Genomic DNA, 576,716 nt, shown 5'->3' on the forward strand with positions numbered 1-576,716 from the left:
CCTACGTCACCATTCTGACAATTTCGGGCGCTAACGTACCGCCATCGGAGGCAGCCCGATATTGCTGAGGACCGTCGGATGGGAGGGCCCAGATCCGACAGTTGACGGGGAGCAAAGGTGATCGGACCATACGGCGGGGAGCGGGTAATAAATAATTATTTTTTCTGGGGATGCGCGCTAGGGCAGGACTTTAGCCTTCAGCGGGTTTTTTGGGTTTTTTCAGTGTTTTGTGGGCAAAAATGGGTTTTTGTCATTTATTTGCAAAATGGGGGTTAGGGCTGTTAAACCAAGCGGATCTTGGTTTAATCCAGAGACACAATGTTAGCGCTATTTTGCCTTTAGCGCTTTAACTTCTTTGCGCTCTAACCTTTTGGGACTTAAGGCTATATTGCCTAGGGGAAGGGGTATATACATAATTTTTGGGGTTTTTTATATACAATAGTGTTATAATGATAGGGAAAAGGGGAACATAGGGAGTTAAGTAATAATGGAGTTAGTAGTTAGTATTGGATGGGAGATGTAGAAGAGAGGGATCAAACACTAAGCTTTTCAGGGAAGAAACTTAGTTATGAGAGTAGATCAAAATGAAAAGATTTTTACACAGGAAATGTGGCTCTTTATGTAACAAGAATCAACAAAAGAGTTTGACTCCTCTTATGAACAAAGGTGACAGTGGGATGTTAGAAAGAAGTTTGACAGGGAATGATTGGGAAGTTAGACATGCTTCACTTTATTGCTACAAAATTGCTGAATAGGAAGATCTGCACTTGCCACCATGTGTTTCCTTTGCTTAGGCCAGTGATATGAAAGAAATCATGCTTCTGCAACCCCATCTACCTACCCATTCTATAGCCTAGCATTTTTTGTTACTTCAAGGAGGGTGCACTTAGACTGGCAAACCCTCAATTGCTCTTTTTCTTTTCTTTTTCCATTTTCTTTTGATTTTCTATCTAAGGCTAGCCTTATTACTTCCAAGGCCCCAGATTAAGCAGTTGGGAACCTTCATTCTCTACCTAACTACTTATCTGCCAAGATTGAACAGTTTGGACAGATTTCTTTCTCTAATCTACAACAAAAATTGAAATATGGCATGACCCAGTTTAGACTGTTGGATCACCCATTCAGAAGTAGGACAGCATCAAACAACTGTAGATATGTGTTTTCCACAAAATATGAGATCTTTGCATCTCCAAAGCAGAGCATATTTGGCACTTCCCCTGCCAATCATGAAAAATAAAACCTATTGGTATAGGTAGCTAACATGTCCAAAGCATTTCTTTGAACCTTCCTTCAAATGGATTCAATGATCCATCATGATCCTCTGCCTCGCTCTCCTCTCCTATGTGTTTCACCGAAATCTTGCCTGCACACATCTATTAACAGAATTCTGGTTTACTCATCACACATCATTCAATATTCGAAACACACTTACACAGTTCTAGAATAAACCTCTGTATATATATACATAAACAATTGATTACACATCGAGACTCTCTGTCTCTCAGGCCTAATCTTCAATATCAGTGGCCTCTATTTCACACTCTGCCTATAGGCTTACAGTCACACTCTCAATGGTTGACTGGCTGGCTAGCTGGCTCCTAGCTAACTAACCCATCCAACCTCTCTCTTTTTTCCTTTTCAATACATTGTTAGCAGTTTCTTTACAATTGACGAACTGTTCCTCAATTACTTTTCATTTGCTCAACAGTTTCCTCAAACATGTTCCTAACTAATCCTAACTTGATCTATTTGCGTAATTTAAAAGCTAATAATGGCTGAGTCAGCCTTAATGTTAAATGAACCACTAAATAGATTCCCTATCTACACTTGCTAAGAAATAAATATTGTTTTACATGAAATTTTACAATGGCCCCTTCTTAGCTAACGTCTAGATCCTTAGGTCCAACTAGATACTTCGAGCTTGATCTTTGAGAGCCAATACTCCTGCATCAAACTCCAAAAGTTCAAAACATTCATGATCTCAGAATAATGTGACTTCATGTTTTGATAGGAAACCTCCTAGGTCCCAAACTTTGGTTTGTAGTTGTCTGAATTCTTTACACCTTTGTTGTTGTTGTATGTCACCTGTCTTCTATTTCATCTTCCTCTCCTTGTCAATCAGTTTCAAGTTTTGAATGATCATCCTTCCTGTTGTTTTCAACCTCCTCCATATGGACTGCTTCAACATTAACTGCCATAACTCTTCAATCTCCATCTCAAGCATATCTTTGGGCTAGTCCATATTCTACCATTCATTGTTACCTCTTTCCGTCTGCTTTAGGTTGTTGTTGTTCTCCACTAACTCTTAAAATTGTTGTTGGTTACTTCCACCATGTAGTTGTTGGTTCCTTATTTTTTCCTCGCTTGTTCTTGATGCCCCCTTTCATCCTTACCCTCTTTCACAATTATCTCTGTCTGCACTGAATTCTGACTTTCCAGCATTCTCTCCAACTATTGAACATCTTCCTTCCATGGATTAAATTATTCCATAGAATCTTCTTCTTTCATTTTTATTTGGCTTCTCATCTATGCCAAACTTCCTCTAGCATTCATAACTATACCTGCACTCACAAAATAATTATTAAAATAGAAAACATAAGCCCTTAGTGCCTCTTCTTCCTTTGGCAACACATCAGTATGCTTCTCTGTTTTCTCCTCCTCTATCATCATATCAGTCTGCTGATTTGAATTCTCAAAAGAATTCATGAGACTTTTAGTTAGTCTCTCCTACACATCATCCGTTCCAAGGATGTCTCCTCACTCGGGTTCACAATAGTGAACTTCTTCTTTTGCAATTTCCTTGTAATCTTCATCGGGTTCTTTCTTCCCTACTAGTGCTTTCAGCCATTTCTCTAGTAGTTCCAATTCTGTCTCCCATTCACTGATCCTTTGACGAGATTTTAGTCCTTCTTCTTTAATATATTTTGCCTCTTCAAGACCTCCACTTGGTTGCTTGATATCCTTCTCCACTTCTTCTTTCTTTTGGCCATCATCATAAGCCAAACTTTGTTTACTCTTACCCTTTACAATATGCTGAAAAGAAACACTTCTCCCCAACTGTGTATGGACATTTATATGAGACCTAGCTATCCCAACTTCTTTCAGAACAGAGTTTAGATTCTGCATGTCTTCTTCCTCCTTGATGACAATGTCAGCAAATTGTCCTTCCTCACATGTTCCACCTGCAAACATACGCAAGTTATCAAATTTAACACCATAAGACCTCTTGGCCTCACTTGAAGTTTCAGTCTTCAAGTCTTCCTCCTGATACTCACTTATTCTAAGTAATTCTTCCTTCAGTTGAGCATTCATCATTTTCCCTTTCCTCCTCTGTAACTCTTCTTCTAGAGTTATCCTTGTCTCATCATCTGCAGTAATAATCTCCTACATTTGTTCTTCATCAATAACATTAATAAAATTCATTTGATTACCTTTCTGAGAAAATATTCCTTCATTCTTCAAAAGATCTTAATCCCCCATCTCTATGACAGCTTCCATAGACTCATCCATGGACACTTTCTTCTATATCCAATCAAATTCCTTCATCTATTTTGAAGATATCTTCAAAAGGTTTCTTTTCTCCTACAATACCTGCCATCATACACAAACTATCAATTTTAACAACATAAGACCTTGTGGTCTCACTTGATGCTTCAATCATCATGTCTCCTTGTTGTTCTGAATCCTTCATGTGATTCATAAGATCTTCTACAGATCTCCAGTCTTCAACTTCACCAAGAATTTCACCCTGTTCTGGTTTACAAATGGATTCTTCCATTTCCAACTCAGCCTCTCTAAGTTCTTCCACCAGGCTCTTCACTTGCCTCTGTTGTAGTCTTTTATGTAGCTTAGACCACTTCACTGCCTTTTTCCTCAAGGCCCAACCTTGTCTTTGGCTTTCCTCTAGCAGCATTGTTAAGACATTGAGTTGTTCTTTCATCTCTGCAATTTCCTTGTCAATTTCCTCTAGCCTCATCCTCTTGCCATTTGCCTTTGCATTCTCTTTCTTCATATTTCTTCTGTTGTGGTCTTCTTCAAAACCTCTGTTACCCCTATTATGACTATTAGTAGTCATCTTCTTCTCCATCTTCATGAGTTTCTCATTCATTCACTATGAGCTGCATTAAAGCCTCTACAACAACAAGTCCTCCTTGTTGCAACTTAACTCACCAAGCTTTCCTCTAAATTTGGCCTTTTGGCAAGCATTGGTTCTCTATCTCTGGAACCTCTTTGAGCACTTTTCTCTGCTCCTTCTAGGCTTCAACTCATCTTCCTCTTCTACGAAAACAATTGTCCTCTTGTACTTCAATCACAATTGAAATACTAGGTTCTGACCACCTCTTTTTTCACTCAAAAACTCTTACCAACTTTCTTCATCCTTTAGCAATTCTACCCACATCCTTTGTGGAATTTCCTTTGTGAGCTGCAACACTACCTCTGCAGTAACAAGTCTCCTTCTTGCTACATATGCCTCACTAAGTTTCTTTCCTCTGAGCTTAGTCTGTTAGCATTTCTTTAGTTCTTTCCTCTTAAACCAATTGGGCACTCCTCGCTCTAGATTGTTGCAACCTTCTCACCTTCTTATGTTGTCACCTGTGTGTCAATATAAAAACCACACATTCTCCAATCTTCAATCAGATCAAAACAAAACATATCATCTCACTTTTTCAAGATCTTTGCATGATCTTGTTCCACCATTCTCCTACACTTTGAATGGATTGTCCTCTTGTCTTCTTGCATCTGCAAGTTCTGTTGCACATCACCTCTGTGTGCTTACTGTTTGTCAGATTAAAATCTGATCTCCTCTTGCCTACATAAACATCTTTACACATAACTTTGTTCTAAGTTTTCTACAAAGAACTTTAACTGCTCTGATACCAATTGATGCAGGGGATACCCCGCGTATACCCACAGTATGCATATAGAATGCATAAACTAATTTCCCCAAGAATTTCAGACTCTCTATCGAGTCAAAAACTTCAATATATTAATGATTAAGGCCCTCTTTATTAAACTCTCATGCTGAATGATTTCATTACAATAGCCCAGTCTTTCACAGTTATTCAATCCTTCTATCGAGACTTTATAACTCACTCTCCATCTGACTTTAATCAATCCTTGATTAATTCTTTATTAAACCTTAATCCGCATATATATACAAACCCCCACTCTTTACTTTGGTAAAATATATGGATTTACCCATAAAACCATCTATCGCCCTTTATTCTATTATAAACCCTTTATAATAGAAATCCTTCGTAAACATACCTTTTCCGCTTTATACGTCTTTGCGCTTTTCCCGATGCATCCCTTTATCGCTAATCACAATCGGGGTTCTTCACGGTTCACATTAACATGCATTCCTCCTCCGCATCCGATATGCGACTAACGTAACCTTCCGGACTTCAAATATAACACAACTGCGCATATAACATTATCGAGTCTGCTCCATCGCTCGTCACATTCCCTTTTCAGCCAATACAACTCCACTGAATATTTTCGATGTGATCACTTCATTAATCGCATCGGAGCAATCGCATATCGCAATCGCTTATGGCCGAGGTGAGTTCATTCATCAGTAAAACATTCTGATGCAACATTAATCTCCACCATTGATCTTCTTCTTGATCCAACAGTCCACGCTTGATATCACTTGATCGCAATCGGGCTTGCTTAAGGCCGGGATTCATTCACTTAATAAGTTGCGATGCGCTTTCAACTATTCGATCTCTGCGATCTAATTTCAACTGTTGATCTGTTGGATCCAACGGTCCCTGTGCATTGATTCTTCAACCCTTCACTACTCGCATACTTGGGTTTTTCGTTGTTCTTCAATGTCTCCTTTGCGTTTCAGGTTTCTTCAATGTTCTGGGTCTTCCACTGTTCCACTACACATTCCTCCTGAGCTTAACTTTTGTGTGATTCTTCCATCACTGTACGTCCAAAGCATTTCTTTGAACCTTCTGTAGAAATTTTGAATAATATAACACTTATTCACAGAGATTATCCTGATTATACACTATTTGTGGAATGCATGCATAATACATAACCTCCTCTACCATTGATCATCAATTTGCGGAATTAAGAAACAATTGCATGCTCACATTGAAACATTGATCACACATATCAACACAGTATGTACTGGGGAAAGCATACAGCTGAAAACCCCCAACTATCTGTATACTATAATGATAGAGAACATGTAACAATACATAGTACAATACTCCTCACAAGTACTCAGTACTATCTCCACCTGCTACACACAAACTAGCTCAGATCTGAACAAGTCACGGGTTCAAATCTCCTCCACTATTTGCCTGCCTCTACTGCATAATCCAAGTTGAGAATGGATCAGATCCAAGTTCGAATTCCCTTGGCTTGTACTGCGCAATCCTCAATGGCAATCTCAATCAATGATTGTGCAAATCTCATGCACAGCTATAGTCACAACTGATAGTAGTCTCACCCTTTCACCCACCTCTAACACTTGTCTCCACTAAACTGTCCATGCACTGAGTTAACTGATGTATTCTTTAGTTGATTTATGAGTTAATAATTAGTGAATTAATTAATAATTAATTCACATCACTCATCACTAGTGTATTTGGCAGTTAGACTAAATACAACTAGTTCAACTAAGTCAAACTGAACACAACTCCATCAACTCCTCAATCAACTCCACCAAACTCAATCACTTGAGTTCTAACTGAAGTCCATCATGCAATAGCTCAACTAACCCATAGGAAAAGCGTATTTCCTTCTGGCAGTTGCATGTGCCACATCCGTAGCTCGAACTAAAGTGCTGCAAGAGGATAAGATAATGTTTATAGTCCAAATATTATTAAGAGCTAATAATATTCGAATGTTCTATTTTTTGACTGGCAGTCTAAAAATAGACTCTGCCCATATGTCTAAAAATAGAGGTCCATCTATTTTTACTTGTTGAAAATGCAACAATATGATGGAGCTTAGTGGAAAGGAGTTGCCTTCACTAAGTGGGCCCGCAGGCTATTTTTGGCGCAAAGTCTATTTTTAGACATATGGATCATGGTCTATGAGTTGCAGGATGCTATTTGTGGATGATTGGTCATGTTGGTAAAAATAGATGGACTTCTATTTTTAGACATATGGGCGGAGTCTATTTTTAGACTGCCAGGCTAAAAATAGAACAGTCGAAAATTATTAGCTCTTAATAATATTTGGACTATAAACATTATCTTATCCTCTTGGAGCACTTCAGTTCGAGCTACAGATGTGGCACATGCAACTGTCAGAAGGAAATAAGCTTTTCTTATGGGTCAGTTGAGCTATTGCATGATGGACTTCAGTTAGAACTCAAGTGATTGAGTTTGGTGGAGTTGATTGAGGAGTTGATGGAGTTGTGTTCAGTTTGACTTAGTTGAACTAGTTGTATTTAGTCTAACTGCAGAATACACTAGTGATGAGTGATGTGAATTAATTATTAATTAGTTCACTAATTATTAACTCATAAAGCAACTAAAGAATACATCAGTTAACTCAGTGCATGGACAGTTCAGTGGAGACAAGTGTTAGAGGTGAGTGAAAGGGCAAGACAGTTGTCAGTTGTGACTATAGTTGTGCATGAGATTTGCACAATCAATGGATTGAGTATTGCCAATGAGGATTGTGTGCTTCAGCCAAGGGAAATACGAGTTTGGATCAGCCATACTCATCTATTCTCATGCAGGATTGCGCAGTGGAGGCAAGCAAGCAGCGGAGGAGATTTGAACCTGTGATTGATTCAAATCTGAGCTAGTTTGTGTGTAGCAGGTGGAGATAGTACTGAGTACTTGTGAGGAGTATTGTACTATGTATTGTCACATGTTCTCAATCATTATAACATACAGATAGTTGGGGGTTTTCAGCTATATGCTTTCCCCGGTTACATATTGTGTTAATGTGCGCATGCGATTGATGTTTCATTGTTTTTAATTCCGCAAAATTGATGATCAACGTAGAGGAGGTTATGTATTATGCATGCATTCTGTAATAGTGTATATTCAGGATAATATTTGTGAATAAGTGTCATATTATTCAAAATTTATACATGGTATCAGAGCAGAGTTGATCATCAGATCTATTATTCAGAAAGTGATTACAGTTTATTTCTTTAGGCGGAATTTGTAATCGGGCCAGGTAGCCTCTGGATTCATCCTTCTTTTGGAAGGTGAGATATCCAGTAAAAGCCCATACATTCAATCTTTGTACGAGAAATACTTTGTTCTCACGAATTTTAGATCAGAAGCGGTTGAGTTTTGAGCTGGTGGAATTCGAATTTGCAGCAGTGTTTTCTTGGTGTCAAACTTGAAATTTCTTTCAACGGATTGCGATTGGAGTATGCTCTTGAAGGCAGCTCGAACTATATTGCATGGAAAGACAGGATGGAGGCGGTGTTAGATGACAATGGGCTGAAGGAGTTCATAGAGGCTGAGGTCCCAAAACCTACTGATGCTGCTCACGTTGAGGCTTGGCAAAAGAAGACAGCAAAGTGTCGAAGGATTCTGTTGGAGGGCGTGAAGGATCACATTGTATCCAGCCTGCATGGAAAGGCTTCTCCATACTTGATGTGGAAAGCGTTGACAGATTTATTCCAAAGCAAGAGCAACCAGAGGAAGTTGGTGCTCAAGGATAAACTCAAAAACATTAAGTGTGAGAATGGAGACAGTATGCCCAGGTATCTCACGAAGTTCACCGAATGCCGGGATGAGCTGGGAAGTGTGGGGGTGACTGTCGATGATGAGGACTTGGTGAGCTTGGCTCTCCTTGGTCTTCCGAAGAGTTGGCATTCCTATCAAGACTCTATCAATGGTCGAGAGAAATTGTCAAGATGGGAGAGACATTGGTCGAATCTTGTGCAAGAGGAGATTAGGCGGAATACCAGGGACGGATCTTCATCAAAGGTATCTGATAAAGAAAATTGCGCTTTGGCTGCCAAAGCAAAGAAGTGGAAGGAGAAGGGTTCTCTCTCCGAATCCAGTTCTTCCAATGATGGGAAGAAGGTTGACAAATCAAAAGTGCGATGCTTTTGTTGTCATGAGGTGGGCCATTATGCTTCAAATTGTCCACGGAGGAAATCCAAGAAGGGATCTGGGGAAGGATCTGAAGGTGAGGCACTTGCTTCACAGTTTGAGTTGGATTTCACACTCTTCGCATGCATGGTTTCATCCATGGTGGGAAGTGGTTGGTTTCTTGACAGTGGAGCTTCTTTCCACATGACCGGTGACAAGAGTTTGTTCAGTGCTTTGGAGAAGAAAGATCTCCAGATACTCATAGCGATGGGTAATGATGAGAAGTATAGTGTCTCAGGTGTAGGCACAGTTATTTTTTAGAGGGAGCATGGAGCTCACCTTACCTTGACCGATGTCAAGTATATACCAGGACTGAAGAGAAACTTGGTGTCGATCGCGATGCTGGAGGATAGAGGTTGTGATGTAGTCTTCAGTAAGGGAAAGGTTTTCCTTAGACACATCATCACTAGACAGGTGAAGCAGATTGGTTCACGGGTCAAGAACATGTATGCTCTTGAGGTTCAAGATGCATGCAAAGCCTTGAGCGGCGAGGCAACTAATGGAGACTTGGTGGTTGAGAGGGAGCGTATATCACCTCTCAACATGCAGAGCCAGAAGAAGTCTCAGACGATTGTGGAGGAGCCACGATTGGTGTAGCAACTTCAAGAGGTTGTGGAGCATCCACAACAGGGGAAGCTAAGAGGAGATCGAGTAGAGACATCTACTCATGTAGAGTCACCTTCACTAAGTGGGCCCGCAAGCTATTTTTGGCACAAAGTCTATTTTTAGACATATGGATCATGGTCTATGAGTTGCAGGATGCTATTTGTGGATGATTGGTCATGTTGGTAAAAATAGATGGACTTCTATTTTTAGACATATGGGCGGAGTCTATTTTTAGACTGCCAAGCTAAAAATAGAATAGTCAAATATTATTAGCTCTTAATAATATTTGGACTATAAACATTATCTTATCCTCTTAGAGCACTTCAGTTCGAGCTACAGATGTGGCACATGCAACTGTCAGAAGAAAATAAGCTTTTCTTATGGGTCAGTTGAGCTATTGCATGATGGACTTCAGTTAGAACTCAAGTGATTGAGTTTGGTGGAGTTGATTGAGGAGTTGCTGGAGTTGTGTTCAGTTTGACTTAGTTGAACTAGTTGTATTTAGTCTAACTGCAGAATACACTAGTGATGAGCGATGTGAATTAATTATTAATTAATTCACTAATTATTAACTCATAAAGCAACCAAAGAATACATCGGTTAACTCAGTGCATGGACAGTTCAGTGGAGACAAGTGTTAGAGGTGAGTGAAAGGGCAAGACAGCTATCAGTTATGACTATAGTTGTGCATGAGATTTGCACAATCAATGGATTGAGTATTGCCAATGAGGATTGCGTGCTTCAGCCAAGGGAAATACGAGTTTGGATCAGCCATACTCATCTATTCTCATGCAGGATTACGCAATGGAGGCAGGCAAGCAGCGGACGAGATTTGAACCTGTGATTGATTCAGATATGAACTAGTTTGTGTGTAGCAGGTGGAGATAGTACTGAGTACTTGTGAGGAGTATTGTATTATGTATTGTTACATGTTCTCAATCATTATAATATATAGATAGTTGGGGGTTTTCAGTTGTACGCTTTCCCCAGTTACATATTGTGTTAATGTGCGCATGCGATTAATGTTTCATTGTTTTTAATTCTGCAAAGTTGATGATCAATGTAGAGGAGGTTATGTATTATGCATGCATTCCGCAATAGTGTATAATCAGGATAATCTCTGTGACTAAGTGTCATATTATTTAAAATTTCTACATTACCAACATGACCAATCATCCATAAATAGCATCCTGCAACTCATAGACCATGTTCCATATGTCTAAAAATAGACTTTGCGCCAAAAATAGCCTGCGGGCCCACTTAGTGAAGGCGACTTCTTTTCACTAAGCTCCATCATCTTGTTGCATTTTCAACACCTTCCTTCGAATGGATTCAATGATCCATCATGATCCTCTGTCTTTCTCTCCTCTCCTCTGTGTTTCACTGAAATCCTACCTGCACACATCTATTAACAGAATTCAGATTTACTCATCACACATCGTTCAATATTCGAAACACACTTACATAGTTCTAGAATAAACCTATGTATATATATACATAAACAACTGATTATACATCGAGATTCTCTGTATCTTAGGCCTGATCTTCAATATCAGTGGCCTTTGTTTCACACTCTGCCCGTAGGCTTACAGTCACACTCTCACTAGCTGACTAGCTGGCTAGCTAGCTCCTGGCTACTAACCCATCCAACCTCTCTATTTTTTCCTTTTCAATACATTGTTAGCAGTTTCTTTATAGTTGAGGAACTGTTCCTCAGTTACTTTTCAGTTGCTCAACAGTTTCTTCAAACAAGTTCCTAACTAATCCTAACTTGATCTGTTTGCCTAATTTAAAAACTAATAATGGCTGAGTCAGCCTTAATGTTAAATGAACCACTAAATAGATTCCCTATCTACTATTTCTAAGAAATAAATATTGTTTTACATGAAATTTTACAATGGCCCCTTCTTGGCTAACTTCTAGACCCTTAGGTATGACTAGATACTTCGAGCTTGATCTTTGAGAGCAAATGCTCCTGCATCAAATAAAGAAGATCTTGAAGACAGTGATAAGAATATCTTGATAATATAGTGATATTAAGACAATGTCTTGATGCAAAGAAGGTCGAAGTGAAGGAAGAATATTAAAGAAGAAAAGGCAGTCAAGAGAAGAAGTGTCTTGGTCTTGGAGTGGCTATTAGGTCAGGGGTCTTGGTCTTGGTATTCTTCAATTCCAATCTCATTAAGAAGAATTTGTGTGGGTTTTCCTCTCAAAGGGTGAGAGGTTTTGGCCCTAGAAGAAAGCCAATATCTTGTGTTCTTGTCTCTTTTGTTTGGTAACTATTTGATGAACTAAGAAGACACACTCTAATATTAACAAGAAAAGATTGTGCTAATAAGAAAAATTAAAAGTACCTCACAAATAGTTATCATGGAGAGAAGAATCTTATTAATCCAATTTCCCTTGATTCTTCAACATGGTATCAGAGCTAAGGTGTTGAAGCCAAAGGTAGGGCATAAAAGAGACATTCAAGTATCAAGTTTCGATAAGGGCATCAAAGCAAGTTGAAGGGATTTGTATTTAAAAACCTACATCAAAGATTGAAGGATCAGTTTACAATAGAAAGACAATTTAGTCCTATAGTAACACTGATTTGGATCCTTATATGATGATAATTTCATGGTATCATACTACCTATAGTCACGGCGCTATGTTATTGACATCTCAGTGCCACAATATGATTAAGTAATCTTAATCAAATGAAGAGAAGGCAATTTTTTCAGTACCTCTCATAGCCTTGGTGCTAATTCAATCTGTCTATTTAGTCTTGAAATAACCACGGTGTTAGCCACAAATTTGGTGTCATTGCAATCTCTGTCATGCCACAGTGATCTCAATAAATTATAGTCTATAGCAGTTTCGGTGGTTGGTGCTAGACAGTGCAAGAAGGTCTCAAAGGAGATATTTAAAAAGGGATTTCAGTTGCTCATGCTTGGCTACTCAAGAAAGGATCTACAAGTCAAAGTATCTTGGATTCTACACCAGCAATGAGCATTATAACCAGACCACAAGGATCTACAATAAAATCACATCAACTCGAAGATGACGCGGAGGAAGCATCAGTGCATCTTCAATGTTATCAAGGTGAAGATTATATATTCTCTGGCCAAGTAAGTGTCTCTCTTTCTATAATCAAGTTTGGTTAAATGACTTTGCGTTTGCAAGGAAATTTGTAAACTAGTTGGGTCATCGAAATTCCTTGCATGAGAGAGGAGGATAGGTATAGTCCCCAAAAGAGAAGTCATTGATGTCTATGGAAAAGTATTTGAAGGTCAAGCACTGTTTGAATGCATGAAAAAGGATCAAGGGACTCATAGGATTCTTATGACACCAGTCAAAGATCCTCTCATCCCTACGTATTAGGAGAGGAGACATCAAGAGATATATTAAATTCTAGAAGATATGTTCTCTGAAAATGCATTAAAGAAGGTCATATCTCTTAGACCTGATCTACACAAAATTGAAGGTATCAAAGAATGAAGGGATATATTCATAAGATCTCAATTGGGAGATTTGAGAAAGATTATAAGAAGGTAATCATCTTTGTTCTTAAATGCACTAACTGATGAGCAAGGTGACAAGTGTCCTTGGGACAAGAAATTTACCTCATTTAACAACTTGTGGTATCTATGCAAGATGGAAAAAGGACAAGTTGTGGGCAGAAGTGTTAAAGGCTAAAGGACTCAAACATTTACAGAAAGGAAAGGGAAGTTTTTTCCTCAATCAAGACAAGCTCATATAACCGGAAATATGGAGGAAGTGTTAGAAAATTATATATTAGAGAGCAATGAAACACATAAAGTATATTGCAGAAACATAAACACAGAAAACAGATAAAACAAGAGAGACACAGATATACGTGGTTCACCCAATTTGGGCTACGTCCATGGAGAAGTAGCTAGTCTTTCCTTTTATATCATCCATCAAACTAAAGAGATACAACCTACAACAGATCCGCTATAATTCCCTCTTCGCTCTCACACAATCTCCTCTCTCTTCCTCACTCAGACTACAGATCTCCATAGAAGCAATACAATTCCCTCATATATAGCGAGGGGTTTGCCTTCTAGGGAAAAAGACCCTAAATTAAACATAACTTCTACCATTAGATCTCTACCTAATGAATGGCCCAGATTGACTACGAAATTACAACATTTTACAAGGCAATTTTATATCTATTTTTAGATTTGGGGGTGCTGCCCCCGATCCCCCGCCAGGGGGGGGGGCCTCCAATTAATCATCGTCGCCCCCCCCCATGGACCCCCCTAGCGGCGAGCATTTTACGGGCAGCATTGCGCCACATTACGAACTGGGGTCCAATGCGATGATACCTCTGAATAAAGAAGATAATCAGGCTCCACACCCAACATGAAGTTGGAGAAAAATACCAAGGGAAGGAGTAACATATCTCCACTATGTCTGAGCTGGTCTCCTTCACAAAAGGGTCTTATCATAAGCTCCCAAAACTTTTATTATGGATATGACCATGATAAATAATAAGATGCATTACAACATCATGGAAGCATTGGAAGCAAGAGCTCGTAATCAAAAGGAAAAAAGGAACAAGATTCATGGTAGTCAAACATGAAGGATATAACTCTTGGTAACCTCATTGGACATTGAAGGAAAGGAAGAAGTCATCCAAAACAAGGCTCATCATACATCAAGTCAAAAAGGAAACATCTACCAGATGAGGATACGTAAGATCCTCAAGATTCTCTGATGGAATCCTCAATGGAGGGTTCACTAATCTATAGAGGAAGCAAGTGTTTCATCATAAAATCCAACTTTTGGAATTCATGGATGATGTTATGGTGACATAAGAGAAGAAGAAGATCAAGGGGTTGAAGACACTTCAATCAAGGAATCCGTTGAAATAATCCTAGATGACCTAGAGGTAAAACGAGGTATGTATGCTTGTATCTAATATTATAAAGTCATGTTGTATGGTTGTAGGTAACATGGATCACTACTTCTATCTTGAGAAGCATGATCAAGAAAAAAATGATCTCCTCCTCTGAAAGGATGTAGGAAGGCATAAGACACACTAGATGAATCAACATAATATGTGCTCATATGAAGTATGAGGTGGTTAACTACAATAAAGAAACTCTGATTGAAAGCTCCTGGGAATGGAATGTGTGAGGAAGGAAGAGATCATGAGATATGAAACCCTAAAAAATACGATCAACATCCAAAAGACCAAGAAGATTTGACTAGGCAAAACTCTCAGAAAAATATGAAGGATCCTATGGGAGTCTGAAAAAGATGGAGACCCTTGACAATGGATATATTTGGGAGATGTGTCAACATATATGCAAGATGTTGATACCTACATGAAGATGTCATGATGAAGATCCATCTCGTAAGGTACAATTTGATGTTATGTTTTGATTTCTTGAATAATATCTAGATGATTTCATGCAAGGCTACTGGAACAAGAGTTTTAAGTGCAAGTACAACTAGCATTCATGTGGTGGATGGAAATTCCTTAAAGAAGCATGATGAGAAAGAAGAAGTCGGATGAAGAAGGTTCCAGATATATACCAATAATATCACTTTCCATGAAGAAAGGAATGACATGATGAAACAAGAAGGAAAGTGATGGGTGGCTAATGCCCTACAAGGAAGAAGCTCGACTGAATTTCATGACATGAAGGAAAGAAATTGATCAAGAAATTGAAGGACCCGAAAAGAAGAAGTTGTTGATGAAAAGGAGAGTCCATGGGTAAGAGGGAGCTCTAAAAAGTCCCTAATTGAGAGGGATCTTGGGAAATTTCCTGATTAGAGGGAACTTGGGTACATTCCTTTGCAGGAGTGGGCATATCTTCCCTAGTTAAGAGGGAAAGATAGACACAACATTATTGTCTTCACTTGGGAAGAAAGAATGGAGGATTGGGTAATCATTTGGAATTCGATGCTCTTTGAGGACGTGTAGGGCATCCAAGATAAGAGTAGGCTAGAGGATCGATATTCTTTGAGGGCTGGGAACCCAAGATAAGAATAGTCCTAGAAGGTCATACTCAAAGAACACCAGGGTGGGTATGTACCTTGAGAGACAATGACTAAGGTGTCTATAAGTCATAGGTCTCGCCAACATTGTGCTCTGATCTATTGAGAGATAGAGTTGTCAATCAAGGCCTTGCTATGGAAACAATGTTGGTTACTATGATGCTATACAGATCGATAACAATATGATTCTTCTTATGAGAAATTCTTCAAATTGAGAATGACCAAATACCATTATGAATACCTCCCTAGTTAAGAGGGAGCGTTGCAAAAATGTAACTAGGTTTGGTCTTCATAATTACATGATCTTTGTAAATAATGAAATAAAAGGAATAAAATTATTTTTGTATGCCTTGTTGCATGGGTTTCATGAGAAATAATTTTATTTGTTATTGGCTCCCACTGAGAGCCTTAGGATTTATTATTGAGTCAAAGAGTCAATGTCATATGAAGAAGCTCTTCTTGAGCATATGAAAAATATATATGAGTCTATGTCTAAGTCAAAATAGCCCTCCAAAAGACAAGCACAAATCTCCTTGAAATCAACCTGCAAGATGAATTAAATAAGAACTCATGTTGGATCACAGTAAAAAGACACATCTCTTCATAGATCATGTCGGCTTATTATGGAGACAAAACTACTATATATGCTCTGTTGGTCTTTGCATAAGAATAGGACAGAACTCGGATATCTAAATAATTTTTCGGGTGGTAATTACAATAGGTAATTACAGTGAACATGACTTTGCATGTCTGAGATTTTCGCATAAGAAATTACAGTGAAAAGTTCAGGAGATTTTTGGTTGGTTAGTAGTGGAACAAAATTCTAATTTCCTCTGAAATTTCGGTGATCAAATACATAATCGTTTGATGTATCTCTCTTTTTCAATGGACAGAAGGAAGTTCATATGGGTATCTCTATGATATCGAAAGAGTAGTGGCAGCAAGTAGTTTGAATTACTTTCAATATCTACATAATTGTTCTAATGCCCTAAGAACAATCACAAGTCTAAATAGGTGAGTTTTGTTCATCTATGTAATTCAGATTACAGAGACAATGACAAGTAAAGGAGAAGTGAAGTAGATGAGAAAATGCATAGTATACCTTACAGTACTATGGTGGTCATGGAAACAAGAAAGAAGATCTTGAAGACAATGATAAGAATATCTTGATAAGACAACAATATGAAGGCAATGTCTTAATGCAAAGAAGCTCGAAGTGAAGGAAGAATCTTGAAGAAGTAAAGGTAGTCAAGAGAAGAAGTGTCTTGGTCTTGGAGTGGCTATTAGGCTAGGGGTCTTGGTCTTGGTGTTGGTATTCGTCAATTGGAATATTGATCAGAAGAATTTGTGCAGGTTTTCCTCTCAAAGAGTGAGAGTTTTTAGTTGTGGCAGAAAGCCAATATCTTATGTTCTTGTCTCCTTTGTTTTGGTAACTATTTGATGAACTAAGAAGACACACTCTAATATTAACAAGCAAAGATTGTGCTAATAAGAAAAATTAAAGTACCTCACAAATAGTTATCATGTCGAGAAGATTCTTATTAATTTAATTGCCCTAGATTCGTCATTACCATGAACTCTTGTAGTATGCCTCTAGTAGCGGAGAGGTAGATCATCTATAGCAGCATCTGGAATGTCCAAAGTCAACCTCGCAAGATTGTGCTCTATCTTTTTTAGTGTCTCTGTCGCATCCAGGTTCTCTATTATGGGGGAAACTCGTTACTCATCACGTCGATCATATCTACGTAATCCAGTTGGTGTCACTCGGGCCACATCTGCATGATCATTTCAGATAATTATTTGGATGCCAAAAATAACACACAAAAAATGAAATCCTAAAATCAACCAAAATGTGAAGTTTTACCTATAGCACCCCACTGCATCCCAAGAGGCAGTGGCATGTCTGGATCTCTTGTGTAGTTCATCACTGCATATGGAAAGTCCAGGATCATGATGATCTGGTTTTCCAGTCATTCGAAGAAGTCAATAGTAAACCTCACTATTGGTCCTTCGCCACCTCCATGGGATGCCATAAGTGTACCCCATTTTAGCATGCGAGGGTCACAAGGCCCTCCTCTCTCTACAAATACCTGTGGAGCCAGAAGAGGGATCCGCTCAAGAGCAAACAAAATAACGAAGTCACCATACCCAAAGTTTTTGAGTCTGCTCGTTCTGACCCTGGTTAGTTTCCCTTTAAAATTGGCAACTACAACCTCACACCAGTTAAATATGGTACCATTAAAGCAATCCACAGAAGTTTGCATCTAAGCCTTAGTGAGAAAATGTAAAGCTACACTACCACATAACCGTGCAACAGTAAACCTGATGACTTTCAAAGGAATCTGAGATATGGTCTTGATATCAATTCAACCATCTTTGAGAGCAGCCCCATCAGTACAATATTGTATCAAATAGGTAGCATTTGTCTCGCCACCGTGCCTATGGCCATACAAGATGATTTCCTCGCCACAGCGTGGAAGTCCACTCAGGAAGTAAATGTCATCAGCATCAATGACAAGTTTGTGGTCTCCAACTATGAAACATTCTTCCTAAACATTCCACTTGCCTACCATCCATTCAAGCAAGTCTAATTGGGCCCTCATGCCCGGAATGGTGAAAAACTTGTATAATCCACAATTTGTCAAGGTTTGTATGGTTGTTGGGTCATTGAGAGAAACTATATCTTTTTCTTCGTGCTCACACTCTCTCCATTCCATATTTATGGTTCAAAAGACCTGCAATTAAACATTAAAGATCACTAGAAACAAATATGGAGAGATTTAGCAACAAATTGGGGTGTTTTCATTTGCTTTTTCTTGTCCTCGGTGCTATGCGCAGTTATTAAATGGATAGTGCACATGTGCGTAGTTTCTTTCCTTGAAACTGCGCCAATTGGGTTAAAAATTATTTTGGTGTACGCAGACCCGATGAAGGGTACCTGTGCACATCGAGGGCGGAAAACATTTTACAAAACCCTCCCCAAAAAACCAAAATCCACGGTGAAAAGCTAAAAAATGACATGAAAATGAAGAGCTCAGATATACCATTTACCTTGTGAAAGCAGCTCGCAATTTCGTCTAACGGTTTGCCCATAATCAACTTCAGAATTTTCTGGTAAAAAACGACTTCTATCTCTCTCAAAAGGGTAAATATGCAAATGGTAATAACTTTTTACTTTTTTGGACTTTTTATAAGTTTTTAGGGTTAATTAAATATTATTTTGTACCTATTATCCTTTTATAGTCTGATTTTATAAATGTTTTCATTTTACCGTTGAGCAAAGATAATTATTTCGAGTTTAAGTGTGCAGGTTACAGGATAATTACGGAAATAGATCGTTTTGGTACTAAGTACGTTTTATCACTTTTTCAAACTCATAAAACTTGTGAAAAATCGAAACCATGGAGTTCTCTTGATGCCCTTTTCAGACTCCTTAAAAACAAAAAGATGGTTGAGTACTTGATTGTTCGAAATCATAAAAGTAAATGAATAACTGTCCTTTCAGTATAAGTTTACCCCTTTTACAGACTGAATCAGACTATTTACGAAAAAGGTATATGTTGTTCAATCAAGTCAATAGAGTTCTCTCTTGCTTTATTTTATCCATTTTCGAGCTTGAGGGACTAAATTTAAGAAAAAGAACATTGTGGAGTTTGCTTACGTTTTTCTTTTGACTCCCTAAAACTGAAAAACATCGAGCTTTACTTTCTTCGGGCTCGTTAAAATTTTGCGGTAAAATAACTAAATGAGTTTCCTTTTCGTGTCTTTTCAAACTTTTTAAATATGAAAATGACATCGAGTTACCCCTTTACTGGACTCGTAAAAATTAAACAGTATAGGACTCGCTAAGCATGACGAGACCGAACCACTCCTTAGGGTTTTGTTGTAGGTAAAACCCAACACCTCCCATTTTTTACTTATTTACTTCAAATAATGGAGACCCTTTCCATAAATTTTTGGCTAAATCACCTTTTTTATAATTTCTTTTGGTCAAGTGTCCTACAATTTTATCATTTTTTCAATTTTGTGAGATTGCTATTTTGATTGGTTTATTGAGTTCGACTTTTTGCTAGCTTTATATCGGTACTTGTTTCATCTCATTTGATTACACGGTTTGCAAATAGTGATAATTCGAAGTTCGATAATTTTTATCACTTGACTTTAAAAATGTGCAATTTAATTTTTTGTAAATAAATTAGTAATTGATTGTAAATATTAATTCCTAGTCAATTTTCATTAATTTCTTCATTTTCACTAATGGTCCTACAAAATCGTCCAGTCAAATTGTAGAACAGTTAAAATAATGTGCTTTTAGGATCTCAATAATTTATTCCAATTCCTAATCTTAAAAGAAATTATGAAACCCAAATTATCAAAATTGCAAAGTGGTTGTAGTTCATTTCCACTCCAAGTGGACCCTACTTCACCTCACTTCCTCCCTTCCTTTTCAAAAGTCCCGATATAAAAAGGCCCGATAAAACTCTCTTGATATAAATATCTCTGATAAAAAAATACCTGATATTTGAAAAGGTCCCAATATTTAAAAAAGAATCCAAATATATTTTTTTTGGATATTCTGATATCAGAATATCGGATATTGGGTTTTTTATTTGTGTATGTTTTAAACTTATGATATTAATATTTCTTCCGATATCCAATATGGATTATATCGTGACTATTTTTTGAGCACAAGATTCTTCACCTTATGACTCACGCTCCTCGTCCATATGTCATCCTCCACTCCTTCACTCCCTCCTCCATTATTATTCCATCCACCATGGCCACGTGAGGTTTCTAATTGAGGATTTGTTTTTATTATAATTTTAATTATATTATATTATAGTATATTATATTTTGATTATAATATTAATATAATTTAATTATAACATAATATAATTTTAATTTTAATTAATTTTCAATCTATTTTAATTTTTAATTTATTTTAATGGTATATAATCAATTTATAATTAATATAATATTTTTTATTCATTAAGTAATATCTATTAACCTAATTTAGGATTAGATTTTTAATTAAAAAATTTATATTTTTGGTTTTGGGAGAAAATTTTCCAGAAATATGGCAATTTTGACACTTCAACTTTGGAAGCTCATAAGTTGAGTTTTACTTGACCAAATGAGACCCATGACGGCTCGTTGGATAGATAAAATTATGGAGAATATTTTTTAAGTGGTTGCATAACCATATTTGATCATTTAATGAGTCTAAAATTTAGCAGAAGATCAAGCTCCAAATTTTTAAACAAAATTAATTTTCTGAGTTTAATTTTCTACATTTTCATTTGCTCATAACCTCTATTGAGTATATATCTATTCGACTATGTTCTCCTTGACCAATTAGATATTTACAGGGATCAATGAAAAACTCATATTTCCTTTTATTTATTTATTTAATTAATTTTTTATTGGAGATATTTTGTGTTCCAGATTTAGTATTTTGATTTTAATTTGTATTTTAATTGAATTTTAATTAGTTTTGGCAAGAAAACAATTGAAGAGATGAGGAAAAAAATATTTCAATCAATGGAATTGCTCCAGTAATAGAAGAAAAGTAATTTGGACCAATGAAAATTGTTGGAGCAAAATTACTCTTCAACAGCTCTCCTATTTGGAATTCATTTTTGTAAATTATAAATAGTGGTTTGTAGAATGTGCAAAGGGCTTCTCTCTTTTGCAATTTTGTCATCCTTAAAACACTATTGTAATAGGGATTTCAGGTTGTAGGTAGAGAGGATCAATCTCATATGTGAGGAATATTGAAATTTATCTTTTTGCAAATTTGAACTATGTATGAGAGGTGGAGCTTGCACTATTGCAACTCTTGCTTTTAGTAGCAGAGTTTATGCTTTGGAGAAGATTGTAGCAGATCAGATTCAAAGAATAGAGCAGGAGAACAGGTTCAGATTTATTTGTGTTAGAAATACTATTATTTTTAATATGAAATTCATTTTTGAGGACATAATTATGTTAATTGGATTTATATTATGCATTATTGTAGATGTGAATTCATGTTTTACAGATTAGTTATATATTTTTTTTGTTTCATAGATCTGTTGTTAATTTCCTTTTATGCTCTTATGCTTAAATCAGACTTCTTAGTAACTATTTACTCAAAAATATGTCATCTAATTCTGATTTAATTTCCATTAGCATTATAAGAACTACTTCCTAATGTTAATGGTTCATCATTCATTGTTAATAGATCTCTAAACAACATGTTTGGTAAATTATAATATTAGTTAATTGAACTACTTCATTAGTCACTCATCACAAACAAGGCGCGTTGAAATCTCAATCATTTAATTACTTTGCTCCCAGTTGGGTTAGATCTATATCTTCCTAATCAAGATAGGCTTAGGATTTCTTTCCTTTTGCTTGCATTTAGATTTAATTATACATTTCTAGAATTCCTCTTATCAAAGAGGAAAACTTCAGTTGTGGCTTGGTTGAGCCTTGGATCAGCTTAAGCATCACTTTCTTGCCTAATCAACAAGAAGAGTCGAACTAATGTCTTTTCTCTATTGGTAGGTGAAAATTCATACTTTAAGCCAATAGAGATAGAGAAAAGGCAACTGGACCTAGTTTAACTAGTTGGAACCACCATTCCAAACAGAAAAGGAGTTGTTTTAAGTTCCCAACCTGGTGGTATCCCTTATAATGTTGAGGCAGATATTTTCGAGCCTTCAACAGGTTCGTTAAAAATACTTTGGAGGACGAAGGATGAGCTTATAGGACAAGCATATGTTATCCTCCTCAAGCTTGTTAAAAATAAAGAGGTACTTTCCAGTAATGGTGGGGGGGGCGATGAAAAAGAATCTTTGTTTTGTATTTGTAAAAGGCAATATGTCACTCTTGAACATGAAACTCTGTCACTTTTATGTCCGTATTAGGAGATCCATTTGTTATTCAGTTGACCATACTTCATTGAATGTCTTCATTTGATTTGGGTTTTATTTTTTGAGTCAAATGTTGTCAAGTCATCATGTTGTGTCTCTGATATGTTCAAGAGAAGTTCAACCTCAGTCAAAATTACTTTGTCTGTCTTTGCCTTCAGTTGCATCAATCACCCATGAGTCAATATTGAATTACTCTAAACTGTTGTTCTTCAAAACGTGACATGTGTAGAATTTTGTAGAATTTTTCCTACAAATCAGCTAGCTTTGATACCATGTAGAACTTTTCCTACAAATCAGCTAGCTCTCATACCATGTAGAAATTTCCCACCTGTAGATCACCTGGTAATGCAATGTACTAAAGCAAAACACTTGATTTACTTCTACAAACAATTTAGCGGAATCTTAATCGAACATGAGCAACATCAATAAGAACACATATAACTAATATGGAGAAATCAAACACACATAACACAGAAGATATAACTAGGGGAAAGCGCCAGCCTAAAACCCCATCTATGTATTATCATACAATTGGAAATATAGTCCGGATTACACAAAGCCTTAGCTCGAAAGCTATCCAGCTCTCAGTACAATCCCTCTGCTGCTCACAGACAGTCAAAGGCTTCTCACAAACCTTCTCCTCTGCCCTCCAAGCCTCCTATTTCCTTGTGCAATTTCCTTGGGGTCCAGTGCTGCCACCTGTGTGAATTAGCCTCTTCACACACTCACTAACCTCTAATCTAACTGCACAAACTTAAAGAAGATAAATCCTCATCATGGATGAGCTTCCTTTATTGGAAAAATATTCATCCAATTGATAGTACACTGTCCCTTCTCTGATCTCAACTGGGTCTCTATCTGAACTGCCATGCATCAGCTATCCATGAGAGAATACTCAATTATCTGAAAATAACAGTTGTCACATGCATGCAAGCATTAACAAATTGTATATCATTAATTTAACAACTTGTTAAATTAATCCAACTAAATTTGACTAAGTTAAACTAAGTCAACTAATCCTCTCAATATATAACTCATCCTTAATTCCTCAATAAGTGGAGCAAATCAAGGACACATTCCCCAATCAGTGGAGAAATTATTGCATGTTCTCACAAAGACTTCAAGTTTGATTTTCCTTAACTAATTAACTCATGGAGAATTAATTAATTAATATTCAAAATGTTGGTAAGACCAAATTCGAATTATACTTCCTATTTTAGACTACGTACTGTCTAAAAATAGGAATCCAACTTGAACTGCTAAAAATAGACCTTCTATTTTTAGCACTTCCATTTTTCATTCCCTGTTGCCCAATCCAGCACTGATGCCCAAACTGCTATTTTTAGCATTTCTATTTTTAACACTTTCTGAGAAAGAATCTTTGTTTTGTATTTGTAAAAGGCAGTATGTCACTCTTGAACAGGAAACTCTGTCACTTTCATATCCGTGTTGGGAGATCCATTTGTTATTCAGTTGACCACACTTCATTGAATGTCTTCAGTTGATTTAGGTTTTATTTTTTGAGTCAAATGTTGTCAAGTCATCATGTTGTGTCTTTGATATGTTCAAGAGAAGTTCAACCTCAGTCAAAATTACTTTGTCGGTCTTCGCCTTCAGTTGCATCAATCATCCATGAGTCAATATTGAATTACTCTAAATTGTTGTTCTTCAAAATGTGACATGAATTTTGTGTCGTAGGTCCTCCTGTGACAGATCGCTTTCCATCGACTTCAACTCATTATCTGGGAATTTGATCTAGAAACATTTAGTACCTTGAGGCTTGCATGCTTTAATGGTAGGTTTCTCACCTTCGACAATAGGTTCTCATGATTTTCCTTCGATTGAATGATTTTAAGAGTGTTCGACATCAAATCATTTATTCACACTTCATAGATTGTAATGGAAGTACCTTGAGAGCCATTGTCATTATTGGTGGCTTCTATCGTGCTTGTTAACAGTTAACATCATTGATCGGTAATCAAGTGGTCTCTACCACATTTGACTTCGAGACATTCACTCGCATGGTTAGATTTGTACTACAGATCGAGAGATGGAGATCAAGACCCTGGATCTAGTTTCATCCATCCAGGCTGCGTGGAGTTATTAAATATTCATGATTGTAAAAATAGATCCATTGATGGTTGTGTCCATATTATGTCATCTTTTGACATGGATCTTCATATGTATTTATGTATTGTGCTTCGAGACATTTATGGTTTGAGTATGGGAAATCATACCTCTGTGATGATATTATATTTCGCATTGTAACATTTGTCTAACTGTTTCAGGTCTCCAACTGTAGTCTCTAACCCAAACCTTCGCACGTTAAAACACTTTAGTCATCAAAATATTTCTTTTGACTTTGCGCTTTAGGGGGAAATCTGTTACACCTCATTTTGTCACATTAGGCAAATGATTATCAGTTTGGATCTCTAGTTATCCACACATGTGTTCTGGAGCATTACCTTGCAGAGTTTGAAATTAAATCATCCCAAAGAAAGTGGAATTTCTAGATCCTATGGTACAAAACCCTAATTTTTGCTATCTTCACAGTTACCTAGTTGATTCTTGCACATACGTGGTGAAGACCATTGTTATTTTCGCAGATGTATGCATTGCCTTCCACTATGACCTGCGAACATGAATTGAAGTACGTAAAAATAAAAAGTAAAGTCTAGAAGCATTGTTGGTAGCATCTATCCCAACCAACAAGCTTCGAATGAGCGCCTATTGAGTGATGATCCCTCCCATCATGGAGTAACTCCCCTTCCTTTGTGGAACCTCTGTCCCACTAATAGTGGATCGCATCCCTTGGAGAATGGATCCATAACTTCTCATCCTTGGCCTATAAATCCATTCCGGGTCTGAGGATTGAGGCAGGACTATTGGAAGTAGGTTTATGTTGTTGAGATTAGGTTGGAAGGCTTGTCTTGCAAGGGAGAGGGTTGGAGATTGCAGAAAGGGCTTGCTACATCAAGGCTACATGGTTATAAGGATTTTCTCCACTTTATGAATATAAAAAATATTCATTCTCAGTATCTCTATTTATTTGATATGTAGGATTCTTTGATCACCTACATGAGTTTTGTTTGCATAGTTGATCAATTTGCATGTATAACTGGCTAATTAGTTCATTGTCTCTTTGATTATATGTTGTATGATTTGATCTCTTGTTTGTCTTTGTCTTTGTAGATCTCTTTCAAAAAAAATTGGAGAAACTATTGGGAGTGACAAGAGGGCATTTGAAGCATCGAGTGAATGATCGAAAGCTTTGAGGGACTTCATCAATCTGTTCGCTAAATCGGTAAGAGGCCTCTTTCATTCTATTGCTTTCAAATGATCAGAACTTATAGAAAGGTAACAGCTAATGTGTGTTTGTTACTAGGGTTCTTAGAATTCTAGGGAGATCACTCTTGTCCGCAAGAGGGATTTGTCCTCATAACACAATCTATCCCTAGAACATTGAGATTAAATGGAAATTTGAAAGAGTATTTGGTTGTTTAAATATTGTAATAATGGGAAAGATAAAAAAGTGGAAGGTTCATGGTTAACAATGCATGCAAAGGAAACTTGATATGGGAAGGGCATCAAAAGCTACGTAGCTTAATAAGACTCAATGACAACCCATCTGTGCATGATCCCTCATTATGGTGGAAATATGATATTGTGTAATGTTAAGGGGGCTACTAAAACCTGAATCAATGAAAATTATGTGAAGCCAGAGAGCTATAATCATGATAGATATAGTTTCATGCTTCTTTGTGCAAAAAGATGATAAAGTGAGTCTAAGTAGGGTGTGTGATAATGAAAGATCCAAATGGGAATGTAAGTGTAATATATTTATAAGTATCATGTTGGTAGGTATTTCTATTAGCTCGTGATTAAAAGGAGGTGATGTGGGGGAATATTATAAGTCCATCCCATGGAAAATAAAAAGGCCCAAATAATGGTACAAAATTGGAATTCTTTGTACTCTCAAAGAAACAGAGAATAAGGGCAAGAGTAACTGCACCTCTATTCATTCTGGAGAAACATTGACAACTATTGTTGATCATATTCTATCTGAAGCAATGGTGGGAAGGAGAAACGGAGGTCAATACTGATGGATAGATGATGACAGAAAGGAAGCATTAGCCCAAGTGGAAATTACTATTATGAGTAGGAGAATGGACACACTCTCAAGTCAATTGGACTCCCTAATGGCATTCTAATTACATAGAGGAACAAAATTAATGAATTGGAAATGGAAATAAGAGGATTAAAGAAACAACTAGAAGGAATGAAAGTGGTGCAACGGGGAGGAGCTAGAACCTCTAAAGCAATGACATATTTAAAAAATTCAATTCATGTTTCCTCAACTACAATACCTAACCTAAAATGGGTAGATCCTTAAGAAAATATTGTAATCTCGTATTACTAATTTAGTTGTTATTCTCTCAAGTTTTATAAATTGCAACCGAAAGCTATAATGTCTTAGGTATCTTTTATAGACTATTTTTTTTTATGAATGTATGTAACTAATATGAATCATAAAATATCAATAACTCTTAGATATGCTTTAAAAAATGTTCATACAATCTATTACATGGGCAAGAAATGTAATTATGTTTTGCATTTATACATGTGCTAGGTAGAATTGACGGTTCAATCACTTGTGAAGAGTTTAATGAACAATTGATGGTGAAAAGGTATTTGTTATGAGTGACCAACTTTACGCTAGCCCAAAAGTAAACAAATTAAATTAAGTGTTTGTTGAAAAATGCAACAAGAAATTCTCAATTTGATTTTGCCTTGATTAAATTGAGAAAATTTGAATTTCCACATCAGCAGACAACTTGGATGCAGTTAACTTGTGCGACATGGCTTGTGTCACCTAGTTTACTTAGTAAATTTGTGTTAGAGGAGTTAGAGTTCAGTTAAGCACGTGTGATTGCTAATTTGTAGCAATTAAGGTCAGTTATCTCAAGTTGTTTTTAGTTAAACTAGTTCCAACTGTTGGAGGAACTAGTGCAAGGTCAATTGTGCAGTGGGACTTCAGTCAAACTCAGTGATCATCTAGTTAAATAAATAAGGCAATATTTATTAAGGATAAAATTGTATACGATCATTTATTGAGGTCGTATTTATTAAATAAGGCCCATGTAGTAGATATAAGTGTTAAATCAATAAGTAGATAGGTAAGTTGTTATTTATTGAGGTCATCCCTAATAAATAAGGCCCATGAAGTAGATATGAGTATGAAATCAATAATTGTGAGAAGGCTCGCTAAAAGGTTTCGTCTACTAGAAGGCTTCCAGGATGATTTGGATAGGATCATTATATTACTTTTCATCCATCCTAATGATTTTAGAGTGGGAAAATTGGAGTCAACTTGCAAGGCCATTTTTACCAGAGATAGCAATTTGGAAAATTGGGAGAAAAAAATTTAGGAGCCCGTGACAGCTCTTTTTGCTACCCCTCTTGTACATGACACTATGAATTGCAATTCATGTAAAGATTGTGAAAATGTAAATAATGACTCAGCTAGAGGAGTGGACACGAATTCAAAGGTTTGAGGAGGAGGAGTTGCTGGTGTTGAGTGTAAACCCATGCCACTACATGTATTTAACCACCTATTTCCTTGATGAATTAATGGCATTTTTGGTACAAGCATTGAAGTGAAGTATGGGCTGCCTAAGTAAATGATGATCCCATACATTCCATGTCTCACATAATGTGTTGGGAAAGTTAATATGCAAGGAGAAGAGACGAAAAAAAATGTAAGAGGTATGTGGAGAGCATACGCAGGATACAAACACGAGGATACATACTCTTAGATAAACATAGTGTGTGGCATTAGAGTAGAAGCTTGCAAAAGATAATAGAAGAGTGCAGCGTATGTGCAGGAGTGAAAGCACATATAGGAGTGTGGTGTGAAGTGAATACAAGAGAAGAGAAGGTGGAAATACTATGTGTACTAGATATCTACAGGGTTTAGCGGGTGGAAACACAGTCTGCTCTGGATCCCTATTTAGTAGAGTGGAGAAATTGTGTGTTCTAAATAATTGTAGGGATTAGCAGGTGGAAACATTTTGTGCTTTGGATCCTTGTTTACTCGAGTGGGGACTTTGCATGTTTTGGATACTTGCAGGGTTTAGCAGGTGGAACCACTATGTGCTTTGGACTCATGTTGAGCAGGTGGAGACAATGTGAGCTATGATTTTATGTGGTATTCAGTTGGTGGAGACAATGTGTGCTCTAGACTCTTGTAAGTAGATGGAGACACTATGAGCTCTAGATTGCTATTTGATATGATTGATTAGCATTGGTGTGAATTCCCTTGAGCACTTAACTCCCCAAACTTTGAATCCAACTCGAGGGTGGTCAGCTACAAGAAAGATCGCAGTGTAGCTGGCCAATGGTTGGGTGGAGAGTTGAAGTCCCTCCTTAGTTGCAAGTCATTTAAGTTAATCATATAAGTATACTTCCTTGTACATGTGTTACACTATGAATGGTGAATGATATTGTTATATGTTATAACAATGTATGTATCAGCTCTAATTGTAAAGGAATGTGTTATTCTTGGTTATCTATAATGAGATGGTTATGTGAATGATTCTCATGGTTATGAGGGACTTGCAAATCTCTGTGGTTGTTGATACTTTCCTAAGATGCAAAGCAATTTACATCGTCTTGTATCAATTCTTGGTGTGCTCAGTTAACTATTAGAGTGTGTGAATTCCATTGTTTGGCATGGTCATGGATCTTTGACTATTTAAGGCTATTGATTGCATTTCCTAGTAAAGGGTTAAGAATCATAAAATGTATGCTATATCAGTGGATCTGATAGTTATTGTGGGATCCATTATGTGGTATAACATGTTGTTTTTGTCATTTATATGACATAGTAGTGTTGGCTAGTGCTTATCGGGTTTCAATGCCTAGTAGTAGGCATGTTTATAACTTCATTGGATTATACTATGTTCATGAATGATGTCTAAAATGTTAGTATTGGAATGAGGGATTCATTCCTATAGGAGTTAGTGTTCTGAGTCACACTAAGCTTTAAGGAAATCTTGGGAAAAGTCCCTTGGAATCTTGGAGTTATAAGTATGAGTAATGGGGAGAATTAGACATGTATACAGGGTCAGATAAGTCTTTGAAAATAATTTTATCTAGGTTGGATGTGTTTTAGGCCAGGCAAATGTATCAAAGAGTTTGGACATTTGTCTAGCTTTCACTTGCCCATTTTTGTGACAAAACAAGATTTTAAACAACCTAGATATCTCGTGGGGTAAGCGAGAAGAAGGTAAATCCAATGTGGGGTCTCTTAGGCAAACTCGGATGTTATTCTGTGTGGTAAGTAAATTCAGGATCTGGGCGATTTGAGAGGTTGAATGTAATGAAAAGTAATTATGGGCCAAATATTAGTTGAGCTAGATATCCATCTTCATGGATATATCCGAAGTGGGGCCCATCCTGGAGAAATGTTTTCATGAGACAGATTAGATTGGAGCGGGATAATGTATAGCATAAAATTATATATCTAGAGTGGGGCCTGGTGTGGTTAAATTATGTGCGCGAGGCTAGATTTATTAACTCATGGAATATCCAGACATCTAGGAGTAAAGGCAAGGTGCTAACTTGGGAGAACCTAGATGGTGGGCCCGAGAACAGATGTGCTTGTGGAATCACATAAATCTAGGGGTCTGGGGAGTTTTCCACAACAAAAACTTTGTGCACAACCAGATATCACTTATAACAGGATACAAAGGAATTTGATGATTTACGCAAAGGGGCTTGGGCATAGCGGAACTCGCGAGTTAGGCTTAAGGTGGAAAATGCCACGAAGAAGATGTTGAGGTCGTGTGGTATCCACATAGATGTCACAAATGACTTGGTAGGGTCACATGGGCTACACATCGATGGCATGTGGTAGCATCTTGTTGATGTGGTAAGAGGTAATTGGTTAATTTTGAAAAGGCCAGAACTTCCAATTAGGGAGTTGGATTGAGGTAAAATTTATATCATCGAAAATCTCTCAACGAGTTGGATGCAATGGTGTCGTCCAAAGTTAATTCACAATTTTTTGTGAAGAAGGAATTTTTGTAACCCCATTTCCCTAGAGAGAGCATAGATGTCAGGTTAATTAAAAGTAACACCTGCCAAAAGCCTGGAAACCCTAAGGGGGTGAGAGGGAGCGTTATAAAGTGATATCAGAGAACCCAAGTTTAGCACTCAGACTAAATGGGCATAGGAGGATGAAATTGGCACTTTATTACAAAGTGTGGTAATTTATAGTGATTGTTTATTGTGTGAAAGTGTGTTGATTCTAGAATTTGACTGATGATTGTGTGTTGTATGTATGTTTTGATATCAGAATCATGAAGTGATAAAAATGGAAGATTTAGATATGTTAGTTGTTTTTTAACTAGCATACTAACTTGAGACTTGGTTTTCTATATAGCCTCACATCAACATCCTTATTGTAAATAAGCCAAGGTGATAAGTAGATATGTTTATTTGTATTTTTGGTTTACTAATAGTTATGTGTGTGTAACAGCGCATAAGAGGACACCAAGGAACAATAAGAGAGTAAATGGATAAGTAGGATAATGGTGCAACACAACACTAATAAATCCCAGCATGGTTAGGAAGAGGACTGAGTTGGAAAGAGGAAAAAGGAAGGTGTCCATGATTGGATGGATACTCTTATAAGTTTAAGACTGAGCTGAGAAGTTGTAAGGCTGACAATGAGAATATTATCAGAGCTCGAGAAAATCAAGCAGAATTAATGTGGTTATACTACAAAGCCTATCAGATTTGCAAAGGCAAAAGCAACATGAGTTGAGTTCCAACTAACTAGGAAAGTATAAATACAAGCAAGGTTCATCAGGACTTTGGAAGCATGAATTGAGGATTGATGGTGCAGAAGGCGGTAGGTCTAATAAAATGCATATGAAGACAAGTGAAGATAGTATCAGATGTGGAACTCCACTAAGTACTCCAAAGAGGAGAACAGGCATTCATGAGAAATTGTATATTCTTGCACCTAAGATACATCATCAATAAAAAATGAAAGAGAAATATTTGATGCTAGAAGAATTTAAGAAGGCAAAACCACCTACATTTGATGGAGAGGTGAAGAAGGTCATGGAAACATAATCATGGTTATTAGGGATGAAGAAGTACTTCAAGGTGCATGACTACTTTGAGAATATGAAGGAAAGAGTAGCATTTTTCAACTTGAACGGAAAAGCTAATATTTGGTGGGAAGACTTACTGAATTTCAAGAAAATTCGAGAAAAGGAGTTGTCCTAGAAGAGATTTAAGAGATATTTCTAAGAGAAATACCTATTTGAAAGGTACTATGACAACAAGGTCAAGGAATTTCATGAGGATAAATTGGGGCAATTAACAATTGATGAATATACAACCGGATTCTTAGAAATGTTGAGGTATGTGTGACACAAAAGGGATTCTTTTTTACCTTTAGAACAAGAGTCTTGAAATACAGGTGAAAGTAGGCTCAATTCAAAGTACTCGTTAATACAAAGCTAATGGTGCAAACCGCGCTTAAATCTGATATCGGATGAAGAAATTAGAGCCAATTAAAGATTTAGGTCAAAAAGTCAATGCCTACGTCAACAAGACACGTGGCAACCCAGGAATGAGTCATAGGTTCTGGATGATGTCAACAGAGAAGGAATGGCGTATGTGTGATTCGTTCACACCACAATCATTGGATCATTCGATCAAAGGAGATCAACACATATCACGTCGAGACAAGTAAGCATGTTATCTTTGAAAATGGATGTGATGAGGTTAGGCAAAAGAATTTAAACTTCTTTGAGTTTTGGTAGGGAAGTAGTAAACAATTTCTCGCATGCCTCAAAGGCTGGAAATGGTTTTTCAGAAATCTACGCGATTCCACTCAGTGGTCGACACATAGTAGCCCGAAACATCTTTTCTCGCGTGCTTTCGGAGAATTAACCGACGTGCTAGTTGGAACGCGAGATTGCGCCACAGCCATCGAAAGAAACAGGACAGATCGATGGTGCAGATCGTCCGGATTAGTTGACAAGCGAGACGCGATAGCCGTTGGATCGTATGGTATCGGGATCTGCGCCAGGAAAAGGTCGGACGGTCAGGGTCAACTCCACGCCTGCCGGTCCTTTGGTTTATCCTCTGTTTTTAGTGTAATCATATTATTTCACGATTATCGTAGTTTGTAACTATATGTGGTATATTAATACCATAACACAGAAAGAGTTGACAGAGTGTAGTTTTGAGCCATTCCAAGGGGCCTTGAGGTCATAGTGGCCAAGTACGATCAAGTGTATACTCTTTTTGACTCAAAAACTCGAGCTGAACACAGTGTTGAGATCCATTTTCGTGTTTGAGACTCTGTTTTTGAGCTCACACCTATAATAGAAAATTGAAGACATAATAGAGAGGTTAGCACTTGAAGCGAAAGGACCAGGAGACGTAGCCAGGAAGTCTTGTGAACTCCTTTATTAAATTTGGTTATGTTGATGTGTTTTGAATGTGTTTTCTAATTGTTTAAGTGTTTATGTTATTCGCAATCTTTTCGATTCGTTTCAGTAAGTAACATAGGCAACCTCACACATAGTCTATAATACCTTTTTCATTAACGGGTCAATGTGCCTTATAACAAGGATGAGAAGATAAATGTCCAGAGGCACCTTAGTGGTTTCCCATAGGCTTACAAGGAAAAAATAGGGTTTGATGATCCAAAAACTTTGGAGGACACCATTCATAAGATGAAGTATTGTGATGAACAATCCAAGCATAAGACTGAGTACCAAACTAATTGGAAAGTAAGCAGTAAACCCAAACTTAAAGGAAAAGGGAAAAAAAATTCAAGACATCAACCAAGAGGAAGGAATGTGAAGTTTACTACTCTTGTTGAGGGTGAGTTTTAGTAGAAATCCATTAGTTCCTATAGAGAATGGTTCTCTAAGCTTACAGAAGAGGAAGTCGAGAGGTTCAAAAGCGAAACTATGTAGTGCTGGACTTGTGGAGAAAACCACAAGAAGAAATATTGTCCTCAATGACAGAAGAATGGACCAAGGTTGTACAATGTGCAAGAAGCGAAGACAGTAAACGGTGTGGCTTATAGTGTGCCACGAATCTATGCCACATTGGCTAACAAGTAGGCATATCACCAAGCATCAGTGATCAAGATGAAAAGTAAGGTCGATAACCAACCTATTTCAATTTTGATTGACCCAGGTTCTAATTTCAGTTATGTTAGCCCAAAAGTTGCAGAGAAGTGTGCATTGTAGAAGATAGCCCATGAAAAGTCATGGTTTGTTCAACTAGCAATAAGAACCATGGGGCGAGTTGAAGATGTGGTGAAATTATGCTCAATACTAATAGATGGCATGCCCATGTGCACAAACATGAACCTATTGTTTTTGGTTTCATATGACGTGCTACTCGGCATGGACTGGCTAGCGGACCACAAGACTAAATTATATTGTTACAACAATTCGATAGAATTTCTCAGTGACCATAAGGAATAAGAAAACATGTGATTATTAGGCAAATATCAGCACTATAGATGAAGAGGTGTAGCCTAAAAGGATGTGAATTGTATGTTGTCCAAGTAACCAATGAATCAGAGGTTGAAAAATATGGAATGGAAGAATATCTAATCTTAAAACAGTTCAATGATGTGTTTTCTAAGGAAATCTCGAGATTTATGCCAAGAGGGGAAATCAATTTCTCAATTGAGCTAATACTAGGATCGACACCAGTGTCAAGAGAAGTGTATCACATGAGCACACCTGAGCTGGTGGAACTAAAATTCCAGTTAATTGAAATGTTGGACAAGGGATAAATCAAACCCAACATATCACCTTGGGGAATTCCAGTACTATTTGTAAATAAAAAGGATGACACATTAAGATTGTGCATTGATTACAAGAAACTAAATAAAGTCACAATAAAGAACAAGTATCATTTGCTAAGGATCAATGAATTGTTTGATCATCTCAGAGGAGTTGTTGTATTTTCGAAGATAGACTTGAGGTCTAATACCATCAAGTATGAATTAAGGATGAAGTCATCCACTAGATAGCCTTCAAAACTAGGTATGGACATTATGAATTTGTGGCGGTATCATTTGGACTCAACAATTATACAACAACGTTTATGTGTTTGATGAATAATGTCCTCAGTCCATATTTGTGCAAGTTCGTGTTGGTCTTTGTAGATGACATTTTGGTTTATTCTAAACCAAGGAGGAACTTTAAGAACATTTGGCAGTAGTTTTGAAATTGCTAAGAGAGCACAAGCTTTATGTAAAATTCAGCAAATGTGATTTCTTTCAATCACATGTTCAGTACTTGGGATACATTGTTTCCAAGGAAGGAGTGGCAATGGATCCTGAGAAGATCAAAATCATCATGGAGTGGCCTACTCCTCCAGATGAGGAAAAATTTTAATCCTTTAGGGGATTGGCCAGTCATTACCGAAGGTTCATTTAGAATTTTCAAATATCGGGCTTCCAATCACAACATTGCAGAGGAAAGGAGTTAAATTCCAATGGACACTAGAGTCTACAACCAATTTTGAGAAATTGAAGCATATTCTCACACATTCACCAATATTGACAATAACAGATCCAAAAAATTATTTTGTGGTTTGCACAAAATCCAACAAGGAAGGGCTCAATGGAGTCATAATGCAAGAAGGACAGGTGGTCTGTTACAAATCAAGGAAATTGAAGGAGCATGATTGAAATTATGTCACTCATGACTTAGAACTCAAAACAATAGTGCATGCATTGAAAATGTGGAGGAAATATTTGCTGGGAAGAAAGTTTGTTTTAATGTCAGATAATGGAGGGTTGAGGTATCTATTTGATCAACCCAAGTTGAATGCAAGATGGGTAAGGTGGCTAGCCTTGATCAGTGAATTTGATTTTAAAATAAAGTATATCAAAGGCAAGAAAAACGAAGTAGCAGATGCACTTAGCAGAAGTCTACAAGTGGTTCATGTGGTCACCATCAGCACTTGTGAAGTTTATGTTAAGGAATGTATCAAAGAGGCAATGCATCAAGATGAGGATTACTAACAAGTGAAGGAACTATTGCAACAAGAGCCAAAAGGGGCATTAAGTAATAATAACTCACTCACAAATGATGGAATGTTGGAATCCAAAGGTAGATGGTATATACCCTGCATGGGAAAATTGAAGAAGCTTGTCTCTAATGAGTTTAATAAAATACCTTATTCAAGTCATCCTAGTTATCAAAAAATGATAATAGCTATGAAAAAGATGTATTGTTTTCCTAGCATGAAAAAGGATGTTGTCGAGTATATTGCTAGATGCTTAGAATGATATCAAGTGAAAGTGGAGTGTAGACATCCAACGAGATTGTTAAAACCAATCCCCATTCCCTGAGTGGAAGTGAGAAGTCATTTTTATGGACTTTATCACAAGACTACCAAGGACATATAGACAACATGATGCCATGATGGTGGAAGGTAAAAGTTGAGTAAGGAATCTCATTTTATAGTTGTCAAGTGTATCCACAAGGCAATTGATATTGCTCAAAATTTAACGAAAGAAATATTTAGATTACATGATATACCCAAGAAGATAATCTCGGATAGGGATGCCAAGTTCATCTCAAAGTTTTGGAAAGCCTTGTTTGTTATTTTTGGAGCAAAGTAAGCATTCAATAAAACATACCATCCTCAAATAGGTGGACACACTAAAAATGTAAATAAGGTGCTAGAAGACATGCTAAGAATGTATGTCATGCATTAGCCTAAGAGGTGGGAAGTGTTTATACCTTTGGTAGAATTTTCTTACAACAATGGGTACCATGAATCATTGAAGATGATTCCTTTTGAGGATTTATATGGAAGAAAGTGTAATACAATCATCATATGGAATGATCCAGTGAACAGGGTGATTCTTAGACCTAATATGTTGAATGAAATGGATTAGGAAGTAGTTGTTATCACGCAAAAACTGTAAAAATCTCAAGGCAGACAAAAGAACTATGCAAATCAACAGAGAATTCACAAGGAATTTCAAGTGGGGGAACATTTTTACCTTCGCATAAGACCAAGGAAGAGCTCACTGAGAATTGGGTCTTGTGCTAAGTTAACATCAAGGTTTTGTGGACCATTTTAGATCTTAAAATAAGTGGGGCTAGTGGCTTCTAGACTAGCCTTGCCATCCACAGTGAAAGCACATGATGTTTTCCATATTTTTTTGCTTAAAAGTATGTGAATGATGCTAGTCATGTTGCTAATTTTTGTATGATACAGGTGGAATCTAGAGGAGAATTCTAACCACAACCATAGTGCATTTTGGATTATGGGCATATTGTGCTTCGGAATCAAGTAATTGAGTATGTCAAGGTGCAGCGGAAGCACTATGAATAAGATGAGGCCACTTGGGAAATGGTTGATCAAATGAGAGTATCATACCGAATTTTGTTTATTATGTAAGTGTTGTACTGGCTACAACCACCCTCCAAAATTTTTCCTTAACTTCGTTTTGGAGCCTCCTTACCAACCTTTCACAGCAGCATGTCTTGCTTCGTCAAGTACACAAACTTCAGTGATTTTATTGCAGAATGACAGCCTGTCCATCAAAGCTTGTTGTGTTCCCCTCACAAGTTTTTCTTCCAGACTTGGTCCAGCTGCAGGCTAAGAAGCTCCCTCAAGAAATTGTGCAATTCTGGAGGGAAACTAGCCTTCCCTCCAGAAATTGCGCAATTTTGTCTGGCAACCTGTTGGGCTCGAGAATTCCGCAAATCTGCTAGTCAATCTTCACTGAGAAAATTGTGAAATTCTTCCCAGTAGGGCTGCTCAGCCTAGGAATTTGCAATCCCAGGCAACATTCAATTGCTCTACCCAGAAATTGAGCAAATCTCCTTGGCAGCCAGCCCATCTCCCTCCCAGAAATGTGCATTTTCTCCGAGCAGTTGAGTAGGCTCTTACATGTGCAGTTGAGTTGACCGATTACCTACGGGACCGAGAAAAATTGATTTGCATGCATGGGCTACTCCTCCCAAGGCAACATGAAAAGGCATCCATTGATTCAGGGATCTATTTTTAGCAGTTGGAGGTTACATGCAAGAATCATCTCAAAAACCTCCCGCCAAGTATCGCTTTTTCTATATTTGTGGCATGCGCTTCACAACCTCGATCTTATCAAAACACATCAACTGGATGCTGCAGAGCTCATTCCTCACACCGACCTTGCAGCTCTAGCATCCCACATTGCATCTAGGAGTCGTCAGCACATTCAGCTCGGTTTTCTTAGGGTAAGCTCGCTGCTCATGACTTGCGTTGTGTTTCTGTTGCTTTTTATGTTTCACTTTGTGTGAGTGTTGTCTGCTCAATTTCAGTGAGTGCTTATTTTCGTTTACATGCATACTAGCTTGTACTAGCACCGTTTCAGTTTTCGTTTGCATCTCATTACTATCACATGCATGACACTGTTTTGCACGGACGATCGTCGTTGCGTAACTTGCTTCACACACATGCATGCTTTCCCATTTTCTGAATCCTACACTTGTCATTTGCATGAATGATCATTCACTCTCGTTTTCACTCATATCACCATGCATTCAGACTTCTCATGTTTTCAGTCACCCGTCGGCCAGACTGGGCTGCCTTGGCCCGAACCGTGCCTTGCCTGGCTAGCACTACGCATTTCTAGAAGTGAAGGCTCTGCATTCCCTCTAGAAATTGCACAAATTTAGCCAGGTACTGACCTCTAGGATTGCATTGAGAAATTCTTGGAGGCAGTGTCCAGTTGGCCCCAGAAATTGCGCAATGCAGCTTGCTGGTTGCATGTCACTACTAACTGAAATTGCGCATTGCGTAGTTTCAACCCTTAGCAGGCCAGGATGGACTGTGCATTGTGCAGTTCCAGTGGCCAATCAGCCTCCTGACAACCCGGACTGTGCCTTGCAAAGTTTTGGCAGTCAGTCTCTCAACCTCTTGGTGGAAATTGTGCAACCTTCATGATCAGTCACACAGGTATGTTGCAAGTAAGTTCTCAAGTTTATTTTGGTTTTAAACTAACATATTGCTAGCCATGAGTGTTTTCATGTCTCCAGGTATCGTAGGTGTCCATTTACCTCTCAGAAGCATAGGTACAATAGTTTCCAGGAGAGAAGAGTCGAAGACACCGTTCAAAGAATGCTTGGGGATGGATTCAATCAAGTATCTATGAACTTGCCTACTCACGAGCACATCAAGTTTTTTCTAGACAAGGACATTAAGATATGAGGGTAGCAGCATCACAACAAGCAGCACCATCAACAACAGCTGAAGGCAGCATACTGGATGCAATGAATGCAAGAGCAAGGTTGTTGACAACACAGAGGCGGAACAAAGTTGCAAGCTCAAGCAGATCCACTTGTGATGAAAGCAACTTTGGAGACTCAGGTTATGAGGTGATGGCATGACATGAAGATCACGTGAAGGCAGAGAACGGATAGAGAATGATTTGCATGTGCTCAAGCAGCAACTCAAGGAAGAACAAGAGTTGCATAAACAAGAGAATGAGTTGCAGCAGGAACAGGTACAGCAGGGGGCACAACATGCACTCACGAAAGAAACTATGCCCGTACAAGTTATAGATCCATCCCAGTAACTGAAACGGAATGTTGAAAATGGCAACAAGAAATGCTAAAAATAGCACTACTAAAAATAGCAGTTTGGGTACCAGTGCTGGATTGGGCAACAGGGAATGAAAAATGGAAGTGCTAAAAATATAATTGCTACTTTTAGCAGTTTAGGATGGATTCCTATGTTAGTCAGTCCCTAGACTAAAAATAGGAAGTAAAATTTGAATTTGATATTAACAACAGTTTGTAAATCAATTAATTAATTCATCTTGAGTTAATTAGTTAACGAAAATCAAACTTGAATTCTATGTGGGGACATGCAACAGTTTCTCTATTAATTGAGAAATTTATCCATCAGTTAAAGAGATAAGGATGAGTTCTAATTTGAGTAGTAATTAGTTGGCTCAGTTAACTGAGTCAAGTCTAGTTATATTTGATTTAAACAGTTTGTTTAAATTAAGTAAGTTCAGTAAGTTAATGCATGCTAGCATATAACTGCTATACTTCAGTTAACTGAAGATTCTCTCGTGAATAATTCATGCATGTCAGTTTAGATAGAGACCCAGTTGAGATCAGAGAAGGGACAGTGTACTATCAGTTGGATGAATATTTTTCCTATAAAGGAAGCTCATATATGATGAGGATTTATCTCCTTTAGGACTGCGTAGTTGGATCAGAGGTTAGTGAGTGTGTGAAGAGGCCAATTCACACAAGTGGCTACACTGGACCCCAATCAGAATTGTGAAAAGAAATAGGAGGCTTGGAGGGTAGACCAGAGGTTAGATAGAGGCCTTTGACTGTCTATGAGTAGCAGAGGTATTGCAGAGAGAGCAGGATAGCTTTTGAGCTTATTATTTTTGTAATACTGGCTATACTTCCACTTGTATGATAATACAGAGTTGGGGTTTTAAGCTGAGGCTTTCCCCAGGTTATATCTTCTGTGTTATGTGTGATTGATTCCTTCTTATCAGTTATATGTGTTCTTATTGATGTTGCTCATGTTCGATTAAGCTTCCACTAAATTAGTTGTAGGAGTAGATCAAGTATTTTGCTTTAGTCTATTGCATTATTAGGTGATCTATAGGTGGAAATTTCTACATGGTATCGGAGCAAAGGTGATCAAAGGAGAGAATAGTATACTGAGAGGAGATTTCAAAGTTTTGAGTTTTGGGCCGAGATTTTGCAAAGCAGATATGAAAATTTTTGTACAAAATTTTCAGAAACAAATAGTATATTTGGATTCCTTATGGAAAAAGGCCCAAATTCAAAAAAAAAAATTGGCTGAATTGAAGTTCGGATGAGGGAGATATCGCTGATTTAAAATCAGCTCTTTTTCCAGAAAATTTCGTGACGGCAGGAAATATGAAACAGATTGGTGTGCTAGCCAAGAACCTGTATGCACTTAAGGTTCAAGATGCATGCAAATCCTTGAGGAGCAAAGCAAAGATTAGATACTTGGTGGTTGAGAGGGAGAGTAAATTACCTCTCAACACGCAGCGCCAGAAGAAGTCTCAGACGATTATGCAGGAGCCACGATTGGTGAAGCAGCTTCAGGAGGTTGTGGAGCAGCCACAACTAGAGAAGCTGAGAGGAGATCGAGTAGAGACATCTACTCATGCAGAGACCTCCAGTAGGGGGGAAATTCGAGCCAGGTGGGCAGAGGGATCACATGTAGCCATACCTCCAAGTAGGAGGTGGGGCGATGTGGAGTGATCGTCCAACGGAGGCTGATATGGGGGCAGGATCCTTGAGGTACCCAACCTCTTTGATTCGACTTTGCTACGAGAGCCCCAACGAGGAGTAGCAGAACTGAAAGATTGGGTAGAGACAGATGTGGATGGAGTGGCAGACAGAGCTACAGTGCAGGAGTCCCGGGACTGTGTAGAGCTAGTAGGTTGCACCGATGCGAGAGGCACAGGAGTGTTGCACTAGTGCGGGATGGCATAGAGAGGTGTGCAATGGTGCAAGATGCATGGAGTGTTGCAGCAGCTCAGAGGTCAAAGAGGGAGCACTTGTCAGCAGCAGGTATAGCTTCAGCATCAGAGTATGTTTCTAGCCCAACAGAGAGGTCAGTGGGGAGTTTTTTTTGTTCTGAGAGTTGTTGGAGCAACCACACTTGGTAGAAGTGTTGAATGCAGAGCATTTCGAAGGTACAGGATCGGGTTCGAGAGGAAGCCTTTCTTGTTGAGAGGGAGTGTTGAAAATGGCAACAAGAAATGCTAAAAATAGCAATTTGGGTACCAGTGCTAGATTGGGCAACAGGGAATGAAAAATGGAAGTGCTAAAAATAGAATTGCTATTTTTAGTAGTTCAGGATGGATTCCTATTTTAGTCAGTCCCTAGGCTAAAAATAGGAAGTAAAATTCGAATTTTATATTAATAGCAGTTTGTAAATTAATTAATTAATTCATCTTGAGTTAATTAGTTAAGGAAAATCAAACTTGAAGTCTATGTGGGGACATGCAATGGTTTCTCTATTAATTGAGGAATTTATCCATCAGTTAAAGAGATAAGGATGAGTTCTAATTTGAGTAGTAATTAGTTGGCTCAGTTAACTGAGTCAAGTCTAGTTATATTTGATTTAAACATTTTGTTTAAATTAAGTAAGTTCAGTTAGTTAATGCATGCTAGCATATAACTGCTACACTTCATATAACTGAAGATTCTCTCATGAATAACTCATGCATGTCAGTTCAAACAGAGACCTAGTTGAGATCAGAGAAGGGACATTGTACTATCAGTTGGATGAATATTTTTCCTATAAAGGAAGCTCATCCATGATGAGGATTTGTCTCCTTCAGGACTGCGTAGTTGGATCAGACGTTAACGAGTGTGTGAAGAGGCCAATTCACACAAGTGGCTGCACTGGACCCCAATCAGAATTGCACATAGAAATAGGAGGCTTGGAGGGCAGACCAGAGGTTAGATAGAGGCCTTTGACTATCTATGAGCAGTAGAGGTATTGCAGAGAAAGAAGGATAGCTTTTGAGCTGATTCTTTCGATAATACTGGTTGTATTTCCACTTGTATGATAATACAGAGTTGGGGTTTTAGGCTGAGGCTTTCCCCGGGTTATATCCTCTATGCTATGTGTGATTTACTCCTTCTTATTAGTTATATGTGTTCTTATTGATGTTGCTCATGTTTGATTAAGCTTCCGCTAAATTGGTTGTAGAAGTAGATCAAGTATTTTGCTTTAGTCTATTGCATTATCAGGTGATCTACAGGTGGGAATTTCTACACGGAGCAGACATGGTGAGCAGTGTTGTTGATCGCATGCAAGGGAATTCAGCAACATGCATGTCATTATGCACACGCATGCGATCACACCCATTCAGCACACTCACCGAGGCAAAGACAAGAGGCAAGTCCGACTCGAGCTGAACATGCAGTTAACAGTTGATGTGCATGACCACCAACACACATTGGAAGATCAGCACGGACACTATGCATTAGTGTGTTGCCGATTCGGCCGCACCCAAGAATACCATGTGCATGCTAGAAGATGAGTTGGATGGGGAAGCCATATCAATGCACCCGGATGCAACAGAGGCAAGGGTTTGCTTCAGCAAGATGTCACCATGGAATGCATGCACACTATCATGGATAACCAAGCTTGGCATCATCTCACCACCTTCACCATCACAAGCATGTCAAAGAGTTGGTCTCACCACAATGGACCAAGTGTCAATGATGTATTGCATGGCTTGCTCAATCCATTTTGTCTCACATGAGCACATGTGCATTGTAATGTAGCGTCTTGTCAAGTGGAAGTTCAAGTGTTGATAGTTGGATGTAATAGTCATAGAGTAGATGAAGAGTCATGAGGGTAGATGAACTGTCACAAAGGGGAATGTCAAGGTACACCCCACCCTTTGCTATAAATAGAACCTCATAACTCATTGTAAAGGCTTTTCGTCAGCCAAGCTTCTGATAAGACTATCTTGGAGAGAGCTTGGACAGTATTGTAACGAGCCTTGGCTTATCCACTGCACGGAGCTAGTACATCTCTTTGGAGGAGCAAGTGGTTATGGTTGTAAAATTCCACTATCGGAACTAGTGGTTGGACATGGATATATTGTATGACTAGAAATTACACTTCTTAATATAACAAGAGCCAACATGTTTCATGCATATGTTGTATTGTATTCTATGCTATCTGGTTTACTCTAAATGATATATGTATATGTTCTCTTACGCATGCATGTATAGCTTTCTATGTATGTATGTATGAATCTTTCTTAAATATGTTGTTGATTTAACCATCAGTTTGGATTGCTAGCTAACTTGCCTTCCATGTTGTGATGCATCTTTTCTCGTGTGTTCTCTTCTTAACTCCGTGCTATCACAGGTTTCCAAGGGGCGCACTCATCTCAACCCTCATGTGTTAGAACCTCTCATGCACCTTCCTTGGCTTGCTGCATATGTCACACCCTTGCTACCAACAGAGTTATCTTACTTGCCTCTGTGTGAAATCACGGTCAAGGCATTACCATACAACCCACTGTTGGGACTCCTACACCAAACAGTCTAAGGTCTAATCAGGACTTCTTACCTGGGAGATCCCCTGACATGTTAGCGGGTCCAACACCGTCAACTGTAAGTAAATGTAAAAAGAGTTATGTGTATATATATATATATATATATATATATATATATAGAGCTCATTGTTGAATTTTGTGTTCGGGTATAGAGCATTGTTGAGTTTTGTGTTCGGGTATAAAGCACTATTGAATTTTGTGTTCGAGTGTAGAGCACTGTTGAATTTTGTGTTCAAGTGTAGAAAAACATTGAATTTTGTGTTCGGGTATGGAACACCGAGGATGGTGTTCCTCTAAGGGGAGGGGTTTATGACAACCCTTTTTGTTATCCCTCATGTAAATGACACTATAAATTGTACTTCATGTAAATATTGTGGAAATGTAAACAATGGTTGGCATGGGGGAGTGGATACAGATTCAAAGTTATGAGGAGGAGGAGTTGTTGGTGTTGATTGTAAACCTAAGCCACTACATTTATTTCACTATATATCACCCTGATGAATCAATGGAATTTCTAGTACAAGCATTGAAGTGAATTTTGGGTTGCTTGAGTAAAGGATGAGCCCATATACTACTTATATCACAAAACATGTTTGGAAATTCAACACATAACGGTTAGACGAGAAAAAATGTAAGAAGTATGCAAAGAGAATAAACAACATACATACATGAGCAGACAGACTCTCAGATAAGCAGAGAGTGTGGCATCAAATAATGATCTCATATAAGAGAATATAAGAGCACGGTAGAGTGGAGACTTTGTGTGTTTTGATAACCTGCAGGGTTTAGCAGGTGGAAGCACTTTGTGCTTTGGATCCCTATTCAGTAGAGTGGAGACTCTGTGTGTTTTGGATACTTGTAGGGTTTACCAAGTGGAACCATTGTATGCTCTGGAATCCTCTTGTGTAGGTGGAGACATTGTTGGCTATGATTTCCTGTGGTATTCATCAGGTGAATATACTATGTGCTCTACTCTTATATGCAGGTGGAGACACTGTGAGCTCTGGATTCCTGTATGATCTGGTTGATTTGCATTTGTGTGAATTCCCTTGAGTACTTAACTCTGCAAGTTCTAAATCTGGATCAGGGGCGGTCAACTGTAAGAAAGAATGCAGTGCAACTAGCTTATAGTTGGGTGGAGAATTGAAGTCCCTTCCTTAGTTTCCAATCATTTAAGTTAACTTAAATAAGTATACTTTCTTGTACATATGTTGCACTATGAAAGGTGAATGGTATTGTTTTTTGTTATAATAATGTATCTATCAACATTGATTGTGAAAGAAAGTGTTATTTGTGTTTTTCTATAACGATATTACGATGTGAATGATTCTCATGGTTATGAGGGACTTGTAGATCCTTGTAGTTGTTGATACCTTCCTGAGATGCAAAGTTATATACATGGTCTTGTATAAAGGCTTGATGTGCTCAGTTAACTATTATTGTTTTTGAATTCCATTGTTTGGCATGGTCATGGATCTTTAACTATTTAAGATTGTTTATTGTCTTTCTTGGTAAAGGGTTGAGAATGATAAAATGTATGATATATCAATGGATCTGATAGTATTATGTGGGATCCATTCTATGGTATAACATGTTGCTACTATGATTGAGACTACAAAGTAACGTTAGATAGTGCTTAGCTAGTTTCAGTGCTTGGTAGTGGGCATGTTTATAGCTTCATTAGATTTTATTGCGTTCATGAATGATATTTGAAATGTTAGCATTGGAATGAGGACTTTGTTCCTATAGGAGTTAGTGTTATTAGTAACTCTAGGCTTTAACGAAATCTTGAGAAAAGTCCCTTAGAATCCCTAGAGTTCCAAGTCTGAGTAATGCAAAGAATTACACTTGTATTCAGGGTCGGATAAGTCTTTGACAGGATTTGTATCTGAGTTGGATGTCTTTCAGGCTAGGTTGATGTATCTGCGAGTCTATACATCTAGTTGGGTTGCACTTGTGCATTTTTGTGAAGGCGTCATATTTTAAACAACTTGGATATCTTGTACGGGAAGCGAGAAGGAGTTGAAATATGATGTGGGGCCCACTTAAGTGGAGCCAGATGTTATTCTGTGAGGAAAGTAAATATGAGATCCAAGCGATCTGGGAGGTCATGCATAATGAAAAGTAATCGTGGGTTGGATATGAGTTGAGCTAGATATCCATCTTTGTGGATATATCTCGGATGGGGCCCAACCTGGAGAAATGTTTGCCAGAGCTGGATTACATTGGAGTAGGATAACATAGAGCATAAATTTATATATATGGGGTGGGGCCCGGTGTGGTGATAAATGTGTGCAAAGCTTGATTTATTAACTTGTGGAATCTTCAGGCTTCCTGAGGTAAAATAAAGGTGTTAACTTGGGAAAACCCAGATGGTGGGCCCAGGGACAAATGTGCTTGTGGAATCATAGAAATCTAGGGGTTCAGGGGTCCCTAGAGTTTTCCATAGTGCAAAAATTATGCATAATTGGATATGACATAGAACATGATACAAAGGAATTTGATGATCTGCATAAAGGTGCTTAGGCCCAGTGGGACGTGTGGGCTAATTTGAGGCGGAAAATGCCACAATGACGTTGTTGAGGGTATGCAGGATCCATGTGGTTGTTGCGATTGACTTGGCAGGGTCACATGGGCTACACATGGGTGCCATGTGGCAACATATTAGTGATGTGGAAAGAGTTAATTGGTTAATCTTGAAAAGGGCATAACTTTAAATTAGGGAGTCAAATTGAGGAAAATTTGTATTGCCAAAAATTTCTCGACAAGATGGAGGTAATGGTCTTGACCAAAGTTAATTCTGCAAACTTTGGTAAACAAGGGATTTTGTTAACCTCGTTTCCATAAGGAGACCATGGAGGTCAGGTTAATTAAAAGTAACACCTCCCATCAACTTGGAAAGTCCAAGAGGGTGGGAGGAAGTGTTACAGGGCTATTTTGAGGCCTTAAATGACCACTTTTGTGGTCACAACCTTATTATTGGCCCAAATTCTGTAATCTACACACCCTTAGCTTCCCAAGTGGATAATAATCGCTTTAATCAGAGCTTATCTGAGAAAGTAATGCCTCTTGGAAGTTGATTTATCATGATTGAACACCATAATTCCAGAGGATGCCACATCAACCTCATGACTTATGTAAAAGGGCTAGCCATATGTGAGTGTGAAGAAGACTCCATAAGGGTCAAGTTGTAACTCATGTTGAGGGTTGAATGGGTCAAATATAACCCCTAGTTGGTTATTGGGTTGTGTTATAACCAAGCCACTAAGCGTAAAATGGGTTCAATTATATTCAACAGCATTATGTTCCATAATAGAGCACAATAGCTCGAAGTGGATATAGAGATAGCATAACAAAGGGGGTTCGAATTATGTAGTATCCTACAAGCCACAAGTCTCAAGTAACTTCATAGGAGAGTGCCTACTTCTTTGTAATTTCCTCATTTCCATTGAGAAAAAAAAAGAGAGTGAAGCAACCTCACCTTCTAGCTATTTTTTCTCCTAAAAGGGTTTCCTAGATCATATGTTGGTGTTCATGGTGTTTGGTGTGTGTTTGTATTTCCCTATTCTCTATTTTCTACATTTAATCTATTGCATGCATAAGCATAAAATAGTAATTAATAAATCTAGAAATATAAGGGAAAACTAACCCTCATATTTTATATTTCATATTTTTGTCTATTTTTATCAAATCTACTATGACAAACTATATAGTGGAATATCCATAATAGTATATGGACCAGCCTAGATCCATCTTAACTTCGAGTCTACTAAGCACCGAGAGGGATCAAATCTCTTTTCACTCCAAAAGAGATTTGTACCTCAAGAGATATGATCCCTCTCGATGCTTAGTAGATGTTGAGTTAAGATGGATCTAAGCTAGTAGTATTATTATTATAGTTTATTAAACTATTAATATAATATTTTATTAAATGTTATTAATATAAGACAACATTTAATATATTAAGTGTTAGATTGTGTAAGAAAATATTCAGTGCATTCTAACAAATATTAATACTATATACTAATATATTATATGCTACTGAAGAACATTAAATATAATACTAATACTAATTCAAATATAATACTAATACTAATTCAGGGTATTCATATAAATTTAGGGTTATAAATTTGTGTTGTATTATCAAATTCAAGGGATCCAAGATTGTCATATATCTAGCCATGAAAAATTGTGTAAATTTTGGGAATTTTACATGAAGCTGAGAGAAGTAACTAATTATATTTGCATAACTCGAAATTTGTGGAAATGGGTGAATTCGATCGGATTATTTTTTTCCCCGTATGGATGTAATTAGTTTTCAAAACTCTCTGTCACACTACATTGTTATTGTGAATGTAATTAGTTTCCAAAAATTTCTCCACCACCATACATTATCATGACAATTTTTCCATTTTTAATTGAAATTCTAAATTAATTCTTTATATGTCATAATTACCTAAGTGCAAAATTTAAAAGTATCATGGTAAATGGGTATATATTATGATTGTCTTACTCAAAAAATATGGCGATTTTATTTCTAGACTTTGCACTTGATATTTGCTTTCGGTTGAGAATAAAGTTTCAGACCCGCATAGTGATTAAAGGAATTGGTGGTTCATTCAAGGATAATGAACCATACCCATTATCCAAGTGGATATTGGTGGCCACCCACCTACTCCACTTGGTACCCCCACCATTGTACCATTGTTTCTTTTAGTTTCTGTAATTGTAGCACAATTTACTATTTTTCGCAGTTTTTTGGGTCCTGAACTTCCACAGTAGTTTTGAGGCCCTAAACAACATTTTTTTGGAAAATTGGAAAACATGTTAGCCGCCACAACCCTTCTAAGAGATAAGCTACCATTGCTCGAGCTAGTTTATTTTCTTTTTGTATGTAAGCATATTTCAGTTCTTTGATATTAATGAAATGAAGTTTTATTTGTATTCTCTGCGTTTATCTTTATATTTGTATTCTGTTGTGTTCCTGCATAAGTCCATATCAGTGGTATCATAGCAGTCTACTCTTTCTCTGTTTTTCTTTGCATGTCCCCACTGAGGTCAGGGTATAAGGAGTTAAGGCTCGAACTGGTTGAACCTTTGCAAGACCAGCCTTGCAAACCGCAACAACCTCCCATGGTGAAAGAAAAGAAATACGAGGGAGTAGGAGATCCCTTCAAAATATTTCTCGAAGAAGACCTCGAGCACAGAGGAACGCGATGATGGACAACTTTTCCCTGATCCTTTGGCAGATGCCCACATGCAACGCATCTTCATTCAGAAGCCACTCTGGAGGCACCACTCCCTTCAAGGTACAAGTCAACTTTGAAATTCCCATATTTGAAGGCCATATGGATGTAGACGTCACAAATAGATGTTTAAATCTGTTGAAACAACATTCTTCGATTCACATTTTTCCAATAGGGAAAATATTACTTTTTCACTCCTCAAATTCGTCGCCCTTGTCAAGGACTGGTGAGAAACCTACTATGAGTAGAAGAACGAGAGGGAACCCTCACTGTTTTCAGCTGCACCCACTTGGAACTATTTTCGAGACGCCTTCAAGGAGCAATATTACCTTATCGGGAGCTATGAAGATAAGTACATAATGTGGATCACACTACGGCAGGAAAGAGACCAAGACATGTCAGAGTTCACAAATATTTTTCACACCCTTCATGCAAAGTTGGGTATCAATGATTTTGAGAAAAATTTGGTACGCAAGTACCACAATTTTCTACACAAATACATCTAGGACGAGATGGAGTTCCTAGACATCTCCTCACTTGGTGCTGCCTACCAATATGTTAGATATCATTTTTGGAATTCAACTGCATTAAGTCATTCACGTATGACCATTTCCATGAGAGATATCATTTTTGGAATTCAACTACGTTAATTAAGTCATTCACGTATGACCATTTCCATGAGAGGTAGTCGTAACTAACTAATTTCTCATGATTTTTGAATAGTTCACTTAGCACTCATTGCATCGGGTGATGCTCACAGGGGTGAAGAAGTGGGATTGAAACTAGTGAAATGAATCACATAGTGTCAATCATTACTTCTGGGGCTTGCACCAGGTAACCAGGACTTCCTGGGAGGTCACCCATCCCAAGTCACCTCTGGCTCAAGCGTGCTTAGCTGTGGAGCTTTCCCCACAATCAAGCCCACTTAGCTTGCTACCCCATTTGCAAAACCTTAGCAAGTATTGTGCCTCATGAATCATTCACGAAGAGATCCCTTTAATCTTTTTGAATTTAAGTATTAGGGGGTTTATGCAGTGCATTATATTAGATATCATTTTTGGGATTCAACTGCGTTAAGTAAGTCATTCACGTATGACCATTTCCATGAGAGGTAGTCGTAACTAACTAATTTCTCATGATTTTTAATAGTTCACTTAGCACTCATTGCATCAGGTGATGCTCACAAGGGTGAAGAAGTGGGATTGAAACTAGTGAAATGAATCACATAGTGTCAATCATCACTTCCGAGGCTTGCACCCGGTAACCAGGACTTCCCGGGAGGTCACCCATCCCAGATCGCCTCTGGCTCAAGTGCGCGTAACTTTGGAGTTTTCCCCACAATCAAGCCCACTTAGCTTGATACCCCATTTGCAAAACCTTAGCAAGTATTGCGCCTCATGAACCATTCAAGAAGAGATCCCTTCACTCTTTTTGAATTTAAGTATTAGGGGGTTTACGCAGTGCATTATATTAGATATCATTTTTGGGATTCAATTGCGTTAAGTAAGTCATTCACGTATGACCATTTCCATGAGAGGTAGTTGTAACTGACTAATTTCTCATGATTTTTGAATAGTTCACTTAGCACTCATTGCATCGGGTGATGCTCACAGGGGTGAAGAAGTGGGATTGAAACTAGTGAAATGAATCACATAGTGTCAATCATCACTTCTGAGGCTTGCACCCGGTAACCAGGAATTCCTGGGAGGTCACCCATCCCAAATCGCCTCTGGCTCAAGCACGCTTAATTGTGGAGTTTTCCCCACAATAAATCCCACTTAGCTTCCTACCCCATTTGCAAAACCTTAGCAAGTATTGTGCCTCATGAACCATTCAAGAAGAGATCCCTTCACTCTTTTTGAATTTAAGTATTAGGGGGTTTACGCAGTGCATTATATTAGATATCATTTTTGGGATTCAACTACGTTAAGTACGTCATTCACGTATGACCATTTCCATGAGAGGTAGTCATAACTGACTAATTTCTCATGCTTTTTGAATAGTTCACTTAGCACTCATTGCATCAGGTGATGCTCATAGGGGTGAAGAAGTGGGATTGAAACTAGTGAAATGAATCACATAGTGTCAATCATCACTTCCAAGGCTTGCACCCGGTAACCAGGACTTCCCAGGAGGTCACCCATCCTAGATCGCCTCTGGCTCAAGCACACTTAACTGTGGAGTTTCCCCACAATAAAGCTCACTTAGCTTGCTAGCCCAGTTGCAAAACCTTAGCAAGTATTGTGCCTCATGAACCATTCAAGAAGAGATCCCTTCACTCTTTTTGAATTTAAGTATTATGGGATTTACGTAGTGCATTATATTAGATATCATTTTTGGGATTCAACTGCGCTAAGTAAGTCATTCATGTATGACCATTTCCATGAGAGGTAGTCGTAACTGACTAATTTCTCATGATTTTTGAATAGTTCACTTAGCACTCAATGCATCGGGTGATGCTCACAGGAGTGAAGAAGTGGGATTGAAACTAGTGAAATGAATCACATAGTGTCAATCATCACTTCCAGGACTTGCACCCAATAACCAGGAATTCCCAGGAGGTCACCCATCCTAGATTGCCTCTGGCTCAAGCGCGCTTAACTGTGGAGTTTTCCCCACAATCAAGCCCACTTAGCTTGCTACCCCATTTGCAAAACCTTAGCAAGTATTGTGCCTCATGAACCATTCAAGAAGAGATCCCTTCACTCTCTAAGTATTAGGGGGTTTACGCAGTGAATTATATTATATATCATTTTTGGGATTCAATTGTGTCAAGTAAGTCATTCACGTATGACAATTTCCATGAGAGGTAGTCGTAACTAACTAATTTCTCATTATCTTTGAATAGTTCACTTAGCACTCATTGCATCAGGTGATGCTCACAGGGGTGAAGAAGTGGGATTGAAACTAGTTTAAATAAAAGAAGCGAGACTTTGGATCTACGAATCCAAAGCAAGGTAAAGGCACCCCCAAACAACAGAAAAAAGGACAAAGCCTAGGCGAGGTGACCCAAGACAACCCGTCAAAGCTGCAAGAAAAGAGAAACACCATGGAGAAAAAGAAGGACATGGGAAAGTGGTGTGAGTTCCATAAGAGCCCCAATCACAACATAAGTGAGTGTCGAGCCATGCAGCCACTAGTAGCCAAGCTTAAGGCTTCAGAGTTAGATGCATGTTCTGACTTTGAATCAGAACCTGACAAGAGGAATGACAAAGTGAAGCAGATTATTGATGTGGAGCCCAGCACCATTGTTGCCAACACCAAGATCCAGAATATTGAGCCCAAAGATCTAGAGGAGGGAGATCATCTCTTCCACTCACAAATTTGGGTGAAGGCTTTGCCACTGCAATTCATTGTCGACAGTGGGAGACAAAAAAGTCGCATTTCAATAGAGGACATGAAATAGTTGGGCCTACTGACCACACTACACCCGCAAGCATACACTATCAGGTGGTTTCACCAAGGACCATATCTCTGCGTCATCCAACAGTGTTGCCTTTACTACAACATCAAGCCCTTCACGGATGAGGTATTGTGTTATGTTGCTCCTCTTGAGGTTTGTGATGTATTATTAGGCCAGCCATACTTGTAGAAGCGTAATGTTGTGTATGAGTCGAAGCCTCACATTGTTATTATTTCTTTTGGAAATAAGTTATACAATATACTAGAGGTAGCCACGCCTACCACCATCTCTTTGATCTCTGCTAAGTAATGCAATAAGATCATCTCCCAAACTGGGAAATTTGTTTTCTTTCTTATTTGCTCTCAAAGTAAGGGGAAGATCGTGGCCACATCCATGGCCCCCGAGAAGGGTTCCTCTGCACAACAGAAGTAGGTGTATATTGGTGCCCACTCGCCTATTCCACTTGGAGCCCACAATTGTTTCTTTCAGTTTTTCAGTTTCCTTAATTGTAGCATATTTTACTATTTTTGGTAGTTTTTCGGGTCATGAACTTCCAGAGCCGTTTTGAGGCCCTAAACGACACTTTTTTGGTAAAATAACTGGCTGATATTTTGATTTTCCAATTTTATATTTAGTATCAGCAATTGTAGTGCTCAAATAGATCTTTCTAACGAGGTATCATGTGTGTCAAATAGATATTGTATGCCAAAGTTACAACCCGGGGAAGTTGATGTACCAATTTATCCCAACGGGACCCATAGTTTGGCGTTCCATCTCCTAGGGTTAGGTTTTGGATGTTTTGGGGTTTTTATTGTTTCTCAATAATAAATAGTCCTTCAAGCCTCATTGTAACACAATTCAAAGGCATGTAGCTGCCACGTATCTTCTTAGAGATACGCTACCATCACCCGAGCTAGTTTATTTCCATTATGTATGTAAGCATATTTCAGTTCTTTGATATTAATGAAATGAAGTTTTATTTCTATTGCATCTCTATGTTTATGGTTATATCTGTAATTTGTTGTGTTCCTGTTTAAATTCGGATCAGTTGTATCAAAGCGTTTTGCTCTTTCTCGATCCGTCTTTGCATGTCCCCAACGAGGTCGAGGTATAAGGAGTTAGAACTCGATCTAGTTGAACCTTTGCAAGATCAACCTCGCAAACCCCGATGACTGCCCATGGGGGAAGAAAAGAAAGATGAGAGAGAAAGATATCCTATCAAAATATTGCTTGAGGAGGCCCTCAAGAAACAAAGGAACGCGTTGATGGATAAATTTTCCCAGGTCCTTCAACGGTTTCCCACCGGCGGCGCATCCACATCCAGCAGCCACTCTAGAGGCACCACTCCTTTTAAGGTACAAGTAAACTTTTACATTCACATATTTGAGGGCCAAATAGATGCAAATGTCGTAGATGAATGGTTAAATATGCTAGAAGGATACTTTTATGTTCATGATTTTTCCAGCCGAGAAAATATTACTTTTTCTCTTCTCAAAGTCACCACCCGCTTCAAGGACTGGTGGGAAACCTACTATGAGCAGAAGGATGAAAGTACGCTCTCACTGTTTTCAGACACACTCACCTGGAATTCATTCTAGGATGCCATCAAGGAGGTGTACTACCCTGTCAAGAGGTATGAGGATAAATACATAAAGTGGACCACGCTGTGGCAAGGAAGGGACCAAGACGTGCCAGAGTTTACCAATGTTTTTCATACCCTTTGCACGAAGTTGGGTATCAAGGATTCTGAGAAACATTTGGTACTCAAGTACCGCGGCTACCTACACAGGTACATCTAGGATGAGATGGAGTTCCTGGACATCTCCTCGCTTGGCACAACGTACCGATACGCTGTCAAGATCGAGCAGAAGCTTAAACAGAAAAAGCGAGACTTTGGATTTGCGAATCCGAAGCAAGGGAAAGGTGCCCCCAAACCGCATAACAAAGGACAAAGCCAAGGCGGGGCAACCCAGGACAACCTGCCAAAGCCGCAAGAAAATAACAACACCGCGAAGTCGAAGAAGGACACGGGAAAGTGGTGTGAGTTCCATAAGAACTCCACTCACAACACAAGTGAGTGTCGGGCCAAGCAGTCACTGGTGGCTAAGCTGAAGGCTTCTGAATCAGATGCATGTTTCGACTCTGAGTCAAAACCCAACAAGGGGAATGACAAAGGGAAGCAGATTATCAATGCAGAGCCCAATGCCATCGTTGCTAGCACAAAGATCCAGAAGGAGGAACCCGAAGATCCAAAGGAGAAGGAGCGCCTATTCCACTCCCAAATGTGGGTAAAGGGTTCCCCACTACAGTTCATTGTAGACATCGAGAGACAAAATAACCTCATTTTAGTAGAGATCATGAAGCAGTTGGGCTTATCTACCACATCACACCCACAATCATACACCATCGGCTGGCTTCACCAAGGACGGGATCTTCACATTAGCTAGTATTTTCTCCTTCCATACAACATCAAGCCCTTCACAAATGAGGTATTATGTGACGTTGCTCCTCTTGAAGTTTCTGATGTATTATTAGGCCAACCATACTTGTGGAAGCGATAGTTTTGTATGAGTCAAGGCCTCGTGTTGTTATTGTTACCTTGGGCAATAAGTTGAACAGGATACCGGAGGTAGCACCACCTACCGCCATCTCTTTGGTTACTACAGAACAATGCAATAAGCTCATTTCCAGAACCGGTAAATTTGTTTTCTTGATGATACGCCCTTAGGGAAAGAAGAAGACGGTGGCCACAACCGCCAGACAGGGCCCCTTCGCATGACAACAACAGATGGACAAGGTCGTGGGGGAGTACGAGGACATCTTCACCTCCCCCACAGAGGTGCCTCTGCACTGTCAGGTTAAGCACTCCATTGATCTGACCCCAGGTGCGTCATTTCCCAATGGACTAATCTATTGGTGCTCTGTTCTAGAGAACGACGAAATGAAGAGGCAGATTTAGGAGCTGCTGCAGAAAGGTCACATCCAGCTAATTTCATCACCCTATGGGATCTCGATCATGTTGGTACATAAAAAGGATGGGACTTGGAGACTCTGTATTGACTGTCAGGTGTTGAACAAGATCATTGTTTGGAATAGGTACCTGATCCCACCGATTGATGACCTTCTGGAACAACTCAAGGGCGGGGGGGGGGGGAATATTTTAGCAAGATCAAATTGAAGTTCGGATATCACCAGGTACCAATTGAACCCTCCGATGTGTGGAAGATTGCCTTTAAAGCTAAGGAGGGCCTTTTCAAATGGTTTTTTATGTGTTTCGGGTTGACGAATGCTCCTGTAACATTCATGAGGTTGATGGATGACATCTTGTGGCCATTCACCAACTTATTTGTAGTGGTTTACTTGGATGACAGCATGATCTTCAAATAGATTTGGGAATAGCACCTCCACCACATCCAACAGGCTCTCCAAACACTGCGGCAACACAAGTTGTGTGCCAATTTGGAGAAATGCACTTTTCGCATGACCCAGGTTGAGTATCTAGGATACATTATTGATGAACGGGGGGTGCATGTGGATGCAGCCAAGATCCAAGTCATTCAGGATTGGCTAGCCCCAACCACTCTAATAGAGCTTCACAACTTTCTGGGTCTTGCCAATTTCTACCGCAGGTTTATGTTGGGGTTCTCTCATATCACTTAGCCCTTGAGTCAAGTCACCAAGGGAGGAGAGAAAGCAAAATTATTTTGATATGAATCTCAACAGAAGGCGTTTGCAAAGTCGAAACATCACCCCTGCTCTACACCAATGCTCACATTACCAAACTTGCAACAACCATTTGAGATTGAGATAGATGCATTTGCATATGCTATTGGGGCAGTCCTTACTCAACATGGGCATTAAGTGGCATATCACAGTGAGACACTTTCAGGCACAGTCTGTAAGTATCCCACTTATGACAAAGAGATGCATTACATTGTGTAGGCCTGCCGAAAATGGAAGCATTACATTTTGGGGAAGGAAACGGTCATCCACACAGACCACCGACCCTTGCAGTTCATACAGACGCAAGGAAGACGGAAGGGAAGTTGTAGAATGATCACCATCAGAAGTGGTCCACATACCTACAAAAGTTACATCTAAATATCGAGTACAAGAAGGGCAGCACCCATAATGTTGCACACTGCCTTAGCCGACCACCGATCATGGCATTATCCACCGTGCTCAACTCTTATGGGCACGAGACTTCTGATTGGCCACTTATCTACAAAAGTGACCCAGAATTCAGCCACACATACCAGACGCTCTTGAAGGGTCAACACGTTCCAGATTTTCACCTCTAGGATGCACTATTATGCCACCTGGGACACCTTTGTGTTCCTTCAAGCGAGTGTGCCAAGATGATTTCAGAATCGCACTACAGTCAGGTCGTTGGGCATTTCGGGGTCGAGAAAATAGTGGTAGTAATGCAGAAGTATTTCTATTGGCTGAATCTTCGACAGGATGTCAGGAAGTACATTAAACCCTACACTACTTGCGTCATTGCCAAACCGACCATCAAGAAGCAAGGCCTCTATACTCCGCTGTCTAACCCTAGTTGACCTTGGGAATCCATCTCCATGGATTACATCTTGGGCCTTCCTTCTACTAAGCATGGCAACAACTATGTTTTTTTGGTTGTCGACAGATTCTTAAAGATGGTCATTATGGTGGCCTGCAACAAGAATATCGCAGCAGAAGCCACTGCTAAACTCTTCTTTGAACGAGTGTGGGTACACTTTGGGATCCCACAGTCTATCATCTCATATCGAGATAGCAGGTTCCTTAGTACATTTTGGTCCAATCTCTAGTCGATGCTAGACACCAAGCTCACTAAGTCCATACCTTTACATCCCCAAACTAATGGCCAAACAGAGGTTTTCAACAAGATGATTGTCCACATTATGCGCATGTACAACTCAGAGCATCCCCACACATGGGATGAGAGCCTCCCCTATGTCCAACACAGCTATAACCGAGCTCTCCACAACTCGACTAGCCACAGCCCTTTTCAGGTGAGCTTGCGATTCCAGCCACTATGTCCCATTGATGTGGCCATATCATTTGCAACTACTCAGGTAGATTTGGCTCATGTCCAATCCAAAGTCGATAAGACAGACATCTTCAATGAGCAAATTCAACACATCCTCCAACTGGTCCATGACATATTGAACAGAGCCAATGCTAAGTACAAGTAGCACCATGATCAACATCGGGTTCCAAACAAGTCCCAGGTGGGCGACAAAGTTTGGCTACATTTGTAGAGGGAGCGCCTCACTGGGCCCCACCACAAGCTTCACCCACTCCAATATGGCCAATACACCATCACCAAGGCAGTAGGGGACAATTCCTTTGAGCTCAATATTCCACCATTCCTTGGTCTACACCCAGTGTTCAATGTGGACTGCCTTTGGCCCTACTTTCCACCATTCTTGGACACATCCGACATTGCAGAACAACTCACACCAACAGAGTTAAACCAAAACTACATGGAACAAGCCACAACTGATCAGATCATGGACACACGGATCAAGAACACCCAATAGCAAAGGATCCAACAATATCGAGTTGTCAAAGTAGACCAACTCCTTCACCAGAGCAAGTGGCTACCCAGGGACCAAGTTCAGCAGAAGTCTCCTCATCTCATGGAGGAACTCAACGTAATGGGGACCATTACTTCCTAAGGGCGAGGGGGAATGATCCAGGTGGATATTGGTGACCACCCGCCTAATCCACTTGGACCCCCACCATTTTTCTTTCATTTTTTCAATTTCCTTAATTGTAGCACAGTTTACTATTTTTGGAAGTTTTTCGAGTCCTAAACTTCCGGAGTTGTTTTGAGGCCTTAAACAACATTTTTTTGTTGGAAAATCACCAACAGCTATTTTTAATTTTATAGTCAACATTTTTTGTTAGTAGTTGTAGTCCTTAAATAGATATTTCTAGTGAGGTATCGTGTGTGTCAAACCGAGACCGTGTGCCAAAGTTATGACCTCGGGAAGTTGATGTATCAATTTACCCCAACGAGGCCCATAGTTTGGTGTTTCATCTCCTATGGTTAGGTTTTTGGATGTTTTGGGGTTTTCCATTGTTTCACAATAAGAAATAAGCCTTTAAGCCTCATTGTAACATAGTTCAGAGGCATGTAGCCGCCACATCTCTTCTCGGAGATAAGCTACCATTGGTCGAGCTAGTTTATTTCCATTCTGTATGTAAGCATATTCCAGTTCTTTGATATTAATGAAATGAAGTTTTATTTTTGCTGCATCTCTAAGTTTATGGTTATATCTGTAATTTTTTGCGTCCCTGTTTAAATTCAAATCAATAAGGTCATGGAATAATATAGGGACATCTTCTCCTCACCTACAAGAGTACCCTTGTACTGTCAGGTTAAGCATTCGATCGATCTGACTCCCAAAGCACCTCGACCCAACAGGACAATGTATCGTTGTGCCATTCTGGAAAATGAAGAGATCAAGCGGCAAATCCAGGAGTTGCTACAAAAAGGCCACATCCAACCAATTTCCACGCCTTATGGGATCCCGATTGTACTTGTACAGAAGAAGGATGGGATATGGAGGCTTTGCATTAATGATCAGGAACTAAACAAAATCATTGTCAGTAACAAGTATCTAATCCCACAGATTGATGACCTTTTGTACCAACTCAAGGGTGCCAAGTATTTTAGCAAGATCGATCTGAAGTCTGGTTATCACCAGGTTCCAATAGATCCCACAGATGTATGGAAGAATGCCTTAAAATCCAAGGAAGGCATTTTTAAATGGTTGGTTATGGCCTTCGAGTTGACAAATGCCCCTGCTACTTTTATGAGGCTAATGGATGACATCTTGCAACCCTTCACTAACTCCACGAAGTAGAAGTAGGTGGATAAGGTCATGGAAGAATACAAGGACATCTTCTCCTTTCCCACTGGTGTACCCTTGCACTATCAGGTCAAACATTTGATCAATTTGACTCTCAAAGGACCTCAAACCCAACGAGACGATGTATCGTTGCTTTATTATCGAAAATGAAGAGATGAAGCGGAAAATCCAGGAGTTCCTACAAAAAGGCCACATTGAACCAAGTTCCTCAACTTGTGGGAGCCTGATTGTACATGTACAAAAGAAGGATGGGACATGGAGGCTTTGCATTAATTATTGGGCACTAAAGAAAATCATTGTTAGGAACAAGTATCCAATCCCACAAATTGATGACCTTCTAAACTAACTCAAGGGGGCTAAATATTTTAGCAAGATCGATCGAAATTTTGGTTATCACCAAGTTCTAATAGAGCCCACATATGTATTCAATACCGCCTTAAAAATCTAAGAAGTGACTTTTTGAATGGTTGGTTATGCCATTCGGGTTGGCAAATTCCCCTGCTACTTTTTTTAGGCTAATGAATGACATCTTGCGGCCCTTCACCAAATCATTCGTGGTTGTGTATCTAGACAACATCCTCATCTTCAATAAGAGTTGGGAAGAACACTTGCAACACATTTAGCAAGTCCTTCAAACCCTACAGCAACACAAATTGTGTGTCAACTTGGAGAAATGCACCTTTGGCATGAGTCAGGTCCAATATCTATCTTGCATCATAAATGAGCGAGGCGTGCATGTTGAACTGACTAAGATCCAAGTCATTCATGATTGGCTAGCCTCGACCACTCTAATAGAGCTTCATAGCTTTTTAGGCCTTGCAAATTTTTATCAAAGGTTCATTTTGGGATTCTCCCATATCACTTGGCCTTTGAGTCAGAATACTAAGGGCAGAGCAAAAGCAATTTTTTCCTAGTCTAGGTCCCAATAAAATGTGTTCTTTGAGTTGAAGCATTGCCTCTGCTCTGCTTCGATACTCACATTGCCATACCTGCAACAACCATTTGAAATTGAGACAGACTCCTCTGACTATGCTATTGGTGCAATCCTCACCCAGCACGGGCATCTAGTGGTCGATCATAGTGAGACACTTCTCGATACAATTTGGAAGTACACCACCTATGATAAAGAGATGTATTCCATCGTGTAGGCTTGCCAACAATGGAATCATTACATTATGGGGAAGGAGACGACCATCCACACCAATCACCGACCTCTTCAGTTTATATAGGCACAAGGGAAGTTGCAGACCGATCACCATAAAATGTGGTCTACATATCTGCAACAATTCCACTTGAACATTAAATACAAACAGGGAAGCTCCAATCAAGTTGCAGACTACCTCAACCAGCCCCCAATTGCAGCACTGGCTATTGTTCGCAACTCTTGTGGCCACAAGACCTCTAGATCACTGCTATTGTAAAAAAGTGATCCAGAGTTCACGTCCACATACTAGATGCTAGTGGACGGAAAGCAAGGTCCTAATTTCACCTCCAAGATGCATTAATATGCTACTTGGGCCACCTTTTTGTTCCTTCAAGTGAGCGTGCCAAGCTGATTTGGGAGGCGCACTACAGTCGAGTCACACGACACTTTGGTGTGGAGAAAACTGTGGTCGTACTACAAAAGTACTTTTATTGGCCAAAACTCAGACGAGATGTTGGGAAATATATCAGATCTTGTACTTCTTGAACCATCTCCAAGCAAACTAGCAAGAAGTAAGGCTTGTTTACTCTTATGCCTACTCCAAACCAACCTTGGGAATCCATCTCCATGGACTATCTATCTAGCCTCCCTTCTACTGAGCATGGTAATGACTGTGTATTTGAGGTCATCGAAAAAATTTCTAAGATGACTATATTGGTAGCCTGTAAGAAGAGTATCACAGTAGAGGACACTACCAAACTCTTCTTTGAACGAGTGTGGGTACATTTTGGGATCCCGTAGACCATTATATCAGATTGGGATAGCAGGTTCTTGAGTACATTCTGGTCAGTCCTATGGACATTATTGGACACCAAGCTCACCAAGTTGAGTGCATTCCATCCCCAGACTGGTGGTCATACATAGGTCGTCAACAGCATGATAGTGCACATACTCTGCATGTACAACTCCAAGCATCCACGAATCTGGGATGAGAGCCTTCCCTATGTGCAACATAGTTATAACAAAGATCTCCATAGCTTGATTGGTCATAGTCCCTTTCAAGTGGGTCTAGGATTTCAACCATTGTGTATGATTGATGTTTCCAAACCTCATGCGACTACACAGACATAATCCACGCATGTATTGTCTGAAGTTGATAAAGCAACCATATTTATTGAACGCATACAACACATCTGCAAGCAAATTCACGACATCTTAGAGAATCCTAATGCCAAGTATAAGCATTTACATGATCAACATCGAGTGCCACACAAGTTTCAGATGGGCAAGAAATTTTGGTTGCATTTGCAGAAATAATGCCTTACTGGAGCCCATCGGAAGCTTAGACCACTCTGATATGGGCCTTACACCATAACCAAGGATGTGGGAGACAGTTATTTTGAGCTCAGCATTCCTCCATTCCTTTCCTTGCACCCAGTGTTCAATGTGGATTGCCTTCGGCTATACTTTCCACCATTTCTAGACACATTAGACATTATAGAACAACTCACACGAACAAAACTAAACCTAGACTGCATGGAAGAAGCCACAACTGATCAAGTCATGGACAATCAAATCGTGAACACTCATCAGCAGAAGATCTAACTATCTCGCATTATCAAACTTGACCAACTCGTGCACCAAGGCAAGTGGTTCACTAAGGACCAAGTTCAGCAGAAGTTTCCCCATCTCATGTAGGCACTCAACGCAATGACGTCCATTGCTTCCTAAGGGGGGAGGAAAGATCTAGGTGGATATTGGTGGCCACCCTCATATTCCACTTAGACCCCCATCATTGTACCATTATTTCTTTTAGTTTTCGTAATTGTGGCACAATTTACTATTTTTGGAAAATTTTCAAGCTTGAACTTTCATAGCTATTTTGAGGCCCTAAACGACGTTTTTTTGGAAGATAGGAAAACATGAGACTTAGAATGACATGTACAGTTGAAATTTATAGTCATCAGATAGATTGTTCTAATGAGGTATCATTCACATCAAACAGAGATTGTAAGCCAAAGTTACAACCCTGGGAAGTTGATGTACCGATTTTCCCCAATAGGGCCCATAGCTTTGGCGCTTCATCTCCTAGGGTTCGGTTTTTTCATGTTTAAGGTTTTCCATTATTTCTCGATAATAAATAGGGCTTCAGGACTCATTGTAACATAGTTCAAAGGCACATATCCACCACATCTCCTTTAGAGATAAGCTACCATCACCCAAGCTAGTTTATTTGCATTTTGTATGTAAGCATATTTCATTTCTTTGATATTAATGAAATGAAGTTTTATTTCTCTTGCATATTTTTGTTTATGTTTATATCTGTATTTTGTTGCATTCCTCCATAAGTTGGATCAGTGGTATCAGAGTGGTCTGCTCTTTCTCTATTTTTCTTTACGTGTCCCCAACGAGGTCAAGGTATAAGGAGTTAGGGCTTCAACTAGTTGAGCTTTTGCTAGACCAGCCTCGCAAACCCCAAAAACCTCCCATGGTGGAAGAAAATAAAGATGAGGGAGAAGGAGATCCCTTCAAAATATTGCTCGAAGAAGACCTCGAGCGACAAAAGAACGGGATGATGGATAACTTTGCCCAGATCCTTCGGCGGATGCCCACAGGCAACGAATCTTCATCTGGTAGCCACTCTAGAGGAAACATTCCCTTCAAGGTACAAGTCAACTTTGACATTCCCATATTTGAAGGCCAGATAAATGCAGACATCGCAAATAGATGGTTAAATCTATTGGAAGGGTATTTTTCAGTTCACGATTTTTCCAAAAAAGAAAAGATTATTTTTTCACTCCTCAAAGTTGCCCCCCGTGTCAAGGACTGGTAGGAAACCTACTATGAGCAGAAGGATGAGAGGGAACCCTCACTATTTTTAACCACACCCACTTGGAACTCTTTTCGAGATTCCATCAAGGAGCAGTATTACGCTGTCGGGAGCTATGTAGATAAGTACATAAAGTGGACCACACTGTGGGAGGGAAGAGACCAAGACGTGTCAGAGTTCACAAATATTATTCACAACCTTCACATGAAGTTGGGTATCAAGGATTCTGAGCGTCATCTGATACTCAAGTACCATGGTTATCTGCACAAATACATCCAGGATGAGATGGATTTCTTGTACATCTCCTTGCTTGGCATCACCTACCAATACATTATCAAGATATAGTGGAAGTTTAAACAGAAGAAGCAAGACTTTGGATCTGGGAATCTGAAGCAAGGGAAAAGCACCCCCAAACCACAGAACAAAGGAGAAAGCCAAGGCAGGGTTACTTAGGACAACCCATCAAAGCCGCAAGCAAAGAACAACACCGTGAAGACAAAGAAGGACACAATAAAGTGGTGTGAGTTCCATAAGAACCCCACTCACAACACAATTGAGTGTTGAGCTAAGGATTCACTGGTGGTCGAGATGAAGACTTCAAATTTAGAGGCATGTTCCAACTTTGTATCCAAACTAGACAAGGGGAATGACTAAGGGAAGAAGATTATTGATGAGGATCCTAGTGCTACTGTTGCCACCACCAATATCCAGAAGCTTGAGCCCAAAGATCCAAAGGAGGAGGAGCGTCTCTTCCACTCATACATGTGGGTGAAGGGTTCACCACTATAATTCATTGTTGAAAGCGGAAGCAAAAATAACCTCATTTCAGCAGAGGTCATGAAGTGATTGGGCCTACTGAACACACCACACCCGTAGCCATACACAATCAAGTGGCTTCACCAAGGACGAGATATTTTCGTCATCCAGCAATGTCGCCTTCCCTACAACATCAAGCCCTTCGCGGATGAGGTATTATGTGATGTTGCTCCTATTGAAGTTTGTGATGTATTATTAGGCTAACCATACTTGTGGAAGCGCCATGTTGTGTATGAGTTGATAACTCGCACTGTTATTATTTATTTGGGTAATAAGTTATACAAAATACCGGAGGTAAACTCGCCTACTGTTATCTCTTTGATCTTTGCTAAGGAATGCAATAAGTTCATCTCCCTTACCAGGAAAGTTGTTTTCTTTCTGATTCTCTCTCAAAGTAGGGAAGATCATGGCCACATCTATGACCCCCGGGAAGGGTTCCTCCATGCAACAGAAGCAGGTGGATAAGGTCATGGAAGAATACAGGGACATCTTCTCTTCACCCACAGGGGGCTTGCACTGTCAGGTCAAGCATTCAATCAATCTAACTCCCGGAGCACCTCTACCCAACGGACAGATGTACCGCCCCTTCATTCTAGAAAATGAAGAGATCAAGCAGAAAATCTAGGAGTTGATGCAAAAACACCACATTCGACCAAGTTCCTCACCTTGTGGGAGCCTGATTGTACTTGTAAAAAAGAAGGATGGGACATGGAGGCCCTGTATTGATTATCAGGCACTAAAACAAATCATTGTCAAGAACAAGTATCCAGTCCCATGGATTTATGACCTTATGGACCAACTCAAGGGGGCCAAGTATTTAAACAAGATTGATCTGAAATCTGGACATCATAAGGTTCCAATAGATCCCATAGATGTATGAAGACCTCCTTCAAATCCAAGGAAGGCCTTTTTAAATGGTTGGTTATTCCCTTCAGGTTGACAAATTCCCCTCCTACTTTTATGAGGCTAATGGATGACATCTTGCTGTTGTCGGGAAAAGTGTCTATTTAGAGCTGCTCTATCCCACTAAGGTGTGACAGCTGCCTTAGAAACAAACAGAGAAAATTACTTTTGTATTTCCTTTATGAACTATAAATAAAGAGGAATAGGAAGAACCAACCTGTGTCTTGCGCTACTCCTTTGATCCAATCTCTTTCTTCTTTGACAGCTTCCAGCTACCTGCTCCCTTACTTACCCAGCTTCACCAAGTACCTGTAAGATCACAGAAGAAGAAAACTATACAAAGACATGGATTTATATTCATAAATAGCTTAGGATCAGATTTAAGCTAACCATACAAATGTAACAAGCATCAATGATACACAAGAATGGAGGAAAAACTCAAATAGTTTTTATTGATATAACAAGAAGATCCAGGAGGAGTTACAACCGATGATTCCTGACCCAACACCAACCTACCAACAAAGAAGCCCCTCTTCACCTCCAACAAAGCATAAATCACCCAATACTCTGATCTCTGTCTCAAAACCAACAGCAATTCCTTACAATGTGTAAAATTCTAGCCTCTGGATTTCTGGGATGAGGGATCCATATATAGATGTATGCAAGGAGGATGAGTCAGCTTATGATTTGATTAGTGGCTTCTCTCTATCAGTTCTTGCTTCCACTTGGAGACTGAAGGCCTCTTACTCATCCTTGGTCGAATTCAGTGAGGCAAGTGTCATAGGAGAAGATTCTGGAAGCTTCCATTGTCTCTCCACCTCGCGGAATGGCACTGCCATTTGTCATTTCCCGCTCAACGCACCCTGATAGTGCATTTAGGTGCATTGCAACGCACCTAGCCAGTGTGTTTAGGTGCTATGCAACGCAGCTAGCCAGTGGAGCAGCTGAAATGATCCTGTTTTAACTTATTCTGAGCAGTTTCTGGTGGAGAACTTCTGGGAGAAGCTGTAATTTGTTGACCTTGTTCCTTTAGGGGTTAGAACAACACTTTTAGGGACTTAGGAGCCCTTGGTTTATGGACATTTCATGCTTGGAGCTGCAAGGCACAAAAATGTCTATAACAGCTGCCCCCTAAAGTATGAGGTCGTTTATCGGGTGAAATACTTTATTATGAGGATCCGAAGTTCTTTCAATGCTGGGAGGAGACCTGTAATAAGATACAATACAATACATTATCTTCATACTGTTTTCATGATCTAGCTGAGGCGGGCATTCCCATGCTCAGCTTTATAAATTCATTTTCATGTACATAGGACAGACAATCATCTGATGGTAGACTGATGATTCTGATAGAGCCATCATCCTTTTGGTAGGATGATTATCTGTGCTGCAATGTTGTACATTTTAATGTCTTTATTTTCCTGAATATATATCGCAGCCCGGATGGATGAAACTAGATCCGGGGTCTTCAATCTCGTCCGATCTTCACTCGAAGTACAAGTCGATCCATGTGAGAAATGTTTTAAAGTCGAACATGGAAAGACATCGCTTGATTACCAGTCAATGATGTAAACTGTTAACAAGCGCGAGAGGAATCACCGATAATGATAATGATCCTCGAGGTACTACAGTACAATTTACGTGGTGTGAATAAAGGACTTGGCGTCGAACACCACGCAAAATCTTTCGGTCGAAGGTCATTGATGTAAACCTGTCGCCGGAAGTGAGAAACTTGCCATTGAGGCATGCAAGCTTCAAAGTACTGAATGGGGTGTTCCTAGATCAACTTCTTGGATAATGAGCTGATGTCGACAAGAAGTGATCCGTCATAGGAGGGCCTTAATGAATCCCACATCAATGACACGGAATGGAGCAAATGATTTTGATGGAAGTGAAAACGATCTGATGATATATGGTTCAGGGTGGCGGTCATGAAAGTATGGAGTATAATGTATGGTAGTGGGTGGGACACAGGTGACTTCTCTGGATGACTTCTCTTGAACATGTCGGCGACACTTATGTGATGGATTGGTAGTATTAACCCCAAATGTGGATGGTATGGCGTGACCATGGCGATGTTACCGGTGAATGAAACAACCCAACCCGACTCGGACACGGAGCGGAAGTGTCATGTTCAAGAGCGACTTGCTACCAATAAAGATTCTTTGAGTTTTCCTCCCAATTTTTCCCCAGTCATTGCTGACCAGTACCTCTTTATTTTTGTCAAGCTTGAGGAGGATAACATATGCTTGTTCTATAATTTTCCCTTCGGGCAAACCCATCGCTATGTTTTAACGAGCCTAGCGATAGTGAAACTCGTTCTCGTCTAAAGACAAGTTTGTCGCTATTAACCTTTTTAATGAGTTTAACGACAAAGATAACTCGGTCCTTTTCATTTTTAGAGAGTCTGAAAATGTACGTAAGGTAACTCCAAAATTCCTTTTTCATCATCTAATCCCTTAAGTCCAAAAAAGTATAAAACAATACAGAAGGCATGAATTTTCGATAGTTTTAACGAGCCGAACAAAACAAGCGCTCGATCTTTTTGTGCAATAATCCCTCAGGTCCAAAAAGATTAAAATCTAGAGGAGGGATAGCACTTCCTATCCCTTTAACGAGCTGGAAGGCCAAGGACTCGTCAATCTTTTCATATTTTACGAGTCAGTTGAAAAGAGCTTAAAGAAGACTCGTCTTTTGAGGAACGAGTGATAAAATGGGTAGCAGCTGATTCCAGGTAAGGTTTGGAATTTTCCAATCACGGCAGTGTCACAAGGATGGCTAGTGAAATCACTCTTCGCAGCTGTTCCTCAAAATGGGTAAACAATCAAATGGAGGTGAATGATCGGCCAATGTAAAAGTGGAGGTGACGGTGCAAACACGACCAAGGCTTTAATGGCTGAAGTACTACATTCATGGCGGTTATTTACCGGGGAATAGTTCATTTTTTAACGAGCTTAAACGCGGGTGGAAACATTTGCTCGGTGCGGGTTTATTTTTTAACGAGCTTGAACCTCGCGGTAACACTGCTCGATCCGGGTTTATTTTTTAACGAGCTTGAACCTCGCGGTAACACTGCTCGATTAATCTAGTCATATGATAAGAATGTCTCATATAAAACGGCAATTTTTAGAGTTTTGCCCCACATCCTTTCTTTATGCAAGTTAGGTAACGACTAATCTAAAAAACAGATAAATAATCGCTCTTTGCTTGCACTCCAAAAGGTTTGCATGCCCCCAGGTATAAAACAGAGTTTCAAGGTTACCTCTACTTCTATCCGCCAAAACATTTGTTTTACCGAGAGAGGCCTACCTCTTACAGGTCACCCAAAGATTCTTCTATTCGCGGCGCAAACAAAACACTTCTTCGGCGATGTCTACCGAGATAAACAAAGGTGAGCGGCGATGCCTGCCAACTCACATAACTTTGACAAGAGAATCTTGTTCTAGAATAACCCCTCTTCTAATCACGGATGGGGTACAGACTAGTCATATTCTCCCGCGGAAACCTACCCTATACCTGAAGTTTTCCTGCCGAAGCAGACCAGGATGCATGCCCCCTGGGTTTCAGTCATATCCCTCCGAATTACTCGCGCTCATCGGGAGGACGGACTGGAGATTGAGACATTTCTTGCGTGAAAAGACCATTTAGGGACGGTATATGACTATTTGCTCTGTATGATCCGGGAAATGAAAGCTGGTCCACGAGCTTGACCACTCTTCCTTCGTGCGGAAAACACATTACTCTAAAGAGTGAGGAGACAATTGCTCCCATGCAATAAATATAGTCTCGTACAAGGAGTAGGTTATAATCCAAGGGTCCTTGAACTACCATTACGTTCATGCGAACTGTCTTCCTTCTCAATGTTATGGGCACATCGGGAAGGATCCCCAGAGGTCGACTGGTTCCTTTATCAAAGCCTGTCAAATTTTTCATTTCAGGCAAAAGCGATGGTGAACCAAGCGCTTTCCAAGCAGTTGAGGAAAGGATACTCACAGAAGCCCCCTCATCTATGATAGTACCAGCCATAACCATTCTATATATTTGAACGATAATTCGAAATGGTATGCTTGCTGGTAAACGAGGTCTGCCTAGTTGATTCCAGTCGAAGGAGACAACTAGGTTGCTTGGAGGTGGGACCGAATAGACGGCCGGGTATGGCTCTGACGAACTTCCTTCCTGCGGTAAAGGAATGGGTAAATTGCCCCCATGTTCGTCGGAGTCTGTGTTTATGAAGAGAATTTGGACGGTGTCATCCTTATTCTCTTCAGTGACTGTATCATCTGAAGATGAAACCTCTGAAGGCAAGACCGGGTCAACTGTCGCCTCGACCTTTTGAATTTCGTCTGGTATGGATCCAGATGGTTTATCTTCAATGATAGGTGCTTCAGCCGACCACCTGAGCGGGCCAGCTGGATTTTCAACTAGTGACGGACTCGGCAAGAGTTTTTTATATCCAGGAGGAAGTCGTAACGGTGAAACCGGACGATCATCCAAAACTCTTTTAGCTTCGTCTAAGAAGGGACAACGGTGGACGGCATGATCGCCTTCGCACAGTTTACAAGGAAATCTACATTTTCCTTTTTGTCCTAGGGCTTCACTTTCACTAGTTGACGGTGTGCTTTCAACATGATCACCAGAGGTTGACGACACCGGATTGTGCAAACGAGGAGACTAGTCCCTTAATATTCGAGGGATGCAAGGACAATATCTGTGAAAGTGGTCTCCTTTGCAAATGACACATGGCGATTTAGGCCTGGTCGGTGCAGTGTGTGGATTTTCGTTAGACGACACTCGTTTTCCCCCATTCGCCTTTGGCTCCTTCTTCTTTTTCTCTTTCTTCTTCTTTTCCTTCTTCTCCTTAGGAACTTGACTTTTGGCTTTACCAGCCCCATCAAGTGAAGAGGAAGGAGGAGAAGAAGAGGAAGTAAGAGGCTGGTGGGCAACTCTGGACTCGTCTAATTGCTGATTCGATTGTTCAGGAATAGTGGTGTTCTGAACGACAGAGGTTGAGAAGAGCCATACTAGCAAGCCAATTGTCAGCCCTGGAAGCGACAATGTGGCCATATGGGGTGCACCAACATCTCCCCAAGAGGAGAAGGGACTAGGATTTCCACCAAGGGGAATTCCTTGGTTGGTAGACTCCATTTTCTCAACCCAAGATCAACGTAGGAAAGGGGTAATGAATATTCCGTTTAAAATAAATTTTAACACGCTTTGACACAACTTGTTTTTTCAGTTTTTAAGAGTCGAGAAAAAACAAAAGATGACTCTAGTCTCCTTCGATTTTTAATGAGCCTGAAGTGACAAGTGCTCAGATGGACCTTTTCCGTTAAAGAGTCTGAAAAGGAACGAAAGGGACTGCTCTGGAGGTCTAGGTAGAGGGAGTACCAAACCAATCACAAAACTGCATAATACTTTTTACAGTACGGCAGTCAATCTTCCCGAATGCTGTGTTTAGTGCATTGCGATCAGTAGGGCGGCCGACATGGCTTCCTATGGATAAAGGATTTAAGCCTATAGGGGTCTCCCAATATATACTCGACGGTACGTGGGAGCACAAGTCCGTACTGGCACTTATCGTCTCAAAGTGGAGGAATCACCCAACCATCAGTGAGGACAACAGTTACCAGGCTTTACGACACCGGAATACGTCTCTAGCCTAGACCTCTAAATGTTGTGCGTTAAGTTCCAAAGCGTTGTTAGATTCATTGAATTTATTTTAAGTTGATCTTTCTTATGAAGTTTGCCTTTTGGGTTCACCACGAGATGTAGATGTAATTCCTAAAATGCAATCTAAAGATGATAAACAAACTTTTATCTCTTTTCTGCAATGAAAATCCTAGCTACTAGGGGAAAAGAAAGACACAATCTTTTCACAAAGAGAAAAGAGCACACTGTAAATGCACTTTCCTAAATCAAGCCAAACAAACTGTCTATATTCAAATGCACATGCATGTATTTGTTTTTCACTTTCTTAGTATTGATGCTAAAATGAAAGTTGGTGTACAAATCTGAATTTTCTTTCAAGCGACAAACACAAACAAGCTTCTTTTCGAAATCAAAAGGTAGAGATGATTACGACACTTTATGATTTTGAAATAAATACTCGTTTTGACACTAGAAAGTCACAAATTCAAACCAAAGGCAATAGTAAAAGCATAACCGACTATCAACAGCAAATAAACTTTCTCCTATGATCGAAATCGACACTTGCGACAGATCTAAATCAAAGGACGACAGTACGATTATTATACTTTTGCAATGGAAAACTGTAAATGACTCAACAAACACACAAAAACATCTACAGGTCTTTTGTACAAATGAGGCGGAATATCAGTAAGGAAAAGGGGTTTGAAATAGTCATATACTGATCACAGGCTGCAAGATTCAGAGACAAAACTGGAAAGAACGAAGCACAAGAACCTCAGCTGCACAGGGCTAGGCTGATCAGCGCACCTGTAACACAGAGAAACTGGATTGCAGCGCAGGTTGCCCTTTCGGGAAGTGCGCTGAAATGCAGGAACTCTTAACAGTACCTGTGTTGGGGCAGAAACGAGAATTCTATCCGGGTTCTGGGTCACAGTTTGCAGTTTAGTCTTTGGTTTTTGGCCGAGTAAAAGCAATCAGTAATGCACAATCAGGGATAGATCTAAGGAGGGTCTAAGAGCTATCCCAAAGGGCAATCAGATCATTTGTGAATCAACTGTTCAAATCATAAACAAATCCAGTGATTGGATTGAAGCAGCAGATGTCTACTTTGCATTTGTTATGGCAAATGCAGTTCGAATGCTACTTATAAGTTTATGAAACAAACAACAAGAGATACACAAACAAACTAATTAGACAATCGTCCCCAGCGGAGTCGCCATTTTGTTACCGGGAAAAGTGTCTATTTAGAGCTGCTCTATCCCACTAAGGTGTGACAGCTGCCTTAGAAACAAACAAAGAAAACTACTTTTGTATTTCCTTTATGAACTATAAATAAAGAGGAATAGGAAGAACCAACCTGTGTCTTGCGCTACTCCTTTGATCCAATCTCTTTCTTCTTTGACAGCTTCCAGCTACCTGCTCCCTTACTTACCCAGCTTCACCAAGTACCTGTAAGATCACAGAAGAAGAAAACTATACAAAGACATGGATTTATATTCATAAATAGCTTAGGATCAGATTTAAGCTAACCATACAAATGTAACAAGCATCAATGATACACAAGAATGGAGGAAAAACTCAAATAGTTTTTATTGATATAACAAGAAGATCCAGGAGGAGTTACAACCGATGATTCCTGATCCAGCACCAACCTCCCAACAAAGAAGCCCCTCTTCACCTCCAACAAAGCATAAATCACCCAATACTCTGATCTCTGTCTCAAAACCAACAGCAATTCCTTACAATGTGTAAAATTCCAGCCTCTGGATCTCTGGGATGAGGGATGCATATATAGATGTATGCAAGGAGGATGAGTCAGCTTATGATTTGATTAGTGGCTTCTCTCTGTCAGTTCTTGCTTCCACTTGGAGACTGAAGGCCTCTTACTCATCCTTGGTCGAATTCAATGAGGCAAGTGCCATAGGAGAAGATTCTGGAAGCTTCCATTGTCTCTCCACCTCGCGGAATGGCACTGCCATTTGTCATTTCCCGCTCAACGCACCCTGATATTGCATTTAGGTGCGTTGCAACGCACCTAGCCAGTGTGTTTAGGTGCTATGCAACGTAGCTAGCCAGTGGAGCCGCTGAAATGATCCTGTTTTGACTTATTCTGAGCAGTTTCTGGTGGAGAACTTCTGGGAGAAGCTGTAATTTGTTGACCTTGTTCCTTTAGGGGTTAGAACAACACTTTTAGGGACTTAGGAGCCCTTGGTTTATGGACATTTCATGCTTGGAGCTGCAAGGCACAAAAATGTCTATAACACTTGCGCCCCTTCACCAACTCATTTGTGGTTGTTTATCTAGATGACATCCTCATTTTCAACAAGAGATGGGAAGAACACTTGCAACACATTCGGTAGGTTCTTTAAACCCTACGGTAGCACAAACTATGTGTCAACTTGGATAAATGCACCTTTGGCATGAGCCAAGTCTAATATTTTGGTTACATCATAGATGAGAGAGGCATGCATGTGGATCTGACTAAGATCCAAGTGATTTAGGGTTAGCTAACCTAAACCACTCTAACAGAGCTTCGGAGCTTTTTAGGCCTTGCAAATTTTTATCGAAGGTTCGTTTTGGGATTCTCCCATATCACTTGGCCTTTGAGTCAGATTACCAAGGGTGCAGCAAAAACAAATTTTTCCTGGTATGAGTACTAACAAAAGGCATTCATTGAGTCAAAGTGCCACCTCTACTCTACGCTGTTACTCACATTGTTAGACCTGCAACAACCTTTTGAAATTGAGACTGATGCCTCTGCCTATGTTATTGGTGCAGTCCTCACCAACACAGGCACCCAATGGCCTATCATAGTGAGACACTTTCTTATACAATTCAGAAGTACCCCACCTATGATAAAGAGATGTATTCCATCATGTAAGCTTAATTGAAATGGAAGCATTACATTCTGGGGAAGGAAATTATCATCTACATCGAACACCAACCTCTTCAGTTTATACAAAAACAAGGGAAGTTGCAGAACAATCACCATCAGAAGTGGTCTACATATCTGCAAAAATTCCACTTGAACAGTAAATACAAAAAGGGTGGCACCAATGATGTTTCAGACTACCTCAGTCGGCCCCCAGTTGCAACACTGACTACTATTCTCAACTCTTGTGGCCACGAGACCTCTGGATAGTCGCAACTGTACAAAAATGTTCCAGAGTTCACCTTCACATACCAGATGCTAGTGGATCACAAGCAATTTCATAATTTCCACCTCCAAGACACATTATTATGCTACATGTGCAACCTTTTTGTTCCTTCAAGCAAGCATGCCAAGCTGATTTTGGAGGCACATGACACTTTGGTGTGGAGAAAATTATGGTCGTACTAAAGAAAGTACTTTTATTGGCCAAAACTCTGACAAGATGTTGGGAAATATATCAAATCCTGCACTTCCTGCGTCATCACCAAGCCAAACATCAAGAATCAAGGCATGTAGACTCCTCTACCTACTCCCAACAAACCTTGGGAATTCATCTCCATGGACTATCTTTTTGGCCTCCATTCTACCAAGCATGGTAATGACTAGTCGTGGATAGATTTTCTAAGATGGCTATATTGGCGACATATAAGAAGAGTATCACAACAGAGGACACCGCTAAACTCTCCCTTGAAGGAGTGTGGGTACATTTTGGGATCCCGCAGACCATTATATCATATCGGGATAGCAGGTTCCTAATCACATTCTGGTCAAGCCTCTGGACACTATTGGACACCAAGCTCACCAATTCGATTGCATTCCATCCCCAAACTGATGGCCAGACAGAGGTTGTCAACAGGATGATAGTGCACATACTCCGCATGTACAACTCCAAGCATCCACGAACCTGGGATGAGATCCTTCCATATGTACAACACAATTATAACATAACACTACATAGCTCGATTAGTTGCAATCCCTTTCAAGTGGGTCTAGTATTTCAACCATTGTGTCTTATTGATGTTGCCATACCTCATGTGATTACACAGACATAATCCACACATATATTGTCTAAGGCTGATAAAGCAACTAGATTTATTGAACACATCCACTAGCAGGTTCATGACACCTTGGAGAATTTTGATGCTAAGTACAAGCAAAGGCATGATCAACATCGAGTGCTACACAAGTTTTAGGTGGGCGATAAAGTTTGGTTGCATTTGTAGAAAAAATGGCTTACATGAGCCCATTGGAAGCTCAAAACACTCCAATATGGGCCTTACACCATTATAAAGGTTGTGGGAGATAATTCTATTGAGCTCAGCATTCTCCCATTCCTTGTCCTGCACCCAATGTTCAATGTGGACCGCCTTCGGCCATAATTTCCACCATTACAGGAAACATCAGACATTGCAGAATAACTCACACCGTTAGAGCTAAACCCAGACTGCATGGAACATGCCACAACTTATCGGGTCGTGGACACGTAAATCAAGAATACTCACTAGTAGAAGATCCAACTGTATCGGGTTGTCAAAGCTGGCCAACTCTTGCACCAAGGCAAGTGGTTCACCAAGGACCAAGTTCTTCAAAGGTTTCCCCATCTCATGGAGGCACTCAACGCAACATAGTCCATTGATTCCTAAGGAGGGAGGAATGATCTAGGTGGATATTGGTTTCCATCCACCTATTCCACTTGGACCCACACAATTTTACCATTATTTCTTTTAGATTCCGTAATTGTAGGAGAGTTTACTATATTTGGCAATTTTTTGGGTCCTGGACTTTGAGAGCCGTTTTGAGGCCCTAAACGACGTTTTTTTTTTTTAAATGGGAAAGATGAAAGCTTTGTTGATGTTTGCAGTCAAGGTCTTTCTAATGGGGTATCGTGCGTGTCAAACAAAGATTGTATGCCAAAGTTATGACCCCGAGAAGTTGATGTACCAATTTACCCCATCGAGACCCATAGTTTTCGCACTTCATCTCCTAGGGGTAGGTTTTTGGATGCTCAAGGTTTTCCATTATTTAACAATAAAAAATTGGCCTTCGAGCCTCATTATAACACAGTTCAGAGGCATGTAACCACCAGATCTCTTCTCAGAGACAATATACCATCGCCCGAGCTAATTTATTTCCATTTTGTATGTAAGCATATTTCAGTTCTTTGATATTAACAAAATGAAGTTTTATTTCCATTGCATCTTTGTGTTTATGTTTATATTTGTATTCTATTTCATTCCTAAATAAGTCTTGATCAGTGGTATCAGAGCGGTCTGCTCTGTCTCTATTTTTCTTTGCATGTCCCCAGTGAGGTCAAGATATAAGGAGTTAGGGCTCAAATTGGTTGATCCTTTGCAACATCAGCCTTGCAAACCTCGACGACCTCCCATTACAGAAGAAAATAAAGATGAGGGAGCATGAGATCCCTTTAAAATATTTCTTAAAGAAGCCCTCGAGTGACAGAGGAATGCGATGATGGACAACTTTTCCCAGATCCTTTGACAAATGCTCACAAGGGATATATCTTTATCCGGAAGCCACTCTGGAGGCACCACTCCCTTCAAGGTACAAGTCAACTTTGACATTCCCATATTTGAAGGCCAAATAGATGCAAATGTCATAGATAAATGGTTAAAACTGTTGGAAGGGTATTTTTCGGTTCACGATTTTTCCAGTAGGGAAAATATTACTTTTGCACTCCTCAAAGTCACCCCCCATGTCAAGGACTGGTGGGAAACCTACTATGAGCAGAAGGATGAGAGGGAACCCTCATTGTTTTCAGTTCAACCCACTTGGAACTCTTTCTGAGACATCATCAAGGAGCAGTATTACCTTCTTGGGAGCTATGAAGATAAGTACATAAAGTGGACCACACTGCGGCAAGGAAGAGACCAAGACGTGTCGGAGTTCACTAATATGTTTCACACCCTTTCACACGAAGTTGGGTATCAAGTATTATGAACGACATCTAGCACTAAAGTACCATGGTTGTTTGCACAGATACATCAAGGACGAGATGGAGTTCCTGGACATCTCCTCGCTTGGCGCCGCCTACCAATACGTTATGAAGATCAACCAAAAGTTTAAACAGAAGAAGCGAGACTTTGGATCTGAGAATTCAAAGTAAGGGAAAGGCGCCCCCAAACCATAGAACAAAGGACAAAGCCAAGATAGGGTGACCTAGGACAACTGGTAAAACCTACAAGAAAAGAACAACACCACAAAGACAAAGAAGGACACAAGAAAGTGGTGTGAGTTCCATAAGATCCCCACTCAAAACAAAATTGAGTGTCGAGCCAAGCAGTCACTAGTGGTGGAGCTGAAGGCTTCAGAGTCAGATTCATCTTTTAACTATGAATCAGAACCCAACAAGGGGAATGACAAAGGGAAGCAGATTATTAATGTGAAGCCAAATGCCACTGTTGCCACCACCAAGATCTAGAAGATTGAGCCTGAAGATCCAGAGGAGGGGGAGTGTCTCTTCCACTCATAGATGTGGGTGAAGGGTTCACCGTTGCAATCCATTGTTGACAACAGGAACCAAAAGAACCTCATTTCAATAGAGGTCATGAAGGGATTGGGCTTACCAACTACACCACGTCCGCAGTCGCACACCATTGGGTGGCTTCTCCAAGGATGAGATCTTTGCGTCAGCCAACAATGTCACCTTTCCTACAACATCAAGCCTTTCACGGATGAGGTATCATTTGATGTTTTTCCTCTTGAAGTTTGCGATGTATTATTAGGCCAACCATACTTGTGGAAGCGTCATATTGTGTATGAGTTGAGGCCTCGCATTGTTATTATTTACTTGGGTAATAAGTTATATAGGGTACCAGAGGTAGCCTCGCCTACCACCATCTCTTTGATCTCTGCTAAGCAATGCAGTAAGATCATCTCCTAGATCGGCAAATTTGTTTTCTTTCTTATTTGGTCTCAAAGTAAGGGGAAGATCGTGGCTACATCCATGGCCCCCAGAGAGGGTTCCTCCACGAAGCAGAAGCAGGTGGATAAGGTCATGGAATAATACAAGGACATATTCTCCTATCCCACAGGGGTACCCTTGCACTATCAGGTCAAGCATTTGATGGATCTGACTCTTGGAGGACCTCAAAGCCAACAGGTTGATGTATCGTTGCTCCATTATGGAAAATGAAGAGATCAAGTGGCATATCCAGGATTTGCTACAAAAAGGCCACATCTGATCAAGTTCCTCAACTTGTGGGAGCTCGATTGTACTTGTACAAAAGAAGGATGGGACATGGAGGCTCTGCATTGATTATCCGGCACTAAATAAATTGTCAGGAATAGGTATCCAATCCCACGGATTAATGACCTTCTCGATTAACTCAAGGGGGCCAAGTATTTCAACAATATCGATCGAAATTCTGGCTATCACGAGGTTTTAATAGATCCCACATATGTATGGAAGATCGCCTTAAAATCTAAGGAATGCATTTTTGAATAGTTGGTTATGTCCTTCGGGTTGGAAAATGCCCCTGCTACTTTTATGAGGCTATTGGATGACATCTTACGACCCTTCACCAACTCATTCATGGTTGTTTATCTAGAGGAAATCCTCATCTTCAATAAGAGTTGGGAAGAACACTTGCAACACATTCGGTAGGTCCTTCAAACCCTATGACACCACAAATTGTGTGTCAACTAGGAGAAATGCACCTTTGGCATGATCCACGTCCAATATCTGGGTTACATCATAGATGAGCGAGGCATGTATGTTGATCCAACTAAGATCCAAGTCATTTGAGAATGGCCAACCCTGACCACTCTAACAGATCTTCGCAACTTTTTGGGCCTTGCAAATTTTTATTGGAGGTTCATGTTGGGATTCTCCCATATCACTTGGCCTTTGAGTCAAATTACCAAGCGAGGAGCGAAAGCAAATTTTTCTTGGTCTGAGTCCCAACAAAATGTGTTCATTGAGTTGAAGTGTTTCCTCTACTCTGCATCAGTACTCACATTGCCAGACCTATAACAACCATTTGAAATTGAGACAGACGCCCCTGACTATGTTATTAGCGCAGTCCTCACCCATCACGAGCATCCAGTGGCCTATCATATTGAGACACTTTCCGATACAATTTGGAAGTACCCCACCTATGGTAAAGAGATGTATTCCATTGTGCAGGCTTGTTAGCAATGTAAGCATTACATTTTGGGGAAGGAGACAGTCATCCACACCGATCACCAACCTCTTCAGTTTATACAGACACAAGGGAAATTGTAGAACGATCGCCATCAGAAGTGGTCTACATATCTGCAACAATTCCACTTGAACATTAAATACAAAAAGGGTAGCACCAATCATGTTGCAGATTGCCTCAGTCGATCCCCAGTTGCAGCACTGACTACTGTTCTCAACTCTTGTGGCATGAGACCTCTGGATGGTCACAACTGTACAAAATTGATCCAGAGTTTGCCTCCACATACCAGACGCTAGTGGATGGAAAGCAAGTTCCTAATTTCCACCTCTACAACGCATTATTTTGCTACCTGGGCCACCTTTGTGTTCCTTCAAGAGTGTGTGTCACGTTGATTTGGGAGACACACAGAACACTTTGGTGTGGAGAAAATTATGGTCATACTACAAAAGTACTTCTATTGACCAAAACTTCAATAGGATGTTGGGAAATATATCAGATCCTACACTGCTTGCGCCATCGCCATGCCGACCATCAAGAAGCAAGACCTATACACTCCTTTGTCTACTCCTAGCTAGCCTTGGGAATCTATCTCCATGGAGTATCTGTCTGGCCTCCCTTCTACCAAACGTGGTAATGACTGTTTATTTGTGGTCATGGAATTTTTTTCTAAAATGGCTATATTGGCGGTGTGTAAGAAGAGTATCAAAACATAAGACACTACCAACCCCTTATTTGAACGAGTGTGGGTACATTTTGGGATCCCGCAGACCATTATATCAGATTGGGATAGTAGGTTCCTAAGCACATTCTAGTCAAGCCTCTAGACACTATTGGACACCAAGTTCACCAAGTCAACTGTATTCCATCCCCAGACTGATGGCCAGATTGAGGTCGTAAATAGGATGATAGTGCACATACTCCGCATATAAAACTCCAAGCATCCATCAACTTGGGATGAGAGCCTTCACTATGTGCAACATAGTTATAACAGATATTTCCATAGGTCAACAGGTTGTAGTCCCTTTCAAGTGGGTCTATGATTTCAACCATTGTATCTTATTGAAGTTGACATACCTCATGCGACTCCTCAGACATAATCCACACATGTACTATCTAAGGTTGATAAAGCAACCATATTTATTGAACGCGTCCAACATATCCACCAGCAAGTTCATGACATCTTGGAGAAGTCCAATGCCAAGTACAAGCAACGACCTGATCAACATTTGGTGCCACACAAGTTTCAAGTGGGCGACAAAGTTTGGTTGCATTTTAAGAAAGAACGCCTTACTTGAGCTCATCAGAAGCTCAGAACACTCCGATATGGGCCTTAAACCATTGCCAAGGTTGTGGGAGACAATGCTTTTAATCTCAACATTCCCCCATTCCTTGGCTTGCACCCAGTGCTCAATGTGGACCGCCTTTGACCATACTTTCCACCATTATTGGCACATTAAACATTGTAGAACAACTCAAGCTAACAGAGATAAACCCAGACTGCATTGAACATGCCACAACTGATCGGGTCATGGACACACAAATCAAGAGCACTCATTGTTGGACATTTGATGGTATGTACATGGTTGGTTGTGTAAGTGTTGGCATTAATGTCAAACAAGGCTTAGCTTGATGATGGGGCTTCATGCCTTGGTAGTTGTGATTCCAGCTAAGTAAAGAATTTAGATCCATCTTTTGAGGCATAATATGGACTTAGTGGCTAATCAGACTCCTTTCATTGGAAATTTCTTTAGAATATCTTTCCAACGGTATGCAGAAGTCCAGAAATGGACTTGTGGTTTGAGAGATATGGCCTGTTGAAGTTCAGAATGATTCAGGCCTTGTGCAGTGAGGAATATTGAAGATCAGAGGTCCTAGCAAATCGCAATCAGAGGTCCTGATGAATCACAATTTGAGGTCCTGGAAAATCACAATCAGAGGTCCTGGCGAATCGTAGTCGGAGGTCCTAATGAATCACATATCAAAGGCCCCGAGGAATTTTATATCGGTGATCCCGCATGTTGGAGGTCTTGCAATTTCAGGGGATAATCTGGAACTACCTTGTTAAATCAGCGGGGAGGCCAAAAGGGAAAATACAAAGGAATTTGGTGAAAAAATAGAGTAGGTGAGGCCCCTTTCTCTCTCCTCCAAGCAAGAGACGTGGAGGCATCTGGTTGGCTCCGATAAGGTCAGAAGGCAGCATCAGAGAAGCTTCAATGAGGACAAGTGGTAGGATTTGATTGGTTTTGATAAGGGACACGTGGCAAGTTCTTTCAGTGTCTATGGATGGTCTAATGGGCCATATCTGAGTGACACGTGTCACTAGTGAGAAGATGCCACGTGGCATAAGATGACCTCACTTCTGCAATTGGTGATCAGAGGTTTTCAATGGGTGGCTCATGTGCCACAATGAAATTTCATCGAGATGCGGGATAGTAGGTGGTTGCGAAGGCTTAACGAAACCAAGGGTTAGGGCTGAACAGAGTTTCCAATCAACAATTTGTGATGGATAGCGCATTGTCACAAAGTGGAAATCACTGATAAGGGGCTCCGATGTGGTAAGCACATGGTCTAGAGGAAAGATAATAAACCAAGGGCTCGACACTTTATAAGGGAACCAAAGGCCCCTGACAGAGCGCTGAAAGACTTAGCGCCTTAAGGCCAAGTCCTTGGTCACCGCCCTCGGTCCTATGGTGAGAAGTGTGTGGTAAGGGTTGAGCGGAAGGAGCTTAAAAATCGGAGATCGACGATCGTAGGTTTGTGGTTGCTGGCACATTGGCCACAAATGAAAAACGCCGATATAGGGGGCTCCGATATGGTTGGCGCTTGGTCACCGAACCAAGTCCTATGGTGGAGATATAGCAAGGGTCTAATGCAAAAGGGGCTAGACTTGATTGGAGGTCGGCAATCGACTATTTCATAGTGTTACACCACTACACAACATTGTGATGAAAATCTTTGATATGATGGTATAGGGTGCCATTAAGATGTATGAATCGACAGTTGTGATTTTGAATGCAGAACTGTAAGGTTGATAACCGAAGACCTCCCATGCACACATTATAAATAAATGAAAAACAGAGACTCCATGATGATGTATAGGTAGATCTTTGTGAACCATAAAGAAGTATGGGGAGCCTTTGTGAAATATGTAAGGAGGATTGAGAGTTAATACACAACATGGAGAGTCAGTTGTATGACAGAGAAGTGATCGTCACCCATCCTTATGAGTTTAATGCAACAACTAAACTGGAGTTTGCGTAAATCAGCAGAAGAATGGGGTGCCATGCATGGGGTACATGTGTGGGCAGAATCGATGATGACAGTCAATACATCGAGCCAAAAGCAACATAGGAACAAAATTGTGAACCTCCATTGAGCTAATGGTGTGTAGGAGCATACTTGTGAGAGAGAAAAGCAGTGAGCTTTGAATTGGAGCAGAGTGTTGCAAGGGTAGTTCTATGGTGAAACAATGGAGAGCCATGAGCAGAGAAAGCAGAGCATAAATTAAGTGTTACTATGGGAAGCAAAAGGAAGACTACCACAAGTGTTCAGAAAGCAGAGTGCAGAATTTGAATTTGTAGACAACCATTAATTTGGTATTTTACTTGTAATTTGCATGCCTTTGTTTTCAGTATGAAAATTGTATGAAATAGTAAAACAGTGGCAGTGACAGTTTGGTGCCTCTAGGAAAGTTGGTGCTTTCTAAACAAAAGAGGTTTGTGCCTCTAGGCAAGTTGGTGCCTGCTAAACAAAAGAGATTGGTGTCTCTTGGCAAGTTGGTGCTTACTTAACAAAATAGGTTGGTGCCTCTTGGCAAGTTGGTGCTTGTTAAACAAAAGGGGGTTGATGCCTCTAGTGAGTGGGTGATCACAAACAAGCATATGCAATTAAGTTGATGCTTAAATTACATCATAAAATAAACAACAAATTGGTGGTTTTTTCCCTCTATGTTTCCATGTGAAGACATTGTGTCAAATGTATGTTGGTCATGAGATTGTTGTTTGAGTATGTTTTCTGAAAGTTTATAAGATTCATTGCTTTATGAATGAATGATTTCACATATTAAAGAACATAAGAAGGAATGATCCATGTGGCTCCAGAAACATGCAGAAGTCCAGGAGGACTCAAAAAAGGGTAAAAAATCAAAGCGACCAGAATGATGTTGAACCAAGATCAAAGCGTAGATCTCGTCGTCCTGATCGCAACGGTGTGAACGATTCGTCAAACCAAGCTCGTATGAGAAAGTTAGAGGCAGTCAAAGTTCAAGGTTGACTTTACCAAGTGGCAGGGTTAATGGACCTACAAATTTCACTGGCAACGGTCACCAGAATCCAGCCACCAGGCGGGCGAAATTGTGGCCTGCTTAGTTTGGCCAATAACCCTTATTTTCTGGTGAATTTAAAATGTCCATTATTTTTAAAATAACAAAAATTAAAAATTAAAAAAAAAAGGTGGCGTGCCAGCACCCCCACCACCCCACTTCACCATACATTAAAAATATATGGAACGACCACATGTTATTTGGGCCAATGGGAATCGAACCCGCCCGGCCACGTGGTCGGCCCACTCCACGGGCGGCCCAACCAACCAACCCATTTAATACAAACCGCACACCATTTTTAAACCAATACACCATGCATAGTTATAACAACAAACTGTCCACATAAAAATCTGTGTGTAATTTTATAATAAAACAAAGACTGTGCGTGTATTTTTGGCGGAGGTGGGATTTGATCCCCTAACCTTCCTACCTTGATGTCTCTGCCTTAACCAACAAGCCACAACGGCCTCTTGGGTAAATATGCCCACAAAATGATATATAAACCCTAATTTGCTCAGTGCGCGGAGGCCAAGGGCGTGGCACAGAAATCGAGACACATTTTTATTTTTTTAATTGCAGGTGGAACCATGAATCTAGGAAAAGAGCAGGTGGAACCATGATTGAGCCAAATTCTCAAGAGGGCGAAATTTTTCTAGTGTCCAAATTGGACAAATTTTATGTCGATCTTACACCTCTCAGTGACACGAATCTGATGGCGCAGTCAAAATTTTGATCTAAGCAGCAGATCTTCATATGACCTGGAGGAGGGAATCTTTGAGGAATCTAGGGGGAATTTAAAAGATTCTTGTAGCCCCAGATTACCACTTTCTCAGAATTCACAAATTTGACAGTCGATTTTACACTATTCAATGCCACAGATATTATGGTGCAATCAGATTTTCCATTTGATCATTTAATTTTTAGGCCACTTTTCAAAGTGGAGTGCAGGTGTCAACATTCAATGTGCGAGCAATCATTTCCATGAGATCTGACGCCGTGAGATTGATGGTACGACCAGCGTCAGCAGTTTGACATCCTTATCTTCAGATGGCCCCAGGATGTGAGGTATATGCAGTGCGTTCATGTACTTCTTTTTCCTATGAGATGCATTGTGCTGCATAGATCCCTGCTTGATGTTTGATGTAGGATCTTGTTTTCTTACTTGTTTCATGATTCCTGCTTGATGTGACGCGGAATCATCTGTGGGATGTACTTGTTCTCATGATTTTTCATGTTTTTTTTTATTGAGATCCCTTTTTCGTCATGTTGACGGGATCCTCATGTGTCGTCATGAATGTATGAGTTGAAATCCCCTTGATGCCATGTTGGCAGGATGCTCATTATTAACATACATGAAATTATGTCATACTGATAGGAGTCCTTTTTGAATGAGAGTTCCTGCAGCGGAACATGTCTTGGAGCCACTCCTGCATGAGGGCATATTCCTTATATGATAAAGAAAACACATGCATGTACATCACCACTATTGACAGCACTTAATGCAGCGGCCTACACCATCTTGACACCGGGGCCCGGAGACGTAGTCCCTCCTAGACAAACTCCCTTATCAACGTCTTGAGTTTTATGTTGTTGATGATTGTCATGTCCCTTCTTCTTTATAACATGCATTTATGTTCCTTTATGCTATTCTAATTGCAATTCTAATCACATCACGAAGGTAAAAGATCTTGGTTAAATCTGGGAGTTGAGTCAACTCGGATCAAGGAACAATAAGAACAGTAAGAAAAGAAAATAAAGAGTTTGTTAAATTACTGATTCACGCTCCCTCTCAGAAATTCCTTAATTCCAACAATTGGTATAGGAGCCAAGTTCCTTAAGTAACAGTTTAATCACTGGAAGGGAAATCCTTAAGGAATTATGAATAGGCAAGAGAGTCAAGAATTTTACTCGAGTAGGGTATCGGTCTTTGATGGAGCCAATTATGCCTTTTGGAAAGTAAGAATGGAGGCATATCTTATGTCCCTGGGGGTAGATGTTTGGACCTCAGTACTAGTAAATTACAATGTCCCAGATATTCCCCCCACAGATGCAGATGGCAAGAAATTGTATCTAAGAAATGGTAAAGCCAAGCATGCCATTCTTGTTAGTCTCATTCAGTCAGAACTTGTGAAGGTTATGCACTGTAAGTCTTCTTATGAGATGTGGGAGAATATTAACTAGTGTCATGAAGGAGATGACAAAGTGAAGCAAGCAAAACTTCAAACTTTCATAATGAGGTTTGAAAGCTTGAAGATGATTGAGAATGAAAGCATAGCTGAGTACTTCCTTAGAGTTGATGAAGTAGTTAATATGATTAGAGGACTTGGTGAGGAAGTCAAGGAAGAGTTGATCGTTCAAAAGGTATTAAGATCTCTACCCATGAGATTTAATGCCAAAATCTCAACTATAGAGGAAATGGTCAACCTAAAGGATCTCAAGATGGATCAGCTACATGGTACTCTCACAACCTATGAGATGAGAGTAGGAATGGAGAAATTTGAACCAAAGGAAGCTACATTCAGAGTATCCAATAAGGGAAAGGAACATAAAGTTCATCAAGACTGCTCTAGCAGTGAATCTGATCAGGATCTGGCTCAACTAGCCAAAACCTAAAGCGAGGCTCTGGTAAATATAAAGGGAAGTTTCCCTTTAAGTGTTTCGACTATGGAAGAGTTGGACATTTCTCTTCCAAATTCCCTTACAAAGAGGGGATTGAAAGAGAAGAAGGTATGAAATTTAGAAATAAGTCTTAGACATTTTAGAAGAAGAAACCCTACAAGAAGAAGGGGTTCTATTCCAAAAAGGATAATTCAGACCTGTAATCATACTGTGAAGACTCATTGGAAAATGAGTCAAATGGGTATCTTCTTATGGCCCTCAAAATAGACTCCAAGAAATAGGGTCTTATGGACTCTGAAGAGGAAGAAGAGGAAGGAGTGGTAGATCTTGAGGGAGAACTCATTAGTTCCCTTGATGAGTTGAAGAAATCAAGGAAGAAAAACAAGCAGTTGAAGGAACAGTTGCAACATGCAAAAGAAGGAATGTATAACTTAGATAATGAGGAGTTTGCATATCAGAAAGAAAAACTTGAAGAGGCTATCAAGAGAAAGGATAGTCTAGCTCTTTTTCTGAAAGGAGAACAAGGAAATCGTGAGAAGCTAGAAGAGGAGAACAAGCAATTGAAACAAGAGCTGCTCAAGTTGAAAAGGGAAACAACCTCAAAAATATGCAAAGATGATTTTCTATCTTTAAAGGTTGAGCTGGAGGAAGCTAGACAAAAAGAAGAGGTACTTCAAGATATGATTCAAGAATGGGAAGAAAACTGCCAGTATCTTGAAGCAGAGGTGGTCTCTCTAAGAACTGACCTTGAGAAAGCAAAGACTGAGAAGGGTCTAAGTGAGATATTTGTTGAAGGGACTAGAAGACTAAATCATATTCTAAGCTATCAAAGGCCCTCAAGAATTAGAACTGGACTAGGGTACTCAAAGGAACAAGAATCTTCTATCGGGAAGAAGAAGATAAACTTCAGGTCCACAGGAGTTGAAGAACCACAGAGTCATAGGAGGAATCATCATGAAAGAGTTCATGAAGACAAAAGAGTAGTTGGAAAAAGAGGAGACCGTCAATGGAGGACGAGTCAAACAAACAGTCAACCAAGGTATTTCTCTGCTAAACCTCATAATGTTTTTGACAATAGGTGTGCCTACTTATTTTATGGTCACTACTACAAGTGTCATATATTTGGACACAAAGCTATTGATTGTAGAGGTGTCACAGATGAAAGAGATGAAAATCGTAGGTTTAATTCACACTGGACTGCTAAGTCACAAGATTCCTCTTTTATGAATCAAAATGCCTTCACTCCCCTACAAAATGAAGTTGAATGTTTTAAATGTAATAATTTTAGGCATAAGACCAATGAGTGTAGAAAAGACTCACATACAAACGGATAAAAGAATTTGGAAACAAAAGACCAAAAAGAGCATGCCATGTGGGCTCGCCTTATTAGTGCATGATAAAGAAAAAAAATGGTATGTAGACAATGGTTGTTCCAAACACATGACTGGAGACAAGAACAAGTTTCTGTCACTAAAAGAAAAATATAGAGGAGGCAATGTCACCTTTGGAAACAACACTCCAGCAAGAATCAAAGGAAAAGGAGTGGTCAGTCTTGATTAGAAGACAAAAGCACAAAATGTGTTGTATGTGTAAGGCCTCAAACATAATCTGCTAAGTGTTAGCGATGTGACCTTCCGGTCTAGAGATTGTGAGATCTGGAATATAAAAAATGGAAAACTAGTGGGGAAGGCAGTCGTGACTCACAATAACGTTTATGTGTTCGATGACTCAAGGGTCAGTTGTTACTTGAGAAAAACCAGTGAAGCATGACTGTGGCATAAGAGGCTTGAACACATGAATTTTGATAGCTTGATAAGGATAAGAAAGATAGGCGCAGTAAAAGGATTACCTAGATTGTCAAGGCCTGATAACACCATCTGCAAGTCATGTCAATTTGGCAAGCAGACTAGGACTCATTTCAAAACGAAAGAGTTCTCCTCATCCAAACCTCTGGAGCTTATTCACACAGATATCTGTGGCCCCACAAGAACAAAAACATCAAAAGGAGAAAGGTACTTCCTATTGTTCATTGATGATTACACGAGGGCTACTTGGATTCTCCTCCTAAAAGAAAAGTCAAAAGCATTTGAGCACTTCAAGAAGTTTAAGGCTCAGGTAGAGAATGAGAAAGATTTGAAGATAAAATTCTTGAGATCAGATAGAGGGGGAGAGTTCACCTCAAAAGAGTTTGAAGAATTCTATGAAGAGCAAGGTATTAGAAGGTAGTTCTCAGTGGCCAGAACTCCTCAGCAAAATGGAGTTGTGGAGAGGAAGAACCAAACAATCCAGGAAATGGCCAAAGTGATGTTAGATGAAGTCGAAGTGGCTCATCACTTATGGGGAGAAGTAGTTCAAGCAACAATATACATGTCAAACAGAACTCATCTCAGGCATGACGGTGACAAAATTCCATATAAGTTATGGAAGGGTAGACTTGCATCATTTAAACACCTCAAGATGTTTGGGAGAAAGTGCTTCATTAAAAGAAATGAAAAGAACCTTGGGAAGCTTGACTCACGCGCTGATGAAGGAATATTGCTTGGATATTGTATTCAAAGCAAAGGGTACAGATGCTACAACAAGAGGACAAGGAAGATAGAAAACTGCATTAACATAGTGGTTGATGAAGTAGGCTCACAACCTGAACCCTTAGAAATTAACTTGGATTTAGATGATGAATAGAGATCAAAGTTGAGAGACGCAAATCTGAATGAAACAAATTCAGACAATGAAGGTGAGGAAGCAAGCACATCTTCAAGGCCAAGAACACCTTCTAGGTATGTGAAAAAGGAACATCCAGAGATTCAGATTCTTGGAGATCAAAGAAAGGGCGTTCGACTAGAAGGAGAATTGTGGGAAATACAAAACATGCAAATTTGGCTCTACTATCACAAATAAAACCCAAAAACTTCTATCAATAAAGTGAAGATAAGTTCTAGGTGAAATCCATGAATGAAGAAGTAGACAAAATTGAAAAGAATGACAGATGGGAGCTTGTCCCAAGACCAAAAGAGAAAAATGTTATTGGAACCAAGTGGGTTTTCAAGAATAAGCTAAACGAAAATGATCAAGTAATTAGGAATACAGCTCGGTTGGTTTGCAAAGGGTATGCCCAAATATAAGGGGTAGACTTTGAAGAAACCTTTGCACCAGTAGCCCGACTAGAAGCCATAAGAATCTTCCTCGCTCTTTCCGTTCATGAGAACATCAAAGTTTATTAGATGGATGTAAATTATGCCTTTCTTAATGGAGACTTAGAAGAGGAGGTTTATATTGAGTATCCCGGAGGGTTTCTTCTCTCCTTTGATGAAGGGCTTGTATGCAAATTAAAGAAGGCTCTGTATGGTTTGAAACATGCTCCTAGAGCCTGGTATGAAAGGCTGGATAAGTATCTCCAACAACAAGGTTTTAAGAAAGGCTTAGTTGACAACAATCTCTATGTAAAATCTGAAGATGATCATCTACTGATAGTGGTTGTGTATGTGGATGACATCATATTTGGCAGTGATGTGGAGCAGCTGGGGCATTGGTTTGCAAACTGTATGCAAACAGAGTTTGAAATGTCCATGATTGGTGAGTTTTCCTTCTTCTTGGGTCTGCAAATTACTTAGTCCCCACGAGGAGTTTTTATATCTCAATCCAAATACCTCAAGGAAACTTTGAAGAAATTTGGAATGGAGGATTGCAAACCTGTCAACACACCCATGACTACAGGTTGTAAACTGTGCAAGGAAGATGCAATGCCATAGGTAAATCAGACTGAATACAGATTGATGATAGGAAGCTTACTGTATTTGACAACTTCAAGGCTAGATATCATGCAAGCAGTGGGAATTGTGGCAAGATTTCAGGCTTGTCCACGAGAAAGTCATGTGGTCATTGTTAAGAGGATTTTCAAATATCTTCAAGGTACAACAGAGTATGGGCTGTGGTATCCCAGGAGTAAAGACTTCAATATGAAGGCCTACACAAATGCATATTGGGGTGGAAGTTTAGATGACAGGAAGAGTACTTCTGGTACAACTTTCTTTTTGGGCGACTGCTTGGTATCGTGGGTTAGCAAGAAGCAGGGCTCCATCTCTCTATGGACTACTGAAGCAGAATATATTGTTGTTGCTGCGACTTGTTATACATTCTATGGATGAAGCAAACCTTAAAGGATATACAGGTAGATTTTCCTAATCCCATTCCAATAATGCATGACAACACTAGTGCAATCATCATCCCAAAAAATACATTCATGCATTCAAAACCAAACACATTCCTATCAAGTATCATTTCTTGAGGGAACAAGTTGCAGCCAATATTGTTAAACTTGTATATGGGCTCACTAGAGAGCAACTAGCATATATCTTTACCAAGCCACTTGCAAGAGAACCATTTGAGAATCTCAGGCAGCAGATAGGACTTGTGACTCCTCCCTCCAAATGACTTCATTTTGGTAGGAGGTGGTAGCTACTCATCAGGAGGAACTCATGGTAGAGTAGGCTGCACTGGTTCAGGGGGACTGCAAGTGAAGTTTTCTTTGCCACTCATGTCAAAGGGGGATAAATTTTGCATCATAGCAAACCATTCCAAGTTGAGGGGGAGTCTGTAGTGTTGTTATCAATGCTAAAGGGGGATATTTTTGGACATTTGATGGTATGAAGGTGCTTGGTTGTGTAAGTGTTAGCATTGATGTCAAACAAGGCTCAACCTAATGATGGGGCTTCATGCTTTAGTGGTTGTCATTCCAGCTAGGTAAGGACTTTGGAGCCATCTTTTGAGGTAGAATATGGGCTTAGTGGCTAATTAGACTCCTTTAATTGGAAATTTCTCTAGAAGAGATTTCCAATAGTATGCGGAAGTCCATAAATGGACTTTTGGTTTGAGAGATATGGCATGTTGAAGTTCAAGATGATTCAGGCCTTATGCAGTGAGGAATATCATAGATCAAAGATCCCGACAAATTACAAATGGAGGTCCCGATGAATCGCAATCTAAGGTCTCAGAAAATCATAATCAGAGGTCCCAACGAATTTCAATTGGAGGCCCCGACAAATCACATATCGGAGGCCCCAGCTAATTTCATATCAGCAATCCTGCATGTCGGAAGTCTCGCAATTTCGGGGGATAAGTCGAGACTGTGCATTCCTTGTTAAATCATTGGGGAGGCCAAAAAGGAAAATACAAAGGAATTTGGTGAAAAACCAAAGTAGGTAAGGCCCCTTTCTCTCTCCTCCAGGCAGGACATGTGGAGGCATCTGGTTGGCTCCGATAAGGACAGAAGGTAGCATCAGAGGAGCTCCGGTGAGGACAATTTGCAGGATCTGATTGGTTCTGATAAAGGACACGTGGCCACTTGTGTCAGCATGACATCACACTACAGAGGGACACGTGGTAGGTTGTTTCAGTGTTTATGGATGGCCTAATGGGCCATATCTGAGTGACATGTGTCACTAGTCAGAAGATGCCACGTGGCATGAGATGACGTCACTTCGGAAATCGAAAATCGAAGGTTTGCAATGGGTGGATCATGTGCCACAATGAAATTTCGTCGAGATGCGTGATAACAAGTGGTCGCAAAGGTTTAAGGGAACCAAGGACTAGGGCTGAATAGAGGTGCCAATCGGCGATTGACGATTTGTGATGGGCAACACATTGTCACAAAGTAGAAATCATCGATAAGGGGCTCCAATGTGGTAAGCACATGGTCTAGAGGAAATATAAGAAAGAAAGGGTGGCTCGACGCTCTATAAGGGAACCAAAGGCCCCCAACAGAGCGCTGAAACAATTAGTGCCTTAAGGTCAATCCCCCGGTCACTGCCCTCGGTCCTATGGTGAGAAGTGTGCGGTAAGGACTAAGCGAAAGGAGCTTAAAAATTAGAGATCGGTGATCGCAAGTTTGTAGTTGCTAGCACATTGACCACAAATGAAAAACATCGATATAGGGGGCTTCGATATGGTTGGCACTTAGTCACCAAACCAATTCCTATGGTGGAGATATAGTAGGGCTCTAATGCAAAAGGTTCTAGACTTGATCAGAGGTCAGCAATCAACTATTTCATAGTGTTACACCAATACACAACACTGCGATGAAAAGATCTGATTTTTTGGTACAGGGTTCCATTAAGATGTATAAATCAGAAGTTGTGATTTTGAATGTAGAACTGTAAGGTTGAAGGTCGAAGACCTCCCGTGCACGCATTGTAAATAAATGCAAAAAGGAGACTCCATGACGATGTACAAGTAGATCTCTGCAAACCACAAAGAAGTATGCGGAGCTTCTATGAAATATGTAAGGAGGTTTGAGAGTTAATACACAACAAGGAGAGTCAGTTGTATGAAAGAGAAGTGCTCGTCGCCCATCCTTTTGAGTTTAATGCAATGAATGAACCGAATTTTGCGTAAATCAACAAAAGAATGGGGTACCATGCCTGGGGTACATGCATGGGAAGAATTGATGATGACAATGACTACATCGAGCCAAGAGCAGCACAGGAACAAAACTGTGAACCTCCATTGAGCTAATGGGGTGTGGGAGCATACTTGCGAGAGAGAAGAGCAATGAGTTGTGAATTGGAGCAGAGTGTTGCAAGGGTAGTGTTGTGGTGAAACAGTGGAGAGCCCTGAGCAAAGAAAGCAAAGCATAGAGCAAGTGTTGCAGTGGGTAGCAAGAGGAAGACTGCCACAAGTGTTTAGAAAGCAGAGTGCAGAAGTTGAATCTGCAGACAACCATTAAGTTGGTATTTTACTTGTAATTTGTATGCCTCTATTTTCAGTATGAAAATTGTATGAAATAGTAAAACAGTGGCAGTGACAGGTTGGTGCCTGCACACTTAAGAGGTTGGTGCCTCTAGGAAAGTTGGTGCTTGCTAAACAAAATAGGTTGGTGCCTCTAGGAAAGTTGGTGCTTGCTAAACAAAAGAGGTTGGTGCCTCTTGGAAAGTTGGTGCCTACTAAACAAAAGGGGTTGGTGCTTCTTGGAAAGTTGGTGCTTGCTAAAAAAATGGGGTTGGTGCCTCTAGTGAGTGGGTGCTTACAAACAAAAATATGTAATTAAGTTGGTGCTTAAATTACATCATAAAACAAACAACAAATTGGTGGTTTTTTCCCTCTGGGTTTCCACGTGAAAACACTGTGTCAAATGTATGTTGGTCATGAGATTGTTGTTTGAGTATGTGTTCTGAAAGTTTATAAGATTTACTGCTTTATGAATGAATGCTTTCACATATGAAAGGATATAAGAAGGAATTATAAGCACAATAAGAAAAGAAAATAAAGAGTTTCTTAAATCACTGATTCACCCCCCCAAGAAATTCCCTAATTCAAACACTCACCAGCAGAAGATCGAATTATATTAGGTTGTCAAAGCTGGCCAACTCCTGCACCAAGGCAAGTGGTTCACCAGGGACCAAGTTCAACAGAAGTTTCCCCATCTCATGGAGGCACTCAACGCAATGGGGTCCATTACTTCCTAAGGGGGGATGAATGATCCAGGTGGATATTGGTGGTCACTCGCCTATTCCACTTGGACCCCCACCATTGTACTATTATTTATTTCAGTGTTCCTAATTGTAGCACAATTTACTATTTTTAGCAATTTTTCAGGTCTTGAACTTCTAGAGCTGTTTTGAGGCCCTAAACGACATTTTTTTGGAAAATGGGAAAACATGTGCATTAGATTGATGTTTGCAATCGAAAGTTATAATACTTGGATATATCTTTCCAACACGGTATCGTGCACGTCAAATGAAGATCGTATGCTAAAGTTACAGCCCTGGGAACTTGATGTACCAATTTACCCCAACAAGGCCCATAGTTTTCGTGTTTCATCTTCTAGGGTTAGGTTTTTGGATGTTTAGGGTTTTCCATTTTTTCTCAATAATAAATAGGCCATTGAGCCTCATTGTAACATATTTCAAAGGCATGTAGCCGCCACATCTCTTCTCAAAGATAACCTGCCATTGCCCGAGCTAGTTTATTTCCATTCTGTATGTAAGCATATTTAGTTCTTTGATATTAATGAAATGAAGTTTTATTTCTTTTGCATCTCCGTGTTTATGTTTATATTTGTATTATGTTGTGTCCCTACATAAGTCTGAATCAACCCAACTCTAGTGTCACCCTCAACGTCTTGTCCCCTCCCTCTTAGGTCTTAGGGGTAACTACAAAAACATTTCACCATACATAAAAATAGAGAAGTGTAACAAACCCTAATAAAGTAGACCACATAACATGTACTAAAGACAGAGAAACCACGTTAAAATTTGATCAAAATAAACAATATCAGTGATCACGATTGACATCACCATCATCATCAAAGAAGTGACGTTGGAAACTAGATGGTTTTTTTTTTAGATTTACATTTCCATTGATTTATCATTGTGGTGTGTCCTGTTTGGGTTACTATCAAATGTATTCAAAACAAAATAGGGAGAAATTTAAAATCACTAGGAATATAAAAAAATGCAAAACCTAAAAGAAAAGGCAAAGTTGATTTATAACTATTGTATCAACCCGGTTTTGATTCTTATCAAATGGCTTTAAGAGAAATCATTTGGAAATTTAAAATTTGTGTGTAGAAGAGAAAGCAAAAGGCTATAAGAATAAGTAAAATTTAATTGTAATTTAAAATTTGTTTTTCCACGTAGTATAAAACATCAAATGTCTTTAAAAAACATCCAAAAATTTAAAATCCTTCTCTGTCAGCGTGGCAATTTCACTAATAAATATACTTAATTTAAAGAATTGCAATTCTTAAGTTCATATGAATTTAGGGTTTTAAACTATGCATTGTATTATCAAATTCAAAAGATCCTAATAGATACATGGATTATGATGTATATGTTGATGAAATATGATGCAAGTATAGACACAATTTCCGAATAATATATACCTTCACTCGATTTAGCAACATTTGCGATGAAGTCTATTATGTAAATCCTTTTATTTCTAGATATAAGCCTTTTGTGCTAGATCATGTACAATAACTAAGACAGGTACAACAACATGAATTAACATGAATTTTATTCTTCTAATCCACAAACAAATTCAATGATTACACATATGGGAGATACACATGTGAATCATTATATATAGAAAAAAAGAAATAATAAAATAGAGCTACGCTTATTAAATGTTCACATGCTTAGATTAGCCTACAAATATCTAAAAAAATGTTTACGTGTAACATCTAACATCTAAAGCCTACACATCTCCCCTATACTGAGTTGTAAAGCGCCTCTTATCACAATCATATTGGTATGAGAGCATGTTTCTTTGGGTATTTTGTGAGAAGTATGGGATCATATCAGTTTAAGTAGAAAGTCATAAAACCCTAACCGTGGTCAACGAATCAATTTATGATAACCCTCAAGATCCAATAGAGGAAAGGTTTGTGCGACTATAAGCACAATTCATAGATATAAATTGTAATGTAATCCCCCTCATTAAACCATAACCAATAAGCTCAAGCTGCTTGGAGAAGATGAAGATTTCAACACAACGATTAGGTCGAAATAGGGTCTATACCATCCTTGTAGCCACTCATCTTTGGGAAAACATTTCCATAAACTTTGTGGGAGGTTTACCAACAACCAAGAAGGGACATGACTACCTGTTTATGGCAGTTGATAGGTTCAACAATATGTGTGTTCTCATGGCTTCTAAAAGGCCATCAACAAGCAAGAAGTATCAAACTTGTTCTTTGGATAAGTATGGGTGCCCTTTGGCATACCAGGGAACATTTTTTTAGATAGGGACACTATATTTCTAAGTTTTTTTTGGACTACAATATGAGAGGAAATGGACATGTAGTTGAACAGGTCTACAACATTCCCTCCAAATGAATTTCCCAAATCATATCTTGGTGTTCATGGTGTTTGGTGTGTCTTTGTATTTCATTGTTCTCTATTTTATGCATTTAATCTATTACATGCATAAGCAAAAAAATAATACTTGTCAAATCTATAAATATAAGTAAAAATTAACCCTCTTAGTTTAGATTTGATATTTTAGTCTATTTTTTATTATATTTGTTGTGATGAATTGTCCAATGAAATATCCAAAATAGCTTGCAGATCATAGGAGGTTAAACAGACACAATTTGAAGAAGTAGACACAACGTAATGAGATTTCTTGTGAAACATATTATAATTGGAGGTTTGGTTAGTTGAAGGTTGTCCCCTCAAATATATGAGTGAACATTGATTTCATCAATAAAGGCATTTCTACTTGTGGTGTTATGGCTCTTCTAGATCTAACTATTTATGTTATAATCTATCATTTTGTCTTTATATCTTGTTATATTATGCTATTAATGATTTTAATCTTTTACTTTGTTAAAAAGGAACAACATATTGACGCAAGGAAGGGTAAGGTTAAGTTGTGAACGAGGGAGACTTTCACTAACTAAAGGTTGTAGATTAAATATAGGCATGGTTATCACATTATTAGACTATATATAAATATAAAATACTAGAGTAGGAACTTATGGAATAAAGGTATCATTGATATGAGGTGTTGAAGAAGTATTATAAGGAGAAACTATACTAGTAAAGACTAGCTAGGTTGACAAGCGTCACTAGTCCAAGGAATGGTTATTGAGGAGTGGGTGTAGTAGTAGATGCCTACAATGTGAAAAGAGGGTTTAGATTCCATTCCAAGTTGGGATAAGAGAGCATCTCAAAGATTTCAATAAAATTGTCTTATTCATCTTTATGTTAAAATTCTACGAGCATTTCAATGATTTTTTGAACTTGAAACTAGTTGAAGAGGGAATGATGCAATATAGAAAGACTAATTTTTTGTGTGTTGAGACCCATTAGCCTATGAGAATTCTCATGGTCAATGGATTTTGAGAAGGATACAAATAGATGAGGGAAAACGACCCTAATGAGGAAAAAATGATATACTAAGAAATTCCATGGTAGGAATGGGAAAAGATAACAATGTTATTATGACTGCCAAAAATATTGCAAGGGATAGATATGGACAATTGAAAGATCACAATAAAGGTTGGTTTAATATTGTCAATTAAGGGTTTTTCATTAGATCACTATAAAGGCACTAACTTGGGGACAATACAAATGAGTATTAATATCAATAGGGCTTTTAACATAAATGTTTCCATGTCAGACGTAGATTAATGATAAACTATAAATTATTTCATAGATTCCATATTTATGAAGACAATAGATACCATGAAAAAAATCCATAACTTATCCAAAGCAAATCAACTACCATATGTAGAAGGAGAGAGTTCTTATTTGGTATTAAAATGTTCTAATCTTGGATGCAATTTTTATATAGGCTTGAATCATGGATTTAGAGGGGCACTTAATGGGTAGCAATTGAGATCATAAATGTAATGGATGAACCAATATACATGAAACTAACTATGATCAATATTGAGGAAATCCCTTAACCCACGATCACATGTGCAATGGATGAATGATGAGAATCCAACTCTCCCTCTAGATGAATCTCATGGATAGTGGTATCTTGTGTTTGTAATGAATTTGACATGTTAAGAATGATCCAATCTTAATGTATCTAGAGGTTCCATTTGAAATGAAAAGTGTGCATGAATCAACTTTGGAGTTCCTCAAAGGAAATATTTTCATAGTAATGACATGTATTTGATGTTTAAGAATCACAAATTTCCACATATATTTTATTGTGCACAACAAAAATGGATAGACATGGCAAAAGAAATGAACCCGGGGAACTAGGATAGAATTATAGAAAAAATAATGAAAGGGTCAAATCAATATTGTAATAACCACAAAATAATGTTATGTACTTAGGGAGGATAATATGGGGTACCCAGGGAGGTATATGAGGGGAATAATTTATGTAACATGGCCATAAATCATGAAATAAGGGTCACTTAGTATATGATGGGTAATAAATAGGCCCGTTAGGTTATTAAAGTATATGAATGTAACAATGAGGGACAATTGACATAACCCCTTAGGATACCAATGAGAAAGTATATATACATGATATAATTGTATTTAGTATGTTGGGTGTTGACTATTATATTGTAACAAGCATGACATGTAGAGTGATTCCTTCTATAAGGAGTCTTTGATGGTGTTACCCTACCTTAAGTGCTCACTCTATATTCTTGAGCTCATTCTTATGTGATTACATTTTATTATTCTCAAGTTAACGGTTCTATTTTATTTTTTATCTATTAAGATTCGCTACAACTAGTGTTAAATATTTTTCCTAGGCAAGAAAGTGGAAGGAATCACTCTACAAGCCATACTTGCTACAATGCAATTTTCATCAAATATAGGCAAGAAAGTGGAAGGAATCACTCTACAAGCCATACTTGCTACAATGCAATTTTCATCAAATATATCTTAATTTAATGATACTCATGCATATTTATACTTTCTTACGAGTATTTCCAAGGATCTATGCCAACTATCGCTCACTATTTTATTCATTTCGTTTAACTGCCTAGTGAGGCTATTTATTACCCGCCAACAACCAATGAGCCTTATTCCATGATTTATGGCGACATTATATAGATTATTCCCCTTTGATACCTCCCTAGGTACCCCATATATCCTTCGTAGGTACATTACATTCATCCCCGTTTACATGTTTCATCCTTGAAACATGAGCGAAAGAATTATTTATGATTTGTTGAGTAGTGTAGTCAACTAGTACCAAGCACAAACATTCATCCATCCTAATGAAATGTGGACATGGGGTTCAACCACTTCCTTGCCACCATGATCTTGATTTTGATTGCTCCTTTAGTTCCATGTTGTTGTTATGCTACTTTGTTATCTCCATGCATTACTTTCAGTTCTCCATGTGTCTCCATATTGGGTACCTTTCTAGTTCCATGAAGGTCCATAATAAACACATTAACACTCTCAACCTTGTCTTGATGATTGTTGTTTCCTCAAGTGGTGTTAGTGGCAATATGAAACAACTTTATATAATGTTTTTATTTTTTATTTTTTTACTCTCCAACCTATGGTTCCTTTAAGAAATGCAACTTTGCAGATTGTTATTCCTTGTTATGTTCTTCATAGGGCTCTCCTTTAGGTGCTCATATAGACTCTTCTTCAAATTTAACCTCTAACTGTACACAAGATGTCTCTATCAATGCTACAATTAGCTTTACTACAAGGAATTCTTCATGTGCCCTATTAGGACCTCTTTGTTTAGTGAGAGAAATACCTTGAAGTTTGATTTTATGTTTCCCATACCAAAGCTTCAAAAACTTATTTTTTACATTAATATTAATTATACCCACTTATTCCCTCTAAGGAACCAAGGATAATATCCATATCATCCATATCTATAGCATAATGCAAAACATATTTATCCATTTTAATATTTGAATGTTTAAAAACTTGAACATTCTCACCCTCGACTTTTGTTCTTTCAAGGAAATGTAATCATATAGCTAAGTCAACATTAATGAGATTACACGTGTTGCTAAGGTTTATATACGTAATGGCCTTCTATTGATAAAGACATCCATGAACATGCAATAGGAATTTGTCACATGAGCATAAACCATTGCAACTCTCTTTATCCTTCTTCTTTGTATGAGACCACATGTTTAAAAATGTTAATTCATATGCTTCGTTCAAAAATTCCATGATCGTATCAAATTTTATTGAGTCCCACTATATAGCAACACGATTTTATAAATAACAATATAAACAGTTTCTCAATGTGATTGGATAAATTTTCTTATAATCCTTTATAGATTCTTCAATAGGACATTAATTTTCCTGTGAAAGACATCTATTTTTGGGACAAAAATCTTGTAGCTAAAATTAGGGTTTTGAAGAAGTACTTACTTCCTAATGGAGCTCCTTTCTGTGGCTAGGGTTTTGAAGAAGTACTTACTTCCCAATGGAGCTCCTTTCTGTGGCTAGGGTTTTGAGGCAACAAATTAACACCTCCTTTTTTCGATCTAGTAAGAGTGGTTCCTTCCATTAATCATGAAAATTACATAATGTACAAAAGAACGGGGTTATGAACAGCAGCACAACCCCATACCAACCTCAATAAAATCTACCCAAGGAATAATTCACTTAACTAGCCCGCAAAGCAACTCTTTAAAACCAACCTTCTTAACCCGAAAGATAAGAAAAAAAGGGGTTTTAAAGTTTTTTCCGGGACCGCTAAAAAACAAAAGTTTCGGGTTACGGTGCACCCGACAGCTTTTAAAGTTGAGGGCCCACCAAACCCAAAGCCCAAAGTACCACAATAAACAACTTAAGACAAGCCTTAAACTTGGGATTACAAAGCACCCTGGAAACCGAGTTAACCGAGAAGTGCAGATCTAACGGTTCATAACGGATTTCAGGTGATCAACTAGCCTGCGCCTTAAATGAATAAACAGACCCGATGAAAACTCTAAACCACAAGTCTAAACAATTTCGGGTCCGGAAAAGGGTTAACCGTCAGTCAACTTGATGGCCCGAAACCCGTTCGATCCATCCATCGTAGATCCGACGGTCCTTAGCCCATATTGGGCCGGTAACATGCCCTCTCGATACCAAACCATTCGGACCCGATGAGAGGCATTAACTGTCACTTTGAGAAATTTCGAGTCCGTTTGGAGCGTTATCTTCCGAGCATTTAACTGCTGAAATCCGTTGGATGCTAGAGATTGCTGCAATCGAGGGTCGACTGCAAATCAAACTGCCCACTATTTACCCCCTGCTTCTTTACTGCGATTGGTTCCATTTCCTCTATTTCCATAGGCCTGATTACTGCTTTTCCTTCATAGATTGATACTGCTCCCTGTCTTTGCTCGCTTGTCTGTTACAGTCCTCCCTCAAATTTCCTGAGGGTGTCAACTCCCAAGCATATCTTCTGTTGCTTCCAGTGCAGAGCACGCCTTCATTTGCCAAACGATCCACTAACCTGTTGGCTGTTCTGCGCACATGAACAAAACTGAGTGTTCTCAGGGTCCCCAGGTGGGATTGTATTCGTTGGTAAACCTACAGTAACTGCCAGTGTTTTGAAACTTTTTCTGGTGCTGTGCCATTGCCTATCTTCTTGACTGAATTGATTACCAATTCAGAGTCTGCTTCTATGATGGCATTGTGTAGATTAGAGTCAATCAAGATTTCTAGGCTTTGCTCTAAGGCCATGAGTTCCGCCATATTGTTGGTGGCCTTCCCCAAATGACTATGAAAGATGATTTTTATGTAACCCTGCTCATCTCTTATAACTCCTCCATAGCCAGTTACCCCAGGGTTTCCTTTAGAGGCCCCATCTATGTTAAATTTCAAAAAGCCTTGAGGAGGTGGTTGCCAGATGTCCTTTCTAGTAGTTATGTGTCTTACTATCCTGCTTATGCCCTGAGGGGCAGGTAACTGGAGACCCAACTGAAAGAGAATCTGAGCCTCCTGCCTCAGAGGAGGGTTCTCAGGTGGTTTTTTTAGAAGGGTACTTACAGTTTCTTTGAGCTGTCTTAAAATCTGAGCTATGATGCTCTGGGTTGAGCCACTTCTGTTCTTGAAAATCCTGTTGTTGTGCTCTTTCCAGACATCCCAGATTAAAAAACCTGGAATCAGAGTCCAAGCTTTGTTGATTATTTCATTTTTTGAGAAGTCTTTTCTCCATTTCTTCAAAGTGTTGGTGATACTATAATCATCCCTGTCGGTTTGGTTGAATATTGAGGCTACCCAATTCCACAAGGTAGAGGTGAATGGGCAGAGGTTAAGTAGGTGATCCATCGTTTCTTCTTGCAGACCACATAACTGACATCTAGATGGACCAGCTAAACCTCTTTTCCTAAGGTTTTCCCAAGTCAGAATTTTTTTGTGTTGTACTAGCCATATGAACAGTTTGATTTTCATCTAGTGCGGGTTTTGCCATATGTCCTTCCATGTCTTGTCAGGGTTTGGAAAGTCAAACCCCATGGCAATTCTTTTGGCTTCTTTGAGGTTGAAATTGCCTTCATTGTTTCTCCCCCACCTAAGTTGGTCAGACGAAGTTGAGGTCAAAATCTTTCTCTGTTCCAAGATCATTGCAAGAGCTACAGCCTGGGCCTTCAAAGGGGTTTCTTCCCTGTATATTAGGTCCTTCCATGTTCTCCATTTGCCGTTGTTCCTTGTCTGATCCCAGAAGTCACTTACCCTGAAAAGACCTTTATTGTCAGTGTCATTCTTGAGAAATGCTAGTTCTTCTCTACACAGGTTAGGTTCCTGCTGCCAGTTGTCCTCCCAGAACCAAGTTGTGTTTCCATCTCTGATCTCCCAGAAACTGTGCTTCTGTACTATGGCTCTATTCTCCCAAGCATTGTTCCAAATGTGGGAGCCCTTGATGAGCCCCATCATCCAAATAAGATCTCTATCTTGCCAGTTATTTGCATACTTCTGTTTCCAGAGCTTAGCCCAAGGGGTTCTCATTTCCTTTAGCCATCTCCACCAAAGTTTAGCCCCCAGGACTTTGCTTAGGGTTTCCGGGTCATGAAGACCCAAACCTCCATGGGTCTTGGGTTTGCAAATCTTGTCCCAAGCTACCAAAGCCCATTTCTTTTTCTCTTCCCCTTTGCCCCAAAGAAAATCTCTCTGGATGTTCCTGATATGTTGTATAACACCTTTAGGAGCAGGAAGAGCTGAAAACATAAAGATGGGAATGGTTTGCAGGACAACCTTTGTAAGCACTAGCCTTCCTGCTAAATTCAAAGATCTGCTTGTCCATTTCCTGATCTTGTCCTGCAGTTTATTAGTCACTAGCTCCCACACATCCTTGCTCAGGGGTTTGTCAGTGAGAGGTATTCCCAGATATTTGGAGGGAAGTTGATCTCTTTGAAAGCCGAGGATTCTAGAGAGGTTTCTCTGAATAGAAATATCAGTATTAAAAAAGAAAATTTTTGATTTGGTAAGACTCACCTCTGTACCAGCGGCCATAGCAAACTCATTCAGGATGTGTTTGAAAGCTTTTGCTTCCTTGACCGTGGGAGTGCCCTGCAACATGGTGTCATCCACAAATTGCTGATGAGTCAAGGTATCCCCATTCAGGTTTAGTTTGAGACCCTGGATTCTTCCTTCTGCTTTAGCTGATTTGATCGCTTTGCCTAATCCTTCCATCATGAGAATAAAGAGGAAGGGGGAGAGCGGATCTCCTTGTCTGAGACCTCTCGAGGGCCTAAAGACTCTGGTTGGGGAGCCATTAAGTAGGATAGAAAAACTAGCTGTAGTAACAAGGGCCATTACCCATCTTATCCAATTATGGTCGAAGCCATACGCTTTTAGTACTTCCCTAATGTACGACCAGCTTAGCTTGTCATAAGCTTTGGCTAGGTCAAGCTGTATGATCATCCCCGCTTGCTTATTGCTTTTAAGAGAATGAACCACCTCATGAGCTTGAATGATGTTATTTAGAATTTGTCTTCCTTCCACATATCCAGTTTGCTCCTCCGATACAAGAGTAGGAAGAAGGGGCTTGAGTCTATTTGCAATTACTTTGGAGATAATTTTGTACACCACATTGCATAAAGCTATGGGTCTGAATCTGTTTGGTGTCATAGCTTTTTCCTGCTTTGGGATCAAAGCTATGAAAGAAGCATTGAGCACCCTCAAAACTGTTTTGGAACCTCTCGAGTCCTCCACAACATCAAGGATGTCTTGTTTGACAATTTCCCAGCATGCTTTGAAGAAGTCTACATTGAACCCATCCAACGAGCCTTCCCATTTTGCATCTCTTTGATAACTTCATTGACCTCCTCTTCAGTCACTGGCTTGTTAAGATTGTAATTGTCTTCCCTGGTTACAAGCTTTGGAATATACTTAGTGAAATTATTGATATACCGTGATCTGTCTAAGAGAGGCTCCTCAGCTATGTTTTGGAAATGTTGAACCAGAGCTGATTCCATTTCTTTGTGGGTGTTGAGCTCTTTCCCTTGAGTGTCTTTAAGTTTTGAAATTCTGTTGTTTGCCCTGTGGGCAACTGTAGACTTGTGGAAAAACTTTGTATTTCGTTCCCCTTCTTTTATCCATTGCACTCTAGATTTCTGTCTCCAAAATGTCTCCTCTTGCTGACATCTGTTTTCCCATTCCTGTTGAAGAGAGTCAGCCTGCATTTTCCTTTCCTCGGTAAAGCCATCTGTGATAAGGATTTGATTAATTCCCTGGAGTTTCTGTTCAATTTCCTTTTTGGCTTTGAAAATATTGCCAAATTCATTCTTGTTCCATTCTTTAAGCCTATGTTTGATGTGTTTCAATCTCTGTTGTAGTAGGAACATTTTTGTGCCTAGAATGGGCATGTCTTCCACCCACCATTTTCTCATGTTCTTGATGAAGTCAGGGTGAGTGAGCCAGACATTTTCAAACCTGAAGGGTCTGTTCCTTGGAGTGCCTATAAAAGAAGCTTCAAGTTGGATTGGCCAGTGATCTGAGCCTCCAAAAGGAAGGATTGAAGTAGTTAGGTCAAGGCCCGTGAGAATGAGGTCCTCCGAGATTATGAATCTGTCTAGTTTAGAGGCAACCTGAGAAGCCCCTCCCCTCTTATTGTTCCAGGTGAAAGTGCCATTTATTGTCTCCGTATCTACTAGTCTCATGTCATTTAGGAAGTTCTGGAAGGCAATGGAGTCCCTACCTAGTATCCTGGTCCCTCCTTTTTTTTCTGAGAGAGATCTTATCATGTTAAAGTCTCCTCCTAGAATCCAGGGCATACCAGGATGTCTTTCTCTCAGCTCCTCCAGTGAGGTGAGAAGCTTGATTTTGTCCTCAAGTTTCTGGGGACCATAGACATTTGTGATCATATATAGTTCCTTATCACCCAAAGGTTGGATCACCATCGAAAGGTAGTTCCTGGATGCCTCAGCATCCAGGATTCCAAGTTTTTGAGGATTCCAAAGAGTAAGAATCCCTCCTGCAGTGTTGTTTGCTTTAACTTCTAGATACTCATACTTAATGAGCCATTTGCTATGTATCTCTCTGATTTTTTCTATTGAACATTTAGTTTCCTGTATAAATACCATATTTGGTTTTTCTTCTTTTATTCTATTACTGAGATTTCGTTGTTTTCTTTTACTTCCTAGACCCCTAATGTTCTAGGTTGTGAGCTTCATTATGAAAGGTTTGTGAATGAGTAACTGGTGAGATCTTTCATCTTACCTAAGTTAATCATGAGTTTCCCGCATTTTGTCAATAGTTCATTCTATCTCTTCCTTCCTCTTTTCTTGCCTGGGATCTTGGAGGAGTGACCTGATGTAACTTCCATCGATTTTATCCCTCTGTTTTCCTAGCTGTCATGGTTCCTTTTGACCCCAGAACCCTTTGCTTGAGATCTCTAGAGGAAGAGTTGTTGCACTCTGTCAAACTCCTCTTGTGGTAGAGAGTCAACTCCTTTGGTAGTTCCTTGCTCCAGGAAATTTTCTAGATCAAGATTCTCCCTCTCAAGGATTTCCTGTAGTTCGTGGTCCTCCGTTCCAACTTCACTTGGGGTCATCTCATGGTCCCTACCAAGTTCCATAGTGCTTGGAAAAACCTCCCTTGGTATGTTGTTTTCAGGTATATCTTCCATGCTAGTATCTTTTTCCTTCTCTGCAGGATTATCCTCCGAGGCCTGGTTCGTTCCATTGTTCACTCCTTCTTCTTCTAAAATCTTGAAACTGTTATGACTTGGTTGCTTTTCCTCATTAGTTTTCTTTTGGTGCTTTTTTCCTCCTTTCCCTTTGCCTCCTACCTTGGTGAATCCTGTAGGGTCTTTGCCTGTGTTGGTTTTGGTATTATCCGTTAGTTTGTTTAGTGGGAAGTCTCTGAAGAGGTGTCCATGTTCATGACACTTACGACATCTGAATGGGACATGTTCATAGTCGACCGCCTGCACCCATTCTTCATCATAGACTTCAAGAATGATTTCATCCGGCAGTGCTCCCGATAGGTCCATTTCTACGCATATGCGGGCAAAGGATGTGTATTTTCCTCGCAGAGTCGCATCTGATATTTTTTAAAAATGACCTAATTTATTTCCTATGGCTTTCAGTGATTCTGGCAACCAGTAATCTAAAGGTAGGGAGTAGAGTCTTATCCATACCGGTACAGACGTGAATGTCTCTCGTTCCGGACAAAATTCATCACCCATGGTCGCATGTAGAGGCCTGCAGCCACAAAGAAATATGGTCCACCATCAAAAACTCTGTCCTTATCCTCGAGGTTTGTGAACACCACTGTGAAGAAACCCTTGGACCCAAGGTGAAGGGTTATGTCCCCCTTTGGTTTCCAGTGGTTTTTAATCCAAGCGTACAAAGCTTTCTCCGTTGGCCATATTCCCATAAATTTGCAAATAACTGCATATGTTGCCATGTGATCCCTATGTGCCTGTAGCGCTAGATCATTTAGAATAACCCTGGGTTTAATGGTTGCCCTGGGTTTGCAGGGTCCTGTCCCTGCCTTGTGCTCTGCTTTCTGACTGCTGTCTCCTGTTCCTTGCTCCCTTCTGACTCCTTCTTGATTCTCTTTCTGTATTTTTGTGCTTATTTCCTCCATTCCTGCCTCCATTGGTTTTTTTAATCTATACGAACTCCCTTCCTTGTCTCTGTTCGCGACTACCTGACTGTAGGAGGGAGTAGAACTCCCCCCTCCTTGCCCCTCCATTGTTACCAACCCTAAAGCCCTGTTCCAAACCCTCGCTCAGCTTGCTTCCGTCGCCCCCACTTTCTTTGAAGCTTGAATACTAAGTTACTAAGGTTAACAAATTAACACCTTCAATATTGATTGAAATCTCTATTACGATCACAATTATGAATTGCCATGGCTAATTTGCATCTACTAGCACTAGTTTGGTAGAAACTTGTGTACTATGTACTATGCCAAAGATATATGCTTTGCAAAATGCACAATCGTCATCGGAATACCCCAAAATAATTGATCTTAAATCAATGATATCTTCACTTTATGGACTCCCTTTTGAACGATTTTTTTTTGAACTTGGGTATTTTTTAAGAGGAACACATATCTATAATTGGTTTCTTCAAATTTTGCACAAAAGCTACAAGAATGACTTTGAGTGCCATGGTTTTTTTCCCATTGAAAAATCCGCAAAAAGAAAAGAAAAGAAATCGTCTACTCTCTTTCCCTAGGAAGAGCTCTAAAACTATTTGTAGTAAACCTTGATAGAAAAAGGATAAAATAGAGTTCTTAACTTTATAATAATAAAAGGCAATCACAGAGGAATGAAAAAAATAATATACAAAGAACCCTTGAGATAGGGTAACACCATCAAAGACTTCTTATGGAAGAAATCACTCCGCAAACCATGCTTACTGCAATAGAATATTCAACATCTAACATATCTCAATACAATAATACTCATGTGTATTTATTCTTTTCCACCAATATTCTTAGGTGTCTATGGCAACTATCCCTTATTATTATATTAATTTCCTTTAACTACCTAGTGGGCCTATTTATTACCCACCAAATACCAAGTGAGCCTTATTCTATGACTTATAGCCACATTACATAAATTATTACCCTTGCATACCTTTGTAGATACCCTATATTATCCTTCCTATGTACATTACAACAACATCATCTATAATGGGTTCAAGGAATAACATTGATGTCACTCATTGATAATTTGAATCACTTCATCTTGAAGCAATATGAAACTAAAGGTGGTGGTAAGGCAACAAGGAAACTTTATCTTTCTTGTTCCATTTGACCATCAATGCACAACTCAACAATTGTTTAAAAAGCTAAGCTAGATAAGTGAAATGAGATATGGTTCTTTAGACAAACCCAAGAAATTGACAAGGGGCAGATCAAATCATCATACCTTCTATAGACATTGTTATAAGCTAAGTAAGCCAATGAACTAGAATGTTGTGCTCGCAACATGGTATACTTTATAGAGGATCTAAACTACTTTACTAGTTGTTTTCCTTGCATAAATTTAGTTTGGATCTAAGTGAAAGAAGAAAATTAAGTTGACAACCCCAAATTATTGTGTGTGTGGGTACATTACAAAATGGTATCAAAGCAGTTGAGAAAGTGGAAAATTGAATACCCCATTGAGCTAAACATCATGTAGGACATGATTTTATATCTCTAGAACATTTAGCTTTCTCTAGACATTAAAAAACCCTCTTTTTATACCCTTTAAACAACTTAGGATTGACTTCTTAACAATAACCCTTGCTGAGTGTCGAGTAGGAAACATCTTGTTTTTCTTCCACTTCATTGCAACATCTAGATTTCTTTCCAATATCTCCTATGTAAATACCTGCCCTTTTACCTTCCAATTGCCCTTTTTTAATTTGAAATAGTTTCATCAACATTTTACTTTTCAATAATAGTTTTTAGAGTAATGATATGTTGCCATTCAATTAGTTATATTGTAGACTTGCGTATTATGTACCTATCACTTCCTATACATATTATTTTTAATAAATACTTTTGCTTTTATTTTGCATCATTATTATAACGATAATCCATCTTAATAATTAAAACACAACCTTATTGCTTTATCCTACATAAAAACTAGATATCTCACTTAAATTAAATACCTTTTATTTCCCTTTAATTAATATATATATATATATATATATATATATATATATTTCCATAATTAAAATTATGTTACTAATTATCATAATTATTAGTAAATATCAAGATGATAAAATATCAAAATGATCTGTATAAATTAAATCTACATATTGGAAGACCTTAGATATACTTAAAAGAGTGCGTAGAACTACAACATATTATGTGAGCTCATTGTCGAGTGGTCACACCTAATTAAAAAAAAAACGATAAATTCTCCTTGCATCATTCCATTCAAATAACTCTCTAACCCAACAAAGTGGTTATCATCAATGAAGTGACCTAACCATAATTAACAAACAACCCCTATAAAGCAGTTGACATTGCTACTTCTATTTACTTAGCAACCATGGTTTACAACAAGCTATACACCTCGACATTGACAATACGGAGAGTTTGATCACGCCTGCAACTATTGCTGGGAAAAATTATTAAGCTTCAATTTGCAAAATGTGTCAATGTCATAGTTTTTAAGACCGTGGAGACTCAAAGGCTAAAATATTGGAAATGGGCTACAGTGTTCTGTCTAACAAGGCTACAATTGGAATGAGCGGGCAGCAGTAGCAGATGGTGATGAGGAGCGTAGTCTCCAGCCGTCTTAAAGCCGTTGGATTACACACCTTAGCGCAGGTGATTACCATACACAGTGTCGCGGGCAACTGGACGGCAGAACGGGTAAACTTTAAAAATTTGTTTCTTCATATAAATTATAAATTTTCCGGGTTTTAGGCTCTGCTGAAATTCCGAGTGGTCACCATAGCCCGTGATCTCCATATAATTTGAGTGTTCATAGGTCTCTCCGTGAGATGTTTCGAAGCAAGCGTGATGCAATGAATTTCCTCTGAAAATATTGAATGAGTTCTGAACTTTATCCCAGCTAAAATTAGATTCTTATTATATGCGTGCTGCTGGATAATTTTGCATTAGTAAGTCTTCTATGTTGTTGATGATTATGGTTCTTAGAGGCACCATGGATTTTGTTCAACCAATTAAAACTCTGTTGAGCTTCCATGGATCAAGCGCCTTGGCCCTGTGTCTTGCCTATTTATATTCAACAAGAATAGTAATAGGTTTCATTGTTCAGCTTCCTTGTCATTATTGCAGAAATTATACCTTATCATTCGTACAAAATGGCTCCTTACCGATGTCGATAAATTTGCCAGTGGGGTGGCGTTGGTTTTCCAGGGAGGTTGATAGAGTAATAATCCATCCACCAAGTTACTATTCCTGCCGTTCTATAGCCCATCTGAATGGCACGAGTTTATAGGGATGAGGGTGGGTGCAAGCCCCCGGCAATTTTTGTGGAATAGCTACCCCTCAGACCTGGCATCTAAGTAAAAGGATGTCTGCTCTATGCACTGGAGCCCCTCAAGGCATGTTTCTTGAATCACTTTCAAAACGTTGATAAATTAGATTACTTTGCTGCCTTTTTGAAAGCATTTGGCTGCAGACTCCCAATTCTGCATTTGATAGGTTTTTGTATTTCTAGGAGACTGACTTAACATTAGATTCTAATTTTTGGAGTTAGGGTCACCTCAGAGAGCTATTACATGAGGGGAGCGGTCCCCTTGTAAGATTTCCTTCGGTACATCTCGGACATGTACCTTCACACTCTTCCTTGAATTCAGGCATCCCTGTCACCATCTGTCTCATATCGGGTAGGGCCCCACAGTGAAGATGGGCAAACCTCCGGTGCCATAGAAGAGATGTGTCACATGACATGGTCACCATTGGACTTCCTGCAACTTGATACAAATTGCCGACCCTGAACCCATGAATAAAAGCATCTTGAAAATTTCTTTTCCAAACACGTATCTTTCCATCTTTGAATGCCACCTTGAAACCTTTGACTTCTATTGCTGAAATGGACACCAGGTTCTTCTTGAGATCAGGTACATAGAGAACTTCTTGTAACTGAATCGTGCTACCCTCATTCAATTGAAGGGTGGCATTCCATACATCCTTTCCGGGATAGTTGACATCGTCTCCAAGAATAATCTCCACGATTGTCTCCTTCTTTATCAAATTAGAGAGTGCTTCCTAGTATTCAATGAAGTGCCTTGAAGCACTACTATCAATAAGTTAGCTTCCCAAAGAGTCCGGAGGAGAAGTAGTGGAGAGGGTCAATATAATATAATACTCCTTTTGCTTATCAGAAACAACATTTGATTCTTCATAAATGGAGTTCCTTGCTTTTTTGAAGAGTCGGCCATTTCCTTGATGACCTGCATTCCTTTTTCCTTTGCCATTTTACTTGTCATTCCTGGAATGATTGTTATCATCATCAAGTGATGTGCCCCTTCTATTCGGACACTCCTTCGCATAGTGGCCAGACTCATTGCAAGCAAGGCATCTGCCTTTCCTTCCACCCTTAGATCTGGACTTCCCATTGAAGTGACCTTTAGGTAGGCCACTAGATGCATCCGCTGCGCCACTCTGATAGCCTTCTTTGCTTCGACTTCATCCTTGGTGAATTTGAAGAGGGAAGAGGAACCCATTGAGCCTTTTGTCCTTTCCAACTGTCTTCGGTGATTGCTCTTTCACTCTTGTTGGGCTTTGTCTTCACCTCACCTCTGATACCATGTTAATTTTAGGTATGTTTTATGCTTAACGCAATTTACTTCAATTTTTCCATATGAGTCCAATGACAATATTTAGATTAGCAATCACATCAACATGGTAGTAAAGTGCAGATAGAACATAAACATAAATCGCTGAAAACAAGCCAACACAAGAGGACACAAGATGTGGCGCCAGCCAGTGACAAACCCCAATGTGAGGAAACCCTTGATCAATTCTTCTTATATTCTTCAATAGTTCAGCAGAGAGAGAGATAGTACATATACATCAGAAGTCAACACTTTGACTTGACAAGATAGAAGATCAGACATCAGAGATCTTCACCATGAAGATGACATAATGAGGTTGCAGATCTGATGACATGGACTGCAATTCTGAACTCAGGTGAAGGCATACTTCTTCAACTGATTCTCCAAGGTGATTCCATCACCATGCTGCATCCAATGCAATGCTGCATCCATCGCTATGACAATAGCTCTGTCAACCTCATATTGCAGCAACATCATACAACCCTCTAATAGTTTGAGATCTCAACAGTATTATACACTACAACTCCATACATAATGCTAACGATTTGAGCCCTCAAATATCCATACGAAATTGACTGTGATGTTATGGCCTGTGGCCTAACACATAGTCTTCAGGCAGCATATTCATTGTGCTTGTCCCTACACATAGTGACCCAGTCAGCCTACAAACAGCAGTCACAAGCACCTCCTTACTGCAGATTCTTCTTCTCTTTAAATCGACCTCAGGAACAATACTAACATGCCCAAACAGTTATGCTGCCACCTACAACAATGTGACAATATCACAGATCCTCTGTTGTAATGTAATTACCCTTGCTACGGTTTAGTTGTAGCATCTAAGGGTCCTTTCATACATAGATAAGGGCTCCTTCAATTAAGGCTTTCCTCCTTTATTTGCTGTAGCCAAGATGTCCTCCTTTAGGACTGGGACAAGGGCAGCACTAGCCCTACTTTGACAGCGGAAGAGGGCACACCTGAATGCAACTTAAACTCCTTGATTGGTAAAGGATGGAACCTCCTTATTGGACTGCGGCTAGGGAAGATAGGAGCCTCATCAAATTGCGGATTAGGGCTCCTAGATTAGGCTACGTATGAGTGCCTCTTGACTGCGTTTAGACTGCGGATTAGATCCCTTCCTTGGACAACATATAAATCTCTTCCTTGACTGCGTCTAGGGCACGCTAGAACACCAGCTCATGACAGCGTATAAACCCTCATTGACTGCAGCTTTGAGTAGCATATAGAAGGCCAGATCTTGCTGCGAAGATACTCTCCTTGACTGCGTCCTAGATGTCTTCTATGACTCCTCCAGGACAGCGTTTAGGTCACATAAGGATCTCTGCATTTAGGGCAAATTGACAACATTAGAACTTCTCCTTGCTGCACTTATAGAAGCCTCCTTCATGACTGCGTTGAGGTCTTTCTTTCATGACTGCTAGGGCAGCATTAGGGCTTCTTCATTAGGGCACATTAGGGCTTCTTCATTAGGGCAACGTTAGGGCTTCATTAGGGCAGCGCTAGAGCTTCTCCATTAGGGCAACGTAGAGCCTAGAGCACTCCCTCTAGATCTCTCCTTCATCAAAACCCAAAACAAAAATGAAAAGAGATCACAAGAGTGTGTGTGAAAATGACTTGAAGGTCACCTCTATTTATAGTAAAACGTTGAGGACAAGTGGGGGCAATTTGGTCGCTAGCCGACCTTGACAAATTGTCACATAACACAAATAAATTCATGTCTCCATGAATACATGTCAGAATCGGATGATCTTTAGATCAATCCTACACCTCTCGACGAGAGGAATCCATGAAAAATATCAGCTGCCATTAATAAGAAGACCCACATGGATTTTGGCCCTAGTTGCCAATTTTAACATAGTGCAACCGATTTTTGCTTCCTGCTCATCCAAGATATTGAAGCAGACCCCAAAGAGAAGCAACACCTAGACGTGCTCTTACGATCCACCACACTGCCAGCCCAGTCAGCGTTTGAATATCCATGTAGCCTAAAGTTCCCGACAGTGTATCTCAGTCCATATTGGATTGTGCCCCAGAGATATCTCAAGAGAATCTTAGCAGCAATCCAATGAATGTGATGAGGCTCGACCATAAACTGACTCAACGTGTTCACAGCGAAGCATATGTTAGGACAAGAGTTGACCAAAAACATTAGGCCTCCCCACAAGTTGACGATACTCAGAAAGGTTTGCTAATTCGGGCCCAACAACACTTCCACATAACTTCTTAAAGTTGAGTTCCATCGGAGCAGTCAAGGACTTGCAATCCACCATCCCACATCTCTCAAGTAGCTTCACAATGCATTTTCCTTGAGAAAGGAAAATCTTACTTGGCTTTTGCCAGACTTCCAGCCCTAGGAAATAATGCATCAGTTCTAGGTCCTTCATCTCGAACTCGGAAGCTAACTCCCTCTTGCATTGATGAATGTGAGGGTCATCACTTGTCAGAAAGAGATCATCTACATAAAGGACCAGAATGAGAGGTCTGTCCTTTTCAACCTTGAAGTATAGGTTCGGGTCAGCGTCACTCCTTGTAAATCCCAACTTCATAAGATAGCTATCGATCCTCTCATACCAAGCCCTAGGGGCTTGCTTCAACCCATAGAAGGCTTTCTTCAACCTGCATACATGTGTCTTACGATCTTGAACCTCGAACCCCTCGGGTTGTTCCACATAGACTTCCTCCTTAAGCGAACCATGCAAGAAAGCAATTTTGACATCCATCTGGTGTAGGCTCCATCCTTGCGAGGCAACAAGGGCTATAATTGAATAGTTGGTGGTATATCAGGAAACTGGTGCAAGTATCTCATCATAGTCTACTCCTTCCTTTTGAGAGAAGCCTCAAGCAACAAATTTGGGCTTGAACTTTTCAACACTCCCATCAGCTCCATGTTTGATCTTGTAGAGCCATTTAGAAGTGACCACTGACTTGTCCTTGGGTCTAGGAACCACATCCCAGACATCATTCTTCATGATCGACTCATACTCCTTGTTCATCGCATCCTTCCAAACTTGTTGCTTCACAGCTTCTTCGAATGTACAAGGCTTAGATTGTACAATGGTACTCATGGAAGCTAAGTACCCTTGGTACCTATTCAGCTTCTTGCTTTCACGAAATGTCCCCCTCGGTGCAATATGTTTCTCAGCATCTTCAAGAGTATCTTTGAGCCACAAAGGTCTTTTTCTTGAAGTAGAGGGCTCACTAGGAGGTGGATCAATGGGATCCATCGAACCTTCCACATTGGGCATCGGTTCATCAGACGAAGGTTCATCTTGCTTTTTTGGATCAACATCATCATTGTCCTTCCTAGGGATAGGAAGATCTCAGATCTTTCTAAGAGCAAAATCTTGATTTTAAAGTGACATCATGACTTAATTCCACTTGCCTTTGACTAGGCACATATATTCTATATGCCTTTGAAGTTTCATTGTAGCCCACAAACGTTCCTTTCTTCCTAGATGCATCTATTTTGTTTCTTTTCTCTTTCTGCACATGAAAATATACGGGACAACCAAAAATTCGAAAATGAGAAACATTAGGTTTTGTTACCGGTGAAAACTTCTTTGGGTATCTTGAAGTCTAAAGCTTGATGTGGGCATCTGTTTTGGGCATACACAACAGTGTTGGCAGCTTCTCCCCATAAGAACTTCGGAAGACCTTGATCATGTAGCATAACATGGGTGGCTTCTATTATAGTACGATTCTTCCTTTCGACAACACCATTTTGTTTAGGAGTATATGCAGTAGTGGTCTCCCTCTTAATGCCAACTTCTCTACAATAGTCTTTGAATTCATTTGAATCATATTCAGTCCCATTATCGGTCCTCAATATTTTGATCTTCTTCCTTGTTTGATTCTCGACCAAGGCTTTGAAAGAGCAGAACCATTTGAATACTTCATCCTTCTTCTTTAAGAAATAGATCCATGTTTTGCGAGAGAAGTCATCCACAAAAATAACATAGTACAAATATCCACCCAAAGATGTCACGGGAAACATACCTGATAGATTAGAATGGACCAATTGAAGAATATCGGTGGTTTGAGTTTCACTCGAGGGGAATGGTCCCCCTTGTATGTTTTCCAACTTCACATCCCTGAAAAACACCTTCATGATTTAAGTTGAATTTAGGCATACCTGTGACCATCTTCTTTACATCAGGTAAGGCTTTGAAATGAAGGTTAGCAAATCTTCGGTGCCATAATTTAGATTGAAGAGAAGTATCACAAGTCATTTCTCCTAATGGACTTCTTCCAACTTGATAGAGACCTTCAACCTTGAATCCAAGAGTGAATGCAACTCTTGGGTTCCTTTGCCAAACGACTTTCCCATCAATGAATGTCACCTTGAAACCTTTGTCTTGCATCGCAGAAATAGAGACCAAGCTCTTTTTCAGACCAGGTACATTTAGTACTTCTTGTAAGTGGAGGGTTTGACCTTGATTTAAGTGAAGAGCAACAATCCCAATTCCTTTCATGGGATAAGTGGCATTATCCCCACGTATAATCTCCATATTTGTCTTCTTTTCAACCAAGTTTGAGAGGGCCTCCTTGTACCCAGTGAAGTGCCTTGAGGCACCACTATCAATCAACCAATGATCCAATGTATTCGGAGGAGAGGCGGTGGTGAGGGCAGAAATAAGATAAAATTATTTTTGCTTTACAACATTAACTTCTTCATACCTAGAGTTTCTCGACTTCTTGGGACGATGACCATTTCCATTTTGAGTAGCGGGAACAATTCTCTTTCCTTTTCTTGTTGAACTTGTTGTTCCTTTGATTGCCATTGCTCTTGAATTTGTTGTTATTGTTGTCATCATCTCTTGGAGTATCCTTCTTGTGAGGACACTCTATAGCAAAGTGGCCAAACCTGTTACAATTGAAGCATATTCCTTTTCTTCCTTCTTTGAATCCGGGCTAGAACCCTTGTCCTTGATTCCTTGGACCAAAATTGTTCCTCCTCTTAGAATGAGCGGAGAAGGCGGTAGGATTGTTTCCATTTGAGGGCTTGTCTCTTTCCATCATCCTCATTTCTTCTTGAGTGCATCTAGTCAATAATTCACAAATCCCGGAATCCTGTCATTGTTGAGGATGGTAGCATTGAACAAATCCCATTCTTTTGTAAGGCCTCCAAGAGAAATCAGAGTGAGCTCCTGGTCACCAATGACTTCTCCAATAGATAGGAGATCATTCTTGATCTCGGTAATCCTCATGAAGTAGGATTAGATGGATTCTCCTCTATCCATCTTGATGTCTTTCAACTTGTTCTTAAGAAAGAGAACTTGATTTGCATTATTTACTTTGAACATCCCAACTAGCTTGTTATACATCTCCTTAGATGTTTCCAAATCAGAAATATAGGGAACCAAAGGTTTGTGAATAGAATCAATAATAATTTTCTTAGCTTTAACCTCACCTTTCTTGTACTTTGTTTGTGTAGCTGCGGATGCATTTGAAGGAGGCTCCACTACTCTTCCTTTGACATAGTCCATAGCATCATTTTCTTCCAATGTCAAATCTAGAGTCATCTTCCATGCATGATAATCATATTTGTCCTTAAGCTTGTCCTCGGATTTGAAGAAAGATGTAGTCGTCATTGGGACTAGTTCCAAGTCCTTGTCCAACAACTTCTCTTAGTGATTGCGTTGCTTCACTCTTGTTTGGGGTTTGTCTTCCCCTGAGCTCTGATACCATGTTAATTTTAGATAACAATGGTATGTTCTATGCTTTAGCACAATTTACTTAAATGTTCCTTATCAGCCCAATGACAATTTCCAATTATACTTAGTAGCAATCACATTATCTTAAACACATTGATAGTAAATGCAGATAGAACATAAAAACATGTGCTGAAGACAAGCCAAGACAAGAGGACACAAGATATGGCAGATGCTAGGGACAAACCCCAATGTGGAGAAACCCTTTGATCAAATCTTCTTATTATTCTTCAATAGTTCAGTAGAAAGAGAGAGTACAAATATCAGAATTACATGCCCAAAATAGTCCTGTCAAATCATCAGTCAACAACAGTCAACTGCAGTCCTAACCAGAAATTCAACGGTGGTCAAAGCAACTCCAAAATGTCCTCCAAGCAGCTCGGTCAACAACAGAAGAATTCGACCTTCCAAGAGGATCAAAGTCGGCCCAAAAACTATTTAGTCAACCCAGTCAAATGCTGCTGTAATTTCTACCGTCAAAGGCTGAAGTCAACTGAAGTCAAACTAATCAAACTGTCCCAATCACCTTGAAAACTGTGCCAATCAATGCGGCCTTCAAAAATTGGAATTCTGCCCTCAAGATCAAAGTCAACACATGGTCAAACAGTCTTGGTCAACGGTGACCTGTTTCCTGAAATTTTCGGCCAGCAGACTAACCCAGAAAATCGTCCGTCTCTCACACGTGCGAAGTAGGAAGAAGCTGCCTCCAAGCTGTACGAACCAATCAAGAGAGGAGAGAGAGAGAGACATTTGATGAGATGAGTGATGTCCAAATGAGAGAGAGGTCATTCCTATTTATACTCTTTATTGAGGGTGAGGAGACACATCCATTGGGCTTCATGATCCTACATTTGACTGAGGCCGACCTTGACAATATGTGCATGAGAAAGAATAAATTCAAAATTCCATTCTGCTTGTTAGAATGAGATGATCTTTATATCAAAATTGGACCTCTCAAAAAGAGGAATCCAATGCAATAATCATCTCCATCATATGAGCTATCCTAAGGTGGAATTTGGCCCTAGTATCCAATTTTAACAAATTGCCACAATTCTGATTCATATGGAAAATTTAATATAAGAAATGAAACAAAATGCTATTTAGTTAGTGCCCATGAAAGAGCAAAACAGGTCAAAGGGACTAGACATTAAACAAGAGAAATAAATTTGAACCCAAGACCTCTGTCATACAACTTGAGGATTTAACCAGTAGACCACCATACCTATTATTCTTTTAAATCATATTATTTTAATTGGAATTTTAAGATAGTGAGGTATTTAAGAATTAAATGTGTTGTCAATTGTTAATTTAAATTGCCACAAACCTGAAATTTAATTGCATATGTTTAATTCTTTTTGCCAAACTCAAGGGCAAATTCTATCATATTTTTTGCGCTTGCATGATTTTTGTTCCCTCGATTTCATTGTTGTTGATTGAACTTGAATACAAACCATGCAACTTAGGATAATTGTTGATTTTTGTGTAGCATCGGGAGGTTTTCCTACATGCCAAAAGGGCTCCTAGTCGGCCTAGGAAAATTATGAAAATAAAAATAAAAACTCTATTTTTTGGGGGGCTTCATGTAGGCTCTAAATTGTCAAGTCAGCCTCGCCATGAAAGTGTGTGGCCCTTGGTAAAATTTATCCATTTTGACAAGTATATATACACATGAGACATCTCCACTTTGACAAATTTGGATTCATCAATCAACAACATCTTATCCCTTCTAGAAAACTCACACGTGTGGAGAAAGGAGGAGGAATTGCTTGATTTTGACTAAGCTGAAGTTTATCTTCTTTTTGATTAGGTTTGACTAGGGTTTATGTTAGGATATTCTGACACATAGGAAATAATTAAGTATAACTTGGTCTAGTGTATAGTTAGGTAAAATGTGTTTATTTAGTATGTACTTTTTGCAACTTACAATTTGACAGTCACGATATGTTCTAGACGTGAAGTGATCCGACGGTTAATTCTATCCTCGGTATTACCGACACTTGATCCGTGGCTTAACACCCAATTGGTCCATGATCTCTATTTGAAGAGTATGGAGGGCCATTTGTTAGGTGACCGTTCATGAGAGAAGTTTATGTAAATTTTCTTTCTTTTACATTAATAAATTGCTTGAAGTGGCTGCGTTGGCTCAGGCGTGGACTATTTCCTTTTTTGAGGGTTTTAGCCACGTCAAGAATATTGGTGTACTGATCTATGATCTGTTTGTGAGCGGTATCCTTTGGTGTTCTATCTAAGGAACTTACCTTGTAAATTCCTACATGGTATCAGAGCTATTGGAGGGCCGCATTCGTTGGTGATCCAAATCCGAAGTCAGTACAACTGCATTCGACTGTCGTTTCCTAGATCTACTGTTTTTGACCGCTTTAGGGCCGAGAAGATTGCTCTATTGTGTTAGGAGCATCTGTTCTAGTGAGGAACCCCTTTCGTTTCACGCGAAAAGGTTTCTGGTAGCCCTAGCTACGTCATTTTTAAGATCTGGAGGTATACAATGTTTATTTGCAGTTATAGTTATTTATCTCTCCATTTATTTTGGTTTATAGTCTTATATAATTTTTTTTATTATCGGATCTATATTTTTCATTTCTGTGTATGCTCTTTCCCTCACGACTCTGTGTGATCTGGGCAAACCAGAAACAAAAAGAAAGGATTTTTCTCATGCGTATGCTCTTTTCCACTGCACCTTAGTGTGATCTCGGAAAATCAGAAACATTAAGGAAAATATATAGTTTTCGGCCAAATCTAACTTTAAGCCGTAAGGCTTGGATACTTTTGTTTGTTTGTTTGGTTTGTGTGGTTTTTTTTTTGTTTTGTAGGCAAAAAGAGGTTTTTCAAGTAAGCACGCACCCCAAAGCTTCAGTGAGCAAAAAAAAAAAAAACCCTTCCTCCTCTCCACAAACTACTAATCTTTTAAACTAGCTCACTTGGTCTAAAGTTACTTTATGAGAATAGAGGTCTTGGGTTAAAGTCTTTCTTTTTGTTGAGTTACTTTTTCAAAAAGCACATGTAACTTATGTTTGAAAGTTACTTTATGTAAAAGTGTTCTCATCCATTATAAAAAAGTGAGTCACTTATAATTCTAAAGTCACTTTATCTTTTATTTAAGTTACAATTTAGTGGATAGTTCATAAAGTACCATTGTAAAAGTGACTTTCACTTATTTATACAAGTGGTCACATAAAGTAATCTCTTTTTTAAAAGTGAGCTAATTAGATTAAGTTTGGAAAATGGGGGATTTTTTTTTTTTATAAATATAACATTATCATCAACTTTCAAACATTCACGTGGTTCGTTGGCATCTTCAACAACTTTTCTTCAAAAAACCAAAACTTTTTCATTTGGAAGCTGTTTTCAGAGCTGTTTGTTTAATTGGCCTAATTTTTGAGATCTTTCCATTTGAACACTTAGTTTCAACATATACAACTTCAGTTTTTTTTGAAATGGAAAGTCCATGCCTAGTTATTTGATCCGAATTTAAACAGGAACGCAACAAATTACATAGATAACCATAAATACAGAGATGAGATAACCATAAATACAAAGATGCAGCGGAAATAATATTTCATTTCATTATTGTAAAATACTGAAATATGCTTACAACCAGAAATGGAAATAAACCAGCTAGGGCGATGGTAGCTTATCTCTGAGAAGAGATGTGCGGCTACATGCCTCTGAACTGTTCTGAACTGTGTTACAATGAGGCTCGAAGGCCTATTTATTGTTGAGAAACAATGGAAAACCCTTCACATCCCAAAACCTAACTCTAGAAGATGAAACGCCAAATTGTGGGCCCCGTTTGGGTAAATTGGTATATCAATTTCCCGGGGTTGTAACTTTGGCATACGATCTCCGTTTGACGCGTACGATAGCTCGTTAGAAAGATCTATCCGAGTACTACCACTTTGGGAGGCAACATGGGTATTTCCCAAAAAACGTCGTTTAGGGCCTCAAAACGGCTCTGGAAGTTCAGGACCCGAAAAACTGCTAAAAATAGTAAGTTGTGCTACAATTTAGGAAACTGAAAAAGCTGAAAGAGACAGTTGTGGGGGTCCAAATGGGATAGGTGGGTGGCCACCAACATCCACCTGGATCATTCCTCCCCCCTTAGGAAGTAATGGTCCCCATTGCGTTGAGTTCCTCCATCTGCTGAACTTGGTCCCTGGTGAGCTGTTTTACAATCTCTGATGTGTTCAGAAATGGTGGGAAGCATGGTCGACGACGGTCCACATTGATCACTTGGTGCAAGCGAAGGAATGGAGGAATGCTATGCTTCAAAGCATTGTTACCTGTAGCCTTGGTACTGGTGTAAGGACCATGTCGGAGTGGTCTGAGTTTCTGATGGGTTCTGGTAAGGCGTTCTCTCTGCAGATGCAACCAAACTTTGTCGCCCACCTGAAACTTGTGTGGTACCCTTGTGGGTGAGGAGAAGTTGTTCCTGTGTCTTGTCATGACTGTATCCCTTTGCTGCTGCTGCTGCTGCATGGAGGAACCCTTCGCGGGGGTCATGGATGTGATGACAATCTTCCCCTTACTTTGGGAGTGAACCAGACAAATGAATTTCCTGGTCTGGGAGATGAGCTTGCTGCCTTTCTTAGCGGTGATCAAAGATGTGGTGGTAGGTGGGGCTATCTCTGGTATCCTGTATAATGAATTATTCAAAGAAATAATGACAGCACGAGGCCTGGACTCATACACAGCATGTCGCCTCCACAAGTATGGCTGGCCTAATAATACATCACAAACATCCAGAGGTGTAACATCACACAATACGTCGTCTGTGAAGGGTTTGATGCTGTAGGGAAGGCAGCACTACTGGCGAACTTTTAGATCTCGTCCTTCGTGAAGCCACCCGATACTGTACGGTTGCGGGTGCGGTGTAGTCGGTAGGCCCAACCGCTTCACGGCCTCTGCTGAAATGAGGTTCTTTTGGCTGCCACTGTCGACAATGAATTGCAGCGGCGAACCCTTCATCCACATCTGTGAGTGGAAAAGATGCTCCCCCTCTTCTGGATCTGCAGGTTCATTCTTCTGGATCTTGGCAGTGGCAACAGTGGCGCTGGGATCCGCATCAATGATCTGCTTCCCTTTGCCATTCCCTTTGTCAGGTTCTGGCTCCGGGTCAGAACATGCATTTGATTCGGAAGCCTTCAACTCGACCACCAGCGACTACTTGGTCCGACACTCACTTGTGTTGTGAGTGGGACTCTTGTGGAACTCACACCACTTTCCTGTGTCCTTCTTCGGCGTCGTGGTGTTGTTCTTTTCTTGCGGCTTCGACGGGTTGTCTTAGGTCACCCCGCCTTGGCTTTGTCCTTTGGGCTTCGGATTTGCAGATCCAAAGTCTCGCTTCTTCTGTTTGAACTTTTGCTCGATTTTGACAGCGTATCGGTATGTTGTGCCGAGTGAGAAGATGTTCAAGAACCCCATCTCTTCCTGGGTGTATCTGTGTAGGCAGCCGCGGTATTTGAGTACCAGATGCAGCTCAGAATCTTTGATACCCAACTGCGTGCGAAGGGTATGAAAAATGTTTGTGAACTCCGGCACATCTTGGTCTCGTCCCTGCCGCAGTGTGGTCCATTTGATGTATTTGTCCTCATAGCTTCTGACAGGGTAATACTGCTCCTTGATGGCATCCCGGAAGTCATTCCAAGTAGGTGCGGCTGAAAATAGTGAGCCTGTACTTTCATCCTTCTGCTCGCAATAGGTTTCCCACCAGTGCTTGACGTGGGGGGCTGCTTTGAGAAGAGCGAAAACAATCTTTTCCCGATTTGAAAATTCATGAACAGAAAAATACCCATCTAGTAGATTTAACCATTTATCTATGGCATTTGCGTCTATTTGACCCTCGAAGATGGGGATTTCAAAATTAACTTGTACCTTAAACGGTGTGGTGTTTCCAGAGTAGCTGTTGGAAGCCGATGCGTCGCCTTTGGTTAGCCGCTGAAGGATCTGCGCAAAGCTATCCATCATCGCGTTCCTTTGCCGCTCGAGCGCTTCTTCGAGCAAGATTTTGATAGGATCTCCTGCCCCCTCGTCTTTCTTCTCATCCGCCATGGGAGGCCATCAGGATTTACGAGACTGGTCTTGCAAAGGTTCGACCAGTTCAAGCCCCAACTCCTTATATCCCGACCTCGTTGGGGACATGCAAAGAAAAATAGAGAAAAATAGACCGCTCTGATACCACTGATCCGAATTTAAACAAGAACGCAACAAATTACAGAGAACCATAAATACAGAGATGAGATAACCATAAATACAAAGATGCAGTGGAAATAATACTTCATTTCATTACTGTAAAATACTGAAATATGCTTACAACCAGAAATGGAAATAAACCAGCTAGGGCGATGGTAGCTTATCTCTGAGAAGAGATGTGCGGCTATATGCCTCTGAACTGTTCTGAACTGTGTTACAATGAGGCTCGAAGGCCTATTTATTGTTGAGAAACAATGGAAAACACTTCACATCCCAAAACCTAACCCTAGAAGATGAAACGCCAAATTGTGGGCCCCGTTTGGGTAAATTGGTACATCAATTTCCCGGGGTCGTAACTTTGGCATACGATCTCTGTTTGACGCGTACGATAGCTCGTTAGAAAGATCTATCCGAGTACTACCACTTTGGGAGGCAACATGGGTCCATGGACCCATGTTGTCCTAGATTTCCCAAAAAACGTCGTTTAGGGCCTCAAAACGGCTCCGGAAGTTCAGGACCCGAAAAACTGCTAAAAATAGTAAGTTGTAATACAATTTAGGAAACTGAAAAAGCTGAAAGAGACAGTTGTGGGGGTCCAAATGGGATAGGTGGGTGGCCACCAACATCCACCTGGATCATTATTCTTGACAACACCAACTACTTTCAATGACTATCTTACATGGTGGATTTAATTAGAAGTAAAGGTCTTTATAGAATAGCTTCAGGCCAAGAGTCTAAACCTCAAGATGAAAAAAAGCAAGCCAAAAGGGAAAATAAACAAGATCAAGCACATGGGTTAATAGGGATGTCTATTTCTCCAAACCTTAGATTCTATATCGCAGAAATTGATATCCTCGATGAAACAAAGAAAAAACTCAATAAAGTTTTTGGAATTAAAAATGAAATTAGAGCCCATTAACTTGAAAATGAGTTGCTTAATTTGGACCCCAATCATTTTTCTTCCATTGAAGATTTTTTGTCTAAGTTCAAGACCCTTAGACTTCTCTTGGAAGGTGTTAAGGAAGGTGGTAGCCTTATCTATTCCATTCTTACAAAGTTAGGACCAACCTACTCTGTGTTTGTTTCCACCTTCCATTCTACTAGAGAAGCCTTTATTTCTCAAGGAAAAGACTACAAGTCTCCCTCTTTTGATGCCTTTTGTGATTCTTTAATAAGAGAACAAGAAAAATTCTTATATCTTGGTCTTCTTAATACTGGAAACTCTTCTAAGAAAGCCTTAGCGGCCCAACAACAACCAAGTTCAAAGAATCCTAAAAAGTAGCATCCTAAAAAGAATGGTCTTAAACCAAACAAGGGTCCTAAGCAATTTCAGTCTCACAATGAAAAATCAACTCAACAAAATGATAAGGCAACTAAAAACAAAGGGAAGAAGACTGATAGACATTGCAACTTTTGTAATCATGATGGTCACTTAGAATCCAAATGCTTTAAGAAGACGGAAGCCTTGGAATCAGCAATGAAGAAGCATAACATCCATTTGGATCACTCTTCAACTTCAACTTCATCTTCAGGAATAACACTTTCTGCATGTGTTTGTGAAGCATCTCGGTTTGGTTATGCACTAAATGTATCTTCTTCTTCTCATTCTCATAAGTGGCTTATTGATTTTGGAGCTTCTTATCACATGGCCAAATACAAAGCCATGTTTTCTTTATTAAATAATTGTAACACCAAAAATATATATGTTGGTGATGATAGATCTCTTAGTGTTGTAGGGACTGGAACTATTCATCTAGACAATGGTCAATTTAATGATGTATTATGTGTTCCTACCTTATCCTGCAATCTTCTATCTGTATATCAGATAACTCATTCAGGTGAAGGTAAAACCGTTGAATTTTCACCTCGTGATATTGTAATTAAGGACCTAAGAGATCCTAGACAGATTTTAGCTACTGGTATTGCTGATGATTCTACAAGGTTGTATAAGTTTAACAACTTTGGGTCATCAACTCTTCCCTTGGTATTTGTTGCTCATAATGATGAAGTGAACAAACTTTGGCATGAGTGATTTGGTCACTTAAACTATTGCTCCCTTCAAAATCTATGTAAAGAAAATATGGTGATAGGTCTTCCTATGGTATCTTGCAGAGATGGTGTTTGTTCTAGATGTGTACTTGGAAAACATCATTGGGATAGTTTTGAAAAACGTGGCTCTTGGCACGCCTCAGCCCCTTTACAGTTTGTGCATAGTGATTTATGTGGTCCACTTCTAGTTGTTTCATTCTCTGGCTACACATATTTCTTAACTTTCATTGATGATTTCTCCAGACGCACTTGGGTATACTTCTTAAAACTCAAGAGTGAAGTCTTTAACATGTTCTTGGCCTTTAAGGCCTCTGTTGAGAAACAATCTGGACATCAAATTCTTAAGCTAAGATCGAGATAATGGCAGAGAATATGTTAACAACAAATTCATCAACTTTTGCACTAAGCATGGAATTCAATTGCGACATACTGTTCCATATACTCCACAACAAAATGGTGTAGTTGAAAGGAAGAATCGCACCTTAAAGGAAATGGCTAATTATATGCTTCAATCTAAAGGACTTTGTCTTAACTTTTGGGCAGAAGCAATTAAGTGTGCAAATTACATAGTAAATCACACTCCTACTAAGGTTTTAAAGAATATCACTCCAGAAGAAGCATGGAGCTCAATTAAACCAGATGTAAGTCACTTTCATGTTTTTGGAAGTGAAGCATGGACCCATATTCCAGATGAAAAACATAAAGCCTTAGAACCTAAGAGTGAAAATTGTATTTTTGTTGGATATTCTGAAGATGTTAAAGGATATAGACTTCTTCAACCTAAATCCAAAAATGTTATCATTAGAAGAGATGTAAAGTTTGCTGAAAATATATCGGCCTACGAGCCTAGTTCGGCAGATGTGCCACCTCTCTCTATCCCTTCTACTTTTGAAAATATTCCTTCTTCAGATGATGACAACGAGGATGACAATCCTCCCCCACCTTCTCGGGATCCTCCTTCAGCTCCTCAGCTTCCAAAATGGGTCCGCGCTACTCGGGATGCAACAGGTGCTCTTGCAGGTGATCCTACAGATTAATGTCATACACGTTCTCAGTTTGATAGAGCCTCTTCTTTACTGGCTCAAGCTTCAGCAAATTATGATCTTGACACCTTTGCAGAAGCTTCAGGCCATCCAGATTGGGACGCAGCTATGAATGAAGAATATCGTTCATTATTGGCAAATGATACATGGGACCTTGTTCCTCTTCCAAAAGGACGAAAACTTGTTAGATGCAAATGGGTTTACAGAACCAAGTTTGGACCAGATGGAAAAGTTGATAAACATAAAGCTCGTCTTGTTGCTAAGGGTTTTTCACAAGTTGAAGGCATTGACTATACTGAAACCTTCTTCCCTGTTGCCAAAATGAACTCTATCCGCTTTGTTCTTTCCCTTGTTGCCTCTTTCAAATGGGAAGTCCATTAGATGGATGTTAAATCCGCCTTTTTGCATGGGGACTTGCATGAAGAAATCTATATGGATTCTGGAACAACCTGCTGGCTTTATACAAACAGACTCCAGCCTTGTATGTCGGCTTAAAAAATCCCTTTATGGTCTCAAGCAAGCCCCTCGGGCTTGGTATGCCAAAATGGATAACTTTATTTTAGATACTGGCTTTTCTAGGTGTCATTCTAACAATACTGTCTACACCAAGAAAGTGGGTAAGTCTTTATCATTCTTGTTCTTTATGTTGATGATATTATCCTTACTGGTAGTGACCCCAACCTTATAAACCATGTGAAGTCCAACCTTAAAAAGCAGTTTAAAATGACAGACTTAGGACAGCTGCATTATTTTCTTGGTCTTCAAGTCTTGCAATCCAAAGAAGGCATTTCCCTTTACCAGTCCAAGTATGCCCGTGATCTTCTATACCACTTTCACATGGAAGACTATAAGCCAACCCCTTCTCCCTTTCAGTCTGGAGCCAAACTTTCAGTCACTTGTACTTCCCCTGAAGTTGATGCTACCTTACACTGTCAGCTTGTTGGAAAACTTTTGTATCTGACCCATACCCGACCTGATCTTTCCTTTGCTATTGGCCTTGTTGCTCGGTTTTTGCAAAACCCACATGAAAGTCACTGGAAAGCAACTAAAATAATACTTCGTTATGTTCGAGGTGCAATTCAGTTTGGGATTCATTACAGTGCAGAAGCATCTCCTCTATTGGTTGGTTTCAATGATTCTAATTGGGCTGGTGACCCTGATGATTGGAAGTCTACTGCAGGTTATGTCTTCACTCTTGGTTTTGGACCTATTACATGGGCTTGCAAGAAACAAAGTGCCATTTCTCTTTCTTCAGCAGAAGCAGAGTATCGTGGCGCCGTTGAAGCTAGTAAGGAAGCCCCGTGGTTTCGTCAGATCCTATTAGAGTTTGGTTTTCAATAGCAACATCCGACTACACTTTGGTGTGATAATCAAAGTGCCATTCAACTATACAAAGATCTAGTCCAACATCAGCGCAACAAACACATTGAAATACACACACACTTCATCAGAAAGCTCATTCATGACCATGTTTTTGAAGTGCAATATTGTTCAACCGATGATCAAGTTGCAGACATCTTTACAATGGCTCTCATAGAGGCGAAGTTTACTAAACTTCGATTTATGGTTAGAGCTCAGGAAATTGTCACTAAGTGGGGATAAGCTCTAATGCCTCCTTCCTTCTCCTATTGTGTCATCTTTGTACATCCTTCAATCCTATCCCAAGTTGTTCTTAAGGGGGGATGTTAGGATATTCCAACACACAGGAAATAATTAAGTATAACTTGGTCTAGTGTATAGTTAGGTAAAGTGTGTTTCTTTAGTATGTACTTTTTGTAACTTACAATCCGACGGTCACGATATGTTCTAGACATGAAGTGATATGATGGTTCATTCTCTCCTCGGTATTACCGACACTTGATCCGTGGCTCAACACATGATTGGTCCATGATCTCTATTTAAAGAGCATGGAGAGTCATTTGTTAGGTGACCATTCATGAGAGAAGCTTATGTAATTTTCTTTCTTTTACATTAATAAATTGTCTGAAGTGGCTGCGTTGGCTCATGCTCTGGACTGTTTCCCTCTTTGAAGGTTTTAACCACGTCAAGAATACTGGTGTACTGATCTGTGATCTGTTTGTGAGCGGTATCCTTTGGTGTTCTATCTAAGGAACTTACCCTATAAATTCCTACAATTTAGACTTTGATTTTGGCATAGATTTCTAGACAATTTGGAATTGTAAACCTTGCTGAAGAAAATTTATCCTAGAAGAAGAGTTGCTGGGTTTTCTCCAAAGTTTGGGTTTCCCAAGGAAAATTTGTTGTCTCTATTGTGCTTGGCTGTCTCTTTATGATCTTTACTGTTTCTGCTGCATTTACTATTGAAATCTTCTATTTCTAATTGGTCAATAATATTAGTGGCATAAGATAAACCATACGAAGACTATTAGGTAGTGTTGACCACTACGTGTCAACTTCCCATAGCAGTACACCCCCTTTTCTTCGTAAAAGGGATAGCGCTTGATTGACGTGTCCGTGCCATTCGACAATCATCGTCGACTTGAACAATTTATGTTGTAAACCCAGTCTGCATGTGTGAATTGTAAATAATCTTAGCAGAGTTGAGTCATGTATGTAAATTGCCTAGGTGGACCTAATTTTCTAGTGATAATATACGTTCCGGAAGGTTTTTCGTCTCACCGATCCATGATCGGCAGAGTTTTCCTTCAGCGTAACCCCAAAGCCGGAATGGATTTTGTCATTAGAATCTTAGGAGAATCCTAGTATGTTGATCTGCTAGATTATAGTTGTGTCACAGAACTAGGTGGTTTATGAGGGTCTATGTCAAATGGGTTCTCCCCCTTGAGATGTAAAGTTGTAAAAGTCATGATGTAAAGTGTCTTGAGGGTTAGAAAATGTTTTGATCCCCTCATAAGCCCTAAGTCCTAGGTCCTAGGTGATTTTTCCAAAGGTTAAGTTCGAGGATCCATTTAAAAATAAATTAAAAAATAAAAAATTAAAAAATTGAAAAATTAAATAATAATAATAATAATAATAATAAATAAAAATAAAAAAATAAAGTAAAGACCTAAAAATAATAAAATAATAATATTTTTGAGTAAATAAATGCAGAATTTCAATTTTTTTAATGCATTAAAAATTCGACGGATGAGATTAAGAGATATCTTGATCCTCATCGACGGTCGAGATCATTTTGACATGGATCACTCAAACTAGCTGTTGGGAATTTTTCCTTTAAATAAGGTGCTAGGGGTCATTTGAGATCAAATTGGATCTGAGAGTCTGGTGCTAAGGAAAGCTCTCTTGTAGTCATATTTTGTGCAATAAAGGAAGACTTTGGGGTTAAAAATCTTGCTGGTGTTACTCTTCTGGAAATGCTGTAAGATTGTTTTATTTTTCTGCATAATTTTATTTTCAGCCATTGAGGATAGCTTAATGAAGATTGATCTAGGCACAGGCATCTTGTTTGATCTTTGGGGTTTGAATGATAGTTTAGATTCTGAAATATAGTGGCAGGTATCTCCATTTGATCTGGGTTTCACTATCGGTTTTTCCCTCTTTGTTAATGGTTGATTGTAAGCTGTGCAGGAAATCTTAGTTTTGAGTTTACCGGGCGTTAGGGGAAGTTCTCGGCTGAACTAGCCAACTCCCGGGTTGTGTTTTCTGAAAGAGCCCAGCCAGTTCTTGATCCTGGGCTTATCATTCGAAATATTTTTTATGAATGCATGCAGGGTTTTCTGAAGCGTCTTACATTAAAATTAAATTATGATAATATTACTGTGATTATTGACACATTTGGCTATTTAAGAGTCGTTAATCTGTAAATATTGTAATTATTTAGCTGATCTAGGGTTTTAGTTTTGTTTTTATGCACATATTATTTTTTGGGTGATTTTCCATTACAGGTTGCATGGTTTTCTGAAGATTTCCGAGGGTCTGTCTAAGCTATTTTGCTGTCCAAGGGTTTCAAATATCAGTGGTTTTCAGATCTGGGGTTTCATTATTTGCAGGAATTTTATTTTTATGTGCTCCCCATCAAATTCTAACTCTGCCTGCACGCTGCCCATTCAGCTGATCAAATTGCTACTCATTTATACAAATCCGCATTTCAAAGAAAAATTGCAGCCGTATTCTTTTTTGAGGCCCTTCTCAACCTGCGTCTATTTTCACACTTCCTCCAACAACTCTCGTTCAATCTTACTAATCCGCAGCTCCCTTTGCTCGAAGCGTCATCCCTCTCTCTGCGTCCATTGCTTTCTCACGCAGTCTTTCAGTCATCCTCACACATTCATTTTTTTTTCTCGAGCTACCAATCCTGCAAGCATTCCCTTCTCCGCCGTCACGAGCTTGCAAAGACAAGACCACGTTTTAATTTTTATGGGCCAGGGTTCTGAGTTGAGTTTCATTATACATTGGATTTCTTATGCGTTCATTTTTCCTGCGTTCATCATTGCTGCTCAACTTGCAACCTTCTTCGCGTCCTCATACAGCCTCATCTCGCTGCACCCTTGCCAAACGCATCATTGCTGATCTCTGCCGCCGCCCCGTTTTCTCCTGCTGTTCGATTTCAAGGGTTAACACAGTTTATTTGATCGACGGGCCACCTGCAAATCTGCGTGGGCCTCTTCTCTTTCATGCTGCTGCTACTCCTCGCTGCCGCCGTCAAACTCTATAGCCCGCACGCAAGCCTGCAACCACATAACCAATTCGATTTTTTTTGGTCTTGATATGAGTCGTAAGTTTTAGGTTTATAAGTTAAGCCTTAGTTCTTTTATTGCTTTAGTTTAGTTCACGTTTTTCTTATTTAGATTTAAATTTAAATTCTTTACGTTGTAATAAAAATAAAAAAAAGAAAAAGGAAAGAAAAGTCGATTTTATATTTTTTTTAAGGTTTTGTTTTATTTAATTTGGAATTTCATTAAAGCTTTGAGTTAATATTATTTTAAATAGATTTAAGCTTTTATTAATTTAGATTTAATTTTTTATAGTTTAGTCTTAGATTAGATTAAATTTTATTTTTTCATTTTTTTTTTAGTTTTGAGTTTAAAGTTTTAAAAATCATAAAAATTATAAAAAATATAAAATAAAAAAAGTCCCTTTAGTTAGGGTTTTGGTTCTACTTTTGTTTAATATTTTTTTTTTAGAAATAAGCTTTAGTTTAGTTTATATTTAAATTTTAAGCTTTTCTTTTAAATATAACAATAAAAAATTCATAAAAATTATAAAACTTTAAAAAAGCATAAAGAAATTGTTTTCATTTAATTTAGTTTAGATTTAATATCATTTAGATTTTTTTGATTTAAAAAGTTTCATTTAGTTTCAAAATTTTGTTTTATCTGAAAAATATAAAAATATTTTGGGAAATTTTTTTCAGTGTTGGCTCAGGAATATCTTAGGTTTTATCTTTTCTGTTGAGGCTAAAATTTTGATGTAGGAATGAATGTTTAACATGCTTTAACGTTCATCTGAATGATTAACTACATGAATGTGATCTCTGGTTAATATTTTACGTGATTGTTTAAAGCACTTTATCTTTCGAAATTTTAATTGCTGGAGTATCATTAAGCCATTGAGCCTTTATTGATTATCTCGTATCTGGTAAAAGTTAAGCTTCGATGATAAACGATTGATGATAAGTCCATGTTTTTTGCAGCATTTGATAAATAATCGTTTAGTCATTTATTTTATAAGGCACTGGTCTGTAAATTAATAAAATCAATTTAGTGCTGGTTTCCCTTCGTGTCTCCCAACCCAACTGATTCACAGTTGGTCATCCATTTTCCCATAGGGTCTACCCCCCTTAGCCGCGGGAGACAGGCTTAAATGGAGAGATCGGGGATCAGGGTGACAGCCCCCGGTCTGAGCGTTGTCGTGACAATCCGTGCGACAATATTTTTTGGCGCCGTTGCCAGGGATACTTTATTCTCGGTGTTTCAACGACTTTTCATCATTCATCGTTCATCTTTCTATCATTCGTTTGATCCGGCAATGCCAACATTTTTGGCGTCGTTGCTGGGGAGAGAGTTTTTCTGTCCCTGGCGTTTCAACGACATTCATGTTCTCATTGCTCATCATTCTTTCATCTCGCATTTGAGCTGGCAGATTCAACATTTTTTGGCATCATTTGGATCTCTTTCTTTCGTCATATGAACAACTTCTCTTTAGTTCGTTTCTTGTTTGGGTGGCGACTCCATTTCTTTTCATTTATTTTCCCAGACAAGAAGCCTCTCTCATATCAGCTTGTTGGTTACTTTTTGGATCCTAGAATTTGACTCATTGTTCAAGTGGCGACTCCACTTCTTTCATTTATTAATTTTCTTGAGCAGAGATCTCTTTCTATCATCCATTTGATCCCTTATTATTCATCATGGATTATTCGTTTAAACCATGTCATTTTACTGGTGTTCGCCATGATATTCCGGAGGTGGCAATTTCTAAATTACCTGTGTTCTCGGGTGGTGATTCAGTCGCTGTTAAAAAGAATCTAGGCTTGTTTACTCGTATAATGATCATGTATTGTAGATCTCCTTAGTATAATCATGAAGATGTCAAAATGCGTCTATTTGTCCTTTCCTTAGAAGATGATGCTTTGAATTGGTTTAATAGTTGTCCTGAAGATTCCTTCACTTCTTTACAAGACATTGTCGATGCTTTTAAAGATAGATATGGTGATCTAGATAGCTCGCTTTGTGCCCCTAAAATTGTGCAACCGAATGAAAGTAATCTTATAAAAGGTTCAGCCGTCGATGAAAGATTTCAAGACAATGCTTCATATCAGAATTTGCCATCCACTTGTACCATTGCAGATCATAGTGGAAAAGTATAAACAAATTGTAAAAACAGTGTTGACAATGAAAAGGAAGATCATAAGCAAATTATACAAGAACTAATGCTGCTGGTAAAAAATATGGAGATCAATCAAACTAATTACGACAATGATGTGAGAATTTTATGCACCCACTTGGAAAAGCGTAATAGGGAGATGGAAGTCATGCAAAATCAGCATACTAAGGAAATTGAGGCTATGAAGACTAATCATGACACAGAAATTAGTTTTATGCAAAGCAAGTTATCAGGCTTAGAGGAAAAAATGACGACCATGCAAGCAAATCATAAGGAAGAGATAAACTCTATGCAGCATTGCTTTATGACCATAAAGGAAAAAGACGATAAAGTAATAAAAGATATGGAAGCTAATAAGATATGTCTTCAGAAAAAGTTATTGACCATGGAAGAAGATCATGCCAGGGAAATCAATGCTATGAAAGTTGAACATTCTAGCCAGATAAATGCCATTACAATACAGGTACATAAATTTCAACAGCGGATTAAGGATGAGAGAAACCAGGAAACATCAATAGATCAGGAGCCTTCTCATTTGCTGCAACAAGCTCCATCTTATTATGAGGAGGTCATTGGTTCGATTGAAAGGTGGTTAATTGAAGGTGATCCAGATAAACTTAAAAACGATAAAGATCAGATGCAAGATGAAGAAAGACATGTCACACATATCTTACATACTTCATCTAAGAGCTTTGAAACAGAAAGTTCCACGTCATCAATAATACAGCCTACCAGGAAGAAAAAGCGCAAGAGGAAGAAAATGAGAAGAAGATTTGATGCATCAGACAGTCGCGAGCAGCTTGATTTTCGGATAGGAAAAAGTCCTACCATATGTAGGATTGGACATGGCACATCCGACAAGCAACCGACAGATTTGCCTGAAAGCAGGCAAATGCTCAGTATACACTATATTGAACACATCTGATGCCATGGGGCATCCCCTGTATTTCTAACCTTACTCCTTGTTTTTTTTAGCATTTTCATTTTTGTTTTAGGATTAGATTTACTTTTCATGTTACTAGATAGTTAATAAATGAAGAGCTTATATCTTTCCTGTGCTTAATGTTATATGATGATTTTTGGATGGATGCTACTTATGTTTTGTTGTGTGTTGCGTGGATGCAGATTCTGGATTCTCACGTTCCTACAGTGCAACAACGTGTCCCCAAGTGGAGCCAGATGTTGACCACTACGTGTCAACTTCCCATAGCAGTACACCCCCTTTTCTTCGCAAAAGGGATAGCGCTTGATTGACGTGTCCGTGCCATTCGACAATCATCGTCGACTTGATCAATTTATGTTGTAAACCCAATCTGCATGTGTGAATTGTAAATAATCTTAGCAGAGTTGAGTCATGTATGTAAATTGCCTAGGTGGACCTAATTTTCTAGTGATAATCTACGTTCTGGAAGGTTTTTTGTCTCACCGATCCATGATCGGCAGAGTTTTCCTTCAGCCTAACCCCAAAGCCGGAATGGATTTTGTCATTAGAATCTTAGGAGAATCCTAGTATGTTGATCTGCTAGATTATAGTTGTGTCGCAGAACTGGGTGGTTTATGAGGGTCTATGTCAAATGGGTTCTCCCCCTTGAGATGTAAAGTTGTAAAAGTCATGATGTAAAGTGTTTTGAGGGTTAGAAAATGTTTTGATCCCCTCATAAGTCCTAAGTCCTAGGTCCTAGGTGATTTTTCCAAAGGCTAAGTTCGAGGATCCATTTAAAAATAAATTAAAAAATAAAAAATTAAAAAATTGAAAAAAAAAAAAAAATAATAATAATAATAAAAATAAAAAAATAAAAAAATAAAGTAAAGACCTAAAAATAATAAAATAATAATATTTTTGAGTAAATAAATGCAGAATTTCAATTTTTTTAATGCATTAAAAATTCGACGGATGAGATTAAGAGATATCTTGATCCTCATCGACGGTCGAGATCATTTTGACATGGATCACTCGAACTAGCTGTTGGGAATTTTTCCTTTAAATAGGGTGCTAGGGGTCATTTGAGATCAGATTGGATCTGAGAGTCTTGTGCTAAAGAAAGCTCTCTTGTAGTCATATTTTGTGCAACAAAGGAAGACTTTGGGGTTAAAAATCTTGCTGGTGTTACTCTTCTGGAAATGCTGTAAGATTGTTTTATTTTTCTGCATAATTTTATTTTCAGCCATTGAGGATAGCTTAATGAAGATTGATCTAGGCAGAGGTATCTTGTCTGATCTTTGGGGTTTGAATGATAGTTTAGATTTTGAAATATAGTGGTAGGTATCTCCATTTGATCTGGGTTTCACTATCGTTTTTCCCCTCTTTGTTAATGGTTGATTGTAAGCTGTGTAGGAAATCTTAGTTTTGAGTTTACCGGGCGTTAGGGGAAGTTCTCGGCTGAACTAGCCAACTCCCGGGTTGTGTTTTCTGAAAGAGCCCAGCCAGTTCTTGATCCCGGGCTTATCATTCGAAATATTTTTTATGAATGCATGCAGGGTTTTCTGAAGCATCTTACATTAAAATTAAATTCTGATAATATTACTGTGATTATTGACACATTTGGCTGTTTAAGAGTCATTAATCTGTAAATATTGTAATTATTTAGTTGATCTAGGGTTTTAGTTTTGTTTTTATGCACATATTATTTTTTGGGTGTTTTTCCATTACAGGTTGCAGGGTTTTCTGAAGATTTCCGAGGGTCTGTCTAAGCTATTTTGCTGTCCAAGGGTTTCAAATATCAGTTGTTTTCAGATCTGGGGTTTCATTATTTGCAGGAAGTTTATTTTTATGTGCTCCCCATCAAATTCTAACTCTGCCTGCACGTTGCCCATTCAGCTGATCAAATCGCTACTCATTTATACAAATCCGCATTTCAAAGAAAAATTGCAGCCGTATTCGTTTTTGAGGCCCTTCTCAACCTGCGTCTATTTTCACACTTCCTCCAGCAGCTCTCGTTCAATCTTACTAATCCGCAGCTCCCTTTGCTCGAAGCGTCATCCCTCTCTCTGCGTCCATTGCTTTCTCACGCAGTCTTTCAGTCATCCTCACGCATTCATTTTTTTTCTCGAGCTACCAATCCTGTAAGCGTTCCCTTCTCCGCCGTCACGAGCCTGCAAAGACAAGACCACGTTTTAATTTTTACGGGCCAGGGTTCTGAGTTGAGTTTCATTATACACTGGATTTCTTATGCGTTCATTTTTCCTGCGTTCATCATTGCTGCTCAACTTGCAGCCTTCTTCGCGTCCTCATACAGCCTCATCTCGCTGCACCCTTGCCAAACGCATCATTGCTGATCTCTGCCGCCGCCCCGTTTTCTCCTGCTGTTCGATTTCAAGCGTTAACGCAGTTTATTTGATCGACGGGCCACTTGCAAACCTGCGTGGGCCTCTTCTCTTTCATGCTGCTGCTACTCCTCGCTGCCGCCGTCAAACTCTATAGCCCGCACGCAAGCCTGCAACCACATAACCAATTCGATTTTTTTTGGTCTTGATATGAGTCGTAAGTTTTAGGTTTAGAAGTTAAGCGTTAGTTCTTTTATTGCTTTAGTTTAGTTCACGTTTTTCTTATTTAGATTTAAATTTAAATTCTTTACGTTGTAATAAAAAAAAAAAAAAGAAAAAGAAAAGAAAAGTTGATTTTATATTTTTTTAGGGTTTTGTTTTATTTAATTTGGAATTTCATTAAAGCTTTGAGTTAATATTATTTTAAATAGATTTAAGATTTTATTAATTTAGATTTAATTTTTTATAGTTTAATCTTAGATTAGATTAATTTTTTTTTTTTTTTCATTTTTTTAGTTTTGAGTTTAAAGTTTTAAAAATCATAAAAATTATAAAAAATATAAAATAGAAAAAGTCCCTTTAGTTAGGGTTTTGGTTCTACTTTGTTTAATATTTCTTTTTTAGAAATAAGCTTTAGTTTTAGTTTAGATTTAAATTTTAAGTTTTTCTTTTAAATATAACAATAAAAAATTCATAAAAATTATAAAACTTTAAAAAAGCATAAAGAAATTGTTTTCATTTAATTTAGTTTAGATTTAATATCATTTAGATTTTTTTGATTTAAAAAGTTTCATTTAGTTTCAAAATTTTGTTTTATCTGAAAAATATAAAAATATTTTGGGAAATTTTTTTCAGTCTTGGCTTAGGAATATCTTAGGTTTTATCTTTTCTGCTGAGGCTAAAATTTTGATGTAGGAATGAATGTTTAACATGCTTTAACGTTCATTTGAATGATTAACTACATGAATGTGATCTCTTTAAAGCACTTTATCTTTCGAAATTTTAATTGCTGGAGTATCATTAAGCCATTGAGCCTTTATTGATTATCTCGTATCTGGTAAAAGTTAAGCTTTGATGATAAACGATTGATGATAAGTCCATGTTTTTTGCAGCATTTGATAAATAATCGTTTAGTCATTTATTTTATAAGGCACTGGTCTGTAAATTAATAAAATCAATTTAGTGCTGGTTTCCCTTCGTGTCTCCCAACCCAACTGATTCACAGTTGGTTATCCATTTCCCATAGGGCCTACCCCCTTAGTCGCGGGAGACAGGCTTAAACGGAGAGATCGGGGATCAGGGTGACAGCCCTCGGTCTCAGTGTTGTCGTGACAATCCGTGCGACAACAGGTAGTAATTATTAGATCAGAAGATTGGTTTCCACTTTGCATTTTCTAGAGAATTCAACATGGTATCAGAGCTTTGTTGAAAGAGCAGCCATTGAATTCAGCCTAAAAGACAATGTGGATGGACTCACTTGTGCAAAGAAGAGCAACCTAGAAGAGAGCCACAACCTTAGAGAAAAGGAGAACCACAACTAGCATGAGGAGGCTGAATTAGGAGTTCTGTTCTAATGAAGAAGATTGAATGGACAACCCTAGAGAAGGCTGAGTTCTTCTATGGTTTGTTCAAAGGTTGGTTTAAGTTTAAGGTAATTGTTGTAAAAGGTTTGAGCCCTTTAAGAGGGTTGGAGTGTGCCCTAGTCTGGGCCGCAACAAGGAGGAGACCTGCATAAGTCTGCTGACAGTCCAAGAAGAAAGGCTGAGTTTGGAGAGTCTGTTTATCCTAGAGAGGTTGAGGGTTCTGTGGGCAGAAGAGGACTGGCTGCAGCCCTAGAAGAGGGCTGAGGACCTCAAGAATTGTGCCTAGAAAGGCCAAGAAGCATCTAAGGAGGGTCAAGGTGGCTAGGAACAGGGATGTAGTGTGATCAAGCTAGGTTGAGGGCTTCAGGAAGATAGGCAAGTTGATTGAGGGTCATTTGTAGTAGACCAAGCACTCTAAAAGTTTGTAGTAAGGTTGGCAGAGTTGGAAAAAGAGTCTTGTAGATGAAGACAAGGTGTTGTAGTAGAAGAGGGTTGATCAAGGGATAAAGGGGAAGTCTATGAGGCAAGAAAAGGAGCTAACAACAAGGTGAAAAGGAACTTGTAATATCAAAGGAATGATAGCTACAACAAGCAGTTTGATAGAGGTTAAAAGGAGTTGATCTCTATAGAAGTCTGAAAGAGCAGACCATGTGTTAGAAGAAGTTTGTAGCAACAAAGGATTGGGCTACAACAAGATACATCAAGGACAAAGAGGAGAAAGGGCTACTTGCAAAGGACAACAAGGCCATGGAAACAATTTTTGCTCAGAATGGCCTTGATCGAAATGTTCTTAGACCATCAAGTCTTATGATGGCCAGTAGATTCCTTTTTACTTAACTGAATTCACAATCTTCAAAACTAGGGAATGAAAGCAGGGTGTTAGTGGATAAGGGGAATGTTGATGTGCTTAAGTCAAAAGATAAAGAAGCACATGGAAATTTGGCACCAATCGAGATAGGGAGCTAAGGAGTCTTTATTAATGTATTCATCTTGGAGTCTTTATCTTTGTTGAAAGTTATAACACTTGTTGGATGAAACCCTAGAGAAAGACTTGGAATGCTGGATGCAATTTGATGAATCCATACGATGAAGAAACCCTAGCTCTTACAATTCATGCAAGCAAAGGGAAAGGAAAACATCATACATTAGCAGCTGATGTTGAGGACGAGGATGGGCATCAACTTCAGAAGAAAATAGTGGAATCTAAGGTTGATGAGATTGCATATGGACTTCATTAAGGAAGAAAGGATCAAGAGGGAGTTGAAAATTCCCTACAACACTCAACAATTTTTTCCTTAATCAAGAGATAAGTACTTCATATCTTTCTCCCTTAATTATTGCTATTTTTCCTTGGGGAGCTTCTTTATATTTTTTGCTCCGTTATAATTGCTTCTTTCGTGGCCTCCTGAATGAGGCTTGCGGGTACATCGTGAAGGTTGCCAAGGCAATGGTTTTGGTAGCAGATGGCAACATTGGGAAGAACAAAGCAAAGTTTGTGGCAAGAGGATTCTCCCAGTAAGAGGGAGTGGACTACAATGATATTTTATTCTAGTCTCTGATAGATAGGCCTAATGGCTCGAGCATAGACTCAACAGACTGATTGGTGTTCGAAAGAAAGAAATTGTACATATTGTTAAGAAATCCAAGATTGTGCCCGATGATAGGAAGAGATTTTAATTCTAAGGGAGCAGATTGTTAGGCAAAGTGGAAGGGGAAACTTTCCTAGAGGATGTCATGGGTTGGGATTGTCAAGATGCTTAGAGACAAAAGGTCTCTAGGAGCAATGTGCCTTCTTTGAGGAGAGCATGTCAAATAGCAGAAGGACTTGCTTACATGATAGAGAGAGTAGCAACAACAAAAGGGCTTGCTTACATGACAGTGTTGAAATGTGTAACTAGGTTCGGTCATCATAATGTCTAATGTAGTCATGATTTTTTGTATTTGATATTAAAGAGAAAAGAAATTTATTCTTGATGCATGGGTTTCATGCTCAAAGTTATTTTATTTATAGGTCAAGCACCCATTGAGTGCTTTTAGGGCTTTGTCATGAAGTCAAAAAGTCTAAGATGTCATTATAATATGTAAAGACCCTCTTGGGTATCATGTAACATGTCAAGAATTTTTTTTTTGTGTCATAAAGACCCTCCAAGACAAGTCAACCTGCCTTTATCAAGTCGGTCTACTAACAGTGACAAGTCAACCTCATGTAGGGCAATTCGATCATGAAGAAGTCTATATATAAGGGAGACATTGACCTCATTTGAATGATATCAATTAAGTACACAAGAAGTTCGATCAAGGAGAAAAGAAAGACTTAGAGGAGAAAAAGAAGAGGAGAATCCAAGGAGAAGAAAAACGAAGTTTTGAAGGATTGTTTTGGGCTATATACCTCACCCATGCGAGATATCTAGGGGAACTTTTTGTTGTAGCTAGACCAAATTGCAGTGACCTCAAGAAGAGACAAGATAGGTGTCAAAAAGAGCAAGTTTTGAAGGCTGAAATACTAAGGAGAGAAGTCCAAGCCAAACGAAGGGGAGGAGTCCCATAATTCTGTCCTATACCACTCACATGTGTGAAACCATAGAGATTGCAGGCAGGCCAAAAGTTGCAGACCTGTAATAGAGGTCGAGATTTAGAAGAGAAGCCGAAATTTGAAGAAGTGAAGCAAGTTTGACTGACATTGACTTTGAGAAGAAAAAACTCATTAGAAGGAGGTTTGACTTGGTCTTGGAGGAGTCTTGGTCTTGGGTCATAGGTCTTGAAATTCGTCATTTGAAGTTCTATAAGAAGAGGAGTTCTTGTGGGTTTTCCTCTCAAGAGGAGAGGTTTTGGCCCTCGCTTACAACGTACATTTTGTGTCCTCTTGTCTCATTGATCTTCATAGTTTGGCAGCTGTTTGATGATAAGAACACTAATAATAATCAAGTGAAAGAAGAAGCTAATCAAGTTAAGTAAAAATACATCACAAGCAGTTATCAAATAAGAGAAATCACCTAATCTAGTTGCCCTAGATCTCTCAATGGACAGAGGGAGTAGCAGTGGTAGGAGGATTTACTTTCGTGACAGAGGGAGTAGCCAAGACTGCCACAGGAAGAATTGCTTCAGTATTAGAGGGAGTTGGCGTCATAGATTGAAATGAAGGATTCTGGCCAGATACACTATTTCTTAAGATTGGAGATTCAAATTTGGTGGATCTCACAATCTACAGGCAGTTTATTGGAACATTGACATACCGAGTTAACACTAGGTCTGATATTTGCTTTGCAGTGAACACACTGAGCGAGTATATGGTCGAGCTGAGGTAGATACATTGGGTTGCAGCAAAGCATGGTTGAGAGACCTGCATGGTACTGTAGATATGGTTTGAGATATGTCATAGGTGGTGAAGTGAAGTTGCAAGGATATACAGATTTAGGTTCAGTCAAGATTGCAAAGAACAGAAAGAGCACATCAGGGTGCAACTTCAGATTAGCTATGATATCTTGGTTTAGCAGGAAGCAGACAATTATACAAAGTATATCACGACATGTGTCGCAAGTTGTGAAGTAGTATGACTTAGAAAGCTTCTTGTAGGACTCTTTGATTAGGTCACTTCATCTGAGACATGGTGCAGAAAGGAGCAGTGGAGCTCCAATACATATCCACAAATGAGCAGATTGCAGACATTCTCACTAAGCCTTTATCTAGAGTGAAGTTTGTATACTTCAAAGACAAGCTTGGTGTGATGCAAAATGTCTCCCTCATTGAGAGGGAGGGTTGATGTCTTTGCAAGATCAGGGAAGACCATCTCCTGAAGCCATAAAGGACTTTGGCTGGGTCATAAAGGATTTTGACAAGGGGAGATGGATACATTCACCTGAGAGGCCAGAAGGACTTGGCTGGGTCGTAAAGGACTTTGACCAAAGGTGAATGGCTTAGGGAAATTACAGGATTGGACGGATCTTCTCCTAAGAAAGTAGAAGGACTTGGCTGGGTCATAAAGGACTTTGATTAGAAAAGATAGATGTAATTCACCTCAGAAGCCATAAAGGACCTTAGCTGAGGGTGAATGGTCCAAGGGCATATTCTTTCCTGAGAAGCCATAAGAGCTTAGCTGGGTCATAAAGGACTTTGACCAGAGGAGATTGATACATTTACCTAAGGAGCCATAAAGGAATTTGGCCAGAAGTAAAGGCCATGGATACTCACATTGCCTACTGCAGGATGGAATTATCTATAGACATGCATCGACATAGCAAGCTCATGAACTTTTCTTCTGAAGGAGAAATTTCAGCTAAGGGGAAATATGTTGCAACCAAGGAGAATACCTCCCTCGCGAAGAGGAAGTGTTAATTTTTGTGTAGCATCGGGAGGCATTCCCGCATGCCAAAAGGCCTCCTAAGTTGGCCTAGGGAAATTATAAAAATAAAAATAAAAATTCTATTTTTTGGGGGGCTTCATGTAGGTTGTAAATTGTCAAGTTGACCCCACCATGAAAGGGTGTGATCCTTGGTCAAAATTACCCATTTTGACAAGTATATATACACATGAGATATCTCCACTATTCATCAATCAACATCATCTTATCTCTTCTAGAGAACTCGAGCATGTGGAGAAGGAAGAATTGACCGATTTTGACCGAGTTGAAGTTTATCTTCTTTTTGACTAGGTTTGACTGGTGTTTAGACTTGGATTTTGGCACAAATTTCTAGACAATGTGGAATTGTAAACCTTGCTTAAGAAAATTTCTCCTAGAAGAAGAGTTGTTGGGTTTTCTTCCAAGTTTGGGTTTCCCAGGGAAAATTTGTTCTCTATTGTGCTTGGCTGTCTATTTATGATCTTTATTGTTTTCATCGCATTTACTATTGAAATATTTTGTGTATAATTGCTCAATAATATCAGTGGCATAAGATAAACTATATGAAGATTATTAGGTAGTAATTATCAGAGTAGAAGATTGGTTTCTACTCTACATATTGTAGAAAATTCAACAATAATAACCATCATCACATGGATCACTTGCATTAATCATTAATTCATGACTCACTTGTAATCATCGAATGGATCCCATTTATTAATATTCAAGCCAAAGGTGACTGATTGGACATTTGAGTTGCATGGCATGGGGGAATGGAAACACGTTGGAAACACGAGACCCCAAAAATCAAGAAACAAGGAAACACGACATATATATTTCAGAAAATTATTCTGAGACTTTGAAAGAAGCATTTAAGTTCTAGGTTTTAACATTATAATTTAAAATACAGACACAAATTCATGAATAAATGAGCAAGTTCTAAGGCCCAAGGTCCAAGAAAATCATGCTACAAGAAATAACTACATATCATCGAAATCATTGCCTATATTGGGATACTCATCATCAATATCACCCTCTAAGCATTAAAATAAGATAGAAAAAGCTTAACATGTCAAATCCAAATTTTGTTTGAGTGATGGGTACACTTTTACTAGGGTCATGATAGAGGAGTTCAACAATCAATGCCACTAACATTAAGGTACATAGAGGGCTTGGTGTTCTTGATTAAATGCTAGTTCATACCCTCGTACACGACATAATTCAATGGAAACGTTGCAATCCCCTCAATCTTGAAATTCTAAGAACTATTAAGTTTGCTAGATTTGGAGTGGGATCTAAAATTCTACTTTCTTCATATGAAATCCAATGACGTTGGAACCACTCTCAAACATACCAAGTCAATTAATGGTAATGTTAAAAATTTAAGTAAAAGTCTTTTTTACTTTAAGAATTTAACATTATCATTAATTATATAGCATATTCTTAACAATACCATTAATTACATAGCATTAGTAAGGCCTATTACCCACCACCAGTGGGTGACGTCTATAGGAGGATTTTTCTCCTAGATTTGTCTTCAGTCGACAGCCAAAAGTTCCTTGCAGCCACCAAATAGCTTGATGTGCCACCATTCTCTGCCACCTGAGCCAACCATTATGTGCCTTCGCCCATCTGTTATGATCATATGTTTGAAGGTGGGCCTTCCAACCTCAAAGGTATGGCTTTTCATTATGTAATTAGGTATTTTGGCTTGCTTATCATGGACACTTTGGACATGGATTAGTGGGGGGATTCGACGGAAAGAATGGCCTTGGTCCGTACCCTTGTTTCTGAGTCTCAATTTGGTGGTTAATTTTGTATCCTAGTCCTGTGAGATCTCCTTTATTGGCAACTAGCTTTAGGAGTGGCACTACATTGCAAGCCTCGATTTTGGTTGTGTGGTCCCGCTTCCCCACACCATACATATCACTCCCCTCCACTCACTATAACCTCTTTTCACATATTTCCCATTCGGGTGCACATTTGTCCATTGGGTCCACAAGGAGTTAGCCTCCCCTTTCGCTTGTCCACACCTTGGGTCGGGCTTAGAATGATGCCTTAGAGGTTGATGCAGCTAAAAAGAAAGTTAAAAGCATAATTTGGCCACTTACAATAGGAAATGTACCATAAAATGCAAAAGATGGTTGGGACATAAAAATTTAGCGCGTGGGAAAAGCCAAACATGAGCTCTACCCCTTATCATTATGGCCATCACCCTGGTTCCTAGGGCCCCTATGTGAGCCCCTTGCATCATTAAGGAACCCATGATTGTCCCAATCCTTGGTGGGCGATGAACTGCCCAACCTTAAGGGGGTATTCACTGCTATATCATACACATCATGCTCTCATTCCTTGGAGCCCTAAGCAGTTAAAAGAAAAATCAATAGAAGGCAAAATGCATATGAAGAAGGGTGCAAAAACAAAAGTCGGGGTAACTCGTACCACGATTGCTCCCTCCTACATATATACACCCATGTGTGGGCTTCCCTCATTATAGCTACCCTTGTACCATGGCATGTGGCTTGGAGCCTTCCCTATTGCCCCACTCTGTTCCATCATTATTTCACATAACACTTGCCATTTGATGAATGTACCATGGACCTGTCACTCGCTTAGGGGTTGAAACCACCTAATAGGGTCCTTCATTAACCTCCTTCTTGAGCTTCTTTCAAAGGCAATGGTAATCAAAGGAACAACAAGTTCAACAACAAAGGGAAGAGGAATGCTCTCGCTGCTCGAAATGGAAATGGTCGACCTCCCAAAAGGATAAGAAATGCCAGGTATGATGAAAGTAATGTTGTAGAAAAACAAGATAAGTTTTATCTTATTTCCGTTCTCTCTACTGCCTCTCCTACGGATACTTTGGATCATTGGTTGATTGAGAGTGGAGCCTCAAGGCACTTCACTGGATACAAGGAGGTGCTCTCAGATTTGGTTGAAAAGAAAACTAATTTAGAGATCATACTCGGAGATAATGCCACCTACTCCGTGAAAGGGATAGGTATTGTCACTCTTCACATGAACCAAGGTCAAACCATCCATCTACAAGAAGTGTTGTATGTGCCTGATTTGAAGAAGAGCTTGGTGTCTATTTCTGCAATGGAAGATAAAGATTTCAAGGTAGCATTCATTAATGGAAAGGTAAGTATTTGGCAAAGAAACCCTAAAGATGCATTTCCTCTTGGATTTAGGGTTGATGGTCTCTATCAAGTTGGAGGAAGTCCTTTGGGAGCTTTGGCGAGTGATACTTCTCTTCAATGTGAGCTATGGCACCGTAGATTTATCCACTTACATTACAAAACCTTACCTGGGGTAAGGAAGATGGTCTCAGGGATGCCTGACTTTAATATGAACCATGAAGGAGTTTGTTAGGGATGTGTAGTTGGGAAACATACAAAGGGACCATTCCCTTCTAGTGAAATCCAGACAACTGATATTCTTCAATTGGTCCATTCCGACCTATTTGGTGCCCTGCTCATCAGCTCATTGGGAGGATTCACATATTATGCAATCTTTGTGGATGACTTCTCACACAAAACATGGATCTATTTCTTGAAGAGGAAGGATGAAGTGTTCAAATGGTTCCGTTCTTTCAAAGCATTGGTGAAGAATCAATCAGGGAAGAAGATCAAGATATTGAGGACCGACAATGGAATTGAATATGAATCAAATGAATTCAATGAATTTTGCAGAGAGGCTGGCATTAAGAGGGAGACAACTGTTCCATACACTCCTGAACAAAATGGAGTTGTTGAAAGGAAGAATCAAACAATCATGGAAGCCACCCATACCATGCTCCATGGTCAAGGTCTACAGAAATTCTTGTGGGGAGAAGCTGCCAACACTACCGTATATGTTCAAAATAGGAGCCCTCATCAAGCATTGGGTTTCAGGCAGTGTGGAAAAAGTCTACAAAAAGTCGGGATTAAATCCTAAAATTGCGATTTTTTCAACAAAACGATTTAATCCTCCGATTTTTTGCAGACTTTTTCAGAAACGAAAAAATCGTGATTTATTCGTTATATGCCCGATTTTATCGAGTCGGCCAAAAAAGTCAACCATCTCTGCTGAATGTGGGATATGACAGTGGTGTTTAAGGGCTATCATATAGTGATTTGATAAGCAAAATTACTATGAGTTGCCACTACTGTTAGAGCTGTTATACAATGAATTTGACGAGGCAAATTTGCTGTGAGGAGGCTAAACAATAAGGGTTTTGGACAACTAGTATTCAGTGTCTTGGAAGGGCCAAACCATTGTGAGTTGATGATATACTTTGATGCTGATTGTACAGTGATTTGGTGGTCAAATCCACTTGAGAAGTAGATCTGGTTAGGGCTGAGTATATTGTGTATTTTGGAGCAGCAAATACTCAGTGAGCAATTGATGGCAAATGAGGCAAAGGACCTGCCAGGTGTCAAGGACAAAAAATGCAGAAAGGGTTGATCTAGATGGGCTACTTCAACAAGTAAGCTATATGTTTGTTCTTTTCTATTTCTCATTGGTTAGGTTGCAGATCTGATGTTGCAGACTACAAGCCCTAATGGATTGTGGATACTCTAAGAGATTAAAAGAAATAAAAACAAATGAATATTTTTGTGTTTTTTTTTTTTTTTAATTTTGCTGACTTTTTAAAAAAACTCCCGACTTTAACAAGTTTTTCAACTTTTGGACCCTTGCCGATTTAATCCCGACTTCGACTTTTTCCACATTGGTTTCAAGACACCTGAAGAAGTCTTCACTGGTAAGAAACCTGATGTTTCTCACTTTAGAATCTTTGGTTGTCTAGTATATTTTTTTGTGCCTAAAGAGAAAAGAAATAAGTTGGAAGCTTCTGAGAAAAAAGGTATATTCGTTGACTACAACGAAAATTCAAAGTCATATATAATCTATGTGCCTGGTCAAAGAGATGTGGAAGTAAGCCGTGATGTAACCTTTGATGACGAAACTGCCCTTGGGAAACCCAAAGATCTCCCTATCCCAAGGAAGGATGATGATGCTGCTGAAAAACAGGATGAACCTCCGATAGATGAGCCTATGCCTGATGTTGAAGGCCAATGCATCCTATTGATCCACCTCCTGGTGACCCCTCTACCTTAAGGAAACATCCACTATGGCTCAAAGATACTCTCGAAGATGCTGAAAGACATATTGCTCCAAGAGGGGAATTTCGCGAAAGTAAGAAGTTGAACAAGTATCAAGGGTACTTGGCTGCCATGAGTACTATTGTTCAAGCTGACGAAGAAGCCGTAAAGCACAAAGTCTGGAAGGATGCATTGAATGAGGAATATGAATCAATCATGAAGAATGATGTCTTGGACGTGGTGCCTAGACCTAAGGACAAGTCCAAGGTCACCTCTAAATGGCTTTGCAAAATTAAACATGGAGATGATGGAAGTGCTTAAAAATACAAGGCCAGGTTCATTGCTCGTGGCTTCTCTCAAAAGGAAGGAGTGGACTATGACGAGATATTTGCACTGGTTGCCCGATATACTGCTATCCAATCTGTTATTGCTCTCGCTGCCAATCAAGGATGGAACCTACATCAAATGGACGTCAAAATTGCTTTCTTGCATAGCTCGCTTAAGGAGGAAGTCTACTTGGAACAACCTCAGGGGTTTGAGGTACAAGATCGAAGGACACATGTATGTAGGTTGAAGAAAGCCCTCTATGGGTTGAAGTAAGCCCCTAGGGCTTGGTATGAAAGGATTGATAGTTATCTTATGAAGCTGAGATTTACAAGGAGCTATGCTGATCCTAACCTATACTTCAAGATTGAAAATGACATGCCTCTTATTTTGGTCCTTTATGTTGATGATCTCTTTCTAATAGGTGCAGACCCTCTTATTTATCAATGCAAGAGGGAGTTGACTTCTGAGTTCGAGATGAAGGACCTAGGACTAATGCATTACTTCCTAGGCCTAGAGGTCTGGCAAAAACCAAGAGAGATTTTCCTTTCTCAAGGAAAATACATTGTGAAGCTGGGATGGTGGATTGCAAGTCTGTGTCTACTCCGATGGAACTCAATTTCAAGAAGCTATGTGGAAGTGTTGCCGGGCCCGAATTGGCAAACCCTTCAGAGTATAGACAACTTGTGGGGGCCTTGATGTTCTTGATAAACTCCTGACCAAATATATGCTTCACTATGAATACTTTGAGTCAGTTTATGGTTGAGCCTCATCACATACATTGGATTGCTGCTAAGAATCTCTTGAGATATTTCCTTGACACAATCAACTATGGGCTGAAATACACTGCTAGGAATTTTAGGCTTCATGGATATTTTGATGCTGATTGGGCTGGCAATGTGGTAGATAGAAAGAGCATGTTAGGATGCTGCTTCTCATAGGGGTTTGCTTCAATTTCATGGATGAGAAGGAAGCAGAAATCGGTTGCTTTAAGCACCGCCGAGGCTAAATATGCTGCTGCCAGTATGACTTGTTGTGAAGTTGTTTGGTTGAGGAAGCTCTTCAGTGAGCTATTTGAGCACGTGTTGGATACCATCGTGATCTATTGCGATAACCGGAGTGGGTTTTGCCTTTCAGAGAATCGCGTGTTTCATGACCGCTCCAAGCATATTGATATCAGGTACCACTTTATTCGAGATATGGTACAATAAGGGGCAATAAGGCCCCAACACATCAGGATTGATGAATAGATTGCTGACATCTTCACGAAGCCCCTAGGGAAGGTCAAATTCTTAGCCATCTGAGAGAGACATGAGTCGTGGAAAGACCCTCACATGAGGGTCCCGCTTGAGTTGGACATTGAGCTCTAGGAGCTCCTGGGGGCTTGGGGTACTTAGAGCTATGAGCGACCATAGGGTGAGTGGTTCACCTTCCTCTATAGGTATGCTGTGTATAGGGTGAGTGGTTCACCTTCCCTTGTGATACCCCATGATGATATATGAGAGCATAGGGTGAGTGGTTCACCTTCCCTTGTGATACCCCATGATGATATATGAGAGCATAGGGTGAGTGGTTCACCTTCCCTTATAGCTGATGATATATGCATAGGATGAGTGGTTCACCTTCTCCTATGGCATATGAGCAGGATGAGTGGTTCACCTTCTCCTGTGGATGCCCTAGCATACATCCTACCAATGTAGTCTGGGACTCATGGGAAATACCTCTCATCTGGCTAATGAGTTGGGAAAAGTGGATAGGGACCATAGCACTACAGATAGACACATTGTGTACTATCGTACTCCCTATGTCTAGGATGCATGGTGTTCAACAACTTGATCTAGGATCAAGTCCGATTGGGGTTCTACCCCTGGTTATGTGGACTGACTTTTGTCAGTGGAGAGTGGCAAGGTCTTGCGATTCACTCTCGATTGATTCTTCTTCCTTATCTATATCAATGTTCAACAGAGTTGAGACGAGATGTAGAGATGGTACATGATGACAGGATGACATGATGATCGATGGTCATATATTGGCAGGTGGAATTCTCCCTAGTTGAGAGGGAGTGTTAAAATTGGCAACTAGGGCCAAATTCCACTTTGGACAACTCATTTAATGGAGATGATTATTGCATTCAATTCCTCTTTTCGAGAGGACCAAAATTGACCTAAAGATCATCAAATTTGGATAAGGAAAAATATGTTTTTGAAGTCAAGCCCACACATGTGCAAATTGTCAAGGTCGATCACATCATCATGTAGGTTCATGAAGCCCAATAGTCATGTCTTTTGACCCTCAATGACTTGTATAAATAAGAGACCTCAAATCTCATTTGGCATCATCACAACTCATCATTTCTCTCTCCTCATCTGATTGGGTCGTACAAATTGCAGGAGCAACTCTTATTCTCTCACACGTGTGGCTGAAAGAGGATGAATTTCAGGAGGCCGATTTTCAAGATTTGTTGTAGCGTTTGACCAACGTTGACTAGGGCTATTTTGACCTCCTTTGACTGCATTTTTTGTGCCAATTTTTTTCTTTTTGTTTTGGAGGGCCGCATTAATTGGCACAGAAACTGAGGTTTGCTGGGCTTGTTGACTGGGCTGACCGCAGGACAGAAGTGCATACTTTGACCAAGTTTGACTGCTGTTTTATTGATTGTTTTGGGCTGACTTTGATCAGCAAAGAAGGCCGAGTTTGACTGGGTTTGACCGAGCTACAGTGTGGACTGTTTGCTATTGCGCTGACCAACATTTTCTTTCTGGTTAGGTTTGATTTGACTGCTGTTGACTGGGACAGAATTGTAGACTTTGACAGGGCTGTTTTCATCATCTATTGGCAAGTCAATTTTGACTTTATTGTGCTCTCTCTCTCTGTTGAACATTTGATATAATAATAAAAAGAATTGATCAAAGGTTTTTCCCCATCTTGGGGTTTTTCCCTATTCTGGTGTTCTCTTGTCTTGGCTTGTCTTCTGCTTTTATTGTTCATGTTCAATCTACAGTTTCTGTCAATGTGATGATTGATGTGATTGCTATTGGAAATTGTCATTGGGCTAACTAAAGAACATTGAAGAAATTGTTGCAAGCATAGAACATACCATTGCTAACTAAAATTCTCAAAGATTGGGAAGAACAAACTCACATTTTTTGCAGCTGAGGGGTGGTAGAAACATAATGACATTTTATCAAAGAATGTGCAGCATATGGAGGTATTTGTTGTCAGTTTGAGAACAGCCTAAAGGTGAACAGTCTCAGTGAGCTTTTTGAGGATGCAACACTTCACAAAACAGTGAATTCCTTACTCAAGATCCATAACAGCAGAATCAGCATGGAAAAGACTCTGAATATGGATTAAGTTGATAGTGGGTGGTCCCTTAGATCGCGAGGTCTCGTGGACGTCATTAAAATTCATTCATTTATTCACTAATAAACCCCTCAGGCTGGCAGGATGCACAACTCTGATAACATTGTAATGTCCCTTTCTAGAATTAAGAAAACAAACTTGCAATAGTTTTAAAATATTCTTTGGAACATTTTGTCAAACAGTTTGCATGATAGCCTTTCTACAAACACTTAGCATGCAAGGTAAATAACAATTTATAGAAAGGATATTCCTTCAAACATTTAGCTGCTAGCAAGCAACTTGAGCACAAACCCTTATACAACAAGGAACTCAAATAATTCCATGGGACAGAAATTGAACCTGGCCAATTTTATTAATGAAATTTTGAAGTTTACATGCCAATATTTAATTTATGGAACCTGTAAACACTCTGAGAATTGACATGAGTTGGCTGGAAGTGGATTGCTGAAGCAATATGCCCCTCCAACGAGCTGTTGTTGCATAAGATACTCCAAGAAGGTTGCACTCAGTTGCTCCACCATTACATGGCCTTGCTTTAATAGATTTTGCCTGCACTAGGAAGGAGACTCGGCCTTCACTCCAGTGAAATCAGTCACTAAACTTGTTCTCGAGAGTCTCAATAAGTCGACCTCTAGGATAGGGAAATCGCCATCTCAGGAAAAGAGTAAACTCAGCCTGCCTAATAGCAATCTTGGCCTAACTATAATAAGAGTGACGCGGCATGCCAATGGAAGGTAACTCACCCAGCAATTGTTAATCAGGCTCGGCCTGCTCAAGCAGTGTTATCTCCTTAACAAACTTGGCCTTCCACTATGGGTGTGCACTCCCCAATAAACCTTAATACTTTCGGCCACCTTCTAAGGCAAATTTGACCTGCAAATTGTAAGCTTGGAAAACAGTCTTCCATCAATATGTCTTGGCCTTTTGATGACTCGAGGCTTGACCTCTTCAAGGAAATACTGCCTGTCAAAAAGGGGTGTGCAGATCCTCAACTAAACAACCAAATCAGCCTTCAAAGACATGACGCTGTCTGTCCCATGAACCCTTCTCTTACAGCAAATTCTGCTTCCTTCTTGAGATATTACTTAGCCTTCAATCAAGGACCGATCTGGGACTGTAAAAAGGACAAGATCTCAGCCCTAAACAATGAGTACAAAACTCGGCCTCTGCTACAATAGTATACTTGGCCTCACAATAGGATCTTAGCCTGTTTTCGTAGAAGGAACTCAGACTGCTGAAATTATCAAGCTTGGCCTGCAAGTATGTTATAATCTCAGCATGCTGGAGATAGAACTTTGCTCCAACAAACAATAATTTATTTTGCCTATACTCAGTCCTCCATGCACAACACTCTGCCCCCAAACAAATATACGATTTATGACTCGATCCACAAGTATTGGGCCTGCAAAATAACCTTCAGGGCACTAATGAGAGATCTGATTGATCTCCCCTCTTGATCTCCATGTTGATCACTAGTGAAGAAATCCAAGTGATTCCCTCTCTTCCTCCAAACTGAAGCTCTAATGGGAGGATTTGTATGATCACTCCCTTTCCTTTGATATGAAGCACAATTGAGATATCTGAAGCGATCCCTCCTTGTTCACTGGCTAGGGTGTATAGTTGCAATACCGAAACCAATATGGCCGGATCAGTGAAGGTGGATCTTGCACCATTGAAACAACCCTCCTCACACAGGTTCTCACCCTTACCTTCAAGCTCTGAGACCTCTTAGATCAATTATCAAGACCATCTCTAATTCATCATCTCAAAGAGCGAGCTCTAGTCTTTTTATTGGCATGGCTACCAAAATACCATGGGTCATCTGAATACCATGGGTCGCCTTTTTCCCCTTTTTATGAAGTAACTTTATAAGGTTTTATTTCTTAATTAATCAAAAAATCACTTAATTATCTCCTTTTAATATAATTACTTAATATCAGCTTAGAAGTGACATTGAATAATCAAATTAATTGACTCCCTGTCTCCTGACTATGGCCTGCGGGAACCCGTTAGGCTAATGAGTCATCCCCTGTGATGATAACTTGGAAAGGGACATGATGGCCTTTGAGTTAGTTACCCTTGGGGGGTAACAACAAGGATGCTTGGAAAATAAAGAGAGGGTAGAAATACTTGATATGAGTTCCTAGAGTGAGTTTGGTACAGAAAATAGTGGTACAATATTTCCTGCCACAAAGGTTTTTCATCTATTTCATACATTTACATTTTCTTATTAATTTTTTTCCCTTTGAACTGTTTTTGCTGAAATTTTGAGCTTTTTGTTTATCTGTATATCTAACCTAGCAAATGTTTTTCTTTTATGATTTTGGCATTCTGTAGAAAGTTGCATGGAATGGTTCATGGATGATCTCTGTTTGATGTTTAAATAAACTTTCATTGTAGACTGTTTCAACCATAATAGCTTGTAAAGCATGACAACAATAATATCTTGGATGTTATGATCAATAGGATTTGAGTTTTACATATTCTGAAGAATGTCTACTTAGTTCATTTTAACTTTATTTGCATAGACCATAGGATGCATTCATTTTTTACTTTTACGTTAGTTGAAGTGATTTATGACTAGTTACTTTTATGCTTACTTTAAGAAGATGTTTTGCAGGTTTCTCATGGCAATGTTACAACAAAGATATTTATTGGAAATAAGTCTAGAAATAAAGAAGCAGAAGCCGCCAGAAAGAGATTTGGGTTGGGAGATGAAGAAAACAAGTTACTTAATATAGTGAGTACAAGATATATGGTTGATATTTTATTGTGTTTTGTTTGTCCTGAGATATACTGTATTTAATTTTCTTATTGTAAATGATGCAGGAAAATAAGTTCTGTTTTACAGATGATGTGATTGTTGGAATTTCTAAGTCTATCCGTTAGAAATTCTGCTTGTACTATCTGATTTATTTCTTCCTACTTGTTCAGTTACTTAACAAGTTATTTACCATGTAAATACTGAAATTAAATACAAGTACAGTATCAACACATACAGATCATCAACTGAAAAAAAACAAGCACAAGTGACACCGTTGTTTTTGGACTAATATCCCCGGAAAAACCCAATGCGGGAGAACCGGCGTAGCTATCAGAGGGTTTTATTATCAAGCAGTTTCAGAATACAATTTGGGTGCCAGAAATGGCTCACCCAACAGAGAATGCCCTCTGCAGTAGTACCTCTCAGTTGGAGATAGATATACTGGCTAAATAACTGGAGCAATGATCCCACATCTACACTGTAGCACTTCTACTGCTCTCTGTCACCCTGATAGGGACTACGTCACCCTATCAAGCTCTCGAGCTCCAATCTGCCCCACAAAATCTCCCAGCTCAGCCTCTCTGGCCCAGCGTCAGCCTATTTGGCCCAGCGTCAGCTTCTCGGGGCTCTGCGTTAGCCTCTGGAGCCTCTGCGTCTCCCACGCTGGCCCTCCTCAGGCTCTGGGCAGCTCTTGGCTGCCTCTGCGTGGCCTCTAGTTGGCTTTGCTCAACCCTCTCCCGACTTCTGCGTTGATGCTCCTGGTACTATCTCTGCCTCTCTGCTACTGTATTCACTGCCCTTCAACTGCAACTCTGATCACTCCATCGATTTCTTCATCATGCCCTGCCCTAGAAAATCGAATTCTTGATCAACTCGATGTGTTCTCCAACTGACCCTCAAGCCTCCTCTTATACTTTTTTCGTTGGTCCATCAATACCGAGATTAAATCTCTAATCAACGGCTAAAATTAGATTTGGCTTGATCCATGACTTTTGGACCATTCTAACTTAGTGTTATATTAATTCACAATAATATTTTATTTTTCCTAAGTTTAGACTTAGGAACTCCATTAAAAATATTAATTATTTTAATATTTCCCAAACTGGTTAGATTTTGCCCAGACCATTTCTGGGTCTTGGAGATCTCATGTGCTTTAGCCTCTCCACCAATTTTCGTGGCTAGAGCACATCCAGTGCTACCCCAAATCAACACTCCCTCTTAGCGAGGACTATGCTCTAGTGATACTCCTCACTGAGTATTACCCTGATCATCCGGCATCGGTCCTTGTGCTGATGCTAGGCCTACTGCCCAACATCCTCTACACTATTGCATTATGTACTGCTACCCATGGCCCTGCCACTATCACTGCTGCAGCCGTATGGCAGATCCCTCTGCATCCGTGCTGCTACCCATGGCCCTACCACTGCCACTGCTACATCTACACTACATCCCCTCTCATCAAGCTGCATTGTGCTGCCCATAGCACTGCCACTGCTCACTGCTGCACTACAACTCAGTAACTGAGAAGCAAGTAACAGATCCTCCCAACTCTGACATCTCTGTTAGGCTAGAAACACTCTCGACGCTGAAGCTCCCTCTGTCGCTGACAAGTGCTCCCTCTACAGACCTATGCGCTACTGCAACAACTCCATGCTTCTCGCGCTGTTGCCTCACACTGTCCTGGGACTCCTGCACTGTAGCCCTCTCTATCGCTCCATCCGCATCCGTCTCTATCGATATCCGCCAATCCTACTACTCCTCTTCACGGCTCCTGTAGCTAGGTATAATCCAAGAGGTTGGGTACCTCGAGGATCCTGCCCCATTCCATGTAGTCCGTCTGACTACAACTCGATGTCTCCCCACCCTTTCTCTCGAGGTGCATGAGCACTCATGGCACAGTCGTCATCAGTCTCCACTTCCTTCTTCGCCTTAGCCGACGTAGCCTTGGTCTCAGAAGCCTCTCCCTTGCTCTTCTTCCTAGGACACTGGTTCGCATAGTGACCCAGTTCCCCACAATGGAAGCACTTGACCTTGGAGAGGTCCTTCTTTCTTTTCTCCTGCTTTCCCACAGATGCAAGAGCCACATCTTATTCTTCCTCCTTCTTGATTTTGACTCCTTTTCCACTACTCTGTGCTTTGGACACCCGTCTGATCTCTTCTTGACGAAGAGCCGCCCATAGTTCCTCCCAATCTGGAAGGCTCATCCTGTCCAGTATGTTCTGGACAAATACCTCTCTATCCTCTGAAACTGCGTTCAATGCGGTCCTCACCATCAGTTCCTGATCCGGTGTGGCCCCTATGGAAGTTAGTTGATCACGGATCTCCTTCAATCCATCGAGGAAGGCATCTATCTGCTCTCCCTTCTGCATCTGATATGACTGTCGTTGATTTTCAAGTAACATCCTCCTCTACATAGAAGTATGCTGGTACAATTTCTTCAGGGCCTCCCACATCTCATTTGCCGTCTCCTTCTCGGCAATGTGTGGCACCACATGATCCTTGACACCATCAAGGATGATGCACTTTGTCCTAGCCATTGCCTCCTCGTACTTGTCATTTTCAGCTGGGTCAACCGGGATCACGATCGTTTTCAAGGCGAAGTGTTTGATGTGATACCTGTCTAGAATGGACACGACCTTGGCCTTCCAGACTACGAAGTTTGAAGCTCCGTCCAGTCTATCCTAATCTCTTAGCCCATTCACTGTCATTTCGCTGCTCCTCTTTCGACTCTTTCAAGTCTCTCTACTTCCCATCTGGAAGTTCTCGGTTTGACTCCCTCTGAGCTTTGATTTCCCTTCTGGAAATCCTTATGTCAATCCTCGACAGCAACTCCCTCCTCCTTGGTCTTGCCCTGTTAGGTACTGTTTTGACCACAGTACCCCACCAACTTCGCTTCGCAACTTACCCACAACCTCCTATGCCCCAACAGTTTGAAGGTTAGAGCCTCTAGGCTCTGCGCAATCCCGACACTGGCACAATCTGCACCCCCTGGCCATAGTGTCAATCCTTCCTGGCTGAGAAAGATAACCGAGCACTATGTAGGTCAGGTCTGCTCTTCTTTGCCTAAGCGCTGATCCTCCTCCTGGCTCGAATTGATGACGCAGGCTCTCTGCGTCACCCCTTCCTTGCTGCTTTCTGCTAGGAACAACTTCTGTCACTCGGGACAATTGTTTCTGCTGCTGCTGCTCCGCTCAGCTAATGCCTTCAGTTATCCTGTGATCTACAACCACGCTCTGATACCATGTTGGAATTTCTAAGTTTATCCATTAGAAATTCTTCCTGTACTATCTGATTTATTTCTTCCTACTTGTTCAGTTACTTAACAAGTTATTTACCATGTAAATACTGAAAATAAATACAAGTACAATATCAGCATATATAGATCATCAACTGAAAGAAAACAAGCATAAGTGACACCGTTGTTTTTGGACTAATGTCCCTGGAAAAACCCAATGCGGGAAAACGGTGCAACTATCAGAGGGTTTTATTATTAAGCAATTTCAGAATACAATCCGAGTGCCAAAAATGTCTCACCCAACAGAGAATGCCCTCGGCAGTAGTACCTCTCAGTCGGAGACAGATATATCGGCTAAATCACCAGAGGAATGATCCCATAGCAACACTGCAACACTTCTGCTGCTCTCTGTCACCCTATCTAGCTCTCCAGCTCCAATCTGCCCCACGAAATCTCTTAGCGTTAGCCTCCAGGGTCTGTGTCAGCGTCTTTGGCCCAGCATCAGCCTCTCGAGGTTTTGCGTCAGCCTCTAGAGCCTCTGCGTCTCCCATGCTGGCCCTCCTCAGGCTCTGCGTGGCCTCTGGCTGCCTCTGCGTGGCCTCTAGCTGGCTCTGCGTCAACCCTCTCCCGGCTTCTGCGCTGATGCTCCCGGTACTATCTCTGCCTCTCTGCTATTGTATTCACTGCCCCTCAGCTGCAACTCTGATCACTCCTTCGATTTCCTCAACAAGCCCTGCCCCAGAAAATCGAATTTTTGATCAATTCGGTGTGTTCTCCAACTGACCCTCAAGCCTCCTCTTATACTTTTCTCGTTGGTCCATCAACGTCGAGATTAAATCTCTAATCAATGGCTAAGACTAGATTTGGCTTGATCCATGACTTTTGTACCATTCTAATTTAGTTTTATATTAATTCACATTAATATTTTACTTTTCCTAAGTTTAGACTTGGGAACTCCATTAAAAATATTAATTATTTTAATATTTCCCAAACTGGTTAGATTCTACCCAAACCATTCTGGGTCTTGGAGATCTCATGTGCTTTAGCCTCTCCACCAATTTTCGTGGCTAGAGCATATCCGATTCTACCCCAAATCAACAATGATTAGCTTAGTTCCTAATAGATTAAGAAGAAACAATGAGTAGAAGACATTTATTACCATTCAACATATATGCCCAAACCCACAAACATTCTGTCAGAGATGAAAAATATCATGATAAACCTATACTTATGCTATCAAAGGACCCATTATGATGATGGTTCAAAATTCTTTGTAGGCTTTGAGAAGAAAAGAAAATTCAGAATGGAAGGATAAGAGAAGCTAAAAATAAAGAAAACGGGAAAGATAGATGTTTGTAATTTGTTGGAGAAAAATATGGTGTTTGGCTTCAAGTGTGGATACATACATGGAATTTGTTAATACCTGAAAGTTACCAAAGAATCATATTTGCAAAAATATTTGCTCAGATGGAGGGGTCACTACATCTTTTCATTCATATCTCATCTTTAGGTTGCCTTTCTACATATTTGGAGGCAGATTCATATATTGATGTTGGAATTTCTAAGTCTAACCCATTAGAAATTCTTCCTGTACTATCTGGTTTATTTCACCTACTTGTTCAATTACTTAACAAGTTATTTACCATGTAAATAATGAAAATAAACACAAAGTACAATATCAACATCTATTGATCAACAACTGAAAGAAAACAAGCACACAAGTGACATTGTTATTTTTGGACCAATGTCACCGGAAAAATCCAATGCGAGAAAACTGGTGCAGCTATTCAGAGGGTTATATTATTATGCAGTTTATTTGAGTACAACTGGGTGCTTAAACTGGTTCACCCGATAGAGAAAAATATACGGCAGCAATACCTCTATATCCAGAAACAGGTATTCAGAAAACCTGTCCCATGAAACCCTTTCTGGCACAATTGAAGCTCAGTGCTGGCCTTTCTGGCCACTGCGTCAGCCCCAGGACCCTCTACGTCAGCGTTCTGAGGCACTGCGCAGCTTTTGCGTCACTCCCTCTGCCCTTTGCGTGGATGACGCAGTCCCTCAGATGACGCAGTCCCTCTGGGCTCTGTGCTGTCTCTGCGGGGCTCTACGTAGCCTGGACTAACTGCTGCTCTCGCTCTCTCCGCTTCTATGCTAGTCTCCCAGTATTGTCCCTGCCTCTCTGGCTCATACTCACTGCCCTTCGTTGCTGATCATTGATTCAACTTTGCTTAACAACCCTGCTCTAGCAAAATGAATCACTGATCACTTTGGTGTATTCTCCAACTGACCCTCAAGCCTCTTCTTATACTTTTCTTGTTGGTCCATCAACGACCGAGCTTAAATCTCTAATCAATGACTAATATTAGATTTGGCTTGATCCATGACTTTTGGAACCTTCTAACCCAGTTTTATATTAATACCTAGTAAATTTTGATGTTCACACCTATTGAAGCAGTGCTTTGATCAAAGGAGATGCCACCTGGCATTGTGGATCCTCTTCACACTTTGCAAAGAGGAGAAAACTTTATTTAAATTTTAAAGGAGCATACATCTAGAACAACTCCTTTCTTTCTCCCCTGTCAAGAACTAATCAATGTATAGGTTGAGTGCTTTGACTAGAAGCTTGAGGCTTGGCATTGTGAACCATTTTACATATCTCAAGTTAAATAAATATTCTAGATAATGGAGCATACCTTACAAGAAAAATCTCTACAGGTTTCTTTTCTGTACTTCTTGGAGTTTGTGGTTGCCTACAGGGTAGTGCTTGGAATGGATTGAATATATGTGGCACATATGACCCATTCAAAACTTTTATGAAGAGTGCTTCACCCAAGGGGAGATTTCCATATTTTTCTTTAATATCTATTATGGGAGTAGCTGAGGAGTGTTGCTTCAAAATCTAGCAAGGCACCCAACAAGGCTATCACTAGACCAAGTGACAACAATGAGGTAGTAGCCCACTGTCACTATAGCTACTACCCCTTGCTTGTTCTGGACTTTCACCAATGGGAGGAGTCTCGGTATAAGGGCACCTATAAGGGGTATTCTAAGTATAAAGGTATAAGATGACTAATTGGCTTCTTAGGGAAAGACACAACTTAAGCACAAGGCTCCAATCAATGGATAAAGGCAATTTGTTTTCCTTAGAGAGGCCAAATTTGTAGAGCACAAGACCTAGGGCTTGATTAATAGGTTGAGAGTTGGGATGGCCAAAGGTCAAGGTGTAGAGAAAGGGTTTCCCACAATGTATATCAGCAAGGTTAAGGCACATAAAACCCTCAATAAGCCCCCAAGTTGAAGCTAAACCAAACCTAGGGTTTTACCCTAGGGCCTAAGGCAAACAACTAGGGCAAGGAAACTTTTGGATGAAATTGGAATGAATGCCTACAAAAGGGGGATGATTTTGTGGCAACCACTCCCTTGCTATTTAGACTTTCCAAGAACAAAAATATCCCTTCCTAACCAATTCGCACTAAGCCCTAGGTGGCCGCTTGGCCTTAAGAGAGATGAGTGATAGGTAAAGAGAGAGAAAAGGTAAAATTTATGGATGAAAGTTGACTTGATCACCAACAAAGGATGGCCAGTGCCTAGTCCTACGGTTGATGGAGTCTATGGATTCTTTAGGCTTGCTAAAACTTGCAAAGGAGTAAGGATATTTTATGTGCTAACATCAAAACCCTAACTATTACCTTTGTGCGGGATTGAAATTCACTTGGGAGAGCTAATGTAAGATCACCAAGGGGATTGCCATTCACATATCATACTATGAGTAATGCATGCAATAATATGACCTAACTTCCATAAAATTGATATTTAACAAAATTAGGGCACACAATTTAACCTAGTGTTGACCACTGGAGTGGCATCTAATGATTATATGAAGACTTCATGCCCAAGGATAATCCAGAATACACTTGTACCATCAGATATCGTCAGTGAACAGAGTTTTTTTAACTCTACTTCTATCTTCTCATCATCTTTCTTGTACCCAGATTCCACACCCTACGGGGAATTGTAATAAGTGATACTAGTAATGATGAGTTTTGAGTCTGTAACAGGCCTAGGATGTTGGGACTCAATCAGCAAACGAGTACACCTTGGAGTGTCTTTTTTATCTGGTTAATTATCCCTTCTTTTTCAGAGGTAGATAATTTTCTAGATTCTTCACTCACGTTTTACTCAAAGCCGGGGTGACGGTTTGAAGGTTGAGCCCCTGACACATCTTAGTGTCTAAAGTCGATGTATATTACCATACTAGATCACACAAAAATTTTCGTGGAATTTGGTTAGGTCTAGGTAGTCATTTTTTAATTTTTTAGATTTCCCGCAAGTCAAAAATTGCAAATAAAATTGTATTTAAATTGTAATAAGTGTAGTATAGAGAAGTTGTATGGGGTATGAGTAATCAAAATTACACCTCTTACTCTCAACTTTCTACTATGACACACTTTGAGGGGTTAATAATGTGTTTTGGACCCTCAAAACCTACTTTTCCTAAGTTTAGTGGGAAATTTGGCAATTAATTAAGCCAGAAATTAAATAAACAGGGAAAAATAAATATCCACACATGCTAAATGTTGTGGAAATAAGGTGGAAAATTATGGGGGAGTTAAAGTGAAGTCCCAAGGTGATGTGGACTCTTAAAATCAAGGAAAGGACATGTGCTCAAATAAAATCGAATTTCTGGCATTAAATGAAAAAGCTGCTTGGAAATTCGAATTTGTGGAGTTAATGTACATTTGGGAGGATTTAGGAGAATATTTGGTGGAGATTTTTGTGGGAAATTGTCCCCACATGGGTTACCACCCATATACACTTGTCATTCCACCATAAAATTCGAATTTGGCACATAAAGGAAGAAGAAAATGATGTCCACTTGCCAGAATTCGATTTTTACACTTGGCATTGGAGCTCCATTCAACAAATTCGAATTTCTCTTTGGGATTGTCACCCAATGCCATTTGTCATTGTCATTCTTCATTGGGATTTTCTCCCAACTCTCTTTATAATAGAGCCATGGGCTCTCACATTATATAATATTGTTACTAGCTATTGTGCTTGCGGAAGCGCTGCTGTCTTGTACACTTTCAGAAGTATCAATAAAGACTTTGGGGTTTCATTCATGAGGTGTTCCTCCTTTTCGAGTGTGATGAATTGTTGAGCATTGGTATAATTCCTTTTACTCATGCTTTGATCTAATTTTCTTCCATATGCTCTTATAGATTTGTTAATGTAGAGCTATTTTGCATTGACATTTGATTTCGAAGTATGCTCTAGGTACAAAATGCTCTAGTTGGTTTTAAATAAATCTCTAGGGTTTTTTATCATTGTTTATTGCTAAATCTATATGGAACTAATTCTTGATTGAAGTTTTGTAGAGGGAACATCTTGTTGTGATTATAGAATCAAGCGTGAAGGGAAGTCTTTGGAGAGACCAACCCACTCTTGATACATTCTTAAAGGAGCTCTCATTTGTTCTTTGAACTTTCATAGTCTTATCTTACACTATAATATCCCGTTTCCGGGATATCCCTTAAACCCAAGCAAACTCCAACCCAAACACGTCCAAATGATATAGTGACCGGGAAAAGAAAATAACAGTGATGCAACATATAATAATATAAACACGGAATACAAGTAGACACTCAAGAAATGCAGAGAGAAATGCTAAGCCATTTTATTATACTGAGATGGAAAGAGTACAAGAGGTGATCATACAGGTAGCACCTCGACTTGCACAAGGCAAGTGAATAAATACACTCAGAATAGCAAAGGAATGGCCTCTCTCTGAACTGCGTCCAAGCTGCTGGAGAATTGCCGTGCTGCTGCCACTGCTGGAAATCAAATGAGGATTTGGGGCTGTTCCCCTCCTCAGAAAATGCTGAAACTCTGGAATCAGACTCTACTCAAGAAACCCAGAAAATCCCAGGAAGCTTTTCTAAAATAGCTGACCCCCGAAAATCACCCCCTTGGGGATCTACGCTGTCCCTCAAAGCTCTGCGCTGCCACTGAATAGAATCCTCTAAAACTCCACCTGAAACTTCGCCAAAATCCTCCAATATGCAAGGGCTGATCCCCTGCTCAATCTCCCAGCTCAAATCCTTCGCAAAACCCTCAATTCGGAACTCCCACCAAAAGAACTACGCCTCTCTCTCAAGACTGCACAGTTATCCAAAATGCTCAGTTCCTCCTCCCTCCAAAGATCAATCCTCTTGCAAAAGACTGCTGAAAACTACCTTGCCCGAGTAGGCACTTGAAGTTCCTCGGGGCTAAGGGTGAGATCTCCGAACGGAGACACTCGATGCACTAAACAGTGCTGCAGACCAGCTAAACAGCCAACATGCTCTAAGTTGAAGTGACTAGCTCAAATGCACATAATCGAATGACAAAATGAGGAAGCTCCCCTCTCTTTTATAGCGTTGGCCTCTCTCATTCCCAAGGCCCACCTCCTTCAACGCAGTCCCTTTCTTGCCACGTGTTCCTTTCCATCTGCGCAGTCCCTCCAAGTGTCTGCGTGGGTCCCATCTTTGCGTGGTCATTTGGCCCCCTTGGCTCCCCTTTAAGTCACAATGTTGTGCTGCTAGGAAGTGACTTTTTTCTAAAGGTGAGTTATGCCCCCCTTTTTCTCACTTTTTTATTGATAAATAACTATAGAAGGCAAAATTGAGCAAAATCGAATATTCCAATTAGCCATGGCTAATTAGGAATATTACATACAAAGTGGTTTTGCAGGGATTTCGGCACATAGCTTGTACACAAGCCGAGAACTTTTAAATTTAAATCTCTTTTTAAAAAAACATTGTACTTCATTTCTTTCATTTGCTATCTAAGAGTTTGAAGATGACTAAGAAAAGACGAGAGTTTACTTTCACTCTTTAGCTTAGCCTTTTGTAAATTAGAATTGTACATATACATTTTATCTTGTTGATTTTTCCATTAATACTTAACTTATTTTGCAGCCATTGTTTGGATTGTTTGTTAACTCTTGTGTGGCAGCTTTTGAAGAGCAACTTCCCGCAAAATCTAACAAGTGTTTGCAAGGCCTTTGGCAAGTGTTGGGGGTTTGATTTCCAAGGATGTCGTGAGCCCTTTTGAGGCTTATTTTGGCCAAGTCAAGTTCACTAGAGGGCTGCTCATTTTCCTCTTTAAGCCTAGGTATTTGGAGGAAACTCACACCTTGTTTCCCTTGCATAAGTTTTGTGAGATTTTGTCACTACTTTCTCAAGAAAGGAGGTCTAGTGTCCAAGTTTCAAGCAATTATTGTGAGGACTCTCCTTGAAGTATAGTTGAGAACTTTGAAGGGCCCTCTTCTCATTGTAATATTAATAAAAGATCTAATTTGCTTGTGGGAGCTTGGGATTTCTCCCATGGTATCCTATCTCCCCATTTAGGGGAAGGCTTCTCTTGGGTGGATTGACATTTGCATGGTTTAAGCTTTCATACTTCATTTACTTATATGCATGCTTTAATTGGGAATTAACACAACCTCACTACCACATTTCATTAAGTTAAAGTTTGTTACAATTTCATTTGAGCTTTGCATCTTCTTTCTTATTGTTGCTTGGAGCTACAAGCTTACACTTTACTTTGGGCAATTCATCCTTTACATGCAAGCATTTTATATTCTTAACAAACTTTGATTCATTTCCATTTAACTTGGTAAATTGTTTCATGAGCACTTGAATACATGCTTCAATTTTATGCTACAATGTTATCTTAAATATTGGAGCAATTTATTGTCATTGTCTATTTGAAACAAATTTTACTTTCAAGCAAATTACTTGTATCATTTTAATTCATTGATGAAACGCATGCAACACTTGTAAGCTAATTTTATTCCTCCAATTGAAATTCTAATTGCAACTTATGTTGAACACAATTTCATTTTCAAGCATTGCAAATCAATCTCTTTGAAGCATTTGCATGTATCATTATTTTAATTTGGGGAATTAACGCAATTTGCATCTCATTTAGGCATTTTAGTGTAGGAAGGCCCCAAGTCTCATTAAAATTTTACCTCCAACATAAGTTGGTTGAAGTAGACATCTTAGGGATTCTCTACTCCTCTATTGACTCCTCACTGTGAGATCTATATCATTGGGCGAGGGTGAGGTCTGAGAATTGAAGAGTTAAATTGTAATCTTGTTGTAAACATTATTAATAAAATTAACCAAGAACACTTTCCATTACATTTACTTTACTTGTCTCTTGATGGTTTGAGTTTTCATATGCAAAGTCTATTCCAAAAGAAAGTATTGTAATCATTTCAAACAAGTGTTTTCTTTTCATGTTTCAAGTCCAATTGCATATTGATGTCTTGGTTTAGCACTTCCTTTCTTTTACATTTCCAAGTTAATTACTAATTTTTTGGTTTTGCCAAGATATGTTTCACATGTTTTGATTTGTAAAGTTGATTATCTCAAAAGCATTTTGTATCTTACATATCTTGTGCTAATAATTCTTATTTACATTTCTGGGTTACTTTGTTTTCTCTTTTGAGAGCATTGCATTTTACTTTGAGCAAATATATCTTTAAATTGTTGAGCAAATTCCTTATAAGGCATTGGTTTTATGGTTTTTTTTAATCATATTAATGATTGGCATTGTTATTTCAAGTTGCTCACTTCATATTTGCTCATAAATCCTTAAAAGTAATCCATTTTCACGATAACACTCTCCTAGAAACTCACATCTTTTAACTTAACTTTTCATTAGGGACCACCCCCTTTAGCTAACCTAGGAGATAGCTCAAACGGAGAGAGTCGGGATTAGTGTGACAACACCTTCTCTGAGTTCCCTGCCACCAACCACACCTTGTGGGGTTGAAGGCTTTTCTCACTAACTTGTAGGTAGGTGTAGGCGGCAGGGTCAACGCCTAGATTACCAATTTATTCCCATACATTAGACATGAAATCATAAATTTTCAATAAAAGAGAACTTACAAGATAATATGCATGAACAATCCAATCATCAATCCAAGATAACTTCTCCAAAGACAAGACAGTAGCTCGAGTACAAGATTTGCTCCATAGATCACATTTGGCCAATAGGAAAAGAGGTCGAAATTCTCAAGAAGAGAAGCCGAGTCTACAAGTGATGATGATTCAAATGAAAAGTCCTCTCCTCTATTTATATGAGGAGGAATAGTTCTAATATTAGCCTAAAAACCTAGGAAAACAAGTAAAATCATAATAATGCACTGGGTTACAAGCCGACCCACTAGCTTAGACAAAAATCAAATGATTAGCCGGAGCCCACATGTGTGAGCCATAAGGACTAAAAAGGTTGACATCATCCATGCGTAGAGCTCCATGTGGCACGCATTGAGGCTCTAAGGTGGCATGAGTGATGTAGGAGCCTCCTAAAATCATGATGTGAGGGTTGGCCCTCAAATCTATGTCAAAATACCACTGTTATGGACCCAAAAATCTTGTTTGGGGCACCAAAGCTGGTCTCCTGGGTCTCTAATTGCTCAAAATGCCCATCTCTTCTCCAAAAAGGGCTTTCCAGGTGCTACTAGCCATCCCATGTCTTAGAAGGTGAGACCATCCTCATTTGGGCTCTAGATTTGCTGCTATCTCTTAGAGAGTGCTACGACTAGCTTGGGAGCATGTTGGTCTAGGTGCATCATGCTGAAGAATCACCAAATGTAGTGTAAAGTGGCAAAACGTCCTAGGTGCAGAAGGTGTCCAGGGTTAGGTGTGATGTGTTGCTATTGCTTGTTGAAATTAATGAGAAAAGTGATTCCTTGATTTGTGCTTTAATTCAAGGAGGCAAAGTCAAGTTCCTTTTTGTGCATGGGTGAGTTCCTAAACTTTAGGAGTTTCCCTAAAAATTAGGAGTGCACGAGGCAATTAATTGATGTTTTGAAGTGGAAGGTCAAGTTTTGATCTTCTAGCGTGAGTTAAATTGCGAATTAGAAGCTTAAGTGCAGTTAGCCTCCTACATTTTAGGAGGACCCAGTGAACTAGTTCTGTTGACTTTTGTTAACTAGAAAAGCTTCAGTTCAATTCCTTAAATAGTTTTAACCATTTGAATCTCCTTTAAAAGAAGGAATGAAGGCACAAGTTTAATCATTGTTTTAGTGAGACCAAATAATAGGAAGCACAAGGTTGTGCGTGGAGCTTGTGAGAGAAGGTGAACAAGCCTAGGAAAGGCTTGTTGGAATTGGAGAAGGACCAATTCCTTGGGTAAGGAAGCAGCGATTAGAATTCTTGCATAGGTTTCAAGCTTAGATTAAGCAAGGAAGACAAGTATGTCTTTTAGATTGAAACAATTGTATTGTAAGAGATCTAATGCTCAATTTTCTTCAATAAACTATCAATGATCAAGCAAAAGGTTTTCCCAGTTGGGTTCCCTATAAAAATTGTGCCATTCAATTCTGTGATTGTACTTTTATTTCTGTTCCTAATTCCGCTACAAATCGAGTAGAGAAATTCTGTGTTTGTAAGAAAATAAAGTGTTTTTCAGATTGTTCTTATCAGCAAATCAAAATTTCATGGATTTTCTACATGGTATCAGATCCTGGAGCAGAATAAAATAGCACATCCAAGTGCAACAATTCATAGAAATCACCAATTGAAGTAGGCCACAGATCAAAAGGATATTTATCCGAAGATAAGGACTGTATTGGTTTGGGGCCGAGTTTGATTGGGAGTGCAGGTCGTGAGCTGGAGAAGCAAGTTTGGGCTGGTTTTGTGCATAAGTTTTGATCCTATTCTCTGTGATCAAGGCGTCCAAGGTTCTGTGTCTTTACGGGAGGGACTGATCCCTAGTTTAGGGTTGGTCTGTGCTTAGAAAAGTGTTATAACAATAATGCATGTAGGGCTAGTAATTGCGTAGTATGGGAGGAGTCTTGGAAAGGAGACGACAAGGCATTCTGAGCAGGTTGAAGCCTAATTGGAGGGTTGTAGCAGTTGCTACAGGCAACCCTAACTAGGGCTGAGAGCCACAAAAAATACTGCACAGGCCGAGAAGGACCAGAGCAGCTAGAGGTATGTTGAATGATGTGTTCAAGTTGATTTTGTTGCTAAGTGGATACTACTCAGGTTGGATAGTTTGTTTGGCATCTTAAGAGAAGTGAGGAGGGCTACTAGTAGGTGTCAAAAGGAGGCCTAAGTGCAGATCAGAGAAGGACGTTTGGTCTGCTAGGAGAGGCAGTTTTAGAGGCCCTAAGTACAGTTCTTGTGAAGGACTACAAGACTGTTAGTGGGCAAGTTTTTAGAGAGCTCTCAAGGGAAGTGGTATGGCTTACTTGTTGAAGAATCTAGGGCACTGGTGTTTGTTAGGATTCTTCACTTCTTGATAACAATTTGTGAAGCACTTTTACAATTATCTTAGCTTGATCTTCTTCTTATTATTAGTGTGTGTGTTTCATCAAACTACTACCAAAAACATAAAGACAAGAACACAAATGTTGGCTCTCTGCCAGGGCCAAAACCTCTCTCTCTTAGAGAGGAAAACCCTTTGGTAAGTTTCTCTTATTGAAGCTTCTTATTGATCATTGCCAAACCCTAGACCCTTGACTAGGATGTCCTCTAAGCACAAGTCAAGTCCTCTCCTCTTATCTGCACTCTGTTCCCTGGCACATAGACTTTCTCCTTTCGACGCTTTGCTCCCCAACGCTTCGGCCTCCTTCTTTGTTTCTTGTCTAGAGATAGACCTTCCTTGAGTGAGCCTTCTAGATGAGATGTTCTTCTTCTATCCTTTGCTCAAGTAGACTTCTTCAAACGAGATCCTTCTTGAGATATGAGTGTATGACTGTACTGTTGTTTTTTTGCCCTAGTTTTCCCACGCGTGGGGAGTACCCTTAGTGAATTAGGGTCCTTTCACCTTCGCTATAGAGAGAGACTTCTTCGCTTGTCTTAGGAGGCCTCGTAGGCCTAATATCTATAGCCTAAACACCAACGAATCTTGCATTGAAATGTTACTGTTGTTATATCCATAGTTTTCTCTCCTTCTCTTCGCTCGTGTGACTGTTTCTAGCCCTAGAAACAGTCACCTACCTTCGCTGAATTTCCTCCTTCCTTTGCTGCACTTTTGGAGAGCCTTTAGACTTGCTTCGCCTTTTTTTTCTTGGCTTATCTCTTTGCTGATTTCAGAGCTTGTGTTTTTATGCTTTATGAGGGAGTGGACAACCTCTATATATAGAGGATTGTCCCTCCTCTAGGCCGACATTAGGCCGACATTCTGTCTTTAGGCCGACTTGATCATATCTTCATTATTTTCTTCGTTTAGCTTCTTGTGGAGGACGTTACTGCATGGAGAGGACTTGTACTTGTCTTGGAGGTATTCCTTTGACCTTATACATAGTCATGCCCTCAAAGGATCTTACATAAATACATTGACTCTTGACTTGCTAGAAGCACTTTAAACATGTGCTTGACCTAATTCAATGAGCAAGAAACTCATTGACAAATATCATAAAAATAATTTCTCTTTTCTTGAATAAATACAAAAGTCAAATTTACATTTATGAAGACCAAACCTAGTTACACTTCCTTAAACACTCCTTAACTAGGGAGGTATTCATACAACATTACAAGGTGTTTGGCTATGTTTCAATCTTGAAGAATTCACGTAAGAGAAATTGGATTTGCAATCCATCTGTCATAGCATCATAAGAACCAACATTGTTTCCACAGAAAGGCCTTGACTGACAACTCTATCTCTCAATAGATCAGAGCACAATGTTGGCGAGACCAATGACTTATAGACACCTTAGTCATTGTCTCTCAAGGTACATACCCACCCTAGTGTTCTTTGAGTATGACCTTCTAGGACTATTCTTATCTTGGGTTCCCAACCCTCAAAGAATATCAGTGCTCTTGCCTACTCTTGTTTTGGATGCCCTACACATCCTCAAAGAGTATCAAATGCCAGATGATTACGTAATCCTCCCATTCTTTCTTCCAAGTGAAGACAAGAATGTTGTGTCTATCACGTTTCTACATTTCCATTCATGGCCTTCATCTAGACTTACGGCTGTTAGTCCTGGTCTAGTGCACGACCCATGAGATGGAAAAACACAAATATCACTCCTTTGTAATCAGGGGTGAGCCAAAACTCCCTCTTGATTAGGGACTTGTCAGAGCTCCCTCTTAACTAGGGACTCTTTCATTTATCAACAACTTCTTCTTTGTGGGTCCTTCAGCTTCTTGATCACCTTTCTTGCTTGATGTCAAGAAGTCTTTGTTCGAACTTCTTCTAGGTAGGGCATCATCCATTGATCACTTTCCTTCCTAGTTTGTCATGTCATTGCTTCCTTCGTGGAAAGTGTCTTTCTTGCCATACATCAGGTTTTCTTGTCATATGGCTACCCCTTTGTCATCTATCCATGCTTCAGAATACTCTTCTCATGGATGCTTCGTTGTACTTGCTTGTTTACATGCTTCGACCTAGTAGCCCATCATGACTTCATTCTGATATTGTTTCAACATTGCTTTTTCTTTTACTGTATGGCTTCTTCATCACGACATCTTTGTGGAGTAGAATCAATTATCTACATCTTTCATATCTCCAAGGCCTTCATAGGTGTCAAGGGTCCTTCCTTCCTTTGTCAGAGTCGTCCTGCCTTCTTTCGGGAGATATCTTTAGAGAATCTTGTCAGATAGTGATTCTCGGTGATCATGGTGTTCTTCACATGCTTGATCTCTTTCTTCATTTGCTTCTTCTTAGATAGATAGGTCAACCATCTTATGTTTCTTGTGAGATCATTTCTTCATTGCTTGGTTCTTGGACTAGTCAACATTTCTTCTTGCTTCGTAGTCAGCAATATTATACTCCTTATGTGAGCATATTCTTTTGTTGACCTTCATTGCATTGTAGTACATGCCTTCGAGCATGTTCTTGGTGAAAGAGATTCTTTCATACTTGATCATGTTATAGAACTATTCCCATGAATCAATAATATACAAATGATAACATGACTAAACTTTAATGCATACATACCTCATCTTGATTCTCCTTTGATCATCTTAGCTTCATTTGGTTGTCCTTGGTGTGGCCCTTCTTGCTTCATCTTAGCTTGCCTACATATCATCCTTTTCTTGAATCTCATAAATGGGATTCCCAGTGAGACAGCTGCTTTGGTTCATGAACCTTCTTTTGAAGATTCCATCATAGGATCTTAAAGACCCTTGCCTTGCAAATGTTTCTTTTCTTTTGATGATGGAGGTCTTCTAAGATTCTTAATCATGATCAATTTTCTTTCATCATGGATGAGGTTCTATACTAGGTATGCTCCTTCTACATGAATATCTTGAGCTATATCTACCATGCTCCTATATTCTAGTAGATATTTCTAACCATGCATTTTGTTCTTATTATAAATGCTTTTTCTACATGAGTATCTAGAACTCTATGTACTACATGCTTCTAGATTCTAGAAGATGTTTCTAGCCATGCAATTTCTACATGCTCCTATTCTACTCAAAACCTTGAAAGAAGACTTGAAGTAAAGAGTTTGACTTAGTCATAGTAGAGATCTAGAGGATCTTCCTTCTTTTGCTTCTTTTCTTCTTCTTTCACCTCTTGAGTCATGTGAGCTTCTTCCCTCTTTCTTTTGTTGTCCTTGTTAAGCTTAGGACAATTCCTTTTGTAGTGTCCATATTCTTGGCATCCATAGCATTGGATTTTGGACATGTCTTTGTTGTTTGTTCTTCGTGGACCAATTTTGCCAAATTTATCCTTTCTCTTGGCCATGGTAGCAAATGCTTGCTCCTTTGATCCCACATCTTCCTTTGCTTTGAGTCTTGTTTCCTCTGTTTTGCATAGAGACCACATTTCACTGAATGTGGTTGCTTCCTTCTTGGCATATATGCTATATGTGAAGTTGCCCCAATCCTCAGGTAAAGCATTGAGTATTGCAGTTGTCATCTCTCTGTCAGACATGACTTCCCCAAGCTCTTGAAGTTGATCTCTCATTTCAGAGATTTTCATGAAGTAGGGAGCTATTCCTTCCTTTGTTATCTTCATCTTTTACAATTCATTCCTTAGAGATATTACTTCTTCGGTTATGGATACCGAGAATAACTCTACTAACTTATCATAAATTTCTTTTGATGTTTCAAATTTGGAGACATAAGGAATGAGAGAGTCTTTGATTGATTCTATCAGAATCCTTTGAGCTCTTGTCTCATCCTTATTGTACTTAGCTAAGGCTTGAGTTTGTTCCTTAGCAGGGATAGTGATATTCCCTTTGACATGTTCTAGAAGTTCATTCTCCTTGAAAAGTAAATTAGTCCTCTTCTTCCAGGCAAGAAAGTTATTGGTACGTACCAATTTATTGCTTTCCTTGTAAAAAGACAATGATGTATATTCAAAAGGGGACATGTACTTGATATATTTTGAGATGTAGTGGATTTGCTTTCTCCTTGAAGACTTGATGGCTTGCCTTCCTAGGATCTTGATGTTCTTCCAGTTGCCTTCTCCAAGTGGACTTGCCTTCCTAGGATCTTGATGTTCTTCAAGTTGCCTTCTCCAAGTGGACTTGCCTGATGATGAGATTTGCTTGATGACTTGTAGCTTGATGTAGGTGTTGCTTCAATCTGCTCTTCTTTGTAGGTGCCTTTATGTAAGGCTCTTCTTCTTGCTATATAGACTTCCTTGATGAATGATGGATTGGAGACCTTCTTGTTCTTGAAGTGATTGAAACTTCTAGGCTTGATGCTTCAACCTTGTATATGTCCTTCTTTGATAAGTGTTCTTGAGTTGCCCTTTCCTTGATGTGTCACCTTACCTCTGATACCATGTTGAAGAATCTAGGGCACTAGTGTTTGTTAGGATTCTTCACTGCTTGATAACAATTTGTGAAGCACTTTTACAATTATCTTAGCTTGATCTTCTTCTTATTATTAGTGTGTGTGTTTCATCAAACTGCTACCAAAAACATAAAGACAAGAACACAAATGTTGGCTCTTTTCCAGGGCCAAAACCTCTCTCTCTTTGAGAGGAAAACCCTTTGGTAAGTTTCTCTTATTGAAGCTTCTTATTGATCACTACCAAACCCTAGACCCTTGACTAGGATGTCCTCCAAGCACAAGTCAAGTCCTCTCCTCTTTTCTGCACTTTGTTTCCCGACACATAAACTTCCTCCTTCCAGCGCTTTGCTCCCCAACACTTCGTCTTCCTTCTTTGTTTCTTGTCTAGAGATAGACCTTCCTTGAGTGAGCCTTCTAGATGAGATGTTCTTCTTCTATCCTTTGCTCAAGTAGACTTATTCAAACGAGATCCTTCTTGAGATATGAGTGTATCACTGTACTGCTGTTCTGCTGCCCTAGTTTTCCCACGTGTGGAGGGTACCCTTAGTGAATTAGGGTCCTTTCACCTTCGCTATAGAGAGAGACTTCTTCGCTTGTCTTGGGAGGCCTCGTAGGCCTAATATCTAGCCCAAACACCAACGAATCTTGCACTGAAATTTTGCTGTTGTTATATTCGTAGTATACCCTCCTTCTCTTTACACGTGTGATTGTTTCTAGCCCTAGAAACAATCACCTACCTCCGCTGCACTTTTGGAGACCCTTTAGACTTGCTTCACCTTCCTTTTCTCGGCTTATCTCTTCGTTGATTTCAGAGCTTGCATTTTTATGCTTTATGAGGGAGTGGACAACCTCTATATGTGGAGGACTACCCCTCCTCTAGGCTGACATTAGGCCGAAATTCTGTCTTTAGGCCGATTTGACCATATCTTCATTATTTTCTTCGTTTAACTTCTTGTGGAGAACGTTCCTGCATGGAGAGGACTTGCACTTGTCTTGGAGGTATTCCTTTGACCTTATATATTGTGTAACATGCCCTCAAAGGGTCTTACATAAATACATTGACTCTTGATTTCCTAGAAGCACTTTAAACATGTGCTTGACCTAATTCAATGAGCAAGAAACTCATTGACAAATATCATAAAAATAATTTTGCTTTTCTTGAATAAATACAAAAGTCAAATTTACATTCATGAAGACAGAACCTAGTTACACTTCCTTCAACATTACCAAGGGTTGAGAGTAGATCACTATCTAGAGGGAGCATTGAACTTCATAGCTTGGAAATGGAGGATCACGATAGTGCTGGAAGATAATGCGGTGGGAGAGTGCATCAAGTAGGCGATAACACCACCTCAAGACCCCCAACAATTGGCCCAGCATAATTATTAATAAGAATGATATCAAGGCAAAGAGCATCATTCTAGAAGGGGTCAAAGATCATATAGTGCGTCACATCCATGAGAAGAAGACAACGTATGAGATGTACGATACAATCTTGAAGTTGTATCAGAGTACTAGTGATACCAGGAAGCTTGCTCTTAAGGAGAAGTTGAGGAGTATCCGGATGAGCAAGGATGAGCCCATTGTCCCATATTTGACAAGGTTCACTCAGGTACGAGATGAACTAGGTGGGGTGGGCGTGGTTGTATCTGATCATGATCTTGTGAGTTTTTCCTTACTTGGACTTCACAAGTCATGGAAAGGGTTCCAGGATGCTGTTAGTGGGAGAGAGAACTTTCCAAATTGGGAAAGGTTTTGGATTGACTGCATACAGGAAGAGATCCTAGGGAAACCATAGAAAGGAGATCAATTATTACAAAGGACGAGGAGAATTGTGCCTTGGCAGGCAAGGGTAGCAAGGCTAAGGGCAATAAGGGCCAAGGAGAGGCTGGGGCCAATGAGAAGGGCAAGAAGAAGGATCTAAGTAAGATCAAGTGCTTCCATTGCCAATAGTTTGGAGGCTATGCTTCTAAGTGTCTTGGTAAGAAGAAGGGGGTCGGGAAGGATCATGCTGCTACATCAGCGAAGGTAGATGATATATTATATGGTGTGGTGGTATATTATGTGAGTTAGTGATATATTATATGGTGGTGTGACTATTCATATGCACAATAAAGAGTGAAGTTTTTTTTCGAAAGCAGATAGTTTATTGAGAATGCATTCACTTATCTCTATAGTTGGAGTGGTTCTCTTCGGCGAAGAGAACTACCATGAGCGGTCCAGGAAGATAAAACACACCCCCATTTTCAATGAACTTTGGAAAGGAGTTTACAAAGGAGAAGGAGACAATGCACTTGAAAAGACCACTTCAGACAAGGAGCTTGCCATTTGGGAAAACAAGAACAACAAGGCCTATGCCTTGATTGTAGCGTGAGTGAATGAAGAGGTCAGTCGTCATATTTCACCATTTTCAAATGCAAATGCTTTTGAAGCTTTAAAGAAGTTGAAGGAATTATATGATTCACACTATGAGCTTGAAGTTGTTCAATTAATGATCAAGTTGTTCAATCTTGAGTTGAAAAATGATGACCCTCTTGCCTTAACATCAGAAATAAGAGCCATAATGCATGATATTGAAGCTACTGGAGTTAAAATGGATGTTTCTCTCACAACTTATGTCAAGGCACTATATCCCACTTATTCATATTATCTTGAGTCATTGCAAGCAAGTGGCAAACTTAAGGAGATTTCCTTTGACTCCATTGAGAAGAAGTTTGCTAAAAGAGAGAAGGCTTTTGGGAAGAAGACAACTCCTCATTCTTCTGAAGAAGTTGTGTGCTTTGCACGGAAAGGGAAGAATCATACACAAGATTCTTCTAGAGGAAGAGGTCGTAGAAGAGGACGTGGAAAGAAGAATTTTAGAGGCAGGGGGCTAAATAATCTCCTCATTGACATTCAATGACCTAGATTAGAAGCTAATCAATGGCTAAGATCATTTCTGCTTGATCCTCGTCTTCTTCTAGAAGTTACACCCACTGTTTATATTAATACTCTTTAATTATTTTATTTTCCTAAGTTTAGACTTAGGGTCCCATTGTTAAAATTGACAACTAGGGCCAAACTCCATGTCGGTCTACTTATTCATGGCAGCTGATATTTTTCATGGATTCCTCTCATTGAGAGGTGTAGGATTGATCTAAAGATCATCTGATTTCGACATGTATTCATGGAGATGAATTTATTTGTGTTATGGGACAATTCGTCAAGGTCGGCTAGCAACCAAATTGCCTCCACTTGTGCTCAACGTTTTAGTATAAAAAGAGGTGGCTTGCTAGCCATTTGGACACACACTCTTCTTGTGATCTCTTCCTCTCCACTTGTCTTTGAGTTTTCGTGGGAGGAGAGATCCTAAGAGTATACACTGCCCTAAGAAAAAGATGCCCTAGCTCTACGCTGCCATAGAGAACCTTAACGTTGGTATGGAGAAGCCGTAACTGCTGGCCTAATGAAGAAATCTAATACGCTGTCATGTAAGGATGCTCTAGACTCTAACACGGTCATGGTGAAGAAGGCTTTAATGCAGTAGAGAAGGCATCTATAACGCAGGTCTAGGAGGCCCTATGATGTTGATCTGAGGCCCTAAATCTGCTGTCACAATGTGCCCTAGCCGCAGGCTTGTGAGAAGATCTATTAGTAGAAAAGAGGAGATATATATACAGCCTATCTAAGCCTGTCCATGTGCCCTAAAATCAGGTCTAATAAGAGACCTTAAGATGTTGTCAAAAGGAAGCCTATACGCTGTCCTAAGGATGTTATCTACAACAATCCTATATGTAGTACAAAAGACACCTAGCCGCAACAAGGAGTGAAAATCTGGACTCATACATTCCTGGAATGGATCTGTCTTCTTGTTATCCATGTTAGGCTCACATGACAAGGAGCAGTGTCCCTGTGATCTCTCGGAGGAACAACTTCGGACGAGGACACTGTATTACAATATATGGATCTGCCTCCTTGCAATGTATATCAATGATATCACAACAACTCAATAAATAGCCTTGGTATAATATATATATGTGTCTGTACTCTTTCATGGTTTGATGAAAGTAAAGTCACAGTCTTTATATGTTTCGAAGACATTCTCTTCAGCATTGCTATGTGCTAGGCTGCAGGCCATAACACCATAGCTAGGACCACCTTGGGGCTGCTATCTTAGTTTGAAGACAACATGATGTAATAAGGTGCAACATGATGTAATAAGGCGCAGTATGATGTAATGAGGTACAACATGATGTGATGAATGCAGCAACATGATGTATTGCAACAGCATAATGATGATGTATTGCAGTATGCATTGAGTGTGTGATGGTGCAACATGGTGTAGCACAATGATAATGGACATGGTGTGATGGTGCAGCACAGTGATGATGGACATGGTGTGATGGTGCAACACATTGATAATGGACATGGTGTGATGGTGCAACATGGTGCAACACAGTGATGATGGACATGGTATGATGGGTACAACATAGTGATGAGAGCAGATCAGTGATTGGGTGCAACACAGTGTTGGGTACAACATGATGATGAGGTGCAACACAGTGATGGGTGCAGCATGGTGATGGAGTCACCTTGGAGGATCAGTTGAAGCAGTATGCCTTCACCTGAGTTCAGATCAACTACCTCATGTGTCATCTTCCTAGTAAAGATCTCTGCTCTTATTTTGATAAGTTAAAATGTTGACTTCTGATGTATATGTACTATCTCTCTCTCTGCTGAACTAACATAAGAAGAATTGATCAAGGGGTTCCCCACATTGGGGTTTGTCCCTGGTTGGCACCACATCTTGTGTCCTCTTGTCTTGGCTTGTCTTCCGCGATTTATGTTTATGTTCTATATGCATTTTACTATCATGCTAAATGTGATTGCTAATCTGGAATTGATATTGAGTTAATGTGAAAAATTGAAGTAAATTGCTCTCAGCATAGAACATACCTAAAATTAACATGGTATTAGAGCTGAGGTGAAGACAAAGCCCAAGCAAGAGTGAAAGAGCAATCACCGAAGACAGTTAGAAAGGACAAAAGACTCAATGGGTTCCTCATCCCTCTTCAAATTCACCAAGGGTGAAGTCAAAGCAAAGAAGATTATCAAAATGGCACAACGGAAGCATCTGGTGGCCTACCTATATGTCACTTCAATGGAACTCCGGATCTGAGAATGGAAGGAAAGGCAAATGCCTTGCTTGCAATAAGTTTGGCCATTATACGAGGAAGTGTGCAAATAGAAGGGACACATCACTTGATGATGATAACATTCATTCCAGGGACATCTTCAATGATCGAAGGAATGACAGGTACATTGGAAAAGGAAAAAGGAATGTAGGTCATCAGGGAAATGGCCGACTCTTCAAGAAAGCAAGGATCTCTAGGTATGAAGAATCAAATGTTGTTTCTGATAAGCTAAAGGAGTATTATCTTATATTGGCCCTCTCCACTACTTCTCCTCCAGACTCTTTGGGAATCTGGCTTATTGATAGCAATGTTTTAAAACTCCGACTCCGACTCCGACTCGGCCGAGGGTTGACTCTGACTTTGACTTTGACTCGGTATTGACTTGGCAGGCTCGATTTCAATGACTCAGTCGTTGTAAAAAATACATTAAATATTTATTTTATATAAAAACACATAATTTTAAAGATTTTCATTCATGTTTCCAAACACACAGCATTAGAATATAGATAGAAGACAACATATGATCAAACTAGGCTCATGAATATATCCATTATATCAAAATGGCACCCAGTGCATTGTCCAATACATACACGATGATGATATAGAGATCAAAACAAAAACACATAACCAAGGAGGCTATAAATGGCCTCTACAACAAAAGCCTGTGACCAGTACTACTGGCTACTACTAGAGTTGCCAACATCATCTGGCTTAGTGTTACTTGGGGAGCGGGAGCGAAAGTGGGGAGTGAGAGTGAAAATGGGAGCAGGAGTGACATTTTCAGAAGCACCCGGTTTGGGAGCGAATCCCGGAGGAGTTTGACAACCAATGTCACTAACATCAAGGTACATAGAGGGATTGGTGCTCTTGATTAAATACGAGTTCCATACCCTAATACATGACAAAATTCAATGGAAACATTGCAATCCACCAATCCTGAAATCCTGAAAAACTGATAAGTCCGCTGGATTTTGAATGAAATCTAAAATTCTACTTTCTCCATTTGAAATCCAATGAGGCCGGAACCACTCTCAAACATCCTGAGTCATTTCATGGTAATGTTAAAAATTTAAGTAAAAGTTACTTTTACTTTAAGAATTTAACATTACCATGAAATTTGAATAGCATATCAATACTAGGAGAGGGGAATGGACCCCAAAGACCAAAAAACCAATTAATAAAACCATTTGGAGTCCCCCACACTTAGAAAAAACATAAAAAAATAAAAAAATTGTGTTTTTGGGGTTTACTGGCCGCATGAAGTGACCCGGCCGAGTTGATACGGACTCGGCTGAGTCGGCCGAGTTAAGATTGACCCGGCCGAGACTCGGCCGGGTCAGTCTTAACTCGGTCGACTGAACTGGTTCGATGGCCAAGTTGCAATTTTTTTTACCGGCTCGTACCAACTTGGCCGAGTCGGTTCTGAGTCGGCCGACTTTTAAAACACTGATTGATAATAGTGCTTCAAGGCACTTCATCGGATAAAAGGAAGCTCTTTCTAATTTGATAGAGAAGGAAACAATTGTGGAGATTATACTTGGAGTCAATGCCACCTATCGCAGAAATGGTGTAGGGAAAGTTACTCCTCAATTGAATGAGGGTAACACGATTCATTTACAAAAAGTTCTTTATGTACCTGATCTCAAGAAGAACTTGGTGTCCATTTCGGCAATGGAATTCAAGGGTTTCAAGGTGGCATTCATCAATGGAAAGGTACGTGTGTGGATAAGGAATTCTTAAAAGATGCTTTTGATTTCAGGGTTGGCAATTTGTATCAAATTGCAAGAAGTCCATTGGGGACCATGTCTGTTGACACATCTCTTCTATAGCACCGGAGGTCTGCTCATTATGGGGCCCTATCCGATGTAAGTTAGATAGTGACAGGGATGCTTGAATTCAAGAAGAGCATGGAGGTACATGTCCGAGATGTACCGAAGAAAAACTTACAAGGGGACCATTCCCCTCATATAGCAAAGTCCACAGATTTGGAACAACCCGAGGGGTTTGAGATGGCTTGGTATGAAAGAATAAACAACTATCTGATGAAGCTGAGATTCACTAGTAGTGAAGCCGATCCAAACCATTGCTTGAAGGGTGTGGATGATGGACCTCTCATACTGACACCTTATTAGAACAACCTCATTCTAACAAGTGCAGACCCTCTCAGTTGCAAAAGTAAGAGGGAGTTGGATTCCGGATTTGGAATGGTGAACTGCAAGCCCATGACTACCTCGATGAAGCCTAAATTTAAGAAGTTATGCGATAGTGATGCCGTACCTGATTTGGACAATGCCTCTGAGTTTCATAAACTCATACTAGCATTGATGTTCTTGGTGAATTCTCGTTCGGATATATGTTTTGCACTTAGCATGTTGAGCTCATATATGGTTGAACCTCACTGGATTGGTGCCAAGAATCATTTGAGATATCTTCAGGGCACAATCTCTCATGGATTGAGATACACTGCTGGAAATGTGAAGCTGCATGATTATTCTAATATTGATTAGGCAAGTAGTGTGGAGGATTGCAAGAGCACTTCTGGGTGCTGGTTCTCTTTGGGTTTTGCTTTGATATCCTGGATGAGAAGGAAGCAGAAGTCGGTTGCTTTGAGCACCGCTGAGGCCGAATACATAGTTACGAGTATGACCTCGTGTGAAGTTGCCTGGTTGAGGAAGCTCTTCAGTGAGTTGTTTGGACACGTGTTGGATACCATCGTGACCTTCTGTGACAACTAGAGGGGGATTCAATTGTTGATGAATCCCATGTTCTATGATCGCTCCAAGCATATAGACATCAGGTACCACTTTATCTGGGATATAGTATATTGAGGAGCAAGAAGGCTCCATCGCATTGGGACTAATTTGCAGGTTGCTGATATTCTGTCAAAGCCCCTGGGAAAGGCCAAATTCTTGACTTTCCGAGAACGACTAGGAGTTGTGGAGAGACTCTCTCCTAAGGGTCCTATATGATATGGACATTGAGCTCTGGGAGCTCTGGGGGGCTTGGGGGTACATCTTGGAGCGATGAGCAACCATAGGGTGAGGGGTTCAACCTTCCCCTGGTGGTCTGCTATGTAGGCGGGAAGAGTGGTTCATCCTTCTCCTACTGAGTCACAGTCATAGGGTGAGTGGTTCAGCCTTCCCCTAGTGATTTGTTGTGCACAGGGTGAGTGGTTCAGCCTTCCCTGGGATACCCCTAGCGACATGTAGGCAGGATGAGTGGTTCATCCTTCTCTTGCTGAGACATCCTACCTATGCAGTCTGGGACTCATGGGAAGTACCTCTCGTCTGGCCAATGAGTAGGGAAATGAGGATAGGGGCCATAGTAGTACCGATGGACGCATCGTGTTACTACCATACTCCCTATGCTAGGATGATATTGATCTGGGATCAATTGGAACTGACTTCGGGTCAGTAAGAGTGATATAACTCACTCTCTTTTGGAACTGATTCCGAACCAGTAACAGTGGTATTGTACACTCTATTTGGAACTGACTTCAGGTCAGTAAGAGTGGTATGAGACACTCTTTTATATGGGATTGACTTCGGGTCAGTAGAGGATGGTATGATACATTCTCAATCACTTCTTCTTCTTCATAGTTCAGCAGAGCAGAGCAGTGCAAGGCACTGATGGCAGATATAGTACAGTCGGGCAGATGGATTAGCAGATGGAGTGCTCCCTAGTTGAGAGGGAGTGTTAAAATAGGCAACTAGGGCCAAACTCCATGTGGGTCTACTTATTCATGGCAGCTGATATTTTTCTTGGATACCTCTCGTTGAGAGGTGTAGGATTGATCTAAAGATCATCCGATTCCAACATGTATTTATGGAGATATGAATTTATTTGTGTTATGGGTCAGTTCGTCAAGGTCGGCCAACAACCAAATGGCCCCCACTTGTCCTAAGGATGTTATCTACAACAATCCTATATGCAGTACAAAGGACACCTAGCCGCAACAAGGAGTAAAATCCTGGACTGGATCTGTCTTCTTGTTATCCATGTTAGGCTCACATGACAAGGAGCAATATCCCTGTGATCTCTCGGAGGAATGACTTCAGACGAGGACACTGTATTACAGTATATGGATCTGCCTCCTTGTAATGTATATTAGTGATATCACAACAACTCAGTAAATAGCCTTGGTATAATATATATATGTGTGTTTGTACTCTTTCATGGTTTGATGAAAGTAAAGTCACAATCTTTATATGTTTCAAAGACATTCTCTTCAGCGTTGCTATGTGCTAGGCTGCAGGCCATAGCACCATAGTTAGGACCACCTTGGGGCTGCCGTTTTAGTTTGAAGACAACATGATGTAATAAGGTGCAACATGATGTAATGAGGTACAACATGATGTGATGAATGCAACAACATGAATGGGTGTAGTAGCATGATGATGATGTATTGCAGTATGCATTGAGTGTGTGATGGTGCAACACAGTGATAATGGACATCGTGTGATGGTGCAGCATGGTGCAACACAGTGATAATGGGCATGGTGTGATGGTGCAATGCAATGATGATGGACTTGGTGTGATGGTGCAGCACAGTGGTGATGGACATGGTGTGATGGTGCAACACAGTGATGATGGACATGGTATGATGGGTACAACATAGTGATGAGAACAGATCAGTGATTGGGTGCAGCACAGTGTTGGGTACAACATGGTGATGAGGTGCAACACAGCATTGGGTACATCATGATGATGAGGTGCAACACAGTGATGGGTGCAACATGGTGATGTAGTCACCTTGGAGGATCAATTGAAGTAGTATGCCTTCACCTGAGTTCAGATCAGCTACCTCATGTGTCATCTTCCTAGTGAAGATCTCTGCTCTTATTTAGATAAGTGAAAATGTTGACTTCTGATGTGTATGTACTATCTATCTCTCTGCTGAACTATTGAAGAACATAAGAAGAATTTATCAAGGGTTTCCCCACATTGGGGTTTGTCCCTGGCTGGTGCCACATCTTGTGTCTTCTTGTCTTGGCTTGTCTTCTGCGATTTATGTTTATGTTCTATCTGCATTTTACTATTGTGCTAAATGTGATTGCTAGTCTAGAATTGATATTGAGTTAATGTGAAAAATTGAAGTAAATTGCTCTCACCATAGAACATACCTAAAATTAACACCCATTAAAAATAATTAATTATTTTAATACCACTGTTTCTGGGTGGAATTTCCCAAAACGCTTTCTGGGGTTCTTTGGAATACATGCGCCCAAGCCTTCCTGCAATATTTGAGAGTTAGAGCACATACGATGCTACCATAAATCAACAGAAAGTAGACATGAATCACTCCGATAACACTTCCCACCCAATTCTCGACACTACTGCTCTACCAAAACAATGTAGTCTCTCCCACTGCGTCCCTGTTGAGCTAAGGCAACGTAAATATTTGAAGGGATGTCACTCTCTCTGTCTCCAAATGAAAGGGAAGACCTTCCTAGGGTGGCACTTGAGGTCCACCGAAGAAAGGGTGAGCTTCACTCCTTGGGAAGCTCTTGTGCTAAACAACACGTTGTAGCTTAGCTGAACAGCCAAAGCAACAATGAATTCTCAAATCAACAAAAGGCCCCAAATGTTGCTCCTCTTCTCCTATTTATGCTTGCTCCCTTGAGTCTCACATGGGTCCCATCAATAATTTCAACCCCCACTTAGGAAAATCGAACTGCCTTCAAGGGGTGTGTATTATTTGTGGGTGAGTGGCCCCCACATTCCACTAAAATGCACATCGACCCCCTTTCTCCTAAGTTTTTCCACCAAAATTGCATTAAGCCAAAAATAACAAAATTGTTTTTCTCTCCTTAGGGAGAATAATTAGGAACGAACATTACAACCTCCCTCAACGAGAGGGAGTGTTGATGTTGTAGCATCAAGGTAAATATTCTCCTTAGGTCAAGGGTATTGACTAGGTGCCATGTAATGTGGCTAGAGAGATTGGCCCAGAGAGCATTAGAGTCTGGACTGCTACCCTGGTTAGAAGGTTCTGACCATATTGCCAAGGGTTACTTGGCTAGTGGGTAGAGTGAGTGCCCCAAAGCATCAGGCAAGTATTTTTACCATTCAAGTAGCATGTGGCGACATGGAGAAATGGTAAATTGGCCTAGGGTTTCACCATTGGCCAAGGAGAATTTACCTTGTTCCAAGTGACGACTTGGTTAAATGGTGACCCAGGACTGATTTTTTTTTTTTACCCCGGTCAGGGGGTACTTGACCATAACACCAAAGGGTATTTGGCTAGTGATCTGATAATCACCCTATGACCTCAGTTAAAGATTTATTAAACAAAAGGTATTATAGACTCATGTGCTGGTGTGTGTTCTGTGTTATTGAAACAACGGATCGATCAAATTGCCAATACGCAGACATTTTGAATGGAAAGACAGCAGAAAAATGTAGTGAGCAACACAAAGACACAAGCAATTTTTAATAAGGAGTTCACCCTATTCTCCAGGGCTACGTCTCCAGTCCAGCTTCAGTGGTGGCCTTGTTTTATTATGTTTTTCAGTAGCGAAATTACAATGCAGGGACTCAATATGAGTTCTCCTGAAGCAGAGTTTGCTTGGTAGGGTGGTTCTTGGATTCCCCAAGCCACTTGGAGTACACAGACTCTTGTTCTTCTTACCAGCTCTGTGACCCTCGGTCTACAGTGGAAAGAGCCAACTGTGATGCTCAATCCGGACAGATTCCTCTATGGGAAGGTTTGATACTTCAAGCTCTTTGGTGCTCGATGCTGCCTATGGTCAGCTCGACCCTCTGTCTCATTTGCTTGGCTTTACTGCTCTCTGTGCTCAGTCCTCCTCTCAGGGTTCACTGGTCACTGTCTCTCTGGGTCACTTAGACTCTTCGATCTGAATCTCTCTTCTGATCTCCCCTCTTCACTGTCTCTGCTCATGGCTTTAGCCATTCGACCTTCGTGCCTGTTCGTTTCCTCTCCCGCCTGTGTCGATTTGCCTGTCGCCTGTGTGCTTGGAATTCCCTGTTCGACGTCAGCATAACGCTCAGGAAGTAGCCATGTGTCTCCATCGGAACTGCGCCAGCCCGCTTGTCGATTCGTTGCTTTCTCCACCGTGGCGGTCAACGGATTCCAAATCCTCTTAAATCGCGGCTTAATCCCCTATCAGTTCCGCTCTGTCTATCGGGCGCAATCTCAGCCGTCCGATCTGGGCTCGTCCAGATCCAACGTCATTCGCATGTTGAGTGTGGTTGACTTGCTCGACCGATAACCCGCGATCGCGACGGTTTTCTCTCTCCTCCGCTGCCACGCGTCGATCGCTAAGGGTGCTTGCTCCGTTTCTTTCCAAAACCTCTTACTGTTCAAGGGCACCCCGGGTAAAACCGTCGGTTTCTAGGTCATGGGTCCCACCTTCGTACGATGGCGCTTTTTTTGCTTTTCCGCCCACGGTCCTCTAGCTCCCAACGTGACCGAGTGCTTAAGCCCTACCATTTCAGCCCTGTTTTCCCAGCGACATTGAAAATCAACTCCTTTTCCCGATCCAGGGCTCCCAGGGGCTATTTTGAGCTCCTGCGCAGTCTCCATGGGCCTTGGTCAACGCGCTTTGACCGAGGTCCTCATTGTTCCACGCTGGCTGCCATGGCCACTGGTTCAGGGTGTTTTCGATTGCTGTTTTGGATTCTTCAAGGATTTGTTCGACCTATTTTAGTCACGGTTCTATGACAGTCGTTTATGGATCCGATTCGGATCACGACCTCCCAACTAAAAAGCTTTTAGACCACCAAAAGTTGGTTTTTCTTCAAGCATCGACTAAGTGAGGAAACTGCTTTCTCACTTGTCCAATCTCAATCCACTTCGCACTGCTTGGCTTCGAACCTTTAAGCCCAATTCTGAGGTATTCCACTTGTCCACTGCGCGTCGTCCTTACCTTCCTGTCCAACACTGTATCTTCCTGCAACTCATTAAGATATTCAGGTAGTAGGTCATCAACAGAAGGCAATTGACTCTGCTCTTCAGGGTCCTCAATCATTGAAGGTTCAAACAACCTCAAGCAATCCGCGTTCACGATTGAGTAGATGTGCATGTAAGCTGGCAGATCAAGGCGAAAAGCATTTTCACCAATCTTCTCAAGTATCTTGAAGGGTCCATACCTGATAGGTTTTAGCTTCTTACCTTCACTTTGCATCCTGTCCTTGCTAATATATAGCCAGACTTGGTCTCCAACTTGAAAACTATGCTCCATCTAATGCTTATCATGCCTAACCTTGTACTTGGCCTGGCTCTTTCCCAGCTGTTCCTGTACTGCCTGGTGGATCTCCTGGATCTGTTCAATGAACCTAGCTGCTTTGTCCACATCACTGTGTCCATCAACCATGGTATCTTTACCAAAGACAAAATCCAAGGGAGACCTTGGTATGAAACCAAAGCAGGTCTCAAAAGGAGATCTCTGTGTAGAAGAGTGTTTGGCTCTATTGTAAGCATGCTGCACATAACACAAGTGTTCATCCCAAAGCTTAGGGTGTTTGCTGCAATATCCTCTCAGTAACTGGATCACTGTCCTGTTAACTACTTCTGTCTGGCCATCTGTTTGTGGATGAAAAGCTGTGCTTTTCTTTAATTTGGTGTCCATTAGTTCCCACAGACTGGACCAAAACTTCCCCACAAATTGGGTGTCTCGATTAGATATAATAGAAGTGGGTAATCCAAAATGAACCCATACATGTTCAAAGAATAATTTTGCAGTTTGTTCAGCTGTAATCTGTTTACTATAGGGTATCAAAATACACATTTTGCTGAACCTATCCACAACAACATATAGATAATCATGACCTTTCCTAGATTTAGGCAGCCCTCCAAATAAATCCATGGAAATGCTTTCCCAAGGGTGAGAAGGAATTGGTAATGGAGTGTACAAGCCTAGTTTTCTGTTGCTGGGCTTGCTTTTAGCACACATAGCACACCCCTTTACATATCTAGAAACTGTCTCACTCATTCTTGGCCAATAACAGAACCTTTGCAGCTGTGCAACTGTTTTACTTACCCCAAAGTGACTTGATATCAGAGAAGTGTGTGCTTCCCTAATTGTCTTTGCTTTTTCAGTTTGTGGAATGCAGAGTTTCCCACAATGGTATAAGAGTTGGTCCTTTACATGATAGTCCAATTCTTCTACTCTTTTGCCTTGACTCAAAGTTGCATATACATCTTTAAAGTCCATATCCTGAGCATACTGTTCTATGTAGCTTTCATGTAGCACAGAATTATGCTTAAGTATGGTAGATGCATTTATAATGGGTCTAGATAACATGTCTGCAACCTTGTTATGTATGCCCTTTTTATATCTGATGACTAAATGAAACTGTTGTAGAAAACCCATCCATCTGTAATGTCTTGATTGTTGCAACTTAGTTTGGGAGTGTAGATATTGAAGTGGCTGATGATCAGTATGTATTACTGTTTCTTTGCCCATTAAGTAATGTTTCCACTTTTTCACACTCTGAACTAATGCATACAATTCCTTATCATAGGTAGGATAGTTAACTACTGCAGGATTAAAAGTCTCAGAATGATAACATATGGGTTTATCGTGCTGTGTCAACACTACTCCCATGGCATAGTCACTGACATCAGTTTGGATCTCAAATGGTCTTTGTAGAGCTGGTAGTGCTAGTACAGGTGCTGTACTAATTTTTTCTTTCAAGGTGTCGAAGGCTTTTTGCTGTTTGCCTCCCCATTGAAACACCTTGTTCAATCCTGTCAAAGCATGTAAGGGAGCTGCAATTGAGGAGAAGTTTGAAATGAACTTCCTCCAATATTGTGCTACTCCTAAGAAGCTTCTCACTTCTGTAGCAGACTTGGGTTTAGGCCAGTTTACAATGACTGCCACTTTAGAGGGATCTATTTTCAATTCACCTCCCCCTACTATATGACCTAAATAATTTAGAGAGGTTTTGCCAAATTCACATTTGGAGAGTTTAACATGAAGTTTTTCTCTTTTCAAAACATCTAATGTCTGCTTAACATGCTTTAGATGTTCTCTCCATGTTTTACTAAAAATCAGAATGTCATCCAGATACACTAACAAAATCATCAAGAAAAGGTCTGAGTACATCATTCATTAATCTCATGAAAGTAGCAGGGGCATTGGTCAAGCCAAAAGGCATAACCAGCCATTCATACAATCCCTGCTTTGTTTTGAAAGTAGTCTTCCATGCATCTTGCTCTGCAACTCTGACCTGATGGTATCCACTGTGCAAATCCAGCTTGGTGAAATAAACAGCTTCCTTCAATTGATCTAAAAGATCATCTACGCGAGGAAGGGGATAACGATTTTTGATCGTTATTTTATTCAGTGCTCGGTAGTTAGTGCACATTCTCCATGAGCCATCTTTCTTTCTCACCAAAACGATTGGTGACCCACATAGTGATGTGCTAGGCCTGATGAACCCTTTCTCGAGCAACTCCTGCACCTGCTTCTTGATTTCAGCGTTCTCTAAAGCAGATAACCTGTACATCCCAATGTTAGGCAAACGAACATCTTGGTGCAAAATAATATCATGTTCTATTCCCTTTTTGGGTGGCAGACCTTGAGGTTCTTGAAACAAGACATCATACTCTGAAACAATCTTTTCTATATCAGCTTGTTGATCAGAATTACAACCCTCAAATACATTGGTTTTATCAGTCTTCTTTTCCTTTACAACCATTAGTAAGAACTGTTTGCATGAATTTATCATTCTTTTCATCTGTCCTAAGTTTATGAGAATATAATTATTCTTGAGCTTATGAGCTCTTACAAAGTATTCGATTCCATCTTTAACAAGTAGATACTTGTTCTCAGCTCTATAGAAAATAGCCTTTCTATCATACAAGTAAGGACTTCCTAAAACAATTCCACATATATCCGAAGGAATTACATCTAATTCAACCTCATCTACAAATGCTGACCCAAAAGAAAACTTGAGTTTGCACTGTCTAGTCACTTGTAGCTGTGCTTTATCATTCAACCATCCTAATGGGTATGGTTTCTTATGAGGTGTAGTTGCTAATCCCAATTTCTTTACAATTGCTTCAGAAATCAGATTTACTTGTGAGCCACTATCAAACAAAGTATCAATCTTTTGATATTTGGAAACAACTCGAATATGGAAAAGCTCACGCCTTTTTCTCTCATGTTTTTCATCCGTAACAGATTGAGCAGAATTACTAGTAGATGCTTCAGAATTCTTACCTTTCATACTTGTGGCTGCAATGATTGTTTCATCTCCTGAGTTTGACCCCAAATCCTTCTGAATAGCTGCAGCAGTCGTCTTCTTCTTGCCCTCGGGCTTCTTAGGCCTCAGATCTGGATGCAGAATCCAACAGTGCTCATCATCATGCCCCTCCTTTTTACAGTGGGTGCATGAGGCTTTGCCTTTCTGTGCAGTGTTAGCTTTCCTTGCTTTCCATTTCTGCTTTCTTTTCTCCTTGCTCTTGCTTACAGTGGGTTGGGATGGTCCCCCAACTTCTGGATTTCCATTCTTTCCTCTTGCTTCTAGATGAGTAGCTTGTACAAATACCTCATCTATACTAGTGGGATTAAACATGAGGATAGTATGCCTCATGTAGCTTTGTAGACCCCCAATGTACTTCAAAAGAGTTTTTGGTGAGTCTAATGAAATACCCAACATCAATGCTCTCTTTCTGAACTCTTGAGTATACCCTTGTACACTTTGCCCTTTCAACTGCCGAAGAGTTTGCCAACTCATCATGGCTTGTTGCATGTAGGCCAATGGATAGAACTGCTTTCTGATGGCAGAAACAAAGTCACTCCAGACAGAGATGGTCTTACCATGCTTCTTCACATCAGCTTGGGTTCTGCCTTCCCACCAAACCAAGGCAGTGCCCCCTAGGCGAAGGCTTGCCAGCTGAATCTTGCTCTTGTCTGAGTCTATATTTTGTACTCTGCAATACACATCAATTTGTCTTATCCAGTTGTCCAACTTTTTAGCATTCAACTCTCCATCATATATAGGCAAATCAAATTTAACATCTAACTTAATCAAAGATGCTTTCTTATTATGCACAGGGCTACTAGGAGGTGTAGGGAAGCTTTCTTCTTTCCCCTTTCCTTTGGAGTGGTCATGGGAATGAGATTCATCTTCTTTTTTATCTTGCTTAGAGCTTGATGAATCTTCACCCTTTTGCTTTCTAAAGTCCCTATACATTTCTTCCACCATGGACTTTATAGCTAGGAAACTTTTTAGGAATTGAGAGTCTGGCCCTATAGAACCTTCTTCTGACATTGTCTTTCGAGAATAGACTCTTCCAATCCTTTCCACCAACTCTCATTCTCCTAACTTGAGCTTTGATCTAGTGATCATTCATAGCTAAACCAACACAAGCTTGTCTAACCTTACAGCCTAGAGCTCTGATACCACTTGATCTGATAATCACCTTATGATTGACCTCATTTAAAGATTTATAAAACAAAAGGTATTATAGACTCATGTGCTGGTGTGTGTTCTGTGTTATTAAAACAACGGATCGATCAGATTGCCAATACACAAACATTTTGAATGAAAAGACAACAAAGAAATGCAGTAAGCAATACAAAGACACAAGCAATTTTTAATAAGGAGTTCACCCTATTCTCCAGGGCTACGTCTTCGGTCCAGCTTCAGTGGTGGCCTTGTTTTATTATGTCTTTCAGCAGAGAAATTACAATGCAAGGACTCAATATGAGTTCTCCTGAAGCAGAGTTTGCTTGGCAGGGTGGTTCTTGGGTTCCCCAAGCCACTTGGAGTACATAGACTCTTGTTCTTCCTACCAGCTCTGTGACCCTCGGTCTACAGTGGAAAGAGCCAACTGTGATGCTCAACCCAGACAGATTCCTCTATGGGAAGGCTTGATACTTCAAGGTCTTTGGTGCTTGATGCTGCCTATGGTCAGCTCGGCCCTCTGTCTCCTCTGCTTGGCTTTACTACTCTCTGTGCTCAGTCCTCCTCTCAGGGTTCACTGGTCACTGTCTCTCTGGGTCGCTTGGACTCTTCGATTTGAATCTCTCTTCTGATCTCCCCTGTTCACTGTCTCTGCTCATGGCTTTAGCCATTCGACCTCCGTGCCTGTTCGTTTCCTCTCCCGCCTGCGTCGATTTGCCTGTCGCCTGTGTGCTTGGAATTCCCTGTTCGACGTCAGCATAACGCTCAGGAAGTAGCCACGTGTCTCCATCGGAACTGCGCCAGCCCGCTTGTCGATTCGTTGCTTTCTCCACCGTGGCAGTCAACGGATTCCAAATCCTCTTAAATCGCGGCTTAATCCCCTGTCAATTCCACTCTGTCTATCGGGCGCAATCTCAGCCGTCCGATCTGGGCTCCTCCAGATCCAACGTCATTCGCACGTCGAGCGCGGTTGACTTGCTCGACCGATAACGCGCGATCGCGGTGGTTTTTCTCTCTCCTCCGCTGCCATGCGTCGATCGCTGAGGGTGCTCGCTCCGTTTCTTTCCAAAACCTCTTACCGTTAAAGGGCACCCAGGGTAAAACCACCGGTTTCTAGGTCGTGGGTTCCACCTTCGTACGATGGCGCTTTTTTCGCTTTTCCGCCCACGGTCCTCTGGCTCCCAACGTGACTGAGTGCTTAAGCCCTACCATTTTAGCCCTGTTTTCCCAACGACATCGAAAATCAACTCCTTTTCCCGATCCGGGGCTCCCAGGGGCTATTTTGACCTCTTGTGCAGTCTCCATGGGCCTCGGTTAGCGCGCTTTGACCGAGGTCCTCGTTGTTCCACGCCGACTGCCATGGCCACTAGTTTAGGGTGTTTTCGATTGCTGTTTTGGATTCTTAAAGGATTTGTTCGACCTGTTTTAGTCACGGTTCTATGACAGTCGTTTATGGATGCGATTCGGATCAGCTAGTGGGTAACTAGATCCTTTGCATGATGTTGATGCATAATGCTTTCCACATGGTTTTGGAATAAAACATTTAGTGGATGGATACATTTACATAACAAGCTCATTCAATCTTTTCTTGGCATGGAGAAATTGTTCAGCAAAGTGGACATGTGAGGAAGTCAAGGTGAATACCTCTCTAGCTAAGAGGGAGTGTTGAATTTTGGGTAGCTGCGAGAGGTATTCCCTAGCTATAAGTTGACTAAATTAAAAGAAGGGAAATTAAATTTAAATTTAAATTCAAATTGATCGGGTCGGTTTGAAAGTACAGGTCAACCCAACTAAGGAGACGTGTGCTTTGGGCACCTCATGAACACTATCTATACAAATTCAACCTCCCACAATTGGCAATGATTCAAATCATCACGTCTACTATTCTTCTATTCACACGTGCGAGATAAAGAGGAAGATTTCTAAGTTGACCCAACCTTTTTCCAAGCAGTTGACCGAGCTTTTCTGGGTAGAGTTTGTCTGAGTTTCTGCATAGGTTGATCGAGTTTTTTGGGCATCTGCAGGTTTTCAGCCTGTTTGACTAAGGTGTTGATTTTTGGGTAGCATCGGATGTGCTCTAGCTTCGAAATTTTGTGGAGGGGCTAGAACACATGAGATCTCCAAGACTCAGAAATCATTTGGAAAAATTCCACCCGGATTGTATTTTATTAAAATAATTAATATTTTTAATGAGGTTCCTAAGTTTAAACTTAGGAAAATTAAAATATTAATGGGTATTAATGAAAATATTGGTGAGAAGCTTCTAAGAGACGAGGATCAAATCTAATTTAATCTTAGCCGTTGATTAGAGATTAGATCACGACCGTTGATTTCTCAACTTGAAAAGTATAAATGGAGGCTTGGGTCAGTTGGAGAAGACACATAGAGAGATTGAGGAAATCGATTTTTTGAGGGGAGAAGTTCTCAGGAAGAAAATCGATTGGGGAGACCTTGCAACTGAAGGGTAGGGATAGTTTAGGAATATTGACAAAGAGGCGAGAGAAGCTTGTGGAGGCAGTGTAGTAGTTAGGAGAGTTGACGCTGGGCCAGTTTGGGCCCACGCAACCTTGACACAGAGCCAGAAGGGCCAGCACAGAGGGGGAAAGTTGCCTTCCATGCAGAGAGCCGGAACTGTCGGAATAGCCTGGAAAGTTGATGCAGTGGACATAAGTGCTGACGCAGAGCCTCAAAGAGCTCCACGTAGGCCCACGCAGTTACTGTGAAGGGGCAACACATTTGTAGTCGGGCCAATCAGTTTTGCTGCCGGATCAGTCGGAATCTGCTGGGTGAAGTGAGGTAAAACTCACTCAGGTTTTCCGCCATTGTATTTCTCTGTCACTGGTTTGTCAGGAGGGCAACCAACATTTGTATTCAAAACTACTGCTTAATAATAGAAAACCCTCAGAGCTGCTGCATCGGTTTTCCCGCATTGGGTTTTTCTGGGGACGTTTAGTCCAAAAATAAGTGTGTCCTTTGTGTGATTGTCTCATTTATTTTTCAGTACTTGATCTGTATATTGGTGTAGGCTGTAGTGTATTTACATTAATATTTTCTGAATATTTCTGAAAATAACTTGTTAAATGAAGAACACAAGTAGGTAATGCAAATCAGTTTACTGCAGTAGGATTTTTGACTTGTTAGATTCATAAATTTTCACATGGTATTGCAAATCAAGGAGGACTGAAGCCATCGACAAAAGGACACAAGAAAATCTGTGTGTGAAGACAATTGTCCCAAGAGACAGTGCAGTTTCTAGCTAGAGAGTAGATGAGGGGTGATGCAATCACCAAGGGAGGCACAAGCAAAGCCTGCGTCAGCCTAATTGGGTGATGCTGTTGCTGCAGAGGGTAGCGCAATAGTTGCTGGGCCAGCACGAAGACTGTTGAGTCTCGTTTTTCCGATTGCCGTGGCTAGAGGTGCAGTGCATATTTTATCTGGAGTTGCTGGTGGGGTGCTGATTCTGTTGGTGCATAACAGTACCTAGTGGGGCAGAATCAAAGTAGAGGGAATCAATTCCTTAGAGTATTTCTTGTCAAGAAATCTAGATCCAGTGCTGAGCAACAACAAAGAGAGATCAGAGAGGAGTGGTTCGACAGTGGTTGGCAGAAGGATTTCCGTGAAGGAAATCGAAATTCAGAGGGAGCTTGTTCCTTAGAGGATTTCTAGTGCCAAAGAAATCCAGATCCAAGTTTTGTTGGGGTAGTAGCGAAAGACGGAGAAGAGAATCAATTCGGCATTCATTTGAGCAGAGATGGTAATTAATGGACTGAGGGATCAGGACAGGTTGGATGGAGCATCCAACTTCGTCATCTGGAAGGCCAGGATCCTGGCAGTTTTGGATAAAAATCGCATCAAGGATTATGCCTTGAAGATGGTTGCTATTTCGGTTGATGTTGATCCTCTCAAGAAGTACGAGGAGGCTCAGGAAAAAGCAAAGTGCATGATCTTGGACGGGGTCAAGGATCATGTGATCCCACATATTGCTGAGAAAGACACAACAAGGGAAATGTGGGAGGCCTTGACCACTTTGTACGAGGGAACTTCCGTTCAGCGGAAGATGTTGCTTGAGAGTTAGCTGAGACAGTTTCAGATGCAAAAGAGAGAAGAAATCGATCCCTTTCTTCTCAGGTTGCAAGGGATCCGCGACTAGCTATCTTCCGTAGGGGCTACACCAGATCATGAATTTATGGTCAGGACTGCCCTGAATGCAGTCACTGAGGACTGGGAAACCTTCTTCCAAAGCATCTCGGGTAGGGCTTCTCTTCCCAGTTGGGAGGAGATGTGGGCAACTCTTCGACAGGAAGAGATCAAACGGTTGACCAAGGCGGGAAGCAGCAGCAAAGGGATCAGAGTCAAGGAGGAGGAAGAGGAGGATGCGGCTCTCGCATCAGCGGGACAACAAGGGCAGTAGAAGAGAAAGAAAAAGGACATATCCAAAGTCAAATGCTTCAAATGTGGAGAAATGGGTCATTTCGCCATGCAGTGCCCTTAGAAGAAGGGCAAAGAAGACAAGTCTGACTCAAAGGCTGCTCCAGCGCAAGATGACAAGGAGGACGATGAGGATTGCGCCATGAGTGCTCATGCACCTCTAGAGAAGAGGTGGGGCGATATTGAGCTGTAGTCAGGAGGACTACAGAAAGGGGCAGGATCCTTGAGGTGCCCAAACTCTTGGATCACATACGGCTTTGGGAGCCCTTAACGACAATAGGAGAATGACGGGCGTCAGTTGGTGCGAGGGATGATGGAGCGACAGTGGAAGAGCTAGAGTGCCAAAGTCTGAAGCAGCGCAGTAGAGTGTTGACCTGTGCTGGAGGCACAAAGTAGATACAATAACAACACAAGAGCATCAGCGGGTCAGCATAGATTAGCAACAGAGGTAGCTTCAACATCTAGGGACATCCCGACTGACCAACATATCAACTTTTGGGTGGCTTTTCAGTTGCTTACTCCTTAGCAACTGAGTTGCAATGCAACAGTTAGCAGTGGCAGTGCTATGGGCAGCGTGATGCATCAAATTGAGAGGGAGTTGCAGTACAGATGCAACAATGATAGTGGCAGTGTCATGGGCAGCAATACAGATTGCAGCAGCGTAGTGAGTGAAGGGCAACAGGTCGAGCATCAGCAGCATAGAGGACTGATGCCATGGATAAATGTGATACTTCTGCTGGCAAGTATTGTTAGAGCACATTCCTTGCTAAGAGGGAGTGTTGATTTTTGCGCAGCATCGAATGTGCTCTAGCTCCAAAATTTTGTGAAGGGGCTAGAACACATGAGATCTTCAAGACCCATAAATCGTTTGGAGAAATTCCACCTGGATTGTATTTTATTAAAATAATTAATATTTTTAATGGGGTGATTAAGTCTAAACCTAGGAAAATTAAAATATTAATGGGTATTAATGAAAATATGAGTGAGAAGCTTCTAAGAGACGAGGATCTAGTCTAATTTAATCTTAGTCGTTGATTAGAGATTAGATCACGACTGTTGATTTCTCAACAGAAAAAGTGTAAATGGAGGCTTGGGGTCAGTTGGAGAAGACACACGGAGAGATTGAGGAAATCGATTTTCTGAGGTGAGAAGTTCTCAGGAGGAAAATCGATTATGGATATCTTGCAGTTAAGCGGCAAGGATAGTTCGGGAATACTGACAGAGAGGCGGAGAGAAGCTTGTGGAGGCAGTGTAGTAGCGGGAGAGATGACGCTGGGCCAGTCTGGGCCCACGCAGCCTTGACGCAGAGCCAAAAGGGCCAGTGTAGAGGGAGAAAGTTGCCTTCCACGCAGAGAGGCGGAACTGCCGGGAACCACGGGAACAACCCGAAAAGCTGACGTAGTGGGCAGAAGAGCTGACGCCGAGCCTTAGAGAGCTCCAAGCAGGCCCACGTAGTTACTGCGAAGGGGCAACGCAGTTGTAGCCGGGGCCAGCTAGTTTTGCAGTCGGATCAGCCAGAATCTGCCAGGTGAAGTGAGGTAAAACTCACTCAGGTTTTTTGCCATTGTATTTCTCTGTCATTGGTTTGCCGGGAGGGCAACCAACATTTGTATTTAGAACTACTGCTTGATAATAGAAAACCCTCAGAGCTGCTGCACTAGTTTTCTCGCATTGGGTTTTTCAGGGGACGTTTAGTCCCAAAAATAAGTGTCCTTTTTGTGATTGTCTCATTTATTTTTAAGTACTTGATTTGCATATTGGTGTAGGCTGCAGTGTATTTACATTAATATTTTCTGAATATTTTTGAAAATAACTTGTTAAATGAAGAACACAAGTAGGTAATGCAAATCAGTTTACTGCAGTAGGATTTCTGATTTGTTAGATCAAGAAATTTTCACATAAGGTTGACTGAGTCTTTTGGGAAGTTGCAGAAGGCCGAATTTCGATTTGTTTGACCAAGTTTGACTTAAGAATATTAGATTGTACCTTTTGCTGAATTGAATAATTTGTCCTAGAAAAGGTTGTTGGGTTTTCTCCCGAGTTTGAGTTTCCTAGGGAATTTTTTTTCATTCTTTGTGCTTGGCTATCTGTTTATGATCCTACTATCATTATTGCATTATTGCTGAGATTTTCTATGTTTAATTGCTTAATGATATATGTGACATAAGATGACTTGATTAAGAAATCATTGGAGAGTAATTATCAAATTAGAAGATCAATTTATCTTAAGAAAATTAATAGATCAAAGGATAGGTCTACAGTTTGATTGGGTGGATACCTCTAGGTTTATTGCTGTAATTGTGAACTCGACATTTTGATCCAGGAGGATCTCATCAGATCAGTTACACAGGTTTAGTTTTGTCGTTCGCGTTCAATCCGGTGTCGTCAGCTTCGACAGTGATGTTTATGGTTCAGGTTGTCTGGTAATGTTTATGGTTTTCATGGTGATAGTTTAATACCTGGGTGTTGACATGTGGTTGTTGTCAGTTCCGCTAGGATTTGGTTGTCGACATGTGATTGTCATCCGCCTTCGTAGGATTTGGGTGTTGATAGAGGTTTGTCGTCTCAAATGTAGCTTTGTGTCGACGATATGTTTGTGGGTTTGAATGTCACTTTGTGACAAATGGTTGTAAACGGTTTTTGATGAAAAGACTAAACCTAGCCCTAAAAAGCTATGGTGAAAGACCATGTATCAAAAACCCTAACTAAGACCTAAAACCCTAAAACTACATCTAAAACCTCAAACCATGCATTAAAATACCTAAAACCTATGCTAAGACCTAAACCCCAACCTTATTCCAAAGCCAATGTATTAAAACAATACATAAACCAAAGTTTAATAACCCTCGGCCTTTATAAACATTAATAAACATTACAAAACAAATAACAGTCCTAACTACCATCTGCTAGCTGCGACGGAACTGTTATCATGTGAGCAGGGGGAGGTAAGGTCGGGGTTAAACCACCGGGCTTGAAGACTGCAGTGGGACCGTGGCTATGTGAATAGTCGGACAGTTAAACTCGTAGTCGGGGTTAGCATCGGACGCTGACCGCACGGGGAGATAATTGTGACAATTATCATGTGAGCAGTCGGAGTAAACCGTCGGGCTTGGGGTTAACCACATCGGGGTCTGACCGCGGTTGACATGTGAACGGAGATTGATAACCGTCGGAGTTATGATACAGGTGAGCAGGAAACCGTAATGTGTTAACCACTGGAACACCATCAGCCGAGACCGCCGGAAAGCAGCTGTCACATGCTGGTTGTCTCCCCTCCGCGTGGTTAGCAAACCGTTGACGGTTGCGCCCTTATCCAAAGTCCAGATTTGGGTTTTGTTACAATTTTGTTTTAAAATTAATTCAAAGCCCATGTATAGTGTTCCTAGGTGTCAAAACATGGTAAGACCGAGATCAAACAAACCCTGAAGTCAGCTCATTCAGTCCTAAACTCAGCTTGAGGAGGTTAGAATGTATTTGCAGGGTTTAAAAGGATGTTTTGCTCATTGAAGTGGAGGAGAGTGGTTTTGAGTTTCATGTGCAGGTTCTGGAGGGATATAGGCTGTTTTGTTTTCAGTGTAACAGGAGCATCTGAAGTCAGAATTGGGAACCGTGATAGGTGTTGGAAAGCTGGTTCAGAGAGCTTTCTTATGACAGTGATCAGAAGTGCCTGCGTGCACATTCAGTTTGGTCAAATTTTTGTGTAATCGATCTCTTCAGTTTTAATCCTAATAAAGCGGTCGCCCGTCTTGAAAGTAGACCCGGAGACATAGTCCATCAAGGACGAACTCTGTAATCAATCTTGCTGTTTGGTATCGCTGTGTATTTGTTGTTTTCACTTTTGTTTTGCATCTTGCTTATGTTTTCTCATCTGTCGTAAAGTCTTCTCCTCAAGCAGTTCTCACGGTTTCAACACTTTAAGTTAACATTCATTTCACTGTTGGCATAATCAATTCTATATCAGTTTTAACATATGATCATTTCAGATCACTTTTGGGCCATTATCCCAGGATGGGATCACAAGTAGGTTTCAAGTTTTTAATAAGATAAGAAAATATAATTTTATTAATGTCCTTAGGTGACCACAAGAGTAGGTCAGTGAGACTAAAAGATACATCTGGTGTAAATACATGACATGTGGGAGTGCAAATGTGAGTCCATTGTAGCTTCAAAGCTAAAAAGACTAAAATATGAGTAAAATAAGACTAAAATGAAATAAAGGTACAATTAGTGAATGTATGAAATTGCATGAAATGACCAAAAATGAGAAGAATGGAGTATGTCTGCTGCTTGATTGTGTAACTCCAAAGAAGCGAAGGGTAATTGAAGACGAGGCTAATGAGGTCGACATGTCTCGGAATTGATGGCCGACGGTGAGGGAGGCGAGCAAGGAAATCTCTCCCAATCAATGAAGCACTGTTGATTGGGAATAATCTATTTGTGTCAATTTTGTGATTGATATTGGTGTATTTTGCTTTCTCTAAATTAAGAATCTAGTTGTGCTTTCATTCAATAGATCTTATAACACACCAAAAGTGGTTACCCATAGGAGAATTTTTCTCTTAATCATCTTCTTCTAGCTGACAGCCAACAACCCCTGACAACCACCTTGTAGCCAATGTAATGTGCCATTTTATCTCCGCTACCTACATTAGCCATATGTTTCCTCGCCCATTTGTCAAGAGCAAATGTTAGAAGCTGGGCAGTTCGATCCAAAATGTATATTATTCATTGTGCAATCGAGTGCTTATTCTTGTTTTTCATTTAGGCATTTGGCATGGATTATTGGGTGACTTAGATAAAGGACGGGCTTTGACCGTGGTTTTGTTCCCTCACCTTAAGTGAGGGGTTAATCTTTAATCCTAGTCTAGTGGGACCTCCCCTAATGGCCCATGGCTTTAGGAAGGGCACTACTTAGGAAACCCTGATTGAGATATCGTGGTCTCGTTTTCCCATTCCGTACTTATCACTTCCCTTTGTACATTATTTGCCCTACACTCCACCTCCCATTGTTGGGTCCACATGAACATGGGTCTACTGGGTTTTGGCACACCTCCTCCTCTTGTCCACATATTTGGGTGGGGCCTAGAAACTTTGCCCCGATAGGTTGATGCAGTAAAAAGAAAAGTAAAAACCATATCATGACCACAAGAAAGAAACAAAAGAAAAAGAAGATTATAAAATCAAAAGATGGTCGGGACATTAACATTAGCTAGTGGGCAAAAGCCAAGCATGAGCTCTACCCCTTATCATTATAGTAGAGGATCCAAATAGTCCAAGGCACCATCTTGTAGCAGAATAGTAAAGTTGAGGGGCTTAGAGTGGTGTGTGTTGAGTCAGCGACCAGGCTATCTAGCGTTGAAGAACAACTAAAGTCCTTAGTGAGGCAGCAACTGGAGTATACTTGGGAGTTTCATAGTAACCCTCTTCATGAGTACATAGATAGGGCTTGCGACACTATCAACCCACCTCTGTGCTTTGGAGAGGGGTAAAGTTTCATAGGTGGATCTTGTTGGTTGATCAGATGAAACAACATGAGTTGAGCATGGAGCAACATCAACATAGTAGACTTGTTTCATGTGTAGGAGTTCATGCATTCAATCCTTCCCACGAGATGGATGGATTGGTGAGATATTATGAGTTGGTATTCTATTGATGGGGTGATTCTTGGAAGGATATTCTTAGCCAAAGGCATAATGTAGTTGGAGCCATGGAGCATGAGCATCGATGGATGGCCAAGGTGGCATTGGGATCTAGGCGAATCTATTGATGGCAGGTTTAGTGAAAGGTTAGTTTGGGATCCAAGTATTGGGGGGTCCACTCATAATCAGTGTTATCAAAACTGGACTGGAACTGGTGGAACTGACCAGTCTGACTAGTTTGGGGGCCAAATCGGTCCGGTTCTAGGTTTGAAATTGGAAATGGCCGGTTTGGTGCTGAATTGGCTAGTTCGGTGCCGAACCGATCATTTTTCATTGAACCAACTAGTTTTTTACCAAACTGTCTGATTCTGTATAATTCAACCAAAGATGTTCTAAACACAATTTTTTTTTGAAAAAACATGATTTTTTGAGTGGGAAAACCTAATATTCAAGCCTATGGCCGTGGTATTGCTATGCATTTCATGGTAATGTTAAGTTCTGAAAGTAAAAGTGACATTCTCCTTTATCTTTCATTTTCATCCTTCTACTTAAATTTTTATCATTACGATGAAATGACTTAGGATGTTTGAGAGTGGTTTCGACCTCATTGGATTTCGTATGGAGAAAGTAGAATTTTAGTTCTCACTCAAAATCCCGCAGGCGTAAGAGTTTTTTAGGATTTCAGGATTACAATGTTTCCATTAGATGTTTTCATGTACCAGGGTATGGAACTAGTATTTAATCAAGAGCACCAAATCCTCCATGTACCTTGATGTTAGTGGCATTGATTGTGGAATTCCTCTATCATGACCCTACTAAAAATGTACCCATCACTTAAACAAAATCTTGACTTTACATGCTACGTTTTTTCTATCTTATTTTAATGCTTAGAGTGTGATATTGATGATGAATATCCCAATATAGGCAATGATTCTGATGATAGGTAGGTATTTGTTGTAGCATGATTGTTTTAGGATGCTAGTAGCTAGAGGCCATATAGAGCCTGTTTGTTGATGTATTTTTGGTTCAGACTCGAAAGATGCATTGTACTCGATGCTAGTTTTGTTATTTGTGCATAAATGGTTTGTATTCATATGGATGCACATTAATATATATGTTTTTCTTTAAAGTTTGAATATTTGGTGTTTTTGGTTGACTGGTTTTTTGGTTCGGTTATTTTACTAGTTCTGGTCTGCTTTCTACCAGTTCTCAGCCCACAAGGTTTTCCGGTTCAGTCACCGATTCGGTTCTAATAACATTGCTCATGATTGGATGACACACAGACATGATTTGGTAGAATGGGTTGTGTGGGATCCTGACATTGATGTATAGATGCCTTTACAATCGACAAATACATATTGCTTGAGAGCAAGAAATCTTGGGGCGGGAGGATTTGCAATGTCCCCATTTTCAGTTTCCCTGATGATGCAGTTAGGATGGAATTCGAGGGTTGGTGTTACCTAGTGTACAAGAGTGAGGTTATGTCATCAGAGTGCTCAAAGGGTTTTGGAGGAGTTTTATGGGATCCAATGGAGTTCGCATGCTGTATTTCAACATCAGGGGCATTGCTGCACAATTCGATCTTGGTTCTATTGCTTTCAGATGAATCCGGTAAAACGAGATTATTATCAACATAATTTAAGTAAAAATGCTAAAGGTGTTGTGTGGAGGGGACTATTTGGAAAAACACCTTAGTGTCATAGCTCGTTGGAACCAAAATGAAGAAATCTATAGAATCAGATGGTGAGAAGTGGTTTCCAGTGGCCGAAGAAAGTATGGTGGCCAATTAATCATTTCCCAGGATTAAAAGTGACTTTAATTATTCACCAAATTAAATTAAAAGGGGAAAAAATGTCGAATTAGTGAAAAAGGCCAAAAGGGAAAAATCGACTTAAATAAAATAAATTAAATGTCACTTAAATAAGTAAAGGGGATAATCTTCTAGAATGCCAATAAATAATAAAATAATTACTTCAGGAAGGTTGGAGAGCCATCCATCAAGTCTTTAAAAGAGAGGGAACCAAATAATTTGGGACATCTTGGATTTGAGTATTTATCTTTGGTGAGGTTTGGAGAACCTATTCTCAACATCAGTGAACCCCAGGACGAAAACCCTTGGGTTATCCGGTGAGATTGGACGAAAACCCGTCTTATCCCTTGGTGAATTCATTTAGACTTCACAAGTTGTACTTATCAGTCTAATTTATTTTGGAGTGTTAAATTTTCTTAGGGCTATATTGTTCTTTTCTTTGATAATTTCATTTCATTATTTGCTTATTAAATTCACCCCAGAACATTATGACATTATTCAAATTTACCACTTTGTTCCGCAACATATGCAACTATATAGAAAGAACAATATCATCATCAATGCAATGGAACATAAAGGAATAATAGAAAAACATTCACACATAGACACTAGGATTGGTTAGAGACCAGGGCAAAGCCCACTATAGGGAAAACTCTTTCAAATTCTTCTTTTTATTAGATTGTCATTGAATGATTTAGCATGAGAGAGAGTACAATGGTCCATATCTTCAACAATAATCCTGTCTAGCAAAATCAACTAAACTACATTCATGAGTTGAACCCAACAATGCTAATAATCAAAACCCTGATTTAGAAGCCTGCGATCAACTGTCACTGTTTGCTATCAACTGCCGAACTCTGTGGTCAAATGACGTAATCTTCGGTCAACTGTAAAATACAAACCCTAGGTCCCAACCGCATGGAGAGAGTGTCGTGCATGTAACTGAAACCATTCAACCACACGCATAGGCCTGCGTGCCTGCAGTTACAACCGAAATTTCCTTGTAGCATACTTGCGGCTAGAAACCAAAATAGATCACACATGCGAGCTTCCGATCTTGCAATCTAGAACCTGTACGAACCAATCTCTGCGAACTACCATAGACCTATGCAAGCCAAAACCAAAGAAGAGAATAGAATAATGCTTCATGATGATGTCCAAATGAGGTTGAGGTCACTTGAATTTATAGGCTGCCAAGAGTGTCCAATTTACTTTAGGGCCAACCTGATCAAATGTGCACATGTTGGCTTTAATTCAAAAATACACTTTCCCTTGACCAAATTGAGCACTTCAATAGTCAAAATTGGTCCTCTCAAAAAGAGGAATTTCATCCCATGGTTGGAATTTATCACTAAGTTGCCAAATTAACACTCCCTCTCAGCTAGGGAGAAATTCCAACTGCATCACGTAATCATCATAAATATCCTGTCATCATATCATATGCAATCTCAAGTATCTCGACATCAAATGACATCACTGCTCATTTCGGCTCATCTCTACTTATCCTTGATTATCTCTTGATTCTCTGCTCATATGCTGAACACTCTCGAATCTAAAAGAAGAAGAATTTGATATCGGAGGGGAGTTAATGTTGAAAAATGTGTAACTAGGTTTGGTCTTCATAAGTATGAAATGTATTTTTGATTCTTGTAAATTATAAAATGAAAGAAAATTATTATTATTATTTTTGGAGCATGGGTTTCATGCTCAAGGTTTTTTATTTTATAAGTCAAACATCCATTGAGTGCTTCTAGGGTTTGTCCTAGGCCAAGAAGTCAAAAGAGTCATAGTCATAAGTTGAAGATCCCACTGGGCACATTGTAACTTGTAAAGAAAATCATTTTTGTCTTTAAAAATGTTTGAATATCCTCCAAGACCAAGTCGGCCTAAGGGAAGAGCCACGTCCACCCTTGAAGAGCCTATAAATAGAAGAGGACTCGTCCTCCTTGAAGCACACTCACTCACCATTCATTCTAACGATGGAAGAGGAAGGAAGAGGCAACAAAGGAGGAGGAGGAAGGAGACTTATGTTTAGGCTATCTTTCTCTCACACATGCTAGAGAGGAGTATGGTTTCTGCAGCAGACCTAGGGCATCCATCTACAAGTTCGATCATAGAGAAAAGGAGGCAAAGAGGTTAAGCGAATGTCACCAAGGGTCACTCTTAAGTTCCAGAAGTCAGGGAAAGGGAAGCGAAGGTCAGAGGAGGGCTCTAGAAGAAGATCGGAGTTCCCATGTGTGGCAGCAACAGTTGCAGGGAGGCCAAAATTTTAGATCTGCAGTAGGAGGCTAGAAATCTTGCAGCAGGAGGTCGAAAAGGTGCTGCTAGAAAAGATTTGACTGGGTTTGACTAGATCGAAGTTGGCACATCATCCGAAGAGGTTGATCTTGGTCTTGGAGGGTATTGATCTCAATCTTAAGGTCATGGAATTCGCCAATTGAAGAATCTATAAGGAAGAGAAGATATTTAAGGGTTTTCCTATCAAGAAGAGAGGTTTTGGCCCTGGCTTGCAGCCTATATACTGTGTCATTGTTCTTCTTGTTTTTGGTAGTTGTTTGATGCTTCACACATATAAGGAACAAAGTTAATAAGTAAAAATGAATGACAAACAATATCAAGTAAAGAGAGTTAATCATAATCATTGCCCTATTGAATTCTCAACATGGTATTTGAGCTAAGGTTGGCCAAGGGCATTAGGAAGATCTCCACTACATTGAAGAAGTTCATCAAGAAGTGTTCAAAGGTAGCAAGCTATCTCAAGAAAATCATCAAGGAAGCATGGAGTCTCTTATTCTCTACAAAGAAGGAAGTAATCAAGGAAAAGGATGAAGGTTTATTCTTGGCACTCATTGGCACATTCCAAGACAAGAACATTTGGGTAATTGATAGTGGTGCATCTAGGGACATGGCAGGTCATCACAAACAATTGAAGACTTTGTCAAAGGGAAAATATTCTTATTCAGTGGAACTTGGAGATAACAAAAGCTATCATGTAAGAGGTATTGGAAATTTGGATCAACCTCTATAGAGCTAGAGAATGGAAGTAACATTCACCTCAACAACATCTTATTTGTTCTAGGTTTGCATAAGAAATTACTTTCCATTTCAAGTCTAGAGGATAAGGGTGATAGAGTAGCTTTCATTGATGGAAAGGTTGTTGTATGGAGTAAAACTCAAGCATAGAGAATGTTAAAGTGATTGGTATTTGAGAAGGAAGACTTGACAGGCTGATATTTCCTCTAGCTCAAGCCTTGGTTCACATTGAAATTAGCCCATGTGAACTATGGCATAGAAGATTTGGTCGTCTTCATTTCAAGATCCTTCCAACTCTTAGTTCCATAGTAGATGGAATACCTGAACTGAAAGAAGACCATGAAGGAGTATGTAAGGGATGTGCATTGGGAAAGAATACCAAGAGACAATTTGGAAGCAGTGCTTCACAGTCAAAAGAAATCTTCGATCTCATTCACTCCAATGTATGTGGCCCTGTGACTCACAAATCCCTTGGAGGTCATCTATATTATGTCACATTTATAGTGATCATTCAAGAAAGACCTGAGTTTACTTAATGAAAACCAAGGACGAAGTATTTGCAAAATTTCAAGAATTCAACGCTGAAGTGGAGAACCTTACATAAAGAGGAATCAAGATACTAAGATCAAATAATGGAGGAGAGTATACATCCAAGGAGATTATAGCATTTTGTAAGGAGTATGGGATTAAGAGGGAGTTAATAGTCCCATATAATCCTGAACAAAATGGAGTTGCAGAACGAAAGAACCAATCAGTTTAAGAAAGTGTAAAAGCGATGTTACATGATCGAGATCTACCAAAATTTATGTGGGGAGAAGGCATGAAGACTGCAATATATATTCAAAATCGAAGTCCCCACAGGTTGTTGGACAACAGGACTCCCGAAGAAGTATTCACTGGGAAGCAACCTACTGTAGATCATCTTCTAATCTTTGGGTGTCCCATATATATTCATATACCAAAGGACAAAAGGAAGAAACTAGGTCCATTAGGGATGAGAGGAATATTTGTTGGCTACAACAACTCCTCTAAGGCTTACAAAATCTACACAGAGGAAGGACACTATATAGAAGTAAGTCGAGATGTCATATTTGACGAGAGTATCGCATTCAAGAAATATAAGGAACTTCCCATGGACTCCGATGACGAAGAACTTCCAGTATTTGAAGAAGAAGTTAACAGGGAAGAAGAAGAATCTCATCATGAAGATGTGGGTCCTAGTGAACCCATTTAACCTGTGGTCTTCCTTGAATCAAGAAAGAGACCAAATTGGTTGAAATCCACATTGTAGAAGGTCATGGGGCAGTGAAAGGCTCATTTAGAGAAAGCGAGAAACCCAAGAGATATTCTGGGAATGCTGCATACAAGACAAAACTAATAGAAGCAGAACCATCCACTTTTGAAGAGGCTGTCAATCATTAAGAATGGAAGGATGCCATGAATGAAGAGTATCAATTTATAATGAAAAATGGAGTTTGGGAGATTGTACCTAGGCCCGAAGATAAATTTGTAGTGACTTTCAAGTGGATCTATAAGATCAAACATGCGACAGATGGAAGTATAGATAAGGCAAGATTTGTGCCTAGGGGCTTCTCTCAACAAGAAGGCATTAATTATGAAGAGACATTTGCTCCAACAACAAGGTATACAACAATTCATTCATTGGTCTCTCTAGTAACATCGATGGGATGGAACATCCATCAAATGGATGTCAAGACTGTGTTTCTGAATGGCATAATTGATGAGGAAGTCTATATAGAGCAACCCTTGGGATTTGAAGTTAAAGACAAGAAGGCATATGTTTGTAGATTAAAGAAAGCATTATATGGTCTCAAGCAAGCACCAATGGCATGGTATGCTAGAATGGATGCATACCTACAAAGAATAGGCTTCACAAAAAGTTCTACTGATTTGAACCTTTATATCAAGGTTGCAGATGGAGAACTTGTAATAATTTTGTATGTAGATGATCTTCTCTTAACAGGTTTAGAAGGTTGAATTGAAGAATGTAAGAAGCATCTAGCAGCAGAATTTGACATGAAGGATCTAGGGCTGATGCATTACTATTTGGGACTAGAAGTCTGGTAAGGCCCCGATGGAATTTATCTAGGTGAAGAAAAGTACGTGATCAAGATGTTGAAGAGGTTTGATATGATGGATTGCAAACCTATGAGCACTCGATGATCACAAACTTGAAGAGACTAAGGAGTTCTGGATCAAGCCCTGTGGCTCCTTCCAAATATAGACAAATGATTGGCTCACTGATGTACTTTGTGAATACTCGACCAGGCATATGTTTTGCAGTAAACATTCTCAGTCAATTCCAAGTGGAGCCAAAGCATGATTATTGGATAGCAGCAAAACATATACTGAGATATCTGCGAGGGACTATCCACTATTGCCTGAAATATGATAGGAGGAATGATATCCACTTGATTGGATATATAGATTCCAACTGGGGAGGTAGCGAGAAGGATGGAAGAAGCACTACAAGAGGATGTTTCAGTTTAATATCCTCCATGATCTCCTGGGTGAGTAGAAAGTAAGACACAGTTGATTTGAGTAGTGCTGAGGCTGAGTATGTTGCGGCTTGTGAAGTAAGCAAAGAAGCGGTTTGGTTAAGAAAGTTGCTATCCGACTTATTCGAATGACTGATGGACCTTACAGTGATACATTGTGACAACACCAGTTGTATACGATTGTCTGAAGACCCAATATTTCATGGAAAGACAAAGCATATAAACAACAAGTATCACTATATTCGGGAGCTAGTACAAAATGGTGATGTAGCTATAGTATGTCTCCATTGATGAGCAGGTTGCTGACATATTGACAAAATATTTTCCTAACAAGAAGCTTGTATAATTGAGAGACAAGCTTGGCTTGCTTGATATATCCTCCCTAGTTGAGAGGGAGAGATAGGCACATCGTTCTTGTCTCCACTTGGGAAGACATAATGCAGGATTGGGTAACCATCTGGCATTTGATTCTCTTTCAGGATGAGGTAGGGCATCCAAGATAGGAGTAGTCGTGGACCCACATTCTTTGAGGACTAGCTATCCAAGATAAGAATAGTCCAAAGAAGGTCATACTTGGTGAACACTCGAGTGGAGTATGTACTTTGAGAGACAATGATGTTGGTGTCTATAAATCATTGGTCTCACTAGCATTGTGCTCTGATCTTGTGGAGAGATAACGCTGTTAGTCAAGGCCTTGCTATATGACAATGTCAGTTGATATGATGCTAGACAGATGGGTTACCAATCTGACTCTTCTTATGAGATCTCTTCAGATTGAGAATGTCCATGTACCTCTTATGAATACCTCCCTAGTTAAGAGGGAGTGTTGAAAAATGTGTAACTAGGTTCAGTCTGCATAAGTATGAAATGTATTTTTGATTCTTGTAAATTATAAAATCTAAGAAAAATATTATTATAATTTTTAGAGCATGGGTTTCATGCTCAAGGTCTTTTATTTTATAGGTCAAGCACCCATTGAGTGCTTCTAGGGTTTGTCTTAGGTCAAGAAGTCACAAGAGTCATTGTCATAAGTTGAAGATCCCATTGAGCACATTGTAACTTGTAAAGGGAATTATTTTTGTCTTTTAAAATGTTGGAATACCCTCCAATACCAAGTCGACATGGCAGCTAACAAGTCGGCCTAAAGGAAGAGCCACACCCACCCTTTAAGACCCTATAAATAGAAGAGGACTCGTCCTCCTTGAAGCACACTTAGTCACCATTCATTCTAACGAAGGAAGAGGAAGGAAGAGGCAACAAAGAAGAAGAAAGACGAAGGAGACTTATGTTTGGGCTATCTTTCTCTCACGTTCTAGAGAGGACTAGGATTTCTGCAGCAGATCTAGGGCATCCATCTACAAGTTCGATCTTGGAGAAAAGGATCAAAGAGGTCAAGCGAAGGTCACAAAGGGTTACTCTTAAGCTCTAGAAGTCAGGGAAAGGAAAGCGGAGGTCATAGGAGGGCTCTAGAAGAAGATCGAAATACCCACGTCTGGCAACAATAGTTGCAGGGAGGCCAAAATTTTAGTTCAACAGTTGGAGGTCGAAAATTTTGCAGCATGAGGTCGAAAAGGTGCTGCTGGAAGAGATTTGACTGAGTTTGACTAGATCGAAGTTGGCACATCATTCGAAGAGGTTGGTCTTGGTCTTGGAGGGTATTGGTCTCAGTCTTAAGGTCATGGAATTCATCAATTGAATAATCTATAAGGAAGAGAATAGATTTAAGGGTTTTCCTCTGAAGAGGAGAGGTTTTGGCCATGGCTTGCAACCTATATACTGTGTCATTATTCTTCTTGTTTTTGGTAGCTGTTTGATGCTTCACACATATAATAATAAGGAACAAAGCTAATAACTAAAAAGGAATCACAAGCAGTTATCAAGTAAAGAGAATTAATCATAATCATTGCCCTATTGAATTCTCAATAGTTCAAGGTACCACCCTCTATCCATCAAGGAGCCACTCCTACCACCCAGAATCACTACCAGTGGGGTGCTCAATGCTACCACTCGGAAAACATCAGAGAGCCTGGCTCAACCTCGAACCACATCGGGGAACACATCTCAACCTATAATCCAATGATAATGAGGAAGGTCCTATTGGACACTCTCACCTCATGTGTATGACAGTGGGGAAGGTCCTATTAGACACTATCACCCCATGTCAAGCAATAGACGAGATACCACTTGCTATATGAGGTAAGGACCACAACCATCTTATTGCTTGTTGATTGTCCCAACAATGCAACTCAATAGTCATGTGGTAGAACACCTGCATCATAATCAACTTGGGTTGTACACCTCCAAGCACACTTTCAACTTGTTGCCCATGACGAGCGGTATTCCCAACAAGCCCAACTTGTGGGTATGATGCCAACTGGGGTATACTCTGCATAGACCAAGATAGGGGAGCAACATCTCCGACCCTATGAGTAACAGATAGGGGTGATACCCTATTGTCCAGTGATCCCTTAACCCCAGGAGCCCTCCATCTCAATTCCACACTCTAGGAGCTCAGACAGGGGGGAAAAGATGGCTCAGTGTCCTCGATCAGCCTTGCTCTTTATAGATCAGAAACATATCATTGTGCTCATATCTAGTACCGACTTTAAACGACTCACTGAAGAGTCTAATCATAATGTCTCAATAGCAGCAATCTTCTATTCATGTAGGACATCATATCAAATATAACATTAAAACAAATATATATCACAAAAAGGATACCTTATTCGTCCTCCTCCTCACGAAGGTGGCAACCACAAGCCTAAGCTTGTTTCGAACAAAACTGACTCAATATATGAAAATATCTCATTCCCAACTATATACGGGATTCTCTGCCAATCGGATCCCACTCATTATCATTTCAATGTATCATTGTCACATCCAGAGCCTATTCAAAATAGCTTTCCAAAGAGTTTCTTTAACTTGTCTCATAGCTAGCCATGCTAGCAACATCGTTTTGACCTCGACCGTGCTTAACATTACAGAGTTTTTATCCAAAACATCATGGCAAATCTCCTATAGTCAGACTAAGGCAACACCCAAATGTGCACATTTCATTAGTAATGATCCCAAACAACATCATTGCATCTATGCACTCATATATCATAGGAAGAATATCTCAGACCAAAAAATTGATTGTCCCATGCAAATAACTCGAAGTGTGCTTGGCGGCAACCCAATATGTATGAAGTGGCTCAATCATGAATTGACTCAGATTTTATGCAAAACACACACACACACACACATATACGGACGGGTGTTCACATAGAACATCAATGCTTTAATCAACTATCGGTTGCCAACTTGCCAAGCTAGGTTCAACAATATCTCTTCATAACTTCTTGAAATTCAATCGAAGTGTCCAAGGATTTGCATTTCCACTTTCCAAAAACCCTTCAATAGCTTCACGATATAGATTTTCTTTTCCGAACTTTATAAAGTAATTCATCATGCTATTATTCTTCATTTCAAACTTGAGAGGCCAACTCCTTATTCCTTTGATCATCATAGGTTTATTACTTGTCAGGAATAGAACGACAACATATAAAACCAAAATCAAAGGCATACCTTAGACCACTTTGAAGTAGTGGTTTGGATCGACACATCTTTCAGGGTTTACTAATTAACTGTCAATGCAGACATATCAGGTTTGGAAAGCTTGCTTCAAACCATACAATGCTTTGTGCAATCATAATACTGATCACAAGGTTACTTGGGAGCGGGAGTGACATTTTTAAAAGTTCCCGGTTTGGGAGCAAATTTTTATATAATATATATATATATATATATATATATATATATATATATATATTTTGATGCATATATGTCAACAAAAGCATGTAGAATGATGAATTAGATATAAAAAGCATAAAAACATGGACTGAACCATATAACATCAATCATCTAGAAGTTATAATTTTCATCAACCACGTCCACAAGTTAGTAACATACAACATATCGACTCTCATGATTCATCAATCTTAAAGTTTCAAGCTTTCAAAATTCGATATATAACATTGATCATCATTGATCACAAACGTTGTAGCTTGTACTTGTAACCATTAGCATTACCAAGTAACCAAACCATGATAAAGAATATCTAACATGAGATGAAATGTTTCAACTTTCTACTTTCATGAAGCATCATATTCATAATTCATTACAAATGAGTTATAAATGCCAATTTCAAACTTAAATTGTCATATATTGTTTACAAAATATACCATAATAAATATCAAAGAGTCAATAGTTATAAAAAGTACTAGCAACTTGAAAAGTCAAGTAAATCTATTATCTACTGCTTAACCCTCATGCCACGAGAAATTTCTAATTTCTTATCTCCTGCTTTATTGGGAGTCTCTTCCTGCATAGTCGAACAACCTTGGTGCTCCTGATTAAATACAAGTTCCATACCCTAGCACCCTAGGTGCACATGATTATTGGGAGTCTCCCCCGCATAGAGTGCTTGGTGCTCTTGATTAAATACAAGTTCCATACCCTAGTACATGACAAAATCCAGTGGAAACATTGCAATTCCCCCAATCTTGAAATCCTGAAAAAATGATAAGTTTGCTGGATTTTGAGTGAGATCTAAAATTCGACTTTCTCCATATGAAATCCAATGAGGTCAGAACCACTCTCAAGCATCCTGAGTCATTTCATGGTAACGTTAAAAAATTAAGTAAAAGGATGAACTTTAAGAATTTAACATTACCATGAACTACATTTCAACACTATGGCCAAATTCTTGTTTCCAATCTTCAATAGTTCCTTCTATCACTCCTGAATTGGTAGGGAGCGAAATTTTTTTAAGGGAGCGCGCTCCTGGGGTCGCTCTCGAGGCGCTCCTTCACGGAGCACGCTTCCGAGGGGCCGCTCCCCCACAACTCTGACTAATCAAACCAATATACTCAGCCTCACACAAATCAATACTATGCAATCAAATCAACAAAGTCAACTTATGAAGCCTTAGATGTGAAATCAAAACTAATATGAAAGTCATAAAAGTTTTTGCCATTATCACTATGACAAACTCTTCAGACCAGGGGACAGGTAGAGCTCACATCCAAATACCAAGTTATGACTTCATCTATTGTCATGTTAACAAATTGTTATTAAGCACCATCAGGCCATCCGCATAATCATAAGATGAATTATTTTTGTCATTATATATCAAGGATAAGTCATATAAGTTTCGTCCATTCATTGTGAGATTATTGCATATCGAATCACAACTATTTATACTTCAACTAATGTGCCAAAGCCAATGATGCCAATACATCATCACTATTGAATACCAACATTAGTCATTGAAAGTCAATATGCCCACATAGCACTGTCATCAAGGAAAATCATCAATTATCAAATTAAAACCCTATTGTGAGTTCAATCAATCCATAACTGAAAACATATCTATGAACTATCAAGCATCATGTCAAAACTCCAATACTGCTCATCTATATTAAACCAACAAGCCAAGTCTTGTCAAACCCTCACAACTGTGTCAAATGCTAGCTTCAATGATCAAATCAAAATAACATACTAATATGCATACTCTGGTCCCTTGCAAATACAAGTTTAGTCAATACATTTATATTCTTGATAGTGAGTCAAACATTCAAACTTCCCTACTCATAGAACTTTCTATTATTTGCTCCATATCTGTAGTACTGTCATATCCCTGGTGCACTCCTGATTTCATGCATAAGTTTAAGTTTTTGTGACCTACAAGCACAACCACACCCATAGGCCTTTTTACGTGCGGTTGGGAGGCCTATAACCGCACTCTTAAGCCTCTCTCCCAGCGATTGGGACTTAGACTAAGAGAAACCCTCTCTTCTTAGACCAGAACTAGCTGTAGACCAACAATATTAGATATTTGTTTATTAATGTCAAAAAAATCTTACTTCAACAATAAAGAATTTTCAATACATTTAATGCAAATGATAATAGGTGTAGGGATCTTATGGAGAGTTTCTCCATCTGAATGGGAAGCCACTTTAGTCATCATCATTCAAAACATCAACTAGTCTATAATAACATTGTTATGCATCAACAAAACTATTAGATCATAAAATCAAACTATATCAGGTTCTAAAACATATATTTTTCATGGTCATAACATGTTGGCATCAACTACTTCATCATCACATATGAACATGCCATCAAACTTTCATCAAGGGTTAGAGGCATATGATTAGGGAAACTGACAAGTGTATCATCATACTTAAAGGATCATAATCACTTCATCACTTTTTTATTATATTATCCAATCATCAAGACATGGCATCCAATTTTACCATATGTCATAATTACTAAGCTTATCAAAACCTAAACAAAGTCAACAAGAAGATCCTAAATATCAATCTTATTGCTACCCTTCTATCATCATGGTTATCACAAGTGTCAAATCACAATATATCAAAGTCAGTGCATCTGGGTATTCATCATGTCTAGAATGTAAGATCCTTGCCAAATATCAAATGTACCAATATATATGTCACACATCAAAAGTACTCTCGTATTCATATATGAGTCATTCATGAAGGTGATATTGCCATCATACTTTAGGGTTTACATTGCCATCCAATATTGCAACTAAAACATAAAATTGAAATAATATACCATATATACGTTAGAGTATTCAAATACCTATGCACTTTATTATTGGCAACTGGAACTCTTTATCAACTTTTCATTAGGTGCCTCTTTCCTCTTCCAGCACTAACTCTTTTCTTCCTGCACTAGCCACCTTAGATGATCCTCAAGAAGGATCCACTTATCACATCTCATCAGAAAGTTAGAAGTATCCAAATATTCAAATATACATGCAGGAAGTATAATCAATGATTAGATCAATAAACCTAAACAAAAGTAAAGACATAAAGGAGTAACATAAATCGAAAAGTACTTCTCTTCAATGAGAGGTGATCATCTCCCTCTTGAACCAACTCTCAAGAGTCATGACTATCAATTGACCATATAACATTGTTGCCTTCAATATATTAATCCATTTCTTCAATAACCAAGGTCTAATTGAGACTATCCCATCTAGGGCTACATCAAACATGTCACAAGTGCTAGAACATCTTCACACTGATCATGCTAGGGTTCCTAGAGTGCATATCTCAAATCTTTTTCATAATCCAGGGTTTCTTCCAAACCCTAATGCCATAATATACATCAAACCCTAATAACCAGAGTCCCTATGGTTTCCTTCAAACCCTAATATTCTTTTAGATCTCCTCCATCTTCTCTTGCTTCCATCAAAGGTGTTTTCATAGGGGTGATCTTCAATGGCTTTTCTTCAGCGTAGCTCTGATACCATGTTAAATTTTCGTGGGGCTATATTGTTCTTTGCTTTGATAATTGCATTTCATTATTTGCATATTAAATTCACCCCACAACATTATGACATTATTCAGATTTACCACGTTATTCAACAACATATGCAACTATATAAAAAGAACAGTATCATCATCAATGCAGCGGAACATAAAGGAACAATAGAAGAAAAACATTCACACATAGAGACACCATGATTGGTTGGAGACTAGGGGAAAACCCACTATGGGGAAAACCCTTTGGAATTCTTCTTCTTATTAGATTGTCATTGAATGATTCAGCAAGAGAGAGTACAACGATCCATATCTTCAGCAATAATCCTATCCAACATAATCAACTAAACAATATTCATGAGTTGAACCCAATAATGCTAATAATCAAAACCCTGATTCAGAAGCCTATGATCAACTGTCACTATCTACGGTCAACTGCTAAACTCTGCGGTCAACTGATGAAAGCTTCGGTCAACTGTAAAATACAAACCCTAGGTCTCAACCGCACAGAGATAGTGTCGTGCATGCGGCTGAAACCCTTCAACTGCGCGCATAGGCTTACATGCCTGCGGTCAACTAACGAAATCTTCGGTTAACTGTAAAATACAAACCCTAGGTCTCAACTGCACAAAGATAGTGTCGTGCATGTGGCTGAAACCCTTCAACTGCACGCATAGGCTTGCATGCCTATGGTTACAACCGAAATTTCCCTGTAGCATACCTGCGGCAGGAAACCAAAACCTTAGATCACACGTGCGAGCAGATCCTGCAATCTCGGACCTGTACAAACCAATCTCCACGAACTACCTCAAATTTGTGTGAGCCAAAACCAAAGAAGAGAATATAATAATGTTTCATGATGATGTCCAAATGAGGTTGAGGTCACTTGAATTTATAGGCTTCCAAGAGTGTCCAATTTGCTTTAGGGCCGACTTGATCAAATGTGCACATGTGGGTTTTAATTCAAAAATACACTTTCCCTTGACCAAATTGAGCACTTCAATATTCAAAATTGGTCCTCTCGAAAAGAGGAATCTCGTCCCATGGTTAAAATTTGTCACTAAGCAACGAAATTAACATGGAGGCCCGATTTAGTATTGCAGCAAATCTTTCGGGAGGCCATCCTCTCAACCATTTCTAGTTATTGTATGTAATATTTCATATGAATATATTAAGGTTGAGATTCATTGCATGTATCTTTGTCTATTTTGAGTTGCAGTTGACATTTCTTAGTTTCGCTATTAAATTGATTTTACAATTTGTGTAAAATTTGATTTATGAATTTACAAGAATATTTTTCTTAAGCAAAAATCTCGAGAAAAGTATCAAAATTAATGAGTGCGATATTACATGAGATCCCTTTCTCCCCCTCCATTTGATCATTATTCACATGACACCTATTGATTGAGGGATGTACTATGGACTTGTCTTTCCCTTTAGGGGTTGGGAACAACTAATAGGATCATCTTTTAGCCACTCCTACCTAGGGAGGTAACACTATTATGTGATCAAAACCCCAAATTTGGAAGGGAAACCTCGTATGAAGTGTCAATTTACCTGTTGACTAACAAGCTTGGTCCACTTAGATGCATTAATGGTACCTAATGGTGAAGATGCAACACTCGACATTGTGTGATTAGCAGATGGTTTTGATCATGGGTTGGGCAACTTAACTGGGGTCCAAGTCCACTAGAGGAGCATATGACGCCCTATAGGTGAAGCGTTGAGATCCATGGGGCTCTTGTCTCTTGTAGAACATCATTCCATTCCATGGGCACCTACAACACTCCCAACACTCTGCACTTTGCCCCACATTATTCATGAGATGATGCACTTGGTCCAGCATGCCCCAACGGGCTTAGTAGTGTACACATGGTTTGGTAGCTGATCTGAGGCCCAGATGAGGTTTGTCTTGTTTATTGAGACATGGGAGGGCTAGCACCATCTTTAGTGCCCTCAACGTTGGAGTAGAGACAGATTTAGCCACATGGAGATCCATGAGACTTAACATTATGCCCTAAAACCACTTTGAGGGGCTAGAGGATGATTTGCACATAAGGCTAGGGGCCAACCCCTAGGCCTTGATTTTAGAGGCTTTCTTCACACATCATGGCACAAGCAGGCCTCAACGCAAGCCCTAGGAGGGCCTACGACTAGATGAGGTCAACATTCTAATCTTTTTGTTGGAGATTTATTTTATTTGCACATTGGTTACTAGGTCGGCTTGTGACCTAGAGGCTTTGTCTCACATTATTTTATAATTTTGGGGGCTTATAGGCCTAATTCGAGTTAGTAGGACATGTATATATTGAAGATCATTTCATTTGATCTTCTCATCATCAAACTTGTGAATTTAGGACCTCTTAGAGAATTTGCACTTGCTTCTTGTGGGTGATTTTGGAGATACTTGGATGCATTTTGATATGTGGAAGTTGATTTTGACATTCTTTGGAGCTATGTCTTGGTCTAATGGAAGGATATATTGCAAGCTATCTTGTAAGTGTTGAAAAGTATTACTAGGTTCGATCTTCATAATGACATGTGTAATTGTGTTTTTTTATGTAATTGATGTAAAGAAGAAAAATAAAATGATTGTATGCTTGACTCATGGGTTTCATGAGCAAGGATTTTATTTTTAGATGGTTCCCATTGCGAGCCTTTAGGATTTGTCATCTAGTCATAAAAGTCAAAGAGTCAATGTCATGTATGAAGGACCCTTCTTGGGCATATTACAAATGTAAATGAGTCTATAGAATTGTCAAATAGCTCTCCAAGACAAGCACTAGTCACTCATCTTCAAGTCGGCCTCAAGACAGAGAGAAGAACACATTTCGGGCATATTACAAATGTAAATGAGTCTATAGAATTGTCAAATAGCTCTCCAAGACAAGCACTAGTCACTCATCTTCAAGTCGGCCTCAAGACAGAGAGAAGAACACATTTCGGCTCACCTAATGGAGACACACCTATTCAGATTTATAGGTTGGATTATTTATATAGGACAAATCACTATATATATGTGGGCAAGGCATTCACATTTCCATAGACAAGAGAACTTCAAATCTCTCTAATTTCGGGTGACAAAGTGTAGAGATAAGTTCGGGTAGATTGCAAGAAGCAAATTCATTGAAGGAGCTTGAATAAGGGGACAAGATTGCAGATATAAGATCAGAGCTATCTCTTAGTCAAAGAACTCAGGTTTACCTCTGAGATTCGGATAATAATTACAGTGGCAAATTTGGTGTTACCACAGGTCGGAGCTGCCACAACCAGAAGAGTTTGAAGGGCTCACAATTCGGCATCATTACAGTTTGATGCCACCATAGTGAGAAGGGCTTGGTACCTCACAGCTTCAGTGCCATTATAGTTCAGTGTTACACAGTGAGAAAGTCTCTATACTACCACAGAGAAAGGGTCAAAACTATTATGAGATCTCGGTGCTCCTACTGTGATAAGATCTAGGAAGAATTGCGGTGATAAAGATCTCAGTGCAGTGATAAGGCATTCAATGATATTACAGTGATGTAATCTCAGTGTTAAGAAGGTTGAAGTGGAAGAGGAATCAAGAAGAGGAAAAGAGCAGAAGGCTGACAGTGAAGTGAACTAGTGTCTTTGTCTTGGTATTCGTCAATGGGAATCTCTATAAGAAGAATTTGTGCTGGTTTTCCTCTGAAAGAGTGAGAGGTTTTGGCCCTGCTCATAGCCTACATTCTGTGTCTCTTGTCTATCTTGTTTATGCATTAGTAGCTGTTTGATGAAGAAGAACAATAATAATCTAAGAAAGAAGAAGATCCTAATCTAAGGAAATAAAAAACACTTACAAGCAGTTACTAATTAAAGAGAAATCACCTAATACTTTATGCCCTAGATTTCTCGACAGTATGTGGAATATTTTGTTGAATGTCTCTTTCTTAAATGTCCAATGCATGAAACTATTGATTCTAGGTTGAAATCATGTACCGTAATTTGTGTTAAGAAATCTAGGGCATTAGGATTAGCTGATTTTTCTTCAAGATGATAATTGCTTGTGAATGCCTTTTACTTCTTTAGATTAGGTTCTTCTCTTTGTTTAGATTATTATAGTGTTCTTCATCATCAAACAATTACCAAAGCATAAACAATAAGGAGACAAGAGACACAGAATGTAGGCGATCAACCAAGGCCAAAACCTCTCCAATTTGAGAGGAAAACCCAAAATGAAATCTTCTTCTTATAGAGACTTCAATTAACGAATACCGAGACCAAGACCCTTGACACAACAACCTCTCCAAGATCAAGTCACAAGCCTTCTAAGTTTGACTCCTTCCTTGAGTCAATGATGGTCAAACTTCCTCCTTCTCCCACTATCTTGACTATCCTTCAGATTTTGGTCCCTTGGTTCAGATCTGCAACTCTTGACCCTTCTTCAGAAACCCTAGTTGCAGCATGAGAGAGAGATTAACACCTTGATTCCCTTCACTAGGATGTAGTCTTCCCTTTCTGCAATTCAGCTTGTATTATTGACTTGTTTTTCTCCTTAATTCGGTCTTCTAAGTTGACTGTGATGACTTCGGCTTCCTGCAGTAGATGCCACCGATTTTTCCGCATGTGTGAAGGATATCTTGCCCAAAAACATATCAATATACTTAAGCTCCTTGACTTCCTTCTCCTTGCTTTATGTGAGGCTTCTCCTAGGTTTCTCGCACCTTCTCTTCTATTTCAGATCCTTGATTGAGTTATGTTCTAAGTGAGGCTGAGTTGTCCTATATATAGTGGTTTGTCCATCAAAATAAGCTGACTTCTACTTGTGACAAGGCCAACATGCCTTTCCAGAATCATCCATAGGCCGACTTCAAGGATAGCTTGTAACATGGTCTTAGAGGGTTAACAAATTTTCTTTTACAATGAATTACATGCCCAAATGGGTCTTCAATCCTTGACATTGACTTTACTAGACTTTATGGCTTGATGATCAACCTAACAGCTCACAATGGGAGCTTCAACTAAAAATAAAATTTCTTGATCATGAAACCCATGATTCAAGCATTACAAAAATAATTTTATTTTCTTCTTTACATCAATTACATAAAATCATAATTACAAATGTCATTATGAAGACCGAACGTAGTTACATTTTTCAACAATCCCTCTTAACTAGGGAGGTATTCATAATCCATACAAGGTACTTGGACATTCTCAATCTGAAGAATTCTTATAAGAAGAGTCGGATTGGTAACCCATCTGTATGATGCTATAGCATCATATCATCCAACATTATCACATAGCAAGGCCTTGACTAACAACTCTATCTCTCCATAAGATCAGAGCACAACGTTGGCGAGAGTCGAGACCAATGTTTTATAGACACCCTCATCATTGTCTCTCACGAAACATACTCTACCCGGGCTCTCTCAGAGTATGTTCCACCAAGACTATTTTTATCTTGGATTCCCAACCCTCAAAGAATATCGGTCCTCCCCAACTTACTCTTATCTTGGATTCCCTACCACATCCTCAAAGAGTATCAGATGCCAGATGCTTACCCAATCCTCCATTCTATCTTCCCAGGTGAAGACAAGAATGATGTGTCTCTCTCTCCTCATGGCCTTCACTAAGACTTACGACTGTTAGTCCTCTGGTCAAGTGCATGACACATGAAGTAGAGAACCATAGCTGTTACTCCATCTTAACCAGGGATGACCAACCCATTCCATAAAAGGAATGTACCCAAGCTCTGTGTTAATCAGGGACTTGTCCAAGCTGTCATGTCCCTTCTCAAATACATTTGTAACAGGGTGCTGCTACACAATTTTGGCTAAGAAAGAGAACCCATCATTTTTGACTTTGGGACTTAGGAAGCAATTCGAATTTATTTGGTTGCTAGTGGAATGTGGGGGCCACCCACATGGGAGTTCGAATTGGCCCATTCAAATAGCTTGAAGGGAAAGTTGAGTAGGTGGATGGAGGGGCCCACATGAGGCTAGGGAGGCCCAAGGAAGTTATAAGGAGGGAGAAACTCTCATTTTGGATGCATTCTTACACCTTGCAATCAAAATTACTTGATTGTTCGCTCTATTGTTTAGTTGAGTCAACCGACTGTTTCGCCGTGAATCTCTCAAGCGAGAGATTCAACCTCTACTTTGGGGGACCATCCGTGCTCGCCCTAGAGAGGCATTTCCATAAGTATTTTAGGAGTTCCGGGAGTGTGTTACAACACTACCATTCAGCCACAACAGGGAGTGTGTATTTCTGGCTAGCTGGAGAATATGCAGGGGGAGTTTGGAGCTATCAATGATCAAGCATTTATCGGGAGAGTTAGAGGATTGGGAGAGCAACAAAGAGCCAACCTTTCTTGTGAGTTTCAGAGCCGACATAGCCAACATCCCAGCAATTCGAATTACTGGGCTTGGAAACAGTGAAGAGGGCTAGTCCAACAATTTCGTGGAGCTAAGGAGCAGGTGCCATAGGCCAGAAGCCCATTCGAGAGGTCAGGGGATTGATAGCAGAGGTTATCCCAACACTTTGGGTCCATTTCCGGGAGGATTTACAGGGTGTTAAAATTGGCAACTAAGGACAAACTCCATGTGAGTCATATTATTTATGGCAGCTGATATTTTTATTAGATCCCTCTCATTGAGAGGTGTAGGATTGATCTAAAAATCATCCGATTCCGATAAGTATTTATGAAGTTATGAATTTATTTATGTCATGGACAAATTGTTAAGTCGGCCAGCAACTTATGTAGGCTCAGAATCCCAACAGTCATGTCTATTCAACCTCTACGTTTTAGTATAAATAAAAGAGGACTTCAAGTCATTTCTACACACACTTGGATCTCTTCCTCTCTCTACTTGTTTTTGGGTTTTAGTAGGAGGAGAGATCCCGAGGAAAAGTCAGAAAAGCCGGAAAAGCCAGAATTGCCGGAAAAGCTAGAAAAGCCGAAAAAGCCGGAACGTCCGAAAAAGCCAGAACTTTCGGAACTGCCGGAAAAGCTGAAACTGCCGGAAAAGTCGGAAAAGCCGGAAATACCAGAAAAGCCGGAACTACTGGAACTGTCGGAAAAGCAGGAATTGCAGGAAAAGCCGGAAACGCCGAAAAAGCCAGAAATACCGGAAAAGCCGGAAAAGTCGGAAATGCTGGAAAAGCCGGAACCGCCGGAAAAGCCGGAGCTACCGAGAACTGCCGAAACAACCGGAGCATATGTCTCCTAAGGAAGGCAGCATGATGTATGAGATCATGGGAAGCATAATAAGCAGCATGATGATATGAGCATGGGCAGCATAATGATGCATGATGATATGAGCATGGGCAACATAATGATGAATGAGATCATGAGCATGGGTAGCTTGATGATGAATAAGACCATGGAAGATGCAACATGAAGATGAGAGCAGCTCAGTCATCAAGGTTCAACACATGTGACAGTACAACAAGGTGTCACACGGTAATGTGCAACAAATAGACGAGATGCAACACTATGATAGGTGAACGAGTCACCTTAGAGAATCAGTTGAAGCAATATGTCTTCAACTGATCTCATGCCGATATCAAAAGTCAAAGTGATTGACTTCTATTGTAAATGTACTATCTCTCTCACTTTCTCTGCTGAACTTTGAAGAACATAAAAGAAGAATTGATCAAGGGTTTCCCCACATTGGGGTTTGTCCCTGGCTAGCGCCACATCTTGCGTCCTCCTGTCTTGGCTTGTCTTCTGCGATTTATATTTATGTTCTATCTGCAGTTTACTTTATGCCGATGTGATTGCTAATGTGGAAAAGAAATTGAAATAAATTGCTCTAGCATAGAACATACCTAAAATTAACATGGTATTAGAGGTGAGGTGAAGACAATGCCCAAGCAAGAGTGAAAGAGCAATCACCAAAGACAATAGGGACAAGACAAAAGGATCAATGGGTTCCACATCTCTCTTCTAAGTTCACAAAGGGTGAAGTCGAAGCAGAACATATTATCAGAATGGCGTAGCGGAAGTTTCTGATGGCCCATCTAAAGATCACTTCATTGGGAAGTTCAGATCTAAGGGTGGAAGGAAAGGCAGATGCCTTGGTTGCAATAAGTTCGGCCATTATGCGAAGGAGTGTCCGAAGGTAATGCAGGTCATCAAGGAAATGGTCGACTCTTCAAAGAAAGCAAGGAACCCTGAATCACTTTTATGTACCTGATCGCAAGAAGAACTTGGTGTCCATCTCGGAAATGGAAGTCAAAGGTTTTAGGGTGGCACTCATCGATGGAAAAGTACGTGTTTGGAAATAGAATTTTCAAAGATGTTTTTGAGTTCAGGGTTGTATCAAATTGTAGGAAGTCCACTGGGGACCATGTCCATTGTCACGTAGCATCAAAGGTCTATGAGTTAGATGGTTACAGGGATGCCTGAATTCAAAAGCAGCATGAAAGTACATGTCTGAGATGTACCAAAGGGAAATCTTACAAGGGGACCATTCCCTTCAAGTAGCAGGTCCACAGGTCTGGAACAACCCAAGGGGTCTGAGATTGATAATCAAGAATCTCGCATATGCAGGTGGAAGAAAGCCCTCTATGGCTTGAAGCAAAACACCTCGGGATAGTATGAAAGGATCAATAGCTGTCTGATAAAGCTGAGAATCACTAGGAGTGAAACGGATCCAAACCATTCGAAGGTTGTACATGATAGACCTCTCATACCAGCACCTTATGAGGACGACCTACTTCTAACAGGTGTAGACCCTCTCATTTGCAAAAGTAAGAGGGAGTTGGATTCCAGATATGGAATAGTGAACTGCAAGTCTGTGACTACCTCGAGGATCTTAACTTTCAGAAGTTATATGGTAGTGATGTCGGACCAGATTTGGGAAATGCCTCTGAATCTCATAAACTCATTCGCGTTGATGTTTTTGGTGAACTTTTGTCCGGACATATGTTTTGCAGTTAGCATGGTGTGCTCATATTTGGTTGAACCTCACTGGATTGGTGCCAAGAATATTCTGAGATGTCTTCAGGGCACAATCTCTCATGGATTGAGATACACTGCCAAAAATATGAAACTGCATGATTATTCGAATGCTGATTGGGAAGGCAGTGAGGAGGATCACTAGAGCACTTCTTAGTGCTGTTTCTCTTTGGATTTTGCTTCGATAACATGGATGAGCAGGAAGCAGAAGTCGGTTGTTATAAGCACCGCTGAGACCGGATACATATCTACAAGTATGATGTCATATGAAGCTGCTTGGTTGGGGAAGCTCTTTAAGTGAGCTGTTTGTACCACTGTGATTCTCTATGACAACCAGAGGTGGGATTTGATTATTGAGGAATCCCGTATTCGACGATTGCTCCAGCAGATAGACATCAGATACTACCTTATCTGGGATATGGTAAGACTATGAGCAAGGAAGCTCCATCGCTATGAGATGATGTACAGGTCACTACACTTTGTCTAAGCCCCGGGGGAAAGATCAAATTTGTGATTTTCACGAACGACTTGGAGTCATTAAGAGACCCTTGTACAAGGGTCCTGCATGTTGTATACATTGAGCTCTGGGAGCTCTGGGGGCTTGTGGTTCTCACTGGGGCAACATACGACCACAGGGTGACTCACCCTCCCCTGGTGGTGCGCACTGGGACAGGATGATTCGCTCTCCTGTGGACACGATGATTCGCTCTCTTGTGGACAAGATGATTCACTCTCTTGTGGGACAGGATGTTTCGCTCTCCTATGGGCAGGATGATTCGCTCTCCTATGGATAGGATGTTTTGCTCTCCTGTGGATAGGATGATTCGCTCTCCTATGGACAAGATGATTCGCTCTCTTGTGGGACAAGATGATTCGCTGTCTTGTGGGACAGGATGATTCACTCTCCTGTGGACAGGATGATTCGCTCTCCTGTACATTGTAAACAAGATGATTTGCTCTCTTGTGGGACAAGATGATTCACTCTCTTGTGGGACAGGTTGCTTTGCTCTCCTGTGTAGCAGGATGATTAGTTCTCCTGTGAGGTCTGGATGATGTGTTCTCCATGACGATTGTGTAGCAGGATGATTAATTCTCCCGTGAGGCCTAGATGATGTGTTCTCCATGGCGATTGTGTAGCAAGATGATTAGTTCTCCTGTGAGGACATGATTGATTATGTTCTCCTGTCGAGGCATCCTACCCATGCAGTCTGGGACTCATGGGAAGTACCTCTCATCTGATCAATGAGCAGGGAAATGAGAATAGGGACCATAGTAGTACCGATGGACGCATCGCTATATCTATCATACTCCCTATAGGATGATCTTCATTGATTTGGGATCAATGATACTGGTCTGGGACCAGTGGTAGGAGTTGTACCCACTATGACACTGACTTCGGGTCGGTTGAGGACTGGTTTGGGACCAATGGTACATACTCTGAGACTGTCTTTGAGTCAGTAGAGTACTGGTTTGGGACCAGTGGTAGGAGTTGTACCTACTATGACACTGACTTTGGGTCGGTTGAGGACTGGTCTGGGACTAATGGTACACACTCTGAGACTGATTTTGGGCCAGTGGAGAATGGTATGACACATTCTCGATCAATTCTTCTTCTTCATGGTTCAGCAGAGCTAAGTTGAGTAGAGCAGAGCCAGCAGAGCAGAGCGGAGCCAGCAAAGCAGAGCAAAGCTAAGCAAAGCAGAGCAGAGCCAGCAGAGCTGAGATAGCTGAGGAGAGCAGTGCAGGGCACTGATAGCAGAGATAATACAGTTGGACATATGGATCAGCGGATGGAGTTCTCCCTAGTTGAGAGGGAGTGTTAAAATTGGCAACTAGGGCCAAACTCCATGTGGGTCATATTATTTATGGCAGCTCATATTTTTGTTAGATCCCTCTCATTGAGAGGTGTAGGATTGATCTAAAAATCATCCAATTCCGATAAGTATTTATGAAGTTATGAATTTATTTATGTTATGGACAAATTGTTAAGTCGGCCAGCAACTTATGTAGGCTCAGAATCCCAACAGTCATGTCTATTCAACCTCTACGTTTTAGTATAAATAGAAGAGGACTTCAAGTCATTTCTACACACACTTGGATCTCTTCCTCTCTCTACTTGTCTTTGGGTTTTAGTAGGAGGAGAGATCCTGAGGAAAAGCTGGAAAAGTCAGAAAAGTCAGAAAAGCCAGAATAGTCGGAAAAACTGGAATAGCTGGAAAAGCCGGAAAAACCGAAAAAGCTGGAACTTCCGAAAAAGCCGGAACTGCCGGAAAATTCAGAATTGCCGAAAAAGCCAGAACTGCTGGAAACACCGGAAAAGCCAGAACTGCTGGAAACACCGGAAATACCGGAAAAGCCAGAAAAGCTGGAAAAGCCGAAACTATTGAAAAAGCTGGAACTGTCGGAAAAGCAAGAACTGCCGGAAAAACTGGAAACACCGGAAAAGTCGGAAATACCGGAAAAGCTAGAAAAGCCGGAAAAGTCGGAACTGCCGGAAATGCCGGAAGAGCCGGAACTTTCGGAAAAGCCGGAACTACAGGGAACTGCCGAAACAGCCGGAGCATATGTCTCCTAAGGAAGGCAACATGATGTATGAGATCATGGGAAGCATAATAAGAAACATGATGATATGAGCATGGGCAGCGTAATGATGCATGATGATATGAGCGTGGGCAGCATAATGATGAATGAGATCATGAGCATGCGCAGCTTGATGATGAATAAGACCATGGAAGATGCAGCGTGAAGATGAGAGCAGCTCAGTCATCAAGGTTCAACACATGTATGATGTGACAGTACAGCAAGGTGTCACACGGTAATGTGCAACAAATAGACGAGATGCAGCACTATGATAGGTGAATGAGTCACCTTAGAGAATCAGTTGAAGCAATATGTCTTCAACTGATCTCATGGCGATATCAAAAGTCAAAGTGATTGACTTCTATTGTAAATGGACCTCTCTCACTTTATCTGCTGAACTTTGAAGAACATAAAAGAAGAATTGATCAAGGGTTTCCCCACATTGGGGTTTGTCCTTGGCTAGCACCACATCTTGTGTCCTCTTGTCTTGGCTTGTCTTCTGTGATTTATGTTCTATCTGTAGTTTACTTTATGCTGATGTGATTGCTAATGTGGAAAAGAAATTGAAATAAATTTCTCTAGCATAGAACATACCTAAAATTAACACAGGGAGATTCCAACACGCTGAGTTTTGTAGTTGCAGCTGAAGCTGAGCTCCAAGGGGGTCAAATTTCAAAAGTCTAAACCAGCTAAATCCCTTTCTGGGTTTTTCTGGGTTTTGGGCAAGGATCACACTCCTAATTTTATAGAATTTTCTGGGCAGATCTAAGGGGTCAAACAGGGGTCCCAACTGAGCCAGCAACTAGTGGAGCTAAGGAGAATTTGGGCCAAAATTTCGAGGTCAACATTTGGCCAATTCCTTCGCGGGTTTTTTTGGGTTTACGCCAAGGAGCAAGGAGCTGAAATATCATAATTGTTTGAGCACGGGAAGTAGTGATTCCAGCCCTTCGAAGTCAGCAACCAGAACAATTTTCTGGGCAAACGCAGTTGAGTTTGGTGCAACAGTTGTAGCAGCCTTTAATTCAACATTTTCGCACCTAGGTTTTGTCATGCTTGTCAATTGAGACAAGCCCAGGTGCACCATTCTATTTTACTATTGTATTTGCTCCTGAAGAAGTAATAAAATGGCTCAGTAGTTCTCTATTTCCAGTGTTTCCATGGGTGCTTAATGTATATTTCGTTTCTTCGATTGTTGGATTGTTTGCATGCTTTGTATATCACTTATATTCCTGTTTAGGAACATTACACAAGCTCCCTCTTGACCAGGGACTTGCTTCCAACAACTCTTTAGGTGGAGATCATGGGACAACCAACTACTTGTAGTACTCCTTCCTTTGATGTCATGAATTTCTTCTTTGTCATAGAGGCTACATCTTTCGGGACTTCTTCTTAGGGCATAGACCATCCATCACTTTCATCCATGAGTCAGTCATGTCATTATTCCTTTCATTGGAAAGTGATCCATTAGTCCATATCTAGTCTTCCTTCATGCCATGGTGCCTTCTTCATGCCATGTTTCCTTAAAGATCTTTCATCCTCATCCACTACTCTTTCCTTGGCATCCCTGCATAAGCCCATCCAAATATTATTTAAAATAAGAAATGAACATTAAATTAAAGCTACCTTTGTGATGGTCTTTCATCATGACATCTTCCTGTTAGCATCAACATCCTGCATATATATTTACACATCTCCAAAAAATATATGTTGTCAAGGATCTCTTTCTTTTTCAGACTTCATCAAGGTCTTCATATCTTTCATGGAGATATCATATCAAAATTTCCAGTCCTTGTGTTATCACTAGGTTGATACAAAACCTGTCCCAACCCAGTGATAACACCTTGGATGTTGATTGCCTCTTCCATAGTTGCATATTTGATGATCTCTTCCTTTCTTTCTTCACACATTTCTTTTCCAGGAACTTCCAATCACAGTTCCTCCAATTTTAGTCAACCACCTCATAATTCATATGAGGACATATTATGTTGATTTCATCTAGTCAATGTGTTACCCATGCCTTCCTGTATCCTTTCGAAAGAGGAAATCCTATCTTTTTATCATGCTCTCGAGATAGAGCATTTATCCATGTTACCTGCAACCATATGGCACGACTCTATTTTATTAAATACAAGCATACATACCTCATTATCCTTTTAGGTCATCTAGACTTCTTTCAACAACTTCCTTGATTGAAAGAACTTCAATTCCTTGATTTGCTTCACTTCTTTCGACATCATACCATCATTCCATGAATCCCATACAGGTTGGAATTCCCGACGAGACACTTGCTTCTTCTAGTAGGTGAACCTTCCAATGAAGATTCCAATGAAGGATCTTGAAATGCTCCTTTTGAACGATGTATGATGAGCTTTATGCTAGATGAATTTCTTTTTCCCATAAGTACTTCCTCCATCTTGAATTTCTTCTTTCAACTTCTTCTACTTCTTCAGTGATGTGGGCTTCTTCCCTTCTTCGTTTGTTGCTTTCCTTCTTGAACTTAGGACAATCTCTCTTGAAGTGCCCATATCCTTGACATCCATAGCATTGGATTTGTGACATATTGATCTTCTTCTTTTTCTGAGGACCAACCTTGCCAAATATCCCTTTGCTTCTTGACATGACAACAAATGTTTGACCCTGCTCATTTGATCCTGTATCACTTTTTGCCTTCAACTTGTTTTCTTCAATCTTGCATAGTGACCACAAATTATTGAATGGGATAACTTTCTCCTCTTCATAGGCCTTTGATACAAGGTTTCCTGTTCATCAATTAGAGCATTTAGAATAATGGTAATCATTTCTTTATCGGATATCATCTCTCCTAGATCTTGAAGTTGATTCCTTATTAAGTTATTAGAGATACTTTTGTGAGACATGTAGATATCCCTTCATCCTCTGATGCTTTCAATTTGCATAGATCAGATCTTAGTGATATGATTTTTCCTGTCATGCTTTCAGAGAATAGTTCTACTAGCTTATCATATATCCCTTTTGATGTCTCCAACTTTTCTATATAGGGGATGAGGGAATCCTTGATGGACTCTATAAGAATCCTTTGAGCCCTTAGATCCTTTTTCATATATTTAGATAGTGCTTGCCCTTTAGATGGTTTGGAGACTTTGCCATTGACATGATCAATAACTTCATTTTCCTTGAGGACTAAGTCTATCCTCCTTTTCCATGCAAGGAAGTTCGATGACCCAACCAACTTGTTGTTCTCCTTGCAAAATGAAGTCATTTTACTAGATTTAATTATAGAAATAAAGATACTTACTTGTCAAGTGAAGATGAACTCTTCAACTTGATCCCTTTGTTGATGATGATTGATGACTTCTTGATGATGTCTTGATACTTCTTGGATGATCTTCTTCAAGGATAAGGATTTTCTTTTGAGATGAAATCCTTTGCTTCAAAGAGAGGGAGATTGCCTTGATATCTTTGATGATGACAACGCCCTTGATCTAGCTACCCTTGGATGAGTAGTCTTCAAGATGCTTCAAATCCAAGTCCTTCCTTTCTTGAGTAGAGATAGGGTCTTTGAGGTCCTTTTCTTTGATGATGACTTGAGTGAGGATCCCAAGACTTCTTCTGGTGAAGACTTCTTCTTCGATCTAGGGTTTTGACACTTCCTTGTAGATCTTGACTTCAAAACGCTTTTTGGATGAGATGATCTTCTAGATCTGTTATGATTCCCTTCTAAAGTTTCGGTCCTTGAATGCTTGAGTGTCCCTTGTTGAGATGCCCTTCCTTGATTTGTTACCTTACCATGGTAAGAAATCTAGGGCATTAGGATTAGGTGATTTCTCTTCAAGATGATAACTGCTTGTGAATGCTTTTTACTTATTTAGATTAGGTTCTTCTCTTTGTTTAGATTATTATAGTGTTCTTCATCATCAAACAATTACCAAAGCATAAACAATAAGGAGACAAGAGATACAGAATGTAGGCGATCAACCAGGGTTGAAACCTCTCCAATTTGAGAGGAAAACCCAAAACAAATTCTTCTTTTTATAGAGACTTCAATTGACGAATACCAAGACCAAGACCCTTGACACAACAACCTCTCCAAGACCAAGTCACAAGCCTTCTAAGTTTGACTCCTTCCTTGAGTCAACGATGGTCAAACTTCCTCCTTCTCCCACTATCTCGACTATCCTTCAGATTTTGGTCCCTTGGTTCAGATTTGCAACTCTTGGCCCTTCTTCAGAAACCCTAGTTGCAGCATGAGAGAGATTAACACCTTGATTCCCTTCGCTAGGATGTAGTCTTCCCTTTCTGCAATTCAGCTTGTATTATTGACTTGTTTTTCTCCTTAATTCGGTCTTCTAAGTTGACTGTGATGACTTCGACTTCCTGCAGTAGATGACACCTATTTTTCCCACATGTGAAGGATATCTTGCCCAAAAATAGATCAATACACTTCGGCTCCTTGACTTCCTTCTCCTTGCTTGATGTGAGGCTTCTTCTCTTAGGTTTCTCACACCTTCTCTTCTATTTCAGATCCTTGATCAAGTTGTGTTCTAAGTGAGGCCGAGTTGCCCTATATATAGTGGTTTGTCCATCAAAATAAGCCGACTTCTACTTGTGACAAGGTTGACATGCCTTTCCAGAATCATCCATAGGCCGACTTCAAGGATAGCTTGTGACATGGTCTTGGAGGGTTAACAATTTTTTTTTTACAATGAATTACATGCCCAAATGGGTCTTTAATCCTTGACATTGACTTTACTAGACTTGATGACTTGATGATCAACCTAATAGCTCAAAATGGTAGCTTCAACTAAAAATAAAATTCCTTAATCATGAAACCCATGATTCAAGCATTACAAAAATAATTTTATTTTTTTGTTTACATCAATTACATAAAATCATAATTACAAATGTCAATATGAAGACCGAAACTAGTTACATCTTTCAAGAATTTGTGGAAGAGCAATTTATTGAAGAATATCTAGATGAATATTGTGTGCATTACTCGTTGTAACATGTAATGAATGTTCTTAGTGTAGTATTTCTTGTTACTCTCCATTAAAATCCATTATTCCATTAAATGGGTAATCATTGAAATTTTGATAGCTAGGGCATCAAATTTTGACCTCCTTGGAAGGAATTTGGCTTATCTTGAACATCCTAGAGTCCATATCCCCATAGGACAAGGCACTGGTCCTATCACTTGGTGATCAACCTTAAATTTTCTCCATAAATTTCTCTTCTCAACATCAGTGCTTTTAAGGCTAGGGAGAAAAGTTAGGGCTTGGAGTGGAATTTTAGGGAGGAGGCTTTTTGGTGGTTTGAGAGCCTAAACATCAATAGATAGGTCTAGGCTACCTAACCTATCAATTTGGTGGGCATCAACTCAAATTTCATCCATAAAATCTCTTTCCCTTTGTGTTGCCCTAAGAGGGAAACCCTAGTTACTTTTCCCTCAACTTGAGGACTTTCTAGAGGGTTTCATAAGTCTTGGATTAGTTGATTATAATCATAAGAAACCCTTTCTTGAGGGCCTTGACATTGTGAATACCTATTATCATCGAAAAACCTCAAAACCCTAGGTCTTGAGCCTTCCTTTTCTAGGGCTTTTATTTGAGAGCAATATGCTTCGTTGAAGCCTTGTATCTTTATTGTGCCTCTCTTTGAATGAGCTTTAGTAGGGTCACTTTGTACCTTATCATTTGCATATCCATCTTAAGTGATTCCTCCTTTACTGGGGCTACTCCTATTAGTGAAAATCCGTAAAGAGTAGGGGGTTTTGGCTGAGGTGACATTGGTGTTGGACATTAGTATCAACGCTCCCTATGTGTTTCGCGACATGGACTAATTGCCTCTCGTAGATCCTAATTTTGGTGATTGTAGCAGAGACTAATGCTTGCGGGTTTTGGTCTAATGACAATCATGATGCCAACAAGTGGTATCAGAACTACAGGTCTTGAGTTTGAAACTCACCTGGCTTGCATTGGGGGGAGATAATTGGAACTTGGGTTCAACACTCTCCATGTGTTTTGCAAGATGGACTAATCGCCTCACATGGATCCTAACTCTGGCGATTGTAGCGGAGACTAATGCTTGCGGGTTTTGGTCAAACGGCAATCGTGATTTTAACAATTGGTCTTCCACCCCGTTGTTAGCACTTTGTCTAGCTTTTTGTCTAGTAGTGTTTACTCTTCAAGGCCTGCTAGATTTTGTGGTAACAGATCTGTAATCTACTAGGTCAATGAATTGCGGGGTGCAAGGTTTGCAGGAAAGTTAACACTTGAGATACGTTTCTTTGCTTCAACTTAACAAACAATTCACCACTTAGTTCATTGTGCTAACGTTTTGAGATAGGCCTTTATCATTAATGCCATGATCTCCACAATAGTGCTTGATTGTTAGATGGTGGTAACGAGTACTACTGCATAGTTGCAAAATATTTGATACAAATAAAACAACTGACAAGAGAAAACATCAAGAGTGGATGAAATGACTATGATTCTTCGAAAATGAAGATGGGCTAGAAATACTTTAGGTTGAGTTTCTAGAGCATGTGCTCCAGGAAATGGTTACAAGATTTTCTGCCACAAAAGTTTCTTCTGCTTCCTGCATTTACATTTTCTTATCAATGTTTAACTCTTTAAGATTCATTTGCTAAAATTTTGAGCTTTTTGGTTATCTGTGTATTGAACCCAGAAAATTGTTTTTCTTTTATAATTTTGGCACTGTATAGGAAGATGCATAGAATGGATTGTAGATGAGCTGCGTGTAAAGTTTAAACCAACTTGCATTGGATACTGTTTGAAGTCTGAACTATACTATCTTGAAAGTTAGGGCATGAAAGTGATTATATATTGGATGCTATGGTTGATAGAATTTGGCTTTCACAAATTCTGTATTATATCTCATTTAACTGATTTTATCTTTATTGGCACAAACCAAAGCATGCATTGATTTGTTTATTTAAACATCAGTTGAAGTCATTTACATCTGGTTACTCTTGTCCTTGAACTTAAAAGAAACTCTTTTGCAGGGTTCTCATGGCTGTGTTCCAACAAAGACATTTATTGGAAATAAGTCGAGAAATAAAGAAGTGGAAGCTGCAAGAAAGGAGTTTGAACTAGGAGATGTAATAAACATGCTAAATGATATCGTAAGTACAAGATATATGGATATTTTATTGTGTTATATTTGTTTGAGGGGATGTTGTCTTTAATTTTCAATACAGATGTGTGAAATGAAATTCTGTTTTGACAGAAATTTAACCTTTGGCTTAGTTTCTAATTGGTTAATAATAAATGATGAATAGAAACCCATCTATTACTATTTAACAGAGAGGACCAAACCCACAAACATGCTATGAAAGAAAGAAACTGTCTTGATAAACCCATACTCATGCTATCCAAGAGCCCATGGTGATAATGGTTTAAAATTATTTGGAGGATTTTAGTAAGAAATGAAATTCGGAATTTAAGTTGAGATGGTGGTTTGCCATCCCATCCACCCGGGTTCAAGTCTTTGACGACATGGCTCGTCATAGTAATGCTGAAAGAATAGGCGTCCTATTGGAGTTTGGGATACCGACTCCAGTTTCTGGTGGTCTCCGCTGTTAGTTTTTGTAGCATCAGATGTGTTTTAGCCACGAAATTTGGTGGAGATTCTATAATACACGAGATCTCCAAAACCCAGAAATCGTTTTTGGAAATTCTGCCTAGAAGTGTCTCAATTAGATTATTAACCGATTTTTAAATATTTCCTAAGTCTAAACTTCGGGAATATGATTAATTAATTAGTATTAATTGAGATAAGGTGAGTATCTCTAAAAACTCACATGGATCGATCCAGAAATGATCGTAGCCATTGATTAAGTTTTAATCTTGGCCATTGGTGCTCCAACAATGGATTATAAGAGGAAGTCGATATGGTGATGGAGAAAAAACCAATGCAAATACTCGGTTGTCCAGGCAGTTCGATTTTCTTAGTAGCAGCAACTCAGTAGAGAAGATAGAGCCAGAGGGTGAGTAGTAGGTGGAAGAGGAGGGCAACAACATTCTTGGAGGGAGATTTCTAGTCCTCGGAAGAGGCAAAGGAGGGAATGCTGAAATTTGCAAAGGGCTAGCGTAAGATTTGCACAGAGGGTGACGCGGAGAGCTCAGCGTAGAGGCTAGGGAGGCAATTTGGGCAGGCAGTTTAGTGGACAGGAAAAGTACCTCCGGGCTGCTTCAGTGTTGGATCAGGGATGGTTTCTTGGTGTTGCAGGTTACAGAAGTCAGTAGCACTGAGCTCTGTAGAAGCAAAGTATATGGAAGTCAACATAGCTACGTGTGAAGCTATATGGCCTCGAAAGCTGCTAGTGAGCTTGTTTAGGTAGAGGATGGAGGTGACCAATGTCTATTGTGATAATCAGAGTTGCATAAAGCTCTCTGAAAATCTAGTGTTTCATGACAAGTCGAAGCACATCGATATTCAGTGTCACTTCATCAGAGATTGTGTACAACGTGGAGCAGTCCAGCTACAATATGTTCCCATAGAAGAGCAGGTTGCAGATATACTCACGAAAGCTCTAGGGAGAGCTAAGTTTGTCTATTTTAGAGAACATATGGGTATGGTGGAGAACCCGTTTCAATAGCAGGGACATGCTATTTTGGATGCTTTTCAGTTGCAGATGTTGTAGTTGCAGCAACAACAGATGAGAGGGAGTTGCAGTGCAGATGCAGTGTTGGCAGCAGTATGGCAGTGTTAGCAGCAACACAAATGCAACGTATATCAGAGTTGTGCAGTGGTTGGTGGGTAGTATGGCTAGACATCAGCAACATGACAGGAGATGATGTAGAGACAGGGTGTGCAGTAGCACTAGAACACATTCCTCGCTAAGAGGGAGTGTTAGTTTTTGTAGCATTGGATGTGTTCTAGCCACGAAATTTGGTGGAGAGGCTAGAATACATGAGATCTCCAAAACCCAGAAATCGTTTCTGGAAATTCCGCCTAGAAGTGTCTCAATTAGATTATTAACCGATTTTTAAATATTTCCTAAGTCTAAACTTAGGGAATATGGTTAATTAATCGTATTAATTGAGATAAGGTGAGAATCATATAAAAACTCACATGGATCGATCCATAGATGATCCTAGCCATTGATTAAGTTTTATTCATGGCCGTTGGTGCTCCAACAGTGGATTATAAGAGGAAGTCGATGGAGAAAAAACCAGTGCAGATACTTAGTTACCTAGGCAGTTCGATTTTCTTAGTAGCAACAACTCAACATAGAAGATAGAGCTAGAGGGTGAGTAGCAGGTGGAAGAGGAGGGCAACATCATTCCGGGAGGAAGATTTCCAGTCCTTGGAAGAGGAAACAGAGGGGAGGCTGAAATTTGCGGAGGGCCAGCACAAGCTCGGTGTAGAGGGTGACACAGGGAGCTCAGCGTAGAGGCTAGGGAGGCAATTTCGGAGGCAAAAAATAGTTGTGGGGTGAGAGAAAATTCTCATGATATTTTTGCTAGTATTTTCTTCAGATTAGATTGCAACTTGGGCATCTAAAAGGGGCGCATTGGGCCGCAGGTCCTAGGTCATGGTCGCAGGTGCGAGGACTGCGGCCAATAGGGCCGAGAGCCTAGGGCTTCTTCGCAAAAGTAAAGCTTGTTTTGGAAGGCGGTCAATCGCAGCGAGGGTTAAGCGGAAGGAGCAGTTGGAGAAGACAGCAGAGGAAGACATCTGGCGAGGATCTGAAGGCCCGGGTTGAAACGTGGACGGTCAGTCTTCGAAGCGTGGACGCAGCTGGAGGCTTCACGTTCTCGGCAACAGGAAACTGCCTGAGACTCTGTCCGCCGGAAAACATAGCTGTCGTTCTCTCCGTTTTACCCTGTCACTGAAGCCCGAAACGGTTTGTTTTGGCGGTATTAGGGTCTAAGCAGGCACACTAATCATGGTCAACCCTAATGAGGCCGTCGAGCTTGAACCAGAACCAGAAGATATACTGTCGGTGTGGGGAAAAGACCTAACGGCTCAAAACATTGAACAGTTTTTCGGGTCAAGCGGTTACCATGGGAATTCGAAGCTGAGTCCAGATCTGCAAGAGCCATGGAACAAAAGGACCTCGATCGAATTTCTGGAAGACAGTTTGGGGCTGGTAGGGCAGGGAAATTAGGAGGCCCCTGTTCAACTCAATCTCCAAGAACTGAATGCTCAGAAGAAGGGTTTCCCTCAGGCGGAAGCACTCAGCTTCTCCCAAGTAAGTAATCCAAAACCCCTCTTTCCTGCTCATCATTATTCTGGAGGTCTTGAAGATGTGGTCTTCGGTCACGGCCCAAAAAACTGGTATTGGAATAGCCCGATTGATGGGCTCAAATCGGATCTAGGGCTGGTCAAAGAAGGCAAATCGCCGGCTGTAACGAGATCATCTATATCAAGGGTTTTGGTAAACCCTAGCGTGATATCTGAGCCAAAGATAGTGGGATCTGAAGCGGATGAGGGTCGTAGGAAGGATGGCTCGGGAGGTAAAGCAGGAATCCAGCCAGAAGAGGAGGGTTTAGAAAAGGGAGTGGACAAAGGAGCAGGGGCCAGGGGTTTTGAAGGAATTATTGATTCAGAGATACCATCAGGAATAGCACCAGTAGGCAAAAAAGATTTCTCGCAGCAAACAGAAGCGGCAGATGGGGAGGCTGTCGCTCAAGGAAGGGAAGAGGGTACAGGCAATAGGCAGGTTGGGGAGAAGAGGAAGAAACAGAAATTAATCAAGAAAAAGACAGAAGCAAATCTTGTGCTGGGAGTGGACGTCCAAATAGAGGAAGCTCTGGAGGTGGCAGAATGCACATTGGTAGGACGAGCCCGGGGGAAAAAATATTCAGCCAAATTCATACAAAATTGGGCAGATCAGCAATGGCAGGCAGCCCCGGAAAAATCCTACAAAGTCTCAGTTCTAGCAAAAGGATGGTTTATGATTCAGTTCGAAAAGAAGGAAATGGCGGACTGGGTGATGGCGAAGAATTGGGCGTTTGGGAACCATCCCGTTCTTTTCAGGCGATGGACGCCTCTGTTCGATGCACAACGCGAAAAGGTAGATTCTTTCCCGGTATGGGTCTGTGCCCCTGGTCTACCTCCCTTTCTATGGGTAGAATCAATTTTCAGGTCCATTGGTAACACGCTGGGCACTTATCTGGAAACGGATATGTCTTTCATAGAAACAAGGAATAAAGCCATGGCCCGGATATTGGTCAATCTTAACCCAGGAGAAGGCCTAGCGGAAAATATAAAAATTCAGTACAAAGACCTCATTTTCGATCAGCCATTGGACTACGAACACCTGCCTTTTAGGTGTCACAGATGCCATGAGTATGGACATCTTGCAAGGGATTTCCCTCTTGGTTTCCGCCGTAGGAGGAGGCAAAAGAAAACCGAAACAGAGGTGGTATCAACAGGAAAGGAGATTGACCCCAGAAATGAGGCGGTCCAAGTGGAGGATGCTATGGAAGTGGATAGAAACGAGAAGAAGAAGGATCCGATGCAGGCAATTCAGGCCCTGCGACCGGATTTTGGAGAAGGATCTCCTATTGGATCAGGGAATGGAGCACTGGAAGTCACAAAAGAAGTATCTGAAGGCATTCGTGAAGTCACGATGGGTACGCATCTGGACTCTTGTTTTCTTTCTATACCTCCTCCTTTTGAAGAAAAAGATGCATGCTTAAATTCAAATTCGCATAGTCTTTCATCTGTTGAACACTCGCGGGTTGAAAACATCATTGCATCTATACCCAAGATCAATCTGAACTGTGAAGAGGCTCCATATGATACCGGCAATATAAAAATCTCTCCTTCCAAACCTGTATGCCATTATAACCTGCGATCCCTTGACAAAAGACCAGCTTCTGGAGACCCAATCGGAGGTTTAGGTATGGAGGTGCCTCAGATCTCTATGAAGAAGTCGAGGGGACGGAAGTCTTTCTTGTCTAAGGCGCAGGTAAAAGCAAAATTTGACGTGGCGGATGGTAAACAACTGTCGATTCCTGGGGTGCTTAGAGCGGCGAAACCCTGTGGAGATGGGTCAAAATGATTGTTCTTTCATGGAATTGTAGGGGTTTAGCCAGTAAACCCAAAAAACTGGCTTTGAAGGAGTTGGTACAGCGTTATAATCCAGAAGTAATCATGTTGCAAGAGACCTTAGGCATAAGCTCAGAAGTGGTGTCATCTCTGTGCTCCACTCTCCTGGGGTGGCATTTTCAAGCACTGGACTCCAATGGTCACTCGGGAGGCTTGGCTATAGGCTTCAGGGAAGGAAGAATGAAACTCATCAATACATGGGGGATGAATAATGTTCTGGGGATGGAAGCCGTGACACCTGAATTTGACATCCCTCTGTTAATCTTAAATATATACGGGCCATGCCAGGAGAGAGTCTCTTTTTGGAACAACCTCCTGGCTAAAGCAGTGATGAGAAATCAGAATCTGGTGTTAGGAGGAGACCTTAATTTCTCCATTGGGAATGCCGAGGCTTGGGGTCCTTCAGCCAGAGAAGACCCTCTATCAAATTTCTTCTTGAATGCTTTGTCTACGCATAATCTGATCGATGCAAACATGCTAAAACTGAAACCTACATGGAGAAATCGTAGAACAGGTGAAGCCAGAATAGCAAAAAGACTTGACAGGTTTCTTCTGAGTGAAGATCTAGCCTCCAGAATCCCGGTTTTCAGATAGTGGGTAGGAGAGGGGGGAAACTCAGATCATTTCCTAGTCCTGGTCGAGCTGTCTAAGCCTCCACTTAAGCCGGCAGCACCCTTCAAATTCAACGCCTCATGGATGCAGGAGGAATCCTTCAGAAACCTCTTCATCGAAACTTGGCAACACCCGAGTAGGGACGCCATGGAAGATAAGAGTTTCCTTTTCATGGAAAATTTGAAAAGGCTGAAAAAGGCCATGATGGATTGGGCAAAAAAGAGGAAGCAGAAACAAAATGAAGTCTTAAACAATATCAATCTGGAGCTTGGGGAATTGGAAAATCCTGAATCGAATGGTTACGAATCTCAGGAGTCGAAGGATAGAATACTGTTTTTAGAAAAGCAGAGAAGTCAAATTCTTTTGGACAGAGAAGAGGAATGGAGGATGAAAAGCAGGGCAATTTGGCTATCAGCTGGAGATGAAAATACAAATTTTTTTCACAATTACGCAAAAGGGAGGAAGATAATGAATACCATATGGAAGTTAAAGGACGAGGATGGTAGAGAAGCCAATACTTTTGAATCTCTCTCGTTCATGGGGAGGAACCATTTTCAAAATTTATTCTCTGAGCAAGGAGAGATTACATTAGCAGAGGTTATCAAAACAACCCAATGTTTTCCTCGTTATGTGGAGGAGGATGAAGCTGAGGGCTTGCAGGGTGAAGTCACATCTGAAGAAGTGGAGAGTATCATAAAAACTATGGCCAAAGATAAAAGTCCTGGGCCTGACGGGTGGCCTATAGAATTGTTCCAGCAGTTCTTTGACCAGATTGGCTCAGAATTAACAAAGGTGGTTGAGGAATCCAGAAGAAAAGGTATGGTTTATGTGCCTTTTAACTCAACCTTTATAGCCCTTATTCCTAAGAAAGAAAACCCTGAATCGTTTGAAGATTTCAGGCCCATTTCGTTATGCAACAACATCTATAAAATTATAGCAAAAGTGATTGCTGTCCGTTTAAAGCCAATCCTGTCCAGATGCATCTCAAACGAACAGTTTGGTTTTCTGGAAGGGCGCCAAATTCATGAAGCCATAGGGGTGGCTCAAGAGACAATTCATAGTGTGAAATTGATGAAAAGGAATGGGGCAGTGGTAAAAATCGACCTATCAAAAGCCTACGACAGAATCAGTTGGACCTACCTCCGAATGTTGTTAACACACCTGGGTTTTAAAATTGAATTTATCAATTGGATTATGGGATGTATCAACAGTGTCAGTTATGCGGTTCTTATAAACGGAGCTGCCTCTCCATTCTTCAAAGGGCAAAGAGGACTTAGACAAGGCTGCCCCTTGTCTCCACTGCTTTTCCTTCTGGTAGCAGAAGGACTGAGCCAGCTGATCCTAAAAGCCAAAAGGGAAGGATTAATTAAAGGTCTGGAGGTTGCAGTCAATTTATACATCACGCATCTTCTTTTTGTTGACGATATTTTACTCTTCAGTAATGGGAACCAGTCAGAAATAAAAGAGATTAAGAAGATTCTTGAGCTCTTCATGAAAGCAACTGGGATGCAAGTAAATTATAGAAAATCGCAGCTCATTCTGGAAGGTTTTAATAGACAGGAGGAAAGCCAAATTACCTCAGTTCTTCCCTTTGATGTTTATAAGCTTGGGGACCCTTTCAAATATCTGGGGTTTTGGCTGAAACCGGACAATTATAGGAAACAGGACTGGAATTGGTTGGTAGCGAAGATTGAGGCCAGAATTTCTCATTGGAGCTTTAAGTGGCTTTCCAGAGCAGGAAGGCTAACTCTAATTAAATCAGTCCTTCTAGCAATCCCAGTTTATTGGGCTGCGCTGACCTGGGTTCCCAAAGGCATTTTGGAAAAGATAAGAAGAATCTGTAGCAGATTTCTATGGGCTAGAGCAAAGGAAGACTCAGTGCTCCCCTGGATTGCCTGGGAAAAAGTGGCAAGACCAAAAGAATGGGGAGGGTGGGGAATAAAAGACATCAAAGCTTTTGGATCCTCCCTGGCAGCAAAATCAGGGTGGAGAATTATCAACATGGATAACCTCTGGATGAAAGTGGTGAAACGGAAATACATTGACCCCACTCCTCTTGAGAATTGGATAAGGAACCCAGAAAAAAAAAGGAGGAAATGTGTCGATAGTCTGGAGGGCGACCATAGATGCCTTCAACATTATTGAACAAGGATTGTCCTGGCAGGTTGGAAACGGTGAAAATATTCAAATTGGAAGGGATCCCTGGGTGGGGTGTAATGAGAACTTTGCACTGCCTCCGGGCCTGATTAGGCATCTCGAGTCCAAAGGAATCCTTTTCCTAAATCAGGCAGAAAAAATCGGTCACTCAACCATATGGGGACAAGCTTGGAAATCAGGAGAGGAATTGGACCTTCATCCCCATTGGTGGAATAATTGGAAGGTTTACATTCAAGAACTCTCCAGATCAAATGTAAGGTTTAAAGACAAACCAGACCAGCTGGTATGGGCTCACGCTGATTTTGGAATCTACTCTCCAAAATTTGGATACAAGTTCCTCATGACAAAAAAAGGCTGGGGTGATCCCGAATGGTGGGCAAAGTCAATATGGAAGTTAAAGTGCCCTGCCAAAGCAAAACTGTTCTTCTGGTGTATCTTAAAAGGGAAAGTCCCTACATGGGACATTCTGCAATCCAGATTTAAATCAGGGCCAGGAAGATGCGCTATGTGCAAAAATGACTCTGAAACCATAACGCACCTTTTTATTGGCTGTCCTGTAGTTAACAAAGTATGGAGGGAGGTTGAGAAGGTAATTCATTTACCGATAGCCTGGGAAGGGGATAATATATCTGCAGTTTGGCACAAATGGTGGCACTCAAATCAAACTTGGAAATTAAGAAATCTGCCGCCTATTATCTGTTGGGGCATTTGGATTGCAAGAAACAGAGTCATCTTTCAGGACAAGGAAACTTCGGTGGAATCAATTGCCATTCAGAGTAATTCAATTTACTCAAATATACTGGATTCAGAGGAAGAAAGGATGCCCAGGCAGATTAGAGAAGAACAAATCAAGGAAGGAGTGCCATGGGCTTACTTTGATGGAGCCTCTCAAAATAACAAAGCTGGAGCAGGTCTAATCATCCATATAACCGAAAGACATTCTCTAAAAGCTTCTGTAGGATTAGGCAGTGGCTCGAATAACTATGCAGAATTATATGCTCTTAAGCTTCTCCTATGTTGGCTGATTCACAGGAACATCTTCACAGTTCAGATTTTTGGGGATTCATCAAATGTTATCAAATGGGCAAATGATCAAAGCAGATGTCAAAATTACATATTGTATCCTTTATTAGAAGATATTTAGCATTTAAAACTATCTTTTAATGCCTTCTCTATTCATCACATCTACAGGGAACACAATGACACTGCAGACAAGCTTTCTAAAGAAGGTCTACAACAAGATATGGGCAGCTGGAGAATAGTGGAGGAAAACAATGGAGGCACTTACCTCTCGGACCAGCCTCCTTATGTGTAGTTTGCATGCTTATGCACATAGTAGAGCTTGTCATTCTAGGTTCTTTTTGTTTATAGCTGGAAAGTCTGCTTATTGAAATCTGTTCTAGTCTTTTATGATAGTGCTGTGCATTCTTTTTCGTCTTGGGTTGTTTTCCTCGATAGAGGAAACCTGGGGAAAGATGCCAGTAAATGTTTTTGTTACCATAAACATTAAACTGTTGACTCTTTTTGATAATGCTGAGGAAGGGAGCTATTTTCCTCTCTAGATGAGGCTCTGCTTATGCTCAGAATGACCCATAACACTCAATTAAAGGAAGGTAGAATAGCCTTCCAGCAGGTATTATGATGCTCTATCATACAGCAAAAGGAAGCTGCGGCATGTATATGTAACTTTTTATTATGATTATAAAAAGCTAGTTTTTTTTCTTTGGAAAAAAAAAAGTTGGGCATCTAAATTATTGTACTCAAAATTGCTGCTGAAGAATAATAATAAAACCCTCATCTGCTGCACTGGTTTCTCACATTGGGTTTTTCAGGGGACAATTGTCCAAAAATAACTTTGTCAAAATTCTTGTGTAGTACTAGAATTTCTCAGTTTTCAGTGTTTTATTTTCCACAATATTTTTATGGTGAAAATTGCAGTTGTGATTTTATTCGTTGTTTGCTGTAGCAAATACACTGAATAATTAAATTTTCAGTTAGAAGAATAATTTCCAGTTGTTGCAATAGATAAAAATTTCACATCCAGATGTCTCGATCCTAGGCTGAACTATGAGTTTCTGATATATGTGGTTTGCAGGTTGTTGCATATATCCAAGGAGGTTGCTAGTTCCCCATCTATAAAAGAAAAGGTAAAGAGCGAGTAGAAACCATCTATTACTATTAAACAAAGATGACTAAACACACAAACATGCTATGAAAGAAAGAAACTGTCTTGATAAACCCATGCTCATGCTATCCAAGAGCCCATGGTGATAATGGTTCAAAATTCTTTGGAGGATTTTAGTAAGAACATAAATTTGTAATTTAAGGATCAAATAAGCTAAAAATAGAAAAGTAGATAAGATGAAATAATTTTATTAATGTCTATCAAATGGCCACAAAAGTAAGTCAATGGGACAAAAGAGTACAACTAGTATGATTACAATGCCAGAGTGCTAGTGCAACTCCTAAAAAATGCTGAAAATAATACAAAGAAAGAAACCTATGTAAGTATAACATCTTAACATATGTAAAAAGCCCTGTAACAAAGGTACGATGATACAAAATACTAAGTGAGTTTGTCCAAAGGTGGACAACCCAACTCAAGAACATAGAGAGAGAGAGAGAGAGAGAGAGAGAGAGAGAGATTGGATGATGACACTGATGATGTCGAGGTCTTATGAGGCTGATGGTCAACAACGAGGGGCGGAAAATTGGGTATCGGCTCACAGTGAGAGTCTTCTGGGACCATCGGGGAGCTTGGCTTAAAAATCTGTTTGAGAGGGGGAATATATATGAACAAGGGATACTCCTAGCATCTGAGGTTGAAAGAAGGAAACTCCAAATGATTTTTTGGTTGCTCCTTTGGATCTGGGAGGTAGTCTGATGGGAGGAAGGTCGTCTATGCTGAATCCATTGGAGCTGATCTCTCTAATGCTCTGAGAACATGTGCCTTAAAGTACGGACTAGTTGCCCCAAGCAGGTTTCAATAATATTGGATGGTCTCTTAGAGGGGGATGTTAATTTTAGGGCTAGATTGTTCTATGCTGTAGATAATTGCATTTTTAATTTTTTTTTTTGAGCATTTTCACATTACATTCACACCATAACATCATATCATCATTTGCAATTATGTAGAGAGAACAATAACATCAACAATGCAATGGAACAATAAGGATTAACATAAGAAAAGCATACATAATAGGGACAATAGGATTTTTTGGTTAGAGACCTGGGTAAAACTCCACAAGGGGGAAAACCCATAATCAATTCTTCTTCTTCTATTAGATATTCATCAAATGTTCAACGAAGATACGAAGTACAATTATAATGGGACATGAGTCTTTCATCATCAGAAACATTAGGTCATTCAGGGCCAACACAGTGTCATACAGGATCCTCATAAGATGGAAGTTCACAAGTATGTCAAGGAGTCCTCCACAAGGCTAAATGTAACATATATTTCTGACACGATCATATCACTGTCATTATAGTAATAAGTATTACTGTCTTCAATGTCATATCATTGCCATAAACAAGGACAAGTATCATAGCTATATATCGCCATACCACTGCCATATAACTCGACCATACACTGTCATATCACTTAGAACGTCGTCTTTCATCAATGTCACACACACACACACACACATATCACTGTTCTAAGAGCACTGCATATACCACTGTCATAAGGATATTTCCATACATCAAGGTCACTGTCATACATCATTATGTTACTGTCATCCATCATTAGATCACTTTCATACATTATTAGGTCATTGCCAAGAACTCAAGTATCACTGCCATACATTACACTGAAGATATCACATACAAATATGTATCAGTGTCTTCATTGCCATAAGGATACCTCATCTAATATCTCTGTTATAAGTATAGTTGTTGCTGTCCAAACATCAAGATCATATAGGTACAAGAATCTCAGTCATATATCATTGTTACTAGAGATGTCTATCACAGCCAAGCATCCTGGCCATATACTACCGGAGCCACTGTCAAACACTACTCCCAAACATAAAAGATAAAAGGCTGCTTATGTAGGTCACATAGATTTCCTAACATACCTCATAGAGGTCACTCAAACAAGGCCCTAACTGCAGTAGGGTAGAGCCATTAGGGCAGCTCCAAGAATATGCTAAAGACACTTTATTAACCACGCTAGAACAAATCCCATATTCATAGAGAATGACTGCATGCATCTATGGCAAGAAGGTTGCAAATACTTACATTGAAGGCTGCAAACATTACCACAGATAAGCTGCAACCAATGTCACATTTAGGCTGCAAACACTACCACAGGAAAGGCCACATACACCACAGGAGATAGGCCACATTAGGTCATAGAGATTATCACCATAAGTCGCAGATGATGTCACAGGAAGGCTGCAAATGAAGCCTCAAAAGGACCGCACAGGATGCCATGGATTGGCCGTAGTAGGTGCCATAAGAAGGTTGTAGATGATGCTACAGAAAGCCCACAGATGTAGCCTCAAAAGGACCACACCGGATGCCATGGATTGGCTGCAATATGCTAATTTTTAGGGCTAGATTGTTCTCTACTGTAGATAATTGCAATCTTCAATTTTTTCATCATTTACTTATTACATTCACCCCATAACATCATAACATCCTTAACAATTATGTAGAGAGAATAATAACATCAACAATGTGGCGAAATAATAAAGAACAACAGAAGAAAAACATGCATAATTGGGACACCAAGATTTGGGTCAGAGACCAGGGAAAACCCCCATGAGGGGGAAAACCCAACCAAATTCTTCTTCTATTAGATACAAAGTACAATAAGAATGAGATACATCAATCACATCAAACCTCCTAGGGCCAACCCAAGGCAGTTCACAACTACATTTGTGAACTGGATGATTTGATCTCTAGAGAGCTATTGCCATATCACTATCATAGGAAGTAACATCCATGCCATAGGAATAAGTGTCATCATTATCAAGGGACATCATCACCATAAAGTGTCATCTATCATGAGAGCAAGGTCACTATCATCATAGGACCATGATCACTGTCATCATATATCATAATATCAAGGTCACTGTCATACAACCAGGTCATTGCCATACAAGATCACTGCCATGTCATTCATCAGGGCCACTAAAATATTAGGGTTACTGTCACTGTCAACAACAAGGTCACTCCCAAGTCATACTACCATACCAAGACACTCAAGGTCACTCTACCATATTGATCCAAAATGGATCCAAAAACCCTTTAAGTCTTCAAAATCTTTCAAAAGATCAAAACTATCGCATGAGGAAGAACTCTTAAAAAGGCGGATAACACTATCGGGAGGCAAAAACAAAGAGAAATCATTGAAAAATAGAGTATCGGTGGTTTAAAGTAACTTTGAAACAGAGCCGTCGAGAAATCGCAATCGGCAGTGGCAAAGGGAGGCTATCGGTGAAGACCACAAGGAATACATGACAACGATCAGTGGGGTCAACGAGGACCATCGATCAAGCGCGCAGATCGACGACCCACGTTGCATCGCAATATCACGTCGAAAAACCACAGTGGAGCGATTACAATCGGCCAGGGGCATGTGCGATATGCGATCGCGATCGATCGCATCGCAATATCGCATCGGAACATTACAACGGAGCGAGACTGATAGTGGGACCCAATAAAGATTATAAACGATGTTTGATATGATTTGAGATCCAGAAAACAAAGTTTTTCCTTTGTAAATCCCATTTTCGTTGAATAAACGAAAAACCAAAGAAAATGCGCCGATGCGATATTACGGACTCGAAAGGGTTTATTAATGCTGTTATATATGATTTCAAGTCTGATAAAGCCATTTATAGTGGTTTTCAATGTTTTTAATGTATTTTCAATATAAAGGGAAATCACGATATGAGCAGGATTTTGGGCGGGCCAAGGGCGATAAATGGTTTGGGTGGGGCTCCGCTCGATCCCATACATTGGCTGCCACGTGTCCAGGCTGAGGAGAGAGAAAACCACCCTCATCAGGCGATCAACTCCCATACGAAAGAGACGCTCGAAATGGATCCCAACCATTGGATCAAGACCTCTCAGATCAACGGTGGAGATGCGATGTTGGCATACAGGCGGACCCGATAGGAGTTATAAGGCAGAACTTATAATATTTCAAATCTGATGAAGAATGATTTGGTGGATTTTCCTGTGTTTTGCAGTGTTTCTCTATGTAAACAAAAAAAGACCAATTTTGGGATTTCAAAGGCTCGATGACCCATTCCGTTACAGAACAGGTGGTCACCATCCCTGGAAGCGTTTAACAATGATTGCTAATGTTCAGAAAGGGATCTGAGTGGACAGAGGTCGGGAAGACAAAGAGCCCGAGAAAGAGAAATGAACAGACAACGTAGATTGGCTTTAAAGCCATAGACAGAGAGAAAACAGGGACAAGCAGTGTTGAGACAGAGCAACAGAGACATAGAGTCAGTGAGGAGAGTCAGTGTACTCAAAAGAGACTTGGGGGATCCAAGTAAAGCCTTATTGTTTTGTATCTGTTGTGTGAGGCTCAAATTGAGCTCACTGTTGTAAAAATTTGTTTAGAAGACATAATAGAGAGGTCACCACTGAAGGCTGGACTAGGAGATGTAGCCCAGGAGTGTTGGATGAACTCCTTATTAAACTTGCTGTGTTTATGTGTGTTGTTTATTATGTTTCTCTTACTGTTTCATTGTCTATATATTTCGCAATCTTATCGATCCATTGCATAAAGTAACATAGGCATATCCATGCATATGAGTCTGTAATACCTTAATAGTTGTCTAAGATCATATATCAGATCAAGTGGTATCAGAGCTTTAGGTTGCTAAGGTTAGATAAGCTTGTGTTGGATTGTTGAATGCTAACTAGGTCAAAGCTCAAATTAGGAGAAGGAGAACTGGTTGAGACTAACCCAGAAATAGGAAGAGTCTATCCTAGGAGGAAAATGGCAGAAGAAATTCCCTTGGAATCAGACTCTCAGTTCATGGACAGTTTCATGACCATGAGAGCCATGGTAGAAGAGATGTATAGAGAATTTAAGAAAGGTCGAAGTGAAGATACTTCAACCTCCAAACAAGACAAAGGAACAGAAGAACCTCTTCTAGATGGCCATTTAGAAGGCAAAGGGAAAGGGAAAGAGCCTCCTCCTTCTAGCCCTTTGATTAAATTAGATGTAAAATTTGATTTGCCAATATATGATGGAGAATTAAATGCAGAAAAGCTAGATAACTGGATTAGACAGATTGATGTATATTGCAGGGTGCAAAACATCGATTCAGAAAGGAGAAAGATTCAGCTGGCCAGCCTTCGCCTTGGAGGAACTGCCCTAGTGTGGTGGGAAGGCAGGACACAAGCTGATTTGAAGAAGCATGGTAAAATTCTTTCTACTTGGAGTGAATTTGTTTCTGCCATTTTAAAACAATTCTATCCACTAGCTTATATGCAGCAAGCCATGATGAGTTGGCAAACTCTTCGCCAATTAAAGGGGCAAAGTGTACAAAGCTACACCCAAGAATTTAGAAAGAGAGCTTTAATTCTAGGCATTTCTCTAGACTCACCTGAAATTTTGTTGAAGTATATAGGTGGTCTACACAGCTATTTGAGGCACACCATTCTCATGTTTAACCCTACTAGCATAGATGAGGTATCAGTTCAGGCTACACCTCTGGAGGCTAGAGGCAAGAATGTGAACCCAGAGATTGGGGGATCATCAATTCCCACTGCAAGCAAGAACAAGGAGAAGAAGAAGCAAAAATGGAAGGAGAGGAAGACAAATGCTGTACAGAAAGACAAACCTTCATGCACTCACTGCAAGAGGGTTGGACATGATGAACATCGCTGGTCTTTGCATCTAGAGCTGAAACCTAAGAAGTTCGATGGCAAGAAGAAGAAGACTGCTGCTGCTATTCAGAAAGATTTGGAGTCAGACTCAGGTGATGAAACAACAGTCACAGCTGCAGGTATAAAAGGTAAAACTTCTGAAGCATCTACTAGTAATTTGGCACAATCTATTGATAATGAAGAAAATGAGAGGAAAAGACATGAGCTTTTTCATATTAGAGTTAATTCCAAGCATCAAAAGATTGATACTTTATTTGATAGTGGTTCATAAGTAAATCTGATTTCTGAAGCAATTGTAAAGAAGTTGGGACTACTAACCACACCTCACAAGAAGCCATATCCATTAGGTTGGGTATGTGATAAAGCAAAGCTACAAGTGACTAGACAATGTAAACTTAGGATTGCTTTTGGGTCAACTTTTGTAGATGATGTTGAGTTAGATATAGTTCCCTTGGATATATGTGGTATTGTTTTAGGAAGTCCTTACTTGTATGATAGAAAAGCCATTTTCTATAGAATTGAAAATAAGTATCAACTCAGAAAAGATGGAATCAAATATATTGTAAGAGCTCATCAGCTCAAAAATAACTACACTCTCATTAACTCAGGGCAGATGAAAAGAATTGTAAATTCATGCAAGCAATTTTTACTAATGGTTGTAAAGGAAAAGAAACCTGATAAAACCAATGTATTTGAAGGCTGTGATGCTAAACAGAAAGCTGATTTAGAAAAAGTTGTTTCAGAATATGATATCCTATTTCAAGAACCTAAAGGTCTGCCACCCAAAAGGGAAATTGTACATGATATTCATTTGCAGCAAGATGCTCCATTGCCTAACATCGGAATGTACAGGTTATCCGCTTTAGAGAATGCAGAGATCAAGAAGCAGGTATAGGCGTTGCTCGCCAAAGGATTCATAAGGCCAAGCACATCACCATGCGGATCTCCAATTATCTTGGTGAGAAAGAAAGATGGCTCGTGGAGGATGTGCATTGATTATAGAGCATTGAATAAAATAACGATCAAGAATCGTTATGCTCTTCCTCGCATAGATGATCTATTGGATTAGTTGAAGGAAGTTGTTTACTTTTCTAAGTTAGACTTGCGTAGTGGCTACCATTAGGTCAGAGTTGCAGAACACGATGCATGGAACACTGCTTTCAAAACAAAGCAAGCGCTGTATGAATGGCTAGTTATGCCTTTTGGCTTAACTAATGCTCTTGCCACTTTCATGAGAGTAATGAATGATGTACTCAGGCCTTTTATTGATGATTTTGTAATTGTATATTTAGATGACATTCTTGTTTTTAGTAAACAATGGGAAGAACATTTGAAGCATGTAAAGCAGACTCTAGATGTTTTGAAAAAAGAAAATCTCTATGTTAAATTATCAAAATGTGAATTTGGCAAAACATCTTTGAATTATTTGGGTCATATTGTAGGGGGTGGTGAATTGAAAATAGATCCGAACTGGCCTAAACCCAAATCTGCTACAGAAGTTAGGAGCTTCCTAGGAGCAGCACAATATTGGAGAAAGTTTATTGCTAACTTTTCCTTGATTGCAGCTCCCTTACATGCTTTAACAGGATTGAACAAGGTGTTTTAGTGGGGAGGCAAACAACAAAAAGCCTTCAACACCTTGAAAGAAAAGATTAATACAACACCAGTACTAGCATTGCCAGATCTTCAAAGACCATTTGAGATTGAAATAGATGCCAGTGATTATGCCATGGGAATAGTGTTGATGCAACATGGTAAACCCATATGTTATCATTCTGAGACATTTAATTCTGCAGTAGTTAATTATCCCACATATGATAAAGAATTGTATGCATTAGTGCAGAGTGTGAAAAAGTGGAAACATTACCTATTGGGCAAAGAAACAATTATACATACTGATCATCAACCACTTCAATATTTGCACTCACAAACTAAATTGCAACAATCAAGACACTATAGGTGGATGGGTTTTCTACAACAATTTCATCTTGTCATCAGATATAAGAAAGGCATACACAATAAGGTTGCAGATATGTTATCAAGACCAATCATAAATGCATCTACTATACTTAAGCATAATTCAGTATTGCATGAAAGCTACATAGAACAATATGTTCAAGATGTAGATTTTAAAGATGTATATGCAAATTTAAGTCATGGCAAACAATTAGAAGAATTGGATTATCATGTTAAGGACCAACTCTTATATCATTTGGGAAAGTTATGCATTCCTCAAATTGAAAGAGTTAACATAATCCGAGAAGCACATATTTCATTAATATCAGGTCATTTTGGTGTAAGTAAAATAGTTGCACAGCAACAAAGATTCTGTTATTGGCCAAGAATGCATGAAACAGTTTCTAGATATATTAAAGGGTGTACCATGTGTGCTAGAAGCAAGTCCAACAATGGAAAACTAGGTTTGTACACTCCACTTCCAGTTCCTTCTCATCCTTGGGAAAGTGTTTCCATGGACTTTGTTGGGGGACTGCGAAAATCTAGAAAAGGTCATGAATATTTATATGTTATTGTGGACAGGTTCAGCAAAATGTGTATTTTAATACCTTGTAACAAGCAGATTACAGCTGAACAAACAACAAAGTTGTTCTTTCAGCATGTATGGGTTCATTTTGGGTTACCCACTTCTATTGTCTCTGACCGAGATTCCCGATTTTTTGGGAAATTTTGGTCAAGTCTATGGGAGTTAATGGACACCATATTGAAGAAGAGCACAACATTTCATCCACAAACAGATGGCCAAACAGAGGTGGTTAACAGGACAATGATCCAGTTGCTCAGGGGCTATTGCAGCAAGCATCCCAAGCTTTGGGATGAACATTTATGTTATGTGCAGCATGCTTACAACCGTGCTAAACACTCTTCTACACAAAGATCTCCTTTTGAGACTTGTTTTGGTTTTACACCAAGGTCTCCCTTGGATTTTGTCTTTAGTAAAGACATAGCAGTTGATGGACACAGTGATGTGGACAAAGCAACCAAGTTCATTGAACAGATCCAAGAAATTCACCAGGCAGTGTAGAAACATCTGGAAAGGAGCCAAGCCAAGTACAAGGCAAGGCATGATAAGCATCGAATTGAGCATCGCTTCCAAGTTGGTGATCAAGTCTGGATGTACATCATCAAAGACAGAATGTAAGGTGAAGGTAAGAAGCTAAAGCCAATAAGGTATGGGCCTTTCAAGATACTTGAGAAAATTGGTGAGAATGCTTTTCGCCTTGATTTGCCAACTTACATGCATATCTATTCAGTAGTTAATGCAGAGAACTTGAGACTATTTGAACCTTCATTGATTGAAGATCCCAAAGAGCAAAGTAAGTTGCCTTCTATTGATGATCTGTTGCCTGAATATCTCAATGAGTTGCAAGAAGATACAGTTCTGGACAAGAAGGTGAGAGCTACGCGCAGAGGGGATGTTGAGTACCTCAGAATTGGACTCAAAGGTTCAAAACCAAGCAGTGCAAGATGGATAGAGATGGGACAAGTGAGGACGCTGTATAGTCACTTGATTGATGCTTAAAAACCAACTTTTGGTGGTCCAAAAGCTGTTTCAGTGGGAAGGCGTGATCCAAAATGGATCCAAAAACCCTCTAAGTCTTCAAAAGCTTTCAAAAGATCAAAACTATTGCATGAGGAAGAACTCTTAAAAAGGCGGATAACACTGTTGAGAGGCAAAAACAAAGAGAAATCATTGAAAAATAGAGTATCGGCAGTTTAAAGTAACTTTGAATCGGAGCCGTCGAATCTAGCCGATCAACGGTCTAGATCTGATCGGCAAATCGCAATTGGCAGTGGCAAAGGGAGGCTATCGACGAAAACCACAAGGAATACGTGACAACGATCAGTGGGGTCAACGAGGACTGTCGATCAAGCACGCAGATCGATGGCCCACATTGCATCGCAATATCGCGTCGACAAACCATAGTGGAGCGATTACAATCGGCCAGGGGCATGTGTGATATGCGATTGCGATCGATCGCATCGCAATATCGCATCGGAACATTGCAACGGAGCAGGACCGATAGCCGGACCCGATAAAGATTATAAACAATGTTTGATATGATTTGAGATCCAGAAAACAAAGTTTTCCTTTGTAAATTGCATTTTCGTTGAATAAATGGAAAACCAAAGAAAATGCGCTGATGCGATATTACGGACTCGAAAGGGTTTATTAATGTTGTTATATATAATTTCAAGTCCGATAAAGCCATTTACGGGGTTTTTCAATGTTTTTAATGTATTCTCAATATAAAGAGAAATCACGATATGAGCGGGATTTCGGGTGGGCCAAGGGCGGTAAATGGTTTGGGCCGGGCTCTGCTCGATCCCATACATTCGCTGCCACGTGTCCAGGCTGAGGAGAGAGAAAACCACCCTCATCGGGCGGTTAACTCCCGTACGAAAGAGCCGCCCGAAATGGATCTCAACCGTTGGATCAAGACCTCTCAGATCAACAATGGAGATGCGATGTTGGCATACAGGCGGACTTGATAGGAGTTATAAGGCAAAACTTATAATATTTCAAATCTGATGAACAGTGATTTGGCAAATTTTCCTGTGTTTTGCAGCGTTTCTTTGTGTAAACAGAAAACAACCAATTTTGGGATTTCAAAGGCCCGATGACCCATTCCGTTATAGAACAGGTGGCCACCATCCCTGGAAGCGTTTAGCAATGGTTGCTAACGCTCAGAAAGGGATTTGAGCTGACAGAGGTCGGGAAGACAAAGAGCCCGAGAAGGAGAAATGAACAGACAACGCAGATTGGCTTTAAAGCCATAGATAAAGAGCAAACAGGGACAAGTAGTGCTGAGATAGAGCAGCAGAGACAGAGAGTCAGTGAGGAGAGTCTGTGTACTCAAAACAGACTTGGGGGATCCAAGTAAAGCCTTATTGTTTTGTATCTGTTGTGTGAGGCTCAAATTGAGCTCACTGTTGTAAAACTCTGTTTAGAAGACATAATAGAGAGGTCACCACTGAAGGCTGGACCAGGAGATGTAGCCCAGGGGTGTTGGGTGAACTCTTTATTAAACTTGTTGTGTTTATGTGTGTTGTCTATTATGTTTCTCTTACTGCTTCATTGTCTATGTATTTCGCAATTTTATCGATCCATTGCATAAAGTAACATAGGCATATCCATGCACATGTGTCTGTAATACCTTAATAGTTGTCTCAGATCATATAGCAGATCACATATTTATATTGATATCCAAGATGTACTATCATATGACATTAGGGCAATGTCATACATGATATTGCTAACCTCTATCATATAATTTGACATGGATCTTGTCCCTTATACAACAAGAGAAAAAACGAGCCACTGTGAGTATTGTAGGAGCCATACAATAGAAGATACATACAATCTGAATCACTGTAATATAATATCACTGACATACTATGCTACTGTAGTATAATACAATAGGGTGCCATTGTAATACAATATCGCGGACATACGATGCCATTATAATACAATCCAATACCATGTCACTGAAGTGCATTATTACTCTAATATGAGTCATACAATAAATCGAGTCACTGTACAGAGCGAATACATGCCACAAAGATATAGCGAATCCATGCCATAGAGATAGACAAATCCATTACATCGGTAGAGTGAATCCATTACACAGAGATAAACGAATCCATTACAAAGGTAGAGTGAATCCATTAAGCAAATCTATTATAGAGGTATAGCAAATCCATGCCACGGCAAAAATTCGACGAATCACAAAGCGATAATACAAGCCACCACATAATTTATCTGATCCAAGAATTGGTGCCACATAAACAATGTAATCCATGGAGTGCGAGTCATAAACAAAATCAAGAATCATAGAGATATACGATTGCATGAGCCACAATTTGAGTCACAGAGGAATAAGCGAGTCCATCGAGCCACTGTAGATGTAGACTTCAGAGATACAAGTATGAGCCATGAATACAAACCACTGTATATGATGAGAGTCGCTATAATCCACCACAAATGCAAACTAATAAATGTGATCTTGGGCACAGATGCAAGCCAATAACAGAGATCGAGCTTCTACTGGAAAATGTGAGTCTTCAATATGTGTTCTGAATTTGAGATACCAAGGCCCTAATTTATATTTGATTGCAACTGTGAAAGGTCATGATTCCTAGGCAGGCCAACATGAGGCTGACTTGAATATGGAGGTAGGATATGAAATCTAAATTTCCTTTTTTTTTAAAAATAAATTTTCTTTAATAAATGTTTGCCAAAATTTGTACCACAATAAATAATAAGAGTGCCCCAATTATAATAATATTTTTCTCTTTGGGGCAGTAGGGTTTATCTTGGGAAATTTGTCCCATAGTTGCCCAAATTTCAACACTCCTCATCTAGGAAGGAATTTCCATCACCATCATAAGTCTCAACTCGGATGACTCATCATTGCTGCATCATTTCTCATCTTGTCATATAAGAAGAATAATCCACAACAGACAGTAGGGGAGATCAAAATATCCTCCAAACCCTACAAGTCTCCAAGTTAAGTTGCATGACCTTCATCTCAGCTGCATCAACAAAACTTCCATCTCATCACTTCTCGTCTCAACTTGTCTCTCCTTTGATCATCAACTGAACAATGATGTCGCTATCTAAGGAAGAAGAATCATCATAGTGGAGCTCTGGCTTCCACCCTATATCCACCGAAAACAGGGGAGATTAATCTGCAACCCTATATCCGATCACCAATAGGCAGGATACAACTTACCATGAAAGGTAAGGATCACAACTATCCTATTGTCTGTTGATCTTACCACCTTGACCCTCAAGAATCAAGTGGTATAACACCTGCATCCACTACCATGGGGGAGATAGACACTTACCATGAGAGGTAAGGATTGGACACGCCCAAGTCTCCTCACCCATTGGCCAGATGGGTGGAAATCCCTACAAGCCCAACTTGTGGGTAGGATGCATACTGAGGTATAATCAGTAGGGGGAGATACACACTTACCATTGCTAGTATGCATCAGACACAACCCTGCAATGGCAATAGGGGAGATACACACTTACCATGAGGTAAGGATCAAACACACCTATTGTCCACGATTTCACTCAACCCCAGGAGCTCTTCGGCTCTATTCCTCTCCCTGGGAGCTCAAACAGGGGGGAAGAGCATAACTCAATGTTCTCGATCAGCGGTGACCCATTCCTGGGAGGGTCTCATCCACCAGTCCAGTTGTTCTATGAAGACCAAGAACTTCCCTTTTGGCAAAGGCTTGGTAAGAATGTATGCTATTTGCTCATCTGCGGAAGCCTCATTGATTCAGTTCCACAAAAAATCTATGTCAGAGCCTCACTGGTCCCTTTGCACCATATTTTGAATATAGTGATGTCTAATTTCAAAATGCTTGGACCAGTCATGAAACACGAGATTTTCAAAAAGTCAGATCTCATTCTTAATATCATAACATATCATAGTCGTGCCAAACACATGCTCAAACAACTCTTCCAAAGAGCTTTCTCAATCACACTGCCTCACAGCTAGTCATGCTAGCAACAATTTGCTTTGCCTCAGCCATACTCAAATCAACAAACTTTTGTTTCTGACTCATCCAGGAAATCATGGCAGACCCCAAGCTACAACATCACCCAAATGTGCTTTTCCTGTCAACAATATTTTTCAGTCTCATTCAGCATTGTTGTATTCATGAAGTCTGATAGTGTATCTTAGTCCATGATTAGTTGTTTCATGTAGATATCCCAATACATATCTAGGTTCTGTCTGGTTCGGAGTATATGATGCAAAGTATCCATTTGGCTGCCAAATCATCATGGGATCCATCAAATTTGAATCTGAGGAGAAGTCTTCTCTCAACTACTTTAGTGTAAATCATCATGCCAAATCTTTGTCAATATACTTCTCTTGACAAGGAAGTCCTTATCATCTCTTTATTATACTTCTAATCTCAGGTAGTCGATCATCAAGGCTCAGAGGTCAGCTCCCTTTGGCACTGAACACAAAGATGATTTGATCATGTTAGAAATAAATTGTTAGCATATATAAAACCAAACATCAAAGACATGGCTTCAACCTTGAAGAGAGGTCGGGGTGTGCATTAGGGGTCCATTAATCTAGGCATGCCAAATCTAGGGAACTAACTTGAGTCCATATTGAACTTTCTTCAATTTGTAATCATGAATGTCGTCTTATGTGCCTCAAATCCTTGAGGTAGCTCCAAGTAAGCTTCTTTCTTAAGTACAACATGAAGGAGGCCAAATTTACATACATCTGATTTTAATGCATCAGACAACTGGAGCCAAGATCTCATCAAAGTCCTCTCTTGTTGAGAGCATATTCCTTATCCTTGTTTAGTATCATGGGAGCATCTTACACTGCAACATCTTTGTCGACTTTAGAATTGTGCTTGCATGAAGGACATATTACTTCTCCTTATCTCGGAATATTTCATTGTTATATAATGGTTTGCAACTTTGCTCCCTCTAAGTAGGGAGCCTTTTCAATCATAGATATCAACCTGGAAGACTGCAATCCTTCCTTAAAAAAAAAACTAAGCTCTTGTCCATTTACACTCTAATCATGGGATGGCTTTGCATCCTTCTCATTCTTGATATTGAGGACTAGGTCCTTACATCTATCCGTTGTACTTGATGCCCCAGGAACAAAGCAAGAGAAATTATAGAAAAATGAATAAACATAATGAAACTGTACTTGGTGATGAGGCGGGACTGGCTTTCTTCTCTAGATATGAGAGCGGATCCTTCATTTTCCTGCACGAGCTTCCTCTTAGAGCTAACTTTTCTTGTAATGTTCTATATCTTGATGATCCCCAAGAAGGATCTACTTTTCTTGATCACATCCTCATCCAAGAAGTTAGAGGCATTCAAATACTCATGTAGGAAGAATAATCAATAGTCCAAAAATAATAAATCTAAACAAGAGTAGTGTCATAAATAAGATAACATAAGTCTTGAAAGTACTTATCTTCAACGCCGATTGTAGGAAGCTATCAACTCCCTCTTGAACTTGCAACATAGACCATCAACCATATGTCGAAGTCATCTGCAAATGCTTCCTCTTGAACACTACTTGTATCCTTGATTTTCTTCATCGACAACCAACCCAACTTATCACTTGTACAAGATGATCACTAGTTCTTGTATCTTATCATCTCTATTTAGGGTTTCTCTAAATTTGTTACAGGTACTTGAATAACCGAATGACTTCTTACTGATAAGGTTATATCATACTAGGCACTTTCCATATCAAGACCACTCCTAGGGTTTCTCCCAAGCCCTAGCTTTTATTTGTAAGAACAAAGGAATACCCTAGGGTTTCCTTGAAACCCTAACGCTCTTTTAGGTCTCTGCCATATTCATCCATTTCACTCTCCTTGGATCATGAACGTCATCATAGGTGTCTTCACAGGGGTGATCTCAATGACTTTTCTTTAGCCCAACTCTGATACCATGTTAATTTTTAGGGCTAGATTGTTCTTTGCTTTAGATAATTGCAATCTTCAATCTTTTCATCATTTACATATTACGTTCACCCCATAACATCATAACATTATTAACGATTATGTGGAGAGAACAATAACATCAACAATGTAGTGGAACAGTAAAGAACAACAAAAGAGAAGCATGCACAATAGGGACACTAGGATTTAGGTCAGAGACCAGGACAAAACCCCACAAGGGGGTGTTGACCACACTTGTGTCAACAATCCAAGAGGTATAGTACAAAGTAGTGGATTAAAATTTTTCAGATCATTGTCATCATTCAACATCATTTTTATCATTGTAAACCTAAATTTTGCAAGTTTATGTCGTAAATGATTCTAGTATGGCTATTAAGCCATGTAATAACACATAGGTAAGCCTATGATTCTTCTCAAAAGGTTTAATCCTAGAGAGTTTTTAACCTCCCCGAATCATGTGTGTTTGTAAACACAGATAATCGACAAAGTTTTTCTTGCATATATACGCCAAAGCTAGGGTGGAATTCCTTGACGAAGTCTTAGGTGAGTCCTAGTGTTTATCGAGTCTATGTATTTTTCATACTAGATCATGTGCCTTGTCTCATAATTGGGTAATGTATTGAGGGTCTATGTCAAATGTGTATTTCCCGTTCTAAGGGTTGAATTAAATTGTAATTATTTAAGGTAAAAGTGTGTCTAGGAACAATTTAGTGCATGGTTATTCATATTCGGACCTTGGTGGTTAAGTCAAAGTGATTTTTTTGAGGATATTAGTCCAAAATATTATTTTTTGGATTAGTAAAAAAGGGTTTTTAAGAGAAATTCGAATTTTTCCTCAAAATAAAAGAATAAAATTAAATCGACGGTGGAGATCAAGTTATTTCGAAAGAGAAATAGATGGATGAGATTATTTTGACGAGGATCGGACTAACTAGCCGTTGTTTTCCACTTGGAGGGGTTTTCTTCTCTCATTTTCTATATAAGGAAGCTATCAAGCTCCTCATTTCATCTTTGGATGATGTAACAATTATCTGATGTACTGAGCAGGGCTTTGTTGGAATTTCTTTGCACTTAATAAAAAGTCTTTGGGGTTCAATTCAAGGTGTCTCTCATTTGCTGATCTGTGGTATGTGTTGGATGTTTTATTGATATGCTTTGAACTATAACATTGATTATTATTTCAATTGCCAATAGTAGGAACATCTATTGGTACAAGTATCTTGCCTTAGGTGTTGGGCTAGAGTAAGCATTCTAGATCTAGCAAAGTCTGGTAGGTATCTCCAGGCTTATAGATCTATTGTGTGAATCAAACCCCTTTTGTTTAATAATCTATCATTTGAAGTGCATTGAGTTACAGGTTGCTCCAACCCTTGGCCTCCAAGTTCACAGACTGTGAGGGGATCACACCCTTGTTTGGCTCCAAGTCTTGATCTAACAAAAATCTTATGCAAGAGGGCTTTGCCAAAATTTTAAAATTATTTTCTCACTATCTGCAAATTTATTTACTTGTGCCATAGAGTTTAATATGCTAATGACAACAAATTTTATCTTTTAAATAGTTGTAAATATTTGTAAATTATTTTTCCACTAACCCTTGTATTTTAAAATACTATTTTTTTTTTAATATTGGGGTTTTATTTCAATTTTTGTATATATTGGGGTTCTTGGGTCTTCTCTATTTCATTTGTGTAGGTGATAGCTCAGGGGTTTGAAGCAGAAATCAATTTCTAGGCCAATCATTCAAGAGGATGAGGTTGATCTAGGCCCTAGAGGTTAAGATCTAGCCTCTTCATGCTATATTTCCTCAACGTCTAGCTAAAAGAAGGGGGCCACAACTGCTGGAGGTGAATTTCATCATTTGTTTGGGGCTATTTTTGTAGGGGTGCTGTGAGGGTTTTTAGCCTCTTAGAGGCTAGCCACAGGCCTTGTAAGGCCTTTTCTCCTTGGCCGCAGCCCCTAGGGGCCTTCTTTTGCTACCTGCAACCCTCGTGGGGGCTTATTACCCTAGCAGCAGCCCTTTAGGGCTTAGCCGCAGGCCTTTGTGGCCTTTCTTGGGCAGCCACAAGCCTTTTTGCCCTTTGTTTTGGCAGCGGCAGCCCTTTGGAGGCCTATCCCTGCTAGTCGCAGCCCCTAGAGGGGCTTTCACTCCTAGCCGCAGCCCTTGTGGGCTTCTTTGTGGGTGGCTGCAGGCATTAGAGGGCTTGTAGCCCTATTTGGGAAATTTTCTCCTTGTTTCAGTCTTGTATTGGCCTACTTGTGGGCTTTTGCAGCCTATTTTGACACTGATCTTTGTTTTGCAGGCTCATGGTAAGTTGACAAGGGTTTCAAGAATGATTTCTAGATTTTTTTGCCATTGAATCCTTGATTTTTTGAAGCTAACAATTGGTTTTGTAGGCTCTGTCACTCATTGAGGGAGTTTTCAAGGGCTCAAGCCCTCTCTAGCCCATCAACCAGCCCTAGAAGCACTAGCCGTCCTCATTAAAGGGCTGATACATCACTTGGTTTGAGGTTTGTAGATCTAATATTGGTGTTGCAGGTGTTAGGAGGACTCTAAGTGCACTAAAAATCTGATCTAGCCATCTTACAAGGCCTTAAGGCCAAGGGTTTGCCCTCTAACCTTATCTCCTCCCTCACTGTTTTGGATCAGATCTGAAGTCATCTCATAACAGTGGTGAAATCTCTGAATACACATCCTAAATAACCCCTAAAATACATTAACATAAGCCTATAATCATCATACATTTAATCTCAAGTGATGTCATTGCATTTGTGGTGTTCTATGTGATTTTGGAGGGCTGTCATATGGTTTATAAATTATAAGGTCTGATATGTGCTTTTATAACTCTGATATAAATCATATCAGTAATAAAAGGGACATTTTAGGATCCTCTAAATTCATAAGAACTCATTTTGAAGTTTTGAAGCATCATTTCTCTTGTCTTAAGTTATTGGCAAAGTGATTTAAGTTATATGGCATTTGACTTGTGACCTTGGGCTTACAATGGTGCATGAATATAAAGGGTACCCCTTCTAGCATAAGGGGTAACATGTCCCAAAATACTGAATACAAATAAAATATCAAACAACAAAAACATCAAGGGGAGGTTGAAATGACTGTGATGCTTTCTAGAAAATGGGGATTGGCCAAAAATACTTAAGATAGTTCTGTGAGTGAGCTTGGTATGGAAAATGTTGTTACGTTTTCTTTTTGTCACATTTCATTTTCTTATAACTTTTTTCCTCTTTAGATTGCCTTACTTGAAATTTTGAGCTTTTTGGTTATCTGTGTTGATTCTGGAAAATGTTTTTCTTTTATGATTTTGGCATTGTATTGAAAGATGCATAGAATGGTTCATGGATGACATCTGTTTAGAGATTGAACCAACTGGCATTGTAGATTTTTTAAAGCATACTAGATTGGAAGTTAACGCATGGCAAAGATTATATCTTGGATGTTAGAATTGATAAAATTTGGTTCTCACAAATTCTGAAGTATGTCTAGTTGATTTTAATTTTATGGCCATATATCAAAGCATGCATTCATTGCTTACTTTTGCATTGGTTGAAGTTATATAAAACTAGTTTCTTTTGTGCTTGAACTTTAAGAAAACATTTTGCAGGGTTCTCATGACGATGCCGCAACAAAGACACTCACAGGAAACATGTTGAGCAATAAAGAAGTGGAAGCTCGTAGAAAGAGAACTCAGTTAGGTGACAAAACAAACATGTCAGTTGATAAAGTAAGTATGAGATATATGGTTGATATTTTATTGTGTTTTATTAGTCTTGGGAGATATCTTTAATTTTTGTTACTCTAAATGATGTATGAAAATAAATTCTTGCTTCGCTTTTATATAATGAAGCTGTTGGCTTAGTTCATAATGGATTAATGATAAAAATGAATAGAAGCCATATGTTAGTATTCAACATATTAGCTCCGAAATCTGTACTTCAAGTGGTAAAACCCTAAAACACAACCGCAACCCGAGGGGAACTGGAAGGCTTCCCACTGTGGCCACAATAGTGCTTCTTCTCACTTTAGGCCAGCTCTTCTCAGGCGCAAGGGGGGCTTCACTAAATAAATGTATGATATACTCTATAGAAAAGGATGATTGTCGGTTGCTAAGAATAGTATCAGCCTAAGGGTTATGGAGTCAAAGAATACAAACAAAGAGGGCTTGACAACATGTAGAAGAAGACATAGTCAACCTAACAACAATGTGCCATGACTAATCCAAGTAGATCTTTTAGGTTATGAGAGTAAATGCGGTCCCTTATGCAAGATGCACAATCAACATTAAGATTATGTAGCCAGTAGATAATCTGCAAGTATAGAGTATTGAAGGAAGCACCATAGCATAAGATTAGAACGAAAAGAATCAAGCAAGACAGCCTTAAAATCAATGGACATCCCAAGCTACAAGTTTCCACTTGAATAACAACCTTATAGAATGAAATTAGCCACTAACATGTGCCACACTACATTGGATGTCTTAGAAATCATTAGAGAGTAGTTTGGTGATTTACATTGGAAACATGGATGGTTTGAAATTTCTGTTTATCATGGTTAGACACGTCTGTTTATGTCAGTTTTGGTTTAGTCCTAGGTAATTTTCAACTTTATTGAGGAATGGAAAATGATTAAATTTTCCATCATGGTTAAATTCTGAAATATATTCTTTTTGTGGCTCTCCTCTAGGGGTTAGTAGAATTAGCACAACAAAAGGTGTTTTCTTTAGAGCACTGGTGCGTGGGAATTATGTTTCTTGATGAATTTTTGGTGCGTTAGAATTTAGAAGAGCAATCTGTTAGTAAATTTTGAATGATGAGAGAATGTATGCATGTTGAGTCAACTTATGGCCTGCTTGCCCATATGACACTCAATAGGTATACTAGTTAGCAATCTGGTTATCGATGCAAGCTCCTATTCTAGTACAGAGACTGTACTTCTTGTTACCCATCCACATGCATGGTAAGTTGGTAACCTAGGAGAAAATTTTTCTCCTATCATGCAGCTTGCCAGCCAGCAACCCCTACCATGGTCCACAGATAGCTAGCATCAAATGCCTCTTTCTCATTTTCCTGTCAGTACATTTATTTCTCTAACCTACTCATCCTATGAAGGTGGGTCATCTATTGTGAGGTACATTAACCTTTTTTTTGCATACAACTGCTTTCTTTTAATGGTGCATGAATGTAAAGTTACCCCAACTAGTATAAGGGGTAACAAGTCCCAAAATATTGAATGCAAATAAAATATCAAACAACAAAAACATCAAGGGGAGGTTGAAATGACTTGACGCTTTCTGGAAAATGAGGATGAGCTAAAAATACTTAAGGTGAGTTCTGTGAGTGAGCTTGGCATGGAAAATTGTTAATTTGGGATAACAATGGTATGTTCTATGCTTTAGCACAATTTACTTCAATGTTCCTTATCAGCCCAATGACAATTTCCAATTATTTCCAGTAGCAATCACATTAACTTAAACACATTGATAGTAAATGCAGATAGAACATAAAAACATGTGCAGAAGACAAGCCAAGACAAGAGGACACAAGATTTGGCGGATGCCAGGGAAAAACCCCAATGTGGGGAAAACCCTTTGATCAAATCTTCTTATTATTATTCAATAGTTCAGCAGAGAGAGAGAGTACAAATATCAAATTTACTTGCCCAAAACAGTCCTGTCAAAATCAACAGTCAACTGCAGCCCTAACCAGAAAGTCAATGTTGGTCAAAGCAGCTCAAAAATGTCCTCCAAGCAGCTTGGTCAACAACAGTCCAATTCGGCCTTCTAGGAGAGTCAAAGTCAGCACAAAACAGTTCGGTCAAACCCAGTCAAAGGAGAGATAAGCACTGCTGTAATTTCTGCGGTCAAATGTGAAGTCAATGCTGAAGTCAACCCTGGTCAAACTGTTCCAAACTCGTTGATTTCTGTGCCAATAAATGCGGCCTCAAAGGATCGAAATTCTGCCTTCAAAACGCAGTCAAAATTCCGTCAAACAACAAGGGTCACCACTGGTCAACGCTGTTCTATAACCCTAAATTTTCGGCCAGCAAACAGTCCCAAAAGTTCAGCCTCCTGCCACACTTGCGAAGAAGAGAGACGCTGTCCTTAAGCTGTACTACTACTAACCAATCATGAGAGGAGAGAGGTGTGTGATGAGTGATGTCCAAATGAGAAGAGAGGTCACTCCTACTTATACAATTCATTGAGGGTGTGGAGACACATCTCTTGGGCTTTATTTGACTGAGGCCGACCTTGACAATTTGTGCATGAGAGAGAATAAATTCAAAATTCCACTTCCGCTTGTCAGAATGAGATGATCTTTATATCAAAATTGGACCTCTCGAAAAGAGGAATCCAATGCAATAATCATCTCCATCATATGAGCTGTCCTAAGGTGAAATTTGTTGAAGTTTCTAATTTTCCTTAGCTAGAAACCCTTCATGCACTTTTTCTGATTTATTCCTACCTACTTGTTATTTTTTTCTTTAACAAGTTATTTACAAAGTAAATACTGAAAATAAACACCAGTGCATGCTCAACATATTACAGATCAGCAACTAAAAGAAACAAGAACAAACACACCACATGACACCATTATTTTGGACCAATGTCCCCGGAAAAATCCAATGCGGGAAAACCGGTGTAGCTATCTGAGGGTTTTTTTATTAAGCAATATCAGAGTACAATCTGGGTGCCGAAACTGGCCTAACCAACAAAGAATTTCCTTAGTAGCTATACCTCACAGTTTGAGAGGAATCTCTTGGTTGAAACCCCGGAAAATCCTTCGAGTGGCTCCTCAGCACAAAACTGCTTCTGCAACCCCAGCATCTGCCCAATCTGGACTACGTCAGCCTCTCTCTGTCTCACGCTGGCCCTGCGTCAGCCCCAGGGGGCCCTGCGTAAGCTCTGGGGGCCTCTGCGTCTAGCGCAACACTTGGCTGCCTTTACGTGAGCCCTTGCTGGCTCTGCGTCACCCTCCTTGGCTGCTGCGCTGCTCTCCTAGCACAATCTCTGCCTTCTCTGTTTCTCTGTACTCAATGCCCCTTAGCAACTCTCCCGATCATTGATTCTATCTCTCTTAGCAAACCCTACTCTAGAGAATAGAATTACTGATCATTTGGTGTGCTCTCTAAGTGACCCTCAAGCCTCCTCTTATACTTTTCCTGTTAACATCTCAATGGCCGAGATTAAGTCCCTAATCAACGGCTAAGATTAGATCTGGCTTGATCCATGTCTTTTAGACCACTCTAACATAGATTCATATTAATACACATTAATATTTTATTTTCCCGAAGTTTAGACTTAGGGATTCCATTAAAAATATTAATTATTTTAATATCTTTTGATCTGTTTAGACTCTGTCCAAACCCTTTCTGGGTATTAGAGATCTCATGTGCCCCAACCTATCCACCAAATTTCGTGGCTAGAGCACATCCGATGCTACTCCGAATCAACAAAATTTGGCCCTAGTTTCCAATTTTAACGCTCCCTCTCAAGTAGGGAGAATTCCACCTGCCAATCCATCTATCATCATCATGCCATCATGGACCATCTCTGTGATCACTGCTCTGCTATGTTGAACCATGAAATAATAATGAAGAAGTGATCGAGAGTGAGTCATACAATCATACCACTCTCCACTGACAGAAGTCAGTCCTTGATGCCAGATCAAGTTGTTGACTGCCATGCATCCTAGTCAACCATGAAGTAATAATGAAGAAGTGATCGAGAGTGAGTCATAAGATCATACCACTCTCCACTGACAAAAGTCAGTTCTTGATACTAGATCAAGTTGTTGAACACCATGCATCCTAGTCATAGGGAGTACGACAGTACACGATGCGTCCATTGGTAGTGCTATGGTGCCTAACCGTCTTTTCCCAACTCATTGGCCAGATGAGAGGTACTTCCCATGAGTCCCAGACTCCATGGGTAGGATGTGTGCTGGGGCATCGGCAGGAGAAGGTGAACCACTCATTCTGTGCATATGTCAATCGTAGGGGAAAGTGAACCACTCACCCTACGTACATGTGTTTGCAATGGTAGGGGAAGGTGAACCACTCACCCTACACACATGTCAACCATCATGGGGTATCACGGGGGTGAACCACTCACCCTGTATCTAGCGCACCACTAGGGGAAGTTGAACCACTCACCCTATGGTTGCTCATAGCTCCAAGAAGTACCCCAAGCCTCTAGGAGCTCCCAAAAGCTCAGTGTCCAACTCATACGAGACCCTCATAGGAGGGTCGTTCCATGACTCCATGTCTCTCTCGGAAGGTTAAGAATTTGACCTTCCCCAAAGGCTTTGTGAGAATGTATGTGACCTGCTCATATGTTCTAATGTGTTGGAGCCTTATTGCTCTCCATTGTACCATATCCCGGATGAAGTGGTACTTGATATCAATGTGCTTGGAGTGCTCATGGAACACAAGATTCTTTGATAGGCGAATCCCACTATGGTTGTTGCAGAAGATCACGGTGGTATCCAGCACGTGCTCAATTAGCTCACCGAAGAGATTCCTCAACCAAACAACTTCATAACAGGCCATATTCGCAGTAATGTATTCGGCCTTGGCAGTGCTTAAAGCAACTGATTTCTGCTTCCTGCTTTTCCAAGATATTGAAGCAGACCCCAAAGAGAAGCAACACCCGGACGTGCTCTTACAATCCATCACACTGCCAACCCAGTTAGCATCTGAATATCCATGTAGCCTCAAGTTCCCGATAGTGTATCTTAGTCCATAGTGGATTGTGCCCAGAGATATCTCAAGAGATTCTTAGCAACAATCCAATGAATGTGATGAGGCTCGACCATAAATTGACTCAACGTGTTCACAATGAAGAATATGTTAGGACGGGAGTTGGCCAAGAACATCAAGGTCCCCACAAGTTGACGATACTTGGAAGGGTTCACTAATCCAGGCCCAACAACACTTCCACATAGCTTCTTGAACTTGAGTTCCATCGGAGTTGATACAGACTTGCAGTCCACCATCCACATCTCTCAAGTAGATTCACAATTTATTTTCCTTGAGAAAGGAAAACCTCACCCGGATTTTGCCAGACCTGCAGTCCTAGGAAGTAGTGCATCAGTCCTAGGTCCTTCATTTCGAATTCGAAAGCCAACTCCCTCTTGCATTGATGAATGAGAGGGTCATCACCTGTTAGAAAGAGATCATCCACATAAAGGACTAGAATGAGATGCCTGTCCTTTTCCACCTTGAAGTACAGGTTTGGGTCAACATCGCTCCCTATAAATCCTAGCTTCATAAGATAGCTACCAATCCTCTCATATCAAGCCCTGGGGGCTTGCTTCAACCCATAGAGGGCTTTCTCAAACTTGCATACATGTGTCTTACGATCTTGAACTTTGAATCCTTCAGGTTGTTCTACATAGACTTCCTCCTTAAGTGAGGCATGCAAGAAGACAGTTTTGACATCCATCTGGTATTGCTCCATCCTTGTGAGGCAACAAGGGTTGTGATCGAATAAATGGTGGTATATTGGGCAACCGGTGCAAATATTTCATCATAGTCTACTCCTTCCTTTTGAGAGAAGCCTCGAGCAACAAATTTGGCCTTGAACTTTTCAACACTCCCACCAGCTCTATGCTTGATTTTGTGGAACCATTTTGAAGTGACCACTGACTTGTCCTTGGGTCTAGGAACCACATCCCAGACATCATTCTTCATGATCGAATCATACTCCTCGTTCATCGCATCCTTCCAAACTTGGTGCTTCATGGCTTCTTCGAATGTACCAGGCTCAGATTGTACAGTGGTACTCATGGCAGCTAAGTGACTTTGGTACCTGTTCGACTTCTTGCTTTCACGAAATGTCACCCTTGGTGCAATATGTTTCTCAGCATCTTCACGAGTATCTTTGAGCCACAAATGTCTTTTTCTTGAAGTAGTGGGCTCACGAGGAGGTGGATCAATGGGATCCATCAGACCTTCAACGTTGGGCATCAGATCATCAGTCGGAGGCTCATCCTGCTTTCTTGCATCATCATCATTATTGTCCTTGCTAGGGATAAGAAGATCTTAGACTTTCCTAAGCGAAAAATCTTCATCAAAAGTGACATCATGACTTATCTCCACTTCCCTTTGACCAGGCACATAGATTATATATGCCTTCAAAGTTTCACTGTAGCCCACAAACATTCCTTTCTTCCCAGATGCATCTAGTTCGTTTCTTTTCTCTTTCGGCACATGAAAATATACGGGACAACCAAAAATTCTAAAATGAGAAACATCAGGTTTCTTACTAGTGAAAACTTCTTCGGGTGTCTTGAAGTCCAATGCTTGATGTGGACATCTATTTTTAACATACACATTGGTGTTGGTAGCTTCTCCCCATAAGAACTTTGGCAGACCTTGGTCATGAAGCATGGCATGGGTGACTTCTATGATAGTTTGATTCTTCCTTTTGGCAATAACATTTTGTTCAAGAGTATATGCAGTAGTGGTCTCCCTCTTAATGCCAGCTTCTGTAAAATAGTCATTGAATTCACGTGAGTGATATTTTGTCCTATTATCTGTCGTCAATATTTTGATATTCTTCCCTGTTTGATTCTCGACCAAGGCTTTGAAAGAGCGGAACCATTTGAACACTTCGTCCTTCTTCTTTAAGATATAGATCCATGTTTTGCGAGAGAAGTCATCCACAAAAATTAGCATAGTACAAATATCCACCCAAAGATGTCAGGGAAACATACTTGATAGATCCAAATGAACCAATTGAAGAATATCAGAAGTTTGAGTTTCACTTGAGGGGAATGGTACCCTTGTATGTTTTCCAACTTCACAACCCTGATAAACACCTTCGTGATTTAAGTTGAATTCGGGTATATCTGTGATCATCTTCCTTACATCAGGTAAGGCTTTATAATGAAGGTTAGCAAATCTTCGGTGCGATAATTCGGATTGAAGAGAAGTATCACAAATCATTGCTCCCAACGGACTTCCTCCAACCTGATAGAGACCTTCAACCCTGAATCCAAGAGTGAACGCATCTCAGGTTCCTTTGCCAAACACGAACCTTCCCATCAATGAATGTCACCTTGAAACCTTTATCTTCCATCGCAGAAATAGAGACCAAGTTCTTTTTCAGATCAGGTACATACAACACTTCTTGTAAATGAAGGGTTTGACCTTGATTTAAGTGAAGAGTAACAGTCCCAATTCCTTTCACGGGATAAGTGGCATTATCCCCAAGTATAATCTCCATATTCGTCTTCTTTTCAATCAAGTTTGAGAGAGCCTCTTTGTACCCAGTGAAGTGCCTTGAGGCACCACTATCAATCAACCAATGATCTAATGTATCCGGAGGAGAGGCGGTGGTGAGGGCAAAAATAAGATAAAATTATTTTTGCTTTTCACCAACATTAACTTCTTCATACCTGGAGTTTCTCAACTTCTTGGGAGGACGACCATTTCCATTTCGAGCAACATCGAGCATTCGTCTTTCCTTTGTTGTTGAACCTGTTGTTCCTTTGATTGCCATTGCCCTTGTAGTTGTTATTATGGTTGTCATCATCTCTTGGAGTATCATTCTTGTGCAAACACTTTCTAGCAAAATGTCCAAACTTGTTGCAATTGAAGCATCTTCCTTTTCTTCCTTCTTTGAATCCCAACTTGAACCCTTGACCTTGTCTTCTTGGACCAACATTGTTCTTCCTCTTAGCATGAGTGGAGAAGGTAGTAGGATTGTTTCCATTGGAGAGCTTGTCTCTTTCCATCATCCTTATTTCTTCTTGAGTGCATCTAGCCAATAATTCATCAAATCCCGGAATCCTGTCATTGTTGAAGATGGTAGTGTTGAACACATCCCATTCTCTTCTAAGGCCTCCAAGTGCAATAAGATGAGCTCCCTATCACCAATGACTTCCGCAATAGATAGGAGATCATTCTTGATCTTGGTAATTCTCATGAAGTAGGATTAAATGGATTCTCCTCTATCCATCTTGATGTCTTTCAACTTGTTCTTGAGAAAAAGAACGTGATTTGCATTATTTACTTTGAACATCCCAACCAGCTTGTCATACATCTCATTAGATGTTTCCAAATCAGAAATATAGGCAGCCAAAGGCTTGTGAATAGAATCAACTATAATTTTCCTAGCTTTAACCTCACCTTTCTTGTACTTTGTTTGTGCAGCTACGGATGCATTTGAAAGAGACTCCACTACTCTTCCTTTGTTATAGTCCATGGCATCATTTTCTTCCAATCTCAAATCTAGAGACATCTTCCATGTATGATAGTCGGATTTGTCCTTAAGATTGTCCTCAGATTCGAAGTAAGATGTAGTCGTCATTGGAACTAGTTCCATGTTCTTGTCCAACAACTTCCCTTAGTGATTGCTTTTCCTCAATCTTGCTTGGGCTTTGTCTTCACCTGAGCTCTGATACCATGTTAATTTTAGAGAACAATGGTATGTTCTATGCTTTGGCACAATTTACTTCAATGTTCCTTATCAACCCAATAACAATTTCCAATTATTTCTAGTAGCAATCATATTAACTTAAACACATTAATAGTAAATGCAAATAGAACATAAAAACATGTGCAGAAGACAAGCCAAGACAAGAGGACACAAGATTTGGTGGATGCTAGGGAAAAGCGCCAATGTGGAGAAAACCCTTTGATCAAATCTTCTTATTATTATTCAATAGTTCAGCAAAGAGAGTACAAATATCAAATTTACTTGCCCAAAACAGTCCTGTCAAAATCAGTAGTCAACAACAGTGAACTGCATCCCTAACCAGAAAGTCAACACTGGTCAAAGCAACATCAAAATGTCCTCCAAGCAGCTCAGTCAACAGCAGTCCAATTTGGCCTTCCAGGAGAGTCAAAGTCAGCCCAAAACAGTTCAGTTAAACCCAGCGAAAGGAGAGAGAAACACTGCTGTATTTTTTGCAGTCAAATCTTAATTCAATGCTGAAGTCAACCCTGGTCAAATTGTCCCAAACTCCTCGATTTCTGTGCCAATAAATGCAGCCTCCAAAGATCGTAATTCTGCCTTCAAAACTCAGTCGAAATTCGGTGAAACAGCAAGGGTCAACGCTGGTCAATGCTGCCCTGTAACCCTGAAATTTTCGGCCAACAAACAGTCCCAAAAATTCGGCTTCCTGCCAATTGTGCGAAGAAGAGAGAGGCTGTCCTTAAGCTGTACGAACCAATCAAGAGAGGAGAGAGAGATGTGTGTGATGAGTGATGTCCAAATGAGGAGAGAGGTCTCTCCTATTTATACAATTCGTTGAGGGTGTGGAGACACATCTCTTGGGCTTTATTTCACTGAGGCTGACCTTGACAATTTGTGCATGAGAGAGAATAAATTCAAAATTCCACTTCTGCTTGTCAGAATGAGATGATCTTTATATCAAAATTGGACCTATTGAAAAGAGGAATCCAATGCAATAATCATCTCCATCATATGAGCTTTCTTAAGGTGGAATTTGGCCCCAGTTGCCAATTTTAACAAAAATGATGTTACAATATTTCTTGCCACAAAGGTTCTTTGTTTCTCACATTTCATTTTCTTATTAATCTTTTTTTGTGTAGAATGCTTTTTCTGAAATTTTTGAGCTTTTCCGTTATCTATATTGATTATGGAAAATGTTTTTGCTATGTTACTAGATCCATGAGGTCTTGATGCTGGATTCACGGATCCCCGTTTTGGATACGGATAAAAATATGGATACACGCAGATCCACGTAGGATCCGCCACGTAAATGGGTCATTCAAACAGGGGAACAAATCCCATGCTAAACGGATTCTGTGTCAACTAGCTCTCACACACCCAATCCCAAGCAAATAACGTTAGAGATTTTAGTTTTTTTTAAACATTCTATTTAGATTTTTAGTTAGATCACTTATTACTATTCTATGGGTTGTATAGTTGTATAAGTTATTAAATACCTATAGGTTGTATAACACATGATAAAGCTACTAGGAAAGGTTTGGCACATCAAAATGTTAAATTTCAATTTTTGGTAATCCTAACAAGAAAGCTTTAAGACAATACATAAATAATAATATATAATGTACAAATTATGGTTTTGTCATCAATAATTTAATTGGATTAATCTCATCCAACACTAGGTGAAGAGTCCTCCTATATAGGGCCCTAAATTTATATAAGATATACCAGAGTTCATAGTTTACTCAAACATTTACTTTAACCAGACAATGAAACTTGCTTTAACAATTTAACCATAATTCATAATTGTACCCTAAATTTATCATTAACTAGACAATGGATTTGAAGATAAAATGCAGAAGAATACCTGGAAGTTAATTTGAAGAAGTTTCTTGTTTGATGATTCCCAATTAGCTCTTGTTACCAAAATACCAAAACCTCCTTGCCAAACTGGGCACAACCTCGGTACCCAGCTCCAGAATACTTTAGAATTTCAACAATCTGGCCCCTATGCCCAAACGCATCAAGAACAATCAAGGCTCAGTATTCTTTGGTCAGTTTGTGGCTCTCTGTTGTAAATTCCTTCTCTGTTTTCTCCATTCTCCATATATATCAAAAGTGTTGAAAAATGTAACTAGGTTCGGTCTTCATAATGACATGTAATTATGATTTTATGTAATGAGATGTAAATAAGAAAAATAAAATTATTATATTGACTTGCTTCATGGGTTTCATGAGCAAGGGATTTTGTTTTTGAGTCAAGACTGCCATTGAGAGTCTTTAGGATTTATTTGTCATCTAGTCATAAAATGTAAGAGTCATTGTCATGTAAATGAAGTCATGTTACACTTTGTAAAAGGTCATCTTGTCTATCCTCCAAGAACTTGTCACCAAACCTCTTCAAGTCGGCCTACAAACAATGAAGAAGTTGCTAGATCAAGTCGGCCTAACTTCAGCTGTCAAGTCAGCCTATAGACCCAATGAAGAGCTGTATATATAGAGGAACTCTACCTCATTTAGGCATACACAATTCGGACAAGCAACTCGACTTGAAGAAGTGCGAAGAAAGGGTGAAAAAGGCGGTAGAACGAAGAAGGAAGAGAATAGAAGTGCAAAGAAAGGAGAGAAATGATTCTTCTGGGTAATGCAAAGTTAGGGTTTCTTTTGGGCCAATAAAAGTGACTTTCTTCTGGGGCAACGAAGTATCTTCTGGGTAGTGTGAAGTTAGGGCGACGAAGTTTCTTCTGGGGCAGCAAGAAAGGACTGTTCTGGGAAGGTCGAAGTAAAGATGTAGAGACCGAGATTCTCTAGGGGAAGACGAGAAGAAGCAGTAAGAAGGAGAGAAACCAAGTTTCTCTAGAAGAAGCCGTGGAGAGCAGTTCAAGATGAAGAAAGGCGAAGGGAGGAAGAGGCAGAGCATCAAGGTTGGTGACAAGGTTTTTGGGAGGATACTAGAGTCAAGGGTCTGTGTCATGGTCTTGGTACTTATCAATTGAAGATCTAGAAGAAGAATTTTGATCAGATTTTCCTCTCAAAAGGTGAGAGGGTTTGTCCTTGGCTAGAGAAGCCTACAAATTGTGTCACTTGTCTTTTGATTATGCATTTTGGTAATTGTCTTGATGAAAGAACACATTAATAAGCTAACGAAGAAAAAGACTATATGATAAAGAAATAAAAGTGCATCACAAGCAATTATCAAGTAGAGAAATTGTTAACTTTGAATGCCCTAGATTCCTCAACATGGTATCAAAGCTTATATGCTGAAGACAAAAAGGGGCAGCAAAGCATGTTGACACGCAAGAATCGATCTTCAAAGAAAGCATCAAAGCAAAGTTGAAGGCTATCAACGAGTTCAAGATCTACATCAAAGAAACCCTAGATCGAAGGAAGCAAGAAGAAAATACAAAACCCTAGAAGCACTTCAAATATCATCACATCATCAAAGGATCATGAATCAAGCTCTCTCTCATCAATCACTCAAGAAGAAGGTCCTCTATCAACATCAAGATAAAAGAGGAAGCAAGCAACAATCTGACAAGTAAGTCTATGACTATATATGATAATATCAAAATGTCTTTTTGCAAGGAAAGCAATAAATTGGTTGGGGCTATAAATTTCCTTGCATGGAAGAAAAGGATTGACCTAAATCTTATTGAGAATGAGGTCATGGATCACATTAAGGGATCAATAACCCAGCCTCCAAAAGAAGATACTCAAGCTCATGCTAGATACATGAAGGGAGAAGTGAGAGCCCAAAGGATTCTTATAGAATCTATAAAAGACTCTCTAATCCCATATGTATCAAAATTGGAAACTTCAAAAGCTATATATGACAAATTGGTAGAGTTTATTTTCTGTAAGCACTGTAGGAGAAGTAATCTCCTTAAGGCAAGAACTCTACAAACTAAAGATATCCAAGGAAAATGGAATAGCCTCATACTTCATGAGGATATCCGAAATTCGAGATCAACTACAAGAACTGGGAGAAGTTATATCTGATAGAGAGATGACCACAGTGGTACTAAATGCACTACTGGAAGAATGGGGTAACTTCACTTCAAGTTTATATGGGAAGAAAGAAACTACTCCATTTCAAGATCTATGGTCACTCTGTAAGATCGAAGAAACCAAACTGAAGGCAAAGATTGATGTCAGACCAAGTGAGCAGAATCAAGCATATGCTACAATGACAAGAAGAAAAGGAAAGTTTGGAAAGTTTGGTCCTCCAAAGAAGAGGAAGAACATGGATAAGATAAGATGCTATGGATGTCATGAACTTGGACACTATAGAAGAGATTGTCCTAACCGTGGCAAGGACAAGAGGAATAGAGAAGAAGCACACATTATCGAGGAAGTGAAAGAACCTGAGTCAAAGAAGCCTAAGAATGAAGAAATAAAAGATCTCTACTATGACTGAGATGATCTTCTTCTCGAGAAGGTACTTTCCACTTGTAAATTATGGATAGGGTGCAGTTTAAATAAGATAGGATGCATCAGGTTAGAAAATAGTATAGAAGCATTAGAAGTAAGAGCTTGAGACATGGGAAGCAGAAAGTATGTCTGGTATAGATCCTAATGATTACAAAAGATAGGATGCTCTTAGGAAACCTCTTTAATACTTATAGAAGTAGAAGTCATCATCGACTGAGATCATCATAGAAGAATACATCTTCCAGGTAAGGATGTTAAACATCCTTGAGTTTCTCTGATAGAATTCTCATCAAAGGATTCACCAATGTAGAAAGGAAGCAAAAGGTTTTCATCAAGAATTCCAACTCGTGGGATTCAAGGAATGATGGTATGATGACATGACAGGAAATCAGGGTTGAAGAATAAAGTCCTTTCGAATGAAGAAGTCTGGATGACTGAAAGAAAGATGAGGTACGTATGCTGACATAGGATATTATAAAGTTATGATATATGGTTGCAGATAATATGGATCACTATCTCCATCTTGAGAAACATGATCAAAAGTAGAAAGGATCTTCTCCTCCGAAAGATTGCAGCAAAGCATAAGTCACACTACATGAAATCAACATAATATGTTCTCACATGAATCATGAGGAAGTTGACTACAATCAAGGAACTATGATTGGAAGCTCCTGGGAATGAAATGTGTGTGAGATAGGAAGAGATTGTGATAATATGCAACGAAGGTAAAAAGCATTCAACGTCCAAAGTCCAAGAAGATTTGACTAGAAGATATCCTGGAAGGATGTGAAGACACTGATGGAAGTCAGAGAAAGATAGAGACCCTTTACAAAGGATATCAATGGGAGATATGTCAATCTGCATACAGGATGTTGATACTCAGAGGAAGATGTCATGGTAAAATATCATCACGAAGGTAATTCTGATTTGAAATAATTGACTATGTTTGAACTAACATCTGGTTGGGCTTATGTAGGACTATCAAAGAGAATATCTATAAATGACTTCCAAGCGTATCATATAGAAGGATGTAATGTCCTTCCAAAATATGCCATGAAAGCAAAATGACATGAAGCAAAATCCAGATGGAGAATTTGATGGATCACTTTTTGATGAGTTGAGGACATGACTGACTCATGAATAAAAGTGATGTATGATCTATGCCCTATATATAGAGTTCCCAAAGGATGAAGACTCCTTAGCAAAGAAGAAATTTATGACATCAAAGGAAGGAGCTCTTCATGCCGCTTATTGTTTAGGATCTTCACATGAAGAACTGCGATAGGTCCCTTGCTAAGAGGGAGCCTAAGAAGAAGTTTCGTACTTGGAAGAAACTTGGAAATTCCTAAGCTGGAAGCTTAGGTACATTCCTCTGTGATAGGAATGAGTACATTCCTTTAATGGAATAAAACCTCCTGGTATAAAAAGGAGTGATAGACATGTTGTTTTGATCTTCAGAATGGAGGATTGTGTAATCATTTGGCATCCGATTCTCTTAGGGTATGAGATAGGGCATCCCATGAAAGAGTAGTCGTGGAGGACTGATATTCTTTTGGGACTGGGGAGTCCAAGAAAAGAATAGTCCTTATGGAGCATATCCTAAGTGAACCCGAGTGGGGTATGTTCCTAGAGAGACAATGATGAGTATGTCTATAAATCATTGGTCTCGCCAGCATTGTGCTCTGCTCTTATGGAGAGATAGAGTTGTTAGTCAAGGCCCTGCTATATAAAAATGCTGGTTGGTATGATGCTATACAAATGAGTTATAAATTTGAATTATTCTTATGAGAGATTCTTTAGATTGAGAAAGTCCAAGTACCATTATGAATACCTCCCTAGTTAAGAGGGAGTGTTGAAAAGTGTAACTAGGTTCGGTCTTCATAATGACATATAATTATGATTTTATGTAATGAGATGTAAATAAGAAAAATAAAATTATTATATTGACTTGCTTCATGGGTTTCATGAGCAAGGGATTTTGTTTTTGAGTCAAGACTCCCATTGAGAGTCTTTAGGATTTATTTGTCATCTATTCATAAAATGTAAGTGTCATTGTCATGTAAATGAAGTCATGTTACACTTTGTAAAAGGTCATCTTGTCTATCCTCCAAGAACTTGTCGCCAAACCTCTTCAAGTCAGCCTACAAACAATGAAGAAGCTGCTAGATCAAGTCGACCTAACTCCAGCTGTCAAGTCGGCCTATAGACCCCGTGAAGAGGTGTATATATAGAGGAACTCGACCTCATTTAGACATACACAATTCGGACAAGCAACTTGACTTGAAGAAGTGCGAAGAAAGGGTAAAAAAGGCTGTAGAATGAAGAAGGAAGAGAATAGAAGTGCGAAGAAAGGAGAGAAAGGATTCTTCTGGGTAATGCAAAGTTAGGGTTTCTTCTAGGCCAGTAAAAGTGACTTTATTCTGGGGCAGCGAAGTGTCTTCTGGGCAGTGCGAAGTTAGGGTAGCGAAGTTTCTTCTGGGGCAACAAGAAAGGACTCTTCTGGGAAGGTTGAAGTAAAGACCTAGAGACCGAGATTCTCTAGGGGAATACGAGAAGAAGCAGTAAGAAGGAGAGAGACCGAGTTTCTCCAGAAGAAGTCGAGGAGAGCAGTTCAAGGTCAAGAAGAAAGGCGAAGGGAGGAAGAGGCAGAGCATCAAGGTTGGTGACAAGGTTCTTGGGAGGATACTAGAGTCAAGGGTTTGTGTCATGGTCTTGGTACTTATCAATTGAAGATCTAGAAGGAGAATTTTGATTGGGTTTTCCTCTTGTTGTCGCGCGAATTGGCACGACAACGCTCAGACCGGGGGCTGTCACACTGATCCCCGATCCCTCCGTTTAAGCCTGTCTCCCGCGGCTAAGGGGGGTAGACCCTGCGAGATAGTGAAGACCAACTGCCAAACAGTTGGGTGGGAGACACGATACACGATATGATAAGCACTAGATGGATTTAGAGATTTAATAGACCAGTGCCTTGTGGAGCCAATGTTTAAAAGATTACTTTTTAAATGATAAAGAAACATGGACCATGAACAGCAACCATCTATCATCAGCTAAATCATGTGACCAAAACGATATCCGGCAACTGAAAGCTTTGAAGAGATAAATGCCTTAAACCACCATGAGCATCATGAATTATTAACCAGACATTGGATTTCGTGTTTCGACTTGAAAATTTCAGATCTCAGCATGAAAGATATATCGCGAAAGCAACTGAAACTGGCAAAATGATTTTCCACAAAATTTTAATATTTTTTCAAAAATTTTTTAAATCTTTTTCAACCCTTTTTTCCTTTTTTTTTTTTTTTTTTTTTTTTTTTTTTTTTAATTTTCTCAATATTATAAAAATTAAAAATCCTAAAAGGTTAAAATTCTAAAACTAAATTCTAATCATTAAAAATAAAACTAAAAAGAATATATTTTTTTTCATTTTTTATTCAAAAATAAAAAAATAAAACAAAATTAAAATCTAATTAAAGCTAAACTAAACATTAATTAAAATACAAAACAAAATTTAGAATCTACATAATTCAAAACAAATCTAAGGACTAGATGTTAAAATCTATTTTAAATAAAAAAAAAAAAAAACTACGTTACTAATCCCTTTTGGGCTTTATGCTTCATAAAAAAAAAGACATCAAACTTACGCTAACCAAAAGATACATTCACCAAATGAGAAATGAAAATACTGCGGGTTTCAGCTTTCGACGGCGGGGTAAGTAGGGCACAGGTAGCGAAAGGAGAAGACAGCGGAATAAAAGGGCAGGCCCGACCACGGTTCAGCGTGCAGATGCAGATGAGAAAGCCAAATGGATGAAAGAAAACACGCAATAACAAAGGGAATGACGAACAGCCAAACGGCGGCTCGATCCGGGCAGAGAAAGCTCAAAACCGAAAAGGTTAACACGCTAGGCAGACACAGTCATACGCCGGGCAAAGGGAAACGCTGGGGAAAACTACGTCTATAGGGAAATTCGAGGACGCAAATGCCATTGATAGATTTACGCTGGCTCTCAACTGAAATACGATTTCATATAAGATAGATACGCATACCTGGTGTGATGTGGAATAAACTGGCGTGAAGACTAACCTGAGCCTTTGTGCTGAGATCAAACTTGAAAAACTTTGCAGAAACTGATTTCGTTTTGCCTGACCGAAGCATCGATTCAGAACGTCCGCGTAAGAAAAGAACGCATTCTTGTTGTGGGCGGACAGGAACAGCGTTTCACGAAAAACCCTTTTTATCAACACGCTTTACTTGAATAGTTTCCACTCCTGAAGTCTCTCAAGCCGCTCGATGATGGATGAACATTTGCTTAAGAGCCTTACGTTATTGATTTAGGGACGCAGCTTTCAGCGACCAAGTGATAATCAACTGAATGCTTGAAATTTAGTCTTGAGACAATCGCTTGCTATCCCAAATTAAATTTTTCTGTATGGTGAGATTGACTGGCTTGCATAATCAAATTGATGGCGGCAGTATGGTGTGATCTCTTAAGCAGATGCAATTCAGGGTTTTGTTTGCCAGTGAAACCCCAGGCGTATCCCAAAACTATGATGACCCTTATAAATTTGAAATTTAAATCTTCCCTTTGTCACTGGGATTGAGACGTCTGATATCAGATGAACAATTTTCTTGGTTGTAGCAGCAGCATGAGCCTTTGAAACCCTGGAAAACAGAAAACAAGAGCCTGGCAGGGATATGCGAAACTTCAAAGTAAAACCCTTCAAAAGTAACCTAGAATCACAAAAATTTACAGCTCTAGAACAACCAAATTTAACAATAATTGCAACAATATTTTCGAAATATCAGAAATTTTGAACTTCATGATGAACAGAAAGAAAATCTCTCAATGTAAAACAGAAAAGAAAACTTTGAATGATTAACCCAGGGAACAATCAGCTGGGCTCTGCACAGAAAAGCCAGTGGGAGTCGGCTGGTTCAGCCCAGAACTTCCACAAACGCCCACAAATATCCTTCACTAAAAAGTTTCCCTGCATATCTCAAGCAACCATCAGCACAGAGAGAAAGAGTGCTGCTAGATCTCAGAAAATAATGGAGATACCTACCATTATTTCAGAAACCCTAGCAGCCCTCAAACCCTAGCAGGTGAACAAGCTACCTGTGCTCAAACTACTCTAAAAACAAGCTATGATTAATGGCTGAAAACTGAAATATGTAGAAAATTAAAGATCTCACAGCAATTCCAGAGAGTAACACCAACACGATTTGGACCCCAAAGTCTTCTTTATTAACCAGAAAATCAGATTTACAAGAGAGCTTTTTCAGTACAGACTCACAGATCAGCTAAAACTAAAATGACCCCCTAAGACCCTATATAAAGGAAATGATCCCAACGGCTAGTTTTGGGTGATCCATGTTGAAGCGATCTCGACCGTCGATGAGGGTTAAGCCATCTCTTAATCTCATCCGTCGATTTTATTTAAAAAGATATTTTGCATGCATTCACAAAAATATTATTATTTTATTGCTTAGGGTTTTTGCTTTATGTTTTTTAATTTTTTATTATTTTTAATTTTTTTAATTTTTATTTATTTTTTAATTTTATTATTTTTATTCATTTTTTTAAATTTTTAATTCATTTTAAGATGGATCATCAAACTAAGCCGTTGGAAACATCACCTAGGACCTAGGACCTAGGACTCATGAGGGGATTTACAACATTTTCAACCCTCAAGACACATTTCATCATGATTTTTACAATTTACATCTCAAAGGGATGAACCCACTTAACACAGACCCTCATAGAACACCCAGTTCTGCGACACAACTATAATCTAGCAGATTAACATATAAGACTCTCCTAAAGTTCTGATGACGAAATCCATCCCGGCTTTGGGGTCAGGTTTGAAGGAAAACTCTGCCGATCGTAGATCGGTGAGACGAAAAACCTCCCGGGACGCAGATCATCATTAGAAAGTTAGGTCCACCTAGGCAACTTTACATACATGACTCTGATCTGCTTAGATTATTTACAACTTATACATGCAGACTGGGTTTACAACAAAAATGATCAAGCTGTCGATGACTGTAGGCTGGCACGGACATGTCGCTCAGGAGCTACCCCTCTCTGCCAACAGAAAGGAGGTGTACTGCATGGGCAGTTGACCAGTAGTGGTCAACATCTGGCTCTACTTGGGGACACGTTGCTGCTTGCAGGAATGTGAGAATCCAGAATCTGCATCCATACAACACACAGATAAAAATAAGTAGCGTCCATTCCAAAATCATCATATACATTAAGCAGAGGAAAGATAAAAACTCTTCATTTATTGACTATCTAATAACATGAAAAGTAAATCTAATCCTAAAAACAGAAATGAAATGCTGAAAAGACAAGGAGTAGAGTTAGAAATACAATACAAAAAATGCCTCACGGCATCAGATGTGTTCAATATAGTGCATACTGAGCATTTGCCTGCTTTCAGGCAAATCTGTCGGCTGCTTGTCGGATGTGCCATGTCCAATTTTGCATATGGTAGGACTCCTTCCTATCCGAAAATCAAGCTGCTCACGGCCGTCTGATGCATCAAATCTTTGTCTAATCTTCTTCCTCTTGCGCTTCTTCTTTCTGGCAGGATGAATTACTGATGACCTGAAACTTTCTGTTTCGAAACTATCAGATGAAGTGTGTAAGATATGCATGCTAAGTCTTTTTGTGTCTTGCATCTGATTTTTATCGTTTTTAAGCTTATCCGGATCACCTTCAATTATCCACCTAATGACCTCCTCATAGTAAGATGGAACTTGTTGCGGCAAATGAGAAGGCTCCTGGTTTCTCTTATCATTTGACCATTGTTGAATCTTTTGAACTTGTATTCTAATGGCATCCATCTGACTAGAGCATTCATCCCTTATAACGCTGATTTGCATGGCATGGTTTTCTTGCATGTGTTTTATTACCTTATCATTCTTTTCCTCTATGTCCATCAAGCAATGTTGCATGAAATTTATTTCTTCTTTATGATTCGCTTGCATGTCAGCCATCTGATTGTTATGATTGAATGTCATAGAGTCAATTTCCCTATCATGATCAGCTTTCATGGTCACCATATTTTCTTCTAAGACTGACATCTTGCTTTGCATGCTTCTAATTTCTGTTTCATATTTAATTTTCATGGCCTCAATTTCCTTAGCATGCTGATTTTGAGTGACCTCCAACTCCCTATTACGTTTTTCCAGGTGGGTGCCTAAAGTTTTAACATCATTGATAAGACTAGTTTGATTGCTTTCCATGTTTCTTACCAGCATCATTAGATCTTGTATAATTTGCTTTTGTTCTTCCCTTTCACTATTATTTGTCCCTGATTTTTCACTATCATGAACTTGATCTACAATATTTCCGGTGGACGACATATTCTGATCTTGAACTCTTTCTTCAACAGCTTGACCTTTAATATGATTACTTTCTTCTTTTTGCACAATTTTAGAGGTAGAAGGCAAGCTGTTTGGACTATCATATCTATCTTTAAAAGCATCGAGAATGTCTTGTAAAGAAGTGAAAAAATCATTAGGAAAATTATTAAACCAATTCAAGGCATCACCCTCTAAAGAATGGACAAATAGACGCATCTTGAAATCTTCATGATTATATTGAGGAAATCTACAATATAAGATCATTACACAAGTAAACATGTTTAAATGATGTTTAACAGTGACCGGATTATCACCCGAGAACTTAAATAATTTAGAAATGGCCTCTTTCGGAAGATCATGGAGATTATCACTAAAATGACATGGTTTACATGAATAATCCATGATGAACCACAGGGGATCAAATGGATGACAGAAAGAGATTTCTGCTCAAGAAAATTAAGAGATGAGAGAAGTGGAGTCGCCACTTGAACAATAAATCTGATTCTAAGATCCAAGAAGTAATCGACAAACAGATATGCGGCAGGCTTCTTGTCTGGGAAAAATAAGAAAATGGAGTCGCCACCCAAACAAGAAACAAACCCAAGAGGCGCTGCTGATATATGATGAAAAGATGCCAAAATATTGAATCTGCCAGCTGAACTGAGAGATGAGAAAGATGAGAAGATGAATGATTGTCGTTTGAAATACCGAGAACAAAGTGTCCCCGGCAACGGCGCCAAAAATGTTGTCGCGCGAATTGGCACGACAACGCTCAGACCGGGGGCTGTCACTCTGATCCGCGATCCCTCCGTTTAAGCCTGTCTCCCGCGGCTAAGGGGGGTAGACCCTGCGAGATAGTGAAGACCAACTGCCAAACAGTTGGGTGGGAGACACGATACACGATATGATAAGCACTAGATGGATTTAGAGATTTAATAGACCAGTGCCTTGTGGAGTCAATGTTTAAATGATTACTTTTTAAATGATAAAGAAACATGGACCATGAACAGCAACCATCTATCATCAGCTAAATCATGCGACCAAAACGATATCCGGCAACTGAAAGCTTTGAAGAGATAAATGCCTTAAACCACCATGAGCATCATGAATTATTAACCAGAAATTGGATTTCGTGTTTCGACTTGAAAATTTCAGATCTCAACATGAAAGATATATCGCGAAAGCAACTGAAACTGGCAAAATGATTTTCCACAAAATTTTAATATTTTTTCAAAAAATTTTTAAATCTTTTTCAACCCTTTTTTCCTTTTTTTTTTTTTTTTTATTTTCTCAATATTATAAAAATTAAAAATCCTAAAAGGTTAAAATTCTAATCATTAAAAATAAAACTAAAAAGAATATATTTTTTTTCATTTTTTATTTTTTATTCAAAAATCAAAAAATAAAACAAAATTAAAATCTAATTAAAGCTAAACTAAACATTAATTAAAATACAAAACAAAATTTAGAATCTACATAATTCAAAACAAATCTAAGGACTAGATGTTAAAATCTATTTTAAATAAATAAAAAAAAAAAACTACGTTACTAATCCTTTTGGGCTTTATGCTTCATAAAAAAAAGGACATCAAACTTACGCTAACCAAAAGATACATTCACCAAATGAGAAATGAAAATACTGCGGGTTTCAGCTTTCGACGGCGGGGTAAGTAGGGCACAGGCAGCGAAAGGAGAAGACAGCGGAATAAAAGGGCAGGCCCGACCACGGTTCAGCGTGCAGATGCAGATGAGAAAGCCAAATGGATGAAAGAAAACACGCAATAACAAAGGGAATGACGAACAGCCAAACAGCGGCTCGATCCGGGCAGAGAAAGCTCAAAACCGAAAAGGTTAACACGCTAGGCAGGCACAGTCATACGCCGGGCAAAGGGAAACGCTGGGGAAAACTACGTCTATAGGGAAATTCGAGGACGCAAATGCCACTGATAGACTTACGCTGGCTCTCAACTGAAATACGATTTCATATAAGATAGATACGCATACCTGGTGTGATGTGGAATAAACTGGCGTGAAGACTAACTTGAGCCTTTGTGCTGAGATCAAACTTGAAAAACTTTGCAGAAACTGATTTCGTTTTGCCTGACCGAAGCATCGATTCAGAACGTCCGCGTAAGAAAAGAACGCATTCTTGTTGTGGGCGGACAGGAACAACGTTTCACGAAAAACCCTTTTTATCAACACGCTTTACTTGAATAGTTTCCACTCCTGAAGTCTCTCAAGCCGCTCGATGATGGATGAACATTTGCTTAAGAGCCTTACGTTATTGATTTAGGGACGCAGCTTTCAGCGACCAAGTGATAATCAACTGAATGCTTGAAATTTAGTCTTGAGACAATCGCTTGCTATCCCAAATTAAATTTTTCTGTATGGTGAGATTGACTGGCTTGCATAATCAAATTGATGGCGGCAGTATGGTGTGATCTCTTAAGTAGATGCAATTCAGGGTTTTATTTGCCAGTGAAACCCCAGGCGTATCCCAAAACTATGATGACCCTTATAAATTTGAAATTTAAATCTTCCCTTTGTCACTGGGATTGAGACGTCTGATATCAGATGAACAGTTTTCTTGGTTGTAGCAGCAACATGAGCCTTTGAAACCCTGGAAAACATAAAACAAGAGCCTGGCAGGGATATGCAAAACTTCAAAGTAAAACCCTTCAAAAGTAACCTAGAATCACAAAAATTTACAACTCTAGAACAGCCAAATTTAACAATAATTGCAGCAATATTTTCGAAATGTCAGAAATTTTGAACTTCACTATGAACAGAAAGAAAATCTCTCAATGTAAAACAGAAAAGAAAACTTTGAATGATTAACCCAGGGAACAATCAGCTGGGCTCTGCACAGAAAAGCCAGTGGGAGTCGGCTGGTTCAGCCCAGAACTTCCCCAAACGCCCACAAATATCCTTCACTAAAAAGTTTCCCTGCATATCTCAAGCAACCATCAGCACAGAGAGAAAGAGTGCTGCTAGATCTCAAAAAATAATGGAGATACCTGCCATTATTTCAGAAACCCTAGCAGCCCTCAAACCCTAGCAGGTGAACAAGATACCTGTGCTCAAACTACTCTAAAAACAAGCTATGATTAATGGCTGAAAACTAAAATATGCAGAAAATTAAAGATCTCACAGCAATTCCAGAGAGTAACACCAACACGATTTGGACCCCAAAGTCTTCTTTATTAACCAGAAAATCAGATTTACAAGAGAGCTTTTTCAGTACAGACTCACAGATCAGCTAAAACTAAAATGACCCCCTAAGACCCTATATAAAGGAAATGATCCCAACGGCTAGTTTTGGGTGATCCATGTTGAAGCGATCTCGACCGTCGATGAGGGTTAAGCCATCTCTTAATCTCATCCGTCGATTTTATTTAAAAAGATATTTTGCATGCATTCACAAAAATATTATTATTTTATTGCTTAGGGTTTTTGCTTTATGTTTTTTAATTTTTTATTATTTTTAATTTTTTTAATTTTTATTTATTTTTTAATTTTATTATTTTTATTCATTTTTTTAAATTTTTAATTCATTTTAAGATGGATCATCAAACTAAGCCGTTGGAAACATCACCTAGGACCTAGGACCTAGGACTCATGAGGGGATTTACAACATTTTCAACCCTCAAGACACATTTCATCATGATTTTTACAATTTACATCTCAAAGGGATGAACCCACTTAACACAGACCCTCATAGAACACCCAGTTCTGCGACACAACTATAATCTAGCAGATTAACATATAAGACTCTCCTAAAGTTCTGATGACGAAATCCATCCCGGCTTTGGGGTCAGGTTTGAAGGAAAACTCTGCCGATCGTAGATCGGTGAGACGAAAAACCTCCCGGGACGCAGATCATCATTAGAAAGTTAGGTCCACCTAGGCAACTTTACATACATGACTCTGATCTGCTTAGATTATTTACAACTTATACATGCAGACTGGGTTTACAACAAAAATGATCAAGCTGTCGATGACTGTAGGCTGGCACGGACATGTCGCTCAGGAGCTACCCCTCTCTGCCAACAGAAAGGAGGTGTACTGCATGGGCAGTTGACCAGTAGTGGTCAACACCTCTCAAAGGGTGAGAGGTTTTGGCCCTGGTTGGAGAAGCCTACAAACTGTGTCACTTGTCTTTTGATTATGCATTTTGGTAATTTTCTTGATGAAAGAACACATTAATAAGCTAACGAAGCAAAAGACTATAAGATAAAGAAATAAAAGTGCATCACAAGCAATTATCAAGCAGAGAAATTGTTAACTTTGAATGTCCTAGATTTCTCAACAAAAAGGCCCCATTCACTATATATATATATATATTATGGTGAGTTAGAAATTTACTTCGATAATTGATTTATTAACTTAAGCATAGATAAGAGTCCAACATTAGCCGGTGTGTATACTATTGCACTACATGCAGGTCATGCATATGTAGCTATCATATGGGTGGCCTGTATGTATGTTAATATTCACATTCTATTTGTAATTGTAGGTGGGTCATTACATCCTAGAACAATATGATACATAGGCTATAGCATGTTCTCAAACAATGTACAATATTCATTTACCACTATAACTAGATGGGAATTTTTAGATTTTAAGCCTAATGTCCAGGAAGATGACAAGTTGATTAAGATGTAGAGTTAAAATATTCAATTGATGAGCATATAGAGCCATTTTTTGACATGTGGTTAGACCTACCATACATCATCATATCAATAGAGTGATCATTGATGAGACACTCAATTTTGTATTAACAATTATTCTTTTATGTATAAAGCATGGTGCATCATGATTTCAATTGTCAGATTTATGAAATAACTAATGATTTCAGTTCTAATGTTGTCATTCATGAATGGTTTTGATTTTCAACATTGGGTTTGTTTTAAAAAAATTAAAATTAAAAAAATATTAGTGTATTTTGTATACGTGACTTTTCCCCATTGTATCCGGATCTCGGCTTTTCAAAAATCTGGTGGATCCATATTCATATTCGAATTCGGATCTGTATCCATTTCCATCTCCTGGTAACTTAGTGTTTTTCTTTTATGATTTTGGCATTGTATTGAAAGATGCATAGAGTGGTTCATGGATGGCATCTGTTTAGAGATTGAGCCAACTTGCTTTGTACACTTTTTAAAGTATACGAGATTGGAAGTTGAGGTATGGCAAAGATTATATCTCGGATGTTAGAATTGATAGAATTTAGTTTTCACAAATTCTGAAGTATGTCTAGTGGATTTTAATTTTATGGCCATAGAGCAAAGCATGTCTAGTGGATTTTAATTTTATGGCCATCGAACAAAGCATGCATTCATTGCTTACTCTTGCATTGGTTGATGTCATATATGACTAGTTTCTTTTGTACTTGAACGTTAAGAAAATGTTTTGCAGGGTTCTCATGAGGCTGTTGCAACAAAGACTCTCACAGGAAACATGTTGAGAAATAAAGGAGTGGAAGCTCCTAGAAAGAGATCTCGGTTAGGTGACAAAACAAACATGTTAGTTGATATAGTAGTAAGTACGAGATATATGGTTGATATTTTATTGTGTTTTATTAGTCTTGGGAGATGTCTTTAATTTTCATTGCTGTAAATGATGTATGAAAATAAATTCTTGCTTTACTTTTACAGAATGAAGAAGTCAACTTAGTTCTCAATAGATAAATTAATAAAATGAAAAAAATCTATTTGTTAGTATTCAATATATCACCTCTGAAATTTGCACTTCAAGCGGTAAAGCGCTAAAGCACAATGTAACCCCAGGGGAACCCAGGAAGGCTTCCCACTGTGATCACAACAGTGCTTCTTCTCACTTTAGGTCAGTTCTTTTCTGGTGCGACATGGGTTTCCCTAAATAAATGTATGAGAGAAAAGGATGATTGTAGGTTGCTAAGACTAGTATCAATCTAAGGGTTGTGGAGTCAAATAATACAAACAAATAGGGCTTGATGTCATGTAGAAGAAGACATAGTCAAGTTAACAACAATGTGCCATGACTGATCCAAGTAGATCTTTTAGGTTATGACTCATGAGAGTTAATGCGGTCCCTTGTACAACAATCAGCATCAAGAATATGTAGCCAACATATAATCTGCAACTATAGAGTATTGAAGGAAGCACCATAACATAAGGTCACAACGAAAAGAATCAAGCAAGACAGCCTTGAAATCAGTGGACATCCCAAGCTACAAGTTACTGCTTGGATAACAACCTCATAGGATGAAATGAGCCATTAACATGTGCCACACTACATTGGATGTCCTAGAAATCATTAGAGAGTAGCTTGATGATTTACAGTGAAAACATGGATGGTTTGAAATTTCTGTTTATCATGGTTAGACACATCTGCTTATGTCAGTTTTGGTTTAGTCCTAGGCAATTTTCACCTTTATTGAGGAATGGGAGATGATTGAATTTTCCATTTAAGCTTAAATTCTGAAAATATTCTTTTTGTGGCTCTCTTCTAGGGGTTAGTGGAATTAGCACAACAAAGGTGTTTTCTTTAGAGCACTAGTGTGTGGGAATTTTGTCTCTTGGATGAATTTTGGTGTGTTAGAACTTAGAACTTAGAAGAGCATTCTGTTAACAAATTTTGAATGACAAGAGAGGACGTATCCATGTTGAGTCAACTGATGGCCTATGTGCCCATATGACACTTAATTGGTATACTAGTTAGCAATCTAGTTATTCATGCAAGGTCTTATTCTAGTGCAGATCCTATACTTCTTGTTACCCATCCAAATGCATGGTAACCTGGGAGAATTTTTTTTCCTATGAGTAAGCTTGCCAACCAGCAATCCCTACATGCAAATGCTTTCTTTTAATGGTGCATGAATGTAAAGGTACCCCTGCTAGTATAAGGGTTAATAAGTCCCAAAATATTGAATATAAATAAAATATCAAACAACAAAAACATCAAGGGGAGGTTGAAAATTGAAATGACCACGATTCTTTCTGGAAAAAGTGTGGATGGGCTAAAAATACTTGAGATGAGTTCTGTGAGTGAGCTTGTTATGGAAAATGGTGTTACAAGATTTCTTGCCATAAAGGTTTTCTGTTTCTCATTTCAATTTCTTATTAAGCTTTTCCTGTTTAGAATGCTTTTCCTGAAATTTTGAGCTTTTTGGTTATCTGAATTGATTCTGGAAAGTGTTTTTCTTTTATGATTTTAGCATTGTATTGAAAGATGCATAGAATGGTTCATGGATAACATCTGTTTAGAGATTGAACCAGCTTGCATTGTATATTTTTTAAAGCATACTAGATTGGAATTTAAAGCATGGCAAAGATTATATTTTGGATGTTAGGATTGATAGAATTTAGGTTTCACAAATTCTGAAGTATGTCTAGTTGATTTTAGTTTTATAGCCATATATCAAAGCATGCATTCATTGCGCACTTTTGCATTGGTTGAAGTCATATACAACTAGTTTCTTTTGTTCTTGAACTTTAAGAAAATGTTTTGCAGGGTTCTCATGATGATGTTACAACAAAGACACTCATAGGAAACATGTTGACAAATAAAGAAGCGGAAGCTCCTAGAAAGAGAGCTCGGTTAGGTGACAAAACAAGCATGTTAGTTGATAAAGTAAGTACAATATATATGTTTGATATTTTATTGTGTTTTATTAGTCTTGGGAGATGTCTTCAATTTTCATTATTGTAAATGATGTATTGTTGCCACCCAAATCCACACTTAGGCTAGCGCGGAGAAAATCTTCAAATTCACTTGGTGTGGCCTTGGGGGCAAGTCTGAAGTTGAGTAGCTGTCACTCAACTCTCAACTTCTCCATCTAGGCTAAACCCTAGTGAAGCCAAGGGGGTGGACCCAATGAGACAAAAAGACTAAGGCTTGATTAAGCTAAGTTAAACTAAATCAAGTTCTAGGAGTTAAATGAAATTACACAAGATACATTCGACCATCAATAAATAAATGCAGCATTTAATTTTCAAAGCATATAAATAACTTCACCATGAAACAATAGATGTAGCAATGACAATTAAATGAATGAAGTGCTGAAATAGCAAATGGGATAACCAATGAGACTAGTGCCAAGAGAGTACTTGTAAAAGTAAATGCTTGAAAGTAAAGTACTTGAATGTAAAGTGGCAATGAGATAATGAACAAACTCCAAGTGCTAGAAAAGGAAATGTGATGGAGCGTTTTTGGTTAATTTTAGTTAGATTAGACTTCCACTTGGGTTTAGGTTAATTAAGTGTGTCAGTGTACAACATGAAATGTGTGGTTGCAATAAATTAAATCTAACTAAGGTTTGAACCTCTTGCAACCTTATCCTCGTTGGGTTAAGGAAAGCTGCAAGGAAATCCTACAGGGGGAAGCTTAGCTTCAATGAGTATCCCCGAGAGCTCGCAAGTCAGCCCATTCGCAAGGAGGTCCAACACTAAGGGAAATAAGCCCCTAGCCTTAGTTCACAAGTTGAACGTTTACTGTTTTCACCTGTTGAAATATGTAACTAGGTTCGGTCTTCATAATGACATGTAATCATGATTTTATGTATTTAATGAAAAGAGAAAAGTAAATTTATTATTGTTATTCTTGAGGCATGGGTTTCATGCTCAAGAGAAATTTATTTTTAAGTCAAGCACCCATTGAGTACTTATAGGCTTATCATAAAGTCAATTGGGTCATTGTCATGTATTGAAGACCCATTTGGGCATGTTACATATTGTAAAGAAAAAATATTTGAGTCAAAGTTGAGTCGAAAGACCCTCCAAGACCTCGTGGTGGTGCAAAAAGCAAGTTGGCCTACATGAAGGGACAAGTCGGCTTAAAGATAGCAATTTGTACCCCTCAAAAGCCTATAAATAAGAAGGAACTTGACCTCATTTGCACACACTCTCAAGCAAGTTTGATCTCCTCAAGATAGATGCTGGAAAAGGACGAAGAAGCAAAAGAAAAGCAAGATTGAAGTTTTAGGCCTCTCTCTCTCTCGTGTTAGGGTTTCTACATTTGCTGGGCAAGTCGAAGTGTTGGAAAACCACTGGGTCAAAGTTCCAGAAGAATTTGTTGGGTAGATCAAAGTTCCAGAAGAATTTGCCAGGCAGATGAAGTTCTAGAAGAATTTGCTAGGCAGGTCAAAGTTGCAGAAGAATTAGTTGGGTAGGTCAAAGTTGCAGAAGAATTTGCTAGGCAGGTCAAAGTTGCAGAAGAATTTGCTGGGTAGGTCGAAGTTGCAAAAGAATTTGCTGGGCAGGTCAAAGCTGCAGAAGAATTTGCCGGGCAAGTCAAAATTGAAGAGGAATCTGCTGAGAAGTCGAAATTGCAGAAGTTGTTGGAAAGAATTGACTTGGTCTTGGAGGGTCTTGGTCAAGGGTCATAGGTCTTGGAATTCATCACTTGAAGGTCTTTAAGAAGAGAATAATTCTTGTGGGTTTTACTCTCAATTGGATGTTATTTTCTGGAGCATGAATGTGTTCTAGCCACACAATTTGGTGGAGAGGCTAGAATATGTGAGATCTCCAAAACCCAGAAATCGTCTATGGAAATTCCACCTAGAGAAAACCCAACTGCCTTTTCCTTAGAGAAATCCAAGCTTTAAAATATGGTAGAAAAAGCTTAGCATACCCAATCAATGATTTTGTTTTGATTGAAGAGTACTTTTTTGCTAAGGTCATGATAGAGGAGTCCAACAATCATATCTCCAATATTGAGGTACACAAGGGGCTTGGTGCTCTTGATTAAATGCCAATCCCATATCCTCCTATGTGATAGAATCTAATGAAAATGATGCAATCTGATTAATCCTTAAAATTTGAAATCTGTTGAATTTTGAATGGAATATGATATTCTATTCTCTCCATATGAAGTTTAATGAGGTTGGAACCACTCTCAAACATTCCAAAACTGTTAATGGTAATGTTAAAGTTAAGTAGAAGGATAACATTTGTTATCCTTTAGGAACTTAACATTACTATCAAGTGCCAACTATTTTGGCCCAAATTGAGACTGAAACCCTCTTTTAAAGAAAAATCTCCGGTCTTAGAGGCTTCTAGAAGTCGTATTGATTCATAATTAACCTCTAATTAGGCATTAAAACCAAAATTGCAGGTCCCAACAATCAAATTAAGGAAAAACAGACAACGTTTTTCTGTTGGAAAAAAACGTGCTATGTGGATGATGAAACACACTTGAAATGTGTTTTAGTCTGTGGGAAACACGTTTCCCATAGGTGAAATGTGTTTCATACATGTCATATTGAAACAAATGGTGTTTTGATATGGAAAAATGATTAGTATGGGGGTGGGGCCACGTTTCCTGCAAATAGGAATATATCCTCTTGTTGGATCAACACAACAAGCTTAATGATGGTGGGACAATAAGAAGGAAGCAAGCCATACAAATGAGCCAACATGTGCTAATCCTTCCTAGAATGTGCCATTGAGTCCCAAAGATTTTGCTAGAAGAGTGTGGAAGCTCTGCAATACAAGCACCCCCTGTTAGTTTTTGTAGCATAGGAGGTGTTCTAGTCTCAAAACTTTGTAGAGAGGCTAAAACATAGAAGTTCTCCATAACCCATAAATCAGTTATGGAAATTCCGCCTAGAAGTGTCTCAATTAAATTATTAGCCTATTTTTAATTATTTCCTAAGTCTAGCCAGGTACTACGAATTGCTGGCAAAGGTTCGATTTTCATTGGCAGGGTGGCAGAAAATCCGAATTGTTCAGAATAGTGATTCCAATAGGCAAAGGGAGTAGCAACAACTCAAATTTTCACTGAGCAGATCCCTTGTCTGGGCACAAAGGGTTTTGTAGCAGTTTGTAGTAGCAGAATCAACGTCTGGTGGAAGAGAAATAGCACAAATTGAGGGAAGTTTCTCTCAGAGGGTTTCTAGACAAGAAATCCGATTTTGCCAATTGTAGATTGGCAGTAGCTGTGAGCAAATTTTCTCGCTCCAGCAGGGAGTGCAAATAGCAGATTCAACAACCGAGCAGAGGAAGAGGGAGTTTCCAGATCAGATTGGAGATGGTTGGGCTTAGAGATCAAGATAGGTTGGAGGGAGCGTCCAACTATGTCATTTGGCAGGCTAGGATGTCCTTCCTTCTAGGTGAATTTGGCCTGAAAGCCTATGCAGAGAATGTGGTGGTAGTACCCTTGGACCTTGATTAGCTAAAGGAGTACATAAAGGAGATGGCAAAGGCGAAGTAGATGATCTTGGATGGAGTTTGATGTCATATAATCTCACATGTGGTAGACAAAGGTACGACCAAGGAAATGTACGATGCTATCTCCGAGCTATATCAGAGTACTTCCGAGAAGACGAAGACGCTCCTACAGGAGTAACTAAGGAGCATCAGGATGCAAAAGGGCAAAAGCATAAGTGCCTTCCTCACCAGGATTGAGGAAGTTCGAGACCAGCTTGTAGCTGTTGGAGAGGCACCCTAATCCATAGAGCTTGTACGATTGGCACTGAATGGTGTCTCAGAGGAATGGAAGGTGTTTGTCCAAAGTATCTTTGGCAGAGACACATTGCCTAAATGGGATAGGATGTGGTCCGATTTACAACAAGAGGAGTTGAGGTAGGCTCTAGTAAATAGCACCATCAATGACAACAACAACAACAAGGGACCAAAGGGTGAAGAGGAGAATGTGGCCCTAGCATCAAAGGGTCCCAGTCAAGGATAGGGGAAAGAAGAAGAAGGACATGTCAAAGGTCAAGTGCTTCAGATGTGGCGTGTTCGACCACTACAGTATGAAGTGTCCTCTCAGGAAGAAGAAGAAGCAGGAGAAGCAGGACTAGTTGGCAGCGTCTGCTGAGATTGATAGGTTGTCCTCCAAGTTGGAGGAAGATTTTGCAATGTGTGTATTTATACCTCCAGCAGTGAGGTGGGGCGATATGGAGCTATAGTCCCGGAGTTGAAGATTTGGGCAGTGTCCAGTGAGGTGTCCTCATGGATCGTTACCTTGCTACAGGGGCCCACAATACTTAGTAGCAGGATGGATCAGTGTCAGTGATGCAGTTAGCTAACCCAAGTGACAGTTGCAGACTAGTGGCAGTTAGGTGCTGAGAAGCGCAGTGTAGTGTTGGCAACAAAGTAGGTGGCTCAATAGCAGAGTCAACAACAACGCAGACTCCTTAGTGGACAGTGCATAGGCTAGTAGCAGTCAGGACTCAGGAGACAGATGCAACAAAGACACAGATGATTCAATAATTGTAAGGACTATACATAATTTGATGTAAGGACTATACAGAATTTAACAGCCATTGTAAAGATGGTAAAGGATTTCTTAAAATCATCATGAACCTGTGATAAAATTACATAAAATTTTACAAATCTAATTGACAGAATTGATGAGAGTACCTACCTGTTTTCCTGCGGATGAAGATGCTTCAGAATTTCTTAGCTCGCTCCTGTTACGAAAAGACCATAACCTCCTAGCCAAACCATGTACAACCTGGGTACTCAGTCCAAATTGCTTTTTAATTTCTACAATTTGTTCCCCCATGCCCAAAAACTTTAGAACAAGCAAGGGTCCTTCCCACTGTCTTCAGATTCTTCGTTCTTCCTCCTTTCTCCCCTGTTTTGGTTTTTCCCGGTTCAGATCCCCTTAAAAACTCTTTCTACCTCTATATGTATCCTTCCTTGGCGGTGACTGCTCTCTCCACCAGCGATCCCACCGCTTCCATTCATAGTGACACCTTTCCCCTATGTTTAACGTGAGTCATATTCCTTTAAAGGTGTGGTTATATTATATTTAGGATTTTTTGTTTGTTTAATATAAATGGCTTAGGTTCATACTAGGTACTTTATTTTGATTTACTTTATCATTTTAATAATTTATTAATATAATTTACTAATATTCTAGGATATATAATTATATAACCATATGTAAAAATTAAGTTTATGTAAAAATTAACTTAATTTTTACATCTATTTCTTTATAACCCTTTTTACTTTATACTTTTTAAATTTATGTCATTGGTATTTGCTCATTAATTATGATGCATTAAGCAATATGCGTGTTGATGGGTGAAGGTAACTTCTATTTGAAGGAGTGTCATGATATTCAACATTTATAGTTAATTTTAGAATATAAATACTAGTGCAGTGCATGCAATACATGCATATGTAGCTATCATATGCATGCATCGTATGCATGCTAATATTCTTGCGCTCTCTATATGAAAGATGGGTCATTACAATATTTAGGATGCTTCTCAGTTGCAGTAGTGGTAGTTGCGAAAACAACAAATGAGAGGGAGTCATAGTGCAGATGCAGAGTTGGCAGCAGTACAACAGTGTCAGCAACAACAGAGATACAACATCAAAGTTGCGCAGTGATTGGTGGGCAGTGGCAGTCAGTCACATTAGCAAACATCAACAACGTGACGGAGGTTGATGCATAGACATGGTGTTGTAGCAGTGGTGCAACACTAGAACACTTTCCTTGCTAAGAGAGAGTGTTAGTTTTTGTAGTATCGGAGGTGTTTTAGTCTTGAAACTTTGTAGAGAGGTTAAAACACATTAGTTCTCCATAACCCATAAATCATTTTTGGAAATTCCACTTAGAAGTGTCTCAATTAGATTATTAGCCTATTTTTAATTATTTCCTCAGTATTAATTGAGGTAAGGTGTGAATCATCTAGAAACTCACATGGATCGACTCAGATATGATCTTGGCTTTGATTAAGTGTTAATCTTGGTCGTTGGAGTTCCAACAAAAGATTATAAGAAGAAGTCGATGGGTAGATGGAGAACACACACACATAAGAGATCGATTTCCTTGGAAAGTTCGATTTTCCAGATGCAGCAGCGGGAAGAGTTAGAGCTAAAGAAGGAAGCAAAGACAGAGAGAGGCAGGGACAGTGAAGCCAGAGGAAGATTTTCTAGATTTGGTGAGTACGTTGTAGAGGTTGAAATCTCTTTAGGAAGCAGCGCAAAAGCTTCAGAGGGCAATTTGATTTGCTAAAGGAAGAAGAGTTTTCAGTTTTAGAGGCCAAGAAGGGGTTCCAGAGTGCCGAAGAAGCGTTTTCTGAGTCAACAACAGGCAGGACGACTAGATTGGTAGTCGATTCAGGCAGCACGTGTGGTAGGCAGCTCCAAAATGATGCAGAGCTTGTGCAAAGCTAGTTGGACGACTAGTTTTTCAGAGGCAGTCAAGTGTTGGGATTGCTTAGAGTGAGGATAATTTCCCTTAGATAATTTTTTCCAGTATTTTCTCTACAGAATTGCCAGTTTTCGGCATCTAGATTGTACTCAGATTATTTCGTTGCTACTTAATAATAAAAACCCTCAGCTGCTGCAACAATTTTCCTAAGTTGAGTTTTTTCTATGGACATTTATCCAAAAATAAGTCTCAAAATTTTTGTATGTGTGCTAGAATATTTCTCTGTTTCCAGTGCTATTATTATCGGTAGTTTTATTTGTGAAGGTTGCAGTGTGATTTATTCGATATTTGCTGCAGCAAATAAATTGTTAATTAATTAACAGTTAGAATAATTAATTCCAGTTGCTGCAATAAGATTTCAAACTTGAAATTTTCACACCCTATAGCCCCTAGGTCTGAATACATCGCCTCACTAGATGTTTATTGGCTCTATTGCCAACCATATTCCATTTGATGAAACCTTCAACAACCTTCTAGGTTGCCGAAATTCTCCGAAAAATAAATGACCTTAAATAAATGAAATTATCTTTCTATAGCTTATTATAGTACAACCACAACACCTTCCCCCCCCCTCCCCTAAGAAAAGTCATAATTTCCATTGTGATAAAAGATGAAAATTACATTTGTATGGTTCATGGATAAACTAGACAAAAAGTGCTGATTTTACATATCAGCCACATCTGTTCAATACATCCGAACAATAGCAAAAAATAGTTACATCATTACAAAAAGGATAATAGTGTTCTATATATAGAGTCCAATAGGAGTGAGTGCTGTTTGCTATCAGAAATATGTGTTAGGTAAACAATGACCATGGTCCTGATGTGCCAAAAAGGATCCAAAAACAAGATCAATCCTCTAAGTCCACATCTGGCTGTATATTCTCGGTGAAAGGTTGGTGATAGTATTGATACTGATCAGTGTTGTTGACTTCTATCACATGCCAAGTGCCAAACGTCTGCTGCGCGCCTTCTTTGGATAGCTGATCTGAAATATGGTTTCGCTCCCTGTAAATGTGATGACAAGTGATGGAGTCAAAACAAGATTTGAGGAGCAATACTTCATCTAATAAACTTCTGAGAGTGTGTGTGTGACAAGTGGATTGTGATGTGATCCAATCGATCACCACTTTGGAATCACTGAATATTTGAAGGTGGGTGCACTATTTCTTAAGAGAGAATAATAAAAGAAGCTTAAGACTGAGTAATTCTGCAAAATTGTTAGTGCCTTGGTCGAATCCAACTTTTAGCTTGAAAGTGAGAATCAGTGAGATATAGGAAAACCCCTCCGCCATAGAGACCACGCTGTGAGGATCCGTCAAAATATGCCCAATGGGAGAGAGTGGTCAATGTGTTCCATGGTTACATTGCGTGGTACTGATGAATTTTCAGCATTCAGAAGCAAAGAGAAAATTGTTGTAACTTGTGACGTGGTGCGCTCCGGGATAAATGGGGTGTCATGTGTTGATTTGGGGTAGCATCGAATGTGATCTAGCCATGAAAATTGGTGGAGAGGCTAAAGCACATAAGATCTCCAAGACCCAGAAATCGTTTTGGAAAATTCCATCCGGATGAAGAGTTATTAAAATAATTAATATTTTTAATGAGTTCCTAAGTCTAAACTTAGGAAAATAAAAATATTAATGGGTATTAATAAAGATAAGGATGAGAAGCTTCTAAGAGACGAATATCAAGTCTATTTTAATCTTAGCCATGGATTAGGGACTTAATCTCGGCCGTTGATTTATCAACAGGAAAAGTATAAGAGAAGGCTTGAGGGTCAGTTGGAGACACATTGAGGGAGACCAGTCAGTTCGATTTCTGGAGCGGGGCTTGCTGAGAAATTCGAACTAGAGGTCTGGATTGTAGCAAGAGGTAGCGAGTACATAACAGAGAGGCAGGAACAGTGCCGGAGGACCAACACAGAGTTCAAAGAGGAAGATGCAGAGGCAGCTGGACTGTGCAGTCTTTGGAGGGCCTGTGTGGGTGACGCAGAGAGCCCAAGTGCTGACGCAGTGAGGTAGATGCTGAAGCAGAGGGTCAAGGCGTTGCGCAAAGGTTAGGTGGACAAACGCTGAGCCTAGGGGAGGCGCCGGAGGATTTGTCTTTGTTGGGTGAGCCAGTTTGGCACCCTAGTTGTACTCGAGAAGAGCTTAATAATAAAATCCTCCTCTACTACACCGATTTTCCTGGGGACAATTGTCCAAAATTATCTGTGTTGATGTGTTTGATTCTTGTGCATGTAATTGTTTCTGTATTATAGTGTGATATCTGCAGTAGAATTTATTTTAATATTTACTGAAGGGTTTTTGTAAATAACTTATTGGAAAATAAGTAGGTAAAATAAATCAGTTGCTGCAGTAATAGAATTTTCACATGGTATCAGAGCAAGTAATTAGACAGGAAGGGAAAACCAATTATGGGTTGAGATCATGATGCAGAGGCATCTACGTCAGGAGACGCGCAGATTTTCAGAAAATTGCACAAGAGACAGTAATTTCGATTTCTCTATGCTAGCTTCCAGATTGGAAGAAGAAGTTGCTTGTGTGACAAGCTCTGCATCATCAGAGGTATGGTATATAGACAGTGGAGCCTCCTGGCATATGATAGGAATCCGGGAATGTTTCTCAGATTATCAGGAGGAAAGGATGAATTTTCAGATCACCATGGGGAATAAGGCAAAGTGTACTCCAGTAGGGAAGGGTACCATAGTTTTTCAAACAGAAACGGGAGAGCGGTTCCGTGCTACCAATGTGCTGCATGTGCCAGGACTAGGGATGAACTTACTTTCCGTATCGCAACTTCAAGGCAAGGGCTATGACGTTTTCTTCATTAAGGAGAAAGTATACGTCAAACACTCGAGCTGGACAAAGAAAGTACAGATCAAAATAAGAAGTAACTAGTTGTATAGGTTACAGCTAGAATCACCAGTGGCATTGATAGGCAGTAATGGAGATAAGGATTTGAATGAACTATGGCACAAAAGAATGGGACATTTGCACCATGGGGCTCTGAGAATTCGCAGGAAAACTGTAACAGGAGTTCCGAATCTTAGTACAGAACGAGATGATGTATGTAGAGGATGTGCTCTGGGCAAGTATGGCAAAGCAACATTTCCTAGAACTAAAAATAGGGCCAAGAGTGTACTAGGATTGATACACTCAGATATTTGCAGACCTATGTCTACTAAAGCTCTTAGTGGTGCCAAATACTTCGTCACCTTCATTGATGACCACTCAAGGAAAACTTGGATTTATTTTTTGAAAACCAAGGACGAGGTTTTCTGTCGATTTAAAGAGTTCAAGGCTCTGGTGGAGAACCTGACAGGGAAGAAAATAAAAGTTTTGCGCTCAGATAATGTTGGAGAATATGTCGATAAGGACTTCACTGATTTTTGCGCTTAGGAGGGCATCAGAAGAGAGTGGACAACTCCTTACAATTTGGAGTAGAATGGAGTAGCAGAAAGGAAGAACATGACTATCGTGGAAGCAGCTAGGGCCATGATGTATGATCAGGATATGCCAAAATTCCTGTGGGCAGAAGCATGCAACACAACAGTCTATGTCCATAATAGAACTCCTCATAGGGCATTGGGCAAGATTACTCCAGAGAAAGTCTTCACAAGAAAGACTCCTGAAGTCAGCCATTTCAGGATATTTGGGAGTTTAGCATATTGTCGTATACCCGAGGAGAAAAGGAAGAAGTTAGATCAAACTGCAGAGAAATGATATCTAGTGGGATATAGCGAGAACGCTAAGGCATACAGAATCTATATTCCAGGGAGCAGGAAGGTAGTAGCTCGACGAGATGTGAAGTTCATGGAAGATAGGGCCTTAAGAAAATCTCAAGAAATACCTTCCAAGGAGTAGTCAAAAGATGAGCCATTGGTCAAACCACTTCAACCAGCGGAAGCTAAGAATTCTTCTTCAGAACAGGAAGAATCACAGGAAGAGGAGGAGCTAATAGAAGCACCTTCTACCAAAGGAAGAACTAGCAGGGAACTTCGACAGATTCTGTGGGATGCAGAAGATCTCATTGGTGCACCAAGAAACAATAAAGGGGAGCGAAAACAACCAGATAGATATCATGCATTAGTAGCTCAGGATGGGGAGCCTTCCAGTTTTTGGGAGGCTGCTCAACATCAAGTTTGGTTGGATGCGATGGTAGAGGAATACAACTCTATAATGGTGAATGATGTCTGGGAAATAGTGCTTAGGCCTCGAGACAGATCAATGGTAGGTTCGAGATGGATCTACAAGATTAAATACGATGCAGATGACAGTGTGGAAAAATACAAAGCCAGGTTTGTGGCTAAGGGTTATGCTAAGAAGGAAGGAATTGATTATGAAGAGACCTTCGCCCTAGTAGCTAGGTATACATCTATTAGAACTGTGATATCTCTTGCAGCTTAGATGGGTTGGGAGATTCATCAGATGGATGTCAAAACGACATTCTTGAACGGGGTAATAGAAGAGGAAGTATACATGGAACAACCAGAAGGATTTGAGACACATGAGAAGAAGTCTCATGTATGGAGATTGAAGAAAGCCTTGTATGGGTTCAAACAGGCACCTAGAGCGTGGTATGGTCGAATTGATGGCTACTTGCAAAAAATGGGGTTCATCAAGAGTGATGCTGATCCCAATCTCTACTATCTGGTTGTAAAAGGTGAGCCTCTAAAACTACTATTATATGTGGATGCTATCTTTCTGACAGGGTTATCCAGGCTCATCAAGGACTGCAAGAAGAATCTAGCCACAGAATTTGACATGAAGGATTTGGGACAGATGCATTATTTCCTAGGGTTGGAAGTTTGGCAGCAGAAGGATAAAATCTTCCTTGGACAAGGGAGATATGCTACAGAGATCCTGAAGAGATTCAGGATGCAGGACTGTAGGTCGATGGCTACTCCAATGATCACCAACTGGAAGAAAATTGATGCATCAGAAGACAAAGATGTTGATCCCACCTTATACAGGCAGCTCATAGGGTCCCTGATGTATCTGGTCAATACCAGGCCAGACATTTGTTATGCTGTCAACACCCTCATTCAGTTCATGGTGGAACCAAAGAGGGCTCATTGGGCAGCAACCAAACATGTTCTTAGATATTTACAGTGAACAGTTGGTTACGGAATCTTGTACACCAGAAGTAAGGATGTCAGATTGAGTGGGTTCACTAATGCAGATTGGGATGGAAGTTCAGTGGATTGGAAAAGTACCTCTAGGTGCTGTTTCAACATTGGATCGGGATGTCCTCCTGGTGCAGTAGGAAACAAAACACTGTAGTTCTGATCTCAGCTGATGCAGAATTTATGGCCGCTAGCATAGCTTCGTGTGAAGCCATATGGCTTAGAAAACTGCTTGTGAAACTATTCAGAAGAAGGATGGAAGCGACCAGGATCATGTGTGATAATTAGATTTGCATCAAGCTCTTTGAGAATCAAGTATTTCATGATCGGTCAAAGCACAACTATATTTGGTGTCACTTTGTCAGAGATTGTGTTCAACGAGGAGCTGTACAGTTGAGCTACACTCCTACAAGAGAACAGGTGGCAGACATCCTTACCAAGGCCCTTGGAAGAACTAAGTTTGATTATTTTAGGGAAAAGATGGGGATGATAAAGAATCCATTTCAGTAGTAGAAATGGGTATGATGTTGCGGTGCAGATGCAGTGTTGGGAGGAAGGACCAACAACAACACAAATGCAGAGGGAGTTGTAGTGTAGATGCAGTGTTGGGAGGAAGGACCAGCAACAACACGGATGCAGAGGGAGCTGCAATACAAATGTAGCAGTGGCAGTGGTAGAGCCATAGGCAATAGTACAGGATGTAGCAGTGCAGAGGATGTTGGGCAGGAAGGCCAAACAATCAGCAGAGGTATCGGTGCCAGATGATCAGGGTGATGCTCAGTTGAGGAGTATTACTAGAGCACATTCCTCGCTAAGAGGGAGTGTTGATTTGGGGTAGCATTGGATGTGCTCTAGCCATGAAAATTGGTGGAGAGGCTAAAGCACATGAGATCTCCAAGACCCAGAAATCGTTTTCGAAAATTCCATCTGGATGAAGAGTTATTAAAATAATTAATATTTTTAATGAGTTCCTAAGTCTAAACTTAGGAAAATAAAAATATTAATGGGTATTAATAAAGATAAGGGCGAGAAGCTTCTAAGAGACGAAGAATAAGTCTATTTTAATTTTAGCCGTTGATTAGGGACTTAATCTCGGCTGTTGATTCATCAACAGGAAAAGTTTAAAAGAAGGCTTGAGGGTCAGTTGGAGACTCACTGAGGGAGACCAGTTAGTTCGATTTCTGGAGCAGGGCTTGCTGAGAAATTCGAACTAGAGGTCTGGATTGCAACAAGAGGTAGCGAGTACATAACAGAGAGGTAGTAATAGTGCCGAAGGACCAGCGTAGAGTTCAGAGAGGCAGATGCAGAGCTACTTAGGAAGACGCAGAGGCAGCTTGACTCCGCAGTCACTGGAGGGCCTGCATGGGTGACACAGAGAGCCCGAGTGCTGATGCAATGAGGTAGATGCTGATGCAGAGGATCAAGGAGCTGCTCAGAGGCTAGCTGGACAAACGTTGAGCCTAGGGGAGGTGCGGGAGGATTTGTCTCTGTTGGGTGAGCCAATTTGGCACCTTAGTTGTACTCGAGAAAAGCTTAATAATAAAATCCTCCTCTGTTGCACCGGTTTTCCCACATTAGGTTTTTCCGGGGACAATTGTCCAAAATTATCTATGTTGATGTGTTTGATTCTTGTGCATGTATTTGTTTCTGTATTATGGTGTGATATCTACAGTAGAATTTATTTTAATATTTACTGAAGGATTTTCGTAAATAACTTATTGGAAAATAAGTAGGTTAAATAAATTAGTTGCTATAGTAATAGAATTTTCAAATCATGGAAGATTTTCTGATTTCGCCCTATCCATATACCCTAGCACGCAAGCAGGGGAATGTTTTTAATCTTATTTGAGGATGATCCATTCCACCAATTTTCCCATCCTTGCAATAGTGATCTACCTTGCCATCTAGTTGAAATGGATAGGCCATGGTAGATGGAGTTCCATACTTAATCAGCGACCTGGTAGGATAAAAATAAATGTTCAGTGGTTTCCTCTGATTGTCGACATAACGCACACCATGAGGGACCGCAGAAAGAACTCTTCTTCATGTTGGAATTTCTAAGTCTATCCGTCATAAATTCTTCCTATGATATCTGATTTATTTCTTCCTACTTGTTCATTTACTTAACAAGTTATTTACCATGTAAATATTGAAAATAAATACAAATACAATATCAACACATACAGATCATCAACTGAAGGAAACAAGAACACAAGTGACACAGTTATTTTTGGACTAATGTCCCCGAAAAAACCCAATGCGGGAAAACTGGTGCAACTATCAGAGGGTTTTATTATTAAGTAGTTTCAGAATACAATCTGGGTGCCAAAAATTGCTCACCCAACAGGGAATGCCCTTGGCAGTAGTACCTCTCAGTCGGAGACAAATATCAACCCCAATTTGCCCCACAAAATCTCCCAGCATCAGCCTCTCTGGGCTCTACATCAGCCACTGGTGCCTCTACGCCTCCCACACTGGCCCACCTCAGGCTCTGCGCAGCACCTGGTTGCCTATGTATGGCCTCTCGATGCCTCTGCGTGGTCTCCAACTGGCTCTGCGTCAACCCTCTCTCGGCTTCAGTGTTGATGCTCCCGGTACTATCTCTGCCTCTCTGCTACTGTATTCACTGCCCCTCAACTGCAACTCTGATCACTCCTTCAATTTCCTCAACAAGCCCTGCCCCAGAAAATTGAATTCTTGATCAACTCAATGTGTTCTCCAACTGACCCTCAAGCCCCTTCTTATACTTTTTTTGTTGACAATTCAACGACTGAGATTAAGTCCTTAATCAACAACGAATATTAGATCTAGCTTGATCCATGAATTTTGGACCATTCTAACTCAGTTTTATATTAATTCACATCAATATTTTATTTTTCCTAAGTTTAGACTTAGGAACTCCATTAAAAATATTAATTATTTTAATATCTCCCAAACTAGTTAGATTCTGTCCAAACCATTTCTGGGTCTTGGAGATCTCATGTGCTTTAGTCTCTCCACCAATTTTCGTGGCTAGAGCACATCCGATGCTACTCCAAATCAACACTCCATCTTAGCGAGGACTCTGCTCTAATAATACTCCTCACTGAGTATCACCCTGATCATCCGACATCTGTCCCTGTGCTGATGCTAGGCGTGCTGCCCAACATCCTTTGCACTGCTGCATCATGTACTGCTACCCATGGCCCTGCCACGGCCACTGCTGCATCTGCATTGCATCCCCTCTCATCGAGCTGCATCGTGCTGCCCATAGCACTGCCACTGCTAACTGCTGCACTGCAACTCAGTTGCTGAGAAGTAAGTAATTGATCCTCCCAATTCTGACATCAGGCTAGAAACACTCCCGATGTTGAAGCTCCCTCTGCCACTGACAAGTGCTCCCTCTACAGACCTCTGCGCTGCTGCAACAACTCCATGCCTCTCGCACTGCTACCTCACACTGTCCTGGGACTCCTGCAGTGTAGCCCTTTCTATCGCTTCATCTGCATCCATCTCTATCGACATCCGCCAGTCTTGCTACTCTTCTTCGGGGCTCCCGTAGCAAGGTATAATCCACGAGGTTGGGTACCTCGAGGATCCTACCCCTCATCACCTATAGTCCATCTGACTACAGCTTGATGTCTCCCCACCTCTTCTCTCGAGGTGTATGAGCACTCATGGCACAGTCATCATCAGTCTCCACTTCGTTCTCCACCTTCGCCGGCGTAACCTTGGTCTCAGAAGCCTCTCCCTTGCTCTTCTTCCTAGGACACTGGTTCGCATAGTGACCCAGTTCCCCACAATGGAAGCAGTTGACCTTGGAGAGGTCCTTCTTCTTCCGTTTCTCCTACTTTCCGACAGATGTGAGAGCCGCATCTTCTTCCTCCTCCTTGATTCTGACCCCTTTTCCGCTACTCCCCGCCTTGGACACCCGTCTGATCTCTTCTTGACAAAGAGTCACCTACAGTTCCTCCCAATCTGAAAGGCTCGTCCTGCCCAGTATGCTCTGGACAAATACCTCCCAATCCTCCGAGACTGCGTTCAATGCGGTCCGCTCCATTAGTTCCTGATTCGGTGTAGCCCCTATGGAAGTTAGTTGATCACAGATTTCCTTCAATCCACCGAGGAAGGCATCTATTTGCTCTCCTTTCTGCATCTGATATGACCACAATTGGTTTTTAGGTAACGTCCTCCTCTGGACAGAAGTATGCTGGTATAATTTCTTTAGAGCCTCCCACATCTCATTTGCCGTCTCCTTCTCGGCAATGTGTGGCACCACATGATCCTTGACACCATCAAGGATGATGCACTTTGCCCTGGCCATTGCCCCCTCGTACTTGTCATTTTCAGTTGGGTCAACCGGGATTGCTATCGTTTTCGAGGCGAAGTGTTTGATGCGATACCTGTCTAGAATGGACAAGATCCTGGCCTTCCAGACTACGAAGTTTGAAGCTTTGTCTAGTCTATCCTGATCTTTTAGCCCATTCACTGCCATTTCACTGCTCCTGTTTCGACTCTTTCAAGTCTCTTTACTTCCCATCTGGGAGTTCTCGGTGTGACTCCTTCTAAGCCTCGATTTCCCTCCTTGAAACCCCTCTGCCAATGTCGAGATGCCCCACTTCGATCGTTAGTGCAGCTGCACCACTGATCCAGATTTCTTGGCTAGAAATCCTCGGCAGCAACTCCTTCCTCCTTGGTCTTTCCCTGTTAGGTACAGTTCTGACCACAGTACCCCACCAGCTTCGCTCTGCAACTTACCCACAGCCTGCTTTGTCTCGACAATCTGAAGGTTAGAGCCTCTAGGCTCTGCGCAATCCCGACACCAGCAATATCCACACCTCCTGGCCACGGGCGTCAATCCTTCCTGACTGAGAAAGATGATCGGGCACTGCGTAGGTCAGGTCTGCTCCTCTCTGCCACTATGCTGATCCTCCTCCTGGCTTGAACTGATGATGCAGGCACTGCGTCACCCCTCCCTTGTTGCTTTCCACAAGGAACAACTTCTGTCACTCACGACAATTGTTTCTGTTGTTGCTGCTCTGCTTGGCTGATGCCCTCTGTTATCCTGTGATCTGCAACCATGCTCTGATACCATGTTGGAATTTCTAAGTCTATCCGTCATAAATTCTTCCTGTACTATCTGATTTATTTCTTCCTACTTGTTCATTTACTTAACAAGTTATTTACCATGTAAATAATGAAAATAAATACAAGTACAGTATCAACACATACAGATCATCAATTGAAGGAAACAAGAACACAAGTGACAGTTATTTTTGGACTAATGTCCCCGGAAAAACCCAATGTGGGAAAACTGGTGCAGCTATTAGAGGTTTATTATTAAGCAGTTTTAGAATACAATCTGGGTGCCAAAAATGGCTCACCCAACAGAGAATGCCCTCGGCAGTAGTACCTCTCAGTCGGAGACAAATATCAACCCCAATTTGCCCCACGAAATCTCCCAGCATCAGCCTCTAGGGTTTGCGTTAGCCTCTCTGGCCCAGTGTCAGCCTCTCGGGGCTCTGCATCAGCCTTTGGAGCCTTTGCGTCTCCCACGCTGGCCCTCCTAAGGCTCTGCGCAGATCTTGGCTGCCTTTGCGTGGCCTTTAGCTGGCTCTTCGTCAACCCTCTCTCGGCTTCTGCGCTGATGCTCCCGGTACTATCTCTACCTCTCTGCTACTGTATTCATTGCCCCTCAGCTGCAACTCTGATCACCCCTTCGATTTCCTCAGCAAGCCCTGCCCCAGAAAATTGAATTCTTGATCAACTCAATGTGGTCTCCAACTGACCCTCAAGCCTCTTCTTATACTTTTCTTGTTGACAATTCAATGACTGAGATTAAGTCCCTAATCAACAGCGAAGATTAGATATGGCTTGATCCATGACTTTTGGACCATTCTAACTCAATTTTATATTAACTCACATTAATATTTTATTTTTCCTAAGTTTAGACTTAGGAACTCCATTAAAAATATTAATTATTTTAATATCTCCCAAACTAGTTATATTTTGCCCAAACCATTTCTGGGTCTTGGAGATCTCATGTGCTTTAGCCTCTCCACCAATTTTCGTGGCTAGAGCACATCCGATGCTACACCAAATTCACCAGTAGGTAATTTATTCTCCAATATACACCAAAATAACATCCGGGCTTTTTCCGGCCCCTTGAGCTTCCATAAGTGTTTCCAACACCAACAAACAGTGCCTGGTTCCATTGATCCAATGGTGATGAGGTATCCATCTTTTGGAGAATAGGTGCCATATTTGGAAAGAATCCACAATAGTTCGTCTTCCTGATCATTTAATCGGATGTGTGATGAAGACAGAGCATTAAGATAGTTTCCTCACACCTCGTGCCACTGCCCTGGGATCTATACCTCCTCTGTGGAGAGCTAGTGTGTTAAGTTATGGTATGTTCTATGCTTATAACAGTTTACTTCTTTTTCTTATTATATTCCACAGATTAGCAATCACATGTACATAAAGTAAAGTGCAGATAGAACATTAAACGATCGACAGAAAACAAGCCAAGACAAGAGACACAAGATGTGGCGGCTAGCCAGGGACAAACCCCACAATGTGTGGGGAAACCCTTTGATCAAATCTTCTTTTATCTTCAATAATTCAGCAGAGAGAAATAGTACAATAAATCTGATTCATATCAATAGTAGCAAACCCTAGATCAATAGCATCAACATTAGCGGCTTCATTATCAAACTAGGGCAGACGATATCTCACAAACCGACCGTTGGATCGGCTTGATTCCACCACCAAAAGTTGCGGCTTCCAAAGGAGGTTCAGATGAACCTACAACGCAATTCAGATGAAGATATCTTCTAGTCCAGTAGGTCAATCTTTACTTCTGCAGTTGCAGCGTTAGTTTCGGCAGCTTCCGGCTTCAAAACTAGGGCAGTCGATATCTTGCAAACTGTCCATCGGATTGACTTGATTCGACCACCAAAAGTTGCGGCTTTCAGAGGAGATCCAGATGGACCTACAACGCAGTTCTAAGGAGGAGATCTGATGGTCAACGCTAGTCAAACTTTGGATCTGCAGTTGCAGCTTCAGGTTCAACAGCGTCCGACTTCACATGTGTGAGAGAGAGACCCTTTTCTGCGCAGTAGAGAAGAGACTCTTTTCTGCGTAGTAGAGAGAGAGATGTGATGAGATGAGTGAGCCCAAATGAGGAAAAGTCCTCTTATATTTATACACAACGTTGGTGTTTGAATAGATGTGACTGTTGGGCTTCTGAGCCTACATGAGTTGTAGGTTGGCTTGATAATAATTCCATAATCAAAATAAATTCATATCTCCATGAATACTTATCGGAATCGGATGATCTTTATATCAATCCTACACCTCTCGACGAGAGGAATCTAATAAAAATATTATCAGCCATGAATAAGATGACCCACATGAAGTTTTGCCCTAGTTGCCAATTTTAACACTCCCTCTCAACTAGGGAGAACTTCATCTGCAATCTGTCTATCGGTCGTTACTATTCATCCATCAAATGCACTGCCCTGTATAGCCTGTCCCTTGCCCTGCTCTGCTCTATTCTGCCTGTTCTGCCCTGTACTGATCTGTATTGTTCTGCTTTGCTCTGCTCTACTCTTGCATTGTTCTGTTCTGCTCTGCTTTTGTCTGAATTATGAAGAAGAAGAAATGATTGAGGATGTATCATACTGACTCAAAGTCAGTCTCAGAGTATGTACCACTGGTCCCAGACCAGTCTCAACCAACCCGAAGTCAGCGTCATAGTGAGTACAACTCCACTGGTCCCAGACTAGTATCATCCTCCACTGACTCAAAGTCAGTCTCAGAGTGTGTACCACTGGTCCCAGACCAGTCTCAACCGACCCGAAGTCAGCGTCATAGTAAGTACCACTCCTACCACTGGTCCTAGACCAGTATCGCAGTCTCAGAGAGTGTACCACTGGTCCCAGACCAGTCTCAACCGACCTGAAGTCAGCGCCATAGTATGTACCACTCTCACTGGTCCCAGACCAGTACTGCACTGACTCGAAGTCAGTCTCAGAGTATGTACCATTGGTCCTAGACCAGTCTCAACCAACCCGAAGTCAGTGTCATAGTATGGTACAAATCCTACCACTGGTCCCAGACCAATATCATTGATCCCAGATCAATGGAGGTCATCCTAGCGTAGGGAGTACGGTAGATACAACGATGCGTCCATCGATACTACAATGGTCCCTAACTTCATTTCCTTGCTCATTGATCAGATGTGAGGTACTTCCCATGAGTCCCAAACTGCATGGGTAGGATGCCTCGACAGGAGAACTAATCAATCCTGTCCTCACAGGAGAACACATCAATCCTGCTACAATCGCCATGGAGAACACATCAATCTAGGCCGCCATGGAGAACACATCAATCCAGGCCTCACAGGAGAACACATCAATCCTGCTACAATCGCCATGGAGAAAACATCAATCCAGGCCTCACAGGAGAACACATCAATCCTGCTACAATGTCGCCACGGGGTGTACATGTATACCACCAGGGGATAGTGAATCATCCTGTGGTCATATGCTGCTCCAAGAAGCACCTCGCACCCCCCTAGAGCTCCCAGAGCTCAATGCATCATACATGACCCTCATCAGAGGTTGTTTCAAGAACTCCAAGTTGTTCTTGGAAAGTCAGAAATTTTACTTTCCCAAGGGGTTTTGTCAGAATGTCGGCGACTTGTTCATCTGTACCGATATGTTGGAGCCTTATAGCTCCCCGCTGCACCATATCTCAAATATAGTGGTATCTGATATCGATATGCTTGGAGTGATCATGAAATACGGGATTCTCTGACAAACGAATCCCACTCTGGTTGTCACAAAGGATCACGGTGGTATCCAATGTAAATCCAAATAGTTCACTGTAGAGTTTTCACATCCAAACTGCCTCACAGGAGGCCATGCTGGCAGCAATATACTCTGCTTCGGCGGTGCTCAAGGCCACCGACTTCTGCTTCCTGCTCATCCAAGATATCGAAGCAGATCCCAAGGAGAAACAACACCCGGAAGTGCTCTTACGGTCCTCCACATTGCCTGCCCAATCAGCATCTGTGTATCCAAATAGTCTCACATTTCCGGCAGTGTATCTTAACCCATAAGTGATAGTGCCACGAAGATATCTCAACAGATTCTTGGCACCAATCCAATGTATGTGGTGGGGTTCAACCATATGTTGACTCAACGTGTTGATTGCGAAGCATATATCTGGATGGGAGTTCACTAAGAACATTAATGCTCCGACGAGTTGCCGATACTCGGTAGCATTTTGTAAAACAGGTCCAGCAGCACTACCGCTTAACTTCTTGAAGTCAAGCTCCATTGGGGTAGTTACAGGCTTGCAGTCCACCATACCGAATCTTTCCAATATCTTCACCACATATTTTCCTTGAGATAGGAAAGTTTCTCCTGGCTTCTGCCACACTTCAAGTCCTAGGAAATAGTGCATCAGTCCTAGGTCCTTCATTTCAAATTCAGAAGCCAACTCCCTCTTACATTTGAGAATGAGAGGGTCTGCACCTGTTAGAAAGAGGTTGTCCACATACAACACCAGTATGAGAGGTTTATCATCTTCAACCTTAAAGTAAAGGTTAGGATCGACTTCACTCCTAGTGAATCCCAATTTCATCAAGTAGCTATCGATCCTCTCATACCATGCTCGGGGTGCTTGCTTCAGCCCATCGAGAGCCTTCTTCAACCTGCATACATGAGATTTTCGATCATAAATTTCAAATCCTTCGGGTTGCTCCACGTAGACCTCTTCTTTGATCAAGCCGTGCAAGAACGTAGTCTTGACATCCATCTGATGTAGGTTCCATCCTTGTGAAGCGGCAAGAGCTATGATCGAGCGGATGGTCGTATCTCTGGCAATAGGTGCAAATATCTCATCATAGTCTATACCTTCCTTCTAGGAGAAACCACGAGCAACAAAACGAGCCTTATACTTTTTCGTACTTCCATCTGCTGAATGCTTTATCTTGTAAAGCCATTTGGAAGTAACAACTGTCTTGTCCTGGGGTCTGGGAACTACTTCCCAGACATCATTCTTCATGACAGACTCATATTCTTCAGTCATAACATCCTTCCATACTTGATGCTTGACGACATCTGAGAATGATGAAGGTTCATTTTGTATGATCGTGCTCATGATGGTCAGGTATCCCTGATACCTATTAGGTTTCTTATTTTCACGAAAGGTTCCTCTGGGTGTAGCATGTCCGTTAGCATCATCAAGTAGCCTCCTAAACCATGAAGGCCTCTTCCTAGAAGAGGAAGGCTCATGTGGAGGAGGATCAATCAGATCCATGGGTTCTTCTACATCAGGCATTGATTCATCATCCTTTTCTTTCGGTTCCTTGGTGTCAGTTTCTTGAGAATTTCTCAAAGTCGGAAGATTGTTCACCTTGCTGAGGGCTATATCTTTGTCAAAGGTGACATCATGACTAATTACTACTTCCCTTTGACCGGCTACATAGATTCTATAGGCTTTAGTATTTTCACCATAGCCCACGAAAATTCCCTTCTTTCCAGATGCACCCAATTTATTTCTTTTCTCTTTCGGCACATGAAAATATACAGGGCTTCCAAAAATTCTAAAATGAGAAACATCAGGTTTCTTACCGGTGAACTTTTCTTCAGGAGTCTTGGAACCCAATGCTTGATGAGGGCATCGATTTTGTACATATACGACAGTGTTTGCAGCTTTAGCCCATAGAAACTTCGGAAGTCTTTGATCATGTAGCATGGCCCGGACAGCTTCCATAATTGTGCGGTTCTTCCTTTCTGCCACACCATTCTGTTCAGGAGTATATGGTGTAGTAGTCTCCCTCTTGATGCCAGCCTCTTTACAAAAATCATGGAATTCATTAGATTCATATTCAGTCCCATTATCAGTTCTTCAGATCTTGATCTTCTTTTCGGTTTGATTCTTGATTAGGGCTTTGAAATGTCGAAACCAAGAGAACACTTCATCCTTCATTTTCAAGAAGTATATCCAGGTCTTTCGAGAATAGTCATTAGTAAAAGTGAGATAATATGAATATCCTCCCAAGGAGTTCACATGCATCATACCAGATATGTCTGAGTGAACTAGTTGTAATATATCGGAGGTCTTGCTTTGACTTGAAGGGAATGGTCCCCTTTTGAGATTTCCTTCGGCACATCCTAGACATACACCTTCTTTCTCTACTTGGAATTCGGGCATCCCTGTTACCATTTGTCTTACATCGGGTAGAGCTTTGTAATGAAGGTGGGCAAACCTCCGATGCCAAAGTTTGGACTGAAGAGTTGTGTCACAAGACATGACACCTAGCGGACTTCCACCGACTTGATATAAAGAATCAACTCGAAACCCAAGAGTGAAAGCATCTTTAACATTATTTTTCCATATATGTACATTGCCATCGCTGAAGGTTACCTTGTAGCCTTTGTCTTCCATTGCCGAGATGGATACCAGGTTCTTTTTGAGATCAGGTACATATAATACATCTTGTAAGTGAATCGTATTACCTTGATTCAATTTGAGAGAAACATTGCCTACACCTTTCATGGGGTATTTCATGTCATCTCCAAGGACAATTTCCAGGTTAGTTTCTTTTTCTACCAGATTATGGAGTACTTCTTTGTAACCAGTGAAGTGTCTTGAGGCACCACTATCAATAAGCCAAATTCCCATTGAGTTCGAAGGAGCGGAGGTAGATAGAGCAGCTGGTAGATAATATTCAGCCTGCTTATTGTCAACAATTTTAGATTCATACCTGGAATTTCTAGCCTTCTTGAATGGTTGCCCTCTTCCTTGATTTCCAACATTCCTTTTACCTTTGCTGTTGAATTTTCCATTCCTTCGATTACCATGAGAGGGATTTTGATCATCGTCACGGTGAGAGTCCTTTCTATCAGGACATTCCCTTGCATAGTGACCTGCTTTATTGCAAATGAAACATCGTCCTTTTCTTCCACCCTTAGATCCAACCTTTCTTTTCGATTTAGACCCAGAATTATTTCTTTTCTTAGCATGAGAAAAAAAAGCAGCAGGAGGACCTTTAGGCAAGGGCATTTCTTGCTCTTCTACCCTTGTTTCTTCTTGAATGCATCTAGCCATTAATTCCTCGAAACCAGGAATTACATTATTGTTCAGAAGAGTAGTCTTGAACACATACCATTCAGATGGTAATCCTCCAAGAGTTGTGAGTGCCATTTCTTTGTCAGTAATAGTTTCCCCAATAGATAGGAGATCGTTCTTGGTCTCGGTGATTCTTAAGAAGTATGCTTGCATACTCTCATCTTTACCCTTCTTGATTTCCCTCAGCTTATTTCTAAGAAACAAAACTTGATTTGCATGATTAACTTTAAATGAACTCACCAGTGTATCGTAGATTTCCTTGGAGGTGTCTAGATCAGAGATGTAGGCCACCAAGCGCTTGTCGATAGAGTCCCGGATGATCTTCTTCGCTTTAATTTCTCCGTTCTTCCATTTGTTCCTGGCAGTAGGAGGTGCATTTGATGGAGGCTCAACAATATTGCCTCTCACATGATCCAACACTCCTTGATCCTCCAGGGTTAGATCGATAGACATCTTCCATCCGTGATAGTCAGTTTTCTCATGGAGCTTGTCTTCGGCAGGAAAGAGTGTTGAGGACCCCATCGTTCTTTTAGGATAGCTTTGCCAATCTCCTCTTCGGTGATTGCTCTTGCTCTTACTTGGGCTTTGTCTTCACCTCAGCTATGATACCATGTTAAGTTATGGTATGTTCTATGCTTATAACAGTTTACTTCTTTTTCTTATTATATTCCACAGATTAGCAATCACATGTACATAAAGTAAGGTGCAGATAGAACATTAAACGATCGACAGAAAACAAGCCAAGACAAGAGACACAAGATGTGGTGGCTAGCCAGGGACAAACCCCACAATGTGTGGGGAAACCCTTTGATCAAATCTTCTTTTATCTTCAATAATTCATCAGAGAGAAATAGTACAATAAATCTGATTCATATCAGTAGTAGCAAACCCTAGATCAGCAGCATCAGCATTAGCGACTTCATTATCAAACTAGGGCAGACGATATCTCACAAACCGACCGTCGGATTGGCTTGATTCCACCACCAAAAGTTGCGGCTTCCAGAGGAGGTTCAGATGAACCTACAGCGCAGTTCAGATGAGATCTTCTAGTCCACGCAGGTCAATCTTTACTTTTGCAGTTGCAGCTTCAGTTTCAGCAACTTCCGGCTTCAAACTAGGGCAGTCGATATCTTGCAAACCGTCCGTCGGATTGACTTGATTCCACCACCAAAAGTTGCGGCTTTCAGAGGAGATCCAGATGGACCTACAACACAGTTCTAAGGAGGAGATCTGATGGTCAACGCTGGTCAAACTTTGGATCTGCAGTTGCAGCTTCAGGTTCAACAGCGTCCGGCTTCACATGTGTGAGAGAGAGACCCTTTTTTGCGCAATAGAGAAGAGACTCGTTTCTGCGCAGTAGAGAGAGAGATGTGATGAGATGAGTGAGTCCAAATGAGGAAAAGTCCTCTTATATTTATACACAACGTTGGTGTTTGAATAGATGCGATTGTTGGGCTTCTGAGCCTACATGAGTTGTAGGTCGGCTTGATAATAATTCCATAATCAAAATAAATTCATATCTCCATGAATACTTATCGGAATCGGATGATGTTTATATCAATCCTACACCTCTCGACGAGAGGAATCTAATAAAAATATTATCAGCCATGAATAAGTGACCCACATGAAGTTTTGCCCTAGTTGCCAATTTTAACACAGTGTTGTCCCCACATGTCCAATCAAACCAGGTCCCCAATTTGATTTAAGAATTTGATTATGTGTGATGAAAGGAAGGTAACCAAGTCTGGAAGGAGGATGTGATTGTTTTCACAGCTTGACTACAGGTCAACACCAATGCGCACATAGTGTCCAGAGCCAATGCGCCATGCTAGCCTCACAACAATGAGTGGAAAGGATTTAAGTACAACTTTGCAAATTGTGGATATATTAGCTTTCAATTTGTTGGGGAGCCGGATCCAATCCTCAACTGGCAGGGGAGATATATATTTCTGCTAAGCCACTTCATTCCATAGGCTATTCGTTGTAAGTAGTCGTCATCCAACCTTAGCAGCTAAGGCTCGTGAAAAACAATGGAGATCTTTTAAGCCCCAAGCCCCCCATGCTTTTGGAAGGGCAATTTTGTCCCATCTAACCCAAGCGAAAGTGTGTCCTTCCTTTTCCCCCCTCCAGAGGAAACCACATGACATCCTTTGTATAATATTAAGGATGCCTTTGGGAATCCAAGAAAGGGACATCCAAAACACCGGAGTGGCTTCAATAACCGATTTTATGAGAACAAGCCTCCCTGCTCTAGAAAGCCACTTGTGGCACCAAGATTTTATTTTCTTTTCAATTTTGGCCACTATCCACATCCAATCTTCCTTTCTATAGTCATTAGGTTTAAGATGAAAACCAAGATATTTAATCCCATCCTCGAGATGAAGGGAGATGAATGGAAAGATATTGTGAGCATGAGTAATTTCAATATCCGAACATTTGCTGAAAGTAATAGTGGATTTCTGTTGATTTGGAGACATACCTATAGCGATACAGAATGTGTCAAGGATAGCTTTGAATGTGTCCACATCGTCGAGTGAACCATCCAGGAAAATAAGAACATCGTCCACGAACAAGAGATGTGAGAGGAGGGCATGCGAATCCTTTTAAGTGTACCCTGCTTGATAGCACTGAGTATAAGTCTGCTAAGTCCATCCATAATCAACAAGAAGAGCAAGGGGGAGAGCGGGCAACCTTGCCCGAGTCCTCGTTCTGCATGGAAGAAATTGGAGGCAACACCGTTAATGAGTACTGCAAAGGACGCAGTGGTGATGCAACACATGATCCATTTGATAAAAGATATATGAAAGCCCAGATGGGTGAGAAGAAGCCTGATGTAGAGCCAACTGGCTCTGTCAAAATTCTTTTAGAGGTCAATTTTGAGGAGCATTCCTTTTAGTTTCATAATCTTGATGCTGTGAAGTCCTTCCTGAGCAATCCCTATGGCTTCATGGATCTGTCATTCTTCTAAGAAGGCAAATTGCTCCTTTGATATGTGACGAGAGAGAATTGGTCGAATTTTGTTGGCAATAATCTTAGCTATGATCTTGTATATAACATTGCACTGAGAAGTCAGACGATAGTCCGCAAAAGAGGATGGGTCATCAGATTTTGGGATAAGAGCAATAAAAGTCGAGTTGAAAGCGTCATATAGTTGATCAGAGGTTCGACATTGCTCTAGAATAGCCAATAAGTCTCGTTCAATAAACTGATAAAAATTGAGGTAGAATTCAATGGTCCATCCATCACTGCCAGGGAAACTGTGAAAATTCAAGAGTACCACTCGAATCACCTACTGCAGCAACTGATAAAACTTCTATCTGTTAAATACAAATTATTTATTGTTTCCTACAACAAATATCGAAGCTAACACACTGGAGCCTTCACTTAATTAATTAATTTTCCTAAAACAAGAACAAAACAAATAGAGAAAGATGCACAAATGACAATATTTTTCGGACAAATTTCCTAGGAAAAACCCAATGCGGGAAAGCTAGAGTAGCAGCGCTGAGGGTTTTTATTATTATGCAGTAGTTTTTGAATACAACTCTGGATGCCCTTCTGGTAATCCAGTTATAGAGAAAATAATCTGGAAGAAAAACTTAGTGAGATTACCTCACTCTACCTGACATTTCTGGCTGTTCCGGCAGTGGAACCAACTGTCCCTGACTATCTTTGTGCTGGCTCTGCGTAGGCCATGCGTTAGCCCAACTAGGAAATGTTTGCCCTATGGAGCAGTTTCCAGCCCTCCCGGCTTAGAAATCTTAGCTCTGTGAAAGATTTCAGATTTTCTGCATTGGAAGATTACTCTGCTTCTGCGTGAGCCCTTCTGGCTCTATGTGGGCCCTTCTGGGCCCTGGCCCAGCGTCAACCCCTCCTGGGTCTGTGCTGCCTCCTTCTGGTGGCTCTCTGCCTCTCTACTGCTGATCCTGGGTCCTAGAGAAGATACTCCAACCCAACTATCCCTGCCCCTCATTGCAAAAGCTCACTATTGAAAATCTCCCGGTAGCTGCTTTGCTTCAGAGAATCGATTCTCTGAACACTCTCTGTGTGTCTTCCAAGTGACCCTCAAGCCTCCTTAAATAATTTCCTCATTGACATTCAACGATGAAGATTAGAAGCTAATCAATGGCTAAGACCATTTCGTCTTGATCATCGTCTTCTTGTAGAAGTTACACCCACAATTTATATTAATAGTCTTTAATTATTTTATTTTTCTAAGTTTAGACTTAGGGACCTGTTGTCGCACGGATTGACACGACAACCCTCAGACCGGGGGCTGTCACTCTGATCCCCGATCCCTCCGTTTAAGCCTGTCTCCCGTGGCTAAGGGGGGTAGACCCTACGAGGTGAAGGAGACCAACTGTCAACCAGTTGGTTTGGGAGACACGAAATGCTGAAATGATTTTCTTAATTTGGTGGACCAGTGCCTTATGAGATTGGTGCTTAAATGATTACTTGCTAGACGATATAAGAACATGAACCATAAACAACAATCATTTATCATCAAACAATGCTTTAAATATCCAGTAAAACCTCAAAGTTCCTCAAATGACCAAATCTCAATAATGATATTAGCAACTGAGAAAATACTGATGCAATTATAAATCACAAATCGTTAACCAGATAATCATTCATATACAGATAAAGCATTCATTCCGCATCTATAGATTTGAATCTCAGCATGGGAGTAACTGGATCTTATTACAAGAGAAAACTTTTTTTTTTTTTTAAATAAATTTAAAAGAAAATGAATCTAAAATGAGACTTAGCTAAAAAGATAAAACTAAAATTTTAAGATCTAATTCTAACTAAGATCTAAAATATTAAAATCTAAAATTAGAACTAATCTAACAAAAGCCTAAGAATTAAAAATTAATCTAAAACTTAACCAAGTCAAAATAACTCTTTTGATTTTTTTTTTTATTAAATTTTTATTTTAGAAAAATTCCCTAAAAATAAAAAGAAAACGATTTATTATAAAAATTAAAACCTAAGAATTAAAATCAAACAAAAGTTAAACCTAAAACTAATCTATTTCAAATATAAAACAAAACTAATAAAATTTTAAATCTAAACTTACGAAACTTAAAATTTTTTTATAAAACAAATCTAAACTAAAATGAAGATAAAAATCAAGCATGAACGTGAATAAAACTAAGACTAACGCATATAACACGTGAGATTTACCCTAACGATGCTGAATCGAAAGCGTTTCAGGCACAATGGTCGGGTTTTATGCACAGTCGACGGCGGCAAGGTTTTCGATGGAGGTAATACCAGTTGGAAACACAACCGCAGGCTGAACACGCACGCTCTGCTGCTGCCGGCGCGAAAAAGGTTTGATGCCTCTGATCGAAAATCGTTTTAGAGCTCCAGTTGTCTGCGGAAACTCGTCAGCCGTCCCAGAAAAACTCTGATCACCACGTCGTATTTACTCTGTCTTTGGTTATGCAGAGAACTTTGTCGGCAGCCAAAGAAATGCTGGACAGTACGCAGATGATGACACGGTGGTGAATATGGCAAGAGATCAGACGTTCTCCGAAATTCCCACACGTGAATTACGCATTGAACGCTGCTTTGATTACTGAAATTTGGTGCCTCCTTCTGAAAGTATGCAGCCGGCGATGGGAAAACAGCCAATGGTTTTCAAATGCACTGCTATTTTAGACCGAAATGCTGGAGAGAAAGTCTGATACTTCGTGTAAACTGTAATAGCCTGTGCGATGCTCAGCCTATGCACTGCTCAGAACTCAATTTTATGATTTCAGGACTCTTGGGTTTAGTATTGCAGTGAATCAAAACTTCAAGAAAACCTGCAAATCGAGATAAAAAGATTGATACGAGTAAAATGTGTACAGAAACAAAATTTTGAAATTTTCCAGATCGATTAAACAAAACTGTAGATTTTGGCCCCTTTTAGTCGGATTTAGCAATGATAACAGGAATATTTTAGAATATCATGTAATGTTTCAGAAATCTCTCATATAAACCAGAAAGGAAACTCTTAATGATTAACCCAGGGCGAAAATCAGCTAGGCTCTGCAAAGAAAAGCCTGTGGGAGTCGGCTGGTTCAGCCTAGAACTTCCCCAAACGCCCACAAATATCCTTCACCTAAAGATTTCCTGCACATCTCAAGCAACCATCAATAAAGAGAGCAAGAATGCTGCTAGATCTCAGGAAATAATGGAGATACCTGCCATTATTTCAGAAACCCTAACAACACTCAAACCCTAGCAAGTGAACAAGATACCTGTGCTCACAATACTCTGAAAACAAGCTATTATTAATGGCTGAAAACTGAAATATGCAGAAAAATAAGCATCTCACAGCAATTCCAGAGAGCAACACCAGCAAGATTTGGACCCCAAAGTCTTCTTTTATTAACCAGAAATCAGATTACAAGAGAGCTTTTTCAGTACAGACTCATAGATCGAATCATCTGAAATGACCCCTAGCACCCTATTTAAAGGAAATGATCCCAACGGCTAGTTCGAGTGATCCATGTAGAAATGATCTCGACCGTTGATGAGGATCAAGACATCTCTTGATCTCATCTGTCGATTTATTCACTTAAAATATTATTATTTTATTAGTTAGGGTTTTTGCTTTATTTTTTTAATTTTTTATTTATTTCATTTTTAAAATTTTAAATTTTTTATTATTTATTATTTTATTTCATTTTTAAAATTTTTAAATTTTTAAATTTCTTAATTTTTATTTATTTTATTATTTTATTTCATTTTTTAAATGGATCATCGAACTAAGCCTTCGGAAACATCACCTAGGACCTAGGACTCACGAGGGGATTTAAAACATTTTCAACCCTCAAGACACATTTCATGATGACTTTTTACAATTTACATCTCAAGGGGACAAACCCACTTAATACAGACCCTCACAAATCACCCAGTTCTGCGACACAACTATAATCTAGCAGATCAACACACTAGGATTCTCATAAAGTTCTAATGACAAAATCCATCCCGGCTTTGGGGTCAGGTTTGAAGGAAAACTCTGCCGATCCATGGATCGGTGAGACGAAAAACCTTCCGGGACGTAGATTACCACTAGAAAGTTAGGTCCACCTAGGCAATTCACATACACGACTCATGTCTGCTAAGATTATTTACAATTCATACATATAGACTGGGTTTACAATCAAAATGATCAAGCTGTTGATGACTGCAGGATGACACGGAAACGCTGATCAGGTGCTGCCCCTTTTTGCAAAAAAAAAAAGGGGGGGTGTACTGCATGGGTAGTTGACCAGTAGTGGTCAACATCTGGCTCTACTTGGGGACACGTTGCTGCACTGTAGGAATGTGAGAATCCAGAATCTGCACCCATACAACACACAAATAAAAATAAGTAGCGTCCATTCCAAAATCATCATATACATTAAGCACAGGAAAGATAAAAGCTCTTCATTTATTGACTAACTAACAACATGAAAAGTAAATCTAATCCTAAAAACAGAAATGAAATGCTGAAAAGACAAGGTGTAGGGATAGAAATACAATACAGAAGATGCCCCATGGCATCAGATATCATCTCTGAAGAATAGCTTGAGCATTTGGCCGTTCACTGGTAGATCAAGTGGTTCGCCATCCAATCTGCTCAAGTAGAATGAGTTTGGCCCGGCTATATCTCTAATGATGTATGGTCCCAACCACAAACTATCAAACTTCTTATGTTTTCCTGGCTTTTCATTTTTGCGATCCCAAAGTAAAACCATATCTCCAACCTGCAAAGATCTAGATCGAGAGCATTTATCAAAGCTTTTCTTAATATTAGATTGATTTTTACATATAGCCTCAAAAGCTGTCCGACGAGCCTCATCTAATTCCACAATCTGATCTATCCTATTCTGAACAACATCTTTATTAGTGGAAAATTTTTGGAGAAGCTGATAAGCTGGCAATTTTAGGTGCACAGGTAAGGTAACATTTAAGCCATAAACTAATTCAAAGGGTGATTTACCAGTAGACTTCTTCTTAGTAATTCTGTCTGCCCACAAAGCATACTTGATTTTGCTGTCCCAAGACTTCTTGTTATCTCCTACTATCTTCTTGATAATGGTTATGAGATTTTTATTACTTGATTCAGCCAAACCATTACCCTGAGGATAGTAATTCGATGAATGAGATAAGACAATGCCATACTTGAAACAAAAGGATGTAAACTCTGAAGAACTAAAAGCCTTGGCATTGTCCGTAGTGATCTTAGCGGGGACACCAAATCTAGTAATGATGTTATTTTCAATGAAATCCATAATAACCTTTTCAGTGGCATTCTTAGCAGGAATGGCTTCGACCCATTTAGTGAAATAATCTATAGCAGTCAAAATCCATGAGTAGCCATTGCTAGAATTTTCATGGAACTTCCCTATGAAGTCCAGACCCCAATGCTGAAAAGGTGCCTCCACAATAACAGGTTGTAGAGGAAGGGCAGCAAGCCTCTGCTTCCCAGTGAACAGCTGACAGGCTTGACACGTTCTAACATACTTGTGCACATCAGAAAAAATCGAAGGCCAATAATAGCCAGCTCTCAGGATTTTGTGGGAGGTAGTTCTAGCGGCATAATGACCACCACAAAATCCTGAATGAAATTCGGAGATTAATCTTTTGGACTCAACATTGTCAACACACCTAAGCACTATGCCCTCAGGATTTCTCCATCCAAGGCCATCCTTCATAAGGCAGTACTTAGTGGCTTTTAGTCTAAGAGCCCTTCTCTTATGAGCAACTAAATGGTTAGGACATGCAAGATTTGTCAAGTAGTAAACTATGTCCTTATACCATTCATGCTCTGCTAATCTTCTCAATTCTGGTGAAGATAGATCGTCAAGGCAAAACAAACCAAGAGTCTTTTCATTACTTTCTGTTAACATTTGAGCTAAACCTTGACCTTTGATCAGCTTGGTGGGTCTAATTTCTAAATCATACTCCTGTATCTTAGTAACCCACCTAGCACGAGTCCCTAAGCAATCAGTTTGAGTTAATATGTCTTTAACAACAGAATGTGGGACGAAAGCAATGATCTTAGAATAACCCACATAAGTTTTAAAATGCTTAAGAGACTTGACCAGGGCATAAGCCTGCTTTTCCATGGTATTGTACTTCAATTCGGAGTTTTGAAGTGCTCTACTCATGAAAGCAATAGGCTGCTCGTGACCATCTCGATTCTTTTGAAGCAAGACACCGGCAATGGTATCTTCAGAAGCGAAAGAAAAAATCATGAAATCCTTGGAGTAATTAGGACTAACCAGGACAGGAGCTTTTGCAATAGCGGACTTGATTTCTTGGAAAGCCTTTTTGCCCTCTTCTTGCCAGACAAATTTTGCATCTTTCTTCAGAAGACTTTGAATGGGCTTAGCTATTTCTGCATAATTCGGGATGAATCTTCTAATAAAATTTATCTTTCCAAGGAAAGACTGAAGGGATTTAAGATTATGCGGGAGAGGAATCTTTTGAATCGCTTCAACTCGTTCGGGATCGATCTTGATTCCTTCCTTAGAAATGATATGACCGAGTAATTTCCCTTCTGTTACCCTAAAAATAGATTTAGCCGGATTCAAAGAAATTCCATATTCTCTACATCTATCGAAAACTTTCCTAAGATGATCTATATGACTGATACCATCTTTAGAGAAAACGGTAAGATCGTCTTGGTAAATTTCGATAATTTTCCCGATCAACCCTTTGAAGGCATAATCCATGGCCCTCTGGAAAGTAGCCCCAGCGTTTGTCAACCCAAATGGCATTCTAATGTATTCAAAAGTGCCCCATGGTGTTGTGAATGTGGTCTTGTGTCGATCTTCCTTCTTAACCCAAACTTGATTGTACCCAGAAAAGCCATCTAGCAATGACATCATTCCAGACCCAGTTACCCTTTGCAACAAAGTTTCCATGTTTGGCAAAGGGTAATTATCCTTTTTGCATGCTAGATTAAGGTTTCTAAAATCGACACAAAGTCTTATTGTACCGTTCTTTTTCCTAACAATCACCAAATTCGAACACCATGTCGAATGCCTAGTTTGAGCGATGATCCCTGCTGAAAGCATCTTTGCAAGTTCTTTCTGGACCAAGGGGGCTAATTTCGGATTAATTTGCCTAAGTTTCTGCCGAAAGGGTTTAGCATTTTCGTCCTTTAAGGGAATAGTATGCTCCATAACATCTTCCCTATAGCCTTTTAATTCATCATAGGAAAAAGCTAAAACATCTCTATATTCATGAAGTAAATCAGTTAACTTTTTCCTTTCCTCCAAACTAGTACCTTTACCAATTTTAACTATTTTCGGATTTTCAGAAGTACCAATGTTGATTTCGAGGTACTCGCCTGGGTCCATCTTGTTTTCTTCTCTAAGCTTTGTGGCATCATGCCGATCAAAATGTTGCTCTAAGGCAACCACATTTCTAGGAGTAGGATTTATGATATGTTCATGATTTAAAGATCCATCTTCCTGAGAAATTATCCGAAAATCTTCAAACTCATCCAAACTGTTGAGAAAACGAACGACTTGTTTTTCATCATTAAAAACTTGCCAATGCTCCGAGTTATCTGGGACAGATGGTCTAAATATTACTTCCATTTTGATTTTATCGTTAATTAACTCATCAGATAACTGGAAAGTTGTGGCAGCTACAGCAAGTTCATCCGCCAAACTATTTTGTTCTCGAGGGATTGCTTCAAGGTTAAGGGCATCGAAGTGCTCCATAGTATCCCACACAGCATTTCGATAGTTTCTTAATCTCTGATTTCTACATGTGAATTTGTTTTTAAGCTGCATGATAACCAGATCGGAATCCCCCTTGATGCTAAGCAATTTAATCCTCAAAGCTTTGGCCAATTCAAGTCCCAACAATATGGCTTCATACTCAGCGACATTGTTGGTTGCTTCAAATTCTAAACGATAGGCAAACTTGAATATGTGACCAAGGGGAGACTTAAGCACTATTCCAGCACCCTTACCATGACTAGAGAACGCACCATCGAAGTACATATACCAGACTTCATCTTTAAGATTTTTTACCTTATCATCGGGAGGAATTATGAAGTTAGACATGATAGAATAGTTCCCGATGTCAGATTGCTCTCTAATTATTTCATTATGAGGCTTCTTAGGATTTTCAACATGAAATTTCCTCTCGGGCTCTCTATTTAGTCTAACGAAACCATCACCGCTAGGAGAAGGAATCATAGCATATGACCAATTCATCTGAATGCTTCCTCCTAGATCAGAGGCCCACTTTCTAGATAACAACATACCCCAAGCATCAGGTACATCAACGACAACAATATCCATAACAACCATGATGTCTGGGTAAACGGAAAGATGAACTTGCAAATCCTTGATTAAACCATGTACTTCGATTTTCTTAGAATCCATGGCACATATATTATAGTAGGGTCTGGAAACTCTTAAGTTAAGCTGTTCCATAACCCTTTTAGTCATAACATGAGCAGATGCACCTGAATCCAACATGCAATTATTCAATTTATACCCATTGACTAATAAGGTGATAAAGAAGGGTTGATGATCTTTGTTATCAGCATCCACGCTTTGCAGATAAATAGGAGCATCATGATAGTCAACCTCGCGAATCTTCTGCTGAGAAGTGTTGACTTGAGGACCCTGAATTGCCTTTAGTAACTTGTCTTTTTGGGAAGGGATCTTAGCGATCTCAGATACAGGAACCTAGATTTTTGCATTGTTAAACCAACTTCCCAAATCGACATCTATTCCAGAGTTTATGCCAGGGTTTAAAGTTCGAGAGGGAATCTGATTCCCGCTCTGATCTTTATCCCTTCTTTGGTATGTCAAACCCTTATCTCTAGCAATTTCTAAAATTTTCTCAGGAGAGGGTTTCTCACCATACAACCTAGCTAAAATGTCATCCTCATTTTCAAGGTTATTAATACTAAAAGCAGATGAAGGATCCATAACATCATAGCTCCTTTCCTTAACCTCTATCCAATCATTCATGGGCAAAGGAAACTTGCTCCCTACTACGTTTATTTGCTCACCTGTCCCAAACATTCCATTATCCAAGAGTCTTCTGATAATGAGACAAGAGGACTCTTCGTGAAAAGCATCGCAAGCACGACAGTAAGGAGGAGCATTATCTACCAGATTAGTAAGCGGATTAGGGGGTCTCTGCTCACTAGATTGACCCCTTCTTTGCCCATTATTATTTCTGTTATTATTATTTCGAGGCTGAAAATTTTGCGATTGCGTTCTTTCCATCTGAATCAATCTATTCTGCAAAGTGTTTATCTCCTTATTATGATTAATTTCCATAGTTTCAATTTTTTGAAGCAATTTAAGAACAAGCTCACTTTCTGGCTCTTGGACTGCTTTTCCCTTAGGTTCCTTTAGTTTTGTAGTAGCCCTATCAAAACCTGGGATTTCAGACTTCCCAGAAGCTACCTTGTCCTTTTCAAGTTCTATAGCTAAGGCTTGGCAATCTCTATAATCAGTAAGTTTAGCACGCCTTAACTCATAAGATGGTTCAGGACCAAAGGCATCAATGTAAAAATCTTGGAGAGTTTTATCTGTAGGTTTATAGTCTTGAGGTAATTCTCTAATAATACCATTAAACCTTCTATTAAATTCTTCAACAGTTTCATCCTCTCTCTTTTTCATCAGAGTAAGAGCTCTTACAAGATGTCTTCCCTCTCTCTTATCTCCATATTTTTCTCTAAATGAATTAATGATTGATTGTAAAGAGTTAAATGAATTTGGAGGTTTTTCTGTAAACCAGTCATAAGCATCACCTGCTAGAGTCAAGATAAAAAGAGTCATCCTGACATCTTCATGATCAAAATCAGGAGATCTAGCATACTTAGCCATCCATATATTGAAATCTCGCAAATGGGAATTAACAGTAATGGCATTATCTCCTTGAAAATTAGGCAATTTGTCTATCCCAACAGATGGAATAGCATTGGGGGATCCAGGAATGTTAGAAAAATCACAAGGGGCATACAGACTCATGGTGCTGCGCCTAACTTGACCTTTAAAGAGCAAATGAATATCGGAAAGGGCTTCTTGTCCAAGATTTGCAAGGAGTGTACGAGAAGCAAGTTTGTGTGATCGCACCCTGTAAACCTTTTCAGGATCAGGAGTGGGGTTGCACAGACTGCTTGGATGTCTTCTAGTGTACACTCTTGCAGATAATATAGGAAGTGGAGTCGCCACTTGAACAAGAAGTTAAACACAGAAAAGCTTGAAATGTAAGAACCAAGGACAGAAAAACTCTATCCCCGGCAACGGCGCCAAAAGATGTTGTCGCGCAGATTGACACGACAACCCTCAGACCGGGGGCTGTCACTCTGATCCCCGATCCCTCCGTTTAAGCCTATCTCCCGTGGCTAAGGGGGGTAGACCCTACGAGGTGAAGGAGACCAACTGTCAACCAGTTGGTTTGGGAGACACGAAATGCTGAAATGATTTTCTTAATTTGGTGGACCAGTGCCTTATGAGATTGGTGCTTAAATGATTACTTGCTAGACGATATAAGAACATGAACCATAAACAACAATCATTTATCATCAAACAATGCTTTAAATATCCAGTGAAACCTCAAAGTTCCTCAAATGACCAAATCTCAATAATGATATTAGCAACTGAGAAAATACTGATGCAATTATAAATCACAAATCGTTAACCAGATAATCATTCATATACAGATAAAGCATTCATTCCGCATCTATAGATTTGAATCTCAGCATGGGAGTAACTGGATCTTATCACAAGAGAAAACCTTTTTTTTTTTTTTTTTAAATAAATTTAAAAGAAAATGAATCTAAAATGAGACTTAGCTAAAAAGATAAAACTAAAATTTTAAGATCTAATTCTAACTAAGATCTAAAATATTAAAATCTAAAATTAGAACTAATCTAACAAAAGCCTAAGAATTAAAAATTAATCTAAAACTTAACCAAGTCAAAATAACTCTTTTGATTTTTTTTTTTTATTAAATTTTTATTTTAGAAAAATTCCCTAAAAATAAAAAGAAAACGATTTATTATAAAAATTAAAACCTAAGAATTAAAATCAAACAAAAGTTAAACCTAAAACTAATCTATTTCAAATATAAAACAAAACTAATAAAATTTTAAATCTAAACTTACGAAACTTAATTTTTTTTTATAAAACAAATCTAAACTAAAATGAAGATAAAAATCAAGCATGAACGTGAATAAAACTAAGACTAACGCATATAACACGTGAGATTTACCCTAACGATGCTGAATCGAAAGCGTTTCAGGCGCAATGGTCAGGTTTTATGCACAGTCGACGGCGACAAGGTTTTCGATGGAGGTAATACCAGTTGGAAACACAACCGCAGGCTGAACACGCACGCTCTGCTGCTGCCAGCGCGAAAAAGGTTTGATGCCTCTGATCGAAAATCGTTTTAGAGCTCCAGTTGTCTGCGGAAACTCGTCAGCCGTCCCAGAAAAACTCTGATCACCACGTCGTATTTACTCTGTCTTTGGTTATGCAGAGAACTTTGTCGGCGGCCAAAGAAATGCTGGACAGTACGCAGATGATGACACGGTGGTGAATATGGCAAGAGATCAGACGTTTTCCGAAATTCCCATACGTGAATTACGCATTGAACGCTGCTTTGATTACTGAAATTTGGTGCCTCCTTCTGAAAGTATGCAGCCGGCGATGGGAAAACAGCCAATGGTTTTCAAATGCACTGCTATTTTAGACCGAAATGCTGGAGAGAAAGTCTGATACTTCGTGTAAACTGTAATAGCCTGTGCGATGCTCAGCCTATGCACTGCTCAGAACTCAATTTTATGATTTCAGGACTCTTGGGTTTAGTATTGCAGTGAATCAAAACTTCAAGAAAACCTGCAAATCGAGATAAAAAGATTGATACGAGTAAAATGTGTACAGAAACAAAATTTTGAAATTTTCCAGATCGATTAAACAAAACTGTAGATTTTGGCCCCTTTTAGCCGGATTTAGCAATGATAACAGGAATATTTTAGAATATCATGTAATGTTTCAGAAATCTCTCATATAAACCAGAAAAGAAACTCTTAATGATTAACCCAGGGCCAAAATCAGCTAGGCTCTGCAAAGAAAAGCCTGTGGGAGTCGGCTGGTTCAGCCTAGAACTTCCCCAAACGCCCACAAATATCCTTCACCTAAAGATTTCCTGCACATCTCAAGCAACCATCAATAAAGAGAGCAAGAATGTTGCTAGATCTCAGGAAATAATGGAGATACCTGCCATTATTTCAGAAACCCTAACAACACTCAAACCCTAGCAAGTGAACAAGATACCTGTGCTCACAATACTCTGAAAACAAGCTATTATTAATGGCTGAAAACTGAAATATGTAGAAAAATAAGCATCTCACAGCAATTCCAGAGAGTAACACCAGCAAGATTTGGACCCCAAAGTCTTCTTTTATTAACCAGAAATCAGATTACAAGAGAGCTTTTTCAGTACAGACTCACAGATCGAATCATCTGAAATGACCCCTAGCACCCTATTTAAAGGAAATGATCCCAACGGCTAGTTCGAGTGATCCATGTAGAAATGATCTCGACCGTTGATGAGGATCAAGACATCTCTTGATCTCATCCGTCGATTTATTCACTTAAAATATTATTATTTTATTAGTTAGGGTTTTTGCTTTATTTTTTTAATTTTTTATTATTTTTTATTTATTTCATTTTTTAAATTTTTAAATTTTTTATTATTTATTATTTTATTTCATTTTTAAAATTTTAAAATTTCTTAATTTTTATTTATTTTATTATTTTATTTCATTTTTTAAATGGATCATCGAACTAAGCCTTCGGAAACATCACCTAGGACCTAGGACTTAGGACTCACGAGGGGATTTAAAACATTTTCAACCCTCAAGACACATTTCATGATGACTTTTTACAATTTACATCTCAAGGGGACAAACCCACTTAATACAGACCCTCACAAATCACCCAGTTCTGCGACACAACTATAATCTAGCAGATCAACACACTAGGATTCTCCTAAAGTTCTAATGACAAAATCCATCCCGGCTTTTGGGTCAGGTTTGAAGGAAAACTCTGCCGATCCATGGATCGGTGAGACGAAAAACCTTCCGGGACGTAGATTACCACTAGAAAGTTAGGTCCACCTAGGCAATTCACATACACGACTCATGTCTGCTAAGATTATTTACAATTCATACATGCAGACTGGGTTTACAATCAAAATGATCAAGCTGCTGATGACTGCAGGATGGCATGGAAACGCTGATCAGGGGCTGCCCCTTTTTGCAAAAAAAAAAGGGGGGGTGTACTGCATGGGTAGTTGACCAGTAGTGGTCAACAGGACCCATTAAAATAATTAAATATTTAATACAACTGTTTCTAGGTGGAATTTCCCAAAACTATTTTTGGGTTCTTTGGAATACATGTGCCTAAGCCTCCCTGCAAACTTTGAGACTTAGAGCACATCTGATGCTACCAGAAATCAACAAAAACAACCTGCTACAGTTCTTCATTATCTGCATCTATGACAAACCTAGGGAATGCTTGAGCAATATGCATGATATCTCCAAGGGAAGCTTGATGGGGAGTTGTGAATAGCGTTTGGAAGTGGACACCCAATTTGGCCAAGTCCTTGAAATTTGCTGCTGTATTGCCAGTGTCATCTTGAATGGACCAGATGGTGTTGATGAAAGAATTTTGTATTATCGTCCCTTGCCTGGAGCCAGGTGGCCCTGCTCTTGAGTCTCCACGTTTCTTCTTTGGCTTCCAGGATTCTTCTCTTCTCCATTTCCAATTGAATAAGCTGGATTTTTGTATCATGAGTCAGATATCCCCCACCCTCAGGCCATTCCAATCTTTCCAATTCGGCTCCAATCTTCATTAATGCCTCCTCATCTCGTCTATGCTTCCCTTTTAGCCACTCAAGGGTTTTCCTTTTAATGTGGTTCAGATTCTCGTTGAATTGTGAGGCCATAGATTGATTTTCCTGTTGCTCACAACTCCTCCTGTTTTCAGTCACTATCTTTCGAAATTATTCCTCTTTGAGCTAGGTAGAGTAGAATTTATAGGGGCCTTGGGCTTGTCAAAATGACCAGCCAATTGAAGATAAGTGGGATGGTGATCGGACATCCCACCTTAACCTACCCATTGCTTAAAACATAATATGTGCTCCAAAAAAGGTTCCTTAATCAAGAATCGGTCCAACCTGCGCGTAATGGATTCGTCCCCCACCCTACAATTTCTCCAGGTCGGGATAGTCTTCGCCATATTGATATCAATGAGATGATGAGTATCCAAAAGTCGAGTGAAGAAATCAGACAAGGAGTCCTCTTGTGCCCAACCACCCTAACATTCGACTCTTCCAATGGAAAAATTCAAGTCTCCGATAATAAGATTGTCAATGTTCATGAAGGACATATTCATCAGTGCATTCCAGAAGGCGGCTCGGTTGTGACAAGGACCATAGATATTTACAATTTTGAGAGGAGTCCCAAGTTCTTCAGAATATATATCGGCAACAACAAAGTTATAATGTCCCCAGATGTTGTGTACCATAATTGTTTTGGGATTGTAATCGAATGCGATCCCTGCAGATCTACCCATAGCATCAATGGCATGGAAGATCCACCCTTTGAATAATGATGACAAAGAATAATCTACCTTTAAATGCGATCCCAAAGTTTCTTGTAGAAAGATGATATCAAGACGATCAGATAGGATTAGCTATTTAAGGGCAAGCTTTTTGAGGGGCTAGCCATCCCTCGATAGTTGAAGGATAACCACTTCATGGGGGAACGGATGATGGGGCATGAATGGCTCTAAGGACCCCTTCTAGAGATAATTGTTTATCAGCAGCTATATCTAGAATAGCTTGGTTCACGACTTTTGATATGTGAGATTTTCTTCCATAGGTAATCTTGAGAATCTTGGACGGGGAGATAGGACCCAGGCCAATTCCATGGATGGATAGGATAACAGGGATTGATGGGGGACGAGAAGAGGATCGAAGGAAGTACCTGTGACCCTATCTCGAGACAGATGAGGAGTCACAATGCGTTTGTAGTGAGGGAGTAGGAGTCAGATAACATACAGGAAGGGTCATAATCGGGCAAGAGATAACTTCCATATGATGCAGGGGGAGGTGACCCTGTGATAGAACAGCAGGCAAAGATGGCAGAGAAGCAGTAACAAGATATTAGTGCAGAAAGATAAAGGAGTGGGAGAGAAAGAATTACCCGACGAGACTGATGCCGCAGAATGTGATGTCTTTGGGCCTGTACCATCTTTGAGCCCGTGAGCTGATTGAGGAGCCACTCTTGAGGCCTGTCGATTTGCGGTTGGGGGAGTTGGGCAAGATGAAGCCGATACACCTTGGGAGAGGTCCGATGGAAAAGGTTGATCACTGGAGCTCCGATCACCCGATAGATTGCTATCTTGATTTTGTCGAAGAATAAGTGGGCAATGCTTATATACATGACCAACTTGATGGCACCGATGGCATCGAAATGGCACCCCTCCATAGTCTAGAATTTGATTTTGGACGTGTCCTCTGTAATGTATGATGAGGTTCTCCACCAACCCTTCTCGTGTGTCTATAGAAACCAGAATCCTCGCATAGGACATTCTACCAGTCTTCAGATAGGATTTATCATATTCCAAATATTGACAGGTTGTTCCCTATGAGACAAAAGACGTCCTTAGTCCAGAGTTGCAGAGGTAGTCTTGGAGGTAGACCCATACCGGACCCGCACCCAATTGTTCATGCTCAGGATCGAATAAGGGGGACCAGTGCTTCAATAGGACGGGTGTCATCTCCATATGCCAGTATCGAGTGAGAACTCAACTCGCATGTTCTTGTGCGAATCTGAGGGTGAACCATCCCTTTTGAAGAGTGCGGATCGGAGGGTGGTTTTTAACACCTAGCCCCAGATTTCCTTTGCCCATTTCTTGAGCCGAGAAGCAGAGTAATTCCGACCTCTGATCCGGCCCACCAAAACCCTTCTGGCCATGTCCATGATGTCGTCAAGTCGAATGCCTTCTCCTAATACCAGAGTCCGATTCTTGTCCTTTACCTTCGGACATTTTGTTTTCTTGGGACCTTTCTTTTGGTGCTCCTCAGATTATTTAGAGTTCATGCCCTCCTATAGGATTTGTTTTCCTAAACAAGCCTTGTCTCCTGTCACAACTTGATTTAAGATTGCTAGGGTTGATGTCAGAGCCACTGTATTCGCCTACTACCTGTGAAACCCTAGTTACAGATGGGGCAGATATTAGGCCAAAGTGGCTGAGGGAGACCCTTCTTCAGAGGGTATGTCTCTAGGGCCCGAGTTAAAGTGCCCGTCATTGAGGGTGGGTAGTGTCATTCCAGGTGTATTGTGGCTGGATGAGGGAATGGGGCTTCGGAGGATAAGACAAGAATTGGCAAAGTGAAGGGCTTCAGGGGATGAAACATCTAGGGGGATGGAGGTATTAAGGGAGGTTGTCCAGCCAATAAAGGGGTTAACAGATGGCGAGCTGAAGTCCAACAGGCCACAGGAATTAGAGAAACAAGTCGAGTGAGATGAGCAGAAGAGGAGTTAGGGCAAAGAGGCAAAAATTCCGAGCTGAAGGTCAACAGATGTCGGGTCAGTCTCCATCCCAAGAGGCTAACGTGGAGGATTGGACCAGATGGAGGAATCCGGGATGGGATCTTCCGAATAATCTACAATTTCCTCATCCATCTTGTAATTCTACTCTGTCATTAACAAAAAATGGAAACCCTGATAAACGCCGAAAATATCCCCTTACCTCCAAAGACTAGCTTTAGCCAGTCATAGCGAGATACGCGGAGTCTGTCATGTACCGAAAAGGGTTTAGCTAGGCACACCAAATTCAAAAAACCCAAATGGAAACATGTCGTGCAGGTGGAGATAACGAATGTTGAGGAAAAGATATGCCTACAGACACCAAAACCTAACCACCCTCCTTCGGTGTTCTCAGACACGGTGATGTGCACTGCCACAACAACACTTTGCAATTGACATTGTTGTCAAGTTTGCACACTAGATTAGTCCAAGATAGATGGGACTTATTTGCGTAGCAATTGTTTTAAGTTGCAAGTAATATCTGAAGGCTGAACTGTGTGGAAACTTCCTGAAGAGGAATGTTTGTGCTACAAAAAGGGGGCAGGGAAAAAGCAAGCTGGATTCTTTGGTTTGGTCAGCCTTTAAACGCAAAAAACCCATTTTTCCTTGGAACACAACAGATCCATCTATAAAAATCATTAAAAAATTTCTAGAATAACCTGATAATTGAACTAACCCCAGATGATGCACCCTTTTTACTCTAACCATAGTTGCAAGTAGATAGATAAGTGCAATTCCCCACATATGCTTTTATTTACGGAATCAAAACAGATGATTGACCTTAGGGCTTCATTTCTTAAAACAAAAACTTAATAAACTCTAAAATGTGTTGTCTCAGTGTTCGCACCTGCAAAATAGTTTAAAACAAGAACTATTACCACTACCTTACAGTTGAAGTTGGTTCAGGTGCAATAGGAAGCTAGAGATGAACACAATTAATTCAGTGATTATGTTTTGAGATCAGAGGCTTGTTCGGTTGGCAAGTGCAATTACCAAAGGAAGTAAAAGGAATAATAAGAATGAAATACGAATGACATCCCGACATCAGTACTACTATATAGTTGCAAAACGTCTAATGCAAATAAAATATCAGACATAGCCAAAAACATTCAGAGATGAGGAAATGACCAGTATGCTTCTTGTAAAATGAAGAGGGGCTAGAAATATTTTAGTTGAGTTCCTTGAGTGAGTGTGGTATGGAAAATGTTGTAAAAGATTTCCTGCTACAAAGATTTTTCTTATGCTCCACACATTTACATTTTATTTTGATATTGTCCTTTATAAAATGCTTTCACTGAAATTTTGAGTCTTTTTGGTAATGTGTGTATTGAACTTGGAAATTGTTTTTCTTTTATGCTTCTGGCATTGTATCGAAAGATCCATAAAATGTTCATGGATGATCTATGTTTAAAGTTTGACCCAATTTGCATTTTAGACCATTTGAACGAGGCTAGTTTGAAAGTTAAAGCACGGCAATGATTATGTCTTGGAAGTTATGATTGATAGAATTCATTTTTCACAAATTCTGGAGTATGTCTAGTTAGTTGATTTTTAACTTTATTGGTATGGATCCAAGCATGCATTCATTGTTTACTTTTACATTAGTTGAAGTCATTTGCAACTAGTTTCATCAGTACTTAAGAAATTGTTTTGCAGGATTCTCAAGGCAATGTTGCAACAAAGACATTTATTGGAAATAAGTCAAGAAATAAAGATGCGGAAGGTCCGAGAAAGATATTCAGTTTAACGGACAGAACAAAATTTTTAGTTCATATTGTAAGTACACATGTATGGTTGATATGTGATTGTGTTTTATACGTTTTGGTAGATGCTATCTTTAAATTTCATTATTGTAAATAGTGCATAGAAAGAATCTCTTAATTTGTTTCTACAGAATGAGGCCTCTAGCTTAATTCCTTGTAGATTAATGAAAAACATCGAGTTGAAATCAATTATTATTTTCCATCAGATATGACCAAACCCACAGGTGGCAGACGTGTTATTAAACATAGAAACTATCATGATAAACCCCAAATCATGCTATAAAACAACCCTTTAAAATAACGGCTCTATTACTACATACATTGCATGGGACCCACACGATGTAGTATCAACCTTGTAGCAGCTACAGAGGAGGGTACACGAAGTTCTAAATCATATTCATCATTCATTGTACCGATGTCATCTTCAGAGAGCAAGCACTGGTCATTACTTGCAAGTTATGCATGATTTCTCCTTGGTGAAGTGTGTGGTTAGGAAAGAGGTACGATGTTGCCTATTCTCACCCCTTTTGGTGTTTTTGACCCTCTGTAATTGCATTGCCTAGCATTCACATTTCCACCTGTTACTGCAAAATCTAGCACCTTAGCGCAAAGTCTCACTAAGTACTCTAGTTTAAGGATAACAGTGGGATCAATGACCATTGTCACCTTAGGAATTGTTCCCCTGCTGTTTTGTGGTTGGATATTATTGCCATAGGGTGGGCTTCCCCAGCAGAGCTTGAATATTAGATAGCTCAAGTACTCCCAAGCTAAATACCCTCAAAAGGTTTTGGTAAATGAATCTCACAAGGATAATGTTCAATAAGTAAGGCTTCAGGCGAGATGAGATGTAATTTCAATATAATGGTTTCAAAGAATCCTATGGCTAAATCTAGAGGGTTCAAACAGTCTCGAAGAGGCTCAAATAGGTTCCCAAACACATGCTACCTTTAAATTACTAATTGATGTTATAAGTTAGGGTTTTCTAGTAGCACAATTTACATCATTCAAATTTACAACAGCATTAAGAAAATAGCATAAAATTGATAATAAGCAAATAATTAACAAAGGCTATTTAATTGATAAACAAGGAAATATACTACATCAAATTTTAATAATTGAAGATGTGTAGAAAAACAAATACAACCTTTGCATAAAAATGATATTTAACCTTTTCTAATTTAGTACGTACAAAGCCTAAACCTAGGACTACAAGATCCAAGATATTAATTGCTATTAAACGCTCCTAAATCTAGTTTACCCTAGAAAACATAAAATAAAAAAATAGGGTTTTAAATTTTAATTTTAAGATGATTGACACACTAGTGCCTTTCTCAATCAAAGGGATAATGGAGTCAAAGGTGAGGTCTATGGCTGCACATTGATTGAAAAAGAGTTATGAGAGAGAAAATGCTACAATGAGGTTTCTCTTCATGAAAATCCTAGTGCTTTTCAATCGATTGGAGATAGATAGACAATGAAGCTATAATAAGGTTCCTTGATGAAGACTTGATGATAATTGTTAGGGCTTTGAATTGATGTTGTTCTTAGTTCTAATTAACTTTTATTGACCCTATAAGTCCACTCTTATTCAAGTATTACCCTCCTTTTCACACCACTAATGGGAAATGTTACCAATTCGACTAGCAGGGCTGCTAAGGTCCTGATAGTGTCATTGAATTGGCACACGTAGGGCGAGGACCCACTGTCACCTCGACTGTTGCCCCCACTCTTTAAGCCCAACACCTCCTAAATGGCTAAGGGAGGCTTCCCTGAATATTCCCCACTACTCCGGATATATGACCAGGGTCTTTAATGGAGTCAAATTGTTAAAATTGGCAACTAGGGCCAAACTCCATATGGGTCAGCTTATCTATGGCAGCTGATATTTTTATTGGATCCCTCTCATCGAGAGGTGTAGGATTGATCTAAATATCATCCGATTCCGATAAGTATTCATGGAGTTATGAATTTATTTTGATTATAGAATTATTATCAAGCCGATCAGCAACTTGAGTAGGCTCAAAAGCCCAATAGACATGCCTATTCATCATCTACATTCTAGTATAAATATAGAGGACTTCAAGTCATTTCAACACACACTTGGGATCTCTTCCTCTCTCTATTTGTCTTTGGGTTTTAGTAGGAGGAGAGATCCTAAGGGATAACGCTGCCCTGATTTGGAAAGCCGGAAACGCCGAAACTGCCGGAACTGTCGGAACAGCGGGAGCTGCCGGAAACGCTAGAACTGTTGGAAAAGTCGGAAAATCCCGAACTGTCGAAAAGCTGGAACTGCCGAAAAAGCCAGAACTGTCGGAAAAGCCGAAAAAGCTGGAACTGTCGGAAAAGCCGGAACTGCCGGAAAGCCGGAAAAGTCAGAAAAGCTAGAACTGCTGGAAAAGTCGGAAAAGCCGGAACTGCCGGAAAAGATGGAAAAGCCGGAACTACCGAAAAAGCTGGAACTGTCGGAATTGCAAGAATTGCCGAGAATAGCCGGAACTGTCGGAACTGCGGGGAACAGCCGGAACTGTCGGGAAGGCAACATGGTGCAGCAATGGCACATAATGTTATACAGTGATGATGGGTGTAGCATGGTGCAGCGCGATGAGGTGCAGCATGATGACGAAATGCAACACAACGATAGGTGAAGGAGTCACCTTGGAGAATCAGTTGAAGCAACATGTCTTCAATTGATCTCATGTATCATCTTCTTAGAGATGATCTATGCTCTTATCTAGAAAGTCAAAGTGTTGACTTCTATTGTAAATGTACTATCTCTCTCTCTCTCTCTTTCTCTGTTGAACTTTGAAGAACATAAAAGAAGAATTGATCAAGGGTTTCCCCACATTGTGGGGTTTGTCCCTGGCTAGCGCCACATCTTGTGTCCTCTTGTCTTGGCTTGTCTTTTGTGATTTATATTTATGTTCTATCTGCAGTTTACTTTAATGCTGATGTGATTGCTAATCTGGAAAAAATAATGAGCCAACTGTGAAAATTGAAATAAATTGCTCTAGCATAGAACATACCTAAAATTAACACAAATGGTTGAAGGTGTTCTCTGCTTGCTTGTGTCTTGCTATAGAGAAACACCAAAAACAAAGCAGATTTCTAACAACAAATTATTAGTATACAAATCAATTATTAGCAGCCAATCACTTGATATTGATTTTGTTCTACTGAGAATATTCTAACCGCATATGCTATTAGTTTTCTAATTGAGTGAACAATTTTAGAACCAACTTGCTTTCCTATTGGACAAAATGCAAAATCTGCATTAAAACGCAGGGGCGGTAGGCTATTATATGTGTTAAAGGCCTCTTATTGTGCTAAAACACCTCTTGAGAGTTACGTAAGAGTATAAGAAGGTTAGAGGGTAATTGTCGAGGCTTTCGATGCCTCGCCTCCAATAATTCTGAGTCCTGACTGAAAACTTGATTTTTAGGTGGTTGGAAATTAGTTTTCAAAATTCAGGGTTATGTAAAATACAAAGAGAATTCCATATTTAAGAATATGCGGTTATGATAGCTGAAAATGATGAAAATCAAATCTAAAATGATAAAATACTCATATGAGACCCTTATAGACTTGGAAGTAATGCTTCCATGTGTATTACAGGTTGTCATTGTGAGTATCGAGGTGTTAATATAGAAGTTGTTGTTTCCTATGTGTATGAGTTGTAGTTGTGTCATGTTCGAGTCATAGATCCACTTTCTTAGGATCTAGATTTGTCGAAATTAGTGATCTATATACTATATATGTAACCATTGTGATCAATAAATAAATTAAGTGATTTGTGTGTAACAAAATGCTCTCTATCTCATTTTATAAGTTGGTATCAGAGCTGGCTCAACTTTGACTCTCTCACGAAAGGGGCTGTGATCATGTAGTTTTATCCATGATACTCCTATGTACATAGGCTAGCCTAGGAGAGTGCAAAATATTTTTTGTGTGTTGGAGTGTGTGTGTTTAGAACCCATTGTTTTGGTTTTGCCCCGTTAGTGGAAAAAGCCGCTGAACAGATAGGCCCTGTTGCTACTTGTGTGAAGGGAAAATAACCTACACTTATCTCTGTGTGGTCGTGAGGCTGCAACATGAAGGAGAGACCATTCTTGTGCAAAGATTGCATGTGAGAACCCTGATCCACACCAACCTGCCTAGATCTAATCTTGCTAGAGAAGAAAGTTGTGGACCTGTGTTAATTTTTCATAGGGCGTCGTTGTTCTTTGCTACGATAGTTGCATTTCATCATTAATACATTAAGTTCACCCCATATCATCATTACATTATTCAGATCTACACCATTATACATCAGCATATGCAATTACATAGAAAGAAGCAACATCACCATCATCATCAATGCGGCGGAATATAAAAGGAACAATAGAAGAAAGCATGCACACATATAGAGACACCAGGATTGGTCCAAGACGAGGGCAAAACCCACTATGGGGAAAACCCTTGCAAATCTTCTTCTTCTTAGATTGTCATCTAATGATGCAACAAAAGAGATTACAATGATCCATAACTTTATCTATGTAGCGTAACAATAATGATATCTATGAAACAGATCTAATCATGCTAGGAATAAAAACTCTCATATTGATGGTTGTAATGTGCTGTCACAAATTGATATCAACTGCGGTATATTGCTGTCACTGTGTTGAACACTGCTGTCATTGTCAATGAGCCCAATACGTATGTTTGCAACAGATACTAACAAATCAGATCTACAGATCTGTATAACAACAGAGAGAAACCCAGATCTACAAGATCACTGAATGTAATATCCTAATTAGCCATGGCTAATTGGAATATTCGATTTGCTCAATTTTACCTTCTATAGCTAGTTATAAATAAAAAATGTGAGGAGAGGGGGACATACTCACTTCATGAATAAAGACACTCCCTAGTAGCACAACGTTGTAACTTAAAAGGTGAGCCAAGGGGGGCCAAGGAACCACGTAGAGGAGGGGCCCACGTAGAAACTTGGAGTGACTGCGTAGATGGTGAGAAACACGTGGCAAGAGGAAAGCTACGTTGGAGGAGGTGAGCCTTGGGATTGAGAGAGGCAAACACTATAAAGGAGAGAGGAGCCTACTCAATTTGGCATTCGATTATGTGCATTTGAGCTAGTCACTTCGACTTAGAGCACGCTGGCTGTTTAGCTAGTTTGCAACACTGTTTAGTGCATTGAGTGTCTCCGTTCGGAGATCTCACCCTTAGCCCCGGGGGACTTCGAGTGCCTACTCGGGCAAGGTATTTCCATCAGTATTTTTGCAATAGTTTCATCAGCATTTTGGCAGGAGGATTGAACATCGTAGATGACTACGCAGTCTTGAGAGGGATGACATAGATATTTTTGGCAGGAGTTTTGGATTGGGGTTTTATAGGGGGATTTGTGTTGGGAGGTTGAGCAAGGGATCGACCCTTGCATATGGGAGGATTTTGGCTGAGTTTCAGGTAGAATTGTAGTGGGTTTATTTCATTGGCAGCGCAGAGCCTTGAGGGATTGCTGGGTCCTCAAGGGGGCGATTTACGGGGGTCGGCCATTTCAGAAAAGCTTTCTGGGTTTTTCTGAGTTTCTTGAGTAGAGTTTGATTCCATAGTTTCAGCATTTTCTGAGTAGGGGAACAGCCCCAAATCCTCACTTGATTTCCAGCAGCAGCAGTAGCACGGCAGTTCTCTAGCAGCTTTGATGCAGTTCAGAGAGAGGCCATTCCTTTGCTATTCTTGAGTGTATTTCTTCACTTTCCTTGTGCAAGTCGAGGTGCCACCTTTCTGATCACCTCCTGTACTCATTCTATTACTCAGTATAATAAAATGGCTTAGCATTTCTCTCTGCATTTCTTGAGTGTCTGCTTATGGTTATATTGTTATATGTTGCACCATTGTTATTTTATCTCTTTGAGCTTCCCAGCTACTATACCACTTGTGTGTTTTCTCCTATACTCTTAGACAGAGTCTGGAAAGGGCCAAGTAGCCTCCAGATCTCGTCCTCTTTTTAGAGGCGACATATCTAGTAAATGCCCTCCTAGTCCATCTCTGGTTGGAGTTTGCTTGTGTTTGAGGAATATTCCTAATAAGGGATATTACAGTGGTATCAGAGCATAGATCTGGCTCAGCTTGTGGAGCTAGCAATCTATGACACCGAGGGAAAAGCCCTACATCTGTTACAAAGGTAGGAGATACAGAGACGCTGGGCGTAGGTTGGAGAACACCTACGAAGAGGGAGACTGTGTTCCGGTGGTGGACGCAGAACAGGAGGAGCCTGTGGTAAACGCAGGACAGGGGGAGCCTGTGGTGGACGCAGAGCAGGAGAATTCGATGACAGATGATGAAGGGAAGAGATTTGCGGACATGCTCCTCAAATTAGTACATGATCTGTCGAGGTAGATTGAGGTGATGGGGTAGAGATTCACGGTAGTAGAGGCTAGACAGCGTGAGAGCCCACAGGTTTTCCAGGTTGGTGAGGGATCGAGTGCATCCCACCATTTGCCAGAGCAGCGTGATACTACTCAGCAGGTGGCCTCACATGCCCCTACACGCTCTACCATGCCCACTTTCTTAGGAGCAGACACGGGGGCCGGAGCTCAGTAGGAGGCAGAGCCAGGTCACATGGGCGATTATTTTGCAGAATACCAGGCCTATGGGCAGGAGTTCAGGGAGGCTTTCTCATTCAGAGACTTTGTTCAGCTCCAGCGGGATAGTAGACCCCGCGACCATCAGAGAGGGTACCGATATTATCATGATGGTGACACCCACCGTGCAGCTAGTAGATTCCACTTGCCTACGTTTGATGGTTCATCAAACAGTTCGGCAAAGTCTTGGGTGGAGAAGTTGGACATTTACTTCTAGCTTAACCAGATGTCGGAGACGAAGGCCATCAAGGTGGCAACATTAAATTTGGATGGTGAGGCCCAAGATTGGTGGTTCCATGGGATGGTTACACTCGGACACTCCACAGTGACGACATATGCCGAGTTCACCAGGAGATTGATGGAGAGGTTTGACAGGGGGGATCCGGAACAACTCTTTGTGGAGCTGACGAGGCTCAAACAGACTGGGAGCCCAGAGACCTACATTTCAGATTTCTTGAGGGTTTCGGTGATGGTGCCAGATCTATCCGTGGCACGGATGATCTACATGTATGTTGAGGGGTTAGCAGAGCCACTTCGAGGTCTAGTCAGATCTGCTAGACCAACCACCGTTTAGGATGCTATTAGCAGGACCCGGGACTTACAGGATGTCTTACCCAGGACCCGAACACCTTACCCCCAGCGACAGGCTTTTTAGCCTAAGGGGAAGGATGTGAGGATTCCGCTTCCGAAGGGGAATTCAGGACGAGTACAGCTTGATGATGATGCCAGGAGGGAGTTGAAGAAGAAGCGGTTGTGCTTCACCTGTCAGGAGCCGTGGGCACCGGGACGTAGATGTGCTGCTGGCAAAGCACATTTTATTGAGGTCTTCTGCGAGAGCAACGGGGAAGAGGATGAGGAGGATGATGTGGAGGCAGGAGGTAGTCATGCCACACAGGATCGTTTGCCACCTCCAGCACCAGCAGCAGGTGGTGCAGCTTTTTCACCTACCGGAGGGGCCCTTGCAGCATTACGAGGAGTTCCCAAGTATTTGACGCTGCGCGTACGGGGGACAGTGCGTGGCCAATGGGTATCAATTTTGGTTGACAGTGGCGCAACCCACAACTTCATCGATGCACAGATGGTTGAGCGGAGAGGTATACAGACAGAGAGCTTCGATGGCTTTTCAATTTTGGTCCCAGGGGATCAGACCATGGTATGTGCTCGTTATGTTCCAGAGCTATCAGTGACAATGGGCACCTACACACTGATTGACCACTTTTTCGTGCTCGATATTCCGGACACCAACATGATATTGGGTGTTCAGTGGCTTATCACTCTAGGGAGGGTCACGACAGATTGGAAGACCCTAGAGATGGAGTGGGATGATGAGAAGACAGAGAGGCATGAGAAGATACGGGGACAACACACATATTTGTCTCAGACTGTTTCGGCTCATCGGATGGAGGCAGTCTTCCGAAAGGGAGATGTAGAGTGGGCAGTGGAGCTTCGTGCATCAAAGGTAGGGACTACACGGCAGACATTGCACCCGGAGATACAGTCCATCCTTGACCGGTATGCCATAGTATTTGGGGAGATTCCGCTAGGACAGCCACCGGACCAGGGGTTTGAGCACACCATTGAGCTTGAGCAGGGCATACAGGCAGTGATTACTACCCCCTATAGGCATCCCAAGGCCTATCGAGATGAGATTGAGCGGGCCATTCAGGAGTTGCTGGATCTTAGGCACATTTGGCCGAGCACGAGTCCTTTTGCTTCTTCCGTGGTGTTGGTGAAGAAGAAGGACGGCACATTGAGCATGTGCATTGACTACAGGGCCCTGAACAAGAAGACCCTGAAGAACAGGTAGCCCATACCCAGGATCGATGAGTTGAGAGGAGCCTGGTTCTTCTCGAAGATTGATTTGAGATCTGGGTACCATCAGATTCGCGTGAGGGAGCAGGACATTCCCAAGACCGCCTTCAGGTGTCACTATGGGAACTTTGAGTTTTTGGTGATGCCCTTCAGGTTAACCAACGCCCCAGCTACATTCCAGTCTTGCATGAACCACATCTTCGGCAGTCATTTTGAGGAAGTTTGTGTTGGTATTCTTTGATGATATACTCATTTACAGGAGGACTTGGGAGGAGCATCTCTAGCACATTGAGACAATGTTGCGCATCTTGGAGGAGCAACAGTTCTATGCCAAGCTCTCCAAGTGTGAGTTTGGATTGACGGAGATGTCATACTTGGGACACATCATAGGCGTGGACGGAGTGAGAGTCCACGAGGAGAAGATTAGGGCCATCAGAGATTGGCCGGAGCCGAGGAACGTGACGGAACTTCGGGGATTCATTGGTATTTGTACTTACTACCTGAAGTTTGTTAAGAGTTTCTCACAGCTTGCTGCACCCTTGACAGATTGGACGAGGAAGGGGGTATTCATTTGGTCGGATACAGCGCAGCAAGGCTTTGACAGGCTCAAGGAGGTGATGAGCAGCTGCCCAGTGCTTGTATTGCCAGATTTTTCGCAGCCATTTGTTTTGGAGTGTGATGCGTCGGGAGAGGGGATCAGCGCAGTATTGATGCAGGGAGGTCAACCTATAGCCTTTGAGAGCCGGAAGCTCCTTGGGCATGAGAGGTTGTATTCTATATACGACAAGGAGATGCTGGCCATCATGCATGCATTGGCCAAGTTCCGACAGTATCTAGTGGGTAACAGGTTCAGGGTGAGGACTGATCACAACAGCCTGAGGTTCTTTTTGGAGCAGAAGCAGCTATAGGAGAGGCAGCAGAAGTGGATCAGTAAGATCCAAGCATATGACTTTGATATTGAGTATGTCAAGGGTAAGAAGAACGTGGTAGCGGATGCCCTTTCATGTAGACTAGCCATGTTGTCTCTTATGAGCTTGGATGTAGACTGGAGGGCTCGACTCTTAGTAGAGTACTCCAAGGACAGATTTGCATGTGAGGTTCTGGATGGGTAGGTGGCGGATGACAGGTACAGGGTGGTCGATGAGATCATCTACTATAGGGACCGGATCTTCTTGACTGAGAGATCTCAGCTCAAGAAGAAGATACTTCAGGCATCACATGATTCACCATTGGCAGGCCATCAGGGGTTTACCAAAACCTACAGGGCCATTAGAGAGAGGTTCTCATGGAAGGGCCTCAAGGAGGACGTAGTCCAGCATGTCGGGAGTGCGACGTTTGCCAGAGGAACAAGGGGGAGATGAGCCATCCTGTAGGATTATTGTTGCCTCTTCCCATTCTGGAGGGGAAATGGGAGAGCATTTTGATGGACTTCATCACAGGGTTGCCCATGGTGCAGGGCAAGGATTGTATCTTTGTCGTCATTGATCGACTGACAAAGTACGTACATTTTTCGCCATATTCGCATACTACACAGCAGCACAGGTGGCCGAGCTGTTCTTCAGAGAGGTCTTTAGGCTACATGGTCTTCCTAAGACCATCATCAGTGACAGGGACAGCCGTTTCATGGGCGGGTTTTGGCAGGAGCTTTTCCGGTTGGTGGGGACAGAGTTGACACCGAGTCCCAGTTATCACCCACAAACGGACGGGCAGACAAAGATAGTTAACAAGTGGCTGGAGGGCTACTTGCATAACTATGTTAGTGGGCAGCAGAGAGCATGGTTGAAGTGGCTGCATCTGGGGGAGTACTGCTACAACACTACGCATCACATGTCCATCAGTATGTCACCATTCTATGCTTTGTATGGATATCATCTTTTTTCATTTACTGATGTGATGTTTGGTGCTAGCAAGGCTCCGAGAACCAAGATTTGGATCCAAGAGAGTCAGGATATTCTCCGAGCTCTCAAGGATAATATGGCTGCAGCGCAGAACCAACAGAAGCTGTATGCTGACAGGGGTCGGGTGGAGAGACAGTTTGAGGTAGGGGACTTGGTCTACCTACAATTACAGCCATACTGACAGTCGTCACTGAAGCAGAAGGGGGCTGAGAAGCTCAAGCCCCGCTTTTATGGGCCATACAGAGTGATACGCAGGATTGGATAGGTTGCATATGAGTTGGAGCTGCCCCAAGGCAGCAAGATTCATAACATTTTTCATGTATCATGCCTAAAGAAGGCATTGGGGCAGCATGTAACAGTGACAGATGAGCTACCAACCACAGATGATGAGGGGCATTTGGTGTTGCAGCCAGAGGCTATTATTGATACCAGGGAGAGGTGGCTGCGGAGCAGGACAGTACGGGAATTCTTGGTGAGGTGGAAGAATTTACCGGTTGAGGATGCCACTTGGGAGAGTGAGAAGATCTTGCAGCATCCATCACTTCAGTTGCTTGAGGACAAGCAACATTTTGCCGGGGGAGACTGTAATATTCCTAATTAGCCATGGCTAATTGGAATATTCGATTTTGCTCAATTTTGCCTTCGAAAGCTAGTTATAAATAAAAAAGGTGAGGAGAGGGGGACATACTCACTTCATGAATAAAGACATTCCCTAGTAGCACAACATTGTAACTTAAAAGGTGAGCCAAGGGGGGCCAAGGAACCACATAGAGGAGGGGCCCACGTAGACACTTGGAGTGACTATGCAGATGGTGAGAAACACGTGGCAAGAGGAAAGCTACGTTGGAGGAGGTGAGCCTTGGGATTGAGAGAGGCAAACACTATAAAGGAGAGAGGAGCCTCCTCATTTTGGCATTCGATTATGTGCATTTGAGCTAGTCACTTCGACTTAGAGCACGCTGGCTGTTTAGCTAGTCTGCAGCACTGTTTAGTGCATTGAGTGTCTCCGTTCGGAGATCTCACCCTTAGCCCTGGGGGACTTCGAGTGCCTGCTCGGACAAGGTATTTCCATCAGTATTTTTGCAGTAGTTTCATTAGCATTTTGGCTGGAGGATTGAGCATCTTAGATGACTACGTAGTCTTGAGAGGGATGACGCAGTTCTTTCTGGCACGAGTTTTGGATTGGGGTTTTGCAGGGGGATTTGTGCTGGGAGGTTGAGCAGGGGATCAGCCCTTGCATATTGGAGGATTTTGGTTGAGTTTCAGGTAGAATTGTGGTGGGTTTATTTCAGGCAACGCAGAGCCTTCAGGGATTGCGTGGGTCCTCAAGGGGGCGATTTTCGGGGGTCAGCCATTTCAGAAAAGCTTTCTGGGTTTTCTGGGTTTCTTGAGTAGAGTCCGATTCCATAGTTTCAGCATTTTCTGAGGAGGGGAACAACCCCAAATCCTCACTTGATTTCCAGCAGCAGCAGCGGCATGACAATTCTCCAGCAGCTTTGACGCAGTTCAGAGAGAGGCCATTCCTTCGTTATTCTGAGTGTATTTCTTCACTTGCCTTGTGCAAGTTGAGGTGCCATCTTTCTGATCACCTCCTGTACTCATTCTATTACTCAGTATAATAAAATGGCTTAGCATTTCTCTCTGCATTTCTTGAGTATCTGCTTATGGTTATATTGTTATATGTTGCACCATTGTTATTTTATCTCTTTGAGCTTCTCGACTACTATAACACTTGTGTGTTTTCTCCTATACTCTTATATAGAGTTGGAAAGGGCCATGGTAGCCTCCAGATCTCGTCCTCTTTTCAGAGGTGACATATCTGGTAAATGCCCTCCCAGTCCATCTCTGGTTGGAGTTTGCTTGTGTTTGAGGAATATTCCTGATAAGGGATATTACACTGAAGTCAACTGAAGCCAAGAAGTCAAACCCTAGATCTGAACTCTGGTCGCTCTCATCAAAACTATCTGTGTGCGACCGAAACTTCCTAGTCGCTCTCTCGAATACTGGATGCGAGCGACTATGACTGCAAAGTCGCTCTCAGGAAGCCTTCATGCGTGCAACTGTTGCATAATACAACTGAAAACCCAGAGTCGCTCCCTTATTGTTGTTGTGTGAGCGACCGAGATGTCCTGGTCGCTCCTAGGAGTACTCTGTGCAAGCGACCAGGGATTAGAACCTTCCGATCTGCCTCCGAACCCAGAGTCTCTCCCACTAAACTGTCTCCAAGTGACCGAAGAGCCAGATTCGCTCCCTTGCCTACTCTGTGCCTATGACCAGGGACAAAAATGTCTTGATCTATGTCAGTGACCGAGATCCAAAAAACACAAACTCAGAGCGAACCTTTCGCCTGTGATTTCGAACCTTGTGCAAACTCCTTCTGACGTACTCGTGTGAGCCAAGACAAAATAAAAGTATAGAAGGATGATGATGTGTAGAAAGAACTTGAGGTCGCTCCCTTTTATAGGCTTTCCTGAGGGTTAACTTGGGGTTAAGATTGACCCAAGCAGTTACCCATGTTGTTAGGGCCGACCCATTCCATAATACATTTATGAATGAAATAATTCATAACTTAACTTCCACTTTAACCAAATTGGGTGATCTTTAGGTCGATTTTGGTCCTCTCGAAAAGAGGAATCTAATGCAATCATTATCATGGTCATTTGCGTTGTCCAAGGTGGAATTTTACCGCAGTTTCCAAAATTAACATGTTATAACTTCAGACCTGTGATAACTTTGACAGTGACATTTAGTCTTCGGTTTTGTGAGCTCGGATCTGTGATTAGAGCCTCAATACCTTGGACTTGAGATAGTCTCCTGTAGGAGCTTTGAACTACAGTGACAGGCTTGACTTGTATATTACAACTCAGGACAGTCATATGTAAGGGCTTGAGGTTGGATTATATCTCTACCTATGGAAGAATTGTAACACAAGCTTGTGGAGATTACCCAACAAAACCTTATTGTAGACCTATATAACTATGAAGAAGTATAGTGACATTTTTTGTGAAGCCAAATCAAGAAGAATTTAAGATACAGAAAGAGGACTATTATACAATGATTGTGGTGGCATGTTGATTTGTTGAAAAGAAATTGTTGTTGACCTTTGAAGTTCTGAAAACATTCTTATAGGCCACACTTGGAGCTTTGAAGAATTGTTGTGCAAGTCTGAAATCAACCTTTAAGCATTGGAACGTTGCCTCTCTTGGGGCAGCCTATTAAAGACACCTTGAGGGATTCTTGAAGACATCTGGAAGACTTGTAGAAGCTGATCTTGGAGACATTATTGGAGACCATGATGCATCGCTGAAGCCATCATGAGGTAACCTTGGATATTTTGGTTGGGTAACATGAAGAGCAGTGGTGACACCTTCTAACAAGCAAGGTTGTCATTGAGGAAGTTATTTGGAGGAGGCATTGCTGAAGAGATTGATAGGGCTCCTTGAAGAAGATATTGGGAGCTGTGAAGAATAATCAAACACATCTTGACGAATTGGAGCTGAGGGTTGGAGCCCTAGAGGTTGGAGCCTCAAAGAGACAAGGTTGGTGCCTTGGAAGATAGGGTTGGAGCCTTAGAGGATAGGAGTCCTTAAGAGACCAGGTTAGATCTTGTACCAGAGATAGGGTGGAGTCCTAGAGGTTGGTGCCTCAAACTGACAAAGTTGGAGCTGTAATGCCCCAAAAAGGAAATAATAGTGCTAAACAAGCAAAATACGCATATGACACAAAACACCCATAAAATTGCACCAGAACTACGCCAAATTGAGTCATTTTATTATCAAAGGAGAGTACAATGCATGGAATGTGTGCACCTGGCTTGCCAAAGCAAGCTAAACAATCCCAGGGGAGAAAAATATTGCCCAGATGCAAAGGAAAGACTTCTTCTCAATGTTTTGCATTGGTCCTAGAAATTCTGCAAAGGTTCGCTGGAAGAAACCCCTGTTTGAGCCTCCCAAAGTGCTAAGAAAATTCTGCCAAATTAATCTTGAGCTCTCCACCACAAACCCAAAAAAACTCAGAAAGGGTTTGTCCTATCTCCAAGCCAAAGTCGAACCCACAAAATGGTGCAAATTCTCCATTTAACTGGCAATTCGCCCTGTTATAAGAATTAGAATTTCATGCCCGAATGTCGACTGGAAAATTCTGAAATTTCAGCCATGGACTCCTCTCACAAAACCCACAAAAACCCATAAATGGTTTGGCCTGATTTTGACCTCCCAAAATCGATCCCCAAAAGGCATTGCTTAGTCCCCAACGATTATGCATTGTCTGTTGGAAAGATACGGCTGAAAATCCCACCTCCAGTGCTCAGTAAATTTATATTTGAGGTCCTTGTCAAAAACCTAGAAAACCCAGAAACGGTTTGGCTTGGTTATGACCTTCCAAAATCGACGCCCAAAACGCCCTACGCCCTCCAAATCTGCTGAAGTACACTGCCTGCCAATACGCCAACAAAATCTTTCTCAAACACTCCAGAAAGGTAGAAATCAACTCCACCAATACTTCCCTTATTTCTCTCGGCAATCAATAGCCCTATGGAAGAATGTTGCAATGGCCACACTAGATACACTACTGCGTCCTCCAGAAATACACACTGTTGGGCCGAATTGAATACAAACGCTGGAAATCTCTCTACAAATATCCTCCGTAAGATAATGGATGAACCTCTCTAGGGTGGCACTCGAAGTCCCCCGAAGAAAGGGTGAGTTATCCGCTTGGAAAACTCTTGCTAAACAGCAAGTGACCCGGCTAAACAACTCGAGCAACAAAATCAAATTCAATAAGACAAGAATGATGAAATGAGGAGTGTTGCCTTCATTTTATAGATTTCATGGCGCTGTTTTCCCTCCATTTTCCCTCCTTCTTGGGTCCCTCCATCAATTTTCCCTTTCATGCAATTCAAACTGTTGGCTTAGGAAGTGCATATTTTCCTTTTGTGAACAAAACCAAAATAACTTACTTCCAACTCCTAAGTCTCTTAATAAAATCGAATGGGCCACATCTCCTCCAAAATTGGCCCCAAAATGTAGAAATAAATCTTGCTCCAAAATAATTTAGGACAGGACATTACAATGCTCCCCGCCAAAAATTGCTTGTCCTCAAGCAATTCCTGAACAAGTGCCCTTTTTGACTGTTGATCACCACTGTAACCACCAATAATACTCGGGTCCCAAATGTACCATTGGGTCATCCCTAATCTCAGCGCTGTCTTGACATGAAGGAATCCCTCGATAACAAGGTCCCAAGCCATCCTAATCAATGTGAAGCACACCTTCCTCCACTTGTTATCCAACCAGATACAGGTACCAGAAGCCCTTTACATACTATTAATAAGTAGAGCATCATGATAATGTAGGACTCTGCCCAACTCCCCATGAAATTTCCCTACTGAGTAGTCCATTTCATGCACTACAAGAGAACTCCTGAAGATGCAATCCAATCCTAGTGAAATTGAATCCTCGTCTACCCAGGCCTCCCCTGATCTCCTCCTGTCGATCACCCTACCACACCGATGAAGTTCCCCACACCATCAATGAATCACTAAAACCAAATGGACGATCTAGATGACCCTCCCATGTAGAAACCAACTCACTTCTTCCGGTAGTTGAACTGCTCAGCCCTGTAATGCCAAAATCCCTTGCCCTGTTGATTTGGGGTAGCATCGGATGTGCTCTAGCCATGCAAATTGGTGGAGAGGCTAAAGCACATGAGATCTCCAAGACCCAAAAATGGTTTGGGGAAATTCCACCCGGTTAGAGAGATATTAAAATAATTAATATTTTTAATGGGTTACTAAGTCTAAACTTAGGAAAATAAAAATATTAATGGGTATTAATATAAAACTGGGTGAGAAGGTCCTAAATGACACGGATCAAGCCAAATCTAATCTTAGTTATTGATTAGAGATTTAATCTCAGCCGTTGAAGACTCAACAGAAAAAGTATAAGAGGAGGCTTGAGGGTCAATTGGAGATACACCAAGATTGATCAATCAATTTGATTTTTTGGTGTGGGGTTTGCTGAGAGAAATCAAACAAGTGATTTGAGTTGCAGTGAGGGGCAGTGTGTGCATAGTAGAGAGGCAGAGATAGTGCCGAAGGGCTAGCGCAAAGGTAGAGAAGGCTACGCAGAGCCAGCAGGAGCCACGCAAAGGGCCAGTGTGATTGCGCAGAAGATACCAGGGCCTGTGTGAGTGACGCAGAGGGCCAGAGAGCCTGCGCAAAGCATCAGAAGGCTGACGCAGAGGGTTCCAGGCTGATGTAGAGCCTCAGAGAGGCGTTGGAGATTTTTTCGTGGAGTAGACTTGTTGAATATCTGCTTCCAAAGAGAGGTATTATTGCCAGATTAATTTGTCTGTCGGGTGAGCCAGTTTGGCACCCAATTGTACTCAAGAAAGTTGCTTAATAATAAAACCCTCACAACTGCTGGGTTTTTCCAGGGACGATTGTCCAAAAATAACGGTGTCCCTTGTGTGTTTGTCTATTCTTTCAGTTGATGATATGTAGATGGTTGAGACTGTACTTGTGTTTATTTTCAGTGTTTATATGGTTAAATAACTTGTTAAGTAATTAAACAAGTAGATGAAATAAACCAAATAGTGCAAGAAGAATTTATAATGGGTTAGACTTAGAAATTTCAACATGGTATCGAAGCGTTGCAGATCACAAGAGAGCTGAAAGCACCAACTAAATCAAAAAATTTGTAGCAGAAACAACTGTCCCAAGAGACAGAAGCTGTTCCTAAGCAGAAAGTAGCAAAGAAGGAGTGACGCAGAGGGCTTGCGTCATCAGTTCGAGCCTGAGAGAGGGCCAGCGCAGAAGCAGTGAGGGGCAAAAGAGGCTCACGGAGAGCCATGTCATCCTTCTCAGCCAGGTAGGAGTGACGCAGTTGTCCAGAGGAGCGATTCAACCTTGTCGGGATTGCGCAGCGGCAGAGCTAAGAGGGTTAGTTTCTTCAGCTGCTAGGGCCTAGGGAGCTATGGGCAGATTGTGGGTTGTGAAGATGGTGGGGTGTTGTTGCTGTTGAAGCAGAATAGTACCTAACGAGACAGAACCAAGGTAGAGGGAGTCGCTACCTAAGTGGATTTCTATCCAAGAAATCCAGATCAGTGTTGCAGGAGTAAAGGGGATTGGAGAGGAGCAGTTCGACAGTTGGCAGAAGGATTTCCAGGAGGGAAATCGAGACTCAGAGGGAGTCTAGGAGACGATTTCTAGAAGGGAAATCGAGACTTAGAGGGAGTCTATAAGAGAACTTCCAGAGGGAAGTGGAGACTCAGAGGGAGTTGAAGAAAAGAGCGGAGATTGCAATGAACGGATTGAGGGATTAGGACAGGTTGGATGGGGCGTCCAACTTTGTCATCTGGAAGGCCATGATCTTGTCTGTTCTGGATAGACATCACATCAAGGGCTTCGCCTTGAGAACCGTGGTTGTCCTAGTTGACCCTGCTGATAATGAATGAGGATGCAATGGCCAAGGCAAAGTGCGTAATCCTTGATGGGGTCAAGGATCATGTAGTTCAGCATATTGCCGAGAAGAATACGACAAAGGAGATGTGGGATACCTTGACGACATTGTATCAAGGCACTGTTGGAAATAACACTTGGGAGGGGGTGAATCAGTATTATCAAGCCAAATATTCCCTTTTTAAAATTCAGAGGATATACGCTACTTCAGTTAGTAAAACCCGTGTATATACGCAATTATGTAGAAGGAAACCCGCGTATACAATGCAAACTTATGATTTACTTTATCTTTCAGATGTTGATTATTAATCTGTGTATCTGAGTGAAATAGACAGTAACCAGACCAGTAAAACAGAACAGAAGACAGTCACACACAAGAACACAAGATATAAGGTGGAAACCCAATGTGGGTGAAAACCACCTGCTGCAATTCGTCTCTATCTTTCTTTAATTAGAAACTTCCTTTTACAATGTATTGGTGCAGTCCTTTACCAGTACGCAGGCTACAACCTGGAGAGAGCTACAACCCTCTCTCGTTTTGCAGGTTCTCTTGGAAGGGAGCTACAACCCTCTTAGCTCTTGTACTAGCCAAGATACTAGTACGTAGGTGCTGGCCTACTGAAAGCTACACAACCTTCTCTTTCTTCCAGGGACCATGTTTCATAAATTTTCAGACTGGATCCATGAACATCAATCAATCATCAAGTATATCTGCATCAAACAATCTCCTTTTCCCCAGTTAGCACTGAATCAAGTAAACACTTCTCTGATAGCTGTACCCAGAACACAGTAACAATAACCACACACCAAATTCTGAGCCTAGATCAGACTGGATCCATGAACATCAATCAATCATCAAGTATATTTGCATCAAACAATCTCCTTTTCCCTAGTTAGCACTGAATCAAGTAAACACTTCTCTGACAGCTGTACCCAGAACACAGTAACAGTAACCACACACCAAATTATGAACCCAGAATACTGCGTATACGCCGTTTTCATTCACTGAACCAGCGTGTATACGCTCTTTCACTTCACTGAACCTGCGTACAGATCTATAAAGAATAATTCATTCTTTCAAATATTCAGACACTAATTAACCCAGATTGTCAGATTTATAGATCAAGTATGCGCCTCATATAACAGATCAAAATCATACAAAGATACTATTATTCAAGCTTAAAGATTATGACCCATCAATAGAACTTATCCTTCTTTATGCGCTAAGGTTCCTCCTTCATTCAGATCCAGATCTGCACCATAACCCCAATCACAAATATTTCAGATCTAGCACTTATTAGATATTCAATTCATTCAGATTGATTGCCTTGCCAAATGATCTCCTTCCTCTTTTATAGTCTTAGGCCTTTCACAATACCACGGTCCAAAACCATAATAACACAATACCATGAACCCAATACTTGGGGTCAACACTTTTGGATGCAATACCACGGACCAAAACCATAGGATCAAAAACTGTCGAACTAATACCATGAGCCAACCATGAAAGCATGTGAACTTTTCTCTTCATGAAAGGAACTTTTCTCTGCATGAAAGTGCGTGAACTTTTCTCTATATGAAAGAAACTTTTCTCTGCATGAAAGTGCGTGAACTTTTCTCTACATGAAAGAAACTTTTCTCTGCATGAAAGTGCGTGAACTTTTCTCTACATGAAAGAACCTTTTATCTTCATGAAAGTGCGTGAACTTTTCTCTACATGAAAGAAACTTTTATCTTCATGAAAGTTCGTGAACTTTGCTGCACTATAATTTATCATCTGAGATGAGTGGGTTGCCATCAAGTACAAGATATGTATCATAATGCCAATAGGCACTTCCATGCAGAGGAGGATGCTACTGAAGAATCAACTACGGTTGTATCAGATGCAGAAGGGGGAGCAGATAGATCTATTCCTCAACAGGTTGCAGGAGATTCAGGACCAACTTACTTCTATAGGGGCCACACCAGATCAGTAGTTCATGGTGAGGACTGCCCTGAACGCAGTCTCCGAGGAGTGGGAGGCATTCGTCCAAAGCATTTTGGGAAGAGCGAATCTTTCAGGTTGGGAAGGGATGTGGGTAGCTCTTCGCCAAGAAGAGATCAAACGACTGACAAAGACGGGAAGTAGCTGCAAAGGAGGTTGAATCAAGAAAGAGGCGGAAGAGGATGCGGCTTTGTGATCTGCGAGATAGCAAGGGAAGAGGAAGAAGAAGGACATCTCCAAGATAAAGTGCTTCCATTGTGGGGAGCTGGGTCATTATGCAACCCAATGTCCCAGGAAGAAGAATAAGGGAGAAGCTTCTGACTCCAAGGCAGCTTCGACTAAGGTGAAGAAAGAAGTCGAGACGGATAACGACTGTGCCATGAGTGCTCATGCACCTCTAGAGAAGAGGTGGGGTGACATCGAGCTATAGTCAGGAGGACTATAGAAGATGTGGGGCAAGATCCTTGAGGTACCCAAACTCTTGGATCATATTCGGCTACGGGAACCTCGAGAGGCAATAGCAGGATGACAGATGTCAGTAGAAGCAAGATGCAGATGGAGCGGTAGAACATGCTAGAGTGCAGGGATCTGTAGCGGAGCAGTGAGGGTTGCAGCAGTGCGAGAGGCACAAAGGAGGTTGCAGCAGTGCAGAAAGGCACAGAGGTGTTTGTAACAGTGCGAGAGTCACAAAGTTGTTGCAGGTGGCACATTTAGCTTTGACATGGCTATTGTGGATAGGAACACTAAAATGCCAAGTAAGCTTTAGTTTGTTTCAGAATTCATTATCTCTTGAAGTTCATACTTTGCTTCAACTTTCAAATTTCATTTTTCTTCATATCTTTATCTTATTTTTTGTAGATGCATGGTGGAGAAGCTATGGTGGCAGAGTACCCAATCTCCAAAGGCTTTCCATTCGAGTGCTCAACTAAACATGAAGCTCCCCGAGATGCGAGCGCAAATGGAATGTATTTGAAAAAATACACACCAAGAAGCGTGACAGGTTAAAATATTCCAATTAATTCTTTGAATTCATTAAATAATGATATTTTATAATTATTAATTTATTAATGTATGACCCTTGTACGGGTTGGAGTCCTAGCGACTTAATGACATGGTCTACGTCTACTACAATATTCGATTGTGGGTGACGCAACTTGAGAGGACACCTGATGTGGAGGCCATCTCATTGGATGGGATTGACACCACTGTTGCATGGAGGGTTGAGGTTGAGAGGCCTATCATGGAGTCGATCATTGATTGGTTAGAGCAGGAGGCAGTGGAGGGGGTGGAGAGGACGACGAGGAGGAGAAACAAGAGGAGGAGGTGACACCACCTACCCCTGTCACCAGTAGAGGACGTGGTCTACCTCTTAAAGCTTCTAGTTCTTCAGCTTCCATAGCACAATAGAATCCACTGCCAGCCCCACCGTCTTCTTCATCTAGAGGGAAAGTTGTTACATTTTCTCGCAAGAGGGGACAAAGGAAACTAGTAGTATTAGTTATTTGGTTCATTTCATTGTATATGACATTATGACTCATGATATGAGATACATTATTATATTTTTTGTTGATATTTTGAGGTTGAGTTGGGACCTAGGATTTAGTATTCAAGACATGATTCATTGTTATGTGTGATGTAGCACTAAACATGATATTACACCTCTTATATATTAGTTTTTTTTTCATATTTATGTGTCAATGCATTTATTTTATGTTGTGGATGCTTTAGATATTAAAAAAATTGAAAAAAAATGTTTTTTTTTTTTTTTGTACTTGACGAATCTTACCGATTTTCTCCCGATTTTTACGATTTTTTTTCCGATTTCAAACCCTCACCAATTTAATCCTGATTGCAATGTTCGCAACATTACTTGAGACTAGCCACTTGTCCAATGTTCTTGATGGTGAATAATTTGGAGAGAGCTTCATACATTTCTTTTGTAGATTCAATATTGGATATGTAGGGGATTAGATTGTCCTTCACTCCATCTGCAATTAGATTCATGGCCAAGATGTCAGTTTCCCTATACTTTTCTTTTCTTGTATCATTTGTTGGTTTCTAAACTTTCCCTTGAACAAATTCAAATACTTAATGTTTTGCAAGGATGAGATCCATCCTTTTCTTCCATGCTCTATAGTTGTTGACTCCTTCTAACCTATTCTCTGTCTTTATCGAAGTTGCCATAGATTTTCTAGATGTTGATTCTTCCCTTCTTCTTATGATCTTGTCTTGAATCCTTTCTTTTTATCCTTCCTTTAATAGATCTTCAAGCTGCATTTTTCTCTTCTTTTACCTTAGCTATGATACCTGTTAGAAAACCAGAAAGGTAGAAAGATTTTCTTATATTGATAATCAATTGTGATATTCTTGTATTCTTATTAACTTTCTTTATGTTCTTCTTTTATCTTCTTCTCCACAAGTAATCATCAAATCAAAAGCATGAATATCAATGCCACTAGAAGTAGGCACTCAGCCAGGGCTAAAACCCCTAAGAAGGGGAAGCCTAGTCAAACTCTTCCACCAGAATATTCAAATCAAATTGAGACAAACCAAGACCTTACACTTGACTAAAAGACCTTCCTCCTCTACCAAGTCAACCTTCCAAGATGATGAACCAAACACCTCAAGTCAACTTTTGTCAAATTGCTTCAATCCAGCTTTAGGTCAGAATTTTGGCCCCTAGGTTCAGAATTTCGGCCCTACTGCAACCCTGCAACTTCGGCCCTCCAACAACTTCAAAATTTTGCACATGTGAGTCAAAGGAGAGAGAAAATGGTCTCCAAACTTCTTCGCTAGGGTTTCTTCTCCTTCACTAGGTTTTTTCTCCTTCCTCCAAGAATTTCACACTCTTTGTTCGTCTCCAACAACTGCAGATCTAACTTGTGGTGAATGTGCTTCAAATGAGGTTGAGTTGTTGCCTTTATATAATGGATTCTGCCATCCAATGAGGGTGACTTGTCTAGGTTGAGGCCAACTTGGTGGAGGAGGCCGAATTGACTCATTTTATATAAAAATAAACTTCTTTCTTGATAAAGAAAGCCCAAGAAAGGTCTATTACATGATGACATGGACAAGGACTCTTGACATAAACCCTAGAAGCCTACAATGGAGGCTTTGACCTAATAATCATTGACCCAAGCATGAAACCCATGCTTTAATAAGTCAATTTCTTTTATAATATTTTTTTTCTTTCTTTTGACAAATACATTACATTATGACTCAAATATAATTATGAAGACCGACACTAGTTACATTTTTCAACACTCCCTCTTAACTAGGGAGGTATTCATAATTACATATATATAGAGTCACATAGAAGATCTCAAAATGATATGTTCAATGAAGAGTCATAGCACACGCAGTGCTACAAATTAGATACCTGACCAGGGTATCTAATTGAGTGGGACTAAGGTGTGTTTCAATCTTTAGCCACTCTAGGTACCATCAAACTTTAGCTCTAACACCAACCCAGGGATCTAGTTGCGTATCCAAGGTCGAAGCTCCAAGACCAACGCCACCCTCCCTAATTAGGGATCAAGACATTATCACAGGGCGCCCATACGTCCTCCCAAGCATCTTGTCGCCCCAAGATGCTTCATCTCTCCTTATGAACTAAACTAGATATGTCCACCAATCCATGCATGCTTCAAATATTCAATCTTCTTATGGAGATATCTGCACAAACACTACCCCAATTAGTAGTAAACTTTCACTATACATATTTAACACAAGCCTTGGGGTCCTTAATCACTCTGATGTTGCTTAGATCATCATATTGTCCAAACATATCTCGTCGGAAGCTTCCTTCTTCAATTTTTCAGCAACAGCTAACTCAACCTCAACACTTTTCAACGTAACTAGGTTTTTGTTTGCAAATTCATCAATAATGAACAACCTATTTGTAGTGCTTTAGTTATTCTCCGATCTCAATCATCCTTGTGGTCTTTTCATCAAGTCATTCGCTTTTCTTCAAGCTCCCTCTCAACTAGGGAGATATACACTGTCCTTTATCCAAGGACAAGTCCATCAACTATCTTATTCTTCTAATCATATAGGCTCTTCCTTTTGCATCAACAATTCATCAGAGAATTTAGATCTTCGAAAACTTTATTATGGTAACAAGGTCATCTATCAAACTTTAATGTCATTGAGGTTCTCATGGTTCTCTCTTTCCATCATGCTTCACATCATAATCAAATTATCATCAAATATGAGGTAAGCAACTTCGTCATCTTGAGGATTATGTACCTGTAAACATTTAACAACAAGTACAACCAAACACAAATATATATGTACAAGAGCATGAAGTCAAGCATGTCATAATAAATCAGATTGTAGACATTCAAGACCTAAACCTAATTACGTTTTATAATCAAGAGTTTTATCCATTAGACTTTTTGCAATAACATTTACTAGTGATTCATCGTAAACTCTAGATTTCATTATCAAAATTAAATCATGTCAATAATCGAAAACATTATACCTCTAGGGTTTCATTATCATGCCCTAGAATATCAATCTCTTCTAGGCGTTACAAATCCTAGATTTCAAAAGCTAAATAATGAATATCGATAGTGTGAAAATTCTATCATTGCAGCAACTGATTTACTTTTCTTACTTATTTCATCATAAGTTATTCATGAAATTACTTCAACAAACATTAAAACAAATCCTGCTGTAGATATCACATCGTAATACAGAAACAAAAATATGCACACATTGACACAGTTATTTTGGACTAATGTTCCCGGAAAAACCCAATGTGGGAAAACCAGTGCAGCAAGGGAGGATTTTATTATTCAGCAATTTTCTTGTACAACAAGGTGCCAAACTGGCTTACCCATAGATAGACAGACTTCCAACACTTTACTAAATCCAATGTAGGCCCTACTGACCTCTGCTATAGCCTGAAACCCTCTGCGTCAGCCCACTGAGGCTCTGCGCAGCCTCTCTGGGCTTCTGCGTCACTCCTGCAGCCTTTGCATGGATGACGTAGGTCCTTCTGACTTTGCGTAGTCTCTGTTGCCTCTATGTGGATTCCTCTAGCTTTGTGTCTGCCTCTTCTGTGTTGATCTCCCGTCTCTCTATTTCGTACTTGCTGCCTCCTGACTGCTCTCCAGACCACTGGTTCAATTTCTCAGCAAACCCCGCTCCAGAAATTGAACTGACTGGTCTCCCTCAGTGTGTTCTCCAAGTGCCCCTCAAGTCTCCTCTTATACTTTTTCTGTTGACATTTCAATGACCGAGATTAAGTCCCTAATTAATGGCTAAGATTAGATCTGGCTTGATCCATGTCTTTTGGACCATTCTAACACAAATTCATATTAATACACATTAATATTTTATTTTCCCTAAGTTTAGACTTAGGGACTCCATTAAAAATATTAATTATTTTAATATCTCCTGGTTTGTTTAGAATCTGCCCAAACCCTTTCTGGGTATTGGAGATCTCATGTGCCCCAACCCCTCCACCAAATTTCGTGGCTAGAGCACATCCGATGCTACCCCAAATCAACACTCCCTCTTAGCGAGGGCTGTGCTCTACCAATACTCCTCACTGAGTATTACTCTGATCATCCGGCATCGGTACCTGTGTTGATGCTAGGCCTCCCTGCCCAACATCCTTTGCACTGCTGCATCCTGTACTGCTGCCCATGGTTCTGCCACTGCCACTGCTGCATCTGTACGACAACTTCCTCTACATCCGTGTTGCTGCTGGTCCTTTCTCCCAACACTGCACCTTCCTCTGCATCTGTGCTGCTGTTGGTCCTTTCTCCCAACACTACATTTGCACTTCAACTCCCTCTGTATCTGTGCTTCTGTTGGTCCTTTCTCCTAACACTGCATCTGCACTACAACTCCCTCTGCATCTGTGCTGCTGTTGGTCCTTTCTCCCAACACTGCATCTGCACTGCAACTCCCTCTTCATTCGTGCTGCTAACACACTACTTCTGAAAGGGGTTCTTTACCATCCCCATCTTTTCCCTGAAGTAGTCAAATTTTGACTTTCCAAGGGCCTTGGTGAGGATATCTTCCACTTGTTACCGTGTAGGAGGGTAGCTCAATTGTACAGCTCCACGTTGGACACAATCTCTGACAAAGTGACACTGGATATCAATATGCTTTCACCTATCATGAAATACTGGATTCTCAGAGAGTTTGATGCAACTCTAATTATCACACATGATCTTGGTCGCCTCCATATTTCTTCTGAATAGGCTTACCAGCAGTTTTCTAAGCCATGTCGCCTCACACAAAGCTGTGCTTGTTGCCATATATTTTGCCTTAGACGAGCTCAGAGCCACAGACTTCTGTTTCCTACTGCACCAGGAAGTTATTCCTGATCCAATCTTGAAACAGTACCCAGAGGTACTTTTCCGATCCACTGAACTTCTTGCCCAATCTGCATCAGTAAATCCACTCAACCTGATATCCTTCCCCTTGTTGTACAAGAGACCATAATCAACTGTTCCTTGTAAATACCTGAGAACGTGCTTAGCTATTGCCCAGTGAGCCCTCTTTGGTTCCACCATGAACTGACTGAGGGTGTTGACAGCGTAGCAAATATCTGGCCTGATATTGAATAGATTACATTAGGGACCCTATGAGATATCGGTGTAGGGTGGGATCAACATCTTTGTCTTCTGATGCATCAATCTTCTTCTAGTTGGTGATCATTGGCATAGCCATAGGTCTATAGTTTCTCATCTCGAACCTTTTTAGAATTTTTGTAGCATACCTTCCTTGCCCAAGGAAGATTTCTCCTTTCTGCTGCCAAACTTCCAACCCTAGAAAATATTGCATTCGTCCCAGATCCTTCATATCGAACTCTGCGGCTAGATTCTTATTGCAGTCTTTAATGAGTCTGGATGATCCTGTTAGGAAGAGATCATCCACATATAATACTAAGATAAGTGGCTTGCTCCCTACGACCAGATAGTATAGATTCGGATCCGCGTCACTCTTGACAAACCTCGTCTTCTGCAAGTAGCCATCTATTCGACCATACCACGCTCTTGGTGCCTGCTTCAGTCCATAGAAGGCTGTCTTCAGTTTGCATACATGAAACTTCTTCTCATGAGTTTCAAAGCCCTTTGGTTGTTCAATGTATACTTCTTCTTCTATTACCCCATTCAAAAATGCCATCTTGACATCCATCTGATGGATCTCCCTTCCCATCTAGGCTGCAAGAGATATCACGGTCCTAATAGATGTTACTACCGGGGCAAAGGTTTCCTCATAGTCAATCCCTTTCATTTGAGCATACCCCTTAGCCACAAACCTGGCCTTGTATTTTTCAATACTGTCGTCCGCAGCATATTTGATCTTGTAGATCCATCTTGAACCTACCACAGGTTTGTCTTGAGGCCTTGACACCACCTACCAGACATCGTTTACCATTATGAAGTTATACTCCTACTCCTCCACCATCGCATCTAGCCAGACTTGATGCTGAGTTGCCTCCTTGAAGCTGGCAGGCTCTCCATCCTGAGCTACTAACGTCTTATACCTGTGTGGCTGTTTTCGCTCCCTTTTACTGTTCCTTGGATCTCTGATGAAGTTCTCTGCATCACGCAGAATCTGACAAAGTTCCTTGTTGGTTCTTCCTCTGCCAACAAGTGCTTTTGTTTGCTCCTCTTCCTCATTCTGAGAATCTTCCTGATCTGAGGAAGGATTCTTCACTTTCGTTGGTTGAAGAGGCATGACCAACGGATCCTCTTTCGACTACTCCTTGCAAGGCATTTCGCGAGATCTTCTGAAAGCTCTGTCCTCCATGAACTTTACATCTCGTCGTACTACTACCTTCTTGCTCCCTGGAAGATAGATCCTGTATGCCTTAGCGTTCTCGCTATATTCTGCCTGATACCCCTTTTCTGCAGTGTGATCCAGCTTCTTCCTTTTTGCTTCAGGTATGCGACAATATGCCAAACTCCCAAATATCCTGAAATGACTGACTTCAGGTGTCTTCCCAGTGAATACTTTCTCTAGAGTAATCTTGCCCAATGCCCAATGAGGAGTCCTGTTCTGAACGTAGACGATTGTGTTGCATGCTTCTGCCCACAGGAATTTTGGCATATCTTGATCATACAACATGGCCCTAGCTGCTTCTACAAGAGTCTTGTTTTTCCTTTATGCCACCCCATTCTGCTCTGGATTGTAGGGAGCTGTCCAGTCTCTTCTGATGCCCTCCTTAGCGCAAAAATCAGTGAAGTCCTTATCGACATATTCTCCACCATTATCGGAGCGCAAGACTTTTATTTTATTACTTGTCAGATTCTCCACTAGAGCCTTGAACTCCTTGAATTGACAAAAACCTCATCCTTGGTTTTCAAAAAATAGATCCAACTTTTCCTCGAGTGGTCATCAATGAAAGTAAGGAAATACTCAACACCACTGAGAGATTTCACAGACATAGGTCCGCAAATGTCTAAGTGTATCAATCCTAGTACACTCTTGGCCCTGTGGTTGCTCCTAGGAAATGCCACCTTGGCATACTTTCTTAGAGCGCATCCCGTGCCATACATCATCTCGTTCTGTACTCAGACTGGAACTCCTGATACAGTGCTCCTGAGAATTCTCAGAGCTCCATGGTGCAAGTGACCCATCATTCTGTGCCATAGTTCATTCAAGTCTTTGTCCCCATGACTGCCTATTAGTGCCATTGGAGATTCTAGTTGTAATATATACAATCGATTACTTTTGATCCCAATCTGCACTTTCTTTTTCCAGCTAGGGTGTTTGATGTATACCTTTTCCTTGATGAAGTAGATGTCATAGTCCTTGGCTTGTAGTTGTGACACGAAAAGTAAGTTCATCCCCAATCCTGACACATGCAGCACATTTGTGGTACGGAACCGCTCTCCCGATTCTGTCTGAAAAACTATGGTACCCTTTCCTACTGGAGTACACTTTGCCTTGTTCCCCATGGTGATCTGAAAGTTCATCTTCTCTTCTCGATATTTTGAGAAACACTCGCTGATTCTCGTCATATGCCACGAGGCTCCACTATCTATATACCATACTTTTGATGATGCAGTGCTAGTCATGCATGCCACTTCTTCTTCCAACCTGGAAGCCAACATAGAGAAATCAAAATCTCTCTCTCTTGTGCAATGTTCTGAAAATCTGCGTGAGTCCCCTGAGGTGGATGCCTCTGCATCGTGGTCTCGACCCATAACTGATTTTACCTTTTTGTCTCTGATTACTTGCTCTGATACCATGTGAAAATTCTATCATTGCAGCAACTGATTTACTTTTCCTACTTATTTCATCACAAGTTATTCATGAAATTACTTCAACAAACATTAAAATAAATACTATTTCAAATATCACATTGTAATACATAAACATAAATATGCACACATTGACACAGTTATTTTGGACTGATGTCCTCGGAAAATCCCAATGTGGGAAAACCGGTGCAGCAAGGGAGGATTTAATTATTCAACAATTTTTTTGTACAACAAGGTGCCAAATTGGCTTACCCACAGATAGACAAACTTCTAGCACTTTCCTAAACCCAGTGTAGGGCCTATTGATCTCTGCTAAAGCCTGAAACCCTCTGCATCAGCCTAAAGCCCTTTGCATCAGCCTATTGAGGCTCTGCGCAACCTCTCTGGGATTCTGCATCACTCCTGCAGCCTCTGCGTGGATGATGCAGGCCCTTTTGACTCTGCGCAGTCTCTGCTGCCTCTGCGTGGCTTCCTGTGGCTCTACATCTGCCTCTTCTATGTTGATCTCCCGTCTCTTTGTTCCATACTTGCTGCTTTCTGACTGCTCTCTAGACCACTGTTGATAATATCGGCGATATTCGGAAATATCGCGATATTTTCGGCAAAACGATATATCGCCGAGAAAATATCGCGATATTTTCTGTTTTGAAAATATCGCGATATTTTCAAAATATCGGCAAATATTGGAAAATATCGGCAAAATATCGCGATATTTTGAAAATATCGGCAAAATATCGGCTATATTTAAAAATTTGAAAAAATTATTTTTTATGCTTGCCGATATTTGCCGATATTTTGCCGATATTGCCGATAAGGTATTTTCTGGACCCTCGCCGATATTTTGCCGATACCGATATTTTCAACACTGCTCCAGACCACTGGTTCAATTTCTCAACAAACCCGGCTCCAGAAATTGAATTCAATGGGCTCCCTCAGTGTGTTCTCCAAGTGCCCCTCAAGCCTCCTCTTATATTTTTTCTGTTGACATCTCAATGGCCGAGATTAAGTCCTTAATCAACGACTAAGATTAGATCTGGCTTTATCCATGTCTTTTGGACCATTCTAACACAGAGTCATATTAATACACATTAATATTTTATTTTCCCTAATTTTAGACTTAGGGACTCCATTAAAAATATTAATTATTTTAATATCTCCTGATTTGTTTAGAATTTGCTCAAACCCTTTTTGGGTATTGGAGATCTCATGTGCCCCAACCTCTCCACCAAATTTCGTGGCTAAAGCACATCTGATGCTACCCCAAATCAACAGTTAGCATACTAACATTTCATCTCTAAGGTTCCATTATTATTTCCTAGAAACTTATATCAATCTCATACTCGGGTTTTATTGTAAACTCTAGATACAAACATCAAACTCCAAAATTAGATATACAACAAATTTTAACCAGGCAAAGGTTTCAATTATGCAAAAGCACATATGCCCACGTTTTCATTCCTAGGAATGACTATTGCAAGGGTTTTTTCATAAACCCTAATTTACCAAACCCTAAGAAAACTAGGGTTTCTATCAACAAACCCTAAAAAGCTAGGGTTTTACCATAACATTACCAAAACCCTAAATATTAAGAGAGTAGGATTTCGATAAGAGATCTAAACTTTATCAGTAAACCCTAAGAAGATTAGGGTTTCATCCTTGGCATACCCTAAGCATCAAAAGGCTAGGGTTTTATAGTGAACCCTAAGGTTAGGGTTTTATTAAAACAAAATGATAAGGGTAGATTCAATCTAGCGATTAATCACCCTAACTAGAATCTTTATGATTCAAAACCCTAGACATGAGAGAGTTAGTAATATGAAGCAAATTTCAAAATGAAGAATATTCATACCTTCTTCTGCAACAAGTTAAGTCAAATCAAACATACTTTGAGTTGTTCTTTAAAAAACCTTGTAGAATTTCTTTAGCAACCTACTTTCATGACACAAGTCTTTTCTTGATGTTTCGTTCATAACCTTTGTGTATTCCTGCAAGCTTTTCTACCAAGGAAAATACAAAGAAAGGATTATGAGTATGTAATACAAATAAATCTAAGTGTGTGGAGGAAATCAAACATGAAAGAGGAAACAAAGAACAATATACTTATCTTTTGGTAAAATGGTGAAGGCTCCCTCTTAATCCAATCTTTCCGAGGGATACCTACAACTTATCAAAGCAATTTAAGAACTTCTAAAAAGACATATTAGATCAAAATGTAAAAGACAAATTTTACGAAACTTAAAATAGTAATCTAGAAGGATATGCAAGGAAAGACTTAATAGTATAAGTCTTTGACTTCAAATACTTCGACCTTGTTTTCTTGGGTGGAGCTTCATCAGCAACTATTGCATGTTCCCTTTCTCTTTTCTTATTTTGGTTCCTAGGATTTTCTAGGACATTGGTTCTTGTAGTGCCGCATCTTATGACAATTGTAACATTCAATTTATGATAGGTCAACCTTCTTCTTTGGTCCTTTAAACTTCTTGTATGCTCCCTTTCTTGTGATGAGCAGAGTAGGCATTTGAAGTGTTGTCCTTCTTGTTACTTACTAAAGAGATGTGAGCTTCAACTTGACTGCGTGCATTCTACATTTGTTCAAACAATCGTTTGTCCTTCCAACTACTGATACTTGATGCAAAAGAGATCCATGATTTTGGTAAACCTAATAGTCCAACTATCACAAGTTCTTTCTTTGGTACAATTTCATCAGTGGCTTGGAGTTCATCTCTTATTCAAGAGATCCTTACAAAATAGGAAGATACAATATCATCCTTTGTCATTTTTATTGTTCTTAGTTCATTCTTGAGACTAGCCACTTGTCCAATGTTCTTGATGGTGAATAATTTGGAGAGAGCTTCATACATATCTTTTGTAGATTCAATATTGGATATGTAGGGGATTAGATTGTCCTTCACTCCATCTACAAGTAGATTCATGGCCAAGATGTCAGTTTCCCTGTACTTTTCTTTTTTGTTGGTTTCTAAACTTTCCCTTAAACAAGTTATAATACTTTATGTTTTGTAAGGATGCGATCCATCCTTTTCTTTCATGCTCTATAGTTGGTGGCTTCTTCTAACTTATTCTCTGTTTTGATCAAAGTTGCCATAGATTTTATAGATGTTGATTCTTCCCTTATTCTTATTATCTTGTTTTGAATCCTTTCTTTTGATCCTTCTTTTAATAGATCTTCAAGCTTTTTTTTTCTCTTCTTTTACCTTAGGTTTGATACCATGTTAGAAAACTAGAAAGGTAGAAAGATTTGATTATATTGACAGTCACTTGTGATATTCTTATATTCTTATTGACTTTCTTTATGTTCTTCTCAACAAGCCATCATCAAATCAAAAGCATGAAGATCAATGACACCAAAAGTAGGCACTCAACCAGGGCTAAAACCCCTAAGAAAGGGAAAACCGAGTCAAACTCCTTCACTAGAATATTCAAATCAAATTGAGACAAACCAAAGACCTTAGACCTGACCAAAAGACCTTCCTCCTCCTTCCAAGATGATGAACCAAACACCAAAAGTCAAATTCTGTCAAACTGCTTCAATCCAACTTCACAGCAGAATTTCAGCGTCCAGCTTTAGAATTCCAGCCCTACTGCAGCACCACAACTTCTTCCCTCCAACAACTTCATAATTTCGCACTGTGAGTCAAAGGAGATAGAAAATGATCTCCAAACTTCTTCGCTAGGGTTTTTCTCCTTCTTCAAAAAATTTCGCACTCTCTTTTCTTCTCCAACAACCCCAGATTGAACTTTTTGTGAATGTGCTTCAAATGAGTTCGAGTTGCTCCCTTTATATAGTGGATTTTTCCTCCCAATGAGGCCGACTTGTCTAGGTTGAGGCCAACTTGGTGGAGGAGGCCTAAATGATTCATTTTATATAAAAATGAATTTTTTCTTGATAAACAAAGACCAAGAAGGGTCTATTACATGATGACATGGAAAAGGACTCTTGACATAATCCCTAGAAGCCTACAATGGAGGCTTTGACCTATTAATCATTGACCCAAGCATGAAACCCATGCATTAATAAGTCAATTTCTTGTACAATAAAATTTCTTTTGACAAATACATTACATTATGACTCAAATATAATTATGAAGACCGACATTAGTTACATTCTTCAACAAATGATTCATCTATAAAAGGAACTCTTGTATTGTCCCAACACTGATGAGCAATAAAATGACTCATCCTTAATGGATAATAATAAAAAAAATTGAAAAGCAAGCTTAGGCTCTTGAGCTATCCACCCAAAAGAAAGAAAATCATAAACAAGTAAAAGGCATGGTAGAGGGGTGGGAAAAACAAGTTGAGGAAATAGATAACTCATGCATCCACGATTGCTCTATCCTTATATCCATACACTTAGGATGTTGGACCTTCATTAGCTAGTCATATGGCTATGGCATCTTTCCTTGAAGTCTTTCCCACTCCACAACCACCACTCACACACATCTATGAATTGATGGGCTAACTTGGAACATGTCACTCCCCCTTGGGATATGGAAACACTTAATAAGGTTATCTATCTAGCCATCCCTAACTTAAGGATGTAACTTGTTTATGAGACTTGATCTAGTTAAGACATTTGAAGGTGAGCTTTGTGTGAAGTATTATTGTGCCTTTGAAATTAGGTATTGTACATTATGACACATTTATGGTTATTTTCCCCGATGACTGGTGCTTTCATTTGATCTTGAGTAAGATTCTGTCAGGTGGTATTGTTACAATAGTAGTGGTCTTTGGAGACATGATTATCACTCCATTCAACAAGATACCTGAGGTCATTTTGTTCATTTCAGATAGCAAATATGACCTTGTTGATGCATTGTTTCCCACCCAAAGCAGAGTGTTGAACTACCTAATGATTCCACATGGTACTTGACACTCAGAGGTACCCCCAAATCCTGGAATGTTGAGCCTATGAAACTTGGTGTTGGATTTATAGATGATATGCCCTGGACCCAAGGCATTCATAGGTTGGCCTTGGCACTATTTGGTGGGCGTTATTTGTGCTAGAGCTTGGATTATGATGGTTATCCTTGAGATGATAGGGGAGGGCTTGCACATCATTGGCCCCAACTCTTGAGTAGATTGGTGCCACGACACCCCTCTTGCCCTTTAGAGGGTGACATTGGGTATTTTTGTGAGGACTTCTTGATATGGAGGCACTTTGGAGACATGGTCTTAGAGGTACTTTTTGGTGTATGGAGCACTCTTTACCGCATTTGGCACTTATGGCATTTGGAGCTCCTTTGGAGGATGATGTCATAGTGGAGGAGGTTTTTCCCTCACATGTGTGTGCATTTTTGGCATCTTTTGTTATGTTTTTGAACTATGAGGTTGGCTTGTAACCTCACTCTTGTGGAACACTCAAAGTAAACTTTTAATTAGGGATTTTACTTGTATTATTGTAAAAATAAGGGAGATAAGCCTCATATAAATAGAGACTTCCGCTCGTTTTATTTCATCATCACATATTCACTCTTCTATATTAAGAGTGTGTATTAGTCCTTTTTCGCTACTTGGTTAAAATATGATCTTTTGAGTGGTGCAAATCTCTTGGAGATGGTCTTTTTTATGTAGATTTTTTTCCTAGGATTGAAAGAAGTGTTTCTTGGAGAATTATGTAAGTTTCATGCTTTATCTCCTATATTTTGCATATTGTAATTTTGTTAGTAGGGTTTCAATTTTGTGCCATGACCAAATGCTAATTTTGGTTTGAAATCTTGGTCAATTATATTATGCAAAATTGTTCTCTTGAAATCTACAAGGAAACTTTGATTGTGCATTCTTTATATTTAATTTCTCGCCTTACAAGGAAAATAGTTAGGGTTTTAAAAGTGGATGCCCTAGACATCTAGGAAGAAGGGAAAGAGGAAGAAATTCAATGAAATTTATGCATGGTCAACACAACAAAGATAAGTGCCATATCCTACAATGGTTTAATGGAGCCTTCTAGTTCTAAAATGCCCTTTAGAGGGTGACATTGGGCATTTTTGTGAGGACTTCTTGATATGGAGGCACTTTGGAGACATGGTCTTAGAGGTACTTTTTGGAGTATGGAGCACTCTTTATTGCATTTGGCACTTATGGCATTTGGAGCTCCTTTGGAGGATGATGTCATAGTGTAGGGGGTTTTTCTCCCACGTGTGTGCATTTTTGGCATCTTTTGTTATGTTTTTGAACTATGAGGTTGGCTTGTAACCTCACTCTTGTGGAACACTCAAAGTAACCTTTCAATTAGGGCTTTTACTTGTATTATTGTAAAAATAAGGGAGATAAGCTTCATATAAATAGGGACTCCCGCTCGTTTCATTTCATCATCACATATTGACTCTTCTATATCAAGAGTGTGTATTAGTCCTTTTTTGCTACTTGGTTAAAATATGATCTTGTGAGTGGTGCAAATCTCGTGGAGATGGTCTTTTTTATGGAGATTTTTTCCTAGGATTGAAAGAAGTGTTTCTTGGAGAATTTTGTATGTTTCATGCTTTATCTCCTATATTTTGCATATTGTAATTGTGTGAGTAGGGTTTCAATTTTGTGCCAGGACCAAATGCTAATTCTGGTTTGAAATATTGGTCGATTATATTATGCAAAATTGTTCTCTTGAAACCTATAAGGAAACATTGATTGTGCATTCCTTATATTTAATTTCTCACCTTACAAGGAAAATAGTTAGGGTTTTAAAAGTGGATGCCCTAGTCGTCCCCCCTTACTCCATTAAAATTTAAAAGCTCTCCATGGAATTTTAGAACTAGAAGGCTCCATTAAACCATTGTAGGATATGGCACTTATCTTTGTTGTGTTGACCATGCATAAATTTCATTGAATTTCTTCCTCTTTCCCTTGTTCCTAGATGTCTAGGGTTAGCCACTAAGGTTTTTAGGGCAATTTTCTGCATAAAAGTGAATTTGTGTTGGTTGTTTGTGGCTCATAATTTAGGAATTGCATCTATAAAACATATAAAGGAAAAATATAGCATAGTGCTTGGTCAACTACTCCTATTTAGCCCTGATGTCACACTTGTTTGCTGTTTATGCATGTATCTCAGCCATAAAAATCAACTTCCTAGCTCTAATCCTATTGTCTATTGGAAGGTATTTGTTCCTCTTTGTTGATTATCATTGGAAGGCCTTTTCTTTGGCTGCTATATGACATTGTGCACCTTATTATTGCATACCAATCAAACCATAACTTATAGCAGCCTTATCTTTCATCTAGGCATGGAGTATTTGTACCTTGGTATAGGAGATCCAGGTCTTTCTAGGATTTATCAGTACTCTAGGCCATATTATAGACCTCTTCTACATCATCTTAAGCCATAGCATTATAATATCCTTTAGGTGATCTAGGGAAGCCTCTTTTGTGGTCAAATACCACTAAAGAGTAGGAGAAAGGTTGTTGAGGTGATAGTGGCAACCCTTTCTTCTGTTGTCAGAAGGTCTGGCCCCGCAGAGTGAGGCTTTGCATTGGGTGTGCTAGATTTTGTAGCGACAATGATGACAGACATATCTCCTTTGCCACCTTTACTTCTAATTCTGGTATAAAGTAATGGTTCCTGTCTTTCATCCTCCTTTTACATAATGATATATCTAGCTTTAGTTCTTGTCAAGGTTTACCCCTTTTTACTCTATTTTTTATTTTTATCTGTATTTCTTCCAGAACTAATGAGTTTCCTGTGGCATTCACATATCATGATTGTGACTTGTTCTCTCTAGTCCCATTTGACATTTAATGGTCAATTGTGGACATTAATAAAATCATCTTGTCTAATTAAGACACATAGATTGGAAATAATGGTTCTTATATAATGACGAACGTTGTCTCCCTAGAAAGATAATAAATTTCAGAGCAACATGTTGTGATATGTCTCCCCCGGAATCATTGGAAAGTCTGCTGCCAACACCTTTCTATCTTTGTTGCATTGGGTTTAGATGCTTTCAAGATTATATTGTTTATGGCTTGAGATTTTTTACTGTTACATTTAGTAGGAAAATTGTTTAACCTTGCCTATGGCCTATGTACATTTTTCTTTCTTTTTGGTTGTCAGAAAGTTCATCATGCAAGTATCTTATTTCTTTTAGTTCTAGTTATTGGAGTTGAAATTCAGAATATTTTTTTATTTTTATTTTTATTTTTTTTAATTTTTTATGTAAAATTGGTACATCAGAAGTTATGCTATTGTTGACAAAGTTGTTGCTTGGATCATCCTCATTACAAGGTATCTACTTTACAATTCCTTTCTTAATTTATGTTCTTGATCTCTTTTAGCTTTTACGACTTAAAGATTCAAAAGAAGCTGTTTATGGAGCTTTAGATTCATTCGCTGCATGTGAAGAAAAGTTTCCATTAACTATTTTGAAAAGGGCATTATACCAGTTGGAACAGAAACAACAGTGGCATCGAACCATCCAGGTCTTTTCTCTTTCTCTCTTCATATACAATCTAGATAGGCTGGCATATATGTAAATCTCTGTTTTTCTTATTTGGTCTATAGATCTGGCACACATTTATAATTTGTTTCTTAACAGTAGAGGATATGATTATTCATGCTGAATTATGCATTATATGTTTATACTTTATAGTACTGCTATTTTTATGCCTTGGAGGATTTATCTTGAGTATCTTTCTACATTAAATAAGGTGCATATATCATGTATAATGATTGTCCCTACTTGTTCTTTCTTCCTAAATATGCTTAGGTTTAGATGGTTTTCACATATACACATTGAATCCTTTTTTTGGTTGTTGTAAAAATACTTCTTATATTCACATAAATATATTTATGTCAAAGAAAAACAAAAGGTGGAAGCTTATATACAATGGTATTTAAACCCTCTTAAAGCTACAAGAACATAAATAAAGTCTGAATAGGCACTAGGCTCTATCAATTTGGTGTCTTTGATATGCAAAAACCATTTTGCTAGACGACGATAATTACTAACCCTAACACCTGATCCATTACTACCTAGTACATTCCTTGCAGTGATGTTTAATTATTATGCAGATCTACTAAATAAAATACAATTAGGATCTTAACAAATTATTATAGCGGAAGAAAATTAAACCACACAGCAATCTCAATCATACGCAAACATAAGATTTCTGCCCTTCAAATCAGTCCATTCATTAAATTTAGAACCTACAAGGGCTCCTTGACTGGTATAATGGCCTACTGAGGAAAATTGAAATACAACAAGAAACATGGAGTTATCCAACTGATCAAACTCCTCTGCAGATCTGTAATGTTCCCAAAAAAATTAATTGCTAATGGGACAAAGTAGCCTATCAATCACTGTAGGCTATAGTCATCCATAAACGGGAAGAAACCCCAAAATTCCTGCTATGGGGCGAGTTTTGGGGCAGCTGGGCAATGAAACACAAAGTTGGGGGTTTTGAGTAAGATTTACTTAATCATTTAAGGAGATGAAAACTCCTCAAGAAAATCTATAAAGAGAGGAGGATTGAATTCATTTTGGGCATCAAGGTGGAACAATTCATTTCTTTCCTGAGCAATAGCTCTGAGGGTTTTAAGACCCCTTTCTACTTGTCAATTTTGGTGGTGAAAGATTCCACCCTAGTTGACTCCTCTATTTGTCTTTTATTATGTTCTGGAGAGACAACAAAGTTCTGTTTGGACATGGTTCTTATTCTAGCATAGGAGTACCATTTGGAGAAGTAACTGTTGATTTGGGGTAGCGTCAGATGTGCTCTAGCCACGAAATTTGGTGGAGAGGTTGGTGAGTCAAGTCATCTCCTTAACTCAAATTCTCTTTTTTAATAAATGTGTTTTTCCTTGAGGAACTGGTAGTCCCCTCCAAGAAATTCGATTTCCCTTTTTGTCACATGTTTCTCCTTGATTTTTGGTCCATGGTGGAGTCCACATCACTTTCTAACTTGACTTTAACTCCTTGATGATTTTTCACCTCATTTCCACATCATTTAGCATATGTGGATATTTATTTTCTCCAATTTATTTAACTGTTGTTGGCTCAATTTATTGCTACCTTTTCCACAAAACTTAGGAAAAGTGGGTTTTAGGAGTCCATAAAATTTTTTTTACCCCTGAAAGTATGTCTTAGTAGAAGGTTCATGAGGAGAGGTGTAATTTTGAGCACACATACCCCATACAACTTCTCTAGACTATACTTATTATAATTTACAATCATAATTTATTAAAATTTCTGTTCAGCGGGAAATTTTAAAAAAAAAAAAACTAAACCCTAGACCTAATCAAATTCTACGAAATTTTGCGAGTGATTTAGTATGATAATATACAATGACTCTAGACATTAGGACTCACCCAAGGCCTTGCCATCAAACTACACTCTGGCTTTTGGGTTATTTCTTAGAGGAAAAAACTCGATTAAATATTAAGTGCTAAATAGTAAAAAGTACCAATAATTAATCAAGTAAGAAAAAGCTTCCTTGAGTAAATTCGCTTGATGACAATGTCCCAAATTACCTAGGCTTGTTACATGACTCATTTCATCACACTAGCATTACTTTACAACATCCCTGTAGGGCTTGCGGAATTTGAGTACAATATAGAAGAAGACGAGAAGAAGAAGATAGATATAGTTTAAAAACACTAGTGATTCTCTGAACTTTGATGATACTTGAATCCTCTGACATATCCTTGGCCATGGAGTCATTAAATCTTCAAGTACATTTCAGTGGTCAACAAACCGAACTATACAAGATGAAGGTATAAAAAGAAGAAGGGGTAGCCTCATACCTTATGAGGGTATCTCAAATAAGACATCAACTACAATAACTTGGAGAACTAATGTCTGATTGTGAAATGATCACCATTGTTCTCAATGCACTATTTGATGGATGGGTCAAAATCTATGGAAAGAAGAAAACTACCCCATTCAATGGTCTATGGTCATTATGCAAAATTGAAGAAACCAGATTAAAGGAAGAGAATGATCTGGATCAAATGAACAAACTCAAGCATATGCAGATATGGCAAGGAAGAAAGGGAAATATGGAAAGTTTGAGCCTCGAAAGAAGTTTCAAAAGAAAATTGACATGTCTAAGATTCAATGCTACGACTGTAATGAATATGGGCACTTCAAAAGGAATTGTCCTCAACTCAAGAAGGACAACAAGAAGAGAAAGGAAAGGAATGAAACCCATGTCACCGAAGAAGCAGAAGATCCCAAAAAGAAGTCAAAGAAGGAGGAAGTAAAATACCTCTACTATGATTGAGATAACATCATATACTTAGTTCTTTTCAGTTTGTAGAAGATAGCAACCATGATGGAAAGCATCACAAGTTTGATAGAATGCATTATAGAAGAGATAGAGATGACATCATCATTGAGGCAGGGAAGAATAGCCGAAGTAGAAGTTCAAATGGTTGAAACTATCAACATAATAGAAAGGAAATAGCACATTGCATCTTCATTAGAATCATAGAAGGACAATTGAAGAAGCAGTTTATATGGTTGGAGAAAGTCATCTAGCAAGGTAGAAGATAAAGAGATAATCATACATCATCATCATTAGAACGGAACATTTGCAGAATAAGGACCATCAAGATCCTTAATTAAAAATCCTTGTTAGAAGGGTTCATCATTCTTTGAAGAAGCGTCACACAGATAGTCTACATTCCACATAGTGTGGGATCCATAGTTTAGAAGGATGATGGTATAAATATGCAACATGACAAGTTGGTTGAATTATTCTCATCTTCAAGCAAGGAAAGGAAGTTGCTAAAAGGAAGTCTAAATGACCACATGAAGGAAGAGATATGTACACATTTGGTATTAGATAGATAAAGTCATGTCATCATATGGTTGCACGTAGAATGGTTGAAAGATCTATTGTTGATTTGTGGTAGCATCGGATGTGCTCTAGCCATGAAAATTGGTGGAGAGGCTAAGGCACATAAGATCTACAAGACCCAGAAATGGTTTGGGGAAATTCCACCCGGTTGGAGAGATATTAAAATAATTAATATTTTTAATGGGGTTCTTAAGTCTAAACTTAGGAAAATTAAAATATTAATGGGTATTAATATAAAACTGGGTGAGAATGTTCTAAATGACATGGACCAAGCCAAATCTAATCTTAGTTTTTGATTAGGGACTTAATCTTGACCGTTGAAGACTCAACAGGAAAAGTATAAGAGAAGGCTTGAGGGTCAGTTGGAGACACACCAAATTGACCAGTCAGTTTGATTTTATGAAGCGAGGTTTTGCTGAGAGAATTGAACCAGTGATCTATTGCAATGAGGGGTAGTTCGGCACGAGGCCAAGAATACATAGCAGAGAGGCAGAGATAGTGCCAAAGAGACAACGTAGAGCATGGAGAGGCTGATGCAGAGGCAGCTGGGTGCTATGCAGATGCAGTTGGGAGCTACGTAGAAGGCTGAAGAGGCCAGCGTGGGTGCCACAGAGGGTCTGAGAGCTGACGCAGAGGCTTCAGTAGCTGCGCAGAGGCTAGTAGCGCTGATGCAGGGCCAAGAGGCAATGACGAAAGAATTTTCGTGGGGCAAACTTGTTGAAATTTCTAAGTTTAAATCGTTAGAAATTCTTCCTGCACAATCTGGTTTATTTCACCTACTTGTTTATTCCTTTAACAAGTTATTTAACCATATAAATCCTGAAAATAAACCCAAATGCAGTGTCAACCATCTACAGATCATCAACTGAAAGAATAGATAAACACACAAGGGACACTGTTATTTTTGGACAATCGTCCCCAAAAAAACCCAATGCAGGAAAATCGGTGCAACAATTCTGAGGGTTTTATTACTAAGCAACTTTCTTGAGTACAACTAGGGTGCCAAAGTGGCTCGCCCAACAAAGAAATCAATCTAGTAGTAATACCTCTCTTCGGAAGTAGATATTCAGCAAGTCTGCTCCACAAAAATCTCTCTGAAGCTTTGTTTCAGCCCTCTTGGCCTTTGCGTCACTCAGAACCCCCTGCGTCAGCCTTCTGCTGCTCTGCGTTGGCTCTTTGGCCTTCTGCGTCACCCACGCAAGCCCTGCTAGCCTCTGCACAGTCACTTTGGCCCTTTGCGTGGCTCCTGCTAGCTCTGCGTTGGTTGTTCGACACTATCTCTGCCTCTTTGTTATGCGCTCTATGCCCCTCGCTGCAACTCAGATCACTTGTTCAAATTTTCTCAGCAAACCCCGCTCCAAAAAATCGAACTTACTAATCAATGTTGGTGTGTCTCCAACTGACCCTCAAGCCTCCTCTTATACTTTTTCTATTGAGTCTTCAACGACCGATATCAAATCTTTAATCAACATCTAAGATTAGATTTGGCTTGATCCATGTCATTTAGAGCTTTCTCACCTAGTTTTATATTAATACCCATTAATATTTTTATTTTCCTAAGTTTAGACATAGGAACCCATTAAAAATATTAATTATTTTAATATCTCTCTAACCAGGTGGAATTTCCCCAAACCATTTTTGGGTCTTGGAGATCTCATGTGCTTTAGCCTCTCCATCAATTTTCATGGCTAGAGCACATCTGATGCTACCACAAATCAACAAGACTGAGTGCTGGTGAGACGGGACGGGTGACGCAGAGTAGTGGAAGTTGCCATAGTTGCTGTGGGATCGTTCATCCGGTGATTGACCAGCTGGAATATTTGTCTCCGAGGAGAGGTACTACTGTCGAGGGCATTCTTTATTGGGTGAGCCATTTCTGGCACCCTAGTTGTATTCAGAAACTGCATAATAATAAAACCCTCATATCTGTTGCACCGGTTTTCCTGCATTGGGTTTTTTCGGGGACGATTGTCCAAAAATAACGGTGTCCCTTGTGTGTTTGTCTCAGTTATTTCAGTCGTTGATTTGTATATGAGTTAAGGCTGCATTTGTGTTTATTTCAGTATTTATATTTATAAATAACTTGTTAATGGAATGAATAAGTAGGAGAAATTAAACCAGATAATGCAGTAGGGATTTCTAACATGTTAGACTTAGAAATTTCAACATGGTATCAAAGCATTGCAGATCACAGGAGAACTGAAAGCACCAACAGTAATCCGGAGAATTTGCAGCAGTAGCAGTTGTCTTGAGAGACAACGCTGTTCCAGAAGCAGAAGCAGCAAAGAAGTGATGCAGAGGGTCTGCGTCATCATTTCGAACTAAGAGGAGGGCCAGGACAGAAGCAAATTGAGGCAAATCAGACCTACGTAGTGCCCGGTCATCTTTCTCGGCCAAGAAGGATCGATGCTGTGGCTAGGAGGAGAAGATTCTACTGTTGTTGGGATTGTGCAGGGCCTGAAAGGCTCAGTTTCTTCAGTTGTCGGGGCTTGGGGAGTTGCGGGCAGATTGTGATTGAAAAGCTGGTGGGGTGTTGTTTCTGTTGGCGCAGAACAGTACCTAAGGAGACATGACCAATGTGGAGGGAGTCACTACCTTAACAAATTTCTAGCCAAGAAGTCCATATTCGAGTTGCAGTTGAAAGGAGGATTGGAGAGGAGCGATTCGACATTTGGTGGGAGGATTTCCAGCAGGGAAATCAGGACTTAGAGAGATTTCCAGGGGGAAGTCGAAACTCAGAGGGAGTCCAAAAGAGGAGTGGAAATCTTAGTGAATGGACTGAGGGATTAGGACAAGTTGGACAGGGCTTCCAAGTTTGTCATCTGGAAGGCCAGGATCCTGGCAGTCCTAGATCGACATCGCATCAAGGACTTTGCCTTGAGAACCATGGCTATCCCGATCAACCCAGCTAAGAATGAAAAGTTTGAGGATGCAATGGCGAGGGCGAAGTGCATGATCCTTAACGGGGTCAAAGATCATGTCGTTCCACATATTGCTGAAAGAACACGACAAAGGAGATGCATGATACTTTGAAGACCTTGTATCAAGGCTCTTCCGTGTAGCGGAAGATGCTATTGGAGAATCATTGGCGGTCGTATCAGATGCAGAAGGGAGAGCAGATAGATCTGTTCCTCCTCAAATTGCAGGAGATTCGTGACCAACTTACTTCTGTGGGGTCTACACCAGATCCGGAGTTTATGGTGAGGACCGCCCTGAATGTAGTCTCCGAGGAGTGGGAGACATTTGTCCAAAGTACTCTGGGCAGGGTTACTCTTCTAGGATGGGAAGAGATGTGGGCAACTCTTCGTCAAGAAGAGATCAGGAGGTTGACCAAGGTGGGGAGTAGTGGCAATGGAAGTCGAATCAAGAAAGAGGAGGATGCAGCTCTAGCATCTACAGGACAACAAGCGAAGAGGAAGAAGGATATCTCCAAGGTGAAGTGCTTCCATTGTGGGGAGCTGGGACATTATGCATCCCGATGTCCCAGGAAGAAGTACAAGGGAGGGGCTTCCAACTCCAAGGCAGCTCCAGTTAAGGCGGAGGAAGAGGTCAAGATTGATGATGGCTGTGCCATGAGTGCTCATGCACCTCTAGAGAAGAGGTGGGGAGACATCGAGTTGTAGTCAGGAGGACTACAAACAAGGGGCGGGATCCTTGAGGTGCCCAAACTCATGGATCATATTCGGCTACGGGAGCCCTTAACGACACTAGCATGATGACAGGTGTCGGGTGGAGCAAGGTGTGACAGAGCGACAAGGCAGTGCTAGAGTGCAGAAGTCTGTAGCAACATAGTAGAGGTTGCAACAGTGCGAGAGGCAAAGAAGAGGTTGCAGCAATGCAATGGCAGCAGAGGGAGCACATGTTAGCAACAGAGGTAGCTCCAGCATCACGAGGCTTCCAGACTGACCAGGATGTCAGTGTTTGGGTGAAGTCAGTTACTTACTTCTCGGTAACTGAGTTGTAGTGCAGCAGTTAGCAGTGGAAATGCTAGGGGCAACATATTGAGAGGGAGCTACAGTACAGATGTAATAGTGGCACTAGTAGTGTCATGTGCAACAGTATAGGAAGCAACAATGCAGATGATGTGAGGCAGCAGGCCAAGCATCAGTGCAGGTACCGGTGCAGAGGATCAGTGTGATGTTTCAATGATGGAGAATTACTAGAGCACATTCCTCGCTAAGGGGGGGTGTTTATTTGTGGTAGCATCGGATGTGCTCTAGCCATGAAAATTGGTGGAGAGGCTAAGGCACATAAGATCTCTAGACCCAGAAATGGTTTGGGGAAATTCCACTTGATTGGAGAGATATTAAAATAATTAATATTTTTAATGGGGTTCCTAAGTCTAAACTTAGGAAAATTAAAATATTAATGGGTATTAATATAAAACTGGGTGAGAATGTTCTAAATGACATGGATCAAGCCAAATTTAATCTTAGCCATTGATTAGGGACTTAATCTCGGCCGTTGAAGACTCAATAGGAAAAGTATAAGAGGAAGCTTGAGTGTCAGTTGGAGACACACCAAATTGATCAGTCAGTTTGATTTTTTGGCGCGGGGTTTTGCTAAGAGAATCGAACCAGTGATCTGTTACAGTGAGGGGCAGTTCGTCACGAGACCGAGAATACATAACAGAGAGGCAAAGATAGTGCCAAAGAGACAGCGTAGAGCTTGGAGAGGCTAACGTAGAAGCTGAAGAGGCCAGCGTGGGGGACGCAGAGAGTCTGATAGCTGATACAAAGCCTTCAGTAGCTGCGCAGAGGCTAGCAGAGCTGGTGCAAGGCCAAGAGGCAGCGCCGGAAGAATTTTCGTGGGGCAAACCAAGTGTTGGTGAGCCGGGAAGGGTGATGCAGTCCCTGCAGAGTGACGTAGAGCATTGGAAGCTGCCATAGTTGCCATGGGATCATTCATCCGGTGATTGATCAGCCAGAATATTTGTCTTTGAGGAGAGGTACTACTGTCGAGGGCACTCTGTTGGGTGAGCCATTTCTAGCACCCTAGTTGTATTCAGAAAATGCATAATAATGAAACCCTCATATCTGCTGCACCAGTTTTCCCGCATTGGGTTTTTCCGGGGACGATTGTCCAAAAATAACGGTGTCCCTTGTGTGTTTGTCTCAGAGTCTCAGTTATTCTAGTTGTTGATTTGTATATGAGTTTGGGTTGCATTTGTGTTTATTTCAGTATTTATATTTGTAAATAACTTGTTAATGGAATGAACAAGTAAGAGAAAAAAAACCAGATAATGCAGTAGGGATTTCTAACGTGTCAGACTTAGAAATTTCAAGCATGAAGAAGAAACTCTTCCATTAGAATGATACATGAAGGTAATGTGCCTTGAACTCTTTTAGATATTGGCAAAAATGAAATCAACATAATATGACCTCATGAAGAATACGAGAAAGTTGGCAACTATGGTTTCTATGATGAAGGAACTACGTAGAGAAGATCCTGAGGAAGCCATATGCAAAGAAGGTGAAAAAAGAGTTCGTGAAATATGTATCTATAGTCACATAGATACAGATAGCAAATAGTTGTTGTTGACAAGTCCCTAGTTAAGAGGGAGCTTGGGCAAGTCCCTAAGTAAGAGGGAGCTTGGGTATATTCCTTTTATAGGAATGAGTAGATCCTCCCTAGTTGAGAGGGAGAGATAGACATGTCATTCTTGTCTTCTTTATGAAGAAAGAATGGAGGATTGGGTAAGCATCTGAGACTGATACCGATACTCTTTGAGGATGAGGTAGGGCATCCAATAGGTAAGATTAGTCAAAGAAGAAATTCCATGATGATTTGTATATCCAAGATGGGAATGGTCCTAGAAGGACATACCTTGTGAACATCTGAATGGGGTATGTGCCTTGAGAGACAATGATGAAGGTGTCTACAAATCATTTGTCTCCCCGGCATTGTGCTCTGATCTTGTGGAGAGATAGAGCTATTAGTCAAGGCCTTGCTTTGTGACAATGCTAGTTGATATGATGAGATGCAATGCTATAAGCTGAGAACATAGCTAATGAGATGGCTTATCAATCTGACTCTTCTTATGAGAATTCTTTAATATGAGAATGTCCAAGTACCTTATATGTAGTATGAATGCCTCCCTAGTTAAGAGGGATTGTTGAATAGGTAACTGGATTCGGTCTCCATAAATATGAAATGTACTCTTGATTCTTGTATATTGTAAAAAGAAAGAAAAAATATTATTATTTTTGTAGCATGGGTTTCATGCTCGAGGTCAATTTATTTATAGGTCAAGCACCCATTGAGTGTTTCTAGGGTTTGTCATAGAGTCAAGAATGTTGATTTGGGGTAGCATCGGATGTGCTCTAGCCACAAAATTTGGTGGAGAGGTTGGGGCAAATGAGATCTCTAATACCCAGAAAGGATTTGGACAGATTCTAAACAGATCAGGAAATATTAAAATAATTAATATTTTTAATGGAGTCCCTAAGTCTAAACTTAGGGAAAATAAAATTTTAATGTGTATTAATATGAATCTGTCTTAGAATGGTCCAAAAGACAAGGATCAAGCTAGATCTAATCTTAGCTGTTGATTAGGGACTTAATCTCGGCCGTTGAGATGTGAACAGGAAAAGTATAAGAGGAGGCTTGAGGGTCACTTGGAGAATACAACAAAGTGATTAGTCATTTTATTCTCTAGAGCAGGGTTTGCTAAGAGAGATAGAATCAGTGATCGGGAGAGCAGTTGAGGGGCATTGAGTACAGAGAGACAGAGAGGCAAAGATAGTGTCAGGATCGCAGCAGAGCAGCCAGAGAGAGAGACGCAGGAGCAGCCAGTGCTCACGCAGGGCCATGCAGAGGTAGCTAAGTGCTGCATAGAGCACAAGAGGGGCCAGCGTAGCTGACACAGAGGCTTAGAGAGCTGACGTAGGGCCTCCTGGGGCTAACACAGGGTCAACGCTGGGCTAGGAGAGGCTGACGCAGTCCAGATTGGGCAGACGCTGGGGTTTCTGGGGCAGATTGGTGCTGAATCGCTGTCGAAAGGATTATTCAGGGTTTCAACTAGTGGATTTGTCAGAAATCGAGAGGTATTGCTGCTAAGGAAATTCTCTGTTGGGTAGGTCAGTTTCAGCACCTAGATTGCACTCTGATATTGCTTAATAAGAAAACCCTCAGATAGCTGCACCAGTTTTCCCGCATTGGGTTTTTCCGGGGACATTAGTCCAAAAATAATGGTGTCATATGGTGTGTTTGTTCTTGTTTCTTTTAGTTGCTGATCTGTAATATGTTGAGCATGCACTAGTGTTTATTTTCAGTATTTACATTGTAAATAACTTGTTAAGGAAAAATAACAAGTAGGTAGGAATAAATCAGATAAAGTGCATGGAGGGTTTCTAACTGAGTAAATTTAGAAACTTCAACATGGTATCAGAGCGTGATTGCAGATCACAGGAGGACTAAGAGACATCAGCCGAGCGGGGCAATAGCAGCAAAAAATAGCTGTCCTGTGGTGACAAAGTTGTTTCTAGCAGAGCATAAGCCAAGAAGTGTGACGTAGAGCCACATAGAAGAAGCTGGGCGCTGCGCAGAGCCTCAGAGAGGCCAGTGTTGCTGACACAGAGGGCTAGAGGGCTGACACAGGGCATCGAGGGTTGACGTAGTTCACAGAGAGGCAGTTGCTGGGGTCTAAAAGGCTGCAGGAATATTGCAGAGTGGAGCTAGTGAGGTACTGTAGTCAGAATAGTACTTGACAAAGCAGGGCCAGAGGAGTTGTTACCAAGGGTTTCTAGCTAAGGAACCCAGATCAGAAGTGCAGTTGCACAAGTCGATCAGAGTAGGGGGCATCTCCAGAAGCGGCAAAAGGATTTCCAGGAGGGAAATCAGGACTCAGAGGAAGTCCAGAATAGAACGTCCAGACGGGAAGTAGAGACTCAGAGGAGTCGAACAGAGAACTTCCAGGAGGGAAGTAGAGGAGCATCATGGCACTACACGAGGTAAGAGACCAGGATAGACTGGACGAAGCATCGAACTTCGCAGTCTCGAAGGCCAAAATCTTATCAGTGCTTGACGGGAATCATGTCAAGAACTTCGCCTTGAAGGTAATCGCTGTCCCAGTCGACCCTAATGATAATGACAGGTACGAAGAGGCAATGGCGAGAACCAAGTGCATTATCCTTGACGAGGTCAAGGATCATGTGGTACCACATATAGCTGAGAAGGAAACAACATTTGAGATGTGGGAGGCTCTCAAGAAGCTAAATCAACATACTTTTGTGCAGAGAAGAATGTTGCTCGAGAATAAGATGAGGTCGTATCAGATGAAGAAGGGACAATTGATTGACACCTTCCTCAGAGGACTAAATGAGATTCGAGACCAGTTGATTGCTATAGGAGCGACACCTGATCAGGAGCTGATGGTGAGGACAGCCCTGAATGCTGTCTCAAAAGACTGCGAAGTGTTTGTCCAGAGTATACTGGGCAGAGGGACACTTCCACTGTGGGACGAGATGTGGGCAGCACTTCGCCAGGAAGAGATCAAACGACAGTTGAAGACAGGTAGCAGCAACAAGGGGATCAAAGTGAAGCAGGAGGAGGAAGATGTGGCCCTAGCATCTGAGGGGAAGCAGGAAAAACGGAAGAAAAAAGATCTCTCCAAGGTCAAGTGCTTCCACTGTGGGGAGTTGGGTCATTATGTGACCCATTGTCCAAGGAAGAAGAGTAAGGGAGAGTCTTCTGAGACTAAGGCAGCGCCAGCATGAGCAAAGAAGGAAGTTTTAACAGATGATGACTGTGCCATGAGTGCACACGCGTTACTTGAGCGAAAGTGGGAAGACATCATGCTGTAGTCAGATGGACTATAGGTGATGAGGGGCAGGATCCTTGAGGTACCCAACCTCTTGGATTAGACCTTGCTACGGGAGCCCCAATGAGGAGTAGCAGGACTGGCTAAGTGGGTAGAGACGGATGCGGATGGAGTGGCAGAGAGAGCTACAGTCCAGCAGTCCCGAGACAACGCAGAGTTAGCAGGTTGCAGCAGTGCGAGATACATAGGAGTGTTGCACCAGTGCAGGAAGGCACAAAGAGGTGTGCAACGGTGCGAGATGCAGGGAGTTGTTGCAGTAGCGCAGAGGTCATAGAGGGAGCACTTGTCAGCGGCAGAGGGAGCTTCAACATCAGTGGGTGTCTCTAGCCCAACAGGGAGGTCAGTTGGGAGATCAGTTACTTCTCAGTAACTGAGTTGCAGTGCAGCAGTGGGCAGCACGATGCAGGCAGTGCGGATGTAGTGCTGGGAGAAAGGACCAGCAGCAACACGATGCAGAGGGAGTTGTCGTACAGATGCAAGAGTGGCAGTGCCAGAACCATGGGCAGCAGTACAGGATGCAGTAGTGCAAAGAATGTTGGGCAAGAAGGCCTAGCATCAGCACAAGTACCAATGCCAAATGATCAGAGTAATACTCAGTGAGGAGTATTGCTAGAGCATAATCCTCGCTAAGAGGGAGTGTTGATTTGGGGTAGCATCGGATGTGCTCTAGCCTCGAAATTTGGTGGAGAGGTAGGGGCACATGAAATCTCCAATACCCAGAAAGGGTTTGGACAAATTCTAAACAGATTAGGAAGTATTAAAATAATTAATATTTTTAATGGAGTCCCTAAGTCTAAACTTAGGGAAAATAAAACATTAATGTGTATTAATATGAATTTGTGTTAGAATGGTCCAAAAGACAAGGATCAAGCTAGATCTAATCTTAGCCGTTGATCAAAGACTTAATCTCGGCCGTTGAGATGTCAACAGGAAAATTATAAGAGGAGGCTTGAAGGTCACTTGGAGAATACACCAGAGTGATTAGTTATTCTATTCTCTAGAGTGGTGTTTGCTAAGAGAGATAGAATCAATGATCGGGAGAGCAGATGAGGGGCATTAAGTACAGAGAGCCAAAGATAGTGCCGGGATAGCAGCAGAGCAGCCAGAGAGAGAGATGCAAGAGCAACCAGTTCTCTCGTAGGGCCACGCAGAGGTAGCTAAGTGTTGCGCAGAGCACCAAAGGGGCCAGCGTAGTTGACGCAGAGGCTTAGAGTGCTGATGCAGGGCCTCCTGGGGTTGATGCAAGCCAAGATAGGCTGACGTAGTGCCAGCGCTGGGCTAGGAGAGGTTGACGCAGTCCTGATTGGTGTTGAGTAGCTGCTAGAAGGATTATCCAGGGTTTCAGCCAGTAGATTTGTCAGAAACCGAGAGGTATTACTGCTAAGGAAACTCTCTATTGGGTAGGCCAGTTTTGGCACCCAGATTGTACTCTGATATTGCTTAATAAGAAAACCCTCAGATACCTGCACCGGTTTTCCCACATTGGGTTTTTCCAGGGACATTAGTCCAAAAATAATGGTGTCATATGGTGTGTTTGTTCTTGTTTCTTTTAGTTGCTGATCTATAGACTGTAATATGTTGAGCATGCACTAGTGTTTATTTTCAGTATTTACATTGTAAATAACTTGTTAAGGAAAATAAAAAGCAGGTAGGAATAAATCAGATAAAGTGCATGGAGGGTTTCTAGCTAAGTAAATTTAGAAACTTCAACAAAGAAGTCAATTGAGTCATTGTCATATATGAAAGACCCTTTTGGGCATGTCATATCATGTAAAAGAAAATTTATGTAAGTCAATTTGAGTCATAGAGACCCTCCAAGATCAAGTCGGCCTAGCTGCAACAAGTCGTCCTACAAAGTGACAAGTAGGCCTCATGAAAGGGCTGTTTGACCTCCATAAGAAGCCTATATATAGAGCAGTACTCGATCTCATTAAGCAAGATCAATCAAATTCGATCAAGACAAGAAGATGAAGCCAAAAAGCCAGCAAGAAGAGGAGAAACCAAGGAAGGAAAAGCGAAGTATAAAGGGACTGTTTTTAGGGCTGAATCTTCTCACACGTGCAAGGAAGTGAGGGCATCCTACTGTTGCAGCAAGATTGAATTGAATCCACATCTAGGAGCCAAATTAAGTGTCAAAAGAGATCAGGTTGCAAGCCAAGTTACCAAGGGAAAAGAATCAAGCCAAGCGAAGGAGAGAAGACTCATAATTTTGCCCTATACTTCTCACACGTGTGAAACTGTAGAGATTACAGGCAAGCTGAAAGTTGCAGATCTGTAATAGAAGCCGATATTTAGAAGAGAAATCGAAATCTGAAGAATTGGAGCAAGTTTGACTAGCATTAACTTTGTTAAGAAAAGGTCATCAAAAGGAGGCTTGACTTGGTCTTGGAGGGGTCTTGGTCTTGGGTCATAGGTCTTGGAATTCATCATTTGAAGATTCTATATGAACGGAAGAGTTCTTGTGGGCTTTCCTCTCAAGAGGAGAGCTTTTGGCCCTGGCTAGCAGCATACATTTTGTGCCCTCTTGTCTCATTTGATCTTCATGGTTTGGTAGCTGTTTGATGAAAAGAACACTATAATAATCAAGATAAGAAGTTAACTGCAAGTATATCAAGTTAAGTAAAAGAAAATCACAAGCAGTTATCAAAGTAAGAGAAATCACCCTAATCTAGCTGCCCTAGATTTCTCAACAGCTTTCACACTCCCATATTGTATTTACACTGGATGTACCTTCTAATCCCTTTGACCTACTTTTGTGGACACTCGTTGGACATTAATAAAATTATCTTATGAAAAGTTAGCTACCAAATTTATTGGTTACATGATCTCAGTATATGTGTACACTGTTATCCAATTAGCCTTGGGGCTGTTGCCAAAAATCTTTTCAGTTTCATCTATAAAAAATGTGACCTTTGACCTTTCGCCTCATTTTTTGTCTCACGAACGTCATTAAAAAAAATTTTCTCAATCAGATGATCCCAACATTGGAGGAGGTCTTCCAGGTCTCTATTTTCCCATGTCCATAATTTGTAGCTATTCAGAGGAAAAGTACAGCCCATAAGCTCTGCCTTGGCTTGGCTGCTGTTATCCCCCACAGTTGTGTATTCCTGTGTCAAATTCTAAATTGGGCAAAGACACAAATTGTTGAGCATAGATTTTTGTCTTGTTTCCAAATTATAAGAACATTGAGACAGTTTGTGTTTGTGCACATGGTCACAGGAATTGAACAAGTAGGATAGAGCATTAAGTAATAGCTATAATGGCATAAGAACTAGCAATCTTATTAGTTTAAAACTTAAAAAAGCTGTTACATATGATACCAGGACGATGCAAAATAAGAGGTACTATCTGCACCTGATTATGCCTCATTTTGGAAAAGGAGACTTCTTTATAATGTCAGAGCTTGCCTGTTTATAATAGTTGGAGCTGACTGACCAGTTAATGCTATGAAACCCATCCTAATCAGGGTGGCAGATTACATTTACATGTACTCTAATTAATGTGTCAATTTAACAAAAGATACTGAAAGGAAGGGTCCAAATAAGACAAATGAACATCATGACAAAATCCTGAGCAAACAGTGGATTTTATTTTTTTTCCTGTTGATATCCATAAGAGTTCTTCTATAACAGTTTCTTGGATGAAAACTTCTGACTCAGACTACCATTTTTTCAGTCCTTGTATTATTATTTGTGAGTTTCTAACTTTCAGAACACATCCATTATTTCCGTCTTTTAATTGAATTTCCTACATTGTGCAGGTGATAAAATGGATATTAAGCAAGGGACAAGCCATGACAATGGAAACTTATGAGCAGCTATTATGTGCGTTGGACAAAGACTGTCGGGCAGAGGAAGCACATGCTTTTTGGGATAAGAGAATTGGCAGTAATTTGTTTTCTGTGCCTTGGCAGATGTGTGCTTCTATGATATACATCTATCAACGGAATAACATGCCTGAAAACCTCATAAAGGTAAACTACCTTTTATTGAAGAAATATTTTCTCAAGGTGCATGCCATCTGTGAGAAGAAATGGGTAGCAATTTACATTAGCTACCTTTACAACTGCAAAGGTGCATTTATACACATAGTATCAATGCTATAATTTGCATGCAAAGATTTAGGGATGATATTGAAGGTGAATTTCAATGTGAGTCTCTTCTTTTACTATGGGAGTAGATCATGTGGACTGTTATTGTTGTTGACTGCATATGAGAGAGGACTTATAAGTTAATTATTGCCTAAGTTACCAGGAAATGGATACAAATATGGATCCATGAGATTTTTTAAAAGCCAGGATCTGGATACGGTGGGGAAATGCCATGTATAAAAAATACAATAATATTTTTTCTTTTTCAAAGTTAAGAATTCAAACCATTCATGAATAACAACATTAGAACTGAAATCATTAGATAATTAAAAAATATGAAGATTGAAATCATGATGCATGTTTTACAGAAAAGGATAACTGTAAATATTAAATTGAGTGCCTCATCAATGATTATTCTATTGATATGATGATGTTAAGTATGTCTATCTATATGTCAAAAAATGGTTCTACATGCTTATCTATAATATTTTTAATATTCCTAGGGAAATTTTACAGTAAATAACAAAGCATGCATAGACATAAAAATCACAAAAAACAAACACATAAATCAGTCCATGAATTTGCACCAAAAGCTGCATTGCTGAGCCATTTTATTAAAAATAAAGAGGGTACAATGTGGTGCTGGAAAGAGTGCACCTGGGCTTGCCCAAGGCAAGCTAGCAAAGCCCAAGTGAATAATAAGAAGTCCCCCTCAAGTCTGCTGCTGCTCTCTCCTAGCTCTGCACTGAACTGCCCAGAAAATACGTTGTTGGCTGTGAAGAACTGCGGCTAGGGCCTCCTCCGGTGCTTAGAAAATTCCTGGAAATTAATCCCAGCCTCTCCACCAAATACCCAAAATAACCCATGAGGGGATTGGCCAATGGTTGACCTTGAAATTTTGGCCCTCTTTCCCCTTAATGGTACTGCTGCTGAGTAATTCGACCCACCTGCCAATATTGCTGCAAAAAGCCCCCAAGATGGCTGCAATCTCCCTCAAAACACTTCCCCAGGCTCCTCAAGTTTCAGGCTCAAACTGCCTTCTCTCCCCAACACCCACCTGTGCCTCCTCCAAGGAATGCGTTGCTGCTTCTGGACCCTCCCTCAATCTCACACTCTCTGCTTCTGGATCGAATTGGAATAGGTGAGACTCCCTCCTTGGGCTGGCACTCGAAGTCCACCGAAGCAAGGGTTGATATTTTCGCTCAGAAACACTCATGTGCTGACACTTGCAGACTTGGCTTCAGCTCAAGCATGCTAGTCTAAGACAATTTTCTCAAATGATCATGAATGCCAAAAAGAGCGTCTTTCCTTCTGTTTTGTCAAAATGCCTCCAAAATGCCCATGTGTGCCCAACTCGATTTCCTCCCACTGAACTTGCTCCAATGAGTGCGTACTTCTCATGTGAGTCGTAATTCTCTATGGGTGGCCCCCACGCTCCACTAGAGGTTCGGTGTTACCCTTCTAACTCTAATGTTTGGGCTTGCTTTAATAAAAAATACATGTGGGGCCTCTAAACCCACATTTCCTAAGTGAAAACATGAATTAAGACAAAAATGGCCAAAATTGATATTTCACTTAGCAATAATGCTAAGTTGGAATATCATAGTCCTCCCCGCCAAAACGTTGCTTGTCCTCAAGAAACTGTAATGAAGGATGCTGAAGTATCTGCTCCCCTTCCCAAGTGGCAACCTCATCTGGTAGGCTCCTCCATCTGATCAGAAACTCCTTGATGACCCTGTTTTGCAAGTGCCTCTCCCAGGTGTCCAAAATAGCCTTTGGCTCCAGAACTAAGTGCCCCTCATCATCCATAGGGGGTTAGGTCTGTAGCCGCTGTCACCGACTGCCCTAGTGCCTTTTTCAAGCAAGACACATGAAAAATGTTGTGCATTCGACTTCATGGGGGTAGCTTCAACTCATATGCTACCTCCCCAACTCTCTGAGTGACTCAGTACGACCTTCTTGACCCCCTTTCGCTTGAGTGATGACTGCTTGTAGGGTTGAAGCCTTAAGAAGACCAAATCCCCTACCTCAAACTACCTATCAACTATGTCGTTGTCTGCATAAAGTTTTTGCTAGTTTTATGTAGTCTGCATGTTGTCTTTGAGAGCTTGCAAAATGTCTTTGCTCTCCTATATCCCATCCTTGGCCCTAGGGGCCTTGCTATCTCCAAACATCACGTCAGCAAAAGATAATGCATCGTAACCATACAAGGCTCAGAATGGAGAACATACCTATTACCTATGGACATGTGGTACGTGGTGTTGTAGCAGTACTCGCCCAAGTGCAACCACTATATCCATGCTTGCTGATGGCCCGTCACAAAGTTACGCAAGTAACCCTCCAACCATTTGTTAACTATCTCTGTCTGCCCGTCTGTCTAGGGGTGATAACTAGTGCTTGGAGTGAGCTCGATGCCCACTAGTGGGAACAACTCCTGCCAAAATCCCCCCAAAAACTTGTTGACCCGATCACTGACAATGGTCTTTGGAAGACCATGTAGTCGAAACACCTCCCTGAAAAACAATTCGGCCACCTATGAGGCCGAGTACCACGCTAAGATGGCAAAAGAATGTGCAAACTTCATCAAGCAGTCCACCACCATGTAAATGTGGTCCTTGCCATGTACTGTGGGCAACCCGGTAATGAAGTCCATCGACACACTCTCCCATTTCCCCTCAGGGATAGGAAGAGGCTATAGCAACCCTACAGGGTGTGACTGCTCACCCTTGTTCCTTTGGCATGTGTCACACTACTTGACATGCCTCAAAATGTCATCTTTAAGGCCCCTCCATGCAAAATACTCTATGATAGCCCTGTATTTGTCTTTGTGAACCCTTGGTGCCCTGCTAGTGGTGAGTCATGGGCAGCCTGTAAGATCTTCTCCCTCAATTGGGAGTTGGGCACCAAGTAAATACAGTCTGTAAAGTAAATCACCTCATTCCTCACCCTGTACTGGTCATCTGCCACTATCCCATCAAAGACCTCACAGGAAAATCGGTCCTTGGAGTACTCTACCAGTAATTGTGCCCTCCAATCCATGACAATGCTCATTAGTGAAAGGATAGCCAACCTCCTAGAGAATGCATCAGCTACCATGTTGTGCTTCCCTTTGACATACTCAATGTCAAAGTCATATGCCTAGAGCTTGCTCACCCACTTCTATTGCCTTTCCTACATATGCTTCTGCTCCAAGAGAAATCTGAGGTTGTTGTGGTTTGTCTAGACCTTGAACCTATTCCCCACCAAGCACTGTCTGAACTTGGCTAGCGCATGATGATGGCTAGCATCTCCTTGTCATAAATGGAGTACGACCTCTCATGGGACAATAGCTTCCGACTCTCGAAGGCTATGGGGTGCCCTCCTTGCATCAAAACTGCTCCTACACCCTCCCCAGATGCATCACACTCCATCACAAAGGGTTGGGTGAAATCTGGAAGTGCCAATACAGGACAACTGCTCGTGACCTGTTTGAGGTGCTCAAAAGTCTCCTACCCTGTAACTGTCCACTCAAAGGCCCCCTTCTTCGTCAAATCAGTGAGGGGAGCTTGCAACTGAGAGAAGCCCTTCACGAACTTCCTGTAGTAAGTGAAAATGCCCACAAATCCCCTCAACTTTGTCACATTCTAGGGCTCCGGCCAATCCCGGATGGCCCTGCTCTTCTCCTCATGGACACTCACATCGTCCTCCCCAATGATGTTGCCTAGGTAAAGCGTCTCTGTCAGACCGAAGTCACACTTAGATAGCTTTTCATAGAACTACTGCTCCTCCAAAATACCCAACACTATCTCTAAATGCTGCAAGTGCTCCTCCCAGGTTAGGGTGTAAATCAAGATGTCATCAAAGAACACCAACACAAATTTCCGCAGTTGTCCACGAAACACGTGGTTCATGCAAGATTGGAAGGTGGTCGGTGCATTGGTTAGCCTGAAAGGCATAATCAAGAACTTGAAGTGCCCATAGTGGCACCTGAAAGCAATCTTAGGTGTGAAAATTCTATCACTACAACAACTGATTTATTTTACCTACTTATTTTCTCAATAAGTTATTTAAGAAAACTCTTCTGTAAACATTAAAATAAATTATGTTGCAGATATCACACCATAATACATAAACAAACACATGCACAAGAATCAACACATCAACACAGATATTTTGGACAATTGTCCCCGGAAAAACCCAATGTGGGAAAATCGGTGCAGCAGAGGAGGATTTTATTATTCAGCAATTCTTCAATACAACTGGGTGCCAAACTGGCTTACCCAACAGAGAAAAATTCTCCAACACTTCTCTCAGTCTCAGCGACAGGGTTGCTGGCCTCTGCGCAACTCCCAGACCCTCTGTGTCAGCCTCTCTGTGTCAGCATTGGGCCTCTTTGCGTCACCCACGCAGGCCCTTTAGTGACTGTGCAGTCTGTTGCCTCTGCGTCTGCCTCTCCAACCTTTGTGCTAGTCTTCTAGTGTTGTTCCTGACTCTCTGCTTTGTACTTGCTTCCTCTTATTGCTCTCCAAACCACTAGTTTGAATTTCTCAGCTAACCTCGCTCCAGAAATCGAACTGACTGGTCTCCCTCAGTGTGTCTTCCAACTGATCCTCAAGCCTCCTCTTATACTTTTCTCGTTGGTCCTTCAATGGCCGAGATTAAATATCTGATTAATGACTAAGATTAGATTTGGCTTGATCCATAACTTTTGGAACCTTCTAACCCAGTTTTATATCAATACCCATTAATATTTTATTTTTCTTATGTTTAGACTTAGGAACTCCATTAAAAATATTAATTATTTTAATATCTCCCAAACCGGGTACAATCTGTCCAAACCATTTCTAGGTCTTGGAGATCTCATGTGCTTTAGCCTCTCCACCAATTTTCATGGCTAGAGCCTAGAGCACATCCGATGCTACCCCAAATAAACACTCCCTCTTAGCGAGGACTCCGCTCTAGTAATACTCCACAATGAGCATTACTTTGATTATACGACACCGATAGCTGTGCTAATGCTAGGCCTCCCCGCCGAACATCCTTTGCACTGTTGTATCTTGTATTGCTACCCATGGCTTTGCCTCTGCCACGGTTGCATCCGTACGATGACTCCCTCTACATCTGTGCTGCTGCTGGTCCTTTTTCCCAACACTGCATCTGCATTGCAACTCCCTCTGCATCCATGTTGTTGTTGGTCCTTTTTCCCAACACTACATCTGCAATGCAATCTCTTCTCGTGATGCTGCATTGTGCTACTGCACTGCAACATCACCCCCATTTCTGCTACTGAAATGGATTCTTTATCATCCCCATCTTTTCCCTAAAATAATCAAACTTTGTTCTAACAAGGGTCTTGGTGAGGATGTCTGTCGCCTGTTCTCCTGTAGGAGTGTAGCTTAACTGTACAACTCCTTGTTGGACACAGTGTTTGACAAAGTGACATCGAATATCAATATGCTTTGACCGATTGTGAAACACTGGATTCTCAGAGAGATTGATGCAACTCTGATTATCACACATGATCCTGGTCGCATCCATCTTTCTTCTGAATAGGTTCACAAGCAGTTTTCTAAGCCATATGGCCTCGCACGAAGCTATGCTTGCAGCGAAATATTCTACCTCAGCTGAGCTCAGAGCTACAAACTTCTATTTCCTACTACTCCAAGAGGTCATTCCTGATCCAATGTTGAAACAATACCCAGAGGTACTTTTCCAATCTACTGAACTTCCAGCCCAATCTGCATCAGTGAATCCACTCAATCTGACATCCTTACTCCTGGTGTATAAGAGTCCATAATCGACTGTTCCCTGTATATATCTGAGAACATGTTTTGCTGATGCCTAGTGCGCCCTCTTCAGCTCCACCATGAACAGACTGAGGGTGTTGACAGCGTAAAAAATGTCTGTCTTGGTATTGACCAGATACTTCAGGGACCCTATGAGCTGCCATCAACATCCTTGTCTTCTGATGCATCAATTTTCTTCCAGTTGGTGATCATTGGAGTAGCCATGAATCTACAATTCTCCATCCTGAACCTCTTCAGAATTTCTGTAGCATATCTCCCTTGTTCAAGGAAGATCTCCCCCTTTTGCTGCCAAACTTCCAACCTCAAGAACTAATTCATTTGTCCCAAATCCTTCATGTCAAATTCTGTGGCTAGATTCTTCTTGCAGTTCCCAATGAGCCTAGATGGTCCTGTCAGGAAGAGATCGACCACATATAATACTAGGATTAGAGGCTCATTCTCTACAACCAGATAGTAGAGATTTGGATCTGCGTCACTCTTGACAAATCCCATCTTCTGCAAGTAGCCATCAATTCGACCATACCATGCTCTAGGTGCCTATTTCAGCCCATACAAGGCTTTCTTCAATCTACATACATGAGACTTCTTCTCATGTGTCTCAAAGCCTTCTAGTTGTTCAATGTATACCTCTTCTTCTATCACCCTGTTCAGAAATGTCGTTTTGACATCCATCTGATGAATCTCCCATCCCATCTGTGTTGCAAGAGATATCACAGTTCTAATAGATGTATACCTGGCTACTGGGGCGAAGGTCTCTTCGTAGTCAATTCCTTCCTTTTGAGCATACCCCTTAGCCACAAACTTGGCTTTGTATTTTTCCACACTGCCGTCTACAGTGTATTTAATCTTGTAGATCCATCTCAAACCTACCACCGATCTGTCTTGAGGCCTCGACACTACCTCCCAAACATCGTTCACCATTATGGAGTTATACTCCTCTACCATCGCATCCAACCAAACCTGATGTTGAGCAACCTCCTGAAAAATGGCAAGCTCCCCATCCTGAGCTACTAATGCTTGATATCTATCTGGCTGTTTTCGCTCCCTCTTATTATTCCTTGGTGCATCGATGAAATCCTCTGCATCTTGCAAAATCTGACGAAGTTCCCTGTTCGTTCTTCCTCTGCCAGCAGGTGCTTCAGTTGGCTCCTCCTCTTGTGATTTTTCCTGGTCTTAGGAAGAATTCTTTACTTCCATTGGTTGAAGAGGTTTGACCAATGACTGCTCCTCGGAAGGCATTTCTCGAGATTTTCTGAAAGCCCTATCCTCCATGAACTTCACATCTTGTCGAACTACTACATTCCTACTTCCTGGAAGATAGATTCTGTATGCCTTAGTGTTCTCACTATATCCCACTAGATATCCTTTCTCTGCAGTTTGATCCAGTTTCTTCCTCTTTTCCTTGGGTATGTGGCAATATGCTAAGCCCCCAAATATTCTAAAATGACTGACTTCATGCATCTTCCCTGTGAAGACTTTCTCTGGAGTAATCTTGCCCAATGCACGATGAGGAGTTCTATTTGAACATAGACTATCGTGTTGCATGCTTTCGCCCACAGGAATTTTGGCAGATCCTGATCATACATCATGGCCCTAGCTGCTTCTACGATAGTCCTGTTCTTTCTTTCTGCTACTCCATTCTGCTTCGGATTGCAAGGAGCTGTCCACTCTCTTCTGATGCCCTTCTTAGCGCAAAAATCAGTGAAGTCCTTATCGACATACTCTCCACCATTATCTGAGCGCAAAACTTTTATTTTCTTCCCAGTCAGATTCTCCACTAGAGCCTTGAACTCTTTGAATCGACAGAAAACCTCGTCCTTGGTTTTCAGAAAATAAATCCAAGTTTTCCTTGAGTGGTTATCAATGAAGGTGAGGTAGTACTCAACACCATTAAGAGCTTTAGTGGACATAGGTTCGCAGATATCTGAGTGTATCAACCCTAATACAATCTTGGCCTTGTTTTTACTTCTAGGAAATGCTGCTTTAGCATACTTTCCCAGAGCACATCCTCTCCATACATCATCTCGTTCCGTACTAAGATCTGGAACTCCTGTTACAGTGTTACTGAGAATTCTCAGAGCCCCATGGTGCAAATGTCCCATTTTTCTATGTCATAGTTCTTTCAAATCCTTGTCTCCATGACTGCCTATTCGTGCCATTGGTGATTCTAGTTGTAGTCTGTACAACCTGTTACTTTTGATCCCAATCTGCACCTTCTTTTTCCAGCTCGCGTGTTTGACGTATACTTTCTCCTTGATGAAGAAAATGTCATAGCCTTTGCCTTGAAATTGCGACACGGAAAGTAAGTTCATCCCTAATCCTGGTACATGCAGTATATTGGTAGCATGGAACTGCTCTCCCGTTTCTTTTTGAAAAACTATGGTACCCCTCCCTACTGGAGTGACTTTGCCTTGTTCCCCATGGTGATCTGAAAGTTCATCCTCTCCTCTTGATAATTTGAGAAACATTACCAGATTCCCGTCGTATGCCAAGAGGCTCCACTGCTATATACCATACCTTTGATGATGTAGAGCTAGTCACACAATCCACTTCTTCTTCCAGCCTGGAAACCAACATAGAGAAATCAAAATTACTCTCTTGTGCAATTTTCTAAAAATATGTGCGAGTCCCCTGACGTAGATGCCTCTGCATCATGGTCTCGACCCATGATTGCTTTTCCCTTCTTGTCTCTGATTACTTGCTCTGATACCATGTGAAAATTCTATCACTGCAACAACTGATTTAACACGCAAGCCCTCCAGTGACTGCGAAGTCTGTTGCCTTTGCATCTGCCTGAGAGGCTCCGCGTTTGCCTCTCCACGTTGGTCTTCTAGTGTTGTTTCCGACTTTCTGCTCCGTACTTGCTGCCTCTTGCTGCTCTCGAGACCACTAGTTCAAATTTCTCAGCTAACCCCTCTCCAGAAATCAAATTGACTGGTCTCCCTTAGTGTGTCTTCGAACTGACCCTCAAGCCTCCTCTTATACTTTTCTCGTTGGTCCTTCAATGACCGAGATTAAATCTCTAATCAACGGCTAAGATTAGATTTGGCTTGATCCATGACTTTTGGAACCTTCTAATCCGGTTTTATATTAATACCCATTAATATTTTATTTTTTCTAAGTTTAGACTTAGGAACTCCATTAAAAATATTAATTATTTTAATATCTCCCAAACCAGGTACAATCTTTCCAAACCATTTCTGGGTCCTAGAGATCTCATGTGATTTAGCCTCTCCACCAATTTTCATGGCTAGAGCACATCCGACGCTACCCCAAATCAACATTAGGGACATCTTGGTCCCTCATCCTGATCTGGTGGTACCTTGAACACAAGTCAATCTTGGAGAAGAACCCCCCCCCCCCAAACTTAGCTCGTCCATCAGCTCATCTATACGTGGGATGGGGTAATGGTTCTTCATGGTCTTCTTGTTAAGGGCTCTGTAGTTAATACATATGCGTAGGGACCCGTCCTTCTTCTTCACCAAAACAACTGATGAAGCAAAAGGGTTGAAGCTAGGCCTAATGTGACCAAGTGCCAACAACTCATGAATAACTCTATCTCATCCCAGTATGCTTTGGGATGTCGGTAAGGGGTAGTAATCACTACTTGTACCCTTGGATCCAACTCAATGGTATGCTCAAACCATCGGTCAGGTGGTTGTCCTAGCGGTATGTCTCCAAACACTATTGGGTACCTGTCCAAAATGGCTTGTATCTATGGGTGTGGTGGCTTGGGTTGACCCCCAGCCTCCAAAACCCTCAACTCCACAGCCCACACAATGTCCTCATGTCTCAGATCAACCTCCATCCTGTGGGGCGAAACAGTCTGTGGAGAGTAGGAGTGCATGACCCATAGCAAAATAGGTTTGCCATCCGACCCTGTGAACTCCATCTCCAACTTCCTCCAATCAGTGGTGAGTCTGCCAAGTGGGTATTTACTGTAACGAAATAGGAAAAATAGTGATATGCAAAGCAAAAACGATTTACAACACAAACGTTTTAAACAATCAACAAATGCTCATAAAATCTCTGGAATTAAGAATCAATTGAGCCATTTTATTAATCAATGGAGCAAGTACAATAGTATGGAGGAATGCACCTGGGCTTGCCTCATTGGCAAACGTGTCAAAACCCAGGTGATAATACATTGATCTCAAATGCTAGAAATGATTGTTTTAAGGCTTTGCGCTGCCCAGAAAACTACACTGCTAGTTGGAAAGGAATTGCAAGAAACTCAACTTCTACTGCTCAGAAAATGCTACAAATTCAGCCCCAAGCTCCTTAACCAAAACCCTCAAAAACCCAGAAATGGTTTGGCCCGATTTTGACCTCCCAAAATCGACCTCCCAAAATCCCCAGCAATTATGCACTGTCTGCTGCAAAGATACGGCTGAAAACCCCACTTTCTTTGCTTAGAAAATTTTGAAACTTTATATCTGGAATCCTTGTCAAAAACCCAGAAAAATCCTGAAATGGTTTCGCCAGACTTTGACCTCCCAAATTCGACCTCTTCTATGGCCCACACCCTCCAAAAAGCGCTAGAAATGCGGCTTGCAAGGAATGAACACAAAGTCCTCCTCCAAGCTCTGAAATGAAAACAAACACCACTCTAAGTATCTCCTCTAACCTCCACGACAAAGCTTAGCCTCAAGGACTGATACTCTACCCACCAAATGAGTTCCCACACACTACCTCTGCGCTAGCCCAAGTAGTGCGAAAGTCACACTGCCAATCCAGAAGCTCAATCAGTGCCCAAACTTTCCTAGATGCTGACAATCCTCCCTTGCCTCCTCTCCAGAAAATCTCAAGTCAAATCTCCAATGCTAAGCACCACCAGTGAACTCGGCCTCCTCTCCACTATGTCCCCCAAGTAATACAAACACCCTGGAAGGGAATGCTACTACTGGGAATCATAATGTGATCCTCCTCTTGAAGAAATGAAGAAAACCTTCCTAGGGTGGCACTCGAAGTCCCCCGAAGAAAGGGTGAGCTCTTTGCTTGAAGAAATCGCGCCAAACAGCCAGTGACTCGACTAAGCAGCTCAAGCAACCAAAGTAAAGTCGATATACTCCAATAAGATGAATGAAATGAGGAGAGCTACTTTCCTTATATAGATTTAGTGGAGCACTTTTTCCCTCCATTTTCCCTCCTTCGTGGGTCTGTCACTAAGCCATCAATTTTCCCCTTTGATGTAATTCAAACTATTGCCTTAGGAAGTGCTTATTTTTCTTGTGTGAACAAAACCAAACTTACTTCTAACTCCGAAGTCTCCTAATAAAATTGAATGGGCCCCATATCCTCCAAACTTGGCCCCAAAATGTAGAAATAAATCATGTTCCAAAATAGTTTAGGAAGGGACATTACAAAGTAGAGCCATTAGACACGCATCACCACATTGGTGTCTGGCACATCCACCACGAAGAAGTGATTTGTCACTGAGTAGTTCACCATGGTCACTGTCAAAGTTGGAACATAGTGCATGCACTGCATGGTTCTTTCCCCTGGTACCAGAACCGAAAAATCCTAAATCTCCTCAGTTGTGATACCCCTCCTCTAGATCATGTCGGTGTCAATAAAATTGTGGGTAGCCCCACTGTCCACTAAAACAGAGACACGCTGCCCCTGCATGGTGCCCCTGATCCTTAAAGTCAAAAACTTGGATACCCCATGTAGAGATGCAAGGACTACTTCTGATGGAGCGAAAGGAGCTCCCCCTAGTGGGGATGGTGGTGGTGGCCCCCTCTCCGCCTGCACTACGCTGTCATCTCCACCCATCTGCAAATCTGCATCATCTTCCAAATCACTATCAGAGAAAACCTCAATGTAGTGGGCCTTGCCCACTATGCATCTATGGCCTAGAGCCCGTGGTTCCTGACAAGTAAAACACAACTTCCTCCTTCGGAGGTCTCTCTGGGTCTCCTCATCCAATTGTCCACGCCCCAGGTTTGCTCTCAGTGTTGGAGCCCTAGTGTCTCTTCCCCTGTGCTGAAAACCCTCTCTAGGTGGTAATGGTGCCCTAACCCTTAGTAGAGCATCCTGCAAATCTCGGGCCCTCCCCACTGCATCTTGCAAAGTAGCGGGCCTGTTGGACCTCCCCGACCCCCGCAATGGATTTGCTAGCCCCTCTATAAACATGTAGACCCTCCTGGACTCCGATAGATTCGACACCGTCACTGATAACCTCAAAAACTCTGAAATGTAGGCCTTAGCACTCCCGGTTTGCTTGAGGCCACCAAGTTGATCAAGAATTCGATTTTCTGGGGCAGGGCTTGCTGAGGAAATTGAAGGAGTGATCAAAGTTGCAGCTGAGGGGCAGTGAATACAGAAGCAGAGAGGCAGAGAGGGTACTGGGAGCATCAGCGCAGAAGCCGGGAGAGGTTTGACGTAGAGCCAACCAGAGGCCATGCAGAGGTAGCCAAGAGCTACACAGTGCTAGAGAGAACCAGAGAGGGAAACGCAGAGGCTCCAAAGGCTGACGCAGGGCTAGTTGGGCTGATGCTGGGCCGGAGAGGCTGACGCAGACCCTAGAGGCAAACGTTGGGGGATTTCGTGGGGCAGATTGGAGCTAAGAGATGTGGGATCATTCATCCGAGGTTTTAGCTGGAATATCTGTCTCCGACTAAGAGGTACTACTGCCGAGGGCATTCTCTGTTGGGTGAGCCATTTCTGGCACCCATATTGTATTATGAAACTGCTTAATAATAAAACCCTCAAATCGCTGCCCTGGTTTTCCCGCATTGGGTTTTTCCGGGGACATTAGTCCAAAAATAACGGTGTCACTTGTGTTCTTGTTTTTCCTTCAGTTGATGATCTATATGTGTTGAGCATGTACTTGTATTTATTTTAAGTATTTACATGGTAAATAATTTGTTAATTGACGGAACAAATAGGAAGAAATGAATCATAAAGTACATGAAGGATTTTTAACAGATAGACTTAGAAATTCCAACATGGTATCAGAGCGTGGTTGCAAATCATAGGAGAATTGAGGTCATCAGCAGCAGAAATAGTTGTCCTGAGCAGTGTGGAAAAAGTCGAAGTCGGGATTAATTCGGCAAGGGTCCAAAAGTTGAAAAACTCGGCAAAGTCGGGAGTTTTTCGAAAAAGTCGGCAAAATTAAAAAAACACAAAATTATTCATTTTTTTAAATTTTTTTAACATCTAGAGTATCCACAACATCAAATAAATGCATTTCCACATAAACATGTAAAGAAAGCTAATATATAATATGTATATGAAGTCTAGTGCTACATCACATATCAAAATAGTGAATCCACTCTTGAATTTTGAGTCCTGTCTGAGTCTCAACTCTCAAGAGTCAAAATATCAACAAAAAATATAATAAATGTACATCATGAGTCATCTAAAAGTCATCAAGTAATCACTAATCAGTCACTAAGATCCTCTTCCACTTTTACAGGAATAGGGAATGGCTTTGCCTTTTCCTCTAGAGGAAGAAGACCCTGGCCTTGGGGATACAAAAGGAAATGGACTCAATCATCCTCTAGAAGCTGATGGAAGAGGTGGCCTCTGTGCTATGCTGCTACTGCTGCTACCCACCCTAGATGGTGTCACCTCCTCCTCAACATCCTCATCCAGCTCTGCTACTGCCTCCTGACCCTGATGTTGCTCCGCCTCCTCCTCCTCTATCTCTGGCTCTCCCTCCTCTGCAACTGCTACATCCTCTAGATCCACATCTAACCAATCCGGGATCGTGTCCAAGATTGGTCTCTCAGTCTCGACTCTCCATGCAGCGGTGGTATCAATAGTGTCCAATGAGATGGCTTCCACATCAGTAGGTTTTTGAAGCTGTCTCACCCACAATCGAAGATTGTAGTAGACGTATACCATGTCATTGAGGCGTCGGGATTCCAATCTATATTAGGGTCATAGATTGTAAATTAGTACTTAGAAAATTTAAATATTAAAATTAATCAAACGAATTCAAAAAATTTAATTTGAAATCTTTTTAGTTTTTACCTGTTGCGCTTTTTGGAGTGTATTTTGTCAAATACACTCCAGTTGCGCTCACACACAGAGGAACTGCATGTTTGGCTGAGCACTCGAATGGCAAGCTTTTGGAGATGGGGTACTCTGGCACCATAGCTTGTCCACCAAGCATCTACAAGTTAAAAGAAAAATGATAAAGTTAGAAACATAAAAAAAAACATTGAAATTCTAAACTTGAAAGTTTGAAACAAACTAAAGCTTACCTGGCATTTTGGTCGTCCTATTCTTAATAGCCATGTTAAAACCAAATGTGCCACCTCCCATCCTATAGACCTCCATTTCTTTAGAAATCTCCTCACGTTCTTGCTCAGATGACACCATCCTCTCGACACAAGTGAAGAATCCATCCATCACCTCGGCATCAAATCTGAAACCACAAGCATAAGAAAATGCAGGGTTGAGGTAGACACGTGCAGCATGAATGGGGCGATGGAAGGTATTGTTCCATCGCTGATCAATCACTCTCCATATGACCTGTTGTTTCGCTAACCCCTCATCTCCCTTATCTGCATAATAAGCACGGATGGCTTCTTTGGCCCTATCCATGGCCTCATACAAGTAGCCCATTGCAAGCTTCTCTCCATCAACCAACCGAAGAACCTTTACCGAAGGTTCTGAAATGGCACACACCTCCTCTACTCCTGCCCAAAAGCTCTGATCATATGAAACTAGTCTACATATGCCCTCTCGCTTTGGTTTGCGGCTAATAGATAAAGGACGCCAATCCGCTGAGAGAAACATGCTCTTCACCTCCCACATAGAATTCAACAGAGACTGAAGAGATATGAAAGTAGTGGCAAATCGTGTAATGGCAGGCCGCACCAACTCTTTGTTGTTGGTGAATTTTCTCATCAAGCTAAGCACAGATGAAGGATTATAAATAAATTTTGTTATGCTCTTGGCTGATTCAACAATATCCCTCACAGTAGGAATTTTACCTATATCCTCCAACATCAAGTCAATGCAATGAGCAGCACAAGGTGTCCAAAACAAGTTAGGATACCTCTCCATAAGCATCTTGCCAGCAGCAACATAATTTGCAGCGTTGTCCGTTATGACTTGGACAACATTGCTTGGGCCTACTTCCTGAATGAAGAGGTCCAACAACTCACATAATAAACGTGCATCTTTAATGTGGTCAGATGCATCAATAGATTTCATAAACATTGTCCCCTTGGGACAACTAACCAAGAAGTTAAGAAGGGTCCTACCCTTCTGGTCAGTCCAACCATCTGACATGACTGTGCATCCAGTGTGCTCCCATGATGCCCTAAACTCTGCCAATCTAGCAGTGCACTCAGTGTTTTCATCTTGAAGAAGAGGCCCTCTCAATTCTGTAAAGGTGGGGGCTTTGTACCCCGGGCCAACGACAGCAACAGCATCAAACATAGGCTAGTAGAATGGGTTTGTCTTGGCAATGTTGAAAGGAACATCACTCCATAGAAGACACCTACTGACCAACTTGTCAGCTTCTGCCCTTTCCTTTTTTTTCATTGATGATCTGATCCCAGGCTGTGAACCAGTTGTTGTTCTAGGAACAAAAAAAGATGAGATAGAAGGATGAGTACCCATGGGTGAGGAAGGTGATGCTGCTGTAGAAGCACTGCCACTCTCAATTCCCCCCACTTTTGTGCCCCCTACAAGTTGTTTTGTTATTGCTGCCCTGGTCTCTTTTCCCTCCTCTTTATCCATCAATGATTGAATGGCCCATCGGATGATTTCTGGAGTTGTGTTTTTGCAAAGTTCAACATTTTGCCCCGGAATTTGCCCCAAATGGAATTTTAATCTGTTGATGCCTCCTGACATATGCTTGCCACACAACTTGCAAGTCAAATACACTCTATTGACCCTCCCAGTTTCGGGTGTAGCATGAGGCTCACCAAACTCCCACATAGAATCCAAAATCCTCGGCATTTTGTTTTAAAGTTTGAGCTGGAATTTAAAGTTTAAACCTGGGCACAATAAAAATTGAAACAAATTCAAATCAGCAAAATATAATTAGTAATTTCAATTTGTATTGCACTCAGAATTTTCAATTTAGAAACAAATTAATAAATTTAAAATTTAAATTACAAATTTACAGTGATTTTAAATTTTAATTTTAAATTTTAATTTTTTTAATTTTAATGTTAACACTGGCTGAATGACCTTAAGTGATAACAGGACTCCTAAATATTAGTACCTTGATATGGTAAGTGACGTTGTTTGACATGGCAATAACCTTGACCTTGTTTGATTTGGCAATAATTTTGTTCTGTTACTTGTATGGCAATGATATATAATATATATATTATAAACTATTAAACAATGACATAAGACAGAAATTCCTATGCTCATGTGAACGATATGTAATGACAAAATGCTCTCACGAGTTACGAGTCACAACTGTGGTATATATCAGTGAAACTTAAGTTACTTAACAGTGAAGTTTGAACACTGGTGACTGAAGTTTGAACAGTTATATAATATACAGTTACACTGTACAGTGTACACATTGCACGCAGCACAATACAATTACATATACGCTGTTAATGGGCCATGGCTTTCCGCTGCCCGCAGGGCCGCAATGCTCATTGCGCATAGCCATATATATTATATGTAATAATTTAATAAATATGAAATATATATTATATATTAATCATAATATACGACGTCAATTTTAAGTTTTAAGTTTTAACATATAACAGCGTATGGTGAATGGTCTACCGTCTGAGGCTCTGAGCAGTGAACGCTGCATACCTTAACCTTGAGGGCCGAGGCTTGCGGGCTCCTGTTGGCAACGTTGCAACTGGAAAATGCACACCGAAAACCTATAGGTTGAAACCCTCGGGCCTCGATTCTCCACAGCGCGGATCCGGAACAAGCAAAAAGACAGTGAAAAATTAAATGAATGATTTCCGGCTTTTTATGCCCGCGGCCAAAAATTTTATAACGCAGACAATTTTTTCAATCGACTCCCGAAAAAATCGGGATTAATTCGATTTTATCGCGATTTTTTCGTTTTTCAAAAAATCGTCAAAAAGTCGGCCGATATAATCGTTTCGGCCAAAAAATCGCATTTTTAGGAATTAATCCCGATTTTTTCGGGACTTTTTCCACACTGGTCCTGAGTGACAGAAGTTGTTCCTAGCGGAGAAGCAGCAAGGAAGGGGTGACGTAGTACCTACGTCATCGAGTTTGAGCCCAGAAGAAGATCAGCGTAGTGGCAGAAAGAAGCATACCTGACCTACGCAGTGCCCGGTCATCTTTCTTAGTCAGGAAGGATTGATGCCCATGGCCAGGAGGTGCAGATTTTGCTAGTGCCGGGATTGCGCAGAACCTAGGGGCTCTAACCTTCAGTTTGCTAGAGCATAGGAGGCTGTGGGTAAGTTGCAGAGTGAATCTGGTGGGGTACTATAGTCAGACTAGTACCTAACAGGGAAAGACCAAGGAGGAGGGTGTTGCTGCCGAGGATTTCTAGCCAAGAAATCCGGATCAGTGGTACAACTGCACTAGCGATCGGAGTGCGGGCATCTCAACATTGGCAGAGGGGTTTCCAAGAGGGAAATCAAGGCTTAGAGGGAGTCACACCGAGAACTTCCAGGAGGGAACTCAAAAGAGTCGAAAGAGGAGCAGCGAAATGACAGCGAACGGGGTAAGAGATCAGGACAGACTGGATGGAGCCTCAAACTTCGTAGTCTGGAAGGTGAGGATCTTGTTTGTTCTAGACAGGAATCGTCTCAAGCACTTTGCCTTGAAAACGATAGCGATCCCAGTTGACCCGGCTGAGAACGACAAATACGAGGAGGCAATGGCGAGGGCCAAGAGCATCATCCTTGGCGGGGTCAAGGACCATGTAGTACCACATATTGCCGAAAAAGAAACGAAAAATGCGATGTGGGAGGCCCTGATGAAATTGTATCAGCATACTTCCGTGCAGAGGAAGATGCTACTAGAAAATTAGCTGCGGTCATACCAGATGCAGAAGGGAGAACAGATTGATACCTTCCTTGGTCAATTGAAGGAGATTCGGGATCAGCTGACTTCCATAGGGGCTACGCCGGATCAGGAATTGATGGTGAGCATTGCATTGAACGCAGTCTCAGAGGATTGGGAGGTATTTGTCCAAAGCATACTAGGTAGGTCGACCCTTCCAGATTGGGAGGAACTGCGGGCGGCTCTTCGCTAAGAAGAGATCAGAAGGCTAACCAAGGCGGGAAGCAGCGACAAGGGGGTTAGAATCAAGGAGGAAGAGGAGGATGCTTCTGTAGCATCTAAGGGAAAGCAGGAGAAACGCAAGAAGAAGCACCTCTCCAAGGTCAAATGCTTCCATTGTGGGGAACTGGGTCACCATGTGAGCTAGTGTCCGAGGAAGAAAAGCAAGGGAGAGGCTTCTGAGACCAAGGCTACGCTAGCGAGGGCGGAGAAAGAAGTGGGGACAAATGATGACTGTGCCATGAGTGCTCATACACCACTTGAGAGGAAGTGGGGAGACATCGAGTTGTAGTCAGACGGACTACAAGCGATGAGGGGAAGGATCCTCGAGGTACCCAACCTCTTGGATTATACCTTGCTACGGGAGCCCCAAAGAGGAGTAGTAGGATTGGCAGATGTCGGTAGAGACTTTTGCGGATGAGGCAACAGAGGGAGCTATAGTGCTGGAGTCCTAGGACAGCGTGAGGCAGCAATGCGAGATGCATGGAATTGTTGCAGCAGCGCAAAGGTCAGAGAGGGAGCACTTGTCAGCAACAGAGGGATCTTCAGCATCAGGATTGTTTCTAGCTTAACAAAGATGTCAGAGTTGGGAGATTAGTTACTTCTCAGTAACTGAGTTGCAGTGCAACAATTAGCAGTGGCAGTGTTATGGGCAGCACGATGCAGCATGATGAGAGGGAGCTGTCGTACGGATGCAGCAGTGGTAGTGGCAGGGCCATGGGTAGCAGTACAGATGATGGGCAACAGGCCTAGCATTAGCACAGGAACCGATACCGGATGATCAGGGTGATGCTCAGTGAGGATTATTATTAGAGCATAGTCCTCGCTAAGAGAGAGTGTTGATTTGGGATAGCATCGGATGTGCTCTAGCCACAAAAATTGGTGGAGAGGCTAAAGCACATGAGATCTCCAATACCCAGAAATGGTTTGGGCAGAATCTAACAAGTTTGGGAGATATTAAAATAATTAATATTTTTAATGGAGTCCCTAAGTCTAAACTTAGGGAAAATAAAATATTAATGTGAATTAATATAAAACTGAGTTAGAATGGTCCAAAAGTCATGGATCAAGCCAGATCTAATCTTAACCGTTGATTAGGGACTTAAATCTGGGCCATTGAATTGTCAATGAGAAATGTATAAGAGGAGACTTGAGGTTCACTTGGAGAACACACCAAGTTGATCAAGAATTCAATTTTCTGGGGCAGGGCTTGCTGAGGAAATCGAAGGAGTGATCAGAGTTGCAGCTGAGGGGCAGTGAATACAGAAGCAGAGAGGCAGAGAGGGTACCGGGAGCATCAGCGCAGAAGCCGGGAGAGGGTTGACGCATAGCCAGCCAGAGGCCACGCAGAGGCAACCAGGAGCTACATCGTGCTAGAGAGAGCCAGTGTGGGAGACGCAGAAGCTTCAAAGGCTAACATGGGGCTAGTTTGGTTGATGCTAGGCCAGAGAGGCTGACGCAGACCCTAGAGGCAAACGTTGGGAGATTTCGTGGGGCAGATTGGAGCTGAGAGCTGTGGGATCATTCATCCGAGGTTTTAACCGGAATATGTCTCCGACTGAGAGGTACTACTGCTGGGGGCATTCTCTGTTGGGTGAGCCATTTTTGGCACCCAGATTGTATTCTAAAACTGCTTAATAATAAAACCCTCAGATAGTTGCACCTGGTTTTCCCGCATTGGGTTTTTTCTGGGACATTAGTCCAAAAATAACGGTGTCACTTGTGTTCTTGTTTTTCCTTCAGTTGATGATCTGTATGTGTTGAGCATGCACTTGTATTTATTTTCAGTATTTACATGGTAAATAACTTGTTAATTAACAAAACAAGTAGGAAGAAATAAATCAGAAAGTACATGAAGGATTTCTAAGAGATAGACTTAGAAATTCCAACATCTGGGGCCTCTCTGCCATTCGATCACCCCTCACCAGCAACACAGCGCCCTTCAGCCAGTGTGCGAACTCGTGCTACAATACCTTCCTTCGTGAAAGTGGCACAAATCGAGCCTGCAAGGGAGGAAGACCCCCCTCAGATGGGAGATTACTTCAGAGAGCTATGGATGAAGACTTTAAAGAAGCCCTCTCCTTCAGAGATTGCTGCAAGCTCAAGCAAAGTGAGAAGAACAAGGGGTATGGAGGACAAGGGACCCAGAACTACGAGTCGCAGAGGACCATAGGGAGGATGTATTTCCTTACTTTTGATGGCACTGCCAAGTGCACAGCCAGGGCTTGGGTTGAGAAGATGGACACCTAGTTCCAACTCAACCTGATGACAGAGAAGGAAGTCGTTAAGATGGCCACGCTGCACATGGAAGGGGAAGCCCATGATTGGTGGTTTCATGGCTTGACCACCCTAGGGCATGCCCACGTAGTTTCTTATGAGGACTTCACCAGGAGGGTGGTGGAGCGATTTGATCAGAGGGATTCAGAGGCTCATTTTAGAGAGCTAACCCAACTGCGCCAAACAGGCAACCCGAAGCAGTACTTCTCAGATTTTTTGCGGGTGTCAGTGATGGTCCTGGATCTATTCGAGGCAAGGAGGGTGTATACCTTCATTGAGGGCTTGCTTGAGCCCCTGCGTGGACTGGTGAAGTCACGCAGACCCTCCACGCTGTAGGAAGCAGTCTTGTGTGCCAGAGATCTACAGGGGGCCATCCCCAAGACTAGAGCACCATTTCCTGCACATGCCCCTTTCCAACAAAAGGGGCATGAGACTAGACCTCCACCTTAGAGGACCACACAAGGGAGGGGGCAGTTAGATGAGGAGACATGGAAGGACCTCCAGAGGATGAAGCTATGCTTCACATGCAGAGAGTCGTGGGCACCAGGCCATCGGTGCACTGCTAGGAGAGCACACTACATTGAGTCTTTTTTCTGACAGTGACCAAGGGGACAAGGTGGAGGAGGATCGCGGTGGGGTAGATGACGAGAGTCTGACAAACAGAGGGCCACCACCACCACCTCCACAGGGTGGGGCATCCCTTGCCCCAGCAGGGGGAGTTCTCGCTTCCTTATGCGGGATTCCCAAATTTTTGACACTGAGGATCAAAGGCACTGTACAGGGATAGAAGGTGTCAGTGCTAGTTGACAGTTGGGCTACCCACAATTTCATAGATGCCCAGTTGGTCCAGAGGAGGGGCCTTACCATAACGGAGTTTGAGGGCTTCTCAATCCTCGTACGAGGTGACCGTACCATACAGTGCACTAGATATGTGCCTTCCTTGACAGTAGTTATGGGGAACGACTCGATGACAGACTATTTCTTTGTGGTTGATGTGACAGACACCAACATGGTGATGGAGTTCATTGGCTGGATGACACACTGGTAGTCTTGAGAGGCATGCAATCTTATCCACCTCAAACAGTTTCGGCCCACAGGATGGAGGCAGAGTTACGACATGGGGACATTGCATGGGTAGTTGAGCTGAGGATCTCAGAGGCAAGAGGACAGGCTCAGCCACCACCGGCAGACATACATGCCTTGCTGGACAGATACGCCGTAGTGTTTGGGGACATTCCACCAGGGCAACCACCAGACAGAGGATTTGAGCACACTATTGAGTTGGAGCTGGGTGTGCAGGTAGTGATCACCACCCCTTACAGGCATCCCAAAGTCTATAAGGACGAGATAGAGAAGGCCATCCAGGAGTTGCTAGCATTGGGCCATATCAGGCCAAGTTCACGTCCTTTTGCTTCTTTAGTGGTGCTGGTGAAGAAGAAGGATGGAACCCTTCGTATGTGCATCGACTACTGGGCCCTCAACCGAAAGACACTGAAGAACCGACACCCCATTCCCCGCATAGATGAGCTGATGGATGAGCTTAGAGGAGCCAAGTACTTCTCTAAGATTGATATGCATTCAGGGTACCACCAGATCAGGGTGAGGGATCAGGATATCCCTTAGACAACTTTTCGGTGCCACTATGGGCACTTTGAGTTTTTGGTCATGCCATTTGGGCTTACCAACGCTCTAGCCACATTCCAGTCATGCATGAACCATGTCTTGCGGGAACAGTTGCGGAGGTTCGTGCTAGTTTTCTTTGATGACATTCTGATTTACAACCGGACATGGGAGGAGCACCTCCAACACTTGGAGGAGGTATTGCGCATTATGGAGGAGCAACAACTTTATGCCAAGCTCTCCAAGTGTGTCTTTGGGTTGATAGAGATGCTCTACCTAGGGCATATCTTTAGCATTGATGGGGTGAAGGTCCACGAGGAGAAGATTCAAACCATCTGAGATTGGTCGGTACCCCGAGATGTGGCTATGCTGAGGGGCTTCTTGGTCATGTGCACCTACTACAGAAGTTTGTCAAGGGGTTCTCACACCTGGCAACACCCTTGACTGACTTGACCAAGAAGGGGGCCTTCGCATGGACTGATGGAGCACAGGTTGCCTTCGATCGCGTCAAGGAGGTGATGAGCAGTTGCTCTGTTTTGGCATTTCCGGATTTTTCCCAGCCATTCACAGTGGAGTGTGATACATCCGGGGTAGGAGTTGGAGTAGTATTGTCACAGTAGGGGCATCCCATTTCTTTCGAGAGCCGAAAGCTCCTACCACATGAGCTGCGTATTCCATATATGACAAGGATACGTTGGCCATTATGCATGCATTGGCCAAGTTCCACCGGTACTTGGTGGGAAACCGGTTTTGAGTGAAGACTGATCACAACAGTGTTCGACATTTCATGGTTCAGCAGGGCCTCAATGATAGGCAATAGAGGTGGGTTAACAAGGTGCGGGCCTATGACTTCGATATAGAGTATGTGCGGGGAAAGCACAATGTGGTGGCCGATGCTCTATCTCGAAGACCAACTAGGTTATCTCTCATGAGCATTTGCCATGATTGGAAGGCTCAGTTGTTGGTGGAGTACTCCAAAGATAGGAGGGCATGCGAGGTATTGGAGGGTACCCATGCAGATGAGCGTTACCGTGCCATGGATGAGGTCATCTATTACAAGGGGCGTATTTACTTAGTGCCCAACTCGCAATTCAGGGAGAGGGTACTCCAGGAAGCACATGATTCACCATTGTCCGAGCACCAAGGGTTCCAGAAGACTTATATGGTTGTCCGAGAGAGATTCACGTGGAAGGGCCTTAAGGGGGATGTGCTGCAGCACGTACAGGAGTGTGAGGCTTGTCAGAGGAACAAGGGGAAATTGACCCACCTCGTAGAATTGCTACAACCACTTCCCATCCCTGAGCAAAAATGGGAAAGTATTTCTATGGATTTCATCACAGGGCTCCCCACAGTGCAGGGGAAGGATTGTATATATGTAGTGGTCGACAACTTGACCAAATTTGCCCACTTTTTCACCATCCCCACCAGGTACACAGCTGCACAAGTTGCAGAACTGTTCTCCCGAGAGATTTTTAGATTGCATGGGCTCCCCAAGAACATAGTGAGTGAGAGGGACAACAGATTCATGGGATGCTTTTGGCAAGAACTCTTCAGACTGGTCAGGACAGAGCTGACTCCTAGCACTAGCGATCACCTTCAGACAGATGGCCAGACGGAGAGAGTTAATCAGTGGCTAGAGGGGTACCTGAGGACTACGTGACTGGTCAGCAGAGGTCTTGGATTCATTGGTTGCATCTGGGTGAGTACTGCTACAACACCACGCACCACATGTCCATTGGTATGACCACTTTCCGTGCTCTTTATGGATATGATGCATTGTCTTTTGCTGATATTGTTTTTGGAGATCGCCGGGCCCCAAAGGCTAAAGACTGGGTCCAAGAGAGCCAAGATTTCCTCAAGGCTCTCAAGGATAAGCTAGTGACAGACCAAAATCAGCAGAAAGTTTACGCAGATTGGCACAGGATAGAGAGACACTTCGAGGAGGGTGACTTGGTCTACCTTCGGCTGCAGCCTTACAGGCAATCCACGCTGACGCAGAAGGGGGCCGAGAAGCTACAACCACGCTTCTATGGGCCCTACTAAGTGATTAGACGAGTTGGGGAGGTGGCTTATGAGCTAGAGTTGCCTCAGGGGAGTAGGATCCACAACGTTTTTCATGTCTCATGCCTTAAGAGGGTGTTGGGACAACAAGTGACATCAACAACTGATTTACCCCCACTAGATGATGAGGGCCACCTGGTGTTGAAACTGTAGGCCATTTTGGAGAGCAGTGAGAGGAAACTGAGGAGCAAGACCATCAAGGAGTTCTTAGTGCGCTGGAAGAACTTGCCAGATGAGGATGCAACCTTGAAGGGTGAGTACATATTGGAGCACCCAACTTTGAGGTTGCTTGAGGGCAAGCAACATTTTGGAGGGGAGCACTGTCATATCCCTTCTCAAACACATTAGTAACAGGGTGCTGCTACACAATTTTGGACATTTTTGACTAAGGAAGAGGATCCCGCACTTTCAACTTAGGGACTTGGGGGCCAAATCCACTTTATTTAGCTACTAGTGGAATGTGGGGGCCACCCATGTGAGAGTTCGAATTAGCCATTCGATATGCTTGGAGGGAAAATCGAATGGGTGGATGGAGGGGCCCACATTGGGCTAAGGAGGCCCATGGAGATATAAGGAGAGATTAGCTCTCATTTTGGTTTCATCTTTGACATTTGCAAACAACTACTCAATTGTTCACTCTGTTGTTTAGCTGAGTCAACCAACTGCTTATCCACGAGTCTCTCAAGCAGGAGATTCAACCTCTACTTCGGGGGACCATCTGTGCCCATCCTAGGGAGGTTGTTCCACAAGGATTTTCAGGAGTTCAGGGCAGTGGCATAGTACCAGCAACCAGCGCAGAGCAAGGAGTGCGTATCAGGAAACACGCAAGGGGAGATTGAGGCCAGTAGAGATCATATTTCTTGTCAGGGAGTTAGGGAGCTGAGGTAGCAGCACTAGGCCAACATTCTTGCTAGGTTTTATAGCCAACTGAGCCAACATTCTAGCAGTCCGAATTAATGGGCTGAGGGACAGTGCAAGGGCCACTTGCAGATTTTCGTATTGCTTGGATAGCATATGATTTTGGCCAAGAGCTCATCCGAGAAGTCAGGGGTTGGATAGCAAGGGTGAACTCAACACTTTGGAGAAGTTTTCAGGAGTATTTACAGGAAGTTTCCAACAGGTCGAGTTTTGCAGCAATAGCTGATGTGAGGCTCCAAGGGGGTCGAAAATCAGAGGTCCAAACCAACTAAAATCCCTTGTAGGTTTTCTAGGTTTAGGCCAACGAGTCCAGGGTTAAAAACATGCAATTTTCTAGGCAGTAAGTGCACTTTCCAGCCATTCGAACTTCAGTAGAGAAGCAGTTTTTGGGGCAGCACAGTGTAGATTGGTGCAACAGCTGGGCAACCTTCAGCTCAACCATTTTCCCACTTGGGTTTGGTCCTGCTTGTCCATTGAGACAAGCCCAGGTGCACCATTTCATCATCTATTGTATTTGGCCTTCAGAAAGTTAATAAAATGGCTCAACAGTTCCATATTTGCAGCTTTTTGTGAATGCCTAAATGTGAATTTCGTTTTTATAAATTGCTGCACAGTTTATTTGTTTAATATCACTTGTATTCCTATTTAGGATCATTACACATCAGGCATGTTGTGCACATCATCATCTTTAGCCGACTCATGCTCCACCATATGTTGCTCATGCTGAATCATCCTGAATGTTTCCTATAGGGTGCGCTGACTGCTCACCATACACATTTGAATATAAATATGGCCTGTTGTCAACAACTCCACATGACTCATGCTCCTCAGAGGCATCCTCGAATGAACCCATGGACTTGTCCAAGGAAGAATCCTCACCTTGAGAATCAGAAGGAATCTCCTCCTCCTCTACCTCTATCATCTCCTCAATGTCACTCAAGCATGAGTGATTAGGTCCCTTGTAAATGAAGTGAAACATCCCCCCCCGGATCTAATGCCCGAAGTGCGACGGTACGAATGTGTCCAGGAAGAGTTCCCGGAAGCGCGGTTCCAAAATTCTGAAATGCGTTTCGAACTGATATGGATGCTTCCTAGAAATTCTGGAAGCGTCCCTCCAAAACGCGTTTCGGAATCTCTAAAGCGTGTTTCGTACGGCGCTTCGGAGGGCAAATCGTATGGTTCCGTACACGCTTCCGGAAAGTGCGCCACTCTGTTTAGAAAATCGATTTTTTTTTTTACTTTTTATTTTTTTAATTTTAGGTGAGTTTGCATATTGGGGGTGGGTCCATCTTGGGTTAGGGTGAGGAATGAAGGCAAAAAAAATATAAAAAAAAATATAAATATAGCAGATGCTCCCTCATGGTAATGTTAAATTCTTAAAGTAAAAGTGACATTCTCCTTTATTTTTCATTTTCATCCTTTTGCTTAAATTTTTAACATTACCATGAAATGACTCAGGATGTTTGAGAGTGGTTCCAACCTCATTGGACTTCATATGGAGAAAATAGAATTTCATATCCTATTCAAAATTCAGCAGACTTAACAGTTTTCAGGAATTCAGGATCAATGGGATTGTGGCATTTCATTAGATTATATCAAGTATGAAGATATGCGATTAGCATTTAATCAAGAGCACCAAGCCCTATATGTACCCTAGTGTTGGTGGTGTTAATTGTTGAACTCCTTTGTCACGCCCTTAGCAAAAATTTACCTTTCAATCAAGTCAAAATCATCGATCAAGCATGTTAAGCTTTTTCTACTATATTTTAAGTCTTGAATTAGGTAGTTTGACCAAAATTGGGCAGTGTTGACTAATATCCCTAGACAATCGAGGTAGAGGCAAAGGCTAGACAAGAGGAGAAGAATCTAGATTCTAGATGGTTGATGCATCTAAATGGTTGATGCTTGAATAATTAATCATTAATGTACAATGGATGCTATATCTATCTTGATTTATGCAAAAATATGCATGTTTTCATGTCTTCTACAACTAATTTGGTATTTGGGATGTTTGTTTTGAGTATAAATGCAAAAAAATATAAATAAATATATATATATATAGCATATATATATATAGCAGACACTTCGCTTCTAGATTTTTGGAAAATGACGCTTCCGCATCCCCGCTTCCAAAAAACGTCCCCATTTTGTCCCCGCTTCGTGCAACATTGGTAGAGACCCTTCCTCCTCAGCTCATTCTTGCTGCATGATCCACTAAACCTGAGCAACTCCTCCCTAGTCAATTGTCTCCTGAATAGCCCAATGTTTTGATAAACCAACCTTTCGGCTAGTTCATAAGCAACAAGTGAAACCAGTTGTTCTCTCCTCCAAATGGTCAACAATCTAGCCCCCGACTCCTTGCAAATGGCATCACGATCTCCCATAACTGAAGACAAAATGGACAGCATGTTTGCTTTGACTATGCCAGGGTGATGTTTCTTAATGTTAAAGAAACATTGGAACATTTGATGGATCAAGTCATCACACCCCAAATCAAGCATGATGGCATATGATCTAACTAGGGCCATGGCTTTTAGAATCTCAAGTTTCTTCCCAAAAGTAGGACCCGCACTGTTATCCAAATCTTGAAGGGTCTCTACTATCAGTTTGAAGACTCTCCTCATTATGTTATCACTGTAAGGAGGTATAGATGTGGCCAACCTCATAATGTTACTGAGACAGGATGCAACTAGAAGTCGGACTCCTTCACAAGGTTCCTCCAAGAACTTGTGTTGTATGAGAGCAAGCATAGCTAGTTTTAGAGCCCAAATTTGTTTCTTCCCTTCTAATTGGTTCACTTCAGAAAAGGAGTGCATCCAGTTCATCTAGTTTGAAAAGGGCTTTGACTGTAACCTTCATGTATTTCAGATCTGTACCAAGTGCAAAGATTTTGAGTGCTATTTCTTGCCCCTTCTGTACATCTCTTGGTTGTTCTTTTTGAAGAATGGCATAGACCCTTCATGAGAAAGGTTTGTTGTTTTGTTTTGGTCTTTGATCCAGATTGCAGTCCACTGATGTACTGTTGTGTTGTTTTAAGAGGTGCTTCAAATACTCCATTATTTAGTAGCAACAAGACACCTATAACAATAATGCTCTCAAGACACAACACTAAATACAAGCCTTCTCAACAACACTCATTGGCAAGAAACATATAAACTCTTCAACAATAAATCTCTGATCACTACAACCTCAAAAATATGCAACCCTCTAATAACATTCAGTTTGACAATAGTAAGCAACAACCATTTTGCCTCAAAATGCTTCCAGACTCATGGCAGGGGTCTAACAACAAGACTTACAATGGTAATAAGCATACATGGGAAACTCAACAAGCTCACAACCATATCTAAGAGCAGCATACACCTCTCACATCACCGTACCTAGAAACATAATTAGAGCTGCTACAAATTAGTGAACAACAGTGAGAAAGTAGAGGAACCTAGTGTACAAGTGCGGACATAAACTTCTTATTTGAAGACTGTTCCCATAATGCAAGCAATTACTACTTGGCCCATTGAAAATCAAGCTTGGAAATTTTGAGAATCTGTCATCCACTGTAAGATCTAATATGATGGTTTGCTCTGGTTAAGCTGCTAGAGGTGAACACCAACTCAGTCTCTTTATTTTTTGTTGAAGCAAACAATTGGGCCAATAACACAGTCTCCTGAGAATCAAAGTGCTGAGACAGATATACCAGTGATTCTATCCTCCTCTTGCTTTAACGACAAAACTCCCGCTTTCGCCAACAACCACAATTTTCTGAGTTCTTTCAATAACTTGTTCGATTAGACACTTTGACAAACACATCATAGGCTCATTGTTGTAAGTGTGTTCTAAATATTTCCAGTTCTCCAATAGTGGTTAACCAAAGTATAGACTAGACTCCTCTTAAATACAAGTCTATTAATATTCAACGTTATGCTCAGAAATTAAATACAAGGTAGAACCTGGAATGGATTGACAGTTGGATAGTCAACTAGTTAGCGGCCTACTTCTTGTGTTAGTCTTCAAGTCAGCATCTTGGACCCGTGTAGCTCAAGAAAAATTCCCCAACAAACAAATTGCACGTACAACAAGATTGTGGCAGTAATGCCTTTCCAGGAGATGCTCATGCTCAGGTTATCAGTACAGCACCTATATTTCTTTGATTACTACTCAATGGAATCCTGCGTACACCATGATGAAGGTATATTGACTACGTCCAACAAAATCGAGCGCAATGGCATTCATTTGCCCTTCATGGTGACACCTTATTCCTGCAAGTCATTTGTTCACGGATTCAGAAGAAGTCAACGATCTGACGTTTGGCCTTCTTTCCACGTTCCTTGACGCGTGCATGCAACCACAAACTTCTCTAGCAGCTGGTTTCAGCTGATCGATATGACCAACTGATAAGTATTTCCAACGTGATCTGCGTCTTTATTATTTGATCATGGCCTCTTCAACAAAGAAAAAAAACCCGACCATGTCAATTTCAAAGTGTACAGCTATCGAAGGATAGAGCGTAGCTGCCACTTATAACTGAAAATCAGTCCCTACAATTTCACAACTCACCTTCACCACCTCTGAATCACGTGAATGACTTGTGTTAATTTTCAATTGAGCTTGATTTGGTGAACCACCATGATCTATCAATGCACTAGATTTAACAAGAGTGAATCGTCCGCTACACGTGCTCATTAGTAATACGTGCCGTTCACCAATTGCTCCAAGCTTTACAACAACACTGACAGCCGCATAGGCATTGAGAGAGATTTTTGCAACATTCCTTGCCTTTTCTGATACTGCCCACGAACTTTACCTTCGAACCCTGATCTGAGCAGCTACGTTTGACCAGAAAAATGGCCCTTCTGGGAGAAACAAATTTGGCTTGCGACCAAGATCAATTCAGTGCTGTTAGAGAGAACTCAACCTCCTGAGCTTCAAATTTCGGCTTCAGTTGTGGGATAATTCAATCTTGGACAATTGAACAATCTTAGGTTCTGGTGGAACACTACAACACTTGAAAGAAAAAAACATTTTCCCTGTAATAGTGTTGACCCCTCTGCAAAAAAAATTGTCTCGATAGGAATTGTAATGCCCGAAGCAATCTGACCTCTTAATATAATCTGAGTGGCAATCTGGCCCTTAGCGAATCTGCGAACAAAATGAGCATAGTAGAAAGGATTCCTCTGAATACTAGCTTCTCCTAATATCCTCGATCTTCTTACAAATTAATCTGCAATAAACCCTCAGGCTGGCAGGATGCACAACTCTAATACCACTGTAATGACCCAAATGGGAAATTTTGCTAATTTTGCAGAAATCTAACTAAACCAAAATTACTCCATAAAAATTTCGAACATTGCCATGTAAAAATGTAACCAATAGCATACAAAAAAATAACAACAAAATGAGCAAGAACAATCTCAACTTTTATTATGATAGAAACTAGGGTTTACATGCTCATACAATAAAATAGCTAAGATGGAAAATTGGCCTCAAGAATCTACCCCAATGCTGTGCTAGCCTTATGTGAATTTTGGATGAATTCACCAAGGGGAGATGGGTGCTCTCCCAAACTCACTGAATCCCCTGAGGGTTTCCATCCTGGGGCTACTGCTGAAGTAGAGAACCGGGTTCTCAACCTCTCATACATGAAGAAATATCAAATCCAAGATGTCCCCTAATGGCCGCCTCCTCCTCTTTTATAAATTTGATGGACCCCTCTAGAACCTTCAATATTATTATTATTTTAATCATGGAGCACTTTTCCCTCTTTTATTTCAATTAAAATATTCGTTTTAATGTGGGAAAATGGTAAATCGGCCACCATACCCCCTTAGGTCACTGAAAATCTCTTCTAACCATCCCGTCCTGTAGATCTTTTCGTTCCGGTTCCAACGAGCTATTACAGTAAGGTGTTTTGCCAAGTTTTCCTCCCAAAATGCCACCTTAAGTGTAATTAATTGAGTCAAGTCCATTAATAATTTTGTGTTTTGAAAGTTGTTGGAATGCCATGGAACGAAAGGAAAAATGTGCGGATGATGGAATATACCAAGCAAATGCCATCAGACCTCATAAAAACACCTCAAAACCCCTTGAAACACCTCCAAAAGCCCCTGGGCCCACTGATGAAGTAAACTTGCCCCTGTGACCTGTCTGCCCCAGCCACGAAAGTCCATGCTTACCATGCCATGAGGAACACTAGATAAAAGAACATTACACCCAGCCTAGGGACTTGACTCCTATGACCTCCTGTTTATACTTCTCAAAACACACACACACTCTCTCTCTATATATATACCATTCATGAATTTCAAATTTGAAAATAAAACTAATGTTGATAACATCAGTGAGGGTCTGGAAAACATCTTCTCAGAAACATGGTGAAAAAATCAGCAAACTGTGACAAACATTGAAAAATACAAATTATATTCATTTTTTTCAAAATCAGAAAAGAGTCACTTCAGGAAAAAGTCCCGATTTTTTCAGGCCGAAAAAAATCAAAATTTTTCGGTACATCGCTGAAAAATCAATGATGTTCTCAATGCTGAATGAAACAAAAAAAAGGATTTATCATTAATGGAGGCCCAAGTCATCTATATATAACTTGATTTGTAAGAAATTAGAGTTATCATTTTTTATTTTTAAATTTAAACTTTTAATGATCTTTTTAGATTTATTTTAGTAGCCTATAGTGAAACTAGTCTCTTTATCTCTCAAATCTGGTGAAACATAGGAAAAAACTAGTAAAAACTAATTAAATATGAGATGGATATTTTTTTTGAAAAATGAAAATCTTGCCTTAAGTTTAATGCCTTGGTTCTTACTTATATCCAGGAAAAGTAAAGGATAGCTTTCTTGAAAGTTATTAAAATTATTAGTCCAGATACTGAGATTAATATTCAAAGCATTTCCTGTCTTTTTCTTATCTAATTTATCTTATACTTTTTGACATTGGTTTGTACTAAACAAACCTACACTACGTCTCCAGTTAACTGACGCCTCTCTGTATTTCTGTGTTTGAAGCTTTTTAATGATCTTGAAATGCAAAATTGGAAACCACCAGACAAGGCTGTGATCAAGAAAGTGGCAGACACATATGAAATATTAGGTTTACATGATGAACAAGAAAGGGTTTTAAAAAAGTATGAAAGCCTGTTTACAGCTTCATCTAAAACTGGGTCCAAGAAAAAGAAGGGAAAAAGAAGTTAAATGATGGTGGTGAGAATGCTGTTACTATTTCATTCTCTTGAAATATCTGCAAGTATTTGGAAAATGCATCTAGTCTAAACATATTAATGTATAAACTTGTGACTGCACGTTGATGTTCGAACTTCAAGGTAAGCATATAAAAGATGTCCATAAATGCATATCAATATATGTAGTTTAGAATACAACACATGCTAGGACTTCTATTCTGGTAGCTTGAAAACCAGCACTTAATATTGTAAAAAATACACTGTAAATTTCATAATATCATCACATGTAGAATATTGGCAATCACTGCTTGTGTATTATTGATGCTTGCTGGCATATGATGCCATTATATTTGATTACAAAAACAGTCAGTGGCATGCTTTTTGGATTTTTTTTTCTCTTATTTCACAACACATTTTCTCCATTACCTTGTCTGTTTTGCACATTATGATTTGAAAAGCTGTTGTTTATGATCATTTCCTTGGCATGTCAGGAGAAGACAAGCTAAACAGAGGATGTGATTCACCTAGAGACTGAGTCTGTTAGAAATCACTCCATCGAATTCTTTATGCTGATAGTGATTTCAATGAGGCTGCTACCACTAAGATTGATAGCTAACTTGACTGGTACCGAAGTCCTTGTATTTGTCAGCGGTTTTGAGCTTTTTAAGAGGCTTCGTTCCTGGCATATAGGTGACCTAAGAGATCAGGCCAGGTAATTTCCAACTATTCTAGATGAATATTCCGGACTGCTAGTAGATGGGCCCTCAATTTGCTTGATGTATCTCATTTGCATACAGCATATTTTTATTTTTAAAGTCAAGGTAAAGTCGACTGTAATGTTTTGTGGTAACAAGCTTCTAGGACAATACATCAGGGTGTTGGCATATATTCTCCCATGTCTTAATATAACAGTCATCAGAGATTAGTTGAAAGCTTGTAAGCAGAATTTAAATCCATAGGTATTGGCACTTAATAAGATCTTTGGACTATAAGCCAAGGAACTGTCAAGAGAGACAAAAGGGTAAAATTTGGCTAGCTAGATCACCAAAGTAGCCTTTATTAAATGTTGAAGTTTACAGTGGTTATTAGCTATATTTAGCTACTAAGGTGTTGAAGGCATGCTGATGGACATTTAATCATTATGTTTGGGATTTTCAATCATAAATTGATAGGAAACTTTTGCTTTGTTGACACTATGATTGCTATGTTTGATATATTGTTGCCCATGAGCTATTTTGAGCTTGGCCCTGTCAAAAGAATAAACCAGTTGGGCTTTTGACACTATCTTCATAATCTCGATCTTTAACCAACATTTCTTTATCAATTTTATGTTTTCTCCGGTTTTCCATTATTACCGCTTGAAAATGCATCATTCATTTTGCATTTTCAGAGGTCTCTTTTCTCAGTATTGTAGCACCAGGAGATGTGTGTCTTGGAGGTTTAGTGGTGGATACATGTCATGAGCCTTGATTTGGAGATCTCATTTGAGCATCACATGTTTAGCATGCATAGAAAAATAGTGATGGAGATCCATGTGGTACTCTCCTTTCACATTTTGAAGGTGTGTTTTGTTGTTGAGTTTACATAGTTGGAAGGACTGTTCCAATCAAGGATGGACTCTTCATCAAATGGATGTGAACACTGCGTTCTTACATGGTTTGCTTCAAGAAGAAGTGTATGTTGCACAACCTCCAAGATTTGAAGTCCATGATAGGAAGACCCATGTATACTGATTGAAGAAAGCTCTCTATGGATTGAAGTAAACCCTTCGTGCTTGGTATGCTCGTATCGACAATTACTTGATGAAGTTGGGATTTACAAGGAGCAGTGTTGATCCAAACTTGTACTTCAAATCGATCCAAGGTATGCCGCTTATTTTGGTATTATATGTTGATGACTTATTCTTGACAGGTGCAGACCCTCTCATTCTAAAATGTAAGAGGGAGTTGGCTTCTGAATTCGAGATGAAAGATTTTGTTTTGATGCACTATTTCATGGGTCTAGAAGTATGGCAAAAGTTGGGTGAGATTTTCCTCTCACAAGGAAAATATGTTGTAAAATTGTTGGAAAGCTTTGGCATGGTTGAGTGCAAATCCTTGCCTAAACTTATGGAGATGAATTTCAAGAAGTTATGTGGAAAGGTTGTCGGACTAGACCTAGCAAACCCCACAGAGTATAAACAACTCGTTGGTGCTCTGGTGTTCCTCGTGAACACTCGCCCCGACATATGCTTTACAGTTTTGATTGGAAGGTGTAAGAATGATCCCAAATGAGAGCTCTCTCCTCCTTTTATCTTTGTGGGCCTTCCTTGCCTCATGTGGGCCCCTCCATCCAACACTTTGAATTCCCTCCAAGCCATTCGAATGGCCTAGTTCGAATTCCCACGTGGGTGGCCCCCACCTTCCACTAGCAATCAAATTAAGTCGAATTTCCTCCTAAGTCCCAAAGTCGAAAATGTTGGGTTCTTGCCCTTAGCCAAAATTGTGCAAAAATGTGTGGAAACACCCTATTAAAAATGTGTTTGAGAAGGGACATGGCAGTCCTCCCCTCCCAAATGTTGTTTTCCCTCAAGCAACCTCAAAGCCAGGTGCTCCAAAATATGCTCACCCTCCCAGGTGGCACCCTCATCCGGTAAGCTCCTCCAATGCACCAAAAATCGCTTGTCCTCAAGCAATGCCTAAGAAAGCATCCTCTCTAACTGCTACTCCCAACTGCCACTGCAAAATGTGTCAAGGTCCCAAATGTGCCACTAGATCGTGCCTAACCTCAGCACTGTCTTGATATGAAAGAATCCTTCAATACCAAGATCCCAGGGAATCTTGTCCAACATGAAGCTCCCCTCCCTCCACTCACTATCCTGCCTGGTGAAAGTACCAGAAGTCCCCTGCTCCATCAGTGACTCGCTAAAACCCAATGGAAGATCTGTATGATCTCCCCCTGTAGTAGTCGACGCATCCCTAAAGGTTATTGAGATATGGAGAGCAGTGATGCACTAGTTCCCTGCTAGTCCCAGAGTGTTGCCACCATGCTGACACTGCACTACTCTGACTATGTCATACTCCCATCATGCACAATCAGTATCCTCCTCTCCAGGAACTCGATGGTGGAATAGTAAAAGAGGCGAGACACTTCCTGCCTGGGCATCTCCATGGCACCAAGGCCTACCCATCCAAATCTAACTCCGAACTTGTGTAGCAAAAAAGAATGTTTGCCTCCCCATATGATGAAACCCTCTGTGAACCCCCATGTGTCATCCCAAGAGCGAACTATATCACTCTCTGCCGCGACTCCGCTCATCATGAGTGATCTATCGATCAACTGAATCTTGTATCCCATAGCCATACCTACTATAGCATAGCCCTGTAAACCGATGGAATCCCTCTGGGCCTCGTCTCTAGTCCCTGCATGTGATCACTATGTAGGCTCCATATATCGTGGGCTAATCTGATGCATGCTAATCTACCCTGTTCTTGCCATTGTGTAGTACCGATGATCGCTCGAAGCCACGTGTGCCAAGGAGCCACCCCCTGAATGCAACCAAAAGATGGGTATCTGATACTCGTAATCGACTCAAGGTATGTAGATCCCTCTTGTCCCTGCCAACCATTCCCCCCAGGTCTGCCATCTATCCTCTCGATAACGTGCCAATATAAGGTCTAGAGCCCGAACACATACTGGGAAACTACCTCAGTTGTACCTAGTATCCTCTGCTCATGCATGGTTTTGACATGCCTTGACAAAAGAGTGACACGTCTCCCTTGTGACTAGATCCCTAGACGTAGGCTCAATGACAAACGATATGCCACCCCTGCAAATGATCATCTCATTCCCCAACCTGTGGCTGTCAACTAAAGCACCAACCTAATGCCACTGCTGGAAAGTCTCCCCCCTAGTGCATTGAGTGTCACCCAAATATCTTGGGTGAGCTCCTCGTCCTCCATTGCTCATGCCCAGAGTGCAGAAAGTCGACAACAAAATCGACTGCGCTCGTGAGGGATGTAGAAGAGGGTCAGGCGTGTGAGTCCCCACGGATACCATCAAGTGTCACTCATCTATGTCCCCGTCGATCTTATGTGAACTACGCCCAAAGGTATGCCCGATGTTTCTGTCTAAGGATCTCCCTAGAGGCAACATTCCAAGACCTCGTTGTGCGGCACTACATACCCCTGCATACCACCGATCATCCCAATACACTCCTGGACATGCCATTGTACACAACAGCCTACCCTTGTACCCCACTGGATACCCTCGACTATGGCTATGTCATCCTGTGTTGGCCTGTTTCCTGCCTGTGTCATTGTACATGTCACTCCCCACATGTACTCAATGCGATGTGAGGTACTCCCACTCCATAGCGCAGTCCAACATACTACGACACACCACCCTGCATCTCCATGCTCCTTTGTCAACCCCTGCTCCTCGCTCCATAGCCCCGCACACCACTGGATGCTATGGCCTAACATTGGGTCTATATGAATCAAACTGCATCCCTTTACATAACACTAGACCCTATGACATAACTCTGTGTGGTCCTGTGTACCATTGCCCACTGTCGTGCCACCCTAAACATACAATATCCTGCATGGGCCAAAATATCCACCTCTCTGCTAGTACACCCTCCATGATGTGGGCTACATCCCCCCATCTGCTTTGAAAGACCTGAGTGGCCCGACTCCCCACATGCTAATGGAAATGACACTACTGCGCTTATCCTTAATAGTCCCTGCATCCCATATGCTAGTAAGAGAGCACTCTCTCCATACCATGCCCTGTCTGATAGCCTGTCGGTGCCACCTCCTCCTACCAACTCCTGCCAAATTAAGCTAGTCACCCTGTGACTCCACGCACCGTTAATATGCCAAGACAACTCATGGAATCTCTCTGCTCGCCTATCAAACCATCATATCACTAGCACTGATTCGGGCTCTGATGGAGATCTGAAAATGTGGCTGCGCTCAAGCATCAAGTCCATCACGTAGCTACTACCATCACCTACCAGCTCTATGATGTGATGGAAAATCCCACCTGGATCCCAAAAATAGTTCGGCCCTTGAGTCCCTCTGGTAATCCATGGCCTCTGTTGACATGTGGCCATGGATGTATCCAACCGCCTAACCTGCTCCATCGAGTACCAACTCAGTACCTCTCGCCATCTAATCCCAAGGGAGAGATCGAATGTGTAATCCTCTGTGGAAGGAACAAGCCCTCCAAGCTGATGTGGTATCATGCTCAGCTCAATCCTACTAACCTGTCCACCCCCTCGGGTACGTCTAGACAACTCAGTCTTCCTCAATCCAACGCATAAGGGTGGGTTGATAACGCTATAGACCCCACCAATGGGCCTCTGAAGTGAACTGTGCTGAAAACCCAACGCGTTGCCTCTATGCTGCCCCTCATCAATGGCTAGCCCAAGGGATGGCTGCACATCCTCCTCCATCACGGGCTCGACATGAGCCTTCGACTACTCCTCCATAGACAACCCAATATGCACGATAAGCTCACCAGTCAGTTGTAGGCGACTGTCGTTTGGAAACATTGTCATAGAGCTAGAGGCCTCTGTACTTATCAACTCCTCAACAATGGTGGCGCTATCTTCTGGCACCTCATCAACCTGTGGTGCATTGTTATCACCTGAGAACTCGGTCACAACCCCGAATACCTCATCAATGGATGACACTTCATCAATGGGTGTATGTTCAACTATCTCCTTGCCAGCCATGGCCCCTTCAACTACTCTTTCATCTGTTTCCTTAATACTTCTCATCATCCCTGCAAAATCCCATTGAATCTCCATTGGTTTGTGCATACCCCTTAGTTCATAGAATTCCCAAAAAGAGAGGGACGCCTGAATGCCATAATCAATGATTGGTATGACCTCCAGTTCTTCCCCAATAACTCCATATCAGTTGCAATCATGTCAAGATTCCCAACTGAGGAATGAATCAACTTCTTCCCCACATCAATCATCATTTGTTGTATCCTCACCACCTCATTCCAAGTGACTGCATGTTGTTTGATTCTAATCTTTCCCAGAGGTTGAGCCAAGATTATGGCTCTGATACCACTGTAATGTTCCAAACTTAAATAAACAGTGATATGCAAAGCAAAAATGATTTACAACACATAAATTTTAAACAATCAACAAATGCTCATAAAACTCCAGAAGTAAGAACCAACTGAGCCATTTTATTACTCAATGGAGCAAGTACAATAGTATGGAGGAATGAACTTGGGCTTTCCTCAATGGCAAGCGTGACAGAACCTAGGTGATAATACAATGACCTTAAATGTTGGAAATGACTACTCCTCTAATGCTCTGCGCTGCCAAGAAAACTACAACGTTGGCTGGAAAGGGATTGCAAGAAACTCCACCTCCGATGCTCAAAAAATGCTGCAAATTTAACCTCAACCTCCTTGACCAAAACCCAGAAAGGGTTTTGCCTATCTCCGAGCCAAAGTTGAACCCACACAATGGTGCGAATTCCCCAGCGAACTAACAATTCGCCCTATTATAAGAATTGGGATTTCAGGCCCGAATAACATCTAGAAAATTCTGAAATTTTAACCACAAACTCCTCTCAGAAAACCCCAAAAAACCCACGAAGGAATTTGGCTAGTTTAGACTTCTAAAATTCAACCCCCTTGGAGCCCAGCTTCAACTGCAACTGCAAAACTTGGCTTGCTGGAATCTGCCTGTAAATCCTCTCGGAAATGGACCCAAAGTGTTGGGCTGACCTCTACTATCAATCCCTTGACTTCCCAAATGGGCTTTCGGCCTATGGCACCTGCTCCTTAGCTCCGCGAAATTGTTGGACTGGCCCTTTACGCTGTCCCCAAGCCCAGTAATTTGAACTACTAGGATGCTAGCTCTGTTGGCTCCAAAAATTCACAAGAAAGGTTGGACCTTTGCTGCTCTCCCAATCCTCTAACACTCTCGGCAAATGCTTGATCACTGATAACTCCAAACTCCCAATACACACTCCCTATTGTGGTTGAATGGTAGTGTTGTAACACACTCCTAAAACTCCTAAAATACTTATGGAATTTCCTCTCTAGGGCGGGCACGGATGGTCTCGCGAAGTAGAGGTTGAATCACTTGCTTGAGAGATTCGTGGCTAAACAACCGGTTGACTCAGCTAAACAGTAGAGCGAACAGTCAAGTAATTTTGATTGCAAGGTGTAAGAATGATCTCAAATGAGAGCTCTCTCCTCTTATCTTTGTGGGCCTTCCTTACCTCATGTGGGCCCCTCCATCCAACACTTTGAATTCCCTCCAAGCCATTCAAATGGCCTAGTTCAAATTCCCACGTGGGTGGCCACCACCTTCCACTAGCAATCAAATTAAGTCGAATTTCCTCCTAAGTCCCTAAGTCGAAAATGTTGGGTTCTTTCCCTTAGCCAAAATTGTGCAAAAATGTGTGGAAACACCTTGTTACAAATGTGTTTGAGAATGGACATGACATTGTGCATGCTTAAAATCAACACATTTCACTCCACATGCAAATTTTTACTAATATTGTATTTAAAATCCCACATGCATATGCTTCCAAATTGTAAACTTAAGAAAATCTCATGTGTAAATTCTTCATAATTTGGTAAGTTTTAATTGTTTCATAATTTCTTCAAGTATATGCTTCACTACTTGGTCAATTTATGCTATATGTCATGAAAACTATTAGAGCACTATCATTTATTTGAAACAATTGTAGTTTAAAGAAATCTATTCTATTTTACTTGCTTATTTTCTATTCAATGGCGCAAACACATATGAGCTTATTTACATTCTAACCTCTCAAGTTTTTCAAACTATTTCTCTTTAAAGCATTAGTTTAATTTGAGGAATTAACAGAATTTGCACTTCATCTAGACATTTTAGTATAGGAAGGTCCCAAGCCTCGCTAAAACTTACCTCCAACTTAAATTGGTTGAATAGACATTTAGGGACCATCTATCTCTATTGACTCCTCATTGTGAGATTCAAATATTTGAGTGAGGATGAGGTTTGAGGACGAGAGTTCAATTGTAACTTTGCTTTAGCACTAATTAATAAAATAAACCAAGAACAACATTTTATCACATTTGCTTTGTTTGCAAAGTTCTTAAATTTCTTCCTATCTTGATGGTTTAAAGTCTCAAATTCAAATCTTATTTTAAGAGGCACTTTGGATGCAAGCATTGTAATACTTTTTAAATTTCGCAATAAGTTTTAATTTTCTTGTACTTGGAAATTGTTTCATCTTTTGTTTTAATTACATATTGTCACGAATGGTTGATTTCACTTTCAAGTACTATTATTTTGGGGTTGTAAACTTAATTGCATGTTGTCAACTTGGTCTAACATTTGAGTTCTTTTTATCATCTCATTCTCACAAGTAGATTTCTAATGGTATCTTTTTGAGCAAGATAGTTTACATGCTTTGATTTGTAGACTTATTCATCTTAATAAAAGTATTTATAATATCTTGTGCTAACAATTTATTGTTTCATTTTCAGGATTATTTTGGCTTTCCATTTAAAAGCATTTCACTTCATTTTAAGCAAATACAGTTTCATTTCTTAAAGAGCAATACTTTGAAGGCACTGGTTGTTTATGTATTTCATGTTTATCTTATGTATTGATGGTTATTGCTCATATTAGTTTTGCTTATAAATATTAAAGAAATAATCTATTTAACTCTAGCAATTCTCCTAGAAACTCACATCTTTTTAACTTAACTTTTCATTAAACTTGGCTAATCTATCGTGGCTGCTACGCTATTCGAATGGACTATCAGCGCTCCCGGGCTGGATACGGTTAGTGCCTAGAAGCTCTTTTGAGTCAGTGCTTGAAAGAAGTTCTACTCTTGGGAAGGTCTATTCGTGAAGGCTCTACTCTCAGGAAGGTCTACCCAGTGCATGAATGAAGCTCTAGTCACAGTGCGGCTAGAACTCTTGTATGTCAGTGCAGACCACCCCCCTTAGCTAATCTAGGAGATAGCTCAACCGGAGAGTTAGGATTAGTTTGTTAGCCCCTTCTCTGCATTCCCTACCACCAACCAAACCTTGTGGGCTTGAAGGCTTTTCTCATTGACTTGTAGGTAGGTGTAGGTGGTAGGGTCAATGGGTCCTTACATTATCATCGGCATTGCCGGACCAAATTCATTTCCCTTGAGTACATTGGAGGGTGAACCACTTGACTTACCTGCGAATGACCAAATGCTCAAGCTATTCTTCAAAGATGACATCTAATGTCGTAGGGCATCCTCTATATTGTATTTCTAACCCTACTCCTTGTTATTTTTTATTGTTAGAGCAATTTTCATTTCAACATTTTGTTTCATAGATTAAATTTACTTTCTATATTTAGATTAGATTTACATTTCATGTGAGTAGAATTGTTGCTGGTTACAGAGCTTCTACTTCATGTACTTAATGTTATATGATGATTTTTTGGATTATATTTGGATGGTCGCTATTAATAGAGGCTTGTGTGTTGCTTCGGTGCATATTCTGGATTCTCACATTCCTTCAATGAAGCAACATGTCCCCAAGTAGAGTCGGATGTCGGATGTTGACCACTCCATATCAACTACCCTATAAAAGTACAGATTTTGCAAAGGAATTCCATCATGTTCAAGCAATGAGATATACAGAATTCATCATCATCATTCATTAGTGTAACAAGCAAAAGTTGTATATGCAACGTAAATATTTAAAATACTTCAAAGAAGTAAATGTCCATTGTAAGACATGTAACTGTATATTGAATATTGTATACAAAATTCATCATCATCATTCATTAGTGTAACGACCAAAAGTCGTATATGCAACGTAAATCTTTAAAATACTTCAAAGAAGTAAATGTCCATTGTAAGACATGTAACTGTATATTGAATATTGTATAAGAATTGATATGAGATATGAGATTATTACAATGAGGGTGAGGGCATGCTTATACACCCTAGGAAGGTACCTTTTCACCAATGGTTATGTCCTTAGGGGCATATCTTTTCATTAACTAGTTACTAATTAATCATTATTTATTATTAGTATAGTTTTACATAATTTATATTATTTTATATATATTTTTATTCATAACAATCAACGTATCAAAGTTGTAAATCCAAATTCTACAACCTGGTGGGCCATTGTAAAAATGATTCTAGTATGTCTATAAAACCATGTAAAACACCTAGGTAAGCTTAAGAATTTGTGTTAACGAGTTTCATCCTAAGGAGTTTTTTAACCTCCTCGAATTATGTGTGCTTGTAAACATGGATAATTGACAGAGTTTTTCTCTCACATATACCCCCAAAGTCAGGGTGGGATTCAGTAATGATGTCTTAAGTAATTCCTAGTGTATCAAGTCTATGTATTTCAGTGTACTAGATCATGTCTTGAGTATCGCAAAATTTGGTTGAGTCTAAGTGTCTATATTTAATTATTAAATTTCCATTTGGTTAGGAATTCTAATAATTTGGATGTAAATTGTAAAATCAAATGATTGTAAAAGTTGAAGGAGGTAGAGAACTCATAGTTAGAACCTCTACACCTCCACTCAGTGTCTAGACACTTTTAGAGGGTTGAAATTATGTCTATTCCCTCAAATTATTTTTACTTTTGGTTTTCTGGCAAAAAATGACAAAAAAATAGCTAGAAAATAGGCAAAAATTAAAATTGAGAGAAAATAAAATTCTCTCCAAGTGGAAAAACGAATTTTTGGAGAAGGTGGTCATTCCCAAGGAAGAATTAAATTGACAAACCCAATTCCAAGGTAGAAAAACCATAAGAAATTCTTTGGGGCCAGAAAAGAATTATTGTTTCAAGAAAATTAATTTTTCTAAGTCTAGTTGGTTGTAGAAATTAAGTGGGTCCAAAAGAAGTCAAATTTTCAAGATTCTTTATCAAGGGAAAAAACAAATTTTTAACAAAAAATGAGCTTATGGACCAAGGTGATTAATTAAAAATGATTTTTTGAAGAAAAAAATGAGAAAATAATATTTTTTGGACCAGGAAAAAAGGGAATTATCATGGAATTCGAATTTCTTCATCAAGATCAAGGGAAAGGATTTAATTTTGGTATGGAATTCCAGGGTCAAGTCAAAATTGTGCAACTTCTTGGACCTAGCCGTTTTCACTTGGAGGGGGATCTAGATCTCTATATTTTTCTATAAATTGAGCCCGAGACTCCTCATTGTAACATCTTTGATCTTTGGATCTTTGTGCTTTAACTATCAACTCTTGAAGCTCTCTATTTTCTAATAAAGCAAAAAATTTTGGAGTTACTATTGTGGTGTTTCTTCATGGATATGGTAACATTGTTTCATTGAGCTTTTAATATCTACTTGTGCTTATTTTTGTTACATCCATTTGCTTTTATAGAATCATTGGTGTATAGCTAGTTACCTTATACTGGTGATTAGATCTGAATAATGCTATAGGAATAGACGTGGCTTGTATCTTTCGGTTAAGATACTAGAATTTCCTTCTATTGTATTTTTCTTATCTTATGTGGATCTAACAATTTTTTTTTAAATTGTGTAGAAAATCATTTGATTGAAAGAAATCTCAAGAGTGAGGGGACTTTTTGGGCTAAACCATCCCATTCTTGAGCATCTAAGTGGAAAAACCCACTCTATTTTCCTTAAAGATTCATCTGACGATTTTTATTGTAGGGTTTCTAGATTTGGGATTAAAGAAAATCAATTATTTTATCTACCCATCTAAATTAAAGAGCTACAAATGAATAATTTGCTATTTAAAGAGCCATTAGACTTGTGAATTATGTGTAATTTTTTTTTTTAGTTGCAAGTATTTTGTAAATATTTTCTAGTCTTTTTCTAGCCTCTTCTCCATAATGTTCTCTTAAATTTTATTTAAATCTTAGACTAGTTTTGTCCATAATTCTCTTCAAAATTTTATGTAAAATTTTTACCTAATTTTCTTTTGAATTTTAGATTAATTTGGTGGGGCCATTAACCCCCAAATAAAAAAGGAAAAAGAGGTAAAAGAAAATATTGTAAATAATTTAAAAACCCCTTTATAAGTTTGTAAATAGTGCATTTTTATTTACTCTTCGCAAGTCAAATTCTTTTAATTAAGCGAAGGGCTTTAGTATTTCACTGCAAGTGTATTTAATCACATATCTTAAAGAATTTTATTTTTTGAGAGTCTTAAGGGTTTCTTCCTCAAAAAAACTTATCAAAGTCGTGATTCCCTAGAGTTCCTAAAGTTGAAAATTTTCTTTTATTAACACTGAATTATTTTGTAGAGATTATTGAACTTTAAACGGGTTTTCAAGTTGAATTTCTCTAACATTGGACATAATTCATTATGACTCTTTCATTTTGAAAACTTATTTTTGAGAGGCCTTCTAACATAGATGCATGCTTATAAGCTTGCCTCAAGCCCTTGGAACAATTTCTTGGAAAGGTTTTGAAACATAAACTTTCACACAATTTGGATTAGGGGTTTCTTCTCATATTTGTTTTGATTGCAGGTCTTGGAACTATTGCTTCAAGGAGGTTGCCAACATTATAAGCCCTCAAAACCCTTTGCTCTTTCTATATATATTTTTTGGTTTGGGTTTCTAAAATATTTTTTCAAGACATTTGCACATAACTGCAAGGGTTTTCTGAAGCAACAATTTTGATCCTTTATCATTTCCATTAACCCTCTTTACTCTTCACAAGTCAATTTCTTTTTAATTTAGCTAATGGCTTTGGTATTTCATTGCAAGTGTATTTAATCACATATCTTGAAGAATTTTATTTTTTGAGAGTCATAAGGGTTTCTTCCTCGAAAAGACTTATCAAAGCGTGATTCCCTAGAGTTCCTAAAGTTGAAAATTTTCTTTTATTAACCCTGAACTATTTTGTAGAGATTATTGGACTTTAAACGAGTTTTCAAGTTGAATTTCTCTAACATTGGTCATAATTCATTATGACTCTTTCATTTTGCAAACTTATTTTTGAGAGGCCTTCTAACATAGCGGCATGGTTATAACTTGCCTCAAGCCCTTGGAACGATTTCTTGGAAAGGTTTTGAAACATAAACTTTCAGACAATTTGGATTAGGGGTTTCTTCTCTGATTTGTTTTGATTGCAGGTCTTGGAACTATTGCTTCAAGGAGGCCGCCAACATTATTAGCGCTCAAAACCCTTGCTCTTTCTATATATATTTTTCGATTTGGGTTTCTAAAATAATTTTTCAAGACATTTGCACATAACTGCAAGGGTTTTCTAAAGCAACAATTTTGATCCTTTATCATTTCCATTAACCCTCTTTACTCTTCACAAGTCAAATTTTTTTGGTTTAGTGAAGGGCTTTGGTATTTCATTGCAAGTGTATTTAATCACATATCTTGAAGAATTTTATTTTTTGTCATAAGGGTTTCTTCCTCGAAAGGACTTATCAAAGCTGTGATTCCCTAGAGTTCCTAAAGTTGAAATTTTTCTTTTATTAACCCTGAATTATTTTGCAGAGATTATTGAACTTTAAAAGAGTTTTGAAGTCGAATTTCTCTAATATTGGACATAATTCATTATGACTCTTTCATTTTGCAAACTTTTTTTTGAGAGGCCTTCTAACATAGCTGCAGGGTTATAAGCTTGCCTCAAGCCCTTGGAAAGATTTCTTGGAAAGGCTTTGAAACATAAACTTTCACGCAATTTGGATTAGGGGTTTCTTCTCTGATTCGTTTTGATTGCAGGTCTTGGAACTATTGCTTCAAGGAGGCCGCAAACATTATAATCCCTCAAAACCCTTGCTCTATCTATATATATTTTTCGATTTGGGTTTCTAAAATATTTTTTCAAGACATTTGCACATAACTACAAGGGTTTTCTGAAGCAACGATTTTGATCCTTTATCATTTCCATTAACCCTCTCTACTCTTCGCAACTCAAATTCTTTTAATTTAGCGAAGGGCTTTAGTATTTCATTGCAAGTGTATTTAATCACATATCCTGGAGAATTTTATTTTTTGAGAGTCATAAGGGTTTCTTCCTCAAAAAGACTTATCAAAGTCGTGATTCCCTAGAGTTCCTATATTTGAAAATTTTCTTTTATTAACCCTGAATTATTTTGCAGAGATTATTGAACTTTAAAAGGGTTTTCAAGTTGAATTTCTCTAACATTGGACAAAATTCATAATGACTCATTTTGCAAACTTATTTTTGAGAAGCCTTCTAACATAGCTGCAGGGTTATAAGCTTGCCTCAAGCCCTTGGAATGATTTCTTGGAAAGGTTTTGAAACATAAACTTTCATGCAATTTGGATTAGGGGTTTCTTCTCTGATTCGTTTTGATTGTAGGTCTTGGAACAATTGCTTCAAGGAAGCCGCAGACATTATAAGCTCTCAAAACCCTTGCTCTATCTATATATATTTTTCAATTTGGGTTTCTAAGATACTTTTTAAAGACATTTTCACATAACTAGAAGGGTATTCTAAAGCAACAATTTTGATCCTTTATCATTTCCATTAATCCCCCTTTTGCAGCAAGTTCTAATCATCATGTGGCAGGGATTCATAATAAATTTTGGACATGTTGCACTCAAATTGTCAAAGTTCCAAGGAAGCAGAATTACCAATTTTTTCAACAAGGATCGGATCACATAACAGTAGTCTGTGTGTCATAGTCATTCCATTCTGCAAGTCATATATTGTAAATGATCTTAGTAACACCATGAGTCTATGTAACAATCTAGGTAAGCCTATAATTTGATGACACATTCCACCTTATGAGGTTTTTTAATCTTACTGATTACCTGTGTTTTTCAACACAGCTAATCAAAAGAGTTTTTTCCCTCCAGCTTAAACCCCAAACCTAGGATGGAATTTATTGTCAAATTATTAGGTGAGTCCTAGTGTTCTAGTCGAGTCTAATGTAAAAGTGGTTTAGGAATAATTTAAGCTTCTTCTTTTCTTTTCTTTTCTTTTCTTTTTTTTTTTTTTTTTTTTTTTTTTTTTTTCCAGCTGGTTCACGAACCCTGGTCAGTTGATCCGCTACTCCAGGTTCGATAAATCTGGGTGGACCCCACCTGAAGGGGGTCCACCCCTCGATCACCACAGACCTAACCCCAAGAGCTTTCGGGTTTCGACCCTGTGACCTCCCATTGGTGAGGTCCCGACTTGACCGATTGAGCTAACCCTTGGGGCTTGGAATAATTTAAGCTAATTAGCTAAATTATTTTATTACAAATCACTTGGTTTACTAGATCATATTGAGTCGTAGATGGGTTATGTGTCTTGAGGGCCTAAGACAAATGTGTATTCCTTCTATGAGTCTTGTAAAAGAAAAATTGTATGTATTAGAGTGTTGGAAAAACAATTAACCCCTCATGTGTAAATTAATTAATTTTTCTGGCAAAATAAAATTAAATCCTAAGCCATTAATTAATTAGAGTCAAAATCAAATTGTCTAGGAAAATAAATTCTCCAAATGCAAAAATTCGTGGGTCTTGAAGGAATTAATTTTTAAAGGTCCTCCACCAAGGGAATATTGTCTTTTTCAAGAAAAATTGGACCCTTGGACTTTGGTGGTTAAGTCAAAGTCAAATTTTTTAGGAAATTAACTCTAAATAATTAATTTTGAGCTAATTAAAATGGAAGTAAATGATAAATTCGAAAATTCTTCAAAATTAAAAAATCAAGGGCCAAAATTAAAAGATCTTGAAGTGTTTATAAATGACCAAGATTATTTTGACAAGAATCAAGGAAACCTAAGTTGCACGAAACAGGGAAACGGGTACGAGTTTCCGAAATAGAAAGCGATACGAAATGCGACCTCCCCAAATTTTGGAAACGGGGAAACGCGAATATATATATATATATGTGTGTGTGTGTGTGTGTGTGTGTGTGCAATCATAAAGCATAAATGATACATTATAATTTATTACACTTAAACATTAAGATTTAATTTACATCACATTTACTCATGAATGATCACATAATGAAAATAAAAATATCCAAATATCCAAAAGCAACCTTTATTATATATCCAAATCTCAAAATCAGCCTTTATTTATATTAATATATGAGGCTGCAAGTACAATAAAGATTATAAGGCTGCAAAAGAGAGATCTAAATTAGGATTTTCTGCATCCACATCCCATTCTTTAAAAGGACCATTGTTGTATTGGGAGTCTCCTCCTACATAGTCAAACGACCTTAGTGCTCTTGATTAAATACACGTTTCATACCCTAGTACCCTACATGATCTTGATTATTGGGAGTTTCCCATGCATAGAGGGCTTGGTTCTCTTGATTAAATACAAGTTCTATACCCTAGTACATGATAAAATCCAATGGAAACATTGCAATCCTGAAATCCTGAAAAACAAATAAGTCTGCTGGATTTTGAGTGAGATCTAAAATTCTACTTTCTCCATATGAAATTCAATGAGGGCGAAACCACTCTCAAACATCTTGAGTCATTTCATGGTAATGTTAAAAATTTAAGTAAAAGGATGAAAATGAAAAATAAAGGAGAATATCACTTTTACTTTAAGAATTTAACATTACCATGAACTGCATATCCCTCAAACTTCCTGATGAACTGCATATCAACACTAGGGCAAAAATTCACTTTTATAACTTTAGACACGCATCTAGAAGCAACAAGAAGTCACTAACATACCCTAAAAGTAAATTTAAAAAATAAATTAATTAATTAATGAAAAAAAAAAAAAAAACACAAGTTAATGAAGAAACGTGGGTCGTATGGCCCTGAAACGCCGTTTCCGGCCATACTGGCCACATTTCTGTTTCGGGAAACATGGCAGTACGACCGGAAACGCGTTTCACAGCCGTACCAAATGCATTTCCGCGTTTCGTACCCGTTTCCGTACAGAAACAGACCTCTATACCACGTTTCCTGCAACATAGAAGGAAACTAGCCATTATTTTTCCATTTGGAGGATTTATCTATAAATTAGAGAGTCATTTAAGTCTCTAGTCATCTTGATATCTAGCTAGAATTGTTGTTGAATCATTGTGTAAACTATTATCCTGCTGTGAACTATTTTTCTATCATAATAAAAGACTTTGGGAGGTAATTCAAGGTGTTCTTGCTTATTGATTTGTGGTATGTGCTAACTATGGGCATCTCTATGTTGTGCTAAATCTTGGTAAAATCCGTTTTTTCATTAGATGGAGATAAAATTATACTATTGATAGTTCTGGGCTAATCTTAGGTGGTTTGATTCCCCATATGATCTAACCGATTACTTTTTGAGATAAATACATAGTGTTTGCAGGTACTTCAGTCTTTGGCCTCCAAGTTCACAAACTTTGGCAAGAATCATTGTTGCTTGGATCTCTAGTTTGTATATGGTGGATTTAATCTTCGCTTGGGCTATAGTGAATCATTAATTTTTTTGAAGCATTTTAGTCATTCTTTCAAGTAAAAAAAAATTTCTCAAAATCCATTTAAAAACCCATGTATATTTTGTAAATTAAATTGTAAAAAATAAATTGTTATTTATTTTTTCTAACTTGGGTTGGGGTTTTAATTTTATTTTGTATATATTTGGGGTTTGGGTGTTTCTATTTTTATTTTTGCAGGATAGATCAAGGAGTTAAGTGGAAGAAGAGCTAGATTTAGGCCCTTAAGGGTAAGATCTAGTCTCTTGGAATTTTTTTGCAAGTTTCCCACGACAAAATTCTCAGAAAATCAAAGAGCTAAAGAATAAAAAAATTTCAGAGCAAGGGTTTTCCAGTTTTTGGCTTTCCCAGGGCCAGATCTACCTCCTCCAAGCCCAACATCTCTCTCTCTCTCTCTTGGCATGCATCAACCCTCCTTGCCCTCTGCGTCATCTTCTTGGCCTTCCTAGGCTGGTTGTTAGCCCTTCCTAGGCCTGCGCAGGCCTCTCCTTTTCAGCCCTCCTCCCTTGTGGAGCCTTTAGGCCCTATGCCCTAGGTCGTAGACTTTGGGGTTTGGCCCCTAAACCCCTTTTTCCCAAACGTTGGCCTCTTTGGGCTAAGCTTTGGCCCTTCTTGGCCATTTTAGCCTCCTTGTAACCCAATCTATCATCCTAGCCCACTTATCCCCACAAATTTGCTTCCCTTGTCCTAGTTCTCCAAATTTTGGCCTCTTTTGCCCCAAAATTGACCTAAAACCCTAATCTGAAGATTTAAGGCTAAATACTTGGTGGTTTTGCAGGATTAAGGTCTCAAAATTCATATCTAGCAAGCGAAAAAATAATCCCAAAGTTTCAACGATTTTCAATGGTGGGATCTTCAAGGCCTTGGGCCTAGGGTTTGACCTCCAAACCGTTAGTTTGCTACAGTTTCATTACAGCAGTTAAATCACTAATTTCTAGGTCTTAAAATCATTTTCTAATTTGTCAAAATTGATTGAAATTGCAAAATATATTTTTTCACAGGTTTTGGCCACTTGGGCGTCTCTATTTTTTCCTAGATGTAACATTTTAGCTTGCTGGAAATTATTACATAATTGTGAAATTCAAATCTGAAATATTTCTAAAGCATATGCTTAATTAGGACCAAAATTTCGAATTTCCATTTCCCCAGCAAAAACTTACTATTTTTAGACATTTGGGGCAACATATTCAGTGTTTTTAGCTTGCTGATATGTAACAAACTTACTACAGTAATTATTTTCTTAGTTATGAATTTTCTGATTCATATTCTCAAAAAATTAAAAATTTTCAAATTTTCGTGAAAAGTTTCTATTGTTAGAAAGTATTGTGCAACTATTTTTGGCTAATTAAATTTGCTAATCTGTGGTACTGTTGTAATAATCATATTAGATCTGAAAATTGCTAAGGCAAACTCACCTGGAGCCCTAAATTTGAAATTCTCAAGTTCTGGTGCATTTTGCTATTTTGGGCATATTGGATATCTAGTTTGGGAAATTTTTATTTTGTTGATCTGTCTTTACTTACACTCTAATATTAAAATTAGATCTGAAATATTGCTGAATGATCCATCATAAAGTGTGCTAAAAAAGATAATTTACATCGTTGGTTGAATTGAAAATTTTATGCTTCAATGTGTTGAGTAATTTTCATTATTTGGAGTGGTTTATGCACAACTGTTATACATTGGTAAATCTGAATTTTCTGAAATAGTAGTGTTGATATAAACTGTCATAAATTTGTGATCAGCAACTTGATTGACTACTATTAGCATTTGGCATCTTGGGTATTTTGGTATCTTGGTATATTGTTGAAATTTGAAAGCATTTTATCTTGTTTAAGATCGTGATTCACTATTGTTAAGTACCATTAAAAGGTTTTTAATTAAAGTACTTAAACAACTTAAAGGAATCTTAACTCAAGATAAACTTCACTCATAATCTCTTGCTTAAGTATCTCACATAGGTTAATCAATCATTCGAGTAGCGGTTGTCCATCCGGTCATTTGGTTCCAATTCACAAGAAGCAAGAACTTGTGACTCCATTAAGGCAATGGTCTCATAATAGAAAATCTAATTTAATCATAATCTTGCTTGATTTCAACCAAGTGGCTAGGCCACTCATCTATGTCTCCCAAGTAAGTTGATTCTCAACTTGTTTTCCTTCACTTCATTCCATAGGGACTACCCTGTTGATTTGGGGTAGCATCGGATGTGCTCTAGCCATGAAAATTGGTGGAGTGGCTAAAGTACATGAAATCTCCAAGACCCAGAAATGGTTTGGGGAAATTCTGCCCGGTGAAGGAGATATTAAAATAATTAATATTTTTAATGGGTTTCTAAGTCTAAACTTAGGAAAATAAAAATATTAATGGGTATTAATATAAAAATGGGTTAGAAGGTTTTAAATGACATGGATCAAGCCAAATCTATTCTTAGCCGTATTAGAGATGTAATCTCGCCCGTTGAAGACTCAACAGAAAAAGTATAAGAGGAGGCTTAAGGGTTAGTTGGAGATACACTAGATTGATCAGTCAGTTCGATTTTCTAGAGCGGGGTTTGCTAAAAGAAATCGAACCAGTGATTAGAGTTGCAGCAAGGGGCAGTGAGTGTAAGGCAGAGAGGTAGAGATAGTGCTGGAAGACCAGCGCAGAGGCAGAAAGGCAAACACAGAGCCAGAGGAAGCCACACAAAGACCAACAACGACTGCGCAGAGGCTAGAAGGGTCTGCGTGACTGACGTAGAGGCTGCATAAGTGACGTAGAGGGCCAGAGAGGTTGTGGAGAGCCTCAGAGCGCTGACGTAGAGGATTTCAGGCTGATGCAGAGGCCAGGAGGGTTGATGCAGTGCTTCAGAGTGGGCTGGAGAGGGTTTCGTGGAGCAAACTTTCAGAGTATCTGCTTTCGAAGAGAAGTATTACTGCCAAATTATTTTTCTCTGTTAGGTGAGCCAGTTTGGCACCTAGTGTACTCAAGAAAAGCTGCTTAATAATTAAACCCTCAGAATTGCTACATCGATTTTCCCAAGTTGGGTTTTTCCGGGGACGATTGTCCAAAAATAACGGTGTCCCTTGTGTGTTTGTCTATTTCTTTCGGTTGTTGATCTGTAGATGGTTGAGATTGTATTGTGTTTATTTCAGTGTTTATATGGTTAAATAACTTGTTAGTAATTAAACAAGTAAGCGAAATAAACCAGATAGTGCAAGAATAATTTCTAACAGGTTAGAAATTCCAACATACCCCCCCATAGCCTGTTGTTAGGAGATAGCTAGAACGGAGTGGGCGGGAATTAGAGTGACAATGTCATGTCCCTTCTCAAACACATTTGTAACAGGTTATCTCTACACATTTTTGCACTTTTTTGGCTAAGGAAAAGGACCCAACAGCTTCGACTTAGGGACTGAGGAGAAATTTCGGCTTAATTTGTTTGCTAGTGGAAGGTGGGGGCCACCCAGGTGGGAATTCAAACTAGGCCATTCAAATGGCTTGGAGGGAATTCGAATTGTTGAATGGAGGGGCCCACATGAGGCAAGGAAGGCCCACGAAGACAAAGGAGGGGAGGCTCTCATTTGGATCATTCATTCATCTTGCAAATCGAATTTACTTGACTGTTTGCTCCGCTGCTTAGCCGAGTCAACTAACTGTTCAACCACGAATCTCTCAAGTGGGAGATTCAACCTTACCTTTGGGGGACTTCAAGTTCCCGCCCTAGGAAGGCAGTTCCACTAGTGTTTTCAGGAGAGCCGGGAGTTTCTACAACACTATCACTCAGCTACACTCAGGAAATGTATATTTTTGGGCCACAGGGAGAACACACAGAGGGAGATTGAGCTACAGTGGATCAACCACTTACCAGAGGAGCCAAGGAATGTGAAGGACAACATTAGGCCAACATTCAGCGAGAGTTTTGGAGCCAAAGAAGCCACCAACCCAGTAGTTTGAATTCCAGGCCTGGGAAACAATGTGGAGGGCCAGTGCAACAATTTCGTGGGACTTGGAGGCAAGAGCTACAGCCCAGAAACTCATCCAGGAAGTCAGGAGATTTGTAGGAGGGATCAGCCCAACACTTTTGGACACTTTCCAAGAGGTTTTACAGTCAGAATCTAGCAGGCCGAGTTTTGCAATTGCAACTGAAGTTGGGCTCCTTGGGGGTCGAATTTCAGAAATCTGAACCAACCAAATTCCTTCATGGGTTTTTCTGGGTTTAGGCCAAGGAGTCAGGAGCTCAAATCTCATAATTTTCTAAGCACGAGAAGTACTAATTCCAGCCATTCGAAATCAGCAAAAAGAGTAGTTTTCTGCGCAACACAGTGCAGTTTGGTGCAGCAGTTGTAGCAGCCTTCAGTTTAGCTATTGCTCACCTGGGTTTGGTCATGCTTTTCCATTCAGACAAGCCTAAGTGCACTATTCTATTTACTATTGTATTTTGCTCTTGAAGAATTAATAAAATGGCTTAGCAGTTCCTTATTTCCAGCATTTCCATGGGTGCTTAGTGTCTATTTCGTTTTTCTGTTTGCTGAACTAATTGTATGTTTGTATATCCCTTGTATTCCTATTTAGGAACATTACAATGGTATTAGAGCCTAGGTCTTGGCTTAGCTGTGGGGATTTTCTCCTATGAGAGAAGGGGACCAATAGAACATCACATATAAAAGACAAAGGTACCGGAACAGAGAAAGAGAGCGGGAGATTACTCCAACCACGGAGGACAGAGGAAAAGCAGTGGTAGAAGAGGAAGACATGGTGGAACCCAAGAGCAGGGAAGAGATGGCTTTCGACAGCCTCTTGAGGGCTTTGAATGACTTAGCTAAGGGCCAGAAAAGGATGCTGAGGAGATAAATATGCATAACAAAGAGAGAACCACTCCTAGAGGGTTTCTATTTGGGGAATCCTCTGGAGCCTCCCAGCCATTCGATCACCTCTCACCAACAGCACAACACCCATCAGCTAGTGGGCCAACTCGAGCCACTCTGCCCTCTTTTGTACCTGTGGCACAGATCGAACCATGAAGGGGTGAAGACCCCACACAAATGGGAGATCAGTTTAGAGAGTGGCAATCTATGGATGCAAACTTCAGGGAAGCACTCTCTTTCAGCGATTTCTGCAAGCTCAAGCAGAATGAGAAGAGCAAAGGCTATGGAGGACATGGTACATAGAGCTATGAGCTGCAGAGGACCATAGAGAGGATGTACTTCCCTACATTCGATGGAATTTCCAAGTGCGCCAGACAAGCAACCCAGATCAGTATATTTCAGAGTTTCTGCGAGTGTCAGTGATGGTTCCGGATCTATCAGAGGCTCGGAGGGTATACACCTTCATTAAGGGTTTGCTTGAGCCCCTGCGTGGACTGGTGAAGTCATGCAGATCCTCCACGCTGCAGGAGGCAGTTTAGTACACTAGGGATCTACAGGGGGGCATCCCTAAGACTAGAGCACCTTTTCCTGCATAGACCCCTTTTCCATAGAAGGGGCATGACAGCAGACCTCCACCGGGGCAACTAGATGATGAGACACGGAAAGACCTCAGGAGGAGGAAGTTGTGCTTCACTTGCAGGGAGCCCTATACACCAGGCCATCGGTGCACTGCTGGCAAAGCACATTATATTGAGGTCTTTTCAAACAGTGACCAGGAGGATGAGTTGGAACAGGAGTGTGTTGTGGGAGATGGGGAGAGTCCAACAGATAGGGGGCCACCACCACCACCTCCACAGGGAGGGGCATCCTTTTCCCCATCCAGGGGAGTCCTTGCTTCATTATGCAAGGTCCCCAAATTCTTGACATTGAGGATCAGAGGCACCATATAGGGATAACGAGTGTCAGTCCTAGTTGACACTGGGGCTAGCCACAACTTCATAGATGCCCAGTTGGTTCAGAGAAGGGGCCTCACCACTACTAAGTTTGAGGTCTTTTCAGTCCTAGTACCAGGTGACCGCACCATGCAGTGCACTCAGTATGTGCCTGCTTTGACAGTAGTTATGGGAAACTACTCGATGACAGATCACTTCTTTGTGGTCGATGTGCCAGACACCAATGTGGTGATGGGTGTCCAGTGGATGTATGCCCCTGGGCGAGTCACTACTGACTGGAAGAAACTAGAGATGGAGTTTACCGGGCCTGATGGCAAATCAATATTTCTCAGAGGCATGCATTCCTATTCACCCCAGATAGTCTCAACCCACAGGATGGAGGCAAATCTGCGACATGGGGACATCACATGGGCAATAGAGCTGAGGATTTCGGAGGTTGGGGAACAAACCCAACCACCACAACCAGACATACAGGCCTTGCTAGACAGATATGCAGTGGTGTTTGGGGATATTCCACCAGGGTAGCCACCAGATAGGGGATTCGAGCACACTATTGAGTTGGAGCCAGGTGTGTAGGTGGTGATCACTACCCCTTATAGGCATCCTAAGGCCTATAAGGATGAGATTGAGAAGGCCATTCAGGAGCTGTTGGCATTGGGCCATATCAAGCCAAGTTCCAATCCCTTCGCTTCTTCAGTAGTACTGGTGAAGAAGAAGGATGGGACCTTACACATGTGCATTGATTACCAGGCCCTCAACCGGAAGACACTAAAGAACAAGTACCCCATCCCCTACATAGATGAGTTGATGGATGGGCTTAGAGGAGCCTAGTACTTCTCTAAGATCGATCTGCGTTCGGGGTACCAGACCAGGGTGAGGGATCAGGACATCCCCAAGACAACTTTCTGGTGCCATTATGGGCACTTCAAGTTCCTGGTCATGCCATTTGGGCTGACCATTTGGGCGACCCTAGTTATAGAGGAATGTTGCCACCTTCAAGTAGACTAGGGGTCTTAACAATGAATGGAGTCGCCCAAAGAATTTTTGAAATGTTGTCTATGAATCAATTCCTCAATGATTAACTAGGGAGGAAAACACACTTCCTCCCCAGCAACAGTGCCAAAATGTTACTGCTCAAACTAGGAGGGGTCCTAGGAGGGGATCCTATATAGCAATTACTAGATCAAGGGGCAACAATGGAGCGATAGCCCACTGTCACCTCAATTAAAGCTCCTTTCTCTTTACGGATTTTCACCGATGGGAGGATACCCAGTAGGAGGAACCACAATGATGACTATGTCACTAGAAAGGTAAAAAGGTGATTCCTAAAGCCTATTCACAAGAGAGGCTCAAATTTATAGCTTTCTTTCTTGAAAAGCAATGTGATAGGCTCTCTAGGAAGGGAAAAGAGGGCTTTTGAGGTTAGGGTTTGAGAATATGTCTTATCAAGGAAACCCCTAGACTCAAAAGGCCTTATGAATGCTTGGCTTCTAAGTGGTCTTCCTGGAATTGGAATCAACAAGTTGTGGACCACAAAGGGTCAATTGGAACCAAAATTAGGTCAAGGATATAGAGTTGATCAACTAAGGATGTACTTGAGTCTTGACCTAATTAGGGAAGGGAAGAGAATCAAAGAAAGATTCTTCTTTTGATGATTTAATGCTATGATCCTGATGAGGTCACTAGTCAATGGGAAACCAAGTGCAAGAATTGATCTTTGAGCTAGGGCTTGGAATATCTCAAGATCCCACCATTAGAATTTTGTTAAACTTGTCGGACCTCTAGAGGACAAACCAGCACAGTTGTGGGCAAGAGATCGAATTCTTTGATGGCTAGATCATGGGAAAAGTGATGCCCTAGGTGACCTATGGAGACTAGGCCTAGAAAAAGAGGGGAAGGTGAGAGAAATAAGCTTTGAAAGTGCCTTGTCCTTTGGGAGAGATGGAGTAAAGGAAAATTTATTGTTCAAAAAAGTTCACCTAATCAAAGAGGCCTTCAAACAACTTCACATGGCATTAGGGCATGAGAACAATTGTTTCAAGGACTTTATACTTCGATTTGCAATAATTGATGACTTATCTAAATACATTTAACATAAATTATCTCTAGGAACATCCACCCATTCATACATGGCCCATGACATGATGCAACACTATAAAAGATCACAGTTTCCACCAATTCATATAGAAAAGCAGTTAAATTCAGACTTGTATAGCAAAAATCCCAACAACATTCATGTGACAAAAGTAAATAACAAGATTGAGCATGAAAATAACACTTACATGTACAAAACAATATATTAAATCATCAAATTATGCCAATAATGAAGCTCCAAGACAAGAAATAGAGATCCAAACATCAAAATTCATCCATATCATCCAAACTCATCCTCCAAAGGGATAGCGAAAATCTCACAAGAGCTGATAACCCAATCCAAGTGATGATGATGAAAATGAATCACCTCATTTGTATTTATACAATCTTTAATGAGTTTGAATGGCCTAATTTGGATTAATAATGCCCCTAAAATAAAATAATGTGCATAATAAAAATACTTTGGTGACAAGCCCACCAAATAGCTCAACAACATAAAGATAAGCCTCTCAGAAGCCTAATGAAGTCCAAGGGGTGCCATGATGTGAAAATGGACTCCCAACATAGTAGACAAGGGGTTGGCACCTTGTTTTCCAAGCAAGAACCTAGGTGCTCCCAAGTAGGTGTGGGGGCACAAGGACATCCTCATGGGTCCCCAAGTGGATCGAAAGTGCCTGTAGACCATTTGTAAGGGCTAGGATGATGATGTAAGCCCTCCCTCTGCAATGGGAGACATTCTCGAGAACTTGGAACATCTGCTAAGTGTATGGTGCAAGTATGGAGCTGACTGGGCATGGTGAACCAGGTGCATTATCCTCATCCAAAAGGTGGAACACGAATAATCGATGAGTGGTACTGGGGATCCATGAAGTACTCTCTGCTATGGTGGAGGCCCATGGCTCTCAACACTCACCCTACAAGTGCCAATGTGGCCCTCTGGAGGGCTAGGGCTCCATATAGGGAGACCAAGCCCCAAATGGAGACCCACCTGCAATCATGCATAGATCCAATGTGTCCCCTTTCCCTCCAATACAACAAATCCTCAGAATAATCAAGTAAAAGAGCTTGCAAGTCATGGAATCAATGGGGCACTTCATGGTGGCATGCCCTTTCTAGTGGGCTTTGGCATGTACAAGTGTCTCTAAGCTCAATAAGGGGGTTAGCCAAGGACCCTATTAGGTGGTTTCAGCCTTTAAAGTGGGCGACATGTCCATGGTACATCCATCAAGTGGAAGGTAGCAAGTGGCATAATAATATAACAGAGTGGGGGTAAAGGGAATGATCCAGGCCACATGTGATGGGACAAAGGGTAGCTATAATGAGTGAAGCCCACACTTGGGTATATGAGTGTAGGAGGGAGAAATCGTGGTACATAAGTTACCTTGACCTTTGTTTTTCCACCCTTCTTCATATGCCTTTTGCCTTTTATTGATTTTTCTTCGTAACTGTTCAGGGCTTCAAGGGATGAGAGCATGATACGTGGCATATAGTAGTAGGTACCCCCTTTTAAGGTGGAGCATTTCATTGCCCATCAGGGGTTGGAACAATCATGAGTTCCTTAATGTGGAAGGGGCTCATCTAGGGCCCGTAGGAACCAAGTTGATGGCCATATATGAGGGGTAGATCTATGTTCGACTTTTTCCCACATGCTAAATTTGTTTGTCCCAACCATCTTTTGAATCTTATGGTGCATTTTCCTGTTGAGAGTGGCCATATTATGCTTTTTCTTTTCTTGTTAGTTGCATCAACCTCCGGGGCATCGTTCTAGGGCCAACCCAAGTTGTGGGCAAGGGGAAGGGGAGGCTAACCCTATGTGGACCCAGTAGACACATGTGGACCCGAATGGGATAAATGATGAATGGGGTCAAAATGAGCAGAAAGGGGCACTGAATATGGTTTCGGGAAGCGGGACCACACAACCAAAATTGGGATTTCTCACGTAGTGCTAACCCTAAAACTAGCGACTAGTAAAGAAGATCACATGGGACTAGGATATAAGGCTAAACACCAAATTAGGCATAGGAGACGAGCACAAACCTAACCCACTCTTTTTGTCGAATCCCCCCACCAATCCATGTCCAAAAGTGTCCATGAAAAGTAAACAAAAATTAATCAAGTAAACAAAAGAAAAGGCATACCTTTGGGGTCGAGAGGCCCACCTTCAAACATACATTAATAACATATGGGCGAGGGGCCACATGGTTGACTCAAGTGGCAGACGAAATGGCACATCGTGCTATCTGGTGGCTGTAAGGGGTTGCTGGCTGTCGGTTGAGGACCATCTAGGAGAAAAAAATTCTCCTATATACACTACCCACAAGTGGTGGGTAACAGGCTTGACTTCAAAAATCTACTTTCCCTTATCCGAATTGAGTGCTTCAAAAGTCAATTTTGGTCCTCTCGAAAAGAGGAATTCAACGAGATGGTTGGACTTTTTCACAGAGCTACCAAATTAACACTCCCTCTAAGCTTGGGAAAAATTCCAACCGAATCATGTAATCATCATATGTATCTCATCATCATCTCCTGTACATCCTTGCTCATCTTTGCTTGTCTTTGCTCATCTCATGTTAAACATTCTCGAATATAAAGAAAAATAATTACTACAGGGGAGCTCCAACTACCAACCTGTCTTTATCACCATCAGAGAGACTTTGCTACGACCCGAAATCATCATTATCATCATCATCAAGAAGCCATTGCTACCACTTAGAATAAAGACAATGGGAGAGACCAATCTACCCTGATGCATAGCGATCACACTTTATCCCAAAGTCCTTGACAATAGGTGAGATCAACTTACCGGAGGTAAGGATCACCTGTTGATTTGCAGTAGCATTCGATGTGCTCTAGCCATGAAAATTGGTGGAGAGGCTAAAGCACATGTGATCTCGAAGATCCAGAAATGGTTTGGGCAGATTCTACCTGGTTAAGGAGATATTAAAATAATTAGTATTTTTAATGGAGTTCTTAAGTCTAAACTTAGGAAAAATAAAATATTATTGAATTGAGGCTTCTGTGATCCATATAAAGTTTATGAGATATTTTTCGGTGTAAATCACATGATATTTCATTTGTCGACGCGCTTCTAACCAATCAGTGTGGTTCATCGTCAGGACTAATGGGTATTAATATAAAACTGGGTTAGAAGGTTCTAAAGGACATGGATCAAGCCAAATCTAATCTTCGCCGTTGATTAGAGATGTAATCTCGGCCGTTGAAGACTCAACAGAAAAGGTATAAGAGGAGGCTTGAGGGTTAGTTGGAGAAGACACCAGAGTGATTAGTCATTCGATTTTCTAGGGCGGGGTTTGCTAACAGAAATCAAAGCAGTGATTAGAGTTGCAGCGAGGGGCAGTGAGTACGAGGCAGATAGGAAAAGATAGTGTCGAAGACCAGTGTAGAAGCAGAGAGACAGACACAGAGCTAGAGGGAGCCACGTAGAGGCTAGCAGGGACTACACAAAGGCTAGAAGGGCCTATGCAGGAGTGAAGCAGAGAGCTAGAGAGGCTGACGTAGAGGGTTTCAGGCTGACGTAGAGGCCAGGAGGGCTGACAATGTACTTCAGATTGTGCTAGAGAGGGTTTCGTGGAGCATACTTGCCGAATATCTGCTTCCGAAGAGAGGTATTACTGTCGGGTTATTTTTCTTTGTCGGGAGAGCGAGTTTGGCACCTAGTTGTACTCAAGGAAAAATTGCGTAATAATAAAACCCTCAGAACTGCTGCGTCGGTTTTCCCAAGTTGGGTTTTTTCGGGGATGTTTGTCCAAAAATAACGGTGTCACATTTGTGTTTGTCTATTTCCTTCACTTGTTGATCTGTAGATGGTTGAGATTGTATTGTGTTTATTTCAGTGTTTATATGATTAAATAACTTGTTAGTAATTAAACAAGTAGGCGAAATAAACCAGATAGTACAGATAGAATTTCTAACAGGTAATACTTAGAAATTTCAACATGGTATCAAAGGGTTGCAGATCACAGGAGAGCTGAAGGAACCAGCTGAATCAGAGAATTTGCAGTAGAAATAGTTTTCCCGAGTGACGAAAGTTGTTCCTAGCAAAAAGCAGCAGAGAAAGGTTGACACAGAGGGCCTGCGTCATTAGTTCGAGCCAGAAAGAGGCCAGCGCAGAGGCTGAGGAAGGCAAAAGAGGCTCACGAAGAGCGACGCAGAGACCAGGAGGATTGACGCAATTGGCCAAGGGAGGAATTTAGCCAGTGTCGGGATTGCACAGAGCCTAGAGGCTTAGTTCTTCAGCTGTTGGAGCATAGGAAGCTGTGGGCAGATTGCGGGGAGTGAAGCTGGTGGGGCATTGTTGCTGCCAAGACAGAACAACACCTAACGGGGAAAAACCAAGGTAGAGGGAGTCGCTACCTAAGCGGATTTCTAGCCAAAAAATCCAGATCAGTGTTGCAAGTGCATAGGAGATCGGAGAGGTGTGATTCGACAGTTGGTAGGCAGATTTCCAGGAGGGAAATCGAGACTTAGGAGTCTATCAGAGAACTTGCAGGAGGGAAGTAGCGACTTAGAGGGAGTCGAAGAGAAAACTTCCAGGAGGGAAGTAGAGACTTAAAGGAGTCAAAAAGAAGAGCACAGAGATGGCCATGAATGGACTGAGGGATCAAGACAGGCTGGACGGGGCGTCCAACTTTGTCATCTGAAAGGTCAGGATCTTGTTCGTTCTAGATTAGACATCACATCAAGGCCTTCACCATGAGAACCATGGCTATCCTAGTTGACCCAGCTGACAATGAAAGGTATGAGGATGCGATGGCCAAGGCGAAATGCATAATCCTTGGTGGGGTCAAGGATCATGTTGTCCAGCATATTGCCGAGAAGGAGACGACAAAGGAAATGTGGGACACCTTGAAGACATTGTATCAAGGCACTTCCGTGTAGAGGAAGATGCTACTAGGGAATCAGCTGTGGTCGTACCAGATGCAGAAGGGGGAGCAGATAGATCACTTCCTCGGCAGGTTGAAGGAGATCTGGAACCAACTAACTTCTATAGGGGCCACGCCGGACCAGGAGTTGATGGTGAGGACCGCTGTAAACGTAGTCTCCGAGGAGTGGGAGACATTCGTCCAGACTATTCTGGGTAGAGCGAATCTTCCAGATTGGGAAGAATTGTGGGTAGCTCTTTGCCAAGAAGAGATCAGACGACTGACCAAGATAGGGAGTAGCAGCAAAGGAGCCTGAGTCAAGAAAGAAGAGGAAGAGGATGCAACTCTGGCATCTGCAGTGAAGCAGGAGAAGAGGAAGAAAAAGGATCTCTTTAAGATAAAGTGCTTCAATTGTGGGGAACTGGGGCATTATGCGAACCAGTGTTTGAGGAAGAAGAATAAGGGAGAGGCATCTGACTCCAAGGCAGCGCCAGTGAAGGCGGAAAAGGAGGTAGGGAGGATGACGATTGTGCCATGAGTGCTCATGTAACTCTAGAGAAGAGGTGGGAAGACATCGAGCTATAGTCAGGAGGACTACAGGCGATGAGGGGCAGGATCCTTGAGGTACCCAAACTCTTGGATCATACCTAGCTACGGGAGCCCAGAAGTGACTGTAGCAGCATGGTAGATGTCGATAGAAATGGATGCAGATGAAGCGGGAGAGAGTGCTAGAGTGCGATAATCCCAAGCAACGCAGAGAGGCTTGCAACAGTGCAAGAGGCACAAAGGAGGTTGCATCAGTGCAGGATGGCACAAAGAGGTTTGCAGCGGTGCAGGAGGCACAAAGTTGTTGCAGCAGCACATAGGCAGTAGAGGGAGCACATGATAGCGACAAAGAGAGCTTCAGCATCGGGAGGGTTTCTAGCCTGACAAGGATGTTAGTAGTGTGGTGGATTAGTTACTTACTTCTCAGTTCTAAGTTGTAGTGCAGTAGCAGTAGCACGATGCAACATGATGAGAGAGCCCTATAGTGCAGATGCAGTGTTGGGAGAAAGGACCAACAACAGCACAGATGCAGAGGGAGTTGCCATACGGATGTAGCAGTGGCAGTGGCAAACCCATGGGCAATAGTACAGGATGTAGCAGTGTAGAGGATGTTGGGCGAGGAGGCCTAGCATCAACATAGGTACCGGTGCCGTATAATTAGGGTGATCGTCAGTGGCGGAGTATTACTAGAGCACATTCCTCGCTAAGAGGGAGTGATTATTTGGGGTAGCATCAACTCTTCTCTAGCCATGAAAATTGGTGGAGAGGCTAAAGTACATGAGATCTCCAAGACCCAGAAATGGTTTGGGCAAATTCTACCCGGTTAAGGAGATTTTAAAATAATTCATATTTTTAATGGAGTCCCTAAGTCTAAACTTAAGAAAAATAAAATATTAATGGGTATTAATATAAAACTGGGTTAGAAGGTTCTAAAGGACATGGATCAAGCCAAATCTAATCTTAGCTGTTGATTAGAGATGTAATCTCGCCCGTTGAAGACTCAATAGAAAAAGTATAAGAAGAGGCTTGAGGGTCAGTTGGAGAAGACACCAGAGTGATCAGTCATTCGATTTTCTAGAGCGGGGTTTGCTAAGAGAAATCGAATCATTGATTAGAGTTGCAACAAGGGGCTATGAGTATGAGGCAGAGAGGTAGAGATAGTTCCGGAAGACCAACAAAGAAGCAGAGGGGCGGACACAGAGCCAAAGGGATTCAAGCAGAGGCTAGCAGGGACTGTGCAAGGGCCAGAAGGTCCTGCATCATCCACGCAGAGGCCACAGGAGTGACGCAAAGAGCCAGAGAGGTTGCGCAGAGCCTCAGAGGGCTGACGCAGAGGCCAGGAGGGCTGACATTGTACTTCAGATTGTGCTGGAGAGGGTTTCATGGAGCAAACTTGCCAAATATCTACTTTCTAAGAGAGGTATTACTGTCGGGTTATTTTTCTCTGTCGGGTGAACTAGTTTGGCACCTAGTTATACTCTAGGAAAAAATTGCATAATAATAAAACCCTCAGAACTGCTACACTGGTTTTCCCAAGTTGGGTTTTTCTGGGGATGTTTGTCCAAAAATAATGGTGTCACTTGTGTGTTTGTCTATTTCCTTCAGTTGTTGATCTATAGATGGTTGAGACTATATTGTGTTTATTTCAATGTTTATATGATTAAATAACTTGTTAGTAATTAAACAAGTAGGTGAAATAAACCAGAGAATATAGATAAAGTTTCTAACGGTTAATACTTAGAAATTTCAACATCACACTCGACCCTATTGTCCCTGATCATCCATCTTAACCCTAAAGAGTTAAATGGTAGAACACTTGCATCCACCAACTTGGGCAAGATCCACCTACTACAAGGGGTAGGGATCACACTCTGTCCCACGTCCCTCAACCTATTGCCCAAATGGGAGAGGTTATCCCACCGCTTGAATAGGGGAGAACCTAGGTCTCAAAACCCGATTGGTCAGAGGTTTCTCATCCCCAGGATCCCTATAGCTCCAGTCCTCACCCTGGGAGCTCAACCTGGGGAGAGAGCAATGCTCAATATTCTTGATCAACCTAGGCCCTTATTCCAAAGGTTCATCTCAACCAGTCCATGTTGCTCTCTGAAGACCAAGAACTTCCCTTTTAGCAAAGCCTTGGTGAGGATATCGAATATCTTCTCATTTGTCGAAACGTGTAGGACTCTCATGGCTCCTCTTTGCACCTATTGCATAATGCTTGGACTTGTCATGGAACATAGGATTCTCTAATAAACGAGTCCCACTCTTGTTGTTGCAATAGATAATTGTCATGTCCAGAACTTGCTCAAATAGCTCCCCAAAGAGCTTCCTTATCCAAACTGCTTCACAACTTGCCAGGCAGGTTGCAATATAGTCGGCCTCAATAGTGCTAAATGTTGAGGATTTCTGCTTCCCGCTCATCCATGATATCATGGTGGATCCCACACTAAAACAACATCTAGAAGTACTATTCCTGTCAACAACACTGCCAGCCCAATCTGCATCCGTATATCCATGTAGTCTAACATTGCTAGTGGCATATCTCAATCCAAGGTTAATAGTCCCATGTAGATATCTCAATACATGCTTGGCAGCAACTCAATGTACATGGTGCTCTGTTGTTTAGCTGAGTCAACTGGTTGTTTAGCCACGAATCTCTCAAGCGGAAGATTCAACCTCTACTTCAGGGGACCACCCATGCCCGCCCTAGAGAGGCAGTTCCATAAGTATTTCAGGAGTTCCGGGAGTGTGTTACAACACTACCATTCAACCACAACAGGGAGTGCATATTTCTGGCTAGCTGGAGAATACGCAGGGAGAGTTTGGAGCTATCAATGATCAAGCATTTGCCGGGAGAGTTAGAGGATTGGGAGAGCAACAAAGGTCCAACCTTTCTTGTGAATTTTTGGAGCCAGCATCCCAGTGGTTCGAATTACTGGGCTTGGGGACAACGCAGAGGATCAATCCAGCAATTTCGTAGAGCTGAGCAGGTGCCATAGGTTGGAAGCCCATCTAGGAAGTCAGGGGATTGATAGCAGAGGTCAGCCCAGCACTTTGGGTCCATTTCTAAGAGGATTCATAGGCAGATTCCAGCAAGCCGAGTTTTGCAGTTGCAGCTAAAGCTGGGCTCCAAGGGGGTTGAATTTCAGAAGTCTAAACCAGCCAAATTCCTTCGTGGGTTTTTTGGGGTTTTCTGAGAGGAGTTCGTGGTTAAATTTTTAGAATTTTCCAGATGCTATTCGGGCTTGAAATCCCAATTCTTATAATAGGGTGAACTGCTAGTTAACTGGGGAATTCGCACCATTGTGTGGGTTTGACTTTGGCTCGAAGATAGGCCAAACCCTTTCTGGGTTTTTGTGGGTTTTGGTCAAGGAGCGTGAGGTTAAATTTGAAGCATTTTATGAGCATCGGAAGTGGAGTTTCTTGCAGTCCCCCAACAGTGTAGTTTTCTAGGCAGCGCAGAGCATTAGAGGAGCAGTCATTTCCAGCATTTGAGGTCATTGTATTATCACCTGGGTTTTGTCACGCTTGCCATTAAGGCAAGCCTAGGTTCATTCCCCCTTACTATTGTACTTGCTCCATTGATTAATAAAATGGCTCAACTAGTTCTTACTTCTAGGGTTTTATGAGCATTTGCTAATTTTTTAAAATTTATGTGTTGTAAATCGTTTTTGCTTTGCATATCACTGTTTATTTAAGTTTTGAACATTACACACAATATGAAATTAAAAGCTAGAAAGATAAGAAACATTAGAAGCAAGATTAGGCCACCCATAAGAATCCCTCTAAATGAGGAAGGGGGACACCATGGAAAAATTCCCAAGCTCCCTTCAACAAATTTTTTAATCTTTTATTAGCGCTTGAAGTGGGTAAAAATGGCTCTAAGAGAGCAACCCACAATACGAGAGAGATCTTTACAAAGATGGAACTCTAACAAAGCTAGACTCTCTCCCCAAAAATATAATAACAACAAACTTGAAGATGGAAAAAACTCTCTAAAAGAGATTCACAAGGCTCAAAAGGCCCACGACCTCGATGAGTTTGCAACTCTCTCCCAAGTGCTTATGGCCTCCCTAGAAATCAGTGTTTGGATAACGTGAGGGGGTCTTGAATACACATGAGTGAATAGTTTTCCAAAGATTTAACCTCAAGCTCCTTGTTGCCCAATGCTCAAGCCTATGGGCTGCAAAACACAAAAAAATCCAATTATCAGTGTGAAATTAAGAAAAAGAAACCAAAACTAAACTTAGAATTTAATTTACAAAGTATTGGCTCAAGTAATAGGAGTGAATCCCCATACTTGCCTAGCTTTGGAAATGACTCTTGAATAGGAGATATAACTTTGAAAGAACTATAATCAAAGAAGTATTTTGAATTTAAATGGATAACAAAGTAGCTATAAAGTAAGAAAACTCCCTTTTTCTCTTTGTTGGATGGAAAACTTGGAGTGAAAAAATCGTTGAGTCTTGGATCGCTGTGACTCTAGGAGTGAGTTGATCTAATTGAGATTTCTCCCACTTCCAGATGGATTCCTGCACACAATACAAAAGATCTTTCCTACACACTTGAACATGTATTAGTTTGCACAAGATTAGAGCAATATAATGAATAAGATAAACCAAACATTCCTCCTAAAATGAATTGGCAAGCTTATCCCTAGAATACTACTCTAAATCAATGATATGTGCAAGATAGTTTGCACACATCAATCCAAGCAAGATGACAAGTATAAACTAATATTAATTCAATATGCGAAAGAAATTAAACACAATATCAATAACATGAAAAGACATCACCTCATAATGCCAAGAGAACACCAGCCAAATAGCCCCAAAGTCTTGATTGTATTAAGAAAGTATACAAGTACAAAATGATAGAGTTTCCTCAAGCCCAATAGCTCATTACATGATAATATATGAGAACATATAGCCTCATTATATAGAAATTTGGGAACAAATCCCAAGGAAGAATACATGTGAGAATTGAACTTGGAGCAAATCCCAAGGAAAGATAAGTCAAGTTCGATGTGGAGAAGATAGAGACATCAAAGCAAAATCGAATTCCATATGTGCTCATCAAGGGAAATCGAATTCCATATATGGCATATTAAACTCATCCATGAGTGAATCCAAGTACCGTGATAACTCCAGTCAACAAATGCAAACTCGAACTAAGTGATTCCACATGTAGATGATCGCCGGATAGCTCTGCGTAGGTCCCCAGGAACTGCGTGATTCCTCCATGTGACTCGTAGTCTGCCCAAGTGAAACTCGTAATCCTCAAAAGTGGAGTGTTAAGAGTAGAAGAACCTGAGAAAACTGTGAGATGAGGCCCCACCTAATCTTCAGTCCAAATATACCATGGAATATTCCTTCAGTGCATGAGCTCCTTTAATAAATTTGATTTTCCACGTGTGCAACTACTGTTATATCTCTGAGAAATTCAATTTTATGAAATAATGGTGTATTATGATGCAGTGTGCTCAGTCATCTTCCACATGTCCATTGACTCAACTCTTTGACTTAGGATAATCTCCAAGTCATTTCCACGTCATTCTATCACGTGGAATAATTTATTTCTCTCTATTTTATGTAATTCTAGTCTAATTAAATGCCACAATGTTCACTAAACTTAGGAAATGTGGGTTTTGATGGTCCAAAACACATTATTAACCCCTCGAAGTGTGTCATAGTAGAAATTTGAGGGTGAGAGGTGTAATTTTGATTACTCATACCCCATACAACTTATCTAGACTACACTTATTACAATTTAAATACAATTTTATTTGCAATTTTTGACCTGCGGGAAATCTAAAAAATTAAAAATAACTACCTAAACCCAACCAAATTCCACGAATTTTTTTGTGTGATCTAGTATGGTAATATACATAGACTCTAGACACTAAGATGTGTTAGGAACTCAACTTTCAAACCGTCACCCCGGCTTTGGGGTAAAAAGTGAGTGAAAAAACCCAAAAAATTATCCGCCTCTGAAAAGGAAGGGATAATTAACTAAATAAAAAAAACACTCTAAGGTGTACTCATTTGCTGGTCGAGTCCCAACATCCTAGGCCTGTTACAAACTCAAAACTCATCATTAATAGTATCACTTATTACAATTCCCCGCAGGGTGTGGAATCTGGGTACAAGAAAGATGATGAGAAGATAGAAGTAGAGTTAAAAAAATCTATTCACTGGTGATATCTGATGGTACAAGTGTCCTCTGAAGCATCCTTGGGCCTGGAGTCTTTTATATAATCATCGGGTGTCATCCCAGTGATCAACAGGACCTAACCATAAACTATCAAATTTCTCGTGAGTTCCTGGTTTCACATTCATGAGATCCCAAAGCAACACCATGTCTCCAACATGCAAAGATCTATCTCAAGATGATTTATCAAAACTTATCTTAATGTTAGGTTGATTTTTACACATATTATGAAAAGCTTTTCTTCGAGTTTCTTCTAGCTCCATAATTTGATCAATTCTATCTTGGACATCATCTTTATTGGTGGAAAAATGTTAAAGGAGTGGATAAGCTGGAAATTTAAGGTGCACAGTTAGAGTTACATCCAAACCATAAACCAATTCAAAGGGACTTTTACCAGTAGCTTTTTTCTTTGTAATCTTATCTGCCCATAATGCATACTTGATTTTGTTGTCGCATGACCACTTATTATCTCCTACTATCTTCTTGATAATGGTTATAAGGATTTTATTACTTGATTCTTCAAGGCCATTACCTTGAGGATAGTAATTAGATGAATGAAATAAAAGAATGCCATATTTAAAGCAAAAAGATGAAAACTCTACAAAACTAAAAGTTTTGGCATTATCAGTGGTGATCTTAGCTGGGACACCAAATCTAGTAATGATTTAATTTTCAATGAAATCCATAATAACATTTTTAGTGGCATTCTTGGCAAGAATGACTTCAACACATTTAGTGAAATAATCAGTAGTAGCTTATATCGATGAGTAGCTATTTCTAGAATTTTCATGAAATTTCACAATGAAATTGTTAAAATTGGCAACTAGGGCCAAACTCTACCTTGGACAGCGCATATGATGGAGATGATATTTTTATTGGATTCCTCTTTTTGAGAGGTGCAGGATTGATCTAAAGATCATCTTATTCTTACAAGCAGAAATGGAATTATGAATTTATTTCTTCTATGGACAGATTGCCAAGGTCGGCCAAAAGTTTAATGTAGGCTCATGAAGCCCAATAGACGTGTCTCTTCACCCTCAACATTGTGTATAAATAGAAGAGGCATTTTCCTCATTTGGACATACCTCAACACACATCTTTCTCTCTCCTCTCCTCATTGGTTCGTACAGCAAAGGAGCAACACTTCTTCTTCATGTGTTGACTTGGGTTGACCAAAAAATTTAGGGTGAAATTTCAAGAATGTTTTTGGGCCATCTGCAGCAACGTTGACCAGCGTTGACTTTCTAGTTAAGGCATCTTGTTGATTGTTGTTTGACTGGATTTTTTTTATAGTGATTGGGCAAGTAAATTTTATATGATGTACTCTCTTTCTCTCTGTTGAACTTTTGAAGAATAATAAGAAGATTTGATCAAAGGGTTTTCCCCACATTGAGGTTTTTCCCTGGCCTCTGCCAAATATTGTGTCCTTGTCTTAGCTTGTCTTCTCTGCTTATTGTTTATGTTCTATCTGCATTTACTATCAATGTTAATGTTTTTGCTAATCTGGAAATTAATATTGGGCTAATAATAAAAATTGAAGTAAATTGCTCTAAAGCATAGAACATACCATCGTTATCTAAAATTAACATGGTATTAGAGGTGAGTGAAGACAAAGCCCAAGCAAGAGTGAGAAAAGTAATCACTGAGATTTGTTGGTCAAGGACAAGATTCAATGGCCTCCTCATCTTACTTCAAATCTGATGACACGCTCAATGATAAGTTTGATTATCATGCATGGAAGATGTCTCTTGACTTGACTTTGGAGGGGCATGACGCTATGGACTATGTGTAGGGAAAGATTGTTGAACCTCCTTCAAATGCACTGGTTGTCGCTAAGACAAAGTACAAGAAAGGTGAAGTCAAAGCTAAGAATATCATCAGGGATTCTATTCATAAGCATTTCGTTGCTTGCATCTCCGATTTGAGCACATTCAAGCAATGTTTTAAAACTCTGACTCTGACTCCGACTCCAACTTGGTATCAGCTCAGCCGACTCGATTTCAATGATTCGGTCATTGTAAAAAATACATTAAATATTTTTTTATAAAAAAACATAATTTTAAAGATTTTAATTCATGTTTCCAAACACAGCATTAAAATATAGATAGAAGACAACATATGATCAAAGTAGGCTCATGTATATATCCATTATATCAAAATGGCACCTAGTGCATTTTCCAATACATACATGATGATGATATAGAGATCAAAACAAAAATACATAACCAAGAAGGCTAGAAATGGCCTCTACAGCAAAAGTAAACTGTGACCAGTACTATTGGCTATTGCTAGAGGAGCCAAGATCATCTGGATCAACCTCTGGATCAGAGTCAGACAGGGGACCCCATGGCTCCTCCTCATCATCATCTCCAACTGCAACTGTAGAAGTGGTAGCACTAGCAGGCTGTGCAACAGCTGCAAGCTGAGATAGACGAGATATGTGCTTCTGTCGTGGCTGAGCAGAGGAAGCGCCTGCAACTGGAGGACTTGGGGCTGGCCCTGAGGCTGGTACAAGTGGATCTGCATTCAACTGAACATTATGTTCGAGTGATGCCTCCACTTGTAAATCCAAATCAAGATCCTCATCAGAATCAAACTTTGTTGGATGACTCTCCACTACCCAATCTGATGTTGGATCAATGTCTTCCAACACAATGGGATCTGAATTAGGTCTTTTGTTCAGCAATTGGTTGCGTCTGAGCCGAAGGTTGTATTGGACATAGACTAGATCATTTAACCGTTTTTTATCCAAACGGTTTCTCTTCTTTGTGTGAATCCTCTCACAGACAGACCAGTTGCACTCACACCCAGTAGCACTGCAAGTTTGACTCAAAATATGAATTGCAAACTTCTGCAATTCAGGACAATGGCTACCAAAAGCCTCCCACCATTGTGCTACAAAAAACATAGGAGTGTAATGAGTTAACTCAACAAAATTACAAATTATATCCAACTTTCAAATTATAAACGATTTAACAAAATAAGTATTAAAAATTTGAAAATTGAAATTTTTGTTTACCTGGCTCATCTACTTCCCTTGCAATCTTTGCTAGGTTCTTCCCAAAGGTACCTGAGGCATTGCTGAAGGTTGTGGCCTGTCGATGTATCTCCAGCTGATCACACTCCAATGGGATCATGCGATCAATGCAGTCAATCAATCCATCTCTAACCTCTCCCTTCAAAGCTCCTGTCTCCTTAGCTTTATAATGATACAGTGGGTTCAAAATATACCTAGCTGTGTGTATAGGGCAATGGAGTTGATTGTTCCATCTTTCATTAATGATTGCCCAAATGGGCCCATACTTAGCCACTTTATCCTTGTATGCCCTCTTTATTTTCTCCTTTGCTTGATCCATAATCTCATAAATGAAGCCCATAGCCAATCTTTCCCCATCCACCAACTGTGACACCTTAACCAATGGCTCAGCAAGCTTCACAATCTCTATTGCCTTTCTCCAAAGTATTTCTTCATTAACTTTCTTTTTCAATTCTTTTCCTTCTAGTTTGTGAGACCACTGGCTTTGATTCCATTCTTCACTAGAAAATATCTTTTGCAAGTTTCTATGTTGTGAAAGCATAGATTGCAATGTCAAAATGAGTAGCAAATCTAGTAATGACAGGCCTAATAATATCTCTGCCCCCTGTGTGTTTCCTCATCAGGCTCAAAATCCATGAATGATTTGAGATCAATTTTGTTATGCTTTTGGCATGATCTACGTTGTTTTTGACCCAATCTAATTTGCCAATATCCTCAAGCATGAGGTCTATGCAATGTGCAACACATGGGGTCCAAAAGATGTTCTGTGTTTTTCCTCTAACAGTTTACCAGCAAGAACATATTTAGAGGCATTATCTGTGATGACTTGAACATTAGCCACCCCCACCTCCTCAACAACCTCATCCAATAGCTGAAACAACAATTGTCCATCTTTTACCTTATCAGTGCATCAATTGATTTTAGAAACATGGTTCCCTGTGGGCAAAAGATAAGAAAGTTTATGATGGTACGACTTCTTTATCAATCCATCCATCTGACATGATGGTACATCCTGTTCTTTCCCATAGTGTTTTTGAAATCTTTCAAATACTCATTAATGGAGGCAATTTCCTTCTACAAACGATACCCCCTTATCTCATGCATAGTAGGGCCTTTGAAGCCTTTTCCAGCAGCATGTATGGCATCAAACATTGGCTCATAATATGGTGAACGGGAAGCATTGAAGGGGATATCAGCATCATACCACCATCTACATATGTAATCGCAAGCATTCTCCCTCAATTATTTCTTCCGATGGTCATATAAAGTGGGTTGCAAAGTTCTATTAGCTTAAGGACCATGTGCATCTGATGGAGAGGAGGGTGTGACAATGAAATAACTTTTGATATTCATATCACCCTTTTTCATTTTACCCCTACCCTTTTCTTGAATAAACTCCAAGAGGGAGGAACATATCGGAAGGGGTTGGATGCATCAGTACAAGGGATAGAGGAAGAAGCCTCAAAATCAAAATGGGGGTTGGTAGCCAGCATTTTTTGTATATTCCTCTTCCTCCCAATTTCAACCTCTAACTCTTTTTGCCTAGCCTTTTCTTCTTTAAACTTCTCAAAGTTGGCTAACAATTCCTTCCTAATCTCCCCAATTTCATCTGATTCACATGGGGTAATTTGGCCTTAATACCCACCAAGTGTTGTTTCAGCCTATTAATGCCCCCAAGACCATCTTTAATTTTTCTATGGCAAAATTTGCAATGCATTTGACTATCAACCATTTCAACATATACCTAAGCAGCATCCCTCACTCTAGGTGCCATTTTGTGACTTGGAAATGAAAGCAAAAAATCTGAAAATGAAAACAAAAAAATAGCATTGCTTCAATGTTCATTTCTTTCACAAAAAACTCTTTTCAATTTCTAGATTTGCACATAAAAATTAATAAGCAAAAATAGATTTTTACAAGTGAAAAAAATACCTCCATGCACAAACTGTCTCCTCAGCGTTGCTCCAAGAAACCAACTCCTCAATGCTGCTCCAAAAGGCTGCCTAAGAAGCTCCTCACTTCTGCTACAATGCTTGCCCAAGACTCCTCACTGCTGCTCCAAAAACAAACTCTACAACTCCTCACAAACTCTCACTCAAATGCATGAGATGGTTGTGAGGAAATGAGAGGGGTTGGGTGGGCTTTATAGGGTTTAGGAGAGGGGAATGGACCCCAAATACACTTAGACAAACTAGAAACCTGTTTGGAGTCGCCCAAAAGCAAAAAAATAAAAAATAAAAAACGTTGTTTTTTTGGTTCACAGGCCGTTGTCAACCAACCCGGCCAAGTAGGCTCGAACTCGGTCAAGTCGGCTCGGTAATAACCCAGTCGGCCGAACCGGTTCCCTGGCCGAGTTGACTCGGTGAGGCTGTGGCTCGAACCAACTCGGCCGAGTCGGTTTCGAGCCGGCCAAATTTTAAAACAGAGCATCTAAGTAGATGTATGACCGCCGGCTCGGTAATAACCCGGCCGACCGAACCAGTTCCCTGGCCGAGTTGACTCGGTGAGGCTGTGGCTCGAACCAACTCGATCGAGTCGGTTCCGAGGTGGCCGAATTTTAAAACAGAGCATCTAAGTAGATGTGTGACAAGTTGGTTAGCATGTTTAAAGCTAGCAATGCAAACCAAGTCCTCTTTCTCAAGAACAAGTTGAAGGACATAAAGAAGAGAAGAGGAGAAGATATCCAATCCTACTTCATGAGGATCACCGAAATCAAAAATGATCTTCTATCAATTGGAGAAGTTATTGCTGACAGGGAGCTCACTTTCATTGCCCTTAGAGGTCTCCCTCATGAATGGGATGTGTTCAACACTACTATCCTCAACAATGACTGGATTCCAGGTTTTGATGATTGCTGACTAGATGTACTCAAGAAGAAACAAGAATGATAAAGAGAGACATGCCTTCAAATAAGAATGATCCTACAACATTCTCTGCTCATGCAAAAAAGAAGAACAATGCAGGTTCAAAGAAGCAATGTCAAGGAAGACCAGAATTCAAAGATGGAAGAAAGGGTAGATGCTTCATTTGTAACAAGTTTGGCCACTATGCTAGGGAATGTCCTAATAAAATGGATACACCTTGGGATGATGACAACAACAACTGCAACAATTTCAGGGGCAACAACAGTCAAAGGAATGGTAGGTTCAACAACAAAGGAAAAACGAATACTCTTGCTACTCAACATGGAAATGGTTGACCTCCCAAAAGATCAAGAAACTCCAAGTATGATGAATCTAATGTTGTAGATAACAAGCAAAAAGAACTTTATCTTATATTTGCCCTCTCTACTGCCTCTTCTCCAGATACCTTGGGAAATTGGTTGATTGATAGTGGTGCCTCAAGGAACTTCACTAGGTATAAGGAAGTTCTTTCAAATCTAATAGAAAAGGATACAAATTTGGAAATCATTCTTGGAAGCAATGCCACCTATCCCGTGAAAGGAGTTGGGAATGTTACTCTTCAATTAAATCAAGGAAACACCATTCATATTCAAGAAGTACTATATGTACCCGATCTAAAGAAGAACCTAGTATTTATCTCGACGATGGAGGACAAAGGATTGAAGGTGGCATTCATTGATGGAAATGTACATGTTTGGAAAATAAATTTCAAAAAAGCATTTACTCTTGGATTCAGGGTTGATAGCCTATATCAAGTTGGAGGAAGTCCATTGGGAGCTATGTCTTGTGACACATCTCGTCAACTTAAATTATGGCATCGAAGATTTGCTCCTCTTCATTGTAAATCCCTACCTGATGCAAGGAAGATGGTGACAGGTATGCTTGAAGTTACAGTAGAACATGAAGGTGTTTGTTAGGGATATGCCGAAGGAAAACATACAAGAGGAGCATTGCCCTCAAGTGATAGCAAGGCTACCTATATTTTGCAATTGGTTCATTCTGATCTATCTGGAATGTTGCCCGTGACATCTTTGGGAGGATATTTATATTATGTTATTTTTGTGGATGACTTATATTGCAAAACTTGGATTTATTTCTTGAAGAAGAAGGACAAAGTGTTCAAATGGTTCTGCTCTTTCAAAGCCTTGGTTGAAAATCAAACAAGGAAGAAGATCAAAATATTGAGGATCGATAATGGAACCGAATATGAATCAAATGAGTTCAATGACTATTATAGAGAAGTTGGCATTAAGAGGGAGACTACTACCGCATATACTCCTGAGAAAAATGGTGTTGCTAAAAGAAAGAATCGTTCCATTATAGAAGCCACCCGTGCCATGCTTCATGATCAAAGCCTTCTGAAGTTCCTATGGGGAGAAGCTGCCAACACTGCCGTGTATGTTCAAAATAGATGCCCTCATCAAGCATTGGACTCCAAAACTCCCGAAGAAGTTTTCACCGGTAAGAAACCTGATGTTTCTCACTTTAGAATTTTTGGTAGCCCCGTGTATTTTCATGTGCCGAAAGAAAAGAGAAGCAAATTGGATGCATCTGGGAAGAAAGGAACATTTGTGGGCTACAATGAAACTTCAAAGGCATATAGAATCTATGTGCCTAGTCAAAGGGAAGTGGAAATAAGCCATGATGTCACCTTTGATGAAGGTGTTGCCTTTGGGAATATTAGGAACCTTCCTATTCCAAGGAAGGACAAAGAAGAAGATACAAGAAAGCAGGGAGAACCACTGGATGAGCCGATGCCCAATGCTGAAGGACCTATGGATCCCATTGATCCACCTCTCCATGAACCCCCCTCCTCAAAAAGGAGACCTTCATGGCTTAAGGACATTCTCGAAGATGCCGAGAGACATATTGCACCAAGGGGGACATTTCGTGAAAGTAAGAAGTCGAATAAGTACCAAGGGTACTTAGCTGCCATGAGCACCATTGTTCAAATTGAGCCTTGCACATTCGAAAAAGTTGTGAAGCACCAAGTTTGGAAGAATGCTATGAACGAAGAGTATGAGTCGATTATGAAGAATGATGTATGGATGTGGTCCCTAGACCTAAGGGAAAATTTGTTGTCACCTCGAAATGGGTCTACAAGGTCAGGCATGGAGCTTATGGAAGTGCTGAAAAGTTCAAGGCCAGGTTTGTTGCTTGAGGCTTCTCTTAAGAGGAAGGTGTGGACTAAGATGATATATTTGCACCAGTTGCTCGATATACCACCATTCATTCAATCATTGCCCGTGTTGCCTCTCAAGAATGGAATTTACATCAAATGGATGTCAAAACTGCCTTCTTGCATGGTTCACTTAAGGAGGAAGTATATGTAGAACAACCCGAGGGGTTCGAAGTTCTAGATCAAAAGACACATGTATGTAGGTTGAAGAAAGCCCTCTATGGTTGAAGCAAGCTCTCTGAGCTTGGTATGAGAGGATCAACAAATATATGATGAAGTTGGGTTTTACAAGGAGTGAAGTTGATTTGAATCTTTACTTCAAGGTTGAAAATGATAGACCTCTCATCTTGGTACTTTATGTGGACGATCTCTTTCTGACAAGTGCAGACCCTATTATTTATCAATGCAAGAGGGATTCAACTTCCGAATTCGAGATGAAGGGACCTAGGATTGATGCACTACTTCCTAGGCTTGGAGGTCTGGCAAAAGCCAGATGAGATTATCCTTTCCCAAGGAAAATACATTGTCAAGCTACTTGAAAGCTTTGGGATGCTGGATTGTAAGTTCGTGACTAATCCGATGGAACTTAAATTCAAGAAGTTATGTGAAAGTGTTGTTGGGCCTGATTTGGGAAATCCTTCTGAGTATCATCAAGTTGTGGGGGCCCTAATGTTCTTAGTGAACTCTCGTTCGAACATATGCTTTGCAGTGAATACATTGAGTCAATTTATGGTCGAAGCTCATCACATACATTGTTTTGCTGCCCAGAATTTCTTGAGATATCTCTGGGGCACAATCACCTATGGACTAAGATACACTACCGGGAATTTGAGGCTCCATGGTTATTCTGATGCTGACTGGACTGGCAGTGTGGTGGATCGTAAGAGCACATCAGGATGGTGTTTCTCACTACGTTTTGCTTCGATATCTTAGATGAGCAAGAAGTAGAAATCGGTTGCTTTGAGCGCCGTTGAGGTTGAATATATTGCTGCTAGTATGGCCTCTTGTGAAGTCGTTTGGTTAAGGAATATTTTTAGTGAGTTGTTTGGGCATGTGCTAGATACCACCGTGATCTAGTGCGACAACCAAAGTGGGATTTGTCTTTCTGAGAATCTCGTATTTCATGAGCGCTCCAAGCATATTAATATTAGGTACCACTTTATCCGGGATATGGTACAACGAGGAGCAATAAGGCTCCATCACATTGGGATTGATGAACAGGTCGTAGATATTCTTATGAAGCCCCTCTGAAATGTTAAATTTTTAACCTTCCTTGAATGACTTGGAGTCATGGAGAGACCCTCTTATGAGTGTCTCATTTGAGTTGGATATTGAGCTCTGGGAGCTCCAGGGGGGGTTGGGGTACTTCTTGGAGCTAAGAGCAACCATAGGGTGAGTGGTTCACCTTCCCCCCAGGTTGCACGAAATGGGGAAACGGGTACGAGTTTCCGAAACGGGAAGTGATACGAAACGCGACCTCCCCAAATTTTGGAAACGGGGAAACGCGAATATATATATATATATATATATATATATATATATATATGTGCAATCATAAAGCATAAATAATACATTATAATTTATTACACTTAAACATTAAGATTTAATTTACATCACATTTACTCATGAATGATCACATAATGAAAATAAAAATATCGGAATATCCAAAAGCAACCTTTATTATATATCCAAATCTCAAAATCAACCTTTATTTATATTAATATATGAGGTTGCAAGTACAATAAAGACTATAAGGTAAGGCTACAAGAGAGAGATCCAAATTAGGATTTTCTACATCCACATCCCATTCTTTAAAAGGACCACTGTTGTATTGGGAGTCTCCTCCTACATAGTTGAACGACCTCAGTGCTCTTGATTAAATACAAGTTTCACACCCTAATACCCTACATGATCTTGATTATTGGGAGTTTCCCCTGCATAGAGGGCTTGGTTCTCTTGATTAAATACAAGTTCCATACCCTAGTACATGATAAAATCCAATGGAAACATTGCAATCCCCCCAACACTGAAATCCTGAAAAACAGATAAGTCTACTGGATTTTGAGTGAGATCTAAAATTCTACTTTCTCCATATGAAATCCAATGAGGGCGAAACCACTCTTAAACATCCTGAGTCATTTCATGGTAATGTTAAAAATTTAAGTAAAATGATGAAAATGAAAAGTAAAGGAAAATATCACTTTTACTTTAAGAGTTTAACATTACCATGAACTGCATATGCCTCAAACTTCTTGATGAACTGCATATCAACACTAGGGCAAAAATTCGCTTTTATAACTTTAGACACGCATCTAGAAACAACTAGAAGTCACTAACATACCCTAAAATAAATAAAAAAACAAATTTAAAAAAACACAAGTTAATGAGGAAACGTGGGTCGTACGAGGCCACGTTTCCGTTTCGGGAAACGTGGCAGTACAACCAGAAACGTGTTTCACGACCATACCAAACGTGTTTCTGCGTTTCGTACCAGTTTCCGTATGGAAACGGACCTCCGTACCACGTTTCCTGCAACATAGTCGTCCCCTAGTGGTGTACTGTGTACAGGGTGAGTGGTTCACCTTCCCCTTGATACCCCATGATGGTTGATATATGCATAGGATGAGTGGTTCACCTTCTCCTATGGCATATGAGCAGGATGAGTGGTTCACCTTCTCCTACTGATGCAGTCTAGGACTCATGGGAAGCACCTCTCATCTAGCCATTAAATTGGGAAATGAGGATAGGGACCACAGTGCTACTGATGGGCGCATCGTGTACTACCGTACTCCCTATCCTAGGATGTTTAATATTGATCTGAGATCAATGGACACTGACTTCGGGTCAGTGGAGAGTGATATGATACATTCTCGATCATTTCTTCTTCATTATTTCTTCATGGTTCAGTAGAGTAGGGATGACAGAGATGGTATAAATTCACAGATAGTTTGGAAAGTGGATTTCTCCCTAGTTGAGAGGAAGTGTTAAAATTGGCAACTAGGGCCAAACTCCTTGGACAACTCATATGATGGATATGATATTTTTATTGGATTCCTCTTTTCGAGAGGTGCAGGATTGATCTAAAAGATCATCTCATTCTTGTTGGAAATACTGAGAAGGGGCTGAATCAGTATTTCTTTTCAATTGTTACTTTTACCAGTTAAATCACTTGTATTTAGAACACAAAAATGAACAATAGAAGTAAACACTTTTATTAATAATCTTTATAATGAATCAAGTACAATATGGGTAGCGCTCCAACCCTTGATGAAGACACCCAGGCTCCAACTTCGGATGTGCCAAGCACCTACTTGGACTTTAATGAGACTCCGACTTCTAGGGCTGCTACCCAATCTTATTCGAGGCAGCAACCTTGAGTTTAGGAGCACCAACTCCAAGAACACCAATCATATAGCTTTACTTTGTCAAGATATGTTTGGTTGTAATTCATGGCTTCCCAAGTCTTCTTCACCGAGCCTTGTCAATCTTCAGCTATCCCTTCACTTAATTGTCACATCATTAATGACAACCTTGATCTCTTAGAAGGTGTCACCACTGCTCTTCATTATAATCAAAGATCTCCAGATCACCTTGTTAACCACTACGTGTCAATGACCCATAGTAGTACACCCCCTTTTTTTCGCAAAAGGGATAGTGTTTGATCGATTTGTTTCTGTCGTCCAGCTATTATCATCAGCTTGATCATCATCTTATAATGTAAACCCAGTCTGCATGTGTATAATGTAAATAATCTTAGAAAATTCGTGTCATGTATGTAATTACCTAGGTAAACCTACTTTTCTGGTGACAATCTACTCTGGAAGGTTTTTTGTCTCACCGATCCATTCTGGAATGGTCGGTAGAGTTTTCCTTCAGCCTTACCCCAAAGTCGGAATGGATTTTCTTCCTAGGATCTTAGGGGAGTCCTAGTGTTTTAGATCGAATCTATGTAAAATTGATTTGGGAATAATCCTAAATATTTGGTTAGGTTATTTTATTACAAATTACTTGATCTGCTAGATTATATTTTGTGTCGCAGAACTGGGTAGTCTGTGAGGGTCTTTTGCAAATGGGTCTTCCCCCTTGAGATGTAAAAATGTAAAAATCATAATGTAAAGTGTCTTGAGGGTTAGAAAAATAATTTATCCCCTCATAGGTTAATTAATTAAATTTTCTGGCCCAAATTAATTAAAATTATAAGCCAGAAATTTAATTAATTCTAGGTCCTAGGTAAATTTAAATTCTCCAAAGGCAAAATTCGTTGGTCCTTAAAAATTAAATTTTAAGAGGTCCAGGGACTAAGGTAAATTGATTATTTTGCTAAATTTTAAGCCTTTGGTCCTTTGGGTTAAGTCAAAGTCAAAATTTTAAGGAAATTAATTCAAAATTTTAATTTTTGAATTAATTAAAATGCATTTAATTGAAAAATTCGAATTTCCTCAATAATTTAAAATTTCGACGGATGAGATTAAAAGAAATTTTAATCCTCATCAACGATCGAGATTTCTTTGACGAGGATCACTTGAACTAACATTTGGAGGATTTATCTTTAAATAAGAAGTCGTTTGTCAATCAAATCATCCGATCTCTGGATCGTGTACTAAGCTCTCAAGCTCTCTTGTATACTTTTTTGAATTAATGCAAAAGTCTTTGGGGTTTCAACGTGTTCTAGTGTTCCTCTTCATGAATCTATGGTAGCATTGTTTTAATTTCTGCTTAATATTATGTGAAAACTATCAATCAATAGCTCTCTTAGAATAATCTGAATACAGGTATCTTATTCAGTTTGTTGGATTTAGGGTAACATTTTTAATTTTGATTGAAGTAGCAAGTATATCTATTTCTTCATAATTTTATTGTTGTTCTATTTCTCTACTTGATTGATGCTTGATCTAGTGTTTCCAGAAGATCTCTCAGGTTCTCATTGAGCGTTTAGGGATAGTTCTCGGTTGGACCAGCCAACTCTCAACACATATTTTCTGAAAGCCTACTTCATATAAGTCTCAAGATTTATCTAACGATAATCTTTTTTTGTGCAGGGTTCTTTTGGGCTGGTACCTCTCTAAAATTTCAAATGTATCTGGCTATTAAGAGCTTTAGATTGTCAGATCCGAGAGCAAAGTTGAACTCATACTGTTCAGATCTGATAGATCTATAAATTATTTGTGTAGATCTATTATTTACTTGTGTAGATCTGAAATTTTGTAACATAATTTTGAATTTTAACCACTTGGGTTTTTTGGGATTTCTCTATTTTTGTACATATTAGGTATTGGGTTTTTCACTTTTCACTTATGCAGACATAGATCTGAGAAATCAACCAAGAAAATCTTCAAATCTGAGCTAGATCTAGACCCTAGAGGGCAAGATCTGGGCTCAAAGATTGTTTGCAAGAATAGATCTGAGAAATTAGCCAAGAAAATCTTCAGATCTGAGCTAGATCTAGACCCTGGAGGGTAAGATCTGGGCTCAAAGATTGTCTGCAGGAATAGATCTGAGAAATCAGCCAAGTAAATCTTCAGATCTGAGCTAGATCTAAACCCTAGAGGACAAGATCTGGGCTCAAAGATTGTTTGCAGGAATAGATCTGAGAAATCAGCCAAGAAAATTTTCGGATCTGAGCTAGATCTAGACCCTGGAGAACAAGATCTGGGCTCAAAGATTATTTGCGGAAATAGATCTGAGAAATCAGCCAAGTAAATCTTCGGATCTAAGCTAGATCTAGACCCTGGAATGCAAGATCTGGGCTCAAAGATTGTTTGCAGGAATAGATCTGAGAAATCAGCCAAGTAAATCTTCATATCTAGGATTTTTCAAGCAAATCTGGGGGTTTTGAGACAGATCTAGGCCTTTGAGGGCAATATCTTATTCCAAATCTTTTTACAAGGCCAGTCATTAAAGATTTTGCAATTAATCTAAAGATCTGAAGCAAAATAATTTTTTTCAGAACAAGGGTTTCAAGTTTTGGGGCTCCTAAGCCCAAATCTGTCTTCTCCTAGCCCAACACTAATTCTATTGGGCCTAATGCTAGCTCTAATTGGCCCTAGATTCCCTTGCTCCATTTTTTATTTGAATATTTGATTTTCTGAAGCTAATCATTGGTGGGTTTTTGCAGAAAATTTAGTAAAAATTTGTGTTTCAGATATTGAAATTTTTTTGGCAACTTGGGCAAGTGATCTTCAAGGCCTAGGGCCTAATGGTTTGATCTCTAAACCATCTTTTTCTCACTGTTTGCTACAGCAGTCATATACATTTCTAATAGTGATGAAAAACACATCTAAGTGGTTTGAAATTAACTAAAAAATTGCGAAATACATTAATAAGTAATTTATGTTTGATGTGTATCAAGAATTTGGCCTAGATTTACATTTTGGGTCATTGTTATCTCTGAATAATTCTGTTTCTAAAGTCTGAAATATAACAGTGGAAAAATTTCATGTGGGTTAGCCTAAAATCAATTCATGAGTTGTCTAATACATTAAAGAATTAATTTCTTGAGTTGGGCATTCATCATTAGGCTTATTTCATGTTTTAATTGCTGGTTGTAATAAGTATATCAGATCTTATATAATTCTGAAAATCACATCATAATAGGCTGAAAATTTTTGATAATTCATGTGGGCAAGTTTGAAAAAAATTCGGCAAATTTTTGGCATAAAGATATCATTGATATATTATTGTTTTCATTGTCATATTGTTGCTATCATAAAGTTTTTCTTACTGCTGTCCTAAAAATTAATTTCTGAAAATTAAGTACTCTGTCATGGAATTGTGATAAAATGCATATCCTTTGTTTCATAAAACTAAGTATTTTTTGAGCATCTGTTAATATTAATTGCAAAGAAGTTTTTGTTCTCTTTGAGCTATAACTGTATCAGAAAGATTTGAAATAAGCTTGTGTTTTGAATAAATTTTGAGTCTTCATTTAATAAAGCGAACATTTCATTTGGGTATTGGAAGTTTTTGCGACATAATCATCTTCTCATTCTTGAATCTAACTTCATTTCATCTTCTCATCATCTGGTGCATTTGCATATAAGTTAGTTTTGCATAAATAAAATTTACTTCCAAGCATAAGCTTGGTTGATAAAGAGATAGGTATCCATCAATCTTTGTTTGAGAAGCTTGTTTTAATAGTACTTAAAATGGTGACTTTGCAGTCGTCAGAGCTACAACTCTCTGCAGCGCCGGAGGCACCGAGAATGTTAGAATTTTAGGAGAGGTAACGTTAATCACACCTTAGTATGCTTCTCCTTATCTTCTCTCTACCAATTACTACAAAATTGGGCTCAATATAGAAAGGATTGAAGGGTTAAAACTTAGATAGGCATCTAACTAAAATTAACCAAGATTCTTGCATCTCACATTAGTTTTAGGGTTTTCATATAAGATAGTCATTCATCTAAGCAACAGTTGCTAACGATTACTTGGTCTTCATTTCTCTAGCAAGATTGTTGACTCCATAAAGCACTGGTATCAATCATTTAAAATCTAATCAAACCTTATAAGTCTTGCTAAATCTTAATCGAATACTTGATCGTTTCACTGTGTCTCTCGAACTAGTTGGTTCCCAACTAGTTCTTCTTCATTCCATTTTTCCATAGGGTCTACCCCCCTTAGCCTGCAGTAAGGAGACAACTTAAACAGAGAGATTGGGGATCAAAGTGACATCCCCTGATCTAAGTCGTTGTCACAGTGCCTAGACATTCTGTGCGACAACATTTTTTGGCGCCGTTGCCGGGATATTTTATTCTCGGTGTTTCAACGACTTTTCATTTCTCATCTTTTCATTTGGGCCAGCAACGACAACATTTTTTGGCGTCATTGTTGGGGACCGATTTATTCAGCCTTGGCTCTTCGATATTCATCTTTCATCTTTCTCATCTCTCATTCGAGCCGGCGAAGTCAACACTTTTTGGCATTACCACCGGGGACAGAGTTTTTTATGTCCTTGGTTTCTTTGACATCGTTTTAATCATCTCATTTTTTCTGCCATTCATTAGCCTGGCAAGTAGCACAACATTTCCTAGCGTCATTTGATCTTTTCATCGCCCTATCTTTCATCATCTCATTAATCGTTTCATTTACACCTTTAGCACCTGGACATTTCGGTTCGTTTCTTGTTTGGGTGGCAACTCCACTTCTTCCATTTATAATTTCTCAGACAAAAGCCCTCCTTTATATCTGTTTGTTTGTTGCATTTTGGATCCTAGAGTTAGATTCATGTTCAAGTGGCGACTCCACTTCTTTCATTTCTCACAAGAATTTCTACTAGAAGCTCACCTCTAGTGGATCTCTTGATTTTCTTGAGCAGAGGTCTCTCTCTAGCATCCATTTGGTCCCTCATTATTCCTTCAAGCCAGTCATCATGGATGATTCATTTACCCCGTGTCATTTTACTGATGTTCTCCATGATATTCCGAAAGTGGGCATTCATAAATTGTCTTTGTTCTCGGGCGCTGATTCAGTCACTGTTAGAAAGCATCTATGGTTTACCCGTAAATACTTAGATATTATAGTTCTCCCCAGTATGATCATGAAGATGTCAAAATGCGTCTAAATGTCTTTTCTTTAGAGGGTGATGCTTTGAATTGGTTTAATAATTGTCCTGAAAATTCTTTCGCTTCTTTACAAGACATCGTCAATGATTTTATAGATAGATATGGTTATCAAGGTACCTCGCCTTGTGCCCCTAAAATTATGCAACAGAATGGAAGTGATCTTGTGAAGGATCCAGCTGTCAATGAAAGATTTCAAGACAATTCTCCATATCAGAATGTGCCATCCACTTGTATTGTTGCAAGTCAAATCCATGACAGTGGAAAAATAGGGACAAGTTGTCAAATCAATGTCGACAATGAAAGGAAAAATGATAATCAAATTATAGAAGAACTAAAGCAGTTGGTTAAAGACATGCAGTTCAGTCAAACGCAGCTAGTAAAAAATATGGAGCTTAATCAAGAGAAATTTGTGATTGATTACGTCAAGGATATGAGAACTTTATACACTCAACTGGAAAAAACGTGTTGAGGAGATGGAAATCATGAAAATTAAACACTCTGATCACGTAACCACCATAGTAGAAAAGTGTGCTCAGAATATGGAGGATATGAGGACCGACATGTAGAAGGAAATGGAAACCATGAAAACTAATCATGGCAGAGAAATTAATTCTATGCAAAGCAAATTATTAACTATGGATGAAGAAATAACTATCATGGTATTCAATTATAATAATCAGTTAGCTGCCATGCAAGCAAATCATAGGAAGGAGATAAACTATATGCAAAACTATTTCATGGGCATGAAAGCAAAGAATGAAAAAGTAATAAAAGATGTGGAAGCTCGTCAGATATGTCTTCAGAATAAGTTATTGACCATGGAGGAAAACCATGCCAAGGAAGTCAGTGCTATGAAGGTTGAACACTCTAGCCAAATGGATGCCTTAACAATACAAGTACAGAAATTTCAGCATCGGTGAGAGGATGAAATAAACAAGGAGACGTCAACACATTAGAAGCCTCCTTATCTGCTGCAGCAAGCTCCATCTTATTATGAGGAGGTCATTTATTCCATTGAAAAGTGGTTAATTGAAGGTGACCCGGATAAAATTGAAATTAATAAGAATCAAGTTGACGATCACATGGTTAATCCACCAGTCATAGAAGATCAAGATATAACTCATGACACCTGTGAGACTAATCCATCATTCTTGATAGAGCAGATGTAGAATGAAGAGAGACATGTCATGTATATCTTACATACTTCATCTGAGAGCTTTGAAGCAGAATATTCCACATCATCAGTGATATAGCCTGCCACAAAGAAAAAGCGCAAGAGAAAGAGAATGAGAAAGCGATTTGATGTATCAGATGGTCGTGAGCAACTTGATTTTCGGGTAGGAAAAAGTCCTACCGTATGCAAGATTCGACATGGCACATCCGAGAAACAGCCGACAGATTTGCCTGAAAACAGGCAAATGCTCAGTATGCACTATATTGAACACATCTGATGCCATGGGGCTTCTATGTATTGTATTTCTAACCTTATGCCCTGTTATTTCAATATTTCATTTTGTAGTTAGATTTGTGTTTTTCATGTTATTAGATTAGTTAATAAATGAAGAGCTTATATCTTTCTTGTGCTTAACGTTACATGATGATTTTTGGATGGACGCTACTTATGTTGTGTGTTGTGTGGATGCAGATTCTGGATTATCACATTCCTCCAGTGCAGCAACATGTCCCCAAGTAGAGTTAGATGTTGACCACTACGTGTCAACGACCCATAGCAGTACACCCCCTTTTTTTCGCAAAAGGGATAGTGTCTGATCAATGTGTTCATGTTGTCCAGCTATCATCAGTCTGCATGTGTATAATGTAAATAATCTCAGCAGATCTGTGTCGTGTATTTAATTACCTAAGTAAACCTACATTTCTGGTGACGATCTACATTCCGGGAGGTTTTTTGTCTCACCGATCCATTCTTGGATGGTTGGCAAAGTTTTCCTTTAGCCTTACCCCAAAGTCGGAATGGATTTTGTCACTGGGATCTTAGGGGAGTTCTATTGTTCTAGATCAAGTCTATGTAAAAGTGATTTGGGAATAATCCTAACTATTTGGTTAGGTTATTTTATTACAAATTGCTTGATCTGCTAGATTATATTTTTTGTCGCAGAACTGGGTAGTCTGTGAGTGTCTTTTGCAAATGGATCTTCCTCCTTGAGATGTAAAAATGTAAAACCATAATGTAAAGTGCCTTGAGGATTAGAAAAATAATTTATCCCCTCATAGGTTAATTAATTAAATTTTCTAACCAAAATTAATTAAAATCCTAAGCCAGAAATTTAATTAATTCTAGGTCCTAGGGAAATTTAAATTCTCCGAAGGAAAAATTCATTGGTCCTTAAAAAATAAATTTTAAGAGGTCCAGGGACTAAGGTAAATTAATTATTTTACTAAATTTTAAGCCTTTGGTCCATAGGGTTAAGTCAAAGTCAAAATTTTGAAGAAATTAATTCAAAATTTTAATTTTTGAATTAATTAAAATGCATTTAATTGAAAATTCAAATTTCCTCAATAATTTAAAATTTCAATAGATGAGATTAAAACAAATTTTGATCCTCATCAACGGTCGAGATTGCTTTGACAAAGATCGAACTAACCGTTGGAGGATTTATCTTTAAATAGGAGGTTGGTTTTCAGTCAAATCATCCGATCTTTGGATCGTGTACTAGGCTCTCAAGCTCTCTTGTATACCTTTTTGAATTAATGCAAAAGTATTTGGTGTTTCAACATACTGTAGTGTTCCTCTTCATGAATTTATGGTAACATTGTTTTAATTTATCCTTAATATTATGTGAAAACTATCAATCAATAGCTCTCTTAGAATGATCTGAATACAGGTATCTTATTCAATTTGTTGGATCTAGGGTAACATTTTTAATTTTGATTGAAGTAGCAGGTATCTCTATTTCTTCATAATTTTATTGTTGTTCTATTTCTCTACTTGGTTTGATGGTTGATCTAGTGTTTGCAAAAGATCTCTCAAGTTCTCATTAAGCGTTTGGGGATAGTTCTCGGTTGGACCAACCAACTCTCAACGCATATTTTTTGAAAAGCCTACTTCATATAAGCCTCAGGATTTATCTAACGATAATCTTTTTTTCTGCAGGGTGTTTTTGGGTTGGTACCTTTCTAAAATTTCAAAATATTTTAAATATTTTGTGGAAATTTTGATAGATCTGGCTATTAAGAGCTTTAAATTGTCAGATTTGGGGGCGGAGTTGGACTCATACTCCTCGGATCTGATAGATCTGTAAATTATTTGTATAAATCTGTAAATTATTTGTATAGATCTATTATTTACTTGTGTAGATCTGAAATTTTGTAACATAATTTTGAATTTTAACACTTGGATTTTCTGGGATTTTCTCTATTTTTGTATATATTGGGTATTGGGTTTTTCTCTTTTCACTTGTGCAGAAATAGATTTGAGAAATCAACTAAGAAAATCTTCAAATCTGAGCTAGATCTAGACCCTGGAGGGCAAGATCTGGGCTCAAAGATTGTTTGCAGGAATAGATCTGAGAAATCAACCAAGAAAATCTTCAAATCTGAGTTAAATCTAAACCCTCGAGGGCAAGATCTGAGCTCAAAGATTGTTTTTAGGAATAGATCTGAGAAATCAGTCAAGTAAATCTTCAGATCTGAGCTAGATCTAGACCCTAGAGGGCAAGATCTGGGATCAAAGATTGTTTGCAGGAATAGATCTGAGAAATCAACCAATTAAATCTTCAGATCTGGGATTTTTCAAGCAGATCTGGGGGTTTTGAGACAGATCTAGGCCTTTGAGGGCAATATCTTATCCCAAATATTTTTACAAGGCCAGCCATTAAAGATTTTGCAATTAATCTGAAGATCTGAAGCAAAATAATTTTTTTTCAAAACAAGGGTTTCAAGTTTTGGGGCTCCTAAACCTAGATTTGCCTTCTCCTAGCCCAACGCTAGTTATATTGGGTCTAGTGCTAGCTCTAATTGCCCTAGATTTCCTTGCTCCATTTCTGATTTGAATATTTGATTCTCTGAAGCTAATCATTGGTAGTTTTTTGTAGAAAAGTTAGCAAAAAATTGTGTTTCAGATATTGAAATTTTTTTGGCAACTTGGGCAAGTGACCTTCAAGGCCTAGGGCCTAAGGGTTTGATCTCTAAACCATCTTTTTCCTCACTTTTTGTTACAACAGTCATATACCTTTCTAATAGTGATGAAAAACACATCTAAGTGGTTTGAAACTAACTAAAAAATTGTTAAATACATTAATAAGTCATTTATGTTTGATATGTGTCAAGAATTTGAACTAGATCTACATTTTGGGTTACTGTTATCTTTAAATAATTCTGTTTCTAAAGTTTGAAATATAACAGTGAAAAAATTTCATGTGGGTTAGCTTAAAATCAGTTCCTAAGTTGTCTAATACATTAAGGAATTAATTTCTTGAGTTGGGCATTCATCATTAGGCTTATTTCATGTTTTAATTGCTAGTTGTAATAAGTATATCAAATCTATTATAATTCCGGAAATCACATCATAACAGACTGAAAATTTTTATAATTCATGTGGGCAAGTTTGGAAAAATTTCGGTAAATTTTTGACATAAATATATCATTGATAGCTTACTGTTTTCATTGTCATATTGCTATTGTCATAAAGTTTTTCTTACTGCTGTCGTAAAAATTAATTTCTGGAAATTAAGTACTGTGTCATGGAATTGTGATAAAATACATATCCTTTGTTTCATAAAACTGAATATTTTTTAGTATCTATTGATATTAATTGCAAAGAAGTTTTTGTTCTCTTTGAGCTATAACTGTATCAGAAAGATTTGAAATAAGCTTGTGTTCTAATTGTAATATCTTCAAGGGTTTAATTTTGAGTCTTCATTTAATAAAGCGAACATTTCATTTGGGTATTGGAAGTTTCTGCGACATAAACATCTTTTCATCCTTGAATCTAACTTCATCTCATCTTCTCATCATCTAGTGCATTTGCATATAAGTTAGTTTTGAATAAATTAAATTTACTTCCAAGCATAAGCTTGGTCGATAGAGAGATAGGTATCCATCAATCTTTGCTTGAGAAGCATGTTTTAATAGTATTTAAAACGGTGACCTTGCAGTCGTCAGAGCCACAGCTCTTTGCAGTGCCAAAGGCACCAGGTATGTTAGAATTTCATGAGAGGTATCGTTAATCACACCTTAGTGTGCTTCTCCTTATCTTCTCTCTGTCAATTACTACGAAATCAGGCTCAACACAGAAATGATTGAAGGATTCACATTTAAATAGGCATTTAACTAAAATTAACCAAGATTATTGCATCTCACATTAGTTTTAGGAATTACATTTCATATAAGATAAGTCATTCATCTAAGCAGCAGTTGCTAATCGATTACTTGGTCTTAATTTCCCTAGCAAAATCATTGACTCCATAAGGCACTGGTATCAATTGTTTAAAATCTAATCAAATCCTATAAGTCTTGCTAAATCTTAATCAAGTACTTGATCGCTTCACTGTGTCTCCCGAACTGGTTGGTTCCCAACTAGTTCTTCTTCATTCCATTTTTCCATAGGGTCTACCCCCCTTAGCCTGTTGTAGGGAGACAGCTTAAACGAAGAGATTGGGGATCAGGGTGACAGCCCCCGATCTGAGCCGTTGTCGTGGTGCCTAGACATTCTGTGCGACAACACACCTCATGATGGCTAGTGCATCATGATCTTTAATATTAACTCCAAGGTCAGTCAAGGCTTTTTAACAAGATGTCTTCAAAATGTTACTCCAAGGATGTCTTCACAAACAAGCCTTCAAGGTTACTTCACAAGTAATCCAAGTGTCTTCTAGTTGCTTTAAAAATCCGTTGCTCCAAAGATGTCTTCACATGGCTCCTCAAATAAAACCATGTCTTCACAGTTCAACCCTTCAAAATGGTTGCCCTAAGATACTTTTCAAGGTAATATTGGATTCAATATATGCTCAAGATTATACCCAAGGGAGTTCCAAATCCACTTCAAGATGTATGTCGGTTTTTCAAGAAGTATGCTCCAAGGTGTGTCCTTAATAGGCTGCTTCAAGGCACTTTCTTGCTCTCAAATATGTTCAAAAAAAGGTTCCTAAAGATGCTTCACACAGTCAACAAGAGGTCCATATATTGTCACAAGTGGCTTGACATCTTCATACATGGTATCCTTGTCAAGCAAGAGTCTTGACAATCACTAGCCATCTTAGGAATATTGACATTTTGGTCAATGCCATATTGACATCAATGACAACCTAGATTAACAATTCTGACAAACAAAAATGGAATTATGAATATATTTCTTCTATGGACAAATTGTTAAGGTCCTCCAAAAGTCTAATGTAGGCTCATGAAGCCCAATAGACGTGTCTCTTCACCCTCAACGTTGTGTATAAATAGAAGAGGCATTTTCCTCATTTGGACACACCTCAACACACATCTTTCTCTCTCCTCTCTTCATTGGTTCGTACAACAATGGAGCAACTCTTCTTCTTCATGCATTGACTGGGGTTGACCAAAAATTTCAGGGTGAAATTCCAAGACTATTTTTGGGTCATCTGCAACAACATTGACCAATGTTGACTTTCTGGTTAGGGCATCCTGTTGACTGTTGTTTGACTGGACTGTTTTACAGTGATTGGGCAAGTAAATTTTGTATGATGTACTCTCTCTCTCTGTGCTGAACTTTTGAAGAATAATAAGAAGATTTGATCAAAGGGTTTTCCCCACATTGGGGTTTTTCCCTGGCATCCGCCAAATATTGTGTCCTCTTGTCTTGGCTTGTCTTCTGCTTATTGTTTATGTTCTATCTGCATTTACTATCAATGTTAATGTGATTGTTAATCTAGAAATTGATATTGGGCTAATAAGAAAAATTGAAGTAAATTGCTCTAAAGCATAGAACATACCATTGTTATCTAAAATTAACAGAAATCCAGACCCAAATGTTGAAAAGGTGCCTCAACAACCACAGGTTGTAATGGAAGGGCAACTAGTTTCTGTTTTCCAGCGAATAGTTGACAAGCTTAGCAACTCCTTACAAAGTTATGCACATCAGAAAATATTGAAGGCTAGTAATAACTAGCTCTAAGAATTTTGTGGGCAGTAATTTTTGCAGCATAATGACCACCACAAAATCCTGAATGAAACTCAGAAGTTAGTTTTCTAGACTCAACTTCATCAACACACCTAAGTACTATACCTTCAGGATTCCTCCATCCAAGGTCGTCCTCCATGATGCAATACTTAGTCACTTTCAATCTAAGAGCCCTTCTTTTATGAGCAACTAAATGGCCAGGACATGTAAGATTTAGTAAATAATAAATGATGTCCTCATACCAATCATGTTCTCCTAATTTATCCAGCACCAATGAAGCTGAATCATTAAGGCAAATCAAACCAAGATCCTTTTCATTACTTTCAGTCAACTTTTCAACCAATCCTTGACCTTTAACCAACTTAATGGGTCTAATTTCCAAATCATACTCTTGAATCTTTGTCACCCACCTAGTTCGAGTCCCTAAGCAATCAATTCGAGTTAATATATCTTTAATAGCAGAATGTGGTACAAAGGAAATGACTTTGGAATAACCCACATAAGTCCTAAAGTGCTTAAGGGACTTGACCAAGGCATATGCTTGCTTTTCCATGGTAGTATAATTTAATTTAGTGTTCTAAAGTGCTCTACTCATGAAAGCAATAGGCCACTCGTGACCTTCCTTATTCTTTTGTAACAAGACACCAGCAATTGTATCCTCTAAAGCAAAAGAAAAAACCATGAACTTTATTGAATAATCAGGACTTAATAGAATAGGAGCTTTTGTGATAACACCCATGATTTCCTGAAAATCCTTTTTACTATCTTCTTTCCATAAAAATTTAGCATCTTTCTTCAAAATACTTTGAATAGGCTTGGTTATCTCTGCATAATATGGAACAAATCTCCTAAGAAAAATTATCTTTCCAAGGAAAGATTGAAGGGATTTAAGATTATGAGGAAGAGGAATATTTTGGATTGCCTCAACCCTTTTAGGGTCAATCTTGATCCCATCTTTGGAGATGATGTGACCAAGCAACTTTCCTTCAGTTACTCCAAATACAAATTTAACAGGATTCAAGGAGATTCCAAACTCTTTACACCTATCAAAAACTTGCTTGAGATGATCTATATTACTGATACCATCTTTGGAATAAACCGTAAGATCATCTTGATATATCTCAATGATATTACCAATTAAACCCTTAAAAGCATAGTCCATAGCCCTTTGAACGGTAGCTCAAGCGTTAGTTAATCCAAAAGGCATTCTGATGTATTCAAATGTTCCCTATGGTGTGGTGAAAGCAGTTTTGTGTCGATTCTCTTTCTTAATCCAGACTTGATTATATCCTTAAAAACCATTTAGCAATGACATCATTCATGAACCCGTTACCCTTTGCAACATGGTCTCCATGTTTGGCAAAGGGCAATTATTCTTTTTACATGCTAGATTAAGGTTTCTAAAATCGACACAAAGTTTGAGCGTTCCATTCCTTTTTCTAACAATCACCAAGCTAGAACACCATGTCAAATGCCCAGTTTGCGCAATAATATCGGTTGCAAGCATCTTTGAAAGTTCTTTTTGGACTAAGGGGGCCAACTTAGGATTTATTTGCTAAGTTTTTTATGAAAGGGTTTAGCATTTTCATCTTTTAAAGCGATAGTGTGTTCCATGAAATCTTCCCTATAACCTTTTAACTCATCATAAAAAAATGCCAAAACATCCCTATATTCATGAAGTAAATCAGTCAACTTTTTCTGCTCTTCTTTGCTAGTACCTTCACCAATTTTCACAATTTTGTGTCATTAGAGGTAGCAATATTTACTTCAATGAATTCCCTTGGATCCGTCTCATTTTCTTCTTTTTCCTTCGTGGCATCATGTTGATCAAAGAGTTGCTCCAAACAAAGTTTGTCGACCTTTGGGAAGAGGGTTTGTTATATCATCGCCTTGAGCATAGTTACCTCCCTCTTCCTTATAGCCAATTCTAAAGTCTTCAAATTCCTCCAAATTATTAAGAAAACACACAACTTGAATAAAATCATTAAAAACTTGCCAATGCTTAAGATTATCAGGGACTGGAGGTCTAAAGATAATTTCCATTTGAACTTTATCCTTCAACAATTCATTAGATAACTGCAAGGTTCCAAGCTATTCTTTTCTTTAGGGATGGTTTCAAGATCAAGAGCATCAAAATATTCCATAGTATCCCATACAACATTTCAATAGTTTTTTAATCTTTGATTTTTACATGTGAATTTATTCTTAATCTGCATGATAATCAAATCAAAGTCTCCCTTGATACTAAGCAACTTAACCTTCAAATCCTTTTCCAATTCAAGACCCAACAATAAAGCTTCATACTCAGCAACATTGTTGGTTGCTTCAAATTCCAATCTATAGGCAAATTTGAAAATGTGACCAAGGGGAGACTTTAATACCATTCCAACACCTTTGCCATACCTAGAAGATGCACCATCAAAATTCATAGACCATACTTTATCCTTTAAATCATCCACCTTAACATCTGAAGGAACTATGGAGTTAGAAAGAATGGCATAATTCCCAAGGTTAGGTTGTTCCTTTATAATCACATTATGGAGGCTCCTGGGGTCTTCAACATGGAATCTTCTTTCAAGCTCTCTGTTAAGTCTAACAAATACATTACCTATAGGAGAAGGAATCGTAGCATATGACCAATTCATTTGAATACTCCCTCCTAGATCAGAAGCCCACTTTCTTGACAATAACATACCCCAAGCATTTGGTACATCAACTACAACTATGTCCATCACAATCATTATGTCAGGGTAAACTGATAAATGCACTTGTAAATCCTTGATTAACCCATGAACTTTAATCTTTTTAGAATCCATGGCACATATGTTGTAGTAAGGCCTGGAAATTCTTAAATTGAGCTGCTTCATGACCCTCTTAGTCATAACACAAGCTGAAGCACTAGAATCCAACATGCAGTTATATAATCGATAACCATTAACAAGTAAAGTAATAAAATATAGTTGATGATCCTTGTTATCCGGGTCCATACTTTGCAAATATATTGGAGCATCCTAATAGATAGCTTCAGGAGCCTTTTCCTAAGAAACATTAACATGAGGAGTTTCAATGGCGTTCAATAACTTAGGCTTATGGGAGGGAATCTTTAATATCTTGGTGATAGGAACCCATATTTTTTCATTATTCAACCATCCTCCCATGTCAATATTTAATCCAAAGTTAGAACTTAAACGAGGGTTAGAACTTCTAGGAGTAAGTTGTTTCTCGCTTTGATCTTTATTCCTTTGATAAGTTAACCCTTTATCTTTTGCAATCTCCAAAACCTTCTTTGGAGAAGGCTTTTCACTAAATAGTTAAATCTCTTTCCTCACTAAAGTTATTGACACTATAAGAGGATACAAGAATCTTGACATCACAACTATTTTCCTTAACTTCTATCCAATCCTCCATAGACAAATGATATTCCTAACCAATAATATTTATCTGATTACTTGTCCCCAACATTCCACTATCCATGATTCTCTTTACAGTGGAGCAAGTAGCTTCCTCATGAAGAGCATCACAAACCCTACAATAAGGTAGAGCTTCATCCACAAGATGTGCAGGTTCAAGTGGATTTGGCGGTCTCTGCTCATTAGATGGGTCTTTCTTTTGCCAAGCATTATTATTTCGATTATTACTATTCCTAGGTTGGAAATTCTACACTTGAGATCTTTCATTTGGGCCAACCTAGCCTACAAGGCACTTATTTCCTTAGCATGATTTGATATTAATTTTGCTTGATTAAGTTCTATGCTTTCAAGTTTCTGCATAGGGTCATCATCAGATTCTTTAATTTCTTTTCCCTTAGATTCTTTCAATTTACTTGGACCCCTATCAAAACCTGGAATTTCAGACTTCCTAGATGCTTTCTTATCCTTTTCAAGTTCCTCAGCTAAATCCTAGGCAACCTTATAATCATTAGTTTTAGCACGTCTCAACTCATAAGAAGTATCAGCATTAAAGGCATCAATATAAAAATCCAAAAGAGACTTGTCAGGAGGTTTATAATCTTGAGGTAACTCTTTAATAATACCATTAAACCTCTTATTAAATTCCTCTACTATTTCATTTTCTTTCTTCTTTATGACACTAATAGCTTTAACCAGATGCCTTTCTTCTCTCTTATCTCCATACTTTACCCTTAAAGGTAGTAATAATCGATTGCAATGAATCAAACGAATTATCAGGGTTTTTAGTAAACCAATCCAAAGCATCTTCTTCCAAGGAAATAACAAAGAGGCTCATCTTCACATCTTCATGATTATAGTCAACACCTCTAGCATATTTACCCAACCAAGAGCTAAAAGCTTTGAGATGAGCTTTAACACTAACCGCATTATTGCCTTGGAAAGAGGGCAACTTGTCAAGACCATTCTCCAGGAGATCATGGGGATAACCTTGAATGTTAGCAAAGTTACAAGGGGTGAACAAGTCCATGATGTCTTGGTCAATCAGGTCAGAGAAAAGAAAATGGATATCAGAGAGAGCTTCCCGTCCAAGATTAACAAGAAGTGTATGAGAAGAGAGCTTGTGTAATCAAACTCTGAGAACCTTTTCAGGATCCAAAGTAGGATTAACCAAGCTACTTGGATGCCTCCTAGTACATGCTCCTGTAGAAGATGGAAAAAGTGGAGTCGCCTCTTGAACAATAATCTGCACTCTAAATCCCTGTTCACTCCGTTTAGACTCTCTCCTAACTAAGTCAAGGGGGGTAGTCCCTAAGGGTAGATGGCAGGGGGGAACTTGTTGGAAGAACAAGTTCTAGGAGACTTTAAGGGCAAGGTAATTTATTATTAGAGGAACCTGGTTGTTAATTAGAGAAGTATGAGAAATTATGAGCAATGTATATTAAGACACATACAATAGAGATCAATAAGGCAAATGTAAAATATAAATGTAGTAGACCAGTGCCTTCAACAATGCTCAATGTAAATGAAAGTACTTGCAAGGAGATAGATAACTCAAGTCATAACAATGCTGCAATATAAGTTAGAAATGGCACAATAATATGAGCTGATAAAAATAACCTGCACAACAAAAATAGCTTGTACTTTCAAGAAAATTCTCAAGAACCAAAGATAAGTACAAGAACAATGATACAACATTTGCAAGGAAAATATAATATCCACAATGATAGCTATGCCACAAGAGATGAAATGCAAAACTAAACTAGGTAGAGTGCAGAATCTTGGTTGATTTTAATTAAAATGCTTAATCTAGATGAAACCCTCTCCTCAATTGTTTTGAAGCTAGTCTCAAATGTAAGTTGTGGAGAGAAACCCAAAGAAAGATAACTAAGGCTATATGAAATATACCTTCCCTGGAATTCTAACCACCCAAATGCTTCCGGCACTGCAGGGAATGTTGCCATGACGACTGCAAGGTCACTATGCTAACCACAAGTGAGGGTTTGAACTTCGTAAATTAAATGACGGTAGTCCTAACTTTCTTTCAACCAATCTTAGGCTTGGAGGTTAATTTTAAGGATGCACAACTAGATCTAAAATGCAAGATGCAATGCTTCAATGATATCAATGTTCCAAAAAAGAGATGCTAATCCACAAGATATTAATGATCACTTAGAACAATGTTTAGCTTGCACAATGATCAATGAAACAATGATAATTCAATGAAACAAGAGTAAGATGACAATTAGAATGAAAGCTAGAGCAAGATCTCAATATGCCTTTGATGAAGTGTTCCTTAATATGGTCTTCACTTATTTTAGACAGTTGAAACAAGTAAAGAGTTATTCAATGAAATCACACTTATAAGACAGCAGACAAGATTGCTAATAAAATGAAACAACTATTTAGATCTCAGCAATGCAATTAAAAATGAGACAAGATATATCAAATGACACCTAGATCAAAGTAGTGATGCTAGCTTGGTAATGCAAGTTAGAAATTGATTAGAGTATAATGCAATTAGACCTAGGAATGCAAAATTTGAGAAAAGAAAATTAGTGACAAGATTTAGGTTAGTAAGAGAATTAGTGAGTTAGTAGATTCTCCCTTTTAAATAAGGAGAGAAGGCTGCCTTGGAATAATATTTCAAGCTCCCTCGAAAAGAGAGACTACTTTATTATTAGGAGTTACAAAAGAAACCCTTTGACAAAGAGAAGGGTTCAAAAAATATTTTGAGGAGAATTTGTGAATGGTAGATTTGTTCAATAAAAAACTCCTCAAAAGATAACAAAGATCTTTTCAACAAATGGCACTAAAACTCTTGCTCCAAAAATTTTGATCAACATCAACCTTTAGAAAAGGGACAAAAAGCCTCCTATGCTATCAGCGTAGAAGATTTATGATTTGGAATATATCAAATCAAAGATCCAAAATGGGATGACGGATCTTTGCAGTGGGAAGGGCTGGATCTGTAAAACCACAAAATCAGTCTCCAACACCTTACAACCAGAGGTATAGATGTTCTTATAGGCAGAGGGTATGCTCTTCTTCAAGGAATCAACAACAAATACCCCTCTTGAGATGCTTCAAAAATTTTCCAAGGGGCAGACTTCATGTAATATCCCCAAGGGAAAATTAAAAGTAAATATGCAAAGCAAAATAGACAAACACACCATGAAATCAAAACAAATAATCAAACCACGAATTTGCATCCAAAACTGCACTATGTACTCATTTTATTAATGGAAAGAGGTGTACAACAAGGTGTTGGAATGAGTGCACCTGGGCTTGCTCTAGGCAAGCTAGCAAAAGCCCAAAATGATCAATGAATCACCCTCCTCCAATCTGCTGCTAATTCGGCCCAAGTGTTGCATTGTAGATGCCTAGGAATGTGTTGCTGCCTGAAATGAACTACTGCTAGAGCCCTCTCCACTGCTAAGAAAATTTCGGGAAATTAATGTCGGCCTCTACTCAAGAAACCTAGAATAACCAACGAAGGGTTTGTCCAAAGCTTGACCCCGGAAATTCGACCCTCTTGGGCTTGATTGGCTCTCCTGCTGGGTAAATCGACCCACCTAAATATTCTGTCGTTGAATGCTCCAAAAATGTTTGTCAACCCTATTAAAAGGCTCCCCAAGCCTTCCCTCCGAAATTCCTCCACAAACTCCCCTCACTCCCCAACTTCCAGGAGTGCCTCTAGCTATGACTGTGTAGTCCTTGCGCTGCTGTAACTCTCCCTATTGTTGTAACTCGACTCACTGTTGCTGGTACGAATTAGGATGAAGTAGAACTCCCTCCTTGGGCTGGCACTCGAAGTCCACCAAAGCAAGGGCTAGGATTTCCGCTCGAAAACACTCAATGTGTTGAACAACACATGCAGACTTGGCTCACTACTCAAGTGTGCTATGTCAAAAGACAATTTCTGAAAATGATAGATGATGATCGAAATGAGAGCCCCTCCTTCCTTTTGTCGATTTGCCTCCAAGGTTGCCCATGTCGGCCCATATCGAATTTCCCTCACCAATTTCGCTCCAATGAGAGCATACTCTCCATGTGGGCCGAAATTCCTTTGTGGTGGCCCCCACACTCCACCAAAGACACAATTTTTCCATCGAACTCTAATGTTGTGTGCTTCTCATGCCAAAAATCAAATGTGGGTCCCCTAAGCCCACTTCTCCTAAGTGAAACAATGTAATACGCCAAAATTGAGAAAAATTTGATATTCACTTAGTGAAACACTAAGTAGGAATATGACAGTCCTCCCCGCCAAAGCATTGCTTGTCCTTGTTACCCACCACCTTTTGGGTGATATCCCCAGGAGAAAATTTTCCCCATGATGAGCCTCAGTCGGTAGCCAATAGCTCGTTGATGCCTCCTACTAGCTCGTTGTGCCATTTCTCTGCCGCCTGAGCCAGCCATGTTGTCCCTCACCCACCTGTATTGATCGTATGTTTGAAGGTGGGCCTCCTGAATTTAAAGGAATGTCTTATCATTTGGTAATTGAGTATTTGGTTTACTTATCATGCATAATTCTGAGTATGGATTGATGGGGTGATTTGACGGAAAGAGTGGGCTTAGTTTGTGCTCCTGTCCCCTTGATCTCTTTTGGGTTGTTACCCTTGCATCTTAGTCTCGTGGGATCTCCTTTATTGACCATTTGGTTCTAGGATGGTACTACTTGGAAAACCTCGATTTTGGGTGCGTAGTCCCGCTCCTTTATCTGCACATATCACTCCCTTTCCACCCAATATACCCCCATTCATCTATTCTCCCACCTAGGTCCACATAGGGCTAGCCTCCCTGCCCCCTGACCTGCACCTTGGGTCAGGCCTAGAATGATGCCCCAGAGTTTGAAGCAATTAAAAGAAAATTTGAAAAGCATAAATGGCCACATTTAACAGGAAATTGTACCACAAAATGCAAAAGATGGCTAGGACAAATAATTAGCACATGGGCAAAAGTCGACACACGAGCTCTACCCCATCCATGGCTATCACCCTGGTTCCATAAGCGGCCCTAGATGAGCCTCCTCTATCATTCAGGAACCCATGATTGTCCCAACCCCTGGAGGGCAATGAACTGCCGTACCTCAAGAGGGGTAATCATTGTTATATTATACACATCATGTTCTTGTCCTTTGAGCCCCGAGCAATTAACTAAAGAAATATTCATAAAAGGAAAAAGGCATATAAAGAAAGGTAGAAAAATCAAGGTCGGGGCACCTCATGTACCACAACTGCTCCCTCCAATACATTATACACCCAGGTGTGGGCTTTCCCTTATCTAGCTACCCCTATACCCCATTATGTGGCCCAGGGCTTCCCCTCTCATTCCCTATTCCATCTCACCTATTTGTCACTTGCCACCCCCATTAGAAGGGCATACCTTGGACATACTATCCCCTTTAAGGGTTGAAACCACCTAATAAGGTACTTGGCTAACCCCCTTTGGAGTTTGGAGACACTAGCACATGCTAAAGCCCATTACGGAAGGGCATGCCATTATGAAGTGCCCACGTTGTTATCCATGGTTTGTAAGATCCTTTACCAAATTATTCTGATGATTGATTGTACTGGAAGCCTAGGGGATGCATTGGATCTTATGTAGGATTGCAGGTGGTTTCCATTTGGGTTTGGCTTCCCTATATGGGATCCTGACCCCAGAGGTCCACATTGGCACATGTAGGGTATGCATAGAGAGCCATGGGCCTCCACAACAGCAGACAACACTCCACCACTCTTCATGGCTAAGAGACTATTAGTGATCCACTTTTGGGACAATGGTGGCATGATTGGTACACTATGCCCAGCAGGCCCGCACAGGAGCACCACATTCTTGGCAAGTGTCCCATCACTTGTATGATGTCATGGTAGCATTCATTCCACCACCTGGACCATTGCAGAGGATCTACAGACATCTCTGATTCATATGGAGACCCATGGGGTCATTGATGTGCCCTCAGACCCACTGAGAGCACCACAGGTCTACTACTTGGAGAACAAGGGGCCACCCCCTTGTCCATCATATTCTAAGGAATTTATTCCTCAATATGGCACTTCAGGATGTTATTGAGCCTTTGGAGGGCCCTACGACATGCATACATCATTATTTGGCCCCTTATGAGGCTTGTTTTTGCATTATGAGCTAGTATGTTCGGCTTGCCACCATTAGGAGTTATTATTCGCAGATTATTTTATCTTTAGGGGCCCATAGGCTAATTCGAACTACTTAGGAGGCTATATATTGATGTTAGATCATTCATTTGTATCATCAATTGACTTGGGATCTCTCTAGTCTTAGAGAATTTTCGTACTTTTTCTTTGGAGGATATTTTTTTTGGAGGTGGATGAATTTTGATGTATGGATTTGGGTTATTTCTCTTATCGTAAAGCTTTGTTGTGAAAATGAATTTTTGGTTGGATATACTTACAAATTGTTGGTTGGATAATTAGTTGTGGTGACAATGGGCTAAGCCTCCATCATTGCCCTTGACTTGGCAGTTGCCCTCTTAGGAACCCCTTTTAGGTCCCCTGCCGGTTTGAGTGGTAACAATCCTCAAGCAACTACAAAGAAGGATGTTGTATTATCTATTCCCCCTCCCAGGTGGCATCCTCATCCGGTAGATTCGTCCATTAAATCAAAAACTCCTTGATGACCCTATAACACAGATGTCCCTCCCTGGTGTCCAAAATGGCCTTCGGTTGCACCACTAAATGCCCCTCATCGTCCATAGGGGGTAACTCTGTAGCAGCTGTACCATGTTGTCCCAGTGCCTTCTTTAGGCAAGACACATGAAAAATGTTGTGCACTCGGCTCTCTAGGGGTAGCTCCAACTCATATGCTACCTCCCCCACCCTCCAAGTGACGTGATAAGGCCCATAGAAGTAGGGTTTGAGCTTCTTGGCCCCCTTCTGCTTTAGCGTAGACTAGATGTACAGCTAGAGCCTCAAAAATACCAAGTCCCCTACTTAGAACTACCTCTCAACTCTACCCCTGTCTGCATAAAGCTTCTGCTGATTTTGGGCCATTTACAGGTTGGCCTTCAGAGCCCTCAAGATATCTTGGCTCTCCTGTATCCAATCCTTGGCCCTTGGGGCCCTCCTGTCTCCAAAAGGGCCCTCCTGTCTCCAAACATAATGTAAACAAAAGATAACACATCGTAAGCATATAGAGCTCGAAATGGCGACATACCTATAGACATGTGATGCATACTGTTGTATCAGTATTCACCCAAGTGCAGCCACTGTATCCACGCTCTCTAGTGCCCTGTCACATAGTTATGCAGGTAGCCTTCCAGCCACTTGTTAACTATCTCCATCTTCCTGCCTGTCTGAGGGTGGTAACTGGTACTTGGGGTGAGCTCAATACCCACCAACCGAAATAGTTCTTGTGAAAATCCAACCATGAACCTGTTGTCCTGGTCACTAACGATGGTCTTCATGAGACCATGTAGCCAAAACACCTCTCTAAAAAACAATTCGCCGCCTGTGAGGCAGAGTATCGAGTTGGAATGGTGAAGTAGTGAGCATACTTTTCCAAGCAGTCCACCACTACATAGATGCAATCTTTTCCCTGTACTGTGGGCAGCCCGATAATGAAATCCATCGATATGCTCTCGCATTTCCCCGAAGCAGTTGTAGTAGGCAGTGTGTGTCTACTCTCCCTTGTTCTACTGGCATGTGTCACACTCCTAGATATGCCTCAGAACATTATCCTTGAGGACCTTCCACACAAAGCACTCCCTAATGGTCCGATATGTCTTTGTGAACCCCTGATGCCCTGCTAATGGTGAATCATGAACATCATGTAGAATCTTCTCTCTTAGCGGGGAGTTGGGTACCAAGTAAATCTAGTCTCGGTAGTAGATCACCTCATTCATCACCCAATACCGATCATCTGTCACCAACCCATCAAGGACCTCACATGCAAAGTTTTCTTTGGAATACTCCACTAGTAACTACGCCCTCTAATCCGGAGCGATGTTTATCAAGGAAAGAGAGGCTAGCCTCCTGGACAACACATCATCCACTACGTTGTGCTTCCCTTTGACATACTCAATGTCAAAGTCATACGCCTGTAATTTTCTCACCCACTTTTGTTGCCTCTCCTGCAGTTGTTTTTGCTCCAAAAATACCCTGAGGTTGTTGTGATCGGTCTTGACTTTAACCCTGTTGCCCACCAAATACTGCCTGCACTTGGCCAACGCATGCATGATGGACGGCATCTCCTTATCATAGATGGAGTAAAGTGTAATGTCCCAAACGAAGAAAATTTGGAACAAACCCTTTACATAAATTTTCTTCTCATAAACAAAAGATTGCCATGTAAAATATAACATATAAAATGCATTCAGTTCCATAACACAATAAGCAAAAACAATCTCAGCTTTATTATAATATATAAACTGGGGTTTTACATGCTAAAATAACAAAATAGCTAAGATAGCGGGCCTCAACAAATCTACAATAATGCCACAATGGACCTCCCAAAACAAACTGAAAATCAAATCACTGCAACCTGTGAACCCTGAATGGATCCACCAAGGGAAGAGATGGGTGCTCGCCCGCTCTCACTGAATCACCCGAAGGTTTCTGTCCTGGGGCTACTGCTGGAGTAGAGAACCGAGTTCTTAACCTCACATATAGGAAACAATACCAAATCCAAGATGTCCTCCATTGGCCTCCTCCTCTTTTATAGCTCTGATGGACCCTTCTAGAACCTTCTATTTTATTATTATTTTAATCATGGAGCACTTTTCCCTCTTTTATTTTAATTAAAATATTCTTTTTAATGCAGGAAAAGGGGAAATTGGCCACCATGACTCCTCAAGTCATTGAAACTCACATCCAAAAGCCCCATCATGTAAATCTTCTCGTTTCGGTTCCAACGAGCTATTACATTGAGGTGTTCCATGAATTAATCTCCCTAGAATGCCACCTCAAGCATAATTAATGAAGTTATGCCCAATAATAATGTTGATTTTTGAAAGTTGTCCAAATGCAACAAAACAAAAAAAAAAACTACGCTGATGATGGAATATGCCAAGCGAATGCCATAAAATCCCATAAAAACTCCTCAAAACTCCATCAGGACCCCTGACGACATAAACCTGCTCCACTAACCTGGCCATCCCCTGTCTTGAAAATCCACCTTGCCTGTACTATGAAGAAGAATAAAAAAGGGGACATGACAGTCCTCCCACCCCAAGATTGCTTGCCCTCAAGCAATCCAAATTTGTGGACCAATTTGGTGGCCCAATGCCACTGAGACCCAATGCCCAGATCCCATACGAACCACTAGTCCACGTCACGTCTCCAAGCTATCGAAAGATGACTTGATCCTCCAATACCTGGATCCCATGTCCATATCTGACTCAACCTACTACCAGTAGATCCACCTAGATCCCAATGCCACCAAGAGGGAGCATAATGCTCCATGGCTCATGTTGTGTTGTAGCTCTGGCTGTGAATGCTGCCCCACCAACTGTGTACCAACTCATTACCTCTCTCCAATCCAATCCTTGGCATACCCCAAGGTCATCACCACTCTGTTGATGCAGGGAAAATGCTATGGAAACATTGGTGAACTGTCGATCCACCTCCCACTGCTCACTGAAACATATAGTAACCTCCTCATCTAAGTGCCCCTATTGTACTATGCCCCGAGCTAAGGTTGATACTCCATCAAAAGGATACCAACTCATGATCCCCCTCCAATCTAAGTCATGGACTCTGGTGTAAGGAACAAGTCTACTACATTGATGCTGGTCCATGCTGAATTCATGCTGCTCTACTCGGTTGGACAGCCATATCCATCGAGAAAATACTGCCTCTCTCCCTGTAATGGGTACTCCTAGACAAATTGTGCTGCAAGCCCTGTCTATGTACTCCTGGAGAGGGTTGCTGCCTGAAAATGTTGCAACTCGACTAGCTGCCACTACACCTATTTGCACCTCATCAATGGGTAGACCCAAAGATGGATGCATTGCCATCTCCCTCGCCTGATAGGAAACTCCACGCTCCTCCAGTCCACCAATCTCCTGCCAAACTGTCTTGTCATACTCCCGCATCTCCTGAGGACAAGTGTCAATGAACATCGTCACCCTACTAGCTGTCTATACATTTGTTTGTTCCTCAGCAACCACTGACCCCAAGGGTGGCTGCTCATGCTCTACCATCACGAGTTCAATATGAACCTCCAACTGGCCCTCCCTAGAAGACTCACCATGCATATTGCGCACATCACCCTCCTCAGTTGACTCATGATCCACCATATGCTGCTCATGTCGAATCATCACTGGTGACTCATCACCTTGAATGTCTCTCCTAGGACCCATTGTCTGCTCATCATATGAATCTGCCCTGCTGTCAACGACTCTACTTGACTCACGCTCCTTGGGAGCATCCTTGTACAAACCCAAGGACTCGTCCAAAGAAGAATCCTTGTCCTGATGGTCAGACGAAATCTCCTCCTGCTCTACCTCTGTCATCTCCTCAGCGTCACTCAACCATGAGTGGTCAGATCCTCAAGGTCCTTTGCAAATGAAGAAAATTCCCTTCCTCCTCAACTCATTCTTGTTGCACGATCCACTAAACTTGAGCAGCTCCTCCCTGGTCAACTGTCTCCTGAACAGCTCAGTGTTTTTCTCAACCAACCTCTCGGCGAGATCATAAGAAGTAGGTGAGACCAACTGCTCTCTCCTCCAAACAGACAACAATCGAGACTGCAACTCCCGACAAATGGCATCACGACCTCTCATACGTGAGGACAAGATAGACTGCATGTGTGTTATGACTCTACCAAGATGATGTTTCCTAATGCTAAAGAAGCATTGGGACATTTGCAAGATCAACCCATCACACTCTAGATCAAACATGACTTCATAGTCCTAGTCATAGCCACAACTTCTAAAATCTCAAGCTTCTTCCCAAATGTAGAACCTGCACTGTTGTCTAAGTCCTTAAAAGTATCCACTATCAGCTTGAAAACTCTTCTCATAACATCATCATTGTAAGGAGATCTAGGGGCGGTTAGTCTCATGATGTGACTAAGATAAGATGCAAGTGGGAATCTAACCCCTTCACAAGGTTCCTCCAAGAACTTGTGTTGTATGAGAGCAAGCATCGTTGGTTTTAGAGCACAAATTAATTTCCTTCCTTCTAACTGGCTCACTTTGGAAAGGAGGGCATCAAGTTCATCAAGTTTGAAGAGGACTTTCCATGTGACCCTCGTGTTTCAAACTTGTCCCAAGTGTAAAGATTTTGTGTCCCATCTTAGGTTCCTTCTGCAAATCTCTTGGCTGCTCTCTCTGAAGAATGACATAAACCTCTTTCGAGAAAGGTTTGTTGGCCAATTTTGTTTTCTGATCTATATTGCACTCCATGTTGATTTGGGGTAGCATCGGATGTGCTCTAGCCTTGAAAATTGGTGGAGAGGCTAAAGCACATAAGATCTCCAAGACCCAGAAATGGTTTGGGCAGAATCTAACCAGTTTGGGAGATATTAAAATAATGTAATATTCCTAATTAGCCCCAGCTAATTGGAATATTCGATTTTGCCAAATTTTTCCTTCTATAGTTATTTTGTAAATAAAAAAAGTGAGAAAGGGGGACATAACTCACTTTTAGAATAAAAGTCACTTTCCTAGTAGCACAACGTTGTGACTCAAAGGGAGAGCCAAGGGGGCCAAAAGGGGGACGCAGAAATGGAGCCCACGCAGACACATGGAGGGACTGCGCAGGAGGGGAGGAACACGTGGCAAAAGGGGAATCACGCAAGAGAAGGTGAGCATTGGGATTGAGAGAGGCAGAAGCTATAAAAGAGAGAGGAGCCCCCTCATTTGCATCATTCAGTTATGTGCATTTTCAGCTAGTCGTTTCGACTTCTGAGCACGCTGGCTATTTAGCTGGTCTGCAGCATTGTTTAGTGCATTGAGTGTCTCCGTTCGGAGATCTCACCCTTAGCCTCGGGGGACTTCGAGTGCTTTCTCAGGCAAGGTATTTCCATCGGTATTTCAGCAGTAGTTTTATCAGCATTTCAGCAGCAGTTTCATCGGCATTTTGGAGGACTGCGCAGCACTTGGAGAGGGACGCAATTCTTTTTGGTTGTAGTGCTAGATTGGGGTTTTGCAGGTGGAGTTATGCTGGGAGAATGAGCAGAGGTCCAACTCTTCTCTCATTGGAGGATTTTTGGCAGGGTTTCAGGCAGTGTTTCAGGCAGAGTTTAGAGGCATTTTCTTCAGTGGCAGCGCAGAGCATTGAGGCACTGCGCAGAACCCCAAGAGGGTGTTTTTCGGGGGTCGGCCATTCCAAGAAAGCTTTCTGGGTTTTTCTGGGTTTCTTGAGTAGAGCCTGAATCCAGAGTTTCAGCTTTTCTGAGGAGGGGAGCAGCCCTAAATCATCATTTGTTTTCTAGCAGCACAGCAGCAGCATCCACACAGAGAGGTCATTCTTGTCATTTTGAGAGTATTTCTTCATTTGCCTTGTGCAAGGCGAGGTGCCATCTGTCTAATCACCTCTTGTACTCATTTTATTGCTCAGTATAATAAAATGGCTTAGCATTTCTCGCTGCATTTCTTGTGTATCTGCTTATATTTCCGGTTTACATTATTATATGTTGTTCCACTGTTATTTTATCACTTCTGGATTATTATATCATTTGCACATAATTGGTTGGAGTTTTTGCTGGGGTTTGAGGAATATTCTAGGTTAAGAATATTACAGTGGTATCAGAGCATAGATCTGGCTCAGCCTATGGAGCTAGCAATCTATGACACCAGGGGAAAAACCCTACATTTTTTACAGAGATAGGAGGTACAGAGACACTAGACGTAGGTTGGAGAATACCTACGGGGAGGGAGATTGTGTTCCTGTGGTGGACACAGAATAGGTGGAGCCTGTGGTAGACGTGGGACAGAGTAAGCCAGTAGTGGACGCAGAACAGATGGCCAACGAGGACGGGAAGAGATTTGCGGATATGCTCCTCAAATCAGTGCAGGATCTGTTGAGGCAAATTGAGGTGATGGGGCAGAGATTCATAGTAGTAGAGGCCAGACAGCAAGAGAGCCCACGAGTTTTTCAGATTGGTGAGGGATCAGGTGCATCCCATCACTTGCCAGAGCAGCGTGATACTGCGCAGCAAGTGGCCTCACATGCCCCTACACGCTCTACCATGCCCACTTTCGTAGGAGAAGACACGGGGGCCATAGCCCAGCAGGAGGCAGAGCTCGGACATATGGGCGATTATTTTGCAGAGTACCAGGCCTACGGGCAAGAATTCAGGGAAGCCCCTCTCATTCAAAGATTTTGTTCAGCTCCAACGAGATAGCAAACCCCGCGACCATCACAAAAGGTACCGGCATTACCATGATGGCGATACCCGTCGTGCAGCGAGTAGATTCCACTTGCCTACATTTAATGGCTCATCAAACAGTTCAGCAAAGTCTTGGGTGGAGAAGCTGGACATTTATTTCCAGCTTAACCAGATGTCAAAGGCAGAATTCATCAAGGTGGCAACATTGCATTTGGATGGCGAGGCCCAGGATTGGTGGTTTCATGGGATTGTTACACTGGGGCACTACACAGTGACGACATATGCCAAGTTTACCAGGAGATTGATGGAGGGATTTGATCGGAGGGATCCAGAGCAGCATTTCGTTGAGCTGACGAGGCTCAAACAGACAGGGAGCCCAGAGACCTACATTACAGATTTCTTGAGGGTCTTCGTGATGGTGCCAAACCTATCCATGGTACGGAGGGTCTATATGTATGTTGAGGGGTTAGCAGAGCCACTTCGGGGTCTAGTCTGATCCACTAGACTAGCCACACTCCAGGACGCTATCAACAGGACCTGGGACTTACAAGATGTCTTACCCAGGACCCGGACACCTTACCCCAAGAGACAGACTTTCCAGTCTAAGGGGAAGGATGTGAGGATTCCACCTCCAAAGGGGAATCCAGGACGAGTGCAAATTGAAGATGATGTCAAAAGGGAGCTGAAGAAGAAGCGGTTATGCTTCACATGTCAGGAGCCATGGGCACCAGGACATAGATGTGCTGCTGGCAAGGCACATTTCATTAAAGTTTTCTCCGAGAGCAGTGGAGAAGAGGATGACGAGGATGGTGTGGAGGCAGGAGATAGCCATGATGGACAGGGACCTCTGCCACCTCCATCGCCAGCAGCAGGTGGTGCATCTTTTGCACCCACCGAAGGGGCCCTTGCCGCATTGCGAGGAGTTCCCAAGTATCTGACGCTACGCGTATGAGGGACGGTACATGGCCAGTGAGTGTCAGTTTTGGTTTACAGTGGGGCGACCCACAACTTCATCGATGCACAGATGGTTGAGCGGAGAGGCATACAGACAGATAGCTTCGATGGGTTTTCAGTATTGGTCCCAGGAGATTAGACCATGACGTGTGCTCAGCATGTTCCAGAGCTTTCAGTGACGATGGGCACCTACACATTGACTGACCACTTTTTCGTGGTCGATATTCCGGACACCAACATGATACTGGGTGGTCAATGGCTCATCACTCTAGGGAAGGTCACGACGGATTGGAAGACCCTAGAGATGGAGTGGGATGATGACAAGACAGGGAGGCATGAGAAGATACGGGGACAACATACGTATCTGCCTCAGACTATTTCGGCTCATCAAATGGAGGCAGTCTTCCGGAAGGGAGACATAGAGTGGGCAATAGAGCTGCGTGCATCGAAGGTAGGGACTACAGGGCAGACAATGCACTCGGAGATATAGTCCATCCTTGACGGGTATGCCATAGTATTTGGGGAGATTCCGCTGGGTCAACCACCGGACCGGGGGTTTGAGCACACTATTGAGCTTGAGCAGGGCGTACAGGCAGTGATTACTACCCCCTATAGGCATCCCAAGGCCTATCGGGACAAGATAGAGCGGGCCATTCAGGAGTTGCCGGCTCTTGGGCACATCCGACCGAGCACGAGTCCTTTTGCTTCTTTTGTGGTGTTGGTGAAGAAGAAGGACGGTACATTGAGGATGTGCATTGACTACAGAGCCCTTAACAAGAGGACACTGAAGAACAGGTACCCCATACCCAGGATCGATGAGTTGATGGATGAGTTGAGAGGAGCACGGTTCTTCTCAAAGATTGATTTGAGATCAGGGAACCATCAGATTCGCGTGAGGGAGCCGGACATTCCCAAGACCACCTTCAGATGTCACTATGGGCACTTTGAGTTTTTGGTGATGCCCTTCGGGCTAACCAACGCCCCAGCTACATTCCAGTCTTGCATGAATCACATCTTCCGTAGTCACTTGAGGAAGTTTGTGTTGGTATTCTTTGATGATATACTCATTTACAGCAGGACGTGGGAGGAGCATCTCGAGCATATTGAGATAGTATTACGCATCTTGGAGGAGCAGCAGTTCTATGCCAAGCTCTCCAAATGTGAGTTCGGGTTGACGGAGATGTTATACTTGGGACACATCATTGGAGTGGACAAAGTGAGGGTCCACGAGGAGAAGATTAGGGCCATCAGAGATTGGCCGGAGCTGAGAAACGTGACGGAACTTTGAGGATTCATTGGCATTTGTACTTACTACCGGAAGTTCGTCAAAGGTTTCTCACGGCTTGCTGCACCCCTGACAGATTTGACGAGGAAGGGGGCATTCAGTTGGTCGGATACAGCGCAGCAAGCCTTTGACAGGCTCAAGGAGGTTATGAGCAGCTGCCTAGTGCTTGCATTGCTAGATTTTACGCAGCCATTTGTTTTGGAGTGTGATGCGTCGGGAGAGGGGATCGGCGCAGTATTGATGCAGGTAGGTCACCCTATAGCCTTTGAGAGCCGGAAGCTCCTTCCGCACGAGAGGTTGTATTCTATATATGAAAAGGAGATGATTGGCTAAGTACCGACAGTATTTGGTGGGGAACAGGTTCAGGGTGAGGACTGATCACAACAGCCTCAAGTTCTTTTTGGAGCAGAAGCAGTTGCAGGAGAGGCAGCAGAAGTGGATCAGTAAGATCCAAGCATATGACTTTGACATTGAGTATGTCAAGGGTAAGAACAACGTGGTAGCAGATGCCCTTTCACGTAGACCAGCCACGTTGTCTCTTATGAGCTTGGATATAGACTGGAGGGCTCGACTCTTAGTAGAGTACTCCAAAGATAGGTTTGCATGTGAGATTCTGGACGGGCAGGTGGCAGATGACAGGTTGAGGGTGATCGATGAGATCATCTATTACAGGGATCGAATCTTCTTGACTGAGGGGTCTCAGCTCAAGAAGAAGATACTCCAGGCATCACATGATTCACCATTGGCAGGCCATCAGGGGTTTACCAAAACCTACAGGGCCATTAGAGAGAGGTTCTCCTGGAAGGGCCTCAAGGAGGACGTACTCCGGCATATCAGGGAGTGCAATGTTTGCCAGCGGAACAAGGGAGAGATGATCGATCCCACGGGTTTATTGTAGCCGCTACCGATTCCGGAGGGGAAATGGGAGAGCATTTCGATGGACTTCATCACAGGATTGCCCACGGTACAGGGCAAGGATTGTATCTTTGTCGCCGTTGACCAATTGACAAAGTACGCGCATTTCTTTGCCATATCTGCACACTACACAACAGCACAGGTGGCCGATCTGTTCTTCAGGGAGATCTTCAGGCTACGTGGTCTTCTTAAGACCATCGTCAGTGACAGGGACAACCATTTCATTTGACGGTTTTGGCAGGAGCTTTTCCGGTTGGTGGGGACGGAGTTGACTCCGAGTACCAGTTATCACCCACAGACGGATGGGCAGACAGAGATAGTTAACAAGTGGCTGGAGGGCTACTTGCATAACTATGTCAGTGGGCAACAGCGAGCATAGCTGAAGTCGTTGCATCTGGGGGAGTATTGCTACAATACTTCACATCACATATCTATTGGTATGTCACCATTCTATGCCTTATATGGGTATCATCCTTTATCTTTTGTTGACGTGATGTTTGGTGACAGCAGGGCTCCTAGAGCCAAGATTTGGATCCAAGAGAGTCGAGATATCCTCTGAGCTCTCAAGGATAACATGGCTACAGCGCAAAACCAGAAGAAGTTGTATGCCGACAGGGGTCGGGTAGAGAGGCAGTTCGAGGTGGGGGACATGGTCTACCTACGATTACAGCCATACCAACAGTCGTCACTGAAGCAGAAGGGGGCTGAAAAGCTCAAGCCCCGCTTTTATGGGCCATACAGGGTGACACGCAGGATTGGACAGGTTGCATATGAGTTGGAGCTGCCCCAAGGCAGCAAGATTCATAACATTTTTCATGTATCATGCCTGAAAAAGGCATTAGGGCAGCAAGTAACAGTGACAGATGAGCTACCACCTATGGATGATAAGGGGAATTTGGTATTGCAGCTGGAGGCTATCATTGATACTAGGGAGAGGCAGCTGCAGAGTAGGACAGTCCGGGAATTCTTGGTGAGGTGGAAGAATTTGCCGGATGCGGATGCCACTTGGGAGAATGAAAAGACCTTATAGCATCCATCACTTCAGTTGCTTGAGGACAAGCAACATTTTGCCGAGGGAGACTTTAATATTCCTAATTAGCCCCAGCCAATTGGAATATTCGATTTTGCCAAATTTTGCCTTCTATAGTTATTTTGTAAATTAAAAAAGTGAGAAAGGGGGACATAACTCACTTTTAGAATAAAAGTCACTTCTTAGTGGCACAACGTTGTGACTTAAAGGGAGAGCCAAGGGGGCCAAAAGGGGGACGCAGAAATGGAGCCCACGCAGACACATGGAGGGACTGCGCAGGAGGGGAGGAACATGTGGCAAAAGGGGAATCACGCAGGAGAAGGTGAGCATTGGGATTGAGAGAGGCAGAAGCTATAAAAGAGAGAGGAGCCCCCTCATTTGGATCATTCAGTTATGTGCATTTTGAGCTAGTCATTTCGACTTCTGAGCACGCTGGCTGTTTAGCTGGTCTGCAGCACTGTTTAGTGCATTGAGTGTCTTCGTTCAGAGATCTCACCCTTAGCCCCGGGGGACTTCGGGTGCTTGCTCGGGAAAGGTATTTCCATCGGTACTTTAGCAGTAGTTTTATCAGCATTTCAGCAACAGTTTCATCAGCATTTTGGAGGACTGTGCAGCGCTTGGAGAGGGACGCGATTCTTTTTGGTTGTAGTGCTGGATTGGGGTTTTGCAAGTGGAGTTATGCTGGGAGATTGAGAAGGGGTCCAGCTCTTGTCTCATTCGAGGATTTTTGGCAGGGTTTCAGGCAGTGTTTCAGGCAGATTTTAGAGGGGTTTTCTTCAGTGGCAGCGCAGGGCATTGAGGCACTACGTAGAACCCCAAGAGGGTGTTTTTCGAGGGTCGACCATTCCAGGAAAGCTTTCTGGGTTTTTCTGGGTTTCTAGAGTAGAGCCTGAATCCAGAGTTTCAGCTTTTTCCAAGGAGGGGAGTAGCCCCAAATCATCATTTGTTTTCTAGCAACAGTAGTAGCATCCACGCAAAGAGGCCATTCTTGTCATTCTGAGAGTATTTCTTCACTTGCATTGTGCAAATCGAGGTGCCATCTGTCTAATCACCTCTTGTACTCATTTTATTGCTCAATATAATAAAATGGCTTAGCATTTCTCGCTGCATTTCTTGTGTATCTACTTATATTTCCGGTTTACATTATTATATGTTGTTCCACTGTTATTTTATCACTTCTAGGTTATTATATCATTTGCACATAATTGGTTGGAGTTTTTGCTAGGGTTTGAGGAATATTTTGGGTTAGGAATATTACAAATAATTAATATTTTTAATGGAGTCCCTAAGTTTAAACTTAGGGAAAATAAAATATTAATGTGAATTAATATAAAACTGAGTTAGAATGGTCCAAAAGTCATGGATCAAGCCAGATCTAATCTTAGTCGTTGATTAGGGACTTAATCTCAGTCGTTGAATTGTCAACAAGAAAAGTATAAGAAGAGGCTTGAGGGTCAGTTTGAAAACACATTAAGTTAATCAAGAATTCGATTTTCTAGGGCAGGGCTTGCTGAGGAAATCGAAGAAGTGATTAGAGTTGCAGCTGAGGGGCAATGAATACAGTAGCAGAGAGGCAAATATAGTACCGATAGCATCAGCGCAAACACCAGGAGAGGGTTGACGCAGAGCCAGCTAGAGGCCACGCAGAGGCAGCTAGGAGTTGCACAAAGCTCGCAGAGGGCCAGCGTGAGAGATGCAGAAGCTGACGCAGAGCCTAGAGAAGCTGACGCCAAGCCAAATAGGTTGACACTGGGTCAGAGAGGCTGACGCAGACCCTAGAGGCTGACGTTGGGAGATTTCGTGGGGCAGATTGGAGTTGATATCTGTCTTTGACTGAGAAGTACTACTGCCAAGGGCATTCTTTGTTGGGCGAGTCGTTTTTGGCACCCAAATTGTATTTTGAAACTGCTTAATAATAAAAACCCTCTGATAGCTGCATCGATTTACCTGCATTGGGTTTTTCCGGGGACATTAGTCCAAAAATAATTGTGTCACTTGTGTTCTTGTTTCTTTCAGTTGATGATTTGTATGTGTTGATATTGTACTTCTATTTATTTTCAGTATTTACATGGTAAATAACTTGTTAAGTAAATGAACAAGTAGGAAGAAATAAATCAGATAGTACAGGAAGAATTTCTGACAGATAGACTTAGAAATTCCAACAGTCCATTGATGTATTGTTGTATTGATTTAAGAGGTGCTTCAAGTACTCCATTGTTCAGCAACAGATATGGAAATAATGGTTCAATATGACAATACAAGGCTAGGGAGATAATACAATAGTAATAGCAGTTATGGATTCTGTAGCAACATACTCTCCTCAACCACACCAGCAACATACTTTCTCGGTCAAATACCTTGACTTCACAAGACTTCTTGTACATGAGAATATACAACACATTAACAGGGTACTCTAAACTTTTTACAAGGCAATATATAGATCTCTCACAACATAAGCATTCCTTTCAACTATGCATTATCATTATGAGACCACTGAGACACCTCACTATCAAGCAACTCTTCATGACTTTGTGACATCAATTAGACTCCATACTCCAATCACCTATAGATAATAGTGCAAATAGATGTGATTTTAGAGTGAAGTCATGAGGGACTTGTGAAAATTTCTAAACTGAAATTCTACTGCAGCAACTAATTTATTTCACCTACTTATTATTCACAATAAGTTATTTACGAAATCCCTTCAGCAAATATTAAAATAAATTCTACTGCAGTTATCACACAATTACCCAGAGAGAAAAATACATGCACAAGAACCAATCACAGCAACATAGTTGTTTTTGGACAATTGTCCCCAGAAAAACCCAATGTGGGAAAATCGGTGCAGCAGATGAGGGATTTATTAATATTCAACAGCAATTGCTTTTACAAGGAATGATTTTACAGAGAAACTAAAAGAAAACACCTGAGACGTTCCCTTTGAGACTTTCTGACACTTTGGAGACCCTGCTCCCACCCTTACACCACCTCTGCATCACTCTGTGTGGCTCAGCGTAGCTCTGCGTCAATCTGTGTGAGGGTTGCGTCTCTCCTCTGGACTACGTCTCTCTCTACGTTGTCTCCCACTGTCCTTGCGTCACCTCCTCCTCAGTCACTGCCTGCTATTGATGCCCTCCTCTTCCTCCACCCTACAACTCTCCCTCTAAAATCGATCTCCTTTACTTGAGAATCGATTTTCCTAGAGAAACTAAGTATCTGTCGGTGTGTCTCCAAATGATCCTCAAGTCTTTTCTTATACTTTCCCTGTTGATGAATCAACGGTCGAGATTAAGTCTCTAATCAATGGCTAAGATTAAAACAGACTTGATCCTTGTCTCTTAGAAGCTTCTCATCCTTATCTTTATTAATACCCATTAATATTTTTATTTTCCTAAGTTTAGACTTAGGAACCCATTAAAAATATTAATTATTTTAATAACTCCTCATCCGGGTGGAATTTCTCAAAATGATTTTTGGGTGTTGGAGATCTGATGTGCCTTAGCCTCTCCTCCAAATTTCAAGGCTAGAGCACATCCAATGCTCCCAAAAATCAACACTCCCTCTTAGTGAGGAATGTGCTCTAGCAATGCTTTACTATAGAAACATCACACTAATCTTCCGCATCGGTACCTGTGTTGATGTTTGGCATGTTTCCTTGCACCTTTGCACTGTTTCTTCCTGTATTGTTGCCCATGACACTACCACTGCCACTGTTGCATCTGTACTGCAGCTTGCTCTCAACATGTTGCCCATAGCACTTCCACTGCTAACTGTTGCACTGCAACCCCTGATACTTATCCATTTTTGCTACTGAAATGGATTCTTTACCATCCCCATCTTCTCCCTGAAATAAACAAACTTTGTTCTTCCTAGAGCCTTGGTGAGGATGTCTGCCACCTGTTCTCCTGTAGGAGTGTACATCAACCAATGTTTTAAAACTTCGACTCTGACTCTGACTCCGACTTGGTATCGACTCGGCTGGCTCTATTTCAATGACTCGATCGTTGTAAAAAATACATTAAATATTTTTTTATTATAAAAAAACATAATTTTAAAGATTTTCATTCATGTTTCCAAACACACAGCATTAGAATATAGATAGAAGACAACATATGATCAAAGTAGGCTCATGAATATATCCATTATATCAAAATGGCACCCAGGGCACTGTCCAATACATACATGATGATGATATAGAGATCAAAACAAAAACACATAACCAAGGAGGCTAGAAATGGCCTCTACAACAAAAGTAAATTGTGACCAGTACGACTGGCTAGTGTCTACTGCTAGAGGAGCCAAGATCATCTGGATCAACCACTGGTAGCATATCTACATGCGTCATAGTTTGTAACTCATTTTTAATCTTGTACCCTCATCAATCATATTAGACCATCTCACCAAGATGGATGTTAATAGATGTATTCATGAGAAGAACTACAAAAGAAATTTATATGACATAGATCAAGATATAGGATCCCTAACGCCAAAACCTCTGCATCCACATCTACATGCAATCATGACTCATGAGTCATGACAGACCCATCTACACCCCATAGAATATTTTGTGGCTATTCTCTAGTTTTAGGAATCTAGGATCCCTTGGGGCAACTTTAAGTTTGTTCCCATCAACTTTGTAATATGTATAAAGATAAAACTGCCATCTTCCAAGAGAGAATTGCACCTATAAACATTCTAACTAGGATCACATGCCTAATCAGCATTTCAATTTCATGTGCCCTCTTTATTACATGGTCCTCAGATAGTATCATTGTTTACTTAGAAATTTACATTGTTCCTTGAGGAATTTTATACAATGAAGGCAACAGATGTCTTGCTCCATTCTTACAGGAGATTTCATGTTCTTGGCAAAAAGTTCACAACACTAGATCCTATCAAATTGCCAGTGCCAGACTCATCACTTTCTATTTTCAAGCACTAAACGATTCATGCCACAAGGAGCCGTGTGAACAAGTAAACAACCTATGAAAACAGTCAGCGAATGTGGAATTCATGTGTCCACCAGCACTTAACACAGATCTCTTCACCAAAAAGCAAGTAAAAAAAAAATCTTTTTTTTTTTAGTTTTCAAGCCATTGTTACCGAGTAGGCTCGGACTCGGCCGAGCCGGCCGGGTTATTACCAAGTCAGCCGAGTTGTTAGACAACTCGGTCAGCTCGGTAATAACCCGGCCGACCGAACTGGTTTGATGGCCGAGTTGACCCGGCGAGGGCTTGACTCGGACCAACTTGGTCGAATCGGTTCTAAGCCAGCCGATTCTTAAAACAGTGACCTCAACTATACTGCTCCTCGTTGGACACAGTCTGTAACAAAGTGACACCTGATATCAATGTGCTTCGACCGATCATGAAATACTGGATTCTCAAAGAGCTTGATGCAACTCTGATTATCACACATGACCCTGGTCACTTCCATCATTCTCCTGAATAGATTCACAAGCAATTTCCTAAGCCATATGGCTTTGCACGAAGTTGTGCTAGCTGCCATATATTCTGCTTCAATTGAGCTTAGAGCCACGGATTTTTGTTTCCTACTACACTAGGAGGTCATTCCTGATCCAATGTTGAAACAATACCGAGTTGTACTTTTCTGATTTACTGAACTTCTAGCCCAATCTGTGTCAGTGAACCCACTCAGCTTGATGTCATTGCCTCTGGTGTACAATAGTCCATGCTCGACTATTCCTTGTATATACCGAAGAACATGTTTGGTTGTTGCCCAGTGCGCCCTCTTAGGTTCCACCATGAACTGACTGAGGGTGTTGACAGCGTAACAAATGTCTGGCCTGGTATTGACCAGATACATCAGGGACCATATAAGTTGTCTATACAAGGTGGGATCAACATCTTTATCTTCTGATGCATCAATCTTATTCCAATTGGTGATCATTGGAGTAGCCATAGGTCTATAGTCCTGCATCCCGAATCTCTTCAAGATCTTTGTAGCATAGCTTGGGGCCGCCACATAGCAGAACACCGCCCAGGCAAAACTGCGAATCTCGTGTGCTCTCAAGTTGCTATCGGTTGGACAGTGAACCCGCACGATATGGATGTGCACCATCGGATCTGGGGGTAGGAGATCGGACGGCTATCATGTGGTTAAGATGCACGGAGGGAATCGGAAAAGGGATTTGTGGGGCTCATGGTTTAATTACAAATAATTGTAATTAATTAGTAAATAAGTTAGGGATTAAATATAAGCAGCGGGTTTAATAAAGTGGGACCAGGGGTTATGTGGCAGGGTTTTTTAGCTACACCGAGGGTTGGTGGGTTAAAAGGGTTTGTCAGGAAATCTGAAGCAGGGAGTTAATTAAATAATGTGGGGTAGATAAAAACTTAGGATAAGGGGGTTTTTTCGGTTTTTGAAGGGAAATAGGGAAATTAATAAGGGGGGAAGTTAACATTTGCAATGGGGAATGGGTTTCACAGTAGGGAAAGGGGGTTGTGGGTAGCGAAATGATTTTTGAAGGGTAATTACTAGAGAAATGTGTAAAACCAAGGGGTAAGAGTCCAAATGAGGGGAAAATGGGATTTATAAATGATAAAGAGATAATGGGGAAATTAGCAAATAAGCATGTGGGAGCATAGTGAAATGAGGGGAAATCAGTTAATCCTGGTTACGAACATATTTTCTTTCTCATACATGCTCTTGCACATGAAACATGGGATTAGGCATGATAAAGGTGTTTTTGACTCAGCAACTTTGTACACTTGCAACCTTTCTTCTACCTACTCTTTATTTATCCTAACATTTTTTTTCACTTTATTGGGTGCATTTGAGCTTGCTGACCCTTTATTTTCTTTTCTTTTGACAGGAAAACTATCTAATTCTAACCTTATAACTTCCAATTGCTCATATTAAGCTGATGAGCTCATTTTTATTCTCTACCTAACTACTGATCTACGAAGGTTAAATAGTTTGGCTAGATCTTTATTCTCTATCTATCAACATAAAATTTAAAGCATGAATAAGTCTAGATTAAGCTATTTGACCATCATGGATTGTGGCATTTTTGACAAGCTGCACACAACCTTATTTTGCATAAAAAGGTAAAATGTAGTGGCATTTGAATTTGCACGCTTTCATGATCTATTTTATTTCTTTTTGGGGTTCATATTTTTCACTTTTTTGATCTTTTTGTTTCTTTTTGTCCTTTGATTATTCTTTAGGACATACCCTCAGTACATTTTTTTAATTTTTAATATGGAAAACATTTTGCAGAAAGTAAAAGTATGTACAATATTACAAGACTAACCATAGCCAATAGCCAATTCAAAATTATGAATCCTATTATTATAGGACCCTAACAGTTACAACAATGAAGAGGTTGCGGGTTTCTTATTAGAGTTTACACCACCAAGTGGGATTAATATAGTGCACATAACATTTCTTACTCTTGCCTCTTTCTGACTGCCATGTCTGATATCATTATGGAGAAAATATCCTAGGTGTCCTTTACTTATTCATTGTTAAATCTCTACTATAATATGTAATTTCTGAGTTATATTATGTGAAGAAATGAATATGTTATGGTTCTCATGTCTTTCCTGATATTTATATTTCTTGTTGGGTTCAATAAATACATCAATATATTGTTTTGAAGTGTTTTGGAAGAAAATTTTATGGTCATATGTGTTTATCTCACTACAACAATGAAGGAAATACACCTACGGTAGATTTCCATAGAACTTTTTGACAAAATCCTTCACAGAAAAAATTCTCTAAACTCAGAAAACAAAATGGTAATTTGGGTCATTTCCTAGAAGGGATATTACATTATCAAACTTCTTTAATCCTTGAATATTTAGTGGATCAGCTCCTATGAATAACTCAACATGTAATCAAAATCTTACAAATAAAAAGCATAGACTCTAACTGAAATATAGACAAGAAAATCAAATCTACAGTTGAACTAGCTATTTAGAAATAAATGAACACAATGCACACCATGGAATGGGGGCCCTGCCAATCCTGGTTTGCACTGTGGAGAAAGAGTTTACAATGCTAGGAAATGATCCACACCACATACAAGAACAAATTTGACATTATTTTTTTGCAAAAGAAATCTTCTATAGTATACAATACATTTTATCAACAATTCCTCATCTAATTATCTTCCCTAACTCTCTAACCTCTGCCTCCCTCTCCCTCTCTCTCTCTAATATGATTACATCACAACTTAGGTATACATATAGGAGAAAAATTGTAGAGTTGGATCAAAAATTGGTAAATAGTTTCTCTATTTTGGTAACCAAAATACAAGCATGGCCAAGTAGATATTTTAGGGAAGATAATATCATAATGAGATTGATCCATGATCAAGATAGAAGGTAAATTTGATTTCAAACATCTGAAAATAGATTCATTCATCCTCCTTGTTGGTTGGGTGCATCCATTTTCTACAAACATTGGAGACGAGGGCTGCTACTATAAATCTTGGCAAACCCATATTAGAAAAATTCCCATATCTCCCAAATCCTTCAATATTTTCAAACACGCTTGTGATTCAACTAAATGGGTGTATTCTACAAAAAAACCATGTTCTATAATTTTGATATTTACTTCCATCTACAAGAAAATAAAGGCAGATTTTGGAAGCATTTCTAGAAATTTTGCTAATTACAGGTTGAATTGTTGTTCCTAATCTAGAGGTCCACATGTGCGGCCTGGGCACAAACTAGTGAATACAAAACCATATTGGGAGTATTGTGGTTGTTCATCAATTAGTTATATTGTGAATGAGGAGAGGGATGGAGTGAAGTGCTATGAATGTACATTAAAAATTAGACTACATTTATTAACTTAACACAATAGAGTTGTTTAGTTGTTGGCCATTAAATATCAGTGTTTTTAAAACCGGAACCGGTGACCGGACCGGTCCACCTAATGAACCGGTTTACCGACCGAAACCGGTCTAACCGGGACTGGTTTGGTCTAAACGAACCGGTTTTAAAAAAATACATTAAATAATTAATTTTTAATGAAACAAAACTATTTTTAAGATGTAAAACCATGATTCCAAGCCAATAGAGACAAAATATGCAAAGTTTGCTCATTTATATACCATGCAAAGGTGATTATATCAAAATGGCACCGAGTGCAATACATATCATCGACAAAATAGCAAAATACATAAGAAATGAGGCTCTAAATGGCCTATAAAGTCCAAAAACAATGTTGCAAGCTATGAGGCCATTGGCCTACTACAAGTCTTCAGTGTACACATGATCAATCATCAAGTCCATCACCACTACTAGACACAGGATCATCATCAGGAGCTACATAGACATCATCTAGTTCAGAGTCTAAGGATGCCTCAGCCTGATCTGCAACCTCAGTATCAATGCCACCAATGACATCAAGGAGAGTACACAAGAATTTGCTCAACAATAAGCTCAGTTATGTATGATGTACATCCACATTTAGCAGGTAAACCTGGAAGGTAGTACAAGACTCCCCAAGTCTAAAGATATGCAGACTAAGTCTGCAGGGGTCTTCAGTTTCCTTTACAATCAATCAATTCACACATTCATTGCTGCTCTATGACTGCTGCCTACTGTTATTCTCACTGCATCTTCCTTTTGCACTTCCTGCTCCCTCTATGCAACTTTTCACTGCTCCCACTGATCCAACTGTCCACTAACACTGCTGTCACTTGCTTACTCGTAATACCAGGTTACTGCCATCAAGAGGATTACTGTGTCATTGCCACTTTCACTGTCCATAGATCATAGCCATACCTCTCTGTCATGCTGCAGTCATCACTGTTGCACTGTTTGTGAAGTCACTGTCATGAGTCAAGCCATACAATCCTGTCATGACTCACTTGTGCTCATCACATTTTGTAATATTATAATATTTCTTTGTGACTTTGTCTTGTTGTGACATTGTAAGTTGTAACTTGTAACTTCTAGTACAATTTGTCGTCTAGTATAGTGTTTATCATTTAGATTCTCCAGCTGTATGCATGACTCCTATTTATATATTAAATTGGTATGTTGGGGAGTTACATAAGGTGTCAAATTTATGATAGGGTTCCTTTTCTATCTAAGGACCCTCACTTCACTTTTAATGGATAAGCTATGTTCTCCAAGTTAATAAAATTGAAGTGCTTTTGCTTCCCATCTTGCTCCCACCTTTAGCTTATACCTATTTTGGCATCAGAGCCTAAAGATTAGGTCTCTTTCACTCCAGTTGGTCTATGTTTAGATAAGTGCTACAGTTTACTATATCCACATTTCTCATCCTGTCACTTGTTTTGTAGAACTTGGGTATTTGTTGGTGCCACATATCTGTGTATTTATCTACCATATTTGTAAATTTTCATCATGGGCATGAGCACACTGAATGTAGTACCGACTCTGATCACAGGTCACAAGTTGTGCCTAAAACCGGCCGGTTTTGTCCTAAACCGGCCGGTTTTTACCGGTTAGGTCAAAAAATCGGGCAAGTGATGGGTTAAACCGGGTTTTTAGGCCGGTTCCGACCGGCCAGCTAGCTAACCGGCCGGTTTGACCGGTTACCGGTTTTTCAAAACGGTTTTTAAAACTATGTTAAATATAGGGCTCTTTCATTTCTTGAATAATCCTCAGTCTTGGCAATAGTAGAAGTGAACCAAGCCAACTAGTCTTGACCAAATAGAGCCACTCATTCATCCTTGTCGGAAAAGAAGCCTTGAGCTTAACTTGATAGAGAACACATTTTTTTAATTAATTCCATGAAATTTTCCATGTTTGTGAGATGGATAGGCCATATTTACTTCATTTACAGATCAATATTAGACCATTAAATGCCACAAATCATAGTGAGATGTGCTTGAGTGTGGGTTGAGTAATCGCATTGTGGGAATAATAATATGAATCTCCTATGTATATCAAAATAATAAAGGTGCATTGTAGAATGCATGTGGGGTCATATGAGAGGCATCATGTCATTATGCTAGGGATATAAATATAAAGGGGTATAAAAAATGTTAATAAAAAAATGGATACCTACAATATCTAGTGAAAGCAAGGGTTTTTTAAATTGGGAAAATGTATTGGGTTAGTATTAGTAGGGGGTTAAATAAAGTGATTTTTAAAAGTATTTTACAATATGTATTCAAATTAAGGATATAGTTTGGTATGCCATGAATGCACATGCTATGTCGGAGATTCATTAAGTGAAGCCCCCATGGCTAGAGGAGTCTCCATGGTTTTGCTGACCTCCATGTGGAACTTCTTTAGTATCTCATTGGCATACCTGCTCTGAGAGACTAATAGTTCCCCATCTCCTTGCCATACCTCCATAACAAGGAAATAATGCATGAGCCCCAAGTATTTCATCTCAAAGTCTCTTGTGAAATCCTCTTTGCAAGACTTGATCAACTTCTCATCACAGATTAAAATTAAATCAGCGACATATAATGCTATAATCAATAATTTACCTTCAACAACAATATGGTAAAGGTTTGCATCTGCTTCACTTTTGGTGAAGCCCAACCCAGTGAGATAGTTGTCGATCCTAGTGTACCAAGCACGAGATGTTTGTTTCAATCCATACAACGCTCGCTTGAGTCTGCACACATGTGACTCTCTGTCGAAGGTCTCAAATCCTTCTGGATGCTCAATGTACACCTCCTCCTTAATCACTCCATTGAGGAATGTTGTCTTCACATCCATCTGATGGATCTTCCATCCCATCTGCGCCACAAGTGCTATAGTTGATATGATTCAAGAGGACCTTGCTACTAGAGAAAAGGTCTCCTCATAGTTAATTCCCTCCACTGGGCAGAACCCCTTGGCCATAAATTTGGCCTTGTGTCTCTCAATGCTTCCATATACTACTTGCTTCACCTTGTAGATCCACTTGGAACCTATCACTGACTTGCCCTCTGTCTTGGGACCTGTTAAATTGGCAACTAGGGCCAAACTCCACGTGGGTTGGCTTATTTATGGCAGCTGATATTTTTATTGGATCCCACTTGTCGAGAGGTGTAGGATTGATCCAAATATCATCCGATTCCGATAAGTATTTATGGAGATATGAATTTATTTTGTTTATGTAATTATTTCAAGTCGACCAGCTCTTATGTAGGCTCTAGAAGCCCAATAGACGTGTCTATTCATTATCCTGTTTTAGTATAAATAGAAGAGGATTTGAAGTCATTTGGCAACTCACTTCAAGCGATCTCCTATCCACGTCTTGGGTTTTTGGAGAAGGAGATACACTATGGATTACGCTGGCCTATGGTGCCCTAACTGCTATGATGCCCTAATTGTTGTAATGCCCTAGCCAACCGCAGGCTTATGAGGATGAAAACAAATCTTATACACTGGACCTTATATGCTGTCCATGGAAACTTTTATACACAGTTTATGAAGCCGCAGTAAGACCCTATGTGCAGTCACGGAAACATTCATATGATGTCATGTATACGCAGAATAACGCAGCCATGGTCAACGTTGTTATGTATACGCAGTATAACAGTCATGGAAACTCAACGATGTCATGTATACGCAGAAGAACACATGTCAAAAGCAACAGCCGCATATGGAACTTAGTCTATACACGCACAGCTGGAGAACTTAGTCGTTGTCCATATGGTAGCCACAGTGATATAAGAAGCCGTTATCATAAAGGGTAACCGCAGCTGCTGTGATATGGAGAGAGCCACAATCAAGCCACAGAAAGCCGTAGTGATGGTAAGGGAAGGCCACAGTTAAGTGCAAGGGTGCCACGTAACCAAGGTGAGCCGCAGTCTTGATAAAGACTTATTAACACGTAGTTATGAAGAGTCATACACGCAGTTCAACATGATACGTTGTTTCATGGTGAAAACAAGGAAACCTGATAAGTTATTCATAGTGAAACCCTATACACTATAATGAAGACCTATTAACGCTGTAATGGAGACCAGTTAACACAGTTAATGGAGACTTGTTAACACAAAAGAACTTCACACTCTAAAATTTCAGATATAGTAGCCGCAGTCTAAACGTAAGGTGTAACTCGGGTACGGGGACCTGCATTCGTATGGATTTGCATTGAATTAAGGTATCCCAGATTGATGGAACAACAAGGTTCAAGAAGATGTGACACAAACTAAATACATATCTCGGCATACCTGACTTAGATGACGCAATGATGTATGGGCAGTATGGTGTAGATCATGGACATCATGATGTATGGGCAACGTGATGTATGAGATCATGAGCAGCATGATGATGCATTGTTGCAGCATGATGAAGCAACGAGAAGGCAGAGGCAGCAGCATGGTGGGCAGCACTATGAGATCATGTGCATGGGCAGTACAATGATACATTAGCAGGGGCAGTAGCATGATGATGATGCACATTAGTTTGAGTAGCATTATGATGGACAAGATCATGGACATGGGAAACATGATGATAATCATGATTAGTGTAGCATGGTGCAGTATGTAGTGGTGCAACTAGAGGACCAGATGCAGCACAATGATAGGTATCAGTTGAAGCAGAATGTCTTCAACTGATCTCATCGTTATAGGAGATGATCTATACTTAGATCTAGACAAGTCAAAGTGTTGACTTCTGTTGTAAATGTACCATCTCTCTCTCTCTTTCTCTGCTGAACTTTGAAGAACATAAACGAAGTATTGATCAAGGGTTTCCCCACACATTGTGGGGTTTGTCCCTGGCTAGCACCACATCTTGTGTCCTCTTGTCTTGGCTTGTCTTCTGCGATTTATATTTATGTTCTATCTGCAGTTTACTTTATGCTGATGTGATTGCTAATATGGAAAAGAAATTAAATAAATTGCTCTAGCATAGAACATACCAAAAATTAACATGGAATCGGAGTTGAGGTGAAGACAATGCCCAAGCAAGAGTGAAAGATCAATCACCAAAGACAGTTGGGACAAGACAAAAGGACCAATGGGTTCTTCACAATTCACTTAGGGTGAAGTCGAAGCAGAGCATATTATCAGAATGGCGCAGCAGAACTTCTGATAGCATACCTAAAGATCACTTCATTTGGAAGTTTGGATCTAAGGGTTGAAGGAAAGGTAGATGTCTTGGTTATGAGTTCAACCCTTATACGAAGGAGTGTCTGAATGGCAGAGATGCAGGTCATCAAGGACACGACGGACTCTTCAAGGAAGCAAGGAACCCCACGAATGGAAGTTGAAGGTTTTAAGGTGGCATTCGTCGATGGAAAGGTACGTGTTTGAAAATAGAATTTTCAAAGATGCTTTTGAGTTCAGGGATGTATTAAGTTACAGGAAGTCCACTGGGGACCATGTCCATTGAGACATAGCACTGGAGGTCGGTGAGTCAAATGGTGACAGGGAAGCCCGAATTCAAAAGGAGCATGAAGGTACATGTCTGAGATTTACCGAAGGAAAATCTTATAAGGGGACCATTCCCCTCATGCAGCAGGTCCACAAGCTTGGAACAACCCAGGAGTTTGAGACTCATGATCGGGAATCTCATGTATATAGGTGGAAGAAAGTCCTCTATGGCTTGAAGCAAAACACCTCAAGCGTAGTATGAGAGGATTGATAGTTGTCTAATGCAGCTGAGATTCACTAGGAGTGAAACCGATCCAAACCATTACTTGAAGGTTGTGGATGATAAACCTCTCATAGTGGCACCTATGTCTGACAGGTGCAGACCCTCTCATTTATAGGAGATAGAGGGAGTTGGATTCCAAATGTGGAAAGATAAACTGCAAGACTACCTCGAGGATCTTAACTTTCAAGAAGTTATATGGTAGTGATGTCGGACCAGATTTGGGAAATGCCTCTGAGTTTCATAAACTCATTCACATTAATGTTCTTGGAGAACCTCCGTCTAGACATATGGGTTGCAGTTAGCATGGTGAGCTCATATTTGGTTGAGCCTCCCTGGATTGGTGCCAAGAATCTTCTGAGATATCTTCAGGGCACAATCTCTCATGGATTGAGATACACTGCCGGAAATATGAAACCACATGATTATTCGAATGATGAGTGGGCAGGCAGTGTGGAGGATCACTAGAGCACTTCTCAGTGTTGTTTCTCTTTGGAATCTGCCTCGATATCCTGGATGAGCATGAAGCAGAAGTCGATGGCTCTGAGCACCGCCAAGGCAGAATACGTTGCTGCTAGTATGGCCTCCTGTGAGGTAGTCTGGTTGGGGAAGCTCCTCAGTGAGCTGTTTGTACACATGATGAATACCACTGAGATTCTCTATAACAACTAGAGGTGGGATTCAATTATTGAGGAATCTCGCTTTCGACAATTGCTCCAACATATAGACATCAAATACTATTATCTAGTATATGGTAAGTTGATGAGCAAGGAGGCTCCATCACACTAAGATGATGTACAGGTCAGAGCCTTGGGAAAAGATCAAATTTGTGATTTTCCCGAATGGCTTGGAGTCGTCGAGAGACCTTTGTAAAGGGGTCCTGCTTGTTGCATACATTGAGCTCTGGGAGCTCAGGGGGGCTTGTGGTTCTTACTGGAGCAACATACAACCACAGGGTGACTCACCCTCCCCTAGTGGTGCGCACTGGAACAAGATGATTCTCTCTCTTGTGGAATAGGATGATTCGCTCTCCTGTGTAGCAAGATGATTAGTTCTCCTGTGAGGCCTGGATTGATGTGTTCTCCATGGCGATTGTAGCAGGATTGATGTGTTCTCCTGTGAGGCCTAGATTGATGTGTTCTCCATGGCGATTGTAGTAGGATTGATGTGTTCTCCTGTGAGGCATGGATTGATGTGTTCTCCATGGCGATTGTAGCAGGATTGATGTGTTCTCCTGTGAGGACAGGATTGATTAGTTCTCCTGTCGAGGCATCCTACCCATGCAGTCTGGGACTCATGGGAAGTACCTCTCATATGATCAATGAGCAGGGAAATGAAGTTAGGGACCATAGTAGTACCAATGGACGCATCGTTGTATCTACCGTACTCCCTACACTAGGATGACCTCCATTGATTTGGGATCAATGATACTGGTCTGGGACCAGTGGTAGGAGTTGTACCATACTATGACGCTAACTTTGGGTCGGTTGAGACTGGTCTGGGACCAGTGGTACATACTCTGAGACTGACTTCACGTCAGTGTAGGAGTGGTCTGGGACCAGTGAGAGTGGTACATACTATGACGCTGACTTCGGGTCGGTTGAGACTGGTCTGGGACCAGTGATACACTCTCTGAGCCTGCGATACTGGTCTCGAACATGTGGTAGGAGTTGTACCATACTATGACGCTGACTTCGGGTCAATTGAGACTAGTCTGGGACCAGTGGTACATACTCTGAGACTGACTTTGTGTCAGTGTAGGACTGGTCTGGGACCAATGAGAGTGGTACATACTATGACGCTGACCTTGGGTCGGTTGAGACTGGTTTAGGACCAGTGGTACACTCTTTGAGCCTGTGATACTGGTCTGGGACCAGTGGTAGGAGTAGTACCCACTATGACGCTGACTTTGGGTCAATTGAGACCGATCTGGGACCAGTGGTACACACTCTCAGACTGACTTTGGGTCAGTGGAGAATGGTATGAGACATTCTCGATCAATTCTTCTTCTTCATAGTTCAGCAAAGTTGAGCAGAGTTGAGCACGAGCAGAGCCAGCAGAGCAGAACAGAGCCAGCAGAGCTGAGCAGAGCATAGCAGAGCCAGCAGAGCAGAACAGAGCCAGCAGAGTTGAGCAGAGCATAACAGAGCTAGCAGAGCTGAGAAAGAAAAGCATAGCAGAGCCAGCAGATCTGAGTAGAGAAGAGCAAGCAGAGCTTAGCAGAGTTGGGCATAGTAGTGCAAGGCACTGAGGCAAAGGCAGTACAGTCAAACTTATGGATTAGCAAATGGAGTTCTCCCTGGTTGAGAGGGAGTGTTAAATTGGAAACTAGGGCCAAACTCCATGTGGGTCAGCTTATTTATGGCAGCTGATATTTTTATTGGATCCCTCTTGTCGAGAGGTGTAGGATTGATCCAAAGATCATCCGATTCCGATAAGTATTTATGGAGATATGAATTTATTTTGTTTATGTAATTATTTCAAGCCGACCAGCTCTTATGTAGGCTCTAGAAGCCCAATAGACGTGTCTATTCATTATCCACGTTTTAGTATAAATAGAAGAGGATTTGAAGTCATTTGGAAACTCACTTCAAGTGATCTCCTCTCCACGTCTTGGGTTTTTGGAGAAGGAGATACACTATGGATTACGCTGGCCTATGGTGCCATAACTGCTATGATGCCCTAATTGCTGTAATTCCCTAGCCAGTCGCAAGCTTATGAGGATGGAAAAAAATCTTATACGCTGGACCTTATATGTTGCCCATGGAAACTTTTATACACAGTTTGTGAAGCCGCAGTAAGACCCTATGTGCAGTCGCGGAAACATTCATACGATGTCATGTATACGCAGAATAACGCATGTCAAAAGCAACAGCCGCATATGGAACTCAGTCTATACACGCACAGCTAGAGCACTTAGCCGCTTTCCACATGGTAGCCACAGTGATACAAGAAGTCATTGTCATAAAGGGTAACCGCAGCTGTTGTGATATGGAGAGAGCCACAATCAAGCCGCAATGATGGTAAGGGAAGGCCGCAGTTAAGTGCAAGGGTGCCACGTAACCAAGGTGAGCCGCAGTCTTGATAAAGACTTATTAACACACAGTTAATAAAGGGTTTATACACAGTTATGAAGAGTCATACACGCAGTTCAACATGATACGCTGTTTCATGGTGAAATCAAGGAAACCTGATACGCTATTCATAGTGAAACCCTATACACTGTAATGAAGACATGTTAACACTGTAATGGAGACCAGTTAACGCAGTTAATGGAGACCTGTTAACGCAGAAGAACTTCACTCTCTAAAATTTGAAATATAGTAGCCGCAGTCTAAAGGTAAGGTGTAACTCGGGTACGGGGACCTGCATTCGTATGGATTCGCATTGAATTAAGGTATCCCAGATTGATGGAACAGCAAGGTTCAAGGAGATGTGACACAGACTAAATACATATCTCGGCATACCTGAATTAGATGACGCAATGATGTATGGGCAGTGTGATGTAGATCATGGACATCATGATGTATGGGCAACGTGTTGTATGAGATTATGAGCAGCATGATGATGCATTGTTGCAGCATGATGAAGCAATGAGAAGGCAGAGGCAGCAGCATGGTGGGCAGCACTATGAGATCATGTGCATGGGCAGTACAATGATACATTAGCAGGGGCAGTAGCATGATGATGATGCACATTAGTTTGAGCAGCATTATGATGGACAAGATCATGGACATGGGCAGCATGATGATAATCATGATTAGTGCAGCATGGTGCAGTATGCAGTGGTGCAACTAGAGGACCAGATGCAGCACGATGATAGGTATCAGTTGAAGCAGAATGTCTTCAACTAATCTCATCATTATAGGAGATGATCTATACTTAGATCTAGACAAGTCAAAGTGTTGACTTCTGTTGTAAATGTACCATCTCTCTCTCTCTTTCTCTGTTGAACTTTGAAGAACATAAAAGAAGTATTGATCAAGGGTTTCCCCACACATTGTGGGGTTTGTCCCTGGCTAGCGCCACATCTTGTGTCCTCTTGTCTTGGCTTGTCTTCTGCAATTTATATTTATGTTCTATATGCAGTTTAATTTATGCTTATGTGATTGCTAATATGGAAAAGAAATTAAATAAATTGCTCTAGCATAGAACATACCAAAAATTAATAGGACCACTTCCTAAACATTGTTTCTGATAATGGTATCATATTCCTCTACCATGGTATCAACCCATACTAGTTTTTGTATTGCTTCCTTGAATGAGGATGACTCAGTCTCTACAAGTTCACTGATCATAGCCATGTAGTCAGTGTACCGATCTGGTGACCTTCTGTGCTTGCGCTATGATGTGGGTGCTCCCACATTCTCTCTAGCATCTTGCAATAATATGTCAACTTCCCTATTGTGCTTCCTTCCATCTCTGGATTTCTCTACTTGAGTGGGTGTCTCCACTCTTTGTACCTCTTCTTGTGGCTCCTCCACAACTTCCTGAGGTTCTTCCTTTGGAGCTAAAATCTCCTCAACTAAATGCAACTAAATCTCCCTCTCAAGAGAACACTTCATCGCCTTCTCATCATCCAACTTCACACATCTCCAAACAACTTTCATCCTGGGAGATGGTAAGTACACATGATAGTTGTGAGGTGTTTTAGTGTACCCCACAAATATGCCCAAATTGGTTGTAGGCTCTAGCTTTTTCCTTACATCCTTGGAAACATGACAGTAAACTGATGATCTAAAGATCCTAAAGTGTGACACATCTGGTTTCTTCCCTAAAAAAACTTCCTTTGGTGTACTCATGCCAAGAGTCCTCTAAGGACCCATGATATGCAAATAAACAGTTGTGTTGCATGCTTCAGCCCACAAGTGCAATGGTAGGCTCTGGTCATGCAACATGTCCTATGCAGCTCCCAAAATACTTGTGTTCTTCCTCTCAGCTACCCCATTTTGTTGTGGTTAATGAGGTGTTTTCAACTCCCATCAAATGCCTTCTTTTGTACAGAATATCTTGAACTCATTCGACACATATTCTCCATTGTTATCGCTCCTGAGAGACTTCATTTTCCTACTAATCTCTCTCTCAACAAGTGATTTAAACTCAAAAAATTTGGAGAATGTATGGTCTTTATTTTGCATGAAGTATATCCAACACTTCTGTGAGAAATCATCTACAAATATAACATAATACATGTGCTTGGAAGTGGAGGCTGTCGAGAAAGGTCCACATACATCAGAGTGGATCCTTTCAAGGATTATATGTGCCTTGCTATCCTGATCATTGAAGGTGGTTTTTGTGTACTCCTGAAATGTACACCCTTTGCATTTATCCTACTGCTCCAATGCTCCAATGGGAGGGCCTATAGAAATATGTTGCATGGTCTTCAAAGCGCCATGATGCAAATGGCCAAATCTTCTATACCATAATTCACCGACATCTCAGCTTTGCACCGTCTCTTCTTTTGTGATCAATGTTGCACATTCTTCCACATCTACTTTGTAGAGGTTATTCACTTGAACCTCGATCTGCTTCACTTGTCCCAGGGTGATGTGTCTCGAGAAGGCCTTTATTTTGCTGAATATCACGTCGTGACCATGATCCTCCAACACTATCAGACCAGGAGGTAACTCCTCAAATCAATTGTATTATTCATTCAGGTTATTCATTATTATATACAAGATGGAGTGACTTTTCAGTTCATCTCCCGATGACTCTCCATTTTCTCTATTATTTATTTACACTAATTATAGTTGTTCACCCATTCCCTATGATTAGGTGTCAACATTCCCCCCTTAATCTGAAGGGATGTTGGTGAGTCCAAGCATCGTTTTGAAACTTTCAAGCTTTTCTCTTCCAAGCACTTTGGTGAAGATGTCTGCAATCTGCTCACTAGTGGAACAATGGCGAAGATGGATTGTTTTGGCCTCAACATGATGTCGAATGAGATGATATTTTGTATTGATTTGCTTCGTTCGATCATGGAAATTTGGGTTCTTGGCCAACTTTATTGCCGAGGTATTGTTAATCATGAGTGGAGTCGATTGTACTTGTTTTACCTGCAAATATTCCAGAATTTTCCTGAGCCACACAATTCCTTTTGTTGCCTCAGCTACTGCCACATATTTTGCCTCTGTTGTGGAATCTGCTGGAACTAATTGTCTGCGTGATCTCTAGGAGACATCTCCTGATCAAAGACTCATAGCATAACCCGAAGTAGATACCCCAATTTCTTTTTCTCCATCGAAGTCTGAATCAGAGTATCCAATCAAGCTGAAGTCGCCCACCTGTGTATACTTGATTCAAAAGTCTTGAGTTCCCTTCAAGTACTTTAGAACTATTTTTGCAATAGACCAATGTCCCTCACAAGGCTTTTGCATAAACCTGGAGAGGATTCCAACAACAAACGAAATGTCTGGTCTGGTAGTAGTTAGGTAGTTGAGACTTCCTACAAGTTGTCTATACTTTGTTGCATCCTCAAATTATTTTCCTTCAATGGATGTGAGCTTTAAGTTCTGTTCCATTGGAGTAGTCAGAGGATTGCACTCAGTCATGCCAAACCTATTCAATAGATCTCCAATGTACTTCTTTTGAGAAAGGAATATGGACTTCAGATGTTGAGTTACTTCAATACCAAGATAGTAATGAACATAGCCCAAATCAGTCATTTCAAAACCTTTCCTCAATTCCTTCTTTATGGATGCAATGTAGCTCTCATTGTTCCTTGTCATCAAAATATCATTTACATATACTACAAGATATACAACTATTTGCCAACCTTCTTGACAAACAAAGTTGCATCATCAAGATCATAATTTTTGAAATTGAGTTTCAGAAGATGCTCAGTTAGTTTTTCATACCAGGCTCGCGGTGCTTGTTTGAGGCCATACAAGGATTTCACAAGTTTGCATACTTTATGTTCATGTCCTTTTACAGCAAATCCTTCAGACTCGGACATAAAAACATTCTCTTTTATATCTCCATTCAAGAAAGCAGTTTTTACATCCATTTTTGGACTTTCCAACCGTTCTGAGCTGCTAGGGCAAAGAGTGTCCGGATGGTAGCCCATTTTGTTGTGGGGGCAAAAGTATCCTCATAATCAACCCCTTCCTTCTGTGCAAAACCTTTTGCCACAAGCCTGGCTTTGTGCTTGTCAAGTGAGCCATCAGCTTTATACTTGTTCTTGTAGACCCACTTGCAGCCAATTGGTTTGGTTCCCAATGGAGGATCAACCAGCTTCCAAGTGTCGTTCTTTATCAAGGCATCATACTCCTTTTGCATTGCTTCTTTCCATTCATTATGAGAAGCAGCTTCTTTGAAGGAAGTTGATTAAAAATATGTAGACAAATTCAATTCACAATCATACAAAACATCCATCTCAATAGGTGAATCAGTGTCATCTACATCACCTCCATTTTGTCGGGTTGAATTTCTAGTTCCTGTCTTTCCAACCTCATTGAGATGAACACTTTCAAGTGTCTTTGTCAACCACTTTGGGGGACCTTTCTGAGATGGTCCAATCTACTCCATTGATTGAGTTGGGACTGAATCAAGATTGAGTCTCCTAATTCTGTCAATCACATCACTCAAAGTATCATCCGTTGTTGGAGTTTCATGCGAGGGAGAGAGTGCTTCAGAAGAAGATTCCACAGGTTGATCTAGTATAGGAATCCCCCCTTCAATATGTGGAATCTGATTATCAAATTCTTGAAATGATTTTTCAATTGCGAATCTATCTAAGCGATCAAGTTGCCGCTCAACAACATTGTCAGTTTTGGATGATTCAAGAAAGATTACATCTCTAGATACAACAAACTTTTTATTGACTTCATCATAGAGACAGTATGCTTTGGAGGTGTTTGAATACCCTAGGAAGATACACTTACGACTTCTTGCACCAAGTTTGTTTCTATGTACCTTTGGTGTCAAGGCATAACATGTGGAACCAAAGACCTTGAGATGCTTTACCGAAGGAATGTGCCCATACCACATTTCATAAGGAGTCTTGTTTCTAATAGAATTATATGGACATCTATTCTTTACATATACACCACATAGAACTGCATCAGCCCAAAACATCATTTTTACATTTTTGAAAAACATCATGGAGTGCACCATATTTAAGATTGTCCTATTCATTCTTTCAGCTACTCCGTTCTGTTGGGGATTATAAGGCACATTTTTTGATGTTTGATCCCATGTTGGCGAAGATAGTTTTCAAATTCATTTGAAGTGTATTCTTTTCCATTATTAGTGAGAATAGAGCCAATATGAGATTGTGCATCATTTTCAATCCATGTATGAAAGTTCTTGAATGTTTGAAAAGCATCAAATTTGTTCTTCAATAAATAAACCCAACACATTTTGGTGTAGTCATCAATAAATGTCATCATATATTTATTTCAATTTGCAGAAGGAACAGGCATTGGACCACATAAATATGAATGAATGAGTTCAAGTTTTCTATGTGCTCTAGAATGTGAATCATGAAAAGACTGTTTGCTATGCTTTCCTAGAATGCAAGCATCACATTGCTTAAGTTTCCTGTGGATTGTAGGAAAACCAGTAACACCATTTTTCTTTAACAAGCGGAGGCTATCATAGTTCAAGTGTCCAAATCTATCATGCCATAATAAACTTTATGGAAATGTACCTTCTTCATAATGAGAATTTTATGAGAAATTTTGTGCACGAGCAGAGGTACCCTGCAGCTTGAGAAGCCTTTCTTTTTCTATCCCCGTCATGACAAGTGAGTGGTCTGATGCTTTTCTCACCTCAAGCTTGCCATCAAACATATGAATGGAGTGTCCTTGTTGGTGGATGTGGACCAAGGATAGCAAGTGTCTCCTTAGTTGTGGGAGATATAAAACATGATGCAGATGAAAGTTTGGAAAACCAGGCAATTTAAGCCTGATTGTATCAAGCCCTGATGGCTTTAGTTTTGATTTGTCTGCAAAGTATATTGCTCCATCAACATTGTCAGTAAATTCTTCAAAACATCTCTTCTAAAAGTCATGTGGCAAGTTGCTCCTGAATCAAGCAACCAATCATTTTTCCAAGAAGCAAGTGAAGCATTAAATAAGTCTTCATTTACTCCAATATTACAGTGTGCCACAACATAGTGAGCGGATTCAGGTGTTATACCTTTCTCTTTGTCATTAATTTTACCTTTGGGTTGGTTTCTTTCATGCTCAATTCTATCCCAAGGAAACTTGCATGTGGATGCATCATGTGATCCATCTCTTTTGCAGCATATGCAGTGCAAATCTGACTTTTCTCCTTGAGAGTGTCTGCCCCCCCTACCTCTGAAATTTCTTCCTCTTCCTCTTCCTCTTCCTCTTCGACCACCTCTTTCTCTCGCATAATCTTGAGCAAGATTCTTCTCTCTATGTGCAAGGCACACAACCTCTTCAAAAGACTAAGGAGTTGTCTTCTTCCCAAAATCTTTCTCTCTTTCAGCAATTTTTTTCACAAGGGAGTCAAAGGTAATATCTTTGAGGTTTCCATTTGCTTGCAATGACTCAAGATAATTTGAGTAAGTGGGATAAAGTGCCTTGAGAAAAGCTATCAGAGGAATGTTCAGTTCAACATTAGTGACTTTGATATCATGCATAATAGATTTGAATTTTGATGCAAGAGCAAGAGGATCATCATTTTGTAATTGAAGGGTGAACAATTTAATCATGAGTTGAACAACTTCAAGTGCAGAGTGTGATTCATATAGTTCCTTAAGTTTTTGTAAGGCTTTGAAAGCATTTGAAAATGGAAAAATATGGCTACTCACCTCTTCATTTATTGATGTTGCAATCAATGCATAAGCCTTGTTGTTCTTATTTCCCCAAATGGTGAATTCCTTGTCTAAGGTAGGTTGTTCTAGCTCTTTGTCTACGTTTCCAACACATACTCCTTTCCACAACTCATTAAAAATGAGAGTATGTTGGATTTTCTGATACCACTCAGGATAGTTCTCCTTCCCATTGAGAATGACTCCCAAAACAGATATCAATGAGTGCATTTTAAAAATGTGTACTGTGTAAAAAAAAATTTCTCTTCTGCTCATAAATAAATGGCACAAGAGGTTGATGAAAATGAGGTGGTAGTCTGTAATTCGACTACTGGTTAAGTTTGTAACCAATCAGTTGCACTTAAATTGGGTTCTATTTGTGGATTTTCCCCCTTAGGGTCTTGCTTATCTGACCAATCACTGTCGGTCCCTCGCTGACTTCTCCTTTTATCAAGCACTTCAATCCGCATCGTTGATCTCACTTCTCCAGATCCAATGGATATCGTGTCGTCCGCTCACCAACTAACCCGAACAATCTCCACTGTCAGTGTGACCCGTCCAATCGAACGGCGATTGTGCAATCTCACGTGAAATCTTGCACGACCGATATCAGGTCGAGAGTGCACGAGAAAAGTGGTTTTCCTATGATACATGTAGCCCACTAGGGTTAATCACGTGAATTTTAGGAATACCATTTACAGCCTTTAGGGTGCACGAGATACTGCTTCCCACTTATCAATACCACCCACGTGCTTAATTCATACTTTTAAGCGGATTAGTGAGCATTCGGCTGACTTAAGACATGGCAGGACCAAGTCCTCGGCCCTGGCTGAGCATGCGGGGAAGACTATGCATCATGTATGTATAGAGGAGGCTCAGGTCATTGCCAAAATTGCGCAGTTTCACCATCGCAAATTTAGAGAGGCCCTGGAGATTGAGAAAAGGCCGAACAATCTTAATAGGGATGATGGCTGGAAGATCAGCAGTTGCTGGGTCCCAGCCTTATCCTCCTAGCCTCCTCATTCTCCCCTTTTTTGGTTTATCGTAGGGTGTCTGTCTCCCCCCTCCTTTAATTTTTCTTTTGGCAGTTTGGTCCGATTATTATGGAATGTTTAAATCTTTATTAAGTTAGGAATTGTATTAACCTGAACCTATTTATGATACTATTAAAATTAGATTTGTTTTTTCCATTATTTCATTATTCATACATCTATAATTATGTCTATTATAGCCTTAGAATTGAGTTTCCCTTTACTAGTGTCTAAAAACCCCCCCTTTTTAATCCTTATAAGTTATAATTCATTTACCTAATGACATTGTTATCTTTATTTTTGGAATGAATAAATATATATTTTTGACCATTAGGTTTAAACGATAAATTATGAAATACCATTAATATTAGTTATTCTATTAGTAATATACTTGGACTTTATCCACCCTATAGGTAATAATATATTTACCTAAGGACTTATTTACCTTAGTATTTTTATTTGAATAAAATATTGAACGAATTTTGAGTATTGGACCAGTAGGTTTAAAGGATAAATTTTGATAATATTAAGTTATATTATGAGACTTTACCCTAATTTATGGTAATTACCTATTATAACTAAATTCTAGGAATAATAATATTTTAACATCTTGTTTGGAATTACAAATTAATAAGTAGATATAGATTATTTAATAAACATATATTATTGTATATACCTTAGTATTTTAATGGACCATTATTTTAAATAATAAATATGATATATTTTTAAGAACTAAATAGGAAAGTCCTAACTTACCAATGGACCATTAATAATTATTATACTTTTACCTAGTGTAACTAAATTATTAAAATAAGAGTGATGTATTACCTTTCACTTATATTTAAATAATATTGGATTGATTTATTTAATTTATATTATAAGTTATAATGACCATTATAATTAAAATAATAATATTATACTATGGATTCTCGTTAATAATACTAATATATCTATTTGTTTGTAAATGAATTCATTTATTTACCTATTTTAGATATTTCTAGAAACATTAATTTATTAATTTAATGATTTGACCAGGAACCTTAAGTCAAATTAGCCGTTAGCATTATAGCTGTTGAGTCTCTGCACGCTCTATTTATTCAAGCTAAGCCGGATTGGTTCTTCAACTTGTCCTGACGATGAACCACACTGGTTGGTTCGAAACGCGTCGACAAAAGTTTGGTTATGTGATTTTGCCGAAGATTTTCTAAACAATGTTATGGATCACAGAAGTCTAAATTCCTTAAAAAGGTGCTTAAAATCAGTATTAATGCTTAACACTAATTGACCATGATTTATAAATAAAATGTATGAACAGAGAAAAATACTCTATCAGGGTCCAGAATGCCAATACACAGTCATAGGAGAATTGCATTCATCACACCCGTGTTTAACACTATGAAACCAAGAGAGTGATGAAACCATGAGAGGTATATCAGTAGCAAACATGCATGCAGGTGTGGGAGTGATACCTCAATTGTGCTTGTGGAGCAGTTGCCTTACATAACTAGTTGAACGTCTGCAGGAGGTTGCAAGAGGTCAGTTCTACAAAATAGGAAGAACATAGGTAGAAGGGAGTTACAAAGCAGAGAGGGAAGCCAAAAATAGTGTTGGCTCTGATACCATGTCAGATCAAGAGGTAACTCCTCAAATGTAATCATATTATCATTCAGGTTGTTCATTACAATAGGCAATGATTATTTAGTTCATCTCCCGATGACTCTCCATTTTCTTTATTATTTATTTACACTAATTACAGTTGTTCACCCAATCCCTATGATTAGGTGTCAACAAACATCGTGGTAGAAAGTAGATTATTCTTCAGACACAGTACATACATCACATCCTTGAGCCTTAGAGGGGAGCCAAACTCCCTCTGAAAAGTAACTGTACCGATTTCGGTCACGCCATACCCTCCATCATCTCCCATCTCGATGTGAATCTAGAGATCCCTCTTTTCCAAATCACTAAAAAAATCTTTGTTGTTTGCCATGTGGAATGAGGCACCGCTATAGAGGTACCACACAATACCCATCATTGTGATTTCCATGCATGCAATGAGGGTAAAATCAAGTTCGAACTTTGAAGCCAAGGCTTCACCTGCTTCTCCTCCTACACTTCTTGCTTGCTTTCTTGTGTGGACATTTCATTGCATAGTTCCTAAATTCGTGACAGTGAAAGCACTTGATTTTTGACAAGTCTTTCTTCTTGCCTTCCTAACCAAAATTTTCTTTTGATTGGGATTTCTTCCCTTTCCATTTATTTACTTTTCCAACCAAGGCATAATTCTCCTCATCATCATGCTTGGATGAGGTATCGTCTCTCGTGTTCCGCCTTATTTCTTCTTACACAAAGTTAGACCATAATTTATCCCAATTTGGTAGCTTCTCCCTCCCATTTACTAAATCTTGGTAGTTGTGCCAGCTCTTTGGAAGACCTAGAAGTGTTAGGCTTACCAGATCATCTTATACAACCACAATACCAACACTCCCAAGTTCATCTCGATATTGGTTGAACCTACTCAAGTATTGTGGTATTGTCTCGCCCTTTTCCATTTTGATCTTCCAAAGCTTGTCCTTCAGTGCCAGCTTCCTGTGGTCACTGTTGTTCTGAAACAAGTATTTCAAGGCTTGCCACATTGCATATGGAGTCTCTTTCCCATGGATATTTGAGACAATATGATCTCAAAATCCCTCTAATATGATCCTCCTTGCCTTTGTTACACACTTCTTCCATTCTACTAGATCTTGAGCATCAGATGTTGGAGGCTTCGGAATATCATTATCTATGGATTCCTTCATCCCATTATCTTCCAACACTACCTCCATTCTATACTAGAGTCTCAGTCCATAGAAATACATCTTGCTAGCTCTGAAGAATGATCTTGCGAATTTGATTCACCTGCAAAGGAAACTTCAAATTCTTCTCCCTTATTGTGATTCTTGCTCTGGTACCATGTAGAAATTCCTTGTACATTCAAACCTACTAATGTAATTTTCTGAAATAGAAGACTTGAATATATTGTACTCATCAGCGAAAAGAAATTTAATCAAGTAAGAAATAAAAACATAAACATGAGACAATATTCAATCACATATGCTCAGAGATTTATCTAGGGGAAAGCAACTACTCAAAACCCTTACTATTTATATTGCAATAATTATAAAATAGAGAAGAAATACAATGCTTTCTCAAGCCTGAGCAACCTATGCACTAGTATAATCTATCTCTCTGCCTCACAAACTGACCATGGCCAATACTTAGCCAATTTTCCTGCCTGTCAAGATCTTATTTCCTTGTGTTGTTTCCTTGGGAATTAGGCCCTTATTAATTGTGAAATTCAGCAATTTGAATTTCCCTAATAGGCCTTCCTCTAACTGCATGCATGACATGTACAATTTGGAATTGTCTACCATTGATAGTACACTACCCTTGAAATCCAATATCAATTGGATAGCTTGAGTTATCTGCATGCATCAATTATTTTGGGTTAATTGATGAGTAAACTGGTTGATCACTAAGGTACACACCACATTGTTGGACCCTCCACTAGTTCTCTATCAATTATAACTAGTTAAACTCACAATAACTCAAATTAACTGAAATAAATTTCTAGAAACTAGAAATCAATCATAACTAAACATAACTCAAGTGTCTCCAACTTGAATTAATTGATTTAACTTAGTGATAAGCTCCATATCACTTCTATTAAATTCCTCCAAGTATTTTATTGAAATTGAAATTTGAATTTCTCTTAATTTAATTAAGGCAAAATTAAATTAGGAATTTCTTGTTGCATTTTCAACATATGCTAGGAATTTAGCTTTCAAATCTAATGGAAATAAATTGACAAGAGTGAAAACACTATTCTAAGAAAGCGTCAGAAACATTAATCTAAGAAAAAATTTAAAGTTTAATCTAAAAATCAAGTAAAGTTATTCTTTGAAGAAATGTAAATCTAATTTATGAAAGCTTATAAATCTATTCTAGGAAAACATGAAAGTTTAATCTACAAAAGCACACAAATTTTAGTCTATGAAAGCCTGGAATTTTTACCATAATGAAAATATAAATCTATATTACGAAAGTAGGAATTTTACTCCATGGAAATCTATCTGATGAAAAGCAAGACATCTATTCTAAGAAAGCATTCCAAACTATTCTATGAAAACAAGGAAGTTTATTCTAGGAAGGTAGGGGAATCTATGTTAAGAAAGCATTCAGAAACTATTCTATGAAAGCAAGTAACTCTTAATCTATGAAATGGAATTTTGATCTAAGAAAAAATACAAAACTAATCTATGAAAGCATGATGAAATATTGATCTATGAAAGCGTATAAACTATAATAAGAGAGAAGGTAGTTTTAATGCATTGAAATGTGTCTACTTAAGAAAGAAATAAATCAAGCTATGACAGCTTAGCAAATCCTATCCTAACAAGCATGAACATAATCTCGAAATATGATTTAATGAAAATCCTTCAATGCAAAAATGAAAATGTTTAAATTGTAAATCATTTTGGTTTTTTCCGAAGTGCTTGATTGCAATATGGAAATGAACAAATTAATAGAAATCTAAACAAAGTATCTAATAAAGTGTTGAAACAAAGAAGAGTAAAAGTCAGAGCATAAAAATTCAAATGAATAACAAGTGAACTGCAAGGAAATGAAATATTTATACTATAAACAACTCGCACATCCACAAGCGGGCCCTTTAGGTGATCACTTGAAACTTGAAGAAACACAAAAACTCTACTTCAACAGATACCAATCACTCATGAATGTGCACAATGGAAGTAAAAGAATTGCTTGATATTATATCAAAGCAAATAGTGCATACATTAACTAAAACTTAAGTCTATGTCTATTGTCCTTCGCTCTACCCAATGAGGTCGATTTATATTTTTTTTGAAATAACAAACTCAGAATAAAATGTTATAGAGAAGAATGAGGACGATGTCTAAGTGTCCATTTGCCAATTTTCAGATTTAATCCTTATGCTTCACTTGTAACTCAATGAATTCATATGAACATGTAATATGTCATTGTGCTATTCCTCGACATGTTTGATACATAAAGATATATCGCTCGCTTAATGTCAGTTTATTTGGGACATAACAGTGATGGTGTAAACTATCTTTGTGCTTTGTGCCATGTGATGGGTTGAACAAAGGTTTGATTTTGTCGCAGTGATGAATCGATCACTTCTTTGACATGCTAGACGGATGGATCACCATATTGGAGTCTTTTGCCAACTATCCATGAACTTCATTCAACTTCAACACGTCAGGAGTTGTGCTAACCTTGGATTCCGCTACAGATTAACAAACGAGCTACATAAATTGTCAATTTCTGCAATATTTGCATATTATCCTAATTTTACAAAGAAAAGCATATAAATCATAGAATAATGGAATTATTACCTCTGTATAACCTTCTTCATCTCAGATGGAAAATTTTCATGTGGAATATGACAAAATGATATAGAAAGGTTGATTATGAAGGTTTCTATAAAGTAAAAATGGTCAAACTAAAGTAGCAAATCGAAAAAAAGATACTAATTATGGGGCCAATCACTCTTTTATAATCTTAACTACCTTAGCATTTGTCTTTGTTTTAAAATTATTCTCTTCATATTCATTTGTTTTTATTGTCTCAGTCCTGCCCTTAATTGCATTGTCTTTGTTGAAAGTTTCTTCTAAAGGCACCGAACCTAAAGGGATTTTGTTTATTGACAATTGTTCTATGGAATCCTCTTCCCTCCAGTGCAATTGGTCTTAGCAAATTCTTTTGTGTTATCAAGGAATATGGTGATCTGTGCAACATCTTCAAAAACTTTCCAAATCTCAACATTATATGGTACATAATACCTATATATTGTTTCAATTTTCCCACCATTTTCTAACTTAGGAAAGGGCTAAAAACTAGAAGTGAATAATATCAATGCATAACTTGTCGCATTCAAAGTTATAAGCAACCAGGATAGCTTGCTTATATTTCTTTTACTTTCTCACTCTTGCAAGCATGCAACCCTTTCACTTGGCATACAATGAGGTCGAAATCATCAATAACCTTTAAGATCTTAATACCTAAATCTCTAATTGCATTTAAACCAATAAAAAGTCCTTCATACTTGGTGAAATCGTTAGTAGATTTGAATTCCAATCTAAATAAAAGTAAAGAAAAACATTATCAAGAGAAATTAGCATTATATCTATCCTATTATTTTGCATCAAGCTTGCCCCATCGAAGTTCATTTTCAACATTTGATAAGTATATACTCGAACTCAAATATGAGTATTATGTATGCTTTCTTCCAAACATATGAAGTAGTTCTCAGACTTTCTTGAATATTCTACGTGACTTTTCTTGAACTGCTCCCTTTACAATGTAATTTTTTCACCAAATGGAATTGGGATGGTTGCATATAAGAAATCCATTTGAAAATTTCCTCCCATATATGTTTCCCATCTATGAGATAATAACATTCCCTATGTGGTCAAAACATCTAGGATCATTATGTCCATGCTAACATAAATATATGTGTGCTACAAGGTTGACTTGGAAATACTTAAATAAACTAGCTAATTTATTCTCTTGGGAATCAAAAGTGCATACATTCCTATAGGGCTTTGGGGTTTTTAATCCCATATTCTTTGCTAACTTGAGAGTCATTAAATTCATGGAAACGCTAGAATCTAACATGCAAATGTGTAAAGTCCAATCTGTCACCAACAAGGATTTGAAGAATGGTTCATGCAAAGGATTGGAGGTTGACCTACGAAAGGTTGATGAGAGAATGATAAAAGTATCTTCTTCCCTATATTGTATTTACCTTTGACTACCTATTACTTAAAATCCCAATGTATTTCCAATTTTCTTCTTGAAAGCTGGAAACTTAACTATTTCAACCAATAGCATTAGAACCTTTGCATTATTGGCCCGTCTTATGTGTTCAAACTCGAGTCTTCCTAAGGATGATGTTTATTCAGTACTATGAGCTCTTGAAGATTCATTCTAATCTTTTCTAGGAGGAGTAGATGGCTCTTTCTGATTAATATCAAGTAGTGTTGCAAACATCTCAATGTTATCATGAAAGAATTATGAAATCATAATTTTTTGGCTTAGTCAATGCTTTCCAATTCTCACTGATATTCTCGTGGAATCTTAATTTTGTCGATGTTTGTTGATTTTTATCTATATTTTCTCGATTTTTATGATTTTTATGATTTTTTGGTTTTTCAAACCATTTTTGTTTTCATCATGATGTTGATGTTTGCAATATTGGTGTCAAGTTCCTTATTGTTCCTTTTGTTGTATATCAAGCCTTTGAAACTAACTTCAAATGTTATGTTGAGTTCTTTAGGGGATGTCATCTCTCCAAACATCTATGTTGTTGGATCTACTAGTAAATTCCTCGCCTATCATTGTTTAGATGTAACGTTGATGTCGTCTCTTAACATCATATTCATTGTATCTTTGAAACTTGTACATTTTGAATTCTCTAGCTTGAGGCTTTTTCTTATTACACACATTTCTTCTACATGAAACGTTTGACATGGCCTAAACTAATGTAGATATGGCTGATCAAATGCATTATTTTCTTCAAGGTTATTTTGGGCTTTCTAATTTTGAAAAACAACTCTAAATACACTCCTTTGTTGTTGACACATGTTAGTTTATAGTATTTGACCTTTTTCCCAATTTCCCAATTTGGTTTTGCATGGTTGACTGGTCATGTGTAATGGTGACCTGCAATTCCTTGAATTTTTTGACCAAGAAAGATGTGGCATCTAAGGTTTCTGCCAATGTTGATGCTTTCATCTTTGGTTGAGGTTTGGCTATGGTTAGGATCAAGATGTTTTTCTTTATGGACAATGTCCATATTTCATCAATGCTTTTAGCATTTTCCTTTTCCTTAGTTATATTGTTTGGTTTGGATGTGTTCAAGAAGAACTAAATGATCCCTTAAAAGATTTTGTATAATATGTCAATGTGGCTTGAGTGGTGGGTTGATGTGTCTATGGGATTCCCAACACAACTTTTTCAAAACTAGCATTGAACTCATCAATAGATGCATTATCTTTCCGCTTAATTTTAATTAGTGCATTCAAAAGAAATCCAACACCTTTTTTTGGTCCAACTATTCTAAAATACATTATGCAAGTCATCAATAGTACTTATGTTATCGTCAAGAAATATTTCAAAGCATATATATGCATCACTAATCATAGACACAACAAAACATTTGACTAATACATCTAGATGGATATACATAATACTCTCGTGCTTTGAACAAACTTATCCCAAAATTCCATAGCTCCTTGAGAATGGTCTCCTTTAAAGCACATCTTTAAAGAAATCCGAGAGAAATAGGGTTGATCAACAATATTAGAAAAATCAAATAGTTTGTAAGTATTGATCGACCATGGAGTGGCCAATGACTCTGGATTAGGATCAACAAATAGATTTCTAAAAGCAAATATTGAATCAAAATGTGCTTGAGAATTAACTTCCTTATCCCTAATCTATGTTTTCTTCTTTTCTAACATAACTTAGGCTCAAGGGTAAATAAGGTATTACCATTGGAGTTTGATCTTGTATTGTACCTTTTGAAATGGATGGTTCATATGGAGTCACTAGATGAGATCTTGCAAGTTAATACTAATAATATAATATCATCAAAGTATAAACAATGAAAGCTTACGAAGGTGATGTTGTGAAAAATAGGGTAGATGATTTTCTTATTAGCAACAATGCCAAAAAATGTTACTTCTAAAATCAGTAGGTCCCCTCAATGTCTTTATGAGATTCTCAGGTGGCACCGCAGAGGACGTGCCCATTGTCACCTCGCCATGAGTCCACATTCTTTAGGCCTAGTCCAACAAAACGAAGGGAGGATTCCCTACACTGAATATCCTCCAAAAATTATTAGTATACTAGTGCCTAATAATACCTCTTGGGTGATGGAGTATAAAAATCAATTTTAAAGAGTTTGTTGATCTGAAGATGAAAATTTAACTGTTGAAAATGGATACTAGCAAAAAAAATAACACTATGGAAAATAAGCATTGAAATAGCACAAAGTTGAGTGTTAAGATTTCTTATCAAATTTGAGATGAATACCTAGCTATAAACCTTGGTAAATGGTTGAAGATGAACAATTAGCTTGTTTTGTAACTTCAAACTTGCAAAACTACAGAACAATGCCGAAAACGACAAGCTAAACCCCTTTTTGGGGCCACCCACAACTCTATAGATACTCTTTAGAGTGGATATAGAGGTGGAAATGATAAGTAAATGAATATATATTACTAAAAACATACCAAAAGTACAAATAAGTGAGCAATTTCAATGATAATGTAATTTGGAAAAGGATAGTCACTAAAAGGGGTTAAATATCAAAGAACTCAAAATACAATTTTTTACTTTATTCAAAAAATAATTTCCAAGAATTTGGAAAGTGATAATTATCTTCAAACACTGATAAATTATTTCCTAAAAGTGAAAAAATGACAAGGGTTTACAAGTACTTACCCTTTAGGCTCAAATCCTTAAGTGAGGGTTTCAATTACCGCCCAAATCTATTGTGATAAATTGTACTGCAAACCTGTAAAACTCTTGGACAACACATTGAATTTTCTTTGGATTAACTTTTATACATAAGACAAACAATTTATTCCTTTCTTTAGCAAAATGGATAAGATTCAAGCATACCCATGAGATAAAATTGGCTGAAAAACAAAAATTAAGCTCAAGCTAGTTAAATAATTTTTTGTATTTTCTAATTTTCTAATTTTTGTAATGTATAAAACAAAAATTCAAGAAAAGTTTTGGATTTTTAAATAAGTGGTTGGTGAGGTTATGATTACCTTGGCCTTACAAATTACCCCTCCGGTTTCAAACTGTGATCACAACCCCTTCTAAATAAGCTTTATATTTTTGGACTAAGATGTGAGTTTGGAGTCAAAAATACTAGTTGCCCTCACTCTAGTTTAAGATGATGTATTTATTTCTAAATCCAATTAGGAGTGATTTCCTCTTTAAATACCTCTGCCTAATGGATCAACTATGGTGTTACGAGAAATATTATCCTTAAAGAAGAAACCACTGATAAGGGTTAGTACAAAAATAAAATTTTGATAACCCTAATCCAACAAAGAGAGTGTGAGGACTAACACCCCAACCTTTCTCTTCCACATGGCTATGTAACCCCTTAATGGATTGATCCACAAGCATTATTTAATTTGGGGAAAAAACTACAAAATATTATAAAGCACAGTTTTTTCATGGTATAGAAGAAAAATAATAGAAAAATCAATCTATAAGACAAGTGTTTGCACTAAAAATGTTCTTGTTATGGCACTGTTACTATTTGAATTAGCAATCTTGGAAAGGTCTAGTCAGGATGCTAAATGGTAAGCACACAAGAGATGCACCCATTATCATCTCAGCGCACCCTCCTTTCACTTTAGGTCATCTCTTAGGATGCCACATGTGGTATCCAATTCTACACACACTTCATCAATCTACAAAGATCAGTGCCTACACACTCAATATGATGAAGGTTGGGAGTTAAAATGAAATAAACTTTGGTTATGATATATAATATTCTACTGCAAAAATACAAACCAACAAGAAAATTCACTCAAAATACTCAATAAAAGGTTACCTTGGAAGTTTCAGAGTGAGCGTAGCATAAGATGGAAGGTTACCTAAAGATGTATCATAAGGTTCAAATGTTTGGAAAGGAATGTAGCATATTAGATCATTTCTTTCATGTTAAGGATAAAAAGTGGATACTTGAATATCCTTGTCATGAGGCTTCTCGTTATTGACCTATTGCTCAAATGTTTCTTCATTTTCACAGGAAGCATGAGAAAACTATTCGACATTGTTTTCTTCTTGATAAGATGCAACAAAATCATCAAATACCTCATTATCCTGAAAACAAAGCATTTCTTGAATTAGATCTTCCTATTCATCACATATTTCATTGGAATCTTCTACATGGAGCTTCCTTTCTTCATCATTCTTTGAATCTAAAGTATGATGAGAGGTAGGAGATGGATAGGCTTCTTCATGTAAATCATCATTAAGCCTTAAAGTAGAATAATCACCATACTTACCACTAATGTAGTAACACAGGATGTGGTGTGCATATTTTATTTCTACTATTTCATCATTAGATCACGATATTTTGTTCTAATCTTCTTTTTGCCTCAAGAAAGACACAAACATCTTCAACTTCCTTATAAGCATAAATCTAGTGTTTTTTAAACTTCATTAACTATGGAAATGAATTTATGTCTTTAGTATTGAAACTAAAATACCAATCACATGCATCTTTCCCTTACATTTAGAATGCAAATGCTTTCATCAAGGCATCCTCATGCACCATATTAGTCTCTACCATATAATCCATAAAAAAAATGCTAGGTATCTTGAAGCCAACCATGGATTTTCGTTAAACATTGGGGCGTTAATAATATTTTCATCAACATGAAGATTACATGGCATAACTAAAATTTCTAAACAAGCAAGGCAAATCTTCCAAAAATTATATTTTGTTAGATGCCATACTTTACACATATATGATGATGATTTCTTAAGATCAAATAATTGCTTACGAATTATATAAATACCAAAGATGTGGAGTCTTCAATGTACCTTTATTTTTTCTTTATGGGAATTACCTCTTGTAGGGTACCTTTTTATTGTATTTTGATTTATCATGGTCTCTAGATGAGACCTGCAAAGTTAGCAACAAAAATACCACCAAGGTACAATACACAAGAAACTCACTAATATAATGTTGTTGAAATACCATATTATTTTACCTTATCCTTAGAAATGATGCCAAAAAAATTTAACACGTGAATTTGCAGCCTTGGAAAGATCTGATCAAGGTGCTAAATGGTAAGCACACAGGAGATCCACTCATTATCACCTCGGTGCATTCTCCTCTCACTTTAGACCATCTCTTAGAATACCACTAGGGGTATCCCAATCTACACACACTTTACTACACTTTACTAGTGTTCTTAGAATATTAATGCCTATAAATAGTCAATATGATGAAGGATATACATTAAAATGAAATAAATATTAGGTATATAATACTCTAATGTAGACAAACCAATAAGAAAAACTCACTCAAAATTACTCAATAAAAAGTTACCTTGGAAACTTCAAAGTGAGAGAAAGGCACAAGATTCAAGTGATATGATTTACCCTTGGTTATCACTTTATTTGTGAATTTATCGAGACAATATTTACATTGTCACACACTTCCAGATATGCAAAACAATGTGGCAAATGCAGAAAAACATATTTGGAGTGCCTTTGAAGCAAACCAAGAGTGTGGAAACACACCTAGAACAATAAATCATTGGTTGCTTGACCTAAGGGATTGAAATATGACTAAATACACTTCCCAAAAATGGATAATATGAAAGAAAATATTAAGTAACAAAAATTTAATCCAAACTTGCATGAATTAAAGGTCTAATCCCCAAGGGGTTAAAAATGAAAAGTGTCCTTGTCAAAATAAAAATAAAAATTGCAACGCTTAGGAAAGCTTTAATACCTCCATATGTTAAATATATGCAATGAAAATACTTTAGAAATATAATTAAGGCTTTTAAGTGGTTGGAGACAACCTTTCAGGATACCCTAGGCAAGGAGCGTCACCAATATTTGAAGATATTTTTGTAGTATAATTTTTTATTTATGGAAACACCTTAAAAACCCTCAGATAAATGTGATATAGAACTTTAGAGCATAAAACAAGAGGATTGTTTTATTTGGCCTTTAAATATTCAATACATAATGATTTCCAAGAAAAACATCTAATTTCAAGAATATAATCCATAAACATTTTTGCTAACATTATATAAAAAATCATTCCATGGATTAATTTTTGTTTTTTATTGTTATCTCTTTCTCTCTCTCTCTCTCTATTAAACAAAAAATGTAATAATTTGTAAAAAAATTGGTTGGTTGTTGGATCAGGGCTTAAGTGCCTTATCTCCACTAAGGCTATTGGGTTCAAGATGGATGCCCCTCTTAAGTTGGTTTCCCAATGCTTGTGGATTATGGAAAAGAGGTAGAAATCTATAAGTTCAATTACCTTTTCATCTAATTAAGACAAGATATGAAACCAAACCCTACTAGAAGGGATCTCTTTAGATGGGAAAACCTTCAATGATAAAATCAACTATGACATGAAATAAAATGAAACCCTTATTGAAGAACCTTAGGTATGGTCCAACAAGGAGAATCAAAATGTACTTCACATAAAAAAGAGTGAAGTGAGAGTTAAACCCTAGAAGTCCCTCTACAAGTGAAAAACATGCCCTTCTATGAATTGATCATGCTATCCTTTGTAGTAATATTGAATTAATCAAATTATTTTCCTTTGAAGAATATTCAGAACAACCAAGAAAGAAACACTTCAATGTCGATATAGAAGCTTCATGAAAATAATTGCATCATGACATAATGATCTCAACAATTCACAATGATTTGGAAAGGAGGAGGCGCTCTCTACTTATAGATGAGGCTCTCAAAATACCCTTCCCTGTCGCCCCTCCTCCTCCCCCAACCAAAACCCTTCCTCTCTTTCGATCCAAATAAAAAGGTGATTTGTCATCCACAAAATGCTTGGAGACTAAAAAATTATCTTTTATATTTTTTAAAACCCTCAAATTAGAGGTGATGTCCCACAAGAGAGTTTTCTTTGACTTGTATGAAACAAGGCCAATTTGGCTTAATAATGCAATGTTTCTTTAGATTTTGTCTTGAATTGGCTTGAAATATTTTTAGGAATTCTTGGGAAGCCAACTTGGATCCCTGCAATGGCTAGAATAAGGTGGACGAAATATTCCTTTTGGTCCATTCTCTTGCTTGAAGTGTTATTTGAAGGCTCAATCTAGTTGATTTGTAAGTTGGATTTGGTGCATAGAATCACCATTTGCTTACTTTGACCATTTTCTTGCTCAAAATTATGTCACGTTTCTCATTGAACCCTCATGGCTACCCAAAGTGAAGTTGACCTCCTTGTGAAGATGACCAAATGTTGGAAAAGGCACTTTCATGAGGGTGTTTTGAGCCTTCAACTTGGATATGACTTGCCTTTACTTCAAGGTTACAACCAACCTTCTTTGTACCTTAGATGACGTGGGATGTTTCCTTGGGAAGAGAAAATGTGTTGTGAATTCTGATATTTCCATGAAGAATGATGGCCATGGCCAAAGAGGTGTGCATACATAAGAGTATGGTCCATGTGGGCAACAAATAGGTATGCCAGGATAAAGGCAAAAATAGGAACTTATAAGAAGTGATCACCTTTACAGGGCTTTGGAAAATAAGTGTTCCTTTAAATAATGTGTCCTAATAGGTCCACCTCTATTATGCCCACATACCAACCTAGGACATAAGAATTCCCATCAAGGCAGGGATTTACTACCCACAAAATTAAGGGCCATGAAGATGAAGCTAAGAAAATTGGCCATTATCATCCACCATCAGGGATCTAGGATACATGTTTACACTTCATCCCACATGGCCTTATAGGGATATAAATTGCACACATTTGGGAGTACAAATGGCATGTTCAAAAATTTAGGATTAATCCTTCTTAAATAGGGGTAACATCTAGTTCTAAGTGAGAGACATGTGCTCTTCTCAAAAGCACTTGGGAACCTCATAATATTCATCAACTTGTTACCCACATCAATCTCATAATACTAACAGTAAATAATATAGAGGAAATCAGGCATGGGTTCCTTATCCCTTCCTAGCATGACTAATAAACCATGAATAAAGGAAAATGAAACACACTATAAAACTAAACACATAAGTAAATCTAATGCTCATGCTCAAGATCTTATTAATCCTACCCTACTCTAACATAGGAAAAATAACATGTTAAATAAAATCATAAATCCAATGTAATCATTTGAAAATTTCAACCATACCATAGGGTTTACCTTTGTGCTTCATCAAAAACCAAAATATTAAAACATCAAACCTTGAGTAGACATATGTCAAAATTCCCTTCATCATTTGAGAAAAATATAGGGTAGGATCATGATCAAGTGAGGAAATATCAATGACATGATCATGTTTATCTGTATTCTTGAAAGCTTTACCAATCCAATGGTGGATAGGCGGCTAATGTAATCATTTGTCTCCATATAAGCATGGGATAACATGTCAATGTTACTCATGAAATTCTCAAGCAATAGGGGCCTTAATGGCGACTCCAAAGAAACCAACAAGAAAATTGTTTCCCCTCTTCATTTTTCTTGATCACACATGTAGATGAATGATTTGGAAACCAATCAGATCTAAAAAACAAGTCCCATAACTTATGGTTTCCATTTATAGCATGTGAGGTTAGAAAATCTTGAAATATACTTTATATTGTTGGAAATATTGAGGGGGGGGAGTCAATATTTCTTAGCAATTAGAATTTAATTAATTCTTTTCAGAGCATTAGTTAATGTTCAACAATATTACAATTATTCAACAAAGCAGTAAACAACAATGCAGAAAGATAAAGACAGTAGGCACAAGATTTTTAGGTGGAAAACCCCCTCCGGGTAAAAAACCACCAAACACTTTTCTAATAAATTCTTTAATCTTTAGGACCAACTAAAAAGAAAGATACAACTTCCTATAATTCTAGAAAAGCATTCTTCTCCAACTCCCAATAGAGGGATGCCCCAAAACCCTGGTTTTATCAGTAGTCAACTAAAAGGATTCCCCAACACGCTAGCGAGCCCCAGAATGCCCTAGAACCACCCTACCACCTTGAAGTATTTACAAGCCCCAACCTGACGGTGAATTAATTCACCTACCTCGCACCACCCTACCACCCTATGAAGACAAAAATTAAATACAAAAGGTGTGGACTCCTATACCAAGGACAATGATCCACATTACAATGATATTTCAATGATTTTCTTTGACTGGCAAATGACACTAGGACCTAAACCCTTGTCCCGACATACCAAGAAGCCTTGTCACAACTACAAACCAAATCCCTTTTCCCAAACAAATTTGTCTTCTTCAATTCTATGGAATGACACAGACATTTTACAATTTCCATTATGTACATTGTTTGACTTCAATTGATAAAAAGAACTTTAGAACAAACTATTTACAATGCTTATAAGACTTGAAAATAACTTTACAATTTATCCTTTGTGTTGATGATGAATCTTGCTATAGGAATGGATTTTCTTTCTTTACTTCCTTTGTTGCTTGTGATGGATTCCCTTGCCTTCTATGAAAGAATTGATTATTGATATGTCTCGATGTTAAACCTTGTTTATATGTCAATTTAAATGTTAGGATTCAATTCATGGAGGGGCTTCTGATATTGTCTGTGTCTTATACCTGCAAAATATAATGTCCAAATGAATCTCCCATCTCCCAAAACAAAATGAGGAATAACCTAGTGCCACGCAAGTCTACAAAATAAGCTTGCAATGACAAGTTCTGAACTATATGTAACTACAATTTTTAAACTATATGTATGTCATGATTATAAGAATAAATACCCTAACAACAATGATACAAGATAGTGTTATAAACCTTTGAGCACTAATGAGGGGGGGGGTGAATCAACAGTGCGACTTCTTAACAATTTTTGCCAATTTAAACTTTAACTGATTCACACACACTAATTAGAAACTCATTAAACATTTGCAAATCTATGCATAAAATCAGAAGCAAAAAGTAAACCATAGGAGAAATATAACCATGAACAGAAACGCGAGAAAATATCAACACATGAGACACATGTATTTTTGGTGGAAAACCCTTCACTAGGCAAAAATACCACCCTTGTTGTTGTTGCGCTACTCTGAATCTTATATTAAGAAAATAATGTCATTTACATAGATGACTAACTCTCATCAGTCAGGAGACTTGACCTCCTATACAATCCATTGACCCCCATCAACCAGGAGACTTGATTCTACTAATAAGCTCAGAAGGTTATGTTCTCACACAAATCTACAAACTACCATCCGCTGAAATCCACCACGATCAACAATCCTCACCCAAATCCAATTGGACTATCCAACTCTGATTGGATGGAGAAATTTTTCCTTTCGTTGAAGCTTCAAAATCATTGCTCCACTCTCATGAATTCACTACTCCTCTACACTATGCAAACCCCATTTCATATAGTTTCACAATGGATCCAAGACTTCTCTACTCAACTTGATTAAGCTCTACAATGCGATTCAAGCAGTAAGACACCATCAAGAAATAAAATAAAACACCACCAAAAACATGCTCTCAAGCCCCAACAAATAGTGGCACAAATGCAACCATCAATAATACAATCATCCAACAACATAAACTCTACTCCATATCCTTTTGGAAATTAATGTGTAGATTCAATACTGCTCATGAAATTTACTAAATTACAAGGCTTGAATCTACTCTACTAATTTGCAGAAGTTAATTCACCATCTTGAATACAAATCGTAGACATGCAAAAGGAAACATCACACATGCACAAAGGTTATCTAGGGGAAAATAACTTCTCAAAACCCCTTACTATTTATATTGCATTAATCAAAGAATAGAGAAGAAATACATATGCTTTCTCAAGCTTGAGCACACCCTGCAGGTGTATAATCTATCCCTCTACATGAATGATAGACTCTGGCCAACACTTAGCCAATTTTCAAGCCCTCCAGTCTTCTATTTCCTTGCATTATTACCTTGGGAAATTGGCCCCTATTATATAGGAATTTCCCACTATTGAATTGTTGGGTGTGGAGCCTGATTATCTTCTATATTCAAAGGTATCGCCACATAGGACCCCAGTTCGAAATGGGGGCAGCAACGCCGCCCGTAAAATGTTCGCTGAAGGGGGGGTCCAGGGGGGGGCGCTGCGGTTTCGGGGGCAGCGCCCCCGAAGCTAAAAACAGCTGTAAAATTGCCTTGTAAAAGTATAGTAATTTCTAGTCAATCTGGGCCGTTCATTAGGCGGATGATCTGACGGTAGAACTTATGTTTAGTTTAGGGTTTTTTGCCCTAGAAGGAAACCCCTCTCTTTGTATGAGGGTATTGTATTTGAGGCTGTGAGATAGATGTGTATTCTGTGTGCGAGAAACAGAGAGGTGAGACTGTGAGAGAAAACAGAGGATATTACAGCGGTTTTGCTGTAGGTTGTGTCTCTTCATTTTGCTGGATAATAAAAAGGAAGGACTGGTTGTTCGGGGTGGACGTAGCCCAAACTGGGTGAACCACGTATATCTGTGTCTCTCTTGTTTTTTGCGTTTTCTGTGTTTATATTTTTGCAATATTTTATGTGTTCCATTGCTCCGTAATATATAATTTTCTAACATGAATCATGCAATTCCTTTAGGGTCTTCCTCTGACTGCATGCACCACTTGTACACATTGGAATATTCTACAACTGATAGCACATTGCCTTGGAATATCCATCTAAACTGGGTAATTCGAATTCTCTACATGCAACAATTATTTTGAGTTGATTTACCATTTAACTCGTTGATCACTGAGTGTGGTTGAAGTTCCACCTCCACAACTTGACCTCCGCTAGTTCTTCTTACAATTAGAACTAGTTAAACTGACAATAACTAAAATTAACTAAAATAGATTGCTACAAATTAGCAATCAAACATACTGAACTGAACTGAAGCTTCCCAAACTTGAATTAACTTAGTTAACTGAGTGACAAGTGACATGTCACCTCAGTTAACTACCTCCAATATTTTTAATGAGCTAGAAATTTGAATTTTCTCTAATTTGACCAAGGCAAAGACAAACTCATATTTTCTTGCTGCATTTTCAACAATCCCTCTTAGCAAGAAAGGGATTATCAACCACCCCTATCCTGCACCTGTGGAACTCGAGCTTCCCTTTTGACAAGGCATTTGTCAAAATATTAGTATCTTGTTCCTATGTCGGAATGCACTGCAACAACATAATCTGCCTCTGCACACAATCACGTGGATGGTGATACCAAATATCAATATGATTTAATTGATCGTGAAAAACAGGATTTTCAAAGAGATTAATACACTATGATTATCACAGTAAATCACAGTAGGATCCATCATCTGACCAAACAAGCCAACAAGTAACTTTCTCATCCAGATCGCCTCACATGCTACTTGACTTGCAACCATGTATTATGCTTCTGTCGAGTTGAGTGCCATAGATATTTACTTCATGTTGTACCAAAAACCCATCGTGAACCCAACATTAAAAAGTCCACCTTATGAACTTCCTGCCCAATTTGCATCTTTGAAACCTCACAGCTTCACTCCCTTTGTCTGTTTGTACCAAAGTCCAAACTGGTTAGTGCCTCTAAGGTACCGTATAACCTACTTAACTTCACTCCAAAACAGTTTGGTTTCCCTAACCATAGCTTGGCTTAGCTGGTCGACTGCAAAGCACATGTTTGGTCATGTGTTCAAAAGATACATGAGTGAGTGAACCCACCAACTGCTGATAAACAGTCTCATCCACTTCCTCACTTGAAGTGGAATCCTCTTTCCTCCAGTTGGTCGCTAGAGGAGGCTCCATGGATTTTCACCTATCCATGTGGAACCTCTAAAATATCTCATTGGCATACTTTTCCTAAGAGACAAATAGTTCCCCATCACCTATCCATACTTCCAATTTAAGGAAGTAGTGCATGATACCCTTGTCCTTCATCTCAAACTCTCTTGTAAGGTCCTCCCTGCAATATCTGATCATTTTCTCATCACCATTCAAAATCAATTCATCAGCATATAAAACAATAATACAAAATTTACCTTCTAGCAAAATATTATAGAGGTTTGCACACACTTCACATTTGGTGAAGCCCAAACCAGTGTGATAGCTATTGATCCTGATGTACCAAGAATGGGGTAATTACTTGAGACCATACAACACTCTCTTGAGTTTGCACACATGAGACTCTCCATCAACAGTCTCAAAACCTTATGGTTGCTTGATATACACCTCCTCCTCAATAACTCCATTGAGGAATGTAGTTTTAACATCCATCTATTGGGTCTTCCACCCCATTTGTGTAGCCAGAGAATTGATTGATTTGATGGATGAGTACCTTGCTATAGGAGAAAAGGTCTCCTCATAGTCAATCCCCTCAACTTGAGAGTACCCCTTGGCTAAAAAAAATTCCTTGTACTTTTCTATGCTTCCGTCTACTACATGCTTCACCTTGAAGATTAATTTTGAACCCACAATTGATTTGTCTGTTGGCCTTGGGACCACTTTCCAAACACTTTTCTTTACAATGGATTCGTACTTCTCCACCATTACATCAACTCATACCGGTTGCTCTACTTCTTCCTCAAAACAGGATGGATCAATCTCTACTAGCTCAGTCGTGAGAGCCATGTAGCCAGTGTACGAATCTGGTGACCTTCTTTGCCTACGTTGATTTGAGGGGCACCCACATTATCCCTCACATCTTGCACAAGTCTCTCAGATTCCCTAGTTCTCTTCCTGCCTTCTCTAGATGGTTCTGATTAAGTGATTGTCTCCACTTTATTCTCCTCGACTTGTGTCTGCTCCATAACATCTTGAGGCTCCTCCTTTGGATCTAAAAGCTCCTCCTCTGGTGGGATCTGAAGCTTCCTCTCAAGACAGCACCTCATGGCTTTGTCTTCATCAAATTTGACATCCCTTCACACAATTGTCATTCTGAGGGATGGAAAATATACAAGGTAGTTGTGGAGATTTTTTGTGTAACCCACAAAAACCCCCAACTCTTATGTCGACTCTAACTTATTCCTTGACTCTTTGGGGACATGGCAGTAAATAGAGGCTCCAAAAATCTTGAAGTGCGACACATCCGTCTTCCTCCCCGAGAAATCCTCCTCTAATGAGATCATTTAAAGGATCTGATGAGGACTCCTATTCTGCAAATAGACCACTGTGTTGCATGCTTTAGCCCACAAGTGCAGAGGTAGGCTTTGTTCATGCAACATCACCCGTTCTTCTACCACAATGCTACGGTTCTTCCTCTCATGCATCCTATTTTGTTGTGATTTGTGGGGTGTTGTCAACTCTCGTTGAATGCCTTATTTTGCATAGAAATTTTTAAACTCATTCGACACATACTCACCCCCATTATAGCTCCAAAGATCCTTCACCTTCTTGCCTATTTCTTTCTCCACCAGTGCCTTGAACTCTAATACCTTGGAGAAACTCTCAACCTTCTTCCACATGAAGAATATCCATCACTTCCATGAGAATTCATCAATAAAGATGATAAAATAATTATGCTTGGAAGTGAAGGTTATCAAGAAAGGTCCATAAACATCATAGTGGATCCTTTCAAGGATTGCATGTGCTTTGTTGTCCCAATCATGGAAATTGGATTTTGTGTACTTCCCCAAGGTACACTCTTTTCATGTGTCCTGCTACTCTAGTGCTCATTTGGGGAGGCCTGTGGTAATCTGTTGCATGATCTTCAAAGTGCCATGATGCAAATGTCCAAGTATTTTATGCCAAAGTTCATCGACATTGTGACTCTTCACCTTCTCCATCTTTGTGCTCAATGTAGCACAATCCTCTGCCTCTAGCTTGTACAGGCTCTTCACATGAACCCCGATCTACTTCACTTGTCTCGTGGCTATGTGTCTCAGGAATGTATTTCCTTTACTAAAGATCACATCATAAAAATAGTCTTCCAAAACTGCAACGGAGATAAGATTCTTCTTTAGACCCAAAACAAACATCACATCCTTGATCCTGAGAGAGGAGCCTGACTCCCTCTAAAATGTGATTGTACCAATCCTGGTTGCATCGTACCTTCCATAAGATTCCATCTCGATGTGCATCTGGAGATCCTTCTCCTCCAAATCACCGAAAAATTATCTATTCCCTGTCATATGGAACAAGGCACCTCTGGCGAGGTACCACACGCTTCCCATCATTGTGTTGGCCATACATGCAATCAGAGTAAAATCAAGCTCCAACTGTGAAGCCAAATCTTCACCCGTTGCTCCTCCTAAGGTCTTCTTTCTTGTCTTCTTGTGTGGATACTTCGTGGCATAGTGCCCAAATTCATGACAATCAAAGCACTTGATTATGGACAAGTCTTTCTTCTTGCCCCCTTGACTAGATTTTGCTTTGGATTGGGATTTCTTCCCTTTCCCTTTCTTTGCCTTTCCATCCAAGGCATGGTTCTCTTCATCCTCACCCTTGGATGAAGTCTTGTCTCTGGTGTTCCACCTTATTTCCTCGTGTACCAAATCTGACAATAGGTGTTCCCAATTTGGTATTTTGTCCCTCCCATTCACCGAATCTTGGTATATGTGCCAACTCTTGGGAAGGCCTAGAAGGGTTAGGCTCACAAAGTCATCCTCTACTACAGTAACACCAATTTCATCATGACATTGTGTGAACCTGCTCAGGTACTATGGAATGGTCTTGTTCCTCTGCATCTTGATATTTCAAATCTTGTCCTTGAGTGCCAACTTCCTGTGGCCACTACTATTCTAGAAAATATATGTCAATTCTTGCCACATCGCATATGGAGTCTCTTTCCTGTGGATATTTGAGACAATATGGTCTCTTACTACCTCCAATATGATTCTCCTTGCCTCAGCTACACACTTCTTCCATTTTGTTATATCCTTATCATCATATGTTGTTGGTTCCAAAATATCATTATCAATGAATTACTTCAACCCATTATCTTCTGGTACTACCTCCATGTCGTCCTTCCATGCAACATAATTTGAGCTTCCCTCAAGGGCATACTCAAGCCTTAGTCTATTGAAATCCATCTTCTTAGTCCTGAAGAAAACCTGCAACACTGATCTGCAAATTTGAACTTCCTGCAATGACAACTTTGAAATCTCTACTTGATTGTGAATCCAGCTCTGATACCATGTAGAAATTAATGTGTAGATTTAATACTACTCATGAAATTTACTAAATCACAAGACTTGAAGCTACTCTACTAATTTGTGGAAGTTTATTTACTGTATATAACACAAATCATAAACATGCAAAAGGAAACATCACACATGCACAAAGATTTATCTAGGGGAAAGAAATTGCTCAAAACCCCTTACTATCTATATGTTGGAAATAATGAGAGGGGGCAGTGAATCATTATTCCTTAGTAATTAACACTTTTAAATCTTTTCAGAGCATTAGTTAATCTTCAATTATTATTAATTTTTATGCAGTAATAATAGTAAATAAAATAACACTATAGACACAAGAATTTTAGGTGGAAAACCTGCTCTAGGTCAAAAACCACCAAACGCTTTTCTAATAAATTCTTTAATCTTCAGCCCCAACTGAAATGAAAGAAACAACTTCCTAGAATTCTAGAAAATCATTCTTCTCCATCTCCCACTAGAAGGACGCCCCAACGCCCCGGTTCCTTTAGTAAGCAATTGAATGGATGCCCCAATATCCTAGCAAGCCACAACTCGCCCTAGCATCACCCTACAGCCCTGAAGTGTTCACAGGCTCCAACCTGTAGGCAACTTCATGCACCTACCTAGCACCTCCCTGCCACCCAATAATGGTTGAAATGAGACAATAGTGTGGATTCCCATACCAGGGACAACGACCCATGATACAATATCATTTACAATGATTTTGACCAAACACCCAATCACACTATGACCTGCAACCCAACCATGACATTATCCCAACAGAGACTCCTATACCTCCCAATAATTCCTTTTCGACTCTAGGCATATTGACTCTTTTACAATAATGACTCTTCCAATGATGACACTTTTACAAATGACTCTTTTACAACTTTACAATGATGACTCTTGGCCTTGACACTTCTTCGCAATATACAAATGGTTGTCATCTCTTCAAAGGATGTCCTGCTGCAATGTTTCCTTTGATTTTATGCTTCTGCTCTTGAATTCTTGCTTGAAGTTGTACTTGAATCTTCTTCTACCTACATGAAAAATTTGCCCGACGAAACCAATCCCAAAAAAAACAAAATACCCTTCAACTTACCTTTGCCTGCAAAACACATGTAAGTGCATAATAATGAATAAATACAAATACAAATTACAATGTGTACCTGAAGTGTGCTTGTCACTTTTTTGGTTGACTTGTTGCAAAGACTCCCACTCTTGATATAGACCTGGACTCTATGCAAGACTATATCCAAAACTGACCTAAAGATATATACAATAAAAACTAATGACAGACCCTAGACTTGTGATGGACCAAGTTCTAAGTACAACAATAGAGACCATTCTATCAACTATGACAAGACAAGTAACATGAACTTACAACATCATATAAATTTAGCAAACTTGGTGTAGCATCAAGAATATGTAGCATAAAATGTGTAGTATCAAGAATAGGACATCCGAAAAACTAATTGTGACATATAGAAACATAGAGATATAACTAAGACACTATATATACTTACGTTGTCCTACAAAAACATATGCCAGAGATGATACTCAAAATTCAAATGTAAACACTAATCATACATACCTTGATGTAGGAGACTTACCCTTGATTGTTGATGTGTGGTCCTTACTGCAGTGATCCTTGAATGTGTGCTTTTTCTTGCCTTCTAGGAGCTCGATATTGAATCTGTTGTATCTATGTAATTTCGGATCTGTAGGGTCTGAAAGTTCGACTTATGGTAACCCTATGAGTCTTGTTTCCAACCCCATATGTCTGATCAAGATTGGATTCTTCAAGAAATATTTATGCCCAATCTCCCACGATGACCTGATCATAGCCTAGTTGAGTAGAGCGAACTTGTACGAAGTGCCACATGTCACTGTTGCGACCTTCGTCCCTGAAAACGCTACTCAACAAACTACATTCCGTCCTATTTCTTTGAATATTTAAGAAATTTGAATGCTCAAAGAGAAAGTTATGACGATTTACCCAACGTCACATGTTTGACATGGAATTCGGTAGCCTGCAAAAACCCTAAATTCCATAGATCATATCTCCAAAAATATAACGAAACAAGATTTGAAATTCGGTCTCAAGGTTCATCACGATTTCGGTTCAAATGGGTTTTAATTTCAGATTCTGAAGCTGTGCAGAAAAAAGGTTATAGCGAAAATTCCACGATGACCTGTTTGAAGCCACAAAATCCCTACTAGAGGAGGATATGAGGGTCGTTATTTATATGAATGTCTTGAGTTGAGAGGGTCCTCAACAAGTGAACGTTGGAGGGATTTTAGGAGAAATTTTTTTACTATTCATTATTGATTATTCAATGACCACAACCAATTATGAATGCCATGCCACAACCCCATAGGGTTTTAGCCCACTAACCGAGGTTACTAACTTCAAACATGAATTTCTCTCAAACCGTGAATAATTACTTAGCGTGCCATATATAAACAGTTACAGATCGACAAGTAGAGTCTATCTAGAAGATCCTAGACTCATAATATAGTAAGTTGTCAAGTCAAAATTCCCATGCAAGATCTGGGTAGCCCCTAGTGCTGCTTGGGTTGACATCAATGACAACCACTAATCAACAATCTCCCCCTTTGGCATTGATGGAAACACAAGTACTCCCCATGCAATCATGACACCTCTTCCTACTTCCTTCTCTCCCCCTTTGTCATCAATGGCAAAGGGTAACTCCCCCTGACAAACATCAATCCTGTGGACCTGTACACACCTCCACTCCCCCTTTCTACTCAAGTATATAAGAGAAAGAGTCTAATGAAAACTAGGGAGAATCCCAAGCTTTTGGAAAAGATACTCAAATGCTTCATGTGGTAATGGTTTGGTAAATATGTCATCAATTTGTTCCTTTGTGCCAACATATTCAAGCTTGATATTCTTTTCAGCGACCTGCTCTCTAACGAAATGATATTTAATCGGAATGTGCTTCATTTTGGAATGCATCACAAGATTCTTGGAGATACTGATGGCGCTGGTGTTATCACAAAAGATGGGAATAGGCTCATCGAACTTGACCTGAAGATCTTGCAAATTTTGTTTCATCCAAAGAACTTGAGCACAACAAGTTGTTGACGTGACATATTTTTCTTCTGTTGTGGATAATGAGATTGAAGACTGCTTTTTACTTAACCATGACACAAGACAACCACCTAGATAGAATGTTACTCCATTGGTACTCTTACAATCATCAACACTTCTTACCCAATCTACATATATATAAGCTTGGATGACGAGATCATTTCCTTTGGGATACCATAGACCGTATTTCGTTGTGCCCCTAAGATACCGAAGAATTATTTTGACGGAAATAATATGAGATTATTTTGGTGCTGCTTGGAATCTTGTTACTTGTCCAACTGCCTACATCACATCAGGTCAGGAGGTTGTCACATATAAGAGACTACCAATCATGGATCTATACAACCATTGGTCCACATCCTTTGACGAATTTTCTAAGCTTAACTTGCAACATGTTACCATGGGGGTAAGCACTGGCTTGCAATCTTCCATCTGGAATTTCTTGAGCATTTCTTTGATGTACTTGGTTTGATATATGAATATTCCTTTATCCTGCTGAGAAATCTAAAGCCCTAAAGAGTATGTTAGTTCGCCAATCATAGACATTTCAAACTCACTTTTCATTTTTGTAGAAAACTCTTTACTTAATCTGTCATCATTGCTTCCAAAGATTATATCATCCACATATACTTCGATAATTGTTAGGTTATCTCGATCCACTTTCACATAAATATTGTTGTTAGCACTTCCTTTCTTGAATCCTAGATGATGTAGATATCTGTCAAGACGAGAATACCAAGCCCTAGGAGCTTGCTTGAGACCATATAGAACTTTATTTAATCTGCAGACATAGTCTCCTTTGTCAGAGAGAAGAAAACCTCCGAGTTGTTCAATGTAAACTTCTTCCTCCAATTCACCATTTAGAAAAGCTAACTTAACATCCATTTGGTAGACCTTGATTTTTCTCGAGCAAGCATAAGCGAGAAACATCCTGATAGCTTCCATTCTGGCAATGGGAGCAAATGTTTCTTCAAAATTGATTCCTTCAACCTGTGCATATCCTTTGCAGACTAATCTTGCCTTGTTCCTGGTAACCTGTAATCCTTCAATTGTTTTGCTCCCCCTGAACCTGTAATGAAACTGCCATCTTGTTCAAACTACCTTCCTGTCAATCGTAGACTTGTGCCATATACTACTGCATAGACTCCTCCTCTACAAACATTAAGGAGTCAACAAGCCAGATTGTTCAAAATAGTCAGTCACCTAACGGGTCATCTTGACTTGAGTCATTATCTAAAGCAAATGCTAATTCCTCATGACCTTTTTCTTTTACAAATCTTGAAAGCATAACTGTTGAAACCTTATTATCTGCTTTGTCTTCCTGTACCTGTTTCCTTTTCCAGAAGTTCTTATTCTTGCAATCTCGAGCCATGTGCCCATAGTTAGGACACTTGAAGCATTTAATGTTGTCCATAGGTGATTCCATCTTATATCTGCAACCACGAGCGTTATGGCCATAGTTATGGCATTTGAAACATTCAATGTTTGGCCCATCTAGCATGTATTCTCTTCTGAAAAAATCATCATGGCACCTATCTCGTGATCCTGCAAACTTGCTTCTAGGGTTTTGCAGATAATGATTGTACCTGTCAAAAATTTCACAATCCCTAGCCATATGTCCATAGTTAGCACATAAAAAGCAATAACCATTGAATAAATGTGTGTACCTAAATGGTTCATTCGGACGCGATGGTCCTTGATAATTGTACCTATCAATAACTTTACAATCCTTGGCCATATGCCCATAGTTAGCGCATGAAAAACAATAACCATTAAAAAAACGAACATACCTGGAAGATTTTTCATTCTTCTTTGGAGGCAGTGTTGTAGTTTGTTGTGGTCCTTTGTTCTTGATTGCTTTGGTCTTGTTCTTTGGAGTTGAAACATTTTTCTTTGGCTTTTCACTTTGATTAACTTCCTTCTTAGAATCATCCTGCGAAGATGTGGAGCATGTACCTTCATTAACTGGAGCTTTACCATCTTTAATTGCCTTTATTTTTACTTCTTCATCTGTCTTATCTTGTGAGTGTTATTTTTGTGATCCCTTGAGTTTTTTGATCTCATCACGGGTTGCATCAAGTTCTTCTTGCTTTTGAGCAAGATCTTCTTTAAACTGTCTTTGCAAGATCTTCCTTCTTTTTTCTGCCTCCTCAACTTGTAGCTTGAGAAGAGTGGTCTTGATCCAGGTGGATGTTGGTGGCCACCCACCTATCCCATTTGGACCCCCACAACTGTCTCTTTCAGTCGTATGCCAAAGTTACGACCCCGGGAAATTGATTTACCAATTTACCCAAACGGGGCCCACAATTTGGCGTTTCATCTTCTAGGGTTAGATTTCGGAATGTTAAGGGTTTTCCATTGTTTCTCAACAATAAATAGGCCTTCGAGCCTCATTGTGACTCAGTTCAGAACAGTTCAGAGGCATGTAGCCACCACATCTCTTCTCAGAGATAAGCTACCATCGCCCTAGCTAGTTTATTTCCATTTCTGGTTGTAAGCATATTTCAGTATTTTCCATTAATGAAATGAAGTATTATTTCCACTGCATCTTTGTGTATATGGTTATCTCTGTATTTTATTGCGTTCCTGTTTAAATCTGGATCAGGTCTTATCTACTTCTCTATTGAGAACCTGTATCTTTTCCTTCTGCTTCTCATTTTCAATCATGAGCCTGCTTATTACTAATAAAGATGTTTCTAATTCCTTTTGCTTTTGGTCAACAATGGATATGTATCTTTGATCGGATTCCTTCCTTTCAATTTTTGCTTCCTGCATCTGTTGTGTGATCATGCTAATCTCTACAAACATTGTGTCGAGTTCGTGTTGCTTCTGTTGGACTTCTCTCTTGAGGTCTTGTGTCGTTTTATTATTGATTTCTTCCGATTGAGTTCTAATACTACTAATCATCTTCTCAAACCCTTCATTTTGTTTGATGAGTTCTTTTGTTGTCTTCAATTCTGCTTCCAAAAGTCTTGTCTTTTCCTTTTGACTTTTGAGTTCCTTTATCACCTTGAACACTTGATTTTGAAACTCTGTTTTACTCATTTCTCCCATTTCTTCATCATGATCAGAAGGATCCAAAATTTCAATAACATGTTGACCTGATTGCCTTGTTGAATAGAGATTATGAAGCTTTTCCAAAGAGCTTTAGTTGTTGAACATTGACCAACTTTTGTTTTCAGAGAATTTGGAAAAACATTAAAAATTACATTCGTGGCCTTTGAATTGTACCTTTTAGCTTCATCGGTAGATGTGTCTCAAAAAAAAATTGATCCCCATACTCCATGTGCCTGAAACTGTACTTCCATCTTGGATTCCCATATCTAGTAATTATTTGCATCAAAATTAGGGGTTGGTACACAATTCTCACTTTCTTCAGATTTTGTTGTACATGTACCTTCCTTTGAAATCCTTGTAACCTGCTTCTTTGACTTTCCCATCTCTATTCTCTGAAAACTGACTTCCAGCAGTTAAGTTGTTACTGAAGGAACCAAGCTTATTCCAATTGTTGGAAATACTGAGGGGGGGATGAATCAGTATTCCTTAGCAATTATCACTTTTAAATCTTTTCAGAGCATTATTTAATATTCAATTATTATTAATGTTTATGCAGTAATAACAGTAAATAAAAGAACACAGTAGACACAAGAATTTTAGTGTAAAACCCCCTCCAAGTCAAAAACCACCGAACGCTTTTCTAATAAATTCTTTAATCTTCAGCCCCAACTAAAATGAAAGCAACAATTTCGTAGGATTCTAGAAAATCATTCTTCTCCAGCTCCCACTAGAAGGACGCCCCAACACCCTGGTTTCTTCAGTAATCAACTGAATGGATGCCCCAACATCCTAGCGAGACACAGCTCGCCCTAGCACCACCCTACCGCCCTGAAGTGTTCACAAGCTCCAACCTGTAAGCGACTTCATGCACCTGCCTAGCATCTCCCTACCACCCTATAATGATTGAAATGAGACAAGAGTGTGGATTCCTGTACCCGGGACAACGATCCACGATACAATATGATTTATAATTATTTTGACCAAACACCCAATCACACTATGACTTGGAACCCAACCATGAAATCATCCCAACAGAGACTCCTATACCTCCCAATAATGCATTTTCAACTCTAGGAAGATTGACTCTTTTACAATAATGACTCTTCCAATGATGACACTTTTACAAATGACTCTTTTACAACTTTACAATGATGACTCTTGGCCTTGACACTTCTTCACAATATACGGATGGTTGTCATGTCTCCAATGGATGTCCAGCTACAATGCTTCCTTTGATTTGATACTTCTGCTCTTGAATTCTTGCTTGAAGTTGTACTTGAATCTTCTTCCACCTACATGCAAAATTTGCCCAGCGAAACCAATCCCAAAATAAAACAAAATACCCTTCAACTTACCTTTACCTGGAAAACACATGTCAGTGTATAATAATGAATAAATACAAATTAAAATTACAATGCGTACCTGAAGTGTGTTTGTCACTTTTTGGTTGACTTGTTGTAAAGACTACCACTCTTGATATAGACCTGGACTCTATGCAAAACTATATCCAAAACTAACCTAAAGATATATACAATAAAAACTGATGACAGACCCTAGACTTGTGAACCAAGTTCTAAGTACAACAACAAAGACCATTCTATCAACTATGACAAGACAAGTAACATGAACATACAACATCATATTAATTTAGCAAACTTGGTGTAGCATCAAGAATATGTAGCATAAAATGTGTAGTATCAAGAATAGGACATCCTAAAAACTAATTGTGACATATAGAGACATAGAGATATAACCGAGACAATGTATATACTTACATTGTCCTGCAAAAACATATGCCAGAGATGATACTCAAAATTCAAATGTAAGCACTAATCATACATACCTTGATGTAGGAGACTTACCCTTGATTGTTGATGTGTGGTGCTTACTGTAGTGATCCTTGAATGTATGCTTTTTCTTGCCTTCTAGAAGCTCGATATTGAATCTGTTGTATCTATGCAATTTCGAATCTGAAGGGCCTGAAAGTTCATCCTATGGTAGCCCTCTAAGTCCTGTTTCCAACCCCACAGGTCTGATCAAGATTGGATTCTTCAATAAAGAGTTATGCCCAATCTCCCATGATGACCTGATGATAGCCTGGTTTAGTAGAGTGAACTTGTATGAAGTGCCACGTGTCAGTGTTGCAACTTTCGGCCCTGAAAATGCTACTCAACAAACTAAAGTCCGTCCTCTTTCTATGAATATTTACGAAATTTGAATCCAATGCTCAGAGAGAAATTTATGACGATTTTCCCAACGTCACCTGTTTGACATGGAATTCGGGATCATGCAAACACCCTAAGTTCCACAAATCATATCTCTGAAAATATTGCAAACCAAGATCCAAAATTTGGTCATGAGGTGCATCATGAATTATACTAAAATGGGTTTTAATTTCAGCTTCTGAAACTTCATATAAAAAATGTTATAGCGAAAATTCCACGATGACCTGTTTGAAGCCACAAAATCCCTATTAGAGGAGGATATGAGGGTCATTATTTATATGAATGTCTTGAGTTGAGAGGGTCTTCAACAAGTGAACGTTGGAGGGATTTTATGAGAATTTTTTTTATTAATCATTGACTATTCAATAACCATAACCAATTATGAGTGCCATGCCACAACCCCATAGGGTTTTAGCCTACTAACCCGGGTTAGTAACTTCAAACATGAATATCTCTCAAACCGTCAAGAATTACCGTGCATGCCATATATCAACGGAAACATATCGACGAGTAGAATCCATCTAGAAGATCCTTGAATCATAATAGAGTAAGTTGTCGAGTCAAAATTCCCATGCAAGATCTGGGTAGCCCCTAGTGTTTCTTGGGTTGACATCAATGACAACCATTGATCAACACTATATTGCATTAATCGGATAATAGAGAAGAAATACATTTGATTTCTCAATCTTGAGCACACCCTGCAAGTGTATAGTCTATCCCTCTGCTTGACTGACTGGTTCTGGCCACACTTAGCCAATTTTCAAGTCCTCCAAGCTCCTATTTCCTTGCTTTGTTTCCTTGGGAAATTGGCCCCTATTATTTAGGAATTTCCCACTATTGAATTGCACAATTCCTTTAGGTTTTTCCTCTGACTGTATGCACCACCCACACACATTGGAATATGTTACAACTGGTAGTACACTACCTTGGAATCTCCATCTCAACTGGGTAACTCGAATTATCTGCATGCAACAATTATTTTTGGTTGATTGATTAGTTAAATCGTTGATCATTGAGTGTGGTTGAAGTTCCACTTCTGCAACTTGACCTCCACTAGTTCTTCTGACAGTTAGAACTAGTTAAACTCACAGTAACTAAAATAGATTGCTACAAATTAGAAATCAAACATAATGAACTGAACTCAAGCTTCCTCAACTCGAATCAATTGAGTTAACCGAGTGACAAGTGACATGTCACCTTAGTTAACTACCTCCAATATTTCTATTGAATGTAAATTTGAATTTTCTCTAGTTTGACCAAGGCAAAGTCAAACTGAGATTTTCTTGTTTCATTTTCAACAATCCTCCAAGTAAAATTTGTTATAGCACTCATGAATCTGATCTGAAAATTGATGGTTTGCTTTAGATTTCTGCTACAACACTACCATTTTCACACATACACAACGTATCTCTACTCTCAACTTGGTCTGAAGCATTCCTTCTCTATGCAACCTTCACTCATTCACTCTCACAAAGTTGACGAAATCCAGCCATAATAATTACTACTTGTGCATTAAAGGTGTTCACACCCATTGGAGGATATAATCAACCATTTCTGGCCTTTACTATTTAGTTTCGAAGCTTCCACGAATATGCAAGTCAAAATAATCTGGATGACTGTGAGGAGTGCAAACAAATTCTAGTAACATAATCACATGCACAAAATTGGCTGATCTTGGTTGCAACTACATGGATAAGCCTATCTCCATGTGGTTGGAGCCCTTCAACCGCATGCACAGGCTTAGCTCCATGCGGTTTGGTCAGAGGATTGGAGAAAACCAAATCTCCTCTACTCAGGACCTCAACCACCTATTGGAACCTATCCTATAACTACTATACAAGCCTCCAAGCCTTTGTAAAGTCCTTTGACACCTCTCCAAATAGCCTAAGTATGTCTCCCAAGTGTCACTACCATGTTGACCTAGAATCCAATCAACTCCATGAGCATAGATGAAGACCTAGTATGCCAACTCAACTAGTGTGTCATCTCAACTATTGTGGCTCTTGTTCTTGTTCATTAATTCAACTTAGCTAATATTTGTTGCTTATCACACAACCTTACATCAACCACCTTTTTAATGGTTTCATCCTGTCACAGTGTTGCTTACTTGACCAAACCCCCTTGACACACCTCTGCTAACAACCTTAGTATTATCCCCCATGGCTTTGACGGTAACTTTCTCTTTCAAAATTGTTTTATTTGTGGTGCACCCTTGAAAGGTGGCCATAACACCACGTTGCCTTGTCTTCCCTCATGTGAATTATTTTTCCACTGCTATCTCCACTCAGTCACAAAGTTTCTTTGTGTCTTGTTGGACTCTATTGTTAGTCTTGTTTGCCACTCAAATTATAATAAAAAATGTTTTAAATTTTTTGGACCATCACTCTTTTAGTAGACCACAACATAAAAATTTTACTTTTGAATTATTTTACTCATATTGCCATTATACATGCAATACATCCCTATCTATACAATGCTACCCTCTGTGTATAATTTCTCAACCTCAACATATTATTTTTGTTGTGGTACAGTCATTGGATGAACCTGGCCCCTACAAATCCTATATGAATTTGGCTTATATATGTTATACTTCATAAATTGGTCTCAAGAGGACAAGTTCGGTTACCATGTTATATTTTCTAACTCCAACACCTAGTCAATTACTTCCTAGCAGATTAGATCTATTGAATATAATACAAACAATATTTTAATAAAATTAAATTAAATAGAAAAAGAAAATTAAATATGAATCTCATAATCACATGGCTACAAAGATTCCTTCCCTTCAAATAAGTTATTCATTCATTAAATTTGGAACTTATAAGTGTTACCTTCATGGGAAAATTGCCTATTGAGGAAACTATATACAACAAAAACCTAAAGCTAATCCAATTGATTAAGCACTCTACAAATCTTGTTAGATGATCTGGATCTCCCTTGGTTCCCCTTACACACTCCTAGAACCTGCCACACTAGAATGGATATCCTTCTCCACATAATCACTATGATCTTAGTCGCACTATGTCTTGTGCTCAAGATGTTTTGTGTGTCTTCTCCCTTAAAATAGCCTTCATTTTATAAGTTCCAGTTATTGACTCAATAAGCAACCCTAATCTCCAAAGTGATTGAGGATTGAGATCAGATCTCAACATCACTTTAGATAAATGTTTGAGATTCGTCTAATTCACTAATGAAAATAATCTTTGAATTTCATTAGACTAACTCACTTTATCTTATAAGAAGGGATAACTAAAATAACTAAAGAAATTACTAAGGTCAAAATTTAATTAGATGACTTCCACATGCCTCGACACTTGGGCTTGTGAATAACTATTTTCTTAAGGTACTAACATCAACGCTCCCTCATAGTGAATAAGGTACTTCTTGAAGATACACATGAAATTGGTAGTACCTATGGTCCTGGTACAATGTTCTATGCATCATTCTTTACCATGACTTTCCTCCAAACCTCCTGGTCTGCAACCTCTTAAAGGACTCTACTTGTCAATGCCTTATGGTTTGGAAACTTCTTCGAAGACCTACTCTCCCTCAATGTGCTCCTAAGAGTATCCACATACTCCTGAGCATCCCTTAATGTATGATCAAAACACATGGGTCTCTTGAAAGAACTGGAAGGTGTTAATGGCTCATCCCCACCTAAAAGTTAACTCCCTGATCTAAAAGAATTTGTATGTTTCTCTCTCTTTGGATCCTCTTACTCCTTGTCATATACTATTGTTGGTGGAAACTTGTGACACTTCCTCAATGCCATGCTCTCCTCGAACCTAACATCCTTACTCAAAACTATATTCCTCTTTGTCATTATGAAGATCCTGTAAGCCTTTGAAGTCTCACCATACCCAACTGAAATCCCCTTCTATCCTGAAGGCTTTATACTTGTACTATGCTCATTATATTGAGGCCATTAACATAAGTCCTTATACGTCTGATTGAATAATATCCAAGATCCCCTTGGACCTACTCTTGCCAATTGGAAAAGCAACCTTGGTATTCTTACCAAGTGCACACCCTTTAAACAAATTGTAACAACCTCGGGTTAAAAGCTGATGTAATAAAGGAAAATAAGACCAAGGTCATGGGACACGTATTCCAAGCTGAATGTTGGGAAAAACATCCTAGTGAGTGTTCGTTTTAGTTTATTATGGCTAAGGGAAATTGGTAAAGGCATTGAAAGGAAAAGAGGCTATAATTGGTATTTTCTTTATGAAAATAAAGGAAAATAGGAGAAAAGGGAGATGAAAGGTCACAAAATTGCATTAGGAGGAAATTAAAGGAAAAATAAAGAAAATTGAAGAAAATAGAGGCCTCAATAATAAAAAGGCTTATGAGGGTCAGTTCACATCTTTTGTTGGTTATCTTTTTGTCAGTTCACTTTTGGAGCTCTCTCTATTATCTTATACTATTGCACACTTAGAGCATTCTTGAAGCACTCTAGAATTGAGGAAAGAAAGAAAAGGAAGGCAAAGGAAGGACAAGGAAAGCAAGGGAAAGTTGGATAAAGCAGCTTCAGCAGGAATACTCAAAGGTAACAAGTTGCATGTGTGATTTCCTAATTGGTTTGTGAATGCATGGTACATGCATGTGTGTATTTGGTTATCTTGTTTTCATTAGCATGGGTTTTGCCAGGTGTGATATTGGTTTTAGTATTTCCTTGTCATTTTTGGATAGCTATGATGTGATGGGGTTATTTCATTCAGTTGAGATTTGGATTTCCAGATGGTTTTGGAACCGGGTGAGGTGGTCTCAAGAAAATTCCCAAGGTACTACAAATCCCTTGACTAGGAAAATTCCCTAAGGTATTGGTGAAGAAATTTTGAGGCATCTAAGCTTCTTTTGGGCCTAACAATCCCTTAATTGGTTTTGGCAGGTTTACAATAAAGCCTAGTCGTTCATGTCCTTGTTTCTGGCCTAGTAATCCCTTGACTAGTTTTGGCAAGATTGTGATAAAGCCTCATTGTTTAGGTGCTTTCTTTGGGCCTAGGAATCCCTTGACCGGTTTTGGCAGGATTGTGGTAAATCCTGAGAGTGGAAGTGGTTTAATCTTTGGAAAGCCCTGGTTGTTTTTGTCTTGAGTCCCACATTCATGCTTGGAATATGGTACGGGGGTGATTGGCTAAAATAAAGATTTGGTTCAGCTCAATCTATGGTTAGGTGGTACGTGGAAGTCCCTCACTTGGTTGGATTTTGCATATGTTAATAAGAGTTATTTTCCTCTTGCATTTCTTGAGTATTTGTACTTTTTATTATGTGGCTTTGATGGTTGTTCTATCATAGTTATTATTCTGGTTATATGTTGGTTATAAGCATGGTTTTGTAACAGGTTCTAGTTATGTCTCTTAACATGTTTGATTAATTGATGATTTTTTAATGAATGAATAAGCTAACAAATGTTATTGCAGCTATTATGAGAGGACATTAAACATTCTTGGTGATTCCCATATAAGTTTCAGACCCTTATGTTCATATATGCATTCATGACCTATAGGTTACATGTTCTCAATATGTTTGATGAAATGACTGTCATGGCCAGGCCTAGTTAGGTCAATTCCTTGATCAAGTTTTGTATGGATGGCTTTCTCTTGATGTCGTTATTGATTCTAGAAAGTCTCACTAAATTCTAGGAAGTGCTATGGAGGTTGGCCTAGAATTTGGGCTCATAATCCGGGACTATGTGGTTTGAACTGGACATTTTCGGTTACAATTGCATGTATGCATGGTTGCGTATGCGATTGGAGGCTTCCAACCACGTGGAGGGCCTTCTATGGGAGTGGTTGGGGACCCAGGTTAGAGAAAAGGGTGTCCAGCTCAAGGTTTGGCCACTTGGGATGTTTTTCAGCACTTGATTGTGTTATGGCACCTATAGGATGTTGTGGAAGGTCAGTTTGTTGTCAGTTGTCGACCAAGCTTCCTTAATGAGACCTATGAAGTTGGGTCATGTCATAGTAGCTCTCCATCTCATGTTTACCCTGGAAGGATGGTGTAACTGGATAGATATGGGAGGGCTGGTTACAGGCTAGTATCAGAGCGGTCTCTGTTCTCTTTGGGTGATATGTTAGATGCATGTAGTTATGCCTACATTGTTATGGTTATTGTTATGCATGCATTGGAGTGGCTATGATTAGCATGTATCTAGTCAGTGTTACAGTTTGTGACATCATTTATGGTAACTGGATGATGATTGAGATGATGTCGATATATTGATATGATTATGTATATACATGTATCGTGCTAATATGGACTGATTTTTCACACAAGATAGCCTCCCTTGAACTTTAGTGAGGTATGTTGATTTTGTTTATATTTGGTTATCTGACATGGTATGCTTGTAGAAAGAAGAGAATAAGAGATGACTAGAAAAATTGTTGATTACAGTTCACGAGACCCTCCTTACAAATCAGATTAGTAGCCAAGAGATGAGTACTATTCGAACATAGCAAACACATTGAGGAGTTTGAAAGCAAAGATCAGAAGTTTCAAAGAAGATAATGACATAATTATTCAGTCATAGGAAAGACTTGCCAGAGCACAGGAGAAACAAGTAGAGGCCAATATAGTTATCCTTTAGAGTTTTTCAGACTTGCAGAGACATGGATAGTAACGGATCAGTATGTACAGGATGATGGGACTAATGGGGCATATGGTAGTAGGTCTCATGGTGGTCATAGGTCAGATAGGGATGACACGGTTAGAGATGGAAGGCCCTTGGATACACCTGATAGGAGAGGTAGTGGACATGGGTTTTACTCTAGTTCTGGTTTAGACAGGTATCATGGTCATCATCACTATCATCCCTATAGGAGGAGTGACAGGGGATGTTTGTTGGATGATTTCAAGAATTCCAAGCCACCTACATTTGATGGAGAGTTAAAGAAACTAGGAGATGCAGAGGCATGGTTACTTGGGATGAAGAAATTCGTTGAGCTGCATGACTATACAGAGAACATGAAGGCCAGAATAGTTATTTTCAATTTCAAAGGGAAAGTAGACATTTAGTGGGAAGATGTGAAGTGTGTTAGAGACATCAACACGGAGGAGTTGAGTTGGCATGAATTCAAGATACTTTTCAAGAAGAAGAATTTGTCATAGAGGTATTATGACAGAAAATCCAAGGAGTTCTATGAGTTGAAGATGGGATCGATGACAGATGAGGAATACACGACTAAGTTCCTGGAGTTATTGAGGTATGTGTCATATCTTAAGGATGAGAAAACCAAAGTTCAGATATTTTTCAGTGGATTACCATTATCATTTAAGGATCGGATTGAGTATGATGAGCCTCAACCATTGGAAGAAGTCATTGGAAAGTTGAAACACTTTTATGAGCAACCGAAGCAGAAGACTGAATCTAAGCAGGGTTGGAAAGGGAATGACAATACTAAAGGTAAATGGCCATTGAAGCGAGCAAGACCTCAAGATGCAAGTGAGAAAGAGAATTTTGTTCCTTACAAGAAGTTTAATGCAGTTGAGAAGGGACATGGATCTCATCCTTGAGAGCAGCAAAATAGAGTTGATAGTAGGAGACAGTTGTAGTATTGGATATGTGGCAAGGAGCATCTCAAGAAGGATTGTTCGTCGTATTAAGGTGGTAGGCCTCAGATCTACAGTTGATCTGAAAATGGGGCTCTTAGGCTTCTTGTCTAACTTACAAGAACCTCTCCCACTTCCAAAGCTTTAAATTTTCCCAAATCTTAATGATTAACCAATGCGTAATTAAGAAATGCTTGAAAATATATGTGTATGCTTGTATTTGCTTTTGACAATTGAGTACTTATGTTCATTTGTTTATGTTGATGTGAAACACAAATAACAGTAAATAAAGCAGCAATTCAACAAACCCATAAGACAACAATATAATCTGGAGTTCACCCTGATATCTTGGGCTACGTCTCCTTGAGCTTTAATCAACTCAATTAGGCTCTCTGGGATTATGGCTTCAATTCTTTTACAAGAGCTACACTTAACTCCATTGGTTTACAGCTGAACCAATGGGCTTAGAATGCCATCTTACCCCTTGCTGTCCTTGTTCTGCAGACAGGTCTAGGTTTCTCTGGACTTGACTCCTTCAGTCGGTGCTCTTAGCTTCTCAAGCTTCTGGCTTCTCTGACTCCCTCAGAATTCTGCATGTGTCTCTCGAACTCTTTCTCCTGTCTTCGAGACACCTCATAAAACCAGCCACAGCTCGATCATTCTATCTCTTGTTATGTTGCAACTTCACTGTAGCCTCGTGGCTCTTTAGAAGTCTATTAGAGCTCTCTAGCTCTACAGCTAGCCTCCAACCTCTGGTGGCTCTGCCTATTACAGTGAGCTCAATTTGAGTCTCACACAACAGACACAATCAGTAGGATTGTACTTGGATCCCCCAAGTCTCTCTAGAGTACTCTCTTTGTCTTTGTCTTAACCCTAGCTCACTTGTTGCCTTTGCTTCTTCAGGTCAGCTCAGCTCTGGTTTCTTTGCTTCCATGTCTGCTTACTGCTTCCTAGGCTGCCCCCTCTCTTCCCTGTCAGTCTGTGGCTTTTAAGCCAATCTGCTTTCTCAATCTTCGTTTCCACTTCTCGACTTTCTGGTTCCCTGCCTCTGTTTGTTTGAATCCCTTCTTTTGGCGGTTACAGTAACTGCATAACACCTTATAGAGAGGAAGCCACCTATTCCTTTAACGGATGAGCATGTCAGGTTCATCCGAAACACTTGATCATTTAAAATGGCTGTTATTTCCATTTACTCCAAGAATGCCTGCGAAACATGAATCTATGCCAACTCATCGTCCGCGTCGGACTTCAGAATCACGCACGATCTGCTTTATACTTCGTCAAATCCAGTCATCCATCAGGTCGCATCTCCGCCATTGATCTGGACCCTCCAGATCCTACGTTCATCGCACATATTAGGCGGATAACTTGCTCGACGTTTACCCATCCTATGTGAGCAATTTTCTCTCTCTTCCGCCGGACGTGTGTCACTCGTTGTGTAGCATCGGGCAGGACTCGGTCTAAACCGCTTACCGCTCGAAGCCCTTCCGATATCCTGTCGGTTTCTATGGAATCCCGACTTGGACGGAACTGAAACATTTTACGCTGCATTTCATGATTTTTTGGGGTTTGGGCGCATGTGGCTCTCCTTCGAGGGGTTTTCCCTGCAATATGAGATTAGCGACTTGTCGCTAATCGCATATCAGATTCCTCACCCGTTGACTCAAACCATCACTGACTTTGCTAATTCGCGACAGCGCGCATTACCATGGTCTGCCGCTCTGCGCGCTTGATCGACGACCCTCGTTGATTCGCACTAATCGCAGTTAGAAACTGTCATGAGGATTCCTCTGATAAGCTTGATCTTCACAAGATTTTTTAATCTTTGGAATAAATGATAGGGAGTTCATGAAGACTTAGAGAGTCTTAGGATCCATCTTGGATCAACAGTGCTCAGGAGGCACAGACAGTTGGGGATGTTGGACAGACTATTCCTCAGATCTATGTAACATTGGATAACAGGAAGGCGGATCACCAAGCATCTATTATTGAGATGGAAGGTGATTTATGTGATCAATTTGTTTCTATTTTGATTAATCCTGGATATAATTATATTTATGTTAACCCTGACCTCGTGGATAAGTGTGCTTTGAGAAAAAAAGTGCATGCAGAGTCTTGGTTGGTGCAGTTGGCTACAAGTACTAAGAAAAGAGTCCATCACTGGGTAAGAGATTGTGCCTTTGAGCTGAATGGTATGCCTACATCAGTGCATCTGAATGTGCTTCCTCTAGGTTTGTATAGTATGCTTCTGGGTATGGATTGCTTGTACCTTCATAGGACTAAGGTGGATTTTTATGAAAAGGTTATTGAGTGTTTGGATAACAATGGAGAACAGAGAATCTTGCAAGGTAAAAAGAAGGTTACATCAGTTAGAATGGTTACAATTATGCAGGCAAAGTGTAGTCATAGGAAAGGGTGTGTATTGTTGCAGTGCATGTTCCTAGTGATAAAGGTAAGGATGTTGAGGATGCGGAAGTCTTGAAGAGGTACCCAGTCTTATAGTAGTTTCAAGATGTGTTTCCAGTAGAGATTTCAGAGTTGCCTCCTCACAAGGAAGTGGACTTTTCTATTGAGTTGGTACTAGGGGTAGCACCAGCATCAAAGGAACCTTACAGGATGAGCACTCCAGAGCTAGTGGAATTGAAGTTACAGTTCAAGGAAATGCTTGACAAGGGATAAATTAGGCCAAGTATGTCACCTTGGAGTGCACCAATGCTGCTTGTGAAGAAGAAGGATGGTACTCTTAGGTTGTGCATTGATTACAGGCAGTTGAACAATGTAATTGTTAATAACAAGTATCTATTTCCAAGGATCGATGACTTGTTTCAGTTGAAGGGAGCAGCAGTGTTCTCGAAGATTGATTTGAGATCAAGATATCATCAGATACGCATAAAAGAAGAGGACATCTACAAGACTACTTTTTAGACCAGGTATGTCCATTATGAGTTTGTTGCAGTTCCTTTTGGTTTGACTAATGCTCAGCTAATTTCATGTGTTTGATGAATAGTGTGTTGTGTCCTTATCTGGACAAGTTTGTGATTGTATTCATTGATGATATATCGATATATTCTAAAAATGAGGAAGATCATGTCGAACAATTAGCAATAATATTGAGATTTATAAGAGAGAATTAGTTGTATGCCAAGCTAAGTAAATGTGGTTTCTTTCATACATAGATACATTACTTGGGACATGTTTTTTCCAAGGAAGGCATGGCAGTGGATCTGAAAAAAATCAGAGCTATCATGGAATGGGCAACGCCTAGGAATATGGATGAGGTTAGATCATTCATGGGGTTAGTAGGTTATTAAAAGAGGTTCATCGGGAACTTCTCATGGATTGCCTATCCTATCACATATTTGTAGAGAAAGGGAAATTAAACTGAATGGACAGAGGAATGTGCAACCAGTTTTGAGTAGTTGAAGCAGTTGCTTACCAATGCTCCAATTCTAAAGATTGCAAATCTAGATAAAGAATTTGTGGTGTGTACATATTCTTACAAGGGAGGACATGTTGGAGTCCTGATGCAGGAGGGACTGGTGGTATGCTACGAGTCAAGGAAACTGAATGAGCATGAGAAGAATTATATGACATGTGATCTTGAGTTGGCAGAGATCATCTATGCTTTGAAGATGTGGAGACGTTATCTTCTTGGCAAGAGGTTTGTGTTGATGAGTGATCAGAGTGGGTTGTGATACTTGTTTAACCAACCTAATATGAATGTCAGGAAAGCTAGATGGTTTTCCACACTCAGTGAGTTTAACTTTGAGAATAGGTACATTAAAGGTAAAGAGAACAGGGTTGCAGATGCTCTTAGAATGAGAGTGCAGGTAAATCACATTGCAGCTATGAGTTCATATGGGACAGATTTACAAGATCAGATCTAATAGGTAGGACAACAAGATGATAGGTATAGGGATATTAGGAACAGGTTACAACAATAGGGTACAGGTGATCAGGATGTGGACTATCATCTCGCAACAGATGGTTTAGTGAGATTTAGGGACAGGGTCTATGTGTCGGACAACAGTGAGCTCAAGAAGCTCATCTTGAGGGAATTTCATATTAAATCATATTTAGGTCATCTGGAATATTAGAAGACTCTAACCGCTATGATGAAGTTCTATTATTGGTTGAATCTGAAGAAAGAGGTAGCTGAATTCATAGCAAGGTGTTTGGATTGGAAATAGGTAAAAGTGGAGTGCAAGTATCCATGTGGTTTACTATAGTCGATTCTGATCCTGGAATGGAAATGGGAGGTCATTTCCATGGATTTCATTATAGGTTTGTTGGGAGCATCTAGACAGCATGATTCTATCATGGTTTTGGTTAACAGGTGGACTAAGGTAACTCAATTCATAGCAGCTAAGTCTATTTATTCATCTAGTGAGGTAGCATGGGTCTTCATCAGGGAGATAGTGAGACTGCATGGTATTCCTAAGAAGATTTTATCTGACAGAGATGCCAAGTTGACTTCCAGGTTTTGGAAGGAGTTATTTTCGAGTTTTGGGACAAATTTGGCCTTCAGTACGACTTATCATCCACAGATAAATGGAGAAATAAAGAGGGTAAATAGGATTTTGGAGGATATGTTGAGAATGTATGTTATGCACCAGCAGAGGAGGTGGGAAGAGTATCTTCCACTGGTTCAGTTTGCTTATAACAATGGGTATCGAGAGTCATTAAGGATGAGTTTTTTTAGGCACTTTATGGGTGGAGTTGTAATATTCCTATCAACTGGAGTGATCCAATGAACAGGGTACTTATAGGACCAGACATGTTGGCAGAAATGGAACAGGAAATGCAGGTTATCAAGAAGAATTTAAAGGCAACATAGGATACACAGAAGAGTTATGCATATCAACACAGGGAATTTAAGGAGTTTCAGGTCTGGGAGCATGTGCACTTTCACATCAAGCCCAACAAGATATCCTTGAGGATTGGATCATGGGCAAAATTGGCACCTCGGTATTGTGGGCCTTTCGAGATCCTTAAGAGGATTGGACCAGTGGCATACAGACTTGCACTACCTCCGACAGTGAAATTCCATGATGTTTTCCATGTTTCATTGCTTAAACAATATGTGAAAGATGTTGATCATGTGATTGATTGGTTTGTATTACAAGTGGATCTAGATGGAGAGTTCTATCCAGAACCTCAGTGCATTTTGCAGCGGAAACAACTCATACTCTAGAACCAAGTAATCGAGAAAGTTAAAGTGTAGTGGAAGCACTTTGGGCCTGATGAAGCTACATGGGAGATGGTTGATGAGATGCGAGCTATGTATCCTTCATTGTTTGTTAGTTGAGGCAAAGGATTTTCGGTATATGTATATATTCATGTATGGTTGTTATTATAAATACCCCAATGAGATGTGTTATAAAGATCCAATAAGCAGTATGATTGTCATGTTGGTTTTTCTTTTCAGTAGGATGTTCATTATAAATATGACATCAAGCTAAGTTATAAAGCTCCATGGGTAGTACGTTTTGGTATCAGCAGTCTTGTTGGTCGTAGGTGTCACTGAACACCGAGGACGGTGTTCCCTAAGGGGGAGGGATCTATAATAGCCTCAGGTTAAAAAATCATATAATAAAGTTAATAAAGGAAAAATAAGACCAAGATCATGGAACACGTATTCCAATCTAAATGTTGGGAAAAACATCCTAGTGGATGTTCATTTTGGTTTATTATGGCTAAGGGGAAATTGGCAAAGGCATTGAAAATAAAATAAGCATTGATTGGTAATTTATTTATGAAAATAAAGGAAAATATGAGAAAAGGGAGATGAAAGGTCACAAAATTGCATGAGGAGGAAATTGAAGGAAAAATAGAGGAAATTGAAGAAAATAGAGGCCTCAATAATAAAAATGCTTCTGAGGATCAGTTCACAGCTTTTGTTGGTTAGCTTTTTGTCAATTCGGTTTTGGAACTCTCTCTGTTCTCTCATACTATTGCATACTTAGAGCATTGTTGGAGCACTCTAGCATTGAGGAAAGAAAGAAAAGGAAGGAAAATGAAGGCAAAGGAAGGACAAGGAAAGCAAGGGACAAGCAAAGAAAAGTTGGATCAAGAAACTTCAATAAGAATACTTGCAAGTAACATGTTGCATGTGTGATTTCCTAGTTGGTTTTGTGAATGCATGGTACATACATGCATGTATTTGGTTCTCTTGTTTTCATTTCCATGGGTTTTTCTAGGTGTGACAATGGTTTCAGCCTTGCCTTGCCATTTCTGGAGCCATGGTGTGATGGGGTTCCTTCATTCCGTTGAGCTTCGGATTTCCATATGGTTTTGGAATCGAGTGAGATGGTATTAGGAAAATTCCCAAGGGCCTAGGAATCCCCTGACCAGTTTTGGCGGGATTGTGGTAAAGCTTGAGGGTGCAGATGGGAAAATTCCTCAAGGTATTAGTGAAGAAATTTTGAGGCATCCAAGCTTGTTTTCAGCGTAGTGATCCCTTGACCAGTTTTGGTGAGATTGCGGTAAAGCCTAATGGTTTATGTACTTGTTTTGGGCCTAGTGATCCCTTAACCAGTTTTGGTGAGATTGTGGCAAATCCTGGTTGTTTAGGTCCTTGCTTTGGGCCTAGGAATCTCTTGACCGATTTTGGCAGGATTGCGGTAAAGCCTGAGGGTGGAGTTGGTTTAATCTTTGGGAAGCCCTTGTTGTTTTTTTCTTGAGTCCCACATTCATGCTTGGAATATGGCATGGGGGTGATTAGTTGAAAGCAATATTTGGTTCAGCTCAATCTATGGTCGAGTGGTACATGGAAGTTCCTAACTTGGTTCGATTTTGCATATGTTAATAACATCTCTTTTCCTCTTGTATTTCATGAGTATTTGTACTCGTTATTATGTGGATTTGAGGTTGTTTTATCATAGTTATTACTCTAGTTATATGTTGGTTATAAGTGTGGTTTCATAGCAGGTTCTAATTATGGATCGTGACAAGTTTGATTAATTGATGAATGGTTGATGAATGCATAAGCTAACAAATGTTATTGCAGCTATTATGAGAGGGAGTTAGACCTTCTTGGTGATTCTCAAATAAGTTTTAGATCCCTATGTTCATATATGCATTCATTACTTGTAGATTATATGTTCTCAATATGTTTGACGAAATTATTGTCATGGTGAGGCTTGATTAGGTCAAGTATTTGATAAAGTTTTGTATGGATGGCTTTGTCTTGATTTCATTATTGATTCTGGAAAGTATCATTGAGTTATAGGTAATGGTTTGGAGTCTGACTTGGAATTTGGGCTCATAATCTAGGACTGCATGCTCTAAACTGGAAATTTTAGGTTGCAACTGCATGGATGGAAGCTTGTGCATGTGTTTGAAGGCTTCCAACCACATGTAGGGCTTGTTGTTGGAGTGGTTGGGGACCCAGGTTAGAGAAAAGGGTGTCTAGCTTAGGGTTTGGCCACTTGGGATGGTTTTTCAGCACCTGAGTGTCCTATGGCACCTGTAGGATGTTGTGGAAGTTCAGTTTGTCATCAATTATCGGCCCCACTTAGTCAATGGGACCTAGGAGGTTGGGTCACGTCATAGTAGCTCTTTGTCTCATGATTACCCTGGCAGGCTGGTGAAACTGGGTAGATATGGGAGGGGTGGTTACACAAACTCTTTTACTCAGTGTTGAAAGCTAGGAGACCAATGACATTCTCCCTTAGAATAGACAAATCCATGTAGTGTAATTGTCCCATCCTACTGTGCCATAGTTCACATAAGTTTTCTTTGCCATGTGCCAATGCTAAAATAGGTTTTCCCATCAACCTATACAAGTTTCTCTCTAACCCAAATTTCCACTACTATGTCTAAGGTAAACTCCTTTGAATGAATGAGAACCTTTCCATTCCTCAACCTAACCTCATATTCATTGTCCTCAATCACTGAGATTGAGTGAAATATCTTCTTCAATCCTCGTACAAATAACACATCCTTGGCTTCCAAAATTCTTCCTAACGCTAGTTGTAACTTACTGGTTCCAACCCCCTTCATTGCATACTTATCATCTTGACCAAGCTCCATGGAAAATTCTAGATTAGTCTCCATTAGACTGCTAAATAACTCTTGTGCCTCTGTCATATGGCATGATGCACCACTATCCAAGTATTAAGCACTCCTTGTGATGATGTCGATAGATAGATATGAGACGAATGAGAAGTCCTTCTCAAAATTCATTTCAAACTCACCAAGTTGAACCTATGTTGGTGATATTGTTTGTTGTGACTTCCCCTTCCCCTTCTTCTTCCATAAATAATGTGATGCATAGTGCCCGCTTTTGAGGTAGATGAATCACTTGCACTTTCTTGAGCCCTTATTTTTCCCTAGATGAAAGGTTCCCCTCACTATTACCTTTGGAACCTTTCCCTTTTCCCATCCTCGCCATACTAACCAAGTGTAGATTCTCATCTCCATCTCGCTACCTATTAGCCTTAGACTCCTCCCAAGTCTATTCTTAGATAAAGTCATCCCAAAGCCTCGTCTAATTGGGAAGATTCTCCCAAGCATAGACTCTCACGAAAAATGGTTCCCATGATTTGGGAAAACCATTGAGTGCCAAATTTGAAAACTCTACATCCGCCACTTTCTCTCCAAATGATTGTAAGATAATACTATCTCTAGGTGATCCTCATGAAGTAATTGATAATGTTATCAAACCTTGACATCTATATGGATCTAATATTTTTTCTCAAGATCATCTTCTTGTTCATGTTGTCACTCTGGAACAATTATATTAGAGCCTTGAAGATCCACTTCGCTGATTTTTTTTTTTTTTTCAAGTGCAAGATAAGATTATGCTTCACAACATCCATGATAAGCCTCTAGGATCTTATGTCCTTCTTCATATGAGTCACCTTATTAGTTGGATATGTCGATTCTAGAACACTATTTTCTGCAAAATGCCAAAGGTCATGTTCCTTCAACAAAAAGGTTACTCTTGCCTTCTAGGGCAAGCAATTGGATGATCTATCAAACCTATCCTCAAATCTCAAGCTAGTTGTTACCATTTATAGATATGATAATTACACATTATGCTAATTCTTTCTAGCATCGAAAAGAATTAAAAATTGCTACTAGTTTATAGATCCTCTAGGATCTCCTCATGGATATGTGTTTCGTTTCTTGAAACACCCCTAAAATTAATTTTGATTGGTATGTATCCCTCTCTCGCCTAAAGACTTACCTCTATCAATCACATTGGAAAAATTGATACAATCCTTCATACCCTGCATACAAGTTTCTAAGAATTATGCATATAAAATTGTGTCTATTGTACAACACCATGCAACTGTTTACAGCCTCGTCATGTGTTGTTGTATGGGTGACATGTATATTTTCCTTATGGTTGGCTCCTTAATGGAAACCCTTTGTGACCCAGAAGTTGTTCTTCAAGCTACATACCAGCTCGACCCTTCTTTGTCCATGGTTAGATCCTTGTTCACTGGAAGTGGATGATCTTATGACTCTCATTAATGCATGTTGATTCAACTTCCTTGGAAATTGTTTCTCACCTCAAACCCCCATGTCAACCCCCTTGGGGATGGCCTTGTCCTACAATGATGTTGCTTACTTTACTAGTCCCCCTTTCATACACCAACAACTTCAGTCTTGTTCTCTGCGACTTTGATTGTGACCTACTCTACCAAAACTATGGCATTAGAGGAAAACCTTTATTAATGGATCTAAAACCCTATT

The 576,716-nt window shown here is 40.0% G+C and overlaps 1 protein-coding gene across 5 annotated transcripts; it reads left to right on the forward strand.

Moving 5' to 3' along the window:
• The first annotated feature begins 108,563 nt into the window (after positions 1-108,563).
• Positions 108,564-422,402, forward strand: LOC149263633 (uncharacterized). Of its 5 annotated transcripts, none has more exons than XR_016259290.1 (11): positions 108,564-108,885; positions 153,226-153,345; positions 233,193-233,312; positions 261,991-262,110; positions 288,029-288,151; positions 290,105-290,224; positions 335,310-335,429; positions 372,721-372,864; positions 388,827-389,039; positions 421,034-421,347; positions 421,698-422,402. XR_016259290.1 is itself a non-coding variant. In XM_089426542.1 (11 exons), exons 1-10 carry the CDS (start codon positions 108,778-108,780, stop codon positions 421,217-421,219), a joined length of 1,374 nt encoding a protein of 457 aa, XP_089282668.1. In that variant the 5' UTR covers positions 108,564-108,777; the 3' UTR covers positions 421,220-421,228; positions 421,698-422,402. The 5 variants fall into 5 exon arrangements, 4 of the variants coding, with proteins under 4 accessions (XP_089282668.1, XP_089282671.1, XP_089282669.1 ...); XM_089426542.1 differs by having other exon boundaries at positions 421,034-421,228; XM_089426548.1 differs by lacking the exon at positions 108,564-108,885 and adding an exon at positions 243,117-243,168 and having other exon boundaries at positions 153,317-153,345; positions 421,034-421,228.
• Positions 422,403-576,716: the final 154,314 nt, after the last annotated feature.

This window comes from Pinus tabuliformis, chromosome 6 (genome assembly GCF_031772625.1).
Source record: "Pinus tabuliformis cultivar Carrire ecotype Pingquan chromosome 6, CPIR1, whole genome shotgun sequence".
NCBI classification, from domain to species: Eukaryota; Viridiplantae; Streptophyta; class Pinopsida; order Pinales; family Pinaceae; genus Pinus; species Pinus tabuliformis.

What these genes read in the sequence shown, in the direction of transcription:
- LOC149263633 (XM_089426542.1), top strand. Translation starts at nt 108,778, where the DNA reads ATGGTGATGAGGAGCGTAGTCTCCAGCCGTCTTAAAGCCGTTGGATTA. An exon ending in AAAACAAGTTACTTAATATA is followed by an intron (nt 153,346 to 233,192) that starts GTGAGTACAAGA and finishes ACTCTTTTGCAG; the next exon opens with GGTTCTCATGGCTGTGTTCC. An exon ending in ACATGTTAGTTGATATAGTA is followed by an intron (nt 288,152 to 290,104) that starts GTAAGTACGAGA and finishes AATGTTTTGCAG; the next exon opens with GGTTCTCATGATGATGTTAC.